This window comes from Lissotriton vulgaris, chromosome 5 (assembly GCF_964263255.1).
Source record: "Lissotriton vulgaris chromosome 5, aLisVul1.2, whole genome shotgun sequence".
NCBI classification, from domain to species: domain Eukaryota; kingdom Metazoa; phylum Chordata; class Amphibia; order Caudata; family Salamandridae; genus Lissotriton; species Lissotriton vulgaris.
In genome coordinates this window covers 120,789,980-121,366,695 of record NC_141693.1, presented here as the reverse complement: position 1 = coordinate 121,366,695, position 576,716 = coordinate 120,789,980, and the positions used below count along the sequence as shown (strand labels likewise).

At 47.1% G+C, this 576,716-nt stretch overlaps 4 protein-coding genes and 1 pseudogene across 7 annotated transcripts; 3 read left to right on the top strand and 2 right to left on the bottom strand.

The window, feature by feature from the left end:
• Window positions 1-5,392, bottom strand: part of LOC147710361 (splicing factor U2AF 65 kDa subunit pseudogene) — a 10,627-nt pseudogene extending 5,235 nt beyond the window's left edge.
• Window positions 5,393-47,627: 42,235 nt separating this feature from the next.
• Window positions 47,628-52,724, top strand: DNAJC10 (DnaJ heat shock protein family (Hsp40) member C10). The gene has a single exon (XM_086921048.1). The coding sequence runs from the start codon at window positions 48,593-48,595 to the stop codon at window positions 50,981-50,983; it is 2,391 nt and encodes a 796-aa protein (XP_086777174.1). The 5' UTR covers window positions 47,628-48,592; the 3' UTR covers window positions 50,984-52,724.
• A 115,396-nt stretch (window positions 52,725-168,120) lies between these two features.
• Window positions 168,121-269,294, top strand: PIERCE1 (piercer of microtubule wall 1). Its single transcript, XM_086921046.1, has 3 exons — window positions 168,121-168,420; window positions 244,866-244,944; window positions 268,756-269,294. Exons 1-3 carry the CDS (start codon window positions 168,284-168,286, stop codon window positions 268,942-268,944), a joined length of 405 nt encoding a protein of 134 aa, XP_086777172.1. The 5' UTR covers window positions 168,121-168,283; the 3' UTR covers window positions 268,945-269,294.
• Window positions 269,295-296,757: 27,463 nt separating this feature from the next.
• On the bottom strand, window positions 296,758-530,789 carry PPP1R26 (protein phosphatase 1 regulatory subunit 26). Of its 4 annotated transcripts, XM_086921041.1 has the most exons (6): window positions 530,476-530,789; window positions 520,056-520,228; window positions 516,230-516,323; window positions 510,878-514,507; window positions 312,578-312,698; window positions 296,758-296,909 (listed from the first exon to the last, which is right to left on the bottom strand). In XM_086921041.1, the coding sequence occupies exons 4-6, from the start codon at window positions 514,453-514,455 to the stop codon at window positions 296,865-296,867; spliced, it is 3,744 nt and encodes a 1,247-aa protein (XP_086777167.1). In that variant the 5' UTR covers window positions 514,456-514,507; window positions 516,230-516,323; window positions 520,056-520,228; window positions 530,476-530,789; the 3' UTR covers window positions 296,758-296,864. The 4 variants fall into 4 exon arrangements, with proteins under 4 accessions (XP_086777167.1, XP_086777168.1, XP_086777169.1 ...); XM_086921042.1 differs by lacking the exon at window positions 520,056-520,228 and having other exon boundaries at window positions 530,476-530,563; XM_086921043.1 differs by lacking the exons at window positions 296,758-296,909; window positions 312,578-312,698 and having other exon boundaries at window positions 510,418-514,507.
• MRPS2 (mitochondrial ribosomal protein S2) lies at window positions 530,756-551,590 on the top strand. Its single transcript, XM_086921045.1, has 4 exons — window positions 530,756-531,138; window positions 538,588-538,722; window positions 545,029-545,158; window positions 550,486-551,590. Exons 1-4 carry the CDS (start codon window positions 531,096-531,098, stop codon window positions 551,027-551,029), a joined length of 852 nt encoding a protein of 283 aa, XP_086777171.1. The 5' UTR covers window positions 530,756-531,095; the 3' UTR covers window positions 551,030-551,590.
• Window positions 551,591-576,716: the final 25,126 nt, after the last annotated feature.

Genomic DNA, 576,716 nt, shown 5'->3' with positions numbered 1-576,716 from the left:
GGCACGCTTGAAACGGGGGAGGGATAGTTGAAACATAGTGGAGGATCTCAGAGTCCGTGCGGGAACGTAGCTGATGAATCTTTTTCTCAGATACTGGGGGCCTTGATCATGGATAGCACGAAACGCCAGAACCAGTGACTTAAACCGGATGCGCTGTGCAACCGGGAGCCAATGAAGTGTGCGCATCTCCGCACGAACGCTCTTCCATCTAGGAATGTTAAATAAAAGACGGACTGTCGCGTTCTGGATGATTTGCAGGCGTTTGACCAGGTAAGAGGGGATTCCACTGAACAATGCATTAGCATAGTCCAGCCTGGACAGTATGAGTGCTCGCGCAACAGACTCCTTTGCTTCTCTAGGAAGCAAGGGAAAGAATTTGCGAAGCATTTTTAGGGTCGCAAAACAGGTGCCAGTAAGTTTTTTAATGTGATGTTTAAATCTTAAGTCCTCGTCAAACCAAATGCCCAGGTTTTTGGCGGGTCTCCCCATCTCTTTCGGGCCTGGGATGTCAGGGGGCCAAAGAGTGCTCATAAACGAGGGGGGAAAGGAACCATAAAAGAGAACCTCAGATTTGTCCTCGTTGCATTTCAACTGGGCCTTCATCAACCAGCGAAATACCGAGGACAAACATAAATGGACTATAGAGGTATCCAGGTTATCATCAGGCCAGGTGAACAGCAATTGGGTATCGTCTGCATACCCAATAATCTTAGCCCCGAACTGTTCAGCTAGATAGATCAAAGGTGTAATATAGACATTGAACAGAAGGGGGCTGAGAGTGGAACCCTGTGGGACACCTGTAAGCAGAGGTTCCGGCTCAGAGGCATAGGGAGGCAGCCAGACCTGCTGGGTCCTGTCCGACAAGAAGGAGGACAGCCAGTCTAACACCACCCCTCCAATACCTATATCCCCCATCCGGCTAAGAAGGAGCTCATGGGGGACGGTATCGAACGCGGCAGAGAGGTCCAAAAGAATTAGGACCGCTCTGCCGCCCCCGTCCAAACAGTCCCGAATGGCCTCGCTCATCTCCAAGAGGGCTGTCTCGGTGCTGTAAGCAGCCCTGAAGCCCGATTGGGCCGGGTGGAGGGCATTGGAAGCTTCAACAAATCTCTCTAGTTGTCGGAAAGCCACCTTCTCACAGATTTTAGTGCGTGCCGGTAAGAGGGAAATTGGTCTATAATTCCCGGGGGCCGTCCAGTCTAGGCCTGGTTTCTTTAGGAGAGGTAGAAGCTTAGCCTGTTTCCAAGCAGTAGGGACCACGCCCGTCCTCAAGGAAAGGTTAACAATCTGCGTGATCTCCGTACAGACTAATTCCTCCACATAGAATCACATAGAATGCCGCCATTCTTGCAACACTGTTGCATTTTGGGCTCTTTTTTATAGCCTGCACATGGTTACCACCTGCTTTCAGTCCATGGTAAATACCGACTCTTAAATACCGAATTTCTTGTAATTCGGTATTTTTGGCCTTTCCTACATCTCGATGGGCCTTTTTTACCGATTCTTAATTACCGATTCGGTAAATAAGGGCTCGGTAAATAAGGAATAGGTAAATACCGATTCGCTAAATATGGAATCGGTAAATATAGAATCGGATTTTTACCGATTCATATTTGCCGATTCTGTAAATTTTTGTCACCTACATCTCATTTCCCAAATACCGGTCGGTAACGGCCGAAATTACCGATTTTCGTCCGTTACCGACCGGTATTTGCCTACGTACATCGGGCCCCAGATGTCAGACAACAGACTTTAAAGATGGATCTTTGCTTTATAGGCAGCCAGTTTAGCTTTCTCAGTAGTGGCAGCGAAGAGGATCTGGCAGGCATACTCAAAGCCAGCCTGGCCGCTGTATTTTGGATCACCTGTAATTTTTTAAGGGATGTTAGCCCAACTTCTGCTAAAAGGGCGTTGCCGTAATCCAAACGGCTGATAACCATAGCTTGAGTCAAGGTTCTGCGATGCTCTAATGGGATAAAAGGGAAGATCTTCCTCAGCAGTCTTAACCTGAAGTAACAAGACCCAGCAACAGCCGCTACATGGTCCTGCATTGAAAGAGAATGGTTGATCTTAATACCTAGATTGTTAACACACTCTTTAGGTACCGGAGGGGCACCCAGCTGTGAGGGCCACCAATCCTTAGACCAGATAGCCGCCGCCTTACCCAGCAGCATGACTTCCGTCTTCCCAGGATTGAACTGGAGAGAGTTGTTGGTCATCCAGTTAGAGATTTTCAGGATACCTGTGGAAAAAGCGTCTTCAAATGCCTGGGAAATTACATTTTTCCATGGCCGCAAAATCCGTTGATCTCTACCAATGGACTGTCCCATAGATGTCGGCAAACAAGGTGGGCTCGCAAATGTAATCATGAAGTGGTCCGACCACGTGAGAGGCCATGGTGCGTCATACACATGTGAAGCAATGTTCGTAAACAGTAGATCAAGAGTGTGCCCCCCATTATGGGTAGATCCTTGAATTTTTTATGAGAGCCCCAGATGCTCCATGTCTGTGAAGAGTTTGTTCACATCAGGGGAGGAGTGTAATTTGCCATGAAAGTTAAAATCACCCAATAATAAGAATTTGCTGGAAGCCAGGGCTTAAGTAGCTATCAGATCTACCAATCTAAATGTGAAGTCCGTTCTAGTTCCAGGGGGCCGATAGACTAAGGCACCAGTCCAGCTTTCCGACGGTGAGAAAATAACTTTAAAAAAGCCTAGCTCTAAATTTTTATCAGAGAATGTTTCGACCCATGCAACTTTAAGGTGTTTTTTAAAAGCTATGGCAATGCCCCCCCCCCCCCACGATTTTCCCCACCCTGTCCAACTGGATAAGTCTATAGTCATCAAGGATAGCCAAATGTATCATCGGCAGATTGGCGGGGTTCAGCCAGGTTTCCGTCAGGAAACATATCTCTGGGGCGTGAGAGTGTATCAGGTCCCAGATTTCCAAAGGATGTCCGGCTAAAGATTGGACATTGCAGAGGATGTAGGATAGGCCCTCCGACGGCGGAGTCCTAAAGGGACGAGTTAGAGGGACGTGACTGATGAATTGGTTTCCTTGGAAGGCACAGCTCCTACAGGCTACCGGACCTTCCATGCAATCGGGGAATTTATGTGGACAGACTAGCATGTCACCCTGTTGAATAGATGTTAACTTCAGTATGTTTCGAAGCTCCGTAGGAGAATAGGCAATTTTATTCAAGGAATATACCTCAGGATGTGATAGAGCAGGGATCATGGCCTCCGGGCTCTTCAGGGCTCGGCCTAAGGAGCGCCCGCTGCCCGTGTCCGCTGCGTGGCGATATAGCCGCCTTTCTTTGTACTGACACAGAGCGCGTCACAAGGCTAGGCTGCCGCCCTCAGAGTCCTGTCAGCGAGGTGGGCGTGGGGTGTACCGGCAGGCTCACAAGCAGGTGGCGACTCCGCACCAAATCGGCGGAGCGAAGGACAAGAAACCTCCAATCAGGTAAGTGCAGGTTTAAAATGTCAAAACAGGGCTCAGTGTCAGAATAAACAAATATTAAAAAGCATTTGCAGCGTGCAAGGTTCTCGCTCCCGGCTTTCCGCCTCAGGAGTGTTCTAAGTGGGGCGCCTGCCCCCCGGAAGCTTCCTTTGTACTGACGCAGAGTGCGTCACAAGGCTAGGCAGCCGCCCCCAGCGTCCTGTCAGCGAGGTGGGCATGGGGTGTACCGGCAGGCTCACAAGCAGGTGGCGACTCCGCACCTAATCGGCGGAGCGAAGGACAAGAAACCTCTAATCACGTAAGTGCAGGTTTAAAAAGTCAAAACAGAGCTCAGTGTCAGAATAAACAAATTTTAAAAAGCATTCGCAGCGTGCAAGGTTCTCGCTCCCGGCTTTCCGCCTCAGGAGTGTTCTATCTAGTGACGTGGAAGTGCCCAGGAATCAGAAAGGTGAGTGCCCCTATCTCAGAAGATTACAGATGCAACAACTAGACTGCAAAACAATCTTCTGCCTAGGGAGGACGGCTTTTATGCGGAAAGAGCTCCTCCCCTGCCGCATCCGCAGTGAGGCACGCAGCAAGCATCACAGTGAGTCAGGAGCGTGGGCAGGGACACTGTGCACTTCAAAGGCCTCTCTTTGAAGTCTCCTCCACTTCAAAGGCACAACTGGGTATAAGTATTGGACATCTGACACCACCACCTCAGTACACGAAGAAGGACTGCTGTGCTGCTGAAAGGACTGCCACTCTGCTGGACTCCTGCTCTGCTGTGCTAGCCTGCTGCCATCTTGTCTGGGAGTGAGAAGGACTGGATCTTCATCTTTCCACCACTTGCACCCAGGGTTGCTCAAATGGCTTGTCTGATTGTCTCCTATTGGAAGTTTAAGGGATATCAAGGATTTCACTCCACTCTTCAACAGCACCTCATTTCTTTCATGTGAGAGTGTTGCCATCCCAAATGGGGCCAATCCAGTCCTGGGTCCTTGGAAGTGAGTGCAATGTGCTGAAACTGTAAAAAAATCCATGCATAGCCATTGTTGGGCCGGTCGCAACGACACATCTCCCTCGACCCTGCTGCATTGTCGCTTCACTGACATCGCATCGCCAGCTGCGCAGCTTGATGAGGACACAAACAACAAGATTTGGTGACGATGTATCGCCTACGAGTCCTGTACGGCATTGCCAAATCATCGCCTCCTGCTCCATGTATCTCTGCTCCGTCAACTGTGCAACCAAGGTACTTTGCAGCAGGACAAGGTGGTCCCTGTATCTGGCCCACGCTCCATTTCGGTTTCTCCTGAACTTTTGGATTTGACCCAGTGTAGCGTAACCAGATAGCCCAGGTTGAGGCTTTATGCTTTTAAGCACTATATTTCAAAATATTTGTTAAAAATTCATAACCCCGGTTCTATGTATTGGATTTTTTTGGTCTTGTTTTGTTAATTTAAATCAAATCAAATAAAAGCGATTTTTCACTTCACTTCACTTCACTTCACTGTACTCAAAGATTGCATCTGATGGATACAGAGTACCCATTGCCACTGCTCTGGCTGTGTGTTCTTTGCTCAGCAGCTACTGACCGATGCAGAGAAAAGCAGGTGGGGGCCACCAAGATGAGCCCCGGTGACCATGAGTGCATTCGCTCACTCCAAGTGTGCATGAAAGATTAGGTAATGACTCAGATCATTGACTGTGAACTTGCTTAACAGAACCTCTTGTGGGACTTTTTAATAATACCTCAACCCACACAGAAGAAATGCTTAACCAAGAGGAAGTGTTGACCCGTGGGTCACACAATGCAAGGAATCTGTTCCACTCTAGCCATAGTGAGCTTGCAACTTGCATCTATGCTTTCACAGGAATTCTGGAGGTTGTCCTCTCCAGGGATCATGTCCAGTGTCACAAGGATGAAGTCAAATTTCTCAGACTCCATGATTCAAGGGTGCTATGGGCCAGTTTTGGAGACTGCAACAGATCGCTCAGAAGTGGGTGGAGACGCAAAGGAGGGTAGAGTCACAGGATACCACAGATCAGGACCTCTGAGATAAGGTGAAAACAACCAGGATACTCTGGAAGAGCCAGAAATTCCATAAAAGCCAGAATATTCTGGAAGGAGGTCCTGATTTTTTCCTAAGTCAGTAAGAGCTAGAAAGATTTAAGCACTATTCACCGTAATGCACTGGCCGGGCAAAAGCCATTGTCTATGATCGACGAATTCCTTGCGTCTGCTGGCTGTTGGTTTAGATTCATCCTGACTAAAAAAGACTTTATGGCCGGACCAGAGCATCTGTTTGCGTTGCTTGGCAGCACTGAGGATTGCCATAAGGTCTGAATATAGCAGGAAGTAAGCGAAGATACTTCTTGGTTTGGTGGGAGAGGATGCGCTCTGAGGCCCAAATCTGTGTGCTGTTTGGATATTAAAATCCATTGATTTTGGGAGACCGATGATCTGCAGAACTTGTGTTTTCAAGAAGGAAATCATGTCCGAGCCTTCAGAACCTTCTGGAATTCCATAAATGCGTAGATTCTTACGCCGGTTACGATTTTCTAAATCCTCTGTAGTCTTTTTGAGTTGGCTAACTTCTTTGGTGAGGCTGTCGACTTTGGTAATAACATCCTGTGTGTCACTTATCCTTTGCTCAACATCAGAAAGACTCTGATCAAGGCCGGACCATTTCTTCTCAATTCTTTGGAGAGTAGCAGTGGTATCCAACATAAAGGGGAGAATGAGGCGTAGTTCATCCATGATGTCCTCTAACGTGAGAGGAAGAGGTGATTTGGATGGAGAGGAAGGATCTTTCTTAAGTCATTTACTGGTGGTAGCTGCTGGGTCTTTACGACCTCCAGAAGAGGTTCTAGCAGCCCCCTGAGGTTTGTTAGAGTGCATATGATCCATGATGAGAGCAAAATTAAGGCGGAGCCAAAAGTACAACTTGTGAAGGCGATGAGAAGACAGCAAAGTCGCAATAAATATAGTCAATGAGAGACAAAAGCAGAAGAGCTCAGATCCAGCAGTCCGAATAAATGCTGTAAAAATAAGGACCTCCAGTTTGAGATAACAGCCACTGCGTCACAGATACAAGAGAATAAATAAACCAGCAGGCGTGCCGCCAATCTGAAACGCCAGTACGATACCGTGGCGATTAGTTGCAGACAGTATTTAGCAGGTCGAGATTATATGCATTGGTGAAATGCTGCAGAGAAGCAGGCGAACATGTCAAGTAGCAAGAGGCCTTACTGTGACCAATACAAAGGAAGTCCAACAGCTGACTAAAAAGGGAACAGAAAAAGAATAATACTGCCATTGTTTTGAAGAGAAAAATTCCCAGTCACAAGCAAAGACACTATATCTGTGGAGTATTAGTAGGCTGGTCCTTGTTATAATAATGATGAAATCTGGGGATAGAGCAACAGCAGGAAGATCAGTAGAAATGCAGTGAAAAGAGCTGCATTACGGCTGTTTGCTGTCCCTCTGCGGGATTATACAAAATGGGGGCCACTATAAATAAAGGCACTGAGGCGCTTCAAGTAGAAAGAAAAAAAAGGGTCTAACCGGTCACATTTTGGTCGGGAAACTTACCTTAGCGGTCCCGGCAGTTTCCAACGCAAGGACCCCGAAGCGGGGGAGAGATCCCTTCAAGTTGAAGCGTAGCTCACCGCTACGGAGCTCCTCAGGTAGTGGCCATCTTGCCGCAGCCACACGCTACTCGCTTCTTGGGTGTATTGCTAAAGCTTTCTCAGGGCTTGGTATATACTGTGCTAGAGCACTGGAAAACTGTCAATTCTTCTGGAAAGCGATATTTAAACCCACTACTTTCCCCTTAACTCTGTCGGACAGACCCACCTAACTCCCAAAAGAAGCAGCCTGTAATGCACATTCTGTGTCCAAAGAAATGCATTGGTTCAATCTGCATTAAAATACAAAAATGTATCTTAAAGTTAGTCTTGTGGGGAGACACCACCCGCGCCTTCCGTTAGAATGGTCTTTTAATCCTACCATCTGGGGGCCAATTTGTGTGCTTTAATGCACAATGTGTCAGCTATTTTACAAATTATTTTTACTGGGGTACAACCATCCTATAAAATAGTCTTTAAATCCCACCATGTTTGCTACAAAATATGCCCATTATGTTTTTCATTAAGTTAAGCAAAAAATACCTGGAGTCCTATTTGTTTATTTTTCAAGAAACCACACTATATGCTTTTAGCGGTTTGGGATTATTTATTTTACCCTTCAATTAATATTTTACGAAATTATTCTTTGTAAATTCTCCTTCAAATAAGGACAACATTGCTATCCTCATTTGAAAGAGAATTTCCAAAGAATAATTTCGTAAAATATTAATTGAAGGGTAAAATAAATAACCCAAACCGCTAAAAGCATATAGTTTGGTTTCTTGAAAAATAAACAAATAGACTGAGAGGAGCCAAGATGGCGACCGGAGCGGACGGGTAGATTCCCGGCTCCGCCAGCCCTTGTTTGCCGTTCAGCTATCCTGACTTTGATCCTGGCGCAATTGCGGTGGATTGTAGGTGAAACGGCGCTGATCCCGGCGGTGCTTCTTTGGAACCCCTACCCGCCCGGCGACCGAAGATATCCGTCTCCTGCTCCTGATCCCGGACCCCGCCTGCGAGAGCTCCTCCTGTTGTGCCTTGGAGACCGGCTGCCTGCCGGAGTGCTTCGCCGGCACTGGTTGCTGTAAAGCCGGCGGTTCCCTTATCCCGGGCCCGACCGCACGAGAGGACGAGAGACGGCGTGACACAGGGCTGTACTTGTGGCGCTGCTGCTCCCATCGCAGCGGCGCCTTTGCTCACGACTACAGGTACGGGAAGACGACTGCCCGGCCATTTTGGGTCGTACCTCCCGCATGACTCTCTGCCCCGTCAGCGGATACCACCGAAGGGCGCCTCACAGGGGTGGCATAACTTTTGGGCGCAGTTTATGGTGCTCGGCTTACGGCTGCGGGGTATTGCACCGGTGCTCTTTCTACTCTGGTGACCGTCGCCTGGCCGGTCACAGTGGCTGTGTGCGCGCCATGTCGGGCGGGGATATTTGCTTGCCCATGCTGGTGACCGGTACTGCCCTGCCTACAGGAGAGCCCGAAACTCGAGGGATCCCCCTGGGACACGAGGCCCAGGGGTTACAGTCTGCTATCTCCCTTGGCGCTGTCCTGCGAGCCCTGCAGGACCTCCGTACAGAAATCCGCAGCTGCCACCGGGAATTGGGTGACAGTCTAGATCACACTACATCCACGCTGCAGAGGGGCACTCCTGCTCTGGTACCCGGTTGCTGCCTGTCGAAACCTGCACTGTGTGGGGCGCCGGCGTTTTCTCCTGACTGCTGCACGGTTGAACTCGCTGCTTCTTCTATCGACGCCCGGGATCACCAGCCAGACGCCTCTGCTCGAGACACTTTGTTTCCCCTCTCGGCATTGTGTGCAACATTGTGGCCGGATTTCACATTGCTTTTGCCTCGAGAACTGTCTGCTACGCTACAGTTGCTTTTTCCTCCTGCGCTGTGCCATTTGCCTATTTGGTTTATTGCATCGTGTACTTTTGGTGCACTTGTGGGACAGACTGTGGCTTGGGACGGGAACCCTGCTGACTCATCGGGGCCATTTTGGGTTTTCTTCATGTTGTCGTCCTTCCTCTCGCTGCACTACTCCTTTGTTGTGTGGGGGGCGGACCGCCTCTGGGGAGCGCGTTTGGGGGAGTGTCCTCGGTCGGGCCAGGGCTAGACTGTTTTTCTGTGGTTGGAGGCTGGGCGGGTGGACTTGGGTGTGGGACTGTATCCTGCTTAGTTTAGCGACCGCTGTTCCATGATACTTCGCTCCTGCATTGTTTTAATGTCTGCTGTTTATCCTGCATTTGGGGTGGAAGAAGCATTGGGGGCTGGCGGAGACCGGGTAGCTTGACATTAGTGCTCCTCCTCTCCATTTCTTTGTCTTTGGGAGTGAAGATTAGGGCGTCCTTTTCTCTCTCTCTATAACACATGGCGCGTTTTTCTTTTTTTCTTCTTTCTTCCTCTTTCTTCTAAATTTCGGGTTTATGGGGCGACAGACACACTGCTGGGGGGGGGGCAGGCCGTAGCCTCCGCATGCGTGTAGGGTGGGGGGTTAATAGTTAGAACTTCGACATTATTTCTATGGAAGTCTTCTTTTATTCCTATTTTTTATTTTCACTTTTGGTCTGGGTCCATGTCTAGTTTACTGGGGGTTAGGTAGCGGCGGGAATTGAGTGGCGCGTGCGAGGGGGTCTTCTACTTGACTCTGAGGATGGCTGCCTTCCGGCCCGGGGGGAACATGTTGGTTGATGTAAAACTCCTGTGTATATGCTTGCAATTATGGGTATGTCCCTCCCGCATGGATCCTTCTTTATTTTCTTTTACACCATTTGGACAGTACGACTTGTCTCAATGCTTGCATTAAGAAAACTTTTAAAATTAACCTTCATTGATTCTGGGACGTGGTATTGCAGTACCTGTTATGTACTCTTATTGCTTGCTTAACTGAGGTGGGATACTACGTCGCCGTAATGTTGCACTAGTGCTCAATTGTTCTCGTGGCCGGCCGACTGGTTGTAGGCCCGTACTTGTACTGAATCACTGCACAATAAAGGTTTTCAAAAATTAAAAAAAAAATAATAATAAATAAACAAATAGGACTCCAGGTATTGTTTGCTTAACTTAATTTAAAAAGGCCCTTCCTGAGTCCTGTCAATTGGGCCTAACCCCTTTTCGGTGTCCATTATGTTTTTCAAGCACCAGTTAACACAATTTTTAAAATATTTCTAAAAGACAATGCCATACTCTCCAGAATAGAGTATTTTAAAGCCAGCGAAGTACTTTACATTATATTTGGCCACATATATTATATAATACACCATGTGTCACAAATAGTTCCAAATATTTTCATGTGAACAACTAGAAACTTTGATTTGAAGAAGATTTTGAATCAAATTAAGTTTTGAGCCAAGTCATTAACTAAACATTTTTTTTAATCATCCTTGGCATAAAAAAAACAATTACCTGCAAAGTGGTCTTCGTTACTGATGTTGGCATTTTTTGGGCAATGAATGAAATAAGGTTTATCATATCTCTCAAACCACAAATTAGCCTTCGAGCTCGCCAATGACTTTTGTGACAGCATCAACAGGTCTGTTTAGCCAACAGGGTTTTGCATTCTGGAATTTCTGAGGCCACGGAATAAGGTAATGAACCTTGAAATTGACTGTTCCCATTAATTTGTTTAGTGGTAGGAGAAGTTTTAAGTGAGAGAGCTAAAATAACATCATTTAGGAAAAATAATTGGGAGTCTTTCGCCTAAAGAAGCTGTGGTGGGATGTATGAACTTAGAATTCTAAACATGAAAGAGCAGGGCAGCCGAAGGCTTGCTGGCAATTGGACTAACCTTTCCATCTATCAATGACGCTGGTGAGAAAGCAGCACAGCTACTTAATAATGTAAACTAATAATGTGGCAAAAAATGTTTCTAACTTCCCACCTGGCAGTCTGTTTTACAGCTCTAATCTCAACAGATCAGTGGTGTTAGTAGGTGAGCTGGCACTATTGTTTTAGACATTAGACCTGTTTGTACAACCACTTCTGCGCTGCCATGTACTGACATCTATATCTATACTACTATTATAAAGGAATAACTTTGAACCTTTGAGGCGGGTAAACTCGGGAACCACAGCGCCAATCCACACACCCGATACATTGTTGTAATTGTCAGAGTGTGCAGATGGACATAGGCTATATAAATTAAAAAAATATAAGTCATTTAAAAAATTTACGAGAAAAAAAAAGTCGTCCCATGGAAGTAGCGCCGGCCGCGACGTGCGTGCTGACATCAGGAGCGCGGGAAGGAGTGGCGTCCAGGAGCGCGAGGAGGAGCGGCGGACATGAGCGCGGGGAGGAGCGGTGAGGAGCGGCGGACAGGCTGGGAGGAGCGGCGGACAGGCGGGGAGGAGCGGCGAGGAGCGGTGGACCGGTGAACTCAGGAGCGCTGGGAGGTGCGGCGGATGAGGTAAGGCTCCGGGGGACCCACAGACAATGTCGGGGCGAGCGGGAGGAGCGGTGAGGAGCGGCGGACAGGCTGGGAGGAGCGGAGAGGAGCTGCGGACAGGCGGGGAGGAGTGGCAAGGTGCAGCGGACCGGTGAACTCAGGAGCGCGGGGAGGTGCGACGGATGAGGTAAGGCTCTGGGGGACCCACGGACAATGTTGGGGTGGGCGGGGGCCCTGAAGCCAAGGTCGGGACGGGCTGCTACTCCAGGGAACCCACGGACAATGTTGGGGCGGGAGGGGGCCGGGGCGGTCGGGGGCCCTGGAGCCTGATTGCTCCCGGACAAGGTTGGGACAGGCAGCTAGTACAACATAACTGTGGCTGTGCCAGTAAGCCAGATGTTGTTTCTTGAGCCTGCTGCTGTCCCTTCATCCCACAGCAGTCTCAATAAGCAGTCTAATTCATTCCTTGACAGTCTCAATAAGCGTGTGGCTTTCTCTGAGATTGTATCTGAGAGGCTGTGACCCAATGAAAGTATAAAAGAGACTGTGGTTGTTACCCATGGCTTTCCTTCTGGCTATCTGAATTTTCAGCTTTCTGTGAACCTATCATGGCCTCTGTACAGTTGCTATTGGTATAATACTCGTCATATCTTGGGAGACCACAGAGGGAAAAGCTTGTCTTTAGGCAAACCACAGATAACAGCTTTGGCATGGGATTTGACCATCCATACGGTAGCGGCACGGGGTAAAAATTCAGCATTTCCTTATCTCTTTGGGGGTGTTAAGCTTTTGATAAATGTGCAGTTTTGGGTGACATTTTTTTCTTTAATACTAATAATTTTTATGATGAATACAGTTGTAACTGATTAATTATTAGTTTTGCATTTGAAAGCCTTTTAAAGATTTACAAGTTTATTAATGTAGTTTAGTTATGCTACATTTTTGCAGGGACGCCGTTTTATTAAAAGGGGCCCTCTCTTGGTGTTCTGTTAATCCTGCACCTGCTCATAACCTCTACCAATTCATTTCTCCCTGCGTTTCTTCTCTCCCTTCAATTTTCAAAAAGTACAGGACACTGTGTGTGAAGCGATTGGTTATTTTCGTTAAAGAGCTTGTATTTTGAATGAAACTTTCTTTGTGCACCTAATGTAACATTCTGAATGACACTTCCACTATAAATTTAGATGCAGAATCGCTAGCATATAGTAGTGTATGAGTCTTTGTATGGAAATGTTTCATATTGTGTTGAACATCTCCATGCTCATCTCCAAGGAGAAGTGTGGTTCAATGGTTAGAGCGGCAGACCCTGATGCAGTGGTCTAGCCCGGGACCAGGGTTCAATTCCCCACCTTGGTGGGTCTTGGGCTCAAAATTCCATGGACCTGATAATTCTCGCCTCGGTGCCTATTCCAATCGTAGAGTCCCACTCTGCAACTCTGGGCAATAGCTTGCTTACTCTCCACGACACTAAGGATGCCTGGCCTCCACCTTGGGGGTGCCCAGGAGTGGACGCCTCACAGGGAAAGCCAGGATGGGTTCCACAGCGGTATTCGTACAAGCGCCTTGAGACCCTTGTGGGTGAGTAGTGCGCTATACAAGTATCAATTTACAATTTTTTTACATACTGCGTTGTAGCCGAGGAAGCTGATGGACGTTTTTCTCTGCCTCATAAATGGGTTCGTGTTATTATTATTATTGTGACGATCTCCATTCTGATTTGCTCAATATTTGTTATCACTAGTCAAGCTAAACTGAATTTACAGCTTATTACCTATTCATGAAATGTGTATACAACCCCTTGGGGGATGCCAGAGCCTTTCCTTTTTCACCTAGAGATGCTGTTAGTTGTTCCTTGTAAATCTAACAAATAGAATTGAGCACAAGACTTTTCAGTTTCCTCATAGGGCTCTGTCCATTTATTGAGAGACTTCCCTGTCTGTAGAGATGCTGCCTTATGATTTTTGTTGCTTATCGTGACTTACAATAAATCTGATTTCTGAGTATGTACTCTGCACCTGACCATTCATGGCATTGCAATTCTCTGTATTGCCTATTTACCTATTTTGAGGTTTTCTAATAAAACTCTTTAACTTTATCTTTGGTGGCAGCAAAAGGATTCCTTGGCCCTCACAGATCCTTACTACGCCACGGGGACTCCAGACACCAACGCTCCATGTGCCAGAAGGTGCAAATGCAGTGTATCCTTTGAAGTGGGCCTGGCCAGCCATATTGCACTTATAGTGCTGTCTGCAGTCCTGCTGCATGGGAACCTTTGGTGGCAGCAAAGGGCTTCCTTGTCCTTCGTGGACCCTTACTACGCCAGAGGACTCCACCCCCCAACACTCCATGCCCCAGGAGGCGCATCTGCAGTGTATCCTCTGAAGGTGGTGTGGCCAGCCATATTGCGCTCATAGTGCTCTCCGCAGTCCCGCTGCATCGGTATATTTGGTGACAGCAAAGGGCTTCCTTGGTCCTCCTAGACCTTTACTACGCCAGGGGACAACAACCGCAACAGTCCATACGCCAGGAGGCACAACTGCAGTGCATCCTTTGAAGGGGGTGTAGCCAGCCGTGTTGAACTCATATTGCTCTCTGAGGTCCAGCAGCGTGAGAATCTTTGGAGCAACAAAGGGCTTCCTTGGCCCTCACGGATCCTACTACGTCATGCGACTCCATCCAGCAACCTTCCATCCCTAAGTGGCGAGTACTTTTCTATCTACAAACCAATTGGCTTGTTATCTGAGCGCACTAAATATGGTGAAACGCTGGGTACCAGGTGAGAAGGAAGCCTCCCCTGAAGAAAATTATGGGGCACAACTTTAGAATCTTTTTTGGCCCGTGTTGTGGGGGTTATTGAGAAAGAGATCATTTTGACAAAACAGCGTTTATCCCTGGAGATGGGAGGAATTGGGCTATCCCTTTCCAAGGGCTCTTTACTCATCAAGAGACTTGGGTGTTATGGAGGACCACCCCTTCTCCTCCTATTAAGTTCTATGATAGACGTTGCTGAACAGATCCTGGACCTGCCAAATCTTCCGGCTAATGCATTACCTACCGTTGATCTATCATTTATCAGCAAGGGTGGGCCACCACTGAAGAAACTAAAGAAAACTAAGCAAACAGTCCAGAATAAGGCCTGTAGAATTACTATGGCCATCAAAGCCTCATTTCTCACTATACCTGATATCATGCCAGCTCAGACACAACCACCCAACCAAGTTAAAACATTTGATTTTGGGAACTCTGATTTTGCTTCAAACTTGAATTTGGACCGTTTATTGAGCAATTTGAAAGACATGTTGACTACTATCCTATCTCCGATTCTAGATAGCCTTAGCAAATTAGAAGATGTATTGTTCCAGTTTTTGAACTCACGTGATAACAGGCAAGACCATAGGGATTCGAACAAGCCATCAGGTAGTGCTGCTGCTACACCATCCATTTTATATCAATCTTTAGCTTCTAGTCTGATGGAGAATCGCATGCTGTCCATTCTTCCGCTTGCCATTCTGCTCTCTCCAACAATATTTCTTCCATTCCTCCCCCAATTAATAAGGGGCCTGTTCTCACAGCAAGAGTGGACGTTTTTGAAGGTAAAGATTCTCAAAGGGGCCATTGAACTGTACCGAGTGATCTAGTTAATATTACATCAAGACCACAACCATGTCCCAGCGAGGCTAACCTTGACCATCCCTCAGCCCGTTAAACCTATGCGAGCATATTGACCATTGTTCCGCATCTAAGCTCCGACCAAGAAGAATCCACTCACCAGCTAAAGAACAAAGTCTGTCACTGGTAGTCCCGAAACATCCGTTTCAGGATTAAGTCTAAGGACATCTTGTTTGTCAGAAGGGTTGGGTGGGCAGGAGTGTTGGCAAAAGCCAAAGGGGAGATTGTATTGTTGTGAACTGTAGATACCCAAAACTTGCAGAACGAATAATCACTTGTGGTTTAGCCATTGTTGGGAGGATGCTAGTACAAGCATAGGCATTGCACCACTGGGGTTTTTCTACAAGCAGTTAATTCCTCCCTAATTTAAGAGTACAGTCTGGTTGATGTTTTGCTCAAAATATGGCAATGGATCTGAGCAAAAATGCTGTCTCAGTTAGTAACAGGTTTCAGCCACTCTCAGAACTAGAAAGCATTGGTTGACATTTAGGTAGTGTGGATGCACATTTTGACCCTCCCCTATGTTGTCATATCAGAAAATGTGTGGGTGAAACAAAGGTGGTGTAGCAGCCAAACTTATGTCTCAAACAATTTAAGTATCTTAGTCTAAGTATGATCCTTCCAGTCTTGGTTCTACCCACAGCGTTACTGTAGCATATGAAACGTGCACATAGCTTTGGCTCATATTGACGTCACAGATTCTACCGTATTGCAGCTACCTCCACCTATTGCTCTCACGGAGCATGGCTTTTCCCCTAAAGTGCCAGAGCACTCTTACTTAATCTGCCTGGGAATATTGCAGAAAAGGGGGGTGGTGATGAACAGAATGTCTGAATTAAGCAGACCACTCTTACCCAGTCCGAAGATCAGGGCTTAATCCATCACCGTTTTTTAGCTCACTGCACCATCCCGGCTCAGAACTTGGCTACATGCAAATTAGTCTGACCCTGGCCCAGTGCATCATGGGAACAGGGCAGACCAAACTACCAAGCCAATTCTTATACTGGGAAGGAAACAAGCTACCGGGGACCGGTTTCTGGCATTTCAGCCGTCTTCGGCCCGGCTTGCTTGAATCCTGATGGTGCAATGAGCTAGGGACTCACATCTGAGTATACCCTCCCACGCTTATGGTGGACAAAAATGATTCAGAAAAGGGGGGTGGTGATGAACAGAATGTCTGAATTAAGCAGACCACTCTTACCCAGTCCAAAGATCAGGGCTTAATCCATCACCGTTTTTTAGCTCACTGCACCATCCCAGCTCAGAACTTGGCTACATGCAAATTAGTCTGACCCTGGCCCAGTGCATCATGGGAACAGGGCAGACCAAACTACCAAGACAATTCTTATACTGGGAAGGAAACAAGCTACCGGGGACCGGTTTCTGGCATTTCAGCCGTCTTCGGCCCGGCTTGCTTGAATCCTGATGGTGCAATGAGCTAGGGACTCACATCTGAGTATACCCTTCCACGCTTATGGTGGACAAAAATGATTCAGAAAAGGGGGGTGGTGATGAACAGAATGTCTGAATTAAGCAGACCACTCTTACCCAGTCCAAAGATCAGGGCTTAATCCATCACCGTTTTTTAGCTCACTGCACCATCCCAGCTCAGAACTTGGCTACATGCAAATTAGTCTGACCCTGGCCCAGTGCATCATGGGAACAGGGCAGACCAAACTACCAAGTTTGTCTCCTTTCTGGTGAAGAATTGGCTTGGTAGTTTAGTCTGCCCTGTTCCCATGATGCACTGGGCCAGGGACAGACTGATTTGCATATAGCCAGGTTCTGAGCTGGGATGGGGCAGTGAGATAAATAACGGTGATGGACCAAGCCCTGATCTTTGGACTGGGTAAGAGTGGTCTGCTTAATTCAGACACTCTGTTCATCACCACCCCCTTTTCTGAATCGATTTTGGCCACTATAGGTGTGGCAGGGTATACTCAGACATGAGTCCCTTTCTCACTGCTCCATCAGGATTCAAGCAAGCCGGGCCGAAGACGGCTGAAATGCCAGAAACCGGTCCCCGGTAGCTTGTCTCCTTTCTGGTGAAGAATTGGCTTGGTAGGTTAGTCTGCCCTGTTCCCATGATGCACTGGGCCAGGGACAGACTGATTTGCATATAGCCAGGTTCTGAGCTGGGATGGGGTAGTGAGATAAATAACGGTGATGGACCAAGCCCTGATCTTTGGACTGGGTAAGAGTGGTCTGCTTAATTCAGACACTCTGTTCATCACCACCCCCTTTTCTGAATCGATTTTGGCCACTATAGGTGTGGCAGGGTATACAGTGGCGTAACGAAACTTGAGGGGGCCCCCCTGCGAAGTACATGGAGGGGGCCCCCCATTTTCTGTGCCAGTCAAGAGCTCTCAGGCCAGCTACCCGCCATACTGCCCATGAAACACATAAAAACGTGCCTCCCTATGTCTTTAGTCGACCCTCTCTGAAAACCAGGACATGTGTTTTAAATTGTTGAAATCTAATGGGACAGCTGGTGAAAAACTTGGACTTTTCTGGCGAATCCGGGACACCTAGTCATCCTAGGCCCTCCAGAGGTTTGTGTTTTGTGCTCTTCTGTAGTAAGTCAGTACTAGCTGCGAAACAGGGGCTCCTAGTGAGGCCCTGCAGCAGAGGCAGGAGCCAATGAAAAGTACTAAGAGGAAGGATGCAGCCATGGACTATCATTTAGAAGTCGCCAGGGATCGCACCTGCGACACCTTGCTACCAATGGCACTCCCCTTATGACCCATGGCACTCCCCTTTCAACCCATGGCACTCCCCTTGCAACCCATGGCACTCCCCTTGCAACCCATGGCACTCCCCTTGCGACCCATGGCACTCCCCTTGCGACCCATGGCACTCCCCTAGCGACCCATGGCAGGTAGATGAAAATGAAGAAAAGAAGGGAAACAGGATGCCAATAAAAACTGTTTACTTTCAGAAACTTCTTGTGTCAGCCGCTTTGTGTTTAGCACAATAAATATATTCATCCTGGCAATGTATGCTCTGACAAACTTAACTTAGTTGTCTTGATTGCAAAGATTAATACAATATATGATCCTTAAAATGTAAAGCCTTATTTCTCTATTCTGGCCAGACAGATAGATTCCAAATGACAATGCTTTGTAAAAGGAATAGATGGCCCTGACTTGGCCTATCTGGTACACTTACTATACATTAATACCAGCCTAAGGGCCTGAGGAAAAGGAGATTGTATATCTATCTGATAGATATTGAGAATAGAGCCAAACTTTTCAATTATAAATTAACTTTTTAAAAATAAATTATGCGACACCCCCGCCAAGTCAGCTATGGCAGGTTTGACAAACTCCAGACAGTCCTGACCTTCGAGCCAATAGCAGGTTGCGTTTTTGGAGATGTTATTCATTTCCCTCATGTATAAGGTTGGAAATCTTACCATTCAGTGTGCTTAGCTGAAGAGCTGGAAATGGCTGAGGGTATCACACTTGCTACATATCAATCTCACATAGATGCAGATATTCACTCCCTGTCTCTCTCTAGAGTACGCACAAGCACAGCCTGGCTATTTGGAACTTTGTGATTCTGGTTGTGTGGAGTCAAGGGATGCCTACTCGGGCTTGAGGCTAGGCCACTATGCTTCACAGGTAGGAAAAGACAATGAGGAGTCAGTGAGGTAAGGCAGAGGGCAAACACATGCAGCAAATAAAGAGCATTATGGAGAAGTTGAGTGAGACAGAGACAGAAGAACAAAGAATGGAATAGACAGGCAAAGAGAAAAAAATAGACTTGTAGAGGGATATTGAGGAGAAAGAGAATCAGACGACTAAACAGAGAGCAAGAGAGAGTATGAGAGAGATAGAGGAATATATATGGAAAGACAGAGAGGGCAAAGCAGAGCACGGAAGTGAGCCTGGGCTAAAGAACAAGAAAGTGGAAAAGACAGAAAAAGAACAAAAGCATGAGTGAGGGGGGGTACACGCATACAGTTTCTAAGCGCTGTTATTAAGGTTCCAACTCAATGCCAGTATTATTTATTCCGTTTTTTTAACTCTTTTGTTACAGCGCTGGCATTTCTAGGTGAAATAAGTGCATAACCTTAAGATGAGCAACAAGAACAAGCACACTGATACACATAAGTGGGTGTGTTTTCATTCTGGGCAATGAGGACCTACGTGTTTTGTACATGACTGCAATCCCTTCCTTGTTTTATGGTCATTTAGACCCTCAGCTGTCTCCGGCTGTGCACCTGATAACACTTAAATTAAGCGCCCACGTGCAGCTTTCAAGCTGAACAATTTGAATCAAAATAACTGGACCCTCTGACAGGTCTGAATCAGAGCTTTCAGCACCAAGACATTAGTAATGGAAAAGGCGATAGAGCACATTGTATGTGGGAGCTATGCTGTTGCTGAAATCTGCCAAGTATCTGCAGAAGCGGCCAATAAAACCTTATTGATAATATTGTCCAAACTTGGACCCCGTGGACTCCTCAAGTCTGAAACAGCCTCACGCATCCATGACGTCACCAGCAGGTGGTTAGCCAAAGCGGAAGTGTGCAAGGATCTTAGGAGCATGTGGTGACAGTAAGCTCATCCAATCATGTTGGACGAGTCCCTCGGGCGCGTGCTGATATAGACATTACAGGGGATTGACTCACGAGTGGCACGAGGTCTTGTTAGTGAAACTGCTCTTCAACACTTGCTTACATGCTTTCATTGCTGACCACAGGGCAATAACTTCTAAAAGAGTTCCTGTTTTTACTATTTGTTTTGTAAATCGTTTATAGGTGTGGGTTTTTAACGTGGTGTGAAATAAGCTTTTATTTCTATTAACAATCATATATTGAAAACTGAATTAAAAGAAAGCTAACTGGTCGAACATCTACTTTGACTGGTAGAAGACAGAACCCTGCCTGCTCGATGGTATGTCCCCTTCTTGTCCTTCCTCTATTTCTCTACACAGTCCTTCCGTCCCCACTCTTCAGTTTCCCCCCTCTGCCTGACCCCTTCCCTTCCATCAGGTCTCTTGCATCTTCTCTTCCTCGCCCTCCTAGCCTCTTGGTCCACTAGTGAGAGGGAGTCACTGGCCCTGGCACAGAGATGTGCCCTTTGGTCCATGAGCCCTGCAGGAGAGGCCTTACTGAGACACCCCTCGCTCACCCCTCTCTAGTGACCCTCGCTTCAGGATCAACTGCTTATTCCTGTGTTTACATCTAGCCCAAGAAAAGCCATTTAATGAAAAGTTCCAATTTGACCAGAGTTGCCTTATCAGGCAGCATGACAATACAGCTCTTCCTGCCTCACTTCGGGTGTTTCTAAATGCTGTAAATAATGAGTGATGGCATTAGCCAATGTCATAATTCTCAATTTGCCGGCCTCAGAAGGATGTAGAGACAAGTGAGTCTCGCAAGGATTCAGGCTATGAACTGAAGGTCACTGAAGTACCATTAAGAAAGTTCTTTTAAAAGTAGATATAATAAAACTTTGTTATAAAAATGGATACTTTTTTTAAAATTATTTTTATACTTGTAAATCTTGAATATTCCTTTTTCTATGTGGAATACATATTCAATAATCGTATACCGTAATCGGCTGTATGATCTTTTAATTAAAAAAATTACGCTAAAAAAACATGGACAATTCCTCGGAAATATGACAAACAAGCGTTTTCACTCTTGGTTTGTATGTGTCGTTTCCGAGCTTTCAACATTTAGGCCTTGAATACGAATGCGTCATTATTTTGCGATCCCTGCGCAAACACTTGTTTGAAAACATTAAAGATACAGGAAATTTGCCTTGTTATGTTTCAGCAAATAAGACTAGTGGAAATGCAGCGGGTGAAAACAACACAGTGAATAACCAAATGTGCAGATGTTGGTGCAGAAAGCTTCAAATTCCACAGTTATTTCCTATTATTTGGGGAGAACTTGTAATCGGTGCTCTGTTTGTCACAGCTGCTAAAATCAATCATCAGGACCCAGTGGCTGTACTCACAGGTTTCCGCTAGCACTGTCCCATGGCCATTGGGGTACTCACAGGCTGCAGACAGCACCCCTTTCCTTCCCTCCCTGTCCCCTAGCGGAGGCTGCAACCGCAGGAGACGCACAGGACACCTTAACCAACCCTACCTTAGCTCGGAGCTAAAGTAGGGTTGTTGTGGGTACTCACAGACGGGCAGTGTGTGTCCTCCAGGGCCCTTTGTCCCTCTGTCCTCGAGTCAAGGGCTGAGAGCACAGGTGCTCTCCCACAGGGTAAGAGAGGGCAGAGAGTAATGCCTGGCATCGTGAAGAATAACTTGCCCTGTCTTGACGGAGAACGGAGTGAAACCTTCCGCATAATCAGTCTTCCACTGCAACATAATCCTGGTCCCCCCCAAACACCACCCACCCCACGCAGAAAGATCACTAGGTTAACACGCCTAGTTACAGAGACCCCTTAGAGCAAACCTCTCACAGGTCTCTGCAGATGAGCTGAGGAGGCCCCCTTCATGTACTGAAGACTGGGGACCCGCCTCAACACGGGGGCTGCAGGGTGTTTGTTACGCCCCTGCCTCTCTCACATGCATTTCAATTGTTTAATATTGATACTCATACCAGTGTAGGGTGTTGGAGCACTTTACATCACATATATGTACAGAGACAATGAACCATACGTGTGTAAATCAGTCTATAGGAAATGTTAAATAAAACAATGAGGATTAAAAAGTGTTGGACCTGCGTCATCTATACTAGAAAGCAGTATGTTTGAAGATTGTTTGGTCTGGAGAAGCACAAGCTCAGGATTTATAATCGACCAAATTGCTTGGGGTTGGCTTTACTAATACGAATTTATTTCTATCCAAACAAACCATTTTAGCTACATTAGGATAATTAAAGACTGGGGAAAAACATAACACATTAACCCATGCAATCCAGTTTGCAGGCCGCTCTGTTATGACTGTTAATAGGTCACTGTGCTATATTAGGACTGCAACTTATGAACTGTAAATAACAAAAGGATCTCTGTGATAAAAGCAGTAACCCACTGAGCTAGCCACATAAAATACTGCTCTGTGATCTGCATAGTACTTGTTCTTTCCAGCAGGCACATTAACCCTCTTCACTACTTTATGATGAGTCAAAACTGCCACTAGAGTAAAAATGCGGATCTCTCTAATCACCAGTTATTTTGACATTTGCCTGAAAACTGCCCCACACACCATGAATCTTGCAGCAGGTGCTTTTAAACCCATGTTATTTATTAACACAGACCCCCATCCACAGCTCAGTGCCAGGTGCAGCTGCACCAGTCGCTCTGCCTTAAAGTTGGCCCTCGTGCCAGCGCATGCCACTCAGTAGCCACTGTATTTGGGCTCACCGCTTTATGACTGGCGCGAAGTCTTAGTAACCTAAGTGAGTAGCCCTGAGAGCAGCAAGTGTGGGTCCCTATGTCGCTGTGTTGTCGGGCTGGGACTATTCGTCAAGGATGAAGCTCACCCGGGCAGCGCTGGATTTGAGCGTCACCACTGAGTGACGTCCTACTGGTTTACACATCCCTAGGCCTTCGGGCTCAGCCTGCCCCCGCCTCGCGCCCATGATGCCTCTGTACTGTTCTTGACATTAAACCCCATGTAACGACCCACCCTCTTCTTAGCTCATCTTCATCACACCCCGGGAGCATCCGAACAACGGCGGGTAGGACTCATGATAGTAAATCAGTAGGGAAAGGTTCTCGTATCTGCTTCTTGCCAAACACCTTCGTGAAGAACAAAATTACAGCCCTATTGAGAGAGTCTGCATTTCTGTGCACCCCCAGACCTCGTATGCGTCATCCTGCCCGCACCCCCCTCTAAAGCAGCACCCCTCAAGGACAGACACTCAGAACACTCCGCAGCCGAACTTTGCAGATACCTCGCTGGGCTCAGGCACCTGCTGGACTAAACCTCTAAACCTTGCTAACGTGTCCGGTTTTCTAACACTTTCTGCAGACCTGAACTACTCCTGGATAACTGCATTAGTTGTCATATCTTGTTGAAGAATTGGACTTCGAACTCGCAGGTTTCTTGGCAGCTTGCTGTCTGGCAGATGGTATTTGTTTAGAGTTTTATATAGCGTGAACTAGACCCGAAGATATCTGGGGCCTCATTTATGAAAAGTGACGCATCGCTGCGAGAAAACAGCGATGTGTCACTTTTCATTGCGACCTCCTTGCGACCCCAATGATGCGTCATATTTATAATATGACGCATCATTGCGCAAGGAATTACAGATACGTCAATATTTCTGACGTATCTGTAAGCGCAAAAGTGACGCATTGCTGGAGTGTGTCACAAAAGTGACGCAACTCCAGCAATGCGTCCTTTCACATGGGGAAAGCCCCATGTGAAAGGGCTTGCCTCAGTCTTACGCCTGCTGTGAGGCAGGCACAAGATTTTGACGCAACAGCGTCCTAAAAGTGACTCAGTGAAATCTCATAGATTTCACTGCGTCACTATTACGAGGCTTACTAGCTTGGGAATGCCCCCCCCCCCCCTGCATACATTATACCTGATGCAGGTATAATGTAGCGCATGGGTTTACAAAGTGACACATCAGCTTAGATGCGTCACTTTGTAAATAGTGCGCAACAGGAGGCATGTTTTACGCCGCCGATGCGTCACAAAAAGTGACGCACCGGCGGCGTAAAAGTGACACACGGCCTCATAAATAGATCCACAGGTATCAGAGCGCTTTACATGAGCACCAGTTTCGTTACAGATTAACATATTCATTTTTGTTATGCACTGGGAGATTAGGTGATTTGCCCAGAATCACAGGATTTTGAGCGTTGTTGCCGAGACTCGAACCCAGGTCCCAAGCTTTGAGGTCGACTGCTCTAAACATAAGGTTGCATCTTCTTTACTTGAGTGCACAGCTATACACACAATGACCAAGGGAAACAAAGTCTTGCAAAACTTCCAAGTGAGCATTAGCGTGTCTCCTGGCAGAAAACCCAAAGTCAACACGTCACACGAGGGGCACGTCACAACAAAGCATTTGCCTAAATGCCTACGGCAAACTCAGGGGAAGCACACAGGAACTCCCTGGTGAAGTAGCAGAGCAGAAAGACCTACCGCATTCTTTCTCTGTCTTTCATTCTCAGGAACCCCAAACCTTATCTCCAAGACGTCGGTGAAGCTGCAATAATCCGCATGTGGCTGAGGGCTTGGCAGTATTTAAAGGAATATCACATACAACAGCAACCTGGACGAGAGTCTACCACGTGATCTTGAAAGCGCTAAAATGATATTATCTTATCCCCAATTGCATTACAACAATAATGCTTCTGTATCATGTCAGAAGATCAAGGTGGCTTTTCGCTTACCTGGGGGTCTGAGAACAGCAGCATCCCTGTGTCCTCGAGGGCTGCAGCATTTCCGGGACGTTCCTCGCCAGCACGGCCCCCTTCGATCCATGGCATACAGAGGGGGGTGTAGCAGACACAGAGATCAGAGATGTGTGCATTCAGCGTGTCACAGGTGTTACTTCTCTACATAGAAAGACCCATTTCCGTCTTGCGCTTAATTTCTCTGAAATCAACAGAGGAAACTTGGGCTGCACATTGGCACCGGGGCCCCCACCCCTCCCTTTTCCGGCCTGGCTCTGGCTCTGACTGAAGAGAAACAATGTCAGTTGAAACATTGTTTCTCTTCAGGCAGAGGGAGGGGGCTCGGGGCTCGGAGCAGGCTACAGCCTGCACCTGGGTCAGAGGGAGAGAGGCTTCAGCGCAAGCCTCTCTCACAGCTCCTACTCACAGCTCTTACTGAAGAGCTGAGGCCAGGGGGGCCCCCTTCATTTACTGAAGAGAGTGTGGCCCCCCCGCACTGCGGGGCCTGCGGGGGCGTTTGTTACGCCCCTGAGGGTATACTCAGACATGAGTCCCTTTCTCACTGCTCCATCAGGATTCAAGCAAGCCGGGCCGAAGACGGCTGAAATGCCAGAAACCGGTCCCCGGTAGCTTGTCTCCTTTCTGGTGAAGAATTGGCTTGGTAGTTTAGTCTGCCCTGTTCCCATGATGCACTGGGCCAGGGACAGACTGATTTGCATATAGCCAGGTTCCGAGCTGGGATGGGGCAGTGAGATAAATAACGGTGATGGACCAAGCCCTGAACTTTGGACTGGGTAAGAGTGGTCTGCTTAATTCAGACACTCTGTTCATCACCACCCCCTTTTCTGAATCGATTTTGGCCACTATAGGTGTGGCAGGGTATACTCAGACATGAGTCCCTTTCTCACTGCTCCATCAGGATTCAAGCAAGCCAGGCCGAAGACGGCTGAAATGCCAGAAACCGGTCCCCGGTAGCTTGTCTCCTTTCTGGTGAAGAATTGGCTTGGTAGTTTAGTCTGCCCTGTTCCCATGATGCACTGGGCCAGGGACAGACTGATTTGCATATAGCCAGGTTCTGAGCTGGGATGGGGCAGTGAGATAAATAACGGTGATGGACCAAGCCCTGCTCTTTGGACTGGGTAAGAGTGGTCTGCTTAATTCAGACACTCTGTTCATCACCACCCCCATTTCTGAATCGATTTTGGCCACTATAGGTGTGGCAGGGTATACTCAGACATGAGTCCCTTTCTCACTGCTCCATCAGGATTCAAGCAAGCCAGGCCGAAGACGGCTGAAATGCCAGAAACCGGTCCCCGGTAGCTTGTCTCCTTTCTGGTGAAGAATTGGCTTGGTAGTTTAGTCTGCCCTGTTCCCATGCTGCACTGGGCCAGGGACAGACTGATTTGCATAGCCAGGTTCTGAGCTGGGATGGGGCAGTGAGATAAATAACGGTGATGGACTAAGCCCTGATCTTTGGACTGGGTAAGAGTGGTCTGCTTAATTCAGACACTCTGTTCATCACCACCCCCTTTTCTGAATCGATTTTCGCCACTATAGGTGTGGCAGGGTATACTCAGACATGAGTCCCTTTCTCACTGCTCCATCAGGATTCAAGCAAGCCGGGCCGAAGACGGCTGAAATGCCAGAAAACGGTCCCCGGTAGCTTGTCTCCTTTCTGGTGAAGAATTGGCTTGGTAGTTTAGTCTGCCCTGTTCCCATGATGCACTGGGCCAGGGACAGACTGATTTGCATATAGCCAGGTTCCGAGCTGGGATGGGGCAGTGAGGTAAATAACGGTGATGGACCAAGCCCTGATCTTTGGACTGGGTAAGAGTGGTCTGCTTAATTCAGACACTCTGTTCATCACCACCCCCTTTTCTGAATCGATTTTGGCCACTATAGGTGTGGCAGGGTATACTCAGACATGAGTCCCTTTCTCACTGCTCCATCAGGATTCAAGCAAGCCGGGCCGAAGACGGCTGAAATGCCAGAAACCGGTCCCCGGTAGCTTGTCTCCTTTCTGGTGAAGAATTGGCTTGGTAGTTTAGTCTGCCCTGTTCCCATGATGCACTGGGCCAGGGACAGACTGATTTGCATATAGCCAGGTTCTGAGCTGGGATGGGGCAGTGAGATAAATAACGGTGATGGACCAAGCCCTGATCTTTGGACTGGGTAAGAGTGGTCTGCTTAATTCAGACACTCTGTTCATCACCACCCCCTTTTCTGAATCGATTTTGGCCACTATAGGTGTGGCAGGGTATACTCAGACATGAGTCCCTTTCTCACTGCTCCATCAGGATTCAAGCAAGCCGGGCCGAAGACGGCTGAAATGCCAGAAACCTGTCCCCGGTAGCTTGTCTCCTTTCTGGTGAAGAATTGGCTTGGTAGTTTAGTCTGCCCTGTTCCCATGATGCACTGGGCCAGGGACAGACTGATTTGCATATAGCCAGGTTCTGAGCTGGGATGGGGCAGTGAGATAAATAACGGTGATGGACCAAGCCCTGATCTTTGGACTGGGTAAGAGTGGTCTGCTTAATTCAGACACTCTGTTCATCACCACCCCCTTTTCTGAATCGATTTTGGCCACTATAGGTGTGGCAGGGTATACTCAGACATGAGTCCCTTTCTCACTGCTCCATCAGGATTCAAGCAAGCCGGGCCGAAGACGGCTGAAATGCCAGAAACCGGTCCCCGGTAGCTTGTCTCCTTTCTGGTGAAGAATTGGCTTGGTAGTTTAGTCTGCCCTGTTCCCATGATGCACTGGGCCAGGGACAGACTGATTTGCATATAGCCAGGTTCTGAGCTGGGATGGGGCAGTGAGATAAATAACGGTGATGGACCAAGCCCTGATCTTTGGACTGGGTAAGAGTGGTCTGCTTAATTCAGACACTCTGTTCATCACCATCACCTTTTCTGAATGGGAATATTGCAGGCATGAAGGACAAAATTATAGACCCACATTGGGGGACATTCATGGACTCACACAAAATTATTATTCTAAAAGAAACATGGGCAAGGAATAAATTCTTCAGATCAGGCTATTCCAATTTCAGTATCAAAACCACTCCTTCGAAAGCTGGCCGCCCATCTGGTGGCCTTATTGTGTGGGTCGAAAACTCAATAAATGTAACTGTTAATAGACCGACTATTGATTGCAATGATATTCTGGGTTTGTCTTTGATTAGTGGAAACGGTTGCAAATTTGATTTATTTAATGTTTATAACCGCTAAGTTTAGAGTCCCTCACAATACATTTCTTATCCCATCATCTTGCTAAGAGAGCAATAAGTTCCCCGCTTATCATTGTGGTAGACTTCAATTCCCACCTTTGAACCGTTAGATTGTTTATCAACTGCCCCTGGTCTGGAAGATGAGACTCAAGGCATTCCTCTTTTAGAGAGCGAACCCCTTCCCTCCTGGCCAGTGGTAGGCACACAACTTATTGCTTTTACCTTGATCCACAGCATTTGTGCATGCAATGAAAGGTTGCCATCTGATGTAAAGTGTGCCCATACATTTGCCCGTGGTCCTATAAAAAGAAGAATCAATTACCTTTTCTTGGATCTCGATTTATGGCACTTGGCAGTTGACTCTGAAATCTGCACATGCAAGGGCAGTGATCACAACACACTGAAGCTTACATTTGGGGGTTCTTTTCCGGGAATCACCACAAATTCAAGTGACAATTCAGAAACACTGGTTAGTTTGACTAACAATAGGAAATCGATTAACTGGTTGAATTTATGTCTTGACACGTGCACCTTAGTTGGTATACATGATGACCGTAACGACATTCTTAAACCTTTTATTGAGTCGCCAGGTGATGTTTCTTTACTACCAGATTATCATTCTGCTCTAGTTGCTGCCCTAAAGCTACATTGCACAACGGCCAAAAATGGTAAAAAATCTTCCCATGTGCAGTGCCTTACATGGTACACCAAGGAGTGCCACGAGGAAAAGTGTCAACTTATCCTTGTTGTTAAAAAGAGAGAAATGAGAAAATTTGGGCTGCCCGGATAAATTATAAACGGCTGGTAGCAAACATCAAACAGCACTCGGTAGACATGGATTGTCTAGCCTTATTTGAGCCGTCCAGTAAAAATGACTTCCAAACATTTTGGCATATATTTTCACATGGATGTCCTCAATCTAACAGCCCTTAAGAACTTTCAATCAAACCACGACAATGATTTGAAAATGTTTCTAAAATGTATGATTGCTGTAGCTCAGGAAGGAAGCACTAGTGTCTAGAGCATGTGGAGAATGTAATTGTAACTGACCCATTTTGTTTCTCTCTTCAAGAAACCCTCCAAGCTATTAAGGCCATTCCCCCTGGGATGAGACCACAAGACTGGATCGATGAGGTTTCCATTTTGAATCCATTGGATGCAAGGTTTTTTCTCAATGGTGAGCACAGTAGATCAAATCTTTCGATTTGATCTTTTGAGAACCAAATAGCTCAAGTTCTCCAGGGACCACATATATCTGGCAGTTGTGGACCTCAGATCAGACTTTGAGCTGGTCCCGCACTGGCTCATTTGCTTCACTTTAGCCTCCATGTGCCTAGACTACACCCTGTTGGATACTCTCATCGGACGCCACGCTAATACTGCTGTGCAAGTCAGCTGGAGCTCGGGTGCAGTCTAACCAATCCTATATATGTACTTGCACCTACACTCTTAACAGTATATATAAAAGATGTAGTCATATTCCTGCGGGAATGCATCCACGACTCCCCTAAAATAGCTGGTTGTTCCACCCCGCACTCCTTTTCACGGATGATACTCTTCTGCTTTCTCAAATCACATCTGGGCTCCTAAACCTTCTCAATAAATTCACTGAGTTTTGTGACACTCATGGGTTGGAGGTGAACATCTTTAAAATGAAGATCATGGTACTTTTTTTTTTTTTTTGTAAGACCTTTATTACAATTCGTTAATCAAACACAGCCACTAGCCTACAACCCTGGGGCCGGCTGCAAACTACTAGACAGGACATAGTGATGAGTTATACATACATTTCTAAATTCAATAATGTTAGTTCCGGCATTGTATTGCATATCATGAGGTCTTAGAGTTTTATAATTTTGTAGATGGTCAACGGTGAACACAAAATAAACAAAATAGCAACATAAATATGAGACTCTTACAAGCTAACTTGCGCAGTAGTAGTATGACAGTAAATCATGGTGTCTATAGACATATGGGACTGAATGATGCATAATTCCTATAGAGTAGACCCTGCATCTGAGTCATTACTCCTCACCTGTATCTAGTGTCAGTATATAGTCCGTGAGATAGCACCAGAAGCCCTTGGGCCTGGATTTTGCAGGCAATTCTTCTTCGTAGGTCTGTAGTTTGTCCCTAAAGCTGGCAATATCTTGCAACCATCTGGATATTTTGGGCACTTGCCTGCTGTGCCAGCATTGTGCGATCTGTCTCTTGGCCAACAATAGTGCTATTACACAAAATGTACGTCGTGTAGCTCTGAGTTGCGGTACTACACCTAGCAGACAAGTGCGAATTGTGCATTCTATCTCAACCCCCAACATAGCGGACAGCGCACCTACCACTTCTATCCAATAAGCATGAACCGCAGAACAGGACCATGCCAAATGCGCAAATCCTGCGCCCTCTCCATTATATCTTTTACACCTGTCGTTATCCTGCAGCCCGAATTTGTACATGCGCGCAGGTGTGTAGTATGCCTGATGTACAAATTTGTAATGTATAATTCTTAAATTACCGTTTGGAGTAAGGATTTGTGTTAATGCACAGGTTTGCTGCCATTCTTTTTCGGATAGTGGTTCCACCAGTACCTTGTCCCATCTTGCTTTTGCCCTGTCAGTGGTGTACGGTATCTCAGCCTGTGCTGTAGTATACAATCTAGACACCAGGTGTGATAAATCTTGTGTGGTAATGATCAGCTGTAGCGTGTCTAGGCTATCGGGTTCAGCAGGGAACGTTGGATAGTGTTCCTGCATAGCTGTTTCAGTCTGTAGTGCGTGAATTGAAACATGGGCGTTTTATTTTGGATATACGTTAGTTCCTCTGTGTTTTCAAAGGAGCCCTCATGAAACATGTCTCCCATTTTTTCAATGCCCACTTGTTGCAACAGAGACATGCCCACTTTTTCCCCCGTGACCGACAGTGCTTGATGGTATTGTAACGGCATTGCAGGTGTATACAATGGTGTTTTATGCGCTAATTGTCCCAATTTCCTCCAAGCCTTAATGGTGGTGTCAACTGTGTTGATGTCTTGAGCGTGTAGTGGCTTCCGGACATGGGATAGGATCGCCGTCAATGGTACCGGCGACGCATCTCCCTCTTCAATAGCAGTGTGTGTGAGGTATGGGATTTCGTGGTACCAGTATGCAGCGTATTGTGCTTGAGCGCATAAGTAGTACAATAGGAAGTCTGGCACTCCGAAACCTCCCCGTATATACGGAAGTGTTAGTGTTTGGAGGTCCACACGTGCTTGTTTGCCAGCCCATATGAGTTTTAGTACAAGCGATTTTATACAGCGGAACACCTCTTTCGGGGGCTCAATAGGGATGTTATTATAGAGGTACAATAGTTTAGGCAGTATGTTCATCTTCACGATCGCTATACGATCCGCTAAGGAGAGGGGCAGTTGTATCCAGCGTGCTATCTTATCTTCCAATTTGGATATTGCTGAGCCATAGTTTGACCTGATGACCACTTCGGGATCTCTGTGGTACATCACGCCCAGATACCTCACAGGGTCTGATTGCCACTCCAAAGGATATTCAGTGTCCTGGGGGGTGGTCGTATCTGTCAGCGGAATAATGGAGGATTTGGACCAATTTATGGCCAGACCTGAGTGTCCACCAAATTTGATCTATTCAGGCAATATTGGATTTAAATGTGTGTTGGGGTCACGAACATAGAGCAGCATATCATCTGCGTATAAAGAGATATGTAATGGGCTGGATGGAAACTGTAGAGCCGACGATTTTTAGTTTTGTCGTATTATGCAGGCTAGGGGTTCGAGTGCTAAAGCGAATAACAGAGGTGAGAGTGGGCAACCTTGCCTGGTGCCCCGCTGAATGTGAAATGAGTCTGATACATAACCGTTGATACGTACTCTGGCACATGGTTTGGTGTATATGAGTGATATCCATTGTACGAAGCGTTTGGGGAAACCCATTCTATGTAATATAGCAATTAAATATTCCCATTCAATAGAGTCAAAAGCCTTGGCGGCATCTAGCATTACCGCCACTGCTCTTGTGGATGGTTGAAGATAATGTGAAAGGGCAAATAATGATCTAGTATTATGTGAAGTGGAACGCGTAGGGATAAACCCTGCTTGATCCGGTAGGACCAGACTCGTCATCAGTGGTTTCAGTCGTACAGCCAGCATTTTCGCCAATATTTTAGAGTCAACATTGATAAGTGAAAGTGGCCTATATGAGTCACACACCTTTGGGTTTTTGGTAGGTTTGAGGAGCGCTATTATCGCTGCTTCACGCAGTGTTGGGGGTAATTCCGACTGTTCAAATGCTGCTCCATACATTTCTACCATGTGCAGGGCAAGGATATCCACATATCGTTTATAAAATTCATTGGTGTACCCGTCAGGGCCTGGTTCTTTCCCATTAGGGAGAGATCCAATTACTTCAGTTTCTTCCTCTACCGTGATGGGTGATGCTAACATTTCCCTTTGTCCACCCGATAGCCATCCTATTGCCACGTTTTCTAGATAGTTAAAAATGTCGTCCGTCGATGCGATCGGTCGTGACCTATATAGCTCCTCGTATCCTTCCGCAAAACACGTTAAAATGTCTGTAGCCTGTGTGTGGAGCAAGCCATCATCCGACTTAATACGTAGTATAGGTGTGTGTCCCTTGCCTTCACAAATTTTGGCCGCCAGGACGTTGCCTGGTCTGCCACCCTCCCCATATGACCTGGCTGCGCGTTTTTTGTCTATGTATTTAATTTCGTCGTCGACGAATGTCTGATGCTCTGAGTGTAGGTTCCTCAGTTCTCCCAAAAGGGTGATAACTTGTGTGGTCTCATAGGTCATCTCCAGTTCCCTCATACGTGTCTCACAACGTGTAATTTGCCCCCGTATATCCTTTAAAATACCTATCGTGGTGCTCATGCATACTCCACGTATCGTGGCCTTGAATGCTTCCCACAATAGATCCGGGTCTTCTACTAAAGGTTCGTTTAAAAGGAAGTATTCTTTAATCGCCTTGTGGATGGTGTCTGCATAAACTGTGTCTGTAAGTGCACGGGAATTAAATCTCCAGTGAAAAGGGGGTGTGGTATAATTCGGAATCATTAGGGTTAACAGCACAGGGTTGTGGTCCGAAAGTGTCCTGGGTAAAATCTTTAGCTCTCGTGTCCATAATGCAATGTTATCCGAGCCCAGCCAGTAGTCCAGGCGTGACCAGCTATGGTAGACCGCAGAAATGTGTGTAGCCCCTGGTTTATCAGGGAATTTGTGTCTCCAGATGTCTGTCAATGATAGATCTGTGAGCATGTGAAGGAGTTTAGCCGTGGCCTGTTTATGTGGTTCTGATGAATATAATGAACGGTCCACCCCCTCAGCCATCGTCACATTCCAGTCCCCCCCGCACATGATGTGTGTGTTTGCTAGTGTTTGGAGATGTACCCACAATTCCTGAAAGAATTCCGGAGCATCTGTATTCGGACCATACACATTAAGAAGCGTTATCCGTTGCCCACGTAGTGTGCCTGACACAATAACATATCTTCCATTAGGGTCACTTATAACTTTATGTACCGTGAAGTTCACGCCTTTACGGATTAGCGTGATCACCCCCCTTGAGTAAGATGAGTAGTTAGCCATGTACGTGGACTCCGACCATCGTCCTCCCATTTGTGTGTGCGTGTTAGGTGCAATATGTGTCTCCTGTAATACAGCAACATCCACTTCCCATCTAGTTAAGTAGGCAAATACCTGTCTAATTTTTTTCGGCTGTGTTTAACCCCGTACATTCAACGTGAGGAAGTTGACATGATTCCTACCAGCACCTCGAACTACCTGACCCATCTATAAAAGCGAGGGATCCATCTAAGTAACAGATGATAATCAGATGCCAAATACAACTCCATGTCCCCAGTTGGGGTCAATTGTTCTCGCTCAGTCCGTCGTCCCTTAACACCTCGTGAATGAACATGCAGTATTTGCTTTGGTCTCACAACCTTAACAATTCCCCTGTGCCCTCCACGCCCCCCCACTCCAGCATCCCAATTCTGCCGAAGCCATTTACCCTTTTGAAGCATCCCCTGAAAAACTGTCAAATACAAATAAGTTTTGTTGGGGTTACTCTTTTGGAGGTCCGCCTGGGGCACAACTCTACACCCAACTAAATGGATGTGGACGACTCCCATATTTTACGATTCATACATGTGTACTCTGTCCATCCACCCCGGTCCCACCCGCAGATCACAGATGCCCTGATGTTACAGTGTAGGCATCGGTCGCAGGCGACTCATCATATAGATCTTATCAATGTTTCACCATTATGCAGATAGGATGGGCCTACCGTATCAACACTAGCGTGCAACATATTGGGATGTAGTCTCGCAACCCACAGTCTCCCATGTGTGGCATTCCATACAGAAGAACAACAACACGCCGCTTTATACATTCCAGTTCACCAGTGTAAGTGTTCCTACACCTCAACACTCCAGAAAGAGGAATGAATGGCCCATTTAGTGCATTTTGAATGGCAACCATTAGTACTGTAAAATGAGAAAAACATGGTTCAAAGATGCCAACCCCAGTGGGGTGTGTGTGGCCCTAATGGCCATTGTGGCCCTTATTTGAGCAGTGTCGTGCCCCGTGGTAGCAGAAATGTCTGAGCAGCGCAGTGCCCCGTGGGAACAAAAATGTCTGAGGTTATCAATATGGTGATGCAATATTTCGTGTAGTGCGTAACAACGATGGGCCCACTCAACTTAAGATTACGGCACAGTGCCCTCACAGACATGAGGGTGTGGACACCACGGTCTGCCTGGCAATGTACCTGAACAGTTCAAAACGTTGTCAGTCTTAATGTTTCCACACGTTAGCAATCATAGTTCCAAGATTATAAGCTCCACTGACTTCCCAAGCAGACAGTTCTGGCCGTTAGTTGAGATCCCAAACGAGAACATCAGGTTGTCACAACATAGTCATTGACATTTCCATCATTTAAATAGTACCTCACACCACAATCATTCGACATCTTACTGCAGGTTTGGAAGGGGTATAGTTTAAGCGTGTCTCATCTTCAGTCCGAGTCCAGGTGTTGCTCCTCACGTTCTGTTGCCTTAGCCTGCTGTTGTACTTTTTTAACGAACTCTTGCGCTGCTTTCGGTGTGGCCAGCAGCACGGGCTTGCCTTTCCAAGTTACCCGCAGTCTGGCCGGATACAGCATAGAGTAGTTGATGTTCAATTCTCTGAGTTTGGCTTTCGCAGCTGCAAATTCCTTCCTAGCTTGTTGAACAGCGACAGTGTGATCCGGATAAAACTCAAAGGTGTTTCCCTGATGAGTAATCGTTCCTTTCTCGCGGGCTAGCCGTAGTATGGTATCTCTGTCACGGTAATTTAGAATCCTCGCCACGATGGGCCGTGGCGTAGCTCCCGGCGGTGGGCGAGGTGCTAGAGATCTATGCGCTCGCTCCACGATGAAGATCGGAGAGAGTGTCTCTTCGCCAAATATATCTTTGCACAACTGTTCAATGTAAACCTCCATGCGACCGGTGTTGGTCAATTCCAGCAGGCCCGTGATGCGTACATTGTTGCGCCTGGAATGCGCTTCCAACTCCTCCTCCTTCGTCTTGATCACTTCCAATACGCGTTCCATGCCGGTGCATTTAGTGGAAGTTGCACGTGATTCATCTTCCACCGCCGAGATTCTTTGTTCGGCCGTGTCTAGCCGTTCACCATGCTTGTCTAGTTTCGCAGACATGCCATCCATCCTGCATGTTAAATTGTCCAGATTGCCATTGATGTCTTGTAGGTTCGCTTGTATGGCCATCAGTATCTTCTCCATGTTAGTTAGTCGCCAAATCAGTCGGTACATCGCTATCAGCCATCTGTTCCGTAGGTTTAGGCACTTTCTTGCTTTCAAATGAGATCTTTTGTTGTTGTTTATCAGGCTTGCCCATCTTTGTCAACAGCGGACGGTTCGATTGTGTAGCTTGGAGCGATGACCTGGTTATTCTGTCCGATGACGCCGTGTTGCCTGCTTGGTGGCCTGTGACTGATTCCTGTGCTCCCGGGCTTGGAACACCGCGTCGCCGGTCCTTAGGCTCCCCTGGAACGTGGATTATGTTGTCAGTGGATCCGGAGAGCACTCCAGCTTGCAGACCCCAATCAGGTTGAGTAACGGCAACTTATCCAAATCATTAGTAGTTGCGCGATGTTCCATGCAGGACTACGCCCAATTCACGACTAGAGCCGAGCGCCGGCACCCCGGCGCCGCAGAGGACTCAACAGGATTCCTGCCGAAGCATTCACCGCTCGGTTCTCACTGAACACTGCGTCCCCTCGGGCCGCCTGCTTCACCCAGCGGCAGCTAGTGTGAGCTGCAGATATCCACCTCTCGGATTGCCCGTTATGTCTCCTGACCCAGCCGAACAAATTGTGTGCATGTGCCTGAGCCAACACTGGGACCGTTAACAGTCTCGCAGTCCAGCCGTTGAACATGAGAGATGTGGCGCCATGTTACCCACCTCTGGTGACGCAATCAGTGATCGTTCTGCACATAAAACATCATTATGTCCATCGTGTCACAGTGGTTCAGGCGTATAGCGGGGCTGCGTGTCGTTGTTCCTCCGATGGTAGGGTATTATTGCGCCCAGATACCCTCGCTAGCCCGCCACAGAGGCACTTTACTTCATGTATCCGTGGGGGTCACGCTCACCAGTGCGATTGCCTGCTTTAGCGCCATGTGTGTGATAGTACACGCTTCATGTTGTGGTCGCGAGGTGCTGCATGTGTTCCACCTGTGTTCCGACCCTCGAAGGAATGTCCTGCATTGACGCTCGGTTCCTTTGTCAATTAATCCCGATTTCAGCCGGTGTATCGGTAAACCGCTAGGGCGCCGCCATTTTGTTTATGTCGCGGTCCGACCCGCAGATCTGACTATTTGTGCAGAGCAGCCTTAATATCAGCAAAGATTCCATGCTCATTGTAGGTCGCAGTTCAAAGTACAGCCTCGCCTCCACAGTCGCGCTCTCGCACCCTCCTCTGGTGCCCTTACCGGCTTTACAAGTCCACGTTCAAAAGAGCTCCGGGTCCGGTCGCCATCTTAGCTGCAGCCGCCGGCTGTCGGACGCCGAGCTAATGTCGTCCTCTGTCATTAATACATCCACTCACCGCACAACACTCCGACAAGGTGTGCCCAAGATGTATATACTCCCGATCACTGCATTTTTGGACGGGTTCACAGGGTCTGGACAGGAGAAATACGCATTTTCGCTGTCGTCCGGCGGAGCTGCGGTATCACACAGCCATTCCGCTGTGCGCCCCCTAGCGCCAAGATCATAGTACTTTACCCATATAAAAAACGCAGAGGAAATTTTTCGATGAAAGGGAAATCCCTCCAAGTGGTAGGCAAAATTGACTAGTTGGGGATTAGTATTGATAAGAGTAGGATTTGGAAATTGCATATTGGAACAATGTAAATGGTACTGTTACACTCTGCCTTAGCAATTCCAAAGAGGTTTTAGGCAACTACTCCCAAATATTCATCAGTGGCGATTGACGTCTATTTGGCAAAAGTGATGGTCACTGCGCTCCATAGCGCATAAGTCGGGGGGATTTCTAACATTAAAGGCTTGATTTCCAAAGAAAATAACTTCTTGAGATCCCTATTTAGTTTGCCACAGAGCGCTCCCACACTACAATTGTATTTTGATAAAGACTTAGAAGGGTAGGATTTTTAGCAACGTTGAAACCCCTCTTGTATTGGGTGAAGTTATGGTCCACCCCAGAGCTTCACCACTACAGGCTTACGGTAAATGGCATCTTGAGACATAGCAAAGCACATACATTTCCCTGGTTTAAGTTCATTAAATCTAACCTCACTGATTTGGGCATGAGTGGGTATTAGAGCAATCCCTCCACCATTGGTCTCGGCACTAAGGGCAGAATTAAAGCTATGTTCTGGAACAAAGGCAATGAATACCATTGTAAGGCAAAACAGGGGGACTGATCGTAGCATTTTTAGCTCGTAAAACCTCTCCATCTTAGGAAGCGTTTCTTGATCTGATTAAACCGCCTATTGCTCATATAATATATATAAAACTCAGGCTGGGAACAATTTAGTAATAAATGTATACATAGATGGAAATCTCTCCGACTCACCTCTGCGACCTGTGAATATTGCAAAAACTCCAGTGAGGATGTCAAACACATTCTATTTTTTTTCTCCATATGTTTCTTTTGATCACTGCTGCTATATTTAAGGTCTTTTAACACTTCTTTCTAATATGACCTCTCGTATTTTATCTTACCATTTATAGACCAGTCATTTTAGATCCCTTTTCCGTCTCATTCCCATGGTAAAATATTCTAGAATATCTTTGCTTGATCTTACTCTACTCAAACTGGCAATTAGTGCAGCAGCATGACCTACAGTGGGTATTTTTTATAAGCACTATCAACGACTGCCCAAAAGACTGTTTTCATTGTGTATACTTTTTATGTTATTATTTGATGTCATTTGATGGTCACATGTACCGAAATTATATTGATTGTTAGAATTCGCACTTTTCATTGTTCTAGAACTCCGTAGCTGACCCTTCTCTGTATTGCCTATTTTCAGATGTTGTAATCAAACTCTTTAACTTTTCATTGATATAAAACTCAGTTAATGAGTGGCCCCAGTCGCTATTTTGATTATCCTGCTAACTTGATTGTTGGGCTTGGTGTAGAGGAGGGTGGTGACTCTTATTACAAGATCAAAACGTGCAGGAAGCCGAGCTGCCGGAGGTGAATTTGGGGCTGATCAAAATGTTGGGGTGCAGTAAAATATTAGGGTTCCACTCCCACAGGGGCAAGTCACCTACAGGGCAGCATTACCAGACTGAAGAGGTTCCACACGTGCTGTGTAAGGGCCAGAACTGCCAGTGCTTACTTTGTAAAAAAAGAAGTGCAGATGCTGAACATTTTGCCAAGGAGGCCACAGCTCACTTCTTCCTCCAGCAAGCCCCACTTTCAACACTCACTGCCTCAGTATCTTCTAATATTGATCTGTTGTCTGTCCCCTAACTCTTTGCTCTAAAAGTCTATCCTCTCCCCTCTCTAATTGTTTTCTATCATCTTTGTCACACCGGGTGTGATACCTTATTCCCTGTATTTCTGACTTTCCCTCTATTCATTCTAGCCCTGCCCTCTTTCCTCTTCAATTTTATCCATGCTCTGCTCGCTCTCTCTCCTCGATCTTGGCTCTTTACTATCACTCTTGTAGCAGTGATTAGCTGTGTGTCGGTTTTATCATTTGTCTGCTTTTTTTCCTCTGTCCTGTCCTCTACATCCTTTCATTCTATATTCTCTCTTCTTAATGCTCTCTTCTTCACATCATGGCTGCTTTCTCTTTGTATCTGATTTGCTCTCTATTTCTTCTACTTAGCTCCGTCTTATCTCTCTCCTCTCCTGTTGTTTCTTTCTCCTCTTTACTCCTGCTCTCTCTCTCATCTATAACACTGCTGCTGCCTGTGACCCCTGTCGTCAACCTGTACGTGTCCCTGCTATTTTGAACTTTGCGTTTTCCTGTTGTCTTTCCTAAAGAAGAGGAAGATGATGTGTTTTACTTTCTTACCTACACCGAGTGCAAAAACAAAATGTACACCAATTGAAAATGCTTTTTTTGCATATATTAATCAGTGCAATATAACTGGGCTATTTGCAGAACAGGTAGCTGCTCGAGCACAGCAAGTGATGTCACTGCTAGTGCTGCCTATAGTTAGTAGGTCCAGGGATGGCGACGGCAACGGCATCCACTGGTCAGCTTGCTGTGACCCTGCCGGCTACATCACATGCATTGTCCCCAGCCGTAATGCTGCCAATGTCGGTAAGTATGGCTGTGATGCCTACTGGACCCACACACGCTCAGCAATTACCATGCTGGGGTGCAGCGCACAGATTCTACAGGTGACGCCATGGTGCACAAAAGTTGTGTTGGGCGGACCACAGCCGCATCGAGCACGTTGAGAATAGCAGCAATGCAGGACTGCAGGATATGCTACTCTGCCTACACAGCAAGTGGAAAGTCCACACTTACTTTTGTTTATTCATCCTCAAGAGCCCTCACTCTCAAGTTCCAAATGTGCTCTGGCAGCTTCCTTGCATCAACTCCGTCACGGGCCAGCTTCCAGCTACAATTATTCAATGGGAGGCTTAGGCTCGGGCAGTGGCAGGGTGCAGCAGACTCAGGGAATAGAATGCAAGACATAGTTTGTCAATTACTTCTTGGATTTGTGATTGGCATTATGACATTATCACTAAAGTGGTGATACACAATCATGCATAGCTGCCAAGGTTTCAGATTGCTATGTGTGACATTTTCATAATTTCAGTGGAATTATGAGTGACATTTCAAGGACTATGAGTGACACTTTCTCACAAGCAAAATCACGCAATGAAGACGAGGGAAAAATACAAATAACGCAAATTACACCCATTTGAGCAACAAAAAATTAAGAAATTCTTAAAACTCCTGCAAAGCACCAGAAATGGAAGGACAATGACTGAAGACAGACTGCTGGACTGCAGTTCTCAGTGACAGAGGGAAGGCAGGCACTGCAGCTGCTGAGATGATCTCATTGATTGGATCCTTCATAACGGCACACTAGCCTAAAAAGCAAATCTTGCAGCATAGTGAGTGTAACAAGGAGACATACTGTCACTCAGTCTCACAGCAGGCTGGGTCATGTCATTACCTTGACAGGCTGCTCCACTTCTCTCGGACGGACACAAGGCCCTGCAGCCCCAACCCTGCTCTCAAAACACACCTGGAGGGCAAGGGAAGGGTTCAGTGCTTGCAGGCCCGGTGCCAGTTGAGTGTGAAATACTCCGGGAGGAGGGACTGCTGAGGCTTGGGTTGGGGCCTGGCCAGTTTTCTACCAGCACCACTGGTATTTTGCTGTACAGGCTGGCCCAAAAATAAGCAAAATCACGAAAGCAGTATTTGTATACATTATCTGTACATACTTCAAACAATAAATATAAAGCACTTTTAAATGTGTGCTTGAGCTACTTTAACGATACATGGTTAATAATTGTAGGCAACAAAGGCATAAAAGTGATGTTATAAATAAATGTATATGATTTTGTTTAAAATCATATTTCAGATGATACACGGGACTTTCAGACTTTTAAAACAACTGGCCAGTATTTTGTTGGTGGAAAGGAGACAACCGTAACTGAAGCAAGAGCACTACAAGTACCAGACACAGGTTAGTTTATAGTGGTGCTGTACCATACGGAAACAGAGTGTGTGTGCTGGGGTTTTAGGAGACACCATAAGCAGCTTGATGTCATGAAATGAATCGTAATTCTTTGCTGAATGTATTGTCTACATTTTATATGAAGGACATGCAGCCCTGCTACACTGCATATTGTGTACCGGAACCAGTAGTAAAGAATTATGGTGCATCGAACGGTTCCAGAATGACACACTCGATCCCCTAACTCCGACGGAGGCTACTAGGCAACACTTGACGCTAGCAGGAGTGTTGGGCGCGTGGAAAAACAAAACTTTAAGCAGGCTCCCAATGTTGTTGGGTTTGCCTCAGAAGTCAACCACTGCATGATTACAGTGAGAGGCGCCCCTTGGCAGAAAATATGAAAAGGCAAAGCGCAGTCCCCCTGGATCCACACGAGGCACTGACTGTCTATTTAAGGATAACAGTTTTGACGAGCAAGACATGGGTTCAGGCATTTTGTGCGATGGATGTAAACGACCTGCACAGGGAACGGGCACAGAAGTTAGTTCTGCAGGCGGCAGCCACGTGACCGTCAGAAAGTTGAGACAATCGTTGGGTCTCAGCTGCTAATGGAGCCAGCTGAGCCCAGCACCAAAACTGTGGCAAGAGCCCGAAGAAGGCTCGAGACACTGTAAGCAGCGTTCTACCAAGTAGAGGCCCGGGCTGCTAAAATTATTAAGTGTTGTTATAATCGTGGTTAACTCAACAATGGTAGTTATGTCTGTCAGTCTGAGTCAATATTTGTATTGTTTAGTCACTGTGCATAGACTGAGCACCGCGGCCAGCTAAGTACGAGCGGCAGCAGCACGACGATGTCACAAAAAAGGTGCAGACTGCGGCAATTAAGTGTACCATGCAGTTCAAATCAGAGGGACTGAAGATGAAGTGCAGAAATCTGCTCCAATGACTATAGACTCCTACGAGCTTTGAATTAGACTATCAAACCTCAGCTCAAGTCCTAATTCCCTTCTCTTTGCTCCTCTTCACGCATCCGTCTGAAGGCAGATTTTAAATAATTCCTAAAAAATGTACTGTATTCTATTTATTTAAAATGTACGAACGCATAAACTTCATGTCACTTAAGCTCACAGAGGTTGGACCTTACTTGGGCCGGGGCCGGCCGCAGAGTTCCAAGGGGTGTGGCGAGGACGGCTGCTCCAATAATTACTAAGGCAACGACTTAAAGCAAGGCAGTGACTGCAGAGTCAATTAGGCCGCGAACCACTATAATTCTGTTTTGCCGGCTGCTTCAGTGTTTTAATAGTGAACAACATGAACAACAACACTACTGAAGTCAGTGGCAGCAGGCAGCCTGGCTGCAGTGCCTGGCCAATGTACTTACTTGTTCTGTGTAGTGGCTTTAAATTTCAAAAACTGTATGGAGGCAGTCGCAGCCTGGATGGTTCAGAACTTTCTCAAGCTGAACGGGGAGAAAACGGAGGTCCTCATTTTTGGAGGCAAACATGAGACCTGGTCTATGGACTGGTGGCCTGCCGCCCTCGGCCCCTGTCCCACTCCCGCCACTTTGGCCCGAAACCTGGGAGTTATCTTGGATACCACCCTCACTCTCGATAAACAAGTAAATAGGACAGTTTCCACCTGTTGTGGTGCGCTAAGAATCCTTAGAAAAATCACCCATTATCTCTCCCCTGAAGCACGAAAACAGGTTGCGGTGGCTCTTATAGCCTCCAGGCTGGACTACTGCAATGCACTATACCTAGGCATTAACAACGGCATGGTCCAACGCCTTCAGATCGTGCAAAACGCAGCGGCCCGCTTTGTTGTAGATGCCCCGAAGCGTGCGTCAGGCACTGCCATCAGAAAGAACCTGCACTGGCTCCCCATCCAGGACAGGATCAACTTTAAGGCCCTCTGCATCACGCACCACGCACTAAATGGGACTGGGCCAGAAGACATTCGTCCCCTCGTGTCTTTCTACGTCCACAGCAGGGCTCTTCGCTCCGCCGACAAAAATCTTCTGACAGTTCCCCGAGTCCGCAAGGTTTCCGCTCCCTCGCTCCCAAACTTTGGAACACGCTCCCTGATGACCTCAAGGAACTTGCCTCTCACCCCCTCTTCCGTAAATCACTTAAGACCTGGCTTTTCCGAGAAGCCCACCTATGATCTGCACATCACCTGTTCATACTGTCACACCATCTTCCAGCAGCTTGATGCCTCCGAGTTTAGTTGCGCTTTACAAATCCAAATTCATTCATTCATTCATTTATTCATTCATTCATTCATTCATTCATTCATTAACAAGCAGCTGGCACTAGTAGTGTATCATACGTTCTCTGAACGCGAGTTGAACAGCCGCTGCGACCCCACAACACTGCAGGTAGCTCTCCCCGAAGCCTCTCTCATGCGCGGTGTAGGAAGGGGGAGTCTCTAGTTGGCGCAGTGCAGCACTGGCGACAAGCAGGGACTCTCTCTTCCTTGTCAGGGCTGAGGGTTACCTTCAAGACAACCTCTGCTTACCCTCTAGGTAGTGTGGCTTAAGCAGTCTTAGGCTAATCTCTGGGGCACATAGGGTTAAACATTTGCAATATTACACCATCACCACCAACCCACCACACAATGACACCAAACTGTATTTTGTAAAAAATATATATTCTTTATATAATCTCAAGCAGGCTTGTAAATACAGTTTTTCAGGTTATTTTTCAGGATTCCAGTTTACTCTTCGACATATACCACAGTTCTTGTTCAGTTTGTGATCAAAAGCAGTCTTTACCCTTCAAAAAGAGTGTCACAGTTCCTGAATGCGATCTTTGGGGTCTTTTACCCCGTTCCAGGACAGTACAGCGCTTTCTAGGGCTTCTGGGCGCTGTACCCGGCTTTGGATGCAAGTCCCTATCAACCCTCACGCCTTCCGCGTGAGCAGGGGTGCGCGGCGTTCACTCCGATGGCCGAGAGGAGGCGTACCGGCCTCCCAGTCACCGTGGTAGGCGCACAATTCCTAGCGCACAGGGTTTGGCAGCCAAAGAGCGGACCTTCGAATGTGGCACTCTCAGGGAAGGGGCCCTTCAAGGATGGGGCAAGGTTGGCAGAGTACCGACTCCCCTTAGGGTGTTAGGGCACCTCGTAGGCTGAGAGGCGTTCCGCTGGCAGTGCGTCTCGAACTGAGCTGCAGGACGGCTTCCCGGAGTCTCGCAGTTCAGAGCGCACAGAGCGGGGGCCAGCAGGGAACGAGGGGTGCGCGCCTCACGGACTCCGTGTCCAGAGCGCGGCGCACTTCAGCAAACAACAGTACCTTTAATCCTTGAAGGCGGGGGTCCGGGGCGAACGATGCCGGGGTTGATCGTAGGTCCCTCGTCGCGGTGTCTTCCTCGGTCGATCCGAGCGGCGGCTCGGCTCAGGAGGGCGGCGTTGCGGTGGGGGTCAGATCTTCCGGCGAGGTGCTCCCGGCCTGGCAAGAGGGGGGCAGGGCCCCGGGCTGCAGTGAGAGGCGCGAACACAGCCTCTGAGCGCACAGCGGGTCGTCCTTCTCTCCCCACGCCGCTGCAGCTTGCAAACGGCGGCGGCTGGGGCTTCAGGGCAACTTCTTCTCCTGTGAAGCAGGCAGGCACAAGGCAGGGTCCGTTCTTGCGGTGCAGACCGCAGTTAGGCAGGCGACAGGCACAGTGCTGGGGCCAGCGAGGCTGGTCCTGGCGATGTCAGCTGGGGCCTGCCAGATAGCAGTTGCGGTGCTCGGCTGGACGGGGGTGCCAAGAGCCTTTCAGAGGGCACAGTGATTCTCTCACGGCGCACTCCGCTTCTCCTCAGTAGTGGTGCAGGACAGATGCACGACTCACGGCAGCTTTCTCTTCCAGGGTAGCGCCCACTGTTCCTGGGGCGCTGGTCAGGGGGCAAGTTCACAGCAAGCCCTTGGAGATCTTGGTAAAAGTTTGGCACAAGTTGAATAAAGGCAAAGTCTTTCAGTCTTTCTTCTCCTGCTCTCCTTCAGCAGCAAGGCACCCACCACAGGCCAGTCTCTTGGGGTCAGAGTCAGTACTTCTCCTTGCAGCTCCCAGGGTCCTTCTCATCAGGCAGAGCTTCTTCTTTGCGCAAACTGGATCTAATTTACAAGGAGCAGGGCTCCTACTTTTATACCCAGTTTCTTTTGTTCTTACAGGCCAGGGGGGCCTTTGCATAACTGTTCTCAGTCCCTGAGCACTTGTGGTGGGTACTTCTGCTTCTGCATTCAGTGTGAGGGCAGGCACATCAGCCGCTCCCCAGGGGGGCGGAGCCGGCATTGTGAAGACAGGGGCAGCTTGAGCACTTTGTTGACAAGCTTCGGTCCTTCCTGGGCCAGGTGCAGGCTGAGTCATCAGTCGCTCCCCAGGGGGGTGGAGCCAGCATTGTGGAGGCAGAGCACATCCTGATGCATCATTCAGGGGAAACTCCCACCTCCCACTAAGGTGTCATCCTGCTATTCACAACCTGTCAACTCCCAGCCCTGTCACTCACACACCCAGACAGTCAGATACACACAAGAGCAGAGGCGGGCTGAAATGGTTAGACAAGCAAATGCTAACTTTCTAAAAGTAGCATTTGCAAACCCAGGATATTAAAATAAACTTTACTAAAAGAAGTATTTTATTATTCTGAGTTCAGGCATACTAAACATGACTCTCTACCATGTTCCCTGAGTCTGCTGGGATTATAGAGTGTAATAATTCCAGCAGCCCATTCTGGCCTAAGGGGAGCAGGTAGCCTTGCAATAGTGAAAAACGAATTTGGATGTAATTCACTACTAGGACATGCCACACACATCAGGGCTTGTCCTACCTTACACTTACAATGCACCCTGCCCTCAGGCCTACCATAGGGGTGACTAATATGAAGTTAAGGGAAGGTTTAGGGGCTGGCAAGTGGGTGCACTTGCCCAGCCAGCATGACAGTACCAGACTGCATGCAGGTTCTGCAATGGCAGACCCTAGACACATTTTAAGGCTGCTTCTGTGGGTGGCACAACCAGTGCTGCAAGCCCACTAGCAGTATTGGCATTTACAAGCCCTGGCACTCCCGGTGCCCTTTACTAGGGACTAACAGTAAATCCAATGAACCAATCATGGACATCAATCACATGTACAATTTTCAGTAGGGAGCACTTGCACTGCGGCACGGGTTGGCCGTGGCGCAGTGCCCTGAGTAGCGGAAACCAGCAAAGCATCTGAGGCACAACAGCAAAAAGTGGAAGGGAAACTCACGCCAAGGTGCCAGGTCTAACACGCGGCCATGACCGACAAAGAGAGCTGCCGTCTGGCATGCAACACTGGGTAATATGCGTAGGTTGGAGGCCAGGAGCGCGCCCAGAGTTTATGGCACGGATGCTAAAAGTGATGCGGACACCACAACTTCAGTAAAATACCCCGCCTCTTCTGACCGACCTCACTTCCTTCCTGGCTGTTCCAGGACATGAGGTCACAGTATGCCCCCTCTTCCAGCGTAGCCACAGCCAGTACACGGCATTCACTTCTGAGGGCAGGCCCGCCCTGGGTAGGCATTGGGCAGTGAAGTGACGAGTCACTACTGTGTGACAGCCACACGGCGCCCCGGTCGGAAATTACAAGCAGAAGGGCTAAAGATTGTAACATTGTAGCAATCGTGGAACTCTGTCAACAAGTGCATTAACTGTTTACTGAATGAGCCTGACTGCTGGCAAGTCACCAGCGCCAACACGCGCTAGCAGCCTGTTTCAGGTGTGGTACAGCTGGCAGAGTGACTGAGACAGTGGCATTAAAATGCGTGACAATGCATTTCAGTGCGGTGATGCGGACCACCACACTGAAATGCGGTAGTGTCACAGCTGCTGCGTAATACTTGGCAGAGCTGATCATGCCTGCCTGGACAGACCTATGCTGACCTGTCTATGAACATTTACCAGCCAGTCACCATGCAATGTATGTTATTCTTTTTATTTTGAACTTAAACAATTAATATTGAGACCACCACCTGCAGGGTCATAAATTGTAGCCCCGGCCCTATGAAAGAAGTGCAGGTGCAGAGCACCTGCTCAAATTAAGCACTGAGAACTGCCCACTTTGGAACAGGGGGTGGTTCTCACCAATCCCTCAACATCCTGTTATTCTGGCAAATCATCTACACCCCCCCCCCCCCCCCACCCCGCCTATAAAATATGAATGTGCCTTGTGTAATGTAACTGGTGTTAATATAAAGCGCTCCAATACCAAGTTTGGGCCAAGTTCGCGTTTTGTAAGACTGCAACCAAAAAAAAAACGCTTACAGTGCATCGGCGCCATCTTGGACGGGAATAGGCAGCTGCTCGTCTTTCTTGAGCAAAATCCGCAGGCTTGGCATAGTGCTAACGACGCGGTGATTTTCAACTAAAAAGTAAAGTGCTCTTACTACTGCGGGAAAGAACAATGTATATGATACTGGAGCACAATTTGTCACGCATACACATCATAATTTAGAAAATATTTAACATTTCAATACCAATTATTCTTTCTACTGTTAACGTAAGATATATAACTACCGACTGTTCATGGTGTTTAGCATTCGAACGATCGCTTGCCAGAATAAACGCACGTGTAGGAGAACTGAGAGAGAGAGAATAGATACATTTCGATGTACGTCTTCTACTGCGAGATATTAACCATTCTAAGATGGCCGCGTTGGAGACATATCATGTTTCGTCCTTCTTTTGTTTCCGTCGAGGGTCCTGCTTGCCGCTTGAGAGAGCAGGAGCGGTGAGAGTGAACTTCTTCTGGAAGGGTGCGCCGTGCTGACGGTCCCTACCAGGAGGTGTGCCGGATCCGGCTCCGCCGTTCCTGTTTGCTCCTCATTGTGTTCCTGCATCAACGCGCGTGGCTTCCCTTGTCGCCACGTAGCAGAAATTGAGTGGTACGCCTGAAGCAGGCAGTTGCATTCCTTGACAGGACCGCTGCAAGTGCCGGCTCAGAACCGACCCTGATTCCCAGGCGGGACACACGGCCTCTCCATCACTGCTGCTGAGGGGATCGGACTGGAGCTGCACGGCTCAGAGAGGGACAGAGCCTGCTCTCACGTGGGTCCAGTTCAAGCTCTGGTGCTCTACTTCACCCGGCAGCCAAGTTGTGTTGGGCTTTATTTACCCTGTGGAAGAAGTGACCGGCTCCCCGAAATATCACTGAAATTTAGCGGTTTGTCGAAAATCTGACACGCCAGCGAGAAGTGGTCCCAGATATCCTTGGCAGCAGAAGCATTACAACATCCGAGGAAGATCCGTGGAAGGGAAAACGCAACATAACAAAAACTTCGAAGTCAAAAGCTAATCAACCACAGCAAGAATCAGCCAAGAAAGTCCCTTAGAAACGAGGGCTCCAGAGAAACATCAGTAAGAGTGCAAGAAGTAGATGCACCGACAAATTGGCAAGCATCCGGTGCAGCATTTCATCAGTGGAAGCAACAAGCGCACCAACAAAATCAGCGAGAGATCCTAGTGACAGCCTTAACAACCTGCAGTGAAAGGTCTGTAGAAGTTGTGGACTCGTACAATATCGGTGTTGTCGGTATCCACAAGATAATTACCTTCCTAAGACTGTGCACGAAAAACATCATTAATGATTACGCGCAATGCAAATGATTAAAAAGTAACCAATGTGTTCTCAGTGAAGAAAGGGGAAGCTAATCGCTACTTTTTATGAACTTTGCTTGAACTGAGGCAAATTTGAGTATGGCAATGGAATTCAGTCTCCCCCAAGGTCGTATTACAAGAACTGCTTTGTGCCTGCTTTTTGTATTCCTGATTTCTTCAGTGTTTGCTGCAGATGATTACTATAACTTACTTGGTGTGTCCAAAGAAGCAAGCAGTAGAGAAATTAGGCAAGCCTTCAAGAAGCTAGCGCTAAGACTGCATCCGGACAAAAATATGAATGATCCTGATGCGCATACTAAATTCGTGAAAATAAACCGAGCATATGAAGTACTAAAAGATGATGATCTCAGGAAGAAGTACGACAAATATGGAGAGAAAGGCCTGGAAGACGACCAGCACGGGGGAAGATATGAAAGTTGGAACTTTTATCGCTATGATTTCGGGATTTATGACGACGATCTTGAAATCATAACTCTAGACTTTGGGGAATTTGATGCTGCTGTGAACTCTGGCGAGATATGGTTTATCAATTTCTACTCCCCTCGATGTTCACATTGTCATGATTTGGCCCCCACATGGAGAGAATTTGCCAAGGAAATGGATGGCATAATACGCATTGGTGCTGTGAACTGTGGTGATAATAGAATGCTTTGCCGCAACAAAGGAGTTAATAGCTATCCAAGTCTACACATTTTTAAAGTTGGAACTAACACTATAAAATACTATGGGGACAGGTCAAAGGAAAATTTGATCACTTTTGCTATGCAGTATGTCTCAAGTTCTGTAACAGAGCTATGGGCAGGTAATATTGCTACTGTTGTTGAAGAGTCCTCATCCTCTGGCATTGGTTGGCTGATCACCTTCTGTGCAGATACAGGGGATTGTTTGTCTACACAAACACGTCTTAAATTGGCAGGAATGTTGGAAGGTCTCGCAAATGTTGGCTGGATGGACTGTACTACGCAGGGCAACTTATGTGACAATTTAGAAATTCCATCCAGTACAACAGCATACTTTCCACCAGGGCAAGAAATAAGTAATAAAAATAAAGAAGGTGTTTTGTTTGTCAGCACGTTGGAAGCTAAAGAGATATATACCGAAGTTATGCAACATCTACCAGATCTTGAAATTATCAGTGCAGATTTGTTTCAGAACAAAATGGCTCACAATCCTTGGCTGATTTTCTTTACATTTGGCGAAGACTTAAAGTCAGGCATGCCAGAGTATAAAAAACTGAAAGCTTTATTGAAAAGGGAGCATATTCAGGTTGGGAAGTTTGATTGCCGTTCTGCACCGGATATCTGCAGTCAACTATATGTTCATCAGTCTTGTGTGGCAGTATTTAAAGGGAAAGGAATAGAGGATTATGAAATTCATCATGGAAAGAAGATTATCTATGACATTGTTGCCTTTGCTAAAGAGAGTGTTGCTGCTCATGTTGTAACGCTTGGACCACACAACTTTCCTGGCAATGAAAAAGAGCTTTGGCTTGTTGACTTTTTTGCTCCCTGGTGCCCTCCTTGCCGTGCCTTATTGCCAGAATTGAGAAAAGCATCAAAGCAACTCAATGGCCAGGTTAAGTTTGGCACCCTTGATTGTACCATCCACGAAGGGCTGTGCAACATGCACAACATTAGAGCCTATCCAACAACAGTTATCTTCAACCAGTCCTACATTCATGAATATGGAGGGCATCATTCTGAAGAACAAATCTTGGAGTTTATTGTGGATCTTATGAATCCTTCTGTAGTTAGTCTAAACATGGACACCTTTAATGAATTGGTTAAGAAAAGAAAGCATGATGAAATATGGATGGTAGATTTTTATGCCCCATGGTGTGGGCCATGCCAGGCTTTGATGCCCGAGTGGAAACGGATGGCCAGGCTTTTAAGTGGAGTTATCAGTGTAGGCAGCGTGGACTGCCAAAAATATGCTTCCTTTTGCCACCAAGAAAATGTTCAGGGGTATCCCGAAATTCGACTGTTTCCCCAAAACCCAAATACAGCTTACCAGTATCATAAGTACAGTGGTTGGCACAGGGATTCTTATTCTCTCAGAAACTGGGCTCTCGGATATCTTCCGCGAGTTTCCATTGATCTGACGCCTGAAAGTTTCAAGAACCAAGTACTTCTTGGCAAAGATCATTGGGTAATTGATTTTTATGCTCCCTGGTGTGGTCCTTGTCAACATTTTGCTCCAGAATTTGAAGAGATTGCCAGAACTCTCAAAGGGAAAGTAAAAGCTGGAAAAGTGGACTGCCAAGCATATGACAGCACATGTGGCAGTGCTGGGGTCCAAGCCTATCCAACAGTAAAATGGTATGCGTACTTGGGTGAAAAAAAGAGAAGTGCTCATGGTGAATATATTAACAGCAAGGATGCAAAAGTTATAGTTGATGTATTGACACACAAACTCGAAAAAATAAAACCTCCAGCAAAGAAAAAGAAAACTAAAAAGGATGAACTCTGAACTTCACTAGAAAGACTTCACAAGTACATTGACAAAATGAGACCAGCGAACACAGAAAATAGGTCCTCTTTGGAAAAGCATTTCATAGAGCACTTCAATTTTCTGTTACGCCTACTGGTCTTCATTGATAGGCGTTGCTCTTTGCCATTTCTACCATACAAGCTGTGACCAGAGATATTTAGAAGGCACTGGAACTTGAAACAATGCGTCTTAGGTGGTGGAAGTTTTAAACTGGGAATTGTATGAAGAGTAATGCAAGTTGAACTCTGGATTGGGACGAAAGAGTTATTTCAATAATTTATGCTATTTTCTGTTCACTTTTATGGCATACTGTCTTATGGTGACAGGGCATTACTATCCCATCTTTCATCAGCTAAGTTATTCACTATTTTATTTGGAATTTCCTGTTAGCGGGCACCAGCCCAAAGTCATCCGAGAGCTTTACAAGATAAAACATGCATGGTTAACACTCAATATTATTAACCTGTCTCCTGAAACACATTATAAAGGCAAACTGAAATGTATTAATGGATGGAGCAGAAAGAAAAGGTTTATACTTTTTTTCCCTCGGGTGCCAATACAATGTGATCATTTTAGTGCCAAAGAGTTCTAAAAGTGGTTGCCATGTCGGGAAGGGTCTGTGAAATTGTATTCTGGGAGTGTAATGTAGTCCCTGCAAATCTCAAAATTACTGGCTAAGGGAAGAAAGTTCAGGACCCCCTATGCCTTAATCAGTTGTGCACAGGAGGGATGCCTGGCTTCTGCCTTTGCACTAGACAATAATGGGAGGATTGGGAACCCCTTTTGTTATGATCTGTTGGCTAACAGTAACTTCAGCAGTCTGCCTCCACTGTGATTTGATCTGCTTGTAACTCCAATCCATAGTATAGCCTGCTGCTAAGATATATACTGATTGTTGAAGACCCTGAACCCACGTTATAGGTCCAGCTGCATGCAAGGGTCTATAACGTGGGGAGAGGGACTTTAATAATCGGCATAGCCTGAGGCAGAAGGGCTAAAAGGCTATTCGAACATTCCACCCACTTAGGGTAGAATGTACTAAATTAAAAAGGGAGAAACAGAAAGACAAACTTTGGAATGTTGGAGCAGAAGCCTTATACCAGACATTATAAGCCCAGAGCAACTCCATTGTCTTCAATGCAACTCCCAAAATTCCAATGTTCTAATAAACAATCTGATACTTTGCCTTCAACAGTGTTGAGGCTTTACTAACCTGAACCAGCCCAGGGCATATCTTTGAAAGTCTTCTGTAATCCCATTGACAAATAATGAAAACCACTTTGATCATATGGCAATAGAGAAACCCTTTTGAGTTGCTGCTTCCCATACTTCTTGTCTGTACTTACTCATTTGCACTTTGGCTCCTAGCCTTAACAATCCAGCGCGAGGCGTGTTCCATCCCTGTATCTGAAAATGTAAGTAATCATCAGTACTGGTTTTCTACCTGCCAGCAGGCCTGCAATTTTGTATTTATAAGAATGTATTTTCTCAACTTATGTTTTATTAACAATAGCCCCCAGAAGCAGTTGTTACTGTTATGTTTATTGTAGAAATAGCTCGGAAGGTTGTTGATACACATTTCATTTTTGGGGAAGTAGAAAGAGAGATCGAGTTTATGATTATTTAATGTTCTGTGGTTTAGTTCTTAGACCAAACAGAAAGTTTATCAACCTTAAGATTTGGGTAATGGATTTTTTTTTAAATTAAACTGAAAATTAAAGAACTCGCCTCTTTTATTTTACTGGTACAAACTTCTGTGTAATTGCTAAAGAACTGCAGTTTGATCATGGACATATTAATACAACAGCATTTATGTTTGTGAGCTTGCACTTAGCCTGAGAACTAAGAAGATAGTGTGGACTGGCACTGCTTTATTCACGGGTGTCATTAAAACATTAGAATAAAGAATGCTACTGGTGAACTAGAAACGTGTCATAACAATAGAAGAGGTATAATCTATGTAGCTCCCTTGAATTCGGACAATAATTTTACTTTTTTATGTTGTATTTCCCTGAAACAAAGTTAAATTCCAGACCATGGGCCCTTGATGACACTGAAGAAATAAGAACTGTATTGCGGCCTTAACACGGGCTGCTTGAAACTAGACTCCAGCATGGGGACCCTATCTAAAAATGCAATGTTATGACGGGTCTTGATTATTAAATGTGGCTGGAAGGGTGGTAGAATAACGGTGTCAACTGTTTGCCTGCCAACAGTCATTGAAAGAGAAGGAGGACGCACACTTAGTACCGCAGGCCTCAAGGAAATTACTACATGACAAAGTCAAGTAGGCTCATAGAATACATATTTGTGTTTTTACTTTAGAGCTGAACACAAGTTTTAAACATGTTTTTAGTGGTTATTTTAACAATGGTGGTAAGTGCAGGTAGAGTTCTGGTCAACCGTAATTTATCTGTCTCGCAGAATGCACCTGTAGTACACCATTTTGTTTTGTGAGTTTACGTTTCACGAACAACATAGACTCTGATGGCACTATTGTTAGTACATTGGATTCAGTCATGTAACATTGAACTTATTCGTTGGCAATTGATATTTTCATCTTCCTATCAGAATTGGGAATTGGAGGTTGCTTGTTCTTGCAAACATGAGAATCTCATCTTTGTACTCCCGTTGCTTGTGAGTGACTAGATGTACCTCCAGGTTACTGAGTGTTGGTGTAGATACCGTGTAGGTTCCCGGGTCTGCAGACCCTCCTTCCCCATTCAGTTTCTGTCCTTACCCATTGAGAAACTAACATCCATGATGCCACTACTTTTAAAGAAACTATCAAGAGGGTTTATTTCCAAAAATAAGTCAGGTCAATTAACATACCCATTAGATTATCTTTCTCGAGTAGATCAGATCCCAGGGCAGGTATTCCAGTACACCAGACGTACTTCAGCAAAGTTCAAGACTGCCCCTTCCGTCTTGCTCACAGGGCACACTCGCTCTCGTTCATATATGCACAATATGAGGTGATGTTGATATTAACTTTCATAACAGTTAATGGATCCGTTTGCCCCAAACCCCAAAAATGCAACCATCATTTTATTAGGGAGGGCAGCACAAGAAGCAGGGAAAGAGACTGTGACATGTAAGTTTGCTGGACTGTTTCTGCTCTTGCATTTACCTTAAGAGCTTGGAGTATAGGCTTCAGTAGCATTTCGTATGAGAGGTCTAGGAAGTAAGGAGGACCTGTCTGACCCTTAGCATTGACATGTTTTCTGGTTAAACCTAGTCTATAGACTTGTTCTTGTGCTTTGTCCGACAACCTCTTTTCAAAGCACCGTGGTGTACCCAGGTTACACAAAAGGACTTCAAACACCTCTTCGAGAAATGCCATTTTGTGGTGAAACTTGAAAGCTGAATGGCTTTACAATGGAGCTGAAATTCGTGTCCAACACTTTAAATGTTCACTGTACAACGCATTTCTAATAGTATTCAATAATGACCACTACTTTAAGTTCATAGTTGTAGTTTGGGTGCCTGCTAATCTGTCCCAGGAGGATATGAAATGGGAATTTAATTGTCCTCTGTAAACTTGAACGTGATGTTAGAAACTAGTGTGGCTGAGACAACACCCAGTCGGCACTCCCTGAACAGCTAGACTTCATCCCCATTTACAATCCTAACTTTTCCCCCTGACATTGTGAAAATCCAAATCGTCGCCTGCCTTCAGTGCCACATGCATGCAGTGTTTGCCTAAAACCTGAATATAGAACCATTAAGCCATAGCAGCAGAATCCCTCCGGCTGTGTGACTGCGTTTTTTGAGGCTTAACATTAGCAACAAAAAAGTCCTGACTAGAATGATGCTTTCTTAGGTCTTCCTACTAGTCATGGCAAGCATTTACAAAGCCTATAGGTCTGGCAATGGCAAACTGGTGTATTTTTTTTTTTTATTGCAATCATATGCAACAAAAATAAAAGAATACATGTGTTACCATATGCCTGCAATAAAAACATAATCACACATGACTTTCTAAGAAGAGTATGGGTGCTTTCTTGGAGGCAGACGTAGGAACCTTTTCAGTTTTAATGCACATCACGAGAAAATAGGACTTTAAATGCCACAAAGAAAACGTATAGTCTTTTAATTACTGTAATCTGAAGCAGTAGACTTAATACACAAGGGTGGCTAGAAAAATAGAGGATTACAAAATGGAAATAAAAAGCATTGGCAAAGTGAATTATTAGCCTATTCTTCTCGCACTGAAGTGCACTTCTTTTTAGGCGGATATTCACATGTGATCAGGTGAAATGACATCACTCACTGATGAAGAGAGAATATCTGAAATGGGCTGGCCCAGTGACCCATGCTGTGCTCTACGGCGGGTGGGAGCATTGGTCTATTCAGTTGTCATTCACATTTTGCTCCCATTCACTACAGCTTGCAGTATGGGCCCAAAGGGTCAGCACACTTCAGCTATTGGGTATCTTCACTCACTGTGAGTGATGGCATTCTGCTCTTCCACAAAGAGCACATCCTCACACAAAGTGGTTCAATTCAGTGCCTGAAACTACTATGGTAATGTGCACTTTTAGTAACCAAAACATATTTTGGATTTTAGCCTGTGTTTTTATTTATTTAACGGTGAAGGATGAAGAGCTCCTCAACAATAAAGTTTCACAAAAAAACAAAACAATCCTTGGCAAAGCTATAAGGCTGGTAGCCGACACCAGCCTCGTTGGCTTTGCTAATAATACTGCTAAGGCTGGAAGAGAACTAAAGCTGTGGGTAGGACAGACTTAAAATGCGAGAGACACAGCTGCAAGCTGGATTGTTCTGCTCACTTGGAGAATTATTTATTAGCTTGGATGATAAACCCACCTGTATTTCATGCAATACCGTAGGTGGGACATGACTGTTTGGACCAAGGCACACTTGTGGTGAGCAGTCAGTAGGTGAGTTTAAGATAGTGCTGTTAATTTGGTGACTGCTTTGAATTGGGCTGAGAAATGTAGCTCGAAAACCCCCAGTGTGGCTAATCTTTGACGTGGGGCAACAACCAGAAGCAAGATTTCAGTTTTGGATGCTTGGAGACCAAGCCTGTTCGCAGACTTCCAACTTTGGACATGCACCCACATAATTATAATAGCATTTGTATTTGCAAAGCGCACACTCTTGACACTGAATAATGGATTTTTGTTATTCATTTCACTGGCGCTCATTTTATCTACCTCTGAATGATGAAAAGGTGACTCGACCCACCAGGATTTGAAACAATGACCACAAGGCCAAAGGCTGTAGTCCGGTGAGCCACCAGACCCAGCAATCAGTATCTGTAATTAAAACTCTTTTGGATCCTGAATTGCATCTGGGTGTACTTTGCTAAAATTGGTTAACATGTGGCACAGTGCTACCATCAATGCATTTAAATTTAAGATCATCAATGATGGTCTAAATTCTGGTTTAACTCCATAGGCGATATCTGTATTCTTGGAGACGAATACAACTTTACCTGTTTGGCAACCTCTGTAGGACTGCTTGAACCATACAAACCGGGTTAATACTTCCAGTTGCAGTAGAAACTGACTAATACCACTATTAGTGGTATGATTAGTATTATAACAGTTGTAGTAAATCGTGTAGTATTGATGCTGGCAGTATTACCCATGGTAATCATTTACTTGGTAATATTACATTATATTGGGGACTCTCCAGGTTCACTGCATAGTTTACTAAGCCAAATCCAGTGAATGGGACAGAAGTGCGAGACAAGAACTGCAACGTATTAAGATTTATATAATACGCCTGGCCCTCTGTTTCTGTGGTTTCCGGGTCAACACTGGGCAGCTCAGCGAGTTAAACCCCAGCTGCTGAGTTTCAAGTAAAAAAGAAAAATCCACGTACCCTACCCCTCGTCTCTCCACTTAGCTCAAACAAGGGTCCCACCCCAATAAAGTCAGTGCTAAAAATATGGGGTGCCAAGAGTCGTTGTCCAGTTCAAGGTCTTATAGCGGAGCTCTGCTACTGTGTCCCTGGGATGTAGTTGGATGTTCAGTAAAGAAGCACCTAGTGCCTTGTATTTACAGTGGCTACAGCTGTGGGTCAGCACTGGCCATGACATTGTCAAAGGGAGCAAATGAGTCTTTGCGTCAAATGGCGCGTTGTGGGTAAGATTTGCTAAGGCAGGACACCTGTAGGACCAGAGGGCTTCACCAGTTCTAACTGGTGACTTTGCTTTACGGCCATGTGTTTAAACAGGGATTTTTTTGGAACAGTAGCAGTGGTTCAAATGGCTCCAGAATAATCAGTTGGCTCCAGCCTATAGATGAAGAGCAGCTAAGAATAAAGGTCTGTACCTCTGAGCTTGCAAGCATTGTCACTGCCTCCAGCCTCCTCACAGCCTGTGGTTTGGGGGAACGAGCCAGCGTTTCTCACAGTGGCGCTGTACTTTTGGAAGGCGCTGCGGATTAACAGCTCCGTTAAACGTGGAGCACATCAACTGGGTTTGAAGATTTTAAGGTTCATTGGAGGAACACTGTACAGCAGGGTGCAGTTTCCAAGACATGTAGAGAACATTTATTTTGAAAATTAGTTGAATACTATCCGAAGAGGTAGCAGGACAAGTACTTACAGTAATGGCAAATGTAGCAGTAGTGTAATGTGTAGGTGGGCAGGACTTCCAAGAATATATGTCTATGGCGGTGTAAACATGGAAATCGAGGATACTTAAGTGTGGGTGTACATAGGTGGGGTAAAAGGATCAACTTTTGTTTTTTAAATTGGGTGTTAGGATTACATAGTTCAGGAGTGTTCTTAGAAGGGGCTCTGCTTATGAGTTAGAGAAGCCTGCTGGGATGCTTTAAAAATAAAAAAAGATAAACCTTTTACTTTCATCTTTGCTGCTGTTATGAATTTGTAGACTATATGTCCCCTTGTCCGATGTTCCTTCTTGTTTTCCTGGATGGAAAGCAGGACACAAAGTCGAAGGCGCCCATTTGAAATTTTTTTTATATATAAACGCTTACTAAAGAGTGTTTGCACCGAAATCTTTCCTTATATAAAACCTTGGTAGGAAGGAATATTATAATGTATGCATGTAAAGACTGTGCCGCCTTTGTTATACACACAAAGGTGTGTCCCAAGTCCAGCACCATGAAGCTATATAAAATTATACTAGGGCTCAGATTTCAGGAGTCAACAGAAGGCGCATTCTGAGGCCACAGGTTCTAGGTGGTTTTTAGGTCTCGCCTGAGACAGGCCATGCGCTGTCTCTTCGAGACAGTTAGTAAGTTTCTTTTAAAAGTGCCACCAGAGGTTTTTGCTGGCCTACAGCTTGCGTTCACGAGCATGTGCACTGCTGCCATCTGTGTTTTTATTGCTGTAATCAGGCTCCTCTGATAGCACTACCCCCTCCCTTTTCTCCCTCTCTCCTGGTCCGCTTCATTTGTGTCTTCTAGCTGTGAGTCATGTTCCTCTGCTCGCACTTCCCCTCCCTTCTCCACCCTCCCTCTTTGTCACTTTCATTTGTGCCTTCTATCACTGTGACTGCTCCTGCTTCCACCAGGCACAGTCGTCAGTGCACGCTTTCACCAGGCACACACAACACCAGCCGTCAGTGCAAGCTTCCACCAGGCACACACACGACCAGCCGTCAGTGCATGCTTCCACCAGGCATACACTCCACCAGCCGGTCAGTGCACGCTTCTACCAGGCACACACACCACCAGCTGGTCAGTGCACGATTCCACCAGGCACACACCACCAGCCATCCGTGCATGCTTCCACCAGGCACACACACCACCAACCGTCAATGCACGCTTCCACCAGGCGCACACACCACCAGCCGTCAGTGCACGCTTCCACCAGGCGCACACACCACCAGCCATCAGTGCACGCTTCCACCAGGCGCACACACCACCAGCCGTCAGTGCACGCTTCCACCAGGCGCACACACCACCAGCCGTCAGTGCACGCTTCCACCGGGCGCACACACCACCAGCCGTCAGTGCACGCTTTCACCGGGCACACACACCACCAGCCGTCAGTGCACACTTCCACAAGGAGCACACACCACCAGCCGTCAGTAGACACTTTCACCAGGCACACACACTACCAGCCGTCGGTGCATGCTTCCACCAGGCACACACCACCAGCCGTCAGTGGCACACACCACCAGCCTTCAGTGCATGCTTTCACCAGGCACACACACACCACCAGCCGTCGGTGCACACTTTCACCGGGCACACACACCACCAGTCGTCGGTGCACGCTTTCACCGGGCACACACACCAGGCACACACACTACCAGCCGTCGGTGCATGCTTCCACCAGGCACACACCACCAGCCGTCAGTGGCACACACCACCAGCCTTCAGTGCATGCTTTCACCAGGCACACACACACCACCAGCCGTCGGTGCACACTTTCACCGGGCACACACACCACCAGTCGTCGGTGCACGCTTTCACCGGGCACACACACCATCAGCCGACGGTGCACGCTTTCACCGGGCACACATACCAGCCGTCTGTGCACGCTTCCACCAGGCACACACACCACCAGCCGCCAGTGCACCCTTCCACAAGGCACACACCACTAGCCGCCAGTGCACGCTTCCACCAGGCACACACACCACCAGCCATCAGTGCACGCTTTCACCAGGCACACGCACCACCAGCCGTCAGTGCAGCAGGCAGGCTCTTCTCAGAGTTTCTTGGTAAATATGTGTTCGTTGCCTGGGAGGGAGTGGGTCGAGCTTCCTTAAACCATGCAGAGTATGCAGCTGCAGTGCATGAACTCCTGTGTGAGTGAGTCATGCTGCCTGGAGCTCACTCACTCCACACTTGTAAATTGCACCTGCACCTGCACCAGGCTTTGCCTCCTTTGCAAAGTTTGGCGCATGCGCACAGCCAGGAAGCCCCCACATCCCCGGGAATGACTGCTTCCTACAACCAGAATGGAAACCACATTCAGAGCAATGAAAACAAGTTCGTTTTATGCAAAGAACTGTTAACAAAAACCATGTCCAGCTATTGTAGATCTGGCAACTTAAACAAAACAGCAACAAAAAACAAACCAGCATTTTCATAGCCAATAGGTCTCGCTTTTTGGACCCTAAAAGTATTTAGTTATGCAGCAGAATATCCTTGGTGCAACAACACTATCTGTTGCATGGCTAAACACTTATAAGGTCCCAAATGCGAAACCTATTGGCTGTGCCAATGCTTGTTTTATTTATTTATGAGTACGTGTGTTTTTTTTACTGGCGGTGCGCGATTTTGTGTACGTCGGTAGTTTGCTTATAACCAGTATGAATTAGATCCCCTATGGGGGACACTGGGAGCAGAGCCTGGCCCTGCTTTGTCAATAAGAGGTATGGAGAATTGACAGCGAGTTAGAATTAGTACCTCTGGCACTTAAGGCCCTGGCGGATTATTGCCGTACAGTTGGATTGATGTGAGCCAAGGGATGTTGCCCTCGCCCCCTCCACCCCACAAATACACTTCCCTTAGCCTGGGCCTGCAGAGTGGGAAGACCCACGGGGGTCTCAGAGGCTCACCTGAGGGCAGCATCAAAGGACTGGGCAGGACAGAGACCACACAGAACTGGTAGGAACATATATTTTAGGTGGGAAGCCACACCTGGTCCTGAGGGTGTTAGGAATACAACGATGATTCAGTTAGAACTCGTTTCCCGTAAACTAGCCTAGAAGACATAAATTGAAAAGCAATTATAGTGATAATAATTGGTGCGTTATCGCCGACTTTTAGGAAACGGAAGCAAAACCTATACCTATACAGGGCTAACAGGATATTGCATTTTATTCCTCGCCAGACTAAAAATGCACCCTGATCCTGTGTACCTTTCCTCTGCCTCATGCTGGCAGGCATCCAGGCCCCCGGCCCTCGCCACTCAGCCGTCCCCAGGAGCTCCTCCCAGCACAAAACAACCTTCCGGAGAACGCAGAAACAGTTTTTATATAGTGTTTCACTAGAAAAAGTGCGAACTCTTTTTTTTTTTTTTTTTTCTTGCTTCCCAAGCTGTGCATGAGAATATGGTGTGAAAATGAACACGTGTAAGAAACACAGAACCTAGCATGTGAATTCCACAAATCTGGACCACAGGACAGTCAGGCAGGCAGTGCCCGAAGGGCTGGTTTGACAGGTCAGTGGGTGGGGCGGTTTTTTTTTACTTAGTGGCCTGTTTTATGGCCTGCTGGGCCGGTTTGTGCGGTTGAATTCCCTAATATTAAAACAAACATTGCCTGCAGGAAGCACAAATGCATGCAGTCTTCCTTCCCTTGCTAAATACTCATACAGTGCGTCGTTACAAGTTCAAAACTGCCTCTCAGCAAACAGGGGCCACTTTTTTTGGGTCTATCTAATCCACTAATCGGGCCTGCTTTCATTTTGGTGCCCAGCTCTATTTTCTGTCCCTCTCTGACGCGGGTCCAGGGTAGAATGCAAACCTATATATCCGTACTAAAAGTAACAACTCTCAGAAATATATATAATCTAACGAAGTATATTAAAAACTACACAAAGAAAAAAACGTTCAAACTATAAAGGAACAGTGGAAAAAACGTAATTTTGCTCTATCAGAGGCAAGAGTGGAAAATAACTGGTCGAAAGCGCAGTCAGCAATAGGGGAACACAGTTAGTTTTTTTTAGTATGCCTGCCTACCAGGGCGAGCAGTCGGATCTTACTCCAGCAGGTGGTTGGGGGTTTGGAACTCCGATACTGACAGAAGTGACTACACTCAAAAGGTCCAGGTATTTTGTGCTGATGCAGGGTCAACACTCCCAGAGTCCTGTGATGCCTTCTGTAGGTCTTTGAAGTTGAGCAGCGCAGATATCCATGAGTCTGGTCTGGCAAGCTGCAGTGAGGGCAGCTCCCTCAGACGCTCTCCTCACAGGGTGTCGGCTGGCTGTGATGTTCTTCCGCCTGCTCCTCTCTATTCTCTTACACGCAGGCTCTCTTTTTCGATGAGGGTTGCAGTTGCAGGACGACTATAGGCTTAGTCGAGGCCATGAGAGAAACCAGCAGCGAGCAGAGAGCTACTCTTGGCCGGCACCCTCTGTGCTTATGTAACAGAACTTCAAGCCCATAAGAAGTACATATTTATGGCTCAAAGGAACAAGATATTATCATACCTTGGAGAGACAGGATTGCTTTTAAATCCCTTTGTATTGCCCACCAGTCATTCTGGTCAACTGGCCCGCTGATTAATCGTCCCTTAATCACCCCATACCTCCCTAGCAGACAGCTGCGCTCAGCTAGTGCCTTCCTGGCTACGGTGCCCAAAGTTAACCAGGTTAGATCAGGAGGCCGTTCCTTTTCATTGAATGCTGCTAAGCTGTGGAACAGCTTACCCCTTCAACTAAGGTCTAATCCAGATTTGACTTCCTTCAGGAAACAAAACTTTTCTGTTCAATAAATAAATTCTTTTTTCTCTCTGTGTCAATTGGTCTCATTGCTTAGAACATCTTGCAATCTCAGCGCTTGGACGCCTCCGGGCAACTATTTCGCGCTTTATAAGAGGCATTTTCATTTCATTTCATTTCATTTCATTTTCATTTCATTTTCACTTCATACTGATGAGAAGCCAGGACCAACCAAAGTCCGAGCTTTCTGTACAATGTGAGCTTTCAGCTAACGCTGGGTCTTTGTGGTTTTTTGTGGGGGGCTTCTGTTGGACAGGGAATGGTGAGACACTTGCACATTCCTGGACGAAGCTGGACAGACACGTCTGGCTAGTCTCTGCTCTGCTTGGTGGTGCCCAGAACGCCCAAAAGGGGACCTGGGTACTGTTGCTGACAGGTGTCTTTGGCAAGACAGAAAAGGGATGTATGTTCCCCATCCCATTCAGACTACTGTGGGGGTCTCCAAGGGTTTCAGGTGATGGGGCCAGCAGCATGTGGGCTTTCACCTCCAAACACAGAAGTAGGATAAGCTGTCAAAGAGCCACCATTTCTACAGCACTCACTATATCCTCCATTGGACTTTAGACATCACTAACATGGTGTCTCCATCACTCAACCCATGTGCAACACGCTGTACAGACAACCCCCTGCCACTAAAAAAAACAAATCTAAGGGAGATGGAGTCAACACCCATATTATTGAATTGTATTATACATGGGAGTATCTATTGCCATCCTTCTCTTAAGCGATACAGGAAGTCCAGTGTCCATGAACCAGATTCACCTGCTACCAATCACCAGTCCCTGTAGCTTCTGGGCAAAAGCTGTAATCAAAAGTTAATAATGAATGGGTGGGGAACACTGGGTAAACCCTATGACCAACAATGTCTAGTGCTTTACCAGTGGACAGTGGCAGGCTGCTGTAGCTCTCCTTGCCATTCGATGACATTGATGCCCACTCAAGGTCACAGTGGGAGGAAACACGACTGGGCAATGAGTTAAACATCATGGTGCCCGTGAGAGGAATTTGGACCAGACAGGGCAGAGTGTTGAACATTAGCGGTGACAATTAAATGGTGTTGGCAGCTGGCACTTTATATAGTATACCAAAAAGGTATACTGTGCAAAGATTCCAGGCATCCCTTATAAGTGGACAGAGGCTTGCTCTAGCAAACCCAAGATGCTCTTTTAGGGCAGTGTGGTCGAGCAGGCTTACGGTTATCAGAGAGGAATGTTAGACAGCAGCAAACAATCACATTCTATAAATGGTATACTTGACTAAATAAGGAGATCCATATCAATTTATCAAAATAACACATCTTCATATAATATATGGCACCAAGATCAGGTAAGTAAGTTTCAAGCTAGAAAAATTTGTAGGTTTCAGAAAGCAACACTTAGGGCAATTTTCAGAAGCGGTAATGTTATCCTATAGATGAAAGACATATACTACAAACAGGTGCTTCACTACGACTTACGGGGACCAATCTTCAGGACTTAAGGTGAGTATAAGGCAAGATCCAAGGAAGCACCAACTGGTTACTTTGGGCAAATCAGGGCCGTCCGGGTGCCGAGGTGCAATACAGCGACGGGTGCCCGTGAAAGTCAATAGGGATCGGCCCAGTCACAAAGTTGCAGCAGGCAGGAACTGGAAGGCCAGTCGGCTGAACCACCAAGTGTGCTCAGGTCTCACAATGCTCGGGGACACCTTTGGTCCTCTCCTCCACATGCTGGGTCGGCCATTTGCAGAGGTGATTTGAGGCATCAGGTTTTCGTCACCGGAGACACTCACGGTGGAGGGGGAATGCACAGATGCTGCAGGCTGCACCAGGAAGTCCACAGTTGGCAAACTAAAGGAAGGCTTTATCTTTTGGAGGGTCTGGGGACCACACTGGAACCGTTGGCCCACTTTGACTTGAGCTAGGCAGCTCGGGTGGCGGTTTCCAATGTTGAGTTTTGGCTGTTCAGAGTCCTCACATGTCTCTTGGCGTGCCTGCAGGGTGCAGGGAAGCAACTCTGTTACTACACAGAAGTTCCTAGGTTTTTGGAAAAAAGCTGCCAGCTTTTTTGCCACAATTGTAGAGAACAGAAGGCAGGCCAACAGGGTTGGGGCCGAGTCAGTTGCTGGTCTTCTGTTCTTGCTACTCTTCAGTGCCCGTCTTCTTCTATCAGGTTGGTAGGATTTGATTTCCTGGTGAAAGGGGCTCCTCGGACTACTAGATGTAGGGGCGTTAGGGGAGTGTAGGGTAGTAGCCGATAGAGAGTTCCTAATTCTGCCATCACCAAGATGGCAGACTTTAAATTTTCGTGTCTACATCAGATTAGCCCACCTTATGGGTGGAACTAGCCTGAGGGTAGACACGCCTCTCTGACCACTAATTCTCCCACTAGTCCAGGTTCTAAATGGGCCCTGGACTGGGGTGGGGGTTGGCCTCCCCTCTCCTCTGAGGGAAGCCAGATTCACTTACCAAATGCACTGGGCTCTTTGAAGCTCCCTGCCTTGAAATGCTAATATCCAGGTCATCCTGTTGGAGGGGGTGTAAAACACTCTCTGCCAGACAGGCTTTGTTCTTGACCTCCTGAGAGCATTGGCACACACCCCTGGGGATCAGAAACTCATCTGTGGTGTAGGCTCCCACAGTCCGCTAACTAGTCAGCCAGAACAATAGTAGTTGGTAGGTTTTTTAGTGGCCACCTCTATGGTGCCCTCTGGGTCCAGGTATTAATAAATCCATCACTAGAATCAGTGTGGGTTTTTTAATAGAATCTGTTGATACCCAACGTCTTCGGTTTCAGTAAAGCCATCATGTAGCTGTGGAACACGTTTTTAATCAATACCCAGACATGTACTTAAAATGGTTTCCCTGGTCACACGAACTGACATTAATTTAACTGACCAGCACAGGGGCATATCTGCTTATGCAGATATGTCAACACATGTAGTATAGTGCACACTGCCTTAGGGCTGTAAGGCTGTAAAAGGGGTCGTAGACAACCAGTGACCAAAGACCCTTTTGTGTTGCCCGGCGGTGTCGCCACTATGACCCACCAATATTTAATCAATGAAGAAGCAGGCGCTGGAGACTGAAAGGCAGGAAACGAGGGTTTATTCTCTCCGGAGGAGAACACATCAATTCAGACAGCAAGTATCGTCACGAGGTGCTCTAGCCGCATCTCTGAGGCCTGGCCTCTTATACTCAGGTTTATGATCTTTATTGCACGTAACACATTCTTGCAACACTTTGATATGTGAAAGAACATCCTCGGAATCTCCCCTTCAGGCCCGTTCCCACATACATTTACAGTTGAATTCCCCACCCCAGTCACAACAGGTGATGATTATCGCGCAGCAGGACATTCCGCCGATTCACGGAATGTGTGGAGTTTGATCGGATCTCGTAGGGTGGGGGCTTTGATCGGCTCGAGGGTCTTTTGATGGGGAGGGGAGGCTTCCTACTGTACGGGGTAATAAACAGTATCCGCAGGGCCAGGTGGTGGCTTGGGAACAAGGAAGACAGACGGGCACACAGAAAAAGGGAGGTTTGCATCAAAGGGCCTGAGACTATGAAAGGAATGAAGGGAGGTGTCGCGCTGGGAACAGGATGGGATTCTGAGGCAGATCTGCGCTGAATAGGGGTTTATGACCCAAGGCATGTGAGAGCGAGGGGGTTGTCAGCGTGCGGGGGATGCCTGTGAGGTTAGGAGAGAGAGAGAGAGAGAGAGAGAGAGACGCGCTGGCTATCAGCGAGGGGCAGAGGGGCCATGGTGCTCAAAATGACTGCCGCTTACGCGCAAGGCATGTGAAAGCGGGAGTGATCAGTGCGTGGGGGTGCTTGTGTAGGTGGAGAGCCGTGCTGGGGGTCAGGGGTGTGCAGAGGGTGGTTCTGGTCAAGGCAGCTAATGTGGTGGGCGTGTGCGACGAAGAGTGTGGCATCGGGGCAAAAGGGAAGATGGCGCAGATAATGTTCACCAAACCGTATTGAGTTTCCACAGTCCTCCCTTTAACATTTCTAAGACATCTTGCTGGCCTGTTTCCTATCTATGTCTACTGTTGTGGTCATAAGTAAGGAAGTGATAACCCAGGTGAAGGAACTGTACATAAACATCACATTTTTAAAATCTTTTCATCCAGTGGGCGGGCTCATCGTTAAGCTTTGTTGCAGGAAAGTCATAGTAATGCAATATCAGACAAAAATTATGCAGTGAGAGCGTTGGGTACAGATCATAGATGCTTGTAGTCATTCGGAATAGGAGCCGATAGGTTACCACGTAAGTAGGTTCTTTTTGTACTCGGTTGGAGCATAGTCAATTCAATGGTGGTTGGGAGAGAAATGAGACATAGTAAAAACAATAATCAGTGTTCCCAGTGTCTTATGGTCGTGGACCATTATTAGTCAGTTCTCAGCATTCTTTGTCGTCTTCTGTTGGCACTGTTGAACACCTGTATTACAATTCGTTCGTTAGCAGGAATGTCCATGTGGGTTGAGCCGTTGGAGGTCTGCGGGCAGGAGAGTGCCTTTGTATTGTTTCGCCAGACCTCATGGGAGAAATGCGTTACGGTTTTGGAGCAGATGCATTTTCTTCCATAATCCAGAGAGTGGTCATTAGAAGGAGACAGGGGGGCGTGGCTTGGACGCCGATCGGGATGGCGGCGTGAGCTCGTAGCTCCGCGCGGATTCCCGCTAATTCTCCTGTTTTTCGGGACCCTAGGCGACCCGGAGGCGACGCTCCTGCCCTCTGAAGTGTAAGGGGACAGCTGGACGTACTCGGTGAATCGCTGGGGGACTGCTGGCCCCGAGGAGATCGAGGAAGAGGCGGTTGAGGTGTAGACCGGGGTGTGAAGAAAATGGCGTCGCGGAGGTCGGACGGTCCGGAACCTCAGCTCTGAGTCCGGCTGTCACCAAGCGGAGAGGGACCCTGCACCCGACTGCCTGACGCATTGGGATTGGCGGCACGAAGCCTTGAGATCGGGGGACGCTGCCCGATTCACCCAGGGGACAGGGGGCCCTCGGCGGCCGCCGTCCCGTGACTCATCCTCCCCCCACCGGCCTAGTGGGGGTGACGGAACGGAGCTCATCCGCCTGGTCATTGCTCCTGAGACCCTTGGCGGTGACATTGTACTGCCTGGTGCCCGGTACTCGGCACGGGCCCACGAGAGCACCCACAGTACGGGTGGCCGGACTTGTGACGCAGCGCCCTGATATGGCGGCGATCGGAGGACCGACGCCTGGGAGCCGCGGAGGGGACTCGGCGATGTCGACCCAGCTGAGTGAGAGTCCCTCCCCGGAGCTTGACCAAGAACAGCGGCTGAACCGGCGCTTGGATGCCATCCTTGAGGCGATCACCTCCACCAAGGAGGCGTTACATAATGACATTGCCCAAGTGGCCACGGGCCTGGGGCTGCTACGTGCGGATCACGCGAAGCTGGCGGATCGGGTCAAGGATCATGACCAACTGTTGCTGGACCTGAAGCCCTCGGTGGTGACGGCGGAGCACAGGATTACAGACATTTTGGCCCGGCTGGACACTCTGGAGCGGAGGGCGGAGGATGCCGAAGGTCGAAATAGGCGGAACAACGTGCGGGTCGTAGGCCTGCCGGAACGGATTGAGGGGGAGGATGCGGTGGCCTACATGGAGAACTGGTTCCGCACTGTGGTGGCACCGGAGGGGCTTACTCCATTTTTCACTCTGGAGCGGGCCCACCGGGTGCCCGCTCGCCCGCCGGGGCTTGGCCGCCCCCCCCGTCCAATGGTGGTGCGGCTCCTCCATTACAAAGACCGAGACCTTCTCATCCAGCGGGCCAGGATGTCGGGCCCTTACGGGGTGGAGAACAGCAAGGTGACGATATTTCCGGACTACACGCAGGCGGTCCAGAAGGACAGGGCATCGTTCCTTGCTGTGAAGAAGGAGCTCAGGGAGGAAGGCATTCAGTACTCCTTGCTCTACCCGGCCAAGCTGCGGATTATCATGGATGGCACCACACACTTTTTCCACACTCCGGACGAAGTTTGGCACTGGCTTGAGTTATACAGAGCGGGGACGGACAGGACACATCAAAGTAGGCGAGACCAGCCCAAACAGCCCCGGGTGCGGCAGTCACAACGTATCAGGTCCCGCAACAGGCGCCAGCGGGAGAAGAGGGAGGCCCAAATGGCGGCGGAGAAGAGGGACGCACTTGCGGCGACGGCGGCCATTACAGGGTCGCGACAGAATAGTGAACGAGCCGAAACGGACTCGGGAGGAGAGGGCAGCAGAACAGGAGAGGAACTTTCGGAGGCAGAGAGCCAGAAGGGGCCGACAGTGACCCCACAGACTTCGGATGATATTATTTGCGGCTAAGATAGACTTTGGTCTTGATCGGGACTTCATGGTAGGGTGATATCCTGTTGCTGGAGAGCGGGTTGCCGGGTGGGGGAGCGGAGTGTATTAGAGGGGATGAAGGGCGGACGCGGGCTCCGCTGGCTGGGGTCGGCGGCGACTCACCCCCCCTAGGCCCTTAAGGCCGACTGTGGTGGAGACCACAGGGTAAGTGTGCGATAAGTTGGTTCAAGGTTTGGATGGGGGCGGCCATTGGGTTCGTGTGCTCTGTCCTGGGGAGTGGGGGTTGGGGAATGTTTCAGTTTTGGGGTTTCTGGGGTTGTTGGGGGGGGGGCAACTGCATTGGGGGGGTCATGGACCGTTGGAATCTGAATTGGACTGTACGGACTTGGAATGGGGACATTACCTAATTTGAAATGCCTAACGTGGAATGTCCGGGGGCTGCGGACTATGGTGAAACGTCACAAAGTGCATGCATACCTGGTACGCAGGGGGGTTCAGATAGCTATGCTCCAGGAGACTCACCTCACTAAAAAAGAGTGCGCTGCCTTGCAGAAAAGATGGCGGGGCCAGGTTTTTGGCACCACTTATTCAGCGTATGCCAGGGGGGTCTTGATCTGGGTGAGGGCGGGGATCCCCTTTCAGGTGCTGAATCAGGTAATAGATCCGGATGGCAGGTTTGTGGCGGTGGAGGGGAGATTGTATGGACGGGATGTGGTTTTTTGTTGTGTTTATGCACCAAACACTGACCAGGGCCGATACTTTGATAGCCTCTCGGGGTCCTTGGCCTCTTTCCTGGCGGGTCCGATGGTACTAGGGGGGGACTTCAATTCAATTACGGATGTGGCTCTGGATAGGTCCCATCCCCCCCTGGTAGACTCTCCTGTGCGCAGGCTGGCCGCGCACAGGAAGGACTGGCAAGAACGATGGGGGTTGCTGGATGTCTGGAGGGAGAGGCACAGGGGAACCAGGGATTACTCCTTTTACTCCGCTTTACATGATTTACATGTTAGGATTGATGCGGTGCTTTGTGGGGGCTCCCTAGCACCTTTGATCACCCATGCTGAGTACCTTGCTAGGACGATATCTGATCATAACCCCCTGCTGGTGCATATTCAATGGCAGAGGGAGCGCTCTGTAATACCAACATGGCGGCTTCGGCCGGAGACGCTAGAGGATTCTGTGTTCGACGATGCGGTCCGGCAGGGCATTGATAGTTATTTCGGTGTGAACGAAGGGACGGCGACGAGCAGGTCTGTTGAATGGGATGCAATGAAGGTGGTGGTGAGAGGAGTGTGCCTAGGTAGGTTCTCGAATGCCCGAACGACTGTGCTGAATGACTTAATGAAAGCGGAGGAGACTCTGAGGGACCTGGAACGCCGCAGGCCAACTAGGCCAGATCTACAGGCCCAGTTATTGGACGCGAAGGAAGTGGTAGCCGCGGAGACGGAACGTTTGCGATGTTATGATTACAGGCAGTACATGATTAGGGCGCACGCAGAACGGGACAAGGTGGGTACCCTTTTGGCCAGATTAGCGAGTCCGGAACTTAGGGGTTGCCCGATCCTCAGCATTATTGACGCACAGGGAGAGATGGTGTACTCTCAGGCAGCTGTAGTGGACCGCTTTCGGGGTTACTATGAGGAATTGTACCGGAGTCAGCTGGGAGTGGGGGTGCAGGACATCGTGGAGTACCTGGGGGAGAGACCGCTTCCGGTCTTGGACGAGGGCGACGCGAGGGACCTGGGTAGCCCGATTACGCTAACGGAAATTCGAGTGGCTATCAAACATATGGCCCGTAACAAGACACCCGGGGTGGACGGCCTCCCAATCGAGTTTTACCAGCACTATGTAGACGCTCTGGCGCCCAGGCTGCTGGTGGTGTATACGGAGGCCTTCGAGAAGGGGGTGTTGCCTGCCTCCATGCGGGAGGCCTTGATAGTGCCACTCCTCAAGCCTGGCCGAGATGCCGCGGACGTGAGGTCTTATCGCCCACTGTCCATGTTGACGGTGGATTACAAGATCCTGAGTCGCATCCTGGCCACTAGATTGGCCCCGCACATGACGGGCCTGGTGCACAGGGACCAGGCTGGGTTTATACCCACGAGGAGCACGGCGATGAATATCCGCCGCCTAGTGGGGATAATGGACGCCATCTTGGAAGGGGAGGGGTCGCCGGCGGTACTGTCCGTGGATATTGAGAAGGCCTTCGATAGTTTGGAATGGCCTTTCCTGGATGGAGTGCTGGAGCGGTTTGGCATGGGCGATGGGTTTCGGAAGTGGACGAGGGTCTTGTACAACTCGGCGACGGCGAGGGTACGATTGGGCGGCCTGGTATCTGCCGCGTATCCGGTGGGCAGGGGAACACGACAGGGATGCTCTCTCTCCCCTTTATTGTTTGCCCTGGCGATGGAACCCTTGGCGGTCCACGCGAGGTCCGGCGACCGTTACGCGGGAGTAGTGGGGGATGGGCAATGGCATTATATATCGCTTTATGCGGATGACTTGCTCCTGTACCTAGCAGACACCTCGGGGGCACTGGCCGGAGCGATGGACCTGCTGTCCGAGTTCGGCCGACTATCGGGCCTTAAGGTCAATTGGGCAAAGACCTGCGTGTTTCCGCTGAGAGCGGGATCACCAGCCCCTAGCTGCGACCTGGGAGTGACGTGGGAACCCTCTTGCATCGTCTACTTGGGTGTCCGTATTTACCATTCGGCCGCCGACCTCCTGGAGGGCAACATTGGCCGTTGTGTCCGGTCGCTGCGGGGTAGCCTGTCTTTCTGGTCGACCCTCCCGCTGACAGTCCTGGGCAGGATAGCATTGTTGAAAATGGTGGCGCTCCCCCGCTTCCTTTATTATTTCCGAACGCTACCGGTTTGGATTCCCCAGGGAGTGTTTAGGGACCTGCGGTCAATGATTATTGGCTTTTTGTGGGGGCATGGTCGCCGCAGGGTAGCCTTGAGCACGTTACTTCGCCCCAAGCTGGAGGGGGGCATGGCCGTGCCCGATCTTGAGCTATATTATTTAGCTGCGCAGTTGCAGGTCCTAACGCAGAACGTAGCTAGGGTGTTCCGGGGGCCGGAGGTAGACCGGGGTCGGGGGATACAGCGCCACGTGCTGTCGTACATCATTCTGCAGCAACGGCTCGAATTACGGGCCCTCACCATGGAGGAGCGGACGCTCCGGCTGTGCTGGCAGAGGAGCCTTCGGAGAGCGAGAGTATCGCGGCCTTATGCCCCGGAGATCCCGATCGGGATGTTGACAGCTTTGCCGCACGGAGGGGACTGGTCCCCGCTGATGGATTGGGAGGACGCGGGGTTGCAGGTGGTGGGTGACTTATATATAGATGGGGCGTTGGCACCGTTCGAAGTACTCCGGGACCAGTTCGGACTGCCTGACGGGGGCTTCCTATTGCACGCGGCTATAGTGGCTGCCGTGCAGAAGCACTGGAAAGAGGGGCTCCTGGAACCCGCCACGACTATGGCATGCCAATATGTGGTGATGGCGGCTGGTACATTCAAAGCGGTGACGTGCCTCCATAACAGGATGCTGAACGATGGGCTGGAACCACTCCATGGGCTCAAGGCTAAATGGGAAGAGAGCGTTGGCCGGCCCATACCGGATGCGGCGTGGGGCCATATCCTGCGACGCACGTGGAAGGGCACTAGGAACGCGCGCTTTCAGCAGGTCCATTTTTATGTGCTCCACAGGGCCTATCTAACTCCAGAAAAACTACAGCGGCACTTTCGGGTGCCGGATGCCTGTTGCCCCCGGTGCTCGTCCCTAGGGGCAGACATGGACCACTTGTTTTGGGGGTGTCCGCAACTGGGGACTTATTGGGCGGAGGTAGGGGGACTCCTGAATGAAGTGACTGACAGGGAGGTAGACTTCGACATGGCGACATGTCTGTTGCTCTGGTTCCCGCATACTAAGAACACCAAGGTGACCAGTAAATTTATAGATCTGGGTCTGATATTGGCACAAAGGGAAATATCGTGGCACTGGAAGGCCAGGGGGGGTCCCTCATTGCGTAGATGGAAGAATGAGTTGCTGCGATGGTCTGACTGCGAGAGCGTGCTCCGGATGAAGCAAGCAGTGAAGTTGGGGAATGAGAAGGCTCTGGATGCAGCGCGTGCGTGGGAGTTAGTGGTACAGGCTCTGCGTGATGCTTTGGTTGAGGATGAGGACGGCGAGGACTAAGCCGCTGGACACCGCGGGGCAACACAGAAATATGACATCGCGCACTGTAGTGGAACCATCCAGTCTAGCAGAGCGAAGCACATACCTTAGCAGTTGCCAGGGGGGGGGGGGTGTTGGGGGGGTTATCTGTAGGGGGGTTTGGGGAGGGCCGGAAGCCGTTGGAGGGTTGCTGGTAGAGGCCTCGGACCTACAGGGACGGGGGTATTGAGTGGTGGGCGGATTGATTGGTTGGAACGGCCTGGCACGGAGGCCCGATTAACCTAGAGCAGGCCCGAAGGGGGCGATTACGCGGAGACCTCGGAGATGGCTGATGGGACTGTTGTTGCGGGTGGGGGGGTAAAAGCAGATACGTAAAACGACCTTTCGCCAGGATCCCAATGGGACGTACACTGTGTTGTGCTCCTCCGGAGCGATCTGATATGCCGCCCGGCCTCCGGGATGCGGGCTGAATGGCTGTGTACAAATGTGAACTGTTACTGGAAGGGGGGGGGGCCCACATGTGTACTGGCTGATTACTTTTTTCCTGCTGTTTATAACTCTGCAATAAAAATATAATTAAAAAAAAAAAATTAGAAGGAGACAGAAAAGGATTGTGGTGAAGGGTGCAATTGTCTTTGAGTTGTGGAGTCTGTCTGTTCTTGGGTTTCTGTGGTGGGTATTTCCTGTTGCTTCCATCATCTTCAAGGTGCTCGGTACCGGGCAGAACCACATACTTCGTTTAGCTTCTCTTTGGGGTGACCCTTGGTGGTGTTTTTAGGTCACCCTTCTGAGATTTAACACAGTTTGTGGTCTACTTAGTCAGGGTTCCCTCCTCTTTGACGCAGGAAATACCCTTCTCCGGATGGCACAGTAGGATTTAGAGGATTTTGAAAGTTCAGGTGGAGGGAGGGTGTGTGGGTGAATAGTCCTTATGGCAGGTCGGAGGAGGAGGGGATGGAGCAGGGCCAGGTCGGGAACAGACCAGGGAGACGGAAAATTTTAGACAGGCGGGTCCATAATCAGGTTCAGAGAGCGGGGACCTTTCGGCACGCGTCGATCATAGAGCAGGGGCCTCAGGTCAGCCCTTTCCTTTAGTTTTGTCGGAAACAGTGCCTTGTCCTGCGACTCCTTACTGTGGTGGTCTCGCCTTGGCCTCCGTCGCTGAGGTTCCACGATCTGCAGTCAGGCCGCGTGCTCCCACATCCGGTCTCTTTCTCCTCCGACAGTGGTACCCTTAAATGAGTTTGAAAAGACAGTCTTTAGAGATTTTGCAGAGGCAGGTAATTACGTTAATCTATTTCTCTCCCAACACCAAGCAACTGGGGTAAACATCTGCTTCATTGAGGTCTGCAGCCAACGTATAAACAATTGATGATGGGTTTGCTGGATTCCCAACAACTTCCCTTTGTGGTTATTTCTTTGGCGTTTTGTCGGTTTATTACATTCATTTGTCGTGGTACGAGGTCTGATACCCATTCATTGCATTCGTTTATTACAGTCATGTCAGTTCTCCTGGTAGTGACCCATTTCCCTAGTACGAGTCTTGCAAGGCTAGACCGGTCTTCAGGGCTTTGTATTTTACGGAAAAGTGTAACGTGTTATTCACCATAGTCTGATAGGCATCCTTCTGAGGAATGAACATAGGCTAAACTATTCTCCATTACATCAATGCGTCCTATCTTTTGGCTAAACATCTCATTTTCAACAAGGTTTAATGCAACAAGTTCTTTCATTTTTCGATCTAATTTTAACTTTGTAAACATTCTAATCTCTACATCGTTTCTTACAACCTGGCTACTTCATTAAAAACTCGGGGGGGGGGGGCTTGCGATAACTATTAAACTCATCTTTGAGGCGAGTGGGGTCTTATGGAAAACAACTAGGAACACAGTGAATTGGAGCAAGGGACATTTTTCAAATTCTCGTCTGGGGCAGCCGATACAAAACTGATGGTGTCCTGGGAAGGCAGGTATATCTCGATCGCCTTTGCTGATTGGGGCATTGATACAATTTTGGGACGGGGAAGGTCGCGTTACCAGAAACATTTTATCATGGATGCCACTGACAAGTAGTTCCCTCAAAATGGGTCAGATTAGAGAACCTTAGTCGTCTTACCTGTCCCTTTCTTTTCGGTCAATCTAGGTTTCATCAATATTTAGCAGAAAAGGAGAGGTAGTAACGTGGTATCGATGCAATTTATATTTAAGACAAATTTGTGCAAATACTTGTGGTATTTGGAGCCAATCAGGTGGTGCACCAGGGGTAGTGGTTCGCCAATTAGGTGCCAGTTGCTAGGAAGAGCGAAAGAGTGGAGGAGAGAGAGAGAGAGAGAGAGAGAGAGAGAGAGGCAGATAGAGAGAGAAAGATAGAGAGAGAAAGATAGAGAGAGACAGATAGAGAGGGAGAGAGAGAGATCAACAATAGGCTAAATAGTACACGTGTGACATGGAGAGTGGCCATGTACTATTTAGGCTATTCAGTGCATTACCCAACATGAAACATTTTGGGTTTGTGTTAGAATGTAGAAAGCATGCAGTTTGGGACGGAAGAGCATTAGGCCAGGTACATAAGGACATGCATTGAGTCGGGTGTCTTTAGGTGCCATCTTGCAGCGTAGGTCCGCTTCATGTATCGGACATGGCATGGCTCCAGATCTTTTACTATACCCTAGTCGTTATTCCAATGTAACCTGTAGAGGGAGAAAAAGGAAGAAAGGGAGGGGGGGACAACATTCGAGCATATCAAATGTACGGGGACGAAAGTTATTTACTTACCACATACTCGTACTTATCTCCTCGGGATATAATCCCTAGGGTCTTGGTTTCTGAAGTCAAGGGGGCGGGCAGTGTGATAGGTTGTTCATGGGGGGTTCGAGGGTGGCATTATAGATCGTGTGTAGGGAAACGCTAAAAAGAGGAATCAGAGGCGCCTAGCGCGAGGTACCTGGTTTTGTAGATGTATCTAGCCACCGGGATCCTTAAATCATTCCCAAAGCTGTGATGTTCTAAGGCATATCAGTTCTTCGGTCAACCCTGTCCTTTAGTACCTTCGACCACCATACCTTTATTAACATTCTATCATTCACACCGCTTTACTTTACCCATTCTCAGAAGTCGAGGTCCTTCTTCATGCGTTAGTTCCTGAGCCTAGTCGCATATTTGGAGGCAGCGTATCATACCTTTTGATTCGATCATCAATCCAGGGCCGAACAATCATTTTCTAATAACCTTGAAAAGAGAGCAAAACTGTTGCGCACAGAATAGCCCTCCCGCCAATTCCCACATTTACAAAAGTATGTGATACCTGTTCATAGTTTGGAAAACCTTTATTTGCGTAATCGTTTAGTAAGTAAATATGTGAATGCAATCGTATTTGGTCGGACACGGCGATGGCTGAAGCACATACAGTAGGGGGCTATTTTGCAGTATTTAAAAACATTGAAAAACGTCTACTTAGTTATTTGCAAGAAACTGAAAACGTCTTTTAATAATTGAGGGATCATAGGGTATTTATTTCATAAATTGAAACACAGTCAGACTAATTGCAATCACATTTCCTAGATGTATACCGTGGGCGTGCGTCGCAAGCTACGTTATGTATTGGTTACAATAAATATCATAATAAATCGTACATTGAAATCAACATATTAACGGGATCCTTTCAAATGTTCGCCAAGTGAGCCCTCCTCCCCTCTTCGTCAAGTGTACAAAGGTTCACATACATAACTCAGAACATCAAGTCTTGTTAGTCAAAGAACACCACGAGGTGTCCGTAAGTTCCTATTGATACCGGCGCCATTTTGGGCGATGCCGGGTTGGTTGCACCAGAATCCCTTTCGGCAGTTCAAAAAACCTGTGCTAACAGAGGGGCTGGTAATGTGGACCGTCAATCAAGAGGGGAGGGAGGTAGAATCTTCCCTACCAGGTCACGTTGAGGTTCAGCCAGAACTCACTCGAATTCGTTAGCCCACAATGTTCCTGGGTGGTTCAGACTGAAGCTGGTGCAGACACGAGAGCACCACCATCTTGCGGCTATGTCGTGGTCGTTCCAGTTGTTCCCTACCGGAAGCCTGTAGGGGCCGAGGGCTTCTGGGACTCTGGTAGAATCTTCAAAGCTGTGGGGATGCTGTCGGAGGTGGGGGCTCGTGCCCAGGTGGGCAAGTGCCCGAGTTGCAATTCCGGACAAAGTTACTCCAGCGGCCTAGACCCGCCTTCCAGAGGGCCCAGACGCCATTTTGAGACCCTGCAGCCGCCGCCCTTCGTCGTGTCTTTCAGGAGTGGAAGAAAACTTCTTGTGGCGACAAAGACAGAACATCATGCTGTTGGAGCAGGACATTTTGGTTCGGGGCGCCAGGGTGCAGCTGTGGAGCCTTCATCTGGGGAGGTGAGGGAGGCTCGTCCGTGCCGCCTCCCTCTCCCGGCGCATCCCACGCCGTCCCTTTGAATCAGGGGTGCACATGATGACCACCCTACACCCCTGACTCCGACTCTTGGGGGACCATTGTATGTCCGGTGCTGCACAAGTATGCCCGTCGGACATTGTATGTTCTGTGCTGCGAAAATAGGCCCGTTGAACATTGTACGCTCTGTGCTGCGGAAATAGGCCCGTTGAACATTGTACGTCCTGTGCTACGCAAATAGATCTGTGGCCCGGCTGGAGGATTTCGGCGCCGGGCCGGGGCTGGGAAACCTCCTACCTGTGGAGGTGGGAGAGGCTTGTCCGCGTCGCCTCTCCCTCCCAGTCCCCCTGCGCCAGTTCGATGGAGGAATTCGTGATAGCCGGACCAGGAGACACGAGGGAGGGGGTCATCTGCATCCGCCCCCCTCCCTACTCGTGGCCCAGGGGACGTCACCCCAGGAAGGAGAGTATGGGAAGACCATTTCATGTCGGCCCATGGAGCCTCCTGTACCTTCTCGTCGGCGATTTCCTTTGGTCTATGGCTGATGACTGGCCCCGCCCCACACGTGCTATGTGTTTCACCTTCCGGATGGGCGGGACCGTTGACTTGTTACATTTTGAGGACTTCCGGAGTGAGCGTAATATGTTTTGTATTGTTCCTATTAGTACAGTTTACTTTAAAGAATGTTTTACTAGTTTTTCTATTTATCGTTGGTTGTGTGTTATCTTTATCGTTATTAAATCCTAAATTATATAACAGATGCTTGGTTTCCCTGAGTCCTTTTTCTAACGGGAGGTTGTCTACGCAGGCCTGTATTTGCTTTTGTTTTTCAGAGTGGGGGGCAACAGGGGGGCAATCAGTCCCAGAACTCTAACATGTCGTTAAAATTGGTCTGACGAAATTTGTGCCATCGAGCATAATCGAACGTGGTGGTTCTATCCGTCCTGTCCGTGTTAGTCTGATTTGTTTTTGTCTCGCGCCTTTTCCCTTTCTGCCGGCCTGTTATTTGTCGACCCTCCGCTCTTACTTATGTTCTGTAGAGTCGGGCATTGGGCTTTCCAGTGCCCGAGACATTTACAGAAAGCACATTGGTTTTGCCTTAAATCCGTTCGTCCTGTGCATAGTGTCGGGGGATTACTTTTGGGTCGTTGTGTCTCGGGGTTGTCCCGTCGGCACATCCCTTTACACCGTTCTCTTTTTGTGTCTAATCCTCGGAACTGTGTCGTCTTTGGCCCTTCCTTTTGCCTACCAGACGTTTGGAGGATTGCCTGTCGCGTTTCTTTAACTACTTTGACTTCGTCTCTTTCCTTTCGTTGCGTAGCTTCTTTGCGCCACATACCGAGACTATCGAGCATAATAGGCGTTGTCTTATTATTACGAAGGGCTATTTCTACCGTTTCTATTTTGTCTAAATCGAAGGATCCTATCAGTGGCCACTGTTTCTCTTGGTTTGTTTTGGTATACTTGTGCCATAGCTTACTATAGGCTATGGTAATTAATCCATACTTTGTGAACATGTCTTTATTAGGGGTGCCTTCCAGCGGGGCTAGATGGTCCACCTCTAATAAACGGTCCGGGCTGAACCAGCTATCCATCAGTGGGGAGAAGACAGGCATGACGGATCACAATGGGGATAATAGTCAGCACTACCTATCTTATCACTGCGTGCAAAGACTAGACAGAATATTTCTATTCTACGCTGTTTGCAGGCAGTGAATACCTCAAGAACCAATATCGGGCAATCAGTGTTTGGTCAATAAATAAAAATAAAAAATGGTCAATGGGGAGAATAAGTAGGCCCGCAAAGGTCTGCGTCACCTACCCTTTCACTATCTGCAAAGAGGGGGACCTATTTTTTTCCTGTTTGCAGACAGAGAATCTCCAGAAAACAATCCGTAACAGTTAATCAATGGGGAGGGGCAATTGATCAGTGGGGGAGAAAGATAGGCACGACGGGTGCGTTACCTATCCTTCACTGCTTGCAAAGAGAGAGCCGGTTGTTTCTCCGTTTGCCGACAGCGAAACTCCAAATAAATTAACAAAGAATAAATACTAGTATTTTCCATCAATCATCAATCATTCCGCAATTCGTCGTGTTTACACGACCTTACCCGGACCGTATGGACAGTTTCTTGTCTTCCGAATCCAGCGCCCGATCGTCCTCTTCCCTTCGTACTCCTCGTGGCACTCCTGATGGTTCCCAGTCAGGACCGTAGATCACTCGAGAGAGGTCCGTTCGGAACCAGTGAAGTTCGGATGATCGGCTGTCAGACGAGGGTCTATCGGACAGGGTACCTTCCGATCGTTGCAGTCGTTCACTCTGTCGTCAGGACCTCTCCCACTGGATCCACGAGTCGCTGATGGGCCCCACGCTTGGGACGCCAATTGTAAAAGGGGTCGTAGACAACCAGTGACCAAAGACCCTTTTGTGTTGCCCGGCGGTGTCGCCTCTATGACCCACCAATATTTAATCAATGAAGAAGCAGGCGCTGGAGACTGAAAGGCAGGAAACGAGGGTTTATTCTCTCCGGAGGAGAACACATCAATTCAGACAGCAAGTATCGTCACGAGGTGCTCTAGCCGCATCTCTGAGGCCTGGCCTCTTATACTCAGGTTTATGATCTTTATTGCACGTAACACATTCTTGCAACACTTTGATATGTGAAAGAACATCCTCGGAATCTCCCCTTCAGGCCCGTTCCCACATACATTTACAGTTGAATTCCCCACCCCAGTCACAACAGGTGATGATTATCGCGCAGCAGGACATTCCGCCGATTCACGGAATGTGTGGAGTTTGATCGGATCTCGTAGGGTGGGGGCTTTGATCGGCTCGAGGGTCTTTTGATGGGGAGGGGAGGCTTCCTACTGTACGGGGTAATAAACAGTATCCGCAGGGCCAGGTGGTGGCTTGGGAACAAGGAAGACAGACGGGCACACAGAAAAAGGAAGGTTTGCATCAAAGGGCCTGAGACTATGAAAGGAATGAAGGGAGGTGTCGCGCTGGGAACAGGATGGGATTCTGAGGCAGATCTGCGCTGAAGAGGGGTTTATGACCCAAGGCATGTGAGAGCGAGGGGGTTGTCAGCGTGCGGGGGATGCCTGTGAGGTTAAGAGAGAGAGAGAGAGAGAGAGAGAGAGAGAGAGACGCGCTGGCTATCAGCGAGGGGCAGAGGGGCCATGGTGCTCAAAATGACTGCCGCTTACGCGCAAGGCATGTGAAAGCGGGAGTGATCAGTGCGTGGGGGTGCTTGTGTAGGTGGAGAGCCGTGCTGGGGGTCAGGGGTGTGCAGAGGGTGGTTCTGGTCAAGGCAGCTAATGTGGTGGGCGTGTGCGACGAAGAGTGTGGCATCGGGGCAAAAGGGAAGATGGCGCAGATAATGTTCACCAAACCGTATTGAGTTTCCACAAGGCCTACTGTAGGGGTGACATCCCTGTACTCCATTCAGTGTCTGCTGGCATGGCACACAGGCTGTGGACCATTTTGTGTTTTCACTTTTATCTGCACCAAGACACGCAGCCTGCAATGGCAGTCTGTGTTTGATGAGGAGTCCCTTAGGTTGGCACAACACATGCTGCATTATTTAGGGACCTCTTAAACTTTTTACACTAAGTACCAGGGGTACCATTCACTAAGGACTTACAGGGAGTTTTAAAGGTATTGCCTACTGGGGAAACAATTGTACTGCTTTAGGATCGAGATCTGGCACTGGGTTCCTGGTTAGCAGGAACCAATGCACTTCCAGTCAAAATTGCTTCAAATACTAGGCTAAATATGGGTGTGACCATGTCAAAAAGAGGCACTTTCCTGCACAACCCCCCTCAAACGAAAAAGAATGAGACAAACCTTTCCCAAGAGAGTATTCATCGTCTAAGTGGAAAAACCTGCAACGCCCATCTGCATTGGTAAGGTCAGTCCAGGGTCTGTGCTCCACTGTCAAGTCCACAACCTATAGGGAGATAGATCACCTCAACAGTTTATAGTTTTCACCTTTCATTTGCATCAGCCATCTGAGAGTCCCGTGGTCAGTTTGAAGAAGGAAGTCAGACCCAAACAAGCCTTCAGGGACCAAACCACAGCAAAGGCTTCCCTCTCAATGCCACTCCAACACTGCTCTCTAGGGAGTAACCTCCTGCTAATGAAAGCAACAGGTTGGTCATGGCTATCATCGTTGGTCTGGGAGAGGACCACTCCTATCCCATGTTCAGAGGCATCTGTTTGCACTATGATCGGCATAGAATAATCTGGAGCTTTTAAAATGGGTGCTGAGCACATTGCTTCCTTCGGAGTCAAAAGCCTTTTGACAGTTCACTAGCCAGTTCACCTTCTTTGGCATTTCGTGGAGATCAGTTCTGTGAGGGGTTCTACAATGGGCCCATTTCCCTTCACAAACCTCATGCAGTACCCAGCCAAGCCAAGAAATGCCCTTACTTGGGTTGGTGTGGTTGGAGCTACCCAGTCCACAATTGTCTGGATCTTGGGTTGAAAGGGTTGAACTTGGCTTTCACCTTCAATGTGGCCCAAATATACAACAGAGCCCTGCCCTTGGCTGTGAATTTTCACTTTGACAGGTAAGCTGTCCCCAGTGTCCTCATGTGAACACCAACTTGTCTGCCCAGGGATCAAAGATAAGAGCTCAGCATACTGGTGCATGACTTGCCTGCAGTCAGCATGTTGTTGGGCAGAGAGTGAGTCTGCATTGGCGGCTGGTGACCTTTTAATGTGGTGAGGCGTAAAAGTTGTTGATGTGTGTGCATCACAAGTGAGCGCAACTGTCATGAATGAAGTTCTGGGGGGTTCTCCCCCCCAATGAAAATTTGAAAAAAAGAGTGGGAAACTCATGCATTTTAAAGCAAGTTTGATGAAGCATGACATATATTAAAGCAATGGTAATAGTGTAGACTTGAAATATTTAAACACAGGAAAAATATTCCATATTTTACAGAATTATTATTGTTTATTTACTGAAGTGTGCAACTTTTACAGAACAACAAGCAAGGTTTGTAATTATGTTACCTGCTCACACGGTTGTCTTGCCTGTTTTATTCTAACACTCTTGTTATGTTGTTTTTAAAGGCATTTCATGATAACGACATACCTCCTCCATTCTGTAATTAGCGAACTTCCTAATGGACTTGAGATAACTGCTCTGCAGGAGGCTTGTTAAATAGCTGGTCAGGCTCGACCAGAACATTTCAAACGCACTGGAAGTCCTGACGAGTGTGTCACAGAGTAACCACAAGATAAACCTTAAAATGTAGTGTCTTGTTCAGGAGAGGAAGAAATATGATCATCTTGACAAATGTTTCCAATACCTGAACTCAATGACCGAGGGAACTATTGGAACTCGGAGAAAGGGGCTAGCAGCCTTGTCTTGTACACTGGAGTACAGGAGCAAGCGATGAAAGGAGGGGGTTTATGAGCAATTGCCAACATACGTATCAGACAGCCATGCCCCAGCTTACAGGAAACTGAAGCAACGCCATACAGACAAGCGATTTCCAGCATTTTTAATGCCAATCCTATTTCCTTTTCAAGATGGGAACATTAAAATAATTTGCAAAATTACATTTGTGATTAACAGGATGATCATCAGTGTGAGAAGTTGGCCTGGCATATGCTGTCCACTATTCTAGTGGGCACCTTGCACCAGTCCAAACGACCATTATTGATGGTAGGTTTAAAGACACCCTATATAAAAAGCTATCCTAGTGGTAGCTGTGGAGAGCAGCCTTCAGGCTAAGTCTTGGAGGAATGTAAAGGAGCTTGTTTTATCATTCTATAATCTTATGAATGACCAAATGAAAGGAGAATCACACCAGGTATGTATATAAAATATATGGATTTATTCTAAACATATCCCCCTAGTCTCTTTATGAGGCTAGAGGCAAAAGTACATTCAGTAAACTTAATTAGCACACAGTAAATTAGCACAATATACGTTGAGACCTAGGGGCGTACCAAACCATTTATTAAGAAAGGGGTATAAGAACCACGACTGACATAGATACAAGGCGTAGAGCCTTTAAAACCGCTGGGGCCACCAGGAACCACCCAAGGTAGTGACACAGGGGACCCACGGGGGACGCGTGTAGTGTCTAAACACAGCCGCAAATCACCATTTACTTCTATGGGGAAAGTGGCGGTTGGGAATTTAAAGATTAAGGACACTTAGAAGAGGACTTGGAGCAAACCTCTTAGGGAACTAGGCAATTCTAGAGTCAATACCCACAGGAGCACCGGAGTACTTGAATTACCTCACCCAGGGAAGCCGGGTGCATCAGTGTCTTTTCAGGTCGGGTTTCGCTGTCGATTTCTATGGCGAGCTGCTGAAAAATTCTGCAGGCAACCGTGTGTGGAGGGTCCGGGTGGATCCAAGGGTGCATCGGAGATGTAAAGAACCTGAAAGCAGAGGTGACAGAGTCTGGGTCACTGGCCTGTGACCAGGAAGGCGATGAGCGGATGCCCACAGATGTTGGGTGATTTCAGGTGAAGAAGGTGGAGCTTGACTCTTCAGCCACGAGGGCCAGAATGCGTCAACGACAATCAGGTTCTGGATTCCAGCTGTCCCATGAAGGATGTCGCGTGCTGCGGTGTCGGTTTCCGCATTGGACCCAACAAGCCTTGGCAACAGCAACCCACGCAGAAAGCAAAGATTGGCTTCGGTGCAGACCAGCAAGGTCTGATGGACCTCTTGGTGGGAGTCAGGGCACATCTGGAGCAACCAGGGAAGCCCAAAGGAAAGAAGAGTTACCTTCGTGGGGACCCACCTGTCGACGGACCAGAGATCGGGAAGGGGCCTTGAGCAGAAATGCTATAAGCAGGCTCACGGAACACTCGTGGAGTGTAGGCCCACAATCTTCAATGCAGATGGTACTCAGGGCTTGGACTACAAGTACAAGTAGCCCAAAGCACAACTTCGGAAAGCTCGGGGAGTTGATGCACTTGCAAATGTGTACGGTGTCTAGTAGTTCCGGTTCCGCGTCACTGGTGAGGGCTGCGGCTTTTAGCTTTGCTGGGATCTTCTGTCATTCTCTGGGAAGTCTGGAAATCTGTGTCCTGAGTCCTAGATACTTCGGGGTCCGGCGGGAGCCTCGGAAATGCAGACCGGCAAGATGCTTCCATGGTGCCTGTTTGAACAGGGGAGTCACTCCTTGACCCCAAGGAAGATACTTCTGTCTTCTAGTCAATATAGATTGTCCAGCATATGTGTTGCAGAGTTTCATCCAAGTATAGTCCTAAGGACTGGGGCCCCATACTTATACTAAGTTAGGGGGTTGGACATACTCTGGGGACCCACCTATGGGAGGATCCAGGGAGGGGAGTGGTTACACCCCTTTCCCTTTGTCCAGTTTCGCGCCAGAGCAGGGGCTGAGTGCCCCTGCAACCGGTTTGAACTGGGGTATGCACAGGGACACCAAGTGTGCCCCCAGCACTGTCTGAATGCACCCACCCAGCCCCAATACACTAAAGCCTGTCTGGGAGGTGGTTACACCTCCCTGTGACAGGAAACCTATTGTCCAGGCCTCCCCTGCTGGAGTTTCGTCCAGCAGCAGGAGGCCAGACCCGTGCCTGTGGCATCCATTCTGTGATGCCAGGGCTCTTTTAAACTATTACCGGTCAGACCAATGTGTACATGTCTCTCCCTCTAGAAGGGTGGAATTCTACCCCCCCCCCCGCTCCCCCCCCCCACAGCCAGGACTGACGTCACAGAACAGCCTAAGAATAGGCTCTGAAAGCTGCAGAGGGGCCCAGCTCATGCTTGGGCACCCTCTCACAAAAAACCAAGCACTCTGCCTTGCCATAGGAGTGACTTATAGGTTTATATGTGTCAGGAATTAAGGTAGATATAGGTAACATATATCTTAGTAAAGTGTGCATGCACCACCTTATCCAGGCTGCAGTAGCAGCCCTGTGGTGCCATTTTGGAAGGCTTCCCAGGGGTGGCATAATACATGATTCAGCCCCTGGTAGGCCGCTGGGGTACCTATGCCCTTGATACCTAAGGTACCATATACTAGGGACTCACAAGGGTAATCCAGTATCCAATCTGGAGTGTACCTAATGTACATGCAATCAATTTAGAGAGGAGGCAGCTAGGCTGGGGTCCTGAATAGCAGGGCCCCAGCCAGACTAAAGTCGAAAAACAGTGCAACACCAGCAAAAAGCGGGGGTACCCATAGTAAGCAGATCAGACTCTCCTACAATCAGTTCCCGCGCATGCTGACAAGTAGGTACTGCGAAAGGACAGTACCACTGCCGTAATACTTAATAGCCATGAGGAGGACTAGCCATTGAGTTCTGCAGACCGCCGAGAAGGAACAACGCATTTGCAGAGAGACCGCATTTCCAAATGAATTTAATTGTTTTCAAATCGTGGAGGTTGTGCAAATGTGTAACCCCACACACACTCCAGCAATATTTAAACAAAAAGGGCAGCCTGATTACACTTTTACAAATTGATAGTACCCCCTTTTGGAAAGTGGATTATTAGTAGGTTCAAATGTATATCTGACACTGGCAATAAGGCCACTAACACAGTATAGGGCTCAGAATAGGTCTTAGAAAATTATTCCAATGCTCAACCCTTGGTAGCTTGACTACGAGCAGGCAGACTTACCTTCAAAGACAGGTATGTAAAGCATTTAAAACACCAATTCAGTAAATAATTAAGACACAATTCACAATAAAATTCCCACAGCAATAAAATTGGAAATATTTTTATCTTTAAAATGACACCAAAACGACAAAATCCAATGTAGGGAACCGTAGGTGTGACTTTTCAAAGATTTTGCATTATCTAGCACATAGAAACCTATAGCGCCTTCTCAGGACATCTAGTCATGATAGACCGGGTCAAAGGTTCAGGCCAGCCTCGATGCAGCCCTGGGCGGCTATCCCTTGCGGTAGGTCTCGATCAAAGTTTTTACCTTCTGACTTAGAAATGTATCCGGAGCTTTTCTTCTCGGTTCTCTTGTAGCTCTCAGCCAGTCCATATTCGGTACGGGTTCGCCCGATTGCCTTGTAACAAGCTCCTAGTCAAACCTTTGGAAGTCCGACCTTCGGAGCGTTCCTGCGGGAAGAACCAAGGATCCAAGCTGACAAGCGGTTGAAGGCAGCCGGCTGGCTTTCGCAGTTGCTCGCGGTCACATTTTCTTCGTTTTGACTTAGAAGCTTTTACAGGGCTTTTTCTCGCGGGGTCCCTTGATGCTCTTCATCAGGCCGAATCTGGTGAGGGTATACCGGCCTCAGATTTTGACTACTGCTGGTCAAACTCTGGAAGTAGGACCACTGAGCTTTTCAGCTGGACAAACCTGAACGGCAGGCCGGCTCGCGGTTGAAGGCAGTCGGCTTGGCTGGCCAGGTTGAGTCGGTCCACTTATGGAGCTTTTTCCTAGAGTTGCTCCAAAGTTCTGAAAAACTTCTCGAACTTCTTCCTGAAGTTTCCCAAATGGTCCCAAAGTGTCTCAAACTCACTCAAAGGGTCTGGAAGCTTCAAGATGGTCCTTGAAATTTGAGGACTTCAGTTCCCACAATCCACTTGGACAAACCCCTTACAAATCCACTGGTCATGCTCCAGGTTGATGATTCTTGGTGGTGATGTTCCAGGTGAGCTCTGTTAATCTGTAGCTTGCAGTGAATTAATCCACTCTTTAGTCATTTTACAAAAAGGTAGTCCACAGGGCTGTTGTTCCTGATAGTACAGAAGGCGCAATCTTCAAATTGCGGGCCTTGGGGAATGCACTCTTTAACTTCTCTTTACAAAAAGGGGTGGTGAGGGACAGAGTCTCTGAATTAAGCAGAAAGCTCTCACCCAGTCAAGAGATCAGGGCTAGATCCAACACCGTTTTTTAGCTCACTGCACCATCCCAGTTTCAGAACCTGGCTGTATGCAAATTAGTCTTTTCCTGTCCCAGTGCATGATGGGAACAGGGCAAACCAAACTACAAAAGCCAATTCTTACACTGGGAAGGAAACAAGCTCCTGGGGACCGGTTTCTGGCATTACAGCCGTCTTCGGCCCGGTTTGCTTGAATCCTGATGGTGCAATGAGCAAGGGTCTCACATCTGAGAATACCCTTCCACGCTTAGGATGGACAAAAATATTTACAAAAAGGGGTGGTGAGGGACAGAGTCTCTGAATTAAGCAGAAAGCTCTCACCCAGTCAAGAGATCAGGGCTAGATCCAACACCGTTTTTTAGCTCACTGCACCATCCCAGTTTCAGAACCTGGCTGTATGCAAATTAGTCTGTTCCTGTCCCAGTGCATGATGGGAACAGGGCAAACCAAACTACAAAAGCCAATTCTTACATGGGAAGGAAACAAGCTCCCGGGGACCAGTTTCTGGCATTACAGCCAGCTTCGGCCCGGTTTGCTTGAATCCTGATGGTGCAATGAGCAAGGGTCTCACATCTGAGAATACCCTTCCACGCTTAGGGTGGACAAAAATATTTACACAAAGGGGTGGTGAGGGACAGAGTCTCTGAATTAAGCAGAAAGCTCTCACCCAGTCAAGAGATCAGGGCTAGATCCAACACCGTTTTTTAGCTCACTGCACCATCCCAGTTTCAGAACCTGGCTGTATGCAAATTAGTCTGTTCCTGTCCCAGTGCATGATGGGAACAGGGCAAACCAAACTACAAAAGCCAATTCTTACACTGGGAAGGAAACAAGCTCCCGGGGACCGGTTTCTAACATTACAGCCGTCTTCGGCCCGGTTTGCTTGAATCCTGATGGTGCAATGAGCAAGGGTCTCACATCTGAGAATACCCTTCCACGCTTAGGGTGGACAAAAATATTTACAAAAAGGGGTGGTGAGGGACAGAGTCTCTGAATTAAGCAGAAAGCTCTCACCCAGTCAAGAGATCAGGGCTAGATCCAACACCGTTTTTTAGCTCACTGCACCATCCCAGTTTCAGAACCTGGCTGTATGCAAATTAGTCTGTTCCTGTCCCAGTGCATGATGGGAACAGGGCAAACCAAACTACAAAAGCCAATTCTTACACTGGGAAGGAAACAAGCTCCCGGGGACCGGATTCTGGCATTACAGCCGTCTTCGGCCCGGTTTGCTTGAATCCTGATGGTGCAATGAGCAAGGGTCTCACATCTGAGAATACCCTTCCACGCTTAGGGTGGACAAAAATATTTACAAAAAGGGGTGGTGAGGGACAGAGTCTCTGAATTAAGCAGAAAGCTCTCACCCAGTCAAGAGATCAGGGCTAGATCCAACACCGTTTTTTAGCTCACTGCCCCATCCCAGTTTCAGAACCTGGCTGTATGCAAATTAGTCTGTTCCTGTCCCAGTGCATGATGGGAACAGGGCAAACCAAACTACAAAAGCCAATTCTTACACTGGGAAGGAAACAAGCTCCCGGGGACCGGTTTCTGGCATTACAGCCGTCTTCGGCCCGGTTTGCTTGAATCCTGATGGTGCAATGAGCAAGGGTCTCACATCTGAGAATACCCTTCCACGCTTAGGGTGGACAAAAATATTTACAAAAAGGGGTGGTGAGGGACAGAGTCTCTGAATTAAGCAGAAAGCTCTCACCCAGTCAAGAGATCAGGGCTAGATCCAACACCGTTTTTTAGCTCACTGCACCATCCCAGTTTCAGAACCTGGCTGTATGCAAATTAGTCTGTTCCTGTCCCAGTGCATGATGGGAACAGGGCAAACCAAACTACAAAAGCCAATTCTTACACTGGGAAGGAAACAAGCTCCCGGGGACCGGTTTCTGGCATTACAGCCGTCTTCGGCCCGGTTTGCTTGAATCCTGATGGTGCAATGAGCAAGGGTCTCACATCTGAGAATACCCTTCCACGCTTAGGGTGGACACAAATATTTACAAAAAGGGGTGGTGAGGGACAGAGTCTCTGAATTAAGCAGAAAGCTCTCACCCAGTCAAGAGATCAGGGCTAGATCCAACACCGTTTTTTAGCTCACTGCACCATCCCAGTTTCAGAACCTGGCTGTATGCAAATTAGTCTGTTCCTGTCCCAGTGCATGATGGGAACAGGGCAAACCAAACTACAAAAGCCAATGGGATGGGGCAGTGAGATAAATAACGGTGATGGATCAAGCCCTGATCTTTGGACTGGGTAAGAGTGGTCTGCTCAATTCAGACACTCTGTTCATCACCACCCCCTTTTCTGAATCAATTTTGGCCACAGGTGTGGCAGGGTATACTCAGACATGAGTCCCTTTCTCACTGCTCCATCAGGATTCAAGCAAGCCGGGCTGAAGACGGCTGATATGCCAGAAACCGGTCCCCGGTAGCTTGTCTCCTTTCTGGTGAAGAATTGGCTTGGTAGTTTAGTCTGCCCTGTTCCCATGATGCACTGGACCAGGGACAGACTGATTTGCATATAGCCAGGTTCTGAGCTGGGATGGGGCAGTGAGATAAATAACGGTGATGGATCAAGCCCTGATCTTTGGACTGGGTAAGAGTGGTCTGCTCAATTCAGACACTCTGTTCATCACCACCCCCTTTTCTGAATCAATTTTGGCCACTATAGGTGTGGCAGGGTTTACTCAGACATGAGTCCCTTTCTCACTGCTCCATCAGGATTCAAGCAAGCCGGGCCGAAGACGGCTGAAATGCCAGAAACCGGTCCCCGGTAGCTTGTCTCCTTTCTGGTGAAGAATTGGCTTGGTAGTTTAGTCTGCCCTGTTCCCATGATGCACTGGGCCAGGGACAGACTGATTTGCATATAGCCAGGTTCTGAGCTGGGATGGGGCAGTGAGATAAATAACGGTGATGGATCAAGCCCTGATCTTTGGACTGGGTAAGAGTGGTCTGCTCAATTCAGACACTCTGTTCATCACCACCCCCTTTTCTGAATCAATTTTGGCCACTATAGGTGTGGCAGGGTATACTCAGACATGAGTCCCTTTCTCACTGCTCCATCAGGATTCAAGCAAGCCGGGCCGAAGACGGCTGAAATGCCAGAAACCGGTCCCCGGTAGCTTGTCTCCTTTCTGGTGAAGAATTGGCTTGGTAGTTTAGTCTGCCCTGTTCCCATGATGCACTGGGCCAGGGACAGACTGATTTGCATATAGCCAGGTTCTGAGCTGGGATGGGGCAGTGAGATAAATAACGGTGATGGATCAAGCCCTGATCTTTGGACTGGGTAAGAGTGGTCTGCTCAATTCAGACACTCTGTTCATCACCACCCCCTTTTCTGAATCAATTTTGGCCACTATAGGTGTGGCAGGGTATACTCAGACATGAGTCCCTTTCTCACTGCTCCATCAGGATTCAAGCAAGCCGGGCCGAAGACGGCTGAAATGCCAGAAACCGGTCCCCGGTAGCTTGTCTCCTTTCTGGTGAAGAATTGGCTTGGTAGTTTAGTCTGCCCTGTTCCCATGATGCACTGGGCCAGGGACAGACTGATTTGCATATAGCCAGGTTCTGAGCTGGGATGGGGCAGTGAGATAAATAACGGTGATGGATCAAGCCTTGATCTTTGGACTGGGTAAGAGTGGTCTGCTCAATTCAGACACTCTGTTCATCACCACCCCCTTTTCTGAATCAATTTTGGCCACTATAGGTGTGGCAGGGTATACTCAGACATGAGTCCCTTTCTCACTGCTCCATCAGGATTCAAGCAAGCCGGGCCGAAGACGGCTGAAATGCCAGAAACCGGTCCCCGGTAGCTTGTCTCCTTTCTGGTGAAGAATTGGCTTGGTAGTTTAGTCTGCCCTGTTCCCATGATGCACTGGGCCAGGGACAGACTGATTTGCATATAGCCAGGTTCTGAGCTGGGATGGGGCAGTGAGATAAATAACGGTGATGGATCAAGCCCTGATCTTTGGACTGGGTAAGAGTGGTCTGCTCAATTCAGACACTCTGTTCATCACCACCCCCTTTTCTGAATCAATTTTGGCCACTATAGGTGTGGCAGGGTATACTCAGACATGAGTCCCTTTCTCACTGCTCCATCAGGATTCAAGCAAGCCGGGCCGAAGACGGCTGAAATGCCAGAAACCGGTCCCCGGTAGCTTGTCTCCTTTCTGGTGAAGAATTGGCTTGGTAGTTTAGTCTGCCCTGGTTCCATGATGCACTGGGCCAGGGACAGACTGATTTGCATATAGCCAGGTTCTGAGCTGGGATGGGGCAGTGAGATAAATAACGGTGATGGATCAAGCCCTGATCTTTGGACTGGGTAAGAGTGGTCTGCTCAATTCAGACACTCTGTTCATCACCACCCCCTTTTCTGAATCAATTTTGGCCACTATAGGTGTGGCAGGGTATACTCAGACATGAGTCCCTTTCTCACTGCTCCATCAGGATTCAAGCAAGCCGGGCCGAAGACGGCTGAAATGCCAGAAACCGGTCCCCGGTAGCTTGTCTCCTTTCTGGTGAAGAATTGGCTTGGTAGTTTAGTCTGCCCTGTTCCCATGATGCACTGGGCCAGGGACAGACTGATTTGCATATAGCCAGGTTCTGAGCTGGGATGGGGCAGTGAGATAAATAACGGTGATGGATCAAGCCCTGATCTTTGGACTGGGTAAGAGTGGTCTGCTCAATTCAGACACTCTGTTCATCACCACCCCCTTTTCTGAATCTCTTTAACTTCTCAGCATGGCCCTTCTTGCTTTCTTAGGTTTCAAGCAGCAGATCTGAGAGGCTCTGCCCCTCTCAGATACTTATTACAAGTTCTATGGGTCAAGCAGAAGTTCACTCCTGTTCAATGGGGTGTAGGGTACTGCCCAAGGTATGACCATTTCCTGCAGAGTGTGGCACTATTTTGTCACAGAGGGCATTGATTCTTCCAAAGTCATAATAGCTGATTTTCAAGCAGGAAGAGAACAGCTGGCTAAACACATCCCTAGGATGGCTAATCTCCGTAGTCTCTCCCCCTTGCATCTGCTCATTCCGTCCTTAAGCTTAGCATCTCACTGGGTTCAAAAGAGTAGAGTTGTAAATTACACTGGTGTCTTCCCCTTCCCTTGAAGTCTGTTGTTTATGACTCCTCCCCCTGCTCTGGCATTCCTGTGTAACAGAACACTGCCCTCCCAGCAGAGCTGGTCAACCCCAGGGGCTCTTAATCACCTCTTCAAAGAAGCCTGGCTAGTCCACTTAACTCTGACCAATCAGGACAGACCACTAGAAGGCTGAATCAGGGCTTAAAGACAAGAAAGTCTTATAACTTCTTGTCTGTACATTTTAGGAGAAACTCAGCAATATGATATTGTTGAGCTTACTAATACCATTCTGGGAAGTCTTTGAATGGTATTTTAGCCTTCTTCTTAGTAGTTAATAACTTCTTGCCATGTTAACCTATGTGGCAGGGAATTTGCAATGGAAAAAATGACTTGTGCCATTTTTTCAGCACCAGGGATTACAGAAACATATTTTTTAAGCACTCTGCATATATCTTCAGTACCCCCTTCCCGTGGAACACCTAGGGGAGACTCTAGGTGTTCTAAATATGTATAAATATTGCATATCCTCCCTCAACAGTGCTCCTAGCACCAAAGTCGATTTTGTGCACCACTTTATCACAATTTGAGGAGTGAAATGTGCAATTTCACTTAACTCGGGCACATAAAACTAATTTTCTAATGTTGCGCCTTATACATTTATTTTTATTTTATTTTACAGAGTTTTATATAGCGCGAACCTGACCAGAATCGGGTATCAGAGTGCTTTACATAGCACCAGTTGCATTACATGAGAACACATTCGAACCCACCACCAACCCACCCCTGGGACACCTAATGGAGGCCCTGGGGTACCTAATATGCCCAAACATTGTAGGTTATCCATTATTAAGTCCCCCAAACACCAAAGTCATGTTTGGGCACAATTTACTTTTTAAAAGTAGTCCTGCAACACAGGGCTACTATTAAACTGACCTCAGGCTCAACAGTGTACACATACAAGTACAGAAAGGTCTGCTGGCCTCTAAACTGCCATGCCCTAATATATACCAGGGACTTAGAGGTAGTTTCAACCCCCCTGTCCTATTATGTACTAGGACCTTATATGGTAGGTCATGCAAATCACAGGGGTACCCCAAACCATAGTGTACCCTCGTGTATGTAGGTGTTTTCACTGTATTCTAAGTGTCTTTTTCAACATAGCACTGAAACTGGGCCTGGTTAGGCAGAGTCCAGGGTTAGTCAGAGTCAGTTACCACCACTACCAGTCAGCAGAAAGTTGCGGGGTGCCCACGGCACACGATGACTTTGCAAAACCCCTATAATAGTTAACTTACTTTCCACTCCTATTGTCTCTAGTCAAGTTAATTATTTTTCTAATAAAAAGAGACTTTGGCAAAATAAATAGGCCAGGGAGTTGGCTCTCAGTTGTGCCTTGTTTATAATCAATTTATATTTTGAAGGCAGCCCAGTTTATTACCACAAATGAAATTACCTTAGACTGGCTGTCTCTGACAGTCTGTCTCAGTTACTGCTGCCTTTTGTTTTGGTTAGGTCAGGGGCCTGCTGCAGCCAAGGTCACCTCGCCCCACTAGATCACTCAGGTCAGGAGCTGCTGCGTTGGGTGAGACAGGCTGCTCTCCACTCTTCGTGCACAATGCCTTTCTCTGGTGGCGCTGCACAGAGGAGAGCAGGGAACAGAAATGGCAAATCACTGCATGGCAAACAAAGCAAAAATCAGATGATGGACGGAGCGCTGAAACTTTTCAGACACTCACCCCCAGTCACAGATCTGGGCTAAATCCATCATTGTTCTTTAGCTCACTTTGTCACCCCAGTTCAGACCCAGCCATATGCAAATCAGTCTTGACCCTGTTCCTCATGAGAACAGTACAGCCTGAACTGCCAAGCCAGTTCTTCCCTGGACCGGAAGCAAGCATCCTGCAACCGATTTCAGGGTGCACCCCTCATCAACCAGACTAGCTTGAATCAAGTGGCAAAGTGAGCAAGGGACCCACATCTGGACATACCCTGCCAAATTAGGGCGAACAAAACATACACAAGGAGATGATGGACGGAGCACTGAAACTTTTCAGACACTTACCCCCAGTCACAGATCTGGGTTAAATCCATCATCGTTCCTTAGCTCACTTCGCCTCCCCAGTTCAGACCCAGCTGTATGCAAATCTGTCTTGACCCAGTTCCTCATGGGAACAGTCCAGCCTAACTGCCAAGCCAGGTCTTCCCTCAACTGATTTGCATACGGCTGGGTTTGAACTGGAATGGCATGGGAAGCAGAGAAACAATGGATTTAGGCCCAGATCTCTATACTGGGGTATTGTTCAGCATTCTGTGCATCAATTGTTCTTTTTGTGGTTAATCACTGCATGGCTTCATAATAAAACCATGCAGCGATTGCCCACTGGCTGTTAAGGTGTGGACCGGATTCTCCCCATCTCATTGCTACCTGTAGAAGACCTCCGAGACCACAGGAGAACTACCTAGTAACCGGATTCGCTTGTCTAAGCCAATCCTGCTGCTGCTCTCTTGCTCCTAAAACAGGAGAGCAGCACTAGGATTGACTTGGTCAGGCAAACCCAGCGATCATTATGAGTCTGGGGGGCTGTGACCCCTCCCTCCGGCTCTTTAATTGCGCAGGGTGAGAGGCGTCTAGACTCCAGTGCGCATGTCGGACTGGTCGGTGAAAGGCAGCCAGCCAACCTGACATGCTCAATTGTGAGTGCAATTACAATTCCCATTCATGTCTCCTATTGCACGACTCAGTTGATGACGTCATGTGTTAAGCCCCACCCCGCATGCCTCATGACCACTAGGCCAGGACGCGGCTGAAAATAAAATGCTGCTCATGGCCCGAAACGGAAACAAGTAATTGTATATTTTAATTTGATATTTTATTAATAGGAAGGTGGACACTACACGGACTGGAGGAGGGCAAAATAAATAGGGGGGCACCGTCCCAGTGACCCAATGAAGGAAAAGACACTCCTTCTACTGACCCGTCCTTAGGTTTGTAAGAGAGGAGGTCAGAGAGATGTTCACTCTCTTCTTTCTGATCCTCATCAGTGACCATCAGCATGGCCACATCAGCCCTGTCATGGTAAGGTTTAAGGCGATTCACAAGGATGACCCTCCTGGGGCTCCTGGGACTGCTAAGGTCTACCAGATAGATAGCCTCCCATTTACTTTCAAGGATAGGGTAAGAACCACAGAGTTTGTCCTGTAGGTCCCTTGAAGACACAGGTTCCAAAACCCACACATTCTGCCCTGATTGGTACTCTACAAGTGCAGCCTTTTGATCACAGTAGAGCTTCTGGAGCTCTTGTCTGACCTCAAGGTTTTTGGATGCTTTTTCCATGTATTTAGCCATCCTTGAACATAGGCCAAGTACATAGTCCACTACATCCTGTTTAGGATCTTTGAGAGTTCTGCCCCAGCCTTCCTTCACTAGACTTAGTGGGCTCCTTAAAGGATGCCCAAGCAGAAGTTCAAAGATACTTCTCTGTAGGTGAATAGCAGGCATGGCAAAAGGCCATCCCATCTCCTTCTGAGTTTTCCAAGAAGTCCCATGATCATGCCTTTCATTGTTTTGTTGAACCTTTCAACTAAAGCATTGGTTTGTGGGTGATACGTGGTGGTAAGCGTGTAGGTCACCCAAAATTCAGCCCAAATGGCTTTGAGGTGGCCAAAAATGAAGTTGCTATGTCTGTCTGACATCAACTCCTTAGGGAAGCTCACTCTAGTAAAACAATACTAATGAGGGCCCTGGCAACTGCAGAAGCAGTAACAGTTCTAAGGGAAATTGCTTCAGAGTACCTGGTGGCAAGATCCACTACCGCCAGTATACATGGGTTCCTTGAGGCTGTTGGAGGGTCCAGTGGACCAACAACCCTCACCCCACCCTTTCAAAGAAAACCCCAACCGCTGGAAGAGGAATTAAGGGGGTCTTTGGTTGGCTGCCTGTTTTGCCACTGGCTTGGAAGGTAGCACAGAAGTTACAGAACTCCTTCACCTTCTAGGGCGTACCTGACCATTGAAATTCGAGCTCTGGAAGACTTACTCCAGTTCAGACGTACCATCAAAACCTTTCTTTTTAATAAAAATCCCTGATTCTGTTGCATTTTGTGATGTTGTGTATACCTTCCTTGGCGCCAGGACGCCCCTTTACTGGGGCAGCTGTGCGCGGTACAAAAACCGTTAACATAACATAACAGAAGTGTTTGATTAACCTACTCCAAGTTTTAGTCTGGTCAAGATTCCCAGCTAGGGCGTTGTCATGTGCTAGTGAGAGTATGAACCCCCTACACTCCTAAGGCACTACAGATTTGGGGTTTCTGGCTTCAGTGTAATGGAGTCCCTCCTCCCAATAGGTTCGGTGGAGCCACTAACATCTCCCTTTTCCTGACCAGCAACTTGCTGTCTCATGCTTTCAAAAGTAGAACAGGTCCTCTGCCCTTGGCACAGCTTTTCCCTAGAGGTCCCCCCTGAACCTAGGAACTCTGCCAGGTAAGGCCCAAGTCCGTGGGGTTCAGTTTCCTCTGGGGCTGGCAGGTCTTCTCCCTGAGGATATGGGACCTGAGCTTTTGGCTGGTTTCCCACTCATCTTGCTTCTTATCTTGAAGGTTTGGGCCTTTATTCCAGACTTCAACTACCTCCCTCCCTCTTTTTCACCCTGGGCTTTGCATTGTGCTCTTGTTTATACACACACCCGCTCGGGTATACCCACATAGATACATGGGTTTTTCTTTCGATCTCAGCCTACGCTGGGGACTCCAGATCATTTTCTAGCAGACAGGCTACAAGAACTGGAGGAGACACCACCACCTTATTTTGGCCAGTAACCACTCCCCATTTCAAAGATACCATTGCCAAGGGATGGACAGCATTGAGGACTGTGAATGACTCACCAGTCAGATACTGTCCTGAGATATCAGTTTTTCAATCACCATAGTGACACTTGTACATGGTATCCCTGTAGGAAGCGGGCTCTATATGAGATACATCAGTAATCTGATATGCCGTGTAAAGAGTACAAGGATTCCATTAGTAGTGGTTTTATTTTTGGCGCTAGTTCCACATAGGCTTTTAGGCTCCTTTTTAGCCTTTCCGCTCCCGGCACGTTGTTTTTGCCGGTGAGCAGTCTAGTTTTCCCTGTGACTCAGCTGCTGCACAGCAGGGCTGATTGGGGGATTGAGGAGGGTGTGCTAATTTAAGGAGGTTGGAGCGGACGTGCAGCCGGTGAGAAAGCTGTGTCTCTATCAGTGTTAAGTACAAATAATTTTTATTAGATTTTGTATTGTTTTAATGTGGTAATTGCTTTATGTTGGCCCGCTAGATCCACTCAGGCTTTTAGGCTACTTTTTTAGCCCTTCCGCTCCTGGCACAGTGGTTTTCACCGGTGAGAGGTCCAGTGTTCTTCGTTACTTCGCTGCTGCACAGCAGGGCTCATCGGAAGGTTGAGGGGGTGTACTAATTTAGGGATGCTGGAGCGGACGTCTGCAGCAGGTGTGCCTTATGTGCATCTAAGGCAAGCCTATCTGCGCCCATCCGCGCCCATTAGCGTCCTACCGGGTCCAGGCGCCAGGACCCCTGGTCAAAGGCTTGTCTATTCAGCGGAGAAACTGTGGATGCTGAAAGGTATGGAAAGGCTACCGTCACTGCATGAATTGGTGGAAGGGAAGTTAAGGATGGATAATTTGTTACTTAACAGGGGAGGGTAAAGAAGAAATATATTCAGGGTCAGAGATTAAGGGGTGCGGGGACTAGCGATTCGAGCTTGATTAGGAAGCAAGATGACCTAGGGAAGGGCCGAAGGGTCTTGGTGTTGATCACACGGTCCCTACATAAACATAACCTAGAAGTCTTCTCGTTACTGCAGGAAGAAGAGCCAGACATTTTAGCAGTAATAGTGGAGTGGAAGTCATAGGGGTAGAAATAAGCCTAATGTCTTACTACCTGATAATGGTGGTAGTAATCCGCCCCTGGGTTACCCCTTTATTTAATGATCTGTGCATGGAAGTGGTCAGTGATTTGTGCTCTAGATACCAACAGATTTTGGTGGTGGGGGACTTCAACTATCATTTGGACCTGGAAGCAATAGACACACAGGCGAGTAGATTTGGAGAGGAGATGACCATGTTAGGGCTACAACAACTTGTGGAGGCCCCTACCCATGATAAGGGCCATACTTTAGACCTTATCTGGACAACCTTGCCTTCTGCAAAGTTAATGGAGATTGAATTGTAGCTGGTCAGATCACTATCTAATCAGACTCACGATCCCACTGCCAGTTGAACAAGGTACCAACCCCCAGAGTGGCGGACGGTACGGAACTGGAGTAAAATAGAGGTAAGAGGTAACCATGCTAGAGGGGGGCACTAAAAGAAACTATGCATCCTGGGAGATATGCAGTGGTGACTTCGGGTATTGTGGTTTGGTGCCTCCGGAGTCCTCTGAGTCTTTTCTTTTGGAGTTTATTCAGAACAGGTCTGCTGTTCACAGGAGGTATTGAGTCTTTTTTAAAGACAGACAGTCCTTCTAGGTACCTGGAGTCAACTGCTGCAGGGCAAGTCGACTTTGGCACAGTTTTCTATGACGGGTGCAGACAAGCCGATGGGGCTGGTACCAGGTCAGCCGATTCTTTTCTGCTTTTGTGGCTTTCGGTGTCTTTTTTTTTCATAAGTCATCCGGATCTGCTTCTCTCGCGCCAGTGTCGCCCCTAAATACTGAACTTAGGGGCATTAGCTGAGTGTAGGGTTGTAGCCAATGGGCCACTGATCTTTGTGGTCACTAGGTTCCCTATATGACCACTTCCTGTGGGAAGTGGAAATAACCCTGTCCCAGAATTCCTATGTATGCCATCACAAAGATTACTACTTCTGAAAAATCGTGTCCAACTCACAGTAGCCCACCTTAGAGGTGGTACTAGCCAGAAGGTGGCACGCCTACCTAACTAGCTAATTTTCCCACATGTCCTCTAAATGGGGTGTGGCTTCCTTTCCTATGAGGGGAGCCAGATTCACATTCAAAGGGTGATAGCTTCTTTGAAGCGTGCCGGCCCCGTTAGGCTGATCAGCAAGTCATCATGTGGGAGGGGGTGTTACACCCTCTTCCCAGACAGGCCTTCTGTTCTGGACACTAGGAGGTCAAAACAGAGTCTTGGATGCAGACTGGCAGAAACCACTCAGCAAGCACACCAGAGTCTGGTAGGGTTTCAGGGGACACCTCTAAGGTGCCATGTAGATGCATGTATTGGTAAATCCAACACTGGCATCAGTGTGGGTTTACCAATACAAGATTTTTGATACCAAACATCCCTACTTTTGGTGAAGCCATCATGTAGTGGGGGTAACTCATTTTCACCAGTGTCAGCACATTTTAAAATGGCGTCCCTAGAATTGTACTGGCTGTAATAGGACTGACCAGTACAGGGGCATAGCTGCTCATGCAGGTATGCCATCACATGTAATAATCATCACCCTGCCTTAAGCTATCAGGCCGGCTCGAGGGGTGACTTACAAATATTACATGCAATGTTGGGGACATGGCACACAGGGATGTGTGACATGTCATGTTTTCACTTTTGTCTGTACCAAGACACACAATCCACAATGGCAGTCTTGCATGTGCTTGGTGAGGGGCCCCCTAGGGTGTGATAATTTGTTTGCTGTCCTTAGAGACCCTCTTTAGTATCTCAGGCACTAGATACCAGGGTACCATTTACTAGGGACCTACAGGGGGTGCTAAAGGTTTTGCCAATTGGGGTAATAATTGTACATGTTTAGGGAAAGAGCACTGTGACTGGGGACCTAGTTGGCAGGAACCAAATACACTTCAGTCAAAGTTGCATTAAATGAAATGCAGAAAGTGTGTGGGGGTACTGCAACAAAAACCCAGTTTTCTACAATCCCTCAGTGCTTCAACTCTAACCCCATTGATATGTGGCTGTTGTCTGTATTTCTACAGGTTACTGGGCCAGATAGTCATGGCAGCTACATCCACCCCACCCTCCTAGTGTTGCTTCAGTGTGCTCTCTGACATGGTATGGGCAAACCTGGGGTCCTATCTGGAGACTTACACTGCATTAGGCACTGCAGGTGCACCAGGGGGAGTCTTTTTGGGACAGATAAGTCCTGTTCTGTGCCCATAGGCTTTGCAACTAAAGTACCAAGCCTTCTTGAGATCCCAAATCCTACCTTGGTAACCACCTTTGGTCTATGTATTGTCTCGGGCCCACCCTCCTGAACAGCTTTTTGTGGGCCTTTAGAAGACTGTTTGTTTGTATCTTCGGACTGGTCACCATCTTTCCCTTGGGGGTTTATAACTCCTTACTTTTGATCCCCCCCACCATGAGTTGTCTTGGTTATCCTTGTCTTGACCGAGTGGTCTGCCTTCTTTCCCAATTCTTGGGGAGACATTGGACTTAGGTTTACAAAGTACTGAGGCAATGTTTGCGAAACACAGTTACTTAACAGATGCTCTTTTATAATATGATTATAAAGCCCATCATAGTATTGCACCTTGTTACCTTTTAACCATCCAGCTAGTGTTTTGACTGAGAAGTCAACAAAATCTACCCAGGTCTGACTTGACTTGACAAGTTTCCCCAAACCTGATCCTGTACTCCTGAGTGGTGAGTCCAAAGCCCTCAATCAGGGTGTCCTTCATGAGGTCATAGGACTCCATCTCTGATGGTAGAGAGGTGTGGCTCACTGGTTAGAGGCGGCAGACCCGGAGGCTGAGAACGGCCCGGGACCAGGGTTCGATTTCCGACGCGGCAGGGTCGAGGACCAGGGTCAGCGGACTGATAATTCTCGCCTCGGTGCCCACTTTGGGCAGTGATCACACTCGGTAACTCTGGGCATTAAGCTTGCCTCATCTCTACAACGGCCCCCCACAGACGCCGGGGATGCCTGGCTTCACCTTGGAGATACCCAGCATGGGACCATCTCACAGGGAAAGCCAGGACGGGTTCCCCAGCGGTCATTCGCGCCAGGATACTCCGGTAGTAATTGAGCGCGCTACAAAACACCTTACATTTACATTTACATCTGTCTCATCAAGTGTCAGGAGCCTATCCCTGCACTTTCCTGAGAACAACTCCGATAGTAGAGATCCCCAATGCTTCTGGCTGAGTTTCCTCATTTTACCAGGCTGTAAACTATTTGGTGACATTGTCACCCTCTACATATTTGGGAGCAATCCCTTTGGGGATATTTAGATCAAAAGCTTAATCTTTCTCCCTATTTAAACTATTTCCTGCTACCAGAGATGGACCCTAGACCCATCTCAGCTCTTTCATTTCTATTTCTAAGAGTTTGGCCTCTAATGCTATCCACTTGGCTAGTTTCTGAAGATCTGTATCTTCAATATGTATTTCTTCTGGGGTGCTATCTGTAGTGCTATCAGTGGGGTTGTTGAGGCAATCACCATCCTTATCAACTTCTCCTTCCCCTGTCTCAGTAGGGGCTTCTTTTCCTGCAATGGTTCTATCAATTTCTACAAGCAACCCCTGTCAGACACCATGGTCAGATTCCATGCTTGGCAGAGGGCCTTAAGTTGGTTAAAACTAAGGTTCCCAGGGGCCCAGGTTGAGCTCCAGGGGTGGTCCTGCTAATTCAGTCATGGTTTTAAAGTAGTTGGAACCTTTTTTAGGAATTTACTAAACAAATCCTAAGTAAATTTCTAAAGGGCCTCACTGACTAAAATACTTTAAAATTCTAAACAGTTTGGTCTGGGAGACTTAACACAAGGTTATATCAGTTATTTTAAACAATTTAGAAAAAATCGAAATCGACAATTGTTTTTCAGCTAAAGACAATTTTGGACCCCTTAGTGCTATCTATCACCTGTTAACCAAGTGGTACAGCAAATGTCAAGTCATGTATCCCACCGCTGCACCACCAATGTAGGAAGCTGGGTGGTGGTACAATGACTTTGATACATGCTGGCAAGGGAGGAATCCCATGTATACTAATGTGACACTGGGGGTTTATGGCAGCCCATTGGGGCATACATATGGGAGGGGGATGCAATTGGATGTGCCTATCTGCATAGGAAAATATGATTGAATATTTGTGATGTTTTTAAGATCTGGATTATCAGTGTAAATTACAGTGCAAATATGGTGGCTTAAAATCAAGTATTGAGACTATGATACTAACAGTCCAATTCCTTTGCCAGCTTTTAACCAGCCAAAATGAACACTGCATGTGATTTTTTGAAATATAAAAGGAAATCAATGTGATTGAGTACATTTTAAGAAAGCATTGAAAAAGGCTACTCGCTGAAACACATCTTCTCAAATAAAAGGAATGAACTGCCCGTGAGTGCTCCGAGCACGTTTTTTAAATAATTTGATAAATAAAGTATTTCTTGCGTGAAAACTTTGCTGCAGAGGCCTGAGTTTCCTTCCTCGCCAGGGGCTCTCTGGAAGTGGTTGGGATCTTCACTGAATATATATATATATATATATATATATATATATATATATATATATATATATATATATATATATATATATATATATATATATATATATATATTCCTTCCTCGCCAGGGGCTCTCTGGAAGTGGTTGGGATCTTCACTGAATATATATATATATATATATATATATATATACATATATATATATATATATATATACATATATATATACATATATATATATATATATATATATATATATATATATATATATATATATATATATATATATATATATATATAAGTATACAAAGGAGGCGGCACAACCAGGATACTTTACAAGCCTTGTTTATTTCACTTCACCCCACCAACGCGTTTCAGCCACAACTGGCCTTGCTCACGGTCGGTTAGTCCCTCCACAGTGTTGCTTTTTGTACTATTCCATGTTAGCTGGTTATGAAGCATTATGGGAATTGTAGTTACAATTTAGTGAGAAAAAATAAAAATAACAGAAAAAGGACATTGTGTGCGTTTCAATTACTGCACTTTTGTGACTGAAAGTTCAATGTGGCATATCCATTGTGATTTGTCAATTATTGGGTATAGTACCCAGGTCTTTTATTATAGTTCATCGATAATTGTTTTGATTTATTGGGTATAGTACCCTAGTCATTTCAGGAACATGTTATTCCAGATGAATGTGCAGATCCTCTCCAAAGTTCATCCCTTTCGGATGCTTTGTTCTTAGTCTGATTATCATCCGCGACTCAATTTGACGTAGTTTGCGAACTAGGTCTCCACCTCTTTCCATTTCATTTTGTCCAGCATCTTTATTCCATAGAATTGCATTTGTCTCCAGTCTCCATTTTGGCAGGGACTCATGTGTTTGGCTGTGGCGTATTGCATGTTCAAATTTTTCACCCCTCTAATGTGCTCCAAAATCCGTTTTTTTAGCATACATGTGGTACATCCCACGTATTTCATTCCACACTTGCATTCCACGATGTATACTACATTTTTTGAGGAACAAGTGATCTGTTGGTCGATTCTCATTATTTTGCCATCTGGTTCTTCAATTACTTTCATGCTTTTACCGATCTTGCACGCTTTGCATGAATTACATGGTTGGAACCCTTTTCGTTGATTTTGTAACCAGTTTGATTTTGGTTCTATTTGGAAGTAACTTTTAACCAGTAAGTCTTTGAGAGATGTATTTTTCTTGTATGTTATTGATGGAGCTTCGCCGAGTGTTGCTCCAATGTCAGGGTCCCCCGACAGGAGATGCCAGTATTTTCTCATTATGCGGGCAATGTTTCCACTTTCTTTACTGAAGGTCGTTATGAATCTGGGTGGTGCATTGGTTTCAATGGTTTTGGTCTGTTCGATTAATGTTTGAGTCCTCGTTTTCAAATCAACTTTTCTTTTGCATTTTGTCAGAACACGTTCTTCATATCCTCTTGCTCTGAATCTGCACTTGCTTTCTTGTATCACTCTTTCCGCATCCTCTGGTACAGAACAATTTCTCTTTAATCGTGTGAATTCTCCATATGGTATGCTGCATAGGAGGGATTTGGGATGGAAACTAGTCCCATGTAGCACACTGTTTGTTGCAGTTTTTTTGCGAAATAGAGTGGATTCAAGTTTGTCATCAGACACATATATTTTGGTGTCCAGAAAGTCTATTTCTTGTGTGCTTGTATTACATGTAAATTGTAGACCAAGATCGTTCTCATTCAGTTTGTTGAAGTAACTTTGAAACTGAGTGCCTGTGCCATGATAAATAATAAACAGGTCATCGATATAACGTACCCATAATATTATTCGATCCAAATCCTGTTGTTTGTCCTGATTCCATGCTATGGTCTTCTCCCACCACCCCATGGTGATATTTGCGTAGTTAGGAGATAGAGAAATGCCCATGGCAGTACCACATGTTTGTTTAAACAATTGCTTGTTGAAGAGAAATATATTGTTCTTTAAACATAAGTCAATCATTTTTATCAGCATCTTTGAGTGGTCTAGATATGCGATGCTACGCTGCTTTAGATAATATTCACACGCTTGCATTCCGACCTCATGACGAATTGACGTGTAAAGTGAAACCACATCGATGGTAGCTAAAAGATACTCTGAATTCCAGGTCACATTCATCAAAATTCTTAGAAAATCCCCAGTATCTTTGATATAGGAAGGTAGACTTTGGGCAATAGGAGCTAGAAATTTATCAACATAATTGGAGACGTTTTCGTATAGTGAGCCACAAGAGGAGACAATGGGTCTTCCTGGGGGGTGAATTAGAGTCTTGTGAATCTTGGGGAGAAAATATATACAAGGTGTTATTGGATGATCGATAGTTAAGTATTTCTTTTCATCATCATCAATCAGCCCTTTCGTGTACCATATTTCTAGATGTTCTTGCAACTCCCTCTTCATGTTCACATATGGGTTCATTTCCAATTTTGTGATAGTTATTTTCTTGATTCAATTGTCTCATGGCTTCTTGCACATAGTCCGATGTTCTCATTAGGACAATATTGCCCCCCTTGTCTGCCGGCTTTATAGTAATTTTGTCATTTTCAATTAATGCTTTAATGGCTCCTCGTTCTGTTTTTGACAGATTTTCACGTGTGTTATTTCTTAGCTTTGAAAGATTGTCCAGTTCCTTTGTTATTACCTCAGAAAACAGATCTATCTTGTTGCCTGGTGATAGAATCGGATAGTACCTTGATTTTCTTTTCAATCCAGTACTTGGTCTTTCGTCAGTTTGGATATTTAGTTCATCCAGCATTTCTGAATCCGATATTGATGTGCCATTTAGGTCGAATATATATATATATATTACGAAATCCAACGACTCCCCAACGTCTAAACGGCGATGGAGAGACACACGAACTCCACTTCTTGTGATTTAAGTTATTTTTTATTTATTCTTGTATGTAGTGATCCCGCAACCATGTCATATATATATATATATTCACTGAAAAAACCATAGGTTTCAGGCACGTTATAGTTAGAAATTAGCATTTAAAAAACCTTAGAAATTCACTGAAAAAACCATAGGTTTCAGGGGTGTTATAGTTAGCTGGACATTTCACTCGTACAAAACCATGGAAATTCTTCCGTTATAGTTAGTTCTGCTAACTATAACTCGCGCCCCCGCAATTCACTGCTTTTGACGTCACATATTACATCACTCATGACATGGTCAGTGACATCACTGATGACATCTCAAATGACATCACTGATGACATTATCCATGTGATAAATTGATGCATCTTCTCACACCCTAATATAACCTTTGATACACCCACTCTAAATTACAGACTGCCATTCTCAAAACCATAGACACTCCAACAGCAATAACTACATACACACTCACTGATTATTAGGTTTACACACACATCCACTCACTCACCCGTACAGTCACTCATACTTATGGTCACTCAGTACAGGACTATCATATGCACTCATACACCTATATAAACACTCACACACCACCACTCATCCATAGAGGTACTCACACATCTAGTCAGTCATGCAAATAATTAATCACACTGCCAGTTACTCACCTATACAGTTATACACACACCAGCTCAATCACTCATACAAATACTAGCACATGCTTACGCTCTTATACAATCACTGATACAAGCACACACTCAGCCAAACAGCCACTCTCAGAATCACACACTTTCACTTATAGCCATTTATATACTCCAACACACATGTATACTTCCTTTCACATGTGTAGTTATTCACACATGTACTACTAAGATATACATTCCCTCACTAACACACCCATACACACACTCACTCACCCATACAGTCCATCACAGATGCACTCTTGAAACCATGCACCCAATGAATCACCCACTCACACATCTATGCACAGAGTCACACACACACCACCCACATAAACACTCAGGCACCCATACTCAGACAACCAATCAATAGCACATATAGACACTCATGTAGCTATTCACAAACCCATGTAGCTGGTTACACACCAACAGATAGACGGATACAGACATTCACAGTTTAGTCACTAACCCAAGCATTCAGTAAGATACGTTTAATCACTCACTTATAGAGTCAGTCACGCAACTACTAAATCATCCATTCAGACACTTATACACCCACTCATTCTTCCATACGCCTTTCCCTATATATATTAAACATATTTAAACTTTACAGAAACACACAGTCACTGGATGATGTCATCAGTGATGTCAGTTGAGATGTCATCAGTGATGTCACTGACCATGTCATGAGTGATGTAATATGTGACGTCATCAGACGTGCATTGTGGGGCGCAAGTTATAGTTAGCAGAACTAACTATAACAGAGGAATTTGTATGGTTTTGTACGAGTGAAATGTCCAGCTAACTATAACACCCCTGAAACCATTGAATTTTTTCAGTGAATATATACGCACACACACACACACATGTATATATATATATATATATATATATATATATATATATATATATATATATATCCATATATATCCTTCCAAAATGCCCCGCAAACCAAGCCTGAACCTTGAAGGGCGGTCGGTGCTATCAGTGCGAGGCTTCTGTTAAAACATCCAAACAAACCCTCCTTCTCACTTGAAAGGAGGCGCACCGACACTGGTTAGGCTCCAATTCACGTAGTTTTATTGTGAAACAACACGAAGGTGAGAGGCTTCCAAGTCCCAACGTTTCTGCTCTGGGCGAGCCTTGATCACGGGAGGCAGTCTCTGATTTAATTATTATTATTATTTATACCCGTTCCGAACCGGGTTGGAAGTATCACTGGTTCCCCGATCCCGTTTTAATGTGGCTTTTTTCAGCCTGAAGAATCACGGGTTAATACCTGATTGACGAAACACGTGTCGGCTGGTTTCTTCTTGGGATCTCCTCTTGAAGGAGGACCACAGTTACATAAAAACAGAAACAATCACTCACCAGTTGTCGATCTTGTCTTCATATTTCTGTCACTACTTTTGGAATGGAACCATTTTTTTAACAATTGTGGTTTAAAATATTTGACTTAATGTGTGCTCAGGACCTTTTGTTTGCAGTATACAGAGTTGTCCTTGGCCCTCTCATGTTCAGGGGTTTTGGGTTTCCCCTGACCAAGTAGCATGTCTTTATTTTGTCCTTTTTCTATTTTCCCCGCTACCTATTGTGCACCAATTTTCCTGTATACTGAAAACCCTACGCAGAAACCTCACTGCACCTAGAGGTGTCACAGCCCCGCCGGACACTGTTGAGGCCTGGCTAATAGTGCCTGATGGTGAGTCTGATTATCCTCAAATGTAGCTATTGCGATTTATATACAATAGAAAAAAAAATTCATGTGTACTTCTTCATGTGTGCCACTAGTCACCTGATTACGTGTGCACACCTTTTGGGTCACTGTGCTTGATTTTATCTGGAGAGAGTCACATGGCTATTAGGTATACTTGACGATTATGTCCTTGTTAACGTGTGCCTTTATCTATTATTTTTCTTTTAGATCCTCAATACTGCTTAGGTACTATACCTTTACACGTGGTAGGTAGGTTGGTCCACAACTACCACAGGGTGTAGATAGTTTACACATGGTCCTGATGAATTGCCGTCTGATCTGTAGGATGATTAAGGCAAGAAACATGTTGAACCCTTTAGAGTAGAGCGCTAGGATCTTGAAACATTACATTGAGATAAGTCGCCACTCTTTTTTCTTTTTAACCAGGTGAGAGCCATCGTATTAAAATTAGTTTTGAACTACCCAACTTGTTTTAGCTCATATATCTTTTCACTACACCACATCTACACTTTTCTAGGCCCCTCACTCGCACTGCACCAAACAGCAGGAACAAAAGATCTGAGCTAAAGAGCCCCTTATTGGGTGCCCATTGGGGTTTGCAGCGCCGACCCGACGAGGAGCAGACCCAATGATGAAGCATGACACCTAGCTGGCTGTGTGAGTGAGGGCCCTAATTCCGAAGGGAGTATTCCCCTCACTCTCCATTATAGAGGACTACGCTATCCTATGTGTAGCTCTCTCCAATACTATAAACCTTTGACCCACTCAGAACTGCATACCACTTCTTGTTTGAAGTTCAACTACTTGCCAGGGCCAAACCTTCCCTTTTATTACATGTAAGACACACCTAAGGTAGGCCCTAGGTAGCCGCATGGGCAGGGAAGAGTGGATTTAAATAGTTGGACATGTGTTTGTAAGTTTTACATGTCCTGGTAGCGAAAAACTGCTACATTCTTTGTTCAATACAACAAGGCCTATCTCTCCCATAGGTTAGCTTTGAAGCTGCGTTGTAACATCCTCCAAGTGTATCTTCAAATTGGGAGCAGATAGAAAAGTGGAGTTTGGTGTCTCTGGACTGAAAATTCCACTTTTAGAAAGTAGGTATGTTCTTACTTAACCATTCAGTGCCTTTGTATGTTCCTAGAATGCACGTCTTTGTTGGATGGCAGTTGGACTTTGTGAATTCACTCTGGACAGTCACACATAAAGAGAGTTAAGGTATGCCCTGCATATTCTGATGGCCTATCACAAGGCTGATCAGCCTTCCTGAGCTAAAGTGGTGGGAGGAGCTACCACTTGTACCTTAATAGGGCTGTGCCTGTCCCCACACAAAGTGCTGCATACCCCCTTGGAGTGTGTCTGGAGTCAGGACCAGGAGGCAGGGCCTTGTGAACTATAAAGAATTTTCTTTGAAGTCTCCCTACTTCAAAGGCAAAATGGGTATAAGTTCTGGACTTCTGACACCATATACTCAGAACACTTCTGAACTGAGGACAATCTGGCAGGATGAAGAGCTGTTTTGCTGCCAGGAGAGACTGCCACTTTGCTGCTTGCATTGCTGTGTTGACCTGCTGCCTACTGCTTCTGTCCTGGGAGCGAGAGGACTGTACTTTGTTCTCCACATCCTGCTTTCTAAAGTTTCTCCCAGGTCTTGAATTGGGCTGGCCTCCTGTTGAAAGTCTCAGGGCCTTGAAACCTCACCTGCAGCACCTCAGCTCCTGTGCTGAGAGCCATACTCTGCCAAGTGGTGCCAAATCCAGTTCCCGGGTCCTTGAAAGGGAGTTTGGTGCTACAAAGAAGAAACCAATGCCTTGATGCTAAGCGTTACTTCGGAACTGGTGCCTCTCTGCAAGCTTTGACGCCAACCTGATGCCTGTACCAAAGCCTTGGTCCCTGCTCAATGCAATGAACGTGACTTACAACGCAGGCTCCGACGTTGATGCAGCACCTCTGAATAACTGCCACTGTGGGAGTCCCAAGCACCACGCCACCGCAGTCTGTGATGCACCCATCCGACTCCGATACCACGCATTCGATGTCGACGCCACAAGATCAAAGCGCAATGCTTTGATGCTGCTCAGCAGTAAGGAGCTGAGGTATTACACCTGCTACCTCAGCATCACCTCACCTGCGTGTCGCAATGTCCGCTTCCAGGAACTTATGCCTCACTTGCTTCAGTGACGCCTCACCTCCTTTATGCAATGGACTGTCCCCGAGCAGCGACGTGCCAACGACCTGCACAGCACTAAGGAACAGACGCCGCATCTGCCTCCGCAACACCTCACCTCCACTGCATCCCACATCGTCTTTGATTTCCAACACCTACAAGGTACTGTACAGTAGTTTGTGTGACTCAGTAGCCGGCTCTCGCTCTACTGGGGTCGAACTAAACTTAAGGATTTGTCCCAGTCAAGGTCTACCAGATAACCCCAGTTGGAGCTATTCTTTTTTAAGAGCTATAACTTTATTTAATATTGAAAAATGTATAGCTTGACTTGTGTATATTGGATTTTTGTCGTATTGGTCTTGTTTTACTCAGATAAATATTGGCTATTTTTCTAAACTGGTGTGGAGTAGTTTGTGGTATTTTCACGGTGTTACTGGGTGTATGTGTGTGTGTACAAATACCTTACACATTGCCTCTGGGGATAGGTCTGACTGCTCTTGCCAAGCTAACACAAGGAGATGATGGACGGAGCGCTGAAACTTTTCAGACACTCACCCCCAGCCACAGATCTGGGGTGAATCCATCATCATTCTTTAGCTCACTTTGCCACCTCAGTTTAGACTCAGCTATATGCAAATCAGTCTTGACCCTATGCCTCATGGGAACAGTTCAGCCTGAACTGCCACGCCAGGTCTTCCCTGAACCGGAAACAAGCATCCTGGGACCGGTTTCTGGGTAACACCTTTCATCAGCCAGGCTACCTTGAATCCAGAGGCAAAGTGAGCAAGGGACCCACGTCTGGGCGTACCCTGCCAACTAAGGGCGAACAAAGCAAACACAAGGAGATGATGGACGGATTGCTGAAACTTTTCAGACACTCCCCCCCAGTCACAGATCTGGGTTGAATCCATCATTGTTCTTTAGCACACTTCGCCCCCCCCCCACCCCAGTTCAGACACAGCTATATGCAAATCAGTCTTGACCGGTTTCGGCAGTTGGCAGGGTATGCCCAGACGTGGGTCCTTTTTTGTCACAGGTTCCAACAACAGGCCAACCACCACCTCAGTCACTTTCAACAACAGCAGGACCCACAAGCGCCGCACCAGGAGAGGACACGGGAAGAATGGTACGCAGCGGCAAGAATCTACCCTTATCATAAATATCTCTTCTACTGAACTGACCAAACAACAGACTATGATTCTCAAACAAGGCATGTCGTTTGTACCCACCAATGACACGACACTTCTAGAAACTAACGTGGCATTTTACAAATTCATGCGTAAATTGAGATTACGCCATTATTTCTCAAATGTCATGGACACTCAACTGGATGACGTGATACAAACGGAAGAGTCCAAATTCAAACCACCAAGCAAATACTTACCTCCGGTCTCCCACAAAATTCTAGATTTCTTCGAGGAAACAGTTAAAAGAGACTTGGCTAAAATTGTGTACAGATCATCTAAGAAGAAAAATGTCACCATTCACGACCACAAGATAATCCAATCAATCACACAAAATGACAACTTAACCCTAAAGCCACTGACAAGGGAGGTGCGCTTGTGGTCATGGACACTGAATACTACATCCGTAAGGTGGACACACATGTTCAAGACATCAACACATACTTACCCTTAGAGAGTGATCCTACAGTGCAACTTCAAAAGTTACTAGAGACTCTTTTACGAGAGGCCCTCACAGAAGGAGTTATTTCTGAGCCACAGAAAACTTTCCTGACAACACAGAATCCAAGAAGACCTACTCTGTATATGACACCCAAAATTCACAAACACCCTACGTACCCTCCTTTTCGTCCGATAGTGTCGGGCTGCAGTTCTATTTTTGACCCTATTGGTAAATACTTGGATTATTTTCTTCAAAAATGTGTACAATCATGGTGTACTTATATTAAGGACACAACTCATTTTTTAAACAAACTAGAAACTATCCAGGCATACTTTCGTCAAGATTGGATACTATGCACCATTGACATCACTGCTCTTTATACCTCTATCAGTCATCACCAAGGTCTGGAAGCAGTAGAATGGGCTTTACTCCAAATGGATCTCACTCAAGATAAAAGCCTATTTATCCTCAAGTTGCTACATTTCTGTTTACACAACAGTTATTTTCACTGGAAAGGAGAGTTCTTTGCACAAATGACAGGTACCAGCATGGGATTTTCTGGGGCTCCAGCCTATGCGAATATATTTATGTCGAGATATGAACAAGAATACATTTTGACAAACTACATCTGGAATCAAGGCCTTGTGCTATATGGGCGCTATATAGACGACATTTTCTTGATCTGGTCTAAAGAACAAAGTGAACTAGAAAGCTTGATTCATCAATTGAACACGCATAATCCCAGGATTCAGTTTACGTACAAGATTAGTGATAATTCTGTCAACTATCTTGATGTGCAAGTCTCTAAAGATCTGAGGAACAAGCGTCTCATCACAGATATTTTCACTACACCTACAGACCGCAATAGCACATTAATGTACACCAGCTTCCATCCAAAAAGTCTTATCACCAATCTTCCATACTCACATTTTCTCCGCATCAAGAGGATATGTGCTAATGAAGACATTTTTGAAAAACAACTTGAGGTACATCGAAACAGATTTGAACAAAGAGGTTATCCTCAAGAAATTATCGAACAAAGCATCGACAGACTTTCTATCAAAGAACGTGAAGCATTACTATCCACCACCACCAAAGCACTGAGCAAAGCATTCCCTTTTGTTTTAAAGTTTTCAACCACATCTAATCAGATTAAAAAGACTATCCTCAAACGATGGGAGCTGCTCCAAAACGAAAAGGAATTCAAAGGCATTTTTACAGAGAAGCCTATATTTGCTTACACTAGGGGCAGAAACTTGATGGACATAATACGAACTCCAAGAAGTCACAATAACAATTTGACTTTCAAAGGCACAACAAAATGTCAAAATTGCATTCATTGCAATAATATGATCACAGGCAATATTTTAGTTCACCCCACATCTGACAAAAGAATTCATCTTAAACATTCGGCAGACTGTAACAGTACCAACATAGTGTACTGCCTTAAATGCCCGTGCGGGAAATTATATATAGGTAAGACAGAACGGAAATTTAAGATCAGACTCACAGAACATAAAATCAATATCCGATCTCATAACAAAAGCACACCCATCGACAACCACTGGGATGAACATAAACACAATATTGCGCAACTTAGGGCACAAATCATCGAAGTAGTACAGAAAAAAGAGGGACAAGACAATTCTTCGAAACTTCTCCAACGAAAAATATTCTGGATAGAACATTTATCCACAGTTATACCGAGAGGTCTTAATGACAGAGTGGATCTTAGTTGTTTCCTATAGCTAGTAACACACTACACCGCTAAAATTCCCACTACCTGTATGAATACTATCCACCATAGATTTATTGTCTATTCATCTCAGTCACTATCAAATGTTTAGCTCACTATCGGTTAATATTTCAATTTAACACCATCGGTACGCTCCAGGATTTATCATATTTATATGTGGAATTTATTTACTTTTAACATGACTTAGTAGCTATACTACAGAATGTCCGTCTGGATCAATGTATTGCTGTTCAATACCACATATGTACTAGTGATTACAATGTAGATTCTTTTACATCAACACTGTCTAACATTCATCTTCTAATTTCTTATCATACAGGCACACTGATGTATATAACACATGTGTGTAAAATTATTTTGTGATGTATATTTCAACGTTAGCATTCTTATTAGAAGCTGTTCTATCACTCATAATTTTTTGAATTTATCTCAGAGAGGTCTCCTAATTGTGATACGTACCTTTATATAACACACTCACAGACATATAATGATAACTTAACTTAGGCACATTCCCATTCTCTCTCTAAGCGTATTAATGTAGTATTGCACTTTGATATATCTACATTTGGAAGTAGTATTCACTACGGGGCATATTACCAACGTTTAGCGATATTTACCGCTAACGATGCTTAGCAACACATTTTTTAACGCTAAGCATCGCCGGAAATTATTGCAGAGATAACTTGCTATTAGCAAGTTTTATCTCAGTAGTGATAAAAATCCTCGCTCTAACTGCCAATTGAGAGATTATCGCTGGAAAACCAACGATAATCTCTCGAAGTTTGGAGTTAGCTTGATAATAGGGGCTCACAAATTTAGCCATGATATCCACCTTCCATAGGATATCATGGCTAAGTCAGGAAAATACCAGGTGTAAAAAAATCAGTGCTAACCGCTGTTAGTGCTGCTTTTTTTATTACTAACAGGGTTAGCGAAATCCTTGATAATAGGAGAAATGTCGCTTAACAACATTTCTCCTATTATTTTTCTCTGGAACGCCCCCTTTGCATCTCATTAGAGATGCAAGGGGAAGCGTAGAGAAAAAGGGTGCTAACATGCGATGTTAGCACCCTGTTGCTGATAGGGAGATCATGTTCTCTGCTTTCTTGGCTTTTAAAGCCAAAAAAGCGGAGATAAACCCCTTGATAATATGCCCCTACGTTTCCCAATATTCCCTGATATTCTGCACCGAACACGTTGTCGGCGCACTTCTTTATACTCTGTATGGTATCCCGCTGCGGGTACCGCGTTAGCAGTCTTCCGGAAGGCTTTGGCAAGATAATATCATACACCAGATCTCCGTTACGAGGTATGCACTAACAACATTTAGGCAGCGTATCCTGCTTTAAATTCACCTAAGAGTAGCTACTTAGGAGATGATGTTTCGTTTATTTTTCTACAGAACCAGTTAAGAAACACATCTCTGCTTTTACCGTTTCCGAATCCGGCCTGACAGACAGGAGCAATTGGCACGCTATGCACGCGTAACTCCATGGATTCCTGATATTCTTCTTATGTAAGGCATATCACGCAGACTCATTATATCTGCCCACTAGTTATTACTATAGTCCTTGATTATTTATTTTCACTCGCAGATATCTTTGCACCTTCGAAACCACAGTGAATATAACCAATATTTCCAGGTGAAAGAGAGAATAGTATGCACCAGTTTCACATTTTATGGTACGTGAATTCACTTTAATTTATAGACACAAGCTTTAACCTTCATTTCTCTCACTAGTATTTATTCGCACTTACTGTTTATAACAGCAGTCGAATAGTGTCAATACTGTTCACCTTTTTCGTAAATAAAGTGGCACTCTATGCAGCCAGTATTCTGTATATGAACAGTATTTTTGGGATATCGCAGCAATAGGTAGACGCATGAACCAGGTACAATATATTTTGTAGAATATAGACCATCTATGCGTGTTTTTTGCACATGCGTCTCGAGTAGTGAAGTTTATAACCCATTCAGAAAATAGTGCGATTGGCCATTTTTTACACAAATACAATTGTCCCCAAGTACTTAGTAGTGAGTAAATCTGAAAACATCACCGATATTTCATCTTTGAACTTAATGCAACAAGATAGTGCACGACACATCAATACTCATTTTGTTGTAACATTGAGATGGATACATACATTAAACCATGGGCACATAACTCAAATGGAAGGATAATTCTAGAGATTTATTTCATAGTTGTTTTTGCTAATAGAGATATGACCTCTTGTAAATTATTCCTTGTCAAATTTCACCAGAAATATCATACTCACAATTAATTCCCCCATGAGTGTCTATAACTTACATCTTGATTGTTTCATTTGTATCACAAATAATCTACATGTATATGTACAGACGTATTAGTGATTAATGCTTCTTTTTTTAGGATTTCCATCCTGAAGAAGGGTACCACTGGTCCCGAAATGCATTGGGCACCGCTTCAGTGAAACTATGTTGATAATGTATTCACGAACATGAAGTTATTTTGATATACCATTGTATATATGATGTACATTGACAGTTGTTTATGTCATAATGTATTTAGAAGTAGCATGATTGTCTAATTTCTCATTAACTGTTCACTATATATATCACAAAGGTATCTATGTACACCAATTGATATGTAGTGATTGTTCACTTGTTTTGATGCCATGTTTGAATTGATGCAAAAAAACAAACAGACAAAAATATTTTTGAGAAAAAAAAATTCTGATTTATAAACTGAAACATGAATAGTATACCTTAGTACTATTGTCAGTTATTGTTTGGAAAACAGGAGTGTTTCCATTAGGAACAGTGCACACTACATGTAGATTTTCTATCTACTGTCTTTGTCCCTTGCTCACTTTGCGACTGGCCTTAAACTCTTCTTTCATTACATATAATTCTCCCCTAAGGTAGGCCCTAGGTAGTCCACAGGGCAGGCTGCTGTGTAATTTAAAGGTATGATATGTACTTTTAAGTGTTATATGTCCTGGTAGTGAAAAACTCAATTATTTTTCCACTACTATGATGCCTACCCCTCTTATAGGTTAACATTGTCTTATTACATTGAATAAGGTTTCTTTTGGGTACGTGGAAGTTGATTCTGTCATTGAGGTATTTGGGTCCGTTGTTGTGGAGGCATTTGTAGGCATGAGTGAGGATTTTGAAGGTGACTCTTTTCTCCATGGGGAGCCAGAGGAGTTTTCGTAGGTGTTGGCTGATGTGGTCATGCCGGGGGATGCCGAGGATGAGTCTGGTGGCGGTGTTCTGTATAGTCTGGAGTTTGTAGAGTAGGGACTTGTTGATGCCGGCGTTTAGTGCATTTCCATAGTCAAGTCTGCTGGTGATGAGTGCTTGGGTGACCGTCTTCCTTGACTCAGGAGGGATCCATTTGAAGGTCTTGCGAAGTATGCATAGGGTGTTGAAGCAACTGGATGTGACGGCATTGACCTGTCGGTTCATCGTGAGTGATGAGTCGAGTACGGTGCCATGGTTCTTGGCATGGTCTGATGGGGTAGGTAGGCTTCCGAGGGCGGTCGACCACCAGGTGTTGTCCCAAGCTGAAGGGGTGGGTCCAAGGATGAGGACTTCTGTTTTCTCTGCGTTGAGTTTAAGGCAGCTGTTGGTCATCCAGACTGCAACGTCTTGCATTCCTTTCTGGAAGTTGAGTTTGGCTGTGGTGGAGTCTCGGGTGAGGGAGAGGATGAGCTGGGTGTCGTCTACGTAGGATATGATGTTGAGGCTGTGTTGTCATACGGTGGCTGCGAGGGGGGCCATGTAGATGTTGAAGAGGGTCGGGCTCATTGATGACCCCTGTGGGACGCCGCAGTGATTTCCGTGGGGTCGGAGAGGAAGGGTGGCAGTTTGATTCTCTGGCTTCTTCCAGTGAGGAACGACCGGATCCAGTCCAGGGCTGTTCCTTGTATTCCGGCGTTGTGTAGTCTGGCCACTATTGAGCGTGAGAGACGGTGTTGAAAGCTGCTGACAGGTTGGGTAGGATGAGGGCTGCAGAGTGGCCTTGGTCCAGGAGGGTGCAGATGTCGTCTGTGGCGGCAAGTTGGACGGTCTCGGTGCTGTGGTTGCTTCGGAATCCGGATTGGGACGGGTCGAGGATGGCGTTCTCTTCGATGAATCGTGTCACTTCCCTGTTGACCGTTTTCTCTGCAACTTTGACAGTGAAGGGGAGGAGCAAGATGGGTCGGTAGTTCTTGAGGTCGGTGGGGTCAGCTGTGGGCTTCTTGAGCAGGGACTTCTGCATGCTTCCAGTCATCTGGGAAGGTGCCTGTTTTGAAGGTGGTGTTGATGGTGCGTTGCAGTTTGGGTGCGATGGAGACTGCAGGTCTGTGGTAGATGTGAGGAGGGCAGGAGTCGGTGGGGGTGAGTGGAGGCCCCCGAGTGGATGCCTTTCATGGTCGAGGTGGTGTCTTCGGTCGTGATCGGTGTCCAGTTGGAGATGGTGGGTTGCCTGGTGCCCTCGGGGGGCGTCTGTGGCGTCTGGAGGATGGTCGGCGAAGTTGTCGTAGAGGGTTTTTATCTTGAGGTGGAAGTAGGTTCCAAGCTTGTCACAGAGGTCTTGGGCAGGGTGATGTCTGCGGCTTTGCTGCGCTGGTTGGTGAATTCCTGGATGACAATGAAGAGTTCCCTGGAATTGGTGGAGTTGGCAAGGATTTTGTTGTGGATGAAGTTCCTCTTGGTGGTTCTGATTTGGTTGTGGTAGTCTGTCATGGAGTCTTTGCAGGTGGAGTAGTTTTCAGTTGTCTTGGTGTTTCTCCAGTTCTTCTACAGGGGTCTACAAGTGCGCCTGGGTTCTTGGAGAGCAGTGGTGTACCAGGCAGCTTTCCTGGGGCGCTGTTTGTCTGGGTTGCGTAGTGGGCGAGCTCATCTGTGCAGTTGGAGATCCACATGTGGAGTTCTCTGGCTGCGATGTTTACGTCGGGTGTCTAGGTGTGGTTGTCTCTGGTGAGGGTGGAGTTAAGTTGCTCGTCGGAGACCTTGCTCCAGTTCCTCCGTGGTGGGTGTGGGGCTGGTTTGGGTGCCTTGGCTTTGCTGACTGTGAAGTGTACGCAGTGGTGGTCGGTCCATGGTGGTTGCATTGTGTGGCTGAAGTGGATGCTGTTTCCTGCAGCGAAGATGGGGTTGAGCGTGTGTCCTGCTCTGTGGGCCGGTGTGTTGACGAGTTGTTTAGGTTCGATGCTGGCAAGGTTGTCTTGAAGGGTGTTGGTTTTGGGGTTGCTGGGGTTGTAAAGGGGGAAGTTCAGTTCTCCAATGAGTATGTAGTTCGTTGATACAATGGTGAGGGGTGCAATGAAGTCGGTGATCGTGGTGGCGAAGGGTGTCCTGGGGGGTCTGTAGACGAGGGTTCCTCGGAGTGTGGCGTTGGGGGTGGTCTGGATCTGGAAGTGCAGGTGTTTGGCAGAGGGGAGGGTTTTGCTGGAGGTGGGGAGGCGGAGGGTGCTCTTGTGGATGATGGCGAGGCCGCCTCCGGGGAGATTAGGGCGATCCTTCCTCTGGATCTTGTATCTGTCCGGGATGGCAATGTTGATGTCGGGGGCGGAGGAGGTGTTAGTCCATGTCTCCGTGAGGAAGGTGATGTCAGGCGAGAGGGAGTCGAGTAAGTACCAGATGTCCATGGCGTGCTTGTGTATGGAGCGTATGTTGAGGAGGATGCATCTTAGGGTGTCGCCGGTGCTGGCGTCGGCAGTGTTGGAAGCCGGGGTTGTGGTGAGGATCCGGCATCAGTGAAGGCAGGAGAACTGGCCGTGGGTCTTGTTCAGCGAGGCATGTTGGCAGTCTGAGGCATCCGGTGTTGATTGCGAGGAAAGTGGTGATGTCGTAGCGATGGATGATCAGAGATCCAGGGTTCCTGGCGCTGGCCGCGGTCGGGTCGCGGACAGGCGCAGACAGGATGCCTTCAGCGCGCCAGCGGCTTGACCGCGCAGCGGCCGCCATTAAGTAGGGGAGGGGGGAAGGACGTGCAGCTGAGATGCGGGGGCGGTGTCAACGGGGGCAGAGGCGGACATAGCAAGAACGGAGGGGCACAATTACAATGAAAAACGATCGAGAACAATGGCCCAATAAGGAAAAAAGAAAACGAATAACAGTGATTGGCACAAGGTACAATGTTAACATGGATAACAGAAATGAAGGACATAAGATCAGACAAAAGGCACAATAGCGAGTATTAAACACTGCGATGGGCACGAGGTAGAGCGGTCTCGAACCCTACCTGGAGGAGATCGGGGATCTGCAGCAGAGCACAGCGGACCTGCTGGGGAGAGAGTAGGCCTCAAACCGAGGGTCAGAGGTCTTGCTCTCCTTACCTGGGTGAGAAGGATTTGACCTGCCTCACTTGAACCTAGAGTTGCTGTAAGGGCTTGTCTGCTTGCCTCCTGTTGGAAGTTTCATGGACATCAAAGACTTCACTCCACTCACCAACAGTACCTGGACTCTGCCATCTGAGAGAATCTTGCCCTGCCAAGTGGTGCCAATCCTGACCTGTGCCCTTGGAAATGGGTATAAAGTGCTGCAACTACCAAAAAACCTGCCTCAATGACATTACACCAGGCGGAACCACTGCATCCCCCTGCACGCAGACGCATCGGCACTACCGCAAGGACTGAGGACATCACATTGCTGTCTGCGCAGCTCTTCGCCTCCAGTTCTCTACACATCCCGACAGTCTGCGGCTCGACTATGACATATCCCCGATTTGCGCGGCTCAACAATACATCACGTATTAATCCTTTACTTTGTGCCAACACATCATCTCCTGCTTCACGCATCTCAGCTTTATGAACAGCGTAAATAAGGTACTTTGAAGTGGGACAAGGTTGGTCCCTGTAATCGACTCACGCTCCATCACGGTCCCCCTGAATTTTTGGATTTGACCCGGTCAAAAGCGACTAGATTGCTCCGGCTGGCGCTTTAAGCTTTTAAGCACTATATTTCAAGATTTTCTTGAAAAATTCATAACTCTGGTTCTACTTTTTGAGTTTTGTTGTGGTCTTGTTTTGTTCATAAAAATATACTTTCTAACTTGGTGTGGAGTTTTTTTGTGGCGTTTTCACTGTGTTACCATTTGAAATGTTGCACAAGTACTTTACCCATTTCCACTTAAGTTAAGCCTGACTGCTCTGTGCCAAGCAACCAGAGACTGAGAACAGGTTAATTTAGGGTGTGTATCTGACGTACCTTGGGATTGTGGTTCCTGCTTATACAGGGTGCATGTTACATAAACAAAGTGAATCCAACAGGGGAGAGGGACAAGAGTTATCAGAAGTGATTGGAACACTCAGAGTGTTGAAAAATACCCCTCACACACCAAAAGGCCCCTTGGTGTCATGCTTCATCATCGGGGTCTTCGCACCCCTCTATCGGGATGCGGCGTGCTGCGACCTTGCGACTACACGGGAGCACTTACAATGTTGGCTATGTGTGGTGTCCAGTGTGTGGGGTATATACAGAGTGAGTGGGGGGTGTGTAGTGGAGAAAAATTAAAAAGTACCTGGCACTAGAGTGTGAAAGAAAAATTTATTCTGGGCTCTGGCTGGTACTGTTAAAAGAAGTGCAGGTTGAGGTCTAAGTTGTGTAATGAACAAGACCTCTGGTGTGCATTGTTGTCGACATGTTTCGGAGACAAGCTCCTTCCTCAGGACGGGGGCACAACCTCCCCTCCCTACTCACGTCTTATTTAAAAAAGTGTATTTACAGAAAAGTGAAATTTTAAATTAAGGCTAAGTGTGCCTACAGCGGTCTGCTACAAGCACAATGACTTGTGAAGCTTTCTTGTAGGCTTCATGAGCATAGTCAGGACGCCGGGGTGTTGCTTCAATGGCTATAAGCACAGGACTCCTTGGTCACCGTCTTACCCCGCACGCTGCTCCGCTGTTATAACTATTCCCGTGGAGCAGGAATCCAACAATCAGCTCTACCTCCCTCATTTGATTTTTGCATATACAGGGTGCATACCACTGCCAACCAAAAATCTAATTTCTAACATAAGGCTTTCCTAAATGTTAGGGAATGCACTTTTGGAATTAGATACACAAGGTTGGTGGTGGGCAATAGGCCAATGGCGCTCTAAGGTCTATCACAAGTGTATATTTGTTATAGCAAGTAATCTGGCATGGTGCTTAAGGTAGGGAAAAACCACCAAATCCCCAAGTTCGTGGTCAGCAGACCACTTGACTGTACATACAAATCCTCTGCACACGTTTGGAAATAAATACATAAAGTTGCATAGATATATCACACTGATGCTTGTATTGCATTTTCGGATGTCTTTAATTAAAAATCTCAATCCTTCTTAGCCAACACGTGTTTCGACGCTATTACAGGGGAATACCCCTTAACTTCTTCAGGTCTGTGGTGGGTTTCAAGTAGTCTCTTGTTCCCGGTGATACTTCCAACCTGGAAAGGGGTTCCTTATATTATTGATCCTGGAGATATCGTCTAAGTAGTCTGCTAACTACAAGTCTATTTAATGAATCCAAGAATAATGGAGTTAGAATCACTGCCTCATCCGGCAGTAATGTTGATCCGGAGCGATCTCCAGGATGTCTGTTGCGCCACGTCCTGGAGATCGCTCCAGATCAACATCACTGCCGGATACATGAAACAGACTAGTAGTTACCAGACTACTTAGACGATATATCCAGGATCAATAATATGACGAACCCCTTTCCGGGTTGGAAGTATCTATGCAACTTTATGTATTTATTTCCAAACGTGTGCAGAGGATTTGTATATACACTTTTGGAATTAGCATGACAATTCTGAATTGTGACACCCAAGGCTACTGTATACCTGGGTGCCCCACTAAGGCACTAGATTATTTGAGCACTTAAATTACCTTAAGACAATAAAATATCATAGCTCATATTCTTTGTTAGGATGTCCTCCTTCAGCAGCACTATTGGTTATTTATTTTTATGGTATTAATTGTGAGGACCAAGTGTGTCCTAATTTGGTTTGCAGATGTCCTACCCAGACGCTAGTCAATTCTGCTTATCTACCAACCTCAAGCGAACCTAAGAGAACAGGTGAGGCAGACTTCAACCTTTCATTACATGGTTGGGTGACAGTCCCTATTCCAAAATCCCCAGTGGAAGACCTTTGTATACACTGAGAAGAATATGGATCTTGTATGTCTTCCAAATCACCAGTTGTGGCCGTTTTCGCTCTTGACACCAACCAAAGTCAAGAGCGCTACCTGTGGAGCAAACCCCTTTAAATTGGAGATCTTGGTAAAAAACTTACTGAAACATGGGGCTGGATGGAATTAGACTGCATGAAATTAATTGACTAATAACTGAATTCCTACATTATCATGTTCCAGAGCACATGTGAATCTGAGAGCACTATAGGGAATTATTTACTGGTGTCAATGTAGTCTGGTCTTATTGTGTTTGGTTGTGTTTCTTATTATGTCATACTGGAAAGTGGCAGGCAACGTTTAGGAGGCTAATTTACTGTTTAGTGATGGATTGCATTGGATTGGGGCCAGCTAAAACCTGTTATGAATCTGTGTGGAGCCCTATGCATATGGGATTCCGAACAACGTTGCCATTTCTTTAGTTCTACTGAGGTGTTTAGAACGTCAAACAAGCTGTATCTAGTTTCACATTCCTAACAACATGGACAATTAACTTGGCTCATAATTATCAAAATGTCTTAAACAGCACTAACCACAAACAATCTCCAACCCGTATGTGAAGAGTCTGGAAAAGTATAGGGAGAAGTAAAAAAAAGTTTATTTAACTCGAATCAAATTACTAAAAATATTTTTAGGTTAAATATTTTTTTTCCAATGTTGTATTCATTTTAAATGCAGAACAAAGTATGAAAAAGCTACAGCATGCTTAACTTAATTTTTAATTAAATGTTTAAATAGTTTAATTATATTAAATGAAAAATATTTTTTAAGTTTAAATTAAAAAATATAGTCCCACCTACAACAAATATGCAATAATTATTATTAAAAGCAATGTACAGAATTAAACAAAATTATTTTAATAAAAATTAATGTTACATAATTTATCAATTCAACAATGTTTTAAAAATATTTTAGAATTAAATAATAAATGATTTTTTAAATATTCTTATAGCATTCATTTTTTTAAACTATTTTAAGTTTACATTTACTTTAATTTGACAGTATTTCCAGTGAGGTTTTATTTAAACTCCCTAGCGCTATTATTTTCTATGTAAGGATGTTGTAGTACCAGTGTTTGACCATGTGGCTTGCTGGACTTAACACAGCTTTGAGCTGGAGTCATTTACTACTCTTTTAGGTCCCTTTTGGCTGCAGTAACTTTAGAAGTGCAATTGACAATGAGCTTACTCTTTTTTGGGTGGGTGTATGTCACTCTCTAAAGACTTCTATAAGCCTTCCTAAACCCCTATTTACTCCTCCTTAAAACCTTTCTGTTAGACTTAAGTCTTTCTGCAGGGTCAGCCCCAAACGTTTTGCCTTTCACCCTCCTTTTTTCTTACTTTGTTTTTGCTGGTTTAGGGACTCTATGAACTTTACCACTGCTGACCAGAAACTGCTGCGGAATTCCTGCAGAGTTACATAAAAACTCAGGTAGATTCTGTGAAGTTCCACAAGTGGGCAGAATTTGAAATGTCGCTATGCTCACGCTGAGTTTTAGTGCTGGGAGCTTGCTCCACGCTGTAAAATCAGTGCAAATAGCACCAGACGGCGCTGCTTCTTTCTGCCACTTAAGTAGATTTTCTACTCGAGCTGTCGCTTTTTTAACGCGAATAGTCGCAACCTGCCACGATTGCCCGCATTGAGAAATCTCGCCGGGAGGCATTCTAGCATCCGAAAATCGTGCTGGGGATGCAGATTCTCGTCTGCACTTGAGCCAAACATGAGAAAAAATTGAACCCGTGCAGTGGTTGGTGAAGTTTTGCCTGGACTCTGCGTCCCAAGCAGAATACGGAGTGGGCAAATCTCCACCGGGGGAGCGTACTTTTTCACCCACCCATAGTTATGAGTCCCTACCCCCTCCGCAACACAACTTCCCTTAAACGCTTACGGGCATAGGGGTGCACTTAGCTCAGTTTGCAGCATCCTAGATGGACGGACTCCAGGGGAAAAGTGGTAAAAGGCCCCAACCACCCAGATTAAAGCCCAGTAGCTCCTGCTTGCCCTGTGCCACCCTGAAGAGTCAATGACAATGTTGAACAACATCTTGAATTAATCCCATGTGGTTTTTAGGTCTCGCGTGCATACTGCGCACATGCGCAGTCGAGCTCGCGAGATTTTATGTTTTAGAGTGTACTTCACTAGCGAGGGTTAAGCCCCGCCTCTCTTCTCCATTGGCTGGCGTCCTAAACGGTGGCCAGCCATTGGAGAAGAGGTCCCAGTGGCATTCTTCTTTCTCTTTAAGCCCGTCCTTTTCAGACGGGGCTCCTTGACTTACTGCTGAAGTAAAAGGTTTCTTATATTCTTATATTCTTTATAGGTCCAGATGGCCCCATAAAGAAGATAAGGAACCTTTTATGCCAGCAGGAAGTCAGGCGCTGGTTCGGAGCGCTTGTTTTCAATGTCGCATGTGGTCACATTGTACTCGTAATTATTATCATTTTAACATCTATGGAAGTATATTTTATTTAAGAAGGACTCTCAACATTAAAAAGTGAAACCCATCAACTCAGGGGTACTGTGACAAGCATTTGAACGTAAAAATTGTTTTTCAATAAATTCTTTATCAAGAACAACGATTGTTGAAGTTCCAGAGACAAAGAGATTGATAGCTGTTGCGGCAAATAATATTAAAGAAATTAGGTTTGTCGTACCTCCTAATAAGGCCTCCTCGAACATACGCTTATCAATATGAGTCCTCTTTCCGTGTCTATGTTCTGCGGGCGATAAAACTTTTACTCCCTCTGTATGGGTGATACACTACCTCCTGGTCCCTTCTCTGTGTCTATGAAACCTTCCTAGTGTGGTGTCCGTCGTCAGTGTTTGTAAACTAGTAATCTGTGGAGTGAGCAATTCCAGGAGTCTGGAGCGACTGCGGGAACGAGTCATGGGAGAGTATCCTCAGCGTCCATTGAGAGGTAGCGAATTTACCCACCGGAGTTCCCACAGCCCCCGGATACAAGCAGTTGCATATAGCCTTCCGCGCCCGGTAGGGGCACCTGCATCCCCAGCCAGCGCAGCCAAGGCGTCCGAAGCAGCAGTGGCCATTAACCGCAGCTTCAGCAGGTCGCAGAACCTGCGTTCCTGGAGAGTAACAGCACCGTGGAGGTGAAGAGTAAGGTGAGTAGGTTCAGCTCTCAATTGCACTGAGGTACTGGTACTCTCTTTCCGTGCAGCTGCTGCAGTGTGGAGACTGGAGGCTGCGGTGTAAATTATACCCGGGAATCCCTGGAATGTCAGGTGCCGGGGAATCTAGTACCAGCTCTCTTTCCCCACTTTGGACCTAACCCCTTCTTTCAAATGCGCCTCTGTGGAAGGACAAAGCAAAGCTGGAGACTAAGATCTCAACATTCTGTACGTTTCTACATTTTTATTTGCAAAGTATCAGTTTGCTTGATAAAGTTAATTGAATAGTGAGGTCTGTACATATTTGTTACTTGCTGGTGTTCCTGGAGTACACGGTTTCTCAATTTCATTTTGCACAACATAGGCTGTTGCTCAAACATGGAACAGAAGATTGATTGGTGGATATACTTGCCTTTTGTCCTCAACCCATTTCTTTGTTGGTAGCTCCGGCCGCTTTACTAAGTCACTTTTCTTGGGTAGATTAAGTCTACAGTATTTACATTTAACTTTTGCTGCTGTAGGATGAGCGTGTGGGTGGCGGTGGTGTTACCAGTCTCAGTTCGCAAGTCACTGCTGTCTGTGCATCCTCTGCACTGTGAAACGTTTGCATCGCTGTATTTGCATGTATGGGAATCTGCTGTTTGGTTCAGGTTTAAGTCATATGTCCCTCACACAAAATGACCACAAACACAATCCATTTAAGATGGAATCGATCCTGTATTCTAACTTTTTTCACCAGGCAGTCGCCTCTCACGTCCCACATCAAAGTGTTAGTTTGCCAGGCTGTATTCGTATGGCTCTGGCTATTACTTTCCCAAACAAATTTAATGCAATACTAGGGCATTGCCCGCCTTGTGTAACATGCTGGTGTGTTGCAGGAAGGTGCCATATGTTCTCCGTTCAGAGTAGGCATGTTTACTTTAGGGACGTCTGGTAGATGCACTTGTGTGTGTGTGACGCCGTGCGTAAGTAGGCTATGCACAAGGTACTGGATGGCATGGATACTTGTGGCTTTGTCTCTTGTTTGGTGTGTGCATGTGAGGGTGCGCACATGGCACCTGACTGAGTAGGACGTGCAAAGGGTTATGAGGGTTGCATCTGTTGTGTGCTATGTGAGAGGGTGTGCACATGGCACTAGACGGTGTGAGGAAGCTTGTAAAGTGTTGTTGGGGTTGTATCACTTATTTGGTGTATGAGAGGATGCTCACACAGCACTGGTTGGAGTAAGCAGGGCATGCAGCTGGTTCTGGAGGCTCTATCCCCAGTGCTTAATTTGAGCCAGTGGTTTCCGGTGCTCGACAGGGGCACTTAATTTATCAACACCGGCACGTCTGACAGTCTGCAACATGGCGGCGCTCATTGTCTAATTTAGAGATGAGCACACGTTGTTTCTTATTTCAATAGAGCAGACCTTAGAAATAACTAATACCTGCCATCCAAGCCATTCTTACCGCTGTGGAGACCCGGAATAGTCCTAATTGTCTCACTTGTAAGAGCGTGGTGGTTAGTAGTTGTGTTGGTACTGTCACTGAAAGCGCAGACAGGGGCAACGGGAGGTGCAAGCTGCAGTGGCCTCCTGATGATGCCCCTGGCACTTATTTCTTTTACAAATTTAGCACCGTCTATCCCTCATCCGGCGCGTGAGAGGGTGTTCACAGGTTGCCCTGTGGTGAGTTTTTGAGGCTTTGCCCCTCGTCTGATGTGTGTGTGCGCATGTCACTAGATGGTGTGAGTAGGCCATGCAAAGGGTTCTGAGGGCTGTACCCCAGGTCTAGTGTGTGTGTGTGCGCGCAAAGTGCACTAGATATTGTGAACTGGGCGTGCACGGGGTTCTGAAGGCTGTATCCCTTGTTGGGTATGTAGGAGGGTGTGCACAGGGCACTGGGAGGTGTGAGGGGCCGTACAAAGCTTCTGGGGGATGTACTCCTCCTCCTCTGGTGATGGGGAGGGTGTGCACATTATTATTATTATTATTATGTTTCTTATATAGCGCCTGAATCGACCCCCGAAGGAGTATCTCCGCGCTTGCCTTGGGAACCCGTCCTGGCTTTTCCCTGTGAGATAGCCCCTACAGGGCATCCCCAAGGTGAAAGCCAGGCATCCCGCCGCGGGGGGGCCGTTGTGGAGATTAAGCAAGCTTAATGCCCAGAGTTGCAGAGTGTGAACCCATGATTAGGTCAGGCACCGAAGCGAGAATTATCCAGTCCATGGATATTTGAGCTCAAGACCCTGCCGCGTCGGGAATTGAACCCTGGTCCCGGGTCTGACCTCTGCTTCAGGGTCTGCCTGCTCTAACCAGTGAGCCACACTTCTCCACATGGCTTTAGATGGTGTGAGGAAGCTTTGCAGAGAGTTCTGGATGGCGTGTTGCTCACCTGTTGAATTGATTTGGGTGTGAAGGTGGTACTGGGTGGTGTGAAGGCATGCATTGCAGACACATCTGGAGGATGTACGTAGAGTGTATCCATTGTGTAGGCTGCGAGAGTAAGCTATTGGCATTGTAAATGACAATGCCATTTATGTATCTGTTTTCAAAACCAACACATAAATAAAAATGTTGTCATTAACAATGCCAATAGCTCTAACTTTTGCAAAGGCGAGACCGTTGCATTGCAAATGCTTGTTATGTTTTGAGCAATCGTTTAATCGGTCGTTCATAGCAGTCAAGATCAGTTTCCTTGGCCTTGCACGACAGCGGGCGAGGATACCTGGGAACAGCTAATGTTTGGTCTAGTGCCCGCAGAAAGATGGTGGCAAGGAGCATGAAGGTGGTGCATAGCAAACTGTTGCAAAGAATATATCCTTCAATGCTCGACACGCAAAGCTCTTATTTCTCTATAGAGCCTTGCACTGGTTTTGGGGAGGTGTGTTTGTCTCGCGCCTACACTGATGCTCTGGAGAGGCCCACGCCTCAGAACTACAGGGCGTAGTGTGCACTTTCAGCAAGTCCCAGAAGCAAGAGCCGGGTGACGTCACTGACGAATCATGTTCCTTGGCAAGTTCTTTACCCCCACCCAAACCCCGCTCCGGCCATTGCAGGGAGAGCATCGCAGGACATCATGGGCGGTTTTAAAAGCGACGTCACTCACAATACCAGAGGTCTGTAACCATGCAAGATATTTAAAACTGCACAACATGTAAAAATGTGTGTGGTGTGTTCCAACCCTTCGCGTGAGATTTAATAGAACGTATTACTATGACATAATGGGTCAGATGGGACCCTGTGAACTTTTCTTTCTTCTTCCCATGGTCGGCACATTTAGCACTAATGCACTGTGACATGTTATCAACTGCTATTTGCAGTGCTTGAAAATTAAAAGAAGGGCTATGTGTAAAGGTGTGGCGAAGCGGCCAGGGCGACTGACGCTGGGGATCACGGTTCGATCCCCGGCTCCAGCGGCAGGGGTCTGCCCAGCACCATGCGACTCTGGGAAATAGCGCATGCTCGCTTAATCTTCCCAACGGCCCCCAGCGCCGAGATGCCCCTTCGGGGGGTGAGTCGTGCGCTATTCAAGCACTGGATTTTTTTATTTTTACATACATTCAAGTTATTATTATGGGTTTGTTGTTTACAGCAAGGATACAGTAGATCCACTGTGTTTTTTCCCAGTATAGCACATTGACATTTGCTGTTTCCCAGACTAGCACATGACACTTGCTGCTGTTAGTGGTGGTACCTAAATACATTAAAATCTGCAGGTCACGCCTTTGCGTACTGGCAAGGCCAAAACAGCCTTCCATCCTTCTGAGGTTGGTAAATTACGTAACATTAGCTTGATTAGCAGTAACCCTTGTGATGAACAGCACTTAGAATTTGTAAAAGTCTTGCATGAGCGCTATTAGAAGTATGCTATTTAATATAAGAGAAACATACAGTACTGTCACGTTTCTTCAAACATTGCATAACTAAACTGTTGATTCTCAGTTTTTAAAGAAACGGTAAAATGGTGCTGCCCAATAACTGCCACTTTTCATCTATGCGACCCCATTAATTTCAGCCCTACTACTAATTCGACTTACATTAGCTAGGCGTAAAGGTTTATGCAAACTACGACTAACCAGGTAAATAAAAACAAATATTTACATTTTAATTTAAAAGTAAAACTAAATTCTGAGGCTCTGGAATTCTTAATTAGTTCAATTAGTATTAATTAGTGCTTGCTCTCAATTTAACTTTCATGTAAAATTATGGTGACGTGACCGGTTCCTATGTTTAGTCCTATTTCTTTAACTTCTTTATTGTATTTTATAATAAATGAATGCATCACTTTTAAGGATTTTGGTGATTATTTATTCTACGGTTCCAATGAAAAATTGAAATGTAGTGCAAATTACTTATTCCATTAATTTAAACGCAGAAAGTATTTTTACATTGAAATAGTGTTATGTCTTTGGTTTATATTTATTTAAATATAATGCGGATGGAACAGTTTGGGGGTTAAGGTTAAATAAGCCTCTCATGTATCGAAACTGCACCAATAATCCTGTTCGCCATCAGTGCACAGAGGACTGGGAGTTTCACAGCACCAGATTACAAGTAATCCCGCTAAAATGGGAAACAGTGAACCCACACAGATTCCCATGGATTTTTTTTCCTTTCTGGGCCTTTTTCCCATATACAGTTTGGCAGATGTAACCTGCAGAAAATTACTCAGGGTAAGAAAAATGGCAGCGCCAATTACAATGATACCTACAAGTGGTTTTGAAACAGTACTTTTGAAAGTAATTACAAAACAACTTTTGAACATTTCATACTATTCAGTTAAAAGTTGCTCGAATAAAGTGAGAACCAGTCTGATTCTGGCAGCTATTCTTGAGCCGGAACCAGGATCCAGGCTGGCCCTAGTAAATGTTCCCGACTGTGTGGAGACTTCAGGAATCAGGACACATTGTTCGAGGTCTCGCACAATTGGCTCTCCTTACCATCCAGAGCTGCAGTTTGCAGTGAGAAGAGAGCTATTATGCTGGTATTTTTCTTCCGGCACAGTGCCAACAAGGCAGTAAATGACCCTCTTTGCGGACAATTCAAAATTTGCGAACATACGTGACAAGAATTTTCAGTTCTATTAAGGACACGGAGGTGAGGATTATGGTTTCTCATTTCTTTATCAGAAATGCTCAGCAGCCAATTAGAAAACAGTAGGGAAAAAAACACACTACAATACACATGAACACCCAGGGTATCACATGGTAAACCATAGAGTAATCAGTATAAAACGCCCCACAGAGAATACCACATCCTCTTTCATTGGCGCCTAAAGAACAGTTCGAAATGAAAAATGGTCAGTCCAATATGAAGGTCGTAGAAGGATTAAACCAGCGGCAAACAGAAATCCACTGAGATGAAAGGCCGGATGCCTGCAGCCGTAGACAAACTGGAAACCGAAGATAATTGTCAGGTAGGCCAAACCGAGCTGGACAGAAGCCTTTATTTAGGATCAGAACCTGAAAAGAGATATAGAACTGTAATACACATTCTTTCTGTGTAGAAAAAACATCAATAAACAGGGGGGGGGGGGGAAACAAGGAACAGTAAGAAACAAAATACAATATGCAATAATCAATAACAATGTCAACAGTTGCGAAATGCAGAAATACGGGTGGGAAAATCCTCGCCTTCGTGTCCTTAATAGAATTGAAGATTCTTGTCACATATGTTCGCAAAGTTTGAATTCTATGTCAGGACCGGAGGCTCCGATTATGCTTGTTTAAAGCTGATCCACCAAAACAGAAGCAATATTTGCAATTGGCTTATAATAAAAATTCTTAAATATAGAATCAGACGACCAACCAGCAGCCCTCATGATATCAATCAGAGTCCCTCCCATAGAAAAAGCTTTAGAAGCCATAGCCCCACGTGCTGAATGTGCACCAAATTTGGAAACATCAATACCAGCCTCATTCATGAGCCATCTGACCCAACGGACCAACATAGCTGGGGTCACAGGACGAAAAGACTTCTGTAGAGCAATCAACAATTGACCCTGCATATCTTGACGAAAAGGAGCAGTACTCACCTCATAATCCTTACTTAACACATTGAATCACGCAAAGTTTTGGATTATTGGAAAAAGATGGATAGGTAACTGAAGACGTATTACACTTAGTGCGTCTGGAGATAGCAAAAGTAACAGCCTTAGGTGAGAAAGTACGACCTGTTAGGTCCAATGCACGAACATCAGAAACGCGTTTGCATGAAACAAGACACAATAGCATAGTCAATTACGCTGAAAGTTGCTTGCGGGATAAAGAAGAATTGGACGGCCAGGCCTCCAAGAATCGCAAAACAAAGGAAACATCCCATAATTCAACATATTTTGGACAAGGTGGCTTCACCAGCCGAATACCTTTAAGCAATTTAGAAATCAAAGGATGTTCCCCAGCAGGCTTGCCATCATTTGTGATATGACCTGCGGAAATGGCTGAACGGAAATTATTAACTGTCTGATAAGCAAGACCGGATGAGGCGATAGAAGCCAGAAAATTAACGATCAGAGAGACATCCGCTGAAGTGGGATCCATCTCGCGTTGAGCACACAAACCACACCATGGTTTCCAAGCCCCTGCATAACATTTGTGTGTGTCGGGGGACCAAGCCTTACTGATAAATCTGGTAGCGTCTTGCGAAAGGCCTAGGACTTGCCAGCGATCCCCGAAACTCGCCATGGAACTAGGAGAAGATGGCCTGACCCGATCAGGGGATGCGGATTGCCAAGAGGGTCCAGCAAGAGATTCCAGCGCTGGGGAAGAAGGAGCAGCACTGCACAACTCATTTCCAGGAGTGATCAGAATCAGCTCTGACTGATAATGCTTTGTGCTAGCCGGGATCCTGGGAATCATCATAAATGGGGGAGAGGCGTAACATAGGAGCGATGTCCAGGTTTGTAGAAATGCATCCATGGCCAGGGATTCCGGATCCGGATGCCAGCTGAAAAACAGGGGAAGCTGAGTGTTGAGACTGGATGCAAACAGATCGATCTGGCACCAACCCCAAACACGGGAGAGAGAGCGGAACACTCGAGGGTGAAGCCTCCAATCGCTGAAATCCCGAAGATGTCGCGAATTCCAGTCCGCAATCAGATTATTGTGACAGGGAAGATACTCTGCAATAACTGTGATCTTCCTCTGAAGACAAAAGTGCCAAAAATCCTTGGTGATTTCCGCCAAAATCCTGGACTTCGTCCCCTCCAACTTGTTGATATACCGAACCACCGAAACGTTGTCCATGCGGAGGAGTATGCAACAGTTGGTCTGGCGCGGAGATAGACAACGGATCACAAAAGACCCCACTAGTAGTTCCAGGCAATTTATATGGAGAGACAACTCCTCCTGAGACCACCGACCTCCCGTCGACAATGGACCGCAACGGGCTCCCCATCCCCACAGACTGGCGTCGGACTCTATCACCACCTCCGGGGATGCTCCGAACAGGGCTCGCCCATTCCAGGATTCCATGTGCTCCAACCCCCATAGCATCTCCCACCTCGCTTCCTCTGAAAGAGGGACCAGATCTGAATAGCGAAGGCCTTTCTGGAGATGATGGATCTTTAGACGCTGAAGCGCCCGGTAAAGAAGAGGGCCTGGGAAAATTGCCTGAATCGAAGAAGCTAACAGACCGACAATCCGAGCTATAGACCTCAACGACACACTCTGTTTGGATAAAACTAAATTCAACTCCCTGTTGATGGAACGGATCTTCTGATTGGTCAAGAGGAGCTGGCAAGAGAGGGCATTGACCTGGAAACCCAGAAATTCTATCGATTGAGAAGGAAAGAAGACAGATTTCTGAGGATTTACCAGAAAACCCAGAGATTGCAAAAGAGTGATGGACCATTCCAAGTGTGTCATCAACGTTCGAGGGCAATCTGCCATGATTAGAATGTCGTCCAGATGAACACCCCAGGCTTGCAGAGATTCTACGATGGTCCTCAGAAGCTTTGTGAAGCACCAAGGAGCTGACGAGAGGCCGAACGGGAGAACCTTGAACTCAAACCAACTCTCCTGCCATTGGAATTTCAGGAACCGACGATGAGGACCGTAAATGGGGATCAATAACTACGCATCCTTAAGATCGAGACGGACCATCCAGTCCTCTTCCCTCAGAAGATCCCTCAGAAGATGGACGCCTTCCATCTTGAAGTGGCGATAACCCCTCCGTTGAAATCTTTGAGATTGAGTACCAACCGGGACCCGCACCCTTTTTTCTGGACCAGGAAAACTGTGTGTGTGAAACCCTGAGGATGGCGAGAAGTTCGAAGAATGACCCCTTTTTGCAGAAGGGAATCGATTTCCACTGAAATGAACTCTTGTTCTTGAAGGGAAAAAACCAGGGGAGTAGGTGGATGGGACTGATGTTGGGAATTGTAGAACTCTATCCTGTAACCCTGGACAGTCTCTAACACCGATGCATCGCTGGAGATCAGACGCCAATTTGGTAGGAAAAATTTAATCCTGACCCCTAAGACAACCTCCGAAGTCGGGATCAATCTCACCTGAAGTGTTGGAATCATGATGTCCTCCTTGGGTACCACCTTAGCGTCCTTTTTTGTATTGACCTCTCCCTTTACGAGAGATATAGAAGGAGCCTCTGTTATTGTAGCCGGAGTCTTGTCCTCCACCACGTTGGGACTGGAATCCACGTTGGGTATTCTGTTTGGACCCACGGCCGAACGATCGTCCCCTGTATCGTTCGGCCCTTGCAAAAACCAGGCAAAAGGCTCTCCGAAGGGACGCTTGAGCCTTATCCAGCCCACTAAATGTCGCAACAAATTTCGTCAATTCTTTCAGGAACGGTTGGCCAAACAACAAGCCCTGAGCTAACGGGCCGGATTCGGACGAGGACAGTTACGCTAGTTTGGGATCCAATTTAAGTAGAATGGAGCGGCGACGCTTGCAGGACATTGCGCAATTGACATTACCTGGTTGACAAATAGCCCTATATGACCATTCAATCAACTCGTCTGGATCCACAACAGATGATGATTCCTTGGCCTGAAAAACCAGGTCCAAGATTTTCGTAAGAGAACCCAGCGGATACAACAATTTATGTTGGCAGGAACGCCATGCCCTGTCAATGCCCTTTTTTGGTCCTTAGCATACTTTTTAAGGTATGTCACCATAGTAGGGTATACCTCCGGAGTGTCGTTCAATTTGTCTGCCAAGTCAGGACGTGGACACTCTGACCGAAGGCGAGCTCGAACATCCTTCTCTAATGGCTGACGAATATGTGCCTGAACATATTCAGCCACGGCTAGGGACGAAAGCCAAGAGGAGGAGTTAGGATGTACGATATATGATGGCTCGAACGTGAGAAGTTGAGGATGCGTTGGCGCATCAACAAAGTGCTCCTTACGAGCTTTCTTAGAAGGTGGAGGACCATCCTGATCTGAAGACGAATTTTAGTTTGTCTCATCAGTATCCGTCTGTTGAACGTGCGAGGCCAAAGCCTCCTTGGAGGATTTACCAGCAGAACGCCCACTGGACAAATTCGGTGCCGATTTCTGAAAGTCAGATTTATGGGGATTGCTGGGAGATTTAGATGAAGAAGCACGCCCTGAAGAGGAAGGCAACCAGCCCTGTTGGAATGCGTAATTAGAGAGATAGCGCTTCAAGGGAGCAATTGCGCGAACTAGCGCTTTATTTACAGAATGTTGAACGCCCTGGTCCAAAGCCTCAACTAAGTCCTGCTCCATGGAGCCAGAGGCGTCATCATCATAATAGTAATCTTCCTCCTCATAATAATCTTCCATAATTGCAAAAAGTGCAACAAATAATGCCCACAGAGGAAGAAAAAATGAAATTGCCAAAGGCAAATATCAGGGGGAGTGACCAACGCCACAGCAAGCCAATAGAAGACAGGCTGAACCTGATTGAATAAATAAATAAAGAGTGGAGGGAGGTATTGCCAATAAACAGGCCACTCTAGGCAAAGCCTATTAAGATTATACAGCCCAAAAACGTAATTTTTTAAATTTTGGGCGTAACTGGTGACTAAAAATGCAGGCAGTGGGCAAGAGCTGTGGAAAAACGCTGCTCCGGCGTCAGAACGGAGATAAACAATCAAAATGTCCGCCGCGCATGCGCGGTAACGGCCGCCTGCATACACTTTGAAGAGAAGCTCATGCGCACCGCGCGTGATCCCCTCTGCACCCAAACTCCCGCTACACCAGCTAAAAAGAGGCGCGGGTGCAAAAGCGCTCGAACTGGGGAGGTGAGCACACGCTCCCCGCAATGCACAAAAAATGCCGAAAGGACAGCGAGGAGCGCAAATGCACCAAAGGAAGTGCCGGACTGCCTCAGAACACACAGCGGCAATGCGCGAGCAAAGTGCGAACACTGGCAGCAATACAAGTAAGCGCACAAAGCATAATCAGTATGAATAAACAATTAGCAAAGCAGTTACAATTGAAATGTACTTAACTGGCTGCGGAGCAGCAAAGAAAGAGGATGTGGTATTCTCTGTGGGGCGTTTTATACTGATTACTCTATGGTTTACCATGTGATACCCTAGGTGTTCATGGGTATTGTAGTGTGTTTTTCCCTACTGTTTTTTAATTGGCTGCTGAGCATTTCTAATAAAGAAATGAGAAAGCATAATCGGAGCCTCCGGTCCTGACATAGAATCACTGATTCTTTTTGTATTTGTTGGGTTTCCTACTGGAGTTGGAATTTAGATCCAGCACAGCTGAAACATTTCTCCAGATTCAACAAAATGCACAGGTACGCTGGGGTGTGACTTCACAAGTTCTCAAGAGACAAAATGAGATGTTTGTTGTAACGTGCAACATGGATCCTGGATCTGACCTAAAATGTAGTCTATTTGTGGTCAATTTGACAAAAAAAGAATAACAGTACTCGATTACCATTTCTTCTTGTTGCAAGTGTTGTTGGATGTAAGGTAATAAAAGTAATACATATGTAATTGAAAAATTCATCATGACTCGCCCCTCCCCCCCTTGTTTGCCGCCACCCCGTGCCTCAAAATTGCGAGTTCCCAGGGTAGATATTTGCAATTTCCACTACTGACAAAAATATTTAATACCAACAGTAATTCATTCTAGTTGGAGTGGCTGACGTGCCCGTCTTGAACTAAGTAGCATTTCCAAACTTGAGCTGTCTGTCAAAATATAACTATACATCTCATTTAAAACAAATCGTGGTCTTAGAAGCCCGAAGATGTCGATGATGCAAGGTTTTTAGGTCTCAACTATTCTATCCCGAAGGGATAGATAGGCGAGATTATAGTAGGCAGTTCAAAAACTCTACCAAAACTGCGGATTAGACGCAGTTCATGAGAGACAGGGGCGTGCACAACGCCAGCCAAGTCACACAACACTATTTGTCTGTGCCTCAACATCAGACTTCAAAGGCTGCCGCTCCCCCGCCCCTGCGTGCACATCACTCACCACCATTTGTCTGAGCCTTGGCATCAGACTTCAAAGGAATGTGCTCCCGCCCTGCCCCCACCCCCGCCACAGCAATGCCGAGAGCTTGTTAAACTTAAACCTCTTCGGCAAGTGTATGCATGGGCAACCATCTTTAAATGTTTTTGGGAAAATCTTATTTTTAAATGCTAAGATGTCAATTTTTTTGAACCCATAAAAAGAACATAAAAAAAATACCTGCCAGTGCATCAGTGTGGATTCCCATCTGGGATTGTTTTAAAAATACTTTCACTAAATCATTCCAGGACAACAGGCACTGGCAAAGACAACAGCTCAGCAGCAAAGAGAGAAGCGGCGACAAAGGTAAAAGATAACGTCGTGCTCTCTACACAGCGATTGCCGTTCTCACACCTATGATCGGGATCGCAATAGTTAGTTTAGAAATGTCTTTAATCCAATGCATCACTGCACACGGAGCAGAGTCAAGTGTTTTGTTTCACCTCAGAATAATTTGTAAAGTAAATATTTACAAATCTGCATCCAATACGGTCATCTATTTAGCTCGATCGTTCTATCAAGTCCTCTTTTTGTGTCTACATCTCGGATGTTGGCCAGTCTCTAACTCCGCTTTCGTAGACCTCTCTAGTCTCCCCTTTCCCTCTATGGCTGTGCGGCTTACGCAATGAGCGCTGTTTCTTTTAAGTCCCGGATGATAGTCTTGTAACAAGCGCTGAAGGGGTGCTTGTCCCAGCACAGAATGTGGAGACTCCGGGCCCTTGTAGGAAGAGGTAATCCCCGCTGAACCACCAGACACTTTCTATCCCTACTTTCTTTGAAATTGCAGCAGTTTTGTCACATGATCTTGGGGCAGGCATATGCAGGCAAAATTGCATAGTTTGCAACCTGACCATCACGCAGTTGGCACCTGTGCTGAGTAAATCTACTGGCATGTATTCCTCCTCCCCCTTGTACAAAGACCGTACCCTGAAACCTGCGCTCCTGCGGTCTCTTTATAATGCCCTTATTTAAATTTGAGCCACCTTGCCCCCAAAACACCCTATGTTATGTGTTCCACCCCGCCCGCCCCTTAGACAGTGACACTTTCTCTGAATGCAAAGTCAAACCTGCAGTGCAAAATAAACAGGAACCGCGTTAAGTTTACCCTGGCGTCCGTGAAATATGTCCTCAATGCAACAATTTAATAAAGCACTTGCCTCACCCTCACACCCCTCACCCTCACACACCCTCACCAACCCCCTCACCTTCACACCCTCTCACCCTCACACACCCACTCACCCACTGTCACCCTCACACCCCCTCAGCCTCACACCCCCTCAGTCTCACACACCCTCACACTCATTTACCCTAGCTCACCCTCACCCTCACCCCCTCACACCCCCTCACCCTCAAACCCCCTCACTCTCACACACCCTCACCCTCACACACCCTCACTCACCTTCTCACCCTCCCTTACCCTCTCACCCTCACACACCCTCTCACCCTCACACACCCTCTCAGCCTCACACCCCCTCACCTTCACACCCCTGTCACCCTCACCCCGTCACCCTCACCCCATCACCCTCACCCTCATACCCCCTCACCCCCTCACCCTCACACCCCTTACACCCTCCCTCCCCCTCACACCCCTCACCCCATCACTCTCACACCCTCACAGCCCCACCCTCACCCCTGTCACCCTCACCCCCTTCAACTTCACACCCCCTCACCCTCACACCCCCACCCTCACCTGTCACCCTCACACCCCCTCACCCTCACACAACCTCACCCTCACACCCCCTCACCTTCACAACCCCACACCCTCACTCACCCTCAAACGCCCTCACCCTCACACCACTCACACCCCCTCACCCTCACACCCCCACACACCCCCTCACCCTCACACACCCTCACACACCCACACCCCCTCACAGCCCATCACCCTCACACCCTCACCCTCATACCCCCTTACCCTCACAACCCCTCACCCTCAAACCCTCACACCCCCACATACCCCCTCACCCTCACACTCACACCCCCTCACCCTCACCCTCACACACCCACTCACACACCCTCACCCTCACACCCCGTCACCCTCACCCCCTCACCCCCGCACCCCATCACCCTCACACCCCCTCACTCTCACACCCCCTCACCCTCACACACCCTCACTTGCCCTCTCACCCTTGCACACCCTCTCACCTTCACACACCCTCACCCCACACCCCCGCCACTCTCACACCTCCTCACACCCTCACCCTCACACCCCCTCACCCTCACACTCCCTCACCCTCACAACCCCACATCCTCACAACCCCACACCCTCACCCTCACACACCCTCATCCCCACACCCCCTCACTTCCTCACCCTCACACACCCTCATCCCCACACCCCCACACCCTCACCCCCACACTCACCCCCATCACCCTTACACCCCCACCCTCACCCCGTCACCCTCACCCCCCCTCGCACTCACACCCCCTCAACCTCACACCCCTCACCCTCACACCCCCAAACTCCCACCCCTCACACCTCCACCCTCACACCCGTCCCCCTCACCCTCACCCTCAAACCCCCTCACCCTCATACTCCCTCATCCTCACAACCCCACACCCTCACTCCCCCTCATACCCCCTCACCCTCACAGCCCCTCATCCTCACACACCTCACACCCCCTCACCCTCACACACCCTCACCCTCACACACCATCACCCCCACACTCCCACTCACCCTCACACACCCTATCACCCTCAAACCCCATCACCCTCACACCCCCACACACCCCCTCACCGTCACCCATATACCCCCTCACCCTCACACCCTCTCACCCTCACACACCCCCCACCCTCACACCACCTCACCCTCATACACCCTCACACACACCCTCACCCTCACACACCCTCACCCTCACAACCACTCACCCTCAAACACCCTCAGCCTCACCTCCTCAAACCCCCACACCCCCTCACCATCACACACCCTCACTCTCACACCCCTCACCCTCACACACCCTCTCACCCTCACACACCCTCTCACCCTCACACCCCCTCACCCTGTCACCCTCACCCTGTCACCCTCACCCCTGCCACCCTCACACCCCCGAACCCTCACCCCCTAACCCTCACACCCCCACCCTCACCCCCGTCACCCTCACACCCCCTCAGACCCTCACCTTCACACACCCTCACCCTCACACCCCCTCATCCTCACAACCCAACACCCTCACTCACCCTCACACCCCATCACCCTCACCCTGTCACCCTCACCCCTGTCACCCTCACCCTCACACCCCCAAACCCTCACCCCCTAACCCTCACACCCTCACATCCCCACCCTCACCCCCGTCACCCTCACACCCCCTCACCCTCACACCCCCTCATCCTCACAACCCCACACCCTCACTCACCCTCACACCCCCTCACCCTCACACTCCCTCACCCCCCACACACCCCTCACCCTCACACCCCCTCACCCTCACACACCATCACCCTCGCACCCCCACACACCCACTCACCCTCACACCGCCTCACCCTCACACACACTCACCCTCAAACACCTTCACCCTCACCACCCTCACATCCCCACCCCCACCCCGTCACCCTCACACCCCCTCACACCCTCACACCCCCTCACACTCCCTCATCCTCACAACCCCACACCCTCACTCACCCTCACACCCCCTCACCCTCACACTCCCTCACCCTCACACCCCACACACCCCCTCTCCCTCACACCCCCTCACCCTCACACACCATCACCCTCGCACCCCCACACACCCACTCACCCTCACACCGCCTCACCCTCACACTGCCTCACCCTCACACACACTCACCCTCAAACACCTTCACCCTCACACCCCCTCACCCTCACACACCCTCTCACCCTCACACCCTGTCACCCTCACCTCTGTCACCCTCACCCCTGTCACCCTCACCCTCACACCCCCTCACACCCCCACCCCCTCACCCCCTCACACCCCCACCCTCACCCCAGTCACCCTCACCCCCTCACCCTCACACCCCCTCACCCTCACACCCACACCCTCACCCCCTCACCCCCACCCTCATCCCCGTCACCCTCACACCCCCTCACTCCGTCACCCTCACCCTCACACCCCCTCACCCTCACACGCCCTCACCCTCACAACTCCACCCCCTCACTCACCCTCACACCCCCTCACCCTCACACCCCCACACACCCCCTCACCCTCACACCCCCTCACCATCACACCCTCACCTTCACCCTCAGACACCCACTCACCCTCACACACCCTATCACCCTCACACACCCTATCACCCTCACAACCCATCAACTCACACCCCAACACCCTCACACCCCCCTCACACCCCTTCACCCTCACCCTCACACACCTTCACACACACCCACTCACCCTCACACACCCTCTCACCCCATCACCCTCACACCATCACACATACCCACACACCCTCACACACACCCACTCACCCTCACACACCCTCACACCCCATCACCCTCACACCATCACACCCCCTCACCCTGACAACACTTCACCCTCACACACCTCACCCTCACACCCTCACCCTCACACCCTCACCCTCACAACCCTCACATACCCTCACTCACCCTTACACCCCCACACCACCACCATCACACCCTTACACACCCTCACCCTCACACACCCTCACCCTCACACACCCTCTCACCCTCACTCACCCTCTCACCCCCTCACACCCCTCACCTTCACACTGCTCACCCTCACACCCCCTCACCCTCACACCCTCACACCCCCTCACCCTCACACACCCCCACTCACCCTCACTCACCCTCACACCCCCTCACCCCACACCCCCTCACACCCTCACACCCCCACCCTCACCCCAGTCACCCTCACCCCCTCACACCCCCTCACCCTCACACCCCCTCACCCTCACACCCCCTCACCCTCATACCCACACCCTCACCCCCTCACAACCCCACCCTCATCCCCGTCACCCTCACACCCCCTCACCCCGTCACCCTCACACCCCCTCACACGCCCTCACCCTCACAACCCCACCCCCTCACTCACCCTCACCCCCCTCACCCTCACACCCCCACACCCCCCCTCACCCTCACACCCCCTCACCATCACACCCTCACCCTCACCCTCACACACCCACTCACCCTCACAACCCATCAACTCACACCCCAACACCCTCACACACACCCTCACACCCCTTCACCCTCACACACCCTCACACGCACCCACTCACCCTCACACACCCTCACACCCCATCACCCTCACACCATCACACATACCCACACACCCTCACACACCCACTCACCCTCACACACCCTCACACCCCATCACCCTCACACCCCCTCACCCTGACATCACTTCACCCTCACACACCTCACCCTCACACCCTCACCCTCACACCCCCTCACCCTCACAACCCTCTCACCCTCACATACCCTCACTCACCCTTACACCCCCACACCATCACCATCACACCCTTACACCCCCTCACCCTCACACACCCTCACCCTCACACACCCTCTCACCCTCACACACCCTCATTCACCCTCTCACCCCCTCACCCTCACACCCCTCACCCTCACACTGCTCACCCTCACACCCCCTCACCCTCACACCCCCTCACCCCCTCACCCTCACCCTCACACACCCTCACTCACCCTCACACCCTCACCTTCACACCAGCATAGCATAACAAAACATAGCATAGCATAACAAAACACAGCATAGCATAGCATAACAAAACACAGCATAGCATAGCAGAACAAAAAGCATAGGATAGCAAAACATAGCATAACAAAACAAAGCATAGGATAGCAAAACAAAACATAGCATAACAAAACATAGCATAGCAAAACACAACAAAGCATAGCATGACAAAACACAACAAAACATAGCATACATAACAAAGCATAGCAAAACAAAACATAGCATAGCAATGATAGCATAACATAACAAAGCACAGCAAAACAAAACATAGCATAGTATAACAAAAAATAGCATAGCATAACAAAACAGAACTAAACATAGCAGAACAAAACATAGCATGAGATAACAAAACATAGCATAACATAACAAAACAAGCATAGCATAACAAAACATAACATAACAAAACATAGCAAAGCATAGCAAAACATAGCACAACAAGACACAACAAAACATATCATAGCATAACAAAACACAACATAGTATGTCCTTGGGGAGGGGGCGGAGTCAAGATGACAGGTTGATGCCGCCAGGTGAAACAGGCAGCACGGGGTAGCTCTTCCCGTTACTTCAAGTAAAACCGCAAGAAGCCGATTAAAAAAAGACCCATCACCGGCGTTCAAGTGGGGAAACGCTTTCGGTCAGTGTGGCCCAACAGAGTGATATGGTTGCTGAAAACGCAGTGCCGATACAGCTCACTACCTGTGGTTCCTCGTAGGAGCTGGGAGTTGGGAGCTGATTGCTGATTGCTGGAGGCGGTGTCTCGGTGTTTCGGGAGGCTGGGCGGACGAGACTCTGGACATCATCGGAGGAAGCAAAAAGTCCAGAGCACACAATAAGCATAGATAGACTGGTTTGTTGTCGACGCCACTACTCAGGCATAATACGGCCTCAGCTCCCCAGAAGTTGTAGATAGAACAATTTCTGTAACCAACAGATTGGCACCGGCAACCTGATTGGTGCCGCCCGTTCAAACCCTAAAACCACCCGATTAGGACCGGGTTGGAATTATCACTGGTTCACCGACCACTCCCATGATTATTTATATCAGCCCTGAAGAGTCACAGCCATATGTTGTGACGAAACACGTGTCGGCTTGATTTGTATTTACAGTGATTCCCAGGTGGGGAACACTGTGGGTGAATAAAACCTTTGAAAACTATACGCTTTGTCCGGTCTATCCCTACTATTACTACTCTAAGACAAACCAGTCTATCTATGCTTATTGTGTGCTCTGGACTTTTTGCCTAATTCACAGAAAAGGAGGTCTCTGTCCTTCTTTCTTTACAGAGGTTAAGGTTTTTCCTCTGGCCAAGAAGCACCTACCAAAATATCCTTTCAAGAACCTATTGACCACTACCCTACCGTAACAAGTTATGTGCCATTATTCTGAACACTCCAAAAAACGATTCGCAGAATTCTCACATCAGTGGAGGAAGCGATTAGAGTGGATACTAGAGGAAACGCTTTTCGCGCGGCTAACCAGAGTGAAAAGAACTGCAAGAAGCCGATTAAAAAAAACTCCATCATCTGCGTTCGAGTGGGGAAATGCTTGCTGAAAACGCAGTGTCGATACCGCTTACTACCTGTGGTTCCTCGTAGGACTCTGGACATCGGCGGAGGAAACGATTAGAGTGGATACTAGAGGAAACGCTTTTCGGGCGGCTGACCAGAGTGAAATGGTGTCAAGGTCGCTATTACCTGTAGCTCCTCGTAGGAGCTGATTGCTGGAGGCAGCGTCTCAGCGGCTGGGCGGGCGAGATTTTCAGACGATTAATCTTTGCTGCTCTACAAAAAGTTGCTATTCTATAAAATCAAATCGTCGGGGGAAAAATTCACCCGTGGAGGGCGGGGGTTTGAATGTTGCAACTCTTTAATCACCTGAGCCGCCTAAGCAGAAAGATACTGCCGGCGTGGAAGACAAGAAGAGCTCTTAAATCACAAACTTACGGGTACAGCTGGGCTGGACTAGGAGCTCTGGTGGCGCAATTGAGCACAGCTACTGCTAGAGCTGAGAGGAGAACGCCGGATAGCATACGGGTGAGCGATAAGGATACAAACACAGATATGGCTCCTAAGTTGAACACCCGATCTGCACGGACCGGCAAAAACGGTGGACAAGAGAGCTCAGGTACTGTAAACACCTCAACCTCTACCTCTAAGAGTAACTCTAAACTAGCAGAAAGCGCTAATAATGGTAAAGGGAAAGCGGCGGTGGTGGTAGGAATTATTGAAGGGGCTAAAGGAAGCACAATACTGGCCACAAAACAAATAACTAGCCCGGGTATATTTGATAAGAGGTCTGTTAGAAACATCGAGACAGAGCCGCTTCCCAGGGGTGAAGTAAACCCTAGTCAGAGCATTCAGAACTGCTTGAGCTCGAGGGCAAGGTTACAGGTGAGGAGAAATCAGAGGATAATCTTAATCAAACAACCAAAATTATAAATAGATGTGGAAAAAGGTAGGGCTAGGACCTTTCTCAAGATTTGCCCGGCGCTAACCGCCCTTGTACCATTCAAATTTACCAAGCAATGAGGCAGGCGCCGGAGACCAGAAGGCAGGAAACAGAAGTTTATTCCGACGGAGCAGAACACATCAGATCAGACAACAAGGTATCGTCTTGAGGTGCTCTAACAGCCTCTCGGAGGCCTGGCCTCTTATACACTGGTTTATGGCATGTGACCTTTCTTTATTACAATCAGAACATTGTGACATAAAGAAAAAGACATCCCGTAATCCTTGTGTCAATCCCACCCCCATATACCTCCACAATAGAGGTCCTCAACCTGCTGATAAGAGGAGGGGGTCATCACGCAGCTGAGTGTTCCGTCGAGTCTTAGGATGTGTGCGCCTGATCATATCACAGGGGGTGGGGAGGCCTGGATCAATAGAGGGTCCTTTGAAGGAGAGCGACCTCATACAATAAGGGGCAGTGAATGATATCTCCCGGCTTAGGCGATGGCCTCGGACCTGTGTGGACAGCTGGACACGGGGGAAGGGGTCATCAAAGGAGTGGTATTCATGCCGCGTGGACAATCGAGCGCGGAGGGAAGGTTTATCAACAGAGGGGCATTCATGGGAGGAGAGGAGATGCTGGTCAGGCGCAGGCGTGACTCCCAAGGACAGGGTCATGCAGAAGGGTTATGCTCATGAGGGGGAGGGAGGGGGAGCCAGGGGGCGCGGAGGATGCTTGCTGGGTCAGAGGGGCGCGCTGGTGATCGATTGTGGACAAGGAGACCATGATACCTAAAAATGGCTGTTGTGCATGTTGTACGTGGGTGACAAGCTGGCGCAGATGATGTTTAGCTCGCAAACTAAAATTCCACAGTCCTCCCTTTTAACATGTCTCGCCAACTTGTCAGTTTGGATTTATCCCCATAAGGCCACGTATTTCTACTTCATAGAGGGGACTCATGTGCTCATTTCGGAAGTCCAAAGTCTTTGGGCACATACAGTTAGAAACAAGGCCGCACAAAGGTGGCAGACATTGGATACCTAAGCAACACCCACATAATATCACAACAGGTATCAGCACGAAGGAAAACAACTTCCAACCCCAGTTCTTCAAAGCATCCCAAAACCAGCTCCCAAGCGACCATCCTTCCTGTTCTTGGTGAACCTCTGAGGAAAGTCTGTGGAGGTGTTCAATGGCTTTGTAGACTGAAGGCGAGTTGTCTGGCACGTAGGTGCAGCAGCTGGATCCGATGATGCGGCATGCTCCTCCTCGGTCGGCTAGGACCACGTCTAGGACAAGACGATTTTGAAGGGTCACAAGGCGGACCGCCTGAAGCTCCGCAGTGTTGTTGGCGAGGATGCCAGCCGTGATGTTGATCGTTGTTTCTACTGCCTGGGTCAGGTGTCGGATAGCACGGCTGTTTGCCATTGGGCCCCACAGGGGAACAAGTCCCTTTGCTGCATCCAGGAACTGTGCTCCGGTGGAGTCGGCTTGTCCAATGTCATCTGCACGCCTCTGCCGGTGGTGGTTGGCAGGGGCTACATATGTGGGCGGAAGAACGAAGGCAATGTAACAGATACCCTTCCAACCTTTCGGGAGCCAGGTGTAAGCTTTGGTGCCACACACAAAGTACATGTTTGGAGAGGCGACAAAAGAAGGGGGGTCAACTGAGTCCAGTGTTCTGGTGATTCGGCAGGAACTGTGACCCACCAGTTGCGTTCCCCGACCTTCTAGGCACACAAGTCCAGTGACATTGATAACAGACAGAGCCACAGTCAGAGTGGCGGTGGTTTGTTTTTGCAGATGAGAGAAGGTGGATCTAGCTGGATTGTGGAGTACCTGTACTTCAACACGTTCTTTGGCTGGAATGTCTTTAAGAAAGGTGGCGCCTGTGAGCGCAGGACACAGGGGAGTAGAAGTCTTCCCGGTTTTGTTCAGCCAGAACCCAGAGTAGAAGTGCGACACTGTCTGGCCGGAAGTGGCGTTGTCCTTGTGGCTCTCTTGCATGAGGATCAACCAGGCGAGGCAGGAGCCGTGAACTGAGAAAGGAGAAGGGATGAAGGGGATGGAGTGTCCTGTGGCATGCGGGAGCAACCCGCAGATCCAGCAGTTCGTAGCATTTGCAGCAAGGTTGTGTTGGTGCAACAGTTGCACGAAGGAATTGTTCCAGAATTCCCTGCGCCTTTCTCGGAGCTGAGGCGACAGAGAGATTAGGTGATGCTCTTTCAGGGGTGTTGGCTGTGCAGTAGGTAGCAATGCCTCATGAGCCGGTGTGCTTTCCTCCAGAATCCAGAAGGAGGTCATGAGGAGGAGGCAGAAGAGGAAGACAATGAAGAGTGCGATTGTCTTTGATTTGTGCAAGTTGTCAGTTTTTGGATTTCTATACTGGGTATTTCCTGTTGCTTCCATCATCTTCTTATCTGGCGCTTCCATCATCTTCTTATCTGGCGCTTCCATCACCTTCAAGGGGCTCGGTAGTGGGCAGAACCACAGACTTCGTTTAGCTTCTCTCCCGGTAACCCTTGATTGTGCTTAGGTCACCGTTCTGAGATTCAACTTGGTCCGTGGCCTACTTAGCCGAAACTCCCTCCTTTCGACGCAGGAAATACCCTTCTTTGGATGGCACAGTGGGATCAGAGAATTTTGCAAGTTCAAGTGCCTCAGTGACGGGATAACAGTCCAATATTGGTCGATCTTTGCTCAGGAGCTCTTCTTGGGTGCTGACACTTTCTGTCGTGGCCAGGTTCGCAGAGACCTTCCGGCAATGATGCGCGTGCAGCCAGTGCCTCTTCCCCTCCACTCGGAGCGCCGTCCGGGTGGTAATCAGCACTTGCCAGGGGCCCGTCCACCGAGGTTCCAGACTCTTGGTCCGCTGGAAATTTCGTATCAACATGAAATCTCCCAGTTGGATGTCATGGCCGGGGCCCCTGGAAGCATCGGGGATGGCCTGCTGCACCTGTTGATGAATGACAGACAATGTTTTAGTTAACTTGCACAAATAATCAGATAGTAGGACGTCTGGGACATCATGAATGGAGGTCGGTTTGGGAGCAGTCCAGAGATTCATCGGTCGCCCAAACACGACCTCGTAGGGGGTCAAATGGTGCTTGGTGGGAGTGGAACGCATCGACAACAAGGCCAGTGGGAGGGCATCCGGCCAGTTGAGTCCAGTGGTGGCCACTATTTTTGACAATTTCAGCTTCAGAGTGGCATTATGGCGTTCCACCAGACCGGCGGATTGAGGGTGGAAGACCGCATGAAACCTTTGCTTCACCCCCAACCCCTTTAGGATTAGTTGGATAACCTCAGCTATGAAGTGGGGGCCATTGTCGCTCCATAAAATTCGACAAAGGCCATAGCGAGGGAAGAATTCCTTCAGTAGTACTTTGGCAGTAGTCATGGCAGTGTTGTCACGGGTTGGATAGGCCTCTACCCATTTGCTGAAGGCACATACGATGACTAGTACATACTTCAGGTTTTGGCATCTCTCTAGTTGGATGTAGTCCATCTGAAGGACCTCAAAGGGGTGATTGGGGGTCCCAAACCCTCCCCGGGGTACCACAGTTCCTTTCCCGGGGTTGTGTTGCAGACAGATGAGGCACTGCTGAACTAGGCGTCTGGCTGAGTCAGGGATTTTGTCGTTGTGCCAGACTTTGGAAATGAGTTCGATCATGGGTGCAGATCCTATGTGTGCGGGGGAGTGTGCCATCGTCAGTATGGGGATCAGATATGAGTCGGGCAGCAACCATTTGTTTGCATCCTTCGTTCGCCAACAGCCCTCATCATCCTTCAAACCCGCCCCTGCCCATTCAGTCAGTTCGTGAGGGGTGCCGGCCGACTGGATGTCTCTGATCATTTCCCTTGCGTCAGTCCATTTCTCTGCTTGTGACCTGGTCACATACATGTGTGTTACCGTCCTATTCTCAGCTGTGGTTCGTGCAGTGATGTCGGCCAGTGCATTCCCTTGTCCAACTAAGTCTGTCACCCTTTTGTGTGCTTGACATTTGATTACCGCTAATCGTTTGGGGAGGAGAACTGCTTCAATCAGAGCGGAAACTAGATCTCCGTGGAGGATTGGGGTGCCGTGGGACGTCAGGAATCCCCTCTCCCTCCACAGGAGTCCAAAATGGTGGACCACTCCGAAGGCATACTGGCTGTCTGTATATACGTTCGTGGTGGTCCCTGCGGCTATGATGCATGCTCGTGTGAGGGCTATCAGCTCTGCTGCCTGGGCAGATCGTTGTGTGATGCAGGCTGTCTCAACTACTGTTCGGGCTGTCGTTACTGCATAGGCAGCTGAAGTGGTGCCATCTGGGAGTTTGATGCATGAGCCGTCTACCCATAGCTCTCCATCGGGGTCAGTAAAAGCAGTGTCTCGGAGGTCAACCCTACTCCTAGTTTGTTCGTCCGTGAGGGTCACACAGTCGTGGATGGGAGGAATGTCGGAGTCATTTTCAGGCAGGGGTAACAATGTGGCAGGATTCAAAGTCGTGCATCTCTTTAGTGTGATGTGGGGTGCAAGCAGAGTCAACTCGTACCCTGTCAGTCGTGCGCTAGTCAGGTGTTGGGTCTTTGTCTGGTTCAAAAGGGTGTCGACTGCATGGGGTACTAATACTGTGAGGGAGTTGGAAAGTACGATTCCCTCGCTCTGACGGATAGAGACAGCAGCGGCAGCTACGGCTCGAAGGCAGGCAGGCAAAGCTCTGGCTACAGGATCAAGAGTGGCGGAGAAGTAGGCACAAGGGCGCTGCTTAGGACCAATCGATTGAGTTAGGACAGACAATGCGCATCCCTCCCTTTCGTGGGTGAAGAGGGAGAAGGGTTTGGAGTAATCCGGCGTTCCGAGGACGGGTGCTGAGCAGAGTGCATCCCGTAATTCCTTAAAGGAGGCTTGACACTCAGTGGTCCAAGGAAGCGGGGAGGGGACATCTTTGGTCAGCAGGGCAAGTAAAGGTTTCACAATGAGGCTGTAATTAGGCAACCACTGTCTGCAAAAAGAGGTTAGGCCAACCAAAGAGCGGACTTGCTTTTGCGTTTTTGGGACAGGGGTGTCTAGAATGGTTTGGATTCGGTCGGGTGTGAGTTTCCTCCCTTCTTTGGACAGAAGATGGCCTAGGTAAGTCACTTGTGGCTGGCAGAACTGTAACTTCTTTTTGGAGACTTTATGGCCATTTTCTGCAAGAAAGTGTAGGAGTTGGACGGTGGCTGTCGTTGCAAGCGGGGTGGTGTCGGCCGCCAAAAGGATATCATCGACATATTGGATCAACACCACTCCCTCTGGTAGCTGGAAGGCATCCAGCTGTCTTTTGAGGGCCTGGCTGTAAATGCTGGGACTTTCAGTGTACCCCTGGGGAGCTCTACAAAATCGGTACGAGCGGGATTTTAAAGTGAAGCCGAAGAGAAAACGGCTGTCTGGATGAATGGGGATAGAGAAAAACGCGTTCTTAAGGTCGATAACAGTGAAGGTGGTGGCAGTGGACGGGATGAGGGTCAGAATGGTGGTGATATCGGAGACTACAGGATATTGGGGTACAACCACTTTGTTAATCTCTCGTAAGTCGATGATGAAGCGGTACGCTTTCTCATCTCCTTCACCTTGCTTCTTAACAATAGGTAGGATTGGGCTGTTGCAGACGTTGCTAACCACCTCTTCAACCACTCCTGCATCTACGAGAGACTGAATGATCGCTACCAGTGCCTTCTCACCCTCTGGCGATATCCGATATTGCGGGAGTTTCGGGAGCATAGCGTCCTGTCGTACAGTTATGTGAATAGGATCAATCATCATTCGCCCCACATCAGAGTCATTTTTGGCCCACAGGTACGGAGGCAGGGTGTCAAGCAGGGACAGATCAGCGTCAGTTATGGAGCACATGTGTCGTGGGGGGCGGGATCTGGGTATGCCTGGGTTGTCGTACAGGATGACTCGTATTCCATCTGGGGAACACCTAATGGTAGCTCGAAAATGTTTCAGTAAGTCAATGCCCCTAATGGCGTCAGGGGAGTTGGAGGAGAGCAGAAATGTCGCGTCAGTAGTGTTGTTTTCTAGGTCAAAGGTAATAGGTACGGACAGGGGGTTAGTGGAGGGCGTTCCATCGAAACCTATCGACGTTATGTGTGAGCCAGACAAGGGTGCCCTTGGAATCAGTCGTTTTGATAACACACTACGTGTCGCCCCAGTGTCTACCAAGAATGGAGACTCTGTACCCAGGACCTTAGCGGTGACATAAGGACCTTGCTGGTCAACACAGAGCTCGACTGGATCCCTCCCTTGCCCCTGGCAGTCCTATGCAAAATCGGGGGCATTTTCACCTTCGGATAGCTGATATTGGTTCTGTCGGGGACGGTCAAATGTGTTCAGTCTCCCTGATCTGTCATTGTTGGTGTCGTTGGGGTGCCCTCGTCCCTGTACTCTATTCCCCGGACCACCTGCCACATCCCTGGAATCCCTATTTCTATTCATCTCTAGCAGAACCGGACACTGGGATTTCCAATGGCCGAACCCTTTGCAGAAGGCGCATTGGTCATTGCTAATGTCTCTACGTCCAGTGTGGGGTGCTGGGGTGTGATCTTTAGGAGGTAGATCTCTGGGGATGGTTGATTGGTAGTTCCCCCTTTGGTGTTCCCGTCCTACCGCTATACCCTGTATCTGGGCTATCATTACCCTTTCCTTTAAATCTTTCTTCTTTTTCTCGGACGCCCTATCATTCTCATTCTTTTGGTGCTCGTAATACTGAGCCATCTGAAGGATAGCTGCGGGTTTGGAGGCCCCCCAACTACTCTCACTCGTCTGCAGTTTTTGGGAGACTTCTTGTGTTAGGCCCTTTACATAATTTTGTACAAACAGGTGCTGTCCGGTTGCGGTGGTCATGTCTTGGCCACTGTAGTCGGAGAACACTGTCTCGAATCGGGAGAAGTATTCTGACACATCTTCCTGGGGTTTCTGTCGACAGGCCGTGACTATCGACCAGTCTACCTTTCTTTCTGGGATCAGTGTCTTTAATTTCTGGACTAGTTTGTCTGGGAGTTCCAGTATGTCCTTCACTGGTTTCCTTCCTGGCTCTCGCTGTCTATCTAGTTTACCGAGTTGGTCCCAGGTATGTCCAAACAGATCCGTGTGGTCAGCCTTCCGGATTTGCTTCCACACGTCAGCTGGCAGGCATAACCCAAAGAACAAGTCAATGTCCGCTAAAGTCATTATTGTCGAACCCAAGGCTGTGCCTAATTCGGTATAAAATGCCGTCGGGTTCTTTCTTAAATCGGGCAGGGTTTGTTTGAAGGTTAGGATATCTTGTCGGTCCCATGGTTGGTAAACCCAATTGTACACAACCCTCCCTTTTGCATTTTCATTATTAATATCATCGCTTGTTCCCTGGCCCCGTGGCGGGATCCAGTAAGGGGCCGCTTCTCTGATAGGCATCATAGTATTGGCTACTTCTACCGAGGTCGTTTCAGGGACTGTAACCTTGGCTTCTGGTTTTTGTTCCGTGAGGTGGCGGAAGACCTCAAGCATCTGCATGAAGAGCTCCGTCGCCTCACGTTCAGTCCCATCTCCAACATCAATCTTCCTATACAGCGTTGTTAGTTTAGCGGGACCCTTACTTTGATACCTATCTTCATATGCGTTCAGGGTGTAGTAGCTGAATCGCAAGATGAAATGCCGTCTGTGGCTGTCGGCATGTGAATTATATACGCTCATTGCATAATCTTCGCTCTCCCTTCGTTCTACTAATGTCTTTGCTATTTTGTCGATCCCATCCCGCTCATCTTTGCTCAACCTATTTAGTCTGGCTGGTGATTGTTTGCTAGCCTCGGGATCGTCTGACGAAGTTGTTAATGTGGCTGGTGCAGAGGCCGTGAGGGCTGGTGCACTAGCGCTAGGGTCACTTTCACTCACACTCGGGGCTTGCAGGCTTTGTTGGCTGGGAGCATATGGAGGGGGCATGTAGATGATTGGGGGACCTAGCAGTAACTCATCGTTTGCCCGTTGTTTGGAGGGCAATTCAGGGTAGAGCGCAGAGGGGGTCCTAACAGGACATTGGCCTGTCGACCCTGATTCTTGGTTTTGTGTAGCTTCCTTTCTTTCTTTTATTTCCTCTTCTAGTTGCTTTGCGGCTAGGTGGGCTGCCTTTCGTAATTCTTTCCCTATTTTTGCTTCTTCTCTTTTCTTTCGTTGTTCCGTTTCTTTGCGCCACATGCCGATACTGTCGAGCATAGTGGGCGTGGTCTTATTCTTCTGGAGCGCTATTTCTAATGTTTTTATTTTATTTTCATTAAAGGAACCTATCAGTGGCCACTGACTTTCAGGGTTCTTTTTTGTATATTTATGCCATAGTTTAGTGTAAGCTATAGCGACTAGTCCATACTTAGTGAACATGTCCTTATTAGGGGTGCCCTCCAGTGGAGCTGGATGGTTCATCTCTAATAAGCGGTCCGGGCTAAACAGGCTACCAACCAGTGGGGAGAAGATAGGCATGACGGATTACAACGGGGACAAAAGTCTGCACTACCTATCTTATCACGGCGGGCAAAGACTAGACAGAATATTTCTATTCTCCGTTGTTTGCCGGCGGTGAATACCTCAAACGAACCAATACCGAATAATCGGTCAATCAAAACAATTCAGTGGGGAGAATAAGTGGGCACGAAAAGTTATCGTTACCCACTCTTTCTCTACCTGCAAAGAGAGACCTTGTTCTTCCCTGTTTGTAGACAAAGAATCTCCAGACAATAATCCACGAACGACAGTTCGGGAAACAGTGGGGGAGGAAGATAGGCACGACGGATTACAACGGGGACAAAAGTTTGCGTTACCTATCCTTCACTGTTTGCAAAGAGAGAGCCTGTTGTTTTCTCCGTTTGCAGACAGCGAATCTCCAGAGGTTTCAACAAAGCGTAATACTAGTATTATCCAAACAAAACAATCTTTTCTCAATTCGTCGTGTTTACACGACCTTACCCGGACCGCATGGACGGTTTCCTGTCTTCTGGACCCATTGCCCGATCGTCCTCTCTCCTTCGTGATGTTCGTGGCACTCCTGATGGTTCCCAGTCAGGACCGTAGATCACTCGAGAGAGGTCTGTTCAGAACTAGTGAAGGTCGGATGATCGGCTGTCTGACGAGGGTCTATCGGACACGAGCTCTTCCCGATCGTTGCAGTCGTTCACTCTGTCGTCGGGACCTCTCCCACTGGATCCACGTGTCGCTGATGGGCCCCACGCTTTGGGACGCCAATTGTGGAAAAAGGTAGGGCTAGGACCTTTCTCAAGATTTGCCCGGCGCTAACCGCCCTTGTACCATTCAAATTTACCAAGCAATGAGGCAGGCGCCGGAGACCAGAAGGCAGGAAACAGAAGTTTATTCCGACGGAGCAGAACACATCAGATCAGACAACAAGGTATCGTCTCGAGGTGCTCTAACAGCCTCTCGGAGGCCTGGCCTCTTATACACTGGTTTATGGCATGTGACCTTTCTTTATTACAATCAGAACATTGTGACATAAAGAAAAAGACATCCCCGTAATCCTTGTGTCAATCCCACCCCCATATACCTCCACAATAGAGGTCCTCAACCTGCTGATAAGAGGAGGGGGTCATCACGCAGCTGAGTGTTCCGTCGAGTCTTAGGATGTGTGCGCCTGATCATATCACAGGGGGTGGGGAGGCCTGGATCAATAGAGGGTCCTTTGAAGGAGAGCGACCTCATACAATAAGGGGCAGTGAATGATATCTCCCGGCTTAGGCGATGGCCTCGGACCTGTGTGGACAGCTGGACACGGGGGAAGGGGTCATCAAAGGAGTGGTATTCATGCCGCGTGGACAATCGAGCGCGGAGGGAAGGTTTATCAACAGAGGGGCATTCATGGGAGGAGAGGAGATGCTGGTCAGGCACAGGCGTGACTCCCAAGGACAGGGTCATGCAGAAGGGTTATGCTCATGAGGGGGAGGGAGGGGGAGCCAGGGTGCGCGGAGGATGCTTGCTGGGTCAGAGGGGCGCGCTGGTGATCGATTGTGGACAAGGAGACCATGATACCTAAAAATGGCTGTTGTGCATGTTGTACGTGGGTGACAAGCTGGCGCAGATGATGTTTAGCTCGCAAACTAAAATTCCACATAGAGATGGCGCCTCGGTTGGAGAGAAGATAAGGTCTGACTGCGAGAAAACAGTACAAATTGGAAACCAATCAGAAAGCGCCAAAGAAATAAATATAGAAAATTTAGAGACTTTCAAAATTCCAGAAATTGATCTAACATCCGCTACACAGCTGACAATAGATCCTAATGGACTCAATGGACTACCAGACCAGAATTTAATCAGCATAACAGAGAACACATTAATAGACGAAGTTGAGGCAAATGAGGCTGGAACTAACTTCGAATATGAAGAGGTGTCAGAAGATGGAGATAGTGAGACAGAGACTACGCACAATAGACAGAATAATCTTAAACCATCAGCCTCAAGGAAGACCAAAAGCAAAGCTAGGAATAAACTGAAAAAAGCTCTCGGCAAATCGCTGATCAAAGACAATTCCTCCTCAGTATCCAAAACTGTGCCAAAGACTAAGATCAATGTTGATGATAGCCCACTTAGAAAATGGATACAGGCTAAAGGGGGAGTAAAGAATATGGCATTTAGGCTTTCTGGAGCTAGTTTTGATGAAGACTTGCACCAAAAGGGGGGCAAGAAAACGACATCGGGATTGGAGAATATTGGCCCCATAGCAAATACAGACACAATCATAGATGGAACCATATCACCAATCGATACAGTTCAGAAGGATATGGCCATGGGCACAATAACAGATACGAACTTGTCTAGTCCTACTCTAAATTCTCCAGTCGATTTAATCCGAGACCAAAGCCCCAAAAACTCCCAACTAACTACACCGGAGATAGCTCCTAAGCTTATGGTGTCGAACGTTGGGACAGAGAACGATGGGGCGAATGATATAACAAATGATTCAGTGGAAGTGGTTCAATCTGACATGGAAATAGAACTATCTGAAACAAGCCATATGCCTACTTCAAGTAATGTGTTGCCATCAAGTCCTCACAATACGGAATCTGTTAACTTGACACGAGATGGAAAGGTTCCAAGTACTGCAACTATTGAAGACCAGTCAAACTTGACTACTATGGACATGATAATGCAGACTCTCTTTGCTCAAAGACAAGAAAGCCAGCAGCATTTTTTGCAGTTAAGAGAAGACAATACAAAACTTCAGGCTTTTATGAGTGAAGTATGTGAAAAGCTTGGGGGTGTTACACAAGAAATGGAAGATCTTATCCAACGTGTCGTGGTAATCGTAGAAGGATCTACTCGCTCGGATGAGCTAATTAAACAACATGTCACACGGATAACCAAACTAGAAACTAAGGTCGAGGATATGGAAAACAGGGCACGTAGACACAACCTCAGGCTGTTTGGGATACCCGAGGGGGCAGAGGCGTATTTAGAAAAATTATTTCAAAAAGCGTTTAGTGACTTATCAGACTGGGACTGGGACTCTCAACTGCAGAGAGTACACAGACTTCATCTGTTTCAAAAGAACAAAACCAGCAAATTTCCTAGACCTATCCTGATATACTTTGGAAATTTCTTGCTAAAACAAGCTGTATTATTTAAAGCTAAACCCAATAGCCCGGTCATTATTGACAACATATCTTTTTTTGTACGGTCAGACCTAAGTAAGGAAACAATGGATAGAAGGTGGGAGCTTAGAAAGTTAATAGACTCCTTCAAAGCTATCAACTGTACAGCTTATTTACAAGAGCCCGCTCGACTTAAGGTAATTAATAATGGGCGACCTTTCTTCTTTACTGACCAAGAACAGGCGGTTATGGCTCTAGAAAAATTTACAGCTGAAAGGCAGAAATGAAAGTGTTAGCACGCAGGGCTATGGGTGTTTGTACTTAAAATACTAGATCACGTTGGAACACCAGGGGGATGAAAAATGGGTTGAATGTATGCATTGTATGTACTAGCTCTCTGTTTCATATATATAACTCACACACTGCTATATTTGTTGTGTTTCTTGTGGATTTAATGAATAATTTTTTCAAAAGAGGGTTGAATCTATCTCCGTGTTAGCCATTTCACTAGGCTGCCACACCAGCGGCAGCAAGGGATAGAGGGGTGCTCCCCCCAAAGGGACTTGGGAGGGAAGGGAAGGACTGGGGCTGAGGGTGGGAGGGGGAAAAATGGGGGAAAAATAAGGATGAGGATAAGGATAAGGATGAAATATGGTGTGGACAGAGTAATGTTATGTTATGTTACCTGTTTTGTAGAGCGCAAACAGCTGCCCCAGCGACGGGGCGTCCCGGCGCTAGAACCGTAACACAATCAGCTGGCAACGAAAGAGGGACCTACGGGGAGGGAAAGAGATGGGTCTTGATCGATCTGCGGAAAGCTAGCAGATTATCCATGCACCGGATGTGGAGAGGGAGGGAGTTCCACAACTTGGCCCCCAATAATTTGAAAGAGCGCCCTCCGATGTGACAGAACCTCGTATGGGGTATCAAAGCTAGGTGTTGCCCCATAGATCGAAGATTCCGTTTGGGTGTGTAGGGGATCAACAATGAACGGAGGAGCTCAGGACCTTCGTTCTTCAAGATTTTAAAGGCAAATATGAGGGCTTTGAACTGGATGCGGGCTTCCATGGGCAGCCAATGAAGTCTGTAAATTGTCGCTCTTACTGAGCACCTTCTTGGGAGACCTACTATAGCTCTTGCCGCCGAATTCTGGATTCGTTGGAATCTTTTTATCTCAGCTTTGTTTGCTCCTAGCAACAAGACACTCGCGTAGTCCAGTCTGGACAAGATAGTAGACTGTACTATGAGTTGTCGTGTCTTGGAGTCGAAGTAGCCTAAGATGGGGTATAGACTTCTCAGTAGGCCAATACAGGTTGCGGCAACTTTTTTGGTGTGCGACTGGAAGCTAAGGGTCGAGTCCAGCCATACTCCTAGGTTTTTTACTAAATTTTTTGGAGGGGGTGCTGGGCCCAACGATTGGGGCCACCAGAGATCGTTCCAGTTGTTGCTATTTTTCCCCATTATCAGCACCTCGGTTTTGCCCCCGTTAAGTTGGAGGCAGTTTGCTGTCATCCATTTGGCGACAGCAGTCAGTCCATCCCTGAAGTTGGTGGCATCAGGAGAGGGGGCCTCACTCAGGCTGATGACCAACTGAGTGTCGTCAGCGTACGACACCATTGTGAGGCCCCAAGTCTTAGCAACCTCCGCCAAGGGTTGCATATATAGGTTGAACAGGGAGGGACTGAGAGCCGAGCCCTGTGGGACTCCTTGTCCTATATCTTGTGGTTGAGAGATAAACGGAGGGGCAGATACCCTAAATGATCTATTGGTTAAAAATGAACGAAACCACTGAAGCGCCGAGTCTACAATTCCTATATTTTCCAGGCGTTTTAGTAGGATGGCATGGGAGACCGTATCAAAGGCCGCGCTGAGATCGAGCAGTATCAGCGCTGCACTTTTGCCTGTGTCCATAATTTCCCGCAAGCTTTCCGTGGAGGTGAGGAGCGCGGATTCCGTACTATGGCCCGGCCTGAACCCGTGCTGTGAGGGGTCTAGAATGTTATTTTTCGCCATGTACTCACTGAGTATTTTATTTGCATGCGCTTCCGCTAATTTAGCGACCCATGGTAACAGTGAGACAGGCCGGTAATTCTCTGGTTTAGAGGGGTCTAGGGAGGGTTTCTTTATAATCGGAGTAACCCAGGCCTGTTTCCAGCAGGTGGGTACCATGGCCGTAGCAAATGAGAGATTAAGAATCACCGTTAAGGATGGGAGGAAAAATTCCAAGTTTCCTAGAAAGTGAATGGGTCTCATCGGGTCTGTGGGTGCACCCGACTTCACCTTCCTACAGAGTTTGGTGAGTTCTTCACCGGAGATAGCGGGTAGCCATGTGAGCCTAACATCTCCGAAGGTGGCATTGGGAGGGCTGATGTCCACTGGACTGTCCTGGCTAAAGGTGTTGTATATTTTCTTCACTTTCTCCGTGAAGAAGGTGGCTAAGTCTTCACATTGTTGCGTGGAGGTAATGTGAGCGGCCGGCTTGCCCCCGTTTTGTAATTTTTGTGCAATTTGGAAAATAGTTTTCGTGGGGTTAGAGCTGGCTTTTATTTCAGATGCGTAGAAGGCAGCACGGGCTGTCCGAATTGCCTTGTGGTATGATTTCAGAGTAGCCAAGTATACGATTTTGTCCTCCTGCTTATATTCCTTCCTCCATTGTCGTTCCGTTTTTTTGCAGGCTTTCCGCATTGTTTTGAGGTTCTCGTCAAACCAGGGGTTGGAAGGAGTATTTCGCCCTTTGGTCCACTTGGCTGGTATGATCGCATCCAGTCCCTTGGTGATCCAGTCCTGGAAAGACGCATACGCTTTTTCTATGTCGTCTGTGTTCTCCAGAGTAGGTCGCCCTAGGATGGCCCCAAGGTCACATTGTTGGAGTTTGTGCCAAGGTCGCTTTAGACAGGAGGTGGGTGATTTTTTTACAGGAGGGGAGTTATTCGGAATAGAGAGGGTTACTAGCGAGTGATCAGTCCAGGCCATGGGTTTAGGATCGTCAGCTCTGGCCTCGGGAATGTTAGTAAATACCGGATCAAGCAAGTGTCCCGCTACGTGTGTGGGGGATTTGACGAGCTGGGTTAGTTGCAAGGCAGCTAGGTCCGCTACAAAGTTACAGATTTTAGCATCCGACACCATGTCTAAGTGGAGATTGAGATCTCCTAGAATCGTGAAGTTAGCCGAGCCAGTGATCAAGGCATGCGTTACTTCAATGAGCTCTTCCGTGAAATTGGTAGAGGGCCCTGGAGGTCTGTAGATAAAGAGGCCCGTTAAAGTACAGTTGGGGCTCGTGGAAATTTTAAAGCGAGCGCATTCGCAATCCGCAATACTTTCCTGTTGGAAGGAGCAGGTAAAGGGGGATCTATAAATGGCTGCAATGCCACCTCCTCTTGAGTCTCTATTGATGCACGTCATAGAGAACCCGTCCGGTATTGCTAGATTGGGGATGCTAGTGAGGTCGTCTTTAAGCCATGTTTCACTTAGAAACAATATATCAGGGTTCTCGTCCATTAGGAGCGTTCTTACCTCTGCATGGTGTTTAACCAGAGATCTGACGTTCAATTGCATGATGGTAAGTGACGTTTCGTTCCTTTTAATCTCTTTATGGTCTATGAGGCGTGGTTCCGGTATGGCCAGCTTACAGTTCTTGCAGTAAAGGGCGGTGCGTCCAATGCAGCCTTCCATATTGTCGCATTAAGGGCCAGTATTGAGCGACTGTAGTATATTACTGTCATAAACGAATTTTTGGGCAGGGGGTCTGGCGAGAGGCGAGGCCTTGGCGAGGACGGGCGAAGACGGGCTTGCCTTGGGCGCGCCTTCGGCGCGCTGACGGCGCGCCCGCTGCGCCCGTCCGCTGCGCGTCCGGTGATTGCACATCCTTAAATAGGGGAAAAGGGGGCGAGTGGGCGTGGCCTAGAGGTAGGCGTGTCCTCTACTCCTCGCCGTCAATGGCGGCAAAACATTAGTTTTGTTTGTGGGTCGTTGCAGCGAAGGAGTCGCTGTTTCAGCGTATCTCTAGCCCGCTATGGAGGTGGCAGACGGGTGAGTGCGCGTTTAAAAGAACATATAATTTTATCAGGTGACACAAGAAAAAATGCAAATTTTTAAAAATTGTCCGTCGTCTCCCGGCTTCCGCCTCAGGAGATTGCAGGGTTCTGGCAGGTAGCGCTGAAGGCAGCGTTTTATAATCTGGCGAGTGGGCGTGGCCTAGAGGTAGGCGTGTCCTCTACTCCTCGCCGTCAATGGCGGCAAAACATTAGTTTTGTTTGTGGGTCGTTGCAGCAAAGGAGTCGCTGTTTCAGCGTATCTCTAGCCCGCTATGGAGGTGGCAGACGGGTGAGTGCGCGTTTAAAAGAACATATAATTTTATCAGGTGACACAAGAAAAAATGCAAATTTTTAAAAATTGTCCGTCGTCTCCCGGCTTCCGCCTCGGGAGATTGCAGGGTTCTGGCAGGTAGCGCTGAAGGCAGCGTTTTATAATCTGGCGAGTGGGCGTGGCCTAGAGGTAGGCGTGTCCTCTACTCCTCGCCGTCAATGGCGGCAAAACATTAGTTTTGTTTGTGGGTCGTTGCAGCGAAGGAGTCGCTGTTTCAGCGTATCTCTAGCCCGCTATGGAGGTGGCAGACGGGTGAGTGCGCGTTTAAAAGAACATATAATTTTATCAGGTGACACAAGAAAAAATGCAAATTTTTAAAAATTGTCCGTCGTCTCCCGGCTTCCGCCTCAGGAGATTGCAGGGTTCTGGCAGGTAGCGCTGAAGGCAGCGTTTTATAATCTGGCGAGTGGGCGTGGCCTAGAGGTAGGCGTGTCCTCTACTCCTCGCCGTCAATGGCGGAAAAACATTAGTTTTGTTTGTGGGTCGTTGCAGCGAAGGAGTCACTGTTTCAGCGTATCTCTAGCCCGCTATGGAGGTGGCAGACGGGTGAGTGCGCGTTTAAAAGAACATATAATTTTATCAGGTGACACAAGAAAAAATGCACATTTTTAAAAATTGTCCGTCGTCTCCCGGCTTCCGCCTCAGGAGATTGCAGGGTTCTGGCAGGTAGCGCTGAAGGCAGCGTTTTATAATCTGGCGAGTGGGCGTGGCCTAGAGGTAGGCGTGTCCTCTACTCCTCGCCGTCAATGGCGGCAAAACATTAGTTTTGTTTGTGGGTCGTTGCAGCGAAGGAGTCGCTGTTTCAGCGTATCTCTAGCCCGCTATGGAGGTGGCAGACGGGTGAGTGCGCGTTTAAAAGAACATATAATTTTATCAGGTGACACAAGAAAAAATGCAAATTTTTAAAAATTGTCCGTCGTCTCCCGGCTTCCGCCTCAGGAGATTGCAGGGTTCTGGCAGGTAGCGCTGAAGGCAGCGTTTTATAATCTGGCGAGTGGGCGTGGCCTAGAGGTAGGCGTGTCCTCTACTCCTCGCCGTCAATGGCGTAATGAAATGAAATGCTTTAACAGAGATTTAATGCAGAGGAAAGACAAAGAATTTAGACGTAAGTTATGTCTAAGACAAAATTGTTAATTTGGAATGTTGCTGGCCTCAATAGTAAGCAAAAGAGGAGACTGGTTCAGGAAGGGTTGGCTATGTATAAACCACAATTTGCTCTTCTCTCGGAAACTCATATCAGTTACCAAGACAGGAAACTGCTTTCACAAATGGGGTATGAGCTTGTGGTGTGTTCAACCTTGGGTGCCTCTATTATGGGGGTGGCCATACTAAAACAGAAAGGATTAGCGTTAGAAATCTTAAAAACATCATCAGATACACGGGGGAGGTGGGCGATAGCACAACTTCAGATGGAACACCAGAAGTTTGTCTTATGTTTGGTTTATGGCCCTAATATAGACGATCCCAAGTTGTTTGAATACTTAAGTATTGAGCTACTAGAGTGGGAGGGAGAAACATTAGTGATGGGAGACTTTAATTGCGTAATAGATTATAAAATTGATTCTACTGGACGCGGCTCTCCACGCAGGATGTGTAAGGTCGGATCTGCGATTCTTGAGTTTGGTAGACTGCTTAACATTAAAGATGTATGGCGCCATAAACACCCTAACCTAGCGGGGTACACATACTACTCATCGCCCCATAGATCTTGCTCGAGAATCAATATGGTGTGGGCAACCGATCACATACTGAGTAATTGTAAGATTGAACTGTGTCCAAGGATTACTTCCGATCACAATCCAATACTATTAGAATTCGAGAATGGTGAGTCGAGGCCAGATTTAAGACAATTTACATTCCCGAGATATTTACTGACTGACTTGGGCTTTGTCACTTCCCTAAAGAAACACATTAAAGAATTTATTGAATTGAATATTAACTCAGCTAAAATTGACGTAGTTTGGGACACATATAAGTGCAGTTTAAGGGGGTTTACTCAACAATTCATTTATAGACTCAATGCCGAAAATCGTAGAACTACCAAAAAAGCTACTTCAGATATATTGGTATTGGAGCAGAAATTAGCCGACGAAACTAAGTTACTAAATGGAAACATTGAGGAGATAAGATTCGAACTATTAAAATTACAATCTTCTCTTAAAAAGACGCTAAGAGACAGATACTGTGCTAAAATATATAAATATAAACTAAACCAATATGAAGGAGGAGATAGAATCAAAAAAATACTTGCATATAAAGTTGCGGATAAAAAGGCGAGAACTAAGATCAAAATGATCAAAGGTTCTGATTTACGTGAATATGATCAACCAGAACAAATTCCTGGCCAGTTTGTTAACTACTACCAGAGCTTATACACTCCTGATAATATTCCTACCAGAGCTAGAATCACACAATATTTGGATAAATATATGCCTATATTAAAAGATACTGCTAAGGGAAAATTGCAACTTCTCAATTAAAAAATAACACAATTTGAAATAAATGCAGCGATCTTAGCCTTACCACCGGGAAAAGCTGCTGGGGACGACAGTCTGCCTATGGAACTGTATAAGGTCTGTGCAGAAGAATGAATACCTCTGTTAGAAAATGTCATCGATTCTATAGACAGCTTGGGAAAAGTCCCTATGTCATGGAAAGTAGCCAAAATAGTATTTTTTCTCAAAAAAAACAAACCACTGGAAGACTGTGGCTCTTACCGGCCGATTTCCCTGCGCAACGCAGATGCTAAAATCTTTTCTAAGATACTAGCAAATCGCCTAGCACCCAATATGCCGACCTTGGTCAACTCACAACAACATGGTTTTGTGACGGGGAGAGATACAACGACCCATGTAAATACAGCGATTACAGCCTTTGATGTCGCCTCAATTACTCTGACCCCACTCGGAATGGTTATGTTAGATGCCGAAAAAGCATTTGATCGAGTGGGGTGGGAGTATTTGTGGGAGGTATTAAAGAAGGTAGGCATTCAGGGTAAATACCTACAGTGGGTTTGCTCATTATACGATAGCCCGCAGGCCATAATCAGCTATGAGGGAAAAGAGTCAAGGAGCTTTGTCATAGGGAGGGGAACCAGACAAGGGTGCCCTCTGTCCCCCCTGCTTTTCGCTTTTTCCTTGGAGCCATTCTTAAATGCACTAACTATGCAAGGAAATATTCACCCATTTGTAAATGGTGGAGAGAGTTTGAAAATCACTGCTTTTGCAGATGATATAGCTGTATTTACAACAGACTTAGTAAAAGCTACACCTGAAATAATAAAAGAAGCTATACATTATGGCCACGTTTCAGGCTACAAACTAAATGTAGGTAAAACGCAGGTAATAGCCAACTATAAACCTCTGGAACCGATCCCAGGCTTATGTCAAAGCGCGATTTATTTAGGCATCAAATTAGCATCCAATATTGATAAAATTATTACGCTAAACTATGATTCTCTTCTAAAAGAAACAGAAAAATTACTCAAAAAATGGCATAAGATTCCGATTAGTCTATTGGGACGTATTAATCTAGTAAAAATGAAAATTTTGCCGAAGGTGCTATATCTATTTAGATCTATCCCTTTGCAGCCCAATAATATCTTCTTCAAAAAATTGAAGGGTATATGTAGCAGCTTCATATGGGCATACAAAAAAGCGAGAAGGGCGTTGAAACTACTAACACTGTTAATAGAAAAGGGTGGATTAACATTTCCTGATTTTAGGTTTTATTTTCTAGCTACCTTCTATTGTCGTATTCGAAGTTTGTTAAAAAAACGACAGTCCACTATTTTGTCACCGGCTCATGTTGGGATTGGATAGCAACCAATTTTTGCATTGCTTGCAAGATCCAAATTACTTCAAGCAAGTGAAATTTAAGTCAGCCAGGCACATTAAAAAAATTTGGGACCAAATAATGACTACTGGGAAAATCTCATTCTACAACGCAGAGCTTAGATTATGAGACATCCCAGGGCTTCCTGATATCTTCTCTGATTGAGCAGGTTCCCTTTGGAAGAGACACGGCATTTACACATTAGGGGATCTATATGGTCAAAACGTTTTTTTAGATTTTGAAGCACTTCAAATTCTCTATAATTGAAGAGAGAATATGTACTTTAAATACATTCAGATAAGGGATTATCTGCTCTCTAAAATGAAAATTATGGAAGTGATAGAATCAGATATACTTAAATGTCTATATTCTAACAAAGTAAAATCATTAATAAGCCTAGGGTACGGATATCTGATTCAGGGTACAAACGAAGACTACACGAAAATAGCTGCCAAATGGTCTTTCCGACTGGGTATGAATATTAATCCCTCACAGATCTCATATTCTTTAGGGCATATAAACTTGATCGTCCAGTCTACTAGCTTGAGATTACAGACGTACAGAACCATCACTCAACTTTATTATACACCACAGAGAATAGCTAGTTGGGTATGGGGTAATCACGTAAATAAGAAAATTAAGTGCCCGAAGTGTGATCAAGAAGCGGCAGGCATAGAACATATGCTTTATTCATGCCCAGCGCTCTTGCTATTTTGGAAAGGACTGTCTGAAATCTTAAATAACAAACACATTGTTACACCACCATTTTCAGCACAATTGGTCTTACTAGATATCCAGGAAACGAATTGTCCCTATAAAGAACTAATAACTATTATCTTTGCATGCGCCAGGCTAGTCATTGCTAGACTATGGATATCTAAGGATATCCCAGATGTCTTTGATTGGTGGCTCTTGATGAAAGAAATCAACACTATGGAACTGTCATTAGCAAGACACAGGGGCCTCAAGGCTCTACAAAAGAAGGAAAAAATCTGGTAAAACTTTTTTGAATCATGATCTATATGAACTAGAGAGAAAACGAGGCCAGCTCTAATTTTGGTATATTATCTGAAAGACTCTATTTCTTTTTCTTTACTACTTTTGTCAAAGTTTAGTATTTGTCAGACCTCTGTTTCTAACGTTCTTTGTCCAGAAATTGTCTACCTAATTAATATTGTAACTACCTATATACTTTTTTTTCCTGAAATGTATAACATATGTGTTCTCTGTTCTTCCTTCAATAATAAAAACAATAAAAAAACACAACATAGTATAGCAAAACAAAACAAAGTTTAGCCTAGCATAACATAACAAAACAAAGCATAGCATAGCATAAGAAAACAGCATAGCAAAACAAAGCATATCATAATAAAACACAACAAAACATAGCACAGCATAACAAAACAAAGCATAAGATAGCAAAACTAACCTCATAGCTGCTATTACACATTCCTCCCCAGTGCTGCGCTGTCCATTAGAACTAGTGCTGAATGGACGTTCAATGGTCGTGCGCAGCACTGGGGAGGTAGAGCTGCTGACGTCCATTGGCCGTCAGCAGCACTTAAGGGGTTATACATAGCATAGCATAACAAAACAAAGCATAGGATAGCAAAACAAAACATAGCATAACAAAACAGCATAACGTAACAAAACAGCATAACAAAACACAACAACACATAGCATAACAAAACATAGCAAAACACAACAAAACATAGCATAGCTTACAAAACACAACAAAACATAGCATAGCAAAGCAAAACATATAATAGCATAGCAAAACATAGCGTAGCATACCAAACACAACAAAACATAGCATACCATAAAAAACAGCATAGCAGAGCATAGCATGATAAAACACAACAAAACATAGCATATCATAGCAAAACATAGCATAACACAGCATAGCATAGCAAAACATAGCATAGCATAACAAAACACAGCATAGCATAGCATAACAAAACAAAGCATAGGATATCAAAACAAAACATAGCATAGCAAAACACATCAAAGCATAGCATAACAAAACACAACAAAACATAGCATACATAACAAAACATAGCATAACAAAACAAAGCATTGCATAGCATAACAAAGCATAGCAAAACAAAACATAACATGGTATAAAACATAGCATAGCAAAACAAAACATATAATAGCATAGCAAAACATAGCATAGCATACCACACACAACAAAATGTAGCATAGCATAATAAAACAGAGCATAGAAAAGCAAAGCATAGCATAATAAAACACAACAAAACATAGCATATCATAACAAAACATAGCATAGCATAACAAAACACAGCACAGCATAGCATAACAAAGCATAGCAAAAAATAGCATAGCATAACAAAACATAGCATAGCATAACAAAACACAGCACAGCATAGCATAACAAATCAAAGCATAGGATAGCAAAACATAACATAGCATCGCATAACAAAACAAAACATAGAATAGCAAAACAAAAGATAGCATAGCATACAGCATCACTCAGCACCACCACAGCATCACTCAGGGGCACCACAACATCACTATGCGCTACTACAGCATCACTGAACGCCACAGCATCACTCGTTCGCCATCAAAACATCACTGAGCTCCACCACAGCATCAATCTGTGCAACCATTTAACACAATAACATACACTGAACATAATCTTCACAAAAGTTATTTACAAAAGTTTAAGCTATTGCCATTATACATTACAATAACTTTTATTTAAGTATTCATTATTAAAAAAAATAAAAGCCATTCTTATTTGTAATATCAATACATGTAAGTCACGTAAATACAACACACATTGCATTACAAGTGCTATAGGTGTTACATTTGCGAAAGTTATAACTATTGCCATTGTAAATGACAAAGCTATTAATTTCGCTATTTTCAAAAACAAAACAAATACAAAATGTGTCATTTACAATATCAATAGCTTAAACGTTCCTAATGCGAGACCTATTGCATTGCAAATGCTTGTTTTTGTGGCAGCTGGTGTCACTGCGCTGTTGAGGTCTACTGGCTGGATCAGCACGTGATTGTGAAAAATAAAGAAAGCTCCGCGTTGAAGTTTACCTAAGCGGAAGTGACATTGTTGTCGGATGTGGTTGCTTAGTAACCGTTGCCTGGCTTCCGTGGGCTCAACACACAGGGCTCCTGCTAGCTGCACATGGGCACTTCCTGAGCCTCATAAAGGAGGTTTAACATTTTGCACGTTCCTCTCTTTGCATACCGGGCACAATGTGTGACGCCGAGGAGCAGGACAAGTGCACAAGCCCCAGGGCCGAGGCCGACCTGCTGAAAACAAGCGACTGCTACCGCGTCAGCGAGGACCTGCCGGAAAGGTTCAACTACCCCAGCAGCTTCAAGGGTTACAGGTGAGGGCAGGGGGAGCAGGCGTCCAGGATCCGCTGGGGTACAGCGTGTTTTTACCTATATTGGCACATTTCACTAAAGTTACCTTATGTCTTGACTTTCAGAGAGGGTCGCTTGAGCTGAGAGGAAGGCACGTTTCCGTGTGTTCCAATGCATAATAAGCCAGCAGTCTGTACAACAAAACGATTTAGTTAACAAGGATGATATTGTGTACACAATGTGCGTTTAATTTCCTTTAGTACCACTGCTAAGTCATTCTACGACCTTCTGTTCATGGAAAATAATATTTTTTTTTCGAGGTTGTGGAATGTCTTGTATTTTTGGGGTTTCAAATCTGCTCGCACTAGGAGAGGACACAGTAGGGGAAATAGATGGGGCAATTTCCTCGGAGAGTATTTGTATGAAGTAGTGACTTGTTTGCACTGTTAACTCGCGCTGTGATCTTGTGCCATCACCGGGCCTCATTTATTGGAAATGAATGTTTATGATGCGAAGTGATTGCTACAGGATGGCTCTGTGATTTGGGTATTCTCTCCTGGCATCTTGTCTGGCCTGACCATTATGCGTTTGAATGCGAGCGGAATCAACCCCGCTTTCCATCCTTTTAAGTTGGATAACTGAGACACTTGTTATCTGAAGTGTATAGAAATGCCAACTCATTGCATATTTACACTATATAAAAATGTGTTATTATGTAGAATTTGTCCTACGTATTGTATTGTCCACATTTCAGTGACACCTCGTCCTAATTGGCAGAGCACCCCTCCAAACTGCAGCTCTTTATGTGCCAAGTCTTGTTGCTTTCAAAAGTGTTCCAGTTCATAAAGTACTTGCCTCATGAGTTAATTGGCAGTTTCGACACTTTAAGGGTAAAACTGGCTAGGTTGCAGGATGGTCAGGTGATGCTCTAGGAAGGGAGGGGTGTTAAACACAGTGCTTTAAATGGAAATATAGTCGTGCAGGTACTCACTCCTTAGAGTACCTGTGTTTTCCTGAGAAGTGCCAGCACTCTCCTGTTGAATGTTCTGCCAGGTGCTCTCTCTTCCACATTATAGAAGTGCAGGTACTCTGTACCGGACAGTACCTGCCCATTTAAAGCCCTGGTTATGCATATGTATTTGTTACAGCACATTTATCGCACAATCCTGCCGAGATCTGACGTTTCCGATCTCCACGCATGAGTAACTCTTCCCAGGTAGGATTTTGTCTTTGATTTTGTAGGAAGATAAACATGACTACAAGCCCCAGAATGCAATGTAAAGCAAAAGCATCTGGAAGAGCCACTCTCAAAGGGGAAATCAAGGGCTCGGTACCCATTAAGAGAACTGAAATACTAATTTTCATTAAGCGTATCCCATGGGTTAAATCATTTCTCGAAATGTGGACTTTACTGTCTACGAATTGTATAAATTAAGAGTGGTATCGAGTAGTGTCTTCAGTTGAAGTGCAAAGTCTGTTAGTCTTAACTATGTGGTCCAGGTTACCGAACATTCAGTCTTTTTCTGTCTGAACTTTTGTGCCAAGTTCTGCACACGGATATACTTTCCCTAAATGAATTGAGCCTTTTAAATGTTTGTTACTTTCTCTTGCACATTCATTTTTGTGCATCTTTTGTAAATATTTGCACACGACTGGTGTACACTAACACATCAAGCTGGCTTGATGGCAGCTAGAATTTATTAACTGTCTATGATAAAATGGTAAAGCCAGTTTAGTCTTATCTTAAAGTGTATTCTGTACTAAGAGGAGAGGAGACGAAGGGTGGAGGGGGAGTGTAGTCAAAGGAGGCCAGAGATTCAGCATAATAGAACTAAAAAGTGCAACCACCAAACCAGCTGTTGTATTGTTCTCAAATTTTTGTTAGACAATCTTTGATTTGGAAGTGTCTGAGAAGGCTTGATGGTAGACCGAAAGACAAGAAGTGTCAGAGGGTCTGGGATAACAAGAACAAGAACGCCAGATGAGCACCTACAGAGGACTCCAATACCATGCTGTGTGTAAACTATAAAGACAGAGGTCACCCTTACACTAAACCCAACAATTGATCAGATAACTAAGCAATGCAAATGAAAGCAATGACAATCTGTGTCAAGAATTGCTGAAACAGTCCCCTTCTTTAACATCCTCTTAGTTGAGAAGCAAGACCACGTTAATCTATCTGACCATGTGAGGGTTTTAACAATCTTAGCCCTCCATGTGAAAGACAATAGATAACACCATCAGTGGTCTTAAGAGGAACCCAAATGATGAAGGGCGGTTCCGTGTGGTGACTGATGGGCATCCTTATCTGATCACTTGTTGGGTTTAGTGTAAGGGTGACCTCTGTCTTTATAGTTTACACACAGCATGGTATTGGAGTCCTCTGTAGGTGCTCATCTGGCGTTCTTGTTCTTGTTATCCCAGACCCTCTGACACTTCTTGTCTTTCAGTATTGTGGGGGCCGTATCAGAGTGTGGTCTTTAAAATCCCCTTTGACCCTCTTTAAATGTTTGTTGTTGTTGATGGTAGACCCACATTTATTGTTCTGGCTGAACATGTGCCATGAAGACTGTGACCATTTGAGGAAAGGCGGAATAAGGCAACTCTTCCAGCACAATCACTGAAAAATAAAAGCCAACTTCCCATGGGTCCAGAAAGTTCCTCACATAAGAAAAGGTTTAGTGCAGGCCCCAAAAGCCTAATTCGAAGAAAACATTGGAAGAATCTGTGCAGGTTTTGTGAGAGGCTTAAGAGACCGTCATAAAAGGGGAAGGACTCTCCCGCATGGTAAAATATAAAAGGAACAAAATGCTGGCCAAGGAGGAGTTGGAGCGAGACATATTGAACCTAGAGAATCAACTGACTGGAAACCACACTGAATATCTGCTACGCGCACTACAACTCAAGGGACAGGAATATACAGAATTAGCCGTGGAGGTCGCCAGAGCCAAACTGTCGGCAACAAGAGTTAGAATTTATGAGTAAGGCAACAAAGCCAGGAAATTGCTGGCCTGGCTCAAATGGCGGGAAAGGGAAAATAGGTGGTTGCATACAATCACCCCCTGATTCAGGAGTTGCACTTAGCGACCCTCAAGGGATAGCTGAGTCATTCGCACACTAATATGCCACTGTATATACGGAAATCCCTAGAGCCACAGCGGAAGCCGCAAAAGCCATCTTGGCAGACCTGTCTCTACCGGTACTCACCCTCGAAGACGCCTCCGGCATGGAGCGAGATATCACGGTTGAGGAAGTAAACTTCGTCAATCGCAGTTTGCAGTCCGGGAAGGCTATGGTACCAAACGGCCTCCCGATCAAACTATACAAAGCATTGGCCCCCCAAGTGGTGCCATATTTGCTTCAAATGTATTTAGAGTGTAAGGGTTGGGGAGCTGCCTGAGTTTCAACGTTTGGCCTCAACAGTAGTTATCCATAAACTCGGTAACCCAGCTGTTCATTGCGTCTCATAACACTCTATCTCACTCCTTAGTGAAGAAATCAAAATATTTGCCAAGCTTCTTGCTCTCAGACTTGTATATCACGTCTCTTACTTGATACACATGGATCAACCAGGTTCCATGCTGGAGGGAGAAACACAAAACTCAATCTTCACCGCCTCCATGCGGTATTGGGCAGGAAAGATGCCATACGAGAGACGCAGTAGTGATGTTGCTGGACACGCGCATGGCATTCGCTACTGTGGAATGCCCATACTTGTTCGCAGCCCTGGAGTGAATGGGTTTTGCCCCCAAGTTCCGGGCATGGAGTAGGCTTCTCTACACAGGGCCCTCGGTGCAGGTTGTAGTGAATGGGCAGGTCACTGTCGCCTTTCAGTTGAGGAGAGGGACTCTCCGGGGTTGTCCCCTGTCGCCAATCTTGTTTGCATTGATTCTTCTACCACTAGCGGTGTGGATCAGGGCAGACCAGCTGATCAGAGGTCTCAGTTGGACGAAGAATAGGAAGATCCTATTTCACTTTATGCAGATGACATCCTGCTAGATCTGGCCTCCCCTCGCCACTCAATAGCCAGAATCATGATTATCCTAGCAGTTTGCCCTGAGGAGGCAATCAGGATCCTCCATCAACTGGTCAAAATCCACAATTTATGTATTAAGTGGTCCAACCCGGGTTCTACTGATAGGCTGTGAGGTGACAGTGGTAGCTGAGGGCTTTTGATATATCTGTATATTCGTGACTGCTGACCCAGATCTGTTTTATACCCAAAACATACAGGCCCCATTGACTTGTCTCCGCAGTGATATCCAGCTGTGGAAGAAACTGCTGTTATCATTGTTCGTGATGCGTAGCGCTCTACAAAATGATTACATTACCTCGTTCTTTCCACGCTCTACAAAATACCCCATTCGTACACAACATTTTTTCGGGATGTTGAGAGTGAGGTTCATGATCTGTTATGGGATGGTAAGCCCAGAGAATAGCCATGCATAAGTTAATACGGGGGTGGTTTGATGGGGGGCATTGCACTGCCACATATTGAAGGATATTACTGGGCGGCCCAGCTGGCAGTGATTAATCAAGGGGTGCATCATCCTCATGACAAACCGGCCTACAGGATGGACAGGTTTCTGATGGCAAGGGAGGGTAGATGAAAGCCTTGTATACCAAACCGAGAAGGAAAAAACTAACAGGACCCACTACACATACAATCACCCTCTGGCACAAGGTAACCTAAAGGTTAGGGTGGCACAGCATTTTATCTCAAAGCACTCCACTGTGGGACAGTGAGACGCTAGGCAGGCTTCACAAATGGGACCTTATTGGTATCTCAACAGTGGGAGATTTATGGAGAAGGGGGAGGTGGTTCCCTTTGCATATTTACAGTCTAAGTTTACACTGGCCCCTACGGAAACCTTCAGGTACTTACAAGTCAGTCATGCCTTAGTGGGAGTCATCCCCAGGGAAGTAGTCTCCCTGAAGCCTCACTGCTAGAGGACAGGCTTCTTACAGACTTTATGAAAGGTAAGGCAATCTCCCTGACTTATAAAAAGCTAATACATCACTCCTCTGATCCGTTGCAAAAACTCCAGGGCCACTGGCACTGTGATTTAGGTGAGCTGGAGGACAAGGACTGGCTGGAGGCCCTCGGTTCCCCATGGAAAGTAGCCATATCCATTAAATTAGGGCTCATTCAACTTAAAATCCTACACAGAGCCTACATCTCCAGAGCTACACTGGTCAAAATGGGCAGCAAGACAACAGTATATTGCCAGCGAGCATGCGGACAGGAAGGTACGTTTTATCATCTATTATGGGAATGCCCCCCGATAAGGCAATATTGGAGAGATGTGGTGAACACAATGGCCAGTGTCTGCAGGGGAGATTTAGACCTTGAACCGGAACAGTTGGGGAGAGAATGTAGCCTTATAGCTGGAGCGGTCAACCTCGAAGCTGGGGAACCGGATTCGAGTCTCAGCAATGACACACAACATCCTGTGATTATGGGCAAGTCACTTAATCTCCCCTTGCCTAACAAAAATGAATGTGACCTTCTGTAACGAAACTGGTGCTATGTAAAGCTCTCTGATACCCAATGTCTTGGGTCTAGTAGCGCTATATAAAACTCTAAAAAAAAAAAAGAACAGTGCCTCCTTAATGTCTGGGACAGGACAGATCTATGCTGTAAGGACCAGATATGGGCGGCAATGGGAATGGTAATAGCAAAACGTAATATAACTAGGTACTGGGGGCCCAAGCAGATTTGGGGAAAGTAGAATGCCCACAGAGGGGGAATATGTACCATCCCCTCAGAAAGGCAGAGTGGGACAGAGACAATATATAAAAGTAGGGGAAATGTGATTGAAGAGGAACTGGAGACAGACTAAAAAGATAGGGAAGTGTTTGGCATGGTACTGTGAATTGAATGTGAAATGTACGTTGGCTGTCGTAACTGTTTGTATTCAATTGAATAAGTTATTCACAAATAAAATGATAATTAAAAGGCTTTTCCTATTTTGTGTGATCGGTGATATAATTTAATCAGAAAATACTTTCATATTTCTTAGTCGATGTAGGAATAGTGAGTAGTTCTGGAGCATCAAGCCAGAAGCTGGCGTTCGAGGAAGACAGAGGAAAGGCATTGTGTAATATGCCCAGTTTTCTCAGAATTAATTTACAACTGTTAGAGAATAGCTGAGCCCACAGACTTTGACATCTGAGGTAAAGGCAGTGCTTAATTTGAGCCAGTGGTTTCCAGTGCTCGGCACCAGCACTTAATTGTCAATATCAGCTCTTGAGTCAGTCTGCCACAAGGTGGCACCTTCTGGCTAATTTAGAGATGACCACAACAAAGAGTTCATTATTAATTCAATATACATTAAAAATAACTAATACCTGCCGCCCAAGACATTCTTATAGCTGTGGGTACCTGAAATAGTTCAAATTGTCATACTTGTAGGAGTGGGATGGTTAATAGTTATGTTGGTACTATAACTGGCAGCGTAGCAGGGACCATGTGTGGTGCAAGCTGCAGTGGTCTCCTGATGAGAGCCCTGGCACTTTTTCTTTCTTTTTAAATTAAGCACTGGGTAAAGGAAAACTTGATAATTTAGTGGTGTATAATCAGCATAAATCAAGAGCCTCTGATAAAATTGACTGTGAGAAACAAATATACATTAGACAGTAGCAGTGAGAGAGTCCATCAAACTACACTAGTAGAGAAGAGCATTGCAGTGGTGGAATGGTAATGACAAAAGACCAGCCACATTCTAAGAATATCCATTCCCTGACATTTGCCCATTTGCAAGACATTTGTTTTGTGAATTTTGAAGTGCAGACACTGAATTGGAATCACCAGCAGTTATTCATCTATATTCAGGCACATAATGAGTCTTGTTCATAAAAAAGTAATTTGAAAAGTTTGTAATTAAATAAAATGCCCTGGAGTACAATTGTTGGACTTGGCCCATTGCCCCCAACATTTTTCGCTTATCACCCCCCTATTTTAGGATGTCTCCCCCATGGTAGAGAAATGCCTAGGCCATGTGTGGTGTGAGATGCCATGATAAATGTAATGCAATGTTGTGCACACCTGTAATCCCCCCGTTGCAAGAATGCACCCTGGTGAAATGTCTCTATTCAAATGGATGCCATGGCATTTGTGTGGTGCCACCTGACTGTGGTGGGTTAGCAGTCTAGTTGTTCGGTTCCCAGCCATCCCAGCTTTTGGAGGGAAACCAGGCACCCAGGGTGCTCTCTTCTCCTAGACTAGTTAGAACCAGTTTCCCCAGATGCTTCTAGAAGCTTCTGGCACTGTCTGGTAGGTGGGGTGAGGGGCGTATAAGTAGGGGGGCTGTGCCACCATGTTCACAGTCTGAGCATGGACTTGAGAGAGTGAGGACCTGCTGCCAGGGGGTGCCGCCACATGGGCCTGTGTGCTGGCCCCTGAGCCCATCTGCACCCCTCCCCTGTCCACAGGTCCAGTGAGAGCCCGCTGCTAGAGTACAGACTGCTGTACCAGGAAGAATGCCACGCTACAGGGGATGATGGTTCAGAGGAACTGCTGTCCTGTACTGATGAGTACCCACTGACTGCTGACCTAGCGCCTGGAAGAGAAGAGCGCTTTAACTGACTGCCAAGGAGAACCTCTGACTGCGCCCAAATGGAGGTGAGAAGAGATATGATCAGAGTGCCAATGAAGAAGAGCGCTGTCCCCTGCCCCAAGCTTGCCTGCTGACTGGCGCTTGGTGAGTGCAGCGCTATATTCCCAGCCTCAGAGGTGAGGAGCTGATTTCTGCAGCGCTTTATGCTAATTCTGGCCAGGAAGAAGCGGGGACCCCACAGCGCTGTGTGGCCGGGACCTACTGTGTTATTTAAAAGCGCAGCGGGTGCCCACCCCGCGTAGTGGCGACGCTTTGCATGTCTCAGAAGAAGCGGGTGCCTACCCCGCGTTGGCGTGTTTATTTAAACCAGCGGGAGCCTACCCTGTGATTTTTATACTAATTTGGAGGGAGCCTACCCCTCATTGTGGAACCGAGTAACTCCCTGCGATCACCGCCGCAGCCCGGGAGAACTGCCTCATTTCAAACTAAGCGGTACAAAAGGGGGTGGTGATGGACGGAGCATCTGAATCAATCAAACACTCACACCCAGGCCGGCTTGCTTGAATCCAGTGGCAAAGTGAGCAAGGGACTCATGTCTGAGCATACCCTGCCACACTTATGGCGGCCAAAAGCGGTACAAAAGGGGGTGGTGATGGACGAGCATCTGAATCAATCAAACACTCACACCCAGTCAAAAGATCTGGGTTTTATCCATCACCGTTCTTTAGCCCACTCTGCCACCCCAGTTCAGACATGGCTATATGCAAATCAGTCTGACCCTGTGCCTCATGGGAACAGTCCAGCCCGAACTGCCAAGCAATGTCTTCCCTGGACCGGAAACAAGCTTCCGAGGACCGGTTTCTGGCATTCCAGCCATCTTCAGCCCGGCTTGCTTGAATCCAGTGGCAAAGTGAGCAAGGGACTCACGTCTGAGCATACCCTGCCACACTTATGGCGGCCAAAAGCAGTACAAAAGGGAGTGGTGATGGTCATTTCAAACTACGGCGGGTGCCACCCCACCGTCTACGTCAGAGTAGGAGGGAGCCTACCCCTCATTAAGGTACCAAGACACTGCAGGGGATCACCGCCGCCGGCCTGGGAGCGCAGCACAAGCTTCCCTGTGAGGTCATGGGAGCCGCGCTGGGATTGGCGTGAGCCGGGAGCCACCCTAGGAAGTCCAACCCCACGTACGCGGATGCAGGAAGAAGCTAGGAGCCAGTGGTGGCGTTGCTGGGCTCCCGTGGTGACGAGGGAGTCCCGTGTTGGAAGAGAAGCCAGGCGGGAGCCTACCCCGCGCTGGCCCCGCAGCATCCCAAGACTCCTTCAGCCTCGCGGAGGCCGCATCAACGTGGGACCCGGGGGAAGCAGCGCAAGGAAGGTGGACCAGAGGGCGGGAGCCTACCCCGCCTCCGCCAGAGAAGGAGTGCTGGGGAGAGTCTGCGGGGCTCCCGTGAGGAGGGGACAGCCCCACAGAGCCTGCGGCTGTCTGGAGGGTATGGAGGGGGGGCCTCAAGGCACATTGTCGGTGCCTGCCCCCCCCCACACTGCATTGGAGCCATTGAAAACCCAAGGAGTCAGGAGCAGAGCCCAGGAGAGCCCGGTGAATGGGGGCTCAGTCAGTCTGTGGTCAGGGGTGTGTCGGGGCACAGGGTCGGTGCCCGCCCCCGGGACCAGTGTTCTGTTGGGGGGGGGGCTATTTGGATGCATTGCTGGGGCACTTGCTGACTGTAGCTTTGCTCAACTGCCCCACCGGACAGCGGACTGCAGTTGCCACGTTTGGGGCAATAGTATTGTGAGAGTCCCAGTGGTGAGGGGCTCAAGTGGAACTGCACTGAGTGGAGCCTTGGTAATTTGAGAGCCCCAGAAGAGGGACTCCCATGTTCTTCATGCTGGCCTGAGTTCCTCTACACAGCTGCCCCGCGGGACAGTGGGAGGGGCAGCTGCAACGACCTAGGGCATGGTTAGGTGGTGTGCCATGATGTTTTGGGGTTAGGCCCTATGCTGAGATGTTTCTGCCCCATGCTAAACGTGATCCCATGCCCTACTAATGTGATTTAGGCTGACGCAGGATGCCCCCATGTTAAATGTGTTCACGCTAATGAAGGTTTCAGGCCTAGAGTTTTCCGGATGCAGAGGTTGCTGATGTTACGCATAATGTTTTCTCGCTTACGCATGATAATGCCTGATTTGATGCCCAGATTTGGATGCATAGCGAAATTCTCATGATGATGCCCACTGCTGAGGTTACGGTGGTGCCTAGGGATTTTAAGGCCAAGTATTAATGTCAGGCAGTGGTGTATTCATCTTAGGCCTAATGCACTATGGTAATTCTAGCGTTTATCCCGTAAGGCTGACTGCTGATGGTTTTGCATCCCATCCTAATGCCTACTATGTTCATGCCCACAGGTTAGGCCTTATGACAATACTGTGGTGCTAATGTGGTTACAGTGATGCTGAAAATGTTTCCCCTAAGGTTACAGAGGATGGGCTGTACATATAATTTCATTTGAATCTTGATGTCTTCATTGCAGCTGTTCCGGCCTGAAGCCCTATGTTACTGATAAGGTGTTTCTTTCCCCAAGGACTAAAGCTGACGGACTTACATTTTTCATTTATTCTTTGTCCCTTCCCAATGGTTCTGGCAGCGGCCCGATTGGCCCTGCCATGTAAATAATCCCCTTGTACATATTGCCCTGGCGCCAGTTGGCGCAGTATAGTGACTACTGTAATTACTATTGCATGTTTGACCCAATACAAGAGTTATTCTTTTCACTTAATCTGGTGTGGTCTCTTTGCGGTGTGCCTTGTGTGTCGCCTGTGTGTACTGCATGGATGCTCTGCACATGTCCTCTGGATTTTGGCCCGCCCGCTCTGCACCATGCTACCCCATTTCTAACAACAATACTCTAACACCTCTTCTTAATACAGCATTCAAAGTAAACCTGTATCCTGCTGATAGTGTGAATGACCTTACAGAGCTATAGAAACAAATTATCTTATCTATAAGAAGTAACTCAGTCTCGAGGAGACGTTAACATTTTTCCAGATTACTAACTAAGCAGAAACTGTGTGCCTCCCATAATATCTTCAAAACAATGCAAATCTGATTTGTTTTAACCTAATTCTACAGTGTTTTATATTGTATGTTTTAAGCAGTTTAAAAAATCAAGATAATTGGTGTTGTTGAGAATATTTAATGAGACACTTTGCCATGGAACCTTCTTAAAGACGATCTGGAGTTATAGACATCTGGATATTGGAGGATTAGTCTACAAGAGGGTACACGAAACTTTCACCCACACACAGAACTCTCTAGGATTGACTTCTTCAGTCATTATCCCCCAAAATGAATGCAATCAGCAGTAACTGTTGGCACATCTCAGTTCCAACTTTCGAAGATATATGCTTCTCATTAGAGACAGTAAATGGGTAGTGAAAACTACGAAGCTTAAATGAAGTTTATCCTAGGCCTATTACTCAAGATCGAGGTAAGAAGTGATATAACTAATTTTGTAGCAAACAACCCAGGCACCATGGTTCATATCAGCATCATTTGGCTAAAAAGCTTACAGGCACAATAATTGCATTCGTCACCCAAGTGAACAAAACTATTCAGATGACGGAAGATCTGCAAACAAACCCGTACAAGCCTTTCAACGTAATGTGCCTAGCACCTGGAAGCATGCCCAAGAAGCAAGGCAAGATACGACATGGACCAAATATATTATAAATGATATCCAAACAAAGAAGGTGGAATTCGCTGTTTGCAAATTTGCTGTGACGGCTTGAGAAATGGTTCTTGGGGAAGTACATTGTTTACCTACAAATTGAGAAAGCTTAGCAGTAGTAGAGTGAGAAAGAAGTGGTCTGGATGGGTTCCAAGTCAAAGACATAGGCAAAAAAGAAACTTCTTTATTCAGTAAATCAACCATACGTTTTGCTAATTATCTGTATTCCTTGCCAGGATAAACTTCTGAAGTTATCACAAGGACAGCAGGAGGTGTTAAATAAACAAATCACAGTCACCCCAATTACAGATTCCAAAACTTCCATCAATTTGTCTAGGGCTTCTGGTGTAGATAGGCATGAAAGAAGTGTATAACGCTTACAGCCTAACTTAGCGGTGAGCGTTAATGTGGCACCCGATGGTGGTCTTCTTGATGGCAGAGCCACTCTGCCTTCTGTTGCACAAAGTAGGTTCCAGCTTAAATGGCTTTAAAGCAAAGTCCGTTTCTTCCTATCTAAGCCCGTTAGGTGAACAATGACAGTCCCGAAAGGAAAAGTTCACAATTGTTCCCCATGCCCTCAAACCATTTTTGGGACTTGAGTCTTACTTTTTCAAAAGGAAGACCACCTAGATTGGGGGTCTGTCTCAGGGAAAAACCTTTTGCAGGCTCTCCTTGTTGCCATGGTAAGGCTGCAGTCGCTATTCTTGTACCCACAGGTGGCCCCTGCATCATTTAGTGGTGAGTAGTACAGAAAAAGCCATTCCCTGAATTCACTGCCCAGTGGTAGTTTTACAGGCACCAGGCCCTCTGCCAGCTCTGCGGTCGACTACCTGGAACAGCTTCAGGTGAAAATAGCTTTGGAAGCCATGTCTACTGCTTTTCTTTTGTCGGAGCTTGCCACGTGAAACATGGACACTTGTACTACTGAATATCTGAACCAATAATATTGTGGTTCAAGAATATCGAGGACAGAATATGGAGGGATAAAAAGTCAAAAGGTTTGTGCATATAGGGAAGTATAGATTTGCTGTATATAACTCCACATCTACATACCTTCAACATATAGGTACAGAAAATCTAGATTTACCTGTCAACATTTAATTTTCGATGTTCTGTCTTCGATATTGTGTCTCATCGATAATGTGGTTTGATATTCAAGGGGCACACCACCATGGACAGGAAAAGTACTTTAATGTCTCTCATGGTCTGGGAGAAAATGTCCAGTGTATGTGGATACATTAATTTTAATTTTACCTTTTTAAGAGTCCCTCCTGCGGAAAAAGAAGTGCCTACAAGAGGTTTGGCTGAGGAAAAGAAGTGATACCAGGTGCCCTGTGACATCTTCCACTCCTTCAACCCTATGCCTTCCTCCTTCACCAGGTGGCTCCCACCTTTGAGACAGGAGCCTTTCTGGAGGAGAAAATGCCGCCAGATGTCTGGCTAATTTTAAATGTGGTGGGCTAGCTGTGGTAGAAATGGCAGAGGTGGTGCCTCATCCACCCATGTGTACAGTGATCTTCCTCCTAAACTTAACATGAGTCCTTGGGTCTTTTGCCTAAATAGTAGACTTTCTCTGTAATAAAGAAAGATGCCAAGATTCTCACAAAAACTTGGGCAACATGTCTGGAGGAATTTATACAATAATAGTATTTAGAGAGGTAAGACCACTTTGATAAATTAGGCTATGGTCACATTTGTGTTTTCTGGCCAATTAAAATTAAAAGAATCTGTAAATCAAGAGCCGTACAAAAAAAATCGGGATGTGGAAAAATTCTCTGATTATGTTATTTGGGACTAATTATTCAATTCCTTTACTATTGTTCAGGGTCACACATTACCATACGATACGCCACTCGGAAGACCTGTGATCCAGAAACTCGGTTCATATATATGGGACCGGGTTAGAGACAACCTACGCACGCATAGGAAGAATTACGAGGCGGCATCTTGTTGGATCCCTTGTAAAAAAGGACTGACCTCTTTGAATCTTTTATGCTGTCAGTAATTCATAGAAGAGTGACCCTCAACAAAAGGAATCGACAAACCGTTGCCTGAGATTGAATACGCATCTCTGCACGGTCTCATGCAGAATTAAATCACTAAGCCAAGACTTCGGCTGGTTGACATCTACCCACTTCCGGGCACAGAACAATTTGTCTGGTTATACTTTCAATATACTACAAGCATTTCCAATTTTGAAGGCTCGTTATAAATTTAATTGCCCTGAGGAAGCTCCCTGTGAGGGAGAGAAACGCGTTGGCTGATGTTTGTTGACAAATGTTGAACTTTTTGAAAAAAGAAAATTTGAATAAATAAGACATTTTTTTGCATACAAATACCACTCTCTCTGGACTCTTTCTTACTACGTGCACCCCCAACCAAACTTTTAAATATCTCAGTGATCTGGAGCTCTGTTGTGTCACTCAGCAGCTGACGCAGGGGTTGTGTGCACAAAATTTTCTAATTATTTGTTGAACTGGGACTAAGGTGCGGCTTCTGAAGACCCGCTGCTGCTTTTTTGCACTCTGATGATACCGTCGAACAGTGTAAAAGAACTATAGAAACATGTGACATCAAATAATATTCCCTTTCGTAGTTACTTTTTTCTTCCTTTAACTGTTGAAGTTAGTTGTTAGGATACACGTTATGAAAATTATGTTACCAATACCACATAGTCCTCATTTAGAAATCGTATTCCCTGTTAGCTTACATTTGGATGGTCGCAGCAATTAGTTGTTAAAGACAGTGGCTTTAGCAGCTGTGTGGGATGAGAAACTGATGAATTGAATACTCCTTTGTGAGATACACCTGGTTGACTCTGGTGCCTGAACCTGAAAAAGTGGTATGCATAGCAAGCAGAAATGCAACGTTTATATCAAACTTAAGTAAAGGCACCGAAGCCTACTCATGTCGATGTTCAATTTCACATATGCTTTATTCAGTCTGCTAAACCTAAACATAAAACATAGCACGCTGTGTTTTTCACTGCGGAAGAGGACATCGACGGCACCATAAGTAAATAAGTATTCGCACGCAGTGTTGTCACAATGACGTCACCATAAGTAAATAAGTAATAGTACGCATGTTGTCACAATGACGCCACCATAAGTAAATAAGTAATAGCACGCAGTGTTGTCACAATGACGTCACCATTTAAATAAGTAATAGCACGCAGTGTTGTCACAATGACGCCACCATAAGTAAATAAGTAATAGCACGCAGTGTTGTCACAATGACGTCACCATAAGTAAATAAGTAATAGCACCCAGTTTTGTGTTTAATAGCATGCTGTGTTTTTCACTGCAGAAGAGGACAATTACGTCACCATAAGTAAATAAGTAATAGCACACAGTGATGTTGCGACATCACTGGCACCAGCGTGTTTCAAGCGAATGCTCTGCAGAGTTGTTTGATAATTGTGTTATAGTATTATTAGTGTATGTTCGAGGACCTCCATCTGCTGTGTTCGGCCTCCAAATGTTTTTTTGGTTATCCTAAGGATGAACAGTATATACAAAACTTGAAAATGCCGCACCTCTCGCAAATGCTTATGAGCTCACTGTGATGTGAACTGACGCATCTACAAACGCATGACATTCCTTAAAAAAACAATATGAACACAATTCCTCTAGACACTACTTTGCTCTTGCAAGCTTACGTCACCAGATCTCTGAAATTGTGCATTAAATATAATCATCAGCACTGTCTACAGCATATGTTATATGGTTTTGGAATAAAACGTAATATTGCTCACACTCCACGCTTTCTTGGTGCAGAATAAACAGAGCTGTGCGACTGAATACAAAGGTAATGAGGAACCAATAAGCAAGTATATCTCAGTAGCAACATGCTTGTTTAATACCACGTAAATAAGTAATGCACGCAGTGCTGTCAATATATCCGGTGTAATAGCACACGCGATGTAACGGCTGCCGCGATGTAATCGCATGCGTTGTTTCCTAATGCAGTGTTACCGTTCCCGCGATGTAAAATGTGCATTGTTTGGCACCCGCGATGTGCGCACATCGTTGTAATGGGTGTTCGCCAGCAACCTGCTCAGTGCGGTGAGAGATGACCCATATACAAAAAACAAGGAGGAGATCAAGTAATTTTTAGGTTTAATAGAATATATGGCCAAGTACATAAAAAACTTTGCATCCAAATGTGAACCGGTGAGAGAGGTACTAAAATAAAACAAGGAGTTTGAATGGAATGAACATCAGAAATCAGTGGTAGATACACTCAAACAAGAGATATTAACCTTGCCAGTGTTAGGGGTATTCGACCCACAAAACAAAAACCATCCTCACGACCGATGCATCCAACAAGGGACTGGGGGCCACCTTATCCCAAAGAAATGGAAAAGAGGAAAAGATTATTGCCATCGCATCACGTTGCCTGACAAGTACTGAAAAGAATTACTCTGTAGTTGAAATGGATTCTCTGGCGTGTTTCTGGGCAGGAAAGCATTTTACATTCTTCCTGTGGGAGATAAATTTCACTATTCGTACAAACCATAAGCCTCTTACCTCCATTTTTGCTGTGAAGGGTATGGAAAATTGTACCCCTCACATTGGGAAATGGATCCTGGGATTAGAGAATTTTAACTTAGAGTATGTCCCTGGTGAAGACAACACCTTTGGAAATGGAGCAACCCGAAGAAATGCTGGACAGCCCCATTTTGGTTATGGAAGACCCTGCCGTTACAGAAGAGGAGGGAATGTAAAGCATGGAAAAGGACGAGGTTTTAGAAAGGGTGAAAAGTGTATTGAGAGAAGGGTGGCCCAACAGATGCTGTGATCTGGAAGAAGGACTCAAGGACTTTTGGGAAATCTGGAACGTATTGAGCATCATACGTGACAGAAACTACCGCCAAAATAAAGTGGTTCCACCTATGAGCCTCAGAAGAGGAATATTGGATCTGGTGCACGAAGGTCAACTTCTGGTTCCCCCAGATGGATGCCATGACAGAACAGCTGGTGAAGGACTGCGTCAGCTGTGCCAGAAGTGACAAGTCCAAAGTCGTGCGTAAGGCCCCTCTGTCTCCAGTCATGGTGCCCAAGAAACCATGGGATAAACTAGCCATGGACATTATTGATCCCATGGACAACCTGGGCGTGCAAAAGAGGTTCATGTTGGTCCTGGTTGACTATACCTCACATTGGGTTACTCAGAAATGTGTTTATCGCATAACCACCAGTACAGTCCTAGATTTCCTAAAAATGTATTCTCCAAAGAGAGGGCATACATTCCACCCTAGTCACTGACAACGGTGTACAGTTTACGTCTCAACTAATGAAGGAATTCTTAAACAACTTGAACATCAAACACGAATTGACAGCATTGTATTGTACTTAAGACAACGGCCTGGTTGAGAGGACCAACAGGTGGATAAAGGACCGCATACAATTAGATTCTGCTAACGGTCAGGACCTTGAATCATCCCTACGAGACTGTTTGTGGGCATATAACACCACACCTAACCTGGTAACAGGCGTTTCCCCGTTTGTGTCCCTCAGGGGGAGAGAACTCTGCACCAAACTCAATCCAAGTTGGCTGGTTGGAGGTAGGGTTTTACATCGAAGGCCTGAGGAGGTGGGTAGGAAGGTTGACCAGCACCATGCTAAGTACAAAGAATGGTATGACAAGAGGAAGGGGGTCAAAGACCAGAAGTGGAGAGTACGGGAAGTGGTGCATGTCCAGAGAAGTGTGTAAGAACCTCACAGCCAGAGTAAGTTCTACCCTCCATGCCACATTGTGAAATCTTTCAACAATGTTGTTCTCCTAGAGAATGGACAATGGTGGAGTTGCGATAAAATTGTCAAGTCCCAAATGGACTCGTAATGTTGGTATTTACTGTGTTGGTGCTAATGTGTATAGGGAGGGAGGTGTGTTATAATCTTTTCCTATAATGGTTGCTCCGTTCCCCCCTCCCCTCTCCTTGGTTTCGTCCCTCTGCAGTTGTGGAGAGTGGATGGCCAATAAAGCTGAACTTCAACCTACTCTGATTCCTGTCTTCATACTTTCAACAATCTCCTCTACTGTTCAACGCATACTTATCCCTTTTCTCATTTTTATCATACAAGATAGTATCAAAACATATTTTTCACAGATGCCACACTGCTGGCTTGTCCCCTCCCTTGTTCATCTAGTTCTTCGACTTACCTATTTTTTAAGAACTCAAGTGTGGATGCAAACAAAGTTCTTAGATTTCAACCCAGAAAAACAAAAATCCTCTCTACCTACAATAAAATCAACAAACGGCACCAATCATTATGGCACATATCACTAGGATCCACTCCCAATCAAGTTAACGCAGCTTGTAAGCATGGAGTCATCCTAGATTCAAATTAGCTTTAAATTTCTAGACCTAAGTGGTTGTTAAATCCTGCCATATGCAGTTAAAAACCACAAGGACGACTTTTCGATTCCTCTTCTCACATAAAGTTACTGTGGCTAAACCTTTAATTTCATCTTGGCTCGATCTCGGCAACTGTGGCTATCTCTGTCTACCTCAAACCAGTCTTAAAAGACTGCAATATCTTCTAAATACTATCATCATTTTTCAACCTTAGAAAATTTGAACAAGTCGCTGCTCACAGGAAGTCTCTCCACTAGTTTCTGGCTCATGCATAAAGCATACTACGGCTCCCTCCCCACCTTTGTAGCAAATAAATTCAAGATATACCTGTTGTAATCAAATACCACTCAGACCAGAAAGTAAGACCTGCTAACTCCCACTCATCAGAATCCCCACATACACTCTACAGACTTGGGGAAGTAGAGATTTCCTTATATAGGGTTCACATCTGTGAAACTCCTTGCCTTTCACCATAAGAAAGGAAGATTACCTACTCAAATTCATTAAAGCCCATCAAACATGGCTTTTCTTTCAATAGGCTGTCTTTATATGTCTACTGCAGGACCTCTGTTTTCATTTAAAGAGTTTAGAGACTATCACAAGTGATTCCATGCTCTGTAAGCAATTATATAATAATAATAATCATAATAAAATTATTAATAAGCAAATAATTCAAACTTCTGTTTGCAGGCATTGTGCGCATATCTCTCCTGGTCATGAGTCGCCTCAATTGCAGCTCGCCTGTCTGTGGTGTAATTTTTGTCTCTTTTTTTTGTGCTGGATATAATATTATTGTCTACAAATGCAAACTCTTCTGCTCAACTAGAGCTACTTTCTTAAGTCGTTTAACAATCGAAATGTATAATGTTACCCGCAGATAAGCTCAACTATTTGTCACTATAAATATGGAGGGCCTGATTTACAAACTGAATTATGTAGTACTACAACAATATTACTCAAATACCAGAAAAAGCAATTTACAAACCTACCAAGAAGAGATCTCTACCTCTCCTGTGTTTTCTCTGCTGACATCTCTGCCACTGTGGCAGAACTCTCCGTGCATGTAGATGTACGTTTTAGTAGAACATTTGGATTGGAGCTGGGGAGTGATGTGAAAGTAGGAAACATCTATTAGTAAATGAGAGGGGTTTAGGGAAATTTAAGGATTAATTTACATAGGCACAGAATAATACAAACGTACGTCCACAAAAAGAGTAAGACACTTGCTATTCACAAACCACACTTCTAAAATTACTACAACCCTAATGATGTCAAAATAGGTGTAAATGTACTCTAACGCCGGTGTTTGGGTACGCCAGGCATCACACCTGGTCAACCATTGGTAAAGCAACACACTTTCATAGAAAAGCAGGGAACTAAAATCACACCCCATAGGAACTAATGTTAATAAAATAAAATTATTTCAAAATGTATATACATATATACTTTAAGAAGTAAGAATTAATTTAGGAAATTAAATAAACATTTAACTTTTTTTATATACATTAATACATAACTTTCAACAAAATATATTAATTAATAAAACATACATAAATGATAAAGAAGTTGGCTATTTTTCTTTTTCATTACTGTTTATGTATCTATACTAATATTATAAATAGAGAGACCAAACCTTTGAGGCGGGTAATCTCAGGAACCACAGCACCAATCACAACACCCAATACAGCTTTGGAAAGGGCAGTTGCAGCAGAAGGACATAGGCTATGCAGACGCCCACCATATACATTTAAAAGGTAAAAGAACCGTGCCAGCAAAGTAGTCCCTTGTGGGCGTGTCTGCGTTGTGCTGTGGGCGTGCGCTGGGGGCTTGACAAACGCTGGGGGCGTGTGGTACGTTCCGCCCTTCATGCCATGTCTCATATCGTGTGCTGTGGGCGTGTGCTGGGGGCGTGTTCGGGGCGTGGAATTAAGTAAAAAAAGCGAGCGTTGCGCCCAATATTTCATTGTTTTTTCTTCCCAGTTTCTTCAAATTCCAGCGCCTGGTGTCCACCCTGCTCCCTTTAAATACCCCTGCACCCCATAATCGTAACCCACCCTTACTCCTTAAAATACCCCAACACCCTTAAACACTAACCCATCTTAACCCTATAAATATACCCTGTACCCAAAAACCCAAACCTATCCCTAAACCCTAAAAATACCCCTGTACCTCAAAACTCAAACCTACCCCATGAACCCTAAAAATATCCCTGTACCCCAAAACCCAAACCTAGCCCTGAACCCTAAAAATACCCCTGTACTCCAAAACCCAAAACTACCCCTGAACCCTAAAATACTCCTGTACCCCAAAACCCAAACCTAGCCCTGAACCCTTAAAATACCCCTGTACCCCAAAACCCAAACCTACCCCTGAACCCTAAAAATATCCCTGTAACCAAAACCCAAACCTAGCCCTGAACCCTAGAAATACCCCTGTACCCCAAAGTCCAAACCTACCCCTGAACGCTAAAATTCCCCTGTACCCCAAAACCCAAACCTAGCCCTGAACCCTTAAAATACCCCTGTACCCCAAAACCCAAACCTACCCCTGAACCCTAAAAATTCCCCTGTACCCCAAAACCCAAACCTAGCTCTGAACCCTTAAAATACCCCTGTACCCCAAAACCCAAACCTACCCCTGAACCCTAAAAATACCCCTGTACCCCAAAACCCAAACCTAGCCCTGAACCCTAAAAATAACCCTGTACCCCAAAACCCAAACCTACCCCTGAACCCTAAAATACCCCTGCACCCCAAAACCCAAACCTAGCCCTGAACCCTTAAAATACCCCTGTACCCCAAAACCCAAACCTACCCCTGAACCCTAAAAATACCCCTATATCCCAAAACCCAAATCTAGCCCTGAACCCTTAAAATACCCCTGTACCCCAAAACCCAAACCTACCCCTGAACCCTAAAAATACCCCTATACCCCAAAACCCAATAGCCCTGAACCCTAAAAATACCCCTGTACCCCAAAACCCATACTTATCCCTAAACCCTAAATCTACCCCTGTACCCCATAACCCAAAACTATATCTGAACCCTAAAATACTCCCGATGCATCTAAACTACGGGACATTACCGAGATGCTCGGACTGACCTCTTTCATCGATAGTCCTACGCACGTGAAAGGGCATACATTGGATTTAATCTTTTCCACTGTGCCAATTAAGGTGTCCTCCCCTTTGCCGGTTCTATGGTCCGACCATTATTTAATTAACTTCGTGTTGTTAGCTGAGCTCCAGACGTGCCAAAGAGCTTATAAGGATGGGTCTCGTCAAGCGAGAGCCTTTCACTTGGTGTCAGCTGATTTGCTCGCTGATGCACTCCATGCACACCCTTGCATTACGACTGGGAACTTAGAAGTCGACCTGCCGCTAGTTCAGGACTGGCTTCGGACAAGATTCGAGGAGCTCGCCCCTCGGAAACCGGTCAGGACAGCCCCCTGCCCGGATTCCGCTCCTTGGTTTACCGCTACTCTGCGGAAAACACGCCAGGACTGCAAAAGGTCTGAAAGGCTCTGGCGGCGCAGTTACGCGCCTGAGGAGAAACTGAAGTACAGGGGTGCGATAAAATCTTACCACAGACAGATTGCCGAAGCTAAAAAGATCTACTTCGAGCATAGAATAGACCAGGCTGATAACACGAGCCGGGAACTATTCCGAATTGTGAAGGAATTCACAGAACCGGTAGCGGCCGCTAGGGTTCACTCCCATACTGAGGAGTGGATCAAGCAGCTTGCTGACTTCTTTGTGGACAAGATCCGTAGGATTCAGGACTCTTTCGATCGGGTGGAGTCCCTGGAAGTGGACGCAGCTGTGGAAAGTGATCTGAAGGTCCTTCCATCCGCTGCAGCCGAGCAGGTGCCCACTCTTTCGACGTTCCCCCCGCTATCCTGCGAGTCCTCTCTGGAGCTGCTTTCCCGGTTGAAATCTGGATCCCCCTTGGATGCGTGTCCGGCCAAATGCCTGAGCTCGGTGGCACCAGCTATTAACAACTTGCTGAACCCCTTGCTCAACATGTCTCTGAGTTCTGGAGTGGTCCCTAAAGAATGGAAGCACGCTCTTATTCTCCCGCTCATTAAGAAGCCTCTGCTCGACCCTTTACAGTGGGCGAACTACAGACCAATCTCCCTCCTCCCTGCTCTGGCGAAGGTGGCGGAGAAACATGTTCAGCACACTCTTACCACCTTTATAGAGAATAACAAACTGCTGCATGACTCCCAATCTGGTTTCCGCGCTAACTATAGTACGGAGACAGCTCTTGTGGAGGTGACCGACGCCATCAGGGAGACGCTTGATCTTGGGGGAAAGGCCATGTTGGTCTTGCTGGACCTGTCGGCGGCATTCGACACCGTCCCACACGCCGGCCTCCTCCGAAGACTCTGGGAGGTCGGTCTGCGGGGGACGGTGTTGGACTGGTTTCAATCCTTCTTAACCGACCGTCGGCAGGTGATCTGGGCTCCTCCGTTCTCCGCGGAAATGCCTTCGCTAGAGGTGGGGGTGCCTCAAGGATCCATCCTGAGCCCCACCATTTTTAACATTTATGTGGCCCCTTTGGCGAAGGTCGCGGAGGCATTTGGAGCCCGGGTCATTTCATACGCTGACGACACCCAGCTCCTGTTCACCTGTAGGAAGGGAGAGGTTTTTAATGGCGACAGAATCAGAGACTGCCTAAGTGCTGTTTTTGCATGGTTTCAGCACCAGAACCTGAAATGTAACTCGGATAAGTCCGAGTTGCTCTTTTTTGGTTGTGCTGAAGACCCTGGCTGGAAATCGTGGTGGCCTTCCGACATGTTCCCCCCTGAGAAACCAGTTGCCTAAGTAAAAAATCTGGGTGTGGTATTCGACGACAGTCTTTCCTTTCGTCCCCACATCACGGGCCTGGCGGGAAAATGTTTTGGTATCCTGAGGATGGTGAGGAAATTTCTCCCACTGCTTTCCCTTCAATATCGCAAGAACATTGTGCAAGCACTCGTGGGTTCGCGTTTAGATTACGCTAACGCACTCTTCGCTGGTCTGCCTAAATATCTGGTATCCAGATTGCAAGTGGTCCAAAACTCGGCGGCCAGAGCCATCTTTGGCCTTCCACGGAGAGCCAGTGCCTCTCTACTGCGTGGAAAACTGCATTGGCTGTCTATTCCCAGCAGAATTAGTTTCAAAGTCCTTACGTTGGCGTTTAAAGCCCTCCACTGCATTGGCCCAGCTTACCTCAGGAAGCGGATTGTTCGCTACGTTCCCCGGAGGAGTTTAAGATCTGCTGACCTGGCTAAAGTGGAGATACCAGTGATCAAACGCGTGCGGATGGGAGGCCGGTCTTTCCAGTTTATGGCGGCCAGGTTGTGGAATGAGCTCCCTCTATCACTCCGCAAGGCTAATAATCTTCTGGCCTTTAGAAAGGAGCTCAAGACGCTCCTATTCTCCACCTAACCAGTGGGCCTACAGTGTTTCTGTCGCTGGGTTTTTTCTTGGCTGTGTTCAGGACTCTCTGCCAAAGCGCCGGGACACCCGTTCTGGGTAGCCGTGCGCTCAAGAAATACAGTTCTAACATAACATAACATAACATAACATCTGAACCCTTAAAATACCAGAACACCCCAAAACATATACCCCAGTACCCCAAAACATACACCCCTATACCCATACTTACCTTATACAAACATTAAAAAAACATGCTTTTACCATTCATGCATTTACAACGAATTTCGTTGTAAATGTATGCGTTGTAAAAGCATATTAAATGTAATACCATGCGTTATAATGGCATTGCGGAGTCATGGTACTTTCGTAATGAAAGTATGCGGAGTGATGGTATGCGGAAAGAAAGTTGCGGAATAATGGGAGTTTACCCTCCCCCGGTAAGTACATTGGTGGCACGGTGGCCCACATCTCCAGCAACATACTCATATTTTTTCACCACCGATGTGAAAAATGCACAGGAAAAATGTGAAGGCCTAGTCACCAAGGTTAAATAAATAGGAAAACCTTCCACAGAGTTGTATCTATTGTAAAACATGACAGTGGACAAGGATCAGAGGCTAATGCCCGCTTCCTCTCCATAAATGCCAAGAATTTGCCTTTCAGCTCAGCTTTAGGAATCCTAGATGCTGCACTGGGTTTGGTTAAAATATTCAAATTAAATATGTCTGAAAAACAAACAACAACATATTTAACCCAGGGTATCTCAAGGTATTTATCCAATGATAAACAATCGCAACTGTGGCCCCATACTCCCGCCCCATACATTGCTATGGTGACACATCTAGCCTGATAAATCTTGAGCATATCCCGGGTACGTCGATCCCCGACCTTTGCAGCAAATCTAAAAACACCTTGGGCATTCTTTGCCATTTTATTCAGAATATTATTAGGTTCGTTGGTCCATTTCCTGTCCTTGGAGAAGATTATACCAAGGTAACAAAATTTGTCAACCTGCTACACCTTTTCAAACCTGCTACACCTTTTCAAACCTGCTGCACCTTTTCGGTGGTGAAAAAATATGAGTATGTTGTTGCAGATGTGGGCCGCCTTGCCACCAATGTACTTACTGGGGGAGGGTAAACACCCATTATTCCGCAACTTTCTTTCCGCATACTTTCATTACGAAAGTACCATGACTCCGCAATGCCATTATAACGCATGGCATTACATTTAATATGCTTTTACAACACATACATTTACAACGAAATTCGTTGTAAATGCATGAATGGTAAAAGCATGGTTTTTGTAATGTTTGTATAAGGTAAGTATGGGTATAGGGGTATATGTTTTGGGTATTTTAAGGGTTCAGATATATTGTTGGGTCATGGGGTACAGGGGTCGTTTTAGGGTTTAGGGATAGGTATGGGTTTCGGGGTACAGGGGTATTTTTAGGGTTCAGGGCTAGGTTTTGAGGTACCGGGGTATTTTAAGGGTTCAGGGCTAGGTTTGGGTTTTGGGGTACAGGGGTATTTTAGGGTTCAGGGGTAGGTTTGGGTTTTGGGGTACAGGGGTATTTTTAGGGTTTAGAGCTAGGTTTGGGTTTTGGGTACAGGGCTATTTTTAGGGTTCAGGGGTAGGTTTGGGGTTTGAGGTACAGGGGTATTTATAGGGTTCAGGGCTAGGTTTGGGTTTTGGGGTATAGGGGTATTTTTAGGGTTCAGGGGTAGGTTTGTGTTTTGGGGTACAGGGTATATTTATAGGGCTAAATGGGTTAGTGTTTAAGGGTGTTGGGGTATTTTAAGGAGTAAGGGTGGTTATGATTATGGGGTGCAGGGGTATTTTCACCACAGATTTGAAAAATGTACAGGTCTCTCTCCTTGATGGCCGGCACCGACATACACTTTGAGACACACCTCCCGCCACAAGTTCTAGAATTGCGAACTTTAGAGCTGGGGAGCTATGTTTGAATCTCGGCATCAGCTCAACATCCTGTGATTCCAGGCAAATCGCTTTGTCTTCCCATGCCTACCACAAATGAATGTGTTCTTCTGTAATGTAAATTGTGCTCATGCCATGTTGTCGAGTTCGCGCTCTATAATATTGCAAGGAAAAATAAAGTAGGGAAACTCGAGTTCACACCCTACTGAACGCGCACTCTTAAGTGCATCAGCTGTGCACTGTGAATCGTAGCGTTTCACAGGCCTGTCGCAGATAAGAAATGCTATCAAAACGAAATCCTACAAAACAATACACTACTGACCAGCAGCAATTCATACCCGGACAACGTCGGGACGGGCTGCTAGTTATTTATAAAGTAAATGATATATTTAAATGTATTATTTAATACACATTTAATTTGATTTGTCAATGTGATTCAATGTTTTAGTTTATTAGTTCTAGGTTAATATTGAATATGTTAAACTAATTCTATTTATTTTATATATCACCGTTAAAAAAAAAAAAAAAATTCAAAGTCTTTCAGCTGGATTAGACTTCACCTGCCTATTTCGGCCAAACGTAGTGTGCATGTAATTGATGCTTTAAGTAACTTCCTTCAGGAAACTCCCTTGGCGCATTTGTTAAGCTCTTCAAATAGTGATTTTGGAACAATTTAAAGACATGTCTAAGGCCATTTAAAGATTAAAGGCTTTCATTCTAACAGCAGCTTTTGTTATCCACGAATCGGAAGCCATTATTTGTTTTAAGGCCAGGCGCTGGCTAACCCTCGGACAACATGAATCATACACCCAGAAGCTGCTTTTTATCACAGTGGTGCCCGCCCCAGTAACACAGCTCACAAGTTATGTGTTAATGCTGACTGGTTGTTATCTGCGATTAATTGATAGTCTTAAATGCACCAGCTCGCTGGTGATGGCTTCCCTTCCATACAAATATGAATTCTGAGTTGAATGCGCCTACCTTATAAATTATTTCTCTAATTCTTCTGTAATAATCTGTTCTTATTAATCATCTAAGAAAACAATGAAAAGTAGTACTTTTTACTTGTTTCTCAAGACACATTTTAATGGCTGCATATGATAGTTCCAATACTTTCTTGGGCTGTATATGTCACAAACTACCTTTTGACTGTTAACCTTTTTTAACATTTTAGCCTACATATTTTGCTCGTTCTAAGGAAGTTCTCCCTCTTCCTTTGATTATTTTGGAAGCATATTGTGAAGTGACTTCCAAAAATAGATAAGCATGCACAATGAACGTCATTTCTCACAGTGGAAACTGACCTGACTGCAGACACTGACAGTCTTTCAATTACATTCTGTTTATCAACTGCTTTTTGTTTGCAACTTGTGTTTTACTTTTTCCCTAAATGTATTTTTAAATCGCAAATAACAAACTGTAATTGCCTGACAACCTTGAAAAAGCACACTGGAGAACTTGCTCATAAGGTGTGAAACACGTGTTGGATGAAAAGTTTAAAAAAGAGCTGAAAATGTCCGATGTATGACTGCCTACAATCTTTGGCGTTACCCTGCTTTTTTGTTTCTGTACTATAGCTACTTCATGAAGTTAGTATTTGCCAAGTGGGTATGGCCTTATCGCAAACCACTCGATGAGTCTATTATGTTTTTTGCCTGTCAGTGTTGTGTGGCAGGTTGTTAGTTCCATGCTCTGTTATTGTCCACCATTTGAGATCCACCACGGCCTCTCATAAACCCTTTTTATTCCCCCTGATTTGTTGCATGACTGTAGTTGTGTTTTACTTCTCAGAGGTTTGCTCATGGTCTCTCCAGGGTTCCAAAAATCTATCAGCATGGATCATCTGATCACCTATACATCTCTCATCTGTTGTACCGAAAACACCCTGCACCACATAATTTACCAGCCGTGACTCAAGCATAACTTCTGCGTCCAGCACGAGGCACAGAGCCTGCCACTTTGCTTCCGTCCACCTGCAAGTTCTCACGGGAAGGTTTCTAGTGGCCACTAGGGCAGACAGTAGATCACTAAGGTCCTCATTATGAATGGCACGTAAATTCATATGGGTATGCCACAAGAGTTCTTGGGCACATTTTTGTTTTTTAACACTGAGATTTTAACTGTATTCATCATGAAAGAATGGGGAAAACTTGCCGAAATCAGTGTATAAAGACAGATTCCCACAGGTTAGTCCCTAAAAATAAATAATCCCTGTCATGTCCCCACCCATATACAAAATTTGAGCTATTACCAATTTTAAAAAGTATTTGAAAGTATTTATGAGAAATAACTCTATGGAAAATAATGTCAGATTATGTGGTAAGAAGCAGAGGGTATGTAAAGTCGTTTGGTTCTGTCCCAGGGGTGTAACAAACGCCCCCGCAGACCCCGCAGTGCGGGGGGCCTCACTCTCTACAGTTAATGAAGGGGCCCCCTCAGCTCTTCTGAGAGCTGTGAGAGAGGTCTGCAGCTGAAGCAAGCCTCTCTCTCTCTGCATCTGAAGCAGGTGCAGCCTGCTCGGAGCCCCTTGCCCCCTCCCTCGACTGAAGAGAAACAAAGTATCAATATACATTGATTCTCTTCAGTCAGAGCCAGAGGCAGGCCCAGAGGATGGGGGCACCAGAGACAGCAGTCTCCACTGCTCCTCTGAGGCAGCACAGAGCCCGGCCCCCACTCTCTCCTCTCCTCCCCCAGCCCAGAGAAGAGACAGGGACAAGGATGGGGTGGGGGCTTCACCCCACAAGAGAAGAGACAGGGACAAGGATGGGGTGGAGGGCCCACCCCACAAGAGAAGAGACAGGGACAAGGATGGGGTGGAGGGCCCACCCCACAAGAGAAGAGAAGAGACAGGGACAGGCCCCCATCCGAGAAGAGACAGGGACAAGGATGGGGTGGGGGGCCCACCCCACAAGAGAAGAGCAGAGAAGAGAAAGGGACAGGCCCCCATCCGAGAAGAGACAGACAAGGATGGGGTGGGGGGCCCACCCCACAAGAGAAGAGCAGAGAAGAGAAAGGGACAGGCCCCCATCCGAGAAGAGACAGACAAGGATGGGGTGGGGGCCCCACCCCACAAGAGAAGAGAAGAGAAGAGACAGGGACAGGCCCCCATCCGAGAAGAGACAGGGACAAGGATGGGGTGGGGGGCCCACCCACAAGAGAACAGAAGAGACAGGGACAAGGATGGGGTGGGGGGCCCACCTCACAAGAGAAGAGAAGAGAGGGTGGGGGGCCCACCCCACAAGAGAAGAGAAGAGACAGGGACAAGGATGGGGTGGGGGCTCCACCCCACAAGAGAAGAGAAGAGACAGGGACAAGAAGAGACAGGGACAAGGATGGGGTGGGGGGCCCACCCACAAGAGAAGAGAAGAGACAGGGACAAGGATGGGGTGGGGGCCTCAGAGGGCAAGAGACAGCACAGAGCAGTGCTTGGGACCCTGACAAGGGTGGGAGTGGGGGCCCCCAGACAGAGTATTCTCCAGGGCAAAGCTCACATGAGAAGGGACGAGGCAGCAAAATGGTGCCCTCAGGTAAGCACGCTTGTTAGAACACACCATGGGCGTCTGCAGGGAGAGGGAAATGGGGGGCCGAGAAGGGTGCAAGGCAGAGGGGGAGAAGGATGCATGGTAGAGAAGGGTGCAAGGCAGAGGGGGAGAAGGATGCATGGTAGAGAAGGGTGGAAGGCAGAGGGGAGAAGGGTGCAAGGCAGAGGGGAGAAGGGTGCAAGGCAGAGGGGGAGAAGGATGCATGGTAGAGAAGGGTGCAAGGCAGAGGGGGAGACGGATGCATGGTAGAGAAGGGTGGAAGGCAGAGGGGAGAAGGGTGCAAGGCAGAGGGGAGAAGGGTGCAAGGCAGAGGGGAGAAGGGTGCAAGGCAGAGAGGAGAGGGTGCAACGCAGAGAGGAGAAGGGTGCAAGGCAGAGAGGAGAAGGGTGCAAGGCAGAAAGGAGAAGGGTGCAAGGAAGAGAGGAGAAGGGTGGAAGGTAGAGAAGAGAAGGGTACAAGGCAAAGAGGAGAAGGGTGCAAGGCAAAGAGGAGAAGGGTGCAAGGCAAAGAGGAGAAGGGTGCAAGGAAGAGAGGAGAAGGGTGGAAGGTAGAGAAGGGTGGAAGGCGAAGGGGGAGAAGGGTGCAAGGCAGAGTGGAGAAGGGTGCAAGGCGGAGGGGAGAAGGGTGCAAGGCAGAGGGGAGAAGGGTGCAAGGCGGAGGGGAGAAGGGTGCAAGGCAGAGGGGAGAAGGGTGCAAGGCAGAGGGGAGAAGGGTGCAAGGCAGAGGGGAGAAGGGTGCAAGGCAGAGGGGAGAAGGGTGCAAGGCAGAGGGGAGAAGGGTGCAAGGCAGAGGGGAGAAGGGTGCAAGGCAGAGGGGAGAAGGGTGAAAGGTAGAGGGGAGAAGGGTGAAAGGTAGAGGGGAGAAGGGTGCAAGGCAGAGGGGAGAAGTGTGCAAGGCAGAGAAGAGAAGGGTGCAAGGCAAAGAGGAGAAGGGTGCAAGGCAAAGAGGAGAAGGGTGCAAGGAAGAGAGGAGAAGGGTGGAAGGTAGAGAAGGGTGCAAGGCGGAGGGGGAGAAGGGTGCAAGGTAGAGGGGAGAAGGGTGCAAGGCAGAGTGGAGAAGGGTGCAAGGCGGAGGGGAGAAGGGTGCAAGGCAGAGGGGAGAATGGTGCAAGGCGGAGGGGAGAAGGGTGCAAGGCGGAGGGGAGAAGGGTGCAAGGCGGAGGGGAGAAGGGTGCAAGGTAGAGAAGGGTGCAAGGCGGAGGGGGAGAAGGGTGCAAGGTAGAGAGGAGAAGGGTGCAAGGTAGAGAGGAGAAGGGTGCAAGGTAAAGTGGAGAAGGGTGCAAGGCGGAGGGGATAAGGGTGCAAGGCGGAGGGGAGAAGGGTGTAAGGCGGAGGGGAGAAGGGTGCAAGGTGGAGGGGAGAAGGGTGCAAGGCAGAGGGGAGAAGGGTGCAAGGCAGAGGGGAGAAGGGTGCAAGGCAGAGGGGAGAAGGGTGCAAGGCAGAGGGGAGAAGGGTGCAAGGCAGTTGGGAAAAGGGTGCAAGGTAGAGGGGAGAAGGGTGCAAGGCAGAGTGGAGAAGGGTGCAAGGCGGAGGGGAGAATGGTGCAAGGCAGAGGGGAGAAGGGTGCAAGGCGGAGGGGAGAAGGGTGCAAGGCAGAGGGGAGAAGGGTGCAAGGCAGAGGGGAGAAGGGTGCAAGGCAGAGGGGAGAAGGGTGCAAGGCAGAGGGGAGAAGGGTGCAAGGCAGAGGGGAGAAGGGTGCAAGGCGGAGGGGAGAAGGGTGCAAGGCAGAGGGGAGAAGGGTGCAAGGCGGAGGGGAGAAGGGTGCAAGGCGGAGGGGAGAAGGGTGCAAGGCGGAGGGGAGAAGGGTGCAAGGTGGAGGGGAGAAGGGTGCAAGGCAGAGGGGAGAAGGGTGCAAGGCAGAGGGGAGAAGGGTGCAAGGCAGAGGGGAGAAGGGTGCAAGGCAGAGGGGAGAAGGGTGCAAGGCAGAGGGGAGAAGGGTGCAAGGCAGAGGGGAGAAGGGTGCAAGGCAGAGGGGAGAAGGGTGCAAGGCAGAGAGGAGAAGGGTGCAAGGCAAAGGGGAGAAGGGTACAAAGCAAAGGGGAGATGGGTGCAAGGCAGAGGGGAAAAGGGTGCAAGGCAGAGGGGAGAAGGATGCAGGGTAGAGAAGGGTGCAAGGCGGCGGGGGAGAAGGGTGCAAGGCAGAGAGGAGAAGGATGCAAGGTAAGTGTTACTTATAACGGCTGTATTGGTGACAGTGGCATAACAATCGCCCCGCATCCCCTGCAGTATGGCGGGTTGCTGGCCTGAGAGCTCTAGACTGGCACGGAGAATGGGAGGGGGGCCCCCTCCATGTAGTTTGCAGGGGGGCCCCCTCATGTTTTGTTACGCCACTGCTCTGTCCAGTTGCAGTACCTCAACCTTACCTAAGCTGGAATTTGGATCTCTGAGCGCATAGATTCCTATTATTGTGCAGGCTAAACTGTTTGCCTCTGACTAGTATGACTGATGCTTGGCAGCATATGAAATGGGAGGACAGATCATGCACTTTATGTAATGAAGCTGTACAAACGCTGGGGGATGTTTTGTGTGTCCTGTCCTAAAATCCCACCGACATAATGTTTTAAAACCACTTTTTTTTTTAATGGGGCTAAATCAACAAAAGCAGCAATTCAACTACTGTATTATCCAGTAAATGAATTAATGTGTTGTAAATTCCTTAAATGTTTTAACTTTTTTTTTTTAAACCAGTATTTGTAATGCAATAAGTCTCGCATTTGTGAGAGTTTAAGCTATTGGCATTGTAAATGACAATGCCTTTTATTTATCTGTTTTGATAACTAACACAAATAAAAGGCATTCTCATTTACAATGTCAATAGCTCAAACTCTTGTAAATGCGAGACTTATTGCATTGAAAAGAAGCGGCCGCCACTGTCCTGGGCTGCTTGAAAAGTGAAAGCGCACATGGCGCTCTGAATGTTGCAAGAAAGCATGTCATGCCTGCAGTAGGCTAAACTCATTAAAGAAAATAGTTATTACAGGCTAAATACGACATAACGTGTAACAGAAGTAAAAGGGCCAGTCCTCATGGGAGGTTACAAATGAAGACTAGGCGGTACTAAGGGGGGACTACCAAGCCTATTAACGAATCAGAAGCCAGCATTTACAAAGGAGAACAACACAAGCCAATGAAAAATATGGGTGGAGCTTCAAGTCCATACTTGAATACAGCATGCCTCACAGAGCAGCGCATGCAATGCCCACGCTTAACGTAAACATGTATTAAGAGACAAAATTAGTTTTGAAAGTAATTAGAACGCTGGAAAATTGTAAACTTTTCTTGCTCTTAAATATATGAAGTGATGACATGCCTATATCTTCTTATTGTTGATCTCATTGTATATCTAAATCTTTAATAAAACTTACAATTCCCACCCACAAAATTCCCAGTGCCTCCTGTAACACTAATTCTGGGGCAGGGAAATAAGGAGGATTTAATGGGCCACTCACAATTAAGGCCTGGTTCAGCTGCTCATTCATTACTCAGGATATTTTTCTTTAAAGTATAGATACAAACTGCACAGTCCAAAATGTGTTTGTGCGACTGGTTCAAGTACAGTATGAAGACTATATGTTTGCTATTTGCACAGCAGTTGAAATTTACAAAAACACTTATTTTGTAAGGCTTTCTTCATCTGTGGTGGCCAGTAAACTTTGAAAGTGGTAATAATAAATGTGTGCCTCAAACTGTACCTAGCAAGTGAGCACATCATGCCAGCTAGACTTTCTTTAAGCGATTTCAGCAAAATAGTGCATTTTTCAGCACTGTTTTTTTTACCAAAAATTGCTTTAGAGGCAGTTTCTGAAGCATCAGTCTTGACATTTTGCAATTCTTTTGTGATGTGCTCAGCAAACCTTGTCCTCCACGGATGAGGGGCTCACTATCATAAGGACTCCTCTAAAAGACACGAAGGCATGGATAAAGATCTTAATGTCATGCAGTTAAATTATCTGATTTATAAAATGTCATATGGCCTCTCCTCTCTCGAAATGAATACAGCATCTTTCATTACTTTATTTCCACCCTGCTCCTTGTGAGCAGATTCTTTATCATGTAATGACTGATGATCTACATGAAGGATCAGAAGGGGAGAAGTTACACGTAGCTCCTAATCACGGTTCAAAGACAGCAGAGCTAGGTAAGTCGCACAGTCTCGGGCAGTGGGGCTACTGTTACTGAACGTGTTACAGTATCAGGCAGCAAACATATGACCTCAATCAGACATGCTTAATCATAGACAACAGTAATAATAACTTCATAGAAGGCAGTAATGTGATAATATTCTTCCAAGCAAGAAAGAAGTAACAGCCATAATATTGCCATCTGGAACCATAAAAACAAAATCGGCAATAGTCCTGCTGACGGCTCCATGAATTAGCCCTAAAATATAAGCTTCAGTTATTATTTAAAAAACAAAAACAAAATAAGCAATCATTTAGTCCGCATCACCAGTGGCTGTTTCGGGACCCCATGTGCAGAAATCTAAGGGGGCATCTATTTTCAACAGGACTGTGCTTTTTATATTTCATACAGTCAGTGCAAGCTAGTTCAATATGGGCACAAGGGCTCTGTGTGCCTAACTAACAGAATCAGGATACAACGCCAAATTGCCAGTTTCACTAGTTTTGGCCAGAATGCCATATTTCCCTTGTTATTAAATAAAACATCAGCTTTTCATGTGTGCCAAGCACCCCAATGTACGCCTGTCCCACATTGACACAGTATACCTTTCGTGTGCATTTATTCCCATCTGTAATCCATCATGGCTCCAAAGGACACTCCCATGGCGATGAACATGTTCTGCACCAACACACAACCTTATGTCATCATCAAATACAGGCAGGGCTTTTCACCAAAATTGTGCTACGATTTCCAGGACTGTGCAAAGAATCCCCACAATTTATCAAGCATGGGCCACTGTTATACCATTGATTGCCAACATGTTGTACAGAATGGCCACACTATGTCAAGATGGGCCAGTAAAATACCAAAGATAGCCACAATGATGGTACAAATATGTCAAGAATGTCCCCCGCTTGTGTAATGGATAGCCAACATGTCGCGCAGAATTCCCATTATACGATACAAGCGAGCCACTATTATGCAGGAGATAGCCAGAATGATAAAAAGATTGCCTGCAATCTGTTACCATTATACCAAGCCTCTTCAGAATATCATCAAACATTGTAGATGTAGATCCGGAATGGCACACTGTCATGCTGGTGAGGGCCAGAATGCAACCAAGAAAGCCCACAATATCTTTGTGTCACAGATGTGCCACTATAAAGCCAGGGATAACTGGATGCCATTAACAAAGCACAAAAGGTGTGACCTGGGCAGATCCCAGTTCTGCTAAAGCTCTCTCTCTCCTTTTCTCTTTCTCTCTCTCTCTCTCTCTCCTTCTCTCTCCTTTCTCTCTCCTTTTCTCTCTCTCTCTCTATCTCTCTCATTTCTCTCTCTCTCTCCCCTCCCCCTTTCTCTCCGTCCCTCCCACAGGTCTTTTTCTTATGTTATCCCTCATTAGTTGCCTCATACCTTGTCTTGAAGTCCCTGGACCACTGCAGGAAATCCTCCCGTGGCTCAGTTTAGCAGTGGGAACACCATGGCCTTTGAGACCGGAGGAAGCTGTCAGAACTGACAGCCCCCGCTTGCCTCATTCAGGTCCCTGTCAATCCCCAGAGGCGGAAGAGGCTGCGGAGACCTTTGCCCGAATAAGGGACGGCCCTGCTCTAGCCATGAATAGTCAGGCGTGGACATTGAATGAGGAGGGCTGTGGCTCAGCCGTCTTCTTCCTACATAGGGTGCAAGGGAATCATCAGCCAAGCTCTGTCTCCAGTTCAAGCCCTCAGCTTAGCTGATTCCTTTCAAGGGTGGCTGGAATGTGATGCTGCCCAAATTACTTTTCAGCCAATAAATGTTTGTGCTGACAAAATCTAAAACGCAGCCAAGCACGCCAGCCTGGTGCTATCGCTTCTGAGAGGTTGTATTTGCAGAAAGCAAGAGCCAAAGAATGCATTAGAAACACCTTAATACATTTTTACGCACGCCCATTTATGTGACCCTTTCAATGAATCATGCAAAGATAAATACTTTTCGCACACAGATGGTAATCCATGCCGGCTCCTCACACTGTGTACCAGTGTCAGCTTTTCACAGCGCCACCCAGTGGGCAAACTATCGAATTACCCCTCAATGGCTAATGTCGTATCGGCTGAATTCTTTGAAAGGCTTTCCCTGCTGGTTTAGTGCTACTTAACTGCAGGCGATCAACTTTCTTAGTAGCGTCACTAAAGGTAAACTTATTTCTTATGCTGAGTTGAGCATAACTTTTTCTGTGGTACTTCCCTTCCCGTCCAGACCCTATGTAAAACAAGCACTGGCAAAGCCAGTTGGTCTGGCCTTGGTTACTGTGCATTTTTAGGTCTTGCCTGGCGTTAGCAGCGTGCATGCGCTACCCTCACCATGCGAGGGCCTTTTGGAATCAATACACTTTTGGTAGAGAGTTTAAGCCCCGCCATTGTTTTCAATTGGCACGCATCATCGTTTATGTTAAACGCTGGCGCTTGATTGAAAACCAGGCTTTTGGATTACCGTCTTGTCCACTTTTAGGATTGCCCATCTGGACAGGCGGACACCATCTTGTTTTGGCCTGACATAGGAGGGTGTGCTCTTAGTTTCATTTTACAAACACAAATGCCGTACGCAGGGGGCAGATCAACTGACTCAAAAGGATATGGCTGCACTAATTACGAAATAACCTCCGGTTCTACACCTTCACTACAGGTGAAGGTTTAGAACTTCCCTACCTTTACTACGCACTATCTGTGAGTGTCTTCTTTGTCTTATTTCTGTGCTTACACAATCTGCGTGTGTCTGTGAGGTCACAATATCCGTGGGTGTCTGCTTGGGCCCATTCAGGGCTCACACTATCGGTGGGCACCAGCCTCGTCCTGTTTTTGGGATCACGCTGTCGATGGGTGTCTGCTTCTTCCAATCGCACAGTATCAATCTGTTGTTATCTGTTATGTCCTGTTTCTGGGCTCACACTATCAACGGGTGACTGTTCTGCCCAGTTTCCGGGCTCACGCTATTAGCGGGTGTCCGCTCCGGTGTGTTTCAGTAGTTTATGAATTCAATATGGGTTCAAAACTACTAATAGCTGCCACCCAATCCACGCTTATAGCTTTAGGGGCATGTGATGGTTTGAATTGTCCCACTTGTAGGAGTGCGATGGTTAGCACTGGTTTTGCTGCTGTCATTGGTGGTACTGGCTGCAGTAGCCTCTTGATGACGGCCCTGGCACTTATTTTGTTTCAAATTAAGCACTGGCACTGTACGGACAGGTGGGTGGATGGACTGATGTATACTGATAGGTATATAAATAAGTGGGTGGGTAGATAGTGAATGAATGAGTGGATGATAATGATGGGTTTGTATGGATAAATGAATGGATGGTGGTGCACAGAAGGACGGGTACACCTGGTTCTAGATGTATGGGGGGAAATTAAGGTATGGATGAGTGGAAGGATGGATAGATGAATGGATGAACGGTTGAATAAAAGGGGCGGTGGATGGTCAGTGAAACAGGAAAAAATATTAATAGATCTGAAATGCATAGCTATTTCTTTATATACCATTTACATGTGCACATGTACACATGCGTCTGGCATTTTAGTACACACGGACAGAACTGCTAGTACATTCTGTACAATGTGTTCTTTTAAAGTGGGCAGCACACGCACATTGTCACATACAGTGTTGTGTTTGTGTACAGACACCATTTGGATTTTGTGCGCACACCCTCGCATTCGCTCCTATACTGGCTGCAGGGGGCGCTCGCCTCTTTGCTTTTCCTTGTTTTGAACCTGTTTACCTGGGATAGTAGAGCTGGCCTGGTTAGCAGGTTGTGAGCCCAGAAACAGGACGGAGGAGACACCCACATATTGAGTGAGTACAGAAACAGCACAAAGCACATACCCGTTAATAGTGTGAGCCCAGAAACAGGCTGGAGCAGCTAAAAACAGGACGGAACAGACACCCGCTGAAGTATGAGCCCATAAACGGAACGAAGCAGATAACCTCAGATTGATCCTGTGAGCCCAGAAACAGGACGAAGCAGATAACCACAGATTGATACTGTGAGCCCGGAAACTGGGCGTAGCAGACACCAGTTGATAGTGTGAGCCCAGAAAAAGGCCGGAGCAGACACCCGCTAATAGCGTGAGCCCGGAAACTGGGCGAAACAGTCACCCAGTGTGAGTCCAGAAGCAGGACTTTACTGATAACAAGATTGATATTGTGCGATCGGAAGAAGCAGACACCCATAGACAGCTGATCCCAAAAACAGGACGAGGCTGGTGCCCACTGATAGTGTGAGCCCAGAATGGGCCCAACCGGACACCCACAGATATTGTGAGCTCACGGGCCAAAAAACTGACACACACAGATTGTGTAAGCCCAGAATTAGGACAAACAGACACTCACAGATAATCCGTAGAACGGTAGTGAAGTTCTACACCTTCACATGTAGTGAAGGTGTAGAACTGGAGGTTATTCTGTAATCAGTGCCGCCATATCCTGGTCAGTTGATCCGCCACCTGCGCACGACGTTTGTCTTTGTAAAATGAATCTAAGAGCACACACTCCTACGTTCCGCCAAACCAAGAAGGCGTCGGCCTGTCCAGATGGTCCATCCTAAAAGTGGACAAAGTGGTAACCCAAAAGCCTGGTTATCATTCCTGCGCCAGCGTTTAACATAAACGATGACGAGTTGCCATTTGAAAACAAGGACGGGCTTATATTCCCTTCTAAAACTGTATTGATCCCAAAAGGGTCTCGCATGGCGAGGGTAGCGCATGCGCGCTGCTAACGCCAGGCGTGACCTAAAAAGCAGTTACCCAGCAGCCCAGAGGCACCAGCCCTGGAACTGAAGTGCACTCCTTTTTGGGCAGCTGTGCGCACATACGACCAAACAAGATGTCATTAGTGAAAGTGCAAGACAGCCAATGACGGAGGTGGGCTGACCCATTGGCCCGTGCTGTATGCTACGCTATGGTGGGCGGCAGGGAACTGTGAGAGGCATTTGAAGAGATAAATGGAAGAGGCCTAACTGAAAGCGCCCATGTGTAAAGATCTATGTATTTTAGTATGGTTTCTTTTGGAAAACGTTAGGGTGGTGAGATCGCTCAAGCTGCCCAATGGTGGGATCTTCAAATGATGGTAGTAAACCCCAAGTTTACCCATTCCATGACACGATGTGAAGGTTAGTGCCAGCTCCTCACACTATGCACTCAGGGCAACTCCTTACACTGCTCACTTGGGCCAGTTTCCAATACTGTCCACCTGCTAGATCCTGACGCATGCTATGGGTCCTTACATTAATTACCAGCGACTGCTCCTCACTTTGCCCATCAGGAACTGTACCTCACACTATCCACTCAAGCCATCTCCTTACACTGCCTTGCAGTGCCAGTCATTAACTCTATCCACCAGTGCCAGGTGCACCTGGTCCCCCAGAGCTAGCTTTTCATATTGCCCACCTGTGCCACGTGTCTTCGTTAATCACCAGTGCTCTGCTCACGACTCCTTCCATTCACTCACACTTGCCCCTCACGGCCCTCATGTGTGCATCATCTGGATCGGAGGCTTGCGGAAGAGTTTTTGCTCAAGGACTAGTCAGTACTTGGTGTCTCTGCTGAAGTGTCTGTCCCTATTCAGATTTTCACCTGCTCTTCTTTATGTCTCCTTTCTATAACATTATCTGACTCGCTCCCTTTGTTCTGTATCCCTGTCCCTCTTTCTGTCATTATCCACCACACACACCTGCTCATCCTTTACATTCATCACCAGTTTTATTCTCACTTGTAGTTCTCAATCCCTCCTCGTTCGCACTCCCTTCCACCCCCTCTTTCTCCTGTCTTTGTCTCTTGCGCTTTTCCATCTCTGCTCCTCTACTCGATGTAGTACATGCACCTTTTTAGGGGAGACTTCTCTAGGGGTGAATTTGGTAGCCCTGGTATTCGTTTATAGCTCCCGGGGCTCACCTCATTAGGGTCCAACTCAATTTTACTCACAATCCTCCTGTGAAGAAGGTCATTTCTTTGCCAAATGTAAATCCAGTCACATCAATGGAAAGTTTGAGTTTAAATCATTATGAGTTCTTGAGATCGTTGTTACATTTATTACAAAAACACATCTACAGCCAGCCATCCCTTATTTTAATTCTAAGGAATTGGCCTACTTGAGCCAATATCATGGCTGCCACGGTACATCATTTTTAGAAAAATGCCTAGAAAAACCTCGGATCTTTATTGAAAATAAAATGTCTCCCTCACCTGTCAACCAGAGTCCAAGTCCAGGAATCCACACCACTGGGTAAATGTGTGGAATGACCATGATCTCCTGGAAAATGCAGGTGGTCAGTCTCTGGTTATGGTTAGTAGATCTACTTCTTTTAAGTTTAGTGTTTTTCTACGCATTCAGGTAGCAAAGAAAAAAGTGCATACACCTCGTATGCAGAGATTAACGTTTGATGGAAGACGAGGTGCAGCAGGGTATCAGTTAAAGGGAGGGATCTGTAGTTTGCTTTGTGCAAGTGAGGCCCTGGCCCTTGCGTCTGCCGTCTGGAGCAAGGGTGTGTAGAAAGACAACGAAGCAAACTCGTCTTATACAGCGATTCGTTTCTAGCGATAATGGGGGTTTAAAAGGCTATATATTAAAGGGAGAGTCTTTATTTCACTTAGTGCAAGTGAGTCCGTGTCTGTAGAGCATTCATCATTTAGAGCAAGTGTAGGAAGATGTCTACGGGCCTTAGTTCTGGATGGTAGTCTGTGCTCTGTAGGTTTGCGCTGGAGCACCGTATTGAGAGAGTGTGTGGTCATTCCGTTAAGGGGTACTAGTGGGGCTTTTTATTAACAGCATCACTGTGAAATTCTTACTTTATTTTCTAGTCTATCTGAGCCGCATACAGCGTTCCACTAATGAGTTGCCTGGGGGCAGCGCGAGTTTGCGGCTGCCCCCAGGGCAGCGCTTTCACCATAATGGGGGAAGAACTAGGAAAGGTTTGGGTCCTGTCACTGTCCGGCCTGGACCACTACTGTAAAGTAAACAAAACAATAGCCGGGCAGATTGAATCGATACAATAATGCGCAGCCTATTAAAATCAATGCTAGGTTGGACAACCATTTGTATTGAATTGATTTTTGTTTTATAAAAGATTTTTTAAGAATTTTTTGGCATCAAAAAATACAACACAACATTTACAAAGATACAAAAATACATTCAATATACTGAAAAGAACATGTCAAATGAAGTACTTAAACAAGAAAATTGTAACAAACAATTAACATGGACAACTATGCTATGCCTCAGATCGATCAATCGTTGAGGCACCAATCCTGGATACAAACTGAACAAGTGGACTAACAGATTGTAATACTAGCCTACTTGTTACCACCCACACAAGATACACAATAAAGTTTGTCACAGAGTGCTTTGACTAGAATAACACAGGAACTTCTCAGTGATTTACAAGTGTGTTAATTGATTCCTATCAAGCCCTAGTTATTTAGTATCTTGGAGGTAAGAACGTCAACGCGTTTCGAACCCAATCAGATTTAACGGGTTCTCCTCAGGACATGGACTGGGGGGTCGTTGTCACTGTGAAATAATAATTAAAAAACGGTGTCAGTGAAGGGGCTAACTCAAACAACCTCCTCGCTCAGACTCAAACACTCTAAAAATAAAGGTACCTTATTGATGAGGGGTTCGGATCACTCCCTGTGAACAAATAGCGTAAAGATCTCAGTTAGATACGATACTACACTGTCCCAGCTGAGCTACACTTGTACATTTATATGATCATGACATACCTCAAGGGTGCGCAAAGATTGCGGAAAAGGGGGTGCCGGCACACGTCAGTTATTCATTGTGCAGATCTTTGTAACTAGAGAAGGCAAAGGGACCTCTTATTATTGCCCGTTTTTTACATCTACAATGCTAGGAGGTTCGGGAAATTATTAAGTCCTACCTTCGTATTTGGGCAAGTTTGCTCTCACTGCACGCGTGTGGAGGCGGCGGCCGCCGCACGGGCTTGTCAGCTGTTGATGCAAAGAGCGAGCGGTTAGGAAGCCGTTATTTTCCACTCTCTCGGTATCGAATGTGTCCCAAACAGATGACTTACTTCTCTGCAGAGTTTAAAGACGCTTCGGTCCGGCACCCATCTCCTTCTGGAAGACAGCTTGTTAGCCCGGGGGGGGCGTGTCTTCCTATATTTGAACTGACTGCGGTCCCGATGCCTTTTGGGAGATGTAGTTTAATCTACCATGTCTTTGGAATTGAGGTGTAGCTGTGACTTACAACCTGAGACTCATGTTTAAATGTACTAACGTCTCAAGATCTATTGTGACGTAGTGTAATGGATCCTCTTTCGCTGGGGTTATCTGAAAGATAGTACGCTACGATCACATGGGCAGCAGCAAGCGGGATCGTAGCGTACTATCTTTCAGATAACCCCAGCGAAAGAATTATTGGTTAGAACCACAGTAAAATCATATTTTTCAGATGAACACCATAAACAAGTTCTGCCTTTTCTGGTTATGTTAATCCACCCTGTCGTGGTTAGATCCCTTAGCAAACTGAAAGTTAGCTGTAGGAAATTGCATAACTGGTTGAGGGTGGGTGGAACCCTACTCGGGGAGAAACCATAATTCCTATCAAGGTGAAGTCACAAGCAAACCCCAAATTAACCTGTGCTCAACCCTCTGGTAACGTGGCACAAAAGCAGGCAACTCTTAACTTAGAGACAATGTGTATTTGTGCGGCACTTCAAACAGTAAGAAAGTGAAAACACAACACACCAATTTTGAAAAATAGAGTAAAAGTTAATAAATTATTTGAGACCAAAACAACAAAATTCCAATCACTAAAACTGGAGGTATGAAATTTCAAAGATGTAATTGAAAATAGTGCCTAAATGCACAAAGCACCAATTGTGGTTATCTGAGCGTGCCGGACCAAGTTCAGGCCGAACACAATGGAGTGTTGGTCGGATATAGGGACCTAGTTAGGCCTGCAGGACAAAGTACCCTAAATCCTTTTTGCAGTCCTGCATTGAGAATCCTTTGCGCAGCAGCTGTGCTGATGCGAGGTCCTGCTTTAGAATGTGTAGCACAGGGGCAGTTCTAATGGAGCAGTTGACAGGACTTGCGATGCAAGGTCTTGCGTTGTCTCAAAGGATGCCATAGACGGAGGCTTGCTGTGCGAATTCCTGTGTTGAAGCTGCGTTGTGCAGCAGAGCTTCCGATAGACTGCAGGCTTTGATGGGAGGCTCTGTGCCAGGGATGCATCGTGCATCATCAGTTCTGCCCAGCAGACCACAGCTGGGCAGGCAGAGCACATTCAGTCCCACTTACAGGGTCCAGTACTGGGTGGTACCACTTGGGGGAAAGATTCCTAGCAGGCTGAGTCCAGGTTCTGGGTTCAAGGTGGTAAGAGCCTTTTCTGTCCCTAGGGCTCTGATAAGGCCAGCCAATTGGCAGTTGGAGTGACTCCGGTGGTCCTGGGTTCAAGATGCAGGTCCAGTCCTTTTCACTCCACTAGCAGGGCAGCAGAGTTCTGGGTTCAAAGTGGTTGGAACCTTTTCTGTCCCTGAGGATCTGATCAGGAGGCCAGCCAATTAGCCCCTGGAGTCTCTCTGTAGTCCTGGATTCAAGATGCAGGTCCAGTCCTTTTCACTCAGGCAGCAGAGCAGCACAGCAGTCCTTCTGGGTCTTCCACAGGTACAGAAGTGTACTGAAGAGCTGGGTGTGAGGTGCCAGCTTTGAAGTAGGAGAAGGTTCTGAAGGCTTCCACCTCCAGAGGTGTTTGGAATTTCCTACCTCTATGTCCAGGCCTCCGCTTGTGTAGGGTGCACAGTAGACTGGATGTGAAACCCTTTGTGAGTATGCTGAGGCAGAGCCTTTCTGATGTGCATATGTGGTAAGGAACAGCTCTTCCCTATTGTGAATAGCTGCTCAATAGGAACCATGGCGATCTGCAGAGCACACGCTGCAGGTTTCACGTCCTACGCCTAGTTAGATACAGTTTTTACAGCACTGAAGGAGATTGATTGCATGAATGAATACGATTCTGCATTGTCTTTTGTCATTTTTAAAGCACGCTTTTGTTCTGCTGTAAATTAGTTTTAATCCTATCCTCTACCTCTTTGGGGGTCGTTTCTCTCCCTGGTCCACCACAGCTTGTGCTGATTGCAAGGAGGGAGGATTCAAACGCGACCCATTTCAAAATATCCTCACTTCCTGTAGCATACTAGAGGGGGCCATTTTGAATAAGGTGACTGTCTAGTCTTTTGACTAGGCTTCCTACCACTCACCTACTTTATCAGTCTGTACACGTGCACGCCTGTACCGGGCCCAGGGCCAGAAATGCTGCCTCTCCATGTCCACAACAGCCCCTCACCAGGGATTTAATACTATCCTTAAATAATGTCCTACCAAAATGGGAGGGACCGCCCAGCTGTAAAAACTGCAAAAAGGTCTTTAATCTCACACAAGCATCTATATGTCAAGAGAAGGGCATACGTAGTAACCTACGCGGTGGCCATATAAATGCAAGGTTAATCTGTAAGCATGCTCTTCGTTTATTTGATCTAATAGTTATTGACAACTTGGATTGCCTCTTTGTGACCGAAACATGGCTGAAGGCCTGGTGCAATCCAGATATCATGAACACCCTCCCTCTTGGCTATCTTATTCAAAGGGCCGACAGACCAGAACAACGTGGGGGTGGCCTTGCAATTATCTATCTATGACACTCTGAGGTGCACCATAGACCAGCTACCTGACCTGAAAGGAGAAGAGAGCATCAGTTTCTGCCTTCAGTTACATGACTCATTCACTTTTGCAAGAGCACTAGTGTACCGCTCTCCCCCCCCCCCCCCATTCCCCCCCAGGACCGCATAATGACTTTCTTGAAGTCATTGGAGAGGTGGTTAGCACCCTTGCCCTTAGGTTCTCTAATTTTACTCTGCTAGGCACAGACAGAGCTTGTATGACAACTTTCAAGCCAATCACGATGGAAGAATTGCGCTTGCCGATCTTGTCCATGAAATCGGGCTCCCCTTTCAATCCCAGCCCCCACCCTACTACATGCCCTCATCGACATTGTGAACCCTATTATTAATAATATAAAAATCTTCTCGCTTCGCACAGCCAAGATCCCAACGGAATGGAAACTTGCTGCAGTAAAACCTCTCCCAAAAACACAACTGACGGATCCCACGATTCTCTCTAATCTACGTCCCATCTCGCTATGAAAAATCTGTTAATAGCCAACTCACTACATTCCTAGAAAAAACAAATGCCCTGCACTCTGATCAATCAGGTTTTAGAGCCCAACACTCGACAGAATCTGCTCTATTGTATACAACGGAAACCCTAAGAGCAGCACTGGATCAGGGAAAGAAAGAAGTCCTGGTATTATTAGACCTGTCAGCGGCCTTCGATATGGTCTCACATGTCATTCTTTTAGACTGTCTCGAACCATCTGGCATATCTGGTAGTGTCCTAGAGTGGATAAAGAACTTTCTGCAAGATCGATGCCAATTGATCACACTAGGACAATATAGCTCTCAATAAAAAGCACTCATATCAGGGGTACCTCAAGAATCGAGCCTCAGCCCGACCCTTTTCAATGCATATATGTCCCCTTTGATCGAGCTAAGATCGTCCTTTAATATAAGCACCATTTCATATGCAGACGATACGCAGCAAATTCCGGTCTTGGACAATGACACTACCCAGGCAGAAGAAAACCTCCGCAAATGCCTCAAGGCGACTATCAGATGGATGAACAATAACCATCTGAGGTGTAACTCGGAAAAAACTGAAATCCTGCCTTTTGGCCAACAAAACCTTTTCGTGCCCAATCTTTGGTGGCCAGAAAATGCCACTCCTCCCCCCAATACAATAAATGTAGCCAGAAATCTAAGAATAAAATTTGACACTACCCTATCATTTAAGCAGAAAATAACTGGCAGTTGCTGGTGAATGCTTCCACATCTTAAAAAGTCTAAAGAAATTCTTCGACCTGATTCCTTTCTCAGCCAGGCAAACTGTTGCTGTTGCCATTATTACATCTAGGCTGGACTATTGTAACAGCCTATATGCAGGAATTAACAGATCAGTTATGCCCAAGCTCCAGATTGTCCAGCATGCGGCTGCACGGCTGGTACTGCAGTGGCCCAGGAGATCATCTGCCTCTGCGGCACTAGATATCCTGCACTGGGCCTTTCATTCCCTAGGCCCCCAATACCTTTGAACTGGACTGGGCCTTTCTTTCCCTAGGCCCCCCAATACCTTTGAACTGGCTTTAAGCATTATGTTCCCTCCTGAAGTTTAGATCATCTAACACCAATCTGCTGATTATTCCAACTTTCAGATAGGTATCAAAGGGAGGAAAATCACTTACAGTCATAGGCTCAAAGGCATGGAATAAACTCCCACCTCAACGTCGCCAGATTGCTTCCAAAGCTATGTTTAGGAAGGCACTTAAAACCTGTATCTTTAGTGCACCGGACATAGTCTGCAAAGCTCGTATTTGAACACCTATCTTTCTACAATTACTAGCTAACCAGCTATGTTTCCATCTCTGGTTTCCATATTAGCGCCAAGATGCTCCTTGGAGTGATAGCCACACTATATAAATACATCTTTACATTACATCAAGTCGGAGGTAGCCCATCCTGCCAACACCTAATCCCCATTTGTCTCACTGTCTGGGAGCAATACACAAAGACCAACTGACAGCTACACCTAGTCGTGACCCAGGTTACAGGCTTAGTACAAGACAATTCCAACTTCTAAAAAGTGGTATTTCCAGAATTGTGACTTAAAACCTGATTTTACCATTAAAGATTAAAGAGGGTTTTAAATGAAAATTCTTTAGACCCCAAACTAGACATTCCTGATAGCTCCCAATTGAAGGTTAGCATTTACTTACTGTAATAAGGAAACCCAATGTTATTCTATAGGAGATGTAAGTCTTGCAGTAGTAAAAAATTAATGAAAGAGCTTTTCACTACCAGCACTTGTAGAAGTTTAAAGTACATGTTCAACTTTTTAAATACAGGGCGGTATAGGGCCTACATTAGGTGAACTTGTATTATTGAAAAAAGGAAGGTTTAGGCCTGGCAAAGGGTTTATCTTGTCTGGTCGAAATAGCATTTTAAAATTGCACACAGAGGTTGCAATGGCAGGCCTGAGACATGTTTGAAATGGCTACTTAAGTGGGTGGTACAACCAGTGCTGAAGGCCCACGAATAGCATTTATTTACAGGCCCCGGGTACATGCAGTACAACTTTATTAGGGACCTTTAAGTACTATAAATGTGCCAGCTGGATATAAACCAATGTTACCATGTTTTAAGGAGCGAGGATACTCACTTTAGCACTGGTTAGCAGTGTTAAAGTGTACAGTTTCCTAAGGCCAACAAAACAAGATATGCAAAAATGGAGGTGTAAGGCAAAATGTTTGGTGAAAGACCACCATAAGGCTGATAGGTCTAACACTAACTTATCGTATTTGAATGTGCACATTCCTTCAGAAATATCAGACTAACAGACCACAAGTACAGAATGCAGTTGTACATTAATTAAGATTGTAGAATCCTCGCTAGTTCCCTGTTAGGAAAGTAAAAAATGTTAAATCATTGCCTGTTGTTTGCAAGTACTTACTTGCTTAACCATAAATGCTCCCAACACGTTTCTACTTGACATTTGCAAACCTTGGACCATTGTCTACTCATAGCCCTGGTCTAGATTTGTGTTTGGGTGGGGGGTGTTTTCTGTATTGTGTGCCTAAATTCTGAAACACTTTCCATATTTGAAAGTATTTTCCAAGCAGTTAATCTCTGGATATTTAGTCACTTCCCTATTTTAATTATGATGTCAATCAATCAATCGGGAGGGGTTTATAAAGCACACTACTCACCCGTTAGGGTCTCAAGGTGCTGGGGGGGAGGGGGTGCAGCTCCGGGTCAGTCGAAAAGCCGGGACTTGAGGTCCTTCCTGAAGGTACTCAGGGTCGGAGAGCATCTGATGTTCACTGGGAGCTCGTTCCATGTCTTGGCTGCGATGTAGGAGAAGGCTCTCCCGCCTTCTCTGTTTCTGCAGATGCAGGGGATCTCTGCCAGGGTGAGGTCTGGGGAGCGGAGGTTCCTCCTGAGCACGTGGAAGGAGACTCTCTCATTGATGTATTCGGGTCTGATGTTGAGGGATTTGTAAGCGTGGGTGAGAAGTTTGAAAGTAACCCTCTTCTCGATGGGGAGCCAGTGGAGGTCACGTCGGTGTTGGGCCATGTGTTTGTGACTCGGAGTCCCAATGACAAGTCTGGCTGCGGAGTTCTGGATGGTTTGGAGTTTGTGTAGGAGAGTTCTGTTGATTCTGGCGTAGAGGGTGTTGCCGTAGTCCAGTTTGTGCGTGGGTGACTGTCTTTCTACATTCGGGGGGGGGGGGGGAGAGAAGGATCCATTGGAAGGTCTTGTGGAGGATGCGCAGGCGGTTGAAAGTGGTGGAAGTGGCAGCGTTGATCTGGCGGGTAATGGAGAGGGAGGAGTCGAGGATGATGCAGAGGTTTTGTGCGTGGTCTGTAGGGGTGGCTGGACTTCCAAGGGCGGGGGGCCACCAGGTGTTGTGCCAGGCAGAGGTGGAAGGTCCGAGGATGAGGCCCTCGGTTTTCTCGGAGTTGAGCTCCAGGCAGCTGTCCTTCATCCAGGCTGCAATGTCTTTCACTCCTTCCTGGAAGCAGAGCCTGGTGTTCTCTGGATTCTTTGTGAGCGAGCGGATGAGCTGGGTGTCGTCGGCGTAGGATACTATGCTGAGCCCATGCTGTCTGACGACGGCGGCAAGGGGGGCCATGTAGATGTTGAAGAGCATGGGACTGAGCGATGGTCCTTAGGGTACTCCGCAGGTGATCTCTGTGGGTTCGGAGAGGAAGGGGGGGGGGGGAGTCTGACCCTCTGAGTTCTGTCGGAGAGAAAGGATCGGATCCAGTTGAGGGCGGGTCCTTAAATTCCTGCGTCATGAAGGCTTGCTGCCAGCGTGCAGTGTGAGACAGTGTTGAAGGTTGTAGAGAGATCTAGAAGGATGAGGGCTGCGGTGTGTCCCTGGTCGAGTATCATGCGGATGTCATCAGTGGCGGCGAGCAGGGTGGTCTCGGTGCTGTGGTTGCCGCAGAGTCCAGACTGGGAGGCGTCTAGGATGGAGTTCTCTTTGATGAAGGCAGTCAGCTGGGAGTTTACGAGTCTCTCGGTGACTTTGGCCGTGAAGGGGAGGAGGGAGATGGGCCAGTAGTTTTTCAGGTCCATTGGGTCAGCCAAGGGTTTCTTGAGGAGGGGTTTAACCTCCGCCCGCTTCCAGTCATCTGGGAAGGTGCCGAATCTGAACGAGGCGTTGATGGTCCATCCTAGTATGTGTGCGATGGCGGCATCCCTGTGGAAGATTTGCGGTGAGCAAGGGTCTGTCGAGGCTCCTGAGTGGGGTTTCTTCATTGTCGCAGTGATATGTTCGATGGTAGCGGGGTTCCTCTGTGACCTTGCTCCAGTTCCTTTGTGGCGGGTGCAGGGTGTGCTTGGGTGCGGTGGTGGTGTTAAAGGTGAATTGTACGCAGTGGTGGTCCATCCAGAGGAGCTGGGTGGTGTGGGTGAAGCTGATGTTAGCACTTCCTGCGAAGATGTGGTCGAGGGTGTGTACAGCTCTGTGGGTGGTTGTGTCGACAACCTTCTTCAGACCAAGGTTGGTGAGGTTGTCAAGGAGTATGGTGGAGTCGAGGTCGCTGAGGTTGTCAAGATGGAAGTTTAGGTCACCGACTAGGACGTAGTGAAATGAAATGAAATTAAAATGAAAGAAGGACTGTCACCCTATGGGTATCCTGGCGCTTAGATTGGAGAAATCGTTATAGCAGTAGAAGCTGTCAGAAATACAGTCTAGTTTTAGCTCCTAGGGAATAGCCAAGATTTCAGATTCTTCCTAAAGCAGGTCAGTGATTCACTTTGTCTGAGATTCTGCGGCAGCTCATTCCATAATCGTGTAGCTACCACACTAAAGGCTCTGCCCCCATCCTAGATTTCTTGAATCTAGCAGCCGTGATCAAATTTGCACTAGAGGTTCGGAGTTTCCTCCTGGGATTTTACCAGGTGAACCTCTCTTGTCGAGGGGCGTGTCCCAGACAGTGAACCACCTTGTAAACAATACAGAGAGATTTAAAACAAATTCTCTCCTTAATAGGCAGCCAATGAAGCTCGCTCAAAGCCATGGATGTGGAGGACCTGCGCTGTCTATTAAGCACCAAGTTTGCTACCATGGACTGGACTCTTTGAAACCCCTGCATAATATATTGCTGTGCACCTAGATATAAAGAGTTACAATAGTCCAGTCTGCTTAGAATTATACTCCTAACTACCAAGGAGCGACTATCATTTGGGAGAAGCGGGAGAATCTTCCTTAGCATGCGTAGCAGGGAGAGGCAGACTCTGATCGTTTTGTTGGCCTGCGATTCCATTTGGAGGTTTCCATCCACCCAAAAACCCAGGTTGCGCACCGTTTTTGTGCGGTCGTGAGACTCTTGTGGCCGGGCAAAACACCACCTCTGTTTTACCCCCGTTGAATTGAAGAGTGTTTTTCCTAAGCCAACCAGCTGTCTGGTGCATGCACTCCTGAAAGGTGTCCATGGACACAGCTTGTTTCCCTTCCAGGGAGAACACCAGTTGAGTGTCATCTGCATAGTTGACTAGGTCAATTCCATAAGATTTAATAATGGGGAACAGGGGGCGTAGGTAGATATTAAAGAGGATGGGGCTGATCGCCGAGCCCTGTGGTACTCCGTGATGTACTATGGTTTTATCAGAGGAAAAGGGCCTCATAGACACCGCCTGTTGTCGTCCTGACAAGTAGGATTGGAGCCACTGTAGGGCCCTTCCTTTAACCCCAATACTCTTCAATCTTTCCACTAGCACTGTGTGACTCACCGTATTAAATGCGGCTGACATATCTAGTAATACCAGTACCGAGGAGTTCCCATTGTCAGCTCGCATTCGAAGATTGTCAATCACTGATGTCAAGGCGGTCTCAGTACCGTGTCCTGGACGGAAGCCAAATTGGTCCTTGTCCAATAGCAGATTATCTTCCAAATAGCGTGATAGGATCTTACTGACTGACTTTTCCAGTATTTTGATAGGATAGTCCGTGGAGATTATGGCTTGGGGTGCGATGAGTTCAGTGATGGTAGTGGCGGACAGGGTGCAAGGTGCCTGGGGTCTGTAGGCGAGGGTGCAGCGTAGCGTGGCCCTGGGGCTGGTCTGGATCTGGAAGTGGAAGTGTTCTGTGTTGGAGTAGGGGTCACTCGTGCTGGAGCTGGAGAGGCTGTGGGAGGTATTGTGTGTGCGATGGCGAGTGGGAGTGGGTGCGGTCCTTTCTCTGGATCTTGCAGCCGTCGGGGATGGCAGTGGAGATGTCGGGGCCGGAAATGGCGTTGGTCCAGGTTTCCGTGAAGAAGGCGACGTCGGGCGAGAGGGTGTCAATAAGGTCCCAGACCTCTGCAGCGTGTCGGTGTAGGGAGCGTACTTTGAGGAAGATGTATGTCAGGACTTTGGCAGTGCGCGAGTCCGGTGGGCTTTTGGTGGTGGAGGGTGCATTGCCGATGGTGAAGGAGCTTTGGCAGTCTGCATGTGAACTGTCCGCGGGTGGTGTTTGGGGAGGATCTCTCGCAGTCGGTGTGTCTTCCGGGATTGAGTGCGTGGAGGGTGGTGGAATCATATTGGTGGGGTCTTGAAAATCCAGGGTTCCTGGCGCTGGCCGCGGTCGGGTTGCGAATTGGAGCAGACGGGCTTGCCTTAGGCGCGCCAAAGGCGCACCAGTGGCTCGACCGCACAACGGTTAAGTAGGGGAGGGACGTGCAGCTGGGAGGCGGGGCGGGTCACTGCGGGAACGGGTGCTGGTTACGGCGGGAATGGCAAGGGCGGGAATGGAGGCAAACAAATAACACAACAAGGAATTAAGTGAATGGCAACAGAGATAAAAAACAAACAACCACTACAGCAGATAGGAATTACAATGGAGAACGAAATACAGAGTTGAAGAATTACAGTGGGCACAATACAGGGGAGAACTGGAAACAAGCATTTACAATGCAATGGTTTTGCCTTTGTTAAAGTTAGAGCGATTGGCATTGCTCTTGACATTATTTTTATTTATGTTTTTTTTGTTACATAAATAAATGGCATTGTCATTTACAATGCCACTAGCTTTATCTCTTGCAAATGACACACACCAACACCCACAGAGAGCCCCCCCAACACACACAAACCCCCCCCACACACACACACCCACACAGAGCCCCCCCACACACAGCCACACAAAGCCCCCCACACACACCCACACAGAGCCCCCCCACACACACACCCACACAGAGCCCCCCACACACTGCGAGCCCCACCCCACACACTGTGGGCTCGCTGCGAGCCCCCCCGCAGGCAACAGAGGCACGAAAACAGGGTCACAAGCAAGCAACAGGGTCACAAGCAAGCAACAGGGTCCCAAGCAAGCAACAGGGTCACAAGCAGGCAACAGAGGCACGAAAACAGGGTCACAAGCAGGCAACAGAGGCACGAAAACAGGGTCCCAAGCAGGCAACAGTGGCACGAAAAGAGGGTCCCAAGCAGGCAACAGAGGCACGAAAACAGGGTCACAAGCAAGCAACAGGGTCACAAGCAAGCAACAGGGTCCCAAGCAAGCAACAGGGTCACAAGCAGGCAACAGAGGTACGTAAAGAGGGCCACAAGCAGGCAACAGAGGCACGAAAACAGGGTCCCAAGCAGGCAACAGCGGCACGAAAACAGGGTCCCAAGCAGGCAACAGCGGCACGAAAACAGGGTCCCAAGCAGGCAACAGAGGCACGAAAACAGGGTCCCAAGCAGGCAACAGAGGCACGTAAAGAGGGCCACAAGCAGGCAACAGAGGCACGTAAACAGGGTCACAAGCAGGCAACAGAGGCACGAAAACAGGGTCACAAGCAGGCAACAGAGGCACAAAAACAGGGTCACAAGCAGGCAACAGAGGCACGAAAACAGGGTCACAAGCAGGCAACAGAGGCACGAAAACAGGGTCACAAGCAAGCAACAGGGTCACAAGCAAGCAACAGGGTCACAAGCAAGCAACAGGGTCACAAGCAGGCAACAGAGGTACGTAAAGAGGGCCACAAGCAGGCAACAAAGGCACGAAAACAGGGTCCCAAGCAGGCAACAGTGGCACGAAAACAGGGTCCCAAGCAGGCAACAGAGGCACAAGCAGGCAACAGAGGCACAAGCAGGCAACAGAGGCACGAACACAGGGTCACAAGCAGGCAACAGAGGCACGAAAACAGGGTCCCAAGCAGGCAACAGAGGCACATATGGAGGAATTACGATGCCTGCTTAATTAAAAGAGTTTACAAACTAAAATGAGAGCGTGCAATATTGGGAGTACTTCAGGACGTTTGACAGTGCGGGGACACCCGAACTGGTATTAACGTGTATATGGCGTTCACTGCCCCCGGCGAGGCGCGGGGCTACTTTTATATATTTTTTTAAATACGCGCGTCATGTTTTGACTGTGAATGCCATACAAGCAACTAGAGCATTTTCCTTCGTCGAGATGAGCGCTAAATAAAGCTCGTTTAAAGCTTGCTGTGTGGCAAGGGTAACACATTTCCACTTTAAAGACAAGGAAAGTATAAGCTTTGGCCGCGTTTGGGGGGTCTGTGTGAGTGTGTTTTGGTGATAGTAGGAGCAGAAATTGCTGATTGGTCTGTATGTTCATTTACATAGGCGACTGCAGGAAGAAAGTGTTCTGTAAACAACATTGTGTTAGTGCAGTGTCTTTGCCTGCATACATCCGTGTATACAACTTGGTATACTTATATACATATATGTGTATATAAATATATAGCTGCGTGAATGCACTTGTGTATGCATCTCTGTAAGAATATTTGCATATGTGTGCAAATCTGTATGTAGCTGTGTGTGTACATATATGTCTCTGCAACTTTGTATCTGTATGTATGTACAAATGTATGTATCCATGCACACAATTGTGCGTAGCTATAATTTAGCTCTACATGCGTGTATCTGCGTTTCTTAAAGTGTGCGATTGCCTGTGTGTATCTTTTTGTGTGCATGTGGGCTTCAGTTTGCAGTTTGAATTGTTGCATTGCTCTATCTGGGTGTTGTGTGTACCAGTGGAGCGGACGTCATTTTGAAGTAGTGCTTCTCCGTGTGCGTGTTTGTGCTGCTCCGGTGTTTTAGTGTGGGTGTGTGGCGGTGGAGAGTGTGGGCAGATGTGGAACACGGCTAACTTCCGCGTGCTTCACCAGGTGGCAGCGCCCCAGCGCCCACCGCGCTCACCCTAAACACATAGATGGACACAGATCGCGAATCAAGATGCCTGCCTGCTGGTATTATATCCCAGCCGATAGTTGGATGTTACGAATGATACAGCTCGCATTCGGTTGTTTAATTCATGTTGCATTACTTTGCTCAGAGCATCGCAAAAAAAAAAAAACATAAATCAGTTTCTGGTTCTTGTTTTGTCTACGTGCAATTTGTCATGTTGAATTAGAGGGCTGCTTCTGATCGTCGGGCCTCTTAATTCGCGGGTTTCGGTTTAACAAGTCGCTCGGGCTGGCTGTTGGAAGTTTACACCAAGGGCTGCACCTCACAAAGCCATGGGGCACAGGGGGCGCGCGCAGGGAAGGGCAGGGCTGTGGTCGCTGCACTGGGAGGTGCGGAGGCCATGTGATTGCCAGGCGTTGCTCTAGGATGTGCCCTGCTGTCAGTCCGGGGTGTGCACTGGAAGCTCTCCTATAGGCGCTGCAAGCCCTGGAACGTGCCGTCAGATGTGCACTGTCAGGCCATGGGAGTGCACTGGAAGTTCTTATAGGCACTAGTAGCGCAGGTATGAGCACTGGCGGGCCTGTGCTGGGCGCTGGCTGGTCTGGGATGTGCAGTGAGTGGTGTGCACGCTTGGCCCAGTGCTGTGCATTTGAATCACTTCACTAGAAGGTCTGGGGTGTGCCCGATCTGCCCAGGAACGTGCACTGAAAGACTTTATCGGCGCGGACAGTCCTGGGATATGAAGTGCCAGTCCTGTGATGGGCAGCCTGTGGTGTGCCCATCACCAAAGCCCTGTTATTGGCGCTGACATTCTTTGCATGTGCATGGCAGTCCTGAGACATGCGCTGGCACCCCTATAATGTGCACTCAGGTTCTCTGCCAACCCTGAAAAGTGTAGTGGTGGCACCCCTCAGCTGTACTACGGCAGCCCTGGTTATGCACGATGTGCACGGCGCTTGCTTAGTACTGGAGGATTCGGCGTGCTGGGTGCCGCGGCGCTCCTGGCGTGCCCTCGGTGCCCTGCCATGCCCCGGTGACTGCACTGCAATAAGAGTTGCTATCTCAGTCTCGCTGCTGCTGCAGAGAGCAGCTTTGGAGACCCGGAGATCCATTTCTCCATCCGAGTGAGCAGGCTGCAGCTCGCAGAGCACGCGGCGTTTAAAGATGCATCAAGGCCACCGGGGCCACGAAGAGCTGCCTGATGGGAAAGGCCGGCTCCTCGTCTGCAAATGAAACCGCCATTCTATAGGCGGACTGCAGTTAATTAATTAATATTCAGTCCAATTATATCTGCGTCGCGGTGCTTTTGTTTTGTGCCTGTCTAGTGCGGGACAGAAAGGAAACCCGGGCAGTTCTGAAAAGGGTCTTCATGCCCTGTCAGATAGTGTGAGGGAAAAAGTGGTGAATGGGCAGAAAAGGGGCAACAGGGCTTCTGTAAAAAGGCCATTGAATGCAAACAATTGGGGGCGTGCACTAGGAGAGGGCTGCAGGACATGTTTGGGTGCACAGAATGGGCTGGAAGGTTGACAGGCAATCACTGTCCTTGAAAAAAGGACATTCCCAAGAATTGTAAATCAGGGTGGCGACTGTATGCGTGCCATCTTTACCTCTCCTCCGTGTAAACGTGGGGTGCAATGGTCGGAGGCATGTCAGGAAAGTAAGACTGATCCCTTCTCCTTTAAGCCAGTGGGTGGTAATACATTCACCCAGCAGACAGCACACCGTACGCCCTCCGTAGGAGGAGTACGTGGAAAAAAACAAATAATAAATGCCTTGTACGGATGACTAATAGCAGCACCCACAGTCAAAAGTACACTTTGCACACGCCATATGCAGATAAACAAATGCGCGCCGTTGGCACCTTACGCCCAATTCGCATTCACACTGAAAAAACAAGGAAGGTGGCATTTGCATGTCAAACGAGCAGGCGCTGCCAACTACACACACTGTACGGGAACACAACGAGCAAAATTGACAGTCGTGTGGAGGAAAGAAACAACGGGATCTCGATCGTGCTCATCATTAAAACACGTTTTAATTGGGAAAACATGGCCATCCTGCTTTCAGGAGGCTGTTTTTTTCTAGGCGTGAAAAAATACACTGGCCCATGTTGATTTTTCACATCCCCTTCAGAAAGGGGGGCGTGATTAGGGTAGTTTCGTCCACTTCAGAGTCCGGCATGTTTTCCTTAGTAATTTAAAAGACCACCCCAGGTGTTAATGAGTGGAGCCCTTGATGTCCTCCGGACGGTTGTGGTCGTCATAAGAAGAGCATTTGTTGCCGGACCGGTGCCCTGCAGCAGCTGCAGGGGTTTGCCCCCTCCCGCAATTCTGCATCTACGTTCGAACGACAGCTTTCTCTGACGCTGGGTCAGTGCGCTTCATGGCGTAGCCTAGCGAGTCACACGGACAACTATTAGGGTGAGTGCACGATACCAGAATAGACGCAGCCGAACCCGCTCTGCTCCGCCCCAGCAGCTCTGGGGTCTATGGAGGGGAACAAACGAGCAAAGAGAAAACAAATCATATCAAAGCCGGCCTCGCAGAGCAATCAGAGAAAAAAACGACACTAGATTTATAGAGACAGTCAAGCGTGACTCCTCGCTGTGCCACGGGTCCTCGAAAAGAGGAGAAATCAGCTGACCACAGGTACACAGAGCCTACTAAAACGTCTGGAGAAACAACGCGATCGTCCCACAAATAAGGCGCGCAGAGCGAGAAGCGCCGAGAGGGAGAGACCAGGGGGTGGGGAGTCTGCGGGGAGCGGGCCTGCCCTACAGTGCCGGCAATGCCGGACCAGACACGGGGGCGTTCCCGGCGTCGCGTGACGTCGGCAAAAGCCAAAGAATGTCGGGAACGCCCCCGTGTCTGGTCCGGCATTGACGGACAGGCCCCTCGTCCAATGGCAAGGCTCCGTTTACGGAGCCAGCCAATCAATGACGAGGGCCGACCGAAACCCACACACACAACTCAAGAGGTTTTTTGGCACATGCGCAAAGCGCATGGCCAGTCAAAACCTAAAAAGGACAGTGCTGGCAGCAGGAACCTGCAAGGTCCGGACTTGAACCCTGCTTAGTCGGGACCGCAGGCATTGGAAAGTACAGCACAGCTGCATGGGAAGAGCAGATCTCTGGCCGAGTGTCAGGATTCTGATCGTGTTGACTTGGGGTGACATTGTTGATATTTATTCTAGAATCTGCTTTTAATGAAATCAGTTGTTGCACTCCTAGCTGCTGTGTTTTGATTGATGTATTATATTAATAGTTCTCTTGGTTTTCATTCAGATCTTTTTAGGTTATTTGGTTATGTGCTCTTGTGTATTTTTATAACTGCTCGATTTTATTTAATTTTTGTATTTCACCGGGAATTAACACCCAGGAGACTTTATTTTGTAGTAAATCTGAACCATAAATGTTCCCAGTTTTCGAATGTATGAAAGTTAATGCACAAACAAGCTTGACAAAGATTGTACCCAAACCAATTGACCCAATTTGGCCGAAATCAGGCAACTGACCCAAATCAAGCATTAGTAACACAACACTAAAATTGTGAAGACAAAAACTATTGACCTTCAGTGTTTGTTGGCTTTTAAAATGTATTGAAAATGTTCCTGCTTCCTGACACTCGGTTGCAATAAAGATCTAGGTTCCTATTTTCACGGAACAAAGGGTGTAGCTTTAAATAACCAATTGAAATGAAAGAAATTTTAAGTGTTTAATTGGCCTATTAGTCTCCCATCACTGATGATGGCAATCAAACCAAACTGAATATGAACTGGATTTACACTCAACGCTCATAAATCAAGTACTGTGATAGTGCAACTAATATTCCTTAGAACACTACCTCGCACCAAACTATATAGTAATAATAATAAGAGATTTGTAAAGCGCCTGGCTGCACAACTGTGTATCCCCGCGCTAATTGCCTACAAGACTCACCGAGAATTGATAAGGGACGGTCAGAGAAGACAGTTATTAAGGAAAGAGGTGAGTTTTTAGTTTAGCTCTAAAAAGAGTCTCTGAGGTTTCCATTCTTAGATGAATAGGTAGAGCATTCCAATGTTTTACTCCAAGGTAGCGAAAAGAGCGGCCGCCTATTTTCGCTTTGTGGACACGTGGGATTTTGAATTGTGACATTCCTGAGGACCTAAGGTCTCTGGTAGGGCGGTGGATAGTCAAAAGATCTCTTAGGTAGGTGAGACCTTTGTTATGGGCTATCTTATGGGCATAGCAAAGGCTCTTAAATTTGATTCTTTCCCTAACAGGGAGCCAGTGCAATTTGGACAAGGCCGCCTTGGCGGATGTGCTTTTGGGTAAGCCCAGTACCATGCGAGCGGCCGCATTTTGTAAGCATTGAAGCTGGTGAAGATGTTTTTGGTTCAGTCCTAATAGGAGAACATTCCCATAGTCCAAATGAGGTGTGATTAGCGCATGTACGATGGTTTTTCTAGCTTCAGTAGGAATGAGATCAATGATTTTTCTTAATTTTTAGCGTACCGATGCTTTTGCCTATTATTTTGTTGACTTGGGATTTTCCTGACAAATCAGAGTCGATCATAATTCCAAGGTTTTTCACTTTTTCAACAGGGTGAGGAAAGTCGCCCAATGTTGTGGGCCACCACGCTGGCGACCATAGAGAGGTTTTATTTCCTACCACCAACACCTCTGTTTTATCTCCATTCAGCCGGAGGCAGTTGTTATCCATCCACATGGCGACAGCAGCCATGCATTCCGAGAAGTTGGAGGCGTATTTCTCGGTGTCAGGAGTGAGCTTAAACATGAGCTGGGTTTCATCGGCGTAACTGACAATGCCCACCCCGAAGTTCTCTACGACCTGAGCCAGGGGCTCCATGTAGATATTGAACAGGGTGGGGCTCAAACTGGAGCCCTGTGGAACCTCATGGCTCACGTCACGAGAAGATGATTTAAAGGGTGGGCAGTGTATCTGAAAAGATCTTTTCGTAAGGAAAGATTTAATCCACGCCAGAGCATGGTCTTTCACTCCGATGTCTGAGAGTCGGGACAGCAGCGTGGCATGTAGCACAGTATCAAAAGCTGCGCTTAAGTCTAGCATGACCAACGCTGCTGTCTCCCCCTCGTCCACCATCATGCGGATGTATTCCGTGGAATATAAAACAGCTGATTCCGTGGAATAGTTGGCTCTAAATCCGGATTGAGTAGGGTGGAGTACGTTTTCTGATTCTAGAAAAGCCATCAGTTGTTTATTTACTACTTTTTCGATTATCTTGGCACATTGTGGCAAGAGGGAAATTGGCCTAAGATTTTGAAATTGGGTAACCGGGATGTTGGTTTTTTTTTTGAGAGGGATAACTTGAGCAGTTTTCCAGGGTTCCGGAACATAGCATTCTTTAAAAGAGAGGGTTATCATCTGACTTATTTGATCCATGAGAATATGGTCCATGATGTCCTTACTTTTTTCTAGAGGACACACATCATTGGGGGAGCCAGAGTGGATACTATTGATTATGCAAGACAGGTATGCTTTGTCAGGAGTATTAAATTGGGTGAGGAAGGTTTTTTGAGAGGGGGACGCTTCCATTCCAGAAGTAGCGGAGATGGGGAAGGTAGCGTGAATTTTCTCTACTTTATTGACAAAGAAATCCGCTATTTGTTCGCATAAATCATTTGAGTGAGTGTCCTGAGTATCTAGTCTAGAGGTGTCTGTAAGTTCCTTATAGATCCGGAATAGTTCTTTTGTTGGATTGGTGGCTTCTTCGATTCTGCTCTGATAAAAAAGACTTTTTTCCTCTCTTATTAATCTCTGATAAGATTTTAGTTCCAGTTTATAGGTTTCCTTAAATTCAGTAGAATAATTTTTTCTCCATTTTCTTTCAATCGTTTTGCAGCAGGCTCAGATAGTCTAGAATTATAGGTATATCTGTTTTACTGCTTAGTAGCAATCATATTCCAATCTCCGAAACTGGTTGACTGTGGTCAAAGAGCCTCAAACCATATTGGGGATTGACTGGTATGCACCTACATAGGTTGTTGGACTAGCACAATTTCGGCTATATAGCTAGCACAAGTTATGTGGAGGTTCTAAGAGCTGCACCCAAACTACCATGGACAACTGCCTTCAACATAGCTTCACTCAGCAAACAAGACAACCAACCCCAAGGCCAGTGATGAGAGTTGGAGATCATTCGCATTTGAAGACTCTCCTTTGGGAAAACCCACTATGACAAGACTGGCTGCTTGAGCACCTAAACCACAATGAGGGAGGCCGTGGAATTATAGAATGCTATACCATACAAAAAAGATGGCACCTAAGAAAACACATTTTTAGGTGGAGATGCAGAAGGGCAAGATGGCGGCGGTGTGCTAGACCGCTGTACTGTGCATCCTGACCAGTACTCACTACAATGATGATGAATGCAGAACAGAATCAACACCGGCAGTCGTGATTTCACAGGCTTAACAAAACGGAACATGATGCTGCACAGCTGTCCCTGAATATAGTGATATTCGAAATCAGATGAGAATGGTGATCGGAAATACATCGACCCTTAAGCCCACAGCCACGAGTGAGAGGAGAGTGGTAAAAGATCAGCTGTCACTCTTCACATCCCTGATCGGCGCTACGGTTATACGGCTCCTTGGGGGCTTAAGAGCAAACGAGTTTTTTTTGATTTGTACACAAACAGCGGAGTTCACGGCTGAAAGTGAAAGGGTGTACCTGGAACCAGAACCAGAAGACGATATGGCTCCTAAGAATGCAGCAGCATTAGCGGCCGCCGCAAAGACTAGAGCAGCCAAACAAGCAGTACGAGACCGGGAGCTCGCATTGAAGCGAGGGGGTCACGTAAGTGTTGCCAGCACCGGCGATGCAGGAGTGCCTAACACGGAGACGCTACCTACCCCCAAATCGCTGAAACAGCCTGGCCCCTCGGTGGTTGATTTGCTTCGCAGAGCTCCGGGGACAACTCCAGCAAAAACACCCGCGAAAACGCCCTCAGCCAGCGGGGAGAAGAGACACTCGGCAGTACTGACAGTTGTACCAGCAGAACCAAAAACCAGGGGTGGATTGCCTGAGCCTGAGCTGCATCGAGAGACTGGAGGCAATATTGAGGCAGAGGCTCCCTCTGGCATTACAACTCCCATTGCTCCGGCGATAATAGATCTAAATACAGAGGCCTGCAGCGTTATGCCTGAGGTAAGCGAACATATCGGATTACCCGAGGAGGAGACTCAGCTCCAAGGTACGACCTCCCCATTGTCTATTGTAAATATCCAGGCCCTCTCTGAGACTTCGATATTAGAGCCTGCGGAATTACCTAGTACAGAGAGTAACTTGATAAACACCCCTGGTACCCCAGATGGCCAGGCAGGCGCGGTGGCGCTGATACATGGCTCTGGCAGAGACAGTCTAATTACCACCGAGGCTATTCCTGAGATTATTGAGAGAAATAAGATGCACGAACATAGTGGTGTAGAGACAATGGGGGCAGCAGCAGAGTCAGCAGAGACAGCAGAGACAGATAAAGATCCAACTGACTTTTTTTCATTTTCAGAGGAAGCTGGGTGGTCAGGAGAAACAGAGGAGGATATGGAGGAGGATGCTGAATTTGACTTTACCACAGAGAGCGACCAAAACTTGAAACTTAATGACCCCAGGGGTGGCAGGAAAACAGTTTTAAAAAAGAAAAAAAGCCGTCATGGGGCTGCAGAGCTGGTCTGGGATTACTCTCCTTCAACTCAGTCTGTTACTCCTATGCACCCACCTCCCTCCTCCCGCCCAGCGATATTAGATCATGCAACCCAACCGGACGCCACGCTAACTTCTGTCATGGACACTGTATTACAGGCCATCGCCTCGCATCGCGAAGAAACGTCTAAAGATGGTCGTAAGGCGCAGGCAGCACTTCACAAGGTGCAAGGGGTGGTACGCAAGTTAACAAGAACTGTTAGCTCTTTTAATGATCGAATGACCGAAGTGGAAGCCCGCATTGTGTCAAACGAAGCAGAGGCCACTGCGACCCAAGAACGAGTTGATTTCCATGAGGCAGAACTAGCAGACGTAAGGTGGAAGCTGGAAGACTGCGAAAATCGTCTACGCAGAAATAATCTGCGCGTTTTAGGTATTCCAGAAAAAAGTGAGGGAGAGGATGTCCGCGCATATATAATACAACTCTTTCGAGATACTCTGCCTGAATTGTCCAGCTGGAATTGGGACATGGAAGTCCAACGTGCACATAGAGTCCCATTGACCTTGAAAACTCCAGTAAAACCGGGGGGTTACCCCCGAGCGATATTGGTATATTTTGGGAACTTTCTCCTAAGACAAGCTATCTCGGAGAAAGCCAGACCTGAAGCGCGACGCAGTAAAGACTCGATCTCCTACTTTGTCCGACCGGACTTTTGTCACATAACTGTAGAGAGGAGATGGCGCCTGCGACAAATGATTAAACCATTCCTAGAGAAGAAGGCACAGGCTTATCTTAATAACCCAGCTAGATTGAAAGTAATTTTCGGAGGCCAAACTAGATTCTTCACTTCTGAGATTAAGGCAAAAGAATATCTAGATACCCTAAAATAAGTGTGTATACCTAGATAGTCTGAATTAACTTTATTATCAGGAAGGGAGGCGGCATGACTGTATTCGTATAGATCTGGTTTTTTCTCTGTTCTTAGTGATGATTGAAAAGGTAGTTGCTTTGAAAATTAAGTTTGGTGACATGATATGATATGATACGATATGATTCTATATGATGGGATAGGATAGAGCAATTAAGATGATCTATCTTCTCGTCCATTTCCCCTATCCTGTCTTCTTATCGGTGACTCTTGGGGTTGCTATGGTTTTGTTTCTCTTTACCCAATTTTTTCTTTTCCTTTTTTTTTTTTTTTTTTTTCTGTTCTCTCTTTCTTATTTTGTATATTCACTGTGTACTGGTCAGGTAGCACTAGTCCATCACCACAGACTCTTACAGAGTCTCATTGCCCGTTTTTGGGGTGTAATGGGGGAGGGGTATGTGGGGGGGAGCTCCCCACTAGGGAGGGTGGGGGTGGGGGTGGGTCGGCAAAAACACAAAAAGAACAAGTCAAAATATACAATTAATTTAATCAATGGATCAACAAACAAGGTAGCAAAGGAGGCTCAACCAGTTGTAAGGCAATGTGAAACATTAAGAATGTGTGCATACTTATTTAATCATCTAACACTATGTAGTACTATATTTTGTCTGAATATCCAATGTGTATTATGGGGAAATTAAAACTATGCTGCTGGAATGTGGCGGGCCTTAATGATAGGGGTAAGAGGGCACAATTATACCAAATAATTCGTCAAGGTTCATATGATCTCCTCTGCCTACAGGAGACCCATATCCCAGTGGGGGATAAAGAATTGTTAAGAATTTCTGGATATAACATTCTCGACTTGACAACACAAACATCTAAGACACGTGGAGTTGTTATTCTAGCAAAAACATTTTTGGGCAAACCTAGGCGAAAATCGGCAGACCCCCACGGTAGGTGGGTCATAGTACAGCTTAATCTAGGCATCACTATATGCTCGGTCTATGGGTCGAACCTGGACGACCCACAGATATTTTATGACCTAGAATTGGAGTTGGCCTCTTGGTCAGGATCATTGGTTATCTGTGGAGATTTTAATATAGCACTAGGGTATACACAGAGTAGGCAAATACAGCCGGCATATAATGGACGTAAGCCCAAAGTGTATGGGGCTGTAAGGCAACTTATGGATAGCCATAATTTAATTGACATCTGGACCTTGAAAAACAATCAGGATCCTGGCTATACATACTTTTCCTACCCCCATAACAAGTACGTCCGGATCGACTACATAATGGCATCCATAGATATTGCCTTAAACTCTGTAATGACTAAATCCCCAAAAACTATATCAGACCATAATGCCCTTATAATTACTTTTGACATCCCCAATTACAAGAGGCCATACTCTCAATGGTCATTTGATCGTAAGCTCCTAGTAAACAAAGAATATATAACATATATAAAGCTCTGGGCACAAGAATTTTTTGATTTTAATCAGTATAGTGCCCCCAGGCTGGTGGTCTGGGATTGCTTTAAAGCTGCCCTAAGGGGGGAAACTATCGCCTTTGTTGCTAAACGAAAAAAGGATCAGGATAAACTGAACGAACAACTGAATTCAGAGCTAATAAAACTAGAGCAACAGCATGCTAGTCAGATCCACCGAGGAGATGAATGTCAGAGCACTCTATGTAAAATTTTAGTCCTAAAAGCAGAAATTAATAGCGGTTTGTCCCAAAGAGCAGCGGAAATTTTTCAGGCAAATCAGAATAAAGCATATGAAAATGGGGAAAATGTCGGGAAACATCTCGCTCTTCGAACACGCCAGAAACAAACACAGAATGCTATACAATCCATTGAATATGAGGGGCACAAACACACGTCCTCAGAAGGCATTGCAGGGGCTTTCCAAAGCTACTATCAGAAGCTATATCAAAATGAAGATCAACTTTCAACATCCGATACCAAAATTTTTTTAAATAACTGGCTTTTGGAGACAAACCTGGGCAAGACTATTGATGATTTGACTAGGGATGATCTGGATAAAGAGATTTCAACTACTGAGGTGGAATTAGCACTGTCAGAACTTGCTACTGGAAAGGCTGCAGGCCCAGATAAAATCCCTATTGATCTTTATAAAGTGCTTGGAAAGCAGATCATACCTTATTTATTAGATTTGTTTCTTGGCGTGCAATGGCATGGTAATCCACCTGATTCCTGGAAACACACAAATATAGCCATTTTCCCTAAAAAAGGTAAGCCTCCTGAGTTACCTTCCTCATATCGACCCATCTCACTTATTAATTCTGATTCGAAGCTTTATGCCAAGATCTTTGCCAACCGGCTCAGCGGGGTTATCGAACATCTGGTCTCCCCGTGGCAGCATGGTTTCATCCCCGGTAAGGGCACTACAGATCACACCCGTAGAGCCATCTCCCTTTTTGACACCATGGGAGTTTCGGGGGGCCAGATGTCGATGATCCTGCTGGATGCCGAGAAGGCCTTTGATCGGGTCTCTTGGCTGTTCCTATGGGAAGTTCTGGAGTTAAATAACTTCGGACCAACTCTTGTAAAATCCATCAAAGCATTGTATATTGACCCTAAGGCTAAGCTCACCGTGGGGGGCTGTGAATCGGAGGTTATTAATATCCAGAGAGGCACGAGGCAGGGGTGCCCGTGCTCCCCAATCTTATTTGCTCTTTATATCAACCCACTTATTTTGAAATTGCTCATCTCTCCCGTAATTGAGCCTGTGAAAGTTGGTAGTTTCTATACCAAAGTACTGGCATATGCCGATGACGTGGCGGTATTAACACCTAACCCCACAGAGGCAATCCAGGAGATTGAATTAATTACCCGATCCTTCGGTTCATATTCAGGGTATTCTCTGAATAGAGACAAGACAATGGTCATGTGTACTGAAAATACATCTTTTGAAAGCCCATATAGAGTTAATAATGCAGTATATCTAGGTGTATCCATCTCTCCCAAAGTAAATGAAATTAATCAACTTAATTACGACCCACTCATTAAGAAAATCAAAAAAGATCTTAATAGAGTTAACAATCTTCATTTGTCAATTATCGGCAGAGGGAACTACCTCAAAATGAGTATTTTCCCGAAAATATTGTATTTTTTCCGGGCAATCCCATTTTTGGTTGAGAATGGTATTATTAATACTCTTGATTCCTGCATGTCGAAATTTATGTGGAATTATGGGAAAGTCAGGAGGGCCTTGCCAAAGCTAACACTACCACAGCAAAGAGGAGGGCTAGCTATACCAAATCTGACATTTTACTTATGGGCAACTCTCCTTCAACAAATGACCCCTCTTTTTGACACTAAACCAACCGTAAGCATTATTCCAGGCCATACTATACCCTCAATATATGAATTGGTATTAGGGGACAAAGCCAGAGGACTGCTCTTAAAACAAGTTGAACCCTCATATTTTAAAAAGATTAAATTTAAGATCATTATTGATGCATGGAAAATCTGGAAACACACTAGTAAACATCTGATAATACCAAAATATACAAAATACACTCCTCTCTGGCACAGTTCAATTATACCAATTCAACTTAATGACAGCATTTCCAGGAAATGGGAGAGCTTGGGGATCGTGAAAGTAGGGGATTTCCTTGGTCAAGATCTTACACCATCATTTGAGGAACTACGGGATAAATTTATGATCCCCTTTACTGACTATTTGAAATACATACAAGTTTATACGACCATCGCACAAGTTGTACCTAGAATAGAACTAAAAGGTATCCCATTTTTAGAATTAATAGTTAGGCGGACCACCAGGATAGGAAATATTTATGAACTACTGATGAATAACTACCCTGACGATCTAGAACGGGTTGAAAGTGGTTGGGCCACTAAATTAGACAATTCAAATACTGATGTTGACATGTCCTTGATGCTATCCTCTAAACTGTTTTTAGCTTCTAACCTAAAGGCCCAAATGTATAAAACAATATACGATCTTTATTATACCCCTGCAAAGTTGTTTACCTGGGGTAAAAGGCCAAACGATCAGTGTCCAAGATGTGCTCTTGGTCCAGCTAATCTTATACATATGCTTGCTGACTGCCCTAAGTTAGAAGTAATTAAAAAAAAGATCTCTGAATATTGGGCAGAAATTTTTGGGCATGAATTAAGGATATCGTCGACACTTTATGTTTTAGGTTATGATGACTCTCTTGGATACAGTAAGGAGGAAGTAATATCCGTTTTTCTGGGTACTGCTGTACTCCGAATCATCCTGGCAGCTCGCTGGAAAGAGGCTGACGCTCCCACTTTTCAAATGTGGTTAAGTAGACTTTTGGGAATATATAAACAGGAGATTTCCATCTATAAAACCAGGGGGAAAAAATCTAGAATTCTTGGGGCTCAGATATGGGCTCCTGTTTCAGCCTGGTATGAGAACAAAAGAAATTTGTAAGCTGCTAAAATGACTTGCTATGGGAACTCGGTATCTATCAGTATGTATGCTACAATTTTACACAGCCATGTTTCTAATTAATCATAGCTAAAACTATGTTTAAAAGTTTTGCAATGTGATTCTGTAACGCTGGATGCAATGTATGGTTTTTAAGTATTTATACCTTTTCTACCTATAATTTGTATGCTGTATATTTTTGAACCTGCTCAAATAAATATATATTAAAAAGAAAACACATTTTTAGGTCTTGCGTGGCGTACTGCACACATGCGCAGTCGAGCTCGCGAGATTTTATGTTTTTAGAAGTACTTCACTAGCGAGGGTTAAGCCCCACCCCTCTTCTCCATTGGCTGGCCTCCTAAACGGTGGCCAGCCATTGGAGAAGAGGTCCTAGTGACGTTCTACTTTCTCGCTAAGCCCCGTCCTTTTCAGACTGGGCAGGTTTCTTATCTTCTTTATGGGTCCGTATCGCCCCATAAAGAAGATAAGGAACCTTTTATGCCAGCAGCAAGTCAGTCTGAAAGGGGCGGGGCTGCGAGTGCTTGTTCATTCGTGCATTCTCCCTTTGTCACTATTTTATCTTTCTCAGTCCTTATCAATCGTTTTCTCTCTTACTCTGGGTTCAAATGTGATATTGAAAAATAATGTCCAGTTCCCACAAATAAATGCTGGTACCCGCCACTTGCACACATTAAGCCCTTCCTATTATTTTCAAGAGGAACCAAGTATTATAATTGCCAAAGGAGCGTGTATACCTGAAAATGTATGTATCATTCTTAACCCCTTCGATGCTCATGACGGAACGGTTCCGTCATGAGCATCGGTTGAGCTGTGCTCATGACGGAACCGTTCCGTCATGACCACACCCATTCACATTAGGACCCAGCACACCAGGAAAATCTCCTTAGCAGCCATGAGGTTAAATGCAGCGTGGAGAGTGGTGGCCATGTGTTACCGCGCCTCCTGCACCCACTCTCTGAACCCAAGCAGGACCATGAAAGGAGCAGTGGCTTTCACGCTCCACTTGGGTTTTTAAAAAGAATCCACTATCCATGTTTTCACTTTTCTTGCCTTTTATACGCCGGACTGCAGCCTGTGGGAGTGGCGGCTGTGACAGGAATGCGAATGGCGCCGCCATTATGCAGTGTCTTGTGTGGTGCATGCTTATGTCTGGGCTGCAGCCATAGAAACGGTGCCGCCAGAGCTGGCCGCCCCCAGGAATTCCCCGGGTAACTCGACCAAACGTGAGATCATCCACAAATGAAATCCACCTTTTACACAGCAGCCGGCGGACGTGCGAATATTGCAAAGCAGTGCCATTTTTCACTGTAAAAATGCTTCCTCCCCCACCCGACAATTTTGCAGCCTCCATTTTAAACATCATCCATATGCCCACACCCAGGGCATATTCCTACCTGTAACAGCTGAAGAATATCACTCCGTGTGAAAACATGGACGCAGATCCTTCCGGAAGTGGTTCAGTTTGTGTGCAACTGACTAGAACGTTTGTTGCGCAGACAAATTTAAATTTAGAACAACGAACTGAAAACAGAACGCGTGAAACAAGGTCAGTGAATTAAACAAAGGTGTTGAGGTGTAGTAGACCGGGTAGAAATTTTAATTGACCAGTTACACATGGTCTTTCTGGATTCATTTGGTAGAACAGGGAGAAAACTCTTCTTGAATCCAATTGTCATTCATGGTCTTTATGGATTTTAATGGATTCAGTGCACATTGGTATTTACACAGTGGAATTTCTAGTGCTTCTCCCACTGAATACACATAGGCCAGAGACCAGAAATCCACAATCACAATCTTGCTTCCAGTATAAACAAGTTGTAAATCGGCAACAGGAATTTCCAAAATGAGAGGTCATTCTTATAATATATGCAAATAATGGTTAGCTGTTGTCCATCCCGAATTTACATTAACATCGAATTTTGGTTAGTTAAGTAAAAGATTTTAAAACTTGTATTTTTTGCCATATGGGACTGGACTAACACGTTTGCACTCGTGTTCTGCACATATTAGAACAAAACAAGCACCTTCGCCAGTTGTGTTACATCATACATGATGTTATAGACTACCACACTTTAGAAGTGGTGCAATCACACAAATAAACCCACTAGGCCTCATTAACTACTTTTCTTCAGCATCTCTGTACTGCAAGGACTCCCTGCCTCTTGGCTTCATGGATCTCTGCTTCATCCACCAGGCCATGAATGGCTAAAGATGTGAATTCCTGCAGATCAAACTAGCCACTGATTGGCTTACATGCACCCTCTGCTCAACTGCTGTACACCACTTATTAACAACTCAATTCATGAAGGAGCACCAGTGGTGGGACTTCTGGCGCTGTACAAACAGCAAACCTCTGGTATGCCGCCCTGAAGCACATTCACTGCATAGCCGGCGACCACTTTTCACAGCACTCAAAACTTGTGTGTCCTGAGACTTTGCACGTACATTTTTATAGGTAAATTTGAAATGTTGCTCTTCCCACACTTACCCTGTTGGGATCAGATGCAGCTCCTAATTGGCAGCGGTGACACCTGCTCCTGTATCCATCTCACCTTCCCACATCTAGCAATTTAGGACTTCTCAGGCTTGCATACGTCTTTGGTGAGGCCCAACCATGCACAGATTAGCCCAATCATAGCAAGCATGCTATTCATTAATCAAGTCTCCATCTGGCACAATTGCTGCAGTGACAACAGCAATGTGATGCAACTACCATAATTGAAACCAGACTTTTTGTCATACACAGGAAATAAATACTCCACTCATGCACTAGTGCAATAACTCATGTATAAGACTGTGGTTAAATCACCTTTGTTCCCCGGTACAAAAACCCTACACTGATGCATATGCATGCAGTAGGTGTGTTAACACAGTACCACTGTGACATGATCCAGGACACATAGCAAGATACCACACAACACCAATATTGTATGAGGTGGATCAGACGCCACCATGTCACGGTACCAAATACAGACGATAGTCACTCTCTACTACTCACTCTCTACTACACACTCTCTACTACACACTCTTTACTACCCACACTATACTGTTCTACTACACACACTCTACTATTCTACTACACACTGTCTACTACTCAATATACTACTCTCACCTACACACTCTCTACTCTCTACTACACACTCGCTACTACACACTCGCTACTCTCTACTATTCTCTGCCACTCACTCTATACTACACACTGACTACTCTGTACTACTACTACACACTCTCTACTACTCTCTAGTACACTTTACTTACCCGTCAGGACACTGAAACATTTCTGAACTAAATATCAATTTTACAGTCATATATTCTAGTCCAAGTGATTGTTCTAGAGACAACCAAAGAATAGAACTGTTTTGCGTATCTAAAACGTCTCTTGGAGAGCGCGTAGTGGTCACATTTAAGCATCTAGGCCTCATTTCGAATGTTATATATCTCAGAGAAACTAAAAACAGATAACTGCACAATTTCCCCCCCCCCCCCACACTCCCATAGAGGATACCCGCACCTCTTCCTCTACCCCCTCACACTTAATAAGGAATTAGTTACTTACCTGTACACTATAGTTCTCCAGTATTATCTTTCATAGATTCACATGCTTGTATCTTCCCCGTCGTCATGGTGGGAGTCTCACGGTAACAGAATGACCAAGCAGTATCATAGAGAAGAAAACTGCATAGAAAATCCCCATAGGGGCTGTATTATTTGGTAACCAGACCATTTCTTTGTTTTGGTCCAAAAGCTAGCCAATCAGAATTGCTGCCCTGCCCTCACACTCCCCAGCAGCAGCTTCCTGCCTCAGATTTCCGTCCCCGAGTGAGAGACAAGGATAAATTCCGAGAACAAGATCTGCCTGAGAAACGGGGAGGCGGGCGGGCGCATGTGAATCTATGAAAGATAATACTGGAGAACTATAGTGTACAGGTAAGTAACTAATTCCTTCTCCAGTATTACATCTTTCATAGATTCACATGCTTGTATCAGAGTAGTAAGCAGTGCTCACCATATCCGTAGCGTTTCCAGGACAGAACCTAGAAGGAAGCTCTGCCGCAAAGCAATGACCTAATAATAGCTATGAAAAACATCAGCAATACTATAAATGCATGTAATTACACATCAAAGTACTGTATAGCAAAAAACAATATGCCATTAGGCCATACCTTACTGGAATAGACGCTTCAGAACAGCTTGACCCACTGCCGTGTCCTCCTTCCACGCAGTGTCCAGACAGTAGTGTTTTGTGAACGAGTGGACACTCTTCCACGTTGCTGCCCTGCAGATATCTGGCAGTGCCACTCCTGCGAACAAGGCCATCGAGGTTGCCATCTTCCTCGTTGAATGCGCCTGCACTTTAGAATGTAGCGGCTTCCCCGCTTTGTCATGACATTTCAGGATAGCTGAGGATATCCATCTAGCAATACTCAGTCTCGACAATGAAAGACCTTTTCTCTGCCCTTCAAATGCGATGAACAATTGCTTGGACTTACGGAACGGCTTTGTCCTCTCAATGTAGAACTTTAGGCATCTTGAAATGTCTAGAGAGTGTAAGGCTCTTTCTGCCTCCGATGAGGGCTTGCTGAAGAAAGTAGGTAGAATAATGGGTTCGTTCAGGTGAAAAGACGTCGCCACCTTGGGAATAAAGGTAGGATTAGTTCTCAATATAACCCTGTCCTGACGGAATTGTAAGAAGGGTTCCTCCACTGAAAAGGCCTGGATCTCGCTAACCCTCCTTGCAGATGTTAAGGCGAGAAGGAGGGCTGTTTTCCAGGACAGGAACTGCAAGTCTGTCTTATGTATGGGCTCAAAGGGTGGCCTCATAAGCTGTGATAGCACTGTATTCAGGTGCCACGGTACAGGTGGTCGTTGGATGGGTGGAAAGACTCGAAAAAGTCCCTTGATAAATTCCTTTATTACTCTGGATGACCAGAGAGATGGTTCGTTTGGCTTTCGCCTGAATCTTGATATTGCTGCTAAGTGCACCTTGACTGAAGCATGCGAAAGGCCTGACTTTGATAGTAAGAGCAGGTAAGGTAGGATACCCTCAGGCTGAACCTCGAAAGGGTGCAAGCTTTGTCTGTTGCACCAGTGGCAGAACCGGGTCCATTTTGCTGTATATGTTTTGTTCGTGGATACAGCTCTCGCTTGTGAGAGGATATGCCTGCACTCTTGCGAAATAGTTAGGTCCTGAAATTCACGCTCGTGAGGTTCCATGCGGACAACTTTAGAGAGCGTAGATCCGGATGCAGAATCTGGCCTTTCTCCATGGAGATGAGGTCTTGAAATGTCGGTAGCTGGATGTTGTCGCCCCTCGACAATTGAAGGAGGTCTGAAAACCACGCCTGCCTTGGCCAGGCTGGAGCAATCATTATGATCCGGCACGGTTCCAGTCTCATCTTGCGCAGGATGCGCGGAATCAACGGGAACGGAGGGAACGCGTATGCAAACCTTCCCGTCCAGTCCAAGAGGAATGCATTTCCCATGGATCCCTGTTGACGGTACCTTGACGCAAAGTGAGTGCACTTTGAATTGCTTTGAGTCGCGAACAAATCTAATGTGGGAGTGCCCCACCTTTGGAACAGAATGCAAATCTGAGTGTCGTGAAGTTCCCACTCGTGTGTCGCATTGGAAGTGCGGCTCAGGGCGTCCGCCCGAGTGTTGAGGACTCCCTGTATATGCTGGACTTGGATCGAGATTTCGTTGGATATGAGCCACTTCCAGATCCTTTGCGCCAGTGCTGACAGCTGTTTGGATCTCGTCCCGCCCTGTTTCAGCAGGTAGAACATGGACGTGGTGCTGTCTGTTTGAATCAGTACTGACGACTGACGTATTCTGGGAAGGAAAGCTTGAAGCCCTAGGAATACTGCCTTGAGCTCCAACATGTTTATGTGAAGCTGAGCTTCCCAATCTGACCAAAGGCCCTGAATCTCCAGCTCTTGAAGATGCGCGCCCCATCCTTTCAGTGAAGCGTCCGTCGTCATCACGAAGTCGTGATCCCGAGGAATGAAACTCAGTCCCTGGTTTAGGTTTTTTAGGATCTTCCACCATGACATGGCCACCTTCATACTGGTCGTGATGGTAATGCGATCCTCGAAGGTTCCGCTGGCCTGTACCCACTGCTCGTCGAGTTGTTCCTGCAAAGGTCTCATCCTTAGACGACAGTTTGGCACCAACGGGATGCAGGATGACATCATCCCCAACATGGACTTGTAAATCCTCACGGAAGTGGACTTTTTTGCTTGTAGAGAAGTCGTCAGTCCTCTGATCTTTCTGATCCGATCTTTGGAAGGATAGGCTTTTCCCTCTTTGGTGCATATCCATGCCCCTAAGAATTGTATGCCCTGGGCCGGAGTCAGCGAGGACTTCTCCAGGTTTGTTCTCAGGCCTAGACGCTGAAACAACCGGACGCAGTTCTGTAGAGCTTCCGCTGCGTCCCTGAAAGATGGACCTGTCACCAGCCAGTCGTCCAGGTATGGGTAGATGTAATGGCCTTGTAGCCTTAAGTGGGCCGCCACCGGGGCCATGCATTTGGTGAATACCCTCGGGGCTGATTTGAGTCCGAACGGCAGGACCTTGAACTGGAAGTGGCGACTCTCCACAGCAAACCTCAAATACTTCCTGTGCTTCCGATGGATGGGAATATGGAAGTACGCATCCATGAGATCCAAGGACGCTAAGTAGTCTTTGCCCTTTAACATGAGCAAGATCTCCTGCAACGACAACATTCTGAAGGGTATCTTTTTTATGTAATGATTGAGATCCCTCAGGTCCAATACCTGTCTCCATTTCTGGGCCTGTTTCTTTTTGATGAGGAAGAAATGTGAATAGAAGCCTCTCCCTCTGAGATGCTGTGGTACTTCCTCTATGGCTCCCTTTTGTAGGAGCGAGAGAACTTCCATCTGCATTTCTTTGCGATGATGGTTGGGCCTGAGCACTGGAGGGTGGTCCGGTGGTATTTCCACAAATTCCAGTGTGTGGCCCCTGCTGATGACGTCCAGGACCCATCTGTCCGATGTTATGGACATCCAGTTGGCGTAGTATTGAGACAGATAGTGGTCGTTGTCCGGGATCCGTATTGTGGGGAGCGCCTGCCTGAAATCATTGACGTCTATTAGACTGCTGATTTTTCCCCCTGGCGTTGGATTTACCTCTGGACTGTTGTTGGTAAGAGGAGTTGGAGGACCTGTACTGGTTGTTGGAGTTAAACTGACGATATCCCTGCTGACTGTACGGCTGATATCGGTTAGATTGAAAAGAGGATCGTTGGTTAAACTGTCCTCTTGCGCCCCTCTTCCGAAAGGACTGAAACCTTCCCTGCTGGAGAGATCCCAGCGCTCTAGCCGTATCAGTGTCTGACTTTATGCCTTGCAAAGCCTCATCGATATGTTTCCCAAACAGGTTCTCACCATCGAAGGGCATATCGACAATCTTCGCCTGCACTTCTGGTCGAAAAGAGGTCGCCTTTAGCCAGCCCTGTCTGCGAAGCGAGACCACCCCTGCCATTTGCCTGAAGCCTAGGGACGAAACATCCATGGCGATGTCGATAGACTCAGCTGCTGATTTTGCTCCTTCCTTGAGAAGGGCTGCCGCTTCTTCCTTTCGATCCTCTGGAAGCGCCGATAAGATGGGGGCCAGATCTGACCATATCTGCCTGTTGTAGCGGCCTAGCAGAGCCATCGCATTCGCCGCTTTAATGGTAGAGGCTGCCATGACCGCAAACCTCTTACCCGCTCCATCCATTCTCCTCCCTTCCTTGTCTGGTGGCACAAGTGACGTAGCCACCGGGTTTTTTGAGTTTCTTTGCGCCGCCTGTGTCACCACCGATTCCGGCCTGGGATGACCAATGAGGCAGGCTGCCGTAGATTCTGGAGCTCTGTATTTCTTTTCAATTCGCGGAACTGAAACCGCTATGGAGGCTGGTGTTTTTAGAATCCTGAGGCCTTCCTCCCATAAATGCGGGATAATAGGTAGTGAGCGGAGTGACTTCTTGTTATCGTCCTTGAAATCGTACAAGAAACAATCCGTTTCCTGTACGTCCACCTCCAGACTGAATCTCTTGGCCGCCCTTTCCATGATATCGTGGAAGCCTCCGATGTCCTGAGGAGGGGAGGTAGATTTGAGTGGTTCAGGCGATGCAGCTGAAGGCAAAACGTACTCGTCCCATTCCTTGCCCGAGGCATCATGGACTAGCTCTCCATCTTCGGGCTCTTCATCTTCCTCAGAGTCCGTTAGGTCATCCCTAATGGTAACCACCTGCGGAGATTGAACTCCCTGATTTTGCGGGGCAGGTGCCTGCTTAGGCGTCTGCGTGGGAGGCGTGAGCGTAGCTGGCTGCGATGAGTTCGCCTCCGGGAAGCGACGATAGTAGTCGTTCAGCATCAGTCTAAGGTCAGACACAAGGGTGAGAGGTATGGAAACTGTCTCCTGACGTTCCTCCTCCCGTGAGTCCTCGTGCTGCTCTTCTTCGTCTTCATAGGCACCAGATTCCTGGAATGATTCATATCTGGCAGATTGTGGCCTGTCCTTGAAGGAAAAGGTTTCCTCCTCATCCGTATCCTGACTTTTTATTTGAAGCTGAGAGGGGCTGTAGGCAGCACCTGAGGACTCCTCTCCCTCCGAATCCTGCTCCAACAGCGATGATGGCGGCAATGGAGAGATCTTTGTCCAAGAGGTGAATTCCGCGGACTTACTGATGGTAGCCGCACCTCTTGTCGACTGAAAAGAGCGTATGGAGATCATGGTCTTTGATTGAGGAGAACTGTAAGCTTTAGCCGTCGAAAGTAAGATTTTCGTCGCCGGAACCACCGTCGACGGGATCATCGTCGACGGGACCATCGTCGACGGAACCTCCGTCGACGGGACCATCGTCGACGGGACCTTCGTCGACGAGACCTTCGTCGACGGGACTGTCGTCGACGGAACCTTCGTCGACGGACCCTTCGTCGACGGGACCTTCGTCGACGGGACCTTCGTCGACGGGACCTTCGTCGACGGGACCTTCGTCGACGGGACCTTCGTCGACGGGACCCCCGTCGACATTCGGGGCATCGAACCTGTCGTCGACGAAGTCGTCGTTGTCGTCGTCGTCGACGGGCCTGACAGAGACATCCTACTCATCGATGTCGTTGCCGTAGACGTCGTGGTCGTCGACGCAGCCTTAGATGAAGCTGAAGATGACTGAATCAAAGGTTTCACCACAGACTTATGAGCAGAAACCATCGAACTGGTAGAAGGTGCAGATCCAGGACCTTTAAGACTAGACTGCTTCCCCAGAGGAGTAATAGGAAGAGATGATGCCAATTTTTCTTCAGATTTACCCCTTTTAGGCTCCACTTTCTCCACAGAAACAGAGGCCTTCCTTTTCTTAGGAGTGGGGTGAGAAGATTCTTCCTCAGAATCTGTGCCTGGAGTGGCCTTCTTCTTCTGAAGCCACAACAGTAATCTTGCCTCCCTGTCACGCTTAGTTTTGTCAGAAAATTTTCTACAAAGCTTACAGGACTTCACCAGGTGTTTAGGGTAGAGGCAATAAAGGCAGTCCTCATGTGGGTCCTCAGAGAAGAGTCTGGCCTTCCCACAGGATCTGCATGGCCTGAACAGCCTCTTCTTAGAGCTTTCAGCCATCTTAAGCAAAAAGAATACACACAATACCTCAAGGTAGAAGGCGGTAAACAGATTCCCAAAGGGTCAAAAGTTCACACAGGAAACAGAAGAAAACTGAGCAGAGCTCAGGGAGACTCCTTTCTCACACGAAGGCGGTTGGAAATCTGAGGCAGGAAGCTGCTGCTGGGGAGTGTGAGGGCAGGGCAGCAATTCTGATTGGCTAGCTTTTGGACCAAAACAAAGAAATGGTCTGGTTACCAAATAATACAGCCCCTATGGGGATTTTCTATGCAGTTTTCTTCTCTATGATACTGCTTGGTCATTCTGTTACCGTGAGACTCCCACCATGACGACGGGGAAGATACAAGCATGTGAATCTATGAAAGATGTAATACTGGAGAAAGTCAAACACCAGCACTATTGCTTTTCTTGTTAGAGGAATATGCATGCATCCTGTTGCATCTCGTCCTGCACCCCACAATTTTCTTGCACAAGCAGCAAAATGCAATGTAATATGTCTCACATTGGCAAGAGATTAAGCTATTGCCATTATAGATGACAATGCCATTTATTTATATGTTTTCAACACCAACATATAAATAAAAAGTAGGACATTTACAATGCCAATAGCTCTAACTTTTGCAAAGGCGAGACCGTTGCATTGTAAATGCTTGTCAATCATGATATTGAATATGTCCAGAGCTGAGATGCAAAGTGTTTGCTGCATTACACTTCACCTACTCTTATGCATTTATTTTGCTCCACAAAACCTGCATGTGTGTTTATGTACTGCTCAAGGACATTGGTATGTTAAAACACAAGACTGCATCAATGAAACTTGCTTTCAGTCTTCAAGTTGCAAATGTGTATCTTCTTCTTTAACTTTTTCAGCACAAAACAAGTTCATCCTCTGTACAAGACAAGCAACCAGACCTATGGAAGCCGACCGCCAACAATCCACGAAATGCCTGTAAGTTAGATTTGTTTCACCTTCCCTCCTATATTCGCCGTCGGTCATCAATCAATAGAGGTTATGAGCCCTAGTGAGGACAATTTTGATTGTGGTACCAGCAATCTCTGTTCCTTAACCAATACAATTCAGTCACCTGTATCTATTTTTACATCTGCTCCATTTTTCGCAAAAAAGTGGAAGTTTCAATGAACAAACCAATCTTTAATCGTATGTGTTATTAAAAATAACGTGACACATAAGAATAAAGGCATGTTGTTTTTTATAATTTAATGAAAGAAAGAATATTCGTGTTGTCACTTCATACACGGGTCAAGCCACACACAATTGAAAAAGATAGTTGAAAAAGCTGAGATAATATTCAGAAAGATGCACCAGAAACTGCTGACCAGAGGAATCTGATGGAGCACAAACGTTTATGTGGTGTGAGGAAATGGTGTTTGGCTTGAAGTGCTTTAGTTGAAGGTTTACCTAAGCCCAAAACATAGTACGCTGAGGGTACTAAACATAGAGATGGAGGATATGAGTGAGGGGCCTTTATTTCTAATCTAGTCCATACTTGTGGCAAGAATGGTGAATTCAATAGCGACTTAAAAACGAAACTTCTTTCATCAGCAATAATTTAGATAAATCATTTTTTAAAAGCGTAAATTTTATAAAGTATAGATGAAGGAAACCGGAAAGCGAAAATTATTGACGTTTTAATATGTAAATTGTGTTTAGGAAAATATCATTCAATTCTGCACAGAACAAGAGTTATCAATACGAATATTTGCAGAATTCGAATTGCATTTTCATATGGCAAAAAATCTAATAATGACTTTTACATATATTAACAACCCATTCAACAAAACGGTATAAAAAATGTATTATTTCTAACATTTGTAGTCTATCTCTGGGAAATCATGGCTTTAGCACTCTTTAAAGAGATATGTTTTCAATATATTTCTGAAGTGGAGGAGGTAGGATTTGATCTGAGGTTGATGTGGACTCTGTCCCACACCCTGAGTGTGTAGATGCAGAACTGCGGCTCAGAACCAATCGCTCATCTGAAGGGTGGCCAGTGTTTGAAGCTCCGGTGCCTACGAATACTACTGAGGCCCTGGCACCTTTTTCAAAACAAGCATTAGAAATGCAATAGGTCTCGCAGCATTAGAGTTAGTGCTTTTAGAATTGTTTATGGTTTTTTTTGTAAATCTTTAGCATGAGGTTGAGGGTGAGTGAGGGTGAGTGAGGGTGAGGGGTTGAGGGTGAGTGAGGGTGAGGCTGAGGGGTTGAGGGTGAGGGTGAGTGAGGGGTTGAGGGTGAGGGGTTGAGGGTGAGTGAGGGTGAGGGGTTGAGGGTGGGTGAGGGGTTGAGGGTGAGTGAGGGTGAGGGGTTGAGGGTGAGTGAGGGTGAGGGTGAGTGAGGGTGAGTGAGGGTGAGGGTGAGTGAGGGTGAGTGAGGGTGAGGGTGAGTGAGGGTGGGTGAGTGTGAGTGAGGGTGAGTGGGGGTGAGTGTGGGTGAGTGTGGGTGAGGGATTGAGGGTGAGGGGTTGAGGGTGAGTGAGGGTGAGGGGTTGAGGGTGAGGGAGGGTGAGGGAGGGTGAGGGGTTGAGGGTGAGGGGTTGAGGGTGAGTGGGGGTGAGTGAGGGTGAGGGGTTGAGGGTGAGTGAGGGTGAAGGTGAGTGAGGGTGAGGGTGAGTGAGGGTGGGTGAGTGTGAGTGAGGGTGAGTGAGAGTGAGGGTGAGTGAGAGTGAGGGTGAGTGAGAGTGAGGGTGAGTGAGTTTGAGGGTGAGTGAGAGTGAGGGTGAGTGAGAGTGAGTGAGGGTGAGTGAGAGTGAGGGTGAGTGAGGGAGGGTGAGGGTGAGGGTGGGTGAGGGTGAGTGAGGGTGAGTGAGGGTGAGGGTGAGTGAGAGTGAGGGTGAGTGAGTTTGAGGGTGAGTGAGAGTGAGGGTGAGTGAGAGTGAGTGAGGGTGAGTGAGAGTGAGGGTGAGTGAGGGAGGGTGAGGGTGAGGGTGGGTGAGGGTGAGTGAGGGTGAGTGAGGGTGAGTGAGAGTGAGGGTGAGTGAGAGTGAGGGTGAGTGAGAGTGAGGGTGAGTGAGAGTGAGGGTGAGTGAGAGTGAGGGTGAGTGAGAGTGAGGGTGAGTGAGGGTGAGTGAGAGTGAGTGAGGGTGAGTGAGTGAGGGAGGGTGAGGGTGGGTGAGGGTGAGTGAGGGTGAGTGAGGGTGAGTGAGGGGTTGATGTTGAGGGGTTGAGGGTGAGTGAGGGTGAGTGAGGGGTTGAGGGTGAGTGAGGGTGAGGGTGAGTTAGGGTGAGGGGTTGAGGGTGAGTGAGGGTGAGGGGTTGAGGGTGAGTGAGGATGAGGGGTTGAGGGTGAGTGAGTGAGAGTGAGGGTGAGTGAGGGTGAGGGGTTGAGGGTGAGTGAGGGTGAGGGTGAGTGAGGGGTTGAGGGTGAGGGGTTGAGGGTGAGTGAGGGTGAGTGAGGGTGAGGGGTTGAGGGTGAGTGAGGGTGAGGGGTTGAGGGTGAGTGAGGGTGAGGGGGAGTGCGGAAGCAGCACGGAGGGCAGGGAAGGGCGGAAGCAGCACGGAGGGGCGGAAGCAGCACAGAGGGCAGGGAAGGGCGGAAGCAACAGGGAGGGCAGGGAAGGGCGGAAGCAACAGGGAGGGTAGGGAAGGGCAGAAGCAACAGGGAGGGCAGGGAAGGGCGGAAGCAACAGGGAGGGCAGGGAAGAGCGGAAACAGGGAGGGCAGGGAAGGGCGGAAGCAACAGGGAGGGCAGGGAAGCGCTGAAGCAACACTGAGGGCAGGGAAGGGCTGAAACAAAACGGAGGGCAGGGAAGGGCTATTTTGTATTTTATTGTAAATATGCGGACACAGAGGGATGGAGCTAGCCTTGCGCGAAGATGGCTGCGCTCTAGGCAAGCTCCTTTGGCTGCCACCTAATGAACAGCAATATGCTGCGGTAAACAAAATAATTAGAATTTAGAGAAGCTGACCTGTGCTTCGTAGGGGATTGAGCACACAAAATAGGCTTGCCACCGTACATGTGAAGCAGGCGTTGTCCCGCGGCCTAGATGGAAGCGGCAAGGACCGCCCTGCAGAGGATGTGGGAGGCCGCTGGCTGTGAGCTGCTCCTGTGCAGGCGGGCACTCTGTGGAGCCGGTCAGCGCCTGTGACGCTGTGCTCTGCAGCTGGAGGACGGGCGGCACCGAGGGAGCTGCGACCGGCCTGTGGGAATGACTGGCAGGATCAGTGTACAGGGAGGGTAGGGAAGGGCAGAAGCAACAGGGAGGGCAGGGAAGGGCGGAAGCAACAGGGAGGGCAGGGAAGAGCGGAAACAGGGAGGGCAGGGAAGGGCGGAAGCAACAGGGAGGGCAGGGAAGCGCTGAAGCAACACTGAGGGCAGGGAAGGGCTGAAACAAAACGGAGGGCAGGGAAGGGCTATTTTGTATTTTATTGTAAATATGCGGACACAGAGGGATGGAGCTAGCCTTGCGCTAAGATGGCTGCGCTCTAGGCAAGCTCCTTTGGCTGCCACCTAATGAACAGCAATATGCTGCGGTAAACAAAATAATTAGAATTTAGAGAAGCTGACCTGTGCTTCGTAGGGGATTGAGCACACAAAATAGGCTTGCCACCGTACATGTGAAGCAGGCGTTGTCCCGCGGCCTAGATGGAAGCGGCAAGGACCGCCCTGCAGAGGATGTGGGAGGCCGCTGGCTGTGAGCTGCTCCTGTGCAGGCGGGCACTCTGTGGAGCCGGTCAGCGCCTGTGACGCTGTGCTCTGCAGCTGGAGGACGGGCGGCACCGAGGGAGCTGCGACCGGCCTGTGGGAATGACTGGCAGGATCAGTGTACAGGGAGGGTAGGGAAGGGCAGAAGCAACAGGGAGGGCAGGGAAGGGCGGAAGCAACAGGGAGGGCAGGGAAGAGCGGAAACAGGGAGGGCAGGGAAGGGCGGAAGCAACAGGGAGGGCAGGGAAGCGCTGAAGCAACACTGAGGGCAGGGAAGGGCTGAAACAAAACGGAGGGCAGGGAAGGGCTATTTTGTATTTTATTGTAAATATGCGGACACAGAGGGATGGAGCTAGCCTTGCGAGAAGATGGCTGCGCTCTAGGCAAGCTCCTTTGGCTGCCACCTAATGAACAGCAATATGCTGCGGTAAACAAAATAATTAGAATTTAGAGAAGCTGACCTGTGCTTCGTAGGGGATTGAGCACACAAAATAGGCTTGCCACCGTACATGTGAAGCAGGCGTTGTCCCGCGGCCTAGATGGAAGCGGCAAGGACCGCCCTGCAGAGGATGTGGGAGGCCGCTGGCTGTGAGCTGCTCCTGTGCAGGCGGGCACTCTGTGGAGCCGGTCAGCGCCTGTGACGCTGTGCTCTGCAGCTGGAGGACGGGCGGCACCGAGGGAGCTGCGACCGGCCTGTGGGAATGACTGGCAGGATCAGTGTGCCTGCAGCCCGGTAGATGAGCATGGCTCGCGGTGGGCGGCGGTGTTACGCGGAAGGAAGTTAGACGGCGTTAGACGGAAGGAAGAGAGGGGAGGGGGAGGAGAAATGCGACACGGCGGGAAGGGGAGGGGGCGGAGCGGGTAAACAAAGACGGACGTGCACGCGCACACGCTTTTAAGGTCAATGCGCATGCGCATAAGCTCAATGCGCATGCGCATTGACCTTAAAAGTCACGGGCACTGCAAGGAATCGCCACGATTCCTTGCAGTGTGGATAAAGAGTGGATAAGTCGCAATACTCTCGCTTGCTCGATGCGCATGCGCATCGACAGGCGAGACCTAATAAAGGAAGCGGCGTGAGACCCTACTGGCGCCTTGAGACCCTACTGGGTGAGTAGCGCTCTTTACAAATTCGATGATTGGTGTCCCAGGTCAGAATGCGCTAGTTGCCCTGCTTCGGCATGTAAACTGGGACCCTGTCTCACGAGGCACCAGGATGATGGAACCTTGCTTTTGATTCTTACATTGATTGAGACACAGTAAAGTGTCTTGCAGGTGGGTTTAATGTGGTCACCTTTCTTCCAGTTGAGGGTTACCCCTCTTGCTCTTTTTATACCGTATAGAGTCTGCCAGTTTGCTCGGTTTGAAAGGCAATGTAGGACACGGCTAGTGATTACGGGTGGAGGAAATTTACCAACGAATTTAAAAACAAGATAAATGTGTTGTTATTTCTCAGCTGCAGCATGGATGCAGCGTTGCTCAGTAGGTGAAAAAAAACAAAGCTCCATTAAGTAGCTTTTAGAAGCACTCTCGGCAGGGCAATACAGGAGACTTAATAGTGATTGTGTTAAGATGATTAAGTTGCCCGGGTACCTGACAGTGGTCTTGAAAAGAAGCTTCTCAGCAGAGGCCCTGTCTGCAGGGTGCTCCTGGCACTGTAATGCAAAGCCCCCTGCTGAGGAAGATGCTTTCAAGCGCTCTCAGGGGCCAGGCAGTACAGCTGCCCTAAAGGAATTACTATTAAGCTAATTATGTTTCCCTGCCCGCGACACGGCTCGGCCACACAAGTGTGCCTTGTTCCTCCTTGTGAGAAATGCACACACTCTTCACCTTCCTCGCTGCAAAGAAAAGTAACACCTGCTGCAGACCATTCCACCTGCATTCTGCCTTTAAAATAAAAATTATGGGGCGGATTGAAGCGAATATAGGCAAAATCGTGTAAAGTTTTTAATCTGCTCACCATGGGTTACAAGAAAAAATTGCAGCAGAGTGCGTTTCATGCCTGCGTACCTGTGAAAGTGAGCAAGCACCACCCATTAACTGTATCTGACACCAGGGCAGTGCTTAATTTGTAAAAAAAAAATATATATTCCACTGCCCTCGTCAAGGAGGCCACAGGATCCTGCACCAACCATAGTCTCAGCCAGTGCTGTGGGCGACAGTCCAAACACACCTACTAACGTCGCACTGCCTCCTATAAGTGCGGCACTTCAGACTATTCCAAGCCCACAAAACTAGAAGAACGTCTTGGGTGGCAAGTATTGGTCATTTTAATGTATATTGAATTAATAAATAACTTTGTTTTATTTAGAGATGAGCTCAACAACAGAGTGCCATCATGTGGCAGACGGTCATAAGTGCCGGTGTTGGTAATTTAGTGCCGGCGCTGAGCCCCGGAAACCACTGGCACAAATTTAGCACTGCACCAAGTCCATACTGGAGATTAACAACGGAGTGTAGAAAAGTATGCAACATCGCACTAAACTCTTCTGCAAGGAAGCCGAAAATGTGAAGGGCTGTGATGACGCTTGTACCCACACATTTCAACTGCATGCCCTGACAAATTGTCAGTGAACCAAGGCAGCACCAGCTCACCTATTCAAATTAGTTGTGTAATCACCATCAAAATACGTGGCACCAATACCTGGGACCTCTGCCAGCTCTTGCTTGGGGAGCCAACAACCTCTACACCGAGGTGGAAGGCTTCGGCTCTTTTAAGGCGAGACTATTCACAGCAGCAGCTTCCATGTTCGGAAAACCAGCATCTTCTTCAACACCTTCTTATCTTTATAGTGGACCCGGGAAAGGATCATTCAAGTAAAGGCAGGGAGTGGTCCACCCGAAGGGGCCAGAAAAGATAGACAGGCCTTTATATTCTCTTGTACTCTCACGGGTGTCGCAGAAGGAGCCAGGGTTTCTGTGACAATCCCTTGGGCAATTGTAGGACCTGCAGCTGCAGAGACGTAGATTGTTGGTGTGGCTTCAGCATGTGTAGGGTGGTAGTGAGATGGTGATGCAAGTAGGAATGCCAACAAAGGAAGTGCCATTGTAGATAGTAGATGGTTTTCAGAAGAGCAGATCCATAATATGTACATGCATCCTTCAAAACCATGGAACATATACATAAAGCTTGCTGTGAGACAGGGTGGGCTGCAAAACCTGTAGGTTCCAGTGTTTCTTAGGCCCATTCCATTCTGGTACTATTCCTTCTACTTTCTTTAAACCAACACTGTCTCAGACAGGTCCTCACGCTGAGGGCAGGATTGAGTTTGAAGAATTTGTCTTTTCCCTTTATTTTTATCTTGGACTCCTCCTTTTCCAACCGCCTCATCATCGCCCTTGTTCAATGAGTATGTGAACAAGAAGTCCTTAAATCCTCTAAAACAGAGTAAATCTAGAAGAACACGCCACACGGTAAACCAGGACAAAAGTGGACTAAAATGCCAGGAGATAACAGAACTCAGTGAGATTCTGTGTTCAAAATATCACCTAAAAATGCACTGGACAGGACACCATTCATCAACAATCTGTAGTGCTAACTGTATGAGGAGTAGCTGGCAAAGAGATTCCTGGGGCATACGCTCAGTGTTAGAACTGGGGGTCTCTAATTGGCAGAGGTAGGTACCTTTGTCCAAGTAGGGACCCTTCCTTCTAGTCAGAGTAAGGGGGATACACACTTTATATAACCAATGACCTTGGTAGCTTGGCACAAGCAGACAGGCTTATCCTAAAGGCATTGTGTAAAGTATTTGTTGTACTCAAAACACACAATAACACAGTGATAACACCACAAATGAACACCTGTTTAGAAAAATAAAGTATCTTTATCTAAACTCAACATGACCAAAATGACAAAAATACAACATACATGTAGTCAAATAGCACTTGAAAACAGGTATTTCCAAAATAAAGCTTGTAGAAAACAAATATCTCCACCAAGGGCTATTACGATGTCGTGATAGCAATTCATCCAAAGTATGGCGCCAACTGCGCGGTGTGCGGCGTCAGGCACGGAGTCGCACGGACCCCCAAACAGTATCTCGGAAAATGAAGTTTATGACCATGCACGGTGTCGTGGAGGTCAAGTGTCGGTGCTAAGGCCGGCTCTCTGGCTGCCATGGGGAGGTGAGGCGTTGTGTCCATGAGGAGGCGACGTGTCTAATCCAGAACAGGGGAAGTCGATTACGTCGGCGGTGAGGCATTGGTTCTGGTGAGGCATTGACTCCGGTGAGGCGATGCAAAGTCTGTGAGTTCATGGAGTCAGACTTAGTGGTTATATGCGCCGCAATAACAGGATGTATGGTCTGGCGCTGACTAAGTCCGTGCGAGCGCTGGCATCAGGAATGTCGATAACTGCAGGCATTGGCGCTATAGTGCAGGCCGGGCGGTGCGTTGTGGCCTTCACGAGCAGTGCCCCTGACCTTTGTGCAGGTCGCAGCGTCACCCCCGTCAGTGTCCGAGATTGCTTTTCTTTCTTCTCTTAGGTTTCTTCCAGCTCCTAACAGCAGGAACGACCTCCAGAGGCCCAAAACTGGAACAGACACCTCCTAGCAGGTCAGAACTCTCAGCAATAGAGTTCAAGGTTAGCTGGGGCTGAAGTCTTTGTGTCCCTGACACTTCAGAACAAGAGGCACACACACAAGCCCTTGAAGATTCGTCTTCAAGCAGGTTTCTCAGCAAATTTTCAGTCCTTATTCTTTCTTTGGCAGAAGCAGCAACTGCAGGCCAACCCCACACCACAAAGGGGGCAGTACTCCTCCTCACAGCTCTCCAGCTCTTCTCCTTGGCAAATGTTCCTCTTGAGTACAAAAGTGATCTAAAGTTCTGGGGTTTATGGTCCACTACTTATGCCCCATTTTGTATTTGTTGTGCTTTGTGCAACGGTCTCTGAGCCCAGCCCAAACCAGTTCTGTCCTCACTGGTGCCGTATGACCACTGGGGGTGGAGACCGCATTATCATGGGAGACAGGGCTTATTCAGGTGCAAGGAAAACTCCTCCCACTACTCTAAATGCAACCAAGGTCTATTCAGCTCAGCTCGAATTCATCCTGGAAGGGCATGGCACACTTCAATCCCCCCCTCAGTAGCTGTCTACAGTGAATGCACATCCCCAGCCACTGTCACTCCAAAACCAGACGATCAATCCACAACCAGGCAGAGACTCACAGAATGGGTACACAAGAAAATGTCTACTTTCCATAAGTGGTATTTTCAAACACAGTATTTAAAAAACATCTTTACGAAAAGATGTGTTATTACATTCTGAGTTCAGAGAGCCTAAACTTTATTCCTATATTTTGTCCCAATGGGAAGTTATACTTGTATGATGTTACAACATATCTCCCATGCCATCCTGTGGGACAGATAGCCTTTCAATAGTGAAAAATGAAATTAGCAGTATTTCACTATCAGGGCCTGTCACATACACCAGTACACGCCCTACATTTCACACATACTGCACTCTGCCCATTGGGGTGGGGGGTACCTTGGGCTTACCTAAGGGTTGTCTTACATGTAAGAAAAGGGAAGGATAGGCCCTGGGAAATGAGTGCACTTGCCAGGTCGACATGGCAGTTTAAACCTGCACACAGACACTGCAATGGCAGTCTGATATACCTTTTCAGGGCTACTCATGTGGGTGGCACAATCAGTGCAACAGGACCACTAGTAGCATTTGATTTACAGGCCCTGGCACACTCTCTGCACTTTACTAGGGACTTACCAGTAAATCAAATATGCCAATCAATTGTAAAAACAACTTACACAGAGAGCACTTGCACTTTGACACTAATCAGCAGTGGCAAAGCGCCCAAAGCATCTAAACTGCAAAAACTAAATCCAGCAGCGCATCAACAATACAGGAGGTAGAGGCAAAAAGTCAGGGGAAACCACACCAAAGATGCCAAGTTTAACACTCAGTCTGCATTTATTCCGTGCACTGAATGACCGTGCACTTCACTTGGAGAGTGACCCTGTTCCTTCAGAAGCTTTAAGTACGCAAATAAGAATCAAATGAGGAGGAGTATTCTAACTTTTACCGAACACCCAAATATTAGTAAAGGCAAATCTTTTGTACAAAAAGAGGCTGTAATTGTCAGATAAATGGATAGCACGCATGACAAAATTAAGAGGTAAAGTATCCTATTGTTACTGCAGATCGGAAATATGACAGAATTTGCATCTTCCAAGTGGATTTGAAAAGTCCAAACAGGATTGACCTCTCACTCCTATTCTATAGCTCAACATTTTTGCCACTATGTCAGAACCCCTGAACTCCTTTCAGAGGGCCACTGGGCACGCAGTGGTTAATGGGCCCAACCGTGGTCGTTTAGGCCTTTCACTCCTAATGTCCCAGGGCCTGACCTACTATGGATTCCAAGCAAGTGGGCTAAGTACCGCTTCTGCACTTGACTCTCAGTGGTAGTTGTGGACAAGGAGTCAAAGGCTTCCTCTGGGTAAGGGAAGTGTGAATACAGATTAGTGAACATGACCATAACTCAAATGTGCACAGCAGTATCAATAAATGACCAGTCTAATAAGGAATATGTTACTTACCAGTATGCATCTGTTCTTGGCATGTAGGGCTGCTGACAATCATATCTGTGCTGTGCATATATCGCCGCCTAGTGTTGGGTCCGGATGATTGCACATTGTTGTCCTGGAAGAGTCTTCGAAGTATCACAAGATAGGTGGCTCCTCCCCCGGACTACAGTGCGCATGGGCATCCTCTCCATCCTCAGATTGTTTTTCGCCATTGTGGCAGGGATGGAGTATGATACAGTAAGTGATGTCCATGCTATAGAATAATTCTGAGTGCTACAGCTGCGACAGGCACCGGGAAGGAGGGAGGGCTATATGAATGTCAGCAGCCCTACATGCCAAGAACAGATGCATACTGGTAAGTAGCATATTCCGTTCGAGGCATGTGGGCTGCTGAATTCATATCTGTGCATAGAATGTATAGCAGTCTCCCTCTTAGTGGTGGTTGCCCGTGCCAGCTGCAGCCTGAAAAAGAGTCTCGAGTACAGCCTGTCCTACAGCTGCTTGCTGTTTGGAGTGTACATCTACGCAGTAGTCTTTGGTAAATGTATGTATGGTAGTCCATGTGGCTGCTCTACATATGTCTTCTAGAGGAATGTTTCCCAGGAAAGCCATGGATGCCCCTAACTTGCGTGTTGAATGCGCTCTTGGGGGAACTCTTAATGTGCGTTTAGCTTTCTGATAACAAATTTGTATGCACTTAACAATCCATCTGGCTATACCTGATTTGAAATGGGGTTGCCTTTGGGCTGTGGTGAAAAGGCAACAAATAGTTGCTTAGTTTTCCTGAAAAGGTTTGTCCTGTCTCTATAGTACAGGAGAGCTCTTTTACCGTCTAGGGTATGTAGAGCTCTTTCTGCCACTGAATCTGGATTTGGGAAGATCACTGGCAGTTCTATAGTCCGATTGATGTGAAACTGGGATACACCTTTGGCATAAATTTAGGGTTTGTACGTAGCACTACCCTATTTGCATGAATTTGTATGAATGGCTCTTGAATAGTTAGGGCTTGTAGCTCACTAACTCTTCTAAGGGATGTAATCACCACTAAAAAAGCCACTTTCCACGTTAGGAATTGTATCTCACACAAGTGTAGAGGTTCAAAAGGTGGTCCCATCAGCCTGGTTAGAACCACGTTCACGTTCCAGACAGGTGAAGGTGGGTGTCTTGGAGGAATCACTCGTTTGAGTCCCTCCATAAAAGCTTTAATAGCAGGTACTCTAAAGAGTGAAAGGTGTTGCCTGTTCTGAAGATAAGCTGCCACCGCAGCTAAATGTATACGTATGGAACTGTAGGCTAGATTGCATCTGTGTAAATGTAACAGGTAACATATGATGTTTTAAGTAGATGCATCTAGCGGATTTATGTCATTATTGGTACAATAGATGACAAATCGTTTTCACTTTGCCGCATAGCATGCTCTGGTTGTAGGTCTTTCTGCCTCTTTGATAATATTCATACAGTCAGGAGGCAAGTTCAGGTAACCAAACTCTATGACTTCAGGAGCCAGATCGCAAGGTTCAACTGTTGCGGATCTGGGTGCTGAATGTCTCCATGGCTCTGCGTTAAAAGACTGGGTGTTAATCGCAGCCTTTGATGAGGCACCACGGAAAGTTCTAGGAACGTGGTGTACCACGGTTGCCTCGCTCACGTTGGAGCAACTAGGACGAGTGTCATGGAGTGTTGTCGCAGTTTGCGTGCCACTAGTGGTATGAGCGGGGCTGGGGGAAAAGCGTATGCAAACCTGCCTGACCAGTTTATCCATATCGCATTGCCCTGAGACTGCGGATGTGGAAACTTGCCGGCAAAGCTTTGGCATTTTGCATTTTCCCTTGTGGCGAACAGGTCTATCTCTGGGTGACCCCACTGCTGGAAATACGGTTGTAGCACTGAGGGATGTATCTCCCACTCGTGCATCTGGTGGCTGTGTCTGCTGAGCAGATCCGCCATCTGGTTGTCCCTGCCTGTGAGGTGTTCCGCCATGAGGAATACGTTCCTCTGAATGGCCCACTTCCACATGCTCTGAGCTAGATGTGACAACTGTGGAGAGTGTGTCCCTCCCTGCTTCTGTATGTAGTACATGGCAGTCATGTTGTCCGTCTGGATCAACACGACTTTGTTGCACAAATGTACCTTGAACGCCTTCATTGCCATGAAGATTGCCATCAGTTCCAACAGGTTGATGTGCATCTTCTTTTGCTGTGTCGTCCATAGTCCCTGCACTGTGTAATGGAGGACATGCGCTCCCCATCCCAGGAGAGATGCGTCCGTCGCCAGCACTATTTGTGGTACAGGCTCTTGGAACGGTCGTCCCCTGCAAAGGTTTTGTGGGTTCCACCAATGCAGAGAGTTGTATGCGTGACCGGTCACCAACACTAGGTCTTTTAATTGTCCTTGAGCCTGGTTCCACTGCCATGCTAAGCACTCCTGAAGCGGACGCATGTGTAGTCTCGAGTGAGGGACTATGAAGATGCAGGAGGCCATCATGCCTATCAACTGCATAAACACCCGTGCTGGGAGCGAGTGTTGGGGTCTGAATCTCTGAATCAGTAATTGAATGCTGTTGATTCTCGCTGAGTTTGGCTGTGCCTTTGCTGCCAGAGTGTCTATCGTCGCTCCTAGGTACTGTTGTACGTGAGCGGGTTGGAGATGAGACTTTGCGTAGTTTAATGAGAATCCGAGGCTGTGCAGGAGGTGAATAGTGCGAGACATGTGGCTGGCACATTGCTGGACTGACTTTGCTTGAATGAGCCAGTCGTCCAGATAGGGGTAGACGTGGACATGGTTTCTCCAGGGTGCGCCGCTACTGTTGCTAGGCACTTGGTAAACACCCTGGGGGCTGTTGTCACCCCGAAAGGTAGGACCTTGAACTGGTAGTGCTGATTTTGTATGGTAAACCTGAGATACTTCCTGTGTGCAGGATGTATAGGTATGTGGAAGTACGCGTCTTTTAGGTCTAGTGTTGCGAGAAAGTCTCCCTGAGTGAGCAATGGCAGAACCTGTTGTAAAGTGAGCATGTGAAAATGTTCTGACAAGATGTATTGGTTTAGGGGCCTGAGATCCAGTATTGGCCTGAGAGACCCGTCCTTTTTGGGGATTAAGAAGTACAGCGAGTATACCCCTGTACCCTGTTCCTGTATGGGGACGAGTTCTATTGCCCCTTTTTGCAGCATGCTGATGACTTCTTGCTGCAATAAGTCTATGTGCTCTGCGGACATAGGACGGTGTCTTGGGGGTATGTTGGGTGGAGTGGAAGTTAGCTCTAGACAATAGCCGTACTGAATAAGTTGTCTCACCCACCTGTCTGTGGTAATGCTCTCCCAGACTGGCAGGAACTGTTGTAATCGCCCCCGACCGGTGTTACATGGTCCGGGGGCAGTGACAAGGCGTCACTGTTTAGTATTGGCGGAGGATCTGGTGTTGTTATTCCCTCGTCCTCTGCCTTTGCTGCTGTTGCCACGGTATCCATCTCTATTGTTTTTATTATAGGTGGTCTGCGTGCTCCCTTTATTGTATGGAATCTGCTGGGATGCCTGGCCTCGTGTAGCTCCTCTGTTACTGGAGCGACGAAAGGAGCCTCCTCTGAATTGCTGTGACTGCAAGGCACCCATAGACTTGGCTGTCTCTGTGTCTTTTTTAACTCTTTTCTAAGATTGTGTCCACATCAGGACCAAATAAAAAATCAGGGTTCACAGGCTGATTTAATAATGTGGTTTGAATCTCAGGTTTGAACCCAGAGATGCGCAACCAAGCATGTCTCCTGAGCATGACACTTGTGTTGATGGCCCTGGCTGCGGTGTCTGCTGCGTCTACCGCACATTTAATGGATGCGTTGGATATGAGTTTCCCCTCCTGGATTAGCATTTCTGCTCCCTCCTTGTAGGCATCAGACAAATGTTGTAGCAGTTGCTCTAGTGTGTCATAATGCACCCTATCTTATCTGGCTAATAGGGCCTTGGCAGCTGTCCCTTAATATATGTAGGGTCCACAGGCGCCGGTCTGTATTTTCTTTCAATTCTGGGGTTAATAACCCTTGCTCTAGTGGTTTCCTTGAAAATTTCTCCTGCGTGTTTAAGGACACCTTTCAACATTGGCAAAGTTTTAACAGATTTCTCTGAAGTGGAGAAAGTGTCAAACAGGAAGTCCTTTTCAACTGGGTCAGCATGCATGTCCACATCATGATTTTGTGCTGCCCATTCAATTAAAGCGTTGAACGCAGCTGTATCTTCTGTTGGCGAAGTTTTAACAGGATAAGAAGGAGTATCAGGAATAGTTTGTGACTCCCCCTGGTCAGCAGGGTCTGTCCAGGCTTGAGTCTGGTCATCCTGATCCGTGTCCGCAGGTTCATCATCGTCATACCCCATATCCTGTTGATAGGCTTTATTCGATAAAAGATTTATCATAGAAGCATTTTACAGAATAAAAAAAGTTTATAAAGCAAATTTTTAAAAGACAGTTAAAAATTCAGCACAAATAGTAAAATGTCATAAAAGTAAAACAGATGAAAAGAAAAGAAAAATATCACATCATGTCTTTAGAATAGTAATAAGTCCGTAGGTCAGAGATTTCCATTGCGGAAGAAAGGAAGGTTACGACCCATGTTGTTCCCCGACTTGCAGTAAGTACACTGGACCAAGATCAAAGTTCCTTGTTAGGCAGTTGTGATTGCCTTGCAATTGTCACGGTACTTTTGTCTGATTAACCAGGCACGCCCCAGGAATTTGGCCACACCACAAACAATTGTCAAAGAGGAGGTATCAGTTTTCAAGATACGCAGGGCCGCAATATGGCTCATAAAGCCCAGTGCCCTGCATGCTGGTTTGAGCCACTTTTCTCTGGCATTTTTGTATGCCGGGCATGCCAGGAACAGATGGGCAATGGACTCCTCAGGGTGGCCACAGCTAGGGCAGGGTTCCGGAACATGATTAGGACCTTTCCATTGTGAAGTAAAGGTGTTAACTTGCAGGGTTCCAAATCGCATCTGGATATACAGGGATCTGTCCCTAGGTACCTGGATAAAATCGAGGTAGGGTTCCAGACTGCAGGTGCTTTTGTGCTCAAAGAAACCCTCTGTTAATTTCCCTGGTTTTTGGGTAGATTGATCACGTTTCGACACCCATTCCCAGTAAGCACGTTTAAGCTCCAGCTTGGAGGGGGGTGTCTGGGAGGTCCAAGCCTCACTTAGCCCGATAAGGCCAGTGAGGTATCTGAGGTCCGCCAGCCATTTTATCCTACGCCCTGAGTCAAGGGCCAACAGTTCGTCGAAGGCCCTGGCATAGTTGGACAGCTCTGCGGACCTCTTTAGGCGAACGCAGTAAAGCAAGGGACGGAGTCTGGCAATGTCCTGTATGTTCCTTCTACCTGTGTCATAAAACAAGGGTTTCAGGGGTGTTGAGGCAGGGAGCGAGGTAATGGATCTTAAAAATTCTAAGCGTCTTCTTCGACCTGAATCGAGCACAAGCTAGACAGTTGTCCTCATTGTGCTCTGGTGATAAGCACTTGTTGCACACCGGGTGTACATCGATGTGCGGGTACTTAGAGTTACAAAGGGGGCATCGTTTGAACGGGCTCCGTTCCATCGACGATCGGGCCTCTGGTTTCGAAAAGGCCACGCAGCTCTCTTCGTCGTCCTGCTCAAGAACAACTGGAAAAAGAACTCGGCACCGATCGAAACAATACCGACGACCCCGAAGGCCTTTAGAAAAGTTTCCGAACTTGAGTAAAGAAAAGTACATCCGAACCCAATGGCGGAAAAAAAGCAATCTGAGGATGGAGAGGATGCCCATGCGCACTGTAGTCCGGGGGAGGAGCCACCTATCTCGTGATACTTCGAAGACTCTTCCAGGACAACAATGTGCAATCATCCGGACCCAACACTAGGCGGCGATCTATGCACAGATATGAATTCAGCAGCCCACATGCCTCGAACATCAATGACCAGTCTAATACTTATCCTTAATTATTTTATTTCTAATACTACACATTCAAAGGCAGGTTAGGACCTTTATATAGTCAACAACACATTATGCCTTTGAGTTTGGGGATCTAGTGTTTTATTGGCAAACCCCTGCCCCACCTGCTCCTTGCAATGTTGTCAGGGCTATTCTACATTCACCAGTGGCCTCAACTCAAGAGTCCATCCGTGGGCACAGGTAAGGTTCTGTTCCTGCTCAGTGAGTCGACTGCATGTGGGAAGCGTGGCAGTACAAGGCAAGCGCACGGGGTCTCCATTGAGCCTATGCTGTCATCTCCGTCAGCGATAGGAGATGCCCTGCACTCCACTTGCACAGTAAGTTCTGTGCTCTGCAAAGTGGGGGGAGAGGGAGGCGGGAATTAGCTCGAAAGCTTCTGAGTTGAGTCCCAGTGATATGGCTATGCAGTTACAGTGTCCTTACTAAGTTCACAGGATTGGGTCCGGTGCAGTCCTCGATGCTCTTTATGACTGACAGGGCATCACGGTTGCATAGTTCTCAGGCTTCGGCCCGAATATCACAGCATTATTTCTGGTAGTCCCTCCTGGCATACAGAGTTCCGCACAACAGCATCTTAAGTGCTGGGCCCCCCGGCATGGCAATCTGTACCAATGTGGCACCTCCTGGAACAACCGGTCACTGCTACGATCCCCCACAGGTTTCTACCTTAGTGATCAGGCAGTAACTTCCACGGTGGCTGCCTCCTGTCTCCTTGCACCATGAGTTCACTCAACAGGGCTCCACACTGGACCTCGTTCCTTCAAATGCTCTCCTCACAGGGTGCACTGGTCATTGCAAGCAGGCAGGTGCTCCAAGTTCAAGAGCAGGTGGTATTGGTTTCCTAGGATAATGCTCTTACCCAACAGGGAGACTAGCAGGCTTTGGCCCCCATTTCTGGTCGCAGACAGAAGTCTTGCAGAGCTTCTCCTCCTCACACAGGCCCGCAGAGCCAGAGCGGATAGAAGAGCCTTTTCCTCCATTGCTGCTAAGACCTGAAACGAGCTCCCAATCGACATCAGATGCTCACCCACTTTGCACACCTTCAGGAAGAGCCTCAAGACCTGGCTCTTCGGCTGACTCGGAGCTACACCCCTACCTCCCCCCTCCCCCAAGCACCTTGAGACCCTCACGGGTGAGTAGCCATTTCACAATTCCCTGATTGATTGATTGACACAGCCTATCTGGCTGGTTGACAGGTAACCATTTTTGCGGTCTCAACCTCCCCTTCTTCTATCCTTTCCAGACATCAAATGTGATTTAGGGTCTGGTCTTTGAAGTTGTGATCTCTCTCTGAATCAAAGAACACCCTTTTATTATTAGTCATTTATACTGCGCACAAATCATCCCCAGGGGGATCTCTCGGTGCCTGAGAAAGAAAGAACTAATGCAATATAAGATCTTAAAATAGCCAGGTCTTGAGCATTTTTTTTAATTGAGGCAGATTAGGGCATGCACGAATTTGGTCAGGGAGGCCATTCCAATGTTTGGGGGCCTGATAAGAAAAGGCGCGACCACCCATTGTAACTTTCCTTATTCTTCGGCTGCAGAGCAAGCTGCGATTACTAGATCTGAGTTGACGTCCAGGTTGATACCACCCAATTTTGTTTGTCAGATAGACCGGTCCCATTCCATGCAGGGACTTTAAGACCAAGCATAGCAGCTTGAAAATGGCTCGTTTCCTGACCGGAAGCCAATGAAGTTGGCGCAGGAGAGGGAGAGAGGGGGTTCAAGCTGTTTTTTTCAGGGCGAGACGAGCTGACGTATTTTCACGACCTGTAATTTAGATAACAAATCCCCCCTAATTCCTACCAGCAAAGAGTTGCCATAATCAAGGCGGCTGATTAGGAGCAACTGAATACGTCTTCCTGGCATTGAGCGGGATTCATGGGAAGATCTTTCTCAGCATCCGCATGGTCCCGAAGCAGGTGCCTGCAAGAGTCTTCACCTGTTCCTCCATTGATAGCTTATTGTCTGTTCTGACCCCTAGATTCTTCGCCCTACCTCTGGGGGAAGGAGCTTCTCCTAGCTCTGATGGCCACCAGTCAGAATCTTACAGTTTTTCTGTCTACCCAAACAAGAGTATCTCCGTTTTAAAAGAGTTTAGTTGCTAAAAATTCTTCCTCATCCAGTTTGCTTTGCTAGTCATATAATTTATGAACTTAGCTTTGGTTACAGCAGGATCATTCTCTAGGTGCACTATCAGCTGCGTATCCTCAGCTTAGGAGATGGTTTCAAACCCACTGTTCCTGATGATTGAGGCCAAGGGGGCGACATATAGATTGAATAATGTAGGGCTCAATATAGAGCCTTAAGGGACCCCCTTGTCCACTGCCGCTGTATGTGACTCATTGGAGACCAGCTGGACACATTGTGTTCTGTTGGAAATATAGCTCTGGATCCATTTAAAGGTCGAACCTCCGACACCAATCTCCTAAAGCCTTTTCAACAGGATACGATGAGAGATGGTGTCGAAGGCGGCCGACAGGTCCAGCAGCACCAGCATCACTGGAGAATCCTTATCCAGAGACATCCTGAGCGTGTCGGTAACCTCCAATAAGGCAGCCTCAGTGCTGTAGGATGCCTGGAAGCCGGACTGAGATGGGTCCAGTATATTATTTTCTTCTAGGTAACTGGAAAGGTGTTGGTTAATTAGTGTCTCCATGATTTTAGAACAGCAAGGGAGAAGGGAGATAAGTCTGTAATTATGTTGATCCGGAGGATCTGTACAACTTTTTTGAGCAGGGGCTTAATACGTGCATTTTTCCATTTATGTGGAAAGGTTGCAGCTCCTAGTGAGATATTGCAGATATCTGCCAGGGTGTCCAATACGATCAGGGCTAGCTCAGTTATAATCGTAAGTTGTGCTGGGTCTAAGGCCGAACCCGATTTGGCCTGAGACAGTAGAACGACCACCTGTTCCCCCGTGGTGATGGGGAACCCTTCTAGGGTCGGGGAGCTGGGGATCACCTCAAGGGTTTTTTTCTCGTGGGCTTCCTCTTACGGCCCAAAGGAGCGATAAATTATATTGATCTTATTAGAAAAATGGCTTGCTAAAAGATCACACAACTCCTGTGTGGCTGGCGCAAGAGGATTATTGGCCCGTGGATTTGTGAACTTTCTCAAGATGGTAGAGAGCTCCTTCGATGAGTCCTTGGCTTCCATAATACGGGAGCCTAGATGGGCTCTCCTAGCTGCATTGCAGCTATTTAAGTAAGTTCTATGGGCTTCTCAATAGCATCGTTCATCTGACGCGGATTTGGATTTTCTCCACTTTCTTTCTTTTATTCGCCATAAGCCCTTCTCCTTTCTTAATGTGGCTGTATACCACTGAGCAGGGGCTGCTCTAACCTGGATGTTTACCATCCTCAACGGTGCAATTGCGTCAAGGCCCTCTATTATAGAGGCCTCAAATTGTTCTAAGGTCAGATCACAGTCATTATAGTTCAACAATGCAGGGAGGAATAGATCCTGCTAGACAGAGGCTGTTAATTTTTCCTTTAAAGTGTAAAAGTGGATTCTATCTCCCTGTTCTCCAGTGTTTACCACCCAGCTCATAGGAATGGAGCAATACACAAATCTGTCTAGGGGTATTCCTGCAACTCCTCATGTCTTCACCATGCAGGCCTGGGCCTCCCAAAATGGAAGCCAGGGTCCTCCATGCAATGTGCCATTGCAGGCACAATTGCACATAGTGAATGTACAGAGCACCCACCCTATCCAGTACTGTTATCTCCATGCATTGTGCCATCACAGACACACATACCCTCAGCACACATCTAAAGTCTGTGTGCAGTTTTAAATACTGTAGTCTTTCTGCATTGTGCCACTTTCAGGTACACGCACAGCCAGCACACACACACTTACCATACGCACACTGTAACCTTCTGTATTGAACTTCTTGCAAGCAAACATACATTCAGCACATACACTTAACATGTACGCACTGTACAGCATTTCACCCTTCATGTACTGCGCCACTCGGAGACACACACAAACTCAGCAAATGCCATACCTGGAGCCTTCTAATACCTTGTGGTTTCCCGCTTTGCTATAATAAAAGCTAGGTCCTAAAATATACTTGTGGGCTTAGTCTTAGAAGTGTTTGGAAACCAGTCAATAAGCAATGCCCTGGAATGCATGGGACTACTCTCTCAATGATACCTGCAGCCATGCTTGTGACTTCTTCCCAGTAGGCAGCGAGCATCGGGAAATTCCAGACCATATGTATAAACTTCGCCCCCTCCTCCTCGCACTTCGGGCACGTCGCACTCACTGCATGAAAATATAATGTATTCTTCCAGGAATTAGATATGCCATGTGTAGAACATAAAAATGAATTAGCAAAAAATGGGCGTTCCTCAAGATTTTGGGTGCCCTTTCTAATATATCCGCCCAATCGCCCTCCTGTATGGGGTTCCCCAGGTCTTCCCATCGGGTTCGGAGGGTTGTCAGGGGCACCATCATGTCCTCACTGATCGTCTTATATGAGCAGGTGGCGGCTTTAAAAGTTCCTGAAGACGTGACTATATAATGACAGCTCTTGTGGTGTGGCTTTTCTAACATGCCTGCACCCCAGTGTCTGTGGATTGCAGCTGTCATAGCGCTATGGAGCAGAAAGTGGCTTGGGGGTAAATCATGCCTCACTCGGAACTCCACAAACAAGTGACCCAGTGGTGATGCCCCTGCAGCTACCTACTCCTCCATACCCTGCCAGTCTCTCCTATATGGCATGATCTGTGTTTGCCAAGGACAATAAAAAGCCGCATTTGGAATCCAAACATCAGTATAGTTGGGCACTCAGGTCAGGGGTACATATCCATTACCATGCAGAGGACTTTTCTGTTCCAACACACTACAAAAAGCAACGTGGGAGGACAAGGACATCAGTGGCTTTCCCTATAGGTTTTTAATGTGTAAAAAAAAATGCAGAGCCGGTATCAGCTACTATGGGATCCCTGACCACCAGTCAAATCAAGGATCACTGATCCAAACAGTTTTTAAATAGATACACCCATCAGTAGTCAAAGAAAAGTTCAATAAATAACCACAGGTCTAGAGATGAACATTTCTGAATACTACGCGTGAGACCCATGCTGTGTGTACACGTTCGTGGTTAAGCTTAGACTCTTCAACACACAATACAACCATCTTAAGCAGACTTTCATTCATCTTCTAGCCATACGTCAGCAGGTCCAAAAATTAAGGAAATGCATGGAGGATCCTCATATGGCATACATGCTGTGTTCCGGGCTAATTCATTGTCAATGATTTTGCGCCAATAGATATCTTAAGGAGAATCTCAGACCCAGTCGTTTCCAAGCTGCAACCATTCTACGATTGCTGAGAAGCTTCTCCTGTGATAGAAGAGGTAGTCTGTTTCTCACCCTTCCCTAACCCTGAACACCACTTTCCCAGCACATGGCTCTCTCTTAGGTGGGATATGATCATTTCTCTGGGAGCACCCATTCAGGGAGATTGCGGGACTAATCGTTGAATCCAATGCCCCCTCTTTCCCTCTGGGAACGGGGTTATTCCTAACACTTGATATACAACAGAAGATTCCCACTTTGTGAGTTGAGTAATGCATTTGGCTTTCTACTATTAGTTGCAGATGATTCTAAGACCCAGGTTCTAAGGGGGGAGGGGGCAAGTGGTAGTCAGGGTTTATCGGAAAGAAAGACATATTTACCTCAGACCCTTCCTCTGGATGGGTGCCATGACCACAATATTGCTGTTGACACCCTTGACAAGCTCTTAGATGCAAAGGAACTGTTGGCCTTGGATCCCAAAGACAATCGTATCATCTCGTTCCCTGCTTACCTCTTGACAAGTGTTTCTAATTGATTCTCAAAATGCTTGTACCCAAGGAACTGAACATGCCAAGAGATTGTTTTGCACAATATCTCATTCAGAAGTGATATCTGGTAGTGATAGGGGCTCCTGATGTTGTCCAAAACAAAGCTTAAAATATTATGTTAGTTAAGAAACAAACCTTTTGCTCTAATACTCTGAGAAGGAAAGAACAGGCCTCCCCTCCTCTGGAATAAAACTGAATCTTGACAACTTGCCGCAAGAGCTAAGGCCAAAAGGGAAAGTGCCAAAGAGATTCAAGAGAGCTTATTATTCAGGAGTTGAGCCGATGATCTCTGTAACTCCTTGCCGGAGATCTAAGACAACCCATTCCCCTTGTTGGCTTTTTGAAATTATTAAAGACTTGGCGGTTTAGATCTCCATTATCAATTGCATCATATTATAATGCTCTGTCTGGGTTAGTTAGCAGATAACCCAACAGTGATATTTAAATCTTTCAAGAGGCAGAGTGCTGTGTGCTGGTATGTGTAAGATGATTTGATGGAGAAGTTCATAGCTGTGAAACACTGGTTTGTCACAGCTTCCATTTTCCTTTCTGCGGGGTCTGTAGGTGCATATTCTTCGGAGGTTCATAAAGAAGGTTAAACCATGGTAACAAGAAACAGCACATCCTTAAATACGGTGAAAAATCCAATGTCAATTTTTTCAAGAGGGCCACGTTTGTCCAAATCTGCATGGTAAAGAGGCTGAGAGGTTACTTCAGGGGGGCAGTATTGACGGAAACAATAAACTTGCAGTGGCAGCTTCATAGCCATGAGAAATTCTCAATTACCTAAGCTTAAATGGTGGCTCCAGACAGCAGTTGAATGTATTAGTCACAAACTCTTCCTCAATAGAAGTGGGGATATAACACCTCCTGTGGCTAGGTTGATGTCTTTTACCAAGTGTGTGCCTCGTGTAGTGCTCAGTTCAAATATCCTGATCTAAAGCCAACATTTTGACATCTTATAAAGTTTAAAGAGCACATCATAGTCTGCATTCCAGAATCTGGTGGTGGCCAAGGTAGTCATCAACATAAACAAACACAGAACCCTGCGCTACATGTGCAGGACCCCTTATAGGGTCGTTGACTGCCATTGGGCCATGCTGCCTCCGCACAACCATGTGGAACGTAGAGGCCTGCATAAGAGCAGAGGTCCAACACACCGCTGACCGCATGAAACAGGACTCGAAGAATCTGAAGGGAAGTAATGATACCAGACCATAGAAATAAAACTTGGCATGCTGGGGGGAACCTATGAGAATTTACATGGAGAAAGACAAAAACAAAGGTGCATGTGAATCCAGTGGAATTTTATATGGTCTAGAAAAGAAGACTGAGTAAAAACAAAGGCAAGAAATGTTTTGTTTCAATTCGCAAGCACATTACTTGCCTAAAAAGAAAGGACTGTGACCAGGAAGCAGGGCGAGGCGATAGCTTGATGCAGGGACTACAGTAATTTTCAAACAACTGTGCCCACAAACTGCTGATATTGCTGTCAAACAAAAGAGTGTTGGGTTTAATGTGCATGGCTAGCATGATTCTTGCGCTCTTGTGCTACTGATATTAAAGAAATAAAACTGCATGTGGTAAAACACTGAAAATGTAATATCAACGTAAAAACGCAATGTTTTTGATGTGACAAAAAAAGCCTATTAATGGTTTTAAAAATCTTTGAAAGCAAAATATATTACCAAATATTTAAAAATATTGGTTTTCTTTCCCCCACTCCAGACATGTTTCAACAGCAAATCCAACGAATTTTCCAACCGTCTCGCCAAAGGTGGAATGTTCCGAAACAATGGCTTAAACACCGGCGTGGATAGGAGTTACGTGACAGGCCCTGACAACCTCATCACTTTTTACGACAGACTCAACTTCCACAAAAGCTACAACATGAGTGGGCCTTCCGAGTCTGGATAGCACCCCTGTGGGAAGCAAGAAGCGGGGCTTAGAAAACCGAGCGAGATCATGAAATACTTCTGATTTTCAAAAGATGCATAACAATTCAAATCCACTAATGCCTCAAGGAGCTCAACTGTGCCTTATCTTATCCATCGTGAGTCTGCACTCCACTTTGATGCGAAATATGGCTGATTGAAAAACTCTACATATACATGCAGTGGAACCAGAACTCCAGACATGATCTGACAGTGTTGTATGCATCACCAACATCTGGGGAAGAAGACCCACATTCTGTGCATGTGATGACGTATAACGGACTTCTTGATGATATTGTAGTGGGATGGTGAAATAAAGTCTTTTGGATTTAATTTTCCGCGTTCATGGCTTTTGTGGAAATTTCTATTTGAAACTGTTACTGCATGTGCCAGAACAATGAATTACAAAAAAAGCAGACATCAATGTGCAACTAAAAATACTTCTTAAACCGATAGTGTGCCAGATTGTAGGGAGAAGTAGAGCAAATGCAAATTTTTGTATGGACTTGGGGTGATCTAGTGGTAGCAATTCCGTAGCTACTCTAAGGATGGACCACTAAAAGCATATATTAACAATTTAGAGTAAACCTGAAAGACTATTGTCATGCAAGAATGCAGTTGAATAAATGCATGGTTGAGAATCTGTTATCACAAGGTCGTTTGGTGCATAGGTGCCCCAGGGATATTTAAAAATGCAAATTTAGTAGTGTCAAAAAAGGGGAAACTTCATGCATCAGTCTAACTATCTGACTGGCATAGAGCTGATTTGATTAGGGGGATCCTTGCCGCATCTCAAGGAGGTCAGACTGATTTGCATATAGCCATGTCTGAACTGGGGTGGCAGAGTGGGCTAAAGAACGGTGATGGATCTGTTGACTGGGTGTGAGTGTTTGATTGGTTCAGAAGCTCCGTCCATCACCACCCCCTTTTGTACCGCATCTCAATGCCAGCATTTATTTTCTTGGTCATTTTTAATACTGCCATGTCTGCATGTTGAACAGTAGTACTGTACTCAGTTGCTGCCAGACCAGTCAGCCCCTACCAAAATAGCGGTACTCATTGCTTGCAATTTGACTTGGTGCCCACGGGAGAGGGAATCAAGCTCAGCAGTGCTCAGAGAGAAGGTAAAGGCCAGTCTCAGCCGTTACCACCCTGCACACTTAGGTGTGCTCTGGTACTGCTACTGGAAGAGCCCAGGGTTGTGATCACCTTCAAAAGATGAAGAGTGAGAGAGGAAATGAGCAGGAGAGAGGAACTGAGTGAGAGACAGATGAATGAAGAAAGAGGGTGACAAACAATAAGACAAAATGATGAGAAATGGCTGATCTGAGAAAGAGTTAAATGAGGGTGGGGAGTTAAATGAGGGTGGAGGATATGTAGAGTTGGCAATGGCAAAGACAAAGGTAGTCAATTATGGTGCAGCAGAACTGGGAAACCACCATAAAACGTCAAATCTCCATCCCATTTCCCAAAACATATGGTTCGCTACTAATTTAGTATCAATGATGAATCAAAGGTGACGGCATGTACACCACAGGGCTTCCCACGTTCATGGAGTGGGAGTTCACTACTTATTCTCCTTGCCCAGGTCCGCCATGTTCAAAATGTTGGACCTGGGCAGGGAAGACTAGTAATGGCCTCAAAACTCATGGAGAAAACTTGCTGCGTCTCTATGGTGATTGTTTTATTATTCAAATTTCTGGTTTTGTTTCTGAAAAGCAAAAAATAATGATGTGCATGAAGTATCAATACGACACCCACTTGGCATTCACCATACTTGATGCCTGTTTGTCAGCGATCCACACAAGAAGGGTGGAATTTCCTTAATAAGGCTGACAGTCTGCCAACAGGGGGCAGAGGTGAGGGCTTCTGTTGCTCCAGTGGACTGCCAGGCTGCCCACCAAGCAATCAATGATATGTCAAGAAGCTGTAAAGAGAAATAGAGGAAGAAAATAAAAGAAAGACAGCAGGGGTTGAGTCGAGGAAAGAGAAACTGCTTCACTATAATAGAGTGAGAGAGACTAAAGGTTATAGAGACCGAGATAAATAAATCCTTCAAAAGAAACTTGCACTGAAAGGGTTGCAATGGAACTCCATGGAAACCATAAAAGACAGATTCTATATGAAGAGAGGGTAAGAGAGTCACACATAAGCAAAAGATAAAAATTAAACTCGAAAAGAGCATATAAAGTAAAGGAGTGATTTTTAGACTGGGTTAAGAAAAGAAGCACAGAAAGAGAAAGGCTGACAAATAGAAGCTAAAAGGAAGAATTGCAGGTAGGGTAAGTGAAATACCCACACAATGAAAGACCCTCACTCAAAGGTTTAACTAAAGATCCATAGAAGAGTATGAGAGACACACAGAAAAGGCAATAGACAGATGTCAAAATGGAGGTAAAAGGTGAGACTCAGAAGGAATAAAATTGCAGCTAAATCAGTAAACAAGCGATCTGTGGGAAAAAAGAATACAAGATAGAATCTCAAGATGAGAAGTTGTGAGATAGGGTAAATGTGATACCAAAGTGTAACAGGTGTGCCCAGAGTAGGTCCCATGCACACTGTCACTCGAACCAAGCTATATCTGGCTCATGAGCCCGAACTAGGTCGAAACCGTCCTGGGTTGCTTGTGTTTTAGTTCAGGGAGGACCTGGCCTGGCAGTTCGGGCTGGACTGTTCCTATTAGAGCAGCGTCAAGACTGATTTGCATATGGCTGGACCCAAACTGAGGTGGCATGGTGTGCAAAATAACTATGGACTGGGATGCAGCCCGAGTAATTTCCAGTGGCTGAGATTAATTCAGGCATTTCATCCATCACTTTTTGTATGCTTTAGTGCTTCAGTTACTGAGACATATGCTAGGGCAATTATTTTTTTAATTTCATACGCAAATCCAGTTTTGTGGCGTGTTCAGCACTTTGATCGTGATTTAGAGTTTGGCTGATCGGGTTACTCTGTCACAAACGTGACTAATACCCCATCCGCCATATTATAAGTACAATATATGCTATGGCACTTGTAATATGGTGGACAGGATATCCATTACATTTGTGATGGAGTAACCCGTCCGCAAAACTCTGAATCAGCCCTTAGTACTGATTGTTGGAGGTGTCTACATATACTCTGGTTAAATCATAGTAAAACCCCTGTATAGCTGTTTTTGGGTCCATTTTGAAAATAGTACTAATCATTGCTTGCTCAAAGTCCATGACCATTTTTTAAGTGATTGTAATTGGTATTTTTGGATTTTACTTGAGTTACTAATTCGTGGTATGTTGCACTTCGTTTTTAAGTAACATTATTATTTAAACATGTATTCAATTTATACTTAAGGATTTAGGGCCAGATGTGCGACCCAGCAATTTGCGAGTCCCAAATTGCATCACAATTGCCACTCGCAATTTGTGTCTGAGACACCGTTTGCGATTCCCAATGGGGTTGCAAATTGCATGCCTCAAGCATATTAATGAGGCTGTCACATGCAACCCTATTAGGAATGGCTGTCACTCCCAGGGATGGTGGCCTGCTGGGGTCAGCAGACCACCATGTCTGGGACTGCTTTTAAATAAAGTATTTTAAAAAAAATGTTTTTTTATCAATGCAGCCTCTTTTCATCAAAGGAAAACAAGATGCATTTAAAAAATAAAAATGAAACTTTTCAGTTTCATTTTTTACGGGCCACTCACAAAGGGGAAGGGGTCCCCTGGGGACCCCTTCTCGTTTGCAAGTGGTTTACCACCCTTCTTTGAAGGGTGGTAAACTGCGACTGTTTTACAACCTCAATTGTGGTTGCAAAACAGTCATACATAGCTTCAGGAGTCGCTATTAGGAAAGAAAGCCCATGGAACACCCATTCCTAATAGCGAGTCGCTAATCCTAATTTGCGAGTCTCAAATTGATTTGCGACTTGCAAAATAGGATTAGTACATGGGCCACACGTTTTTTGCAGTCGCAAACGGGTCTAAAACGCATTCGCACCCGCAGAAAACATTAGTACATCTGGCCCCAAATGTCGTATTTTGTAGAGAAGTTGAGAGGTTATTGTCCAGGTGTTTGAGTTTTTTTTCTTGAAAACATTATATATATTAGCAATAGATGTTTGAAAATTAATTGTGCGTTAAGACTTTGTTTTATTTTAGTTTAATTTTTATAGTGTTTTGTTTTACACTAATATTTACTTACTTTTTAAATTGTTTATTGAATTTGGGTTTTTGAAATGATGACATATTTTTTGTAATTTGTTGCAAATTCTATATTAGCCATTTCACTTGAGCATTTCATATCTCAATTTGGATAATTACTCAAATTATCCTTGTTCCTCTAATCACTCATAAAGCTGGCCAACTTATAATGTTTCCAATGGTAGAAAAAATGGTTATGGTTAAGAGTAATTTGATTTCCATAACGAGGACTATCGAAAAACTAATTCATGATTTTATTTTACCAGTCTTTGACAAAGTTACAAGTTACTTGCTCAGGAAATAAGTAGCACTTGTTTCTACTGTCCAAGTGTACACATTCATATGTACTTGCATGCAGTCAATTTCCAGACTAGAACATTTTCGATTTTCTTTTTGTGACAGTCTAAATCTGTGATAGCAAGACCAAGTGCTTTTAGCCAGCTTTAGATTTATCCAATCTGTGAAGTCTATCGTCGGTTATGGTCATGAACATTTTTGATGTTTAAGTATTATTAATATTGGTGTAGAGACGTGACAAAACCAAATTAACGCCTCAATGGGATTTGAGAGTGGGATAATGAATATGCTACTTACCAGTATGCATCTGTTCTTGGCATGTAGGGCTGCTAACATTCACATCTAGTGCATAGATCGCCGCCTAGTGTTGGGTCCGGATGATTGCACCTTGTTGTCCTGGAAGAGTCTTCGAAGTATCACGAGATAGGTGGCTCCTCCCCTGGACTACAGTGCGCATGGGCATCGACTCCATCCCCAGATTGTTTTTAGCCATTGTGTTAGAGATGGAGTGAAATAGCGTAATTGATGTCCATGCTAATGAATGAATGCAAGAATGGTCTGCAGCCGCTACGGGTGCCGGGGAGGAGGGCGGGCGATGTGAATGTTAGCAGCCCTACATGCCAAGAACAGATGCATACTGGTAAGTAGCATATTCAGTTCGAGGCATGTGGGCTGCTAAATTCACATCTAGTGCATAGAATACATAGCAGTTCCTCCATTAATGGCGGCCGCCCGTGCCGGCTGCAGAAGTTTGAAAAAGAGATTTAAGAACAGCCTGTCCTACAGCTGCCTGCTGTTTAGAATGCACATCCACGCAATAATGTTTAGTAAACGTGTGTGGTGTAATCCATGTGGCTGCTCTACAAATATCTTCCAAAGGAATATTACCCAGGAAAGCCATGGAGGCCCCCAACTTGCGTGTTGAGTGGGCCCTGGGGGGGGACCGTTAAGGTGCGCTTAGCCTTATGGTAGCAAATCTGGACACACTTAACGATCCACCTGGCTATTCCAGCTTTGGAAATGGGGTTCACTTTGTGCTGGGCTGAAAAGGCAACAAACAATTGTTGTGTTTTCCTAAAGTGTTTGGTCCTGTCAATGTAGTACATTAACGCTCGTTTGACATCAAGCGTGTGAAGCATTCTTTCTGCCACTGTTTCGGGGTTCTGAAAGAATGTGGGCAGTTCAATGGTCTGATTAACATGAAACCGTGACACCACTTTAGGGAGAAACTTAGGATTAGTGCGCAGCACCACCCTATTATGATGAATCTGAATGAATGGCTCTTGTATTGTGAGCGCCTGTAGCTCACTGACGCGCCGTAGAGACGTGATGGCAATGAGAAAAGCTACTTTCCATGTGAGGAATTGAATCTCACAGGAATGTAGGGGCTCAAACGGTGGTCCCATTAATCTGGTGAGGACCACATTGAGGTTCCACACAGGAGCTGGTGGGGTCCTGGGGGGGGATGACTCGTTTCAGCCCTTCAAGGAAAGCTTTAATGGCCGGCACCCTAAAAACAGAGAGGTGCTGCCTGTTCTGGAGATAAGCCGCTATGGCGGATAAGTGTATCCGAATGGAAGCATACGCCAGATTACATTTGTAAAGATGTAACAAATAGCAGATGATATTAGGAATGGATGCATCTAGCGGGTTGATATGATGGTTTGTACAGTAACTGACAAACCTCTTCCATTTGGCTGCATAGCAAGCTCTGGTAGTGGGCCTTCTTGCCTCCCGGATAATGTCCATGCATTCCGGGGGCAAATCAAGGTAGCCAAACTCTAGGACTTCAGGAGCCAGATCGCCAGGTTGAGCTGTTGCGGATCCGGGTGCTGAATGTCGCCATGGTTCTGCGTCAAGAGCCTGGGTGTGAGGCGTAGTCTTTGATGCGGTACCACGGAGAGCTCCAGGAATGTGGTGTACCATGGTTGGCGTGCCCACGTCGGAGCAACCAGGATGAGTGTCATCGAGTGTTGTAGCAGCTTCCTTGCCACCAGCGGTATGAGAGGTGCTGGGGGAAAAGCGTACGCAAATTTGCCTGACCAGTTCATCCATATCGCATTGCCCTGCGATTGAGGGTGTGGGAACCTGGCGGCGAAGCTTGGGCATTTTGCGTTCTCCCTTGTGGCAAACAGGTCTATCTCTGGATGACCCCACTGCTGGAAGTACGGCTGGAGTACTGATGGATGTATCTCCCACTCGTGCAGTTGGTGGCTGTACCTGCTGAGCAGATCGGCCATCTGATTGTCCTTGCCTGGGAGGTGTTCTGCCATGAGGAAGATGCTCCTCTGAATGGCCCACTTCCACATGCTCTGAGCCAGATGAGACAGCTGTGGAGAGTGTGTTCCTCCCTGCTTCTGGATATAGTACATCGCCGTCATGTTGTCCGTTCGGATCAACACGACCTTGTTGCACAGATGTACTTTGAATGACTTCAGTGCCATGAAGATCGCCATCAGCTCCAAGTAGTTGATGTGCATCCTCTTCTGTTGTGTCGACCATAGTCCCTGCACTGTGTAATGGAGTACATGCGCTCCCCATCCCTGGAGAGACGCGTCCGTTGTCAGGATAATTTGTGGCACAGGCTCTTGGAACGGTCGGCCCTTGCAAAGGTTGTGTGGAATCCACCAATGCAGAGAGTTGTATGCCCGACCGGTTACCAACACTAGGTCTTTCAACTGTCCTTGAGCCTGAGTCCACTGGTGTGCCAAGCACTCCTGGAGAGGACGCATATGTAACCTTGCGTGCGGGACTATGAAGATGCAGGAGGCCATCATGCCTATCAACTGCATAAACACTCTCGCTGGGAGTGAGTGTTGCGGCCTGAACTTCTGAAGAGCGACTGGATACTGGTGATCCTCGCTGGATTTGGCTGAGCTGTAGCAGTTAGAGTATTGATTGTCGCGCCCAAGTACTGCCTCACATGGGCAGGTTGAAGGTGCGACTTCGGATAGTTGAGCGAAAACCCCAGACTGTGAAGAATGTGAATAGTGCTGCACATGTCTGCGGCGCACTGCTGAGCTGACTTGGCCTGAACCAGCCAGTTGTCTAGGTAGGGGTAGACATGTATGTTCTGCCTCCTGAGGTGCGCCGCCACGGTCGCCAGACACTTCGTGAACACTCTGGGGGCAGTGGTCACTCCGAAGGGTAGCACTTTGAACTGGTAATGCCTGTTTTGAATGGTGAACCTGAGGTACTTTCAGTGGGATGGATGGAGTGGTATGTGAAAGTAAGCGTCTTTGAGATCCAAGGTTGCGAGGAAGTCTCCCTCTTTTAACAGTGGAAGGACTTGCTGCAACGTCAACATGTGGAAGTGTTCTGAAAGAATATACATGTTGAGCGGGCGTACGTCCAAGATGGGTCTGAGTGAGCCCTCCTTTTTTGGTATTAAGAAGTACAGGGAATAAACACCTGTGCCCTGTTCTTCTACTGGCACGAGCTCTATGGCGCCTTTTTGCAGCATCGCAAGAACTTCCTGCTGCAATAAGTGCAAGTGCTCTGCTGACATAGGACGGTGCCTTGGGGGAATGGTGGGTGGAGTGGACGTTAGCTCCAGACAATAACCGAACTGGATAAGTTTCCTTACCCACCTGTCCGTGGTGATGGACTTCCAGGCAGGCAGGAACCGTTGGAGTCTCCCCCCGACAGGTGTTAGATGGTCGGGGGGCAGTGACAGGGAGTCACTGTTTGTTGGCGGCAGAGGAGCGGGAACTGTTGTTGCCTCTGCCTCTGCCCTTGGTGTTGTTTCCTCTGTAACCACCTCTACTTTGTTTAGTGTATGAGGATTGCGCACCACCCTTAGTAAATTGCGCCTGCTGTGCCACGTGTCCTCTGGTAACACCTCGATTGCCTGACGACGAAAAGTGCTTCCCCGAAACTGCTGAGACTGGAGTGCACCCATAGATTTCGCAGTCTCAGTGTCTTTCTTAATTTTTTCCAGTGTGGTGTCCACCTCCGGGCCAAACAGTCTGTCTGGATTAACAGGCTGATTGAGAATAGTCGTTTGTATCTCTGGCTTAAACCCTGAGATACGGAGCCATGCTTGGCGTCTCAACATCACACTAGTGTTGATGGCTCTTGCTGCCGTATCCGCAACGTCTAGCGCACACTTAATCGCAGCGTTGGAGATGAGCTTGCCCTCTTGGATGAGCATCTCCGCACCCTCTTTAAACTCATCAGGGAGGTGTTGTAGAAGCTGCTCTAATGTATCGTAGTGTGCCCTGTCGTACCTGGCCAACAGAGCTTGTGTGTTCGAGATGCGCCATATGTTGGCTGCCTGCGCTGCCACCCTTTTCCCTGACGCCTCCAGCACTTTAGACTTTTTGTCCGGGGGAGGAGCTTCACCCGTTGACTGCGAGTTCGCCCTTTTGCGTGCATTAGAGACCACCAAAGAGTCCAGAGGCAACTGGCCCCGAATGAAAGTTGGGTCCCCAGGCGCCGGTCTGTACTTATTCTCAATTCTAGGGTTCACCACTCGTGCCCTAGTAGTGTCTTTGAAAATGTCAGTGGCATGTTTCATCATTCCTTTAAGCATAGGAAGTGTTTTTACAGTCTTTTCGGCAGTAGAGAAAGTGTCGAATAGAAAGTCCACCTCTACCGGGTCAGCATGCATCTCTACATTGTGGTTTGCAGCTGCCCTTTCGATTAAGGCATTGAATGCTGTTGAATCTTCTGTTGGAGAAGTTTTAGGCCCGTAGGTTTGCGGGTCAGATATAGGCTGGTGGTCCCCCTGACCCCCTGCGGGCAACCATGAGTCCTGTTGTTCATCAGGGTCAGCGTTGTCAGGGAAGGTATACTGTTCATCCTGTTCGCCCTCGCCACTATCTGAACAAGTGGGTGACGGTGTTGGACTTCTGGTTGGCTGGTAAATAGGCTCCACCAGTTGAGGGGACCCGGGGAGTGGCTTCTACTTCTTTAGAGGGATTACAAACGGCTCCAGAGGCTGTGAAGTAATCTTTCTCTTCTTGAGGTTCAGTTTCCCAGTGTCAGCATCGATAAAGTGTTCCGACTCGTCATCCAACAAGGGCTGACGATCAGAACCGCCACTTGGTTGAGTATGCCGCCCTTCGACCGAGTCCTTGGGCACCGATCGAGGCGCAAAAGCCTTTGGCACCACCTTTGGTGGCAAGGTAAAGTGAAGCGGCATCGAGGCTTGCTTCTTTGGTACAACCGGAGTAGTCTCCGAGGGCGTCTTCGGGCCCGACGTGGATTCTTTGTCCCGAATCCGTTTGAGGGAGTCTTGTACCTGCTTCGTAAAAGAAGCGGACGGCTTCGTCGATCCGACTGTCGATTTTGATCCACCCCCTGGGGAAGACTGGAGCGTGGATGACGCCTTTTTAGGCGTTGGAGCTGCCGATGCGCCGTCGGCCGAGCTCTCGCCGCCGCCTACGGCTCCATGCGTCGCTGTCGATGTCTTCTGATCGACCGACTTTCCTTTTGGTGCCGGGACACCTGGCTTCGGCACGGCGCCCCTTTTGGCTTCGCCGACCGGTTTGTCGGCCGACGCGGTGGGCTTGACTTTAGGCGGCACCGAGGCCTTCTTTGAGGTTTGCTGCTCAACCACGTTTGGAACCTTAGCCGCATCAACAGTCTTTTTCGGCCTTGAGGTATCCGAAGAAGAGGATGACGGCGTCGATGACGTAGCAGACGTCTTCGGTGTCGATGGAGTGGCGTCCATCTTGGTTTTGGTCGAACCCGAAGGTTTCACTTTCGGTTTCGTTTTCTGTAATGGCGGCTCCGCAGAGGTGTCCATAGCCGGGCCGATACGCGGGGCGGAGGATCGAGGCGTATGGTCGTGGGTAAGGCCTTGTGGCGATCCCGTGACCTGAGCCGTTGTAAAAGTTGGGACGGGGCATAGCTCATCCTCCGAGCTATCTTCCATGACCCCAAAAGGTTCTCCGTCGTCCCCTACCTCCTCGATGTCTTCCTCGAGGTCGTGGTCCTCGACCGCCTCTCCGTAGTCGGTCTCGACCTCCGCCGATGCCGGCGAAATCTGCAGGTGAAGCTCCTGCTCATCTGCCGCGGGGTCGCCGAAGATGTCCGCTGGCGCCGGAGCTGATCGCTGGCCTCAAGGCGCGCCACGCGCCGAAGCTTGATGGTATTCTTCGACCGGAATCTCGAACAGGCCATACAGTTGGCCTCGTCATGGTACGGCGACAGGCACTTGTTGCACACTGGGTGCACGTCGATGTGTGGGTACTTCGAACCACACACGGGGCAGTACTTGAACGGACTCCGTTCCATCTTATCAACGCCGGGGTCTTGCTGCGTCGACAGGGCCTCGATGATCGAAGAGTCACCGACTCACACGAAATCCCACTCCAAGAGTAGGAATGAACACGAGACCGAACGCGAACAATACCGACGAGTGAGTGAGTAAAGCCTTTTGGCTTTAATAAAGTTGTTTTATCGATTCCGAAGAGGAGACGTCGAAATCACATCCGAACCCAATGGCGGAAAAAAACAATCTGGGGATGGAGTCGATGCCCATGCGCACTGTAGTCCAGGGGAGGAGCCACCTATCTCGTGATACTTCGAAGACTCTTCCAGGACAACAAGGTGCAATCATCCGGACCCAACACTAGGCGGCGATCTATGCACTAGATGTGAATTTAGCAGCCCACATGCCTTGAACACACAGATAGTAGCCAGACATTTTGAACGTTAATTTGGCTACTCGACTTTTAACTTTCAACCGAGTTATAATATAGCCAGCTGCCAAGGGCAATACCTGTTGTTAAAGTGCCTGAACCTGAGTTATAGGCCCGAGCCGCAGGCGAAGGCCTATAACGAGGGCGATGGCCTTTAACTGTGAGTAAATTGTTCTAAATTAAAAATGGAGAAACAGAGAGAGACCAACATTGTAATGTTGCGTCTCCGGGCTTATACCAGCCTTTATAAGGTCAGAACTTTTTCATTGTCTTCAATGGAGCTCTCAACATTCCAATGTCTTACTATGGAATGAAGACCGGGATGGTGAGCCTCCTCTTGAATGTTAAACTGTTCTCCTGCACTAGCCATGGTTGTCACCTCTTCCTTTGCACGTCAAACATGCAGAAGTGAAGTTGGACTGCAGGGGATAACACAGAGAGGGGTTGCAGGCAACAGCGAGCCACTGGGAACAAGGTTTCTGATGTATGCCTTAAGACTTTAGCTTATACCTGATCCATGACTAAATGGCACTGCACAAATAAGTATGGCCTGGAATCCAGCAAATACCATATGGTGAGATTACCTCTTTGTCATAAAGCACAATGAAACAAAACAAGGCAAGTTGCTTGGATATCTGCAGCAACCACCATCAAAGCGATTAAAACATGGGTCTGTCAGAGAGAACTTTAATGACCGCAATATGGTGGCTAAGCAGGCGCACCCCCTCATCATTGATGACAACCTGTGGCTTAAGACAGAGTTTGATAATACTGTAATAAATTGTGTGCTGCCATTGAAAATAATATAACCGAGCTCAACCTGACATGCACAGACTAAAATAACAGTAGAAGAAGATGATATCCCTTCAGTCAACTGTTGACTCCAAGCCTCAAGTGACCACATTCAGAGCAACCCAGGAGGCGCAGGCACACATGCTTGGCAAATATTGCACAGAGACCATGTTAAGATTCCAAAACTGAGGAAGACCGTGAAGAAGTGATCTTCAGCAGTGCACCACTGAACTAATCAGACTTAGGGAGGAGAAGTTCAAAGAATGTTGACGAGCCAAAGAATATACTAGTCAAAATGACTCGTTGAAAGAATGAATTGTGTGAGAAGCTGCAGTTTGAGGTCATATTAACCGCCTAGATGCTGAACACTCACCACACCAAGGCCTTTCAACCATAATGCTGCTCAAAAGACACTGAGTTTGACCAATAGTCAATGAACTCTAAGCAGCTGCGGTACAAATGGGCCTTCCCCACAGGTCTTCAATTTGATTGGGCTGCTAAAGGTGTTTTGTTCAGTGTGCCTGAAGGCAAACTCATCCTGGGAATCCAGAAAGATGAGGACAGCAACCAATCTATAGAACTTTAGAAACCTAGAGAACGAAGGCACAGAAGCCAAAGGTGTCAAAGCCAGGAGAAAACGAAACCAGACAAAAAACTTTGCAGTGAATGTGAACGGGGAAGGTGATAGCTGGACCACTCGAACAGTTAGGCACTTATTATGAACTGGTTGGAAGAGGGGTGGCATTTCCTGCACCTAGAAAAACGAATTACCCCGGGGTAAGGTCATTAACTAATAAATGCTTCCTATTCCGAGTTGTGAGCTTGAAAATGAGATACAACATGCAGGATTTTTTTTATTTAACGCACCAAATTTCACATTTGGCATTTCCAGGCATTTTCTACAATACACTTCAACAAAAGTACCCTGCGATACCTTTCTGAAGAAAATTGCAGAGGTGCAGCTTTTAGCACAGAACTAGGAACTTGCAATCCCTGTGCCAGCTCATGCTTCTAGAGGGATAACCATTATCCTACAAATGTAGAGGAGATTCTCTGGTTGCTTCATGTTAGGACAACTGGCATCTACTCAGGTTAGCGTCTTGTTGACTCCCACCCTATGAGGAGCACGATGTAGCAGACGGATTCTCAACTGGGGGGAACAATAGTGAGAATCACATCAATGTACGTTGATCTCACACCTTGAGAAAATAAATGAAATTCCATATACGGAGACTGAAAGATGCACAAGGCCAAAAATGTACTATGGAAGATCAGATGGATGGCCTGAACATCTGCAGATGATAGCATTCAGGCTAATAATTGTGATTGTAGCGTAAGAGATGACTTAACAACTGATCATTGGAAAACCAAAAAAGATAAAGAAATACTGCGATGTTAAAGGAAAAATATTACTGCAACCTACAGCAGCAAAGATTTGTAACTTGTCCCAGAAGTTTATAGAGAAAACAGAGTTGTGCTGCGTAACTCAGTCAGACAAGATTTGCCTCCAACATTCATCATGTGCCTTCTGAGGTATGTTATGTTATATATATATATATATATAGAGAGATATGTTTTTTACAGTTTTATATAGCGCAAACTTGACCCGAATCAGGTATCCGAGCGCTTTGCATAGCAATAGTTGCATTACATGAGGACACATTCATTTTTGTTATTTGTTTTGTTATTTGATTTGTATATCGCACTTATCACCCGAGAGGTTATCCAGGCCCTTGGGTAGGTGTGTAGGTGTGAGGTGCCGAAGGTGCTTATATGAAGAGCCTAGTCTTTAGCTTCTTGCGGAACTCAAGAAGCAAAGAGGAAGCTCTGATGTGGTCAGGGAGGTTGTTCCATGTCTTGGGTGCGATGTAGAAATATGAGCAACCTCCAGCTTGGATTTTGTGGATACTGGGAATGTGTACAAGTGAAAGTGAGGCAGAGAGTAGGTGTCTGGTGGGTTGGTGTAAGTGTATGTGGCTGTTCAGGAATTCTGGTCCTGTGTTGCGCATGGCACAGTATGTCTGTTTGAGAAGTTTGAATTGGCTGCACTTGTGAATGGGGAGCCGGTGAAGCTTCCCGGGGTGAGGTGTGATGTGGGTGCCGCATAACAGGTTGCATATGAGTTTTGCAGAGGTGTTAAGGATGGTCTGTGTAGGGGTTGATTAAAGATTCCAGCTGAGAGTGTTGCCGTAGTCCAGCCTGATGGTGAGGAGTGCTTGTGTGACGGTCCTTCTGGTATTCTGAGGCAACCATTTGAAGTTCTTTTGTAGCATGCGTAGGATGTGGAAGCAGCAGATGCACACTGCATTGACTTGAGACGTCATGTTGAGCTTGTCGTCTAGGATGATCCCTTGGTTTCTTGCGTGGTCTTTGTGTGGTGGTCCTAGGTCCGAAGGCCACCAGGTGGAGAACCATTGGGAGGTCTTGTTGCCTGTACTTCTGTCTTGTCGGAGTTGAGCTGCAGGCAGTTGGTTCGCATCTAGTCTGCTACCCTAGTCATGCAGCTAGTTAAGTTGGTCCTGGTGGTGGTTGTCTTGTCCGTCAGTGAGGGAATGAGTTGGGTGTCATAGACGTAGGAGATAATGGTGATGTCTTGTAATCAGATGATGTTGGTGAGCGGTATCATGTATATGTTGGTGCTGAGAGACGATCCCTGTGGGACTCCACTTATCAATCTCTTGGTCTCTGACAGGAAGGGTGACAGCATGACCCTTTGGTTCTTCCCATGAGGAAAAACCAGATCCATTTGAGAGCAGATCCTTGTATACCAATCTCCTGGAGACTTCTGATGATGGTGGGAAGCAGTGTTAGGCTGCAGAGAGGTTGAGCGGGATGAGGGCCACTGTTTCTCCTCGGTCCAGGATGTTTCGAATGTCATCAGTGGCTGTGATGAGTGCCGTTTCGGTGCTGTGGTTCTTTCTGAATCCTGACTGAATGTAGTCTAGAAGATGGTGAAGTTCGAGGTGGGTAGTGAGTTGCTTCTTGATGTCCTTCTCAATCACTTTGGCTGGATAGGGGAGCAGAGAGATGGTTTGGAAGTTGCTCAGTTGATTTGAGTTGGCTGTGGGCTTCTTGAGGATGGCGTTGATTTCGGCAAGTTTCCATTTATCCAGAAAAGTGGCGGACGTGATGGAGGTGTTGACTTGAGTCGGGGTGGTGCTGCTTGGTGATGTTGCCAGGTAGTAGATGTAGTGGACGCATGGTTGGGGCCCCCGAGTGGGTGGTTTGCATGATTGCTGCTGTGTTGTTTCTGGTCAAGGTGGTCAATTCGGTAATGTGGCCATCTTAGTTGGAGGTGGGTAGGTTAGCAACAAGTTATCTGGGTTTAGTTTATTGTGCGAAGCTGCTCTAGAAGTATGCAATTTTGCAGTGGAGGAAGTTGGATAGGTTGTCACTGAGTTGTTGGGAGGCAGTAATGTTGATCGTGGCTAAGGGTGAGGTGAAATCCTTCACAAAAATCTCCTTGCAGCTGTTGGAGCATAATTCGATGCAGTCCACTAGTGCTTTTTTCTAGGTGTCTCTTATTTGCTGGTGATAGCATCTGAGTGAAGCCTTGTAGGTGGTTCTGTCTGTAGTGTCGCGGCTGGCTCTCCATTTCCTTTCTAGCGGTTTAGAGTGTTGTTTGGTGTCTCAGACGTCTTCTATGTACCAGCTGGCCTACTTGTTTGATCTACTATACTTGTTGGGTTTGATGGGCGCGAGGCAGTCTGCGCAGTTGTTGATCTAGATCGAGATGCTGATGTCCTTGTCAAGGTAGTCTGTAGGGCCATGTTGATCCGTGCTGAGGGCGCTGAGCCAGTTTTCTTCTGTGATTTTGTCCCAGCTGCGACTTGGAATGCTGAACCTGGACCTGGTATTGATTTGAGGTGTTTTGATTTGGAAGTGGAATTTGGAGCGGTCGGACCATGTGACTGGTGTAGTGGAGTTGTATTTGATGCTGTTGCTTGTGTTGAAGATGGGGTCTAGTGTGTGTCCTGGTTCTGGGCACAGAAAAGTAGAATGATATTACGAGCAGAGAAGACTTGTAACCCTTTTCTGGATGAAGACAACAACGTCTACATATTGGTGGTTTTTTCAACTGAATCCATGACAAAGAGGAAGAATTTCTTTAAAGTTAAAAACAACATCTCAATAAACGGAACTATAAATGTTGAAGCACATAAGAATGATTCCACCAAAAGTTGGCAAAGCAATGAAATTCACTGAATATCTTTGTGAAAAAAATAGGAAACAGAGCCCATGGACACTTCGGCACAGAAGGATATGTTCCAGGAGAAACTTGTTCCTAAAAACAAAAAAAAGGAAAGTGGATGTGAGAAGTTGGCCTGATATATGATGTCCACAATTCTGTGAGCACCTTGTATCAGTCCAAACAATCCCTTATGGTGGTGGTTGTAAGTCAACCTTAAAAAGACAAGCTATCCTAGAGGTAGCTTGGACTAAGCAGCCTTCAGGCTAAACTCAAGAGGGCATGTGAAGCCAGCTGTTTTACCATATGCAATCCTGTAATCCTGTAATATCAATTTAAAGGACACCACACAAGTTATATATTATAAAAATATATGTATTTATTACTAGAATAATCCTCTATACTCTTTATGAGTCTAGAAGCACAAGCGTATCACTAATTGAACAGTGGTAAGGCCCGGTGCCTTGGGAATCACTGGGGCTATTCGGGACTAACATTGGAGAAGTCGGGAAAAGCCTGCGGGACTCTGGTGCAGCGCTTAAAGCACACGCATGCACCAATGCAAAGTCAATGGTGCGTAAAAGTTACAAAGTTACTGTATTAGGAGTCTTCCCACTGGACTAGAATTACCAAACTTTAGACTTAGACACTAGAGGTGTATACCAATACAGGAGCACTGGCGTTCATGAGTTACCTCACCCACAGGAAGCGGGTGCATAGATGCCAAAGTGTGTCAGGTTTCGTCACGCAGTCTGATGTTGCCTGGAGATGATGATGCTGCAGGCGGCCAGAAGAGAAGGGTCCGGTTGGATCCAAGGGTGGATCGAAGATGTAGAGTACCTGAAAGCAGAGGGGACAGAGTCTGGGTCACTCAGCAGTGACCAGGGTGGAACCAGGAAGGAACCAGGCAATGTCTGGCGCAATCAGGTGGTTGTCAAGAAGCTTGTCTCCGCTGACACGTGGACTCTGGGGGCACCGAGGATGTCCAGGAGTGGATCACGAGCTGTCCCACAAAGGCTCTCGCTGTCGGCGGTGTCGGCTTCCGGATTGGAGCTAACAAGCCTTGGCAAAGGCAACCCACGCAGGATTCTAAGACTGCTTCTTACTCGGACCAGCAAGGTCAGAGTGGGTGCTCCTTTTCAGGGGAGCGAGGGCCAGTCTGGAGCAACCAGACTAGCAGTGTAAATTCAAAGGTTCGTCGGTACTGGGGCCCCTAGCCAACGGGCAAGCGACCGGACCAACACGTCGAGCAGAAAGATGCAAAAGGGCCCCACGCAGCACTCGGTGAGTGTGGAGTGGTGAGCTTTGATGACAAAGCTGCTCGGGGCTGGGGCTTCTCAAACCCCAATGCACGGCGTCGAGGGAGCCTCGGGAGCTGCACGGTCAGCACTTCGTGGTTTTTCCAAGATGGCCGGCCTAACGCTTCAGGTCTCCTCCACGGGTCTCAGATTTGCTGGGACTGTGGATCGGGCTGTTGGAAGGCAGGAAAGCTGGGTCTTGTCGATCTCTGTTGCTCGAGTTCCGGCGGGAACTGCAACAAAGCAAACGTTGAGGCGCTGGATGGTTCCTGTTTGCACAGGGTGGTCACTCCTTGACCACAAGGGAGATTCTTCAGTCTTCCACGTCGAGTGGGATGTCGAAGGGTCCAGAGTTTCATTTCATAAGTTTCAGTCAGGATAATCTGCTGTGCGCTGGCACTGCTCCCACCTTTATTCCAAATCTGTGGGCTGAATTACCTGCTAGGTCCCTCCTATGGGTGGGACCCAGGAAGGGGGTGGTTGCACCCCTTTCCCTTTGTCCAGTTTCGCGGCAGGACTGGGGCTGGAGTGCCCCAGAACTGGATTGACTGGATTTTGCATGGGACACCTTGTGTGCCCCAGGCAGTGTCTAGTTTCTTTCAGCCCTCCCTGCTCCAATCCACTATCTCCTGTCTGGGGTGGTGTAGCACCTCCCTGTGACAGGAAACCCTTTGTCTAGGCCTCCCCTGCCAAGTTTCGGTCAGCAGCAGGAGGTCAGACTTGCGTCGGGGCAGCAGCATCCATTTTGTGATGCTGAGGCTCTGGTTAGGATTAACCGCGTTTTAGCAAAGTAACATGTCTTCTCCCTCTAGAAGGGTGGAATGCTACCCACGTCGCCAGGACTGGCGAGGGGATAGTATTCCAAAGCGTATGACACCTTACACGACATGTTTTGATAAAGCCAAACCAAAGTTAGCAAGTAACCACAAGGATTATAATGCCCTTAAGAGTATATGGTATGGCCTTGGATGCACCTATGCCCTTGGCACCTATAGTGCACTGTACAGGGGCTGACAAGGTGTCCAGTACCAAATTGGTTATGAACCTAGGGTACATGGAGTCCATTTTACAGAGAGAGCAGATATCCTGTGACCTGATTAGCAGGATCCCAGGTCAACTAAGTCGAAAACCAGCTAAACACAAAGCAAAAAATCTGGGGTAACCATAGTCAGGTATCCACCTTCCTACAGTGGATAAAAACAGATGGAAGATAGTCCACTACAACAGCACAGAATTCCCTGAAATTCTTCAGAACATAGACATTGGAGAAAGAACAACAAAGAAGGCACATGTGAGAGGAAAATATAGATCACTAAATCTAAAGCTGGCTATCAGGGGCCAGATATATCAATGCTTTTTGCGATTGCAAACGGGCCGATTCTGCGAATCGGACCATTTGCAATCGCAAAAATCTGTTTTGCAATGTATCAAACATTTGTAATTCGCAATATGGGTAAACGCAATTATTTGTGATTATCTGACTTGCGAATGCAGTTAGGGAATCACAATTTGCGATTCCCTAAATGCAATTCTGATAACTATTACAAACTGCAAATTAGCATTAAGGAATCGCAAATTACCACCAACTTCTAGTTGGTGGTCATTCGCAAATTCCTAGAAAAATTTACTTTCTTGCATTTTTCTAAGTGCCTTGTGGAGCACATACATCCCCCTAGGGCATGTATGTGCACCACATGTGCACACACGCATATTTCAGGGGTGCATCAGGGTGGGCTTTTGGCCTCCATGAAATTGCATTCACAATTTGCAAGTACCTATTTGGTGCTTGCAAATTGCGAATATCTTCCCATTCATTCCTATCCCCAGGTACGGTCAACCTAAATAAGGTCGGAAACCTAAATAAGGTTCGGAAATGGGGCCACCGGACTAGCTGTCGGCGGTCCCGCAACCGGTATCACGATGTGACCGCCTTCAAGGTTGACGCAAAGTGTATCTTTTGTAGTGGCATGTGTGCTGTGGCCTGCAGCACATGCAGCTGTACAAAATATACACTCTGTAAGTACAGAGTGTACTCTGTAAGTGTGGTGCCTGCCACATGGTGCAGTGATATGTAGGGGGGCAACATAGATGCCCTCCAGGGCCACGTCGGAGGGCCAGAGGGGCCCACTACGGGCCCCCAATGTCCCTTATCTGCCTGCCTTTTCATGGTGGGTAAACCGCCATGAAACGGCTGGTAAGTAGGGACATCATAATTCCAAAGGCGGTGCCTAGCAAACACCGCCACCATTGTAGGGATGGCAGACTCTACAACGGTACGACGGGCTCAAGATGTCAGTCTCACTGCCTTCGTAATGAGGCCCATGTTTATCAAGCACCTAAACTACCATTAGTGGCAATAAACCATTAAGGTGAACCCATACCTTAGAACAGAAAAGATAGATATTCAAAAACACGTCTGAAAAGCCTGGCAGACAATGGGTTTCCACTAAAACTGGTCAAGATTGGGTATAGCTAACAGATCCCCACCCTATCAAATGGCAGCAAACTCCTCAGGGAATTCAATAAGATACCCATATTGAGGCTGTATCATTTTACAAACATTTGAGGCTCATAGTCCTCATACACCTGGATATTAAAGTAGGGATGAAGGTCCTTGAAATATGCTTCATTGCCTAACAGATACATGATCACAAGTCTGTTCCCTCACCGTTAGGATAGCCAAAGATACAATTCACACGCTATTGCTTCATCTGTGGCACGAAATACACACTCGACCCTGAAATGGCATTATTAGTAGATGTGGAAATTACCTTTGACACGACTATGTGGGAAAACCAGCTCGGGGTATAACCAGATTTGGACCTGGAGTAATAACCCTTTGCATAAAGTACAATTAACATAAGTTTGTAAAAATACAAAAAGGCACATGCCAGAATTCGTGCGTACCTGTTGTTAAGTCTACTGTTCTTTGTACCGCAGTCCACAGTTATTAGAAGCAAAGAAAAGATTGAATGAATGAGCAGCGAAGACGCATCCAAGTTATACTGAGAGTAGATGTGTTGCTTTCTACGATAGATTCAACGTGCTCCAACAGAGAGATGTTAGACATAATGCTTTTCCAGACATATGACAAACTGGGCAGAATGTGGGGCACTACCACAATAAGTCAATGCGGGAGATAAAATGTGGATTATCAAACAAGTTGGTAAGGGATAAGATATCTAGGAGTAAGAAAGAACAGAGCAGCGGCTGACACGCTAGAAAATTTTAGTCATACACTGTCGGAGAGGACACACCAAAAAATGGGAACTTTGACCCAATCACAACTGTCGATCGGGTGAGGAGATGGGCGGTCAAGAGTGTAATAATAAAAAAACGTAATTACATCTTTGAATGCTGGTACATAATGTAGAACAACAAATCCATGGAACTAGTGACAAAGGGTTTTAGAATGTTTGTGTTGGGGACGGGGGTTAAGGGGGCGAGAATCCACAACATAAGTTGGTGAACTGTTTTTAATTATTTAATGTTCATAATATTTTGCAGAACAATAGTGAAACCCTAATGGCGAGCCATCGCAAAGACCATATGGAATGCTTCCAAACAGGGTGCTGGAAGCTCAACCAGCAATCTAGTACTTACAGATTCGATTCAAGACGACAAGTTAGTGTCATCTGAACCATTGCAATATGTTTTTGAATTGAGTAAAATACATTCCTGGAAACAAATGCAGTTGCAATGCTATCTCAATATATTGGAAGGGCTAAGAGGAACTCCTCTAACTTATGGCTAACACACTTTTTAGCAAAATGGTGGAATTACAATTACAGAGGAATTAATTTGTATGGTAATTTGTAATTTGTATGGGTATTTATAGAGCGCAACGGTCGCTCCGGAAGGAGCATCTTGGCGCTAATTTCCTGGTAAGAGATCAAATTACTTCATAATTGTCGGAAGATTAAATGGCAGCCCAGGTGTAATCGTCGGGGAGGTTAAAGATCCAGGATTTGAGTAGTTTTCTGAAGTGTTTTTCTTGGGATTGGAGCCTCAGGTTTTTGGGCATGAGGTTCCAGGCTTTAGTGGCCAGATGATTAAGAGTTTTGCCACCTTTTGTCTTCAGATTAAACCTGGCGGGAAGGATTAGATTGTCGTGGGAGGAGCGCAGTGATCTGTTAGGGTTGTAGTGGGGAAAACGCCTAGTAAGGTATTTAGGGCCTGACTTATTATAAGCCCGGAAGGCAACAATAGAATAAGAATCTTGAAAAAGATTCTTTTATGAAGTGGGAGCCAGTGTAGAGATTTTAGAGCTGCGGACATTGATGATTTCCTGGGAAGCTTGAGAGCCAGTCGAGCTGCGGTGTGGAGTACACTTTGTAGTTTTTTGAGTGTAGCCTTTTTAGCTCCGGCCAGAAGACCGTTACAGTAGTCCAGGCGTGCAAGTACCAGGGCAACTGTTACGGTTTTTCTGGAGTCTACTGGTAGAAAGACGAAAACATTTTTTAACGACTTTATGATTCCAAAACATCGACCAGCCACCGTTTTGACGTGTTGGCCGAAGGATAAATCGGTGTCAAACAAGACACCGAGATTCCTTGCCATTGTTACGGTCTGGGGGGGGGGGGGGGGGCGGCAGAGTCTTCCGGCCACCAGAGGCTTGGACAGAAGATGGTATGTTTGCCCATCTGGAGGATCTCGGTCTTGCTGGAGTTGCATTTTAGATGGTTAGTGTCCATCCAGTGTAATACAGCCTTCAGACAGTTTTTGAGGTTTTGTTCTGCCCTGGTCGAGTTATCCTCTAATGGCACGATGAGTTGTGTCTGTCATCGGCATACGATGTTACCAGTATGCCGAAGGATTCTATCAAAGATATGAGCGGAATTAGGTAAATGTTGAAGAGGAGAGGGCTCAGGATGGAGCCCTGAGGGACCCTGATGAGACCCTCTTCTCTTTGGAGAGAAAAGGACCGAGCGCGATCCTTTGAGATCTGTCGGTCAGAAAGGATTTTATCCATGCTAGGGCCACCTTTCAATCTGTTAATCAGAATGGAGTGCGAGATGGTGTCGAACGCCGCTGTGAGGTCTAAAAGGATGAGGACGGCATTCTTCTTTTGGTCCTGTTAATTCGATCAATGCCGTTTCAGTTGAGTGACGGGGGCGAAAACCTGATTGTTGGGGATGGAGTACGTTGTGAACTTCGAGATATCTCTTGAGTTCCCTATAAACCAGTTGTTCTGTGATCTTTCCGAGAGCTGGAAGGAGCGAAATGGGGCGGAGATTGGTAAGTTCGGAGAGGGATTTGTTAGATTTTTTCATAAGGGGTTTGACAGTTCCCAGTTTCCATAAACGGGGCACGGATCCCGTGCTAAGGGAAGAGTTGACAATATTGTTAATAATCAGGTTTACCACATCTATGAGTTGGTGGAGGATTCTGGGGGGGCAAGGGTCAGAGGGAGATTCAGATTTGCATGCCAAGATAACTTCTCTGGTTTGATCTAGGCTGACTGGTTTGAAGTTTTTTAGGCTACCAACTGGATTTGCTGTCTGAACAGTATTGCTTAAAGTTAGTGTTGTAGGAGGAGGGGGATTTTTTTTTTGGATGGAATCGATTTTCTCCTCAAAAAAGTCAGCGATTTTGTTACAGAAGTCTTGAGATGGGGGGATTTCAGTTTGTAACGCTCTGGGCTGAGTAAACGTCTTTACAATTGAAAACAGTGTTTTTTGCTTCTGTTTTGACTCCTTGATAGCGTTCATATAATAACTTTTTTTTGCTGCTTTAATGTTGGAATGATATAATTTCCTCTGCTGGATATATAGTAGCCGGTCAGCATTGTTATACGTTCTACGCCATTTGCGTTCAGCTTTTCTACAAGATAGATGAGTTGTAGCTAGGTCGGGAGTAAACCAGGGGGCATTGGTCTTAGGTTTTTTGTCTGTTCTACGGGGGTGATTGGGGGGTTCTCGTGCTCTGATTTCCTGAGAGATCCAGTCGTGGAAGAGATTAAGATGCGTCTTCTTGTTGGAAACTGCTACAAAGCCTCTATCTTGAACAACTAGATCGAATTTTAGTTATTCACTGCAGAGAGTGGTCAATCAAAGTGGTTTGTTCCGCCGCATTGCCAGGGTCTCCAAAGACCTGAGCACAGTGGCAGAATGGCAGCCTCACCCACTTTCTTCTGCTTCTCCCAGTCTCCACAACCTGGAGGGAGGTGAGAGAATGTGTGTGGCATTGTACCTGTGCCAACAACTTTATCCACTGTCAGCATGGGTCTCTGCAGTCCTGCACTAACAGGAGAAAACATTCACGCTGATAAGCGATTATCATAGGGTCCCTGATAGCCCTGTGTGAGCTGAGGGGGTGGCGAGATACAGAAGGTAGTGACCAGGGGGCTTACTTACAAGCCCCTTGCGCCGCCAGTGCGTCACTTTTAACATGGGGAAAAAGTGACGCACTGGCGGTGAAAGGGGCTTGTAAATAAGCCCGAGGTATTTATTTTTCTGTTTGGGAGTGAGGGAAGGAGGCTAGGTAATATTTTTCAATTTTAGGGAGAATCAGGACATATGTCGAAGGTAAGTTTGGGTGACAGGAGGCAAGGCATTCATGTTTCATATTTGTATAAGAGCAATGCGTGGGCATTTTTTTTAGGGAGGTGGGGTTCATGGCAGGGGGCAAGGTGTTTGGGGGAGAGTTGAAGGAGGCTAGATTTTTTTTAACAATTGGAGGCAGGCCATTTTATATATGCCTCCCCTATTACTCCACAGTCCCTGTGTATATGTCGGAAGGACGGAGGCATACACAACACAAAATTATAGATAAGTAAAATGTTACTAATGGGGATGTTTTTTAACCTCAGAGTTCTGAGTAGTATCATAGACAACATAGCTTGCACTCTGGCCCATTCGATATTACTCAGAGCCCCTTGACGAATGCCATTCCAGTTCTCCACTTTTATCTATTGATAATTCTATATATTTTGAAAAGACTCACAATCTTATCAGCTCCATAGAACCCTGGTCTAGGTGAGTATATAAACATAATCTCTTAGACATCATGTAGGCAAATAATATGCAAAAGTATTTGTGAAGGCCACCTTCAATTAGTCCAGTCCTAGATCATTCAAGAGTGGCACTGGACAAAAAATGGAATGCAAAAGCAGGGCTGAGCGGTGGTGCATAACACCGAGGTGTTAGAACCTACACCCAATTTAGTACATATCCTTTCATAATGCCTGAAATTAGAAAAAGGGTCGCCCAGAGAAAATGGAGAGCACCTATTAATCAATCCAAAGAGATAATAAACCATGCCAGGGAGTGGCGATAATCCCTAGAGAAGAACATTGTTGGGATAGGGATGTCTTTGAAGGGGCAACATTAACCTAGTAGAAGTAGGAGAAAGAGAGAGGAGCTCAGTGTCAGCATTTGAGACATTTTCTAGGTTGTTCAATTTAGCTAGTGCAAGGGACCCTCTGAAATAGGGAGCCCCATGCCCAATAAGTGCAGGACTGAAAGACACATTTTAGACTCATTATTCTAATGGAATTATGTTTTTTACATAACTTTTCCACCATAACTTTTGGTCTTCTAAACTATGTTTACTCACTTTTGCTTGGTCAAGTCTGAGACAGAGCATGCACTGTTGCTTCCAAAATCTTTTTTTTTCCCAAGAAAAATCTAAAAAGGGCTTATACTTAGGCTTACTTAACATTGGTTGGCTTCATCGTCACTCTCATTTCCCTGTTTCTCATTGGTCAGCGCATGTCGGTTTCACTTTCTTCTTCTTGTCTTTGTCCCTTTGATGGATAATGAACCAAGGGCAGATTAATTGCATGAAGTGTCTGTCTGCTGCTCGGATTCAGGAACTTTTTTTTTGCTTCCCCGTCGTTGTGGCATGCTCTCGCTCAACCTCCAGTGACTTTTGTTGGCTCCCTTCGCATAATTGTGGTTTGCTTCCGCTTCCGTTGTGGTTGCTTACCTCCCCTTCCTTGCCTTCCTCCAATTGTTGCTTGCACCAGTCGTCCTCCTGTTTTTGCCCATCCCAGTATTAACTTTTAGCCATTCTGAAGTAAGTTTGTGGCCCTATCATAACACAGCTTCACCCTCTTTTTTCCTCCCTCCTATCCCTAAAGATCCCAAACGTGACTCAGAACATTGCACGGGACCTTGTGAAACCAACTGCTCTTCAGATGTCAGGCTTCTTCTGGGTAAAATAATATCATTTGTGGTTTAAATATAATCGTAGGGTTTCAATGCAATAATTTGGTCGTCTTACGCACTCCCACCTGATCATTGACGCCAAAGCAGCCAGAAATCGTTGTCAAAGGGCTCAAGCATGCCTACTAGTCAAAGCACAGCCCAAGGTCATAGGCAGCTTTCACTGAGCATGCATGCTATTCAAAGCACAGCCCATGGTCAAAGGCAGCTTACATGTTATGATTTTCCAACCGTGCCTGCACAGTTTACATGATTCTTAGGTCTACTGAACCTCTGATACTGCCCCAGAGACTCTCCCTCTTCTGCTGCACTCATTTGTACTATCAGTGAGATGGAGGGAGTTTCTGGAGGAAGATGTTGTGTGGAGAAGTGCCAGTGTGCTGGAGGCGCCTAATGTTGTGGGCAGCAGGTTGCTGCACCGAGGGCCACCTCGGGTTTAGCTGGGTGGGTGGGGGTCAAAGGAGCGGGTGCGGCAGGCAGGTACAGCTATATGAGTCAGTTCATAATACCTTCAGCCCTCCAGTGGAAATGCTCTCCTGTGTTAATGGCACAATGTGTTCATCACTCACTGCGACAAAAACTGTTATCTTTGTCACCTGTCACACCCTTGGTGTTTGGAGCTGGCAGCACCCAGAAGATGGCACTGATGTTTCCCCACATTCTTAATCCCCTCTCCCGTGAGAAAAAAAAACGATACGGCCAGCGCTGACCATGTTACAGCGCTTTCCCCCCCAAGCATTGGTAAATCCAACAGGTTTCGCATATGCGAGATACCTTGACAATGTCACTGTTTTTTGCCATGCTGTACAGCAGCATGGTTGAAACTAAGGAAAAAAGAAAGCAATATGACACAGCCATAGTGTTTTTTTCTTTTTATTGCAACCAGTATTTTGCAACCAGTACTTCGTACATCTGACCCAAGGTTTTTCGTGTTTCTTTTTTATTTCAGCCATTTTACCAGGAGCTTCATCTAGAAGCATAGTGCTTCATCCATGCATGCAGGACCTCTACTTTGTATTAATTAATTAACAATATTTGAGATTAAATTGTCCTGCAGGAAACTGAAAAGGTGTGTATGAAAGAATTCGAAGGCAAAACACATTGCAGCATTTCATCATGGAAAAACACTTTATTTTCTCATCTACAGCCTCATACTAGGTATTCAATTCTCTGATTAGCAAAACTACCAACTAAGGTTATTTTTCTTTTCCTAACCACAAAGACTAGGCGAGTTGGTGGTGTTGTTCCAAGGTATACAGCTATTTGAGAGGACTTTTCAATCAGAACATTTTAAAGAAAATATTGGGTAAAAGAAAGCACAGTTATGTTATTGTATGAGGTCATACGGCCATCAGGCGATTCAGCAATAAATCATAACAAGGAGTCTAGATAACGTTTAGTATTCAACAGCCTATAAATGTGCCAAATTCGTATGAAAAGTACTGGGACAGCATTGTCAAACTACAAAGTATCTAGCAGAAAAGAAACATGTCTGTCTTAAATTAATGAACATTTTAATGCTCTCATTTCAACAGCACATTTTCAATAAAATAAACTATGCAGAACAAAGCATATAGCACTGCCATCAAGCAAAGGCGAACGGTGTAGCATTGGCTTCTGATGGTGTGTTGTGCCCATATGTGGACCCGTTGCACTGTTCATTCACAGTACGGTTTTAATTATTTTACCACAATGGATTCTCCAAGGCTAAAACGTTGCCTGAAACTGGCTATCGAAGCCTTAAATATGATTTTTTATATGAAGACACCGATCTTGAGTGTGCTGACTTTCTATAGGAACAGTGATAACGCAGCTCAATCTAATAGGTATCGTGCCACATTCACTTAGGGGTTGGGTTGATGCACTTGAGTGGACTTACAACATAGTGTGTCACTAAATATCTGGTTCTTTTGTTACTTGGTTATTGGAAAAGCAGCATATTTCAGTAAAGTTATACAAACTGGGGCATATATAACTAGGATACTCTCACAAAGAATCTTGTGTATCACAAACAAGTATTTTTTCCATGGAGCAGAACTGCATTTTCTGGTGCAACAAAATCGTTCATGCAACATGGTGGAATTGACAAAGTATTCTGGAAAACAGCACATAAGCACAAAACCATTCAGATGAGCCAAAAAACGCAGCGACAGCAAAGTAAGTTAAACTCTGAAAAGTTACAGCAAGCTTTCGTGTCAAATTTGGTTGAATCAATGCCATACGATGACAAGGATATTATAGTTGAGGAGTTTGACAAGTGGAAATGAATGCCTTTCAAAGGAGCCAACGTTCCTGGGCAGAAAAAACTGTCTGTATATTTTGCTTTCAGGTTCACAGTTTCAGCATAATGTTCCACTTTTTCTTTCCCACTTTTCCCTGAAATTAATATAAAAAAATGTTATCACAGATATTTGAAATTAGAGTCTGTTTTCTTAAGGCAGCTTCTGCATTGATTTTCTATAGTGAAATATTTTGTGTGTGTGAACTGTTTCCACTGGATGTTACTCTTGTGAAAATATTAATGGAAATCTCTTAACATATGATAACTACTCTAAACCAGCAAAAAAAGATGTGCATAGAAGCTTCTGTATCACTCACATAACAACAAAGAAATTCTATATATTAACTGAAATATCAGAATAATCACAGAAATGAGAATGGAATTGGGAACCTTTTTATCATTCGTTAACCCTGCCTTAGAGTCAGTTATTTTCTTCTTCGCGTCAATCTTAACCTTGTGTTCAGTCGTTGCTGAATCCCCACTTAATGAATAACAACTCCCTCACACTAAGTACATAATTTAAATTACAGAGGGTACTCTTTCACAAAGGTAAACATGCACTTTTTAGGTCTCGCCTTGGCGAAAGCGCGACGCGCGCTCTTGCCACGAGACTATAGTCATTGGCTCAGCCGACAACGAGTGGAGACAAGAGATGGCCACACGCAGCATTGAGACAGCATGGCAGAGTCCGATTACGACGGGCGCCTTGGGATTTGGTAGCGCGTGAGCTTCTACCGTAGACAGCTTACGACACGCGCCTTGTAAGTTTCGGTTTCGTTTTTACTCGCTCATCCCCATGGCGTGGTGGAGAAGGGCAGCGGGCTGTGCAAGGCTCCTTCTCCCCTGCTCTTTGCCTCGGGCACAGTGCCGTGCTCAAGATCTGCTCTCTGAGGAGACTCGAGGAGACGGACTTTTCAAGCACAGGACTCTTACTGGGGTAATGTGCGGTGCGCCCGGGAGGGGAAGGCGTGCTGGGGCTACCTGTATGTGTTAAGAACAAGGGAAGACAACCTTCGGCGGCTAAAGGATGCTGAGGGAGAGCGCTTCGTAAGCAGTACCGGGTCTGGCCTCTTATGCTAAAAGGTAGGGGCTGCTCTTCATTACTGCGGTATCTTTTTCTTGGGTTTCAAAGACGACCCGCGTACTAAATGTAAATGTAAATGTATGTATACTTGTAAAGTGCACTGTTACCCCATCACTCGGGGCATCCTGGCGCTGTATACAGCTGGGGAACCCGTCCTGGCTTTCCCTGTGAGATGGTCCCTCCTGGGCACCCCCAAGGTGAAGCCAGGCATCCCCGTCGCTGATAGGGCCGTTGTGGAGATTAAGCAAGCTATTGCCCAGTGTTGCAGAGTGGGACCCATGGTTAGCGTAGGCACCTAGGCGAGAATTATCGAGTACACGGACATTGACCTAAGACCCTGCCGCGTCGGGAATTAAACCCTGGTCCCGGGCCGACCTCTGCTTCAGGGTCTGCCGCTTCTAACCAGTAAGCCACACTTCTCCACTTCTATAAACTAACCAACTCTCTAGAACGAGGTTAGTCCTGCAGTGCTTTCGAGTTATGGAAGTCAGAGTAAAGTTCACCTTTGAACTCTACACTAAATGTGGCTTTGATCGGGGTTCCGTAACACAATCCAAAAAATATAACAGTAAAATTAACAATTAAAATTGACCCCGCCCCTTAAATAAAACTACCTTTTTCTCTAGCGCTGCTTGCAGTTTGCTCCTACACGCCTCCCTCTTTAGGCAGACATTGCTCCATGAAAAAGCATGTGAGCACTTTTTTTCCTCGTTCGTGCAGTGCCTGTGTCTTCCTGCACTCGTGTCTGTTTCTTCCTGCCCCAGTGTGTTTCTTCCTGCCCATGTGTCCATGTTTCTTCCTGCCCCAGTGTCAGTGTTTCTTCCTGCCCCAGTGTCCGTGTTTCTTCCTGCCCCAGTGTCTGTGTCTTCCCGCCCCAGTGTCCGTGTCTTCCCGCACCAGTGTCCGTGCCTTTCCGCCCCAGTGTCCCTATCTCCCCGTCCCAGGGTCCATGGCTTCCTGTCCCAGCATCCATGTGCCATTTCCATGGAGCTTAATACATTTTGCATCCAACAGGTATGCAAGCACCACAAATCCTTCTGCCTCTGAGCGAAAATCTTATGTTGCCAGAAGGACCAACAGATGAAAAGGGGGGAAATTAAGAAAAAATGCGTAATTATTTGCACTTTATGAACCCCAGCGTCCCTTAATAATAATTATTTAAAACAGCAACAATTACAAGTTGATGAGTGTTTTCGAGCCACCAGCCCACTTCATCGCTGCCAAATTAAGCGTGGATCATTTGCCACAGAAGAGTGCCCCCCGAACTGTGAATCAAGTGTGTCGGGACGGGTCTGGTCCAGATTAAAGTCTGAAGTAAATCTGCATGCCCCCTCCTTCGCCCCCTCCCCCCTCTAGCCAATGTTTTGGCACCTTCTATACAGGGGATCTCAGACAGATTCTGTAAGGTTCTCCCGTGGGCTGGTGTTGGAAGATGTCAAGTGGGCTCGGCCACAGTCAGAAACACTTTATAAAGTCTATTGTAAGGCTACTGTACAAGATGTTGGAGTTTCGCAGTTTCTTAGCTTTTCACCTCAGTATTGACTGTGCGTTCTTTCATGTATGTGTCCTTGTGTATCTATGTAAGTATATATGCATATATGTGTGTGTAACTGAAATGCCTATATGTGCTTGTCTGTGAGTGGCTCTGTGTGTGGTGTGCGCGCATGTAAGCCTATCGGTGCCGCAGTTTCTGGGAGTTTCACTATACGAATGTCTGTATGTGCATGTTTGTACTGTGTTTCTGTTTGTGTGTGTTTTCTGTGCATATGTTTGTGTTTGTATGTGTGCGCGCGCATATGATTCTGTAACTGCGCTAGTGGGTTTCTGAAAGTATCTCTATGCGAATGTCTGTGTGTGCTATGTTACTGTGTGTCCCGTGTTACTGTGCGTGTGCATTTTTTGTACGTGTCTCTTTCCTTTTATTTTAGGTTTTGCTTAGTTCTGGACAGCCGCCATCCCCTCTTTACAACCTGTTGGAAGGACAGGAATTGCCCGCAGGATTAATGGGATAGTCGAAGTTTGTCAGGTCCCCCCTCTCATGGAATGGCTATGAGAAGGGTGGAGGTTTCCAGCTTTACTGGAGAGCCGAGGGCAGCAGCGCATGTGTTATGCGGTAGAGCTTAGAATATGCAGTTTGACAGTAGGCTGCTCCTTGTTATTTCCGAGCCTTCCTCTTGTTTTTAGGGCTTGTGTTGTTTCCGTTGATGTCACACACTTGTGTGTCTGTGCCCTCTTTTATTTCAGAGCCCTCGTCGTGGGTGCAGCTCTATACTGTGCTCCCGCCACGTGCGAGTTCCCTGGTGACACCCTCCTCTCATCGTGTAGGCGATGGGAGTTGAGGGGTGTTCTTGTAGTGGGAGCGGGCGACAGGGGTGGGCATTACACCTATGTGGGAGGGGATCAGGGGCTCAGTCTTGTCGTGGCTGGTTGCTAGAGGCCTGGCTGCAGCTAGTTTACTTTGTTACATTGATACTGGGACTGGCCAATTGTGTTGTAAGCTGTATAAAATCTCCGGCAACGTTCTAAAGCAAAGTGAAGGCTCTGTTAGCTGGTGTATAGAGCTTTAATAAATCATTTTTTGTCTTTTTATTGGTACTTAAAATTGCTGTACGTACAAAGAGCACTTATATTGGAACATCCATCCCATTTTAAGGTTTAGATCGTATGCATCATATCACATACTACAATCTTAACTAACAGTGAACAAATAGGTACATATTGTCCCTGCTACAGGCCTCGGTATGTCTGCCAGGAATCCTAGTGTAATTTTATGTGTGAATAAATACATTTACCAGTGCAAATTCGCTTTTTGTTACTCACAAAGTTGAATTTCTACTCTTAAATACTGCAGTTTGTGTATCTGTGTGTCACTTAGGTGCACAAATAGCTTTTTAAATCAGTCCCTCCATTTTAAGGTATGTAAATATATTGCTAATATTGTTTGACCGTGCAGAGGTACTGCAATAATCTGCCCCTATAAACCAATGAAGCTAGCACCTTTTCACAACAAGCATTTGCAATGCAATAGGTCTCACATTTACGCGAGTTTAAGCTATTGGCATTGTAAATGACAATGCCTTTTATCTATGTTTTTTTAAACCAAAATATAAATGAAAGGCATTATCATTTACAATGCCAATAGCTCAAACTCGCGTAAATGTGAGACCTATTGCATTGCAAATGCTTGTTTATAAGTTTATGATGGTTTACAATTCGCAAAGGTATTTTACTAGTTGTATGTTTACGGCTGCGGAGTCTCCACACATAAAAAGATAGGACTGTCCGCAGTAACACACCTTTGTGAATAGCAAACAATAGTGAAATTACACAATAGTGTAAGTTTACCTTTGTGAATCAGGCCCTGAGTTTCACTCATCTCACAACATACAATCATAGCTTAGTGTAAAGCTCTGTAAAGCACTATATCCAGTGTAGAGACTTCAGGTCAGTTGCTTGGGCATTTTTCCTTTCAGACATACACAGGGAGCTATCTTTTGACCAGCCTGCTCTGCACCCATGGGTGCAATTCTATTTATATGTGGATGCCAAGCAGAGTTTTCCGAAAGTGACAGGCGCTTAGGATACGTTTTATGGTTCAGCCAAAAGATTCATTAGTTGCAAAAGGCCGGAGTTTTAATGGGCTGTCCTCAAAGGAGGCAAGACGGTTAACACATTTGAATAATCCACCAAATCTGCTCAAAACACCCAGTTTCTTTAGACAAAAAAATTGCTTTTGCAAATTTTGAGCTTATCCAGGATATAAATAACCATGAGTAATTTATTAGTTAGGTTGAGGGGTTGCAGCAGTTGAAGAGAGTAGTAGATTCGATTAATTAAAGATATAAAGGCAAGCTCTGTCCTTTCAAAACTTTTTTGCAACTCATATGCAGTAGCACACAAAACGACATTTTCTGTAACATCCAGAGGAAATAGTTCACACAAAAAGGCACTATCTTATAGCAACCCTCTTAACTTTGCCAAATCCCACCAACTACAGCAACATTGTTCAAATGTAGGGGGAACCATACTGGGACAAGTGTTCACTTCATTTGGCATCAGGTTTACTTTGTTACGTGCATAATGGCAACAGTGGAAATAAATTGTAATTGTAAATGTATTTATATAGCGTTTACTACCCCATACGAGGTGTTGAAGCGCTTTTCGGCAAGAAGCACGCTGCTACAGAACCCAAAAAGGATTAGTGGTGAGTTGGTTTAGGGTAACATGACATGTATTTGAGCGGTAGACATGTGTGTCTGGTATTTGGGTTAACTACGTTAACTGTAGAACAAACTGCTACACTCATTGTGACAACCAAATCGGGCTCCCCATTAGACCCATGCCCTCCTAAAATCATGCACATATCACCTGAAAATATCGCCATCCGACTAAAAGCGATTTTTAGTTCAATGTTTTTAACTGGTAAATTTCCCACGGAATGGAGGAAAGCCTCTGTTCTTCCTCTATTAAAGAAACTGAACCTGGATGCCAAGGAGACCCAAACTAAAGGCCGATATCTACACTCCTGTTTCTTGCAAAAGTGATTGAAAAGGCGATGAATACTGAACTTTCGGTTTTTATCAATGATAACACCATTCTTGATTCCTCCCAGTTCGGCTTTCGTGCTCAGCATAGTATAGAGTTGGTCCTTATTACTGCCACGTGTGAAACAGGAGCCCAGATTACTACCGATGCCCAGGCCGCTGGCGCAAACCGCCTCTTAGTTCCCATGTTGAATAGTTACCAAATAAAGAGACGGGCGCTGGAAGCAGGAATCAAGAACAGAGTTTAATTCTCATGAGGAGAGCCAGTCATTTCGGACACGAAACACGGTGTCTTTCAGGAGGTGCTCTGACAAGTGAGCTGAGACTCTTTCTTTTATACCTTACAAAACATTTGATAGTACAATCAGGACAGTGTGACGCAAAGGAAAAAACATCCCTAAAATCCTCTTGTCAATCCTATCCCACATATGTTCACAATAGGGACCCTTGACCTGCTGATAAGAGGGGAGGGCAATCACGCAGCTGAGTGTTCCGTCAACTGTTTAGGATGTGTGCGCCTGATCATAGCCCAGGGGGTGGGGTGGCTAGGATCAATAGTGGGTCCTTTGAAGAGGAGTGACTTCATACAATAAGGGCAGTAAATGGTATCTCCTGGCTTAGGCGATGGCCTCGGACATGTGTGGTCAGCCGGACTCGGGGGAAGGGGTCATCAAAGGAGTGGTATTCATGCTGCGTGGACAATCGAGCGCGGAGGGAAGGCTTGTCAACAGAGGGGCATTCATGGAAGGAAAGGAGGTGTTGGTCAGGCGCGGCCGTGGCTCTCAAGGACAGGGTCTTGCAGAAGAAGGTTTACGGCTTGCCCATGTGAGGAGAAGGGAGGGGGAGCCAGGGTGGACACGGGGACAAAGTCACATAGAGAGAGAGAGATCTTATGATCCGTACATGAGAGAGCGGGGGCAGTCAGGTGCAGCTGGGGAGGGCTATGTCAGCTAAGGCGAAGGATGCCTCTTCAAGAGGGAATGGGGGGGGGTTTTGTGCGGGTCAAGCAGGAGAGTTGCCTTTCACAGCAGGGTCGCGCAGAGGGAGAGGGTTTCATGGTCTATGCATGAGAGAGGGGGTGTAAGATACGCGCAGGAGGGAAGCCGGGGATTCCAATGGGTAAAAGGCCATGGTGCCTAGAATGGCTGTGCATATGCATATAGGTATGGGCTCTTACTGGCAGAGTGATACGGTCAATAGTTTACGGTATTCAAAGTGCTCGCAGGGAGAGGAGTGGGAGAAGAAGGGAAATGAATGCTGTTTATGTACATCAATTTCTTCAATTTCCACAGTCGCCCCTTTTTACATTACAGCAGTCATTTTTGTAATTGATGGGGTTACAGGTAGACAGGCATCGTTGATGAATTAGCATTTTGTCGATACTAACATTTGGCGTACAATCATAGACGGTTGAGGTGATGGGCTGAATGCAGCACATAGGAAATTGCATTTCGTTGTGTTCCTGACAATTAGCGCACTACACAGCATAAATGTTTCTGACTTAAAAATGTGACCAATGAACAGTTTTGGCCAGGTAGTTGAGAGCGGAATTCAGTTCAATACACAAGATTTCTTCGTCACAGTGTCTTTTTATCATTGAGCCATCACTGGTAGGCTCTAGTCCGTGTACTTTCGTTGGCGCTGTTGAGCACCGGCGGTGGAGCTATAGGTCCAGCTCAGTTCTATCCTTACGCGTTGCAGGGTGCGGTCAGTCCTCTGCTGTTAGACCACAGTCCTGTTCCCTAAACAATCCGTTTGGCGGCGCCTTATGCTCGGCACCTATATTTCCGTGGCAACACCCTGTTCCCATATGAATGCAGTTCTTCCTTTTGGCAAAAAGTCACGTGGAAAAGAGGGTGAGTGTGGTTCAAATAGTCGATAGGAGAGAGGGCGGAGTTGGGTCAGAGTTCCTGGGACGCACAAAAGGGACCAAGGGAGCAAAGGATAACAAGCAGGCAGGCCCATCAATCGGGCCCAAAGAAGGGGGACGGAGACTCCAGGCACACGTGGGTTAGCAGACGGAGGGCTTCAAGGCGGCCCGTCATTTTTCATTTTCCACGTTGAAATTGCGGTCTCGTCCCGTATCTTGTTGCTCTGCAGCTCCGCCTTTGGTCGAGGTCACACGTGTCCCAAGATCTGCAGTCAGGCTGTACGTCACATCTGACCCATCTCCTTCGGTGATCGTGAATCTTTGAATAGGTACAAGACAAGGTTTTAGAGAAATGGCAGAAGAAGATATCTACGCATGTGAATTCCTCCCTCAATTCTATGCATTTGGGAGATACGCTCATTGGTCACAGTCAGAGGTCTATTACCAAGCAGTGCATGTGTCAGCATTCCTACTGAGTTCATGGCAGGTTTATTCATCGTCCTATTTATAACTCAAGTGAGGATAAATGAGATTCCCATCAACTGTGCATTTCATCATATTCAACATTACGGAGCATTTCCCTTCAGGACTGGCTAACCTTTTCAAACAGGGCGGGGGTGCCATCATCGAGAGTCAGGCAAAACAAGGTTTTCTCGAGGGTCAATAGTTACTCATGATCATCATGTTTATATCCGGGACAGCAACTGGGGTCTATCAAAATGGGGCGGGGATGCTTCCGGCGCTCGCGCTTGGGTGCAAAAGGGGGTGGGGCAATCTGGGCATTGGGGGTCAATCTAGACGTTGGCGTTCGTCTCTGAAGAACAGACATAAGGTGCCATTGACATACAGTTCCCCTATAAATGGCCAGATTTGGGGGACTTTAGTCGTCTTACCTGTCCTTTCCTTCTCAGCCAATTCAAGTTCATTCATTTTGCAGAAAGGAGAGGCAGTAATATGGCGAGATACAATCATTTTAGTTTCGGTCAATTTCGCTGAACACCTTCGCGTTCAATATGTATCAAATCAGACTGGTGCCGGTGGGGCACAATTTTACCACAAAGAGGGAGAGAAAATAGGGAGACTCTCATAGAGAGTGAGAGTCGTCCGCAATCTAAACGAGCCATTCGGTACACGTATGACATGTAGAGAGAGGGAGAGAGAGAGAGAGAGAGATAAGGGGGTGGTGAGAGAGAGAGAGAGAGAGAGAGAGAGAGAGAGAGACGTGTACGAAAATAGGTCATTTAGTGCGCTCACAACACAGAACAGCAAAGGTCAGGTAACACGCAAATACAGACAGAGGGAAGACATAAATCCGTACATTACACACACACAAACTCAGACAGGGAAGATGGCACATGCATTACACATATATAAGACATTCACGACAAAACAGAAAACAACAGGTGGCCAACAAAATCCATATTATATCCTACGTATCTTTACTATCCTATTTATCTATGTGCTTAGCTCTTTCTACCCTTCCCTCCTTTTCCTTCTCGCTTGTTATGTCTGCAAGCGTTCTCAATTGCCAATACTTACACTTTGGTTGGTCGGTCAGAAATTAACCTGGTCGTGCTATTTACCCATGGTTGGATCTTAAACCATTTTTCAGTTCCTTCCTTTGGTGGGAAGTTCTCCAGGCTGAGGCAACGGCAAGTATTGATCGGGAGAACAGTCGGACAGCTTGGCTATATCTATAAGAGTGTGAGAAAGGGGGCAGTGCATTTTGAACATCAGCAACATTTCTAACTTCCCAGACGGGTGGTGCCGCGGTAACCCTTACCCGTATATTTTTCTTTGTCCTTTCCCTACCTAGTCAAACGTCCAGTTACATTATTTAACGCGTCATTTCTAGTCAATTTTTTCGTCATTCAGTACCTGTCCAGTTTCTATGTCAGTCCATCCTCCCAGTCGCTATGTTCTAAGGAGGAACAGTCATGTTTAAGTCTACGTCTTTTAAAAACTTATCGTTATGAGGACTATGCACATATTCCCTCCTTCCCTTTTCGTCGGTGGTTCGACCATCGCTCTCCCATATTTCAGCCGACGTTCTGACGTGACCTGCAGAAGGAAGGAAAAAGAAGGGGTGGGGGGCAGCATTCAAAGTACATCAGCATGCAGTAGTCCTAAAATTTTTTTACCTACCACATACTCGACCTATCTCCACGTACTGCATTTCTTTACCATCTCGGCGTTTAAGCCCAGAGGGACCAGTAATGTCAGATAGATAATCATTGACGATCTGCGTATCTACATGAGTTACTTGGTCGTAACCCTCTTTATTTATTTTATTTATTTATGGGTTTCTATAGCGCTGGAATCGACTCCAACCGGAGTATCTCTGCGCTGTGATACCAAATAGAGTCCAAACACTATGCAGATGAGGGATAGGTCTAGATTTTATCAGTGAATAGCAGAGTTTGAGTTGCTTTGTCGGGTGCAAGGGTGACGGTCAGGTGGCATTTCTGTGGTGTCGTTTTAAGGGTGTCTAAAACACTTTTCTGGCTGCCTGTGACACATAATGTAGCTGCTAAATATCTGATCCTTTTTGATCTACATCTTTCATCATACTTATTCTTCGCTCACAGTAGTAAGACATCCAAAACTCATTAACGCAACTGCTACAACCATGCTTTCTTTTTCAAAATACTTTTAATAAAAAGTGTTGAGGTACAAATACAGGCCTACAACTCAGTGGGCCGGCTACGAAGCAGATTGAAACTGTACATAAGAAGAACGAAGTTGGTGGCAGTTCATTGCATAAAGTGCAGCAGTGCAATAAAATCGTATTAAACTTCCCTACAGAGCAAGCATGATGCATGTCAGTAATTCATCTTTTAATAAATTCATAAATTCCTTATCCAATGTTCATTCATTACCTAAATTACACCAATTCATTTTCCAAATCATAATCAGTACCCACCCTAAGTCAGTTCATTGTCCAAGCACATACTCAATATCCTTCGTATCTACTTTCATTATCCAAGAAAACTACATACATATCTCGGGGCAAAAAAAAAAAAAAAAGCTGCGTGGTCAGGGTGCAACAAAGTTTATTCAAAAAGTCTCATTTTGTGTCGGCGCCATTTTGGGTGGGGTCAGGCGAGTTCCAGCACAGTCAGAATATCTCCGATGACTCGTGGTTGGACCAGAACCTTCCGTTGGAAGTTCAAAAAGTTTTGAATCATGTGGTTAACAGTTCTAACAATATGGACCATTAGTCAAAGAGTGGGGAGGGCGGCAACAATTTTCCTACCGGGTCATTCTGGCGTTCCACCGGAACTGAACAAGTCTGTGCCGTGGCTGCATTTTAGCCATTTCCCATCCGAGGCTGGCGCCGGCAGGAGTTGCACCGATGTCGTGGTTCCCAGTGAGGGGGGCGGGGGCGCCCATGCGGAGGGATCGGGGTGCCCCCCGGCTCTCATAGAATCTTCAAGGTTGAGGAGAGAAGGCATGGGGTGCGTGCCCGTCCTGGGCAAAAGACCGCTTTTTGATGTTGACCCTCTTTAAGTAAGAGCATTGGGGTGTCGCTGGAAGCCTCCACCTGGAGGGAGGTGGGGGAGGCTCGTTCGCGTCACCTCCCCCTTCCAGCGACCCCGCGCCGTTCCTCGGCTCCGTCGCTTCGATGTTGGCCGTGCTGGCTATTGAAGATGGGGGGGGGGGGTGGTCGGCGGCTGAGGCAAGACAGCCCCCCCCCCCCTTCCTGTTTGACAGGTGGCGGGACTACCTCCAACTCTCCAGGGGTGGACATGTGGCGGGGCTACTTGCGCTTGTCCAGACGTCGGCATGTGGCGGGACTACCTGTAACTATGCAGGCGATGGCATGTGGCGGGACTACCTGCAACTGTCAGGCGTTGGGTGTAGTTGCGGCCATTATAGCACAAAGAAATGCCGCCATCCTCGCTTTGGCTTCGGCCTTCGACGAAAGCCGGATCGGGTGAGAGAGAGGGGTGGTCGGTGGCCAAGGCAAGACAGCCCCCTCTCTCCCCGTGGCCTGCAGGGCGGCAGAAGAGGAGGGATGGAGAGGTCCCTGTCATTCTTTGGACCGCCTGCCCAACATCATCTCCTACTGACCGCGGCCAGGCGAGCCCCTCGTGCCTCGAGGCCTCGCCTTCCGGATGGGCGTAACCGCGGACCTGTTGCACTTCGGGAGCTTCCGGAATGGGGGTAGGTACCTATTGAATTGTTTCTATTTCATGTGACCGTTATTTGGGCGTGGCGGGCAATGAGGCAGACATGTTGGGAGCAGGAATAGGCAGTAGAGCCTAGCTACCTTGTGGCTATTTTTGCTGTCAAAATTTTCGCCATTTTATATTTCTTATTACGAACTGTTTCTAATGTTTCTTATTTTTAGTGAAGTCGAAAGCTCATCAGGGGGTTACTGACTTAGCCTGATTTCTTTTTATTTTTCTTTCTCTTCCTTAGCGTGTTTCGAGCTAAAGTTTTCTGTTAGTAGGGAACGGTGATCACTTCATATTTTTATGTGTCCTTTTCACTAGGGGGTACTTCTGGACGGACCAGATGAGTTCCCTCCAATAAATGGTCCGGGGTGGAACTAGATTATCGATCAAAAGGGGAACATATATTCCTTCATTAGGGTATCATCCTGGACAGACCGAGCGATGTACTTCCACTTACTAGGGTAGCCTCCTGGACGGACCAGATGGTCTACTTCCACTAAATGGCCCATGAGCGGGGAGCATATGTCCTCCATAAGGGTAGTCTCCTGGGCGGACCATGCGAGCTACCCCCCAAATAACCAAACAGTGGGGAGTGGGTAGGACTGACGAATTCACAAAGGGGCATAACCTACCCTTTACTACTTGCAAAGACTAGACAGAATATTTCTATTCCACGTTGTTTGCAAGTAGAAAATACCTCAAACGAAACAATTCCTGGAACAACAATGTCCAGGCAACCAACCAATCAGTGGGGAGAAAAACAGGCATGACGGATTACAACGGGGACAAACGTCTGCATTACCTGCCCTTCACTATCCAGAAAGGAAGACAGAATATTTCTACTCGTCTCAGTTTGTAGACAGGGAAGATCTCAAAGAGCAACAATCGATTATTAATCGATTTCAAACAATCAGTGGGGAGAAAAGTAGGCATGACGGATTACAACGGGGACAAAAGTCTGCATTACCTACCCTTCTCGATCTGCAAAGAGGGACGACGTTCCTATTCGCCGCTGTTTGCAAACAGAGAATGTCTCGTTCTCCAGAAGAGAACCAATATGTCAAGTAGCCTTCAAAGCTAAATGAACCAATACCAACAATATCAGTATACAAATACCGATTCCAATACAATCAATCAATCAATCAGGTGGATAGGACCACCCTACCAATCAGGCGTAAAAACACCCTACTTAATCTTACCCGGACCGGACCATACGGACAGTTCTTCGACTTCCTCCTCCAGCGTCCGATCGTTCTCTTACTCCATGTAGCACTCCTGTGGGATTCCAGTCAGGACAATAGGTCACTCAAGAGAGGTCCGTTCAGAATTGGCGAAGTTCTTTTGATCGGCAGCCGGGCTAGGGCCCTCTCAAGGCAGGTATACTCCGATCATTTTAGATGTTCGCTTCTTCGTCTGGATCTCTCTTACCGAACCTTATGTCACTGATGGGCCCAACGTGGGCGCCAATTGTGAAACAGGAGCCCAGATTACTACCGATGCCCAGGCCGCTGGCGCAAACCGCCTCTTAGTTCCCATGTTGAATAGTTACCAAATAAAGAGACGGGCGCTGGAAGCAGGAATCAAGAACAGAGTTTAATTCTCATGAGGAGAGCCAGTCATTTCGGACACGAAACACGGTGTCTTTCAGGAGGTGCTCTGACAAGTGAGCTGAGACTCTTTCTTTTATACCTTACAAAACATTTGATAGTACAATCAGGACAGTGTGACGCAAAGGAAAAAACATCCCTAAAATCCTCGTGTCAATCCTATCCCACATATGTTCACAATAGGGACCCTTGACCTGCTGATAAGAGGGGAGGGCAATCACGCAGCTGAGTGTTCCGTCAACTGTTTAGGATGTGTGCGCCTGATCATAGCCCAGGGGGTGGGGTGGCTAGGATCAATAGTGGGTCCTTTGAAGAGGAGTGACTTCATACAATAAGGGCAGTAAATGGTATCTCCTGGCTTAGGCGATGGCCTCGGACATGTGTGGTCAGCCGGACTCGGGGGAAGGGGTCATCAAAGGAGTGGTATTCATGCTGCGTGGACAATCGAGCGCGGAGGGAAGGCTTGTCAACAGAGGGGCATTCATGGAAGGAAAGGAGGTGTTGGTCAGGCGCGGTCGTGGCTCTCAAGGACAGGGTCTTGCAGAAGAAGAAGGTTTACGGCTTGCCCATGTGAGGAGAAGGGAGGGGGAGCCAGGGTGGACACGGGGACAAAGTCACATAGAGAGAGAGAGATCTTATGATCCGTACATGAGAGAGCGGGGGCAGTCAGGTGCAGCTGGGGAGGGCTATGTCAGCTAAGGCGAAGGATGCCTCTTCAAGAGGGAATGGGGGGGGGGGTTTGTGCGGGTCAAGCAGGAGAGTTGCCTTTCACAGCAGGGTCGCGCAGAGGGAGAGGGTTTCATGGTCTATGCATGAGAGAGGGGGTGTAAGATACGCGCAGGAGGGAAGCCGGGGATTCCAATGGGTAAAAGGCCATGGTGCCTAGAATGGCTGTGCATATGCATATAGGTATGGGCTCTTACTGGCAGAGTGATACGGTCAATAGTTTACGGTATTCAAAGTGCTCGCAGGGAGAGGAGTGGGAGAAGAAGGGAAATGAATGCTGTTTATGTACATCAATTTCTTCAATTTCCACACACGGAGGAACAAAGGGTTATACTAGATGGTGGGGGGAACGCAGCTCTGATTCTTCTGGACCTGTCAGCAGCCTTTGATACGGTTAGTCATGGGCTGCTGCGGGACTTCCATTGAGATCAGGGAAAAAGCGCTGTCTCTGTTGGGCTCCTTCCTGTCGGAACGATCCCAGGAGGTGGCCCAGGGTAACATTGTATCAGCTCCCTTTATGCTGCCCTGTGGAGTACCGCAAAGCTCGTCTCTGAGCCCAACCCTTTTTAATCTTTATGTCACCCCTCTGACTAGACTAGTGAGAAGCTATGGATTTACCCTGGTGTCATATGCAGACGACACTCAGATCAGCGTCTCTGTAAGCAGCCCAGCCAGTCAGACAGCCACTAGGTTCCACAATTGTATAAGCCACATCACCAACTGGATGTCAGATAACTGCCTGAAGTTAACCTCAGTTAAGATTGAGGTTTTGTTGCTGGGGAACAATCCACCTTTTTGGACAGACATCTGGTGGCCAGTCCAACTTGGCGCCCTGCCCAATCCAGTGCCTAAAGTCAAACATCTTGGAGTAATTTTTTACACCAAGTTGTCATTTGAGACACAAATCAATTCGACCACCTCAACATGCTATTTCATTTTGAAAATGCTGAGGAAAATTCTGGCAATACTCATAGACTTAAGGAAGACGGTGGTAACAGTGCTGATAGCTTCAAGACTGGACTACTGTAATGTCCTCTTTTCCAGCGCCCAAAAGCGTAGCATTAATAATCTATAGACGGTACAGAATGCGGCAGCTAGAGTATTGCTGGGCATCTCCAAATTTGATTCAGTCTCCTCGTCCTTGGCCCGACTCCACTGACTACCTGTAGCTAAGAGGATTCAATTTAAATCTCCGTGCATTGCATTTAAATCCCTCAATAACAGGAGGCCAACCCAACTGGCCAACCAGCCAGCGCCCTCAGATCCAACAACCTGTGAAATCTACTTGTTCCTCGAGTCAGCAGGGCCAGATGACGCGGCAAGAGCTTTACGGATACAACTGCCAGCCTATGGAACCCATCATGCTGAAAAAAGAGCCCAGTCTTTTCAAATTCAGGAAAAGCCTTAAAACGTGGTTGTTCTCAGATTAACTGTACCTCAGTGTCTGCCCGAGTAACATATACCAAAGGCAGTGCCTAGACACCTCAGGGTATTTGTCGCACTTTATAAATCACTCATCATCCTATGTAATATGTAGTATGAGGCTATTGCCTGAATAGGGCTTCCCATTCTTGATCGAATTCCTCAGGGGAAGCTTGGAACTTGTGAACAAACTGTACACTTTCTTTAGCTATCTAATGCTCTTGATATGTACCTGTGGGATGATTTGAACGCAGTTGTTTTTCAATGTTTGTATCTTTGAAGAAATTCAATAAAAAGATTTTGACAAAAAAATTTAACTAGGTGGCTACCTGAATCGCGGCTGTACTCCGGCAATCATGGAAGTAAAAAGGTTTGCGCAACTTCTCCGGAGACAGAATGATGCAAGGCTGCATTGCAAATCCAGGATCGATGGCAGAGCTAAATGAGGACCTGCAAAACAAACACATAAAATAATTATAAAGTAGGAATAATCTAAACCACAGTGATGACAAAATATACATTAAAAGGTGTTGGTCAAAAATGTTTATCATGGTCTCATCTATATCCTCAGTAGTAAATGTAACGTAATTCAAAAACCTAAGCATGCTAGACAAATTATGTAGAAAAACATTTGTGAAGGGTGTAAGGAATGCGTGGACTATTGGTTCATATTCTGATGAATGAAAGAATGAATTCTATCCTCAACTTGGAGTGTTACTCACTGGGATGGCCCTTGTACTAGCATTGTTTGGAGTTAAGGACACATATAAGAGGGTGATACTCTAGTAATCCTGGAGGAAAACACACAAGTTAATCAGTCTGAGTAAGAGTGCAGTTTATTGGTAAGAACTCTCGTACACGTATGCCAACCCACAGTGACAGCCATGAAGAAGGACGAACAACGTCCTAGGAAGCCTGGAACAGTGAGGCCAAAAGCCATCTTTGGAGCCTGGAAAGAGGTGAAGAATTTTGAAGATAGTATTCAAGAATAGAATAACCATACACCACATTGAAGAAGTGCATTTATGAGGACTAAAATAAACAAGGGTGTGAGAATAGAAGATTAAACAGGCAAAGATACAAGAGTATAATAGCCTCTCTTTGCCTGAATGAGTGGAGTGCCAAAGGTCGTGAGGAGGCAATTCTTTATAAACTCTCTGTTCGAGGCCACTAGAGAAAGAAATCTAATGTAGAGATGCAGGGTTAGCCACAGAGCAAGATGGCTCCTCCTTGAATCAGCTCACTCAAACTGGGTGGCCATAGGGCATGCAGATGACATTTCTGATAGAAATAACTGCCCCAGAAACAGGCTATCACTAGATCAGGCTCTGCTGATGCAATTGTGCCAGGAAGAAGCAGGCAAGGCAGGATACACCCCGTAAGAGAGACAACAGGTGGCCCAGCATACTAGATCTGCGACGAGAAATGAAGGGGGTAGGATTGTGACACACCTAGAGGATATTGCTAAGACATTTTTAAGATTCAATGAGAACCTGTGCAACTCGGTAGGACAGGAGGACTCATTAGCTGAGATAAATGTACGGGTTTTGCTATGACCACTCAGACCGAGCGACAGTCCAGCCCGAACTGCCAAGCCATGGCTGGATTGTTCTCATGAGGCACAGGGTCAAGGATGATTTGCATATGACAATGTCTGAACTGGGGTGGTGTGGAGTGCAAAAAAACGATGGATTTAGGCCCAGATTTATGTACTGGGGTGAATGTATGACAATGTTCTGCATTCTGTCCATCAACTGTTGTTTTTGCATTTGTCACCCCGGGTGGGATGGGTATGCTCAGACGTGAGTCCCAAGCTCTCCACACCACTGGAGTCAAGCTATCCTGGCTGAAGACAGCTGATAGCCAGAAATCGGTCCTAGGATGCTTGATTCTGGACCAGGAAAGACATGGCTTTGCAGTTCGGTCTGGACTGTTCCCATGAGGCACACAGTCAAGGCTGATTTGCATATGGCCATGTCTGAACTGGGGTGGTGTGAAGTGCAAAAAAACGATGGATTTAGGCCCAGATTTCTGTACTGGGGTGAATGTATGACATTGTTCTGCATTCTGTCCATCAACTGTTGTTTTTACATTTGTCACCCCGAGAGGGATGGGTATGCTCAGACGGGAGTCCCATGCTTTTCACACCACTGGAGTCAAGCTATCCTGGCTGAAGACGGCTGATAGCCAGAAACCGGTCCTAGGATGCTTGATTCTGGTCCAGGAAAGACATGGCTTGGCAGTTTGGGCTGGACTGTTCCCATGAGGCACAGGGTCAAGGCTGATTTGCATATGGCCATGTCTGAACTGGAGTGGAGTGCAAAAAAACGATGGATTTAGGCCCAGATCTCTGTACTGGGGTGAATGTATGACATTGTTCTGCATTCTGTCCATCAACTGTTGTTTTTGCATTTGTCACCCCGAGTGGGATGGGTATGCTCAGACATGAGTCCCATGCTCTCCACACCACTGGAGTCAAGCTATCCTGGCTGAAGAAGGCTGATAGCCAGAAACCGGTCCTGGGATGCTTGATTCAGGTCCAGGAAAGACACGGCTTGGTAATTCGGGCTGGACTGTTCCCATGAGGCACAGGGTCAAGGCTGATTTGCATATGGCCATGTCTGAACTGAGGTGGATTGGAGTGCACAAAACGATGGATTTAGGCCCAGATCTCTGTACTGGGGTGAATGTATGACATTGTTCTGCATTCTGTCCATCAACTGTTGTTTTTGCATTTGTCACCCCGAGAGGGATGTGTATGCTCAGACTTGAGTCCCATGCTCATCACATCACTAGAGTCAAGCTATCCTGGCTGAAGACGGCTGAAAGCCAGAAACCAGTCCTAGGATGCTTGTTTCCGGTCCAGGAAAGACATGGCTTTGCAGTTCGGGCTGGACTGTTCCCATGAGGCACAGGGTCAAGGCTGATTTGCATATGGCCATGTCTGAACTGGGGTGGTGTGGAGTGCAAAAAAACGATGGATTTAGGCCCAGATTTATGTACTGGGGTGAATGTATGACATTGTTCTGCATTCTGTCCATCAACTGTTGTTTTTGCATTTGTCAACCGAGTGGGATGGGTATGCTCAGACGCGAGTCTCATGCTCTCCACACCACTGGAGTCAAGCTATCCTGGCTGAAGACAGCTGATAGCAAGAAACCGGTCCTAGGATGCTTGATTCTGGTCCAGGAAAGACATGGCTTGGCAGTTCGGGCTGGACTGTTCCCATGAGGTACAGGGTCAAGGCTGATTTGCATATGGCCATGTCTGAACTGGGGTGGTGTGGAGTGCACAAAAACGATGGATTTAGGCCTAGATCTCTGTACTGGGGTGAATGTATGACATTGTTCTGCATTCTGTCCATCAACTGTTGTTTTTGCATTTGTCACCCTGAGTGGGATGGGTATGCTCAGACGTGAGTCCCATGCTCTCCACACCACTTGAGTCAAGCTATCCTGGCTGAAGACGGCTGAAGGCCAGAAATCGGTCCTAGGATGCTTGATTCTGGACCAGGAAAGACATGGCTTTGCAGTTCGGGCTGGACTGTTCCCATGAGGCACACAGTCAAGGCTGATTTGCATATGGCCATGTCTGAACTGGGGTGGTGTGGAGTGCAAAAAAACGATGGATTTAGGCCCAGATCACTGTACTGGGGTGAATGTATGACATTGTTCTGCATTCTGTCCATCAACTGTTGTTTTTGCATTTGTCACCCCGAGTGGGATGGGTATGCTCAGACGTGAGTCCCATGCTCTCCACACCACTGGAGTCAAGCTATCCTGGCTGAAGACGGCTGATAGCAAGAAACTGGTCCTAGGATGCTTGATTCTGGTCCAGGAAAGACATGGCTTGGCAGTTCGGGCAGGACTGTTCCCATGAGGTACAGGGTCAAGGCTGATTTGCATATGGCCATGTCTGAACTGGGGTGGTGTGGAGTGTAAAAAAAAACGATGGATTTAGGCCCAGATCTCTGTACTGGGGTGAATGTATGACATTGTTCTGCATTCTGTCCATCAACTGTTGTTTTTGCATTTGTCACCCCGAGAGGGATGGGTATGCTCAGACGGGAGTCCCATGCTTTTCACACCACTGGAGTCAAGCTATCCTGGCTGAAGACGGCTGATAGCCAGAAACCGGTCCTAGGATGCTTGATTCTGGTCCAGGAAAGACATGGCTTGGCAGTTTGGGCTGGACTGTTCCCATGAGGCACAGGGTCAAGGCTGATTTGCATATGGCCATGTCTGAACTGGAGTGGAGTGCAAAAAAATGATGGATTTAGGCCCAGATCTCTGTACTGGGGTGAATGTATGACATTGTTCTGCATTCTGTCCATCAACTGTTGTTTTTGCATTTGTCACCCCGAGTGGGATGGGTATGCTCAGACGTGAGTCCCATGCTCTCCACACCACTGGAGTCAAGCTATCCTGGCTGAAGACGGCTGATAGCCAGAAACCGGTCCTGGGATGCTTGATTCAGGTCCAGGAAAGACACGGCTTGATAATTCGGGCTGGACTGTTCCCATGAGGCACAGGGTCAAGGCTGATTTGCATATGGCCATGTCTGAACTGAGGTGGATTGGAGTGCAAAAAACGATGGATTTAGGCCCAGATCTCTGTACTGGGGTGAATGTATGACATTGTTCTGCATTCTGTCCATCAACTGTTGTTTTTGCATTTGTCACCCCGAGAGGGATGTGTATGCTCAGACATGAGTCCCATGTTCTTCACACCACTGGAGTCAAGCTATCCTGGCTGAAGACGGCTGAAAGCCAGAAACCAGTCCTAGGATGCTTGTTTCCGGTCCAGGAAAGACATGGCTTTGCAGTTTGGGCTGGACTGTTCCCATGAGGCACAGGGTCAAGGCTGATTTGCATATGGCCATGTCTGAACTGGGGGGGTGTGGAGTGCAAAAAAACGATGGATTTAGGCCCAGATTTATGTACTGGGGTGAATGTATGACATTGTTCTGCATTCTGTCCATCAACTGTTGTTTTTGCATTTGTCAACCGAGTGGGATGGGTATGCTCAGACGTGAGTCTCATGCTCTCCACACCACTGGAGTCAAGCTATCCTGGCTGAAGACAGCTGATAGCAAGAAACCGGTCCTAGGATGCTTGATTCTGGTCCAGGAAAGACATGGCTTGGCAGTTCGGGCTGGACTGTTCCCATGAGGTACAGGGTCAAGGCTGATTTGCATATGGCCATGTCTGAACTGGGGTGGTGTGGAGTGCAAAAAAACGATGGATTTAGGCCCAGATCTCTGTACTGGGGTGAATGTATGACATTGTTCTGCATTCTGTCCATCAACTGTTGTTTTTGCATTTGTCACCCTGAGTGGGATGGGTATGCTCAGATGTGAGTCCCATGCTCTCCACACCACTTGAGTCAAGCTATCCTGGCTGAAGACGGCTGATAGCCAGAAATCGGTCCTAGGATGCTTGATTCTGGACCAGGAAAGACATGGCTTTGCAGTTCGGGCTGGACTGTTACCATGAGGCACACAGTCAAGGCTGATTTGCATATGGCCATGTCTGAACTGGAGTGGAGTGCAAAAAAACGATGGATTTAGGCCCAGATCTCTGTACTGGGGTGAATGTATGACATTGTTCTGCATTCTGTCCATCAACTGTTGTTTTTGCATTTGTCACCCCGAGTGGGATGGGTATGCTCAGACGTGAGTCTCATGCTCTCCACACCACTGGAGTCAAGCTATCCTGGCTGAAGACGGCTGATAGCAAGAAACTGGTCCTAGGATGCTTGATTCTGGTCCAGGAAAGACATGGCTTGGCAGTCCGGGCAGGACTGTTCCCATGAGGTACAGGGTCAAGGCTGATTTGCATATGGCCATGTCTGAACTGAGGTGGATTGGAGTGCAAAAAACGATGGATTTAGGCCCAGATCTCTGTACTGGGGTGAATGTATGACATTGTTCTGCATTCTGTCCATCAACTGTTGTTTTTGCATTTGTCACCCCGAGAGGGATGTGTATGCTCAGACGTGAGTCCCATGCTCTTCACACCACTGGAGTCAAGCTATCCTGGCTAAAGATGGCTGAAAGCCAGAAACCAGTCCTAGGATGCTTGTTTCCGGTCCAGGAAAGACATGGCTTTGCAGTTCGGGCTGGACTGTTCCCATGAGGTACAGGGTCAAGGCTGATTTGCATATGGCCATGTCTGAACTGGGGTGGTGTGGAGTGCAAAAAAACGATGGATTTAGGCCCAGATCTCTGTACTGGGGTGAATGTATGACATTGTTCTGCATTCTGTCCATCAACTGTTGTTTTTGCATTTGTCACCCTGAGTGGGATGGGTATGCTCAGACGTGAGTTCCATGCTCTCCACACCACTTGAGTCAAGCTATCCTGGCTGAAGACGGTTGATAGCCAGAAATCGGTCCTAGGATGCTTGATTCTGGACCAGGAAAGACATGGCTTTGCAGTTCGGGCTGGACTGTTCCCATGAGGCACACAGTCAAGGCTGATTTGCATATGGCCATGTCTGAACTGGGGTGGTGTGGAGTGCAAAAAAACGATGGATTTAGGCCCAGATCACTGTACTGGGGTGAATGTATGACATTGTTCTGCATTCTGTCCATCAACTGTTGTTTTTGCATTTGTCACCCCGAGTGGGATGGGTATGCTCAGACGTGAGTCCCATGCTCTCCACACCACTGGAGTCAAGCTATCCTGTCTGAAGACGGCTGATAGCAAGAAACTGGTCCTAGGATGCTTGATTCTGGTCCAGGAAAGACATGGCTTGGCAGTTCGGGCAGGACTGTTCCCATGAGGTACAGGGTCAAGGCTGATTTGCATATGGCCATGTCTGAACTGGGGTGGTGTGGAGTGTTAAAAAAACGATGGATTTAGGCCCAGATCTCTGTACTCGGGTGAATGTATGACATTGTTCTGCATTCTGTCCATCAACTGTTGTTTTTGCATTTGTCACCCTGAGTGGGATGGGTATGCTCCGACGTGAGTCCCATGCTCTCCACACCACTGGAGTCAAGCTATCCTGGCTCAAGACGGCTGATAGCCAGAAATCGGTCCTAGGATGCTTGATTCTGGACCAGGAAAGACATGGCTTTGCAGTTCGGGCTGGACTGTTTACATGAGGCACAGGGTCAAGGCTGATTTGCATATGGCCATGTCTGAACTGGGGTGATGTGGAGTGCAAAAAAACGATGGATTTAGGCCCAGATCTCTGTTCTGCAGTGAATGTATGACATTGTTCTACATTCTGTCCATCAACTGTTGTTTTTGCAATGTTTAGAATCATGACAAAAGCAAACATAGCAGGATTACTCATAAGAAGGAAAATGCAAGGACGGACATTCCTTGGGATAAAGCTGAAGATAGGATGGCAGAATAAGCCTGGAGATAATCTACATCTGCTGATAACCAAGTCCAGAACTGACTTTGAATGATGATCATCATTACAATTATCAGATATCAAGGGCCAGATGTAGGTGGGCTTTTACCGGTCGGTAACGGCCGAAATCGGCCGTTACTGACCGGTAAAAGCCTTTTCCTATATAGGAGGCTTTTTTACCGATTCGGTAAATAACGAATCGTATTTACCGAATCGGTAAATGAGATGTAGGAAGCACTTAAAAGAGTGCTTCTTGGCTTTAAGAATTCGTTATTTACCACCAACTATTAGTTGGTGGTAAATAAGGAATTCCTATGTAAATGCATAAATGTGCATTTACACCTGTGCCATGTGACAGACATACATGCCCTTATGGCATGTATGTATGCCACATGTGCACACCAACACTAATCAGGGGTGAAACAGGGTGTCAAAGTGACACAATGCCACCCTTGACTTTTCCCCAATTTTACCGAATCAGTATTTACCGATTCGGTAATTGACATTCATTCCTATGGTCCACCAGGCCCATAGGAATCAATGGCAAATACCGAGTCGGTAAATACCGAATCCTACTGATTCGGTATTTTTTACCGATTTTTTACCTACATAGGATTTACCGATTCTAAAATACTGAATCGGTAAAATTCGGTATTTTAGAATCGGTAAATCCAATTTACCTACATCTAGCCCCAAGTCCCTTGAATGGGGAGATGGAAAACCGAAGTTGAAAATCAGCAAACTATACGCACATTCTGAATCGGGGGTCATGAGTCTAACATGCACAACTTTATCCTAGGGAAGGCTTATCTGGGCTACACAGATCTCCTGGGAATATAACGGATAATCCGATAATCTTAGACATGTGCTCTTGTGGGAAAACAGTACATAACTGAGCATAAATAGATCCCTGGATCCATGTTCAGCACTAATCTGGGACAATGTGGGCATAGGTGTGGCAGGTTCCCTTACAAATAAGTGAAGGAAAATTCCTCTTTTTTCATGCTCACCCACATTTCTTTGACTGATACTGCTACTTTTTTTTTTACTGTAAACTGGATCCAGTGCATGTGCTCAACCCCTACATAATGTCAAAATTGGCTATTTTCCCCATCTAGCATATTTAACTTACCTATAAGTAGAGTGATGAACCACCTCAACAGTTTGGGGTTTAATCCTCTCATCTGTATGATCCACCTGGCAGAGCTGTTGTCAGACTGAGCTTGTAAGGAAGTCCTACACAGGTATGGTCTCAGCTTCTTCAGTGACCAAACCACAGCAAATGCCTCCCTCTGTCTGGTACTCCAATGCAGGTCTCTATGGAGGAGTTACCTCCTGATAAAGGGAACTGATTGACCCTGATCATCATCATTTAGTTGTGATAACACTGCCCAATCCCAAGTTTTTAAGCATTTGTTTGACTCACACAACCCTTGCTGAAACCATGTGGCTTGAATACAAGTGCTGTACACAGCGCCTCCTTTAATGTGTTAAAGGCCTTCTGACATTCCTCAGTCCGTATGACGTTCTTTTGACTGCTTTGTTAAAGTCATCTCTGCCATGGGTGCTACAATGGTGCGATACCCTTTGACAAACCTTCAATATTAACCTGTCAGACAAAAGAAAACTCTGAACGGAGTCTGAATTTTGGGAGGGATTCAAACCATGATTGTCTGGACCTTGGGCGGGAGAGGCTGCACATGTTCACCAACAACTTGGTGTCCCTGGTACATGTAGACCCCTGCCCTATCTGGCACTTGCGGGTCTTGATAGTCAGTCCTGTCTGTTGCACGGCCTGAAGCACTTCCCGGAGATCCGTTAGATGTTCCTCCCAGGTGGACTAAAGATTAAAATATCATCTAGATATACTGCACTAAAGGTCTCCAGCCCAGAGAGTACCCTGTTCACCAGCCTCTAGAAGGTGCAGGAACATTCTTCAATCCAAAGGGCATTACATTAAATTGGAAGTGGCCCTCAGCAGTGGAGAATGTTGATCTCGCCTTAGCTTCCTCAGTTAAGGCAATCTACCAGTATCCGGAAAACAGATCAAATTTGCTGAGATACATAGCAGCTCCCAAATGGTCAATTAGCTCATCAGATCTGGGAATGGGATGTGCATCTTGGTGAAGGCATATGGGCCTAGATGTATCAAGCCTTTTGCGATTCCTTAAGGCCGAAATTCTGCGAATTTCGGCCTTAAGGAATCGCAAACGGACATTTAGCATCTTTTGGGATGTATCACACATTAGCAAAATAAGGAATCGCAAAAAATTGCGATTCCTTATTTTGCATATGCATTTAAGGAATCGCAATTTTGCGATTCCTTAAATGGCATGTATGAAACTTTTTTAAATTGCGAATTTGGGTTAAGGAATCGCAAATTAACACCAATTTGAGGTTCGTGTTAATTTGCAAAATCCTTTTAAAAAACAAAATATGACTATTTTGAAGGTGGCATGTGACACACATACATGCCCATAGGGCATGTATGTGTGCCATTTGCACACACATGTAAGTTTCAGGGGTGCAGCAGGGGGTCCATGAGACACCCCTGCACCCTTGAAATAATTCTCAAATTGCGATTAGCAAATTGCGAATTCGCAATTTGAGAATTACTGCACAATCATTCCTATAGGCCTCCTGGCCCATAGAAATGAATGGGAAAATTATTCCTTAATTGTGATTAGCAATTTGCTAATCGCAATTAAGGAATTTTAAGGAATTGCTAAAAAATAGCGAAATTCTACATACATACCATTTTGCACTTCTCAAATAGCGATTCCTTAACAATCGCTATTAGAGAAGTGCAAAATGGTTTCTTGATACATCTGCCCCTTAGTCCTTTGCCGTCTATGCAGAACTTGAGTTCTGGGGTCCTCCTCTTTCGGCTTGGCCTTGGGCACCAGCACCACTGGGCTAGCCCAGGAACTTCTAGAGGCCTCATTCTCCCCCAGGGACAATATTTTGGGAATGTCTACCTTGACATTGGCCTTTAATTGTATAACAACCTGCACTGGGTCAATCGTACAAACTACTACAACAATTGGTGACAGTCTCTCTGCTCCTGCTCTGACACTGTATAAGTGAGCTCTACTTCCACCAGTGAACCATCCTTGGCATTGTGGGATTGGAGGTTTGGGCGAGGCCCGCTCTTCTCTTCTTCTCCCTCACCAGTGACCATGAGCATGGTCATGTCCGCCCAGTCAAAGTGATGCTTCAGACGGTTGACATGGATCACCCCTGGGATGCCAAGGTCCATAAGGTAGGAAACCTCAACCATCTTCTCCAGAATCTTGTAGAGCCCAGTATTTATTTTTAAAATTTATAGAGCGCGAACATATGCCCGAGGGCGTCTTGGCGCTAAAAATCGTTTCATGATTCCCTACTGATGTTGTCGGCCCAGTCATTGGTTAAACAGCCAAGTCTTTAAGTTCTTCCTGAATGACAGCAACGTATAACTCATCCGAATTGACAAAGGAAGAGAATTCCAGAGTCTGGATGCTGCAACTGTAAACCGTCTATCACCCCAGGAGACTGTTCTCGTACGGGGAATATTTAGATGAAGCAAGGTAGTTGATCTTAATTGTCTTGGTGGTCGGTATGGCGTTATCTGATTCCTAAGAAACTGTGGACCCGAGTTCTGGAGGGTCTTAAAAACCAGGCACATTGCTTTAAATTTTACTCGATTTTTGATAGTCAACCAGTGAAGATTGCGAATAGTTTGAGAAATGGGTTTGAATTTAGGAGTGTTGGTCAACAGTCTCGCTGCTGCATTCTGCACAGATTGCATTTTATTGATGACTCTAGTCTGTGCACTAGTAAACAATCCATTACAATAATCAAATGATGATAATACCAATGCACTCACCAGGGTCTTCCCTGCAGCATCAGGTAAAAACGGATGTACCATGTTACAACGCATACCATTACGACTACCTACTGTTACAACGCGACCATTACAACGCATACCATTACAACGCATAGCGCTTTGAGGTGCTGGATAGTGGTAAGTATAATTTACTATTCTAACTCCAGTCCCCGTGGACACTAGGGAAGGTGTTGGATAGTAAATTATACTTATTCCCTATCCTAGAGCGCCCCCCAGCGCAATGCGTTGTAATGGTATGCGTTGTAAAAGTTGCGTTGTAACAGTAGGTAGTTGTAAAAGTTGCGTTGTAACAGGTGTATACCGGTAAAAACGGAGTAATTTTAATAAGTTTCAGCTTATGAAAAGCTGTGGCTGCAACTTGATTTGCATGAGCCGAGAAGTTGAGCTTTTCATCGAATACCACTCCCAAATTCCTGACCTTTGGGACAGGACATGGCGGGGATGAAGGCCACCACACAGGAGACCAGCAAGGGGAAAGGTATCCAAAAATTACAACCTCGGTCTTTTGGGAGTTTAATTTAAGGGAACTGGTGGACATCCAGTCCCCAATAGCCAGCATACCCTCCTGAAAACGCTTTGCCACATTTTCTCCATCATTATTGATGGCAATGACCGATTGGGTGTCGTCTGCATAAGAAGTAAGGCCCATCCTGTATTGCTTGATGACAGTAGCTAGGTCCGACACATAGATATTAAAAAGTGTCGGACTCAGGGATGAGCCTTGAGGCACCCCACAAGGTAGAGAAAGCTCACTAGATTTGAAAGGGCCCAAGGTGACTACCTGGGTCCTATCCGCCAAGAAAGAAGTCAGAAGATTCTTCGCTCGCTGCTGGATTCCCATCTTTCCGACACGGTCGATCAAGATGGAATGATCGACCGTGTCGAAGGCGGCAGATAAATCCAATAGTACGAGTACTGCCGTACCTCCCTGGTCTTTGATGGTTCTAATATCATCAGCGGCTTTAATTAAAGCTGTTTCGGTGCCGTGATGTTTGCGGAACCCAAACTGGGTGTTATCCAGCAAGGCGTGTTCATCAATATACTCCGATAGTTGGTGATTCATAGCATTCGCTACCACCTTAGCCAGGAATGGAAGACTGGCTATAGGTCGATAGTTTTTTAAGTCATCTTTTGCCAAATGAGGTTTTTTCAGTAGGGGTTTTAAGCGTGTATTTTTCAAGGTGGTGGGAAATATTGCTGATTTAAAAATAACGTTGCAGATTTGTGTAACCACAGGGATTAACAGATCCAAAACCGGTGGAAGGATTTTTGGGGGACATGGATCCAAGGCAGATCCGGATTTTATAGTATTGATAATATCCAGGATTTGTTTCTCTGTCACCTCTCTGAAATGAGTTAGAGCACATTCACTGGATATCGTACTAGTTGAATAGAAAATTTGGTTAGAGGAGGAGAGAGGAGGAGAGGGGAAGGCCATATAGATGTCGTTGACCTTCGTGTAGAAAAAATTGGCTAGTTCATCACAAAAAGATTGGGAAGGAGGTGGTGTCAGATCTGAAATTTTCCCCACTAGTCCCTTCACTACTTCATAAAGCTGTTTACTGGAGTTTTTGGCCTTTTCTATTTGATTGCTAAAAAACTGTTTTTTAGCTGTGGTAATCATTTTTTTATAGGTGCCAAGCGTTTCCTTGTAGCGAAGTTTATTTTCATGATCATCATTTTTTCGCCAAATTCTTTCAGCATTCCTACAAATCTGTTTTTGTCTCCTAAGATCTTCCGAAAACCAAGACGCGGATGGAACTATTCTATTCCTAGATATGGTTTTCAGGGGTACTAGAGCATGAACAGCCTCACCCAACCACTCGGCGTATTGGTTCGTAGCTGTATTGGGATCAGATGAAATCATTGGGCGGGTTTTGTTAAGTAATGCTCTAAAGTCTTCAGTATTAAGTTCCTTCCAGGCTTTAAAGGATGTACGACAGGTATCTGATGGCCTGCCTACTAGTGCCTCGTTCATAGGGATGGAACATAAAATGGCATGATGATCGGACCACAAGAGTGGAAGAACATCCTGTACAGTTATCCCATTATGGTTTGAAAAAACGCCATCTAAAATGTGACCAGCTTCATGTGTGGGAGAACCAACTAACTGGGAAAGTCCTAATACTTTCATATCTGAGATTAGGTCCGAGGTATCTCTATCATCTTGCTTATCTAGGTAATAATTAAAATCACCTAAGATTGTATAGGAATCCTCAATCGCTACCGACTCCAGTATGGTATTCAAGTCTGCCAGAAAGCCGGTGCGTGACCCAGGTGGTCTATACAAAAGCACTCCTTTAAAATTATGTGAAGGTGTGAGTACGATTGAGAACAAAATTGATTCACAGGTAGATGATAGTATGGGCGTAGTTGTTACCGTAAATTTATTACGAACAATTATTGCCAAACCCCCACCTTTCTTTCTCTGTCTGTCCTGTCTCTAGACCTTGAATCCCATTGGAATAGCAACCACTAAATCAGGATCTGAGGCACTATCCATCCAGGTCTCAGTAACAAACAGAATATCTAGGTTCCTATCATTAATAAGGTCTGCTACTTCCTGTCGGTGTTTTCCTAAGGATCGTGCGTTGACAAGTCCTATCAGGATGTTCATTTTCCTTTTAACCCTCGTTTTATTGAGCTGGGCATACTTAGTAATGAATGGGAGAATAGATTTACAATCGGGGCAATTACTGTTAGACAGCAGGAAGATGGTGTCCGGGTCATGTCGTATACAGCAGCCATGTGTGGGAGGTCTTAATTTTATTAAATCTGTCCTAGAAAAGGGATTGCCAACCTGTGATCGTCCAGGGGTCGTGGCCCTGGGCCCGGTCCCGGAGCAGACGGGCGCAGACGGGCTTGCCTTAGGCGCGCCCGCTGCGCTCGTCCGCTGCGCGGCCGGAATATGCACATGTTTTATAGAGAAAGGAAGTTGACTGTGAGGGCGTGGCCTCGGTAAAAAAGGGGCGTGGCCTGTGTGGGCGACGGGGAATGGCGACAGTGGCAAGATCCTGCGTCAGTGTTTGGCTCCGCTGCGCGATGAAATGTTCAGAGGCTGGAGGCGCCCTTAGCAAGTGAAGGAGTGAGCAGGTAAAAACAACAATTTAAACGTGACACTCAAATGTTTAAAATTCGAACAAGCAGACCTACTCCCGGCTTCCGCCTCAGGAGAAATCACAATTGTCAATTTGTCCTGGAGGGCCCTGGAATGCCACAGGCTCCACAACCCACATTTTTTTGACCAGGCTGGTATTCCACCGGGGTTACTTTTTGGCTGGCCCCCAAGTTTTTGTTAGCCCACTTCATGTACTCAACCATGCGGAAACAGAGGCCAAGCATGGAGTGCAAAATGTCCTTTTTCAGTTATTTGAAGTTTCTCTCACATTTCTCAGACAAGACTAAAAAAAACTCCCAGGCTGCATATACAAAAGCTCACAGGGGGCTGAAGCCTTTTAGGCACTTTATAAAATCGCTCAATAAGCCCATTACTTTTGAGGGCAAAAGAGGTGGAGAAATTTTAACTCATCTCACATATCCTTGAAGTATGCAGACATAAAGTTCATCCCTCTATGTAAGATTACCTGTTTGGGTAACCCTATTCTGGTAAAGATATCAAGCAGGGCGCTAGTCACCACAGGCGCAGTTACTATCCTCAAAGGTATGGTTTCAGAGTATCTAGTGACATGGTCCAACCTCACAAAGATGAACTTTCTCCCTGAAACTGTGTTGGGGTTTCGAGGATTTTCAAAAGGTGTCCCCACCACATGTACCGGATCAAGGGAGCCCCCTGTCTTGTCACTGTTTTGACAGGTGGCGCAGGAGAAACAGAACTCCTTCACCTTCTCAGATTTCTGGGACCAGTAAAAGTGGTTGACCAATTTCTGCAAGGTTTTGGTCTTCTCCAAATGCCCAGCTGAGAGGATACCATGGGGTTAAGTTTAAGAGGAATGCCCTGTACTGCTGCGGGACCACCCATCTGGCTGTTTCAGGCTTTGGGTTCCTAGCCTCACTGTAAACAAAACCCTCTTCCCTGAAGATCCTGTGGGTTTCACTGGTATCCCCCCCTGCTCCTGAATTTCAGCCTTGTGCAGAGCCCTTTAAGAGTTGCCTCCTTTCTGTGCTTGGCAGAATTTCTCCTCGGATTGTCCTTTTTCCCCATGCAACTCAGAGTTCTGGCAAGTCCCTGGGTGTAGGCTCTGCCTCCCCTTGTAGGTACAGATCCTTCCCCTTGCTGTCAGATTCCTTCTGGGATTTGGGGTGTTTTGAGGCTGGTTACCATTCCTCTTGCCCTTCCTCTTGCTTTCCCACTTAGGCGTACTCCAAATTTTTGCATGAGCCTTCTTTTCCACCTCAGCACAAGTAGAAGATTTGAGGTCATTTCCCAACAGGCACTCAACTAGAATGGCAGGACTCACATCTACCTTCTTTAGGCCGGTAGGCACTCCTTACACAAAACTGACCTCTGCTTTAGGATGAAATGTAACCTCGCTAACCTATGGAAAATATCTGGGATATTCTGCTCTGGTGAAACCTTCCATCAATGTGTGTGGCCATGCTAGCTCCTGCATCAGCCAAAGCCTCTACCTGGGTCCCGTTTATGAGTGGCCACTGCCTGTACTACACCATGGTTGGAGGTAAGGTGGTCAGAGCTTCAACATTCACTCCACTCACATAGTCAAACCCTTATTTTCCTCTGGACAAACCTCTTGGGACTGCCCAACAGTGGGGGGCTTTTTGGAACAGACGGAGTCACCCTTTTTTTTATGTCCTAGCTTGTGACAGCCCAGGAACACTTCAGCCTTCATGTGGTCAAAATGTTTCTTCAACTTGTACCAACCCTACTTGGGTTTGGAAAAAACACAGAATCCCCCCTTTTGAGTAGACCTTTGGGGTCCTTATAAGAACTCCTTTATTTTATTGCTATTGCTCCCCTCATTCCCCTAAGGGGGGGGGGGGGGGGGCTGAACCCATATTTAGGGATCACCTCTCCCCCCCAACCCCAGGACTTTTTAAAAACCTTAGTACAAACTCACAAGTCAGCTGAGCAGGGTCAAACAACTTAATCACTAGACGCTGTCATAGCTCTGAAAGACAATAACTTAAGATATGCTTCTCCATGGTCAGATTATATAGCCCATAATAAGTAGTGACTAATACCTTTTACCAAGCCCTCAAGTGCTATTATGGAGACATCTACAAATTTAACCCAGGATTATTGTGTGTCTTTGTGTGTGTCCCAGAAGTTATTCCTGTACCCTTCAAGTGTGAGACCAAGCTTTCACACAAGGGCATCTTTCATGCGAGTGTAGGAATCACCTACCCCCTCTTCCTGAAACAGGAGTGTAGAGCAGCTCCAATTGGAACAGCCTTGGCCCTGCTGATGGATGGATTCTACTGGAGACTGTCTTGACCTCCAAGTGCTGCTACTGAGGTTCTGGGACCCTTGGCTGTGTCTACGTGTATTCCTCCTAACATTCAGAAAAACCTGGGACTTGAAAATGTTTGGCTCCAAAGACCTCTGGAGGACCGGAACAAATCTGCCAAGTCAATCTGACAAAGGTGTATTGCAACTAAGCCAAAGATTCAGGTTGCTCACACCCAACTGTACCATTGAATCTACATAATATACAATCTACACTGATTAATATACACGTTAAACTTTCAATGTGTTAATAAAGAAGTAGCTCAAAACAAATCTAATGTAGTAAAAAGACAAGAGGACTGTATATAAGCCTTGGGTAAAACTCTCAGGCAGTTAGCGTGGCATATTTTATTTTGAGGCTCTTGCTTCGGTATGGGAAATTAAAGGGTTAATTATTCAAGATTTCTTTAATTATTGAGAGTACTGGAAACAATGGCTTATAAAGCTCCTCTTTACCTTATCAATAGTGCTTCTCCAAGATAGAGTTGCTGCCTCTCAAATGAGAAACCTCTCTGGTCATTCGCTAAGGTGCCAGTCACAGTCATATTACTATTACCAAGACAACATACATTTTATTATGGATAGATTCACAAGTAATTTTATGTAGGCCTCCCTTCCATAAGATTACAAATGATTGAGCATAATTATTTAAACTTTCTTGCAAGTCAACATGTATTTAAAAATGAGACGTCGCACAGGCTGAATAAACTTATGTCAATTAAATTGAATTAAATGGTTATAAATAACTTATTTGAAGTTACTTCATTGTTGCTTTTGGTTCAATTAGTATGCATTTCATAAATGTACACATTCTCCCCTATGTAATTTTTAAAGCATTTCTCAACAATGGAAATCACCCAGATGTTCAAATTATCCTATACTTTCATTTTCCAATCTTTATTTCGACCATTTGGTCATAAAAGATACACATACAATAAAATCACATGAACTCTGTCAAATTTGATAAAACATCAATACATGATTTTAAGATCAACACAGACAATAAAAACAGTTATTAAGAATTGAAGCGAATCTAAAGTCTACCCAGCATTTTTTAAAAGGCGATTACGCGTATACCAAACATTCGTAAAGAATTTGGAAAGTGCAAAAACAGTTGGGCCGGAAACATCGGATTTTAAAATCCTGTACATAGGTGTGTATTCCCTGCCACCCAAATTCTTAATCAAGGGAAGCAGCCAATGCTTTCTGGCTGCCTTGTAGGCTGGGCAGAAAAAGACCACGTGCAAGTCATTTTCCTCTTTATCATCGCAAAGAGGACAGTGCTTGGTTGAAGGGACTTGTGACCAGGTGCTTGAAAAGGACCAAAAAGGCAATGTACCGTATCTCCACTGGAGAAATAACTTTCTGGTAAGTATAGGATATATAGGATCGAAAGCCTTCTCAAATCTGTAGAGATCCTTGGTTTGCAGGAATATGGAAGAAAGGGACCCCTCTGTCTGGGTAGCTAAGGCCCTTGCCCTTTTGTGTTCATGATACAGATTCGCCAGGGATCTCTTGGAGATTCTTGATGCTACATTTGCCGGTTCAGTCCACAATTCAGGGAGCCCCAGATCGGTGCAAATTGATTGGATGTTTTGGACCCAGGGAATACTGGGCGCCTTGGGGTGATTTAATAGTTCGACCAGTTCCGCCCTATAATCGGCGAGATCATCGCTGCTCCATAGCCTGCGCCAGAAGGCAATGGGTCTTAAACTTATCTCGTCAGCAAGTGGCCGTAGCCCTAAGTCAAGCCTCAGAGGAAGGAGTGGAGTGCTAGGGGGAAGTGCGGCTATCTGTCTTATGAACCTATTTTCTGTGGAAGACAGGTTCCGGCATGGGGTGTGGCCCCACAATTCAGCCCCATACATAATCGCCCCCCTGGCCTGGGCCTTGTATATCTGAATTAAGGCCCCCAGTGGGCGGTAGGACGAGCCGGTCATCATCCGGGATATACCCCCGGTAATTTGTATTAATTTAAGGTTGGCCCTGCTCTGATGGGGCCCCCAGGTCAAAGTTTCGTTGAGCGTCACGCCGAGATATTCAAACGTGGCTACTCTTTCCAGCCGCACTGCTCCCAGTTGGGGATTCGGGCGCTGTTTGGGGCTCGGATTCAATACCATGTATTTGGTTTTTGTGGCATTGATTTCCAGCCCTCTATCCTGACAGAAGGCCACAAAGGCATTGAGTATCCTTTGGATGCCCATGGGTGTTTTAGATAGCAACAGTGTGTCGTCCGCGAACATTATTGCGGGCACCCTGTTGCCATTTAATTTGGGAGCATCTGTGTAGTCGGTGGCGTTAAGATGGGCGATTACCCCGTTGACGAAGAGGCAAAACAGGGTCGGCGCCAGCACACAGCACTGTCTTACCCCTCTGCCAACGGGGAATCTATCAGTCAGTTCCCCCGACCTCCCACACCTCACCTGGGCATAATTATTATGGTGCAGCCTCTGCAAGGTCAATAAAATATCTGGTGGTACGCCCATCCCTGCCAAGATGATCCAAAGTTTTCCCCTGGGCACTAGGTCGAAAGCGGCCCGTAGGTCTACAAAAACCGTGTACAAACTACCGCCCTCGAACCTCGCTGTCCTCCAATAGACCAGATTCAGTCTAAAGACCTGGTCCACAGTCGATACCCCTTTCCGAAATCCTGCCTGATAGGGACTGAGGGCGCCCACCTCCTCTATCCATTCCTGAAGCCTGTTCAGGAGAACCCTGCCGAACAGCTTCTGTGCTACATCTATCAGGCTAATCGGTCTGTAGTTGGCTGGGAGGAGGGGGGATCCCTTTTTGAAAATTGGGACCACCTCAGCCCCCAGCCAAGTACTAGGGATTTCCATCCCACTGAGGATACTGTTGAAAAGAGCAGCGAGGTAAGGCGCCCAGACGGTGGGCTCCTGCTTGAACAGGTCTCCCGGTAGCCCATCCAGTCCAGGCGCCTTCCCCGAAGCCAGACCTGAAATAGCAGCAGTGACCTCACTCAGTGTTATTGGATCCGCCTGAGGGCCCAGCCTCTCCGGGTCAATAGGCGCAGGAAGTTCTCCGAACTCAGCACTGTATAGGGACTGGAAGTGGGCCTGCCACACTCCAGGAGCTATATTAGGCTCCACTGCCGAATGGAGACTCCCTGATCCCCCATTCACAATCCTCCAGAACCGATGTTGATCTTGTATTGCTAGGGCCTTTGTGAGTTCTTCCCACTGGTTTTCCTCCCATTCTATTTTAGCCTGAGCAAGAAGCTTCTTGTAGGCTTGCCTGCATTGCTTAAGGCGTTCCCCTCCTGTGCCCTCCTTAATTACTCCAAGGAGTTCTGTTTTGGCCCGTCTACAGGCTGCATTGTACCATTGTGTTTTACCTTGGCACCTCTCCCTTGGCTTTCGTGAGTTAAGAGTGAAGTGGGGTGCCGCAACTTTTATGAGTTCCTCGTGGGCATCAAACAATTTGCTCCTTATGTCTTTTTTATTTGCCACACTGTCAAGGGTCCCAACAATTTCCAGGATGGGAGTAATCTCTGCATAAAGCAGTGGGAGTTTATCCTTGTTTGTGACCATATGCTCCCACCTAATTCTTCTCCTACTGTTGTCTAGGAGGAGCGTGGGGTGATTCCCTTCCTCATGGGTCACTGGGGCCTGAGGGCCTGGGTGGACAAGGTCTAGCTCGAGGGCATTGTGGTCACTGTCCATCCTGTCTATCACCCTGAAATCCTGTATTGTTGACCACCTCGCTAATTGGACCAAGACATAGTCCAAATGAGACTCTCTCCCCCGTCGATTGTAAGTGTTTTTGCTGGGTATGTCGGATTTCATTCGCCCATTACACGCTCTGAGTCCAAACCTTAGCGTAAGGGCAGTAATTTGCAGTGCCAGTGGGGTCCAAGCTTTCGGAGATGGCGCATCAACCCATGGTACTGCCCACCTAGCTTCTTCTTCCGATAAGAACCCTTCATGGAGGCCGGGGAGTGGCTCAAAGTGAGAGTTAAAGTCCCCACCCACCACATAGTATGAATCCGTCGACAGTTCAGATAAAAAGTTCGAAAGTTCATCAAAGGTCGGTGATTCCTTTGCCATTCCCAACGGCCTGGAATAGATGTTGACCAACAGGAGATTAGCTTTGTTTGGCCATGTTAATGAGACCGCAAGGATGTCATCAGAGTTGAATGGGAGCCGTGTGGCCACACAGCCCAAATGAGCAGCAACCCACGTCGTGAGGCCCCCTGATGGGCGGCCTTTGCCTTCCCACCTTGCTGGGATGAAAAATGATGAGTAGCCTTGATGTCCATAGTCCTCTCTGGCCCAGGTTTCCTGGAACATGCATATGTCACCAGTCTCTATGTACTTTGCCCAGGCCGGCTCTTCCAATTTGTTAGCCAATCCCGCGATGTTCCAGGAGATTATCTTCAAATGTTCGGAGGTGGCAGTTGCCATACCGTGAGGGTTGGAGGAGGTGAATCCAGGCTCCACTTCAGTTGCGGGGCCTGTGGCAGGGGCAGCAGAAGATGTATGTGGCACCGGGGGTCTCGGCGCACCATTGCCCGCAAGGAAAGGGACCATAGTTGTCCCCTCAGCAACGACTACTCCATCAGTGGCTAGGTGAAAAGATTCGATTCTGCCGTGGTCTGAAGCAGCTGGATCATTCAGTGGGCCAGAAATTGAACCGGGGGACACAGTGGGGGGTTCCAGGAGGCCACAGGAGCCAGAGACCCCTGGCGCTGGCTTACAGACGGTAAGTGAGTCGACCCCATCCAAACCGTTCAGACAATTGAAGCGATTAAAATCGCAAAAGGGTGTGTCCGGCGGTTGGAAGTGCGGGCGTTGTACAAAGCCTTTATGTTTACGTCTGTATTCCACCCTTGTCCAGTCATCATGTAGTGGGACCTGGTGCCTGGGAATCGGGGGGAAGAAGAAAGATACTGGGAGGGTCTGTATGGTGGAATCGAGGGATCGGTTCACTCCTCCACAAATGTGTCGAACCGTGCCCGGATCCTTAAAGGTTTCCATAATACAGTCCCCCACTATGGTTTTCCTGGTCTTCCCTAGCCATGGGACCCTTCTCACCATGATGATTTCGTTATTGAAATGGGATGGCAAGGGTCGGTTCCAGTTAAGCCATTTGATTACCTTTTTCTTAAGGGATTGGTAATCCTCGTTTTCCCCTGATCTTAAGTGGGGGGCACCTGCTAAGACCACCATTAGTCTATTGGCTTCAGGCGGGAGGTCTGGCCTCCGTGGTCTGGGGGTTGGCCAAACGGGCGTGAGTGGGGGGGCGTTAACCTGTTCTTGATGTATTCCAGAGGTCTCTGTTTGAGAGCTATGGGGGGCTTGATCCAATGGGTGAGTAGGTCTATTGCTTTGGTTATTGTGCCGTGCCTGGATTTGGATGGCCATAAGGGGTTGCAAAGGAGGGGCAGGTGGCGGGTTTCTGGGGGGGGCTTTATTGGCATTAGTTGCAGCTTTTACTTTGGAAGGATCCCCAGCAGAGGAATGGGTTCCCACTAGCTTTGTCTGCTTACTTACTAGAGTGTTCAGAGTGGTAAGGGAAGTTTCTAGTAGGGTAAGCCTAATCTCGACTTTTTTTAGGCTGTCGCTAATGGGCTGCAAAAGGGAGCGGAGTAGGAATTCGATGCTCCCCGTGGCAGAGAGTGGAAGGTTTAGGTTCGAAGAAATAACCTCTGGTTCTTTGGTGGTGGCAGTTATACTGGGGTTTGGGGGCTTAGGGGGTGGAATGGTAGGCACTATCTCCGTAGGCTTCCCCGGTAGAACGGTGTTAGTGCGTTTCTTGCCAAAGTCAAGATGTGATATTTTGGATTTCCCCCGCCCCCCCACTGTTTTCCGAGCACGTTTACTGGGTGGGGGCCTATGTAACTCCACCACTACGTTTAATTTGGACTTGCTCTTATTAGCTATTTGCATAGGTGGGGTTTGGGTTACCAGGTTAACAGGAGTATGGGAAAACTCTAGGGGGGCTGGCTCTGTGTTTTTTCCAGGCGCTTTCCCTGGGGTAGAGGGAATTTCCCTTAGTAAGACTGGAAAGTCCTCGAGTGTCGAATTAATTAGACTGCTAGGTGGCGTGCCTTCCTCTTGAGTGGTGGGGTAAGGGATGATATCGGTCAAAGGTCTGGTTTTCATAGATTCAATGGAGCGCCTGCGCTCCACCCTACGTTTCTCAAGCGAGCTTTCCTTGTCCGCGTCTCCTTTAGTGGGTTTAAAATAATTATCCAGAGTCCCAGAGCTGGAGGCGCCATCCCTTGAGGGGGGTTTCCCGTGGTGGAGGCGAGGGCATTGCCTTGATTGTAATGGAAAGTGGGATCAAGAGAATGGGCCCAGCCCAGCCTCCTTCGGCCCCGGACGGCCACAGACGGTCCCGCCCTTGTCCCGGGCTTCTCCCGGCGCTCCCGCGCAGCGGGAGTACTAGTTGCTTAATAAGGAGTATAAACACAATAGGTGGAAGGGGTAGGAGGGGTCGGGGAGAGCGGCCCAGGTGTAGGTATTCAGGGCTGGCGGGGCTCCTGGGAGATGCAGTCCCAGAGGAGCTCACGCACTCGCTCGCAGCCCCGTGAAAGTACTTCCCTCAGAATCCCCTTCAGCGTGCAGCAGGCAAACACTCCTCACGCAGCGGGACCCGCGGAGCGGGTTCCGCAAGAAGTAGACTGGTGGCAGGCAAATCCACAGGAAAACAGCAAAGCGTCCCACTCGCCGACTCAGCGAGAGCAGTTAATAAGGGCTCGGTGGAAGGGTAGGAGGGGTCGGGGAGAGCGGCCCAGGTGTAGGTCTTCAGGGCTGGCGGGGCTCCTGGGAGATGCAGTCCCAGAGGAGCTCACGCACTCGCTCGCAGCCCCGTGAAAGTACTTCCCTCAGAATCCCCTTCAGCGTGCAGCAGGCAAACACTCCTCACGCAGCGGGACCCGCGGAGCGGGTTCCGCAAGAAGTAGACTGGTGGCAGGCAAATCCACAGGAAAACAGCAAAGCGTCCCACTCGCCGACTCAGCGAGAGCAGTTAATAAGGGCTTGGTGGAAGGGTAGGAGGGGTCGGGGAGAGCGGCCCAGGTGTAGGTCTTCAGGGCTGGCGGGGCTCCTGGGAGATGCAGTCCCAGAGGAGCTCACGCACTCGCTCGCAGCCCCGTGAAAGTACTTCCCTCAGAATCCCCTTCAGCGTGCAGCAGGCAAACACTCCTCACGCAGCGGGACCCGCGGAGCGGGTTCCGCAAGAAGTAGACTGGTGGCAGGCAAATCCACAGGAAAACAGCAAAGCGTCCCACTCGCCGACTCAGCGAGAGCAGTTAATAAGGGCTCGGTGGAAGGGTAGGAGGGGTCGGGGAGAGCGGCCCAGGTGTAGGTCTTCAGGGCTGGCGGGGCTCCTGGGAGATGCAGTCCCAGAGGAGCTCACGCACTCGCTCGCAGCCCCGTGAAAGTACTTCCCTCAGAATCCCCTTCAGCGTGCAGCAGGCAAACACTCCTCACGCAGCGGGACCCGCGGAGCGGGTTCCGCAAGAAGTAGACTGGTGGCAGGCAAATCCACAGGAAAACAGCAAAGCGTCCCACTCGCCGACTCAGCGAGAGCAGTTAATAAGGGCTCGGTGGAAGGGTAGGAGGGGTCGGGGAGAGCGGCCCAGGTGTAGGTCTTCAGGGCTGGCGGGGCTCCTGGGAGATGCAGTCCCAGAGGAGCTCACGCACTCGCTCGCAGCCCCGTGAAAGTACTTCCCTCAAAATCCCCTTCAGCGTGCAGCAGGCAAACACTCCTCACGCAGCGGGACCCGCGGAGCGGGTTCCGCAAGAAGTAGACTGGTGGCAGGCAAATCCACAGGAAAACAGCATTTTGAAATAAAGCTGTGCAGACAAAATATGCAATAAAAAATATTGTGTAGACAAAATATTCTCAAGAATATCCAGGTAAAAAATATCATGAAGGAAAATTTCTATAGGTAACCTAAGTTTTACTATAAACAACTCCACGAATATGGTCGTTGACAATATATACATCTTCAGGGTACGTAGATGAAGAGTTAAGAATAGAAAATCTATACTTAGCTCTTACACGTACCATCTCGATATTTTGGTCCTCGATCATTTTTACACAATATTCTGTCCACACAATATTTGTGTTTCCGATATTCAGTCAGTGATCCGAAATAAAGACTTAGGGCCGTATTTACCGATTCGGTAAATACCAAATCGGTATTTGCTATTGAATCCTATGGGCCTTGAACCCCATAGGATTCAATTCAAATACCGATTCGGTATTTACCAAATCGGTAAATACCGAATTTGTCAAGGGTGCAGGGGGTGTCACTTTGACACCCTCTAGGACCCCCAAAACGGGCATGTGTGCAATGTGGCACACAGACATGCCCTAAGGGCATGTCTGTCTGTTACATGGCACATGTGTACATGCACAGATGTGCATGTACACAGGAATCGGTATTTTACCATGGATTTGTATTCCATGGTAAAATACCGATTCTGAAAGGCATGTGCCAATGGAAAATTGGCTACCCACATTGCATTTTCGGTAATTTTACCGAATTGGTAAATATTACCGAATCGGTAAATTTACTGATTCGGTAATAATAACGATTCGGTAAAATTACCGAATATGTGCCCCTACATCTCCATAGCCCTTTACCGATCGGAAACGGCCGAAAATCGGTATTTTCGGCCGATTCCGATCGGTAAAGGGCTACCTACATCTGGCCCTTAGTAATCTACAAATATTAAACAAAAGAGCCAAGGACCAAAATGAAGAACAGTGGTGATCTTTCTCTAAGGTAACCAGGATATTAGAAGCTTTGTAATCTGGTTGCATCCCGAGTATTAATACTGCACAATCATACAAGGCTAGAGAGCATCCTATTGATGACTAAGATGATACACTTCTCACTCAGGGAAAGGGAGGTCTTACCTACGGAGTCAGACACATATCTGTTGAATAGTTCTGTAAAATATGTACAGTTACATGGATTTCATGTTTGGGACATCATGTATCCCATCCTCATCTTAAAAGAAATAAATCTGATGGCTTGAAGTGCATTACTTTTATCCCTGTACCTGGATAAGTATTTTTCACTGTATGGAGATTGAGTTCAGCTTTTGTATATCCTTGGATTTTTTCAATGAGAATGTATATCAGTGCAGGGTTCTGTGGTATATTCTAATGTCGGTCCCAGTACCAAAGTGAAGGCAAAATATATATTTTTTAAAGGAAACAAAAGATCAAAAAGAAACACATGGGCTCAGATTTAGGAAGCCTTTGCATTGCCCTTGCATCGTGCAAGCCTCCAGTAATATTTACAAAGCCAAATAAGGGCCACTTTGCATGGGTTTGTAAAGAAATGTAACACAACGCATCTGTGTTACATTACATTTCAAATTGGGAGGCATTTCATGGGTGTTGCACAGGAATTCCCATGTCTCCACCCATGGATTTTGGCGCATTTCTAAATGTACTACAGCTAGAATACATGGGAATGTGTCAAAATGCTAGCACTGGGTGGATTTGCTGCATGGTTATGATGAAATTGCATGCAAGTTTGCCATGCCCCCAGTACTATGCAACTCAGAATAAGGGCCTTAACAGCTTAACAACCCTTGTGCCATGCCTGCTTCTACTCTATTGCCCATACTATCGGTTTCCTGCTTAGTGTAGTCACTATAACTCAGCTTGAGAAAGACTCTGAGCTTTATAAAATTGAATACAATTGGGCGTGTTAGTGGTTGGTTACCAACTGGCCAAGACTCTTGATGGCTCTATTCACATAGGTAATTCTACACATACAGATTTACTACAAGTACATTAAATCTTACACGTTTAAATATCTTTACTACTTTTGGCTAGTCACCATTTACATGTATAAAGTTACACAAAAGTGTCCCCACGACCTGAAACAGGGGATGGATGTAGGAAACACATCAAATATGACTGTGAAGGTATTATTACTAGTGACTTTAAATCATATTTGATGTTCTACTCACTTGGCTGAGACATCCACAACAGATATTTTGAAAAATGGGCTACTTGGGCTTAAACAAAGTTGAAAATGGCCTAATCCACGCAGTAGCCACTTACTACACGTAGGGTCTGATTTAGAAGTTGGAAGAAGTGTTCCTCTGCCACGTTTGTGACAGAGTAACTGTCTGCCAAACTCTAAATCAGACCCTTAGTGTCCTATCATAGTATTGAAGCAGCTGAAATAATGGTTCGACCTTAAAGCTGGTTGGACCAATCCTGAACATCCTTTCTGCTCACAAACATCAATCTTGCCACTGAAGCAAACTGAGCACAAAGCTACCTCGAATGAGACACAGCATAATGTAAGTACTGAAGACTACTGTCAGATCTACTAAATCAGCATTTCTAGCATGGCTTTTGAACCTTGCTCTGCATTTTGCTTGAGACAATTCTTCACAACTCTTGCCCCAACCTCATACGTGTGATTAATCCATCTCTCCTAGAAGCTTCAGTCCCAAAACCATTCATGTAAACTATCAACATTCTGCTGCTAAACACAACAGCGGGGTGGGGTGGTTTGAGATTACCGGTGGTTTTAAAGGTGGTTGTCCCTTGGAGCTCATGCCAGTAGGCCCTTATCTTTGACTCATCTAGATACTCTGAGGAAATTAAGGGAAGCGATGAGTGGATGGCACTGGTATCTCCAGTTCCAACTCTGGCTCATGAAGTGCTCTTCTGTTCGTCACCCAGCTGGCCAGTCAGGAAAGGGCCTGTGGTGTTGAAAGTGACAGCTTTACAGGAGGCCTTGCTTGGGGGAACCTCACTGGTCTGTGCCGAGAAGTAAAGTAGTCGGGAGGAATAAATAGATTAATTTTGAAGGTCTCCGGTGTAGCAGTTTTACAGAGCACAGCACCCTGTCTGGGTTAGCGGAGTGGCACCTCCTTCAGAGCACAGCACCCTGTCTGGGTTAGCGGAGTGGCACCTCCTTACGGTAGCACTGTAAATGAAGGAGATTGGATGAAGGCCTAAAAATTATTATTTTTTTTTTAATTCTTTATTAGTGACTGCAGACTGAAATTACACACATCTCGGATCATGGGCATATCACAGTAATTTTATCTTTCCTTTAATACACATATGTAAACTCCTGTTTTGCATCATTTACATACATTCTCCCAGTGAAATACAGCTAGGGGGCAAATGAAGGCCTAAGGATGATGAAGCAGGTATATCTGTATCAACATTCCTGCATGTGCCTGATGTCCTGTGATTGGTTCATTGCATATTTACACTAGCAGGCTGGGCTGACCATTTTGGTGCGAATTTCTTGCTGAGGCCATGGCCAATGGGAAGACGATATACCTCAAATAAGAATTCTTTAAACAAAGGGCTTATTCCCCTGAGGAACAGAGGGAACCTAAGAAGATTGGTACTTTTAGCTGGTAATAAAACCTTCCTAGTCTTACACAGTGATCTCGACTCAAAAAATGGTGATGTTGCTGAAGCAGTCATGCCTGAGAAAATACTTGAGAGTGTCTTACATCTAGAAGATCACCAGCCAAAGTCACTGTCAGATTCCATTGGGGGCGAGGGCCATATATTGTAGATAGGGTCAGTTATGGTAGTTTGCCACCAGTGTTCTATTTTGGCACAGCCAGATGAACCAAGTACACTCTTTCTGCACATGACGCTCAGGGTAGAAAAGGCTTTTGTGGGTACTCAGGAAAATATACTGGTATAAGCTTTGATTAGCTGCACATGCAGATCTATAGAAATTAATAGTTCATCTGTATTTTCAATAGTCATATGCCCAAGAAGTTTGTCATAGAAGAGGTTAGTCCAGTCATTTTCTTAGTTCATGAAAGTTCAGCCCTACACTACCTGGTCAACAGCATTGTGGATCAGTGGCACTGGCTGGTGTGGTCAACTTTACACATGCAGGTTTCAGCATCAGTGGGAGAGGTCCACAGCAGCTCCCTCTCTCCGCTACTGGCCAGGTCTGTAGTGAAGCTTAGCTTCGGATTTGCGGCATCTGCGCAAATACAGCCAGGTGTGCTTACCTTCGGCAGTTGCAGTCTCTGGGACATTACAGGCAAAACTCTGTCTTCCGAGAGTTGCAGCCTCCAGGCCAATGCAGACTCCTCACTATTGACTACATCTGATGGCAGTGGCAGAACTAAACCTTCAGGGGCCTGCAGCAAACTTGCCGAGCCTGTGCTCTCATTCCCCCTCAAAGTAGGGAGACTAGGTGGTCTTTCGGCTTTTCCAGGAAATTGCAGACCTCAAGTGATGTCCCTTCACCTCGAGGAGGCTGGCTCTCATGCAGATGCAAGCTACTGTTTCACAGGTGTCCTTAGAATACTCTGCAGAGCACTCCCTTCCTTGGTCAAGAAGACCTTGCAATTGGAACAAAGTGGGATGGTTTGGATCCCACTTTCATACTCATTTTCCAGACAAAGTTGTGGATGTAGGTATGTGTGAGTTATTTCTAAAACGCAAATCTAGCCAAAACGTAGCAAAGCACGATAAAGGGTAAAAGACAAGCATAAAGTTATTGCATAACAGGAGAGGTAGCTGGTTTGTGGACTATTATTGAATTGTGATGCAAGGTGCTTAAAAGGGGTGTGTTTTCACCTCTTTCCTAAATAGAAGCAGACCTGGGAAACTCCTGGTAGAAACGGGGATGTTTTTCCAGATCCTGGGTACATAGATTGAAAAGGCCTGCTGCCTGTTGTTTTTTCTTTTTAACACTTCTTAACCTGATTGTGTAGGTGTGGGTGGTGTGTTAAGAACCTCCAAAGATGGTGAGCTTGTCTGTAAGATAAGCAGGGGTGCAGGACACAATTGTTTTGCAAACAATGCTGCTTGTTTTGAACACCGAGTTGACTGCAAGGGAAGCCAATGGTGTTCCATCACGATGGGGAAGATTGATCACATTTCTTCAGGCCGTGGATGAGGCTTGCTGTGGTGTCTAGGATGCCCTTAAGGTGTGCCAGTGTTGGAGCCTGGAGGCTAGGGAGCAGCATACCTCCCCCCAGGTGCAAGAGTATGAAGGCTTGAACAACAATTCTGAAGTCACTTTCAGGAAGAAAAGGTTTAAGAGACAGATGGTACCAAGCTATCTTAGGGACCATTTTAAATGTAGGCAGTCGGGCCTTCTAGGCCAGAGCTGTTGCCCCTGCTGAGTTCTCTACAGCCAAATTTGGAAATATCTGTCAGACCAACGTACCTTTCTAACAGTCACAGGAACCACCTTCAAGGCAGTTCCTGTAAATTCATTGTAACCTTGATGTATGGCTCAGTTAGACATAACGGAGCCAAACTGCAATGTTACAAAGTTTTTTTTCAAAAACAAAACCGCAAAGTGGGATTTTGTTTTTGAAAATAAAAAGACAATGGCCCTACCCTTGCCCTGGGCGTTATCTCTCATGGCGAGAGGGACATTGTTCCTTTTCTTACAGCCCCTTACAGCTAGGGTTTTCTTGGCAGTGAAGGGCAGTAACACATGGCTATATATATCCATCTATATAAATTGGGCACATGGAAATATAACCGATTCTCTGATGGCCCTTACTCCCTCGGGACTATTGGAGAAGTTTGGCCATGTCGTCAAACTTTGGCCACTGTAGTCAAGCTATGGTCCAGCCACTTTTAAATTTGGCGGGAACGGTACACCATCGCCATTGCCATATAAACCAGGTCCTTACATTTTTGGGCAATGTTTACTTGAGGGTGAGGTCGGTTGTCCATTGTGAATTCAATAGACTTGTCATTCAGTGAAAGTTGGAGTTTGAAGCTCTCAAGGTTCGTGGCACTGCACCTGATTTTACTGCTTCTTGTTTGTTCTTAGCAACTAACAGGAATTCTGTCTTGGTTGGTTGAACTTCACATATGTGTTGAACAACCAGATCTGGAATTTGCCAATCTTGATGTTGTGATGTGTGAGAAGAGCACTAAGCAGTTCATTGAAGAGGTTAAAGATGAAATTGGATAGTATGGAACCCTGCAGGTCTTTGCAGCTGATGGGGATTTTTTGGGATCTGGAGGTGTCCATATGAACAAACTGAAGTTGGATGGAGAGGTAGGTGGAGAACCAGTGGAAAACAATGCTAGGGAATCTGATTTGAGGCTCTAGGTGTGTAGGAGGGTGGGATGGTTGACTGGGTTGAAGGCAGCTGATATGTCCTGCAATATCAGGAAGCACAGACCAGCTTAGTCTGTGTTCAAGAGGGCATCAGCTATGATGTGTAAGGTACATGTCTCCATGTAGCAGCGTGACCTGAAGCCAGTCTAGTAGTCGTACAGGACATGATTAGCATTAATGTAATCCTGGAGATCAACAAAGACTGCTATTTCATTTATCTGACTAACAAATGGTAGGCAAGTGATAGACCAGTAGTAAACAAGGTTATCAGGATCTAGTGTAGGTTTCTTTAAGAGTGAAAATATCTGGCCTGTTTTGAGAGATTCTGGAAAGATGCCTTCAGTGAGGAAGGCATTGACAATGGTAAGCAAAGGTGAGAGCACCCTCAGACACAGCTTTAATAAAGGTAAAGGGTAAGACAACACCTTCATAAGAGGCGTTGAGTATGTTACCAACATTTGAAAGAGATAGAGCTTTGAAGGATGACCATTGTATCATTCTACGAGAAGGGTAAGTGTAAGAGATGAAGCAGACTTGGTGTTGTCAATGTTTTCTGGGATCCTCTGTATTTCTCACTGAAGAAGAGGTTGATGCCATTGCACTTTTCTGTGGATCCAGCACAGGGAGATGCAGTGCTCGATTGTCTTGAAAAGCATTCAGCTTTTGTTCATGGCGAAATTGATATTTGGCTTGTTTTGTACAGTGTGCGAATGTCAATGGCATTCTGGCGCTGTCTACTGCACTGAATGGAGAACAATTGAAAACTCATTTACTGCTTACATCAATTTACACTGGGCAAGAGAATAACCACGTTTTAAGCAGTTTCCTGAAGCTAAAAAAAAATTAGACTGACCTCTCAGGTGTTCAGGTAGGTTATTTGACAGTTATGCTGAGGACTGAATATAACTCCTACCTCCCCAATTCTTTCTTTTGATTTTACGGACATTGACTGTCCTATAATTAGTCAAATGTAGTGTCTGACGAGAACTATACCAAGAAAGATGTTTTTTTTCAAATAGACTGGGCCATACCTATATACGGTTCTATGAGCAAGACATAAGGCCTTGTACCGGACTCTTTTCTTCACAGTAAGCCAGTGAAGTTCTCGTAATGTCCCAGACACTGGCTTGACCTTTGGAATTCTAGTAACAGTCTTGCTGCTGCATTCTATAGGCATTGAAGTTTTTTCAAAGAACTCTGGGGAAAGCCTAAGAATAAGGCATTACAATAATCCAGCCTTAATAACACCAAGGCTTTGACCACAGATTTTTGGAGTTTAAAAGGGGTAAATGGAAGAATCATACTTATCTTACGCAACAGAAAAAAACATGATGTGGGGAGTTTGTTAATCTGTGCGTTGAAGGACAAACTAAGAGCAAAGATTATTCCCAGATTCCTGACAGAAGATACTGGAGTGGGAGTAGAGCCAAGGGTCTGGATTTACCAGGGTTGATCCCAGGCAACAACCTCCTTGCCAAAAAGGAGAACCTCAGTCATAGCCGAATTAAGCATAAGACTGTAATCGTTTATCCATTGTTCTATGGCTCCTACATATGCATTGAAGCGGTGTGCTGTCTCATAAGCATCATTTGAGATACACACACCAATTTGTGTGTCATCTGCATATGCTACTGGAGCAAAACCAACTGACAGAATTAGTCTTGTCAGAGGGTCACATAAATGTGGAAGAGCGTGGGGCTCAGCGATGAGCCTGAGGGACCCCACATGGCAAGTGTGAAGGGCTTAGAAATAAAGTCTCCCGAGGCCACTCGCTGTTCTCTGTGTGTAAGAAAGAAACATAACAGCTCCAAAGCTGAAACTCCAATTTCTATCAAGCGATCTAGCAAGACCTCATGGTTAACAGTGTTGAAAGCTGCCGATAGAACCAACAGACTCATGGTCGCCTTCCCTCCAATATCCAAGGCACCTTTCTGCTCCTCAGCAGCCAAAACAAAGGCAGCTTTGTGCTGTGATTTGGCCTGAAACCAAATTGCGCGAATTTAGACAGTGCTATGTTCATATGTTTTTCAAGGATCTTAGCTGGAAAGGATTACATAGAAATAGCACAATAGTTCTTCCCATCTTTTAGATCTAATGAAGGTTTTCAACCGTGGGAGAATGGAGGCCTTTTTCCACTTTATAGGAAAGAGCCCAGAATCCACTACGGAGTTGAATAGCATAGTAAAGGGGGGAGACATAACCCCAGTAATCTCAAGAACAAATTCCGGGGGGGCAAGGGTCAGACAAGGACGCAGATTTTGTTTGGTCTTCAAGTTAAGCTACTCTTTCCTCCATAAGCAGGGCAAACTTAACTAAGGTATTTTTACCAGGAATTTCACAATTTGATTCCAGGGACAAAACTGAAGGCCTGCCTTTAGTATTTAATTTGCCATGGATTTCCTCCACCTTATTTTTAAAGAAACACGCAAGTTGGTCACAGAACAGCTGACAAGAGACCATAGTGTATGAGAATGAGGGGTGAAAGGTCCCAATCCCTTACTGGCCGTATATTAAGCAAAGGTCCCTCTTTTTTGTCAAGCTTGCCCTTGACAGGGGGAAACCCCTAACCCCCTATTGTAGAACAGTTTGAGAAAGGTATGTCAGGGCAAGATTTGTTTCTTATAGCTTTAAATGCAAAAATTCCAATCACATGTTGGTTCATTTTGTAGTTTTAATAAAGGTGTTACTATATTCGTGATAGTAAGTAGTAGAACAGCCAACACGTGTTTCACCACTTTACATGGCCATCCGGCCTGGGGCTTCCTCAGGCCGTTTCGAATATGGTTGGAAAAGTGTATCGAGTCGTCCTTTTCCCATGGAATACGTGGGATTCTCTGATTGGTTTGTTGATGATAGAGGGAGCTTTTAAGGTGGTTTGTGGTGGATTCGTTGACAAATTCCTCCACATCAGCAGAAATAAACTGTACTGCATTGTCTGAGATGATGGTCTTGGGAAAACCCTGCAGCATGAAAACCTCTTTTATGAAGTCACGGATTTCTTTTGAATCCACTTTGGCTACAAATTTTCAGGCCACTTCGAGGTGTTGTCAACTAACACTATTGCGAAACGGGTCTGAAGGGGTAAGGTGTGGAAGGGGCCCAGTACGTCAATACCCAGTTTTTCCCAGGGATTGACGGGAAGGGGAATGTGCTTAAGGGTTGGGTTAGAGACACGAAGTATTCATGTACTCTGCGTTTGGTAAGTGTAGCACCCAGGTGTCTTTCGTGACCATTAGTCAGGCGGATGTTTCTGAGGTCACACGGGGGTACTATTTTTTCTAACCAGAGGATGAGGTCATTTTCCACAGACAATTCATCACTTCAACATAAGGTTGGATAGCAACATTAAACATGTTCTCTTTAGGCCACCCTTCATTTATTTATTTATTTATTTATTTAATTTGTATAGCGCGTTATAACCACCGGGGTCTCTAAGCGCTGTATATTCCACAATATATTTCTTAACATATTTCAACAGTTCATCAATAAGCATGGCAAATTTTCACAAATGGAACTAGTGTGTTGTAGTTCTATAGCAGCAACTAAACAGTTTTCAAGTTTGTCATCAATATTGGGTCTGTCACTACCCTCTGACAGGTTTGTAACTGGAGGCAAATGTGATTGAGCAAAAGCATGCACATGTGTACTATATCAAATTGGAGGAGTTTAGAAGCAAGTCTGGCTGTTGCAATAATTAGTGTTAAATAGGATAGCTACCAAAGGTATGCGGTCGGTCTGTAGAGTACATTTTCTGCCCCATAGATAACATTTGAATTTTTCGATGGCCCACCACCATGCCAGTAATTCTTTTTCGATGATGGAGTAGTGTTTGTCGGTGTCTCGTAGTACTCTCGAGCCAAATCGTAGTGTGTGTTCCTGAGCACCAACCGTCTGGGTTAAGACTGCACCAAAACCGTAGCAGCTTGCATCAACAGTTAAAGTGCACTGTACTGCTGGGTCAAATGGTTTCAATGCCTTGACTTTACGGAGTTGTGTTTTTAACCATTCAAAAGCATTACTACAATCATCCTCTTATGCAAAGGCTGTTTCGTGCTTTAACAAGTTAGAGATGGGGCGTACTTTTGTGGTGTAATCAGGGATGAACCGAGAATAGAATTCACTCAACCCTAAAAAAAGATTTGACGCCTACTTTGTCTAAGGGAGGTGATACATCCAAAATGACTTGAACTAACCCAGGTTTGGGTGTGACACCTACACTCGAGATTGTGTGACCTAAGTATTCAACAGAATTCTTGGAGAACTCACATTTTTCATGTTTGAGAACAATTCCGTGCTCTTAAAAAATAAATAGAAAGAACTTGGTGTAGGGTTTCATCATGTGTAGATTCGGTGGCTGCATGTATAAGAACGTCATCTTGAAAGATGGCAACGTTATTAATCCCTTTGAGAAGATTAACCATTAAGCGCTGAAAAACTGACGCTGCCGAAGCCAGTTCGAACGGCATACAACAGAATTGCTACATTCCAGAAGGTGATTTGAATGCAGTGAGTTGGCGAGAGTCATGGTCAAGTTCTACTTGATGATATGACAAAGCAAGATCCAGTTTGGTGAAGAACTTAGCTCCTGCCACCCTGGCCAACATTTCGGTGATGTTGGGTAGAGGGTGGGGGGTCTATCCATATCGCTTTATTTAGGCTGCGCAAGTCTATGCAAATTCTGAGTTCATTGTTTTTTTTGTGCCCTACAACAAGTGGGGACAACCAGTCTGACGATTCACCAGGTTCGATTACTTCTCTGTTGCACAATGTTGTGAGTTGTTTCTCGAGGTCTTCTCTGATGCTGAAAGGTACACTTCTTAACTTGTGTTTTACGGGTATTGCACCATCTTTCACTATTATTTCATGTTTGAACCCTTTGATTTTACCTAGTTCCCAAGACAACACTTTAGGAAAGTTGTTCAAGAGTTCTTTAACCTGGGTGGAATCACGTATGGCTAAGACCTGTTCTTTGTCACCAGGACACAACATCATCTCGGACAACCCTTGGTGAAACCACCCTAGAATATTGAGACCTTGGACAGCTATGTAGATTTTCCCTGGAATGAGTCTACCTTTAAGTTCCATAATGTCTTCAAAATATCCTAGCAGATCTATTTTTGGTCCTTCGTAGGACACAGGTGCTCGATCAGGAGGGAACACAGTCTTTCGTGCCAACTGGCGTTGAAAAGAGATTTGAAGATCATAGTGATACATGCACCAGAGTCTACAAGAAGTCACACATTCTTCTCCCCAACCAATATGTTAGCATAAGGGTCAACACAATCAGAGGGATCACCAGACCTAATTCCAATCTCCGTGACCACTAATATCATGTCTTTCATTTCAGTCAAAAGGTCGGGTCGTCATTGTCACTTGTGTCTTTGAAAAGTCCTACTCAGACATTTTCTCGTTTATGCCCTTGACATACTTTTGAAAAATTGCCTACTTTGCCACAAGACCGGCAGACTACGTTTTTTGCTGGACAGGGTCTATTTTTGCTGTGCGTAGAGTTACCGCACCGAAAATAAATGTCTTTTCTTTTAAAAAAAACTACTTCCAGAGTTTCCTTCTTCTTTTTGTAGTTGTTAATGCGTATGGGGAAATCACTTCCACTGTTCTATTTTCTAGTTCCTTCACTGAGACTTGAGCGGTTTCAATGCTTTTTGCAATTCATATAGATTCATCAATGGAGGGATTCCCTAAGGACAATCATTTTTGTCTGATAGTTCTATCAGTACAACGGCTTATAAATTTGTCACGTACCAATTGGTCACTAAAGTTATCAAATTTGCAAACTATTATTTATCTGAGGGCACTAATATAAATATCAACACATCTTCTTCGTTCTTTAGTACTCTTTTCATCAAGAAGGTGAAAACAAGGTTCAAGTTCTGTTGAGCATAATGAAGGGTTCTAGAAGGAAGATATGCTGTAGTCTTTTTAAGAAATGAGTCCCAAAAGGTGACTTAAACAAGGAGCAATGATCCAGCAACCACAAGAACACCGATCTGGCCAAAAGAAACCCTTTGACTGTTCCTAAAGGAAAGCCATGCAGGGCTAACGAGAGAACAAACCAAAAAAATGCAAAGTTGTAGAAAGAGGATCAGCATTTTTGAAAATGCAGCAAGCAACATATTTGTCCCAATGGCAGGCAACAACTATCTTTTTTGAGAGACTCCTGGCTGCCAGAATGACATCACAGACTTCTGTAGGCAGGTCAACTGCTTCCTTTTAATCTCCATACATGAAGGAAGGGAGTGCACAGATTCGGGGACAGGACCCTGCCCTGTTGCTGTGACAGTAAATCCTCCCGAAGAGGCAGCGTGATCAGAGGGCCGATGCTCATGCTCAGGAGTTCAGGATACCATACCCTTCTTGCCTAAGCCACAAAAATTACATGGGCCTGGTCATCATGCTCTTCTTGAGAACTCTGGACAGGAGTTGTATCAGGAAAGTAGGCCTGAATTCCAGTCAAGACGAAAAGTGTCTCTCAGCGTGTGTCACCTTGGAAACTCCAGCGTGCATAAGTGCTGACACTGCATGTTCTAGGCGGTGGCGAATACATCTAACCAAGGTTCTCCCCAATCGCTGAAGAGACACCACCACCAGATGGAGCTGCCATTCCTGATCTTCTTGGCATTGACGGCTAACGGGCGCTCAGTCTGGTGTCCACTCTGGTGTTCAGAGAACCTACCCGATGTTGAACAGCCAGAAATGTATCCTGCCGTTCCAGCCATGTCCAGAGACGCAGGGCCTCTAGACACAGGGACCATGACCCAACCACGCCGTTTATTTCAATACCACATAGTGGTGGGGTTGTCCATGAAGACCTGGATCAGCCTTCCCTTGATAAAAGGAAGAAAAGCTTTCCATAGCAGTCAAACTGTACTCCAACCGGTTGATGTGGAGCCAAGACTCTGCTGGAGACCACAGTCCTCTAATCTCCACCTTTCCCAGATGGTTGCTGCAAGCAAGCAGGGATCCATCAGCCACTACGGGAAGGGAAGGGGAGAGGGGTCTGCCGCTGACCCATTCTTGGTTCGTAAGTCACCACTGCAGATCTTTTGAAGTTGCCTCCGATATCTGGACCAAGCTGAGAGATTCCCGTGATGCTGCACTGACTGGGACTTCATGTAACACTGCAGAGCCTGCATATTCCAAGGGGTGTGTGTTACCAGCAGGATGCAACAGGCCATGAGGCCCAACAGCTTCAGAGTCAGTCCCAGCGAAATCCAGGATAGGGCCTGAAACATCGGAATCAAACGTACCTGCACTTCCTGATGGAGAAGGGAGAGGTGGCCCTCTATGGTCTGGAGATGGTGGCATTAAAAAAAATAGGATGGAGTAACCCCCATGAATGATTTAGAGTACCCACTTGCCTGATCCGCCAACTGGGTGCCTGTGCTGGTAGGAGGGCAAATTAAAGGGTGTTTAAAAGCTGCTGTTCCCGGAGAGTTGGCAGTGAGTAGACATCTGGCTGTGTCCCACGAGGCTTGTCGGAGCAGCCCCTGCAGCAACAAAAAGACTGGGAAGCTTGTGGGACTTGGTAGCTGGGCAGGAATGGATGCGGCTGGCAGCCCATACCATAGCCATAGAAGAGCTGAAAGGCAGAATGATATTGGACCATGGAGAGACCCAGTGACCAGACAGTGACCCAGCTGTCCTTGAAGCGCTCCAGCGCATAATCTACCTTATCACCAAACAAGCTTGCGTCATCAAAGGACATTTCCATAACGGATGATTAGACATCCCCGAAAAGTCAATAGATCTCAGCCAAGCATTGCATCTGAGTTCTAAGGATAAGCAATTGCTCTGCTTAGCAAGTCAGTTTTGTCTAGTCTACAATGACTGGTGAGATGTGCCGCGTCCCTACCATTGGCAAAAGCCTGGGTCAGAACGGCTCAAGCCTCATTCAAGACCATGGACAGCACTTGTGCAACTTAATCCCAAACTATGGGGATATTTATCGTAAGGTTGCAATGCTTATGAGTCACGTAATGGAGTGCAAAGGCGATGCGACACTTAAGTGAGATTTATCAAGCCACACAAAGGAGAAAATACAGTGCGCTGTATTACTATATCTCAGAGAGCCATTCCATGGGTGGTCTCAAGAAACACCCAAGGATTTTGGCATATTCCCGGATTTACCATTACTGGTATACCTGGGAATGCGTCAAAATGCTACGCTTTTCCAGGGGAGGCATTAACAAGGAGAAATATGTTTTTTTCTCTTTCTATGTGTGCTGCATTTTGCAGCTCACATAAAAAGCAGAAAATGCCTCAGGGGACTGTTTTTGTGCAGGAAGGTGTTTCCTCCAGCACAAAAACAATTCTACTTACAAGTCAGGGACCCTTTCACCATGGTGCAAGAGTGCCTGCATTGTGCGCCAGCGCTGGGAAAAGACAAGAGTGTGCAGTAATGTTAAATATGGCACATTCCTGCCCTTTCCCTGTCACACTGCGCAAGGTGGCTTTCTGCGCTGCGTCACTTAATTTTAAATATGCCCATCAATATATATCAGTCAAAGAGACACATTGTGTTCACCGACTGGACTGCAAGGCTAACAAAAGAGAGCATTCTCTTGCCAAATGTGTCCAGCCTCTTGGATGCCCTATCCGGTTGAATTTGGACATATAGGCCAAGACAACCAGACTCTATGGGATGGTGTGCTGGGTGAGAAATGCTGAATTCCAAGTAGCGGGCGACAGCGCTGGCAACTGTTCTGTGCACAGGAGTCCCTGTGGAGGGTTTGGCCAACGCATAAAGCAGGATTCATTAAAAGGGAGGAGAGGCTCTGTGGGGGCGACTCCCAACTAAAGCACCTCATCAAGACGCTTGTCTTGACTGCTACTGAGGTCATCGTAATGCCCAGGACCCCAGCTGCCTTTTCTCACCAACATGGCAATGAAAGCTGTTCCAGGTCCAGAACCGGATCAAGGGAGTCCGACTGGCGCAGAGAGCAGGCCAGTCAGTGGAAATCCAGTGGGGCACCCGAACCCATGAGGCCAAAAAGCACTCCAGAGGGGTCGGCCCGCCTAAAGATGAGGTGCATGGCCTCATAAAATTGATGGAAACTTAGGGAGGCGCATAGTGGACCCAGAGGCAGACTCCCGTGGGTGCGGGCCTTGAGCAACATTGTTCCTACGATTCGTCCGATTACTTCGATCTCTGCGGCAAAGTGGAAGAGCACGTTGACTTCTTGGACTTCCTATACTTCTTGTGGAACTTACCCAATGACTTTGAGAGCAATGACGAGTGCCTGGAATGGGTCCGCTAACAGCCCCGAGACCTTCCTCTTGACCGTGACCTATAACACCATGAAGGAGACCAGTGTTCAGCAAACAACAGCTGAAGGAATGCTTCTGCAGCACCTTTTGACGCATGCCGCAGCAGTTCTTGAAGTCCTTACTGTCATGGTCCAGCTCCCGAGACAAACCAGAAGGGGATCTGACACAGACATTTGTTTGTGACAGGAACCACAGCATTTAAACCCCAGGGTTTTTGTAAAATTTCAAGAAAGGTTGTCCAAAAAGTGGACAGAGGTAGCTCTCTCCGGATCTGCAACAACTAGTGCCGAAAGAACTGATGTCAGCCCACTGGGGTGGTGCTGATGTGGAGCCGAAGGATGCCACTGTTGGACTTCACCCTCTCTGCAGGTTAATCCCCAAACGTTTTGCCTTCACCCTCCTGTATCTGAAACTGATTTTGTTGACTTTAGCACTTTACCACTGGTGACCAGTCCTAAAGTGCCTGTGCGCTCTACTCTAAACTGGTAGCATTGCCTTACACACAATTAACACATTTAATTTACTAGATGTACTTTTATATGTCCTCGTAGTGAAAAACTCTTAAATTCGTTTTTCACTACTGTAAGGCCTACCGCTTCCATAGGGTAACATTGGGTTACCTCATTACATTTAATAAGTGTTAACTTTCTATTGGGATCAGGTAGGAATGCAGAGTTTGGCCTTTTTAAGTTGGGATTTTTTGTCCCAGGATGCAGGGTGCCTGCATCCGGTATTCTGGGTCACATGACTAGAAGCAGTTGGACTTTGTGTATCCCTCCCAGACAGTGAGGCAAAAGGGGATAGGTGCTGGCAGGATGGGCCATTTTGGACTTGATAGGGGGCGTAGCAGTCACCTATCACACTTGTGAATTACAAAGACTCACCCTCATCACACTCACAAAGGGTTTCACACTAGTCTTTTGTGGCTTCAGACAAGCTGGAACCATGCCACTGTCCTGGCAGGCTGCATGCTCCTGTGAGGAAGAAAACAATTGGGTGCCAACAGTGCCTGGCAGCATAGGTAAGTCACCCCTCTAGCAGGACTCACAGCCATGGGGCAGGGTGCACCATAATACAGGTGAAGGCATATCTGCATGAGCAGATATGCCAATATTGGGCACCATTTCCAAATATTGTGAGTGCCAGTGAAGCCATAACAAGTACATGGGCTGGGAACTTGACAACTCTAGTTCCACAGCACCATGATGGCTTTACTGAGTATAGGAGTACCAAACTACTCCTTTCAATGAAGAAACACTGATACCAGTCTGGGACTTATTGTACCATGTAGCCAGACAGCATCTCAGAGGTGCCTCCTGAATCCCTACCAAACCTGGTGTGGTCTCTGACCGTCTGTAGGGAGGCAGCCACCACTAGACATGTTTTTGGAACCCTGGGTCCGGAGAGCCCTTGCTCTCTGGGTCCAGAAACAATGCACATCCTGGGCAGAGGTCATGGCTCCTCCCCCAAGACGGGCCAGTGCTTGAAGAGAGATGCCCCAAAGGCCTACCGCCTTTGTAATGCGGCACCCAGCCTCTGTTGCTAGCAGCAGATGGCAGTTGCTAGTTTACATCCCAATTTTAGGTGGGTATACTGGCGGAAAAAAAAGATAGGAGGTGTGCTAGTGTAGGATTTATTGTACTATGTACCCAGAGGGCACCTCAGAAGTGCCCTCTGAATCCCTACCAACATGTTTCTGGAACCCTGAGTGGAGAGCCCCTGCTCTCTGGGACCAGAAACAATGCACATTCTGGGCAGAGTTGTAATGCCTCCGCCCCTAGGATGGGCCAGTGCTCAAAGAGGGAAGCGTCAAAGGCCTGCCGCCTTTGTAGTGCAGCCCCCAGGCTCTACAGCTAGCAGAAGATTACAGCTCCTGGTTTACACCCCCACATTGGGCGGGAAAACCGGTGGGAAAATTAAAAAAGACAGGCTGAGTGCCCATCCTCTGCCATCCCACCCCTAAGGTGGGGGGTGGGGTTGGGGGGGGGAGCGAGGTGAAGCACACTTTTCAGTCCACACCCTCCTGAGGATGGGGACCCCTCCAATCAGGGCTAGATCGATGCCCCCTCCCACAGGAGGGTGGCATCGTAGAGGGTGTAGTCACCGTAGGTGAGATGCCGATTGTCCCTACCTGCTACTCCCCTAAAACACCTCCTAAATGTTGTATTTAGGTGCCCCCCCCCCCCACAGACTTGGATCTCAGATCTGCGACAACCTATGAAGCAAGAAGATAAATTTAGAAGCAAGAAGACACCCTGCCGCAGAAGATAACAATCCCCTCTGCCCCAGCCCTACTGGCCTGTCTCCAGCTGCGACGAAACCTGCGAGCTGTCATGCAGCACAACCTCCAAAACCCCTGGGAGGACTGCTGCCTTAAAAAAAGACTCAAATCTCCTGAGGACAGCAGACGTGTACAAAAGAAATCAACTCCAAAGACTCCGGATTCCGATGGACCCACGTCTCCAACCCACTCTGCACCTGACACCCACGGCCAGAGTCTGAGTGGCTCACCTGTGCAGTGAAGTCTTCCCGGAAATCCTGACCCCGGTGCCCAGCACTGTCTGACCTCTCCTGCCCTCCACAAAGGCACCTGCAGTGTGAATCCAGAGGCTCACCTTAACCACCACCGGCTCCAGTAAGAAGATTCTGACATCTAAAGGCACCCCTGCACCCGAAGTCCCTAGGCATAGGTGAGCAGAACAGACGGTGCCCCTAATACACCCTCCAGCCCAACTTACCTCGGCTGTTGTTGATCTTTCTCGTGCAGCCTTCGGGGCCACACCTGCAGTCTCTTTGCTGCCAGGAAAATCCTCAAATTTGCACCCTGCCACCCCTGTACTACTGGTGGTGTATGTTTGGTGCTCCTTTGTCCCCCCCGTGCTAACCCCCAAAGCAAAGGTTGGCCCCAGCAACCAATTAACTTACCGCCAAGCAGTGTGGCTCGAGGCACCCCTGTCTCTAGTGGGTCAAAATCCGATTTTTACCTCTGAAACAGGCCACACCTGTGCTACTGGTGGTGCAGTTTTGGTACCTACCTGACCCCCAGGCCCTTGCTAACTTTAGTCTCTGACGACTGAAGTTGTAAGTTATATACTCACCTGGTTAACCACAATATTGTTTTCCCCATAGGGTATCATTGGACAGTGTGAAAAAGTTTTTAAGTGTCGATTTTTTAAAGTGAAATGTATTTTTGATAAAAAATGTACCTGGCTTATTACGAAGACCTGGGTCTTAAAATAAATTACAAAGAAACTATAATTTTATAAAATTGGTCTGGATCTCCCTCTTGAGTTGTGTGTCTTTTATTGATCATGTGCGTAAAATAAATGTCATACACTGCTCTGTTTTAGGCCTAAAGCTGCTCGCCAACACTAATCGAGCACTTTGGGTTTTGCATTGAGCACTGTAAACTTTTGGGGAACCCCTGGACTTTGTGCACAGTATAACCACCTGGTGATAATATCATATACAAAGCCACCTTCCTACATTGGTGGTGGGGTACAAGACTTTCCTCATTGTTGAACCACTTTATTAATAATTAATTTCCACGAGGAAATCCACATTTTTTATTTAGAATACAATTTTTTCCAATTATAATTTTTTTCCAAATTGTTTAAAAATAGTGCTAGGGCCTTGGTTAAGTCCCCTACTATTTTAGAAACGTAAAAGACTTTAAAGGAGTTGGGCCTTAGAAGTAGTTAAGCTTTTATTTGTATTCCCTAATAAGACCCCAATTACTCTAAACACCATAACTGATGCTCCAGGGACCAGCCAGGAACTCAGCCTGGGTCCCTATGCACTCCTTAAAATTGTCCAACTTCAAGATCTGGGCACAGCATGGAACCTTGCCATGGGTCCTAAACCCAATAAAGCCCATCTCCAGCCGTTGCTGGCAGAAAATGACAAGTCCCTGACAAACAAAACATCCCCTACTGGGGAAGAAGTAGATGAAGATGAGGAGGTAGATGGGGAAAATGTTGACTAAGTCCCTAACCACTCAGCAACACTTCTGGTACTGGTGACCCCAGTAGTGTCCCAGATGAAGCAGGAACTGAAGATGCAGACACTGGCAAGAAGAATAGCTCTAGACACTAAACTCCTTGTCATATAAAAAGAAAGAGTTTAGATGGGCTTAGGAACCATCTCTGGTGGCAGCAAAATAATAAATAGGGAGTCTGATTCTGCAGACTCCAAAATCCCCAAAGGGATTATCCTTAAATAGTTTGAAGGTGATGATATCACCAAGTGGTTCATTGCTTTTGAGAGAGCATGTTTTAGTAGACAGGTCCATATGAAGTTGTGGAGTGCTATCCTGTGGGAAATGTTCTCAGGAAAGTTCAGGACAGACTCCTGACACTCAATGAGTAGGATGCTACAGCCGATGACCTCATGAAGGGTACCCTGTTCAGTGGATTCAGCACTGAGGAATATATGAACAAGTTCAGGGAGGCCAAGATAACCCAAAGCCAATCCCGGGTAGATTACTCAGAAAAAACACTGAGAGGTTGGTTGAGTGGTAACAATGTACATGGTTATTATGGGTTTTATAATTTGATAATGGGAGAACAATTGTTAAGTAATTGTGTGCAGGAAAAGTTGCATCAATACCTAGTAGACCTGGTGTCAGTCTCCCCCGAGGTGTTGGGGAGGAATTCTGATCATTGGGCAAGACCCAGAGTGTCCAAAACTAGATATGGTGGAGGTGGCCAAAAGACTGAGGCCAAAAAAGACCACCCCGTCCCGTCAGATAAGACAGTGGGGCACTCTAAAAAGATAAAAGGAGGCCCATGTAACCCCCAAAAACCTTCCCAGGAGGGCGGGGCCAAATAAACCACCCAGACCAAAACTGGGTGCCAAAGTAAGAATTGTGATCCCAGTAGGGCATGGTGTTACAACTGTCAAACAACAGGACACCCCACTGAGGACCCTTGCTGTCCTAAAATCCAAACCACTAGTGTAACTTCAGGGGTTGCGAGTGTAGCCTTTGAGGGTGGTTTCTCAGATATGAAGTTCTCCTAGCCTTCAACAGGAAAGTGGGCACAAAAGGTGAGTTGGAGATTCCAGAAGGAAGTAGACACTTCCACCACTACTCATGAATGGAATCCCAACCACTGCAAGGAGTAGACATTTCCACCACTACTGGTGAATGGAATCCTAACCACTGCCCTGAGAGATACCTGGGCCAGTCAGACAATTGTGCACGACAGGCTGGTTCTTTCAAATCAATACATTCCAGGGGAGAAGAGAAGAGTAAGGGTCATCCTGGGGGGGGGTTCACTGTTAAGCCTGTAGCTGTGGGGCCACTAGAAATAGATGGATCTATGACAGAATATCGACAGACAAAATATCGACCTACAGAAACACCGACGCAGGAATATCGAAGGCAAGTATATCGACATCCTATCTACAACATGGTAAGTACAAAAATATCGAAACAAAAATATTGATGTTAAAAATATCGTAATAAAAAATATCGTTTTATATCTGTTAAAATATAATGTGTAAAGTAAAGTAAATATTAATTATGAATAAAATAAACATTGTTAAAAATATTTAGGAATGTTTAAAAAGAATAAATAATAGATATATAATATAACGTTAATTAAACACATATGTAAAATATATATGATATATTTACATAATAATTAATTTTAATAATGACTTTAATTACTTATAAATTATTTAAAAATACTATAAATTACAAATACATAAAATTACTATTCCAACTCCAGAGAGTGAAACAGTAGGGAAAGCGCTGGATCGCGTAGGGGTAAAAATTATTCCAACTCCAGTGAGTGCAACAGTAGGGAAAGCGCTGGATAGCGTAGGAGTAAAAATTACAATGCCCACTCCAGAGAGTGCAACAGTAGGGAAAGCGTTGGATAGCGTAGGGGTAAAAATTACTATTCCAACTCCAGTGAGTGCAACAGTAGGGAAGGCGTTGGATAGCATAGGGGTAAAAATTACTATTCCAACTCCAGAGAGTGAAACAGTAGGGAAAGCGTTGGATAGCGTAGGGGTAAAAATTACTATTCCAACTCCAGAGAGGGCAACTGTAGGGAAAGCATTGGATAAAAATTACTATTCCAACTCCAAAGAGTGCAACAGTAGGGAAAGCATTGGATAGCGTAGGGGTAAAAATTACTATTCCAACTCCAGAGAGTGCAACAGTAGGGAAAGTGTTGGATAGCGTAGGGGTAAAAATTACTATTCCAACTCCAGAGAGTGCAACAGTAGGGAAAGCGTTGGATAGCGGGTGGGTAAAAATTACTATTCCCACTCCAGAGAGTGCAACAGTAGGGAAAGCGTTGGATAGCGTAGGGGTAAAAATTACTATTCCCACTCCAGAGAGTGCAACAGTAGGGAAAGCGTTGGATAGCGTAGGGGTAAAAACTACTATTCCAACTCCAGAGAGTGCAACAGTAGGGAAAGCGTTGGATACCATAAAAATTAAATAAAACATACTTAGAAATAATTTGTATATTAAAATGTATTAATGTTTTAATTTTTAAATAACTAAACATCATTTAAAAATACCCATTATTATTTAAAAAAATAGATTTTAATAAATCATTAACAATAAATATCAATTAATAAATAATAGTTAACAAATAAATATTAAGCAATACAATACTGTAAAAAACAAAAAATATATTATTAATATTTGGTTACCAATTAAAAAACATTAAACAAAATTATTTGTATACCAAAAAATACTTTTTATAACACATTATTACAAATTCTTTTCAAGTAATTTCCAATAAAAAAATTAATTACAAATTAAATAAATTAATTATCAATTACAAAAATTGATTACACATTAAATACATTAATTACCAATTACAAACATTAACTACCAATTACAAACATTAACTACCAATTAAAACAATTAATTACCAATTAAAATTATTATTTGCCAATTAATAATTAATTAAAAATACATAAATTATCAATACCAAAAAATAAAAATAATTCATTACTTAATTGCAATTCAAATACTTCCCACCCAATTCCCCTATAAACCCACTACCCGCTACAGAACTTAAACGCAAAAATTAATTAAAATAAATTTATATTTCCTAAAAAGTAATAATTAATTTATTATAATTAAATTATTTCCCACCCTATTCCCCTATAAACCCACAACCCGCTCTGGTACTAAAACATAAAATTGACTTAAAAATAACATTATAAATATATGAAAATAGTTCACATATAACTTAAAACAAGTAAAATACTTAACAAAAAACATAACACATACATATTAAATACATACTAAAATACATAACAATAGTACAAATATCGATATTAGTAATATTGATATTACAAACTTCGATATTACTTACATCGATTAAAAAAATCGATATTACTTACCATAGTGTCGATATTCTGTCCAACGATATTCTTGACATCGATATTCTTTACCTTCGATATTTCTAACTCAATATTTATCTAGGTCGATATTTACAACTCGATATTTTGACTGTGTACCGAAATAGATAGGTCCCTTATTTGGAGAAAGGTGGTAGTCAGTAAAAACCTCCGCCTTGCTTGTCTTTTTGGAAATGACCACCCATAAGTAGGTCTGAGCCAAAGGGAGGTGGTGGTCCAGTGCCAAGCCGCACCCAAGGAATCGGGAAGGGGTGGGCGGGACTGAACCTGCAGCTAGTACAGATAAACCCCAAATGACGAAGCCAAAGCGGATGTCGTGTAGGAAAGGTGGGCAACTGCTAGGTACAGTTCCAGTAAGGCGAGGAGATTCTACACCAGCAGGGGAAAACTCCACATTTGGCACTGGGGAAGCCCTACCTAACCCACAAAAATATCTGACTTGTCAGGCAACTGTCCAGCCTGAGTTGGTGGCTCCTCAGTTGAAAGGAAAGAGAGAGGCGGTAGGGTGCTCACTACCAGAAGTGGTGACCCCCTCACTCTAAAATAGCAGACAGCCAACCTGAACCCAAAGAAGCCTGTAAATTAACCCCTTCCTTCACCTGCCAGTGAAGAGCTCAAGGTGTGGTTCTGGGCAATGACAGTAGTCAGTGGCCTCTGCTGTGTGTTAGAATTAATGGCTGCACTGTTCTTGGCATGGTGGTCTGACTTCATGCCAATTGCAAGGTAGACCCCATGATCCTGTTGGTCATGGTGGGGTTACTCAAGCTGTGCATGACAATATTAGGTAAGCTAGGTGTTGCCTTGGCTATGATAGAATTTCCACGGGTGGTCACTGCGGATTACAAACTAAACAGGTTGGGTGCAACCACTAAAGAGTTAAGAAAGGAGCCTTTGGAAGTTAGGTCCTGAAACTGTTGAAGTAAACAAGCTCCCCAAAGGGACTGACCTGGACATAAGGATGTAAGGCAGAGTACGCCCTGTCAGAACCCCGCCATTTTCCCTACCTTTTCTCATCTGACAGACTAGATAGGCTCTCCCGGATAGTGGCTGAGCTTCCCGGTCAGTTGGCTGGATGGGGCTTATGTGGGAAAATGGGGTTCTGTTTCAGTACCCTCCACCCCCCCCCCCCCCCCCCCACACACACACACACACTTTCTGCCTGGCTATTACTGCAACATTGACTGTAGAGTACTGGGTCCCTGCTGTCCAGGTTCCCAGTACCAGTGTTTCTTCCCTAAAATAAACTCCCAATTGGAGATTCTGCCCCACGTAAGTCCCTAGTAAGTGGTGCCCTGGGTACCTAGGGCCTGAGAGCAGAAGAGAGTCCACCCGACTGCCCCTGCGAGAGAGAAAACGACAAGTCAATGTGGCACCCTGTCTGGGTTCCATGGCAGCTAACACTGCCAAGCATCATAGGTAAGTCACCCCTCTAGCAGGCCTCAAAGCCCTAAGGCAGAGTGCACTACAGTACAGTTGAGGGTATATCTGCATAAGCAGATACGCCTCCACGATATTGGGTACTATTTCCCAATATTGTGAGTGCCAGTAAAGCCAAAGAGCACATGGACTGGGAACTCAACAACTTGAGTTCCACAGCACCATGATGGTGTTACAGAATATAGGAGTGTTTGGTACCAAACTACTACTTACAATAAATCCACACTGACGCCAGCCTGTGATTTATTGTACCATGTACCCAGACTGCACCTCAGAGGTGCCCCCTGAATCCCTACCAACCCTGGCCTGGTCTCTGACCGTCTGTAGGGAGGCAGCCACCACTAGACATGTTTATGGACCCCTGGGTGGAGAGCGCTTGCTCTTTTGGACCAGAAACAAAGCACATCGTAGGCAGAGGTGTCATGTATCCTCCCCTAAGATGGGACAGTGCGAGAAGAGGGAAGCATCAAAGGCCCCAGCCGCCTTTGTAATGCTTTGACACAAAAAATTGCCGCCCCACTTATTCCATTAGCCCTTGGTTATAGGCAACACATCAACTTTGATTAGATATGTTAGGTATTTTATTTACCTTTGTTTTCAATTCTTTTTATGAAAAAATCATAACATCTCATGACAGAGAAGGAACACTGCACGTGTAACATATAAATACATCAACTGTAATACAACATTAACCAAATGAAAAAATCACGAATTGAGACATACAAAACAACTGTACCAATTTCGGACTGTTCAAAAAAAGGCAGGTTAACTTTACAAGCCTCAATGACCAACAATGGACGAATTCTTAAGAACAGTATTAGACAGAATCACATTAGCAGGAGATATCACAGTGCACAAATGACATGAGTATAAAGCTTTCAATGATCATGAATTGCATATCCTTTCTTGTAAAAAAAGCCTTTGTAATGCAGCATCCAGCCTCTGTTGCTAGCAGCAGATGGCAGTCCCTGGTTACACCCCCACTTTTGGTGAATACCGGGGGGGGGGTGGGGGGGGGAGATAGGTGATGGACCCACCTCTGCCAACCCCACCCTTAAGGTGGGGGAACAGCTAGGTGAAGCACACTTTTCAGTCTCCGTCATCGTGAGGATGAGGGGACCCCCTCCAATTAGATCATGCCCCCCCCCACAGGAGAGAGGCCTAATAGAGGGTGCAGTCACCCCAGGGGCCCACTTGCCCAACTTGCTGCTCTCCTAAAATACCTCCTAAATTTTGTATTTAGGTGCCTCCCCCTACTTGGATCCCAGATCTGCGACAACCTAAGAAGCAAGAAGGCAACCTGCAGCAGAAGCCTGAAGACAACTACCTAGGCCCCAGCCCTCCCAACCTGTCGCCGGCTTGGAGCAAACCTGTGACTTGTCTTGCAGCACAACCTTCAAAACGACTGGGAGAAGTGCTGCTTTTAAAAAAGACTCCAATCTCCTGAGGACAGCGTATCTGTCCATAAGTAACAGGCTCTGGATCCGCGTCTCCAGCCCACTCTGCACCCAATGCCCACAGCCCGAGTCTGAATGGTTCACCAGTGGAGTGAAGTCTCCCCGGCGTTCCTCACCTTGTGTCCAGCATTGGCTGACCTCTCCTGCCCTCCACAACGGCACCTGCAGTGTGAATCCAGTGCCCTGCCCGACCACAACCGGCTCCGGTAAGAAGATTCCGATGTCCATAGGCACCTCTGCACCGGAAGTCCCTGGGCCTTGGTGAGCAGAATCACCAGTGACCATACGACCCCCTACATCACAACGTACCTCTGCAGCCATTGGTTTTCCTCCAGCAACCTCTGGTGCCACACCTGTAACTTCTTTGCCACCAGGAAAATCCTCATTGAAAAGGATTGGGAGTGACGTCGAATTTGCACCTTGAACCCGTCCGCTGGTGGTGTATGTTTGACGCTGCTTTGTGCTACCCCTGTGTTTCTGATAACCCCCAAAACTTGGCCCCTGCAACCGATTTACATACCTGCAAGCAGTGTGGCTCCAGGCACCACCCATCTCCATTGGAAAGCATTGGGTCGAACTCTGATTTTGACCTCTTTACCCAGTCCCCCGTGCCACTTTTCTTTATGGCAAAGACTTGGGTCTTAAAATAAAGTACAAAGAAAGTATAGTTTTATAAAATTGGTCTGGATCTCCTTCTTGAGTCTTGTGTCTTTTATTGATCATGTGTGCAATAAATGTCTTACACGCCTCTGTGTTAGGTCCCAGGCTGCTTGCCCACACTACCACTAATAGTGCACTTTGGGTTTTGCATTGAACCCTGTACACATTTGGGGAACCCCTGGACTCTGTGCACGGTATTACCACTTAGTGATGGTATTATATACAGAGCCAGCTTCCTACAGCATCCCTGAAGCAGGACATCACAGCTCCTTGGAACCGCCGATGTGTGATGTATCCTCGAAGCAGCATCTTACACTGCAGACCAACAGAACCGCTGCTGCAGGACACTTTCTCAACGTAGGGCCCGTGCTCCATTGCAGTCAGCCTGAACTTGTACTGCTGTCCCGGTTCGGTACAACCAGATAACTCCAGCTGGCGCTTTGTACTTCTAAGCACTATTTATATCTAAATCTTTAAAACTGCATATCTCAGATCCTACTTATTGGATTTTTGTTGTTTTGGTGTCAAATAATGTATTACATTTTACTCTATTATTCTAAAATGGTGTTAGATTTTTCTTGTGCTATGTTTTTTAACTGCATTACAAATGGTGTGCTGCATAAATACTTTACACATCGACTCTACAGTAAGCCCAACAGCTTTTGTGCCTAGCTACCAGAGGGTTGAGCAAAGATTCATTTGGGGTTTGCTCGTGTTTCACCCTGACAAGAATTCTGGTTGCTGCTTGAGTAGCGTTTTACCCCTTTCAACCAGTAATTAAATTTCCTACAGCGACCTAAAGGCAGGCAGAGGTACTGCTCGAAAATGTCCAGATCCAGTCTGACGCCGGAGGAATATTCTAAGGAATCTGAAGCGTGAAGTTTCTCTCAGATTGTTGGGATTGGCAGTATGTAGTATTTGTATAGATAATGGGAAATAAAGTGATGTCAATTCTTATGTAGATGGATGATGGGAAATGCAGAAATGCCACTTTTTGTGCAGATGGGTGTTGGGAAATGAATGCCTGGCGTCTTCTTTTAAAGATGATTTTGGTGAGGAACCCAGTGATGTCTCCTGTGGTGCATTTGAATGAAGGAAAATGAAGTCCTCTTTCCTTTGTACTTCGTTAAACAATAGATTTAGCAGGAAATCTGTGCTGTAATTTCCTTTGCAAATGGAAGTTGAGAAAAGCTGTGATATCACTTCCTGTGCCGATGAGAAAATCCATGGTCTATGATTTCAGAATCGGTCTGGGTTGGGTAATTTTCAAAATGCAACTTTCTGACTGTTCCTATTAGACATTGTTAGGAAGTGAGGTGCATTATTTATTGTTTGGGAGAACTCATCGTGTATTGCACTACCAACCCTTCCAGGACCAGTTATGTTTCATTTGTTAAGCCTTAGCTAAATCTTGGATAGCTGCGGCCTCGAGCAGTAAGGCTTCAACAAAGAAACAAGTGTGAAGGATCAAAACAATCAAAGAAATAAACACTACTCTGAAGAAATTTGGGAACAATTTGCAATGCAATAGGTCTCGCATTTGTGAGAGTTAGAGCTATTGTCGTAAATGGCAATGTGCTTTTTTATGCAGTTTGGTGTGGAGTTGATGTATGTGGTGTGGAGTGTATGTATGTCGGATGGATTGCAATTGTTAGTGGTGGAATTCTCTGTGGTGTAACAATCCCAATGAAAGCAAAACAAGCCAGACCAGAGAGGTGGGGCAAAGCGATCAGCAACACGGAAAATGGTGGGTGAGAGAGGAAAGCAGCAAGCCATGTAAAAAAATTGACCTTTAATTAAATAGTACTTGAATTAAGGCGCAAACGAATGGACACTAATTAAATGGAATAAATCTGTGCCTGCTCCCGGAGCCAGAGAAAGGGATGGAAGTGACATGGGATCTGGTGGGCATTTAGGATGTAATAAAGCAGAATGACAGAGATTCCAACAAAGGGCTAAGCAATGGCCAGGTTGCCATCCCTGTTTTATTTTATTTTACTAATATAATAAAGAGAGAGCCCAAACCTTTGAGGCGGGTAATCTCAGGAACCACAGCACCAATCACAACACCCAATACAGCGTTGGAAAGGGCAGTTGCAGCAGAAGGACATAGGCTATGCAGATGCCCACCATATACATTTAAAAGGTAAAAGAACCGTGCTAGCAAAGTAGTCCCTTGTGGGCGTGTCTGCGTTGCGCTGTGGGCATGTGCTGGGGCGTGACAAACGCTGGGGGCGTGTGGTACGTTCCACTCTTCATGCCAGGCCTCATATCATGTGCTGTGGGCGTGTGCTGGGTGCGTGGTCCTGTGCGGGATTACGAAAAAAAAAAGCGATCGTTGTGCCCAAAATTATATTGTTTTTTCTTCCCAGGTTCTGTAGATTCCAGTGTCCACCCTGCTCCCTTTAAATACCCCTGCACCCCATATTCATAACCCACCCTTACTCCTTAACCCCTTCGATGCTGATGACGAGCTCAGCTCGTCATCAGCCACGGTGGTCGTGTGCGGATGACGAGCTGAGCTCGTCATCTAACGCGGCTTTTAGAAAAAAGCTGCGTAGCGGAAAAATAACCGCCGCAGCGATGCGGTTAAAATACCCCAACACCCTTAAACACTAACCCATCGTAACCCTATAAATATACCCTGTACCCCAAAACCCAAACCTATCCCTAAACCCTAAAAATACCCCTGTACCCCAAAACCCAAACCTAGCCCTGTACCCTATAAATACCCCTGTACCTCAAAACCCAAACCTACCCCTGAACCCTAAAAACACCCCTGTACCCCAATCCCCAAACCTAGCCCTGAACCCTAAAAATACCCCAATACCCCAAAACCCAAACCTACCCCTGTACCCCAAAACCCAAACCTATCCCTGAACCCTTAAAATACCTGTGTACCCCAAAACCCAAACCTATCCCTGAACCCTAAAAACACCCCTGTACCCCCAAACCTAGCCCTGAACCATAACAATAACACTGTACCCCAAAACCCAAACCTAGCTCTGAACCCTAAAATAGCCCTGTACCCCCAAACCTAGCCCTGAACCCTAAAAATACCCCTGTACTCCAAAACCCAAACCTAGCCCTGAACCCTAAAAATACCCCTGTACCCCAAAACCCAAACCTAGCCCTGAACCCTTACAATACCCCTGTACCCCAAAACCCAAACCTACCCCTGAACTCTAAAAATATCCCTATACCCCAAAACCCAAACCTAACCCTGAACCCTAAAAATACCCCTGTACCCCAAAACCCATACCTATCCATAAACCCTAAAACTACCCCTGTACCTCATAACTCAAAACTAGATCTGAACCCTTAAAATACCCAAACACCCCAAAACATATCCCTCAGTACCCCAAAACATATACCCCTATACCCATACTTACCTTATCCAAACATTAAAAAAAAAAACATGCTTTTACCATTCATGCATTTACAACGAATTTCGTTGTAAATGTATGCGTGGTAAAAGCATATAAAATGTAATGCCATGAGTTATAATGGCATTGCAGAGTCATGGTACTTTCGTAATGAAAGTATGCAGAGTGATGGTTTGGGGAACTAAAGTTGCGGAATAATGGGTGTTTACCCTCCCCCGGTAAGTACATTGGTGGCACGGGGTCCCACATCTCCAGCAACATACTCATATTTTTTCACCACCGATTTGAAAAATGCACAGGTCTCTCTCATTGATGGCCAGCACCGACATACAGTTTTAGACACACCTCCCGCCACAAGTTCTAGAATTGCGAACTTTAGAGCTGGGGAGCTACGTTCGAATCTCGGCATCAGCTCAACGTCCTGTGATTCCAGGCAAATTGCTTTGTCTCCCCGTGCCTACCACAAATGAATGTGTTCTTCTGTAATGTAAATTGTGCTCATGCCATGTTGTCGAGTTCGCGCTACATAATATTGCAAGGAAAAATAAAGTAGGGAAACTCAAGTTCACACACTATTGAACGCGCACTCTTAAGTGCATCAGCAATTCACTGCGAATCAGAGCGTTTCACAGGCCTGTCACAGATAAGAAATGCTATCAAAACGAAATCCTACAAAACAAAATACTACTGGCCGGCAGCAATTCATACCCCGACAAAGTCAGGACGGGCTGCTAGTATTATATACAATAGAGGTAAGCCCTCATCTTCCGATAAACTAGTAATTAATTTAGGCCACAATCCCACAGCTGCCGACTTTGGAACTGAGAATCAGATTGATTTACAGCATCTGCTGACTATCCTGTGATTGTGGGCAAATCACTTAATCTCCTAGGACTCACTCAGAGTATTATCCTGTTTACTGTGATAAAACCAGTACAGTTAGGAGTAGTAATAATAATGTGCTATTAAATGCGCAGAGTACCGAAATAGCTTTTAGTGAGCCTCCATTTACAAGGAGGAAAAATATCCTTGAGCTCCAACAAGTAGTTTGCTGTAAATGTGTGCTATAAGCAAATACGTTAAAATCTAAAGCAGCCCTCCTAATCTATCTTTCCATATATAAAAGTGAAGGATTAGCGCATTTTTTCGTCCAGCAGCGTGGCGCCAAATGCTGGTATATTTTAAATGGGTAACGCTCTGGTTTGGTATGTTGCCCTGTGTAATGTAAAAAAATGGGGTTGGATTGGAATTGTTAGTTGTTGAATTGTGTGTGGTGGAATTTTGTGGTATGGATTGGATTTGTGGAGAGGAATTATGTGGCATATGTGCAGTGGAATTATGTGGACAGTAATTATGTGGTATTGAGTGTACTGGAATTCTGTGGAGTGGAATTGTCTGTTATGGTGTGTAATAATGTGGAATGGTATTTTGTGTTGTGGTATGTAGTGGAGTTTAATTATGTGGTGTGATGTGGAGGTTTGTGGGATGATGTTGAATTCTGTTGTGTGGATTGGATGTATGCAGTGTGTTGTGTAATTGTGATGAGTTTAATTATGTGGTTTGTTATCGTTGTTGTTGTAATACTCTATTCGATAACGGAGTATCATAAAGAAAGTACAAATTCATCACAGAAGGTAAAATTAGATAAAAACAAGTAACAGGATATAAAAACGAAAAAACAGGTTTAAAAACCACTTAAAATACAGTAAAAACAGGTCAAGTCTAGTTTGCTTAAAAGAGATATTAATTAATAAAATACTAGTTAATATAATGGCACAGTTATACCACTTAATGTCCTACCCCATTCTCAGTTGAGCAAGATTTGTACGTATTTGCCATGCTTTCCCCAGAAATTTTGCAACTCCGCAAATTACCATCATGGACGTGGTATCTGTTGGTAAAATGCGGAGGGCCATTGAATAATGCCTTGTTCCCAGCTCTCTACAAACTGGTCTTAACCATCTTCTTCTAGGGCCCCTGTTCGCCCTGCAGGCAAACAAGGAGTGAGCAAGGGTCTCAGTGGGATTTGCACACCCCGGGCAGCTAACTTGATGGTGAGAGGATCCTCTCCAGCTTCTAGTAAAGGCATTCAAGGGTAGAGTTCCATATCTCAGTTTCAAAAACAATGTTCTGTCTCTCGGATTACTGATGAAATCTAGGAAAGGTTCTAGCTTCCTCTCAGGCTTATGGTCCAAGAACTGGTCAGTTAAGGGGCCCCCCTTTGGATTTTTCATGTCTCTAGCTTGGATCCATTCCCAATAGAGTTTCTTGATGCTTTCCTTCGGGGGTGGTAACTGAGAGGTCCACTCTTCCCTTAGACCCAAATTGATTGCCAGGTCCCTCAGTTTTTTCAGCCAGCCAATCTTCATTGGGGAATTGGCAGTAATAAGATCATCAAGGACAGCAGCGTAGTTAGCAAGCTCCGGTGTCCTTCTAAGGCGTACCCAATAAAGTAAAGGCCGCAGGCCAACAATGTCTTTAAAGGAACGGCGACCCATATCGTGGAGTAATGGTTTTAAGGGAGTGGAAGTGAGGAGACACACTAGCTCTCTCAGAAACTTTTTCTCTGCTTTAACCAGATCTGGAACTCTGTCGAAGCCCCAGAGTTCCGACCCGAATGTTGCAGCAGCCAAGGCCTTACCATCATAGACTGCTAAAGCAGGGCTAAGCAGGGCTAATGGGTCTACTAGAGGTCGCACGGTGATCTCTAGAGGTAGCTCCCGCCAAAAGCATTTTAGCTACGTGGGAGTCCCACTTCATTTTGCAATTTATCCTGACTCCCAGGTAGTCAAAGGCTTCCACTTCCTCTAATAAAATGCCATTAAGGGAAACATTAATCCTCTTAGCTTTTTTAATACCAGACAGCACCATCAGTTTAGTTTTGGAGGGGTTTAATTGTGAGCTCACGTTCTTCACAAAAGGTACTAAACCTATTTAATAGTTTCTGGAGACCAGAGGGGGTTTTAGACATAAGGAGGGTGTCGTCTGCAAAGAGGAGGGTCGGTATCTTTTCTCCCGCCAGGGTGGGGGCATCCACTGGGTCCTCCCTAAAATGGTCTGCCACCCCATTTATAAAGAGGGAGAACAGGGTGGGAGCCATCACACAACCCTGGCGGACCCCCCTCTGTACTGGTATTCTCTCTGTCAGTTCTCATGCCTTCCCCCATCTGATTCTCGCAGAGGTACCTTCGTGCAGCCTTTTGATCAGTTCTAAGAGGTAACGTGGTAGGCCCATATCATGCAGCACCTGCCACAGTTTGGCACGCGGTACAAGATCGAAAGCAGTTTTAAGGTCAATAAAGGCCAAATACAATGACCCCTTACCAATGGACACAGTTTTCCAATATGTTGCTGTAAATCTGAATACCTGGTCCTTTGTACCGATTTTCTGCCTGAATCCTGCTTGTAGGTGCGTTAGTATTTCTCCCTCCTCTAACCAAGCCACCATTCTAGAGATCAGACCCTGCCAACCACCTTTTGAATTACATCAATCAGACGTATTGGTCTGTAGTTGGCAGGATCCTCTCTCGCCTCCTTCTTCTGTATTGCGACAACATCTGCTCCTTTCCAGGAATCTGGGACTGTAGGGCCCTGTAGCAGGAGATTCATCAGGTGTAGAATGAGGTTAGCCCAAACAATGGGGTCATGTAGAATTACATCGCCAGGTACACTATTCGGCCCAGCAGCCTTTCCAGGGGCTATGCTATTAATGGCTGTCTGAACCTCCAAGAGTGTAACGGGGTCATCAATTTCAAGAGCCGTGGTCTCTAGCTCGTGGTCTGGTTGATCAGCCGGAATTTGCTCTGCACCAACCTCATAGCTATAAAGGTTTAAAAAGTGGGAAAACCATTGTTGTTCGGTTATATTATTTGGGACGGAGTCAGTTCCCCTTCTAGTTAGTTTGTTTATTAAATCCCAGAAGAGAGTAGAGTCCTTTAGAAAGGCCGCCTTCCTGAGTTTCTGCCAGTGATCCTCCTCCCATGCCCGTTTTGCAGATGCCGTGATGTTTCTATATTCCCGTCTCGCTAACCTTACGGCCAAGGGATCTTTTTTCCGTAGGGCTATAGAGATGGCTTTTCTCCTTTCTCTGCATTCTGCGGTGAACCAGGGATTATCACTTTTATATGCAGGATTTTTCCTACCTCTGGTCCCCTCAATTTTAAAATGGGAGCCTATGATCTCTATAAAGGCCTTATAAGATTCACTGAGGTCGAACCCTGGCATAGAGTTAAGCATGGGGTTAAGAAGGGAAAGTTCCGCTGTCTTAGATGACACCTGGAGAGATATACTAGACAGTGTTTCCTCCTGACATGCCACCTTGTGCCATTTTAACCTGCGATTGCAGTTAGATGGGACTACTGTTTTTGAGGAAAGAAGGGGATTTATGGACTTCCCTTTATCTTCCCATCTAATGCCAGCGCAAAGTGGATTATGGTCACTGTCAGGCATCTGTTTAACCTCCATATCTATCACGTCCCCCCATAATCTTAAATCTAAGATTATATAGTCCATGCGAGAGGGGCCATTCAGCCTGTTAAATGTCATAGCCCCATTGGGGTCTGAATTTCTTCTTCCGTTAAGTGCCCGGAGATTATATTCTAGTGTCAGGGCATTAATCTGAAGGGCCCTGGCCGTCCATCTTTTAATAGGACTCAGGTTTAATAGAGGGATAGAGTATTTCATATCTTCCTCACTAGTCCCCAACAGATCTTCCTTACTTAGGGGTTCATACGTACAATTTAAATCACCTCCTAGGATGATATTGGAACGTGGAGGGATACCTGCTAAAGCCGTTTCCAGAGATAGAACTGTATTCGAGTTTTGATTGCTTGGGCTTCCTTTGGCATATACATTGCAAATATCAACTCTATTGCCATTCAGCGGTCCTTTAAAGGATAAGCGTAGGATGTCCTCTGAATTTGCGTTATGGACAGAGATATCCAAGTTAATTGATATCTTGACCCATATATGCAGACCCCCTGATGGACGACCCAAGCCTTGCGTTACGGCAGGGATAAAGAACGTGGTATAACCAGATTTATACCAGGATACCAGGGTACCAAGCTCCACGTCTCCTGGAACATGCAAATCTCATATTTGTCAATGAATTCATGCCAATCTGGAATATCCAGTTTCTTTTTTAGGCCTGCAATGTTCCAGGGGAGGATACAAATTATACCTGGTTTGCCCTCCCCAGGGTCATTTGATTCAATATTAGATATAGGGGGCTGTACAAGGATTTCATCTTCAAGAGTACCCTTCCAGCTAGTAATGGTGCTGCTACTTGTTAGATGTGAACTAGATGGTGGTGAGCTCATAGGGGCATTCAATGAGTTTACTACTTCTATTCCGCTTAGAGCCGTAGGTGATACGTTGGTGAGTCAATCAACCTTATCCAAGCCTACAAAGGGGATAAATCTGTTTGATGTTTGGATGTTAAAAGCTGTCCCTCCCAATGTGTTGTAATAATGTGGCTTGCTTATCCTAGGCTGCCGTGATGTTTATGACCTAGGATAAAAATAGCTCAAGTCGTGTATCCTAATCCCCTCTCCACCGGTTCCCGGCACCTGGTACTAATCATTTAGGTACGAGGTGACCCTTCGGTCCCTGAAGTTAATAACTACTGCGTCTCCCTGTGTGTCTTTCGGCCTCTGGCCGACCCACCCAAGCGTTCTCACATTTAGGATTTCCCCATTAACATTGGGAGGTAGAGGTCTATTATTCACTAACCAATGAATCACTTTGTTTTTTAGGTCAGTGCACCCTTCCTTATCCCTGGTTTTATTACTGGGACCCTTGTCAGTATTGCCACGTATGGGGAGGCTTCTGGGGGCAAATCAATCTGAACATTTGAGCGTCTGGGATTCCTGGGGTCTGGCATCCTCCCACTACTATCTCCGCACACATCTACTGTTTTGCTTGGGGGCGCTTCGGGTTCCTTCGCCCTAGGCGTTTTGGAAGCTTGTAGCTCGCTGTTAGTTTTAGTGGGGGCCTGAGTTTTTCCTGGTACCTGGGATGTTGGTTTTACAATTGTATTCCCTTTGCTTAAGGGTGTCGATTTAGGGATATTGTCCACTTTACTTAGGTTGTCTATTCCAGATTTATTACTATTACCTGCTAGTAAGCCTTTTAATAGAGTTGTATTTGAGGTAATAGCTGCTTCTAAGTACTCCAGCTGAGTTGCTAGCCTTTTTGATCTTTCCACAAGGGGTAATACTAAAGATCTTACCAGGAGCTCTATGCTCCCCAATAAGTCTTGATATGGGGAAGGGTGAGCCAGTTCCTGGGCTGGGATTATGTTCTCAGTTCCTGTCTTCTTCGTCATAGGGGGGATTCCGGGAGATATTAGGTAATTTTGCCCGCCTACTCTTATGGGTGTTTCCTCCCCTCTTTCTCTTTAATGTGGGCTTATTGGTCGGTGGTAAGGATGTAGGTTGTAGATTAGTCTTTGGAACAGACATTAAGGGATGAAGTATCAAGGATTCCTCAGGGATAATTTCTAGTGAGGGATCTATGCTGGAATTCCTATTGCTATAAGGGGTACTAGTCTCCGATAATGTGGTAGCGTCGCAAAAGATAGAGGGAATACTGATGTCATTATTGGCAGGTGTTGTCTTCCTACTATTCAAATTAGGGGTTGTGGCTAGTTCAATTGGACCTAGCAAAGAGCGTCTATTCTGGAGCTCTGTGGATAGACGGCGCTCCGCTATTTCAATCTCTTGGCCAAGCGCAGAAGCAGCTTTTGTAAGGTACTGCTCGATCATGCCCCTTAAAGACCCTCCCTCTAGAGATATCCTACCCTTATCTGCCTTTGCACCCTTTGGAGACATTATTCGTGGTCGCTAATGAGAAGCAAAACAAGGAATTATATGAAGATGTTAAAAAACATACGGATAATTGCAGATCAGACCAAAGTTATGGATTGCAATTGCATTGATTTTCCCGGGGTGCAGATGACAATAGTATGGGCCAGCCCAGCCTCCTCTGGCCTACGAGGGCCACAGAGGGCTCGCCCTTTGCCCGGCGAGTCCTGCGCGCGTCCTCACGGGACGAAGAAGCAGTCGAGTCTTTATGCACCTCCTGGCGCGTGGGAAGTGCGCGTTCTGCCTCTGAGGCTCCTGGGGCTTGTAGGTGATGTTGTCAGGAGCGGTGGACCGGCGGAGCCAAGCCCGGCCGGTCGATGAAGGCGGGAGGGCGGAGCTAAGCCCGGCCGTGAAGAAGGGAAACAGCAAAGTCCAATGCCCAGCACAGCAACGAACACCAAGGGACTCTGCAGCAGGCGAGTCTTTATGCGCCTCCTGGCGCGTGGGAAGTGCGCGTTCTGCCCCTGAGGCTCCTGGGGCTTGTAGGCGATGTTGTCAGGAGCGGTGGACCGGCGGAGCCAAGCCCGGACGGTCGATGAAAGCAGGGGGAGGAGCTAAGCCCGGCCGCGAAGAAGGGAAACAGCAAAGTCCAATGCCCAGCACAGCAACGAACACCAAGGGACTCTGCAGCAGGCGAGTCGTTATGCGCCTCCTGGCGCGTGGGAAGTGCGCGTTCTGCCCCTGAGGCTCCTGGGGCTTGTAGGCGATGTTGTCAGGAGCGGTGGACCGGCGGAGCCAAGCCCGGCCGGTCGATGAAGGCGGGGGGCGGAGCTAAGCCCAGCCGCGAAGAAGGGAAACAGCAAAGCCCAGCACAGCAACGAACACCAAGGGACTCTGCAGCAGGCGAGTCTTTATGCGCCTCCTGGCGCGTGGGAAGTGCGTGTTCTGCCCCTGAGGCTCCTGGGGCTTGTAGGCGATGTTGTCAGGAGCGGTGGGCCGGCGGAGCCAAGCCCGGCCGGTCGATGAAGGCGGGGGGCGAAGCTAAGCCCGGCCTTGAAGAAGGGAAACCGCAAAGTCCAATGCCCAGCACAGCAACGAACACCAAGGGACTCTGCAGCAGGTGGGTCTTTATGCGCCTCCTGGCGCGTGTGAAGTGCGCGTTCTGCTCCTGAGGCTCCTGGGGCTTGTAGGCGATGTTATCAGGAGCGGTGGACCGGCGGAACCAAGCCCGGCCGGCCGATGAAGGTGGGGGGCGGAGCTAAGCCCGGCTGCGAAGAAGGGAAACAGCAAAGTCCAATAACCAGCACAGCAACGAACACCAAGGGACTCTGCAGCAGTCGAGTCTTTATGCGCCTCCTGGCGCGAGGGAAGTGCGCGTTCTGCCCCTGAGGCTCCCGGGGCTTGTAGGCGATGTTGTCAGGAGCGGTGGACCAGCAGAGCCAAGCCCGGCCGGTCGATGAAGGCGGGGGGCGGAGCTAAGCCCGGCCGCGAACAAGGGAAACAGCAAGTCCAATGCCCAGCACAGCAACGAACACCAATCAAATGGTGTGAATTGGAATGGAAATGTGTAGAGTTGCATTGTGTGGCGTGGAATTGTGTGGCTTTGAGTGAAATTATGCCGATTAGAATTATGTTGCATGGTGAGGAGTGCATTTGTGTGGATTGTGTTACCAATTTTAGAAATGATGAAATATAATTACAAAAAAAATGTGGCCTTCACACAAAATTAAAACTCGTTGCTTTGACAAAACAATGTCAGAAATGCACAACGGTCTCTTTAATTTTAGACCTAAGCAAGGAGGAGCTGCAAACAAAACTCATGTTCAACATGAACAGGGAAAAAAAGAAAAGAGTTCCTAGACCAAACACTTTATCACGCTAGTGAACTTACCAGAAATGTGAAATGTAGCGGCTTTAAGGGTATGAAATTAGCACATTTTTGAAAGTTTGTAGGAGTAAGTCAGCAAGAACCGAAAGAAAGAAAGAAACAAACAAACAAAGGAGGGGAAGAAAGAAAGAAAGAAAGAAAGAAAGAAAGAAAGAAAGAAAGAAAGAAAGAAAGAAAGAAAGAAAGAAAGGATCAAACTTAGCAGCAAGGAAATGAAATGAGGTAGACTCCGGCAGAGATGGTGGTGGGAAAGGTACAGAGGCAGGAGGAGAACCAGCATGTAGAGAACGAGGGGGAAGGTAATCTGGAAAGGGGCGACCACTCGGTCCCCCCGCACGTATGGCAGAGTACCACGATCCCCCCGGGAAGCCATCTTGGGCGGGAGGCGTGTCTCGGCTGGTATGCCCGAAGCGGCGTAGCCGGGGCGCGCTTTTTCCCGCCCTAGAGTGGGCTGGCCTAGACACTGACGCGGCTGGCCACGCCCTCGGGGCAGGCAGGGGCGGGTTTACGCCCGCCCTGAAGACGGATAAAAGGGGACGCAAGACCAGAAGGCATCCTCTTGTTCCTGTGCTCTGAAGCTGCACCTCCTCGCTGCACGTGAGCTCGAGACGGAACGAAGAGCCAATTTTGAGCGTTGTAATCCTTCTTTTTGTCTTACAGATACTCTGTCGGAGAAATGCCCAAGAAAGGCGGAAAGAGAATGACGACTGAACAGATGCTTCGGGTCCTCATGAAGGAGATGACCGAGCTGAAGAAGCGGGTGGCGGAGAGAGAGGGGGAAGGGGGGCCGGAACGTCCTTCGGCTGGAGCAGCCCCAGGAGGGAGAGCCAAGAGGCCAAGGAGGGGACCAGCTGGGGGAGACGTCCCGGTTCCCCGTACCCCGCTTGAAGCGCCAACCCCAGTACCCGTGGAGGGGAATCCGATTCCCGTGGTGGTCACCCCGGTGTCCAATGAGGATATGCCGCCCGAGCTTGCAGCACAACTTGCAGCGTGGTTGGGCGAAGGTAGTGAGGGCGCCACGGCTGTCGACGCGCAGGCGCTGATGAAGCAACTGCGTGAGAAACGGGAGGCAGCCAAGGTGTCCGCGCCGGCTGCAGTAGTTGACAAGCCACAAGGGACGATTACGACCGCAGAGGCAGCGTCCGGTGCAGGTAAGCGGCCATTGCCGATTGCGAGGGATGAGTCAGCACCCTCTCGTAGAGAAAGGTTGGGTCAACATGTGCCTTTGGCAATTAAAGAGAAAATTTGGGCAGGGGAATATGTGAACATCTTCTCGTTGCTTGTTGATCATTATGAGGTGGAGCATGTTAAGGGCCAGAAAGACCTCATGCATCCGAGTGTTTGGCGCGCAAAAATGGCCGCCTTTAAAGTGAATGAGAATATTGGCAATTGGGGCAAAGCATGGGGGATTTTTACGTCGATCTTAGGGGAACGTAGGCCCGAGTTACTTTCTGAGTTGCCGACCTATCAGTCGCGAATCATGGGGTACTCGACATCACACCAGGGTAACCATTGGTTCTGCTACGATAATCTTTTTAGAAAGGCTAAAGAGCATAATAAAAACTTAACCTGGGATTGTTACGATTCTTTGACATGGGATAAAATGAAGGAGACAGGTATGTTGAAAATGCCATTGGTAGGGGGTAATGTTGGCGAATCCTCCCGCCAATATGCGGGGACGCCCTTTCGAGCAGGTACGGGTACCGACGATCACTCGAGACCTGCCAGCAATACAGGGAAAAGGGGGTTCTGCTGGAATTTCAACAGAGGTAAATGTACTAGGCCCCAGGGATCGTGTAAATTTAGACATGAATGTAGTGGGTGCGGGTTGTCCCATCCTGAGTCCACGTGCAGAGCCAAAACGGGTGATAACGGGGGTAGAGGAGGCGCCAAACAGGTCTAACATAGTCCGAGGGGCGCCTTTACCTACCCCGATTGATACCTTGGCGATGATTCCCTGGCTCAGTGAATACCCGGATCGTACTTCTGCTGGGGTGCTGCGGAACGGGTTTTCGTATGGTTTTCGCATCCCAGTAGGGGACTTTCAGGGTGTGGAGAAGTGTAAAAATCAACTTTCGGTCCTACAGCATACGACCGTGGTACAGGAGAAGATCCGGAAAGAGGTTACTCGAGGTCGGGTTGCCGGCCCGTTTAGTGTACCCCCGGTGCGGGGTTTTGTTTGTTCTCCTTTAGGGGTGGTCCCCAAGAAGGACCCGGGTGAGTTCCGACTGATTCATAATTTATCAGCTCCACGTGGTCTTTCTGTAAACGATGCAATAGACCCAGAAGTGTGTTCGGTGCGGTACGCATCTTTCGATGAGGCCGTAGCCATTTTGAATCGCCTGGGGCCCGGGGCGCTGATGGCGAAGTCGGATATCGAGTCAGCGTTCCGGTTGCTCCCGGTACACCCAGACGACCAGCGTCTCCTAGGTTTCACGTTTCAGGGTCATTATTACATGGATAGGTGTATGCCGATGGGGTGCTCTATATCTTGTGCCTATTTCGAGAAATTCAGTAGTTTTCTACAATGGGTCTTCACAAAGAAGACGGGTTTCCAACATGTAATGCATTACCTTGATGACTTTCTGTTCCTTGGGGCAGCCGGGGATCTCGAATGTGGCCAGGCCTTGGCCGAATTTTGTGTATTAATGAAGCAGTTTGGTGTGCCATTGGCACCGGGTAAGACGGTGGGTCCTGCGACTTGCCTCGAGTTTCTGGGGATCGAGTTAGACTCCAGTGAGGGTTGTCTTCGTTTACCAGCTGACAAAGTGGGGAAGTTCAGGGCAGCCCTGCAAATGTGTATAAATGGATCTAAAGTTACGCTGCATCAGTTACAGCAGTTGGTGGGACAGTTGAATTTTGCCCTGAGGGTTATACCGATGGCCCGCCCCTTTTCCCGTTCAATTGCCCAAGCTATGGTCGGCCTAAAGGAGGGTCATCATCGCACGAGACTATCGGCTGAGGTCCGCCAGGACATGCGCATTTGGTTAGCATTCCTGGCGGATTTTAATGGTCGAGTCGTCTGGAACAAACCGGCCGTGTCCTCTGAAGAGCTGGGGCTATGGACAGATTCGGCAGGTAGCATAGGTTTTGGTGCCATCTTCGGCACAAAATGGTCGGCACAAAGATGGCCGGCATGGTGGCATGACAGTGGACTGACAAGTAATATTGCTTTCTTGGAACTTTTCCCCATTTTGGTGGCCCTAAGAACCTGGCCCGAAGGGTTCAAAGATCACTCTGTGGTATTTTGGTCTGACAATATGACCGTGGTCGAGTGCATCAATAGCCAGGCAGCACGATGTAAACTGATTTTAAGACTGCTCAAAGAAATTGTTTTACTGTGTATGCAACTGAATGTGCTATTCAGAGCTAAACATGTCCCGGGGGTACTGAATCAGGCAGCTGATGCACTGTCTCGTTTTCATATGCAGGCTTTCTCGGGTTTCCTTCCCACAGCGGACCCAGAGCCGGCACCCTTTCCCGAAGCTCTCTGGTCTCTCGGTGCCCCGAACTTCGTCACCTCGTGGGAGAGAGCCTAGCACCAAGGACAAGGAAGGCATATGAAGGGGCGTTTCGGTCCTATTTAGCCTTTTTGGGGAGTGATGGAGAGGGGCTTTGGGGCCACAAGGAATGGGTAGTGAATTTTCTGATGTCCTTACGTAGGGCTGGGAAATCGGTGGCTACGGCCCAGAGGCATCGTGCTGCCATTTCCTTTGTTGCCAGGGCTCATGGTATCCAGGACCCGACAGCGTCTTTCGTTGTACAGAAAGCGCTGCGTGGGTGGCAACGCCTTGAGGGTCGCAGAGTAGATGAGAGGCGCCCGATAGGTTTGGATAGGTTGGCCCAGTTGTTGGCCACACTCCCTGCCACATGTTCATCTCAGTTTGAGACGGTGTTGTTCCGAGCCGCTTTTACGCTGGCATTTCATGGAGCGATGCGGGTAAGCGAACTGGTGGCGAGGAACAAACGGGATGTGACAGGGGGTTTGTGCCGGGAACACGTTCAGGTCAGAGGAGAGACAATGACTGTCTCCTTTGTCAGGTCCAAGACCGATCAAGATGGTATGGGTGACTGCATAATCATACCCAGGATTCCCTGGTCCTCCATGTGTCCAGTAAAGTGTTTAGAAAACTACCTAGCACGAAGGGTGGCATCATGGGGGGGGACCTTGTTGAGACACGCGGACGCCACCCCACTGACGAAATTTCAGTTTCAGCGGGTGCTTGCGATGTCAATTGCCGCTGCGGGCTTGAACCCGGGCGAGTTTGGGACCCACTCCTTTCGGATAGGGGCTGCTACGGAAGCTACAGCCAGGGGTCTTAATGTTGAACAAGTGAAACGAGTGGGGCGTTGGTCCTCCAAGTGTTATAAGAGGTATGTGCGGTTGCACATGTTGTGAAGCTGTAATGATGTACTCACGCTTCTTGTCTTTGTTTGGTTTTCAGTTGCGCAAGCCTACGAGGCGGGGCGGTCTATGCAGTCGACCCAACACCGGGCCAGCGGTCAGACATCACCGGCTGTGAAGAAGGAGGTGTGGGTCGTGGGCCACTCATACGTGAGGCGTGCCGCGGACGTATTCAAAGCAGGTGACATGATTCACGTAGCTGGGGAATACGGGTACAGGGTGTCCTTCTACGGAAGAGGCGGGCTCTGTATTGACCAGTTTCAAGCATTTTTCGAGGGTTTGTTAGGGCGGACGAGGTCACCGCCGTCTATAATCATAGTGCATCTAGGGGGCAACGATTTGGTCACCACCGGTAGACGACTTCTCCTGGAGGCAATGCTTTCCACTGTAAGTTGGTTGGCGAGGAGAGTTCCGGGGTGCACAATTGCGTGGTCCCATATGATCCCACGAAAGGTGTGGCGAGGGGCTATTTCTGTTCCTGCTTTGAATCACTCTGTGAGGAAGCTTAATAACAAAGTGAGTAGGTTGTTCCGTTCCAGGACATTGCATTCTATTTCGCATGGCTGTATTAATGATGACAGTATGTATTTGGGGGATGGTGTGCATTTGTCTCGGGTGGGGAATGAGTTACTCATAGGAGACTTCTTAGCATGGTTAAAAACGTTAAAACATGACCTTTAGGTAGGAGCTTTGTGGGGGGTCCGGATAGCCGGTCAACTATCCGGCCTGTGGCGGTAAGGTCATGATCGGTGAGCACTAATTGGAAGATCCCTATGAGTGGGCGTCACCCAACACGGATGGGAGCGCTCGGGAGAGGTGGCCATTGGCCCCTCAACGGGGAGGCGGTCCCTTCTAAGGATGGGTCGCCGAAAGAAAAGGAAAGGCGGTCAAGGCCCCTTCCTGTGTAGGAGGGGTTACAGCCCCCTCCTGGGGAATTTCCCGGGGCCAGTGACGTCTGCGACGGCAGATGTGGTAAGTTGTGCGGGGTTTGGGGGGGGGTCTACGCTACCTTCTAGATACCTCACACGAGTCCTCGAACGACCTTTAAGTGGCGTCGAGTTTTATTGGTGCCCCCGTCAAGTCAAAGGGAAATTGGTAGTTGCACTTGAGGTACGCCTCAGTGCTGTCGCCCCTCACAAGTGGGGGGGGTATTTCTGGTTAGGGATCTTGACACCGGTTACGACCTTGCCGTTGGCCCTTAAACGTTAGGATGTACAATTTCATAATTTCAAGTAAATGTGTGTAGGATGTTAGTTCGGCTAGGAGAACCTCTGTATTAGAGAATCTGTTAAGGTTAGCCAAACATCGCAATGTGGTAATGAAATTGTACATAATATAAAATGTTGATTTAATTTTTTAATTTTGTTTTAATAAATACGGCCGGGAGGGTTACTCCCTCCCTCTTCCAAAAACTTCAAGAACTGTTTCCGGTTTCCCTCCTTTGGGGATTGTGTTGAGAGGGGGTGGCGGGTATCTCAGCCATATTATTTTTAGAGGTGTTATGAAGAGATGTTAAATAAATGCTCTGTATGTTATAAAAGGTGTGTGGTCTGCATTTTGTTCATGTTCGTGTGCTACAAAACACTACCGCTAAAACATAACAAGTGCTGCAGTTCAAGTGCACACATAGCATTACAGGGCACCACAACACAGTATTGCGCTCAGATTATGCAGACACAGTGTTTGTATAGTAGCCAGAGTAAACACACGGGAACAGCAACCACAACTGACTCCTTCCCGACAGCAGCCATGGTTACTACCATTAGCAGGGGAACCTTCCTGCTGACAACCAAAGGTACCACTAGCACATAAGATAGGACAAACGCAACACAATAACTTATTAGGCACATGTTAATAAAATACTGTGCACTCGAGCGGACTATAGTTTCTCAGGCTCTAGATTGCATTTGCCTGCAGCGCCCACACTGTCATTCAAGAGGGCAAACCTGTGTGTCCCCTACTCACTGGCAGCATAGGGTGGTGATGAATGACAGTCACTGTTTCGCTGCGGGCTCCTGAACCCAACCCTTTACAACTACTGCACCGGCGATCTGCTCCAACCCCATTTATCTTCTGGGGCTGCAGGATTGGCAGTGGTAGGAAACACCATATTGGAACTCCCTGAGGGGTACTCAGGCGAGACCAGGACAGAATAGAAAGGGAAGGGGTGTGGGAGGAACATTTTCATGGCAGATGTCAAACGTCATTGGTAATTAAAATAAAGATAGTTTGTGAGCTTTGAAAGCTGCCAGTGTGATGAAAATGTATGGATTTGGAATGCATTTATGCACAAGAGGTCTTTAAGTGGTTGTTTACGGCAAACGTTTCTCTTTTTGCGGTTTGGATGTAACATCTGCTTTTAAGCTTAAGCAGTCGAACTAATGTGTAAGACGCTTGATATCCTTTCGCTTCCATCAGGAGGGCTTGGGCTTGGAGGCTGTTGGAGCGCGAGCCGGGTGCGCGGGCAAAGAGTTGCTAGTGGAGCAAGGAGATGTGCGGGGGGGGGGGGGGGGCGCAGCCAGAGTCTCAAGAGGACACGCGGGTGGAATGATGGGGCGCAGGGGCACCTCCCGCTGCTGCTAGCAGCCATCCTAGGGACTTTATTTGGACTTGTGGCTGCGGTGCGGGAAGGCGAGACCTACAAAGGTAAGGAGAGCTGCGACCCCTGCGGATGCAGCAGATCTAGGTGCTAGTATTCCTATATCTAACCTTATATACACACACATGTATACCTATAATACCTATAAGTCACTCCTATGGCAGGCCTTAACAATCCTGGAGGCAGAGCGCTTGATTTTATGTGAATTGGTGCTCTAGCATGAGCTGAGCCTGTCTGCAGCTTTCGGAACCATGTCCTTATAGCTGTTCTAGGATATTGCCATACCATATACTCTTAAGTGCATTATGTACCTCGCGGTCAGATGCTACCTATGGTTTGGCTTTATCAAAACATGTCGAGTAAGGTGTCATACGATTTGTAATACTACCCCTCTCGCCAGTTCTGGCGATGGGGGTAGCATTCCACCCTTCTAGGGGAGAAGACATGTTGTTCCTACTATTACCGGTTGAAGTTAACCAGAGCCTCAGCATCACAAAATGGATGCTGCTGCCACAGACACAAGTCTGACCTCGTGCTGCTGGGAGTCATTCCAGCGAGGGAGGCTTTGACAATAGGTTTCCTGTCTTGGGAGGTGCTAGCACCACCCCAGACAGGGTTTTGTGTATTAGGGCAGGGAGGGCTGAAAGAAAGGAGACACTGCCTGGGGCACACAAGGTGTCCCATGCATAGTCCAGTTCAAACCGGTGCTGGGGCTCTCCAGCCCCAGCTCTGGCGCGAAACTGGACAAAGGGAAAGGGGTGTAACCACCCCCTTCCCTGGTCCCACCCATAGGAGGGACCTAGCAGGTAATCCAGCCCCAAGATTTGGTATATAGGTAGGAGCTGAGTCCAAAGACTTTAGATTAATCCTGACTGAAACTTTGAAACGAAACTCTGGACCTTCGACGATCTACTTGAAGAAGACGACTGAAGAATCTCCCTTGCGGTCAAGGAGTGACCACCCTGCACAAGCAGGCACCATCCAGCGATCAACGGCTTGCTTTGCCGCCGCCTCCCGCCGGAGCCCGAGCACAGAACCTGACAAGAACCGGATTCCCAGACATCCGACAGTCCGATCCACAGTCCCTGCAAAGCTGAGACCCGTGGAGGCGACGAGAGACGTGGGACCGGCCATCTTGAAAAGTCTGCAACCTGCTAACTGTGCAGCCCCCGAGGCCTCCTCGAAGCTGTGCATTGGGGATTAAGAAGCCCCAGCCCCGAGCAGCATCTGCACCAAAGATCAGCTCTGCACACTCCACGAGTTCTGCGTGGGGCCCTTTTGCATTTTCCTGCTCGACGCATCTGCCCGGTCACTTGCCCGTTGGCTAGTGGCCATCTTGGCGATGATACTTTGAATTTACACCACTGGTCTGGTTGCTCCAGACTGGACCTTGCTTCCCTCAAAAGAAGCAGCCCCTCAGACCTTGCTGGTCTGAGTAAGAAGCCTACTGCGTATCCTGAGTGAGTTGCCTTTGCCAAGGCTTGTTGACTCCAATCCTGAAGCCGACAATGCTGACAGCGAGAGCCTTCGTGGAACAGTCCGTGCCTGACTCCTGGTCGTCGTCGACGCCTCCTAGTCCACGTGGCTGCAGAGACAAGCTTCCCTTCAGCACCTGATTGCTTCGCGACATCGCCTGGTTCCTTCCTGGTCACTGGCTAGTGACCCAGACTCTGTCCCCTATGCTTTCAGGTCCTGTACATCTTCGATCCACCCTCGGATCCACCCGGACTCTTCTCTCCTGGCCGCCTGCAGCATCTTTTCTCCAAGGCTCCATAAAACTCCACAACGAAACCCAACACACTTTGGGACCTATGCACCCGCTTCCTGTGGGTGAGGTAACGAGAGTACTACGGTGCTCCTGTGAAGAGTAACTCTCCTAGTGTCCTAGTTTCAAGTGGTTAGCTTCTAGTCCAGTCGGAAGACTCCCAAACCTTTACATTTTTAATGTTATGCACCCATTGACTTCTATGTGTGCACGCATGTGCATTTAGACACTGCACCCGCATCCCGTGGGCCTCCTGCTCCCTAACCATTGGTAGCCCAGTGTAGCCCCAGCGATTCCCAATGCCCTAGGCCTTACCATTGTTCGTGACGTGGTTCTTATACCACTATTTTAGTATAAGGTTTAGCAGGCCACCAGGGCCTATCCATATTTGTGCAACTTTTGTATGTTATATTAAGTTACTTGTTATGCGCTTGTGCTTCTGTGCTCATAAAGAGTTCAGGGGATTGATTTAGAAATAAATACATATATATTTTGAATATATAACCTGTGTGGTGTCCTTTCATTTGGTATTAAAGGGATTGCATATGGTAAAACAGCTGGCTTCACATGCCCTCTTGAGTTTAGCCTAAGACTTCTCTGTCCATGCTACCTCTAGGATAGCTGGTCTATAAGGTTGACTTTACAACCACCACCATAAGGGTTGTTTTGACTGGTGCAAGGTGCTCACTAGAATAGTGAACATCATATACCAGGCCAACTTCTCACTCGCCCCACAGGAGACGTGCTTTCAATTATCGTGCCCGTGTCTGGGCACAACAATTGAAAGCATGTGACGGCCTATTGGTGTCTATTATGCGCACCAAGCGCGTAATAGACACCAATAGGCCATGGGCTGAGCAATGCGCCCGCCTGTGGCCTATTGCGTGCAGCTTTTCATAAAAGACGCAGGCATAGGCCAATAGCTGCCCACAAAAGGAAAAGCACAAGCACGAGCGTGTGCGATTCCTAGGGCAGCTTCCAAACCCCGTTTTCCGTGCAATGCAGGGCGCGAGCCCTAAAAATGGACTGTCTTCTTATGAATTAATAGACACCAAACCAAAAAAAGATTCACTGGAGGAATCTGGAGATATAGATTTTACAAGCAATAATAAATCAAGACTTTTCACTAAACCGCAAACAAGCACTGGCTAAAGAATTTGGCACTTAGAAATTTTTTAAGAAACTTTGTTCAAAGTGGAATGCAGTTACTTAGTGTTTCTTTGGGCGACCAACTCCAGTCCAGCTCCAAGTGTCAATGATCCTTGCCATGGACTTCTATGGAGTGATCCTGATGGATAGGATTCAGAAAAAGATGCCTTGCAATCGACAGAGGTCTTCCTAGAGTCACTCTTCGGTCCACAGTCCTGGCGTCTTTGGCCACGCAGACTACTTTAAGTCCTGTTTGGTACCGCATACATCCAGTCACCACTGTACTGGGCACCAGGCACAACTTACACAATGGTTTCCATCTTTGGGCAATAACTCTCCTTCTGGGTGACCAACCTGCACTCAAGACGGCTCTCCTGAGTCAATAAGATTTGGGTGCAACTCTTGAGCATTGGGTCACAGTCTTCTGGGCTACACTGCAACAAGGAGCAACAATCCAATCTGGGTTACTAACTTGCCCAGATAGGCTTCTTCAATAGTTGTATCTATGTGCTCCTGAAAAGGAAGTCAACCAATTTACTTTTGGCGCCTCTGCTTCTTGCTGGGCTCAAAGGGCGACTTCTCCAAGAGCAGGACACAGCGGATGTATGACGTTACAACGCAGGCTATTACAACGCCTGCCTTTACAACGCGGTTTTTACATTGCATACCTTTACAACGCATAGCACTTAGAGGTGCTGGATAGTAAAAAGTTTAATTTTCTATTCCAACTCCAGTCCCCGTGGACACTAGGGAAGGTGTTGGATAGAAAATTAAACTTATTCCCTATCCTAGAGCGCCCCCAAGCGCAATGCGTTGTAATGGTTTGCGTTGTAATGACCGCGTTGTAATGGTAGTGCGTTGTAAAAGTTTCATTGTAAAGGTTGTTCACCGGACACAGCAGGCACAATCCTTTCCTATGCTGGCCCAAGGGGTAGTCCAACTTCAGTGTAGCCTCTTCTTTACCGGCTCCAAGGTCTGCAGGGCTGTTCTATTTGGTCCTCTTCTCCAGTCCAAGCGAGGTCGGAGTGCCCATTGTATGCCCTCAGGAGAGATCATGGCTACTAGGTTCCCTCCGGCCTGATAAAAACTTCCTGTGAAGTGTGGTACTAGATAGCCCAGAATGCTCTATTCTACCTACTCCCAAGATGAGCAAACCCATGTGTTGGTGCGTGGAGATTTGTAGCCAGACCTAGAGGTGGGGCAACACGCCTACAGAAAGCAGGTATGCCCAGTATGTTGCCCTCTCTGTCCCAAACACCAACCTGTCTACCCAGACAAAGAGGGCCCCTTTTTGGGGCCGGGGGTGTGGGGGGTGTTACCATTCGCCCTTCAAAGGAGACTTCCCCTTTGAAGCTCACCTTTTTGGGCAAACACCCGCGTGGCTTCCAGCCAGGTGAAGCTAACACTTCCTCCAGTGGCAGGCCTCTTTAGTTGTCTATCCTGGGACTCACACGTCTACCCAGGGGGGCAGAAGGCTGTCTCATTACATCTGCAGATGGTCATATCAGGCAAAGTAGCAACTGTCTACAAATTGTAGATAGCAACAAATCTTACATTAATTTTCACTTGACCATCAATTCAGCTTAATGTAACTAGTAACTTGATACCTTGGAGCACCAAATGTAATATTCGCATTCACAAGTTAGCACGGTTGAGCTGTCAGCATATAACTCTGTACTGGGCAATGAAGCTACTAGCCTTACTGTCAGAATATGTGACATTTTTTAACATGCTGCACCCTGACTTGGGACTCATTAGGCCTACTATAAGGATGAATTGTACATAATAAAAATTGAGGTTTGGACTTTGCCATTGTTTTAAACGGGAAAGTTGAGTTAGCGGTTTTAAACTGCTTTATCAGTCTGCAGTGGCAGGTTGGGGGACACGTTTAACCTTGTCCTTCTCCGGGTGGTAAAAAAAAAAAAGGTGGTTGGGTGGGGTGGTTCTCTCACTTACAAGCCCTGGGCACCAGTAGTATCATATACTAAGTGCTTATAAGTAACTTACTTTATGCCAATTTGCTTTAGGTCAATACAGCATACACCTTTAAGGGGTCAGGGCACTGAGATCTAGTTAGCATGCCTCAGTGCACTCTGAGGTGAAAAACTAGCAACATCAGTCCAAAATTATAGAGGTGACCGTACAAAAAAAAAAGAGGCATTTCCTCATACACAGCCTTTGTGCAAGGTAGCAATGATGCTGGTTTAAAGCAGAAATACCATAAGACACACAAGTATGAGAGCTCTGACCTTGGCTGTCATCAGTATTTATGAAGAATAAATCAGGGTTAATCAAAAGGGCAGGCACGTCACCCCTACGACCTAACAAATAGCAATGCTCAGGACAAACTAATCAGTAGCTCTTTGCTAGCAAGGATTTTCACCGTCTATCAGTGGGGTTCTGTTTTTGCAATGCTGCCCTGCACAATATGATTTTGTAAAGTGGAGATGCAGGAAATTATTCCAGTTTTTACCCTTGCTATGTTTCCAGTGATGGGTGCCAGAGCACACCACTAAGAGTATATAGGCTTTCGCCAGCTAAGCAAGGAGAGACATGTTGGCCCCATGATGGGTTTATAAGAACCTCAAAAGTAATGGGAGGGGGTGTGGCCAAGCCTGGGAAGATGGTAGACATGTTATTGCGCTGCTCCAGCCCACCCCTTCCCTGGAAAACCTTTTGCATCAATTGTGGACCCTTGGACGCCTCTGCATCATTTAGTATTCCCATGGACTCGACGAGACTGCCATCCCCGAATCAGAGGGGCTAGCTCGCTCACTCCTGCCAACCCTCTGTGAAGAAAGCTGCACACATGCAGGGATAGGATAGAGCCCCCTCATACCTTGACAGCGTCAGAGGGTCCAGCTCTTTATTTATTTATTTAATGCATTTTTATAAAGCGTGGACTTTACCCGAAGGTGTCAGAGCACTGTCCAATAGAACCAGTTACGTTACATGAGAGATCTGTTGCGGGAATAGATCAAACAAAAATAGCATGCCATAGAGTCGAAGCAACGCAGGCATAAGGCACACAATCTAAAGCACAGCATGAACAGACTGTACAAGCAAAAGTAAGAATAAATATGACAAATTTTACAATGACTAAAGAACTACCTTTCGCACAATAGCAGGCCATAGAATCAAAACAACGCAGGCAACAGGGACACAATTTCAAACGCAGCAAGCACAGGATGTACAAGCAAAAATATAAACACATGTGACAAATTTACAATGACTAAAGAACCTCATGGCAGGGTCTGAGAAGGAGGGAATTATTTCTGAAAGTGTCTTTGGAATAAAAGAGATTTGAGCTCCGCTTTGAAGATCTGGATGGAGGTGATGGCACGGAGCGAAGGAGGAAGCGAGTTCCAGGTTCTCACTGCATTACCTGACGACGATTGTGCCAACAATTTTTCTCTTTTGGAGGAGGGGGGCATTTCGAGGAGGTCTTGAGCCTCTAGACAGTTTGAGTTTATTCGCCAGATAGCGAGGGGAGGAAGAGTACAAAGCTTTGTGGGTGATGCACGTTGTTTTGTAGATTGCTCTAGCCTCGATGGGAAGCCATCGGAGAGAAGACAGGTTAGGAGTGATGTGGTCACTTCGTTTGGACCCTGAAATTAAGCAAGCTGCTGAATAGAGGACGGATTTGAGGGGAGAGGTGAGATTTGGGAAGGCCAATCAGAAGAGAATTACAATAGTCATGTCTAGAGAGAACTAGCGATTGGACCAAGTTTTTTAGGTCATTCTCCGGGAAGAACCGACAAATCCCCCATAAAAGTCACAGTTGATAACGTGCGCTCTTGGCTATGGAGTTGATGTGTGAGATTAGGTTGAGTCTTTTGTCAAGTATGACACCTAAGGATTTAGATTCAGAAAAGGGTGTGGTGATGAACAGAGTGTCTGAATTAAGCAGACCACTCTTACCCAGTCCAAAGATCAGGGCTTTATCCATCACCGTTTTTTAGCTCACTGCACCATCCCAGCTCAGAACTTGGCTATATGCAAATTAGTCTGACCCTGGCCCAGTGCATCATGGGAACAGGGCAGACCAAACTACCAAGCCAATTCTTATACTGGGAAGGAAACAAGCTACCGGGGCCCGGTTTCTGGCATTTCAGCCGACTTCGGCCCGGCTTGCTTGAATCCTGATGGTGCAATGAGCTAGGGACTCACATCTGAGTATACCCTTCCACGCTTATGGTGGACAAAAATGATTCAGAAAAGGGGGTGGTGATGAACAGAGTGTCTGAATTAAGCAGACCACTCTTACCCAGTCCAAAGATCAGGGCTTTATCCATCACCGTTTTTTAGCTCACTGCACCATCCCAGCTCAGAACTTGGCTATATGCAAATTAGTCTGACCCTGGCCCAGTGCATCATGGGAACAGGGCAGACCAAACTACCAAGCCAATTCTTATACTGGGAAGGAAACAAGCTACCGGGGACCGGTTTCTGGCATTTCAGCCGTCTTCGGCCCGGCTTGCTTGAATCCTAATGGTGCAATGAGCTAGGGACTCACATCTGAGTATACCCTTCCACGCTTATGGTGGACAAAAATGATTCAGAAAAGGGGGTGGTGATGAACAGAGTGTCTGAATTAAGCAGACCACTCTTACCCAGTCCAAAGATCAGGGCTTTATCCATCACCGTTTTTTAGCTCACTGCACCATCCCAGCTCAGAACTTGGCTATATGCAAATTAGTCTGACCCTGGCCCAGTGCATCATGGGAACAGGGCAGACCAAACTACCAAGCCAATTCTTATACTGGGAAGGAAACAAGCTACCAGGGACCGGTTTCTGGCATTTCAGCCGTCTTCGGCCCGGCTTGCTTGAATCCTGATGGTGCAATGAGCTAGGGACTCACATCTGAGTATACCCTTCCACGCTTATGGTGGACAAAAATGATTCAGAAAAGGAGGTGGTGATGAACAGAGTGTCTGAATTAAGCAGACCACTCTTACCCAGTCCAAAGATCAGGGCTTTATCCATCACCGTTTTTTAGCTCACTGCACCATCCCAGCTCAGAACTTGGCTATATGCAAATTAGTCTGACCCTGGCCCAGTGCATAATGGGAACAGGGCAGACCAAACTACCAAGCCAATTCTTATACTGGGAAGGAAACAAGCTACCGGGGACCGGTTTCTGGCATTTCAGCCGTCTTCGGCCCGGCTTGCTTGAATCCTGATGGTGCAATGAGCTAGGGACTCACATCTGAGTATACCCTTCCACGCTTATGGTGGACAAAAATGATTCAGAAAAGGGGGTGGTGATGAACAGAGTGTCTGAATTAAGCAGACCACTCTTACAAAGTCCAAAGATCAGGGCTTTATCCATCACCGTTTTTTAGCTCACTGCACCATCCCAGCTCAGAACTTGGCTATATGCAAATTAGTCTGACCCTGGCCCAGTGCATCATGGGAACAGGGCAGACCAAACTACCAAGCCAATTCTTATACTGGGAAGGAAACAAGCTACCGGGGACCGGTTTCTGGCATTTCAGCCGTCTTCGGCCCGGCTTGCTTGAATCCTGATGGTGCAATGAGCTAGGGACTCACATCTGAGTATACCCTTCCACGCTTATGGTGGACAAAAATGATTCAGAAAAGGGGGTGGTGATGAACAGAGTGTCTGAATTAAGCAGACCACTCTTACCCAGTCCAAAGATCAGGGCTTTATCCATCACCGTTTTTTAGCTCACTGCACCATCCCAGCTCAGAACTTGGCTATATGCAAATTAGTCTGACCCTGGCCCAGTGCATCATGGGAACAGGGCAGACCAAACTACCAAGCCAATTCTTATACTGGGAAGGAAACAAGCTACCGGGGACCGGTTTCTGGCATTTCAGCCGTCTTCGGCCCGGCTTGCTTGAATCTTGATGGTGCAATGAGCTAGGAACTCACATCTGAGTATACCCTTCCACGCTTATGGTGGACAAAAATGATTCAGAAAAGGGGGTGGTGATGAATAGAGTGTCTGAATTAAGCAGACCACTCTTACCCAGTCCAAAGATCAGGGCTTTATCCATCACCGTTTTTTAGCTCACTGCACCATCCCAGCTCAGAACTTGGCTATATGCAAATTAGTCTGACCCTGGCCCAGTGCATCATGGGAACAGGGCAGACCAAACTACCAAGCCAATTCTTATACTGGGAAGGAAACAAGCTACCGGGGACCGGTTTCTGGCATTTCAGCCGTCTTCGGCCCGGCTTGCTTGAATCCTGATGGTGCAATGAGCTAGGGACTCACATCTGAGTATACCCTTCCACGCTTATGGTGGACAAAAATGATTCAGAAAAGGGGGTGGTGATGAACAGTGTGTCTGAATTAAGCAGACCACTCTTACCCAGTCCAAAGATCAGGGCTTTATCCATCACCGTTTTTTAGCTCACTGCACCATCCCAGCTCAGAACTTGGCTATATGCAAATTAGTCTGAACCTGGCCCAGTGCATCATGGGAACAGGGCAGACCAAACTACCAAGCCAATTCTTATACTGGGAAGGAAACAAGCTACCGGGGACCGGTTTCTGGCATTTCAGCCGTCTTCGGCCCGGCTTGCTTGAATCCTGATGGTGCAATGAGCTAGGGACTCACATCTGAGTATACCCTTCCACGCTTATGGTGGACAAAAATGATTCAGAAAAGGGGGTGGTGATGAACAGAGTGTCTGAATTAAGCAGACCACTCTTACCCAGTCCAAAGATCAGGGCTTTATCCATCACCGTTTTTTAGCTCACTGCACCATCCCAGCTCAGAACTTGGCTATATGCAAATTAGTCTGACCCTGGCCCAGTGCATCATGGGAACAGGGCAGACCAAACTACCAAGCCAATTCTTATACTGGGAAGGAAACAAGCTACCGGGGACCGGTTTCTGGCATTTCAGCCGTCTTCGGCCCGGCTTGCTTGAATCCTGATGGTGCAATGAGCTAGGGACTCACATCTGAGTATACCCTTCCACGCTTATGGTGGACAAAAATGATTCAGAAAAGGGGGTGGTGATGAACAGAGTGTCTGAATTAAGCAGACCACTCTTACCCAGTCCAAAGATCAGGGCTTTATCCATCACCGTTTTTTAGCTCACTGCACCATCCCAGCTCAGAACTTGGCTATATGCAAATTAGTCTGACCCTGGCCCAGTGCATCATGGGAACAGGGCAGACCAAACTACCAAGCCAATTCTTATACTGGGAAGGAAACAAGCTACCGGGGACCGGTTTCTGGCATTTCAGCCGTCTTCGGCCCGGCTTGCTTGAATCCTGATGGTGCAATGAGCTAGGGACTCACATCTGAGTATACCCTTCCACGCTTATGGTGGATAAAAATGATTCAGAAAAGGGGGTGGTGATGAACAGAGTGTCTGAATTAAGCAGACCACTCTTACCCAGTCCAAAGATCAGGGCTTTATCCATCACCGTTTTTTAGCTCACTGCACCATCCCAGCTCAGAACTTGGCTATATGCAAATTAGTCTGACCCTGGCCCAGTGCATCATGGGAACAGGGCAGACCAAACTACCAAGCCAATTCTTATACTGGGAAGGAAACAAGCTACCGGGGACCGGTTTCTGGCATTTCAGCCGTCTTCGGCCCGGCTTGCTTGAATCCTGATGGTGCAATGAGCTAGGGACTCACATCTGAGTATACCCTTCCACGCTTATGGTGGACAAAAATGATTCAGAAAAGGGGGTGGTGATGAACAGAGTGTCTGAATTAAGCAGACCACTCTTACCCAGTCCAAAGATCAGGGCTTTATCCATCACCGTTTTTTAGCTCACTGCACCATCCCAGGATTTAGGGCAGTCCAGAATGATGGGTTTACTGTTGAGTAGATTTGATTGATCCATCCAGGCTTGAATAGGAGGCGGAGAGAGAGAGTTAGATATGAGGAGGAATTCAGTTTTGGAGGGATTGAGAATGAGTTGGCGAACTAGCATCCAGTTGTGAATAGTGTTGAGAGTAGAGCTGAGTAGTGAGAGATCATGAGGGGAAGACACCTTGAGGTAGATTTGGGTGTCATCCTCATAGAGATGTTAGAGGATTCCAGATTTGCTTAGAAGGTTCCCAAATGGTTCCAGATAGAGATTGAACAGAGTGGGATCAAGGATAGAACCTTGAGGGACGCCTTGACCAACCCACCAGTGGAGACGAGAGACTATTTGCAATCTTGATCATTTGGGATCTGTCTGAGAGGAAAGAGGCAAACCATTTGAGTACTGTGCCTTCCACGCCCATTCTCTGTTGAAGAATGTTAAGGAGGGTGTTGTGATTAACAGTGTCAAAAGCTGCAGAGAGGTCAAGAAGAATCAGAAGGCACGATTCCCCCGAATCGAGAATATGCAGCGCATCATCGATCACTTGCAGCAGGGTTGTTTCAGTGCTGCAGTTTTGAATAATGCCCGACTGTAATATGTGGAGGAGATTATTGTCCATAATGTGTTGGGAGAGTTGTTTTGCAACACATTTTTCTGTGATCTTTGAAAGAAAAGAAAGATTGGGGATGGGGCGGAAGTTATTGAGGTCATTTGCATCCGCAGAGGGTTTTTTTTAGAAGGGGGTAACCTGTCCTGTTTTGAGGATAATTTGGAGGGATCCTTGACTGAGGAAGAGATTGACTAGCCTAGTCCAGGAGGAGAGTGTTAGTATAGAAATCAATGGCGATGCCACTGGGAATGGGGTCAGAGAATGGTTGGAGGGTTTGGTTTCGCGGATGCATTTGAGGAGATCAACCTCTGAGATGGCGGCAAAGTTCTGTCAAGTGACTAACAGCCTGATTCATGTACGGGCCGTTTTGCGTGTCCCTAATAGCGAATAATAGCGACTCGCTATTGAGAAAACGCAAAACGGCATTCATGTATTTTTCTGGGAAAAAATAGCGACTCGCACGCGGGCGCAAAAGCCGTTAGCGACCTACAAAAAACTGCATTTAAATCGCAATTTCCGCCCACCAGCGATCGGGATTGCGACACGCAATCCCGATCGCACGGGATTGCGACTCGCAATCCCGTGCGATCGGGATTGCGTGTCGCATTATCGCGGGATCCGGAAATACGGGATTACGCATTCCGAGCACCGTGATGACATCACAACCAGGAAGCTGCCAAATCCCACCTCCAAACACCACAGTGACGCAATCATCCGACTCGACACGACGGAAAGCAGCCGCCAAACCGCCGATAGCGACTCCCGACCCGGCAGAAATTGCGCCCGCCATGGCTGAAGAACCACTGCCCGGCCCCAGCAACAGCGCTAGCCGAAAGCGCAAGCTGAAATTCTCCGAGTCGGAGTTGGAGAACCTCATTGAAGGGGTGGTGGCCCACCACGCCCAGCTGTTTGGTGCAAACTCAAGGAGGGTCGCCGAACAGGAGAAGAGGAGGATCTGGGTGGGGATTGCCTCCAGCGTGAACTCAGTTGGCGTTGCGGCAAGGTCGGTGGAAGAGATCAAGAAGCGCTGGTACGACCTCCGAGGGCGTGCCAAGGAGAAGGTGGCGGCGCGTCTCGGAGAGTCATCAGGCACCGGAGGTGGTGGACCGACTGTCCCACCCAACACCCCCCTGGAGGACCAGGTTGAGGACACCCTGGAGACGGAGGCGTGTGTTGGCGTGACCACCCTGGACTCCTCCCGCCCAACCCACAACACCCAAGGTAAGTGGCATGCGACTGCGACCCTGTCCCTTATGACCGTCCCTGCCCAAATAGGCTCACTCATTGGCCCTTAATCATGCCTATGTTGTGCATCAGGAAATGCCCTGAGGCATTGTGGGAGACGTAGTATGTCCACAATGTAGTTGTACCACTATGCGGCCTGTAAGGTTCCTAAGCGCACATATCCACAGCCATCCAGGGAATGTCACCCAGCATGCATGTAACATCTGCACGTCTGACAGTCACATGCACCTAATGAGTATCCACTTACCCTCACAGGTGCAGACGATAGCAGTGACAGTGAGAGGCTGGTGATCGTTGAGGAGGCCCAGGAGGAGGTATCCCTACCCGCCACCCAGCCACCATCCCCTGCCGCTGCGGCAACACCAGCAGCCAGGCCCACCACCTTACCTGCAGCAAAATCTGCAGGACCACCGCCAGCCAAGGCCAGGCCCCCCACCAATGTGCCTCCAGTGCCTGCCGCACCTGCGACGCCAGCTGCAACAACACCTGCAGCTCGTCCTCCAAGATCTGGGCCAGCCACATCCGCAGCACAGCGGCAAAAGAGCAGGAGGGGCAAAGGGCATCTCCATGCCTGCATGACCGTGGAGCGGCGAATGCTCCGTCTCCACCAGAGGCAGTCGCAGCAGCAAGGAGCCATCGAGCTCCAGCTGCAGAAGATCGGCCGCAATGTGGCAGGAGTGGGCCAGCGGGTGGACCGCATGACGGCGGCCATTGAGCGCATGGCGGTGGCTATGGAGGCCAACACTGCTGCGCTGGGGAAGCAGCGCAGTGCTGCACGCAGGCGCCACCACCATCTGGTGAGCCAGATGGCAACCTATAGTCGCTCCAATTATGTGGCAGCAAATGCCACCACCCAGCTCTCCCGGCGCTCAATGACCCAGCTGCACCAGCTGGTCCAGTGCTGCGAGGAGATCACCCGAGTGCTGGAGCACTTAACCACCGCCGTGGTCCCACTGCTCCAACCTGTGGTACCGGCCGTCGTTGGGGGAGACGATGGGAGTGAGGCTGCCTCCAGCGTGAGCAGCAACTCTGCCACGCAGGCCCCCCCACCTAGGCGCAGCACCAGGGCTACGCCTGGTCCATCTGCCCAGGATGAGGATGAGGAGCCTCAAAGGCGGCTGGGAAATGTGCGCAGGAAGCAGCATTGACATTGTGTCAGGGACACAGGCACAGGCTGAGGATAAGCCTGCCAAGCACAATAACATGCAGTATGCTGGAATACTGTATTTTTTTTGTAAATAGTTCTTTCCATGTCCCTGTTCTGTTGTGAATCAAAGAAATACATTTATTTTGAAGCATACATTTGCCTTGTGTTATCATTATATTTAGCATGCAATTGTGATATGTGGGGTGGGGGAAGGGGGTGGGCTAGAAATTGTTATCTGTGATGTGGTTGCGACGTCTGTGGCCTTCAGCTGGGTTCTCCCCGCGTGCATGGTGCGCATTTGCTGGTGGCCGGTCGTCCCCCTCAGATTCACTGCCTGAGATGTCAACTGGTATCCGCCGCTTGGTAGCAATGTTATGAAGCATTGCACAGACAGCCACAATGCGGCAGCACGCTGCAGGACTGTAATACATGGCCCCACCTGTCTTGTGCAGTATACGGAACCTGCTCTTGAGCAGGCCAAATGTCCTTTCAATACAGTTCCTTGTCCGGATGTGCGCAACATTGTAGCGCCGTTGCTGAGGTGTGGCAGGGTTGAGGTAAGGGGTCAGGAGGTATTCCCGTAGGGCGTAGCCACTGTCACCTGAATGAGAGGAGCAGATGTTGATTGCCTGTGCAGCGCAGTTACTTCATAGCAATGTGACATTGTCGACAAAGTGTACTTACCAAGTAGGTGTCCTTCCCCAAACTCTCCCCTGATCAGTCGTGTGTGGAGTCCGCTGTGCCTGAAGATGAAGGAGTCATGGGTACTCCCTGGGTACTGGGCCAAAATGTCAGTGATGATGCTCTTGGCATTGCAGACCTTCTGTATGTTGAGGGAGTGGTAGCACTTTCTGTTGCGGTACATATACTCCGTGCCAGCTGGTGGGCAGATGGCGACGTGGGTACAGTCTATGCAGCCGAGGACATGGGGAAAATGGGCAACATTATAAAATTGTAGTTTAGTGAGGTCCAATTCCTGTTGGCTCGTGGGAAATGTGATGTACCGGTGGAGCTGGCTGAGCATGGCGTCAACAAAAGTGTGGAGGCAGCGTGACATGGTGGGCTGGGATATCCCCCCAGCAGCGGCTACTATGCCCTGGAAACTGCCGGAGGCCAGGAGGTGCAGGCTGCACAATACCTGCACATGTGTGGGCACAGAATTGTTTCGCCTTGTTGGGTGCTGCATGATGGGGTCGAGTTCTTGTATCAGCCAGGTGATCATTTCCCCATTCAGCCTGTATTTAGCATAAATCTGTTCTCTGGTTTGGCCCAGCAAGGTGACCCGCAGCCGGTAAATCCTTGCCTGCCTCATGCGTCTCCTCCGTGCTGCTCGCTGTAGCCTTCGCCGCCTCACCACCATGTACATCCCTGGCATTGTGGAAAGCCTAATGCTGCTGCTGAATGTCCTTATGTGTGATTGGTCAGGCCTGGCCCTGTTGGTGATAGGACAACGGTTTTTTGAAAAAAAAATTCAATGCCTTTCATGGTTACCACCTGCTTTGAGTTGTCCTTATTTTGCACCGTGCAAATAGCGATTTTTGGGTTATTCGCACATTGCGATTGTTCTTGAATGCCGATTGCGATTTTCTATTGCGAATTCGCAATTATTTTCGCAGATTCCGTGGTGTGTCGCAATTTCCGATTCGCTAATGCTCAGCAGCAGGGATTCTGCGATTATATTAGCGACTTCGCAAATATGTGTTAGCGAATTCGCTATTTTGTTGTTGAATGCCGATTACGGAAATTGTGCCCGCATTTGCGTTTTCGCAGCGATTGCGGGCGCAATTTCACTTCATGAATCAGGCTGTTAGGATTTTCACTGCTCGATGGGGATCGGGTGGGTGACCAGTTCCACCAGAGATTTTACCTTTTGATCGAAGAATATAGCGAACTCAGTTGCTTTCTTTAATGCATCCCCAGGCTTAATGGTTTGGGGAGAACAAGTTGGGTTTTTGATGAGGTCAAAAAGTTTTTTGGGTCTGTTTTTAGCTGAATCGAGGAGGGATCTGAAATGTGATGTTTTTTCCTGGAAGATGTGTTTGTGGTATATGGATCTTGCTGAACCTAAAAGAGAGAGGTTGGGGGTGGATGGAGATTGTCTCCAGTGCTTCTCCAAGATTCTACGTTTTTTCCTTTCATCAGAGAGTTCTTTGTTGAACCAAGGAGCTGATGGGGTGGGTCTTTTCCTTTTGCTTTGGAGTGGAGCAAACTTGTCGATTTGGACTGCGAGGATTGAGAGGCAAAGGGGAGTGAGATCGTTGACATCCGTATTGGGGTCTAGACTAGAAAGAGACTGCATAGCAGAATCATATAGAGTCCCAAGATCAATGATTTTTGTTTTGCGGAACCATGTAGGGGCTCTTTTAGGTTGGCAGAGAGTTAAAATGTGTGAGAGGTGAAAACAGAAGGGAATGAGGAAATGGTCAGACCAGTCAACACGGATGGGTGAAGCAGTGGTAATCTGGTCTGATTTGAAAATCACAAGGTCCAGAATTGAGCCCTAGGCATGTGTAATTTCCGAGCAGTGTTGTGCAAGATTGTTAGCGGAAAGAAAGTTTGCAAGCTTGTTGGCAGCCGAGTCTTCCACTGAGCCCCAGTGGAGATTGAAATCACTTGTTGCTTGTCGCTTTGTGAATATTAGTCACTATTGACGTCGATGAATTCCTCCATGAAGGAAGAACATAAGTTACTTACCTGTAAACTGTGGTTCTCCAGTATTGGTGTCTTTCATAGATTCACATGCTTGAAAATTCCCCGTCGTCGAAGTGGGAGTCCCACGGTACATAAAATAGCAGTAATATATGCATTTATAAATAAAAAATTACCATTATATATATATATATATATATATATATATATATATATATATATATATATATATATATATATATATATATATATATATATATATATATCGTGTTCTCCGTCTCACACAAGCACACACTGCTCTTTCAGTCGGCAAAGCAGGACAACGGACACGGACCTCGAGGTGTCTCAATCTTTAATTAAGCAGAAAGTGTCACAGACGTTTCGGCTCAACGGAGCCTTGTTCACATATATATATATATATACATACATACATACATACATACATAAAATACAGTAAAGTATCCAAAACCTAAAAGTACCATAGAACAGAATAGGCCCATAAAAAGCCTAAGGGAGAAACTCACTTTAGTAACATATCAGTGTTATTATGTTTTGGTCCACATTCTAGCCAATCAGGCTGTAGTTCCCTCTAGAACTTTCTTCTCAGAAGCCCAAGTCCTCGGATTTTCGTAGCACAAAGTAACCAAAAGTGCCTGAGGAGAAAAGAGCCTCTGAGGGGAGGAAGGGAGGGTCGCATGTGAATCTATGAAAGACATCAATACTGGAGAACCACAGTTTACAGGTAAGTAACTTATGTTCTTCTCCAGTATTAGGGGTGTCTTTCATAGATTCACATGCTTGAATAAGAGTAGAAAACAGTAAATCATCATATAAGTCATAAAGGTAACACTAAACTTCAAGCATACAAGAACATATCATTAAATATGTAATATATCAACATTCAAGAGAAAAAACCTGTATGAGTGGAGGGGGGTAGCAACAGAGGCTCACCTTATTGGAAAAGATTCTGCAGCACCGCTTGTCCCACTGCTGCATCTGCGGCGTCTGTTGATTGCAGACAGTAGTGCTTCGTAAAAGTATGGCTGCTCGACCACGTAGCAGCTCTGCAAATGTGCCGCAGAGGTAGCCCCGCAAAGAGGGCAGTAGAAGCTGACACAGCTCTAGTTGAATGAGCACGAACTGGAGCAGGAAGGGGCTTGCCAGCCCGTTGATGACAAAAAGTAATTGTAGAAGAAATCCACCTAGTAATAGTCTGTTTGGTAACAGGTTGTCCTTTGTAGATCGGGTCATAGGCCACGAATAATTGATCCGATTTCCTGAATGATGCAGTGCGCTGAATGTAAAACTTGAGACAGCGTTTCAAATCCAAGGAATGCAATGAACGTTCAGCAGGAGTTTGTGGATCAGGAAAGAAAGTCTTAAGAATGCCGGGTTCATTGAGATGGAAATCACTTGGGACTTTCGGGATAAATCTAGGATTAGTACGTAGCGTAACAGCCTCACTGGAGAAAAGGAGGCTAAATTGTGAATGCCTGAATGTCACTGACACGCCTAGATGATGTCAAGGCGAGTAATAGAGCAACTTTCCATGTGAGGAATTTTAAGCTTGCTGAGTGGATGGGCTCGAAAGGAGGTAGGAGAAGCTGATTTAGGCGCCAAGCAGGTGGAGGCCGGCGAATGGGTGGAAACATACGGAAGAGGCCTTTGAAAAACTGTTGGGTGATTCTAGATGAATACAGCGAGGTGGAACCATCATGAAGGAAGCGGGAAAGTGCTGCTAAAAACACCTTAAGAGTGGAGTGGGAAAGTCCTGACTTTGCAAGGGATAGGAAGAAAGGTAGGATCTGTTCCGGTTTGGCGGTCATTGGATCCAAGGCTTTGGTGTGGCACCAGACACAGAAACGCTTCCACTTCAGCTGATAGGTTTTAATGGTGGATGGAGCGCGAGCGTGCGCTAACACCTCTCTGCAATCTGCGTCGATGGTTAGACGCGCAAATTCATTGTGTTCAGGTTCCTGGCATGGAGCTGGAGGTATGCCGGATCTGGGTGGCAAATCTGCCCTTGCTGCATCGTGAGGAGGTGAGGCAGAGGATGAAGCGATATTGGCTCGTTCTGAGAAAACAAGAGCATGTCCGAGAACCATGGGCGTCGCGCCCACTACGTGTGATCAGGATGACATGACAGGGTTGAAGCCTCATCTTGTGCAACAGGCGCAGAATCAGAGGAAGCGGAGGGAAAGCGTATATGAATTTGTTCAACCAGCTGATCGAAAATGCATTTCCGCTCGACTCTGAGGGGATGAAGACTTGCAAAGCGTTGGCATTTCCTGTTGGCGGCAGTCGCAGAGGGATCCGTCTGCAGCTGGCCCCACTGGCGGAAAATGAACTCAAGAGTTGGTTGGTTGAGTTCCCACTCGTGATTGTCCGAGAGAGACCTGCTGAGTGAATCCGCCAGGACATTGGAAACACCCGGCACATGGATGGCTGTAAGATGAATTTGATGATGAATCGCCCATTCCCCTATCTCCTGTGCTTGTTGGGAAAGCAGAAGGGACCTTGTGCTGCCCTGTTTGTTTAGGTAATGCATGCTGGTGGTGTTGTCTGTCCTCACCAGCAGAGATTGGCCCTGTACTATCCTTTGGAAAGATTTCAGGGCAAGGAAGATCGCAAGAAGCTCAAGGCGGTTTATATGCCAAGTGCGTTGGATTGCAGTCCACTTTCCTTTTACGGACATTCCTTTGAGATGCGCTCCCCAGCCCTACAGGGCGGTTGTGAGCGTCAAAGTCGGAGTTGCGTCTTGAAAAGACCGACCCATGGATATGTTCAGAGGGTGAGCCCACCACTCCAGTGCAACCTGAATGCGGGGCGTGAGAAGGATCCTGTTGTTGAATGATCCTGAGATCTGTTTCCACTGCTTGTCTAATTCCTCTTGTATGACCCTCATATGTAGCCTGCAGTGGGGGGGGGGGATCAACTGTATGACCGAGGAAGCCATGCCTAGGAATGATTTCAACATCCGGACTGAAACGTACAGCTTTGACTGCAGGAATCGTACCATCTCGAGCATGCGGTCTTGTCTTTCCTGGGAGACGAAAACCTTTGCCAGCCTAGAAAATCTCACCGCTGTGACGGGCGAAAGTGTGACTTCTGGCAATTGATGGAAAGGCCCAATTTTTGAAAAAGAGAGATGCAAGACTGAGTGTGCTGGATTGCCAGTTGGAGGTTCGGAGCCTTTATAAGACAATCGTCCAGGTATGGATAAAATTGAATGCCGTGTAGGCGCAGAAAAGCAGCTACTGGGGCCATGATCTTGGTAAAGACCCTCGGTGCTGAACGTAGGCCGAACGGCAGAACTCTGAATTGGAAATGTAGGTGTCCGACTGTAAAACGGAGATACTTTCTGTGCCTGGGGTGAATCGGCACATGAAAGTATGCGTCCTGGAGGTCGATCGTGGAGAAGAACTCTCCGGGATTGAGATAAATTAAAATTTGGTGCAATGTCAACATTTGAAATGTTTTTGAAGTGATGAATTTGTTCAGGGCCCTTAAATCCGAAATAGGGCGCCACTCTCCCGACTTTTTCTGGACTAGAAAGAAGCTGGAGTAAAACCCCTTGCCTTGCTTGTGGTACGACCTCGATAGCACCTTTTCTGATCATTAATTTGACTTGAGTCAATAGTTCTTTGAAATGGGGAGGAGGCGGGCCAGTAGGGGGGCGATTGGGAGGAAATTTTGTAAACTCTAAGGTATGTCCTTTTGAAATCACGTCTAGGACCCATTGATCGGAGGTGATGTTGGACCAATTCAAGATGTAATTGGAGATTCGTCCTCCAATTTTTACAGTCTGTTGAAAATTGACGCTGGGACTGTCACTGTTTCTTTGTATTTGAACCACCTCTGTAGGTGGTTTTCCTCTGGTATGGTCTGGAGGAGGTCTGTCGATTTTGGGTCTGGTAAGTTTGTCTTTGCCGATTGTCATTGTAGGAGCGATATTGGTTTGATCCACGAAAAGTGGAAGAGTTGCCGCCTCTACCACGTGCTCCTCGAAATGGCCGTTTCTATATTGGAGAGTTCCTAACGCCTTGGCCGTATCCTTTTTGATTGATTCGAGGACCTCATCGACATGTTTGCCTAAGAGCGAATCACCGTCATAAGGTAGATCGAGTACTTTAGCTTGAACCTCCGGGCGAAATGCTGTGGATTTTAACCAGCCTTGACGCCTCAAAACAGCAGCCCCCGCCAATTGCCTGAACCCCGTAGAGGAGGTATCAATGGCACAGTCAATGATCTCTGAGGAGATCTTTTCACCCTCCTGAATGATGGCTTCTGCTTCCGCACGGATGGCATCCGGTAATTGTGGAAGCAATGCTGCAATCTCGGACCACATTTGGCTGTCATACCGTCCAAGAATAGCTAAGGAATAGCCGCCCTTACAGTGGTGGCTGCCATGGTGGTAAACTTTTTTCTTATGGAATCCAGCTTTCGGCCTTCCTGATCTGGAGGAGAAGTGAGAGGTGTGGAAGGATTGTGAGACCTTTTTTGAGCTGCCTGAGTAAAGACGGAATCCGCCTTAGGCTTTGACACTAGGCATGTCGGAGAATCCGCTGGCGCTTTATACTTTTTATCGAGCCTTGGTAAGACCGCCGGGATCGAATTTGGTCGCTCCATCAATTTGAGACCTTCATTCCAAATGTGGTTGATTATTGGAATAGTGTGAGCTTGCCTTTGAGGTAAGTCTTTAAAATCGTAAAGAAAACAGTCAGTCTGTCTGTTGGACGTCTAGATTGAGATGAAATCTCTTAGCAGCGCGGACCATCAAGTTGTGGAAGCTACCAATGTCCACAGAAGGCGAAGCTAATGGCGATGTTGGTGGAGTTGAAGGTGTGTGAGCCCTGTAATCGTCCCACTCTTGAAGGCCGTTATCATAATCATCATTCGGATCCGTGTTGTGAGGGTCTTGATCCTCATTTTCCGTATCATGCTGGGTACGCACCGGTGACCTTTATGGAACTGGTGCAGAAATGTGTGGCTGTGGAGGAGGTTGCGGCACTGGAGAAACAGGCCTAGACGGTGGGAATCTGCGATTATAATCGTCCAGCATGTGCTGCAGATTCATTACCAAAGACAGCGGTATCTGTGTTGTTTGTTCTATCATAGGTGCCTCTGACCTCTCTACAGGAAATAGATCTTCGACGTTCTCTTCCTCCTCCTCATCATAATCTTGGCACTTGAGGTGTAGCTCGGATGGGCTAGTCGCTTGTCCAAAGACCTTATCCAGTTCTGAATCATCATTGGAGTCCTCCTCCGCAGACTGAAATAATTTGTCAGGAAGAGTAGAACCACTCTTTATAGGACTCAATTGTATAAGAGGCACTCGTTTCAGCGTGGAAGCAGTGACCACTGTGAAGGTGGTAGCCGTGGCCAAAGAATGGTGCAACGTCGACGAGCCCGTCGACGTGGTGGTGGAAGATCCAAAAGCCGGTTGAGGGGTCTGCACCGTGTCCACAGAAAAAGAATCCGATGTTGACGGATGTGATTTAGCCTTCGTCGGCGAAGATTTTTTCGCCGTCTATGACGAGGGTAGGGACTTGCTCGTCGACGAAGATGGTCCCGTCGACGAAGGTTGGGCCGTCGACGAGGTTGCAACCGTCGACGAAGTCGCCGTCGACGGTAAGGCAGTCGTTGAAGAAGTAGTCGTCGACGAGGAAGGTCCCGTCGACGGGCAGCGGCCCGTCGACGATGCTGTAATCTTGGTCAACGACGAGGAGTGCGTCGACGAATGGCGCGCTGAAGGTTGTTTCTTCGTCAACGAAGTTGATTTGATAGCCGTCGACGAGATCTTTAAGACAGAGGCAATGGGTCTCACCTCATGGGTTGTCGTCGACGAGGTGGACGTCGTCGACGTAGTCCTCGAAGACATTGAAAATGTCGTCGTCGACGTGGACACAGCATCTACGGATTCCGTCTCCGTCGACGAGCCAGTGCCCGTTTTTGAGGATGAAGGCATGGCTTTGGACAATGACGCCAGAGAGCCAGGTCTCGTAGGCGTAATAGGAGGTAAATCCTGTGGGAAGACAACTTTAGAGATTTCTACAAGTCTCCTTTTCTTGAGAAAAGGAGGAGGGCATCTCTGACTCCGACCCACGCTTCTGAGAGGTCTTTGACTGGAAAGAGGGGACACTCTCATCCTCCGAGACCACAGTGTCCGTTGTCTTCAACTTCTGAAGCCACAGAAGGAGACGGGCCGCTCTGTCCCTTAAAAGTTTTAGGAGGAAAAGTACGGCAGTACTTACAGGTCTTCACTTCATGGTCCGGGTAGAGGCAGTAAATACATTTACTGTGTGGATCTTCATGAAAGAGACGCAATTTTCCACATGATGGACAAGGTCTGAACAAAGATTTCCTTGAAGAAGACATTTGAGAAGAAAATACAGCTATGTAAGATGAAAACCTGAGCAGAGCTCAGAGAGACTCCCTTCACACGCACGTGCGGTAGAAAATCTGAAGACTTGGGCTTCTGAGGAGAAGGTTCTAGAGGGAACTACAGCCCGATTGGCTAAAATGTGGACCAAAACATAATGACACTGATATGTTACTAAAGTGAGTTTCTCCCTTAGGCTTTCTATGGGCCTGTTCTGTTCTATGGTACTTTTAAGTTTTGGATAATTTACTGTATTTTATGTTTGTGTGTGTGTGTGTATATATATATATATATATATATATATATATATATATATATATATATAGTAATTTTTTATCTATATATGCATATATTACTGCTATTTTATGTACTGTGGAACTCCTACTTCGACGACGGGGAATATTCAAGCATGGGAATCTATGAAAGACACCCCTAATACTGGAGAAGGGCAATTACCAGGCGGGTGGTAGATGGTATGGAACCTGAAGGGTGAGCTGTGATGAACTTGGAATTCTAGGGAGAGGCATTCAAAGGTGCGAAAGAGGGTGGTGGGAGAGGCTTTGATTTGGAGGGTGTTTCTGAAGATAATCGCAACACCTCCCCCGATCGTGCTTGGTCTGTCGTTTCTGAGAATGGAGTAGTCAGTAGGTAACAAAAGATCAAATGAAGTGTGAGAGGAGTCATTAAACCAGGTCTCAGTGAGAAAGAGCATGTCGAGATTGTGGTGAGTGATGGTGTCGGAGATTTCCAGTTTGTGATTGGTTGCAGATCTTCAGTTATGGAGCATACAGTGTAGCTCTGACGCAACTGTTTTGGTGATGTGAGTGTCTGAACTGATGAGGGGTATAGGGATTAGATTCTTGAATGAGGGTGCCCCTTGAGGGGGAGGCTGGTAAGTTCTGACGGAAGAGATGGTCTGAATGGCAAATTGAGTAGAGTTGTTAGGAGAGGCAAGTGTATGGGAAATGACATTGATCGCCTTGTAGGTAGCCAATAGGTTGGTAATGTCTGTGGAGGATAGATTGTGGTTTGCTCAATTGGGGCGTTGGAGCAAGTAACTCCTCGGGAGGTTGTTCGGGGAGGGGGATATCTTAGCACAAAGGAGTGAAATGGACGCTTCAAGCAGGGAAATGGACGAGATGAGGGAATCAAGTTTAGTTCCCAGAGAGAGGTGTGCTGAGCACGGAGTGAAGAGTGGCTCAATGGTTAAGGGAGAGAGTGGACTAGGCGAAGGAGGACAGGAGGAAGTGGGGGACCGGGGAGAGTGTTGGGGTGCGAGGGTCGAAGGTGGGGGAGGCAGCGAAGTAAGCAAATAAGGGCAGTGGGCTGTGGGGGGCTGGAGGGAGATATGTGATGAAAGAGTCTGAGGGGGGAAGAATGTGGTAGAAAGGAGTGAATGGAGTTACTGAGATATTTTTACTGGTGTTGAGCAGAGGTGAAGAATAGAGAGGAGAAAGTTGAGAAGTAGAAATGGATGGCTGGAGGAGGAGGGGGGAGGGAGTGGGGTAATGGGAAGGCCATGGATACGGTGAGGTGAGAGGAGAAGGGGTTGAGCAGGGAGAGGAGGGAGGGAGGTCAAAGGGAGGCCACACGAGTGGGGAGAAGAGAGAGGGTGCAGGCCAGGTACCATGGGTAATGAAAGGTAAATGTAAGGGTAAAGGCACCAGGCAGAGTGGGGTGTGAGCAAAATGAAATTTGTGAGAGGAGTGAGGGGCTGAGCAGTCAAAGGGAGGGAAGGGGGAGGAATTACCAAGAGGGGAAACAGGGTTGTGAAGCATAGGGGGGAATGTAAAATGAGGAGAGAAGGGGGGGGGGGTTGAGATCAGTGGGAGGGAAGATGATGGGATTACCAATAGGGGAGGCAGGGATGTGAGGCATGGGAGGGGGGAGATAAGGTTGTAGAGAGATGGGGGATGTGAGAACAGAATTGAGGGTATGAGGAAAGGGGAAGAGCGGTGAGGGGTAAGGAGCAGAGGGGAGGGAGGGGGAGGGTAAGGCGAGTTGATCGGTAGTTCAGATTGTAAGAAAGGTTGATTAAAAAGGGGGGAAATGGGAAGGAATAGGGGATTAGGGGGTGAGAGAAGGCAGTGGAATAGTGGGGAGATGCAGGATGTAGGGGTGAAGTGGGGAGTAAAGCAGATGAGGCAAGGGGGAGGTCCAGTTGGGAAGGTGGCAGAATGGGAGGGGAGGGAACGAGAAAAGGGGGGGTAAAAAAGGGTCAACCTGTGATTCTCGGGAGAGCGGTCTTAAGGAATGTGTGGGGGTCAAGGGGGGAGAAAGGGGGAAAGAAGACAAGTTAGAGGAAGAAGAAGAGGAAGAATCTAGAGAGGTAGTAGTCGCAGGGGTGGGACGAAGGGAGTGGAAGATGTGGTCAAAGAGAGAGAGACAGGAGTCAGAAGCTTGGATCAAGACAGTGCCATTGTTATAAAGTGTAATGGTGAGAAAGCCATTAAAGCGAGCAGAGAGACATTTTTAACCGCTTCCCATGCAGGAAAGAAGAGGAGGAGGATACGTTGAGGGAATTGGAGAAGCTGGAGGAACAGGAGGTGATTTCATTAGTGAAGAAAAGGAAGTCATTTTGAATCTTCCCTAGGCGCCCATTATGGAATTGGTCAACAAAGAGGGAATCTGAAAATTGTTCAATGATGTTATATTTGAACCGTTTAGCTACTGCTTTTGACATGTGAGGGGGATAGATTACTTTGAAGCAGTTGATTCCAGACTTAATTAGACTGGACGCCATGATAAGGAGATGAGGTGAAGACGTGGTGTGGTGGCCCGAAAAAGGGGGGCCACTAGGGTAGTGAAGGCGGCGCAAAGAGGTAGAATAAGAGGGGGTGCGAAATTCCGGGAGTCAATGAGAATAAACCCAATAGGAGTGAGGTCAAAACAGGACCAATGGTAGATACCCGACAAGGCTAGAATCAGGTAGAAAGGTACAGGGGAGAAGCAGCATTGAATCATATGTGCATACCTCATCAGTTTCTAAAAGAGGAAGAGGAAGCACCAATCCAAGATGGCCATCAAAGATTTGAAGGAGCATTCCTCTTTCTGTTCTAATCATAAGTCGGGCACCAGGAGGCACGCACAAGCTGTTCCTTGACACCAGGTGCTCCTGCCCTGGCCCGGTCCTTTCTGGGGTGCATTGTTCCAGAGCTGAATGCCACTAATCCAATGGCTCCCAGGCTCTTTGGTTCCCTGTCTCCGTGTCAATTGGCACATATCTGCCCTCTTCGGGCTATGTTTTTGTTTTTCTGAAGCGTGTTGATCCTGTGCTGTTATTTCAGAGCAGACTGGAGTGCAGGGGGTGTTGAGCTTTGAACAGGCCTCCGTGTCTGCACGGCCACCATTTCGGGTCAGGCAGCCTTTTTGGGTGGCATAGGGCGAGCGCAGTCAGATCAGCCGCTGGCCGCCTTTAGCTCCCAGCTGGACAGAGGTGTTGTCGCTGAGAGGGGGTGCGGTCTGCGCCGTCACGTCTCAGTGCTCCGGGGTCCCAGCTAGCCTTGGCACTGCGTTATGGATGCCTGATGTGCGGACGGTGACACATTCCTCCTCCTACCTTCCACCCAGCCGACCGATTAACAGTGGGGACCAGAGGCTTTCATCCGGCCTCTCTCTGTGTTGGTGCTCGCTCTCCAGTGAGGAACTGTAGTCAGGGGTGCATTAGCAGATCCTTACTTCAGAGAACCATTATGGTCCTTAATGTGCCTGCTACTTTCGTTCATATGTGTGATTGCCCCTGTATGTTCTCTTGTTCTATTGCCTCATCTGTTTGAACCGCGGACCATACCCCTCCCTTCCACTGGCTGCCAGCATCGTTTTGTCTGGCAGGTCCGCTCAAACTTGCTGTGGTGTGGCCGCCATTACTGGTGTGCTGTTTGGGCACCGCTCCAGTTTCAGTTTCGTTTTTCAGATTCGAGGAGAGCACGCGCTCCGAACCTAGACGGGTATTTCTTTCCCTGGTATTAGTCTGCTGGTGTTTTGGGTCCTTAAGGTCTCTTGTCTCCTTGTTGCCTACACCTTATCTTTAGTCTCAGTTCTGCTTGTCTAGGTAGTTCACGCAGTTTGTTGCAGTTCTGTTGCGGCCGCCATTACTGTTCCGAGCACGGCTCCAGTTTCAGTTTTCGTTTTTTTTTCTTTCCGAGAGGAGCTCGTACTTTGTCCACATTCATTAATTCAACCCCTTATTCTCTTATTGTCTCTTAAAAAGGGACCATGGGCCTCCCCTGCCCTTGATGTTCTGGACCTCAGCTCGAGGTCTCGCCAGGTTTCATGCACGCGTCTAGCTATCCGCTGCTGTTTCAGTTATTCTCGCCCCCGTTGAGCCCTCTCGCTATGAGCGATTTATCTCTTGCGCATTGCTGGTACCTGTCTGGGGAAGGGAGAGTCCAAGACTCACTTGAGGCTCTTTTTGATGGGGTGCAGATAGTCTGGGGGTGCCAGGGGGCGCTGCAGTTAAACCTGTTTCACTCTTAGCGCCCAGAGTTCCCGTGCGCCTCCACCGTGTGTGCAAAGTGTAAACTGCTCCTTCACTTGCGTTTGAAAATAAAGTTCCTCCGCTATAGGTCGGTATTCATTCAAACAAAGCTCCCAGCCCTGGGTGCAGCGAGACGGTGGGGAGCTCAGTCATACATCAGCATCATTGGAGGGTCTGGTCTGGCTCTCTCACTCCTGCCGGCCCTCAGCAAAGACAGCTGCCAGCCGGCGGGAGTTGTTCAGAGCCCCCTCACATCTCGGGGGTATAGAGGAAGGCTCATAGCCGGTTGACAGCTTGGCAAGGTCAGACTCCAGGTGTGCATGTCGCAACCCAGTAGACGAATCGGCTGCCCCCTCAGCTTTCACTTCTATCACCTGGGGCGGCAGCGCTGGGCTCCACACCACTCCGGGTCCTTAAACAGGTCCACGGAGCCTATGGCCTCGTGCACCTCCTGTTCCTGGTCCACGCACTTATACACCATGAAAACACCGTTGCATCTGCTTATAATTTTCACATCAATATAAACTGCAAGCCCTCCTCACTCTCAAAATCTTTAAGGCTGACTATACCAACAGCCTAAACGTTGACACACCTACATTCATGACAAGCAAAATAAAACTCATCCAAAATGCTGCTGCACAGCTTCTTCTCCACCTTCACCCAAAAGAGAACACAAGACTCCAGTCTTGAAATCGCACCACTGGCTACCTATAGCTAGAAAGGCAATGCTCAAAGCACTGTGCATTGTCCCTAGAGCTAGAAAAAGGGTTGCTATACCTACAAATTTAATTCAAGCAACACTGCGCGTCAGGCTTGCACCACTTATCATGCCACCTTATCATAGGAAATACGTAGGCAGCACTACCGCATTCTCATGCCCTGGAACTCACTACCAGTCATCATTAGATGCACCAAGGAGCACACACACTCCTGAAGACAGTTGAAGACATGGCTATTTTCTAGATAGCAGCACCACTCCTATCCCAGCGACAGAGCCCAGAAAATAGTCACAATCTCAAGCACATACCTCACCTTACAACCTACGAATTTCAAGCAACTTAATCAGTAAACTGTGTTCCATATGCAGGTAAGCCAAGCAAATTGACCTATGGTTCACTGTGGCATTATCTAGTTATGGACTTGCATTTATAACAGTTATGGCCCACAATAATACTAAAACCATAAAACGTTGTAAGCAACAAATTATAACTTATAACTCTTAAATTCACAAAAGATATGATGGTTGTCCATCACCAGCTCTGTACAGCCACCATCAAATGAACAGGCATGTAATAACATAAGAAGAGATCTATCAGATTTGTTGGACTTGTCGGAGAACTTTAATATTGTCAACCACTGCAGGTCCAAAATATCTTCTCAATCTGGCCGCTTTTTTACATCTCCCAAAGACAGAGACTTGCCCATCCTAACAGATCTCTCCACTTCCCTCGCCTTCCAACCATGCCAGCTCACGACCACAACTAAACAAAATCCATGATTGGAAAACCAAGTGCAGTAACCAGCCAAGCAGACTAGATCATATGAAATACCATAACATGACATGTAGAGCTGTTCAAACCTACCAGCATACAGGAAAACAATAAAACTGTGCATCTGTTTTGCACAGTTCCTCATCCAACACACTGCTGCGTGCTGCGTACCATACATGATAACCACACCTCTATGGTCATCACGCATGACTTGGAAACACTTAGGAAAATCAGAATAAAATCATTAACTGTATATACCACTGAATGCAAAATTGTGTTTGTTTCACTAGAGCTCAAACTGACATTCTATTGTTTGACAGAGTAAACAAAAAAAGCCATTCCTTTCAAATAGTGGGGTGGCCCACCACCCACATAAGTAAAGAATTTTTATTTGACATGGGCATGTCTTTTTCAAATCAAGGGCTTACATTTAGCTGTACTTGCTTCGAAAGGTCTTGCATTAACTCCACTGATCCCACCAGGTGGAACCGAAAGGTTGACAATGGATAGGTTAGACTTCTGGAGTGTGGTACATACTGGGCTGAAAAAAACTGAAAAATTGCAGACCAATGCAGCTAGACTGTCTAAACCTCCAAAACTGTGACGGTGTCGTATGTTAGAAATGGAGTCTCTAGTTGGCAGAGGTATGCACTCTTTCCAAGTAGGAGCCACCACTGTAGTCAGGGTAAATCAGATGCACACCCTAAATTAACCTGTGCTCACCCTCTGGTAGCTTGGCACAGAACTGCCAGGCTTAACTTAAGAGGCAATGTGAAATGTATTTGTGCAACAGATTAATTACAGTAACAGTGAACATTGAGAAATTGCTAAAAGCTGGAATCATTCAACAAGTAGATGTGGCAGAATGGATTGCACCCTTGGTTGTAGCTATTCGTTCCAATACGGAGATACCCTTATCAATTGATCGGAGGATTGAATAGCAATATTGTGATGGAGAGATTTTTATTACCTAAGAAAAACAAAGGCAATGCAATGGTTCTCGTCAGCCAATCTACCTTCCGCTTACCATCAGGTGCATTTACATCCTGATAGTAAGGAGTTAACCACTATTATGACACATTCGGGTTGTTATAGATTTATTAGAATGCCTTTTGGATTAGCCTCAGAGGCAGATGCATTTCAGAAATTGACGAACAAGTTGTTCAAGGACTTTGAGATAACATTATTCTTCCAAAATGATATTCTTGTAATGGGGCAACTAAAGAAGAAAATGATGGAAGGTTAAGGAAGTGTTAAAGAAAAAGTTTGGGTTAACTGCTGAAATTTCCGAGTGTAATTTTATAGTACAGGCCGTAAATGACTTGAGGCATTAAGTCACGAAAGATGGCATAAAACCAACGGAAATGTTATTGTCTGCTGTAAGGAATGCCATTGCACCAACGAATATAAGGATGAATTAAGTTTCTTCTTGGGTTTCGCTGAATTTTATTCAGGTTGTCAGGAATTATGCAGCAAAAGAAATCTTCAATTTGCGAAGACTGAAAAATACATCAAAATGTATGTAGGATGGACTTGGTGTGAGAGATCTGTAATATTGAACTCATGCAAAGGCTTCATCCGGTCTCAAAAGCCATTGTTACGACGGATGTGTGTTGTAAAGGCACTGGGATTGTTTTTTCCCCAGTAATTGCTGAATGGGTCTGAAGTAACCATTGCATTTGTACCAAGAGCCTAGTCTCCTGCAAGAGAAACGTATTGTGGGGTTGAGGGGATATTATTCGGGAAGTGATTGCGTCTCGTCGGCTTAATGGAGAGTACTTCATGCCTCGGATTCAATAAAGGATTAATCTACTTCTGACTTTCGGAGTGGATGACACTCATATACAATAATTCCTATGTAATACATGTAGGACACTTCTACGGTAGGCCCTAAAGAGCCCAAAGGGCAGGGTGCAGTGTATTTAAAAAGCTGGACTTGTAAAATGCAAAAGTACATGTCCTGGTAGTGAAAAACTCCTAAAATCGTTTTCACTACTGCAAGGCATACCTCTCTACATTTAGTAAGTGCTAATATCCATTTGGGAGCAGGAATGAGAGGAGAGTTTGGTGTCTTTGGAAATGTAGTGAAATATCGTCTTTAGTGGTAAAGTCCAATTGAAAATTACAATTTAGAAAATTGCACTTTTATAAAGTTGATATTTTACCACAATAGCCTGTAGTCTGCCCTGGGTTACATGACTGGATGTAGTTTGTGGGGCGTGGCTTGGGCGCCGATGGCGATGGTCGCCTGAGAGCTCGGCTCCGGGACTGAGCCCGGGATTATCCTGTTAATCGGAGGCCGCGGGGCACCCTAGCCCCCGCAAATCGTCGTTCGACCCAACTGGACCCTACTGAGACGCCTGGCACAGCCTGGACGGGTGATGATCCGCCCGAAACTCGAAGTTTGTGGTCCCGAGGAGAGCGACCCAATATGGCGCCCGGACCCCTTTGTCCCCTTGGACGGGACCATTAGCCTGGAAGAACGTCGCTGGTCATAGCGTGCCCTCCGCTCTTGTGTTTTCCTGGAGAGTGAGGAGCTGGACTTTGCCCTGCTGAGACTCTGATATTGGTGACTGCGCCCGGACGGTCGGAAGCCCCTACCATAGTGAACCCCGGCACACGGACGCCTGGAGGTCCTGACGGTGGTGCCGACCCCCGACGCGGCGCTTGGCTGCATCCCCCGATCGACCCGATCCCATGGGAAGCACTACCCCCTGGCGCCACAAAGTCTCTGATGGTGTGGGTGGCCCTCGCTCCGGATCCTCGTCAACCAGACGGGCCTGCCCGGCCTGGCGCCGAGTGCCTCCGCCTCCTCCTCAGCGCTCTCAGACGACACGGTGGTGGCGCGAGCCGAAACTGTGGAGATCCACCTGGCCCTGGAGAAGAGGATCACCGGCCCTCACCCCGAGGGCCTGCATTCGGGAGAGTTATAGTCGGCGCCCGCACTCGGTGGCACCTTCATCTGAGTCCACACTGTGCGCTTCCCGCGACATGGGGAAGCCGAGAGGGGCCAAGGGGACTACCCCGGCCGCCTCTGACTCGGAGACCCCGGACAAGGAAGGCCATGGAAACCCGGGGAGTGCTGGTGGCGCGCCGCTGCAGCAACAGTTTGATCGCGTCCTGGAGGCGATTGCGACCACACGCTCGGCCCTTCAGCAGGACATTGCCCAGGTGGCGACGAGCCTGGGCCTCCTCAGGGCGGATCAGGGCAAGCTGTCGGACAGGGTCAAAGAAGTGGAAGGCTCGGTGAAAACCTTGGAGCCGGCGCAGCGAACCTTGGCCGCGGCAATGAAAGATGCCCTAACCCGGATTTCTGCCCTGGAGCAGCGAGCGGAGGATGCGGAAGGCCGTAACAGGCGCAACAACATCCGAGTGGTAGGCCTGCCGGAGAAGATCGAGGATGGCGACATGGTGGCCTACTTGGAGGCCTGGCTCCGAGACACGGTGGCCCCGGAGGGCCTATCCTCTTTCTACACCCTTGAACGAGCTCATAGAGTCCCAGCAAGGCCACCGCAACAGGGCCGAGCGCCGCGTCCGGTGGTGGCGCGCCTCCTACATTTTCGCGACAGGGACCTCATCCTCAATGCCGCTAGACATAATGGCCTTTAAATACGTGTGAACATTGGAAATGCGCACATCCCAGTATTTGGGCACTCCCTCTGGTTCAAAGAATGGGTTGACTCCATATGGTTTTATAAATTTATTCGATTAAAGTTATTTCGTGTTTCAAAAGTTCATCAGTGGATTATTTTCATCCAACTAATTCTGTTTATCACAAAATCATCATCGCTCCGATGCATTTCGGGTCCAAAACCCTTTCTCAAGGAGCACTGCAAAAAGAAGAACGATCTATATTGACATCATAATAGTGTTATCAAGATAGCATATTCAAGCAGAGCAATTCCCAAAAAAAAAAAAATCCAAACGTGTACATTCCAAAACACAAAACAAAAAAGTTTGTGCAAACATTTATACAGAGACTATAGAAAAATAGTATAGACCGATGGATGAATAACCAGAAGATATAGCAAAGTAAACCCAACTGGGAGACAGGAAGCTGTGTCAGAATGAAATTAATGCACCTAACAGAGGAGTGCATACGTTACGAGAAGGCGGGGGTAACAAAATCCAAGCTCACGTGTAAGTGAAGCTGTAACGCGGTGCTAGAAGGAGAAATAAAAACGGGCGGTTAAGTAATCACTCAAAACGCGAGTGCAGTGTTAAACGAAGGTTGGCTGTCGGTTTTCCATTAATGCGCTTACCGATATGTGATATTCAAGAAGGGACAGAAGAAGTCTCCTAGTTCTTACTGCAGCTCAGGCTTGCCGGGCTGAAGTGACAGCTCGCGAGTGAAATAGACAAGCTTAAAAGTAACGCGGGATCAGCCACCAAGGAAATTAACGAAGGACTTGATACTGTTAGCTATGGGGGCCATGTTGGAACGGTGTAGAGTGGAAGGTAACGTGAACATAAAGGGCATGCAGCTGACACGGTGCAATAAACGAGTTGACAAGTGGAAGGAAAATAGAAAACGAAAATTGAACAAAATAGTAAGATGAAAATAGGATACAAATCAGTTACATTGACATGAACTTAAAAAATAATAATGAACTTGGAAGTGCAATTGACATCTCAGAGAACTCGCACAATATGAATGTGTCCATTATGTACCCGGCTGGGTACTTTACAGGAAGCAACTTAGCTCTATTCGATCATTGAGCCCAAAAGGTTTATACGATTGCAAAAAGTAGATCCATGAAGTTTCCCTTTGTAGTAGAAACTTATTGTTGTCTCTTCCTTCTTTTTTTTCAATCATCTCGAGGACCAAAAATTTCAATTGTGCCACGGTGTGTTGATTTTCCATGAAGTGTGCCGCCACACTAGATTTGGTTTGCTTTGTCCGGATATTAGATTTGTGTTCGTTTAATCTAACTTTGATTTTTCGCTCCGTTTTACCTATGTAAGTCTTGCCACATGGGCACTTAAGGAGGTAAATTAAATTGGACGAATCACACGTTGCGTTGACTTTCAAATTAATCGCTGTTCCTCTCATGGGGTGGTTGATTTTGTTACCCCTTATGATGTTGTTGCAACTGTTGCAGTTAAGGCACGGTATGGTGCCCTTATAGGTGGGTGAAATGGGTGTCTCTTTAGAGAGGATCTCCTTTAGGTTGTTAGCTCTGGTGTAAGCAAAAATCGGAGGGTTTTTGAACATGTCTTTAAAATCAGGTTCAGATGCCAGAATTCTCCAATGTTGTAAGATGATTTTTTTAAAACTTCCACTCACTGTTGAGTATTTAGAGACGACCACCATCCGGTTGGTCTCTTTTCTGGTTGTCTTTTTCAAAGCTGTTTGGCGTTGAATTCTGGAAACTTTAGTCTTGGCCTCCTCTGTGGTTTCCTTTGGGTATCCTCTGGATGTGAATCTTGAACTCATTTCATCTATCCGTTGAACCAGAATCTCCGGATTGGATACAATGCGTTTAACTCGCAGCATTTGACTATATGGTAGGTGACATTTTAACGAATTTTGATGAAAGCTAGCGAAATGCAACGTATTGTTGCGGTCTGTCGGCTTTCTGTAGAGGTCTGTACTCAAGCCGGTATCAGATCTAGTGATTAGAACGTCCAGGAAATTGATTTGATTGTCATTGATGTTCCATGTCATTTGTATCCTGTGGTCTTTGGTGTTGAGGTTGTTGAGTTCATCTTCCAACGTGGTTTTGGTGCCTTTCCACATGATGAATAGGTCGTCGATGTACCTGACGTACATCAACAAGTTTTCGGTCCAAGATGGATTGTCGTATATGTACTGCTGTTCGAAATTAGACATATAGATATTAGCGTACGCTGGAGCAGCGCAATTGCCCATGGACATCCCAGATGATTGTTGGAACCAGGGATTGTTGTGACAAAAATAACTATGATAAAGTGTATAAATCATGAGCTCCATCAGGAAAACTTTCATGGCTTCAGGGATGTTGCTGTGTGCTAGGGTTTTCTCAATAGCTTCTATTCCACCTTTGTGTGGAATGGAGGTGTACAAACTGTTCACATCCGCAGTGCAGAAGGTTACGTTGTCGTGTCGGTTTATTTTGATCTCTGACAGTTTGAGTATGAATTCGGTGGTGTCTTTCACGTAGCTTTTTGATTCTTTAACAAATGGTTGGAGATAACGATCCAAAAATTTGCCTACAGGCTCATGAAGGGATCTCTTGGTGGATACTATAGGCCGCATTGGCGGGTCCATCAGGTTTTTGTGTATCTTAGGTAAAAGAGTTATGGTGGGACTTCTTGGGTACTCAACCACTAGGTATTTCTTAGTGCGTTCATCGATAGTGCCTGTATCATAAGCTTTATCTATGATTGATATCAATGCAGCTTTGTATGAATAGGTAGGGTTAGATTCCAGCGGAATGTAAGTATCAGATTCACTGACGTGTTCATTCATTTTGGTGTCGTACATACTAGAGTTCATGACGACGAGAGCCCCGCCTTTGTCAGCTTTTATGCATTTAATCAGTTTGTTATTGGCGATCTTTTTCAGTGTGTCATTGTCTTTCTGAGTCAAATTTCTAGTCCCAGTTCTTTTCTTGAAGTTTATTTTACCCAAGTCTTGTTTAACTAAAGTCTCAAATGTATCAATGCTTTTGTGACTGGTGGGTGGTATGTATGAGCTAGTTGGGCGTAATCCACAAAGTTGAATTACGCCCAACTAGCTCAAAATGCATAAAAGCTGACAAAGGCGGGGCTCTCGTCGTCATGAACTCTAGTATGTACGACACCAAAATGAATGAACACGTCAGTGAATCTGATACTTACATTCCGCTGGAATCTAACCCTACCTATTCATACAAAGCTGCATTGATATCAATCATAGATAAAGCTTATGATACAGGCACTATCGATGAACGCACTAAGAAATACCTAGTGGTTGAGTACCCAAGAAGTCCCACCATAACTCTTTTACCTAAGATACACAAAAACCTGATGGACCCGCCAATGCGGCCTATAGTATCCACCAAGAGATCCCTTCATGAGCCTGTAGGCAAATTTTTGGATCGTTATCTCCAACCATTTGTTAAAGAATCAAAAAGCTACGTGAAAGACACCACCGAATTCATACTCAAACTGTCAGAGATCAAAATAAACCGACACGACAACGTAACCTTCTGCACTGCGGATGTGAACAGTTTGTACACCTCCATTCCACACAAAGGTGGAATAGAAGCTATTGAGAAAACCCTAGCACACAGCAACATCCCTGAAGCCATGAAAGTTTTCCTGATGGAGCTCATGATTTATACACTTTATCATAGTTATTTTTGTCACAACAATCACTGGTTCCAACAATCATCTGGGATGTCCATGGGCAATTGCGCTGCTCCAGCGTACGCTAATATCTATATGTCTAATTTCGAACAGCAGTACATATACGACAATCCATCTTGGACCGAAAACTTGTTGATGTACGTCAGGTACATCGACGACCTATTCATCATGTGGAAAGGCACCAAAACCACGTTGGAAGATGAACTCAACAACCTCAACACCAAAGACCACAGGATACAAATGACATGGAACATCAATGACAATCAAATCAATTTCCTGGACGTTCTAATCACTAGATCTGATACCGGCTTGAGTACAGACCTCTACAGAAAGCCGACAGATCGCAACAATACGTTGCATTTCGCTAGCTTTCATCAAAATTCGTTAAAATGTCACCTACCATATAGTCAAATGCTGCGAGTTAAACGCATTGTATCCAATCCGGAGATTCTGGTTCAACGGATAGATGAAATGAGTTCAAGATTCACATCCAGAGGATACCCAAAGGAAACCACAGAGGAGGCCAAGACTAAAGTTTCCAGAATTCAACGCCAAACAGCTTTGAAAAAGACAACCAGAAAAGAGACCAACCGGATGGTGGTCGTCTCTAAATACTCAACAGTGAGTGGAAGTTTTAAAAAAATCATCTTACAACATTGGAGAATTCTGGCATCTGAACCTGATTTTAAAGACATGTTCAAAAACCCTCCGATTTTTGCTTACACCAGAGCTAACAACCTAAAGGAGATTCTCTCTAAAGAGACACCCATTTCACCCACCTATAAGGGCACCATACCGTGCCTTAACTGCAACAGTTGCAACAACATCATAAGGGGTAACAAAATCAACCACCCCATGAGAGGAACAGCGATTAATTTGAAAGTCAACGCAACGTGTGATTCGTCCAATTTAATTTACCTCCTTAAGTGCCCATGTGGCAAGACTTACATAGGTAAAACGGAGCGAAAAATCAAAGTTAGATTAAACGAACACAAATCTAATATTCGGACAAAGCAAACCAAATCTAGTGTGGCGGCACACTTCATGGAAAATCAACACACCGTGGCACAATTGAAATTTTTGGTCCTCGAGATGATTGAAAAAAAAGAAGGAAGAGACAACAATAAGTTTCTACTACAAAGGGAAACTTCATGGATCTACTTTTTGCAATCGTATAAACCTTTTGGGCTCAATGATCGAATAGAGCTAAGTTGCTTCCTGTAAAGTACCCAGCCGGGTACATAATGGACACATTCATATTGTGCGAGTTCTCTGAGATGTCAATTGCACTTCCAAGTTCATTATTATTTTTTAAGTTCATGTCAATGTAACTGATTTGTATCCTATTTTCATCTTACTATTTTGTTCAATTTTCGTTTTCTATTTTCCTTCCACTTGTCAACTCGTTTATTGCACCGTGTCAGCTGCATGCCCTTTATGTTCACGTTACCTTCCACTCTACACCGTTCCAACATGGCCCCCATAGCTAACAGTATCAAGTCCTTCGTTAATTTCCTTGGTGGCTGATCCCGCGTTACTTTTAAGCTTGTCTATTTCACTCGCGAGCTGTCACTTCAGCCCGGCGAGCCTGAGCTGCAGTAAGAACTAGGAGACTTCTTCTGTCCCTTCTTGAATATCACATATCGGTAAGCGCATTAATGGAAAACCGACAGCCAACCTTCGTTTAACACTGCACTCGCGTTTTGAGTGATTACTTAACCGCCCGTTTTTATTTCTCCTTCTAGCACCGCGTTACAGCTTCACTTACACGTGAGCTTGGATTTTGTTACCCCCGCCTTCTCGTAACGTATGCACTCCTCTGTTAGGTGCATTAATTTCATTCTGACACAGCTTCCTGTCTCCCAGTTGGGTTTACTTTGCTATATCTTCTGGTTATTCATCCATCGGTCTATACTATTTTTCTATAGTCTCTGTATAAATGTTTGCACAAACTTTTTTGTTTTGTGTTTTGGAATGTACACGTTTGGATTTATTTTTTTGGGGGAATTGCTCTGCTTGAATATGCTATCTTGATAACACTATTATGATGTCAATATAGATCGTTCTTCTTTTTGCAGTGCTCCTTGAGAAAGGGTTTTGGACCCGAAATGCATCGGAGCGATGATGATTTTGTGATAAACAGAATTAGTTGGATGAAAATAATCCACTGATGAACTTTTGAAACACGAAATAACTTTAATCGAATAAATTTATAAAACCATATGGAGTCAACCCATTCTTTGAACCAGAGGGAGTGCCCAAATACTGGGATGTGCGCATTTCCAATGTTCACACGTATTTAAAGTCTTAAATCTGGCGTAAACGGACGGTTACGCTACCAGTTGGAGCACCTTTAAACTCACATGAAAATTTGTGAAGCTTTAATTTCACCTTACCTATTAACAACGCAGTGCATTGCCTATCCCACTTTTTGTGCTAGACATAATGGCCCCTTCAAGGTGGAGAACAGCCAGGTGAACATCTTCCCGGACTACACCTATGAAACCCAATGCAGGCGGTTTTCATTCTTGGCGGTCAAGCGCGAGCTCCGGAGCGAGGGCATCCAATACTCGCTCCTATTTCCTGCAAGGCTCCGCGTCATTGTCGATGACAAGACTCAATTTTTTGATACCCCGGAGGATGCCTGTAACTGGCTCGAACTTTATAGAGCTGGGAAAGATGGCTTTGCCTCCGCATCTCAGCCAACGGCAGAGCCGGGACAGCGACGGCGATCCACGAGGGTGCAGAGTCGCCGGGGCCGGTCGGGCGGCCCTTCTACTGCGGAGACATCGACGGAGCGGAAAGGAGTACTGGAGGTGTTGACTGCACTGTCTGGTTCACGAGATGATACCATCGCGGAAGAAGAGAACCCTGGTGACGAGGGGGCATCGACGGACTCGGAGAACTCGGTGACAGATAGCACCGGCACACCGGTGATCACGCCAAAATCGTTTGAGGACCTTCTTGATGGACAGGGTTGACGGGGTGAGCTGCATCCTTTTGGGTGGGGGCCCGTAGCGGGGGTGGCGGGAGCCGATGGTTCAGCATGATCTCCGGAGAAGCGGGGGGTGGGGTGCCTTGCCTTTGCCCCGAGGGTTTCCGTTACTGTTTGGGGCTTGCTTTAGTCCTGGTAGCCAGGGCATCGAGGGCCCACTGCCACCACCCAGCCCGCACCTGGCCCTTAGGGCCTTCCTACGGTGGCGACCGTAGGATTAGTTTGGGACGAAGGGTTTTTCTGAGGGCATGGTTTGGATGGGAACTAGATGGAGTTATTTGGGTCCTGTTCTGGGGAGGGTGGGCAGGGGTTTGGTTAACGTAAGAGTTGTTGAGTTTTGGTTGGGGGAAATGGCCGCCATCAGTGATGGGGGGATTGTTGTTCGCTTTTTGTTGAGACCCAGATGGGGAGACTTTGCACGGACAGTATGGGACAATGGCTGACGTTGCTAATGTGAAGTGTATTACTTGGAACGTGCGGGGGCTTCATACCATGTCTAGGCGGCACAAAGTCCACGCTTATTTAGTGCGTAGGGGAATACAAATGGCGCTGCTGCAGGAGACCCATCTGAACAAGGCGGAGGGGGCGGCGCTACAGCGTAGATGGAGGGGGCAGGTCTTCTACACGTCGTACTCAGCGTATGCCAGGGGGGGCGCTAATCTGGATTAGGGCTGGGGTTCCCTTCCAGGTCACAAACTCAGTGGTAGATCCAGAGGGGCGCTACGTGGCCATCTCGGGCACTCTGGGGGGAGGGACCTGAACGTTTGCTGTGTTTATGCACCTAACATGGACCAGATTGCCTTCCTTTCTAGGTTATCGGGCTCGCTGGCCCACTTTTTCACGGGGCCCCTCCTGCTCGGTGGGGACTTCAATTCAGTAGTGGATGTGGAGACCGATCGCTCGCACCCGCCCCTCCCTGATTCTCCGGTCCGCCGTGTGGCCAAGGGCCGTAGGGACTGGCAGACACGGTGGGGTCTGACGGATATTTGGAGAGCGCAAAACCCCGACGCTAGAGATTACTCCTACTTTTCGGGCCTTCACGAGTTGCACGTTCGGCTGGACGGGTTTCTTGGCTCGACTGAACTGGTTTCAGCGGCCATCCGTTCCGAATACTTGACTAGGACCATTTCGGACCATAACCCTCTCCTGCTGGCCCTTCGCTGGTTTCCGGGGGCGCCGGCGGTGCCCACCTGGAAGTTACGCCCTGAGATCCTCGAGGACACTGTATTCAGAGCGGACTTAGGTGATAAGATCGAGGAGTATTTCGCGTCCAACGGGGGCTCTGCGAGCTCGAGAGCACTGGAATGGGACGCTTTTAAGGTGGTGGTGAGGGGTTATTGCATCACCAAGAAGGTAGGTATGAGGCGGGTTATCCTCGATGACTTGGACGTGGCTGATCGGAGGCTTCGTGAGTTGGAACTCCGCCGCCCCGGGCACCCGGAACTCCAGGGACGCACGGCGGAGGCGAAGGAGGCGGTGGCGGCTGAGGTTGAGCGGCTGCGCTGCTTCGACTACAAGGCCTATACGGTTCGGTCCCTTGCAGAAGGGGATAGATCGAGCGCATTGCTGGCATGGCTGGCTAACCCTACGCGCCAGACCTCACTGACGACGTCCATGCGCATGGCGAACGGGACCATGGTGCACACTCAACCGGAGATTTTAGGCTGCTACCGGCACTACTATGACCAGTTATATCGCAGTCGTGCTGCCAAAGACCCTGACCTTCTCGAGGACTATCTGAGGCCCCTAGAGCTCCCAGTGGTGGAGCCTGCCGTGGCGAAAGCCCTGGGGTCCGATATTGAACTGGGGGAGATCCGCAGCGCCATTAAAAAGATGGCGCGGAATAAGACCCCAGGGCTAGACGGTCTTCCTGTGGAATTTTACGCGGCCTATGCCGACCTCCTGGCTCCGAGACTGGTGATTGTTTATAGAGAGGCGAAGAGGCTTGGCCGACTGCCTGGCTCGATGCGCGAGGCCCTGGTGGTTCCCCTCCTCAAGCCGGGGCGGGACTCAACCGATCCGGCGTCCTACCGTCCCTTATCGATGCTGACGGTCGATTATAAGATTCTGAGCAGCATCTTGGCCTCGAGACTGCTGGGCCACATGGCCTCCCTGGTGCATGAGGACCAGGCTGGGTTCATCCCCAAGCGCAACACGACAATGAACATCCGTAGGTTGTTCCGCTTGCTGGGTGAACCGCTAATGGATGCTCCGTGCCCGGTGGTCCTATCGGTGGACTTAGAGAAGGCGTTTGATAGCCTGGAATGGGACTACCTACACACGGTGTTGCGGCGGTTCGGCCTCGGCGAGGGCTTCATCAGGTGGACCGCGGTCTTATATACCTCCGTATCGGCCAGGGTTCGGGCGGGTCCGTTAATTTCCTCGCAGTACCCGGTAGAAAGAGGCACGAGACAGGGCTGTTCGTTATCCCCACTTCTCTTCGCGCTGGCGGTGGAGCCCCTCGCATTGCTACTCCGATCGGGGGCGCATTACAATGGTTTCTGGACACCTTCGGGCCCGCACCACGTTTCGTTATATGCCGACGACCTATTGCTCTTCCTTGAGGACCCAGTCGAGGCCCTACATGGAGCTGAGACGGCGCTCACGGCGTTTGGGGAGGTCTCGGGCCTACGAGTGAATTGGGCCAAGACATGCCTTTTCCCGGTTCGCAGTGGCACCCCTAGTCCAGTCCTCAATAGAGAGCTTAGATGGGAACCTGACTGCTTCAGGTACCTGGGAGTGTACATCTATCATGATCCATCTGACCTCCTGGACGGAAACATTACCAGATGCAGTCGAGCTCTACGGGGGAATATGGACTTCTGGGCTACGCTACCGCTTTCGTCGGCGGGGCGGGTCGCTCTCCTCAAAATGGTGGCTCTTCCCCGGCTGCTGTACTATTTCCGGGCGCTACCAGTTTGGATCCCGCCAGCCACATTTAGGCTCCTACGGTCGATGATAGTCGGATTCCTCTGGGGCTCGGGCCGCCGTAGAGTGGCCCTTAAGACCCTGATGAGGCCGAAAGCCGAGGGTGGACTCGCGGTGCCGGATTTTGAGAAATACTATCTGGCAGCGCAGCTCCAGACCCTCACCCAGGAGATTGCCAGGGAATTCCGAGGCCCGGAGGACAGGAGAGGTATAGGGATGGCCAGGCATGTCCTATCCTTCATAGCTCTACGCCAACGTTTGACCTTGCAGGACCTGACGCTGGAGGAAAAGACCATTCGCCTGTGTTGGAACCGGGCTCACGCCCGGGGCCAATTGCGGATACCATATGCGCCTGAAATACCATTGGGGATGTTGACGGCCTTGCCCCATGGCGGTGATTGGTCACGATTGGCGGACTGGGAGGACGCGGGGTTGCAGTTGGTGGGGGATCTTTATGAGGCTGGGGTACTCTTGCCCTTTCAGGAGCTCATTGACCGCTTCGAGATTCCCCGCGGAGACTTCCTGTTGCACTCGGCCCTGGTCCGTGCGATCCAGGCGCATTGGAAAGGCGGACAGGAGGAACCTCCTACGTCTCCGGTGTGCCAATACGTCATGATGTCTGCGGGCACGGTGAAGGCGGTCACCTGCCTCTACGGTAGATTGATCAATGAAGGGCTGACCCCCCTTACGACCCTGAAGGCCCGTTGGGAGGCAGACATAGGCAAGGAAATCCCGGAAGCGACCTGGTCTCAGCTTGTGCGGCGAGCTTGGAAGGGGACGCGCCACGCCCGTTTTCAGTTGGTCCACTATTATGTACTCCATCGGGCATACCTGACCCCGGCGAAAATCCAACAGTACTTCGCCACGGGCTCGGCAACCTGCCCCAGATGCCCGGCGCCGGAGGCGGACCTCCTCCATATGTTGTGGGCCTGCCCGGGTTTGTCCTCCTACTGGGTGGAAGTGGAGAAGACCCTGACGGAGGTGACGGGGAGACCCCTATCGGTCGTTGCGGCGGTGGGTCTTTTGCATTGGTTTCCACATACCCCCAAAAACAAAATTTCCAGTAAATTTATTGATTTAGGGCTTTTCTTGGCCAAACGAGAGGTGACCAGGAACTGGAAGGCACGAGCTGGTCCGACTGGGAGCAGGTGGCATAGCGAACTCTTGAAGTGGGCGGCGGGGGAAAGCACGCTGAGATACCAACTGGCTGGGAGACAGCGTAACGAAAAAGCACAGGAGGCAGCGCTAGAATGGGAGACACTAGTGCAGGCCCTCAGAGACTATTGCGCCCCCAGCGACTCTGATAGTGAGATTGCAGCGCGCCCAGAGTCCCGATAGGCGATTGCGTTTTCTGTTTCTGATACGCTCATCTTGGGTCCTCTCACGAATCCTATTGCGGCTGCTACCATACACTGATGGCGGGGTTGGGTTGGGGAGGGATTTCTTTGTACTTTAGTGTTTTGTGGGTGGGACTTTCTTTTGGGTTTTGGGGCTTGTTTAGAAAAGCAGATGACGGACAGTGGATTATCCGGACCAGCCTTGCTCTCCTGCTGAGCCCCCACTGGATTTTGTCGCCCGACCTTTGAACTGTGGGCTGAATGATTACGTATGAAAACGTGCTGCGGGGGGTGGACGGGATGCAGTTAATTGATTTCAGTGGATTTCTGATGCTGGTCATATATGTAACAGTTTGCTGATTCCTGCAATAAAAATATATTTCACAAAAAAAAAAAAATGACTGGATGTAGTTTGACGTTGTGCATTTCTCCCAGACAGCCACACAATAGAGATCTAGGTGTGCCTGAATGCACCACTAACTGGCAGAATTTATGGCTTGGCTCAGCCCCACTTTCAAATGAAAAAACAGGCTGTGTCCTGCCTTCACACAAATGACCTGTAGGAGCCCGGCTTAGTATACTGTGCATGCTTAAAGGAGTGTTGCACCATGCACTAATCCAGGCAACACTTACAGTGATTTTAGTTGTCTTTGATAACTTCAGGCTCTCAAAGTGGTAGCTGTGGAGAGCAGCCTTCAGGCCTATCTGAAGGAGTGTAAAGCAGCTTGTTTTACCACATTGAATCAGTAGTGTAGATTCGATGAAAAAGAACCACACAGTGTTTATGAAAAATAAGTCCATTTATTACACAACACAATCACATTGGTATATCTTCTGCCCGGAGCTATCAACAATACACATGAAAATACCAAAAAGAATTCTGGTAAGTAGCACAAATATACACTGATCTCCAGGACGGAGACTGAACCATATACTAAAGAATGGAATGCAAACTGCAAAGAAGCACAGGATTTGGACCAAAGGACTGTGAGGAGCTGGGTGAACCAGGAACCACCCAAGTAAATTACCCAGGGACACCACAGAGGCTGTGTGCCGAGTGGAAAGAGAGTTTAATGCCCAACGGAAGTCTATGGATAAGTTGCGGTTGCAGTTTTAAAGAAGACCATTACCAGAGGACCCAGGAGAAACCCTTTGGAGAAAAGAAGGTTGGAGAGCCACCCCATCCGTGGATGCCCCAGGAACCAGGTTACCTGCACCAGGGAGGCTGAATGCATAGTTGTGAAGTGACGTCGGAATCTCATGTAGACTACAATGGAAGACTCAGGAAGAAGTGCCTCTTGAGAAGTGTGTGAAGATGTCCGGTGGAATCCAACGGTGGATTCTTGAAGAGGAGAATGTGTAAGCAGAGGGGACAGAGTCTATGCCCCTCCTCTCATTTGGCCCTCCTAGCCATTCCTCGATTTAAAAAACAGAGGGCGGGTGGAGCGAAGTTCGCTGTCCTTGCTCCAGCTTTTTGGAACTCCCTCCCTTTTGCCCTCCGAACATCTCCCTCCTACCCTCAGTTCCGGAAGGATCTTAAAACCTTCCTATTTGCTCAAGCCTATACTGACTAAACCTCTCCCAGCTGCTACCGTCCACTGGATCACACATAGCGCCATGAAACCGCTGGGTAAAAGTGCACTGAACAAATAATTTTAAATTCAATTTTAAATTCTGAGGTGACCAGGAGGCACAATAGTACAATGCCCACACTAAGCAGAGAGCTTCGGAGAATGGACGAGGACCTTGTCGCTGCAGCTTGGGAGACCCGGCAACACTGGAAGACCAGGAGCCGTTCACGAGCTGTCCCATGGTCGGTGTCTGGCAGGAACACCAAAAAGCCTTGGCAGCAGCAACGGACATGAAGACAAGATACAATCGTTGCGACCAGCAAGGTACAAGGGACTCACCAAGTGCAGGAGTCAGCGCAGGCCCCGAACAAGCATGGGAGCCCACCAAAGCAGAAGACCACCCTCGAGAGGGCCCACAGGCCAAAGGCACAGGAGTCGCAGAGGACCTCAGGCAGCTTTCCAGAGATGGAAACCCACAGTGAAAGAGATGCAGTGAGGAGGCTGATCTCTAGGGATGAGGTGCTGGAGCTTCTTGTATGCCAAAGGTCTCTGGAGTGCAGAGCCAATACGCCTTGGCAACGGCAGGTTAATGCAGTGCACAAGGTTATGGACCCAACAAGGGATCCCGCCCTATAAATTGCAGGGAATACATGTCAGTCCTCGAGGGAACCACAGAACCACCACCTGTGTTGCAGGGCCTCCGGAAGTCCATAGGACAAAAGGCACAGCAGACCGGTAAGCTTTGTTGCAGTGCATGCAGATGCAGGGGAGTGACTCCTTCAACTACAAGGGAGATTTCTTTGGATGTCCTTGATGCCTACAGGTCTTCTGGAGAACCTGAGCACAGCACAGACACAGATGAATATGAAGGCATTTATATAGCGCACAGCTACTCAGAAGAGTGTCCTGGCGCATCAAAAGGCCCCCTGGAGTAGACCCCCCTTATTGGCAACAAGTGCAAAAAGGAGAAAAAAGAAAGCCGGAAGCGAGGGATGCTCACAATTTTTGGTTAAAAAGCTAAATTTTGAGACACTTTCTGAAAGTGGCTAAATCAGTCACCGCTCTCAGTGAAGCGAGGAGCACATTCCAAGCCTGGGCACCAAGGAACCCAAACGGGGATCCCCCAACCCGAATGCAAGAAATTCTGGGGACCCTGGTCAGATTCAGCTAGGAGTATCTCAAAGTTCTAGAAGGAGCATAGTGGGATATCCTTTTGCACAAGTACTTAGCCCCCCTCCAGGCAAAGCTTTAAAGAATAGCTTTAAATCTGATTCTACTCTTTCTCACTTTAAACCTGAGAAGGACTCTAGCTGCGGCATTCTGTGGCACCTGCACACGCTTGAGAAGATATTCTGGAAGGTAGAGTATATTCACATAGTCCAATCTTGAAGTGATTAGTGCTTGGACCACAAATCTCCTGTGGTCTAGAGACAGGAGATGAAGGAATTTCCTCAGCATCCTGAGGGGACCAAAGCACAATCCTACCACTGACTGGACTTGGGTCTTCATCGACAAGCGATCATCAATCAATACGCCTCAATTCTTTACTTTTTGTTGTGCAGCAGGAGGTGGCAACATATCTTCTGGCCATCAGAGTCTCCAGTCGTCTGGCTATTGAGAGTCGAAGATGATTTCCGACTGTGCTTGGTCTGACCGAGCAGGTCAGACCTTGCACACAATGCAGTGACCCCGAGGAAGACAACCCCGGGGCACCACCAAGACAGTCTAATCCAGCAAGGGGAAATTGCACCTGTAACATACATGAACGCAATGGACAACAGAAGCCCGAAGGCGACCACAACACCCCAGCACAGCATAAGCTATATAACAGCTACCACTATCCCACATAGGGTAAGTTAAGTCCGAAGACATGGGTACCCTCTTTTGAAGAACATCCGCAGCGGAGGACAACAGAAAGAAAATTCCGGGGAAAACTCCCCGCAGAAAGCTGATCAAGCAGCCCAAGAGAAAAACCAGAAGGCCTAATCGCAGGGCCAATCTGGGCAGGTAAAGCAAAAACACACACAGCAAAGGGCTGTCCATCAGCCAAAAGAACCACCGCCTCAACAAGGAGGGCTTGAGTGGCCATAATACACACAGAACTACACCAACGAGGGTGACTCGCCCAAAAAGGAAGAGCATCATCAAGAGCTAGCCCAACTCACCGGACACTTTGGGGGGGGGGGTTGTTCTCCCAGCTCCTCACAGTCCTTTGGTCCAAATCCTGTTCTTCTTTGCAGTTTGCATTCCATTTCTTTGGTATATGGTTCAGTCTCCCCTGGAGATCCGTGTATATTTGTGCTACTTACCAGAATTCTTTTCGGTATTTTCATGTGTATTGTTGATAGCTCCGGGCAGAAGGTATACCTCCCGGCCATCTAACGCATGGTGCCGCAAATCAACACCAGCACCCTCCTGAGAAGTTGCAGATCCAAGGGACTCAGTCAAGTCCCACAAACAAGAGGTGGCCCTAGCCAAAACACAAAGTGTTAAGGGCCCGCACTGGTCGAAGCAAACATATTGAGGTCCCAAGAGTCTAGCCATCGGGCCTCCAGGGAAGGTAGAGTCAACAGCGACGGTAGAGAAGAAAAGGCGGTCTGCAACAGGGGCCCACTGGCAGGGGGTGGAGATAAAGACACACCAGATCACGTGGCGCCGGAAGGTGTCGATGGAGAAGGTGTTGGGGCACTGGATCCCCCATGGCGGTGGCACCTCCAAGTCCCCGTCAGAGAAGAATGGAGTGAACCTTCAAAGGAGAGCAGCATATCCCTTCCACCAGCGCCCTGGTGGAGAACCTCCAAAAGACAATTTGCGGGGAAATAGGCAGCTGGATCTCCCATGCGCAGAATTCCCACAGCCGTGGAAACAGCGCAAGCAAAGGCCACACCCACCTCTGTAGGGCCCCGCAGTGGAAGAAGCAGCTCCTTCATGGGCGACGGCTGCAAACTAAGGCGGCCGTCCCCAAAGCCAGCTGCAAACTAAGGCGGCCGTCCCCAAAGCCAGCCGGAGTGGGAAAGGGCCAGGCCCAACAGGGAGAAAGAGGCGCTGAAGAGTGGGGGGCTTGTGGTTTCTCTGGCGAAAACCGCAGCCGCGGCGACGGCGGGGAGCCGTCCTTCGATAACGCCGGGGAGTCTGCGGCTAGTAGTTTCTATCAGATGGTGCTGCTCTCTCAGCCCATCTGTGGTCCCAGCAGAACAGACGCTTTGCTGAGCATCTCCCGAATAACAAGTGCACCGCCTCTGCTGCTTGAGGCATACCCCCTGCTGAACGGTGCCACCCCAACTCAGGACGTAGCTTTTTGGTGTTCAGCTACACACAAATACTTTGTTCAGCTGGCCCAATAGGATCCATCCAACCAGTTTGCACTCCATCGTGGTCATCCTGAATTTGTGACTGTTCCAATGCGGTGCAACCAGATAATCTATTTTTTTTCTTTCAAGGGAGAGGAAGGGGGCTGGAGCTCTCTTACAGATATTTTTTTAGAATTCCATAACTACATTTTTACTAATTGGATCTGTCATTTTGGTCTTGATTTTTTACATTTTACTCAATTCCCTAGATCGGTGTGGGTTTTTTCTCGATTTGTTCTCACTTTAGTATAGGGAGTATGTTTGGAAAGAGAAAAATGGCCAATTAAAGAGAATTAAGAAAAAAGGTTGAATCTGGTATCAAATTATTTATAACAGGATCTCAATGTTACATTAAATTACTGAATGGCACTGCTAAAACAGAAGTACTTGATCACACCACTGAACACCGGTTTGAGAAATGTCATTTTTGGTTGAGGGGCATGTGAGCCCTTCTCAAGCAACAGCAAACCTGTCAGGGTAAACTACAAAGTCACTAAAATAACCTGTGCTAACCCTTTGGTAGCTTGACACAAAAGCACTCGGGCAACGCAGAAAGAATTCATGCAGCACACAACCAGAAATCGTGTGAAAACACAAGATAAATCCTACACCAATTTCGAAATATAGAGTAAAAGTAAAATTAGACCAAATCAAGAAAAATCCTATAAGCAGAACCAGAGATGCAATTACACAAGATTTAGGCAGGTGTAGCACCTAAAAGCACAAAGCGCCACTGGCGGTTATCGGGCGAGCTAGTTTGAGGAAAATTCACAAGTTCAGGCCAACCGCAATGGAGCACAAGAAAGATAGAACCACGCCATCTCACTGAAAAAATTACTTTCTCAAACGTTTGGCACAAAGAGGCCAGATCGCTGTGGAAGAAGCTTCAACAAGGAGGAAGAGTGTCGCAGATGGTCGTCGCTGTAGTATGAAGATCATGTCTGGCATCAAGGGCCATTGTTATTGGACCTTCTCATTGGCCACCATTGCAGGCTGTCGATGCTGTAGTGTGAAGTGGAGATCCTAGTGCTGCAGGCAGTCGCTGACAATAACTTTAGAGTGACGAGTCAGGTCCACTGGAGCTTTGCTTTGGCAGTAGTCATAGTTGGTAAGTTCGAAGCACAAATGGGTCCATTCACAGTAGTGAGGAGACCAAAATTTCAGGATTTCTCCTCTTTTTTCAGAGGAGTGGGCTCATGCCACCCAAGGGCCCAATAAGCCAATGTATCCTATGTGAGAAGTAGGCCTCACAGTAATGAAAAGATGAATTTATAAGTTTTACACTACCAGGACATGTTAAACTTAAAAGTAAATTTCCAACTTTTTAAATACAATGCATCCTGCTCTATGGGCTGTTTAGGTCCTATGTAGAAATCAACAGGCGAGCGAGGAAAGAGTAGAGGGGTACGTCCTCTTCCCCAATATAGTAGTAGAAACAATGTGGACGAACACACAGGTAAGTGATAACACTTGTGTTGACTCAAGATGACGTGACTGAGTACAGACATCAAATGAATTTGTAAAAAGACCCATCAACCTTGTTGGTGGCGAGGGAGGAGCTACGACACCAACCAAGATGGCCGCATAGTCTACCGGCTCCGCTGACCTCCGTCCTACGCTCGCTTATCCTGTCGAATAGCCTGATCTCCTGCCCCGGATTCGTGTGGGTGAACTAGTCGGCACCCCGATGGTGTGACCACGGAATTTTTCTGATGTTCTGGGGTGAAGTGACATCGAAAATGTTTTGAGGCCTAACCCAGACTGGAAGCCGGGGACTCGATTGCTGGTCTACCCGGATCCAAAGTGAACAACAACGGACTGAGGAGAGTGGTTTTGTCCGGTCCTTGGAACTTTTGAAAATTTCTCTGGACTACTTTGCAACCATCTGCTGCCTGGTGTTGTACCTGAGGTGAGGTGGCGGGTGGCGCGCGGTGCTGCGTCGCGGGGGGCCCCGGCCCGAAAGCCCGGCACTAGCACCGCTGGTGCCCCGGGGCGGGGGTCCCGCCGCGCGTTGCTGCGTGCTGCTGGCCCGTCCCTCACGGCTTGATTCTGCTCCGGCGTATCCTGCCCCGGAGGTGTGCTTCCCCGTGGGGATTGTTATGCCTGCGGACGTACGGAACTTGGCGGAACTGACGCAACGTGGCCCTTCCTTGCGGATGGTAATCTTCGCACGACGATGAAGGCCCAGGTCAATCGTTTGCTGTCGGCAGCAGATGGAATCATAGGACCGGGAGCAAGCCCAGACTTGATTTTTGAGACCCGGCAGCCGACTTGCCTCCTGTTGGGCGCCCTAGTGACGCACTTGGACCCGGTGCTGGAGGCTGTGCCTGCCCCCGAGGAAATGGAACTCATCGTGTGTGCTGAGATTGGTGACTCTCTCACGTTCTCCGAAACATCGGTCCTACAGTCATCGGAACATTCTACTGCTTCCCCCATCCTGGACACTATTGGCCCACACTATAACTTGTATCGTTACGTGTCGCACCCCCTCCCCAATCGGTCTCCCAACATGGCGGATGTAAAGGTGCTTGGCTTCGGAGACGGGGAGGGACATTGTTTGTGCAAGCCGTGTGCTTTGGGATCTGCTATTCCTCTCCCATTTGCTGGCCCAATCTTTGGCTACTACTGTGTGACTTTTGACTTTCCGGGGATGGGGCTTTACTTATCCGAGGGACTCTGCAACTTTGATAGACGGGGCCAAGGCTGAGATTATGGGTTGAATTGTTCACAATGGATCTATTGGCAACGGGACTGCTTCATTAACAGACTGATTCCGGGGCGGGGGTTTGTGGTTCCCCCTGGGGTATTTTTGTACGGTGGACAACTTTATTCGTGCTGGTTTAGGGGGTCCCCCTTTGTTAGGGTTAGAGACCGGGTGCGCAGAGACTATCGCCCTCCTCCATTTCCCCGTTAGGTGGGGTTTCCTTTCATTTTCCTTTTTCTCTGTTCTTCTATATTTCGGGTTTGGTTCTCGGGCGACAGGCACACTGCTGGGGGGGGGGGGCGTAGTCATCTGCAGGGGTGCAGGGTGGGGGGTTGGGGGAGGGGATTTTTCGTTTTTATTTTGTTTCTATGGCCTTTGTTCTCTTCTTTTATCTTCCCTTGTCATTTTCTTTCTCTGGGTCAGTGCAGTGCGTTTCTTTTGGTATCAATCACTGCTTTTTCATCTGTGCCTCAATTTTCGTGGTGATCGCTGGGTCTTAGGGCAGGTGACTAGCAGGCGCGAATTGATCGTAATATTTTTATTTTCATATCCTGAACCGCCTGTTTTAGCGCCATTGATTTGACCGATTACTGTTTATTGTTGACACGTTTAGTATTCTGCCAGCCATTTTTCGCTGCTCGGAAATTGTTCGGCACCTGATCCTTCCATCTTATACTATAAAATGAGAACCTTATATATCCTGTTTTTCTACTTGTGCTATTCAGTGACTAAGAGTACGCTAGCATGGTGATTCTGCTCCCCGAGGTGCTGCATGTGATTTATAATTTTCTCTCTGCTCATCTAACTGCTTAGTGGCCAGCCCCGGGGGTTGTAGGCCCATACTTGTATTTGGCTGAAATGTCAATAAAGATTTTCAAAAAAAGAAAGAAAAAAAAAACCTTGTTGGTGGCATGCTTCATCATTGGGGTCCCAACTGGGCTGCCGAATGCAACCCAGCTGTGCTTTAATGCCTGACTACAGTGGAGTGGTTTTTTTTTTGGGTTCAGTGAGGTGTGCTCAGGGGGTGGTGAAGTTAAAAATGTCTCTAAGGGATGCCCAAACAAAAAAACGTTATAGGGTCTTAGGACACGATTAAAAACAAAGGCAGGGATATAATGAAGATAACAATGAACCTTCAATATCCTTTAGGTGTAGGTCAACAGGTTTCAGCCTTTTACGGTAATCGTAAGGCTTTCAGGACCACAGTGTAAAAACAGGAGTGAGGGGACTACAAAACTGGAGGTAGCCATGTGAGTAATATATCAGCAAACACTGTGTATGTAGTGGAAGAACCGTTTTTAAGGACCCACTTAATTGTTGAAATCTGTAAGAAAAAACACACAACATGAAGGACATTCAAACATATAGAACATATGCATGGAACACCTGACTGACTTTACATGCATACTGTGCGCTTTGCTGTGCTCTGATGCATCTGAGGAGTCGAACGTTGCCGTGAAAATAACCCGCTCAAGGGTGTGGCATGCGATGAACATGGATGTACCTTTTGTAAAACACATGCATTGTGACGGATAGAACATGCATGTTTGTGCACAAGCGAATACCATGCGTGGTCACAAGTATGCGCAAAGCATTCGGCCATCACTAACGATTTTACCAAGCTAAATTATTGCTGTGAGAGACCCTTTAGGTTTGGGGCTGTAAGCCGAGAAAATTATTGCGTGTATGCCAGCAAAAATGAGCGTAATATTCCTGGAAACAAAATGGATGAGTAGGTCCAGGGAAGACCAGATTAGAGAATAAGGAAAGTGTCTTACTTCGGTCAATTTATAAAAGATCAGACGGATACTGCAAGGGGAAGCTTCCTGTAGTCGAACACTGCAGTTGTAAAGTGTAAGTAAATTCAAGGAAATCAGGCAGGAAGACAAATGTCCGCCTTACAACGTTTTAGCTTTAGAAATGTTTGAACTCCGCATAACCCTGCAAAGCAAATTTTCATTCCTGAAAGTCTTCAAATAACTTTACAAATTTTCACTTCCGCAAGCAAATCAGCATCAAAATCACCAATGTTACTTTTGACCAAATGAAAGACAATTTGGAGTTAGGTTTTGAACTGCAGTTAAGTATGCTGCGCAAAAAGCACACTCATGTACAACAATGCCCCAACGATGCATCAGAGTCGAAACTGAATCAAGAACTTTCTACTCCCATGATCACATTCAGTGGCTTGTGATTGGTATGTACAGCCACCATTTCTCTCTGAAGGGCGGAAACATTGAGTTCCACCCAACTCCAAGCCTTCAAAGCAAATGCAATGGTATGTTCACCACTTTTATTTATTTTGGACCAAAACAACCCCTAAACCGTTCGCATTCAAGTCAGCTGCAACAGTGCACTTCCTTCCTGGAACAAATGTGCTGTTTCAAATCTTCCTTTATATCCAAAAATCACACCACACAAATTCAGTTATCAGATGAGTATGAAGAGCCTGATTTTCTTTCAAGCTATATTCTCCACCAATCTACTATAGAATTCAGTAATTTCTGGAAAGGATAGGAATTCTTATTTTTCAGGGATTCTAAGGGTGTAATAGTGTCAACTAAACCTTTGCCTGGTGGGACTTGGGGCGTGGCTATGGAGGAGACCATGATGGCCGCACCCGCATAGAGCTCCGCCGGTCGGGCGTTTCCAGCAGCCCTTTCATGGCGTAGAGCGAGCGGAACCACACGCTATCTTCTCCCCCGTCTGTGTGCGGAACTCGGCTGCCGGAGGATGTCTGTTTGGTGCGGCTGCGGCACTCCTGGGGACGGCGTTCGAGCCTGATGACACCGGGCCTGCATTGAGGTATTGCCGGCATCACGCTGGGGCCATCTGAGTCGGGGCACGTCTTGGCCTGTTGCTCGGCCAGCCCGCGAGCCTCATCTTGCCCTCTGCTGCTCTGGGGACTGTCCCTGCACCCTGTCTCCTGGCTGCCCCTCCGTGCTGGGTCCCCGCAACCGTTGCGGTGGGATCAGCCTTCGGGCCTGCAGCGTTTTTCGACGCCGGTGCCCACAGTAGGTTTGGGTGCCGGCCTGGAGTGCGTGTGGTGCCGGCCTGACGTCCTGGGGTGGCAGGGTATCGGGAGGTGGCGGTGGGGTTAGGGCGATTTTACTTTTCCCCCCCCTTTTCGTCGCCAGGGGGGCACGCTTTGACCGGTGGGGGTGCTTTGGCTCCGTTTCCCACCCTCGTCCAGTCCGGAGCCCTCCCTTGGCAGCGCGTCTGGCACGCCCGGCAGTTCACTCCGCGACCATCCTGCCTAACCTACCAGCTGACCCTGGAGGGGGGGCCCCTTTGGGCTGCTCTTCCGCAACAAATCGGCACCTGGTTGTCTCCTGTTTGTGGCCAACCGCAGTGGACCTGCACCTACCATCTCTTTGGGAACCCTCATTAGCACAGTGACTCTGCTTGGTGCTGTGCGGCCCTCGATGGCCTCTTTGTCCAAGTGGCGGCCCGGCTGGACCTAGCGCGCTGGGCACCCTGAGATCTGGGTTAAATCACACGACCGTGCCCGGGACTACCCTCCTACATCTTTCCCTTGACCCGAGGGCTCAACACTAACTCAAGTTGACCGGCTCATTTATACGCCTGCACGCCACAAACCACGTCTCCCTCCCTGGGCACCAGCACACTTTCCACAATGGTTAAAAAAGACCAGAGACAGCCTAAACTCCAATTTGAAAAGCCTCTGGATACCTCGGCGGACCCGGCTGTGGACTCGCCCGCTGCGGCGGCTCCCCCTTCGGAGGAGTCCGACTCGAACTCACTGGCTGCCGCCATGATAGCCGAAATGAGATCTGGCTTCAAAGCCCTGGACGCTCGCTTTGATGACCTCAATAAGAAATTGGCCAACATGAATGCAAAAATCCAGGGTCACGACCGCAGGCTTGATGTGGTGGAGTCCAGGGTTTCTGACCTCGAGGATGGCGCCTCTTCTTCCCTGAAACGGCTGGAAAGAGTCGAGAAGATCCTAAAAGACATAGCTTTGAAGAACGAAGATTTGGAGGCAAGAGGACGTCGCAACAACATACGCCTTCTTGGTGTTCCGGAGACGACGCCCACTGGTAAACTGGACATGTTTGTGGAACAGCTCTTACCGGACCTTTTCGGTAGGGAAACCTTTACCCAGAGCTTCGTGGTTGAACAAGCGCATCGGTCCCTGGGCCCGCGCCCCAAGCCGGGTCTGCCCCCTAGACCGATTATTGCAAAGCTTATGAACTTTCGCGATCGGGACACGGCCCTCCGAGCGGCCCGTGAGAAGGGCGACATCCAATGGCAGGGCAACAGCCGGTCCTTCTTCCCGGACTTTACGATCATGGTGCAGGACGCTAGGCGAAAATATCAGAGCGTCAAAGCCATGCTGAGTAATCTGGGACTCCGTTATGGTATGCTCTACCCGGCCTGACTCAGGGTGGACATTGATGCCAAATCAAGAATTTTTGACACCCCACAAGCCGCTCAGGAATTCTTCCGCAACTTCAAGCATAACAAAAGTGGTTCGCCCGGTAGCTCACGGCCACACTCCGCTCCACAGCAGTCCTCGCAATCCAGTGTGGATCTCTTTCCCCAGCCCGGGAGTGGCTGAATAACTGTTTTGTTCTATTCCTTGGTTCACAATAAGACTGGTGGTTATTGCTCGTTCTAATGCATATTTACCATTCTACTGTTTTAGTCATTTGAATGCTGGCTTGCCCGACTGGCGTGGAGTTGCCATGCCCCATGGTGAATACCTCCATGGTTTGTTTTTGTGGGAACGGTGCTTGGGTATTCCTCTTTCTGGGTAGGGGGAGGGTGGGTGGCGGGCTGGAGTTTTTTTTTGTGTTTTTTGTTATTTTTATGGACTATTGCAGCTTGCAAAGTATAACGTTGTTTTTGAGTGCTATGGTTTGCCGATACATTGATTCCATTTATAAGATAGTGTTGATATGGTTGTGATAGGAAATGTATCCGGTCCCTCCGGACTATCATTGTTAACTTGGAATGTGCAGGGCCTGAACGATAATAGAAAACGGAGACCAGTCCTGAACTATGTGGCACGTCTTAAGGTAGACATCCTTTTTAAAACTCATTTGGCAGACGCCACGGCTGGTGGACTGGCAACGGGGTGAGGCCCGCATAGGTATTTCTCCAGTTATAGCTTGTATTCAAGAGGGGTGGCTATCCTTGTGCAAAAGCGCATACAGTTCGCACACTTTACCACAAAATGCGATCCTGAAGGTAGTTTCTTGATCGTCACTGGTCAGCTACTGGGTCATAGGATGTCATGGGTCTGTGTCTACGGCCCAAACACTGACACTCCCTCTTTTTATCAAACCCTTTCTACCCACCTCCTTGCTATGGACACTGGGCTCTTGATTATTGGCGGGGACTTTAACCTTCTCATGGAGCATGATAGAGACCGTAACGATTCCAAACCCTGTTCCCGCCAGGCCCTTCGGGAGATCTACACACAATACTCCTTTATAGACTTTGAGACACATTTACACTCTAGCAGCCCTGTTTTCACTCACTGCTCTGGGTTCCACAACACATGGACCAGACTAGATTACTGGTTAGTCTCTCCCGTGATTGCTAGCTGGTTGGATCAGTCAGCACTCTCCCCCGCACTCTCTCTGACCACTGCCTGGTTATTCTCCAACTGTTTATCCCAAGAGAGGGGGGTTATGAGAGGTGTTGGCATTTTCCTGGACGGGCGTTGTTGGACCCCGTCTTCACCGAGGAGGTGCGACAAGCTATCGAAGATTACTTTGATTTGAACACTGGCTCCGTTGACACATGGGTGGTCCTGTGGGAGGGCTTTAAGGCATTTATCAGAGGGGTGTGCATTTCAAAACACGCAGGGATCCTCGGAGACCTGCGCTCCACCTTAGACAAGATCGAAGAAGAAATTGCCGCCGGTGACCGCAAACTACTTACTGCCCCCTTTCATTTCTTAATAAACACTGCGTGGCACAGCGTTATGGAGAGGGCGAACGCCCTGGTCGCCTATTAGCAATTACTCTGCGCCCTCCTAGAGCCCCAACTTGCATCATTTCCATGTCGGGTCCAGACGGCTCCCCAGTACAGTCTACACCGGCGGTCTGCGAGCTCTTCCTCACATACTACAAGACCCTTTACACCTCACGCCTCTCCGGGAATCGGGCCGACCAAGAAGAGTATCTATCGGAGGTGGCCCTTGTGTACCTAGAGCCTTACAGGCAAGAGTACCTTCTAGCCCCTATTACCGCAGACAGCATCATAGAAGCCATTGATACCTTGCGTGGTTCTTCGGCCCCCGGACTGGACGGCTTCTCGGCTGACTTTTATAAAACATATAACATATAAAGACCTTCTAGTGCCTCGTCTGGTTGAGGTCTATGCGGAAGCCTTGGATGTGAGCATCCGCCCCCCTACATTTCGTGAAGCGGTGATCATTCTATTGCCTAAACCAGGGAAAGACCCCATGCTCTGTGGTTCATAAAGACCGCTGTCACTGCTGAACACAGACTACAAAATACTAGCCAAAGTGATAGCAATCAGACTGTCGCTTCTAATGGAATCATCTCTCCCGTGCAATCGGGTTTCGTTCCACATAGGTCCACGTCCCTTAACCTCCGCACTTTATTTACGGTCTTACACCGTATTGACCACGTTACTCCAGCCGCGGCAATTTTATTGGATGCGGAGAAAGCATTCGATTCTCTGGAATGGCACTTCTTCCTTTCTGTCATGCACCGTATGGGCATGCCGGAGTGCTTTATTGCAACTGTTGCCCTTTTGTACACGCAGGTCCTCCGCCTGTCTGCGGCTTAATGGTGTATTGTCAGATCCCTTCCCTCTATCGCGAGGCACAATGCAGGGTTGCCCCCTTTCCCCACTATTGTTTATTTTAGCTCTCCATCCCTTGGCCCGACAGTTTCAGGAGAACCACCTCCAGCGCGGGTTACAGTTTCGAACTTGTCCTTTATTGATGTCCATGTACGCAGACGACATGATACTATATGTCCGGCACCCCCACTGTAATCTGTCCCCATTAATACAGGAAATTATACGTTTCGGTGCATTCCCAGAATTAAATATTAACTGACACAAATCTGTAATTTTTCTACTTACTACCAGCACTACACACACCCTGGTCTTTTGACTTTCCGCTGGTATGGTGCGATGACTCCGTTCAATATTTAGGAATTCATATCCATCTAGATACTGCATCGATGATACCCCTCAACTATGGCTCTGCAGTCTCCGTGTTGGAAACACAGATTAACCGCTGGATTAGTCTACCCCTCTCCATGGCTGGGAGGGTTGAGATTATTAAAATGGCGGTGCTTCCACGGTTTTTATACTATTTTAATAACATACCGGTTCCCCTAACCAAAGCCTTCTTCAAGAAACTCCGTTCACTTCTGCTCCGATTGGTCTGGGGTGACCGCACGCCACGTGTCAGCTGGAAAGTCTTGACCATGCCGCCAGATAAGGGCGGGCTGGGAGTACCGGATTTCTACTTGTATTATTTACTTGCCCACAGTGCCTATGCCTATTCTTGGTTCCACCTGGACGCACGTATTCCATACTTACATCCAGAGGCAGATTTAGTTCTCCCTAGACAGCTTATCACACTTCTCCCCACTGGCTTCCCTCGAGACCTGCGCGATATACAAACCGTATCCACCACATGCTGGGCCTGGATTAAACTGCGTAAACTTTTAGGGCTGGATGTGCTTTACACACCGGCACTGCCCCTTCCCAATGCCTCCCTTCTTCCCATTACAGTGGAGACGTTGGTAAAGCACACCTTGGAGAAATTTACTATCGGCACCCTCAGGGAGCTCTTCCCAGATGGTCATGTATTCTCTATGACGGAGGAAGCCCGATTCACAGACCGCTCCTTCATGGACTCATTTATCCTCACCCGGCTTCGCTCAGCATTGAGGGCATGTTTTCCCTCCTTTCCTCTAGCTCCCGAGGAGGTCCCCCTCTTACGTTAGTGATACAGAGCCCATCCAACACGCACCGGATGGCCAAGTTATATAAGCAATGCGTAACACTTAAACCTAGTGATGACTCCAAACTCGGGGCCGAATGGGAGAGAGACCTGGGCGGTCCTATTTCGGATGAGCAATAGACATATTGTTGTAAGGCCACGACGGATGTCTCCCTGAATAGTCGACATAAATTGCTACAGTTTAAATTTCTCCGGCAGATGTATTTCACCCCGGCTCGTGCACATAGAATAGACGACTCCCGGCCTCACCACTGCCGGAAATGTCTTTCCCCTTTTGCAGATTTCGCACATTTAACATGGACTTGCCCCAAGATATACCAATACTGGTTAGACGTTCACTCTACACTGGGGGATATACTCTCTATGCCACTCCTGCCTACTCCTGAGTATGCACTGCTTGGATATGTAGTGAATTTCCCTAGGAACATTCGTAAATTGGCAGCGCTTGGCTTTATGCTGGCCAAGAGAGAAATAGCATTGCTCTGGGGTAGTAGAAGAGTCCCCACTCTCCAATCATGGTTAAACAGTTTAGCGTTTTGTAATACAAACTGCGAGGAGTTCAGCACTTCACTCCCCCTCCCCCCCCCACCTCCAGGCCTACTGATATATGGGGCCCTTATCGAGACTACATCTCCCGGCAACGAGTAGCCCAGGAGGACCTGACACGATCCGGCATCACCCCGACCGGGGTCGGATGAATCCCTTCCATTTCTGCATTGGGGCAGTACGGTGCCGGAGTTTGCGTAACTATTTAGCCGTTTTATTTCGGTTGGCATTATTTAATATACGTAATTGTGTCATTGGTGTGATGTCCGCTCGGTAGGATGTCTTTGATATAATCAATGTTGAGATATCATGGTACTCTCTTTTCAGATTTCACTTTGGTATTTGTCATTTATGTTCATATTCCATGGATATGCTTTGCTGCCTTATTATTACTGTCATTATTGAATATTACATTGCACTGTTATTGTTTGATTATACTTTTATCGTTTTTATTATGTTTATTCTATTGTGTCCCTGCATTATTTTCATTTTTTGTCCTTCGTATTCCTGTGAAACTTTAAATAAAGGTTTTAAAAAAAAAAAACTTTGCCTGGTGACCCAAATACAAAATTACTTACTTGCCAAAGCAGCAGGCCAACTGAGAGCTAAAATATAATTCTGAAATGTCCGAGAGCTTCATGCACTCAAATTTTGTGTCATTCCCATTTCGCAAAAAAAAAAAAAAATCACCCCCCTGGTAAAACCTGACTCCAATCATGTCCCTTAATAAAGTGGTCATGGTATGCAGAAAATCTAGTGTGACCAGTCCAAAATGAATGCACACAAATTTTAAAGTCTCAAAAGGTATAATTATGTGATTAAGATGTAATATGATCAGAGTTCTTCACAACTCTCCTTCCCTCTTACCTGACAACACGTAGAGGATGGATGTTGTAGGTATCTAACAAGCTTGGTATAATACAGACATCTCAGAAATTGTGGGAGCTGGTCTGTAACTAACACCCAGTTCAGAGCACAAAGTTGACACAAAGTCTGAATTCACCATAGTTTTCGCGACAACAATCAACGCCAACCATTCTGACACCTCAGCTTGGACAGTAACCCCATCCCTGCTTCACAGAGTATAATTTTATTTCACAGACTCTAAAATGGTAACCTCCTTACAAAGCAAACAAACAAAAATACAGCACCGCTGTTGAGAATGATGCAGTAAAGGCAATTTAAAATTTTCTTTTTTTTTTTTAAAGACTCGACGAAATTTTAAATCAAAGAGGTTTTGAAAACTGGACTCAAATCTCTGCACGCAATCTTCAAAACATTACTTAGGTTATCTCTTTCACTTGAACCTGTGGATCAAACAGGATTCCCAACTTCTTTTGATAAAGCCACCACAAAATACAATCGCTTTTGATTGGAACATAAGCTTTTGACACTCTGACTCACTAAACTCTGTGCATACTTGAAAATAACCCAACATCTTGATTGCTTGCCCTAAATGCCCTTCAGTATGGACATCTATTCGATTAAGTTTACATTTACTCTTCAAGTTCTGAGAATACGCTTGTTCTGAAATAAGAATAATCTAGCAGCACAAATTCAACATTATCTTCAGCTCACAACCAACAGTTAGCACATGGGACTGGTGCTCACATGAACATTTTTTCTCCTTTGAAGAACAATTTCATCACATACTACATCTACAAAAGCCTTTGATTAATTATTAAAACAAGCACTCCTATAGCAAATTACTAAATGTTCCTTTGAATCACACACATTTCAGATAGCCTTGACAGTTGGCTAAGTGACCAGCTTTCCACATCTAAAACACTGCCCCTTGAGTGACTTTTCAACTTTTCTTTTGTTTTTTACCACTTTTGAGCATGCACCTTTGGTAGATATGGTTTTCACCCTAACTGATTGTGTCCACAAATGTACCTATGCTCAAATCTTCAGAATTATAACTTCAGCGAGAGGTTGATAATTCAAAGTACATTGCATATTTTGTCACTTCGACAATTAAAAAAATGTGCTTCTTATGTGTTCATCCACTAACATATCAAATTTACAGCTGCTCAACAATTTTAGGGCAGATACATTCTTCCACACTTTCTCCCTCACTAGAGTCTCTTACCATTATTGTGCTCACTCTAAGTAGACCATGTGAATCTAATTTCTTAATGGGCATCTCAAATTTATGCAGGCCTCTCTCATCCTCTGCTGACAATTCCACAGGTTTTCCAACACTTCTTTGTTCTCAGCCCCAAAACAATGCAATAGTGAGGACAATTGATCGGACATTCAAATTTGTGCCACACTTTCGCATAAGTCATTAAAACACTTCCGTTTATTTCACCGTAATAGGTCTCCAGGAGGAATTAAACAGAAAAATGGAGTAACGTTCTGCATATACCATTTGAAAATCAGTCACTTCTTTATAAATGAAAGGCAACAAGCCCTGAAAATAGCTGCTATAACAGTAGGAGAAAACCTGCAAAAGTAAAGAAGTGCCCGTCACCATGTAGATTTATACACAATACAGTTTGCTATGATTTAACCTTCTGTACAATTGCGCCAAAGTATGCCAGTCACTGACAACATTACACGCCGGACTGACGCCAACATGTTAGAACACATTTAGTGCTGAGCAAATGTTTGCCAAAATAACCTCAACCAGCAGTGAAAAGATTAGCCCCAATTCAATTTGAATCACCAGTCTAGCCACAACATATACATTAAAGACAAACTAAAACCATGCACACCTGTAGTATATAATGGCTCAGCTATAATATGCATTCCGTAATCATGCTCCCAAACTTCCTGGCATGGCAGAGGACCAAATTAAGCAGCCCAAACGTACCCAGGAGCTCACTAAACAGGATATTTAACTGTGCTTTTTGCGTTCTAACCTGCCTCTAACTGGCTCACATGTCCTAAGCACGCTTCAAATCAGCACTCCAAGTCACCTCTAAATTCCCACCGTGGTGTTGGTGTGTATGTACTACTCCTTTAGATCCTGCCTTCGTATGCCAAATGTAATGTTGTGAAGAGCAAAGCAGTCAAGTCAAGTCAAATAATTTATATAGCGCACTACATACCCAGAGGGTCTCAAGGCGCTTGAGGAAGGGTGGGGAATTATTTGTCGAAAATCCAGGTTTTAAGCTGCTTTCTGAAGGCTGGGTGGTTTTGAGTGAGGCGGAGGTAAATGGGAAGGGAGTTCCATGTTTTAGCCGCTAGGTAGGAGAGGGATCTTCCCCCCATGGTGGATTTGTTGATGCGTGGAACCGCAGCGAGGGCTTGGTTGGAGGAACGTAGCTGGCGGGAGGGGGAGTAGAAGGATAATCGCGTGTTGAGGCATTCTGGTACAAGTCCGTAGAGTGCTTTGTGTGCATGAGTGAGGAGGCGGAACGTTATCCTCTTATTGACAGGGAGCCAGTGGAGGTCTTTTAGGTGACCGGAAATGTGGTCTTTACGCGGGATGTCTAGTATGAGTCTGGCTGATGCGTTTTGGATGCGTTGGAGTTTTCTCTGAAGTTTAGCGGTGGTACCGGCATATAGGGTGTTTCCGTAGTCCAGGCGGCTTGTAACTAGTGCGTGGGTGACCGTTTTTCTAGTTTCGGTGGGGATCCAGCGAAATGTTTTTTTGAGCATGCGGAGGATGTTGAAGCAAGATGAAGAAACTGCGTTGACTTGTCTGGTCATCGAGAGAGAGGAGTCCAGGATGACGCCCAGGTTCCGTGCGTGGTCCGTTGGAATGGGTGCTTTACCTAGGGCAGCTGGCCACCAAGAATCGTCCCAGGCGGAAGGGGAAGTACCTAAGATGAGGACTTCTGTTTTGTCTGAGTTCAGTTTAAGACGGCTGTGCTTCATCCACTCAGCTACTTCTTTCATTCCTTCATGTAGGTTGGTTTTAGCGGTGTTTGGGTCTTTGGTGAGGGAGAGGATCAGCTGAGTGTCATCAGCGTAGGAGATGATGTTGAGGTTGTGTTGGTGTGCGATGGCCGCGAGGGGGCTCATGTATACGTTGAAGAGGGTGGGGCTGAGTGAAGAGCCTTGTGGCACGCCGCAGATGACTTCGGTGGCCTCCGACTTGAACGGTGGAAGGCGGACTCTCTGAGTTCTTCCGGCGAGGAACGAGGTGATCCAGTCCAGTGCTTTTCCTTGGATTCCGATGTTGTTGAGGCGTTGTAAAAGGGTGCTGTGGCAGACTGTGTCGAAGGCTGCGGAGAGGTCAAGGAGGATGAGGGCGACTGTGTCTCCATTGTCCAGTAGTGTTCGAATGTCATCTGTTGCTGCGATGAGGGCGGTCTCAGTGCTGTGTTTGTCTCGGAAGCCGGACTGTGATGAGTCGAGGGATTTGTTGGCTTCGAGGAAGGCGGCAAGCTGGTTGTTGACTGCTTTCTCGATGACTTTGGCCGGGAATGGTAGAAGCGAAATGGGGCGGTAGTTTTTGAGTTCTGTGGGATCAGCTGTGGGTTTTTTCAGGAGGGAGCTGAGTTCGGCGTGTTTCCAGTTTTACGGGAAGGTGGCGGATTTGAAGGAGCAATTGATGACGTCTTGGAGATAGGGTGCTATGATGGAGTCTGCTTTGTTGAAGATGTGGTGAGGACATGGGTCTCTGGGGGATCCTGAGTGGATGGAGTTCATCAGGCGGATGGTGTCCTCAGTGGAGATTGGGTTCCAGTCATTAAGGATGTTCAAGGGGGGTGAAGGTACGGTAGAAGGTTGGGTGGGTTGGTATCCGGGTTGGTTGTCGAAGCTGTAGTGGATGTCTGCGATTTTGTCGTGGAAGAACGAAGCTAGGGAGTCGCAAAGGGTTTGAGAGGGAGTGATGTCGGAGTTGGCAGTGGGGTTGGTAAACTCTTTGACGATGTTGAATAGTTCCTTGCTGTTGTGGGCGTTGTTGTCTAGTCGGTCTTTAAATGCAGCTTTCTTGGCAGTGGTGTATGCGGGTGGCGTTTTTGAAGGCGTCTCTGGTGCTGGTGTTTGGGTCTTTTTTCCAGGCTTTCTCAAGGGAGCGACAGAGTTTCTTGGATTTCTTAAGATCATCGTTGAACCAGGGGGCGTTTTTGCTGCCTAGTTTGATTTGACGTTTATTCAAAGGTGCTAGGTTGTCGGCGCTGTTGGTTAGACATTGAGTGAGGTTAATGGCTGCTTGGTTGGCGTTCGATGAGTGGGCAGGGGGGTTTTGAAGAAGCGATGAGGAGATCTGGTCGATGGTGATTTTGTTCCAGTTTCTTTGCAGAGTAGGTTGAGGATGGTTGTGGGTTGTGATCTTTTTGTAGACAAAGTGAACGCAGCTGTGGTCCATCCAATGGAGAACTGAAGTGTGACTGAAGGAGATGTGTATGCTGGAGGTGAAGATAGGGTTGAGTGTGTGTCCTGCGTTGTGGGTGGGGGTGTTAACTAGTTGTTTGAGTCCGAGGTTGGCGAGATTGTCCAGAAGGGTGATGGTGTTGCTGTCGTTAATCTTTTCCAGGTGAAAATGGAGGTCTCCCAGTAGAATGTAGTTCTCGGAGGGGAGGGTGTGTGGGGTGATGAAGTCAGTGAGGTCTTCACTGAATTGTGCATGGGGTCCTGGTGGCCTGTAGAGGAGTGTGCCTCTGAGTGTGGTCTTGGGGTCGGTGTGGATCTGGAAGTGAAGGTGTTCGGCGCTAGCGAGGTTGTCGTCAGAGCTGGTTGAGATGCGGATGGAGTTCCTATGGACGATGGCGATGCCTCCTCCTGTTTGGCTAGTGCGGTCCTTTCGGATGATCTTGTAGCCTTCCGGAATGGCTATGGTGATGTCCGGAGCTGAAGAGGCATTCATCCAGGTTTCTGTTAGGAAAGCGACGTCTGGAGAAATGGTGTCTAGTAGATTCCATAGGTCGATGGCGTGTCTGTGGACCGAGCGGGTGTTGAGCAGGATGCATTTTAGGTGGTTAGTGTCGGATCTCTGTTTGGTGTTTGTGGATGTGGAGTTGGTCTTGGTGCCGTCATACTTGCAGGAGTTGCATGTGAAGGGTCCATGGGTGTGTCCAGGTGCGGCTTGGGCGCAGTTGGGGAGTCGGCCGGGGTTTAGTGCTAGGAGGGTGGAGGTGTTGTATGTAATGCGGGAGGGGTGGGTGGTGCGGGGACCAGGGGGTCTGGCGCTGGGCGCGGTCCAGGCGCGGACGGGCGTAGACGGGCTTACCTTTGGCGCACCTTCGGCGCGACCGCTGCGCGTTGGGTCATCAGTCTTAAATGGATAGTGGAGGGGGCGGAGCGTGGGAGGTCAGCTGGGAGGCGGTAGCGGGGCGGGTAGGCGGGGTCAGGGAAGCACAACACAAGATGGTGGTCGGGGCACCCAAAAACGAAACTTAGGCTGGGCTGATAACAGAGATGCAAAATAAACAATCACGGCAAGCGCAGGCTTTCTAAATGGTTAACAGAAGTCGCGCTGACAAACTGCTCAGTTAAATGTGATATTGCGGAGTAATTTGTTGAAACCGGCAGAGGGGGCTCACAATGAGCACATTGAAGAGTAAGAAAGATCTTCATTAACACACCACAACCACCATCCAGGAAACAATGCTCAACCTGAGCAGCATACACCACAATACGGCACCTGACATAACTTTTCTCAGCACACCCAAAAGGCCAATAGGTGTAATCATTGGCCTGTCACCATAACCAAATCAGGCCACCTGTACCGAGCATAAACCTTCCCACAAGGCAAACAGTCAAGTTACAAATGTTTACAAAAGTAGTCGGCAAAGCAAAATACTACCTTTCTTAAGAGAGCTTAACAAGGATTCTCACAGTACAAATCTTCCATTTTCATGATAAACACCAATACTCTTGTCTACTACAGAAATCTCTAATACTGAGCAGTAACCCACACTGAATTACCTATTGACTTTAACATGCTTTTCACAATCAATAGGTGAGGCTTACTGCCTTTGTAGTAGCGTTTAATATTAAAAAGCTCAGCCATTAGCCATAATCACTGGCTTGCAACAATAACCAAAAGAGTTCTTTTGAACATAAGCTTTGCCACAAGTCAAAAAGTGCATTCTTTTTAGTGGAAGCACACATCTGCGCAATCAGTTCCTCTACTCAGGGAAACCAACACGGCATGGAGCAGAAGCCCTTCTCTCAGTAGTACTCTGAAAGCTCTTTTCTGTTTGTCCAGCAATAGCAAGAATTTTAAGCACGACCTAAAATGCACATGGATTACTGCGAGCATGGTGGGATGACCAAGGCTTCAAACTGCACTGCAAGGAAAAGGTTTATGATGGGAAGGGGGTTCAGTGCTACTGCCAGAGAAAAGACTAAAATACACGCCCATGAAAGTCCCAATTTATACCGCTACTGTTTAAGGTAGCTGGATAAACAAACAAAATAATCACAGCAGGATGGAAGGAGAAGCATTTTTGTTGAGGAAGTGCACACACTTTCTGTCCGATCAAAGCATTTACTCCTGCACACCAACATCTGGGTAGAGTCAAAGCCCCTCTGTAGTACTCCTGAAGTTTACTTTAGGTCAATCACATTACCTCTGGCGACAGCTGTGCCATCAAGCCAGACCCAAAAATAAAATCGCTGAAGAACAGTTAACGAGTAATCCCATAACTGTTGAGGATGAAGTCTTTAAGATTAGGTCAAAAACATGTCCAACCTTACCCTGGGGGATGCACCATATGTTCACATTTTTACCTAGACAGAAACCGTAAATATGATAATTACATAACCCAGCCATACAAACAACCTCCGATTTTAATTGGTTATCAAAATTCATCTAAAATGAAACAACTCTCAAGGTTAACATACAAAATTCACCTCAATCACCTTCTCCATTACGACTCAATCCACGCAGCATAGAAAACCGAGGGAAAGAGACAATGCATCTCTTTGAAAAGAAACTTCAATCAATCAATCAATCAGGGAATTGTAAAGCGTGCTGCTCACCTGTGAGGGCCTCGAGGCGCAGGCTAAAAGCCAGGTCTCGAGGCCCTTCCTGAAGGTGTGCAGAGTAGTGGAGTGTTTGATGTTGACCGGGACCTCGTTCAAGGCCTTAGCCGCAATGTAGGAGAAGGCTCTTCCACCCGCTCTGGTTCTGCGGATGCGCAGGGTTTCTGCTGGGGCGAGGTCTGCAGAGCGGAGGTTTCTTTTGGGTACGTGGAAGGAGACTCTTTTCATAGAGGTATTTGGGTCGGGTGTTGTGGAGGGATTTGCAGGAGTGGGCGAGTAGGTTGAAAGTTACCGTCTTCTCGACAGGGAGCCAGTGGAGGTCTCGCAGGTGCTGGGTGATGTGCGCATGTTGTGGGATGCCGAGAACGAGTCTGGCCGCGTTTTTCTGGATGGTCTGGAGTTTGCGTAGCAGAGATTTGTTGGTTCCAGCATAAAGGACGTTTCCGTAGTCTAGGCTACTTGTTATGAGTGCGTGGGTGACAGTCTTTCTGGCTTCAGGGGGATCCATTTGAAGGACTTGCAGAGGATGCAGAGACTATTGAAGCAGGTGCAGGAGACCGCGTTGATCTGATGAGTCATGGTGAGGGAGTCGCGTATGTTGCCGAGGTTGAGGGTGTGTTCGGGAAGGCAGGAGGGTGGGGGTGCAGAGGTCGATGGCCCACCAGGTGTCCCAAGCTGAGGGAGTGGGTCTAAGTATGAGCACATCTGTCTTCTTCGAGTTGAGCTTCAGACAGCTGCTGCTTATCTAAGCTGTGATGTCTTTCATTCCTTCCTAGAAGCTGAATCTGGTGGTTTTGGGGTGAGAGGATGCGCTGGGTGTCATCGGCGTAGGATACTATGCGGAGTCTATACTGTCTGACGATGGTGGCAAGGGGGCCATGTAGATGTTGAAGAGCGTGGGACTGAGCGATGATCCTTGGGGCACTCCGCAGTTGATCTTGGTGGGATCAGAGAGAGGGCGTGTGGGGGAGATAATAAGCCAGCAAGTAAGGAGCGGAGCCAGTTGAGGGCGGTTTCCTGTATGCCGGCGTAGTGGAGTCTGGCTGGGAGAGTGCGTTGGGAGACTTTGTCAAAGGTTGTGGAGAGGTCTAGTAAGATGTCATCCATGGGGGAGAGGAGGACGGTCTCGGTGTTGTGGTTACTGCGGAATCTGGATTGTGAAGAGTAGAGAATGGGGTTCTCTTCGATGGAGCTTATCAGCTGGGCGTTGATTATCTTCTATGTGACTTTGGCTGCAATAAGAAGGAGAGCAATGGGTCTGTAGTTTTTCCGGTCAGTCAGGCCTGCAGTGGGTTTCTAGAGAGGAGGCCTGAATTCTGCGCATTTCCACTCGTTGTTGCAGGTTCCGGATTCGATGGTGGCGTTGATCGAGCTCTAGCGGCTCTGTGGAAAATGTGCGGTCGGCAGGGGTCCGTGGGGACTCCTGAGTGAGTGCTCTTCATGGTCGTTCTGGTATCTTTGGAGGTGACCGGGATCCAGGTGGTGATGAAGGGTTGGCTGTTGTTGCTGGAGGGTAGGGTGGTTACTGGAGACTGCTCGTTGAAGTTGTCGTAGAGGGCCTTGATTTTCAGGTGGAAGTAGGAGCCAAGCGTGTTGCAGAGATCCTGGGAGGGAGTGACGTCCGTGACTTCGCTGGGGGCTTTGGTGAATTGTTGGATGATGCTAAAGAGCTCCTTAGAGTTGCTGGTGAGGATTTTGTTCCGGATGAAGGTCCTCCTTGTGGCCCTTATGAGTTGGTGGTATTCGGTCATGGGCTTCACCCAAGGGTATCAGAGCGCTTTACATTTGCATGGTTATAAACAAGAAAAAGCTATCATTGTTATGGGAGAAACAAATTATACATGGTGGTCTAAAAGAGTAAAAAGAAAAAATTAGAGTATGTGGTGAGATAGGGAAGGAGAGGATAGACAAAACCAATTAAAAGAACAAATATGTAGTTACATATTAATAATTTTACAGTACACCAAGGAGGGCTCGGAGGACATAGTAGGGCTGGGGAATTAGGTAGGAGAAGAGGGGAGGGATGGGAAAGATGGGCAGGTAAGGGAGGGGAGTGCAGGGTGTCAGGAGGGGGGTGTGTAGGTGCTAGAGGGAGGAGAAGTTGCATAAGAAAGGAGGAAGGAAAGTAGTCGGTACGGAGAGCAAGGAATTAAGTCCCCCAGTATTTAGTGAGAAGGTGTATTTTAAGGTTCTTTTGAAGCTGACATAAGAGAGGTTACATTGAAGGTCTTTGGTGAAGGTGTTCCAGATGTTGGGGGCCTGGCCAGAAAAAGAGCGGGATTGGGAGGCATTTTTTTGTTTTTTTAGTAGTGGGAGTATGAGGAGAAGAGAGTTTGTGCTTCTCAACATTCAGGAGCAGCCAGCTTTATTGAGTTTGGTTTAGAGGTAGAGTGGAGTCTTTTGGTATAGGGCTTTGTGAGTAATGCAGGCAATTTTATAGGAGGATCTGCCTTCGTTTACAGTTAGTTATTAGTCTGGCCGCAAGATTAGAGAAAGATTTGAAGGGGGCAAGGTGGATTTTGTGAGTTCCAGAGAGAAGAGCATTTCCGTAGTCAATTATTGATAGGACAAGAGATTGAATAACTAATTTGAAATCTTCAGCTGGGATAAAAGGTTTGATTTTTTGGAGATGCCGGAGTGTGAAGAGTGCACCTTTTGCTGAGCTCTTTATATGGTAATTCAGCGTGAGCTTATTGTTGATGGTGATGCCGAGTGATTTGACAGATTCGGCGAGGGAGAGAGAACAGTTTAGGTGATGAAGTTCAGTGATCCAAGTTTGAATGGGGAGAGCGTTGTTTTGGGAGAGAAGAGAATGATTACAGTTTTGTTAGGGTTGAGTTTGAGATGGTTGTGGTGGTACCAGGTTTGGATCTTAGTTAGTGCAGTGTTAAGGTGTAGGATATCAGAATGGGATTTTATTTTATAGTACAGTTGAGTGTCGTCAGCATACAGGTTATGGTTGATGCTCGCTTAAGTAGGAGGTTAAGGGGTTCCATAAAGTGGTTGAAAAGATCAGGAGAGGATAGATCCTGGGGGGACACCTAAGGAGACAGATGTTGGTGTAGAGAGGCAGTTTTGAATTTTGATTTGTTGAGTTCTATGTTGGAAGTAGGAGGTGAACCAGTTTAGGACAGTGCCATTAAGGCCGCAGCGATCATTGAGTGTATTGAGTAAGGTTGGGTGGTTAACTGTGTCAAATGGAGGGGGTGTGGCCACGGAGGCACCCAAGATGGCCGCCTCCGATTGAAGCTCCGCCGTTCGGGCGGCCAATTCACCACATCCTGTGGGCCTAAACCGGACCTGCCCCTGCAGCCTACCTTCATCCTGAAGCTGTGGCGATCTGACACCATCCGGTACCCGTCTTGGGCTAAGGAGTGACCTGAGAGGCGTCATCGGTGGACGGGAACGGAGCGCCACCCCCTCGGCGTTCTCCCTACACTGCACCCGGCTGTCTAGTGAGTGCTGCGCCGGAGGCACTTTGCCTTGTCCCGCGCTTGCTCGGGGCGCTGGGGGCCCCCGTGCTCTCCCGCCGGTCTGGGCTAGGGGAGGGGCTGCGCCAGTCCCGCGGCTCTGGGGCGTACTGTGGCCGTTGGGCCTGGTGCATAGGCCGGAGCCGGGGGCTCGATTTGCGGTCCAGCCCGGCAGACTCTGGGGATTTGTGCACGGTGTCCTGGGTGCTCCGGGGGGCACATGGGCTGCGCCTCAAGTGTTTGCGCCGCATCGGTACCTGGTGGCCCCGCCATTCCTCAGTGCCCTCCTCCCACAGCCGCTTGGTGGGTGTAGTTGCGACGCTACAGGCCCAGCAGCTCAGCCTTTGCTCCCACGGCAGCTCCGGTCAGCCATTTCGCCAGGGCGTGCTGCCTTTTTTCTGAAAAGGGGGTGGTGATGGACAGAGTATCTGAATTAAGCAGAACACTCGTACCCAGTCAACAGATCAGGGCTTGATCCATCACCGTTTTTTAGCTCACTGCACCATCCCAGGTCAGAACCTGGCTACATGCAAATTAGTCTGTCCCTGGCCCAGTGCATCATGGGAACAGGGCAGACCAAACTACCAAGCCAATTCTTTTACTGGAAAGGAAACAAGCTTCCGGGGACCGGTTTCTGGCATTACAGCCGTCTTTGGCCCGGCTTGCTTGAATCCTGATGGTGCAGTGAGCAAGGGACTCATGTCCGAGCATACCCTTCCACCCTTATGGTGGACAAAACGATTCAGAAAAGGGGGTGGTGATGGACAGAGTATCTGAATTAAGCAGAACACTCGTACCCAGTCAACAGATCAGGGCTTGATCCATCACCGTTATTTAGCTCACTGCACCATCCCAGCTCAGAACCTGGCTACATGCAAATTAGTCTGTCCCTGGCCCAGTGCATCATGGGAACAGGGCAGACCAAACTACCAAGCCAATTCTTTTACTGGAAAGGAAACAAGCTTCCGGGGACCGGTTTCTGGCATTACAGCCGTCTTCGGCCCGGCTTGCTTGAATCCTGATGGTGCAGTGAGCAAGGGACTCATGTCTGAGCATAACCTTCCACGCTTATGGTGGACAAAACGATTCAGAAAAGGGGGTGGTGATGGACAGAGTATCTGAATTAAGCAGAACACTCGTACCCAGTCAACAGATCAGGGCTTGATCCATCACCGTTTTTTAGCTCACTGCACCATCCCAGCTCAGAACCTGGCTACATGCAAATTAGTCTGTCCCTGGCTCAGTGCATCATGGGAACAGGGCAGACCAAACTATCAAGCCAATTCTTTTACTGGAAAGGAAACAAGCTTCCGGGGACCGGTTTCTGGCATTACAGCCGTCTTCGGCCCGGCTTGCTTGAATCCTGATGGTGCAGTGAGCAAGGGACTCATGTCTGAGCATACCCTTCCACGCTTATGGTGGACAAAACGATTCAGAAAAGGGGGTGGTGATGGACAGAGTATCTGAATTAAGCAGAACACTCGTACCCAGTCAACAGATCAGGGCTTGATCCATCACCGTTATTTAGCTCACTGCACCATCCCAGCTCAGAACCTGGCTACATGCAAATTAGTCTGTCCCTGGCCCAGTGCTTCATGGGAACAGGGCAGACCAAACTACCAAGCCAATTCTTTTACTGGAAAGGAAACAAGCTTACGGGGACCGGTTTCTGGCATTACAGCCGTCTTCGGCCCGGCTTGCTTGAATCCTGATGGTGCAGTGAGCAAGGGACTCATGTCTGAGCATACCCTTCCACGCTTATGGTGGACAAAACGATTCAGAAAGGGGGTGGTGATGGACAGAGTATCTGAATTAAGCAGAACACTCGTACCCAGTCAACAGATCAGGGCTTGATCCATCACCGTTTTTTAGCTCACTGCACCATCCCAGCTCAGAACCTGGCTACATGCAAATTAGTCTGTCCCTGGCCCAGTGCATCATGGGAACAGGGCAGACCAAACTACCAAGCCAATTCTTTTACTGGAAAGGAAACAAACTTCCGGGGACTGGTTTCTGGCATTACAGCCGTCTTCGGCCCGGCTTGCGTGAATCCTGATGGTGCAGTGAGCAAGGGACTCAAGTCTGAGCATACCCTTCCGCGCTTATGGTGGACAAAACGATTCAGAAAAGGGGGTGGTGATGGACAGAGTATCTGAATTAAGCAGAACACTCGTACCCAGTCAACAGATCAGGGCTTGATCCATCACCGTTTTTTAGCTCACTGCACCATCCCAGCTCAGAACCTGGCTACATGCAAATTAGTCTGTCCCTGGCTCAGTGCATCATGGGAACAGGGCAGACCAAACTATCAAGCCAATTCTTTTACTGGAAAGGAAACAAGCTTCCGGGGACCGGTTTCTGGCATTACAGCCGTCTTCGGCCCGGCTTGCTTGAATCCTGATGGTGCAGTGAGCAAGGGACTCATGTCTGAGCATACCCTTCCACGCTTATGGTGGACAAAACGATTCAGAAAAGGGGGTGGTGATGGACAGAGTATCTGAATTAAGCAGAACACTCGTACCCAGTCAACAGATCAAGGCTTGATCCATCACCGTTATTTAGCTCAATGCACCATCCCAGCTCAGAACCTGGCTACATGCAAATTAGTCTGTCCCTGGCCCAGTGCATCATGGGAACAGGGCAGACCAAACTACCAAGCCAATTCTTTTACTGGAAGGAAACAAGCTTCCAGGGACCGGTTTCTGGCATTACAGCCGTCTTCGGCCCGGCTTGCTTGAATCCTGATGGTGCAGTGAGCAAGGGACTCATGTCTGAGCATACCCTTCCACGCTTATGGTGGACAAAACGATTCAGAAAGGGGGTGGTGATGGACAGAGTATCTGAATTAAGCAGAACACTCGTACCCAGTCAACAGATCAGGGCTTGATCCATCACCGTTTTTTAGCTCACTGCACCATCCCAGCTCAGAACCTGGCTACATGCAAATTAGTCTGTCCCTGGCCCAGTGCATCATGGGAACAGGGCAGACCAAACTATCAAGCCAATTCTTTTACTGGAAAGGAAACAAACTTCCGGGGACTGGTTTCTGGCATTACAGCCGTCTTCGGCCCGGCTTGCGTGAATCCTGATGGTGCAGTGAGCAAGAGACTCATGTCTGAGCATACCCTTCCACGCTTATGGTGGACAAAACGATTCAGAAAAGGGGGTGGTGATGGACAGAGTATCTGAATTAAGCAGAACACTCGTACCCAGTCAACAGATCAGGGCTTGATCCATCACCGTTTTTTAGCTCACTGCACCATCCCAGCTCAGAAATTGGCTACATGCAAATTAGTCTGTCCCTGGCCCAGTGCATCATGGGAACAGGGCAGACCAAACTACCAAGCCAATTCTTTTACTGGAAAGGAAAGGAGCTTCCGGGGACCAGTTTCTGACATTACAGCCGTCTTCGGCCCGGTTTGCTTGAATCCTGATGGTGCAGTGAGAGTGTTTGGTTTAATTCAGATGCTCTGTCCATCACCACCCTCTTTTCTGAATAGTTTTGTCCACCATAAGCGTGAAAGGGTATACTCAGATGTGAGTCCCTTGCTCACTACACCATCAGGATTCAAGCAAGCCGGGCCGAAGACGGCTGTAATGCCAGAAACCGGTCCCCGGAAGCTTGTTTCCTTTCCAGTATAAGAATTGGTTTGGTAGTTTGGTCTGCCCTGTTCCCATGATGCACTGGGCCAGGGACAGACTAATTTGCATGTAGCCAGGTTCTGAGCTGGGATGGTGCAGTGAGCTAAAAACGGTGATGGATCAAGCCCTGATCTGTTGACTGGGTACGAGTGTTCTGTTTAATTCAGATACTCTGTCCATCACCACCCCCTTTTCTGAATAGTTTTGTCCACCATAAGCGTGGAAGGGTATACTCAGATGTGAGTCCCTTGCTCACTGCACCAATCAGGATTCAAGCAAGCTGGGCGGAAGACGGCTGTAATGCCAGAAACCGGTCCCCGGAAGCTTGTTTCCTTTCCAGTATAAGAATTGGCTTGGTAGTTTGGTCTGCCCTGTTCCCATGATGCACTGGGCCAGGGACAGACTAATTTGCATGTAGCCAGGTTCTGAGCTGGGATGGTGCAGTGAGCTAAAAAACGGTGATGGATCAAGCCCGGATCTGTTGACTGGGTACGAGTGTTCTGTTTAATTCAGATACTCTGTCCATCGCCACCCCCTTTTCTGAATAGTTTTGTCCACCATAAGCGTGGAAGGGTATACTCAGATGTGAGTCCCTTGCTCACTGCACCATCAGGATTCAAGCAAGCCGGGCCGAAGACGGCTGTAATGCCAGAAACCGGTCCCCAGAAGCTTGTTTCCTTTCCAGTATAAGAATTGGTTGGTAGTTTGGTCTGCCCTGTTCCCATGAAGCACTGGGCCAGTGACAGACTAATTTGCATGTAGCCAGGTTCTGAGCTGGGATGGTGCAGTGAGCTAAAAACGGTCATGGATCAAGCCCTGATCTGTTGACTGGGTACGAGTGTTCTGTTTAATTCAGATACTCTGTCCATCACCACCCCCTTTTCTGAATAGCCTTTTTTCTGAAGTCCCGGGGCCGGAGCATCGTCCTGGCCAGCTGCGACATGTTGGGGACACCTCTTCCCAGATACAGTGGTGGCATGTGTATGGCCTCTCTCTGTCTATTGCGCCACGTCCTGCCGCACGTGCTGCCTTGCTGCAGATTCCGACGTGCGCATGATCTGCCGGCGCCACTCTTCTGTTCTTGGGCCCCAAGCTGTTGCACACTCCACCATTCCCTGAGGCTACCTTGTGGTTTTTGGGCGAGTCCCTGATGCATGGTCGCTATTTGCTTGCCGCCGGTTACCGGTCGAAGACAGCAGCACATTTACCCGCGCTAGCTCTGCTGAAATAAGGATACCTATATAATCATTTTTAAATCGCTCTCTTGAAAAACGTACTGTTTTTATCTTTGCTTGCCTGACGCTTTTCCCGGTGCACCGCAGCTACTTCATGCTGTTTGTGTGGAGGGAGGCATTCTAGATCCATTTCCTGTTGTGCACTTCAGAGCGGCCATAGCGGCAGGGTGGCGCTCTAGTGCTCAAACAGTTGCAAGGTATTTAAAGCTCAGTTAGGGCAGACGTGCTCGAGGACAGCAGCACATTTACTCGCGCTAGCTCTGCTGAATTAAGGATACCTATGTAATCATTTTTAAATTGCTCTCTTGAAAAACGTACTGTTTTTATCTTTGCTTGCCTGACGCTCTCCCCGGTCCACCGCAGCTGCTTCATGCTGTTTGTGTGGAGGGAGGCATTCTAGGTCCATTTCTTGTTGTGCACTTCATAGCGGCCATAGTGGCAGGGTGGCGCTCTAGTGCTCAACAATACACTGGCCTATAACAAACACTATGACATCCATGCACAGCAGATACGCGCAGCGGGCGCGCCGATGGCATGCCGAAGTCGCGCCAAAGGCAAGCCCGTCTGCACCCGTCTGCGGCCGGTCAGGGCGAGGGGCCACGGATTATGGTAAAAAATTGACCTATTCTGCTAGCGAGTTAACTTTATTGAGACCCTCTATCCCTCAATGCCCCCCTCTGCCCTCCAATACTTTACGCCGTATTTCCATCAATGGCATCTCTCAGACTTCATCATTCTATCGTTCTATGGAACCTAGTGACGCCTTACCCACTACCACCCATTTTCCCATAATACCTTCAACGGATCTCCGCAGTATATATCTTAATACCCGCTCTCTGGTGAAGCACCAATTTGACATTTTTTTACTTCTTGTCACTGAAAAGCCTGATATATTGATGATCACAGAAACCTGGTTGACCCAGGACTCACTGCCGGACATCCTCGCAGCACTTCCTTCAGACTATTACATCTTAGATACTAACCGCCCTCCTGGTAAAATGGGCGGCGGGGTGGCATCCATCATCCATAAAAACCATACGTTTGTGGCTCTCCCCCCCCTTATCCTGTCGGAGTCTGAGAACTTAGTTATCAAACTCGACACCGACAGTGGGGCTTTGGCACTGGTACCGATCTACCATCCCCCTCAGGTGATGGCCACTTTTCCAATTTCTTGGGGAGAACAACTGGCCTCACTTGGGGTGAACTTCTCTAAAACCCTCCTGGTCGGAGATCTAAACTACTGGTTTCATAACGATGCAGGCGGACAAGCGGCCGAACTCCAGGAACTACTTCTAAACCTTAACCTGGCACAGCACATTCACTCTGACACTCATGAAGAGGGTCACATTCTCGACCAAATATGGTCTTCTAAGCTTTTACTCTCACCCCCTGTCATTACACCTTGTATATGGTCGGACCATTATCTAATCCGGTTCACTACTACCATAGAGGGCTATATCAAACCTTTACCCCTGGCAGGAGGTGTCACTAGACAATGGAAAGCTGTAGACTCTCTTGCCTTTCAGACACCTTGATGTCTACGTTACCCACATCCTGCAAGGATGTAGACATCATGGAAGGTAAAATTACGGATTGGTTTTTAGCGGCCACAGACATTCATGCACCCCTAGTGAAATTCACCCGCACACGTGGTGGGGATGCTCATAAATGGTTCACTTCTGACCTGAAGAAATTAAAACTTGATCTACGCCAGAAGGAAAGGAAATAGAGAGCTAAATACAACTCACAAGATAAGGAGCAGTTTGTCACAGCCCGTAGAAACTATCTAAAAACTATTCTAAAAAGTAAAGCTGACTTCTTCTCAAGTAAAATACTAAGTTCTCAAAATAAATCAAAGGACATCTTTAACATAGTAAATGACCTATGCAATAGTGAGAGAACCACCCCCATCCTAGTCCCCACTCAAGAACACTAACTCACTTAATGAGTTCTTTATAGATAAAGTCTCCACTATAAAAAGGAGCATCCATAGTCCGTCTAGTATGCAATCTATAGATGACATCGACAATAACCCCCAAATTTTCGATGCCCTCCCCACTATTGACTCAAAAACTGTATTGGAGCTCCTTGCCCGTGTCAAAACCGGGTCACCAAACGATATTTGCCCACCTCATATCTTGAAAGATTTGTCTGGCCCTACCAACGATCATTCTCCCATTTCTGAACAATTCGCTCGCACAAGGCAAAGTCCCCTGTAACTTTAAAAACGCCACGATCGTTCCACATATAAAAAAGCTTGGGGCAAACCCTTTAGATTTGACCAACTACAGGCCTATTTCTCTTCTCCCTTTTCTGTCTAAATTACTTGAGGCCCACGTGTCTAGATGTCTCTCAAACTTCATTGAATCCTCAGATTATCTGGAACCGAACCAAGCCGGCTTTCGCCCGTCACACTCTACGGAGTCTGTGATCCTTGCAGTCCAGGACACACTAAGAATCAATGCAGACAAGGGCATCCATCGGGCTCTGGTACTCCTTGACTTGTCGGCCGCGTTCGACGCGGTCGACTATAACATACTGTTGAACTGTGTCGAACAGGTGGCCACAGGGGTCCCGCTCTTAGATGGATAGCGTCCTTTATCACCAATCGGACATAATCAGTGAGACTTGGAACATCTACAGCCCCAAGGATATCTTCCTTTTGCGGGGTGCTGCAAGGTTCATCGCTCTCACCACTCTTATTCAATCTCTACCTCCGACCTTTGTTACACTCTCTAGAGGACCGTAAAATTACCATCTTTAATTACGCTGATGACTTGCAATTGATAATCCCCTTGAATTCCCCGGACTCTGTAGCTGAGTTCCAGACAACTATGTTACATATACAGCACTGGATGGACCTAAACCATCTAAAACTCAACCCGGCAAGACAGAACTAGTATTGCCTAAGAAGGGCAGGCTTAGCTGGGGCCGTCACTTTTGGCCGTCCGATATGGGCTCTCCTCCTACGGCGTCCAACTCGGTTAAAAGCTTGGGTGTGATTATCAGTGCTGACCTTTCACTCAAAAGACAGGTGGGAGCGGTGGTATCCTCCAACTTCTTCCAACTAAGAAAAATCAGGAAAATTGCTCACCTACTGACCCACTCGGCACTTGTGCAAGTAGTATTAGCTCTCGTACTCTCTCGACTGGACTTTTCGAATGCCCTGTATCTTGGTCTCCCAGTGGGACTTTTAAAACGACTCCAGATGGTCCAAAATCAGGTGGAAACAACCTAAATGGCAGTCAGCAAGGCCTGGTATGGAGAAATTACACTGGTTGCCGATGGCCCAAAGGATCACCTTTAAGACAGGATGTACGGCTTTTAAAGCCCTACATGGCAATGGTCCTAAATTCATAAGAAATATGATAACCTACTATAAACCTCCGCGCAGTTTACGGTCTGCTCATCTCAGCCTAGCCACCACCCCGTCGTTTAACAAAAAAAGGCAAGGCGGCAGCTGCTTCTATTACCTAGCGGCTATCCTTTGGAATTCTTTCCCTTTGTCACTTAGGAATTGTGACAATCTTCTGGGTTTCAGAAAGCTTCTGAAAACATGGTTCTTTAAGCAGTCCTACGCATAAGAATCGTACTACTGTCTCCTTGAAAATAGCACCAAGAAACCTAAGGGTGTACGTGCGCTCTAGAAATAGTTATTAACATAACATAACATAACATTTCACCTGGTCTTAACCCCTTCTGACCTGTGGGCAGGTGTGTCTACCTCCTGGGCCTTCCTGATAGTGCTCGTCACTCTGCTGGGGACGCTCCGCTACTCACTGCTGCCCACCCGCCATCATGGGGAAAAGGGACCCTAATCAGCAGAAGCTTAGCTTCGACAAGACCTCCCTGCTGCTGCTGATGCCCCCCTGGATCCACTTCGGGCACGGCGGCTACCCCTGCTTATGAAGACACCACCTCCCTGGTCACGGCCAGATGGGTGAGATGAGGGCCGGTTTCAAGGCACTAGACAGCAGATTTGACTCTCTGGAGCAGAAGCTAGCCAACATGGTGTCTAAAGTCCAGGCCCCCACGGAGGCGCAGGAGTTTTGTCGTACCTATAAAAAAACAGGGTTCTCAGTCAAACACCGACTCCAGAATGCCCTCCCCAAAGCAGAGTGACTCCCAGCACAGCGTTGAATTATTCTCTGACTCAGGCCCTGGCTGACATTTTCACATGTTTTCTGTATCATCAGCTTTGGGATTGCTGGACTGAATTCAGGTCAGGTTCATCCATGATTAATCGTATTGGTTTGCCCGGACGTCTTGGCGTCGCTGCCCCCCATGGCGTACGCCTCTGATGTCTTGGTTTTTGCAGGAATTTTTGATGCGGTGGTCTATGTATGCAATGTACCTATATGCCATGTTTATCGCTTCATTTCACTGCCACATTGTGTGTTTTCCTCTTAGGGTTTGTAAGAGGTTGGGGGTGGGTGTGGTTTGTTTGGTACTGTTTCATTTTTGCTTGTTACATCGTTTGTCGTTTAACGGAATACGAGGTGAGCCGCTCATTGTATAGGTCAATTTTGCCCTTCATGTCTATATGGCCAAGTTAGGTTTGCAGCTCGGCCCTTCCGAGCTTTCGTTAACGTCCTGGAATATTCAGGGGCTGAACAATTCTAAGAAATGTAAGCAGGTCCTTAACTACATAGCCAGGCACAGGATTGATATAGTATTTTTACAGGAGACACATTTATCTCTTGCTGACACTACACGTGTCGCTAGGAGTTGTGGTGTACACCGATACTTCTCCCACTACAGCAGATATTCCAGGGGGGTTGCTATATGTATCCACAAGCGTGTACCATTTGCTCTATCTCATACCATCATCGACAAAGACGGCAGATATGTCATAGTCGCGGGAACCCTTTTGGGGCACAAGATCACACTGGGTGGGGTTTACGGCCCTAACACCGACACCCGTTCTTATTTCCATGATTTACAGGTTCATTACTCAATTTGGGGCCAGGTTTATTAATCGCTGGAGGAGAGTTCAATCTGTTGCTCAATCCAGCCAGAGATAGCACATCTTCTGCCCCTGACACTAAGGCCCGCTCACGCCCTGGTCTCCTCGACATATGCTCCCACTTTTCTCTTCTAGATATTGAAGCTGCCATGCATGCATCGTCGCCTACCTACTCCCATTACTCCGGGTACCACAATACCTGGACCAGGATCGATTATTGGCTGGGTAGATGACCTTCTTACACTCCCACGCACCCTGTCTGATCACTCTCCCATAGTTCTGAGATTGAGGATTTCTAGGGCGGGTGGCTATGAGAGGCAATGGCGCTTTCCCAAGAGGGCTCTGATAGACCCTGTTTTCACGGAAGAGGTTAGGATGGCCATTGAGGAATATTTTGAGCTCAATACGGGCACGGTGGACACCTGGGTGGTCCTTTAGGGGGATATAAGGCCCCCATTTGGGGTGTTTGCATAGCCAACCACACTGGTGTGTTGTGTGACGTTCGCACTTCGCTGACCCGAATTGAGTGAGACATTGCAGCGCTTGACGTGGAACAGCTCTGCTCTCACTCTGCTGAGAGAGAGGTCAAGCGTTTACAGTTGATGGTGGAGTTTCGAGATAAGGCCGATAGAGAACTAAGGTTTTTGACTAATCAGTACACGGCTCGGCAGTATGGTGAAGACAACAGGCCGGGCAAGCTTTTGCCACACTTTCGTCCCCCTAACACTTCCTCTTACATTACGGAAATCAGAAGCCCCACGGGAGACATACTCCGTACCACACCTGAGGTTTGTGAGGCCTTTTTATCCTACTATAAATCCTGGATGACCGAACAGAACGAGGTGACTACCTCAACGAGATTGCGCTGGTTTATTTGGAGAAATGCATGCAGGACTTCTTGGCCACTCCTATCACACAAGATAGTATTGTTGAAGCTATGGACTCCTTGAGAGGTTCCTCAGCACCTGGCCTGGAGGGCTTCTCCGCGGACTTCTACAAGGCCTAAGTATTGGTCCCTCGCTTAGTGGCGGTCTATGCTGAGGCTCTTGAAACGGGCTGCTTGCCCCCCACCTTCAGGGAGGCAGTCATAGTGCTGCTCCCAAAACCGGGCAACAACACCACCTTGTGTAGTTCATATAGACCTCTATCTCTATTAAACCTGGATTACAAGATCATAGCAAAGGTCATTGCCATCTAACTATCGTTGCTGATGGAATCAATGATATCTCCGGCCCAGTCCGGCTTTGTTCCACACCGATCTACCTCACTCAATCTTCGGACCCTCTTCTCTGTGCTGCACTGCATTCATCTGGCCACTCCTGCAGCAGTGGACCCATTGGCCCGTCACTTTCAAGAGAACCACTTACACCGCGGTCTCCATTTTTGCACTGGCCCACTATTAATTTCGCTATATGCAGACGATGCCATCTTATATGTCAGGCAGCCTCAGATCAACCTTGAGCCTTTGATTTTAGAGATAATCCGTTTTGGTAAGTTCTCGGGACTACGCATTAATTGGCATAAGCCTGTCATTTTTCAGCTCACCCCGGGTACTGAGGAGTGGCCTTGTTCCTTCCCCCTTACATGGAACTGGGACTCGGTGAAATATTTATGAGTAGGGGCGTGGCCAAGATGGCGTCGGAGTAAGACGTGCTTTTGAGTCGCTCCGGCGCCCGACCTGCTAAGCATTGTACAGCATCGCCTACGGGGCCTCGATCCGCTCCAACACGACAACAGCAGTCGGTGGTGCTGGGCGGAGTGGTCTGGTGCTATCGGCGCCCTCCGGAGTGGTCGTGCGGCGCCATTAAGAGCTCTTCAGCAACGGGCCTACTGAGCACCGGCCTTGCGTACAGACGAGCGCGCTTCGGAGCGCAGTGGATCGGCGGCGGCTGGGCGTGGCTTCACGGAGCAGCGGACGTCTTCTGCCTTCTCAGCCCTCAGGCCCCCTCCACTGCAACGGGACGTTGGTTTGGAGATTCACCACTTGCTTTGGTCGGCTGGGAGGCTCAACGGCCGGCTACTTAGTGCAACTTGACTGCCGCACGGCCCATCCACCGGGCCCGAGCGATCGGGAGGCGGAGGGCTCAGTTGTGCACTGTGCCGAGTGACTGACTACGGCCTGGCTCTGCGAGTCGGGTCCGTCGGCTTTGCTGCCGCTCCCTGGCTCCTCGGCTGGGGAACCTTTCTCGAGCGGCCATTGCTGTGCGCAGGTGCTCTTCCCTGCAGCTCGGACGGCCTTGTGCCGCTACCCCGCCGCCATGTCGACCTTGCCTCGCAAAGGGAGGACGGTGAAGGAGGGGGCCTCCAAGGCATCGCAACCACCCAACTCCCCAGGGGCGAGTGGCTCGGCGAGACAATCGGATGAGGAGGCGCCGGCCACTAAGGCCTTCATGTCGGAGCTCTTTGCCTCGATCAAGGAGGACATCTCCGAACTGCGAGCCCAACTAGCATTGGACCTCCGTGAAGTCCGGAGGGACGTGGACGGCATTGGTGAGCGAGTGGCCGTGTTGGAAGACCATGACCTAAGTATGGCGAATTACGTCCACCAGCTGCAGCAAGATGTTCTTCGCCTTACAGACCAGAACTTGAATTTGCAAGCCTACGCCGAGGACCTGGAGAACCGCTCCAGGAGAAACAACATCCGAATCAGAGCGGTCCCCTGGGAGGGTGAGGCTGGTGATTTGAGGGGCTACGTGCAGGCCCTCTTCCTCCAGGTGCTTGATGAGGAGGACGTTCTAGAGATTAAACTGGATAGGGTGCATCGAGTGGGCCTGCCCAGGCGAGGGGGCCCTCCTCCAGATATCCTGGCTTGTGTTCATGACTTTCAGATCAAGGAACGCATCCTCCGGAATGCCAGGGCCCTCTCCTCCTTGACCTTCCGAGAACATCGGCCACAGTTGTTCCAGGATTTGGCGGCGTCTACCCTTCAGAAACGGAGGGAGTTCCGGCCGGTGACTGCCTATCTGAGGGAACAGGGCATCTCTTACTCTTGGGGTCACCCTTTCCGGATCATCTTCAGGTGGCAGAACCGGTTGGTGCAAATCCGCTCCTTGAAGTCCGCGAGGGAGCTGTTGGGATTGGAGGAAGACCCACCCTCGCAGGCAGCACGATCCTCACCTTCGCGGCGCCGACATCGCTCCTCGTCATGGCACAGAGTTGGGGCCTCCCCGGAGCGGCTGCGACCGGACCACTCCATTCGCCTGCAGGAGAGAGGATCGGCGGTGGCGTCGGTGGCCTCGGCCACTCTTGCAGATTCTCAGCAATCCTCTGGAGCGGCTTGACCCCTGATTTCTTTCATGGTTGGGCGCCGGAGCGCCTCTACTCCGACGGCCCTGGGGTACTATGGTACTTTTGGAGAAGACACCCCGGGCCTTGGCCCTGGGGGCCCCTGATCTGGTGCCCCCATCCCGATACCAGTCTGATGCGGACCGTGTGACCTGTGGCCCATTGGAACTGCTGACTGTAAACTTCAGGTTGCGGGCCTTGTGCTCTGTTTTTTTGGCTTTTGGGCTGTTTGGGGGGGGAGGGCCGGTTGGTGCTTTGCAAGCGCTTGTAGTGGCAGTACAGTTTTGGTTGGGGTTGGGGCTTGGGGGGGTGGTGGTGGCGACCTGGTGTGTTAGCGGTATGGTGCATGTGATTACAATCCTGTTTACTCCTACGCTTCCTGAAATGCTCTGTTTGGGGGGTCCTTGGGCCCTGGTGCCTCTTCGGGCCAGTGGCCGCGAGGTTCTGATTGAGCTGTGTGGCTGTTCGGACGTATGCATGGCGTGGCTTTCTAGTTTCCCGTTATGACTATTAGCATAGGTACATGGAATGTGAAGGGCCTCAACTCCCCGCAGAAGAGGCAGAAGTTATGGAAGTATATTGTGGACCACCACTTAGACGTGGTCGCCCTTCAGGAGACCCACCTGGCTAGGAAGGATGAACTGCGGCTCCGCCACAGACAGTTCCCTCTTATCTACAGGGCGTCTGCGGCCACGAAGCATAGGGGGGTGGCCCTTCTATTCCGGGCTTCCCTGCATTTTCAGCCCCTGGGAATGAATGTTGATAAGGAGGGCCGCTGGCTGATGGTGAAGGGGGTGTTGCACGGCCGCCTCTGTACCTTTGTTGTAATGTATGCCCCGAATGCGGGTCAGAATGGCTTTTTGCAAGGCTTGCTTGATAAGGTGGGGAACTTTGTGGAGGGACACTTGATTTTGCTGGGTGACTTTAATATGGTATGGGACAGAGACCTGGACGCTTCTGGAACACGAAGGGCGGACACTGGAGTCTTTTCGGAGGAAACTAAGCGTCAGTTGGGTGATATGGGATTGGTGGATGGTTGGCGCTTTGTCCATGCACAGGCTAGAGACTACACTTTTTTCTCTAATGTTCACCGCTCGTACTCTCGCATTGATTATGTCTTGGTGGGCCAAGCTCTCCGGGGAGATATACAACTATCTAATATCTTTCCACTTTCTTTATCCGACCATAGCCTGGTGGTTCTGGGACTACACTGGGCCCCCGGGGGGGACGGTTGGCGCAAATGGTATTTCCCAGCAGCTCTGGCGAGGGATGACCTGTCCTGTAAGGCCTTACGTAAGGCAATCGTTGATTTCTTTCTTCTCAATCCCCCTTCGGACACCTCGGTGTACAACACCTGGGATGCGTGCAAGGCCTCCTTAAGGAATCGGAACTTGCCACTCTGGAACAGGCCCACAAGGCGAACCCCTCCAGGGTGACTTTACGGCCCCTAACGGCGGTGCGCGGGAAGCTGAGGGCCCATTATAATAACAGGGCGGAGTTCACTCTTCTGCGCCTACGGCGTACCTCTTACTCCCAGGGCAACAAGATTGGGCGCCATCTTGCCCGGCAACTTCGTGACAAACGCGAGCGGGATTACATTGGAGGGGTGCGTGATCACACGGGCTTGGTTCAGCACAAGGATGCGGACAAGGCGGCCATCTTTGGCCGCTTCTACGCAGCACTCTACTCGAGTGACGCTCTCGACCCGGAGGCTCAGTCCAGATTCCTGGAGGGGCTCCCTCTCCCGAAAGTCTCCAATGAATGGAACAACTTGTTGTCCTCCCCCATCACTCGGGAGGAAGTCCTGGACGCTATCAAGGCCCTGAAGCTGCATAAGGCACCTGGGCCTGACGGCTACACGGCCCTCTTCTATAAGACGTTCGCCTCGGAGATTTGTGACTACTTGGTCTCCCTCTTCAATGCTATGGCGACTGACGGTAGGACTACGGACTCCATGGCCGAAGCGCTGATCACCATAATCCCCAAACCGGGGAAGGACCCTACCTCCTGTACGTCTTATCGCCCGATAGCGCTTCTCAACCTGGACGCTAAATTGTATTCCTCCATCTTGGCGGGCAGACTGCAGGACCTCATGCCTGCCTTGATCCATCCTGACCAATCTGGTTTCATCAAAGGTCGGCAGACTCATGATAATCTGCGCTGCGTGGTACATCTCATTGAAAAGGCGGAACGATTCCGCATACCTGCGGTGCTGGTAGGGCTGGATGCGGAGAAGGCCTTCGATCGCGTGGATTGGGAGGCCTTCGGATTCTCGCCCGGTTTCGTTCGCATGATCGAGGCCAATTATCGAGGTCCTACCTCCCGGGTTCTGGTCAACAGCCACAGATCTGAGAGTTTTAGCCATTCCAGGGGGACGCGCCAGGGATGTCCCCTCTCGCCCCTCCATAAGATCTCGCTCTTTGCCGACGACGTCCTCCTGTCCATACGCGACCCAGCACAGTCACTACCCCATGTCCTCTCAGTACTCTCCGCCTACGAGGCAGTGGCGAGCTTTAAGGTTAACTTTGATAAGTCCTATATCTTGAATCTGACCCTGTCCCCAGGGGATGTGCAACAGACCCGGATGCTTACTACGCTTGCTTGGGCGTCCACGTCTCTGCTTTATTTGGGGGTGCGACTGACTTCCACCGTGGGTGCCCTGTTTCAGGCTAATTTTCCACCGATACTGTCATCAATCCGGGCTGAACTGGAACGGTGGAAGCCCAAATTCATCTCCTGGCTTGGCAGGATTCACGCCCTCAAGATGGTTCTTCTTCCCAAACTCTTGTACCTCTTTCAGGCTTTGCCGATTCCGGTGGGGCTGGACTATTTCCGCCGATTGAAGACCGTGATGCTGAAATATGTATGGCAGGGTGGCCGGGCTCGGCTTCCATTTGCGGTTCTTCGGCGCCCACGCTTAGATGGGGGGGTGGGTTTCCCGGACATGCAATTGTACTACAAAGCTGCCCAACTGAGAGTTCTGGTGGAGTGGTCCCAACAACGCTCGGAAAAGCATTGGCTCCACATGGATCGGAGTGTGGCGGGCCGCTCCATATGGGATCTGGCATGGAAGCCTAAGATGGACCGGCCCAGGAACGCATACATTAGCACCCCCACGAGCACGGTATTGAAGGTGTGGGACGTGGTGAGTGGCGATGACCGCTGGACCACATTCCCGTCCCCGTTCACCCCGATTCATTTTAACCCGGCCTTGACGGAGGGTCCTTTTGAGGCTTGGAGGGAGGGCGGCTGTAGAGCCCTCACCCATCTATTTCATGGTACTGAACCCCTCACTTTCCACAACTGTATGAGGGATTACGGGGTGCTGCCAACGGAGCGATTTAGACATCTCCAGCTCCTCCACTGGGCGACGTCGCCCTCAGTGGTGGATGCCGCCACCAGGCCCTTGACGACTTTCGAATCTTTTCTTCTTCGCACCTCCACCATGAAGGGAGCGATCTCTTTTCTATATAAGTTGCTATTGGAGACTACTATATCTCCGAGACCGCGGTACCAGGACCATTGGGAATCCACGTTAGGAAGGGACATCTCAGCTTGTGAATGGCGGGGCCTGTGGCGGGACGTGTCGGCGCATAACCACTCCACTGATCTCAGGGAGGCCCATATGAAACTCATCTTTGATTGGTACCTGTATCCGTCTAAATTACGCCGCATATTTCCGACAGCTTCAGATAGGTGCTGGAGGGGCTGTGGAATGTTGGGGGATTTTAGCCATATCTGGTGGGAATGCCCCTCCATCAAGCCATTTTGGGCCGAGATTCTCTCACACATGAGGGATATCTTGGGTTACCCAATCCCAGACTCCATGGCTTTTGTCCTATTAGGCCTTAGGGACCCTCTGCTCGAGCATCAAACTAGGGCGGATAAGCGTATCATGTGGTTGTGTTTGGGTGCGGCTAAGATGACCTTGGCAGCCGCCTGGAAGGCCCCGTCTGCCCCTGCTGTCTCCTTGTGGCACGCCCGCTTGTGGCGCTTGTTGAGCATGGAAAGTCTCTCTGACATTTTTCTGGGTAACTTTAAGAACTTTATGCACAACTGGGGCCCACTGGTACGATTTCTGTCCCGAGGCCTTCCTTCGGCAGTGTGTCCGTCAGCACTGCGATCCCTTCATCTTTTCCAGATTTGATTGTGAGAGTGACTGTGATGGATTGTGTGCTTGGTGTCGCCACCACTGGGTGGAGGTGAATGTTGGGGTGGGATGAGGGTGGGAGGGTAGTTGGGGACGTTATTTTTTTTTTTTTTGTTTGTTTGTCTTCCTCTTTGCGACTTACTTTACTCTTGGGATGAACACTACATCTTGCTTGGGGCTGGAGCTGCTCCCCCTCTCCAGGGACACTACCTCTACTGTTGGTACGCCTGGCATAATTTGGACGCTATGATGGGTAGGCCTCCTACCCGCGCCTCTGTTGCTTGCCCGGCCCCTGGCGTCATGGTGTGGACTTTGGAGTTCAGCTGGCCTTGCTTTGCGGACATTTTCTCTCCCCAATCATTGCTCCCCCTGTGTGGGGTTTATGGCGGCCTGTCGCCTGTTCTTCTTTTCCTTCTCCTTTGCTCCTCTTGCTCTATACCCTTTCCCCTTTTCTGTTTCACCTTGCATTCTACAAAATAAAAATTTTACAAAAAAAAAAATATTTATGAGTCCACGTGCACTTAGACACCGCTTCCATCATTAGATTGAACTACGGCACCGCGGTGACTGTCCTGGAGGGCCAGATTGAGAGATGGAATCGCCTCCCCTTATCTATGGCTGGGCATATTGCCATAATTAAAATGATAGTGCTGCCACAGTTCTTGTATCTCTTCAACAATATCCCAGTGCTGCTTACCAAGGTCTTCTTTGCTCAGTTACGATCCTTATTGCTACAGCTGGTGTGGGGCGATAAGAATCCACGCGTGTCTTGGCGTGTTTTGACGCTCCCATACGAGCGTGGTGGTTTTGGGGTTTTTATTTTTATTTTTTTGATTGCTCAATGCTCCAATGCATATACTTGGTTCCAACCGATGCCCGCATTATTTATTTGAAGCCAGAGGCTGACCTAGTCCTGCCCGGGCTGCTATCCACTGTCCTCCCGTGAGACATTCAAATGGTCTCTTCAACCTGCTGGGCGTGGGGGAGACTGTGCATGCTCATTGGCCTCGAACAACTATACTCTCCGGCTCTCCCTTTGCCCAACCCTACCTGGCTCCAGATTACAGGGGAGTCTGCTGTGAGACACACCTTGATTAAATTTAATATCCTCGCTATTGGTGATTTGTTCCCTGATGGCCACGCCTTCTCAATCACTGAAGATCAACGCTTTATAGAGTGATCGTTTATGGACTCCTTTGTGTTGACCAGATTGTGCTCTTTGCTACGTGCCTCGTTCCCCACGTTTCCCCGTGCCCCTGAGGAGGCGTCCCCCCTCACCTTTCTCATTCAGCATCCCTCCGATGCTCATTTAGTTTCTAAATTATATTGTATGTGCAGTGATTTCCTCCCTTCCCTTGACTCCGGGGTGCGATCTGCATGGGAGGCTAATCTGGGCTACCCTATCTCGGACAAGCAGTGAAAGTGGTGTTGTAGGGCTACAAGACGCCTCCCTCAACAGCAGGCACAAGCTTTTACACTTTAAATTTTTGCGTAGGTTATATCATACCCCAGCACACTCGCACAGGATTGACCCAGAGCGTTCCCATTCCTGCCCCAAGTGCAAAGCCCCTTTCACAGACTTACTGCACCTCTCATGGTCCTGCCCACTAATTCAGGATTTTTGGTCCCAGGTTCACCGCAGATTTAGGGATATGCTACACCTAAATCTAGTCCCCACCCCTGCGATTGCCCTTCTGGGCTATGTCGCCAACTTCCCACGTGGTGTGCGTAAATTAGCGGCACTGGGGTTTTTGTTGGATAAGCGTGAGGTGGTACTGCTATAGTGCGATCGCCGTCCTCCGAAACATGGCTCTTGGCTCCGGAGTTTGGCCTTCTGCAACACTAACAGTGAGGAATTTTCAACCATGGTCCCCTCCTCGTCTAGACCCATTGACATCTGGGGCCCATATCACACGTACGTCACCAACACTATGGCTGAGCGCCAGACATGTCTAGATCATCACATTGTTCCAGAGGATAGGTTGAGGGGCTGTGCATTGATTCATTTTTTGTAACTTAATTTGTATGTGCTATAGACGTATGTTAATTTCTGGATGGACGTGTGGGGCGAGTTGTTGAGCTATCGTCTATTGGGTTTACTGTTGATTGACAATGGGTCGTGTTATGTGCTCCCCCCCCTCCCTAGGGGTTTCCCTGACAATTGTCTCCCCTCTTCCTTATTTTCATTTCCCTTTTGATATTTGCCGTATTATATCGAATCCTTATTGGCGATTGCTGTAATGTTTACGTCCTCTAATCTGCCTATGACATGGTCGATTGTTGTTATACGAGTATGCTCGGTTTCTTGTATTTTTACACATGTGGAAATATGTGAAACATTATGATACAACCAATTGTTTTAATTCTGTTTGTTTTTTTAGAAAATGATAAAGCTTTTTTTAAAAAACCTGTCAAATGAAGCAGTGAGGTCGAGAAGGAAGAGTAAGTAGGTCTCGCCCTTGTCCAGGACAAGGTGGATGTCGTCGACTATGTTGAGCAGTGCAGCTTCAGTGCTGTAACCTTTGCGGAAGCCGGATTGAAGGGGGTCTAGTAGGTTGTACGTGTCAATGTGTTTGTCCAATTGAAGTGAGGTAATTGAGATTTTTATGGTCAATTGTGGCCCCTAACGTGTACCCCAACGGCTCCATGTACGAGTTTCAAGTACATGTAATTTCCCTCCACAACCGAATCTGAAGACGCAAATACATTTGCGTCCAACGTTAACATGTCCTCTATCAGATCCACCATGAATGGATCGATAATTCAGTTCCTAAGTATGCCGTGCCACCGTCTTTACATGGTGCACTTTTACGTTTTTCCTGGCTCTGCCGAGCTAGGCCCTGATTTCTGTCTTCGAGCCACTTCTGTCTCTGCCTCTGAAAGCTGCAGCATGGAGATGCATCCCTGACCTCTGCCTTACTTCCTGCCAAGCGAGCGGTGCCCGGCTCGGCCTGGTCTGCCTGCCAAAAACACTATTTTACCTTCAAGTTATCAGCGTAGCCAGCTCAGCTCCTCGAAAACACATTCCTGTCTAGTGATTTAGGTAAACATATCCCCGGCTGCAGAGCAAAGAGCAAGTCTTCCTGTCTCCGTGCAAGTAATTTACAGTTCCCGTTGCCAGAGTAGGCCCATGGCCCCGCACATAGACACACAGACACCTATGCACGCACTAACATTCAGTATAGAGTAGCCTCTGCCCAAGAGACCTTTTACTCCAGATTAAAACATCCTCCAAATACTAGATATCAGATATGTTATAGGGACAGGTCGATCTGACATGCCAGACTTCTGTCTCCTCTACTAGTGCTAAATGTCAGACCCTTAGCTTCCTCTAGATGTACGTCAATCACACGTCATGTTAGCTGCGCGCGCATTCATGCCACAGGTTTCAGCTGACTCTGCAAGAATTCTCTAAGCATCCACCCACTTGTGACACTTTTTTGTGACGTTTCTAGTACACGCCTCTGTGCACACCCTTGTTCACGCCTTTTTGTTACGCACATGTGTTCTTATCATATACATTTCACTTGTCACGCCTACTGTATTCAATGCCATTGTGTCATTTTACTATATATGTCATGTACTGTTAATAAATCGTTGACATCTTTCCTGCCATCATTTGCATACCCGAACCCTTGTATTGATGGAATAGATTTCCATGACTCGAGTCATCATTTATGATTAAAGCCCTTAAGACTCAGACACCACGGACTCTGCCTCTCATTTGATTGAGCTATTTCTTTACTTGTCCGAAATTCTATGGTAAACTCGTATACGGTAAAATATTTACCACATAATTTGGCGCCCGAATAGGGACCCCTCCACCCACACCACGCACCGGTGATGCGTCGCAGGCTTTGCCCCCGACTACAGCTGTGACGGACCCCATGCGCATCTGCAGGTTTTCCTGTATCTCCCTCAGGCCTACGGAGGTGACGGAGACTGCGGTCGACATCCAGACGAGGCGGTGAGGAGTGCGGAGGATCCCGACCAGAGCCCAGCCGGGAGAGCAGTGTCCGAGGTATCGAGAGGCCCACCTGTAGTGTCGAGGCGCATGCGTAGTGTGCAGCAGCAGCAGTGACGTCGTAGCGGTCCAGTCCAGTCGAGTTTCCGAGGCCTTCCGTTCCGTGCTTCCCGGTGAGTACCGTTGCTGGGACGCATCAAGACGGGTGCATTAATTTGTGTCCGGTCAAGACGGGTTTGGGTACACAGATCCGGTCTGCACTGTTTTAGCAGTGTATCTGTACTGTTTAGCAGTGCATCTAGTATTCAGTTATCCAGTTATTGTTGTTCGTTACGAAATGTTTCAATGTGTTTTAATGTCGTGGTATGAGTGATTGTTTGCATTTTCTTACTGTGTTTATTGTGTCTAGATCGAGTTAGCTATGCCTTTATTTTCGAAGTTACGACAGATAGGAACTAGGAAAGGGATACTCGAAGAAGCAGTTCCCATCCCACCCAGGGACACTCCCGGACATTTTATGTACCACAAGCACGGCTTAGATGCCATATTATACCTAGACTTGTGGGTGGATTATACGAAAGATTTAGCAGAGAATCAGAGATGGCCCGTTACAGGGATGGGATGCCGAGTGGGATGCCGAGTGCATCATGAGAGTAGAGGAAGCGTTGTGGAAAAAGAAAGCCAGACAGTCACAGAAAGATGCCATTGAACTATGGCGTAAAGAATCACATAGACGGACAGAGAAGGCGCTCAGAAAAGTAGAGAAAAGTAGAGAGGATTCCGAAAAAGCTAAAGAAAAAGAACTACTAGAAGAAGGACAGCGAGTTAGAACAGAACAACGCGAAAGACAAAGCAACGCAATAATGACAGGACTGTATCCAGTCCTGGCCGAGGGCCTGCCCAAGGCGACCCCGAAAATACCGAAAGATCTGCCCCCTCCATTGGTTCCGACTAAATTACGTCATAAGACTGCAGCAGACATTTTCCTTTCTTCCTATTTAGACGACGTAGCTCCCGCATATACCAATGTACCCATCCATGTACCCGTACCACCTGCTGATCATCTGCCCCCAGGTCCGCAACAACAGATTCCTGCTGATCTGAACAGGACCCCTCCACGTCACCCACTTCCCGCACCTGTTGTCACCTCCCCTCTTGTTCCCCCTGGTATTCATCCGCTTAATCCCTTTGGGCCCGACGCTGTTCAGGGCCCAACCCCGTTACAAATACCGACCCTACAGTCAGGTTATGCTCAAGCCTCCGCCTCAGGAGGTGCTACAGGAGGTTATCACACCCCGCCACATTTACAACGAATAACAATGAGAGAACTAGCAATGCTGCGAACACCTAAAGCAGCCCCAGCCGAAAAACTTAAAGAACAGCTCACAGATTGCAGATATGATACAGTGCCTGGAAAAACAGGTCCAATGATGTTAGCCTCTCTGCGTTTAAGACGTGTTACAGATTATTTGGTGTTATTACCAGAAATGCCAGAACATCTAGACAATATATATCATTTTATCAGAACAGGAGAAAGACCGGAGTGTATTAGTGAAGCCATGGCACATAAGAAAGTAGAGACAAAAACTTTAATATTAAGATTCTTGATTAATTGTTTGATAAGGGAACAAGATCAGCCCAGTTTCCCGCAAGAAGAGATGGAGAGATTGTCAAAATGGAGTCAGAATATTGCAGACTGTAAACATGATAAAGAGAAATGTATACATGCTATGATTAGAAAGATCCGTAAAGAAATAGTAGCAATACATGCCCGACGAGAATCTGAAAGGCCTTCCGAGTCAGACGATAAAGAAACCTCAGAGGAAGAACCAGAGAATCCAGCAGAAACCTCGCAACTAGCGAGGGGAGACATGGTGGCATATGTAGGTAGAGAGAAACTCCCTAGACCATATCCTCTTGATAGGCCCTTCGACAGACCCATTCGTTTAGAAAGCAAGAAACGTTACCTTTGTCCGATACCAGAGCGATGTTCCCTTGAGCATATATTCCAAATTACTGATAAAATACTGAAAGATAGAGTTGGTTATCACGAACTCAATACCTTACGTGATCAGGAACTAGCCCGGTCCGTAGTACAGTGGGCCGGGGATGACAGCATATATAAAGACGATTCAGTAGTGCAAACATTTTTAAGCCTTACTCCAGAAGAACAGCGACTAGCTGGCATATACATGACCCAACACCTCATTATACAGTATGAGAACCAAGCATCTGAGCCAGGTCCGTTATATAATTTATTGCAAGACTTACTCCTGAGGAGATGGAGAGGTCTAGGTACCGATCTAATTGAAATGATTTTAGAACAACGTCATAAATATAGAACTTTCTTGACTCCACATCTTGTTTCCGTTCCACCCCCAGTCAGGCAACCATATCACCTAGACAAACAGAATCCTTTACGAGAAGTACATCCAATCCGGAACCCCGATGATACCCTTGAACGCGTGTTTGTATACACGCCCATAACTAAAATGGAATTATTAGAAATGAAGAAAATAGTGCCCAGTCATGATAAAGACCCTGCAGGTTTTCACCGTGAAATAAAAGACATGTTACTCATGGGGGATTACACCTATCCCGACATTATGAAAATATTGAAAGTGTTATTGCCTGCCGGTATTTACGAGAAGCTCAAAGAAAAAGAATGGGAGGTGGGAGACAAAAAGATTAATTGAGCTGAATTAGAAACCGAAGAAACTGGTCGAACCCCAGGTTTAGGTCTTGGGGAGAAAACTAAAGCATTACCGGGATTGTTAGTACAGGTTTTGCCAAGGTTGTTGGCAACTAAAAAGGAGGGTCTTCCACAAATGACAGGGACAGATCCAGAAAATGAAGTGTATGGATTAGGCAATTTTACACTCAACCTCATGATTCTAAATGTTCAGTCAGAAACCAGTCCAGACTTGCCATCCATATCAGTTCTACCAGCGAAAGGTGTATTGTGTGTCAGAAAGAAGGGTTCAGTACATCTAGGTCACAGTGACTGTACTACTGTGGTCGAATTCAGTGATAAAGGCAAGTCTACATTCAAAGCTTCCCGACATTCCTATTTCATTTGTGGTCAGACAGCTTATGTCCGTTTACCTCCAGACTGGGATGGTACCTGTTTCATTGCATTCTTATTGCCACCAGTATTCCTAGCCCCATCTGACTATCACAGGAATTCCCGCCTTAATATTGTTAGACACAAGAGAGACCTCCCAATAGTTGATCAGACTGAAACTACATGGGAACAATATACAGATTTCAATAAAGGATTCTTTCCCTATCTAGGCACTGTCTCCAATAGTAAACTGATACGCAAATTAACCAGAATACTTGAAGCCGTAGTGAATGAGACTACTTCTGCTTTGGGCAACTTAACAGAGGAGCAGTCTGCTATGAGACTTGTTGTTCTTCAGAACCGCCTTGTCCTTGACGTCATCCTGGCCGATAGGGGCGGAGCTTGTAGAGTCATCGGATCCAGTTGCTGCGTGTTTATTCCAAATAACGCGCCATCAGTCTATAAGGCCATTACCCGACTTCACGAAATTGCCCATCTGATACACCAGAATCCAGGCTCCTGGACTTGGTCCGGTTGGCTCTGGAGTGTAATCACAGCCTGGGGATGGAAGCTACTGTCATTCCTAGGAATCATATTGGCCATAGTATTCAGTTGTTGTCTATGTCTGCAATGTGATTTACAAAAAGGGGGTGGTGATGAACAGAGTATCTGAGTTAAACAGACCACTCTTACCCAGTCCAAAGATCAGGGCTTGATCCATCACTGTTATTTATCTCACTGCCCCATCCCAGCTCAGAACCTGGCTATATGCAAATCAGTCTGTCCCTGGCCCAGTGCATCATGGGAACAGGGCAGACTAAACTACCAAGCCAATTCTTCACCAGAAAGGAGACAAGCTACCGGGGACCGGTTTCTGGCATTTCAGCCTTCTTCGGCCCGGCTTGCTTGAATCCTGATGGAGCAGTGAGAAAGGGACTCATGTCTGAGTATACCCTGCCACACCTATAGTGGCCAAAAACGATTTACAAAAAGGGGGTGGTGATGAACAGAGTGTCTGAGTTAAACAGACCACTCTTACCCAGTCCAAAGATCAGGGCTTAATCCATCACCGTTATTTATCTCACTGCCCCATCCCAGCTCAGAACCTGGCTATATGCAAATCAGCCTGTCCCTGGCCCAGTGCATCATGGGAACAGGGCAGACTAAACTACCAAGCCAATTCTTCACCAGAAAGGAGACAAGCTACCGGGGACCGGTTTCTGGCATTTCAGCCTTCTTCGGCCCGGCTTGCTTGAATCCTGATGGAGCAGTGAGAAAGGGACTCATGTCTGAGTATACCCTGCCACACCTATAGTGGCCAAAAACGATTTACAAAAAGGGGGTGGTGATGAACAGAGTGTCTGAGTTAAACAGACCACTCTTACCCAGTCCAAAGATCAGGGCTTGATCCATCACCGTTATTTATCTCACTGCCCCATCCCAGCTCAGAACCTGGCTATATGCAAATCAGTCTGTCCCTGGCCCAGTGCATCATGGGAACAGGGCAGACTAAACTACCAAGCCAATTCTTCACCAGAAAGGAGACAAGCTACCGGGGACCGGTTTCAGGCATTTCAGCCTTCTTCGGCCCGGCTTGCTTGAATCCTGATGGAGCAGTGAGAAAGGGACTCATGTCTGAGTATACCCTGCCACACCTATAGTGGCCAAAAACGATTTACAACAAGCATTTACAATGCAATGGTTTTGCCTTTGTTAAAGTTAGAGCTATTGGCATTGCTCTTGACACTCTGAAGCTCCACTCTGCATTCTGAAGCTCCACTCTGCACTCTGAAGCTCCACTCTGCACTCTGAAGCTCCACTCTGCACTCTGAAGCTCCACTCTGAAGCTCCACTCTGAAGCTCCACTCTGAAGCTGCACTCTGAAGCTGCACTCTGAAGCTGCACTCTGAAGCTCCACTCTGAAGCTCCACTCTGCACTCTGAAGCTCCACTCTGAATCTGCACTCTGAAGCTCCACTCTGCACTCTGAAGCTCCACTCTGAATCTGAACTCTGAAGCTCCACTCTGCACTCTGAAGCTCCACTCTGAATCTGAACTCTGAAGCTCCACTCTGAATCTGCACTCTGCACTCTGAATCTGCACTCTGCACTCTGAATCTGCACTCTGAATCTCCACTCTGCAGCTCCACTCTGCACTCTAAAGCTCCCCTCTGAATCTCCACTCTGCACTCTGAAGCTCCACTCTGCACTCTGAAGCTCCCCTCTGAATCTCCACTCTGCACTCTGAAGCTCCACTCTGAATCTCCACTCTGCACTCTGAAGCTCCACTCTGAAGCTCCACTCTGAAGCTCCACTCTGAAGCTCCACTCTGAAGCTCCACTCTGAAGCTCCACTCTGCACTCTGAAGCTCCACTCTGAAGCTCCACTCTGAAGCTCCACTCTGAAGCTCCACTCTGAAGCTCCACTCTGAAGCTCCACTTTGAAGCTCCACTTTGAAGCTCCACTCTGAAGCTCCACTTTGAAGCTCCACTCTGAAGCTCCACTCTGAAGCTCCACTCTGAAGCTCTACTCTGCACTCTGAAGCTCCACTCTGCGCTCTGAAGCTCCGCTCTGAAGCTCCACTCTGAAGCTCCACTCTGAAGCTCCACTCTGAAGCTCCACTCTGCACTCTGAAGCTCCACTCTGAAGCTCCACTCTGCACTCTGAAGCTCCACTCTGAAGCTCCACGCTCCACTCTGAAGCTCCACTCTGCACTCTGAAGCTCCACTCTGAATCTGCACTCTGAAGCTCCACTCTGAATCTGCACTCTGAAGCTCCACTCTGCACTCTGAAGCTCCACTCTGAAGCTCCACTCTGAAGCTCCACTCTGCACTCTGAAGCTCCACTCTGAAGCTCCACTCTGCACTCTGAAGCTCCACTCTGAAGCTCCACTCTGCACTCTGAAGCTCCACTCTGCACTCTGAAGCTCCACTCTGAAGCTCCATTCTGCACTCTGAAGCTCCATCTGCACTCTGAAGCTCCACTCTGCACTCTGAAGCTCCACTCTGCACTCTGAAGCTCCACTCTGAAGCTCCACTCTGAAGCTCTACTCTGAAGCTCTACTCTGCACTCTGAAGCTCCACTCTGAAGCTCCACTCTGAAGCTCCACTCTGAAGCTCCACTCTGCACTCTGAAGCTCCACTCTGAAGCTCCACTCTGAAGCTCCACTCTGCACTCTGAAGCGCACTCTGAAGCTCCACTCTGCACTCTGAAGCTCCACTCTGAAGCTCCACTCTGCACTCTGAAGCTCCACTCTGAAGCTCCACTCTGAATCTCCACTCTGAAGCTCCACTCTGAAGCTCCACTCTGCACTCTGAAGCTCCGCTCTGAAGCTCCGCTCTGAAGCTCCGCTCTGAAGCTCCGCTCTGAAGCTCCACTCTGAAGCTCCACTCTGAAGCTCCTCTCTGCACTCTGAAGCTCCACTCTGAAGCTCCACTCTGCACTCTGAAGCTCCACTCTGAAGCTCCACTCTGCAGCTCCACTCTGAAGCTCCACTCTGAAGCTCCACTCTGCACTCTGAAGCTCCACTGTGAAGCTCCACTCTGCACTCTGAAGCGCCACTCTGAAGCTCCACTCTGCACTCTGAAGCTCCACTCTGAATCTGCACTCTGAAGCTCCACTCTGAAGCTCCACTTGTCAGCTGATCTCTCGACTGTTGCATGCGCTGTGCGCGCTGTAGGACCAGAGCTGCTGTGTATTTTTAAACTACCTCGTTTTATATTTCATTTTGATTCTGTGCATTTTCCCCTGTTTTTAAAACGCGCCTGGCCCTTACCTGCACTCTAACTTACGGGAACCACACCGCTGTTGGGGGGGTCCGCATCATCGCGTAATTGGCACTTCAGGAGCGCCATTTTGGAAGTACTCGGTGCCGCTTTTCGGCGCGAGCAGGTAGGCTTGACGCTCTAGTCGTCAGAAGGACGCTAGGCGGGTATTTAAGCCACGTAAACGCTAGGCTCACCCTTGTCAGCTGATCTCTCGACTGTTGCATGCGCTGTGCGCGCTGTAGGACCAGAGCTGCTGTGTATTTTTAAACTACCTCGTTTTATATTTCATTTTGATTCTGTGCATTTTCCCCTGTTTTTAAAACGCGCCTGGCCCTTACCTGCACTCTAACTTACGGGAACCACACCGCTGTTGGGCGGGTCCGCATTATCGCGTAATTTGCACTTCAGGAGCGCCATTTTGGAAGTACTCGGTGCCGCTTTTCGGCGCGAGCAGGTAGGCTTGACGCTCTAGTCGTCAGAAGGACGCTAGGCGGGTATTTAAGCCACGTAAACGCTAGGCTCACCCTTGTCAGCTGATCTCTCGACTGTTGCATGCGCTGTGCGCGCTGTAGGACCAGAGCTGCTGTGTATTTTTAAACTACCTCGTTTTATATTTCATTTTGATTCTGTGCATTTTCCCCTGTTTTTAAAACGCGCCTGGCCCTTACCTGCACTCTAACTTACGGGAACCACACCGCTGTTGGGCAGGTCCGCATCATCGCGTAATTGGCACTTCAGGAGCGCCATTTTGGAAGTACTCGGTGAAGCTTTTCGGCGCGAGCAGGTAGGCTTGACGCTCTAGTCGTCAGAAGGACGCTAGGCGGGTATTTAAGCCACGTAAACGCTAGGCTCACCCTTGTCAGCTGATCTCTCGACTGTTGCATGCGCTGTGCGCGCTGTAGGACCAGAGCTGCTGTGTATTTTTAAACTACCTCGTTTTATATTTCATTTTGATTCTGTGCATTTTCCCCTGTTTTTAAAACGCGCCTGGCCCTTACCTGCACTCTAACTTACGGGAACCACACCGCTGTTGGGCGGGTCCGCATCATCGCGTAATTGGCACTTCAGGAGCGCCATTTTGGAAGTACTCGGTGCCGCTTTTCGGCGCGAGCAGGTAGGCTTGACGCTCTAGTCGTCAGAAGGACGCTAGGCGGGTATTTAAGCCACGTAACCGCTAGGCTCACCCTTGTCAGCTGATCTCTCGACTGTTGCATGCGCTGTGCGCGCTGTAGGACCAGAGCTGCTGTGTATTTTTAAACTACCTCGTTTTATATTTCATTTTGATTCTGTGCATTTTCCCCTGTTTTTAAAACGCGCCTGGCCCTTACCTGCACTCTAACTTACGGGAACCACACCGCTGTCGGGCGGGTCCGCATCATCGCGTAATTGGCACTTCAGGAGCGCCATTTTGGAAGTACTCGGTGCCGCTTTTCGGCGCGAGCAGGTAGGCTTGACGCTCTAGTCGTCAGAAGGACGCTAGGCGGGTATTTAAGCCACGTAAACGCTAGGCTCACCCTTGTCAGCTGATCTCTCGACTGTTGCATGCGCTGTGCGCGCTGTAGGACCAGAGCTGCTGTGTATTTTTAAACTACCTCGTTTTATATTTCATTTTGATTCTGTGCATTTTCCCCTGTTTTTAAAACGCGCCTGGCCCTTACCTGCACTCTAACTTACGGGAACCACACCGCTGTTGGGCGGGTCCGCATCATCGCGTAATTGGCACTTCAGGAGCGCCATTTTGGAAGTACTCGGTGCCGCTTTTCGGCGCGAGCAGGTAGGCTTGACGCTCTAGTCGTCAGAAGGACGCTAGGCGGGTATTTAAGCCACGTAAACGCTAGGCTCACCCTTGTCAGCTGATCTCTCGACTGTTGCATGCGCTGTGCGCGCTGTAGGACCAGAGCTGCTGTGTATTTTTAAACTACCTCGTTTTATATTTCATTTTGATTCTGTGCATTTTCCCCTGTTTTTAAAACGCGCCTGGCCCTTACCTGCACTCTAACTTACGGGAACCACACCGCTGTTGGGCGGGTCCGCATCATCGCGTAATTGGCACTTCAGGAGCGCCATTTTGGAAGTACTCGGTGCCGCTTTTCGGCGCGAGCAGGTAGGCTTGACGCTCTAGTCGTCAGAAGGACGCTAGGCGGGTATTTAAGCCACGTAAACGCTAGGCTCACCCTTGTCAGCTGATCTCTCGACTGTTGCATGCGCTGTGCGCGCTGTAGGACCAGAGCTGCTGTGTATTTTTAAACTACCTCGTTTTATATTTCATTTTGATTCTGTGCATTTTCCCCTGTTTTTAAAACGCGCCTGGCCCTTACCTGCACTCTAACTTACGGGAACCACACCGCTGTTGGGCGGGTCCGCATCATCGCGTAATTGGCACTTCAGGAGCGCCATTTTGGAAGTACTCGGTGCCGCTTTTCGGCGCGAGCAGGTAGGCTTGACGCTCTAGTCGTCAGAAGGACGCTAGGCGGGTATTTAAGCCAGTCATGCTGACGCGCAGCGGTTACGCGCTGCGGGGACGCCAGAATGACGCCGGAGTTATGCCAGAGTTCAGCCCGTCTGCGCCCGTCCGCGCTGAGGACGCGCTGCAGGACGGGCTGGACCCTGGGTCTCCTGGCGTCTACGCACCACCCTCCCGGGGGGACCTATATGGCACCCTTTTATCCCTTAGACCCCCTGCGCTCTGCTGCCATTATCAGCTCAGACCCGAGGTATTGTGTCGCGCCCACTTGTGTCCCTCTTGTAACGTTCCTTTTGCCGGTCCCACTCAGGCCCGCATTCATTCAATCTCTTCTATGCCGGCCAGTCATACCTCCCAATCGAAACAGGGATTTTTGATCAATGCGCGTTCATTGATCAAACATGGGGTTGAATTTCACGATTTTGTTAGTTCTAGGAATCCTGACTGGATCTTTGTTACAGAAACGTGGGCTACTGAGTCCTCTGGCCATGATCTGCTTTTGGCCATACCTGAAGGATACACCTTTTTAAGGTTAGACAGAGAACGCTGTAGAGGGGGTGGAATAGCCATTCTTTTTAAATCTACTCTCACATGTACCATAAAACCCTTATCGGTCTCTACGGATCCTTTTGAGGCGCTATACTTTTGTATTGTGCATACCCCGGTGAGTTCCTTTTCTGGCATACTACTTTATAGGCCCCCTGGGTCTAGAGCTAACTTTTGCTCAGAACTTTTTAGAATTTTGGAACCTTATTTTGGTAGACCCCATCTCACTATTCTGGGCGACATTAATTTTCACTTAGAGGATTTTACTTCGAAAGAGACTTGCTCTCTGCTTAATTCTCTGGAGGCATGTGACTTTGTCCAACGAGTTCTCCACCCGACTCATAAGGCGGGGCATATCCTTGACGGGATCTTTTCCAACGACCCTAGACTAGGGGTTGGTATACCGGTCCCGATCACCTGGTCTGACCATTTAGCAGTCCCGCTGTCTCTAGACATTCCCTGCCCCGTTGTCATTGTGGGCCCTAGTAAAAAACAATTTAAAAGGAGCTTCAAAAATTTTACCAAGGAGACTGTGGCCCCTTTTATTCTCAACGCCCATATCTCAACTCAGCGGAAGGTGGATGAGTCGGCCCAAGAACTCACTGATGCCATCACCAGAGCCGCTGACGAACTAGCTCCTCCTTCCCTGAAACCTGCAGCTAGACAGAAGCCAACTGCCCCCTGGTTTTCCGACGATCTGAGGCTTCTCAGACAAACCTGCAGACAGAAGCAACGTAGGTGGCGTAAATCCTGGGATCTCAAGGATAGAGAAGGCTATAAGAGCCTACTACGAGAATACAAAAAGAGAGTCATTAAGGAAAAACAGGACTATTTTTCCAATTTAACCTGTTCTTTAACATCCTCCAAAGAGCTCTTCAAAATAGTGGACTCTTTGTGCTCTCTCCAGGTCCCCGATCCTGTAGTCGCTTCCCAGGAGCTATGTAATGATATATCAGACTTTTTTTTACAAAAAGATAGATGATATCTACATAGCTCTAAAGTCGCAGGGGAACTCGCTTAATGCTGAGGATTTCTCCCAAATTAAACGTCTGGAAGCTTGGACTAAAGATTCCTCTCAGTCCCTTGAACATTTCCCTGCCCTTTCGCTAGAGGATCTTAATAGCTTGTTGGACAAAACTAAATCGTCATCTCCACTTGATCCAGTTCCTCTGAAAGTACTGAAGAACTGCAGAGAGATCATTCTTCCTTCGATGCTGGAAGTAATGAATGGAGCATTGGAACAGGGCATCTTCCCATCACTTTGGAAGAAAGCCATTGTAAAGCCGCTGCTGAAAAAGACCACCTTGGACCCTGGAGTACTGAAGAACTTTAGACCCATCTCTCTGCTGCCGGCCCCTGCTAAAATGTTGGAGACCCATTTGAATATCCATCTTTCAAACTTCCTCGATACCTCTGGTTTCTTGGACGGGTCCCAACATGGCTTCAGAAAGCTGCATAGCACGGAGTCTGCTTTGACGAAAGTCATGGACAACATCCGCAGAAAAGTGGATTTGGGTCTAACCACCGTACTGGTGCTGCTAGATCTTTCAGCAGCATTCGACACCCTGTCTCCCCTTACTTTAACAACTAGGTTAAGGGAGGCAGGGGTAGAAGGACCGGCACTCAGTCTCCTGAGCTCCTTTCTTCAACAACGAGAGCAGCGTGTCATGCTAGGTGAATACCTCTCCCCTGCTAAGTCTTTGCAATGTGGGGTGCCACAGGGGTCGGCATTGAGTCCGACCCTGTTCAACATCTACGTGGCCCCACTTGCAAGACTAGTAAGATCTCAGGGGATGGAGGTAGTGTCGTATGCCGACGACACGCAGATTATGGTATCCCTGACTCACTCTGTGGATGAAACCGCTTCTAACTTTAGGGCCTGCATGCAACTTGTTGCAGAGTGGATGATTGCCAACTCCCTAAAGTTGAACGGGGACAAGACAGAGGTCCTGGTCTTTGGCAAGGACCAGGGCATGTGGTCAGATGACTGGTGGCCTCCTTCTTTAGGTAGCTGCCCAATACCAACACAATCTGCCAGGAACCTAGGCGTCATCTTTGACACCCAGCTCTCCATGGAGCTTCAGGTCAACAGAACGGTGGCTACCTGTTGGGGAGTCATCAAGACCTTGAAAAGAATCGTACACTACTTGTCCCCTCAGGCACGGAAACAGGTGGTGATCGCCCTTGTTGGCTCAAGGCTTGATTACTGCAACTCAGTGTACGCCGGGGCCAACAAGGGCCTGCTTCAGCGTTTGCAGGTCATACAAAAGGCGGCAGCGCGGTTTGCTCTCGCTTTGCCCTGGCTGGCCTCTATGACCTTAGCGAGGAAGAGCCTCCACTGGCTCCCCATCCCCTCAAGGATCACTTTTAAACTCCTCTGCCTTACATATAAGGCTTTAACTGCAGGCCCGGCTGATGCCCTTGGATCACTACTCTCTAGATACGTTCCGAGTAGATGTCTCCGATCCAGTGAGCTTAATCAACTGGTAATTCCCAGAGCCAAGAAGGCTAGATGGGGGAGCAAAGCTTTTTCCATACTGGCACCTCTGATGTGGAATTCACTCCCCCTGGAAATCAAAATACTGCCCTCCCTTGACCTCTTTAGGAAGTCATTGAAAACTTAGCTTTTTATCAATGCATACCAGTAGGCTCTGTTTCTATCCGCTCACAGCTGTTATTTGGATTAGGCGCCTTGACGCCCATTGGGCATAGCTGCGCAATATAAATAATGTTTCATTCACTCTGAAGCTCCACTCTGCACTCTGAAGCTCCACTCTGAAGCTCCACTCTGCACTCTGAAGCTCCACTCTGAATCTGCACTCTGAAGCTCCACTCTGAATCTGCACTCTGAAGCTCCACTCTGAATCTGCACTCTGAAGCTCCACTCTGCACTCTGAAGCTCCACTCTGAAGCTCCACTCTGAAGCTGCACTCTGAAGCTGCACTCTGAAGCTGCACTCTGAAGCTGCACTCTGAAGCACCACTCTGAAGCACCACTCTGAAGCACCACTCTGCACTCTGAAGCTCCACTCTGAAGCTCCACTCTGAAGCTCCACTCTGAAGCTCTACTCTGAAGCTCTACTCTGCACTCTGAAGCTCCACTCTGAAGCTCCACTCTGCACTCTGAAGCTCCACTCTGAAGCTCCACTCTGAAGCTCCACTCTGCACTCTGAAGCTCCACTCTGAAGCTCCACTCTGAAGCTCCACTCTGCACTCTGAAGCTCCACTCTGAAGCTCCACTCTGCACTCTGAAGCTCCACTCTGAAGCTCCACTCTGCACTCTGAAGCTCCACTCTGAAGCTCCACTCTGCACTCTGAAGCTCCACTCTGAATCTCCACTCTGAATCTGCACTCTGAAGCTCCACTCTGAATCTGCACTCTGAAGCTCCACTCTGAAGCTGCACTCTGAAGCTCCACTCTGAAGCTCCACTCTGAAGCTCCACTCTGAAGCTCCACTCTGAATCTGCACTCTGAAGCTCCACTCTGAATCTGCACTCTGAAGCTCCACTCTGAAGCTCCACTCTGAATCTGCACTCTGAAGCTCCACTCTGAATCTGCACTCTGAAGCTCCACTCTGAATCTGCACTCTGAAGCTCCACTCTGCACTCTGAAGCTCCACTCTGAAGCTCCACTCTGAAGCTCCACTCTGAAGCTCCACTCTGAATCTGCACTCTGCACTCTGAAGCTCCACTCTGAAGCTCCACTCTGAAGCTCCACTATGAAGCTCCACTCTGAAGCTCCACTCTGCACTCTGAAGCTCCACTCTGAATCTGCACTCTGAAGCTCCACTCTGCACTCTGAAGCTCCACTCTGAAGCTCCACTCTGAAGCTCCACTCTGAAGCTCCACTCTGAAGCTCCACTCTGCACTCTGAAGCTCCACTCTGCACTCTGAAGCTCCACTCTGAAGCTCCACTCTGAATCTGCACTCTGAAGCTCCACTCTGCACTCTGAAGCTCCACTCTGAAGCTCCACTCTGAAGCTCCACTCTGAAGCTCCACTCTGAAGCTCCACTCTGCACTCTGAAGCTCCACTCTGCAGCTCCACTCTGAAGCTCCACTCTGCACTCTGAAGCTCCACTCTGAAGCTCCACTCTGCACTCTGAAGCTCCACTCTGAAGCTCCACTCTGAAGCTCCACTCTGAAGCTCCACTCTGAAGCTCCACTCTGCACTCTGCACTCTGAAGCTCCACTCTGCACTCTGAATCTCCACTCTGCACTCTGCACACGCAATTTTGGGTGGGCGACAGGTAAAACACCAAGGCTGTCTAACCTTGATTCCACCTCATATCTCTTTCATGAACCACCATACATGTCCTGCCCATTTATTTCACTCATGCATGGTTTTTTTTAATCCCTGCTCTCTCCCTTTGTCAGCGTTTTACCGTCATTTTCTTTATCAGTCTTCACCCCGTTTCTCTCTCTTATTTTGGATGGAGGCTGGTGTTAAAACAATAATAAGTGCGGGTTTTCACATACGAGCGCTGGTGGACCCCTGCAACCAGCTCAGCTGCTCAAAGTAAGCACGGTATAATCTTCATGCCTCCTATTTTCCCTGCAGCCAACCATCTCCTCGGATGACGGGCTGCCGGCGATACCTCCCTGCAGCTTGGTTTGACCTTCATGCCCTTTCCCGGCGGGTGCCCTCAATCCCGGACCAGATTCGGGGGCGTTCCCGAGAAGAGGCTTTCGGCTGACGTAGCCAAAAGCCAAAGAATCTCGGGAACGCCCCCGTGTCTGGTCCGGCATTGACGGACAGGCCCCTCGTCCAATGGCTAGGCTCCATTTATGGAGCCAGCCAATGAATGACGAGGGCCGACCCAAACCCACACACAGTACTCATTAGGTTTTTGCCTGCGCAAAAAAGATGCGCAGAGCGCATCTTTTTGGCGAGGCAAAACCTAAAAAGGGGTTGGTGATGAACAGAGTGTCTGAGTTAAACAGACCACTCTTACCCAGTCCAAAGATCAGGGCTTGATCTATCACCGTTATTTATCTCACTGCCCCATCCCAGCTCAGAACCTGGCTATATGCACATCAGTCTGTCCCTGGCCCAGTGCATCATGGGAACAGGGCAGACTAAACTACCAAGCCAATTCTTCACCAGAAAGGAGACAAGCTACCGGGGAACGGTTTCTGGCATTTCAGCCTTCTTCGGCCCGGCTTGCTTGAATCCTGATGGAGCAGTGAGAAAGGGACTCATGTCTGAGTATACCCTGCCACACCTATAGTGGCCAAAAACGTGGCCAAAAAGGGGGTGGTGATGAACAGAGTGTCTGAGTTAAACAGACCACTCTTACCCAGTCCAAAGATCAGGGCTTGATCCATCACCGTTATTTATCTCACTGCCCCATCCCAGCTCAGAACCTGGCTATATGCAAATCAGTCTGTCCCTGGCCCAGTGCATCATGGGAACAGGGCAGACTAAACTACAAAGCCAATTCTTCACCAGAAAGGAGACAAGCTACCGGGGACCGGTTTCTGGCATTTCAGCCTTCTTCGGCCCGGCTTGCTTGAATCCTGATGGAGCAGTGAGAAAGGGACTCATGTCTGAGTATACCCTGCCACACCTATAGTGGCCAAAAACGATTTACAAAAAGGGGGTGGTGATGAACAGAGTGTCTGAGTTAAACAGACCACTCTTACCCAGTCCAAAGATCAGGGCTTGATCCATCACCGTTATTTATCTCTGCAATGTGGGCCAGCGATTTGCGGCTTGTGCGCCACAGCTTGTGTTCCCCATCCAAGTTCACGTTCCCATTCCCGAAGAAAGAAAGAGCAGATGATGTTATATGAACAGATTGATGGTTTCATGAACATCGATATATCTTGAAGGGTCCGTAGGGGACAAGGAGGGAATGAGGTAATTGAGATTTTTATGGTCAATTGTGTCCCCTAACGTGTACCCCAACGGCTCCATGTACGAGTTTCAAGTACATGTAATTTCCCTCCACAACCGAATCTGAAGACGCAAATACATTTGCGTCCAACGTTAACATGTACTCTATCAGATCCACCATGAATGGATCGATAATTCAGTTCCTAAGTATGCTGTGCCACCGTCTTTACATGGTGCACTTTCACGTTTTTCCTGGCTCTGCCGAGCTAGGCCCTGATTTCTGTCTTCGAGCCACTTCTGTCTCTGCCTCTGAAAGCTGCAGCATGGAGATGCATCCCTGACCTCTGCCTTACTTCCTGCCAAGCGAGCGGTGCCCGGCTCGGCCTGGTCTGCCTGCCAAAAACACTATTTTACCTTCAAGTTATCAGCGTAGCCAGCTCAGCTCCTCGAAAACACATTCCTGTCTAGTGATTTAGGTAAACATATCCCCGGCTGCAGAGCAAAGAGCAAGTCTTCCTGTCTCCGTGCAAGTAATTTACAGTTCCCGTTGCCAGAGTAGGCCCATGGCCCCGCACGTAGACACACAGACACCTATGCACGCACTAACATTCAGTATAGAGTAGCCTCTGCCCAAGAGACCTTTTACTCCAGATTAAAACATCCTCCAAATACTAGATATCAGATATGTTATAGGGACAGGTCGATCTGACATGCCAGACTTCTGTCTCCCCTACTAGTGCTAAATGTCAGACCCTTAGCTTCCTCTAGATGTACGTCAATCACACGTCATGTTAGCTGCGCGCGCATTCATGCCACAGGTTTCAGCTGACTGCAAGAATTCTCTAAGCATCCACCCACTTGTGACACTTTTTTGTGACGTTTCTAGTACACGCCTCTGTGCACACCCTTGTTCACGCCTTTTTGTTACGCACATGTGTTCTTATCATATACATTTCACTTGTCACGCCTACTGTATTCAATGCCATTGTGTCATTTTACTATATATGTCATGTACTGTTAATAAATCGTTGACATCTTTTCTGCCATCATTTGCATACCCGAACCCTTGTATTGATGGAATAGATTTCCATGACTCGAGTCATCATTTATGATTAAAGCCCTTAAGACTCAGACACCATGGACTCTGCCTCTCATTTGATTGAGCTATTTCTTTACTTGTCCAAAATTCTATGGTAAACTCGTATACGGTAAAATATTTACCACAGAAGTAAGACGCATTTTTCAAGGGCTTTGGAGAGGAGGGGGAGGTTGTTCGGGTCATCGGGGTCAGCCTTGGGGTTTTTCGGGATGGGAGTGATTTGTCAGAGTTGAAGGGAGATTTGGAACACTTACTGTTGAGAGGAAGGCATCAATGATGTTGGTCCAATAGGGGACAATGACGTGCTTAAGATCATTGACAAATGAAGATGGGAGAGGGTCTTTAGTGTGAGAGGATGGTTTAAGTTTGGATAGGATGTTGAAGACTTCCAGTTTAGAAACGGAGTGGAAATTCAGCCAGGAGGCATTGCTTTTAAGCAGTAAAATAGTGAGGTAGGGTAAGTGATGGAAGGAGAGGTGAGGGAGGGAGTCAGTGGTAGTAATGGTGTAGTATCCAGGGGATATTGAGGGGTGAGCAAGAGTTGAGTTCTAATGAAAGCACGATCAATTTTGGCAATTTTTCGGTGAAAAAGTTAGCAATTTCTTCACATTTATTAGTAGAGGCCACAGGGTTGAGGGGTGCAGGGGAGGTTTGCTTGTTGAACAGTTCTCTGGGTCTGTTTTTGGCACAGGAGAGTTGCAGACAAAAGGAAGACACTTTTTCAGACAAGATGTGCTTTTTGTAGGAGGATCTTGCGGTTCTAAGGAGAGCGGGATGGGAGGGGGAAGGGTGTTGTCTCCATGTCTTTTCAGCCAGTCTAACTGAGAGTCTTTCTTTGTTAAGGTCTACGGTAAACCATCATTTAGAGGGGACATCTTTCAGCGTTTTAAGTTTCGGAGGGGCAATGAGAGTGGTGGGGGGGGGGGGGGGATAGTTTAATGCTCCAGATCTATGTTTATTACTTCTGCCCGCAGGCCCAATATGCATACTTTTAGTTTAAACCTCACGACTTTATTCCACATGTGGCAGTGGAAGAGGGTGATGTTTATCCGGTGCATTTAAGTAGTGTCATCACACATTCCAATAGACACACGCCCAAGACCGAGATTAATACCTTACATTGCACTATAGCAGCCTTGCAGGAGATCGACAGGTGGACACACAAACTCCCTATATACGCCCCGGCGTTACCCCTTGCTGGGAATGCAGCGCGGTCAGTTGCTCAGAAACGTGGGCCTATAACTGCAGTGAAGAAGGCAGGAATCGCAAATATTGGTGACTTCTATCCGGGAGGGAAATACCTCACTAGAGGTGACTAATCCTACATAGAAAATTCCAAGATACTTTTCCAATATACTGGTTACAGATTGAGATGCGCTGTGCAGGACCATTATACTTCCTTTCCTGAAGAGCCAGAAACGCCACAGGCATTACAAATAGTGATAGTCACACAGACTAGGAAGAAGTTGATAACTAAACTTTATAAAGCAGTCCGGGGGAAACAGCTTCTTGCCTGGAAAGGAGTCTGGAAAGATGGAACAATTTGATGGCCTCCCCGGTCACCGACAAAGAGTGGGAGCAGATTTGCGTGTTGACTGGTCGTTTAACATTGAATAGTAATTTGAGAATAATCCATTTCAAGTTTTTGCATTAAGTATATTTCATTCCTGATAAATTACATAAGATAGGACTTCGAGATTCGAACAACTGTAAAAGAAGTGGTCAATGTGGAGCTGACTTCATACATCTTGCTTGGTGGTGAAAGGCTGTGTTACAATACTGGGAGAAGGTAACTACTCTTCAGCATACCATGACGGGACAGGAAATACTATGTACGCCACTGGAATGTTTACTAGGATATCTCCCCAGATAAAAGCTATGGTGGGCAGATTTGTTATAGTGGCTTTGTTGCTGGCAAACAAGCGGGTTTTATTTACGTGGGACAGTAGACTGAGTCCGAAAACAGATCTGTGGATAAAGGACATGGTATATTGTCGCAAGGACATGGTATATTGTCACGAACAGCTTGAGTTGTATGCGGAGGAACTACTGATAACCTCTAGACCCAAAGATATCTGGGTTCCTCTGAGAGAGTATCTCATAGCTCAGGGCGAAATAGAGTCTGAGTGAATCACTGTCAAGTGGGGCGTTCTTCTGAGATCTTAAACTCCCGAATTACACATCTATGTGGTAAGAGCATCACTGAAAAAGTCATGTACATGTCTGTCATAAACTGATCACTTGAAGGTACCCGTTGGGGATTGTTTATTATTATTTTAGTTGCGCTGATTGTTCTTGCACTGAGGGGTGCCTTTGCAACTTTCAATAAAAGCATGTAAAAAAAAAAAAAAGAAGAAAAAAAATAGAAACACTGCAGAGTTAAATGAAAAACATGTATGCAACTATTATTCATTATGAACAAACGTGTCAATGAAAAGGTAAAAAAAAATTAAAATGTTATGCATATTTGTGGGGGGGAAGTGTCAGAGGGGCAAGTTGATCTAAAACATCTGAGACAGTTTTGTTAAAGTGCTCAGTGAGTTCATTTGCATAGGGGGTGAAACGAAGTTGGGTTTGGAGTTTATGTTCCAGTGAGCCAAGAGGGATTTGCCTAAGATTGCTGGTCGTAATCGCGTTTTTTCTCTGGGGCGGGTGGGGCCTGAGGGGAGCTTGTGAACAGTATGAGATGGTGGTCAGACCAGTCGATAGGAATGATCTTGAATAGGGATGCCAAAGCAGAGTTAGAGATGATGGCGTCAAGAATGTATTTATTTAAAAGGTTTTATATAGCGCTGGCTAGACCCGGCGGTATCAGAGCGCTTTACAGGAGTATCAGAACATAGTTGCAGGTTACATTGTTATAAAGGTTAGACAGTTGTTAAGACTATGGCAACATAGTTACATGTAAGGGCGAGATAGACAATAATGACCTATACGTAAGGGAAAAAGCAGGCAAGGGGAGAGATTCAGGGGAGGGGGTAGGAGCAGGGGAGGTAGACAGAGTGAAAGAGGGAAAGAGGAGGGGAGGGTGAAAGACACAGCATGGAAAGAGGAGGGGGACGGTGATGAGGACACAAACCGGTAGACGAGTCAAAGCTGCGTCCAAAGTCCAGTAAGTTGTGATCCCAGGGGAAGTGGTATAATTTTCCCATCTCTGTTGCGAGAGGTTCCCTTTACACAGTGGACTCCCTCAGAGGGGCCTCTGCGACTCCAAGGCCTACAGACTGGATCCTTCCCCCAAAAAGGGGAGAGGGAGTGCTTTTGGCAAGGGGTGCCATACAGAGATAAAGGGGAACTATCCCAAACCCCCGCTAAGTGAAGAATCCCATAACACTGTGGACTCTCTCAGAGGGGTATCTGAGATTCCAGGACTGGAATGCTAGGATCCTTCCCCAACAACGGGAGAGGGAGTGCTTTGGCAAGGGGCACATTCAAGGAGGCCAATTAAGGCCTATTTCCATTATGTGTGAGATCCCTAACACAGTGGACTCTCTCAGAGGGGACTCTGAGGCACTACTGCTGGAACCCTCCCCAACAAGGGGAGAGGGAGTGCTTTGGGAAGGGGCACAATCATGGAGGCCTATAGGGGACAGATTGGGCGGAAAGGGGCCTGTACAGCGGACAGGGGGGAGGAGTGCTAAACAGAAGGTTCAACATAAATAACAAAATTACATCAGATACACGATTACATCAAATACTAGAAGAACATTTCAGGAGGATAGAAGATGAAGTAAATGGATCTAAGAAGGGTAAGGGGGTATAGATACAAATATGCAACAAATTGAAGAGCGAGAAGGGGAGAGATATAGAGCGGATAGGGGCAAAGGGATATCGAGAAGGAGAAGGAAGAGGGAGCAAACGGTATGAAGAGACGAAGGGAAAATCTGCTCAATGTCGACTGGGTAGGTGATGGTCGAGGAGGGAATCCACAGGGTCTCCCCTTTAGCTCACAGGGTAGCTCCATCGGGCATCAGTCAGATGGCTAGGTCTCTAGATTAGATCAGGTACAGGCTTCATTGGTAGTTCGACACATTTAACTAGCATATAAGACAAGATTAATGGCGCATGGGAGGGTAAGGAGAGTAAGGGTAAAAGGGACACGAGGAATGAGAAACATCGGGGGCCGAAAAAGATTGACTGTTCAATGTCCAGGGGGGTTAGGTGAAGTTGAGGGGTCGCCTGCCAGTCAAGTCGGCCCCAGCAGTACGCTCAGGCCGCCAAGCAGTCCACACTGCCTCTGCTATTTTTCATGTGATCAGCCGCTGCCCATGCACAGATCCCTACACGCACCTGGTTGCTGCTGATATGATGCGCCAACTCTTCAAGTGCTCCCCACTATCGCTGGCCCTGTATATGAGTGAACGTCAGTGGGTTTGCAGTCCAGTCTGTCCAGAACTCCCTCAACTTCAGTGCCCCAGCCTCATGCAGCCGTGCCGCCCTGCTAGTTCTGCCTTGCCAACAGTTTCCCTGCCTCAAGAATATAATACGGTGGGTCTCCTCGTTGTACCACTGCCCGGTTCCTGTTCACCCACTGCTGTGGCATCCTCGCAGGGCAAACCGTGGGGTAAGATGTAGGCATCAGCTCTGCAAGACTGGCTGCCTCTCCAGCACTGCGTGAGCTCCCTCAGCCCTGGTGTAGCCTCCTCCAGCACTTTCACATACTGCAGTCTCCCCGGAGTCTCCTCTCTGCTTTAGGCTTGGGCCATCGCTACCCAACGCGGCCGTTGAGGGTCTCGTGATCCGTGGTACCCCCAGCCAGGGTCATACAAGCTGCTAGTTACCGAGGAGAGGGTTGCGGACATCCACGTCTGCCTTTATTGTGCGCCGGCCGCCACTTCCACTTCTACAGCTCCTCAATACTGCGGCCCAAGCAGCCCCGGGTCCAGTACCCCACCAACACTCCAGAAAAGCAGGCGGCCCCTCAGCCCCACATTCAGTACCTCTCAGTGACCTCTTTGGTGCCAACTCCTGGTCACAACGGTCCCTGCAATCCTGTCCCGCAGCCGGATCAATCTTCCCAGCGTCACAGTGGTGGCGGAGAACTCCGGGCCCCCAAACACCACTCGCTGTTATTACTGCACACCACTCGTTCCAGCTCCAGCGGCAGAGATCTGAGCCCTCCTCAGCTCCGCCCAGTGATCCTCAGGCCACCCTGCTACACTTCTACATTAGTTACTGCAGCACCAGTACCGCCATCTTGGAACCTCTGCAGCAGCCCGATTATCTCCTCAGCTTCCCGTCAGTTGACTCAAAAAGATTATTGAGAAGGTTGATAGTAGGATCATCAGGTTCATTCCAGTGAAGGTTAAGATCTCCTAGGAACAGATTTTTGGAGTTGGAAAGTAACAATTTAGTTGGAAGGTCCAATAGTTCTTTGGCAAAGGGAAGGAGTTTACCAGGAGGCTTGTAGATGTTATGAAGTCGTATTTTTTTGGGGGGGGGTGGGGGGGGGGGGGGGGGAGCTTTTCATTTCAAGTTCGGCTCCTAAGTATTCAAAGGTTGTGTAGTCCGCGTTACTGATTATGGAGAGTTGTAGTTCTTTTTTAAAAAGGATTGCTAGTCCAACCCCTATTTTTCCAGGTCTGCCTTTTCTGAGACTAGAATAACCATGGGGTGCAAGAAGGTCAAGGGTGGGTGTAGAGTGATCTTTGAGCCAGGTTTTCATGAGGAAGGCGATGTCAGTATCTTCGTTAAGGATGGGTTCTGAAATTTCGGTCACATGCAAGACAGCCGTGCGGCAGTTCACGAGCATTCAGGTATAAATCATTCATATTTATAAGGTAAGGGGTTTAGGGTTGGTGTTAAGAGGCGGGCATCGTTGAATGGCAGTGAGTTGGGGAGGGGGGGGGTCTGGGGGAACTAGGAGAACAGTGGATTCTGCTAGTCCCCATGGTAATAGGAATGTTGGAGTGAGGGGAGGAAAGATCTTTAAGTGGGGGTTTGTGAAGGTAGGAGTTGCAGAGGTCTGAGAGGTCAGGCGGAGTAGATACTAGAGGTTCGAAGGAGTCTGTGAGAACAGGAGTGCAGAGGCGTTGTTAACCAAAGCTTGGGTTATGGATTTTCGAAGGCTAGCACATGGAGCAGCAGGCCTAGAGGGACGGGTTCTGGGTTTGTAGGATTTAAGCCGATTGAAATCTTCTCTGAGTCGGGTAAGTTCAGCAACCAGGATGGAGCAATTGTAGTCAAAGTTGCGAAGTGTCTGGTTAAGGCGGGTGATGAGGGAAGTGGTTAAGGCTGAAATGGAGGAGGAGTTATGTACAAAGTAGTTAGGGTGAGATGGATTATAGTCTGTAGAAGGCGAGTCGCCAGGAGGGGCAGACCTGGATAGTGCTGGGGGTTGTGGGAGTGGGAGAGGTGTGAGCCGGTGCTGGTTGGAAGGGATGGACATGGTGCGGGATGGCCTGGTGGTGAGTGAGGGGGAAAGGGAGAGTGGTGAGGGGAGAGTGTGAGGGGTGTGAGAAGACGTGGTAACAATGTTATGGGTGGAAGTGTAGTTTGGGGAGGGAGGGCAGGAGGGGCTATGGTCATTATGGGACAGTTAATAGGGGGTGGAGGGGGGTTAGAGGTGATGGGGTGTTGGAGGGGGACGGTCATTAGGGCACATGGGAGTTTGGTGGAGCATGAGTGCATTAGAGGAGTTGAAGGGGTGGGTTCAAGAGAGGGTGAGAGTAAAAGTCAAGGAAAGGGATGTCATTAAGGGTAAGTGTGTCATGTGGGTGTGGAGTTTGCCTCTGGGAGGCAGGGGAGAGCTAGGAGGGGGCAGGGGTGGGAGGCGAGGGAAGGAAGAATGGAATTGGGAGAGAGTTCAAGAGAGGGTAACAGAATAGAGGTAGTTGGAAGAGAAGTGTCATTAGGGAGAGGATTTGGAGTCGGGCGGCTGTGGGGAACCAGGATGGGTTTTGGGATTGTGTAGGTGTGGGGGAGGGGGAGGAGTAGGTAGGGACAGCTGGTAGGAGAGAGAGTGCTGAAATGGAGTATGAAAATGGAAAGATGGTGTTCCGAGGCTTGAATCCAGGATGATCCCAGTTTTGTAAATGGAAAGGTCTATTTCACCAGGGAAAAGTGAGATTGGAATAGTGGAAAGTTTTAAACCGTAGGGGGATTTTGATTGCGTTAGATACTGGGAGGTGGCGCAAAAAGGTGCTCTGTTTGAATTCAAAAAGGAATATTATCCCGGTGCACTCGTTTTTTGATATGTTTCGACACAGTTCATTGACTCTTAAGGCGGTGCTCAAGTCGTCGCACGTAGTCTGAACGTGCCTTTCAAATGACAACAATTATTGAGGGTAGAATCCACTATCCTCGAGGCTGAGCACTCCTTTTTACAAAGAAAACAAGTTTCTACTCCAAGTTTTTCTTTTCCAAGTTCATCAATTTTATTTGCATGATTCAGATCGTAGTCGTTGAAACGTTGTATGTTTATAAGCAAAAATTCATAGCGAACATAATTCCATTCTTATGTCGTCATAAACTGATTCTCAAGGAAGTTTCCATTCACCCAATGCATTTCGGGTCCACAACAACATGACCCTTCGTCAGGGGTCTGAAAATTAAGCGCAAACAGGACCAAATTAGTCACTCTTACGGTATACTACAACGTTAAGCATAACACTTTGTCACAACGTGATATCGAGAACTCATCAAATGATAACTCCATGAAAATTAAATCATGAATCACGAAACATTTAAAGTTGACTAGCGGCTACATTTAACTCTTAACGACTAAAACTCAAGAGTTGCATTTTAAAAACTCTAAATCAAACACTTTATCACTTACGAGTAACGGGACGCAGCAGCGTCTTCACGGTTGGGATTCAAATTCCACGTGTGTGAACGGAAGTTCTGGTCACGAGATTTAAATCACCTGATCGGGCCCGGGGCCAATGACGGCCCAGTGACTCCAATCATGTGAGAAACCTTTTTCGTTTTCCGAGCCATGAGTTGAATTTGAATCTCAAAACTTTAAATATATCACATTGTGTTGTGCTGAACAATAACTGAAACGCTTGCTTTGATCAACAGACAATTCAATCATCAAGATACTGGGAAAATGTACGGGGATCAGAAAATGTCAAAAGTCAACGCTAAAGTTCCAAATCATAAAAAACATGTATGTTCAATCCGGTCATTTAGCCCGAAGGGCTGGGTTGAATTCAGTTTTTTTATCCAATAAAATTCTGCCCTTAGTCTCTGTTTCACAGGATCCATGTCTAGGCGTTGCTGGATACTCTTGATAACCATGAATTTTAATTGAGAAATTTGGTGACCCATTTCTTTCCAATGGCTTGCCAACGCTGATTTCACGTTGCTCAGTCTGATATTGCTTTTATGCTCCGTGATGCGGACCTTGATCTTCCGCTCTGTTTGGCCAATGTAGATTTTTCCGCATGGGCATTTGATTAGGTAAATGCAGTTGGCGGTATTACATGTACTGGAGTGATGCAAATTGATTGGAAAACCTTTTGTTGGATGACTGATTGTTCTTCCCGTAATAACATTATTGCAATGAATGCAGTTGAAACATTTGGACATGCCTTTCCAATCGGTTTTGGGTTTGGTCGAAGTGTTCAATAATTCTTTCAAGCTTTTAGACCTTTGAAAGGCAAACGTAATTTTGTCGGACAAGGTATTAAGATCCGGTTCAGTTTGGATCAAATGCCAATGTTTATTTAGAATGTTTTGAATTTTACGAGAATCGGAAGCATATTTTAACACACAAATAGTTTTCCGTTGTTGTTGTTTGATCTTGGTAGCCAATAGATCACTTCTCTTCATTTTCATTGAGAGGTTATCCTGTTGATATTTTGGAAAAAGCATCAACTACGGTTGAGAAAGAAAATGGAAAGAAATGGGTCACCAAATTTCTCAATTAAAATTCATGGTTATCAAGAGTATCCAGCAACGCCCAGACATGGATCCTGTGAAACAGAGACTAAGGGCAGAATTTTATTGGATAAAAAAACTGAATTCAACCCAGCCCTTCGGGCTAAATGACCGGATTGAACATGCATGTTTTTTATGATTTGGAACTTTAGCGTTGACTTTTGACATTTTCTGATCCCCGTACATTTTCCCAGTATCTTGATGATTGAATTGTCTGTTGATCAAAGCAAGCGTTTCAGTTATTGTTCAGCACAACACAATGTGATATATTTAAAGTTTTGAGATTCAAATTCAACTCATGGCTCGGAAAACGAAAAAAGTTTCTCACATGATCGGAGTCACTGGGCCGTCATTGGCCGCGGGCCCGATCAGGTGATTTAAATCTCGTGACCAGAACTTCCGTTCACACACGCGGAATTTGAATCCCAACCGTGAAGACGCTGCTGCGTCCCGTTACTCGTAAGTGATAAAGTGTTTGATTTAGAGTTTTTAAAATGCAACTCTTGAGTTTTAGTCGTTAAGAGTTAAGTGTAGCCGCTAGTCAACTTTAAATGTTTCGTGATTCATGATTTAATTTTCATGGAGTTATCATTTGATGAGTTCTCGATATCACGTTGTGACAAAGTGTTATGCTTAATGTTGTAGTATACAGTAAGAGTGACTAATTTGGTCCTATTCGCGCTTAATTTTCAGACCCCTGACGAAGGGTCATGTTGTTGTGGACCCGAAATGCATTGGGTGAATGGAAACTTCCTTGAGAATCAGTTTATGACGACATAAGAATGGAATTATGTTCACTATGAATTTTTGCTTATAAACATACAACGTTTCAACGACTACGATCTGAATCATGCAAATAAAATTGATGAACTTGAAAAAGAAAAACTTGAGTAGAAACTTGTTTTCTTTGTAAAAAGGAGTGCTCAGCCTCGAGGATAGTGGATTCTACCCTCAATAATTGTTGGCAAAAAAGTGCTCTACCTTTTGGAGGGGTGTTTGGTGTTGAACATATCATTTTAATGGGGAACGTGAGGTTGTGGTAGTGGTCTTCAATTAGGGTTTTGTGATGTCAGATTAGTAATTTAGGTTTAAAATTCTTTTGGGCATTTTTTGAAAGATTGGGAGAGTAGGGAATGGTCCAAGAGTTGGGTCAGTGTTTGGTGAGGGAAGGGTGTTTGTCGGTTAGGGCAGGAACAGGGCAGCATGTGGGGACGGGTTTGAGGTGTGACCGGAGAGGGAAGTTTGGCTGAGGGAGATTGATGGAGCAAGAGAGAAAAAAAGGGGGAGGTTGAAAAAGGAGGTTTGGGTAAGAGCGAAGAGGGAGTGGGAAGGGGTAAGAGGGTGGGGTAGTTTTAGTTTTCAAAGCAGCAAATCGGGGGGGGGGGGTTAGAATGGCGAGGAGTGGCAGGCGAGTGCGGATTAGAAATTTTGGGCAAGGTAGAAGAGGCGGGCGGGGGATATTAGGATTGGAAGGCTACAAATTGAGAGCGGAGAAGGCAGAAGTTAGTGTCCAAGATGGGACTGGGTGTCAATGGGATAGGGGAGCAGTGGGTAGAGGTATGGGTTAAGAGGAGGTATGTGGGGGGTTAAGATGAGATCTGATTCAGAGTTCGAATAGGTAATAGTGTCCCTCTGTGTGCGAAGTATGGGGGATACACTGCTTAGAGTGGGAAAAGGAAAGAGGAGTAATGGAATGAATAGGGAGGTGTGTGGTAATGAAGGCAAGGCAAACAACACCTGTAGAAAGCATAAGAACGAAGCAGGCAGTGTATGACGCATACATGGTCCGATGAAATAGCAAATGGCTAAGAGGGGAGGAGTGAAATTGGTGAGAAACAAAAAGAAGAAAGCCATAGGATTGAGTAGGGCACAGGACCATTACAGGCGCTTATGCATCAAATTAGAAAGTGAAGGGGAGTTGAATGACAGTGAGCGTAAAGAAAAGAAGCAACAGTTATATAGGTCATAAAATCAATACATTCAATTTGAGGTACATGCGGATCTAATTAAATAACAAGGAGGAATTACAAGGAAACAAGCATTTGCAATGCAATAGGTCTCGCATTAGGAAAGTTTGAGCTATTGGTCTTGTAAATGACAATTTTTTATTTATGTGTTGGGTTTTGAAAATAGCTAAATTAATAGCTTTGTCATTTACAAAGCCAATAGTTATAACTTTCGCAAATGTGACACCTATAACTAGGGGTTGCGCTGGGTGGCGCCGAGTGATGCTGGGGTGGCGCCGAGTGATGCTGGGGTGGCGCCGAGTGATGCTGGGGTGGCGCCGAGTGGTGCTGGGGTGGCGCCGAGTGGTGCTGGGGTGGCGCCGGGGGATAATGGAGTGATGCTGGGGTGGCGCCGAGTGATGCTGGGCTGGCGCCGAGTGATGCTGGGCTGGCGCCGAGTGGTGCTGGGCTGGCGCCAAGTGGTGCTGGGCTGGCGCCAAGTGGTGCTGGGCTGGCGCCAAGTGGTGCTGGGCTGGCGCCAAGTGGTGCTGGGCTGGCGCCGGGGGATAATGGAGTGATGCTGGGGTGGCGCCGAGTGATGCTGGGGTGGCGCCGAGTGATGCTGGGGTGGCGCCGAGTGATGCTGGGGTGGCGCCGAGTGATGCTGGGGTGGCGCCGAGTGATGCTGGGGTGGCGCCGAGTGATGCTGGGGTGGCGACGAGTGATGCTGGGGTGGCGCCGGGGGATAATGGAGTGATGTTGGGGTGGCGCCGAGTGATGCTGGGCTGGCGCCGAGTGGTGCTGGGCTGGCGCCGAGTGGTGCTGGGCTGGCGCCGAGTGGTGCAGGGCTGGCGCCGGGGGATAATGGAGTGATGCTGGGGTGGCGCCGAGTGATGCTGGGGTGGCGCCGAGTGATGCTGGGGTGGCGCCGAGTGATGGATGTGATTATGCAGAGGGCAGGTGCGGGATTAATAGGAAGAGACCTAAAAAAACCCTAGCATGGGCCCACAATACGAAGAGCTGCGCTGGTTTAACACAGATCTGTGCGCCTGCGCGGTGTCTAAAGTTCATATATAGTACTTGTACCCTCTCCGACTTGATCCGTGACATAACAAGTTAGAAACAGAGAGAAAACCCCTGCCTACTGGTTCCGTCTTGTGCTGTCTGCATTTCATGAATTAATTTAAAAAAAATCCAAATTATATACATTGACGTCAAATGCAAACGCCATAAATTCACGGCTCGCAAAGTGACGTTAAACACCCGGCCCTCATTTACAAGTGATCACATATGGCGACTTTTTTTGCTCAATGACGTATGATGCGATTATGCATAAAGTCATGGCAGTGTGCCAAAAATTTACTTAAACAGCGCATCCTTAGAAACAGATGCAGTTTTGTTACGTGTTTATTCGCCGCACCTTCACGCGCTGTGTCGGTGGAAATGTTCTGCGTGGAACACACCAGGCAGCTGAAAACATTTGCGGCACCCGGCCTTCTGCACACTTCCTACACACACACACGGCCGGCACTGCGTGGAGTGGAAGCAGAACATTAGATAACCAAATCATTTCATTGACTTTGATTTTCAAGCACACCAAGAGCTTCTCAGCAGGCGCCGAACCCACTAAGCTAGTTTAGCATGCGCCTAAATCCCCGGAGGTGGTGTAAGTATTGGGATGTGCTTGGCTATTCTCTAATAGCATTAGCTGCTGCCGCCGCTATCTGCGACTCACAGCCTCAGCTCTATGCATGCATACGTGTGATTGTGTGTTTTGGGGAGACAGTGGCGATGGCTGCGGGTGGCATTTTAGATTCCCTGGTATACTGAGCGATTTAGCTCAAATAAATAGAACGTGTTTGGTTTATGGGTCATCTTATGGTACTGGAGGCTTAAGAGCTTCAATAATTCACACTAGATCAAATTAATTTTAAAGCCAAATCAATTAAAGGCGTGGAAGCTGTGTTCATCCATTATTTATGATTTTTTTTAGAGAAACATAGTGAAATAAAAAGGCAGAGCAGAGACAGCAAAGGAGTGAGGCATTAGAGTGTGTGGAATCGAAGTGAGACGAAGGAAAAGGTAAAAGGAAAGAAAAAAGAAAAGAACATAAAAATAATGGGTTAAAATGGCATTGCGGAGGAGACAAAGGAACAGAGGTGGAGAGTGTGTGGAATGGAAGTGAGGAAAGGAAGTGAGAGAAAGGATGGGGTAAAATAAGTAAACAAGCTCTTGGCATTGCTGTGGGGAGGGGGGGTGGGGAAATGCGAGACACGGCCGTGAAAAGTGTGAAGCAGGGGGCGGGGGAGCGGATCCCTTTGAAGTGAAGCTCTCAGAGGCAGGCGCCTCAGGGAGCAAATGGTAAGTGTGTGCACTAGCACATGCACTCGACGTAATCCGCCTGGTGGTTTCAGAGCTTGGTTTGCCCTCAATACTCTCGTCCTATTATCGCTTGCGTGATTAATAGGACGAGACCTAAAAAAGAAAGTACACAGAGAAGTAAATGAGAGAGAAGGGGCAGGATTTCATGGGGGAAGAGATCAGAACAGGTAGTTAAAGTGCATGTAGGATGGGTTGGATAGTAAGGGGGAGAATGAATGGCAGGGAGGATAGATAAAACAAAAATCGGATAGGGCAGAAGCTTAATAACAATGAGGGGATACGTAGGAGAGAGTTACACGGGAAGATTAGGTTATAATGGTACAAAAGAATCAAAGTAACCGCAAGCCAAGGATTGTCGGGCGAGGTTTGGAATCGGCTGGCGAGGTTTGGAATCGGCTGGCGAAGATTGGAATGGTCCGGCTCCTAAGAGATTACCTAATATCTTGGTCTTAGAGATCAGGGCCAGGGAACAGAGTGAGACCCCACGTTGTGGCGAAAACTAAGATAAGGAGCTCGGTGACCCTGGGGCATATCACAGTATGCAATCTCGTCTGTCGAGGGTCAGCTGGTCAGGCCCCCAAATGAGTGTCTTAGAGCGTGGTGTCCTGTGGGATTCAGATCCAAGGGTCATGTGTGGAATGCATAGGATTACTTGCACTCTCCCCCAGGCCAGGTCAGCACCATTCAGTGCCTCACGTTTTTTATCAAGTAATGACGTATCGTTGAGCCCATAACAACGGGGCGGGTAGGGGAGCAGCTGAGGAGGGAAACCAATCCAGCCTGGGAGTTTAGGAAGGCCGTTAGCAAGCCGGAGAGCTCATCTGGGCCGGAGACATGCAGAAACTCAAATTTTCGTGTGTGTTGGGGCAAAAAGAGGGGCCCTTTAAGCACCAGGACGCAGGAGAGGGTTCTAATCTTCAAACGCGACTCCAAAGCATCAGTGGCTGCTAAAATACCAGGAGCCCAGCTGTGAGGCCGGAGCAGGGTAAACGCCCAGTGAAGGCCCGGAACGGGGGTGGGGCAGGATGTTTCACGTCGAATGCAGGCCGGAGACCCCATCCGGGTCGAAAACAAGCAGGGTTTCTCAGCTTCGGAGACAGGAGCAGGCTTAAAAACGTCGACTCCATAAACATCTGCGGATGTTAGCTTTCAGGGAGTCAAGCCGCGAGGCCTCTGCGGCGACAGCCCAGAGAAACCTCACGTCGTCATGGTCGGCCCAGAGTAAGGGCAGCATTGGACCTTCGAATGCAGCTAAAGACGGCGACAGCTGTCGAGATCCTTTGGTGAAGGAGGAGTCTCTTCAGAGGAAGTCCCAGGGTATTTATGCATTGATCGGAGGTTAGGGGAGGTCATAAGTGCAGCCAAATAGGAAACGTGTTCTTCAGCGAAAAGGTTGGGCCCCTGGAGGATCCGCTATTGGCACCGACCTTGAGCAAGCAGATTCATCGTCCGGGACCTCGAAAGAGACTCAGCGTTCCGAGGAAGACCACTCTAATCTGGGTGGTGAGCAGCAGGGAGTCACTGCACGGGCCTACCAGGTCCCCAGCAAGGATCGAGGGGTCCAAGCGGGCCCAGTTCGGTCATTGGCCACAAGGGACCTCGGGGCAGTCTCGGCAAGTCTTTGGCAAGCTGCAGGGAGTCACTGCACGGGCCTACCGGGTCCCGGGCGAGGAGTCCCAGTGGACCCAACAGGGGACCTCGGGGCAGTCTCAGCAAGTCTCTGTCAAGCAACAGGGAGTTACTGCACGGGCCTACCAGGTTCCAAGAGAGGATCGTGGGGTCCCAGCGGTGTTCTTTTAGAGAGCTGTGGAGGAGTGATTCCCGCGTAAAAAGCAACATATTATTCAAACACCTAATGAGAGAACACAAACACACAAGTAAATGACAGCAGGGTGTGAACCCTCGAGAGATACAGATTCTAGAAACTTGCTTAATTAACCCTTTATTCTGGCACTTTTCATGAAATCCTACCACGGAACACCTCTCCTACAGGCTTCCCAGCCCCTTGTCAAGGACCAGCCAGATCTTCAAAATGTTTACACAAGGGAATTCCACATCAGATCAGTATAAATCTTGAATTCGCCACAGCAAATAAATAAGCAGGCTAGCCCGCCAAGAATTTTGCTTTCAATCAAGATCTACCCAGACAGCCTACAGGCAGATTACAGCTGTAGGTCCACAAAGCATAGCGCTGTCTCATCATATCGGTGCTGTATCCAAGTAGACCGGGCATTGTGCTACAGAAAAGGATTATTGTCTAATACTGCTAAAGCTTACTGCTGTGTGGACTACAACTGCAGACTCCTTGATGAACCAAGTATGCCAAGGACAATACTTCGAGCAAACAAAGTGGATTACCTCAGCCATACACATGCCAACATTCTACTCCAATATGCTGAGATGTCCCCTCAGAGGGAAAGAACATACACATGCCAAACGTGTATGCATCAATGAGGATCAATTAGGAATATTCAATTCAATAAATTCAATTTATATAGCGCGCTACATACCCAGAGGGTCTCAATGCGCTTGGAGAAGGGTGGGGAATTACTTGTCGAATATCCAGGTTTTAAGTTGCTTTCTGAATGCTAGGTGGTTCTGAGTGAGGCGGAGGTGAGTGGGAAGTGAGTTCCAGGTTTTGGCTGCCAGGTAGGAGAAGGATCTTCCTCCCATGGTGTTTTTGTTGATGCGAGGTACAGCAGCAAGGGCTTGGTGGGAGGAGCGTAGCTGGCGGGAGGGGGTGTAGAAGGAAAGTCGTGTGTTGAGGCATTCTGGTCCAAGTTCGTAAAGTGCTTTGTGTGCGTGGGTTATCCTCTTATTGACGGGGAGCCAGTGGAGGTTTTTCAGGTGACCAGAAATGTGGTCTTTCCGCGGAATGTCTAGTATGAGTCTGGCTGATGCGTTCTGGATGCGTTGGAGTTTTTTCTGAAGTTTTGCGGTGGTACCGACGTATAGGGTGTTTCCGTAGTCCAAGCGGCTTGTAACCAGTGCGTGGGTGACCGTTTTTCTAGTTCCGGTGGGGATCCAGCGAAATGTTTTTGAGCATGCGAAGGATGTTGAAGCACGATGATGAAACGGCGTTGACCTGTCTGTCATCGAGAGTGAGGAGTCCAGAATGACGCCCAGGTTCCGTGCGTGGTCCGTCGGGATGGGTGCCTTTCCAAGGGACTCTGGCCACCATGAGTCGTCCCAGGCGGAGGGTGAGGTACCTAGGATAAGGACTTCTGTTTTGTCGGAATTCAGTTTCAGACGGCTGTGCTTCATCCACTCGGCTACTTCTCTCATTCCTTTATGTAAGTTTGTTTTGGCGGTGTTAGGGTCTTTGGTGAGTGAGAGGATCAGTTGAGTGTCATCAGCGTAGGAGATGATGTTGAGGTTGTGTTGGCGTGCGATGGCCGCGAGGGGGCTCATGTATACGTTGAAGTGGGTGGGGCTGAGTGAAGATCCTTTTGGCACGCCGCAGATGACTTCAGTGGCCTCTGACTTGAATGGTGGGAGGCGGACTCTCTGTGTTCTTCCGGCAAGGAACGAGGTGATCCATTTCAGTGCTTTTCCTTGGATTCCTATGTTTCTGAGGCGTTGTAACAGGGTGCTATGACAGACTGTGTCGAAGGCTGCGGAGAGGTCGAGGAGGATGAGGGCGACTGTGTCTCCATTGTCCAGTAGAGTTTGAATGTCGTCTGTTGCTGCGATGAGTGCGGTCTCAGTGCTGTGTTTAGCTCGGAAGCCAGACTGTGAGGAGTCTAGGGATTTGTTGGTTTCGAGGAAGGCGGCGAGCTGGTTGTTGATAGCTTTCTCGATAACTTTGGCCGGGAATGGAAGGAGCGAGATGGGGCGGTAGTTTTTGAGTTTGGTGGGGTCAGCTGTGGGTTTTTTCAGAAGGGCGCTGAGTTCTGCGTGTTTCCAGCTTTCCGGGAAGGTGGCGGAGTTAAGGGAGCAGTTGATGACATCTCGGAGGTGGGGTGCGATGACCGAGTCAGCTTTGTTGAAGATGTGGTGAGGGCATGGGTCTGTGGGGGATCCTGAGTGGATGGAGTTCATCAGGCGGATGGTGTCCTGGGTGGAGATTGGGTTCCAGTCATTAAGGATGTTCAAGGGGGGTGAGGGTACGGCAGAAGGTAGGGTTGGATGGTCTCCGGGTTTGTTGTCAAAGCTGTTGTGGATGTCTGCTATTTTGTCGTGGAAGAACGAAGCTAGGGAGTCGCAAAGGGCTTGAGAGGGAGTGATGTCGTTGGAGTTGGCAGTGGGGTTGGTAAAGTCTTTGAAGATGTTGAATAATTCCTTGCTGTTGTGGGCGTTGTTGTCAAGTCGGTCTTTGAAAGCGGCTTTCTTGGCGGTCCGGATCAGTTGGTGGTGTATGCGGGTGGCGTTTTTGAAGGCGTCCCTGGTGCTGGTGTTTGGGTCTTTTTTCCATGCCTTCTCAAGGGAGCGACAGAGTTTCTTGGATTTCTTAAGATCATCGTTGAACCAGGGGGCGTTTTTGCTGACTGGTTTGATTTGACGTTTTTTCAGGGGTGCTAGGCTGTCGACGCTGTTGGTTAGCCATTGAGTGAAGTTAATGGCTGCTTGGTTGGGGTTCGAAAAGTGGGCAGGGGGGTTTTGAAGAAGCGATGAGGAGATCTGGTCGATGGTGATTTTGTTCCAGTTTCTTCGCAGAGTAGGTTGAGGATGGTTGTGGGTTGTGGTCTTTTTGTAGGTAAAGTGAACGCAGCTGTGGTCCGTCCAATGGAGAGCTGTGGTGTGACTGAAGGAGATATGTTTGCTGGAGGTGAAGATAGGGTCTAGAGTGTGACCTGCGTGGTGAGTGGAGGTATTAACAAGTTGTTTGAGTCAGAGGTTGGCGAGATTGTCCAGAAGGGTGGTGGTGTTGCTGTTGTTGCTTTTTTCCAGGTGAAAATTGAGGTCTCCCAATAGAATGTAATCCTCGGAGGGGAGGGCGTGTGGGGTGATGAAGTCAGTGATGTCTTCACTGAATTGAGCACGGGGTCCTGGTGGCCTGTAGAGGAGGGTGCCTCTGAGTGTGGTCTTGGGGTCGGTGTGGATCTGGAAGTGAAGGTGCTCGGCGCTAGCGAGGTTGACGTCTGAGCTGGTTGAGATGCGGATGGAGTTCTTATGGACGATAGCGATGCCTCCTCCTGTTTGTTTGGTGCGGTCTTTCCGGATGATCTTGTAGCCTTCCGGGATGGCAATGGTGATGTCTGGGGCCGAGGAGGCGTTCATCCATGTTTCTGTTAGGAAGGCGACGTCCGGAGAGATGGTGTCTAGTAGAGTCCAGAGGTCGATGGCGTGAAACCTATGAAACCTTCTTACCCGGAAATTGGCAAAATGAAATGTCAATGTATGTTTGAAAAATAATATGGTATAAACACATGTTCCATGGCACCATGTAATTTGACAAACGAAGGCAACAGTTTAAAAAGTCAGATATTTAGTAAGGTGCTGAAAGTAGAATTGTGAGGTCTCCGACTTAGAAAAGGAATATCAATTTCAGAAATATTTGGCTCTTTGACCAAGAATCATCACCCTCCAGTGGTGCAAGAAAAAAAAGTGTGGAAGGTAAACTAACAGGTCTTTCATTCTTGTGATGAGGTGTGGTAGACATTCAAGTGCTTTGTTATTTAACCCAATGAATTAACGTTTTAGGGACCAGAGAGATTCAATGGTGTAAAAAACCCACTAAGTGAAACAACACTCACCCATTACTTCTCTTCCTGATCAGTATCCAAAATTCAAATCAATGTTTCATTAAATGTATATGACATAGTACACCACTTACTCATTCAAATTGATATCACAGAGTCAGCCATTTCTACGAAACAGGGGTGGTCATATTCTTGACAATGGACATGACGCAAAGACAACATTTACACTGCAAATTATTTAGTGAGATCTTGCCGATATCCACAAGTCAATCAGAAAATTAATCAAAGATCATATTATTTAGTTTGAAGATTATGATAAAGGGTGTTGAGGGGATTGAATAACATTTGAAAAAATGTAGGTAAGAAGCAAGAGAGACACGTAGGCTCTCCAACTGCATATGAAAGAATTAATATTTAATGTATTTATAGTTCGTTCACTTTCTGATGTCAAACTACTAAGAAGCATGTTTAGTAACACCACAAGGCTGAAGAATAGCATCTGCGTTTTATGCTGTAGTATTACACCACAAACTGAATGCAAACGTTAGATCACATAAAACATGTTCATCACGTTGGTGCAATTGCTAGGCAAGACAAAGCGGATTACAGTATGTATGCCCTGTAAAATGATCCATTATCAAAAGTTAGTTAAAGCACTTAAATAATCTTTACAAAATTCTACAAAAATGACTTCCTTCTAAGCAGGTTATACCTACCAAGAGAATGACATATGTACATTATAGTTACATTTTTTCATTGTGCGCTGAAATAGTCTTTACCCTAACCCTTACAATGCATCAAAATGTTTACAACTCATGATATCTACAATGGCTGATATGCAAAAAGTACTTACAAATTAGAGCCCTTTCCTTTTTCTCCTGAATCTTTGTTCTCAACACAAGTGTTAAATCTACATGAGCCTGTATCTACAGCTTCCTCTCTTTGGTCCACTCTGTGAGTATACTTCAAATAAGTGCATTCTAACTGGCTTGGAGGCTTCAAGTTTACTGGGTAACTTTCTTTAAGGACCTTTTGACTGCTGCTTCCCGTTATCTCACTTGTCTTATTTGTAATGTTCTCATTTTCTGTACAGGAGGCAGACTTCTGTCCTGCACCTGCTACTGCCTTTATAGACTGCTGCTCTTTGAGCACATTTAAATGCAGCGGTGACTCTTTCATGCTAGAGTGGCTTTCCTTGCTGACTATTGGATCTACTTCATGCATTTTTCTTGAACTGGCCTGATCAAGCGACAAAACACCAAGTGTCTGCTCATTCAAATTTCCACTCTTAAGAATACCCAATTTCTTGGGCTCTGTGGAAATTACAGGTATCGTAATCAATTGCTTCATGGGTTCTTTTCCCTTATGAACCTCTGAACTTTGTGTAGTTTTAGCAGTTTGCCCATCCAGTCCAAAAGCTACCTTTCTAAGAAGAGCTTGTGCATGACTCTCCCTTGTGGATGGAACAACACTGTATAAATGCTGCCCATTTACAACTACAGTTCTCACCTTCCCTGGAATGTACTGTACGCCAGCTACAAAATTCCCTAAAAAGGTGACTGGAAATGTACTTTTTGAAATGTCAGCACTTAATACAATTTGTCTAAAATTGTTGTTGCCCAGCTTTTCCTGGTGCGCATTAGTGTCTTTATGAAGAATTACGCCTGCTTTCCCACTCGGGCTATTTACTTCATTGGGAATGGGTGTATTTTTCTGAGGAGTTTGTATTTTGACACCATGAGTGTATGTTTCACTTGTGGATGATTCACTCGGTTTTCCTTCACGATCATTCAATTGGTGTGAAGCTACCCTGGAGTCTTGACTCTGCTCCTTTGGTTTCTCAATGCTCATTTGGTGCTGCGGCAGGACCTCCTCCTTTCTTTTCTCGGGTGAGTTCGATACAGACAGAGGATCTCCAGGTTGTACATGACTGATAGACTCTTTGGCCTTTTCAGCCAAAAACTTCCTAATTTCTAGTTCAATGCTATCATCACTGTCCACCGAACTGCTGTCATCGCTTTCCACAATGCACTTTTGCAACAGGGATTCACTTGTAGAAGTGGTACACACAGTATTTGGTGCAACAACTTTCTGTAAAATGTCCGATGCTGAAGAGATGTCAGTCTTCGTTGCAGTTTCCTTTTTCTCCTTCAAGTTTTCATCTGAAACATTCACCTCATTTTGTTGCATCTCTTTGGGTTTCAAAAGACAGCTTTTCAATGCACCAGGGCATTTCAATGAAAGTTCTTTTTGTTTCAAGGCATCAAATGTCTCCAAATCCTGCATTTCAGTTTCGCCAAACCTAACTTTTTTCTTACAGTGCAACTTTTGGTCCTTTGTCCTTTTCTTACATTTTCGCTTTGATCTGAGTAGATCTTTGATTGCAGCATCAAGATCTTCATCACTGTCTAGTGAGCTGCTTTTATCACCCGAACAATTGCGTTGTCTGGTTCGGAAACGACCCCTCTCGTGACCTCCTCCATCAAAAGAAGCCCGTGGCGGCGTCATGTCACCTGAAGCAACTACATGACAAGAAGCCGCTGTGAATCCAGCGGTTACTGCTTGTTGTGCACACTTACCAAACAGGCTATCTTGCAAGGCTTTTGCACCATTGTTCAAATCATTTCCACTGTGGCTCAGGCGATATAACTCCCCCTGTCCAGTCACCTGAGCGCACTCTACTGTTGTGTCAATATTTTCCTTTTCACTAGGTGCAGTTTCTCTTTTCTCTCTCTTTAGTTTCCTTTTGTGAGACAAGGACAGCTTTTTCCCAGGTGGAGAGGTTTGACAGCTGATGATAGGTTTGCTCTGTGGTCTCGTTAGAGGTCTAGGATCCTCAGATTTTAAGCTGCATTCAGATTGTGCTTTTTGAGCCAAGAACGACCGGATTTCTTGTTCGATGCTGTCATCACTATCCACTTCACTGCTATCGGTTTCTGAATGATGCAGGATAATAGGGGAATTAACAGTACTTTCATAAGTGTTAGGATAGTTTTCCACTGGGGCTGGAAATATAGTCTTTGAAATGTCAAGTATGGCCTCAGCACACAGCAGTTCTGCTGCAGATTCTGCTCTGCGCGAGCCCATCAAAGAAATTTCCCTTTGCACAAGGTTATCCTCTGGTGGTGAAGATGGTATGTTGTGTTGAAGTGCTTTAGGATTTGGGCTACAGGCCCTGTTCAACTTTTGGTCAGTTGACTTAGTATTAGTCCGCTTTCTTTTTGTGCCTGTTTTTTTAGGTTCTTCTGCTACAAGGCTTTTTAAGGAAATTGGTGTGATAGAATCAGCACGGTTGGTTATGTGAAACTGACTTTTTAACGAACTACAGTGTTGCACGGTGAATTTACCTTCCTTTTTCTGTTTCTCCATTTGAAAAAGCTTTATGGCCTCCTCAATACCGTCATCGCTGCTTGACCCAGAGGACTCATCCATTGGGCGTTTCACAGTTGGTTCTGGTGCAGCATCAACTACTCGTCTCTGTTCTAACATAGAACACCTAATGTTTGACATTTTAACAGCAGTTGCATTGTCCTTTAGACTCTTGGAGCTTGCAATTGATGTAGAATTTAGACACCTTGACTGTGGCCTGCTTTTGATCGCCTTGGGCTTCCCAAAGACAAATTGTTCAGCGTGTGGTTTCAAAATAGTGCAATTTTTTTCAGGCCCTCCAATGCATTTCTCAGGTTTAACCTTGGGAAGTGATTCGGTTTTCTTGCCAGAAGTAGACCCAACCTTGAGGTTTTCCCTTCGTTTCTTCTCAATTAAGAACTGTTCAATTTCAGCTCTAATACTGTCTTCAAAAGAATCATCACTGTCAGAAGAAACAGGATGGAGCTTTTCACAGATATCTAAACTGGCCTCACTGTAGCTTTCTGAATCTCTTCCAGCCATCCTATCTCGAGGTTTGCTTAGCTGTGAAACCCTAGATTTGAAATATTTATCGCAGTCAATAGTTCTGGAGCACTCTGCATCTGAAGAATGCGAAGGACCACTTTCACCTTTATTTTTCAAGTATTCTTGAATGGCTTCCTCAATATCACGGTCAACAGAATCATCGCTGTCAGAATCCAACACCAATGGTCCAAACTCTATGTTCTCTTCCTCAGTGTTTCCAATCTGACTTGGCAAGCCAACCTTGACGCATTCTTGGGACTGGACTTTAACCACTCTGGCATTTACTGCAAATCCATCAACACATTTATCTCCATGCCTGTTCTTTTGCATAATGCACTCATACTCATTGTTCATGTCAAGCGAAGACTCGTCAGTCTGTAGGTTGGTGATGATCATTTGCACTTTTGCATTGATAGGGGTTCCAGCAATATCCTCCTCAGATTCAGAAAACTGCACAGGAAAATTAAAGCTCTTTGCTCCAAAAGACCCCCATTTTGTCTGCAGAGCAACCACAGGAGGGGGATTCATAAGAAACATTCTAGCAAAAGTTGAAGTCTGCACATAAAATACTTCAAACCAGCCTCACATCCTAAAAGAGAAAAGAATAGTGAATAGGCGTTAGAATATAACCGCAACAGCATTTTATTAGTCTCACATCTGCATGGCGGCATAGCACCTTGAAAAATTCTAAAAGCGCATCTAATATATAACCAATGAAATCTACCATCTCATGAACTCCTCACCACCCATCTTAAAGCAATGAAATATTCACTCACTTTAAAACATTCAACCTCAATATTGCCCCATTACTTCCATTGTACATGTGCACAACAGGCCATTTACAAAGAGTAAGTAACTGAAATAAAGTGGAAGCAGCTCATATTTTAGGCTTAGCCAAGCTTTAAGGGTTTTAAGAAGGTGCAAGGGTTAAGAAAAGGACATATGTAGATTTGACAACAAATAGTATCCCAAAACAAGGCTGCTAAGCATAAAAGAACTGTCACAATGTCAATTTGAAAATCTGGCTCATATTTAAATCGTATGGAGAAAACACCCACAGCAACAAGATAATGCACATTTTAGTTTTTCTGATTTGCCAACCTCTTGGTTGTCAGTGTTTGTCCTTTGATGGCCACCGAGCACAAACAAGCTAACCATCTTGAATTTGTGTTTCTTCTGCATGATGAAAAATGATTACATGGTGGCCACCATGCATGCTCAGCAGCACTTAGTAAAGAATTTTCATATAGAATAAGCAAGTGCATTGCTAGTATATGTATGCTTGTTAACCATTTTTTTTTAAATACAGCATAAGAAAAACCATTAGAAAATGGATGGCGTGCATGCATATGCTTGGTGGTCCATCTTCGATTTTACTTTCTTTCTGTAGGTGACTGGGCGGCACTATTGTCTTTGACAATGCCTGTGAGGCAATTCAACATGCAAAGGCAAAAGCACGAGCAGCTGCAATTTTAAGACATCATGCATGCTAAGAACACAGAGACCGCACACTGATCTGGAAAGCATGGGAGATGTTACCACAGGGACTACTCAAAGCTCTGTCCCATCACAAAAGCCAATGCAAAAATAATGACAATGTCATGTAACCTTACACACAATGCCCTAGTTCTAAGGAAAGCCTGTACAACTAACGGCAAGTTAAATAATGACAATGCCTGAAGGGGGCTGGCAAAAGCCCACTTTCTGTATTGTATGTCTGCGTACAAAATTACTGGAAACACAAGGTCACAGACAGACAAATTGATCAAGACCTTAAAAGAAATCAATGTTGCAACACTACTAATTATGTTTGCCTGTTAAAACCTTGCGTTCTACATAAACGTATTATGTGGCGCCACATAATCTATTCAAATAGGAACAGTACTACAGGATGTAAAAAGGAACACCATGGCACCAATATGAAGCGGGCTCCATCGTGGCAATACAAATGCAGAGAATCCTTTTTGAAATTATAGGTACCATGAATAGCAGAGAATGCTTAAAAGGATGCTCAAAAAGACTGAGTTGGATTTGGCAGGACAGAAGCCACTCCCACTAGAAGAAACGAAGCAAGCACAGGGGACTGCAAGGAAAAAAGTAGCAAATGAACACATTCAAATGTTTGGGGGAAAACACAAGGCTATCTTAAATGTGCTTAGTGTACATAGCTAGTCTAGGAAGCTTAGGTTTATATGTTGGCTTAGGAACACAACCTATTACTTTATGTGCAAATGTTCAACGAATTAGGAGCATTAAAAGAGTCAAGAACTATGCATGAAATCCCTACAATTTCTGAAGCCAATTAGCTTACTTCTGATTGGTTCCGATTGGTCCTTGTCAACCATGTATGCGGGCAACTTCTCGAGATGAAACATCAGCCAAAAATCAATTACGGGTTCATTGACCTGCCAAAATAATAACAAAATGGTGAAAAACATTTTTTTAAAGTGTATATCTCAGGTACGAAGCACAAAAAGCAATAACGAAGTATTCAATTTATACTATTGATTCCCAAATAAACCAAGGGCAATAAACATAGTCTGAATATTACATTTGGTATCATGTCACAAAACATTTCAGGAACGTTTACAAAAAGAACATTTATATTTTCCAAAACTTTCCAAACCAATTTTCGGTAACGTGTCCTATGGGTGGACTCACTATGGTCATCATGTTTCACCTAAGAACTTCATCCAAGATCCAGGAGAGCTAAAGGTGGAGGTAAACCCGGGAGTGGGTGGAGGGGGTGCTGGGAAAGAGGGATAAACAGGCAAGAGGGTTGCAATAGAAAAGCACCTGAAGAGGCGGTTAGGACCCTGGGCTAACACACACCAGCTGGCTCTAAGACCATACGATTGCTTTATGAACATTATGAAGTAGGGGGGGCATGCATGGGAACCAGTACGTCGGCCCTCAACTTCTGCTCACTGCAATTAAGGAAGCCAGTGGCCTTTTGCAGGATGTGCCTCACTTTCACTTCTGGTTAGGGTCTCATCATTTTTTTTTGTTTTTTCTTTCTGAAATATGAACCCCAGTTAGCCACTTGAGTTGTTTCTTCCGCCAATGATTGATGCCACTATTAAGCTTTCTGCCTCTCACCATTTCACCAGAGCTCATATCCACTGCTCTATCTGCGAAGGCGTTGGCCTCACAGTGCATGGCTATAGCCATTGTAAAATGGACAAATATGCAATTTTATTTTTTGGTCACTGTTCTGTTTGTTACCAAGGATATCGTCTCCCAGTTTCTCACAATGTTTGTGCATACCAGGAACATGTGCAACAGGTATGCAGCACAAGGGCTGCACCTGAGGCATAGGTCAGGAACAGTCCCATGGAATCTACGAGATATTATGTAAATGTGGTGTGCAGACTCCCACCACCCGATTTATCTGGGGGCCAAAAGTAAGACCCGCATCAAACCGCACCCCCAGATTGCGTGCCTCTTGGCAGGGGGTTGGGGTTGGTCCAAGGCAGGGTGGCCACCATGCCGACGACCAGGCAGACTGGGCTCTCCCCACCACCAGCACCTCCGTCTTGCTTCCGTTCAGCTTCAAACAATTGATGGCCATCCATTCGGCAAGATCTTTCATGCACGAGCGGAAGCCATCGGCAGCAAGACAGGGCGCGTGCGATAGGGAGATCACCAGCTGCGTGTCGTCGGCGTAAGAGACCAGTTGGAGGCCATGGCTCTCCACAATCGAGGCAACAGGCGCGACATACATATTAAAGAGGGTTGGGCTCAATGACGAGCCCGGTGGCCCGCCTTGGCCCAGAGACACCCCCCTTGAATAGCAGTCTCCTTGCCTGACTCGAAAGCTTCTCCCCTTGAGGAAATCTTGGATCCATCTCAGCGCGGTGCCAGAGATGCCACCTCTGTTCAGACACTGTAGCAAGATGTTATGCGCTACAGTGTCGAACGCCGCGCTGAGGTCCAACAGGATCAAAGCCATAGTTTGGCCTGCATCCACACCCTCTCTCAGATGTTCCGTGGCCATAAGAAGGGCGGACTCGGTAGAATGTCGTGGCCTAAAGCCAAACTGCGTCGCATGGAGCAGTCCCTTCTCTTCCACGTGCTTCATAATTTGGGTGTTGACCACCTTTTCCGCCACTTTGGACAGAAAAGGCAGGAGGGAGATGGGCCTCAGATTCTCTAGTACCTCGAAGCCTAAGTGGGGTTTCTTCCGGAGCGGGAGCACCACCGCCTGTTTCCACCCCTCAGGCAGCTTTCTCGATCCGAAAGAGACATCGAGGACGTGCCTTATATAAGGCTCCAGGACTTCCAAACTATCTGCCAGGCGTTTTGGCGACACCGGGTCCCACGGGGACCCTGATTTGACAGAGCGGCACACCACTACTAATTCCTCGAGAGGAGGGGTGCGGAAGTGTGTAATATGCCCTGCCGTCCCCGTGTCCCCCAATGCTATCTCAGGGTCAGACCCTGTCGGCGGATTAGGGAAAGTCGAGTAGATCTTCTCTACCTTAGCGGAGAAATATTCGGCAATCCGGTCACATGACTCCGTTGAGCAACTCTCCGGCTCTGTGGGTGCATTTACCGAGGTCAAGGATTTATAGATGCCGAAGAGTTCTTTGGCGGAATTTTCCGCCCCCTGGATTTGTCCAGCATAGTAGGCTGCCTTAGACTTTATCAGCCTATGGTGAAGGCGCCTTTTTTCCAGAAACAATTCCCTGGCCTTGTTATCATAAGACACCCTCCAGACTTTTTCTGCCCGCCTACAGTCCGCCTTTGTTAGCCTCAGCTCAGTACTGAACCATGGGGCTGAACGGTCTTTCCGGGCACATATGGGTGTGCGGCAGAGTGGGGCTGTCTGGTCAAGCGCTTCAGTGATGCACTGATTCAGGTTAGAGACCGCTGTTTCTATGTCTTCGCCCCCAGGCTGACCGTCCCTACTTAACGCTTGATTAAAATCCTCCACCGAGAATTTAGCCCACTTCCTCCTAAGATAATTAGGGGGTGCCTTCACCCACATAAGCCAGGAGCCCAGTCACCAAGGGAGCTAGTCAGTCAGGATGTGTCCATCACTCTGGTTTGATCCGAAGTTAGTGCAATTTGAAACAGGGCAAATACCAATGATCCCGGAAGCGGAGTTCTCCACGTTCCACCCTCCCATCGGTCGCCCCAACAGTGGAAGCCAGATGCCAAAACTAAAATGTTATGGGGTTTTCGGTGAAGGAAGCGGTTGTGCTAACCAGAGGTGAGTTGTGTACTCAAAGTGTGACCCACTGAGCTACCTCATCACTCATACTCCATGCACATCTGCTGGCTTAGAGACCATGAGGTTGAAATAGCTCTAACACCTTTCCAAATGAAAGGAGGCAGGCCTATGCTGGGGCATCAGGGGAAATGCACTGATCTGTACTGGTGTGATAGGGGGTCCTCCGGAGACCTTTTGGATTGAAGGAATGAAAATGAGGACTCAAGCACCAGATGCATCACGTGAACCTGCGTAGTGTACCACGAAAAAGACTTGCGCCCAGCACTTAGGGGTTGACTGCAGAAAGTGATGCAGTGAGCCCTGATTGTAAGAAATTGAATTAGAACATCCAAAGTGTGGGAGGCATTAGGAATGCGCTCTGTGGAGTCGCAAGTACAGGTCCACAGAATATTTCAACGGATAGAAGAAAATGTAGGCACTGGGCTGCGCTGGCATGCTGGCTTGCCCATGGAAAAATGCCTGAAAGCTGCCACATTTGAAACAGTCGGCCCTACACTTTACGGCTATACATTTTGTATTTTCCCCTTCCCACAATGCAGACATTCTCAGTCAGTTAATGCACACTGCTGAGGGTGACTATGTTCCACGTGTTAAACTGTATGTCTGAATATAGATAAAGGACCACAACTTGTATGTGAGTAGGAGGTCATGTACGTGGCCTCATGCTGTTTTCATGGTTTTATAACCACTGTGGATTCGACAAATATTCTGTTTCCATCTTCCACTGAGCCAATATCTTAGTAAGCAAAGAACGTCAATCAGAAGGCCTTTAGAAAGTCTTGTTAAAATAGGACCACTCTACAGTTTGAGGATAATATCACAGATATTGCTCAACTTACAAGGCATTCTTTGCTTATTAGTAAAGCAGATAACATCTCTGTATAAATTAATTACCAATTACCAGAAGCAGCTGGTGCAGTTGAGATGGAATCCAGAGATTATGAAAAGATGCAGACCTGCAGTCTTGTTGTCACTTGCACTCACTAAAAAGTTACTGCATTTTGACATCACTGGGCTCAGACTGGGTGCCAGCCATATGGACAGCTGCGCTGGTGCGAGTACCTCAGCCTACACCTGTCAGGAAACAAAACACTTTGTGTTAATGGTTTTACCAATATATTAGGCGTTAAAACTCATCCACATTTCCTTGCAACATATTGATTTGCTGCTCCACCTGCCAAAGTTGACAAGAGTCCAAACACTTCATGTTACTTGTGACATTTGCATTTAAATTAAATGGATTGGATGAAAACTGAAGGGTGAGGAAGATGGTTTAGGTAAAATTAGTTAATAAAACTTGGGGAACTTATTTTTCTATTCAACATTTTAAGTGCCTATACCCATCTACCATGGCACAATATCGATTGACCCGAGAGGGTGTCACCTCCTATATTTGGAGGGAGGAGACAGTCTTCTTCATTTGCATTGCTAAGTGGGCTATCAACATTGTGATTTAAGGCTGCTCTAGCAGTATACCACCAAAGAAATTCATATCAGGCTGGCTAGGTCCATATTCCTGAGTTAACTCGTAAAAGTGTTAGACGGCCAATAAGCCTGGCTGAAAGTTATTCTCCGCTCTAATCTGAGTGGTAACACTCAACATCTGAATTTTGTTTACATATTCACACAGTATGTTTTTATTCGCTTTAAACTTCCCTTTAAGTGTACCAAATATGCATGTCTTATCATAAATATGCATGTCTTATTATATCATGTCTTTATAGGTGTTTCACTTTGAAGCATGTTTAAATTGCGGTGCATAGCATTTTAAAAAGCATGGTGTACTTGACTTCCAAGTCTTGTTCCCATAACTTGTATTTTCCATCTTCATCGCTTGCTCCCATCAAAGCTGGCAGCAAGAGTGGCCGTAATGGCTAGGGTCAATGCAGTCGTCATTTTCAGTCTTCTCTGTAGGGATGTCTTTCTTCTTCCGCAGATCTAATTTCTAGGTCAGGGGGAGCCTTTTAAATACTAAAAATTTAGAGGGAGTAGTAGGGAAGGCCAGTTGGGCACCTAACCTGGTGTGACTACACCCACTATTATGCCACCCTCCTATAAATTGAAGGAGTGCCCTCATTTTAAAGATGGAGGGGACTGAAAGGTGTGCTCTACTTCGCCTCCTCTACCAGAGGGGTGGAGTTGGCACAAGTGGGCACACCTAGCCATTTTCAATTTTGCCGCTGGTTATCCCGCCCAAAGTGGAGGTGAAAACCGGGGGCTGCCATCTGCTGAGGTGTTGCATTACGATGGCGGCAGACCTTTGAAGATTCCGCTTCGAGCACTGGTCCATCCGGGGGCAGGAGTTGACACACCTCTGCCCAGGATGTGCATTGTTTCTGGTCCCAGAGAGCAGACGCTCTGCACCTAAGGGTCCACAAACTTTTCTGTGGGTGGCAAGCTAAATAAAGCCAGCCAGTTCCCACACCATGGTAAGTAGGTTTTCAGGGGGCACCACTGAAGTGTCCTCTAAATATGCTTTAATAAATCTCACACAGGCATCAGTGTGGATCACAAGGAGTTGTTTGATACCAAACACTCCTGGGTTCAGTGAGCCACCATGGTACTAGGGAACTAGAGTTGTCAAGTTTTCAGCACATATACTTCCTATGGCTTTTCAGGCACATACAAAACTTAAGAATGGACCTACCGGCCCGACCTGGTACACGTAGACCAGTCAGGTTTCATGCCGCGTAGGAGCACGAGACACAATCTGCGGCGCATGTATGGGGTAATGTATAAGACGGATGGTGAGGTGAACACACTGCGTTGATGGCGCTGGACGCCTCCATGGCATAGAGTGGCTGTACCTATTCATGGTCCTGCAGCGACTGCGCTTTGGTCCAACTTTTTGCAGCTGGGTGTGCCTCCTGTATGAACGGCCGATGGCACGTGTGCGGGTCAACGGCACAGTGTCCAGAGCTTTCCCGCTCCGGCGGGGCACGAGGCAGGGGTGTCCTCTTTCCCCCCTCTTGTTTGCCTTGGGGCTGGAGCCATAGGCCAATTGGGTAAGGAGAGACAGGTCGTTCTGGGGCCTGTCATTGACCGATGACTGGGAGGAGCGCATTAGCCTTTCGCTGATGACAACGTGCTATATATGGCTAGGCCCTTGGGAGCTATTCGGGCTATCGTATTAATTGGGCAAAGTCGGTAACTTTTCCCCTCTCAGGCCCTCCTCCGCGGATACCGTCCAGGTGCCCTGTGATGGTGGTGAGTGATGGTTTCAAGTACCTGGGGGTCTTCGTCACCAGAGACAGAGCGGAGTTCCTTGCCAGAAACCTTGAGCCTCAGTTGTTGCGCCTTCTCACTGATGTCTGTGATTGACGTGCACTGCCTCGGTCTCTGATGGGTCGTGCAGCGATGTTTAAAATGTTATCGTTACCTCGCCTCTCGTATGTCTTGCAGAACACACCGTATCCGATCCCGCAGGGGCTCTTCAAGCGAATATCTCAGGCAGTGAGGACGCTCCTTTGGGATGGGGGCAACCCCTGGATTGCGTTGCGGAAGCTAACAAGGGGGGGGGGTGTACGACGGTGGGCTGGCCCTGCCGGACGTGCAGTTGTATTATTGGGTGTCTCAGCTACAGGTAGTAAATGACCGAGTCTACGCAGATAGGTCGGAACCGGCCTATAGGGTGGATCGATTTGCGACACCGGACGGGAATTGAGAATCTCTGTTATATACCCGGAAGATGCGTGCGGTGTGGCCCTCACATACTGCAGTGGTGGTCCAACGTTGGAGGGAGGCGAACAAATTCCTGGGATGGACGGGATCCCTGATGGGTAGGACTCCCTTGTGGATTGGGGAACAGCTGAGTGAGGTGGCTCGATTGGGGGGCTTTAGGGGTTGGCAATTGATTGGTATTGACTATTTGGGCAATGTTTGGAGGGGAAGACGCCCCCCGCTCCTTTGACTACTTGCAGAAGGAATATGATCTCCGGGACTCGCAGCGTTACCATTACCTACGCCTTGTTCATGCTATACGTGCCCATATTCGTGGAGGCGCATCTGTTCCGGAATATTCCCTCAGGGAGGATCATTTACTCCTTGATCCCATTCTTGAAAAGCCCAAGTCCACGATATATCGGAAGCTAATAAACAACATGCCTGATCCTTTAGTGTCATTAAGGGCGACTTGGGAGCGAGACCTAGGCCCCATGGAAGATGAAGATTTGCAGGACGCCCTGCAGAGTCCCCGGGAGATCGCGATCCGTGTTAGGTTTCGGCTTGTGCAACTCAAAATCCTCCATCGAGTATACTACCCTTGCACCCTACTACATTCCTGGGGGGTGCCAGTCTGCTTTGTGCGCGCGCGAAAGGGGGTGGGGAATGTCCTACCACATACTGTGGGAGTGCCCAGAGATTGTCCCCTATTGGACCAGGGTCACGGGCATAATGGCGGAGGTGGTTGGTTCTCCGGTCCCGAGGGTGCCCAGATGGTTACTCCTAATGATAAAAGGCCCCACCGATTGGACCAGGTATGGAGAACTCTGGCTGGCAATGGTGGTGGGAGTTGTGTAACGGAACATTGCCAGGGCCTTGGGGGCGTCGGCTCCTCCACAGTGGGACCAGTGGGAGCGGGACCTCGATTGGTGTCCGAGAGCAGAGGAAACCATTTACAAAAGTAGGGGGTGCCCCAAAAAGTGGAAGAAGATTTGGGGGCCCTGGAGAAGGTACAGGTGAATGGGGGGTTGTTTCCACTTTGAATGTTCAGTTAATGCTTAATGGTGACTATCCTGTGCACTGTACACTTCCTATTTGTCTGATGAAATGTGACCAATTGATTGACATGTCAAATGAAATGAGCAATGTTAATAAAAAGAGTTATATATAAAAAATAAAAAAAAAGTAAAAAGACGAATGGACTTACGGTACTGTAGGGGCATATCTACTCATGCAGATATGCCTTCACCTGTGGTAGAGTAAACCCTGCCTTAGGGCTGGAAGGCCTGCTAGAGGGGTGACTTACCTATACCTACATGCAGAGCTAGTTGGGTGCCATGTCAACTAACATGTTTCACCTCGCCAGGGCATGCAAGCTGCAAGTGCAGTGGAATGGTCCTGGTGAGGGGAGTCCCAGGGAACCCTCTTCAGCTCCGCGAACCTATGTACCCAGGGTACCACTTATCAGGAATTTACAGGGGGCAGAAGTACCAATTGTGGATATGTTTTAGGGAAGAAGTGCGGGCACACAGGACCTGGTTGGCAGGGACTCTGTGCACTACACTCGGAACCACATCAAATAACAGGCAAAAAGTAGGAGCTTACCATGTCAATAGAGGCACTTTCCCACAGGCAATTAAAGATTTCAGGAGCAAAAAAATCATATACGTGTGTGGGCATGGTAGAGATGGATCTATACCGCATGAGTAGCGGCAAATCACTTCCAGCTCCCACCCTCCTCCTCCAGCGTCTTGAGGCAGGGGAGTGGCTGAGGAGACTGGGGTAGACTAGCATGCTGAAGGCCCAAGTCTGTAACCTGAAGCAGCTCCTCAACAGGGTTTAAAGAAAAGAAAGAAAGAAAAAACCACACACTGGTAGGAGGTGGCAGGCAGCACACAAGAAACAATAGAATTTGGTTGAGACTCTACAGGGGGTCAGTGTAGTGACGAACAGCAGCGAGACTGCCAATTCAGATTTACACTACACTAAAAGTAACAGCAGTATGGTGGTGGCCCGGGGGAGGGCGGAGAAACAGGTCAAGTTTTTTTTTCAAGGGGAGAAGACATCTGATTGTTGTCGACAAAGACCCCCCTCCCCCCACCCCCCAATTCATACACCCCGGTTTGATAATTCCTATTAAAAGGGAAGTGTGACATTAATAAATGCCTCCAGAATCATCAATGGACTTGGATGCCAAGATAGTTCCCCCTTTGCTAATGGTTAAATAAATAAATGAATAAATCCGTATTTTTGTAAAGCGCGAACTACTGCCCAGAGTCACATTGTGCAGAGCTGAGCTGCTGCCAGAGCCGGGGATAGAACCGTGGACCCTGGGCCCCGAAGTCTGCTGCCCTGGCCACTGCACCACACCTCTCCACAATGGTTGAGGTGCTTTATTATAGACGCAGCAGGTTTTGAGATCTGCTGAAAGCCAAGGTGGGGCAGACTATCCCCATATGACCCATGCCACTGCTTGCTGTGCATATCTGGGCACACTGGAGGAGCGCCAGACTTAAGTCAGGGTACTTAATGAGACCACTATGCAAGCTGGCACTCAGAGGGTCGGTCTCTGCTATGCCGCCTAAGGAGTCCAAAGCCAGAGGTATGAAAGGGAAGAAACTGCAGCAGCCATGTGTTTCTAAGCCAGCCCCAACCTTCTTCAGCTCAGAACAGTTTCCGGGGTAGGGGGCGCTTAGTACAGATTTCAGACAACAATGCTCACTTTATTGATCAAATAATACAAGGAGGGATGTCGAGTCCAGAGCGATTACAGCGGATGCCATCAATGAAGATGTGCTGGGGAGGATAACATTCTTGCTGCACAGGATACAGGTGGAAGGCAAGATCTGCAAAGAGGACAATAATAGTGACTGTTCCACAAGTCTTGAGAATAAGAATCAAGCACCAAGTATAACTAGGCTAAGTTCAACACCTGAGATTACTGTGGAGACTATTGCCATCTCAGCAGACAACACTCATTGTCCGATTGCTCCCTCTTGACAGGGAGGATACTAATACAATGTTCTATATTTCATTGGAACAAGAATGGAACTGGACCTCTAGCATATTAATCTTGGACATCTGAGGGAATATGTGCCGAGACCCAAAGTAGGCGCGCAGGTCAGCCAACCCCTACTATAAGAGTTGTGATCCCAGAGGATAAAGAACAAGGGGAGCGTGCTCTCCCGCAATATGCCCAACTGCTGTGTGGAGCTAGGCATCTTTAACAATGTGTTGCTCAAAAATATTGTAGGTGAAATAAAACTTTTCAAGAGACAGCAGTGTGATTTTACAAATGGAATTAAGCAACGCTTGGGGACGTTATAGGGCCAAAAAATGGCTCAGAGGAGAATGTGGCACTATGCAAAGATATCTGGCAGAAAAAGAATGAGCCAACTTCTGTAAAATGCTGATCTTTTCAAAACAGTAGTTCTATAGGACGCCCAAGCTTTTAAATTAAATAAATTGTGGTTGTCCGTATCAATGTTTCAGGTGTAGAATAGCAAATAGTGGGCACACATTATATGGTACTGTGGTAATTAGGGTCATTTCTAGGAAGGTATTTGTATATTCTTAGATTACTAGTTAAAGAAGCAAATACCACAAAACCCCATTTTGGTACTTTTGGTCTAATGCCCATGATGGGCAATCTCTGGAGGCTCCAGAAACTGGTGTGTATTGCTATGTTGGTGTATCAGCCACTGCTTCAACAGAGGTGGACCTCAAAGTGTGTACCCTGTTTTTAGACTGGCTGAAGATAACAAAGTAAGTGCGGAAAAATATAGCTTTGCCAGGTCAGAAAATACAATGAAATGTTATAGTCTGGGGCCCTTTCTGCAATAATTTAAGTTTTTAAGAGAACTTAATCTGACTTTGATGGTTTTTTGGGGATGTTTGTAGTCTCTATGGTGGGTATTTTTTGTACTGTATGTATGATACTGCTTTGAGTGTTTGTCAATGTAATGCAAAATTGTACATCAGAAATAAAAACAAAAATAATTTTTGAAAAAGTGGGCACAACTTCGCTTTGGAAGCCAAGAAATTTAGGGGGTGACATGGAAGTTAAGGATTCTTGGGAACCTCCCCGACACGCCAGAATTAGCAGATGATCAACTTGAGATGTGCATAATAGCCAATTCAGTTTTGGAAAAACATTCCTTATCAAACTGTATCCTGAGTAGCTACTGAGGGTCACAATCACTTTGGAAGTAATTTGTTACCAAAGATTTGATAAACGTCATGGAATACATCAGTACTGATCTTTGTTACCCAGCAGTCCTGCCACTACACCCTCTATCCAATCACTCTTCCCAGGTTCCACCAATCAATTTCTGACTCTACCTTTACTGCATTCACCAACTTCTCTCTGGGTCAACTCATCCTTCATTCAAATGCATTTCCCTTTTTATGAGACAGTGACATGTTGCTGGCGGTACACCCTAGTTGCTATGTTCTCAATATTTGTAATGTATGCCAAGAATCTCAAGTAGTTTTATTATAGAGTGCACCTACACTCATTATCTAGTTGCATACTGGACTAATGAATCTACTTCAGTGATCAGTTTGACCTCATGGACAGGTTTGAACCTTGGCAAGTCTACTCAGCCTTTCATTCTCCCACGGTTGATAAAGAGTACTGCTCAGTTGAGTACCACACACCTGTTATTTCAGCACCAATAGTCCGTTCTGAATAAACATGCAATTTACAAATACACACCATTTTGTGTAGAATGCACATACAAGTAAGGAAACTGTATTGGAGCACTAACAAAAACATACCAGCTGGTATTATATATAGCATAATTACCCTAGTCTCTAGAGTTAGGTAGAGTAAAGCATCACTGTGAAGGCCCTTTGCCATGCCCTATGTACCTCATGGTTGTTAGAGGCCATAGTTCCCTTACCTGCCGAAAATGGTCACACCATCTGATACGCAAATACTCCTTTAACGGTAATCCCCAAAGACAATTTTCAGTTGTCTCAGGGCCATGGCTCAATGGATGACTTGGAGCCATCTTGAATTAAATGCTTCCAAAACAGAAATACTTATGTGTAGCGATTGGAAACATTAGGGCCCGCTCACTGCGTGGCTTGATGATCTGGGAAAACCTCCTACAGTATCAAAAGTAAGAAACTTCGGAATTCCCATTGACTCCAAGCTATTGATGAATGCCCAAGTGAATAAGCCAGCAAGATCAAACTTGGTTACTATAAAAACACTGCAAGAAATGTTACTGCATATAGGATTTCCACACATGGTTCAGGCTACCATCTCCCTTGTTCTGTCCAAAATAGAATCTACCAAGGATCACCTTTAACAACCATGAAAAGACAACGGATGCAGAACTCGGCTGCCAGACTACTCTTACATATAAAACCACAGGACCACATCTTCCCTGCCTTGAAAGCCCTGCATTGGTTACCCATTGCCAGAAGATCCATGTTCAAGCTGCTTTGTATCACCTAAGAGTAATACATGGAACGGGACCGCTCTCTCTCAGGATTATAAAAAATAAAAATAAAAATCTCCAAACACATTCAGCAATGTAACCTAAGCTATAGAGTGGCACCTTGCCTCAAAATCCCAACATACGAGAAAAAAACATGGGTGGCACATTCTTCTCTGTTCAAGCAGCCAAACTATCTAACACTTTACTACCTCCCACCCCCCCCCAAAAAAAAACATAAGATCCACAGATACCCACCTTATCTTCAGGAAACTGCTCAAGAATTTGCTCTTCCCCACATAACCATCATACGCAAACAGAAATATACAGCATTTCCCTGTATAGAAGCATTTATTTGTACCATAGGTATGTACCTATATGTATACATACGTATTGCTTTGTATAAATTTGTAGAAAAATTGTGTTGTAAAAAAAAAATTAGATATTCATTAGTTCCCTTAACGAACGTAAATATTAATGATGGTTACATTATTCTGTTTTTAACATGCATATAAGTTACTACAAAATAACTAAATATTATCATAATTATTTATCCACAATCGAATTACAAAAAAATATATAAAGTTAAAATACAACAAAACTGAAAAGCCGGAGTTTATTTAATGCAACTTTAATCTACATACACCACCTTCCATACGGATCTATATACCCAACTGCACTTATGAACCTACATATGTATTACTTTTCATCTAATTCAGCATATCCAATGCACTACTCTATTTCTCCTACTATACCGCTCTCAATATAACCTCTACCTCAACTCTATACCTCATCTAAAACCTCTTTCTACTACTCTTTCCAGTGAAGTACCCTATACCTCTATCAATATATCCTCCCCTTCACCCATTCATCCAGAACCCCATACCACTAATACGAACCCAAAAATAACCCTTTTCCCCTTCTATGCCTCCTTGCATCATCTCATGCAACTTTTACTATTCCGAACCCCAAAAGAAGCCTTTCTAAACCCTTCCGTCTCTTGTCCCTCCACCTCCTTTTTACTCATCTTAGGCCACCTCCAACTGCTATGAGTTCCAAAACATCCCTCCACTATCCTTCTCTATCCAAATAACAGCCTAACATGTCCACCATTTTTCATTTAGTATCATATTTCACTATATTAATTCACCACCAATCAATCCTTTATGGGTTCAAGTACCATGCTACTCGCCAAAAAAAGTGCTTCAACACCACATAAGGAGTAGCAAGCACTATATAAATGCCAACCTTTAACCCTCTTCAAATAATTCTCAACTCAAATAACTGACTAACATATCCACCACTCAAATTGCTTTCATTTTTCATTATACTGATTCACCACTAATCCTGTATGGGTTCCGGAGTAGTGTGCTACAAGCAAAAAAAAAAAAAAGTGTTCGTCGCATTGTCAGGGGTTCAGCGCTATATAAATGCAATACATTGTATAGTGTCTAGTTGTAGCAGTGGGGCAACCACGTGTTCTCAGCAAGAGGGAAGTTTCCTGTCCCGGAAGTGGGTCGACCTCAAAAGTGAGCACAATGATTGCCATAATTAATAAGCAATTGGGCTTAGCTGCACTTTCATGTAACAGGCACTTGCTAGTAGTGAACAATCACAGTACCTTCCGATAGTATTGCTTCGAACATGAATCGAATTAGATTCTCACGTGGAGCCAGATGCATTCAATAAAGAATTCGCATCTGCAAACGGCAAAAACAGTCCACCGCCACTGAATGATATTCTGCTATGCATTAAACCGATTTTAGGACGCTCAAATTATTGAAATAACAGATTCGATTTGGCTTCTTTTTTTTTACAAACAAGCCCCAGCGCGCTTAACTGCAGTATTTTAAGACCCGGATAGTTCCGCCTTAAAGGCTAGTGCCCTGTATGCCCTCTAAGCAGGATTAAAGAAGAGCATTAAGGACCGAGCTGAGGTAGGTGCAAAGGTGCATGGAAGCCAGCAAGGCAAGGGGTGCGCAGCCATGGCGGGAACGTGCTCCATCGGGCGGGAGGCGGCAGCCTGAACCATGCAGCAGGCCTAGAGCGCTGTGCACGCTAGAGGCGCTCGGAGGCCTGAAGGCTGCGGCCTGGACCTGAGGCCGGAGCCGCTGAGCTGAGGTCTGCAGAAGGCGACGCGTCCATGACGCAGGCCGCTGCGGGCAGCGCCGCCGAGAAAGCACAGTGCATGGCGTCGGCCAAGCGTCCACTCACCATCAGGGATGTCCGGCCGCAGGACCCTCCAGAATGTTCCCGCTGTCTGGGACCCCACTGCACCGGCTTTACTGAGAGGAACAGGCGGACTCCCCCCGCTGAAGCACCCGACCCGCCCACTGAAGGAGGTGCGAGCACAGAAAGCATTCTCTGCTGGGGCATACCAGCAATCCCAGACACCATAGCCAATGGAGAATGAGCTAGCAATCCTCCAGCCAATGCTAAGCAACGATACAGCCTGGGAGCCTAACAACCAATAAACAATACAAAACTCCCCAGCCAGTCCCTAGACGATATTTTGCTTCTCTAATCGCATTTCATTATGCTTTTCACACTGCTAAAAAATATACTACATCGTACGTGATTGGTTAATTGCCCGAGTCTGGCCCTGGATGCTCTTATTTTGAGGCAGAAGGCCGCTGATAAACATGTACTGTCATGAGCAACGGGTTTCCATCTCACCGTAATATCGTGCGGTTTTCAGTACAGCTCACCGAGCATATGCCAAACAAGCCTTTCGGGGTTGGTGGAAGAGAAGTTACAGAAACGGGAAGAGGCTGTGCGTAGGTCGGAAGTGGGCGGCGAGTGCCAGAAGGTTGACCCGTTGGAAGTACGGGAAGATGGCGGCCGCCGCGACCCTGTCCAAGCTGCTGCCAACACCAGGTGAGGCTAAGTTTTTGCGATTCGTGGGGCCTCTGAAAGAGCATTGGAATGATCCCTGGTGCACAAGGAGCTAGAATCCTACACGGAGACCTCAGCTCTCGCTCCCTGCTGGGGAGACGCACACGTGTAGTATCACTTACCCATAATTACTGGGCTTTGCCCCTGTTTTTCACCGGCAGCTCGTGGTTTCTCCGCGTATGCTGTCATCATAAAGTTCTAGGACAGTGGTTTAAGTAAATGCAGACATGCCAACCCTCCCGATTCAGGCGTGAGACTACCGATTTGAAGGCTAGTCTCCCGCCTCCCGATTCCTGCAATCAAAAACCCGATTCCTCGGGGTTTCAGCTGACAGGGCTTGGTATTGTTTAAAGTGCCAATGCTTCCAGCAATAGAGTGGCCATGCAGGGGATCTAGACGGGTGGAAAACCAACAAAGCGTCATTAACAAGGGAATGGTCTTTTAAAGACCTGTGAAGTAGGGGGGGGGGGGGGGCTGGGTGTGTGCGCAGAAAGCTGTTTCAGCCCGGGCTGTCACACAGGTTGGGGGGGGGGGAGCATGCATTGCCAACAACCTGCCAGGCCAGTGCACAACACTTGCATCACCCTCTCCCTGCCTGCCATTGCGCTCCATACTTCTGAAAGGTAAAAAAAAAACGTGCATTTGTGTTTCAAATGGCCAATCCTGCAGCCGCACACTTCCAAAGCCCACAGATGCAAGTAACCCGATTCAAAGCCCCATTCTCCCGATTTTTTTTTTTTTTATCTCCCTCTTTCCTCCTCTGAAATGTTGGCATGTATGTAAATGCAGCGCGCCTGAAGTGAGTATTCAAACTGTGAAGTTCCTCTCTTACCATGTGATTATTACTACACTGTCTGGTAACGAGGAAGGGATGTGAGGTGCTAGTAGTATTCTTCAACATATATCTATCTAGTGGTACGGCTAACTGTTAAAGCCCTGCTCTGCTTCAACCAAAAGTTCAGCAACCCTTCTGGCTTATACATTCAAATAGTATAGTACATTTTTGGGGAGAGTCCGGAATTCATTTCAATCAAAAGAAAAATGTATCTAAAAACAGTGTATCCATATTTAAAACTATCTGGTAATGTTTCTTTTTATTATATTTCTACATTTTCTTTTTATTGTTTACGAGTAGAAGAAATTTTAATTCCCAATCAATATAAGACTTTTTAGCAGTCTTTTTGCTACCTTTTCACTGTTTAAAATCCTTGTGTCCCACATATGTAGTACTTGCACAGTTTTTGGTTATCAAATCAAAGTCTTCTGATCTTAGTCTTCTGTTATGCCAATATAGTAATCTACCTCAATGTGCATAATACAGGAACCATTTCTTGTAGTTTGTGTAATACAGATTACAGCCAACACTTAGATTACGGTTGCAGAACCACTTCCCCAGGTTGGTAGATATTTATTTAAATGTCCTCCAATGATCAGAAAAATTGTATTGTCTTTACTCGTCCCCACAGCATCCATTTTCAGACATCCTCATTCCTACTTATCACCCGTAACCACTACTTCTCATTCCCGCCTCTCGCCCCTCATTACTGTTTCTCATCTATCAATTTTACCTCTCATTTCTACTTCCCATCCATAATCACTATTTTTCACCCATCACCCCTACTTCTCATTACTCATCAGCCAGCACATTTTAAATGTTGTGAAACACCCCTTCACACTGATCGGAGTTGAGAAAGAGAGAGCAGCATTCTATTGGTCTAGCCACTGAGAAAAACAGCCTTCTCCTTGCACATGCTGGGTGAAGACAGAGGAGAGGAAATACAACTGGTGTTTGCTTCCAGTGAATCAAGGGCTGTACAGCATTTGATTTAAGTAAGTGTTTTTCCATTTATGCAGGCCTCTGTGTAAAGCTGTATAAACCTTTTCCAGTTTCATATGTAACTGTGTCCAGGCCTTGCTCTTCCTGGTTTCCTAGTTATACAGCTGAGAGGGTATTGGGGGGGTTTCCCAGAACTGACAAGGCGCACACCTGAGTAACCGCAATGTGTCTACTACTATTAAGTACAAAAGTCTAGGCAAAAGGGCGGGCGGTAATCCCTCACAACCGCTCAAGGTTGGACCAAGGAGATTTGCACAATAACAGCGAAGCCCCTGCACTAGACAACACAGTAATGTCCGGGTGATTTTGAGTTTCAGTGAGATTGGTAGACTGTGCACATCAAGACTTTCAAGGTAAACAGGCCATTAGTATAATTATGAGAGTTCAAAAGATGTAAAGTTCTTGGTGTTGTCCACCAGTTTAATGTTCCTCTGTACTGGCCAACACGTGTTTCATCGCAGGGAACAGACTGCGAATCTTCAGGGCTGGATATAGATACAAAAAATACATTTGTGAGGGTGTTCTAAACGACAATATATTAAGGTGGTATGTGAAACCAGGGTGAAAGACGGCATGCCATTGAGTGACACTGTGTCAATTGTGACTTGAACAATACTGTACAAGTGACTTTAGTGAAAGTGAAATGTGATATTGACTCTGTCATGTATCATCAGATTTTATAGATGTGAATACGTGCTAGGAGTATAGAAAAATATTCCAACTCACTGACCAGAGCGAACTTCATGAAGGTGGCGAAGTGAATCAAGAGTGTGTGTTTTTAACGAGTACGTTATCCCATGTGACTTGCAGTGACTGCCTAAAAGTACACATTAACTGTACTATTTAACACGTTTCACTTTATATCGCGCAGTACACCAAACAAAAGGCTTCGCAACAAAAGATTAATCGTGGCTTTTGAAATACATAAAACACCAAAGCCAATGGTTAATTGCATTTCATGTCAAATAAAGCATTATTTCCTGATTATATTGTAATTATTCTAGAGATTCATGTTTATTCAGACATCGTTTTTGGTTCAAAAGTGCTCGTGTTAGTGTCTTAGTTGAAAACAAAGCCCAACGGGGTTCCAATTCTCATTGTACAAAACAATGGGGGCCACATCAAAAGGGGGTATCAGCGGTGTGGTGAAGCGAAAATTAATTTACACAAAGCTAGTCAGTGAGAGTGCTTGATGATATATAAAAGGGGTACATAAAGGACAAAGGAGGATATCTGAAAGGTAAGTGCATGGAAGTAAAGGTATGATAGTCTAAGGGAACACCAACTGCAGTTATAACTAGTTCGTATTTTGACACGCGGTATATTGGTAAGACAAACAAAAAATCATATGATTAGGGCAACAGTGACACTGGCGGGTCGGTCCATGAAAATAAACGAACATAGACAGTTTTCCAAAAAGTACAGCACAAAAACTCACCCTCATAATATATGGACCAGAATTGGTGGTATGGCCAAACCAGATAAGGGCGAAGTATGTAGTGCGTAAACGTTGCTCGCGTAGTGGGTAATTTCTAAGAATATACATAATGCGCGTTGTAAAAATATATACATATGTGGGGTCCAAAGGACTATAGGCGGTAGCAAAAAACTTAGTTAGAACTCCTACCTCATTAGTATTCAATGGAAGCCATAACCGGGAGGAGAAGATGTGTAAGAGGCAGTAGCACTCAGATACACCTGTATAGAGAAGAAAAGGGACACAAGTGTAGTGGATATAAAATCCTTTGCATTCAAGCATTTATTGGTAGGATAATAGCCGTGGACCCAAACGCGAGATTGTTTACCTGAATGTCTGTATTCCCCCTCCTGTAGTTCCCGGCACCGTTTTTCAAAGACGGTCACCTGACAGGAAGTCGGAACTCCCTTTATGATGTTGTTCCGCTTGTGTGTTCATAAAGAACTAGAACGGTGGTATATTTTCTCCTAGTACAAAGCATGGCTGTATCTAGAAGAAATACTAGACTACACCGCTGTATAGAGTTAAGCGAGGATTGGTGAGGGGATTTTGGTAAATATTCTAATGGTCGGATTAGCTGGTGTTCGAAAAGGGGCACATATTTAATTTTTCCGGACTCCAAGAATGGGAGAGAAAATTATTTTTTGATATAGTAGATGATTATTATAAGGAGAAAAGGGGTTATTTGGTCCCAAAAGTTTGTGTTGTGTGCTGGACAACAAGCGATGTGATCGTGATGTGTGTGGATGTCAGTTGCAAACACATTGTCATACATAGATAGAAAACATAGGTAGAAAAAACAGACGACAACATATATATAGTGTACACAATTGTGATAAACTATAGTACTCTCCAAAAATTTATAACATTCATTAAGTAAGGGTTTATAGCCTATTGGTATTAATAGGACAATGTATCTATTGGTCCTCATACTGAAATGTGATTAAATGGGAGAAAATGGAAGACATATTCGGGTAGAACACAAGTCTCAGTTTAGTTCCCAAGGAAAAATTGCATCTCAGGGTCGTAGTTAAGCCCAAATTCTATGCTGCGGAGACGCATAATCCAAGTTGCTTCTTTTCGTCTTAAAGCCAGCTCACGGTTGCCACCTCTCACATGGACGGGCACCGTTTCAATGCCATAGAAACAGATACGGAAATCTTCACTAGTGGGTTGGCATTTGGCTACATGTAGGGCTACAGGATATTTTGGGTCTTGTTTTTGGATGGCCCTCATGTGTTCGGAGATTCTGTCTTTCAAACTCCTAATTGTGCTGCCAACGTATTGTTTCCCACATTGGCATTCAATTATGTATATCACATATTTGGTGGTACAGTTAATGTTCACTCTGATGTCATATGTGTCTTTGTTAGGTCCATAAAATTGCGTGGTTTTGTGTTTAGCCCATTTACACATTGCACAGAAACCGCATTTGAAAAACCCCTTGCTGTGTTGTGTCAGCCAGTCGGGGGTCATGTCTATTCGCGGAACGGTGGGGCTGAGTCTATTCCTCAAAGTTCTCCCTCTGCGGAAAGTTATTTGAGGAGATGAGGGAATCATATCCTTTAGTACCGGATCATTTTTTAGCAGACTCCAATGTTTGGTCATACTGTTCTTGATTGATTTGTGTAGACTATTAAATTCAGTGATCATTCTCACTGTAGAGTCTTTCGCCTTGTTAGAGTTGTTCATTTTCAGTGTCTCTGGTCTTGTAATTTTATTAAGTCTCTTTTTAGCTGAGGATAGGATAGTTTTGGGATACCCACGTCTTTCGAACCTTAGTTCCATGTCTTGTAGGGTGTTGACAAGGTTTCTCTCTTCACTGCAATTTCTTCTAGCTCTAAGAAATTCCCCAAATGGTATGGATCTAATCTGGTGCGACGGATGGAAACTGTCTGCTCGAAGAATAGCATTACAAGACGTGGGATTCCTGTAGAGTTTGCTATGTAGTTTGTTGTCATGGACATAGAATTCCAGGTCTAGAAACTCCATTTTAGTTTTACTGGACTTCATAGTAAAGTTCAGTTCCCAGTTATTGTGGTTCAGGTGATCAAAAAAACTTAGGAGTAATTCATCTGAACCCGTCCAGAGTAAGATGCAGTCAATGTACCGTCCCCAAAAGAGTATGGAGTCGGTATATGAACTGCCTTGGGTACCCCAAATGTGATCAGCTTCGAATGCACCCATGAAAAGGTTGGCGAAAGATGGCGAAAACTTTGAACCCATGGCTACTCCGCGTTTTTGCTGATACCAGTTTTTTTGAAACATGAAAAAGTTATTGTTGAGGATCAGGTTCATCATGGAAATTAACATTTGTGTATGAGCCCACAAGGATTTCCTACACAACTGAAGCACAACCCCTGAAATCTTTAAGCTTCAAGAAAAGTACAATAAAAACTCTCAGAGCTAAAGACAGCCTCAGACTAAAACATTTTCTTTGTTAGAAATAAAACTGAAACTAGAAAAAGGTTTCTGATGAACTGGAATACCCTGTCTCCAAGAGTTGATATAAACATTTACTTAGTTACCTATTAAACTGAAACCAGACCAGGTTTCTGATGACTTGTATCCAAGTGGGAGGGCCTTTGTCTTCCCCCACACCATCAGATCTTTCTGCAGAGGCCTGTTGAAGTAAAACAGCAGTTACATGAAATGCTGTAAAGTCTAGGATTTACTGGAAACATACTACGCATCTTGCAGTGAGAACGGATAGGATTAGCATAATGCCATCCACGCAGAGGTAGAAAGGGATAAAGTCCGGCACTAGGCTAATCCTATACTTAAAAACATTGCTAGAAAAAAACGACATTTGAGGCGAGCAGATTCTGGGTGTCACTTGTGTTGTAGGATGCTTTGTACAGGATCTGCTCTCCACCATGGGATCTTGTACGATGTATGTCTGGGTTGTGAAGAAAAAGGGGGATTGCATAACCGGAAGCAGTGTGACCTCTGGTATTTAACCTCTTTTCATGGCATGCCCACAAAGTTAAAAGCCCTTTAGTTTGCTTGGTCTTGAAGTGCTTTATGTAGCACAAAACATCTCTTCACTTGTTATGGCTGAGAAATGATGGACACCGTCCCATGTACTCTGAGATATTTTAGTCTGGGGCAGTAGTTCACCCACAAGAAATGTTTTGCTAAATGTTATTTTTTCTAAAATGCTGGAGTGCATCCGTTATTAGATCTTTCCTGGGGAGACAATATTAGAGCTTAATTTTATTCCTTTAAAGTTGAGACCAGTACGCCTTGCTTGTGCTCTGATGATTACTCCATGCCGCCTACAGTATATAGTGGGCAAGGTTGCCCACTGCACTTCATTGATGTGCCAGTGTTTCTTAGAACACCCTTTGTTGGTTTAGAGACCATCTCTCAAGTCAGTCACTGTTGAGCTTAATAGGATTAGTCGCCTTCGGATAGGAAGCATCCCATTAACAGATCAGATCTCTCCAACCTGTCAGTCCAGTTGCACAGGCAGTCGTATCATACCAACTCCTAGAGATGGCCTTCCAAATTAAAGCCGTTTTAAGTGTAAGCAAGCAATCTCTACTAGCTCAGCATTAACTGCAGTTGTACAGAACAGTCCTTACAGCATGCAGCAGTATCAGTAACTGCAAAAAAAGTGCTGGGACATGTAAAGCACCTCTGCCTATCTTTCTGACACTCTTGTTTTCGGTGAAGTGAACTTGATTCAAAAACTCTTTTTGCAGTTAAGTAGAGCGTCATTTTGTTGCTCTCCTAAGATACTAATAGTTTCAAAAAATCCACCTCAGTGGACCACAAAGCCAAGGGCAACTCCCACCCCGTGTGTTTGTAACCTGTTTATTTTCTTCTTTTGCTCCACTGGATAGAAATGTAAGTTAAGGCTGATGACTGTGTACCACACCACGTATTGCAAAATACCATTATCTTTAGCGCACGCCTGGCAGATTAATTGTTTGCATGAACACTGATTGTTTCTGCGCAACAACCCTTCTTCCCTACCCCCATTAAATCGCATTGTTACTTTTAGAGGTCTAAGAAATGAGAACAAGTTGGCAAAGGCTCCTACTCTTGAAGTGTTTAATAATTCTTACATTGTGTGTGTGCTTTTTATTATGATTATCATTTCTTATTGCAGTGTTGCGAAGGTTTGTTGGAGCGTCCTTGTTTAGCAGACCAACTGCGTGTTGGCAGTATGACTCTCGGATCAGTCAAAATCTTTTCAGTACTGCAGCTTTACCAACCACAGTCAATCCGGAGACTGACCTTCAAGGTAAACAACTGCTGTATCATAACGGCCAATAAAAACGGAGATTGTTTTCAGGAATGCTATTGTGCCTTTTTTGGTGTGTGTGTGACTGTGACTAAACTCGATGATGAGATAGAAGCGCAGGTTTTTCTCTTCCCTCTACATAAGGGCAGGGCCACGCGAATTATGCAGCACTGTAGGACCAATTTATGGAGCAGGGTTCACTAAATTATGCGGCAAGAATAGGCACATTAAGAGGCGTAATTGCGGCACATTTCGTCCTAGTATTACTTCGTTCATTTGTCATTTTTACAGATTCGCATTATCTGGGACAGACTTCAACTCAATAGCACCAGTTTGACACCCAAGTACAGCAATAAGCAATTGATAAGTGACTTGACAACCTTTGTAAAGAGCCTTCCACTACACTGCAACATGTGTTGCCATGCTTTTAGTAACATTTGATCTGTTTGAGATAGAAACAACATTTATAGTTAAAATCTGCAGATTATGGACCAGATAAATGCTTGTAGCAAATGTGACAAATGGATAATAGTGGAGAACACTACAGTTTTGTAATCTTATAATTCCAGTGTCCCAGCATATGGGGAAGTATATTTTGTTGACCGTATCTCCCTCAAACATTCTCCTACAGTTGGTCCTGGTTGCTAAGTGTGCTTATGTGCATACTACAGATAACTGTGTTTGACTTCATGATTACTGGTTTGAATCTTGTTGGATCCTGTCAGCCTTTCGTTCTTCCGAAGTCGATAAAATGAGTACCATTGAGCTGGGTATCAAAAACATATTATTTCCGCGCCAAGATATCCTTCAGGGAGGCCCTCCAGGATTTCTCGATTTGCAAAGAAATCGCAAAATCAGCAGTTTTGTAAAAATGGCGCAACTGTCTCAAAACTGCCCGCAAAATTCGGGAAATGTGTACCATTCAGTAAATTCATATGAACACGCTTATTGTCCCCAAATTGCTTCTCGTCCTCGCGATTATTACATTACATTTCAGCCCTCCATGGCAGAATTTTGCACTTCCCCTGTCGCAATTTTTTTTCTTTACACCAAACCCTCCTGTTCAATTTCATGCAGTTAGCTACTAGCCCGATCCTGCACTGCCCTACCCCCAGCCCGTCCCCTTTCCCTCTCTGTAGACCCAGTTTCACTCCTCCACATGACCACATTTCAATTTGCATTTGTTCTGCATATTTCCATCATCATAAGTTTCATCCCATTTACCAGACTAGCCATCCTCCCTCCACCCCACCCCTTAAATCGCGCTCCTTCTGCCACAGATAGGCCATCTGCAGCTACAAAGACACTGTGTGCAGGACACAAGTCTCTCCCTGCTACAGGCTCCAACTGATATTCAGACGTCCGTTTGGGTATCGTGACACACTGCAGACTGTGGTACATTTTTCAAATTTCCTATCTACTCTCTGTCACATGTCTGCCCATGCTTGCTTTTCCTCATGTTAGTACAGAAGTATTCTCTTTCCCCTTCCACCTACGGATCACGGTCCAGAAATATTCTGTCTTCCACATTCCTGGATACTTTGGAGAAGGGCGCAGTAGTCAGTTCGAGCACTTCTCCAAGAGTTCCAGAAACAAAGATTTGCACATGCATAAGGGAGTGCAACATATCGTCTCCACTAATGTATCACAGTTTACAATATTCAAGTTACCATTATCACCTGTCCCAGACTTCCATGGACATTACAACAGATTGTACTACAGTCTGAGCAATGCCACTAGCATTACACACCAGAAAACCTTCATTTGGTGTCCTAAAAAGCACGAATACTGCCCACACGAGTCAAAGCAGCTCTTTCTCATGGACTCCCAATCATGCAACTCCATATTACAAACCTGACGTATCAAGGGAGATTTCTCACTCCATTATCCAAGAAATATCTCTGAAAAGGGTAGTAAGGATTTCTTATCCCCAACTCAAGATGTGATACAGCCCACAACATGGGCAATTACAGCAACTTGTCCCAAAAATATTTTACATTAAGTTACCTAAATTATACTGGCCCCTTCTCTCAGAATCTCGGATTTTGCAGATCGGGTCAAAGGAGAAAACTTAAACCATCATACAGGCATGGTCGAACGGGGCAGTAAGTAGGCCAGGACACCAAATGAAAGTGGCCCCCATTAGCGAAGCAGATAGCTGAGAAAGTGGTAACATCAGAGAAATCAACAGTGAAAAATGGCCCCACTTGGTCATGAAATAATGCCTTTGAGGTGTCAGATCAGACCCTCCAACATTTTGCGATTTCGCTATTCACAAAAAAATCACAAAATCAGACAGCCGTCCAATCCCACTGCCCTAATATCGGTCACCGCATACCTCAGCTATACTCCACAAAAAGGCGTATAACTGAGTCTCAAGGGGCGGGGGTGATCGTGCCTGGACTCGGGGAAAACAGGGCACGTGCTGCATCGCCATTTAGTCGCCGGGTTGCAACTTAACTACACCATGTTCATATGATAATATTACTCCGAACTATGCCCCTTTTAGCTTTTACAACACCCCAGGTGTTTTTCTGCAACAAGCACAGCACAGATGGGGGCAGTCTCACTGCACAGACACTTTAAACATGCCTATTTCACAGTGGAATAATCTGCTAAAGCAGTTTACATTGATTTTAAGGCTTAAAAGGTATGATTACGAGTAAAATAAAGTGGCGCAATAATGCCGCTAAATTTCAGTTTTTGTCCTGCTGAATTTGCAAATCTATGCCGCAATATCCTGGGGGGTCTGTTCAGGGTAAACATGCACTTTCCAAATGCACGTTATGTCACTTGCAACACACGTCTTCTACTAGGACTCGTGTCTCACACATATGCTTATAAAACAAACTCTTATGTAAGCTTTTCAAATTCTATGAGCGTTTACTAAACACATCAATTCGAACCTGTAACTTCAAAAATGTCCCAAGCGCAGAGTTAATTCTAGAAGTTTTTGTTCAATCAGAATTAAATCCTTACTTGGATCAATTTTTAAGCACATTTCAAATTTTCTTAGTCGCAAGCAAATTATGGCATGGTTAATGTCAGAATTTACTTTGGAATGAATTGTCTATGATTTGGTATCAGCCTTTAACCGTACAGTGAATGCAAATAGTACTCCAAACAAATTGCTCAGTAATTTAGGTATGTTGTGTTGATAACCTGTTGGAGAGTTGAGGGTGGTACATTTTAATGCCAGAAATGCTAAAAGTACATTACTTGCAAAAAATATCCAAGGAAACGATGCACAATGTAGTACTTGGGAATCTACATGCTCAAACACTTAAGTAGGTCATGAACTCTTAATGTAGAAAGATTATATCGAGTTAGAATGAATGGTAAATGATAATTGGAACGATTCAAATTCATATGATAAAACAAAACCATATATATAACAATGACGATATTGTAAGCAGTGTATGACGTCTTCAATTTTGTTCTCATTTCGTTTGTTTTTTTTGCAACCATTTTTAGGTCTCGCCTGTCGATGCGCATGCGCATCGAGCAAGCGAGACTATGGTGGCTTATCCACTCTTTATCCCCAACTTGCAAGGAATCGTGGCGATTCCTTGCAGTGCACGAGAAATTTAAGCTCAATGCTTAAAAGCGCGTGCACATGCCCCCAGCCGCCTGCCTTGCCTACTCTCCCAGCTGGTGCCGCTCCACCCCCTGCGGCATCAAAGGCTTTCACGGCCGGCCGGCCATGCTTTCAGTTTCACGACCGGCCGGCCGTGTGAAGTACATTTCAAACCCCGCTCTCCCTGCTCCGCCCCCTGCTCCGGCCGAGACGCATTTCTCCTCCCTCCTCCCCCCTCCTGGGTCAGGTTACCCTGCTTTCTCTTTCGCTTTTTTTTCACCCGGTGACATTGTTGCCTTTAGCCCTTCCCTCACCTCCTCAAGCCGTTACTCGTTGCCTCTTACTTTCTCTCTCACACATGCACACTCTTTTCCCCTCTCTCTCGTCCCTCACTTTATGCCTCTCTCCCTCCTTCTCGTTTTGTCTCTCTAAATCTCTCCTCTGTTCTCTCTCTCATCTACTTCTTCTCTGTTCACCTCTCTCCTTGTTTAAGAATCCCAGTTTGCCCGCAGGCACCTATTCCTGCTTCCTTGCTCCCACTCTTAAGAAAGTTACTGTGGAACCAATCTTCACAGGAGATTTTCAGATTTACGACTTATTTACGCATGGGAAAACATTAATTTACACTCGTGTGAGTCACGCTATGTTTACTAAAGTTAAAGAAGTGCTGTAAGTACTTTGCATAAGAGAGTGTAACTTGCTTGGTGACAACTTACTAGGTCGTAACTTACACATTCTTTTTTGTACTCCAAACCTTTTAATAGTAATCATTTTTCATAGCTGGTTACGCTACAGACTCAAAAGATTTCTATAAACTCGTGCACAATCCTTCATTTTATCGTCAAGTTAAAACACATGTAATCCCCCTCCCGGAATGCCCCCCATACCGAGTTGCATGGATTAATCGGCCCCTTCCTTGGAACGACGCTGTCCGCCGCTGTGCCAAGGTAGCCACGTCCAGTAGACAAATCTGGTTTGCCCCTTGTGCGATGACGTCGTCCTGTTCTGTCTTGCACTCTTCGTGGCTACCATCGAACCCCGTGGTAGCCACAGCGCACTCCCCTTTCGAACCCGCGACCATTTAGCTGTTCTCATTCAAGAGGGTCTTTTTGGGTGACAGGTATGTGTGTCTTTCATCCTACCAAGTTTTCTCTTAGGTGTCACTTGGGGGCGTGTCCAGGGGTGTGTCAGGGGAGTGGTCATTCATTCAGGTGTCACTTTCTGGCTCCTCGCGCCTCGAGGCGTAGCTGAAGATGCACACGAAGCCGCCCTGTTTCCTTTCACTCACCCTCAACCCCTCACCCTCACTCACCCTCACTCACCCTCCGCCTCACTCACCCTCAACCCCTCACCCTCACTCACTCACCCTCAACCCCTCACCCTCAACCCCTACTCACCCTCACTCTCACTCATCCTCACTCAACCACCCTCAACCTCACTCACCCTCAACCCCTCACCCTCACTCACCCTCAACCCCTCACCCTCAACCCCTCACCCTCACTCACCCACCCTCAACCCCTCACCCTCACTCACTCACCCTCAACCCCTCACCCTCAACCCCTCACCCTCAACCCCTCACCCTCACTCACTCACCCTCGACCCCTCCCCCTCAACCCCTCCCCCTCAACCCCTCACCTCACCCTCACTCACCCTCACTCACCCTCAACCCCTCACCCTCAAACCCTCACTCACCCTCAACCCCTCACCCTCAACCCCTCACTCACCCTCACTCTCACTCATCCTCACTCACCCTCAACCCCTCACCCTCACTCACCCTCACTCACCCTCAACCCCTCACCCTCACTCACCCTCAACCCCTCACTCACCCTCACTCTCACTCACCCTCACTCAGCCTCAACTACTCCCCCTCACCCTCACTCACCCAAAACCCCTCACCCTCACTCACCCTCACCCTCACTCACCCTCAACACCTCACTCACCCTCACTCACCCTCAACCCCTCACCCTCACTCACTCACCCTCAACCCCTCACCCTCAACCCCTCACTCACCCTCACTCTCCCTCACTCAGCCTCAACTACTCCCCCTCACCCTCACTCACCCAAAACCCCTCACCCTCACTCACCCTCACTCACCCTCACCCTCACTCACCCTCACCCTCACTCACCCTCACTCACCCTCACTCACCCTCACTCACCCTCACTCACCCTCACTCACCCTCACTCACCCTCACTCACCCTCACTCACCCTCACTCACCCTCACTCACCCTCACTCACCCTCAACCCCTCACTCTCAACCCCTCACTCTCAACCCCTCACTCTCAACCCCTCACTCTCAACCCCTCACTCTCAACCCCTCACTCTCAACCCCTCACTCTCAACCCCTCACTCTCAACCCCTCACTCTCAACCCCTCACTCTCAACCCCTCACTCACCCTCACCCTCACTCACCCTCACACAGTGCAATAGTTCTCAGACCATTTCAGTTAGAGCTTTTAGAAATGTTTATGGCTTTTTTTATTTGTAATACTTTCGCATTGGCTACAATGCGAAAGTATTACAAATAAAAAATAGCATAGAAAAAAATAAAAAATAGCATAGAAAAAAAGTATTTTCGGAATGTGGCATTTCCATTTGAAATTAGTATAATTTGTTTTTGCAAGCTTTATCTGCCTATTCCATATAAATTCCAGCAATGGGCAATGTGGGTTTTAGCATCGGAAGAAGTGTGATGTAGTATTTATTTTTATTCATTTTTCTTTTTTTCCAGCTCTTAATGAGAAAATATTAAACGATCCTCTCAAAGAACCTGATTTCTTCAATTTGAAAGAACTTTTCTCTCTGAAAGATCTGTTCGATGCTAAGGTGCACCTAGGACATACAAAAGGCTGTCGTCACAGGTAACATAGGTGCATTCATCTATTTTCAGATGCACATTTGTGCAATGTTTCCAGATATACTGATTTACATGCCTTGGTCATAAAACCCTCTCTAAACACGTGCCATGGGGAAGATGCCATTGCAGTCCATACAAACAATGCTAAAGAGACACTTCGAAACCTTTTATATGTTCTTTTAGTCACCGTACATGACAGATGAAGCTCATTTTCAATTAAACAGCTGGCATTGCAATTCTTCCTGCACAGTCTATAAAATAAGGAGTCCTACATTCAAGGTAGTTTTAGGGAAGAGTGGAAACGTTCAGTCTCTGTCCTCACAGATCACATTTTAATGTGTTAATCTGAAAGCCCCTGAATGAATATGAATCCATTCTACCATAAAGATAATTGTCCACCGTGGTAAGGACATTAAATGCTATATAAAGACAAATATAATAGTCCTATTTCTTTTGTTCTCTTCATATGAACACATCCTGCCACAACCAACATTTTTTATGGCTACACTGCTCCTTGATGGCCACTGCGCGATGTCCGTGCCGGGGCCTCGGCACAGGGCTCGACCAGCCCACCACCCGCTTCCAGCGGGCTGCAAGACGTTGGAGGGAGGCGAGGGCGCCGGTGGCCGCAGGTGGGGGGGGGGGGGTGTAGCGGCAGCTATTGCGTCCGCTGAGAATAAACTGCAAATGTGACATAGTTAGGTGCAACAAAAAAAAACGTACATAACTGGGTTTAGACTGGGGGCACTTTTTATTGTGGGGGGGGCTTCACGGGAGCACCGGAGGGGGCTGGTTTACAGGCCGGACATGGAGACTGTATAAGCCGCCATGTTATGAGAGACGAGGAGCTGCCTTCTCCTGGTCCCGCCTCCTCCACTGTTCCGGAAGAGTGGACAATAAACCTGATAATTTCCAATAGCACACACTATAAAACTGTTACTTAACATATGTATAGTGTGTCTATTCTTTCTATTTTCAGAAATATACAGTAGAGTAACCTACTTACTACAGTAATTGTTAGAAAAATGTTAGTTGTGTCTTTTTTCCTTCTACAAGTGATTAACATATGGGTACAATAAATAAAGATCAAAGTTCAGGGAGGTACTTTGGGAGTCAGGATTGTTTTACAAACCATGATCTTCGTGGTTTACAATAGAGAAAATAATTGTTCAATGTAACCTGTCTCAAAATGTCAGAGGTGCATACTTTTATACCCTTTGAATGCCCATCATGAGGGGCAGTCCCTAAAATCGACCTACTTTGAGTCATTTTTCTTCTTATCCCACTCTAGACATTTCAATGGAGAGTCTCTCTGAGATAAACAGAGGTGCTAATTAACTATCTACTGCCAAGTGTTTGGAATAGATCGTATCATCCAAAACAACATGAATCTGGCCTGAGTACCCCATTGGTAAATGTGGGCAAGCTATTTATTTTGGATGGTCAGAGTAGAACACCGGCTTCTCTGTGGGATTGTACAAAAACATTTTAACACCACGAACGAAAGAGGTTGGTTAACAGCGATGCTTGAAGCGCAGTATAGTGCAAGATGAAAATGCAATAACAGAATATGTAAAGCAACAAACACTGTCTGCTAAAGGAACAACCCACGGAGGATGGAGAACATGGGCTAGCAGCAATGAAATTACATTAGTTAAAATAATGTAGCAAACGTGCCGCGATTATACAAATATGAAAGAAATAGAAAAAACATCTATTTCTTTAATTTTGGTATAATCGCGGCACCCGCGCTTTACTTAATAACATTTTAAAAGTAATGCACGGGTGCCGCGATCATACTAAAATAAAAGAAATTTCTCTTTCAGAGCCGTTCCGCTCGGACGGCCTCAGCCTGACTTACTGCTGTGGTAAAAGGTTTATCATCCTCTTTATGGGGCCATCTGTTTCGCCCAATATAGAAGATAAGAAACCTTTTACCACAGCAGTAAGTCAAGGAAGCCAGTCTGAAAGGGACGGGGCTAAAAGAGAAAGAAGTAAGTCACTGGTACCTGTTTTCCAATGACTGGCCAACGTTTAGCATGAACGGTGACGCCAGCCAATGGCAAAGAGGGGTGGGGCTTAACCTTGCTAGTGAAACGTACTCTAAATCATTAAATCTCGCCAGCTCGACTGCGCATATCTGCACAGCCATCGCGGGCCAAGACCTAAAAATACGTTGCTCCATCTTCAATTTGGTATGTGCCAAATGACTGACTGCCTAAATGGCTCCCGAAACCTCTCGCTACTAACTGTAGACTTGGCCACCAACATGAAGAAAGTTTGACTCTCTTTTTTAATCGATTTGTCCTATGCTACAAACTAAACACAAGGGGTTGTTGCTGAAATTTTTTAACCAGCATGGTATTAGATCATGCTTCTGTTTGAAGGGTGAAACCCCTTAAGCGATTGCAGTCATTATAAAAGTGGACAGGTTATGGACGGCGAAAGATTCGACATCTTCTACAGTCGGCACAATGAATAATTTGAGCTGTCCATATAGGCCTGTAATATTGCTTGTAATTTATGCTTCTTTGGGTGTGGTTTGCATCAAATTCCACATCTTTACCCAGGACATAAAGGAAATAAGCATGCATGGACGTGGCCATACCACCTGTATCAGAGTACAATCTTAAATTTTTGCTCTTCATGTCGAAATTCGCACCAACATATTGCCTTTAATGTATGCTTCCTTGTGTGTGATTTGTATCAATATTGCTATCTTGACCTCAGGGCACAAAATAAGAATGCATGGTCGTATAGATACCACCTGTACATGATCACAATCTTTATCTTCTGCAAAATGTGCAGTATCACGTTTGAGCTTTAACTTGGAAGAATGGAAGAGACCATATAAGATGCCATAATAAATCCCTAACAAGATTGTTCTGCAATATGGATATAAGATAGTCTCACAGCCAGCAGTGTCAGTTCTAGTCTCACAGCCAGCAGTGTCAGTGCTAGTCTCACAGCCAGCAGTGTCAGTGCTAGTCTCACAGCCAGCAGTGTCAGTGCTAGTCTCACAGCCAGCAGTGTCAGTGCTAGTCTCACAGCCAGCAGTGTCAGTGCTAGTCTCACAGCCAGCAGTGTCAGTGCTAGTCTCACAGCCAGCAGTGTCAGTGCTAGTCTCACAGCCAGCAGTGTCAGTGCTTGTCTCACAGCCAGCAGTGTCAGTGCTTGTCTCACAGCCAGCAGTGTCAGTGCTTGTCTCACAGCCAGCAGTGTCAGTTCTTCCCTGCATTTTTCGCATGGGAAAACTAGGAGCTATGACATCTGGCGACCGAGTGACCCATAGAAGACTAATCCGTTCACTTTCCTTTAACTTCTTTCCACCGCCATAGTAAACTATTGGTTTGTACTCCTGGCTTTTGCCATTTATTTTAACATATTTCTAAAATTATTTTAACATTCTTATCTTTGTACTGTGTTGCAAGAAATGCTATGGTTTTAACTAACTGAAATAAACATACTTTGACTTTTATAGCACGATGACACACATATTATTCTGCTCTTCTGTCAATCAACAGCAGCTTACCTGAAGACTGTGCTTGCAGAGTGGATGCAGAGCAGTCTCAATATATTATTACTTTGTTTTATCTACACAGTGTTTAGTACAACATTCTCTTGCAAGTCTCCTTCGTACCGTCCAGCCAGACGAAAGCAGAGTGGTGGGCCCTGACAGAACTTTTATATTCACATTATTTATATAGTACCACTCATACATGTTCAGCCTTACACGTTGTTAGAAACTGAACCAGAACGGGTATGTCACAGTAAAATTGCACTCTGTAAACATTACGGGGTAGTTGTGCAAACTCAAAATCTCCAAACTTAAAATGGTCTGGCACTCATACTCTGTATTTAGTTACTTGCAGAACAAAATATTGCTCGTTATACAAACTGCAAAGTGCAGACCGACGCTACACCGTGCAGTCCCTGTCCACTGCACCATTCCTGTCAAGCAGTTCAGTGATGCCAAAAGCAGATGTGGGGGGAGAGGAAACTTGTATCTCTTAAAGTATCCACCAAACTCTAGCATCAGAGCATGGATACAGCTATGATCAGCGAACTGACTTCACACTGCACTTAATTTTTGATCCTTTTGTCTCCTTGAAAACTACAACCTTCTTCATAGGAGGTGTCCCCATTGTTCTACAACAATCTTCTAACGACTCTTATGTACTCTACACTTCCTCACTCCGCTCCACCTGTACACAAGTTTCACATTCATTCAGCACACTGTCCTACACCAGAGATAGGGCTTCTTCAAGAGGCACCTTAGTTCTTAATCGTTTGACTACTGTGCACTCTACTTAATCACTGTTGGAACCCAGGGACCCAAGACTAAGTCATTTCTACGATTTTAACCTCCAATGCATACAAAAGAACCATACATCAAATAAATACACTTAACGTGAACAGCTTTATTTTGATCCCAAAATGTTACTTGGAATATTGAGCCTTTAAAAATGTGGTTTTATTTCTAAATGATGAAGCAAAATGCGAGACTCTAGCATTTCACTTTGTCTTTTTTGCTCCGAATGCATCTTCTCTTTATAATTGTGCCTGCAAGTTTAGGCCTCCAGTCATTCATCCTACTCTTCACTGTACATTTCCTGCTCCCACGAATCCGGATAAGAGTACCAAATTAATTTTAAAATTCTTTCACATGTACAGTCTTTTTTAAAGTTTCAGTTTTACGTTTTGCTTTTTTTGGGTGTCCTCTATTGAATTTAGTAAAATTGTTCATTTTGTAAACAGTCGCAGGTCTCCCAGAGTAGGCACAGCGGTTTCCAAATTAAAACCATTGCTTTGGCTTATTCGTTTCCTACTTGTTGTAGAGAAGTTATGTAAATGAATGACGGCTTTGACTTCTTTTGAAAATTTTCCTCTTTGTAAAGAGGATTACATACGGAGTGCTTTAAGCACAGAGGAAGTATGACTTTAATTTGTACAGGTCCCGAAAGTTTTCTTTAATAATTGCATAATTTTCAATGTTTTATGTATATTAAATGCATGCAATATTAATTCACCACGTGAGAATTCACCTTGTTTTGGATTCCTTAATTATTAGATTGCTAACGTATTTATAGGTAGTTTGTTTTCTGAGACCTTGTTAATTTCATTTAATTTAGTCTATTTTTCTTCTTTTGACGTTCGTATTTTTTGGGACCGGGATTTCCCCAAGATTACCTGCTGTGGGATTAGTTAAATCTGGTTCAACTATTAAGTTTGGGAAGAAATTGAAGCTCATTAACCACTTGATTGGACTTCTGTCCTTCTTTTTCCATCCAGTTTTGATCCTATGTGAATATATTGTTTTTTGTTTTTCAGGCTAATGGAGCCTTATATCTTCGGTTGCCGTCTTGAACAGGACATTATTGATCTGGATCAAACAGTTGAGCATCTCCAGTTGGCGCTCAATGTGACTGCCCATATCGCATATCGAAAGGGAATCATTCTTTTCATGAGCCGCAATCGTCAGTACGCTCACCTGATAGAGAACACGGCACGTGACTGCGGGGAGTATGCCCACACCCGTTATTGGCAGGGTGGCCTCCTAACCAATTCACATGTCCAGTATGGCAGTGGGGTCCGATTGCCTGACCTGATTGTCTTCTTTAGCACCATGAACAATGTTTTTGAGCAGCACATAGCCACCAGGGATGCTGCCAAGATGAATATCCCCACTGTTGGGATAGTGGACACAAACTGTAACCCCAGCCTCATCACTTATCCTGTCCCTGGTAATGATGATACTCCGTCTTCAATGGAACTGTACTGCAGACTCTTTAAAATGACTATTACCAGGGCTAAAGACAAGAGGAAACAAATGGAGGTCCAACACGGACTTCAAAGTAAACCTGAAGGCCAGTAGACTGAGCCTCTTGTGATGTTCATTAGAATAATGCCGTTGTAAATTATGGAATGTCTCGTTTCTAGACAATTAAATTACCCCAAGGTGTATTTCTTAATTTAAAAAATCTATATGGGTGTACTTCCTTTGTTTTGCATTAAACTAGGCGAAGAAAAAGCACAAACATGAAAAGCATGGGTTTGTATGACTGCTTTCGACATAATTTTTCTTTTTAACACATAGGTGTTTATGTGGATCAGAGGGAAGCAGATAAAGCATTTTGTTGGTAATACCAATGCTTGTACAGCTATATGAAATGTGGAGGCCTTCTAATATGTTTTTGAAGCACACTGATTAGATTTGGACATGATTTGTGTACAAGTTCTGTTGAGTTCTGTGCTATTGGAGAGGTTCTGCTGCTGCTTTGTGTGGAAGAACGAGGAATGGTGAAGCTGATTTCTGAGATAAGGACTACCGCTACATGTGTGCTTAAGGAGGATTTTTTTTTGTTTCGTTGAAGTCTACTGTTTTTAATTAATGAGGAATAAAGCTTCTCGCATGGCATTGTGGCTAGAAAATGCATTCTATGTTTCTTTCTGATTTCATGTAATTTTGTGTGCGTTTCTGTAGCGAGCAGTGATTTCTGGTGCATATGCTTCTAGAGAGAAGCAATATGGCTTTGATTAGAGGAACTTGTATAGCTGGCTTTTAACAGTTCATTTTTGAGAAGTAAAAGCAACCATAGCCTTTTTAATGGCCGCCTTTAATTTAAAGATCAGTCTAGCCATTTGTATTCTGTACTTGTTTTAATGTTAAAACAAAAGCCTAATTATTTGGTAAAATGTTTACCTCCGTCTTCAAAACAAGACGGACACAGAAGGTGATGCATACATTTGATAAATTGTTTTTATTGGCCTGACCCTGGCTCAGCCCCTTCTTTCAAGCTTTAGGATTTGCTGGCATATCGCTTGATTAGCCCCTCTAACTCTATGGGTCTTTTCGTGCCAGTGAAGTGGTGATGATGGTTGCGTGAAGAACTTAAATAGAGAAAGAGAGCGACCAGTTCCAATCCTGACACAACCCAGACAATTTAGCTTTTCATCATTCCGGGCTCATTGAAATAAATACCATTTAACTGTGTAATGTTAAACGAATTACTACTCTGTGAAGTGGCTAAAACTGTTGCACCAAGCATTGCATGAAAAATAATTATTTAGATGTGCTGAAGCAATAGTGCTGGGGAGAGGATCGGTGTATTGAATATCATTTACTCCCACTCTTGAAATATTGATTGGTCGCTGCACAATGATGTAGCATTGATTCCTCGGCGTGTTGATAACTTCCAGAATGACAAGACCTCTTCTGGAGCGCTGCAGTGATGCTTATTCTCCCCTTGTTGTTGTGCAGTAGTGTTCGAGGCTCCATGGAAAACGCCACCACTGTGGTAGATTTTGGGGGTTCTTAATGGGTACAAACGGCCATAGCTGTGAGATTCACTTTAGCTTAAAATAATTCTCCTTTGTTAGGATCAGCTCTTTTTTTTTAATATTTAATAAATGATCAGTTTTCGTGCCTTGGAATTCCAAAATATTCAGCCAGCCTAATACATTTCCATGGAAGTGCCGGTGTGTGCATCACTGTACCATTAGAGGACCATCGCTGTTTGACTGGTAAGGATATGTAGGACTGAGATATCCAACGGTATTTGACTGCTGATAATCAATACTTCAGTAGTTCTGGGCAGGATTTGGAGTAGATTGGAGTATTTGGTTGTTTGCGAAAATATCCAGGCTAAAAAGTAGTGTAATATAAATGTACAGCCAGAAATGTTGCACTGAAAATGTCAGATGCCCTTTAAGTGTAAAAAATGCTAAGTCCAAAATGTCGACCTGCTTTCATTGAAAATAGATCCACAGTTTCACTTAAAATGTCTTCGGATTTGTAACCCATTTAAAATGTTTTCAGTAAGTGAGGAACCACCTTGCTTTTCTTTAAAATTTGTTTGAATTATCCGCTTCCTCTCATGTTAAGGCCATCCGATAAAGGTGTAGCCATAAACATCCCACAAACAACTAACAAAGTCTCCTAATGAGATGGATCGTAGCATCGTTCCGAATACAAAGGTACTCTTAAGTGACCAGGATAGTTAGTATTGGGGCTTTCCAAAGTGATACACCATGAAAAGCCATGGTAACCCGGTCACACCATGCTTTGCCAAATGGTGGCAGCAATACTCCCACCATTCATCTGGGGTATGATATCTCAAAAACGCCCATAGATTTAAGCATTCATCACATGCAGGTTTATTAGGCCTTGTTAGACTTGGAATCTTTTGGCGTGTTTCCCCTGACTTTTTGCTTTCTGACCTTCCGTTTTTGATTTTTTTTTTTTTTTTTTTTTTTGCTGGTGTGATGATTCTGCTCCCTTTCCTTACTGCTGTCCAGTGGTAAAGTGCAAGTGCTCCTGTATAAAATGTGTTATGGATTGGCATTTCCATGATTGGCTTATTTGATTTATCTGTCAGTCCCTAATGAAGTGCACTGCGAGTGCCAGGGCCTATAAATCAAATGCTGTTGGTGGGCTGCAGCACTGGATTGTGCCACCCATGCAAACAGCTCATAAAGTGTAACTCTGGCCTGCAAATGCTGACTGAGCCTGTGCACAGCCGGGGGCTGCCATATCGACTTGGCAAGTGCACACACTTGCAAGTTCCTAACCCTTCCCTTTTCTACTTGTGAGTCACACCTAAGGTAGGCCCAAAGTACCCCCATGGGCAGAGTGCATTTGATGTGAAAGGTAGGACATGTCCTGGTGTGTGGGGCATGTCCTGATAGTGAATTACAACATACTTCCTTTTTCACTATTGCAAGGCTACCTGTTCTCCAAGACCAGAATGGGCAGTTTGATCATTACTTCCTATGATCCTAACTGACCCAGGGAACATGGTGGAAATTCGAATTTTGTATGCCTGAACTCTGAATGATAAAATACATCTTCTAATGAAGTTGGTTTTAACATTCTGCATTTGAAAATACCACTATTTGAAAGTGGGTATTTTCTGACCTAACCATCCAGCCTACCTCTGCTAACTTGTGTATTAGCTGTCTGGTTTGTGAGTGACCTGGGGGAGACTGGGTGAGTCAGCAGGACTGAGTAGGCACATCTAAACACAGATGGGTGGGAGGAGTAGCACCTGGGTCTGAATAGGGCTGGGCTTGCCTTCCACAATAATGGCTCCACCTCCTGTGGTGCGTCTGAGCACCCTGGCCCACACTGACAAAGGAAGAAGGTGCACCCTGGCAGAATGCACCCCAGACTAGTTTGAAGTAGGTCCAGGCCCCTCTGCCTTCATAGGACAAAGGAATTGCTGGTATAAATATTGGGGTCCTGACCCCAAGACTTTAGATCTCGCTGGAATCAAGGAACCTGCCAAGAAGAAGAGCTGGAAGAGCTGCCAGGAAAAGTACTGCCCCTTTGCTGTGTTGTTGCTTTGTTGGGTTGGCCTGCAGCTGCTGGTTCTGCCTTGGGCAGTAGAAGGACTGGACTGAACTTTCTCTAATTGTGCTGAGTATCTCCAAGGACCTGAAACCGAGCTGGTCTCCTGTTAAGAAGTCTCCGGGACTGCAAAGACTTCATCAAACTCTGGGTACCTCTCCTAGAATCGCTGGGCCCGATTCACAGAATGAACATAAGACTCAATCCTAAACTTACTACTGTTTTGGTATTCACAGAAGGAACGTACTACTTTTGGCATTCACAGAATGAACTTACTACTTTTGGTATTCACAGAATGAACTTACTCATTTTGGTATTCACATAAGTTAGGACTCCTAAATGCCTTCTGTGAATACCGAAAGTTACTCCTAACTTTACTACTACTAAATTGAGAAACATCCTAATTTTAAGACTTTCGGTATTCACAGAAGGCATTTAGGAGTCCTAAAGTTAGGAGTCCTAACTTCTGTGAATACCGAAATGAGTAAGTGCATTCTGTGAATACCAAAAGTAGTAAGTGCATTCTGTAAATACCAAAAGTAGTAAGTGCATTCTGTGAATTCCAAAAGTAGTAAGTTCATTCTGTGAATACCAAAAGTATAAGTGCATTCTGTGAATACCAAAACAGTAGTAAGTTTAGGATTGAGTCTTAAGTTCATTCTGTGAATCTGGCCCGCTGTTTCAGTTGCCACAGAGAAGAGGGAACCGCGACCGACTCCGCTAACCGACTCTGCCGCTGGCCTTGTGTCCTGAAGGCACCCCAGGCCGCACCAACTCGCCCTGCACGCCACGCCTTGGTCTCACCAACGCCGTCTGCATGATAGTCACCGAGCCGTTGCCTGCACTTCATCGAGAGGCACCGCAACCAGCACCGTCTCGCTTCACTTCGCTGGCCTGGTCTCACTGACTTGGTCGCCGCTGGCCCGACACCCGTGACTGCCTCGTCACATGCAGCTGTCTGGCTCAGCCAGCACCGATTCCCTCCAACAGGGCCTGTCGCTGCATCGCAACTTGCCAGCACCGCATCGAGCACCGTCTCGCCCTACACTGCCTGCCTTGGTCTCACCGACGCCGTCTGGATGATCGCCACCAAGCCGCTGCTCGCACCGCAGCGAGGGACACCGCACTGTGCACCGCTTCCACTTTGATTCGCAACCGCGACGGATGCCAAGACAGACTTACACCTCCGTGTGAGCCGCACTAAGAAAGGTACTGTAAGCGAGTGTCCCGCTGTTGCTGGCCCGTACCGATGCAGGCAGCTAGAACTGTGAGACTGTTTTCAGCATCGCAGTAGACTCTGACCGACCTACCAGATGTTTAAAAACATCTGGTGAAGCAACTATTTTTAAAGTACTGTCTTGTTTAAGTATATAAAAAAATTGGATATTTTTTCTAAACGGGTGTGGTGTCCTTTTGTAGTGCATACATTGTATTACTGTTGATTTTGTGCAAATGCTTTACACACTGCCTCTAAGATAAGCCTGACTGCTCGTGCCAAGCTACCAAGGCGTTATTTTAGGAGTGGAACTCCCTTATCCTGACTAGAGTGGTGGTTTCTGCCTGGCTTTGGTGCAAACCTCACCCAACCAGAAATCCCATTTCTAACAAGCCTGATAAGTCTTTTTAAAAAAAATAGAGGTTGATTCAGGGAGCCAGTGCAGATGTGTACAAAACGGAGACCAAAGGGGTGCATTTCTTTACCCTATATAATAAACTAGACAGCCCCATTTAGTGTTATTTATAGTCTTTATAACTGTGTAGTAGTAACCACTGTATTAACCGCTTCGCCGCGGCGGCTTTTCCCGCTGTGCGCGGCATTTTTAAAAATCCCGCGTAACGTGACAAAGCCAGCTCGTCATCCGCGCAGGTAACGCCCATGACGAGCTGGCTTTGTCATCCGCGTCGAAGGGGTTAAGAGCGCCTGTACAGTCTAGGCAGGAAAGAATAGTAACCCTAATAACCACAGCCCAAAATGCCATGTCTAATAATGATTCAATTGGTTCGCTAGTCTGAACTGGAAAGGTAAACTTTTGACCATAGCCACTGCAGTTTCAGAGTACATTGAGGATTACTGGTAGGGCGTGGCTTGGACCCTCGGTTAAACAGTTGGATGACAGTTTGGCACAGTAACCAACATGAGAAGCTGTCTGAAAACAGTAGAAATCCACTGTGTAAAGCCTCCAGAGCCGGTCTGGAAGCCAAAATCCGCCTTGGCAAAAATGTACCGACCAGCCACAGACTGAAGGAGGTTGTGAGTAGAATGGTGGCAGGCTGGCATAGATGGGTCATGGCAGCCCATCCTGCTCTGAAGTTAGCCTGCAGTCTACTGGGGAAATGGCAGAGTGGCTAGTCTGGCCATTAAATCTTCCCACCACAAATCTGAGCGATCAGTGAAGGGCTTTTTAGGGCTCGCCTGTTGTGCGCAGCACAGCTGGCAAGCTCTATAGGGGCTTATCCAGTCTTTATCCACACCACCACTGGCTGGCGATTCCTTGCAGTGCATGAAGCGCGTGCACAATGCCACCGGCCGCCTGCCTGCCTGCCTCGCATTACCACATCAAAGGCAGCCCTTGCAGCGCATTTGTCACCCCCTAATTATTCACGGCCTGCCGGCCGTACTTTCACTTTAGTCTCCTTTTAACTTGTTTTTTAAAGGTGGAGGGTAGGGGTGACTGTACTCCTCAGCAGGATGCTTCCAATGGGAGCTTTTTAATTAGTGCTCTGTTTTCTTCATTATTTTTCTTTATTTTAATATTTCCCTTTAAATTACCTTTCTTCTCTCTGATCCTCATTGTAACCTCTATTCGCTCTGTGTGTCGTCCCTTTCGCAGGCATCCCACCCCCTCCCTCTCCAGCCTGCCTTCTCTCTGCCCACGCATCACTCTCTCACGTTCCACTATTCTCCAGCTGCCTCAGTCTGCCTCGTCTTCCTCATCCTCCCTATGACAGTCCTTCTCTCACTTCAGGGCTTACTTCTTCTTTCCCTGTACTCCACAGTTTCCTTCTCTCAATGCGTAATTCTTTTTCTTCCTTCTTTTTTCCCTTTAAATTACCTTTCTTCTCTCCGATCCTCATTGTAACCACTATTCGCTGTCGTCCCTTTCTCCTATCTTTTTCTCTCACTTTTTCTCATCTACCCACAGTTTTCTTTCTTTCCATCTTATGTCCTTCCCTCCCTTGTCACACACCCCGTCCTTCCTCAGCATCTTTTTTCTTACGCGATCACCTCTTTGTGGTTTCTACTGCGCCGGTTTTTACATTCACGGACCATTTTGCCTACCAGTTTTTGTCTTCAATAGCCGACCACCGTGATTTTTGCAGAATTACCACGCTGCACATTGTTTTTTATGTCAGACTCATCTCCCTGTTTATATTTGCACAGAGTCATCCTTTGAATCAGTGGCACCCAGTTATTTATATCTGCACATGATTTACTTTCATATCAGGGATTCCTAGCAGTTTTAATTGCTGTTGGACAACGTCATGTTGGATTCACCTGCCACCCATGTTATTTGCTTCACAGTATCACTTGCTGTTTTACACGAAGCACCCACACTATTTTTGTACTACTGAAGGCTATAATGACATCACGCATTATTATGCCTACCGGACAAGTCTTTTTAGCCGTTTTCTGTGATGTATGTTGTTTAACCACGCGGTATTGCTTTCATATCAGACCTAATTCGCCTGTTTACATTTGCATATGTCTTAAGTATGAACCTCTGACACCCATTAGTGTTTACACGTTAGAAGCGCGGGTGTTTTTGAATCACCTTTTACCCATGTCATTCCCTTCCGAATGTACCTTCTATTTTATGGTACGCTCCCATAGTACGGATGGATATAATTTTATCTTTTGCCTCTTTCATTGGATTGTAATCTGTTTTCCGACCTATCTCAGGATTCGTGCTACACTTGCCACGTCCACCCTGTTGCTGAAACGCTACTCACTTGGTACCGTTTAGAATTGATCAATACTGTACTGTATTTGAAGTCCGGCACATGCCATCTCTATCTCTTACTATTTTGTTTTTGTATTACTCTTCAACTTTATTGTAGTATTCATGTCAGTCACTCATGTGTTCACAACAATACACTTCTCACCTTGCTCACGTTCTAATGATTTCCTACTTGTCTTGTGTTTTTGCTTTTGTCTCTTTTTCCTTCTCAGTTTATCTTTCTTGATCACTCTTTTTCTTCTCCACTACTGCGCTCTCTGTCCAATAGTCCTTGGCACACTCTCCTTCCCGCCTGTCAGCCCTTTCCACTCTGGCCCCTGTCACACTCTCCTCCGTAACAGTAACACCGCACCTTTCTGCTAGTAACCTGCCTGCCCCCTTCCCTCACCGACGTTCCCTCTGCCACACTTTCCCATTCTCTGTTCACCCCTCTCTCCAGTGACAGCGCCCCCGCCTCTCCCCCGCAGCCCCCAGCTGCAGCCTTCGCTTCTGTGCGTCCACAGGCAGCACAGCAGCGTCGCGTGTGAAGAGAGGGGAAACAACACCAGCAGAGGCGCTCTTTCAACCTTCTGACTTTGATTTGACTTCAAGCCGCTATCACGTGATCCAGCTTATCATCCAGCAATTAACAACCCCCTTTTTCTCTCACAAGGAGAGGTGCCCCACTGCGCCGCCACCACCTGCATGCCAGTTGGCTCCTCATGCCCATTAGTTTTAGCCCTTCACATAAAGTCAAGAAAGGGAGTTCTTTGAGTTATAACTTGTTTTATAAGAGTTTCCGCCCCTGGCAGGGTATGTGACTAGCATACAACAGGAAGAAAGCTAACAGATTTAATCTTGTCTTGCCAATGGATTTATTCAGCAGGATAGATCGCTGAAGGAGGGGGGTGTTAACAGCAAGAAACTGCAAATGGTAGATAGTTCAGTGAAAGTGCAACCCTTTGGGTTCTGCAGTCCCTGCAGGAGTCTGCAATAACCAGAAACCACCACCTTTTTGCCATTTTGTGAATCACAACATTCCTGAGTAATTTGCCCAATACCCGCTAATTTAACTGATCTGCAGTGAAAAACCATTATGTTGTTGCTTTATTACTGCAGCGCCAGCGACCTTCTGCCCAGGATGAGATCAATAAATCATGGCCGCAGCAGGGCAGGCAGCAGCACAGAGGCACCTTTCCCCAACCCTCCTCCCTATTTGGGGACATGCTGAAAGATTAGGTAGTATTTATTCCTCTCATTGGTTACCATTGGCTTTGTGGTTTATCACTCACATTTGCTTGCTTTATATTTGCTGGGTTAGTATTTGCTACCTTTATTTTAGTCCATAGGCATGTCTTTGTCCCTCCTATGAAGCTTACCCTGTTCACCACCTCTCTGATAGGCTCTTTCTATTCTTAAACTTTTTGGTAAGTCTTTTTATTTTTTTCTTGTAAAACACTGCATGAGTGTGCATATTTTTTTGGGCTGTTTTCCTGAGGTACTTCTCTGCTCCCACCACCCTGTTCTATCCGTAGATGCTCCCCCACCCACTACTCCACATTGTTTTCTCCGAGTCCTCACCCCATCCCTATGCAGCGCCCCACTTTGATCTCTCCACATGGATCTCTCTCACACCCTTCTCTTCTCCCGCCCAGTGCTCCACATTGTCCTCTTTCTTGCCTGTCGTGCCAGCACTCAACGTTGCTTCCCCAGGCACGCGCTTGGCCTCTCAAAGGCTTGAAAGCTTGGAGGCAATCTACTTCCCCGCACCCCCCCCCCCTGGTGTTTATGGCTTTTCTCGCTCGCTAATGTGTTTTTTTCCCCTCCCACCCTTCCTTTGATGTCCCCGTCGCCTCCCTCCTTCACAGCCCCTCTCTGCCGTGGAATCTCAAATGTGGGGACTACGTCTTCAAAACAAGTATGTTCATGTTGACACTTGCAATTAGAATCCTTTCTTTCTTTCCTTTTATCCTTTCTTTTCTTCTTTTATTTCCTTCCTTTCCTTCCTTCCTTTCAATCCTTTCTTGCCTTCCTTTTCTTTCTTTCTTCCATTCCTTCCTTCCTTTCCATCCTTCCTTTATATCCTTTCTTGCCTTCCTTTTCTTTCTTCCATTCCTTCCTTCCATTCCTCCCTCCCTTTCATTCCTTTCTTTCTTTCCTTCCTCCCTTTTTCCTTCTTTCTTTTGTTCTTTCTTCCCTTCCCTTCCACATTATCACTCAGCACCACCCCAGCATCACTCGGCGCCACTCCAGCATCACTCAGCACCACCACATCATCACTCAGCGCTACCCCAGCATCACTCAGTACTACCCTAGCATCACCCAGCACTACCCCAGCATCACTCAGCACTACCACAGCACCACTCAGCACCACCACAGCATCACTCAGCGCCACCCCAGCACCACTCAGCACTACCACAGCATCACCACAGCACCACTCAGCGCCACCCCAGCATCACTCAGCACCACCACAGCACCACTCGGCATCACCACATCATCACTCGGCGCTACTCCAGCATCACTCAGCACCACCACATTATCACTCATCACCACCACATTATCAAACAGCACCACCACAACACCACTCAGCACCACCACAGCATCACTCAGCACCACTCAGCACCACTCAGCACCACCACAGCACCACTCAGCACCACCACATTATCACTCAGCACCACCACATTATCACTCAGCACCACCACAGCACCACTCAGCACCACCACTCAGCACCACCACAGCATCACTCAGCACCACCACAGCACCACTCAGCACCACTCAGCACCACCACAGCACCACTCAGCACCACCACAGTATCACTCAGCACCTCCACAGCATCACTCAGCACCTCCACAGCATCACTCAGCACCTCCACAGCATCACTCAGCACCTCCACAGCATCACTCAGCACCACCACATTATCACTCAGCACCGCCACAGCATCGCTCAGCACCACCACAGCACCACTCGGCATCACCACATCATCACTCAGCGCTACCCCAGCATCACTCAGCGCCACCCCAGCATCATTCAGCGCCACCCCAGCATCATTCAGCGCCACCCCAGCATCACTCAGCACCACTGCATTATCACTCAGCATCACCACAGCACCACTCAGCACCACCACAGCACCACTCAGCACCACCACAGCAGCACCACTCATTACCACCACAGCACCACTCAGCACCACCACAGCATCACTCAGTACCACCACATTATCACTCAGCACCACCACAGCATCACTCAGCGCCACCCCAGCATCACTCAGCACCACCACAGCACCACTCAGCGCCACCCCAGCATCACTCAGCACCACCACAGCACCACTCAGCACCACCACAGCATCACTCAGTGCCACCCCAGCATCACTCAGCACCACTGCATTATCACTCAGCATCACCACAGCACCACTCAGCACCACCACAGCACCACCACAGCATCACTCAGCACCACCACATTATCACTCAGCACCACCACATTATCACTCAGCACCACCACAGCATCACTCAGCGCCACCCCAGCATGACTCAGCACCACTACAGCACCACTCAGCACCAACACAGCACCACTCAGCACCACCACAGCATCACTCAGCGCCACCCCAGCATCACTCAGCACCACCACATTATCACTCAGCATCACCACAGCACCACTCAGCACCACCACTCAGCACCACCACAGCATCACTCAGCATCACCACAGCACCACTCAGCACCACCACTCAGCACCACCACAGCATCACTCAGCAGCACCACTCAGCACCACTCAGCACCACCACAGCACCACTCAGCACCACCACAGCACCACTCAGCACCACCACAGTACCACTCAGCACCTCCACAGCATCACTCAGCACCACCACAGCATCGCTCAGCACCACCACAGCATCGCTCAGCACCACCCCAGCACCACTCAGCACCACCACAGCATCACAACAGCACCACTTAGCGCCACCCCAGCATCACTCAGCACCACCACAGCACCACTCGGCATCACCACATCATCACTCGGCGCTACTCCAGCATCACTCAGCACCACCACATTATCACTCATCACCACCACATTATCAAACAGCACCACCACAACACCACTCAGCACCACCACAGCATCACTCAGCACCACTCAGCACCACCACAGCACCACTCAGCACCACCACATTATCACTCAGCACCACCACATTATCACTCAGCACCACCACATTATCACTCAGCACCACCACATTATCACTCATCACCACCACATTATCAAAAGCACCACCACAACACCACTCAGCACCACCACAGCATCACTCAGCACCACTCAGCACCACCACAGCACCACTCAGCACCACCACATTATCACTCAGCACCACCACATTATCACTCAGCACCACCACATTATCACTCAGCACCACCACAGCACCACTCAGCACCACCACAGCATCACTCAGCACCACCACAGCATCACTCAGCACCACCACAGCATCACTCAGCACCACTCAGCACCACCACAGCACCACTCAGCACCACCACATTATCACTCAGCACCACCACATTATCACTCAGCACCACCACATTATCACTCAGCACCACCACAGCACCACTCAGCACCACCACAGCACCACTCAGCACCACCACAGCATCACTCAGCACCACCACAGCATCACTCAGCACCACCACAGCATCACTCTGCACCACCACAGCATCACTCTGCACCACCACAGCATCACTCTGCACCACAACAGCATCACTCATCACCACCACATTATCAAACAGCACCACCACAACACCACTCAGCACCACCACAGCATCACTCAGCACCACTCAGCACCACTCAGCACCACTCAGCACCACTCAGCACCACTCAGCACCACTCAGCACCACTCAGCACCACTCAGCACCACTCAGCACCACTCAGCACCACTCAGCACCACTCAGCACCACCACAGCACCACTCAGCACCACCACATTATCACTCAGCACCACCACATTATCACTCAGCACCACCACAGCACCACTCATTACCACCACAGCACCACTCAGCACCACCACAGCATCACTCAGTACCACCACATTATCACTCAACACCACCACATTATCACTCAGCACCACCACAGCATCACTCAGCACCACCACAGCATCACTCAGCGCCACCCCAGCATCACTCAGCGCCACTACAGCACCACTCAGCACCAACACAGCACCACTCAGCACCAACACAGCATCACTCAGCGCCACCCCAGCATCACTCAGCACCACCACATTATCACTCAGCATCACCACAGCACCACTCAGCACCACCACTCAGCACCACCACAGCATCACTCAGCACCACCACAGCACCACTCAGCACCACTCAGCACCACCACAGCACCACTCAGCACCACCACAGCATCACTCAGCACCTCCACAGCATCACTCAGCACCACCACATTATCACTCAGCACCACCACAGCATCGCTCAGCACCACCCCAGCACCACTCAGCACGACCACAGCATCACCACAGCACCACTTAGCGCCACCCCAGCATCACTCAGCACCACCACAGCACCACTCGGCATCACCACAGCACCACTCGGCATCACCACATCATCACTCGGCGCTACTCCAGCATCACTCATCACCACCACATTATCAAACAGCACCACCACAACACCACTCAGCACCACCACAGCATCACTCAGCACCACTCAGCACCACTCAGCACCACCACAGCACCACTCAGCACCACCACATTATCACTCAGCACCACCACAGCACCACCACAGCACCACTCAGCACCACCACAGCATCACTCAGCACCACCACAGCATCACTCAGCACCACCACAGCATCACTCAGCACCACCACAGCATCACTCAGCACCACCACAGCATCACTCTGCACCCCACAGCATCACTCTGCACCACCACAGCATCACTCTGCACCACAACAGCATCACTCTGCACCACAACAGCATCACTCTGCACCACAACAGCATCACTCTGCACCACAACAGCACCACTCAGCACCACCACAGCACCACTCAGCACCACCACAGCATCACTCAGCACCACCACAGCATCACTCAGCACCACCACAGCATCACTCAGCACCACCACAGCATCACTCAGCACCACCACAGCATCACTCTGCACCCCACAGCATCACTCTGCACCACCACAGCATCACTCTGCACCACAACAGCATCACTCTGCACCACAACAGCATCACTCTGCACCACAACAGCATCACTCAGCACCACAACAGCACCACTCAGCACCACAACAGCACCACTCAGCACCACCACAGCATCACTCAGCGCCACCCCAGCACCACTCAGCACCACCACAGCACCACTGAGCGCCACCCCAGCATCACTCAGCGCCACCCCAGCATCATTCAGCGCCACCCCAGCATCACTCAGCACCACTGCATTATCACTCAGCATCACCACAGCACCACTCATCACCACCACAGCACCACTCAGCACCACCACAGCAGCACCACTCATTACCACCACAGCACCACTCAGCACCACCACAGCATCACTCAGCACCACCACATTATCACTCAGTACCACCACATTATCACTCAGCACCACCACAGCATCACTCAGCGCCACCCCAGCATCACTCAGCACCACCACAGCACCACTCAGCGCCACCCCAGCATCACTCAGCACCACCACAGCACCACTCAGCACCACCACAGCATCACTCAGCGCCACCCCAGCATCACTCAGCACCACTGCATTATCACTCAGCATCACCACAGCACCACTCAGCACCACTCAGCACCACCACAGCACCACCACAGCATCACTCAGCACCACCACATTTTCACTCAGCACCACCACAGCATCACTCAGCGCCACCCCAGCATCACTCAGCACCACCACAGCACCACTCAGCACCAACACAGCACCACTCCGCACCACCACTAAGCGCCACCCCAGCATCACTCAGCGCCACCACATTATCACTCAGCATCACCACAGCACCACTCAGCACCACCACTCAGCACCACCACAGCATCACTCAGCACCACCACAGCACCACTCAGCACCACTCAGCACCACCACCGCACCACTCAGCACCACCACAGCATCACTCAGCACCTCCACAGCATCACTCAGCACCTCCACATTATCACTCAGCACCACCACAGCATCGCTCAGCACCACCACAGCACCACTCGGCATCACCACATCATCACTCAGCGCTACCCCAGCATCACTCAGCACCACCACATTATCACTCAGCACCACCACATTATCACTCAGCACCACCACAACACCACTCAGCACCACCACAGCCTCACTCAGCACCACCTCAGAAGCAACACAGCACCACTCAGCACCACCACATTATCACTTAGCACCACCACATTATCACTCAGCACCACCACATTATCACTCAGCACCACCACAGCATCAACACAGCACCACTCAGCACCACCACAGCACCACTCAGCACCACCACATTATCACTCAGCACCACCACATTATTACTCAGCACCACCACATTATCACTCAGCACCACCACAGCACCACTCAGCACCACCACAGCATCACTCAGCACCACCACAGCATCACTCAGCACCACCACAGCACCACTCAGCACCACAACAGCATCACTCAGCACCACCACAGCATCACTCAGCACCACTCATCACCACCCCAGCATCACTCAGTGCCACCCCAGCATCACTCAGCGCCACTCCGCACCACCACAGCATCACTCAGCGCCACCCCAGAATCACTCAGCACCACCACATTATCACTCAGCACCACCACACCATCACTCAGCACCACCACACCATCACTCAGCGCCACCACAGCACCACTCAGCGCCACCACAGCACCACTCAGCGCCACCACAGCACCACTCAGCGCCACCACAGCACCACTCAGCGCCACCCCAGCATCACTCAGCACCACCACAGCACCAAGCAGCACCATCACAGCATCACTCAGCACCACCACAGCACCACCACAGCATCACTCAGCACCTCCACAGCACCACTCAGCACCACTCAGCACCACCCCAGCATCACTCAGCGCCACCCCAGCATCACTCAGCACCACTCAGCACCACCACAGCATCACTCAGCGCCACCCCAGCATCACTCAGCACCTCCACATTATCACTCAGCACCTCCACATTATCACTCAGCACCACCACAGCATCACTTAGCACCACCACAGTACCACTCAGTGCCACCACAGCACCACCACAGCACCACTCAGCGCCACCCCAGCATCACACAGCACCACCACAGCACCACGCAGCACCATCACAGCATCACTCAGCATCACCACAGCACCACCACAGCATCACTCAGCACCACCACAGCACCACTCAGCACCACCACAGCACCACGCAGCACCACCACAGCATCCACCACAGCATCCCTCGCCCACACTCCATCCCTCGCCCACACTCCATCCCTCGCCCACACTCCATCCCTCGCCCACACTCCATCCCTCGCCCACACTCCATCCCTCGCCCACACTCCATCCCTCGCCCACACTCCATCCCTCGCACACACTCCATCCCTCGCACACACTCCATCAATTGCCCACACTCCATCCCTCGTCCTCTTGCCCTGCCTCTATCTCTCACCCTGCCTCTATCTCTCGCCCTCTCTCTCTCTATCTTTCGCCCTCCCTCTATCCATCGCCCTCACTATCCATCGCATCACTACAGCATCACTCAGGGGCACCACAACATCGCTATGCACTACCAGAGCATCACTGAACGCCTCAGCATCACTCGTCACCGCTACAACATCATTCAGAGCCACCACAGCATCAATCTGTGCAACCATTCAAGAACAACTGATTCAAATATGTTCTCTCAATGTTTCAAACTTTATTACAAATGTCACAAAAAAATGTTAATATTTCACTTCTGTTCTTGTATTTTCATCACAATAAAATACACTAAACATAATCTTCCAAAAAGTTATTTGCAAAAGTTTAGGCTATTGACATTATAAATTACAATAACTTTTATTTAAGTATTAAATATTGAAAAAAATACAACCCATTGTTATTTTTGATATTAATACATCTAAGTCATGTAAATACAACACATATTGCATTACAAATGCTATAGGTGTCACGTTTGCAAAAGTTAACACTATTGGCATTGTAAATGTCAAAGTTATTAATTTCGCTATTTTCAAAACAAAAACATAAATAAAAAATGTGTCATTTACAATACTAATACCTCTAACTTTACTAATGCGAGCCCTATTGCATTGCAAATGCTTGTTTTTTGTAGTACGCTGCTCTTCTGCCTGCTGCTAAAGGAGAGCCAGGTACTAAGATGGCAGGGCTTCGATACGAGACCTATACATCCACCAGGGACTGATGAGTAACCAGGGAGAAATGAGGTCGAGTATCGGCTCCGAAGGGAGAAAGCCAAGAAAGACGGATGCCTCCAACTTAGTATGATCAGCGAGGTGGGAGACAAGTGAGTCTGTCTGGGCGATCTCCCCCCACCAAGAGTGATTGAAGGTGCTGAATGATGGGTTGTTCGATCAGCCAGTTTGTCACTCCATATTATAGCAGTAAGCCGAAGGGCACAAAGGCAACTAAGTGGAAATAATTACTGAGCAAGAAGTAATTTCCTTTTTGATGTGTCACTCGAAGCATTTCAGTCAATCGACAAAACTTTATTCGGTTTTTACAGAGAAAACCATGAAAGTCAGGCAAACACAATTAACATTGGCATCAAGGGCTAAAAGAGGCAATACGGTATATCCATCATATCCCCATAACTTGTGTCAAAAGGTAAGCGAAGTCCAGAAATAAAATGACATCACCTCTCCAAAAAATGCATAATAAACAAAATGTAGTATCGAACACGGTAAAACCATTCGTTTGGGCCTCGTAAGGTACATGATAAATTACAGGGAATATGTTAAACGCAATCTCATCAAAACGATAAAACCTTCCATCATGGTCACTGAAAGCATTTAATTCATAATTGCGCGATAGGTTTACTTGTTCACTAGTGTCTGTGGCCCATTTCTTCAATTGCACCTATCGCTCCCATGTAATTCATCCAAGTAACGTGTGAAAACGTGCCCTTCAGGCAATATTCTAGAATATAGATGAATGGGTGTACAAAAAGCAGGGCTACTAAGAAATGCAGTCAAATTCATAAGAAAACTCAAACAGAAGTTACCTGAACGAATTAGTTAGAAATACAAAGAAACTGGCATTACACTATGAGATGCTACTGCCACCAAATCCATACGGAAAAATAACACCTTTGGTTTGTGTAACAACTTACTGGCAATATTTGACCAAGCTCAAATTACTGATGAAAAATATTTAGTACCAAAGGAATAACATTCAAAGGACCTAATTTTTGCTTTGGAAAAAAATAACCTTTAAAAGTAAAGCTTATCAAGCAAAGACAGAACTAATCAAGACATAGACAGTGACGTCAGTAGAATCGGAGCGCTGAAAAAGAATAATTCCTGGAATGCTGCCTTTCACATCAGGAACGCCAGAGTATTTAGCCCAGCACCAGAAAGCACAGGTGGCATCACACCCAAAAAACATAATAGGGAATGATGACCTGATGTTCAGGAGAGTGGTCCACAACTATAAAGATCATTTGGAGCATCATGGCAGCATGCAATTGAACACCCGGGCACCATACAAAGACGCACATTTGGTGTCTTGAGACAGCCAGAGTAAGGAACAGCCTTGTAATGAGTGAATACACCTAAGGAAGAAGTCTTCAGTAGCACAGTCACATTTTGTTGACCAAGTAAGTAAATTAAGAGGGCTTTTGAAGATATAGAAAGACTCATTGTTTCTATAAAAGACACTAAGCTGTGACTTTAGTATTTGCTAATTGTTTTTGTTCTGAGAATTGATGGTTAGTAATAACAAGGCATTGCTTGGTCTAATTTTCCACAGTTCTCATTCTGACAATATGAATACAATACAAAAAATGAAGAACTATTTGTCCATAGACATGACATAACAAAGAACACATGAGGTAGAATGTATCTTCTCTTCACACCATTGATGGCCCATAACTCCCAATCCGTGCCTTAAGCATGTAGATTTAAGGAACCGATAAAAACCCTCCCTCAAGAAGCACAGTCCTGATTGAGGGTCGAAATACTTCGGCAGAAAAGAGCCTGGGAAGATGCAGTTCCTGTACCTAAATGCACAAGGTAGCATAGAGAAAGACAATCTGTAGAACATATGAAATGATTCTCAGATAAGAAGTGGACAACATTTAGTGTTGCATCAATAGTCTACCAAAGTTTTACTTAAAATATATATATATATATATTTATTTGCATAAACTGATAATTACCCCCATTGTTTTATCACACATGGGGATTTGTTTGCAGTGCATGATGGTAGGGCCTGCCAGACAAGAAAGCTGAGGAGACAATACTGGTTGTTTTTATATTATTATTAATGTTTTCGTAAAACACTGGACTTAAAAAACAATCATTACAGGGTGTGAATTTCGCCCTTAAATATGAATTATGGGTGAGTAACAATCACATAGACGCAGTGGGCAAGTAGGATGAGTACACCAGCAAGCAAGTGAACTGTAGTCAGACACCCCAGGATATTGCAGCATGGATTAGCAAATTTAGCGGCACAAATATGGAAATTTAGCTGCATTTTGCAGCACTTTATCATTCATTTTCAGCCTGAAATCAATGGAAACTGTTTTGCAGAGTATTTCACTTTTAATAGGCATGTTTAAAGTGTCTGCAGCTCTACGGAAGCACAGCTCCAGTCCTAACCTTGTGGGAGGGTGCTGTATTCCTCCCTGGGATGTTCTAGTGCCCATGTAAGCACCCGTATCAGGGCACCGCTGATCCGGATCCAAATTGTAAATTGTTGTGTCTTGTAAAGCGCACTGCTACCCGGAGGCCTCGTAGCGCTATAGACCGCTGGGGAACCCGTCCTGGCTTTCCCTGTGAGATAGTCCCTCCTGGGGGTCTCCAAGGTGAAACCAGGCATCCCCGGCGTTTGTGTGGGGCCGTTGTGGAGATGAGGCAAGCTAATGCCCAGAGTTGCCGAGTGTGCTCCCTGGTCGGAGTAGGCACCGATGCAAGAATTATCAGTCCGCTGATCCTGGTCCAAGACCCTGCCGCGTCGGGAATCGAACCCTGGTCCCGGGCCGTTCTCTGCACTCGGGTCTGCCGCCTCTAACCAGTGAGCCACACCTCTCCACCTAACCAGTGAGCCACACCTCTCCTCATCCAAGAGGCAGGACACCTCTTCCTAAGGCAGCCTCTTTTGATTTATCTTTTTAGGACTCTGGCCTGCCGTACACTGCGCATGCAGTGTCGCGCAGCGAGAGTCTTTTTCCCGGGGATTTGAAAACTGACCTGGAAATTCCACGCAGTTCGTGCGTGTTATTTCCAAGGTCCTTCTTGCGAAATTGGCATTTGCTAGAGGGACTTGTATACCCTTTGGAAAGACCAACTTTCGCTATGAAAAAAAATCCCAGTATTGGCCAGCAAATCATTCGGGCAGACAGTTATGTTCCAAAAACTAAGAGTGACCTTATATCAAAGTGGAATCTTAAACCCATCACCGGACACCACAAATGTGGTATGTGTGTCGCCTGCAGTAGTGCTATAGAAGGAAATGAATTCAGTCATAGTGGCATTAAATGGAGGCATGATACGCATACAAATTGCAAAAGTAAGAACGTCATCTATGCAGTAATGTGTGCTTGCAATAAAATATATATCGGCAAAACATGCCAGCAGGTGAACATTCGAATTTCACAGCATCGGTCGAGACTAAAGAAAAGAGTACCTAATGCACCAATGGTTGACCATTTTGTGGCTTTAAATCACAAAGAAACTGAATTCACTTGGACTGTTTTGTCGAGCATAGATCCAAAACATAGATCACCAAATGTGGAACAGGCTCTGCTGCGCAAGGAAGCGTACCTAATAATGAGATTTGACAGCATTAACAAAGGACTCAATTCCATGAGTGAATTGAACAGACTCTAATGAGACTTTACTATGAGTCGCTCAATTCACTACAACCCCCAGAATGCACTACCGTGGTTTCATCACAATGCTTGATTCGGATTGGTCAAGAAAGTTTAAAGTAACTAACAGGCGGCTGCCTGTTTGACCAAGACTGGTGAACCAAAACAAGGAGTGCGCTGAGAGGAATGCTAACAAAAGAGAGAGGTAAGCGTTGATCCCTGGTTTGGATTCGAACGCTCGTATTCCTTGTAATCGGCATAGCGGCCCTAATGGGTTCTTTCACGTTGCAGATTCGCAGCAAATAGTGAACTGTTACCGCGAGTCAAGACTGGTGCGAGACACCGCGACCAACGTGAGGAAGCTCACGGTGAGTAGTGTGGCGGTTTACTTAGGAGATTAATGGCTATTAACCAAAAACATGTAAAGATAGCCATAACAGGACGATTTGGTTACTCTTTTCACAGAAAGAAATACAATTGAAAATACGAGTGGTCCCGTTTTAAATCGATGTGATAAACAGCTCACACACCCGATTTTTGTGATACTCAGCCGCAGGTATGAATGTCCTGCCTTTTTTTTATATTTTAAGAGAAATGAACGTGGAATTTTCTCAGCTAATAAACACACAATAATTCTCGTTCTAGAAGCGTGCACACAGCTTCATTCACAAGCTTGAAGAGTGACCTTTACCTCTACAGCCTTGAGGTAAGGCACCTTTTTGCTAAGCATGTATATAACACAGAGACTAGGAAGGTTGAGGGAAGCTGTTTTAATGAGTGTGTACAATTTGTTTTGTCTTATCATTATTAGGATAAAGGTTGGGAAAAGGATTGATTTGGCCCTGATGAGAGTCTGGGGACAAGGAACCCACACTCGAAACGCGTCGGCAAATAGGATTAAGTCCTACTTTTTGAAAACGCTCTTGATAAAGGGGATTAAGCCTTATTCCTTGAAAACGTTGTTGACATCTATTCTATACTAAGTATCCACATTGATTGATGACACTTTAGTATTTAGAAATTAATTTTACTTATCCTTTAGTACTTTGATGATGTTATTTGAAATAATTTGACATCTTTCACCTTTTTCCTTTTTGAATGTAATGTTTTGTAGTATGTAATGATTTGTAATAACTGTATTTTTCATTCTTTTGTATATATGTTTTTGTATAATTAAGACAACAAGACTGTGTGGCTATGTATGTGAAGAATATTGTCTTCTCTTGCTAAAAAACAGTATTTCTCATTCTAAAAATACGAATAAAAGGCGCAATTAATTGCCGAGATAAACATATTAGGTTTTGTTTATCATTTCGACTAGAATAAGACTTTTTGAAATATTATGAAGTGTCTCTCTTTTTGTACAGGACTTATTTGGTGAGCACATTGAGAAATACTTTGCAGGTCGCCTGGAACAAGTGAAGCTTAAGCAGGTGGACTGTCTCAGAATGCTATTTCTGTTCCACGTCGCAGCACCTGCCACCACAGACCCTCAAGCAGCGATTTGGAATTGAGTCAGGTAGCGCGTGCTTCTCCTGCCAGAAACACATTGCCCCTCATGTGAGGAAGCCCAGTGGATGGGGAGGGTGTTCACAGAAGTCTAGAAGCATTGGCTATTTCATCCTACAGGCTTGCGGAGAGAATGTAGCCTAACTAGCGCATATCAAAATCCGCCTGTCAAACCGTAGCCTGATTTTGGAAAAAAAAAGTCTGTAGCACTGATGAGGAAAATGTGAGGCCTTAAAAAACGCAGCTTAATTGGACTCTGCGAAGAACGGAGGATACAGACAGCACAGCCTGCTGCACGCTGCATGCCACACACTGCTGCACGCCTCACACTGCTGCGCGCCTCACACTGCTGCACGCCACACAGTGCTGCACGCCTCACACTGCTGCACGCCTCACACTGCTGCACGCCTCACACTGCTGCACGGCTCACACTGCTGTACGCCTCACACTGCTATACGCCTCACACTGCTGCACGCCTCACACTGCTGCACGCCACACACTGCTGCACGCCACACACTGCTGCACGCCTCACACTGCTGCACGCCTCACACTGCTGCACGCCTCACACTGCTGCCCGCCTCACACTGCTGCGCGCCACACCCTGCTGCGCGCCTCACACTGCTGCGCGCCACACACTGCTGCGCGCCACACACTGCTGCGCGCCACACACTGCTGCACGCCACACACTGCTGCACGCCACACACTGCTGCACGCCACACACTGCTGCACGTCACACACTGCTGCACGCCACACACTGCTGTGCGCCACACACTATTGTGCGCCTCACACACTATTGTGCGCCTCACACTGCTGCGCACCTCACGCTGCACACTGCTGCACGCCTCACACTGCTGCAGGCCGCACACTGCTGCATTACTCACATTGCTCACATTGCTGCACACCTCACACTGCTGCACACTGCTGCATTACTCACACTGCTGCACGCCTCACACTGCTGCACTGCTCACACTGCTGCACGCCACACACTGCTGCACGCCTCACACTGCTGCACGCCACACACTGCTGCATGCCACACACTGCTGCACGTCACACACTGCTGCACGCCACACACTGCTGCACTCCTCACACTGCTGCACGCCACACACTGTTGCACGCCACACACTGCTGCACGCCACACACTGCTGCACGCCTCGCACTGCTGCACGCCTCGCACTGCTGCACGCCTCACACTGCTGCACGCCTCACACTGCTGCACGCCGCACACTGCTGCACGCCGCACACTGCTGCACGCCTCACACTGCTGCACGCCTCACACTGCTGCACGCCTTACACTGCTGCATGGCACACTGCTGCATGGCACACTGCTGCATGGCACATTGCTGCATGCTGCACACTGCTGCATGCTGCAAGGGACATTCGCAGGAAAGCAAGCTGCTACGAGTCCCTGAAATACCGCCTTTGACCACATCCTGCGAGGCAGCGCGTTCATGACCCCGACTCTCGACCTCGGACAAATCCTGAACTCTTCACTACTCGTCCGCTATGGTACTTAGTGCGCTTCACAAAAGGCACTGAAAAAATAATTGTGCACAGACGCTTTCGGGTAAAGTCTGCGCTATATAGGAAGCGCCTAAATAACAAAAAATAAATACAAACCTAGCGATCGCACCAAACGACAGGATAAAGTGGAAGCCCGCCTGCCTGGTAGAAGGGATGGACCACTGACCCGGACAAATTGTCCAGGGGGGGGAAGGGGGTGGGGGAGGATGAAAATGGCCGACGAGCTTTCGCGCCATTTCCCCCCATCGCCACAGGCTAGTACAAACACTACCATCTAATTCCATCCAGTTTAACCACCCGATTGCCCCCCGCATGCTCAAAGTTAACGCACAGTGGTAAGCCGGAAAGCGGAGGCGATGAACCTGAAATAGCATTCGAGAGTGTTGGTTCCTGGCGCGGGACACTTACGGGGGCCCTAGTGATCCACACTATGCGCCAGCTCACCACACGCAAACTCGGCCCGCAGAAACACACTGCGTGGAGACTGTACCGATGTGAAAAGGATGTAGTCACGTGTAAAGAAAAAATTAATTAAAACGAAAGAGACCCCTTACTTCTGAGTGAGTTAATTCATATCTTTCCATCTCGAATTCGCCTTGCTGATACTAACTCGTAGAGGGCATTTCTTTCTAAACATGCGGATGGGGACGAGTAATTTCTGGGGAATACGCTCGTTCTGCCGCCTCCTAAGCTTCCTGTGCTCACGCTGGGAATGGGGTTCTTTGGCCCCTTACACATGTGTGTGCATGTGTGAAATTAAACAACCTAAGAAAATACTTGCGTAAACTCTCTTTTCACTGTGGTTTTTTATCTTTTACCGCCCCAGAACAGAGGGGCATATTGCTCGATCCTACTCATTCACGAGCATGCTCAGGATACGGACTCACACACTGGGCTGGTTCTGATAGCAAATTTATGGTGCACCTAAATAAGGATTATAAGGTAGCACCTCAGTTCGGGTGTCACACGAATTGTGCATGATACCTGCAGTCAAACCCACATGAAACTAATGTTAACAAAACGACTTTGCTCAGAAGGAATTAACCCTTCCCTTTCATGTTTGTGTGTTTGTGGTCTTGTACTTGTCCCTTTCTTTTCACAGGTTCCTGTTTTTTACACCCCTACCAGAGTGAGTAGTGTGGTGGAGATGGAATGTCCTTCCATCCTTTGATTTTAAAACAATAACAACTTTTTCACACTTAGAGCCTCACGGGAGGGTGCACCTTAGAGCGTGCATACCACCGGAGGACTTATGTTGTAGGTCCTGAAGAAAGCTGAGCTAAATGCAACCCTAACAGCTGAAACATGTCGACCAAATTTTACCTCTGATTTAGGACTCCGGTTCCTTAATTAAGAACCGTGGGAGTCCGCACACTTTGTTTTTAACCAATGCGGGTTGGCCATTATTAAAAAAATTTTAAGGGCACAACCTCTGCATTTTTTAATTTAATACACTTTTGCACTATCACGTTTAGTCACTTCCTAATTTGGGCACTGTTGCGCCCACCACATCCTGCTCCGCTGTAATCAGGCGTTGTAGCACGCTGGGGAGACATTCGGTCACCCCAGCGGGGACCCGATGATGAAGCATGTCACCAACTAGTGGTGAGTGAGGGTCCTTCTAAGAACTTAGGTCCTTCCCCCTACCCACTAGATGGTGACTAACAAACGCCTTGACCTTCTTCCGATTGAAGACGGTCGCCCGGGCCCCCCTAGGGACTTCAAAGACTGCCTCACTGTATTCCCTGCACGCGTGTGAGCATTGATCACGCGTGCAGCATACAGTGAAGCTTTATCTCGTGATTCTATTTTTATTATCACTTTTTTATTATCACTTTTTTTCACTAGAGTCACTCCTTTGTTGTTTATAATATATAGAATTGGGGTACAGGAGTGTCTACACCCTACCTCTCTTGTTGTTTTGGAATAGCGACGAGCTTTCGCGCCATTTCCCCCCATCGCCACAGGCTAGTACAAACACTACCATCTAATTCCATCCAGTTTAACCACCCGATTGCCCCCCGCATGCTCAAAGTTAACGCACAGTGGTAAGTCGGAAAGCGGAGGCGATGAACCTGAAATAGCATTCGAGAGTGTTGGTTCCTGGCGCGGGACACTTACGGGGGCCCTAGTGATCCACACTATGCGCCAGCTCACCACACGCAAACTCGGCCCGCAGAAACACACTGCGTGGAGACTGTACCGATGTGAAAAGGATGTAGTCACGTGTAAAGAAAAAATTAATTAAAACGAAAGAGACACCTTACTTCTGTCATAAC

Coding starts and splice junctions, on each gene's coding strand:
- DNAJC10 (XM_086921048.1), top strand. CDS start 48,593: ATGGCAATGGAATTCAGTCTCCCCCAAGGTCGTATTACAAGAACTGCT.
- PIERCE1 (XM_086921046.1), top strand. CDS start 168,284: ATGTGTGACGCCGAGGAGCAGGACAAGTGCACAAGCCCCAGGGCCGAG. Junction 168,421..244,865: donor AGCAGCTTCAAGGGTTACAG/GTGAGGGCAGGG, acceptor TAACTTTTTCAG/CACAAAACAAGTTCATCCTC. Junction 244,945..268,755: donor CAACAATCCACGAAATGCCT/GTAAGTTAGATT, acceptor CCCCCACTCCAG/ACATGTTTCAACAGCAAATC.
- PPP1R26 (XM_086921041.1), bottom strand. CDS start 514,455: ATGTTTCTTATGAATCCCCCTCCTGTGGTTGCTCTGCAGACAAAATGG. Junction 312,699..510,877: donor AAAGGAAAGGGCTCTAATTT/GTAAGTACTTTT, acceptor TTTGTTTTGCAG/GTCCTCATTTAGCTCTGCCA. Junction 296,910..312,577: donor GGAGTACAGCCGCGATTCAG/GTAGCCACCTAG, acceptor TATTAATTTCAG/GGAAAAGTGGGAAAGAAAAA.
- MRPS2 (XM_086921045.1), top strand. CDS start 531,096: ATGGCGGCCGCCGCGACCCTGTCCAAGCTGCTGCCAACACCAG. Junction 531,139..538,587: donor CAAGCTGCTGCCAACACCAG/GTGAGGCTAAGT, acceptor TTCTTATTGCAG/TGTTGCGAAGGTTTGTTGGA. Junction 545,159..550,485: donor ACAAAAGGCTGTCGTCACAG/GTAACATAGGTG, acceptor TTTGTTTTTCAG/GCTAATGGAGCCTTATATCT.